Consider the following 532,765-nt stretch of genomic DNA (forward strand, 5'->3'; position numbering starts at 1 on the left):
CCGGCTGAGGTTTCCCTGTATCGCCAGGACACCCGCAGGTCCCAGAGAGGGGCTCTGGGTCCCAACGCGCCCTGCGAGCGGGTCGGCAGAGTCTGGGGGCAGCGCGAGCCCCAGGTCAGCACCACAGGGGCAGGTGAGCAAAGGGGTAAACCCGGGGGAAGGCGAGAGCTCCAGCCGCCCAGGCCCAGGCGCTCGCTGGACAGGCAACTGGCGAGGGTCGACGGCCGGTGCTGGGGGGTTTGTCGGAGGGACCAGACGCTGCCTGCACCCCGCGGGCCCGCCGACCCCCGGGCCTCTCGCCTCGGGCCCGCGGCGGGGGGCGCTGCGAGAAGCCCCTCGGGCTGGGACGCTGCGGGGGGAGGCACCGGGGCGGCGGGAGGAGGCACCGGGGCGGGAGGCACCGGGGCGGAGGGAGGGGCCGGGGGTGGCTCCCGCCCCGCCCCGCCCCACCCCCGGCGGCCCCGGCCCCGCTCCCCGCGGCGGGGGTGCCCGGCTGGGAGCGCGGCGGGGGCTCTGCCAGGATGAAGAAGCATCACTCCGTGCAGGGCACCTTCAGCCGCCTCTTCGGCAAGCGCCACGCCAGCCCCGCCGCCACCTCCCTCTTCGCCACCAACCCGCCCTGGAGCCTCACGCAGGAGGTGACCTCGGACAGCGCGGGTGGCACCGGTCAGTGTCCGGGGGGGCGGCGGGGGGACCCGGGGGGGCGGGGGCGCGTTGCCCGCCCAGCCGGGAAGCACCGGGCGGGGGGCGCGGGGGCCGCGCGCTCCAGCTGCGACCCGCGTTCGGCTGCGGAGCGGGGGGCGAAACTTGACCGAGGAACAGTTTCAGGCCGCTAAGTACTTGCGAAGCCGTTGTTTTTTCTCGCTTCCACAACGCTTTCCCACGCCATGTTAGATCTGCTCCTGCCCAGGTTGGGGTTATTTACTTGTAAACCTGTTTCTTGAAGGCCGGTGCGCGAAGGGGGAGTTGCGGGTTGCATATTCCTCAGGATTTATTTGTATTTCTTTGTGGTTTTAATTGCAATACTGTGCCCTGGAGGCTCATGTAGGAGGGAGCCAAATTAATAGTAATGGAGCCAGGCAGATAAAAGATAGCGCTTGGTGGGTAAAGTTTGGTGGCTGTGAGACTCCAACAAACACTTTACAAGCTGGAGAAGGGAAGCGCTGCTCGCTGGGCTGTTCGATGGGGAGCATTGGCCACGGAAGCTCTTGCGAGGTGGTTACACCCTGAAGGCCAAGCTGGTGAAACCGAGATAAAATGAAAATGTGACGGAGAGTTTCATGCAACTCTCAAACACCAAAGAAAAACTGCTGATTTCTAACTGTTGTAAATCTGAGGAGGATTCAAGCCTCTCTCTGATGTGGTTTGGATTTAAAAAGAAAGAGAGAAAAAAAAAAGTCGCTGTGCCTGCTTATTACAAGCCTGATTTCCGTGGCTGCAATTGCAGTACAAAGGCATTCCTTTCAGGTGTGGGGAACTGCTGTGCGGATCAGTTTGCAAAGTGAAAGCCAGGAGTCCTTGAAATCTGAGCATAAAGCAAAGCTGTTGAATCACTCCTTAGCATCCTCTCGGCTTTTATATCATTAATTTAATTTGTGTAGGGTAGGGTGACACACCGAAGCTGAGTGACCGCGTTTGGAGTAACGCGTGCTGCGGTGTGGGCTGGTTGTGGCAAACGGGGAATGGCACGCTCGCAGCTAAGCAGTCCAGGGGGCAGCTTTATTGTGCCTTGATTTCCACGGTGCCACGGCCTTACCTAGTGAAGCCTCGTCCCTGGCCATGTTTCTTGAACATTGGCTGCATAGCTTCATGCCACCGCCACTGCCAAAAGGAGTCCATTGCTTCTGCTAATCCCCACCTTAGTTTTTCATACAAAGTAAACACAAGTTAGGCAATGTGGAATGGGTGTAGGTTTGCATGTCACTGACTCAGAGATTCCTGAATATAGTGACTGATGCCGCCTCCTCTCCTCGCTGTGAGCTGTGGATATCCCAGCGTCAAACCTGCTACACCTACTCCAGGTGATGCAACACCGGAGTAGGAAGAAGTTCCATTACTTGTGTTGCAGATTGCTTATTTTATTTCCCATGACTGAGAGGACACTAATGTCTCCGAGACGGGCTGAATGTCAAAAAGTGGCCAAAGCATAGCCAGGGCCAGCGGCTTCTGACAGCCTCCGAGGGTGTGTTTCCCGATCCCTCCTTCCAGGAAACGAAGCTGGTAGAGCACAGGTCTTACTGGTGACAGGCTCTTAGCAGGCAAGTCCTGTTTATCTAGCAAAGAAAACACAACTACAAGCACTTCATTTTACTTTAATTAAATGCATTCAGGTTAGCGATGCTTAGTAATCTAGGATCAAAGACCTTGTGATCTTTAATCCAGTTTCTCACTGAGTTTACCTAGTGTCTTGTTTAATAGAAAACTTTCAAGTTTCTGAACTACTCTATCGCCGCTCCACAGAGCTGTCTGAATTCAAACTCTCATGTTGCATTAGCCTTAATCCTTGCTGCTTTCTCGCCGAACGTGGGGTCACCCAGGGGGTTATGCAAAAGCAATCATTTGCTGACATCTCTGCTGTCCTCGCGACTCCAGCAGCTCCTCTGTGCTTGGGCCCCTCACAGGCAGGGAAGGGTTAAACTGTTGGTAGGACCACACTAAGTGAAGGCAGGCTAACTAGTATTTTGAAAGCTGAAGAAAATGTCATTTTTTTAAAGAATCCTGTGTAGTGGGAGAAGTTTGGGATAAAGGAGAGGATGCCATGACTGACCATATGGACAGTGATAGCATGATGGATACTCCTGGGTGTATCCCAGGGTAACTTGTGGTGTAGTGGGTGGGAGAAAGGAAAAGCTTGCATGCTTGCTGGACTCAGTGGCATTTTTCAAGGCTGTGTGGAATTCATTTGCCTTCAAACCATACCTTCAGCAGAGGCTGTGGTAGCTCATGCCCAGCCCCTGGCGTGGTCAGGTTCTTCATTCCAGGTGTTCATGCAAGTGCTTTTCTGTGGGAACACTCACAGAACCATTTGCCTTCCTCCTTTTTTTTTTTTTTTTTTTTTTTTTCCCCCTTCACTAAACTTGGTGTAAAGCTCTGTTTCCCTGGGAGCTGCTTGCCTGATCTGTGCCTGGCCAAGGAGGGCAGAGACTTGGTGACCACCACAGCTACATGCCATGGCAGTCCGTGATGGGTTGGGGACCCCAGTCATCGGGTCTGGCAGTGTGTGGAGGGCACAGGCAGTGCTTCGGGCCAGCGAGGGGCTGTGTGGGAGCAGGGGCACGTGGGAGGGAGCGGGGACACTGGCTGGGGCAGTAACCAGTTACTTGCACAGTCTCGGTCAGGGACTCTGGGGCACAGCTGGTGCCCCAGGCAGCAGCCCTGCTTTGGCAAGCGCTGCCTTTGGGTTTTGGAGGCTCAGAAATGCAGCCCAGCCCCTTTGCCTGCATGCGGAGCTTATACAACCTTCACCTTTCTGCTCCTTGGCTTTTAATTGCTGTACGATACTTGACAGAAACAGTTTCTGTACTTCACACTTTCACATGGGGTCAGGTTTGAGGACTGTGCTTTCAAACACAGCTCTTCAAAAACAGCTTTTAGGGAGGGTGGGGAAAGAACCCACCAACTTCTTGGTGTTTGTGTTTTGGGGAAGAGAGGGAGGCTGTTTGCTTCTTCCTTCTCACTGAAACCACTATCGCAGTCTGTTAGGTGGGGACACTCCTGCAGTTTGCTCTCTGATCACAGCCATTTTTCTTGCTTTTCCCCCTTCCTCCTCAAACCTTGTTTTTTCTTTAATGTTGGTCTCCTTGGCTACAAATTATTTGTGTATCTCCTTCCAGCCAAGGTGGGGTTTACATGCTTCAGTGCTTCTGCTTGTTAATTCATGCTGTTAATCAGACACAAAGAACGTAATTAAACTAATTTTATGAGCTTTATTCACTGTCAGAAATAAACCGGCCCAAAAGGTGTGGTTCAAGGTAAAAGCACAGGGCTGGGAACCCAGAGAACCCGATGGCTTCTCCTGCTTGTAACACCAAGGCTCTGCGACTGCTTCCTGCCGTAGCGTCTCCATTCATAGCAGTGTTTTGTGGGAAGACATTCAGAGCGTTTCTCCGTAAGGCAGGCTGAAGTGTGAAAGTGTTGTGACAAGCACGGTTTGCCCCCCCATACCAATTGCAACGGGGGTCAGAAACCAGTTGTTCCAGCAGCATGCATGAGGATGCTGTGGGCGCTGGCGGTGTCCCTCCGCAGCAGGGAGAGCGGCTGTGGCAGCCCCCTCCTGCTGCCCTCAGCCGATGGCAGCAAAACGCGGAGGGGAAAAACCTCCCTGGGCAGCCCCCGCACGTCCCATCCGCATTGCTGTCCCCGAGCGGTGCAGTGAGCCGTTCCCTCCGCTCGCCCCGCTGCTGCTCAGCACAAGCCAGGGGTCAGGGACGCCTCTGCTGTCCCTCTCCGCTGCATAAGTGACAGGGCCCTGTTGTCACGATAGGGCTGAGTGACGAACCTGTAATTAACTCTGTCCTTTAATGAGGGAGGCAGGTGAGGAAGGGCAGGAGCTCTCTCCCTCCAGCTGGTGTGGTTGGTGGTCAGGCTCTGCTGTTGCCTCCCCCCTCAATTCCAGCCGCTGACGGCTCAGCCAAGGTCAGATTCTGCCCAAGCTTACAAGCTGGTTTGTCACTTCTGTGGGCACCTGCCCTGGACCCAGGCCGGCTCTCCTGGGAGTCAGAGCCTCGCGGCACTATAAAGAGACGATCCGGTCACTTCTGAAGCTTTTTCCCTCCCTACATGTAATCTGGGTGGGGAGTGCACTGAGTGCTTGTGCTAACTGTTGACCCTCTTGAGGTAAGTTTAAGTTGGCTACTCTTGGAAATAAGCCTTTCAGAACAGGCTTTGACGTCTGTGCTCATTAAACTAGAGCATGTGGAGCTCTAGGGAGGCTCCCTGTGCCTCGCAGGGGTGTGACAGCACCTGCCCGGGGGTCCTGCACACCTGGGACTTCCCCCTGCCCTCCATCTCCAGCTCGGCTCCAAAACACCCAGCTACTCCTCCAAATCTGTCCCATGTTATTTTTCCTGTTGCCTCAGATGCAGTGCTGCTAACAGTCTTCTCTTCCCCTCAGGTGATGTGATTGAAGTGTATTATGGTGACAATCGCTTTGGGACGATGACTGACTCTGGCACAGCAACGCTTAAACCTCGTCCGAGAGTCCGGCCACTGCTGACTTTCTTACCCCTTGTGAGTATCCAGCTCGCCGCTGGGATTTGGTACAGCAGCGTGTGTAACTGGTGCCCAGAACCAGCCAGGCTGGCTGCTGCTCTCATCCCCTACCTGAGGGAAGAAAATAAATGAAAAGCAAAACCACTCTATAATAATGCTGGATACGAGGGATTAGGAGGTGATTTGAGTTCAAGGCTTGTGTTGGACATAGGCGAGGTGCTCAGGCGAGAGACGTAAGCATCATCAGACTTGCATTTTCAATTAAAAAAAAAAATTGCTGAGCGTGTAGATGATAGATCTGGCTTGCACTGCATTTTATCTAACCGCTACTGTCATATCTCTCTCTGGATCAGGCATGTTGCTGGAGAGAGCAATAGCAAAACTGTGTCCTGTTTACAGCAGAGGAATGAGGAGGCAATGCAGGAGGTGTTTGTGCAGAGTCTGATTTTTCAATCTCTGGGTGAGGGAAACCGTTCCCTGCAAAGCTGCCAGTGCTCCCGTAGCGGCCGGGTGCAGGGACTGGAGCAGCAAGTGCCAGCGCAGCTGGACGCAGGGGGCTCGGAGGTGGCTTTAACCCAGCTGGGACTCCAGGAGCCACACGTGCTCCTTGTAGGCTTCCATGCTCTGCTGCCAGGTGTGCTGAGCGGGCTTTCCTCCCCGGTGTAGCACACCTTTCCAAAGGTCTTATCCCTTGAAGGGTACAGTGAAGCGGACGATTGCTCAGAAGTGTTCTGGAGGTGGCAATAGCTAAATCTGTGGGGACACATGCAGGTCACTGAAGGCACTAAAGCACTTAAAAGCCTTTGGTCTTGACAAGGAAATCCTCTCTGAGAGCGAGGGATGTTTTCCCTTGTATAACCCTGTCTTTTGGAGCAGCCGTCACCTTCAGCAGAAAATGGGCTGGTCTGCTGTCACCTGGGTGCAATTAGGAGCTAATGGAGTTGTGCAGGTGTCATTGGGAGGACAACTGGGCTGCAGGAGTTTATATATCTATTTGAGAGCATAATTAGGAAGTTATGGGGTTATACAGGCTTTAAAAAGGGGTTGTGCCCTCTGTGATGGTTTCCAAAAGATCACAGCAGGTGAAAATCTCGTCTGGGATCTGAGTCAAGTAACTGTAGGACCAGTGCCTGAGAAACTCCTCTCCAGTAGCACAAGCGTGGGTGTGCAACTGTTGCTGGTACCCCGTATCACCAGGTTTTTAGAGTGCAACTGGCCTTTCGTGTCTTTTTAGAGCTTTCTAGTGCTTTACTACTAGTGGAAGTGTATGTGGCAAAGGAATAAATAGCACCAAGGTCCCTGTGACAAATACTCAGGGCTGTCACCCTAGCCAGGTGCTTGCTTCCTGCCTGCAGAGGCACAGCTGGTCCTGGGGCTCTCTTCCCCCTCGGTTGCCTTTGTGAGGGTCCCTCACAAACCTGTGCTTCTTTTCCGAGTGTAGCAGGTTTAACTGAAGAAGTTAGTAGGAATAAGCAGTGTTTTTAAGGACCAGCCTGTGTTGGATATTTGCATTACCTTGATTAGGTTTGATGATGATTTGATCTGGCACAGACACTTCTGCTGTCACATACATATCTGCACTGGGCTGTTCAGCAGCTCCCACCTTAACCCTTTCTTTCCACCCCCACACCATCCTGCGCGGGGGGAGGCTGAGAAGCAGCTGCCTGGGTAGCTGTGAGTCAGGAGGACGCACACACCCTGCCCGGCAGCGGGGCCGCTGGGCTTCGTGTGCCTGGCAGCTCCCCCTGCGCCAGCAGCTTCCCCCCAGATCACCCGGCCCTTGGCTGTCCCGAGCTGAGTCGCAGCAGGGATTGCAGGAGAGGGGGCTGCTCGGGTACCACTGTGTCCCCCTGCCCACCCGGCTTCCCAGGCACTGCAGGTGCAGGAAGGACTTTGGCGTCCTGGGGGAATAAATTCCTTTGACCACCTATCTGCTTTAGCTCTGCTTCAAAACAAGGAGTTTAGGGGTAGCTCTTTATATTCGGAGAGATCCTTGGCCTCTCTGAGACCCCAGGATGCGAAGCATTTGTATTTTGGTGCGGTTTTTTGGACCTGGTCTACATGATGGGTAGGAAGCATGGGCTCCTGAGAGACTGGGTGAGCTGGGGACCGTGAGCACAGGCAGGCTCCCCTTCACTGGGGCCAGGGGGTACCTAACCCTGTTCCAGCACTGAAAAGCCATTCCCGGTGGTTACAGTGAAAGCTCCCCCCAACAGGATCCTCGGCATACATAAATCTGATTCAGGAACTGCAAACTGGAAATGCAGGTTCCTGGCACACCAGGAGCGCAGCAGCCTGCTCTGAACCAGCTGGAGGTTTGCTGGGCTGGTCACACCCCAGCAGACGCAGCAGCGGGAAACAATCTTTCTAGTCATTTCTGGGGACTGGCAGCGTGCTGGAGATGCTTTCCATTTTAGAAGCCAGCTCATGACGTGAGGATGGGTGGTTTTTGAGAGAGAAGCTGAGCATTAGCAACTGCAATAGAAATTTTTGGTGTGAAACAGGCTTGCCCAGTTTTTAGGACCTGTTGGAATGACATGTCCAAAATTACCACTCGTTTATGAAATGTGGACTGTTTCCTCCAGCTTTGCATAGATCTCTTCCGACTGCCATTCCCTCTCCACTCCTGTCCAAACATGTGACGCATTTGTTGCTTTTAATTCAGCGCTCAGGCATCTTTGTTTCCCTGTAAATGAGCAGGTATCCTCAGTGTGCCCTGCAGACTGGCAGCAATGAATTTCCATAGCAAATGGGGACTGCTGGGGTTTTTTTCTTTGTGGTGTTTGTATCTCACTGTTCTGCACAATTTCATTACCAGCTCTTGAAGTGCCTCTGTCAGCCTTTGCCTTCCCTCTGGCTTTCAGCTGAAGTTAAGGATCTTTCCTCTGCCTCGTACTGTATCTGTTGGGACCAGTAAAGAGGGCTGAGATGAGGCTGTAAGGCTCACCTCGTGTTTTGCTACTACCAGATCTGTCCTAAGGCCCTGTCAGACCTTGGCTTGTCCATCATCCATCGGCACAAAGCTGTCTGATCAGTTGTGCAATCCCAGGGATGCGAATTCCCACTCGTGCTCTCCTGGCTCACCAATACCTGCTTCATTCCCCTGTGGTTATAGGGGGTCTTTGGTCGTCTGCAGGGCGACGGACTTTGCAAGCAAGGCATGTGTATTATCTTATTCTGTCAAAAGCTGGGGGATTCCAGGGCTCTTCTGAAGGAGCCCCGGCTGCTGCTCTTAATGTCGGCTCTGTCCCAGCGGCTCCTGTGTTCCTGCTACACCCAGGGCAGTGAGTAACAATAATGTGCAGCCTGAGCCCTGCATGGGGCTGGCTGTATAAACCCAGCGTGACCTTTGATTGAGGAGACTTTGGAATCCTATAGCAATCTCTTGTAAAAATAGCGATAATGCCAGTGAAAGGCAGGGGACACTGGCTCAATCATTATCTAGGCGTTTGTATGCAGACAGCCACCACACTGAGCGGTGCAGGCTGATGGCCGGATAACTTTTCCTTTGCACAAGGGGCTGTGAACAGCTAATGCAAACGGCTGCCTGGGGTGGACAGGGGTACAACAGAGTGGACCCCGGAGCCTGGGAACCGGACGAGATGTCCCTGACCACAGCCCATGGGGTCTGCGAGCTTGCGCTGCTCATGGAGTGTAATTTCCTTGCTGTGGGTCTCTCCCAACGCTGGTATGTGAAAGTCCAGTCCACTGCCTCAGTCACTTAGATCTGTGCTGACGGCCTGATTCAGCACCGGTTTGTTTTTGGACATGGGTGCGTTAGTGTACATTTCACGAGCAGCTCCAGCCCCTCTGCAGAGCAATCTTAGCAGTGAGTCACCGGAGAAAAGGAGAGGCTTTCTGCTGCTGGCAGGTGTACGGGGCAGGAGCCCTGGTCAGCACTCTAGGTGAGTCAGCGTGCCATGAATATCTCACCATGGGTAGCTGTAATTATCCAAAGTACCCTAGCTGTAAGCATCCTTGCAAATGTGTAGGCTGCTAAATTGCATGGTCCTGTACCAGCTAAATACACTGCTGAGTTTTCAGCACGAACACGGAGGGAGTAATTGAGAGTGAAACACAAACCGCACAAATAGCAGTTTTCCCCGGAGTGTTCAGCTATGCTGGTGCCAGTTTCCCAAAAAGCTGGAAGTCTGTCCGTGACTTCAGTGTGGTGCGTACGTGACTGCGGCATGAACTGGCAGTGTTTGCTGGAGAGCAATACCCACAAAAACCCGTGGGAGCTATTATGTTTGCTTGGTACATGAATGGTGAGAAACTGGTGCTGCTGATTGTGGGCTGGAGAGCCCTAATCTTGGATGCGAAATAGCCGTGCTCCTCTCCAGCCCCTCTGCGCCTGGCCAGCGCGGGGGATGTATCCATGGCTTGTGCAACCCTTGTCACTTCACACATCCCCTTAAACCCTGTCAACAGCAGGGACCGCACGGTCTTGGGAATGGCCCTGGATCCCATCAGGCTGCTGCTTGTGTAGACAAATTACCAGTGCGCAGGCGAGGGCCGGCTTGTCAGCGCTTCGCTCTGATACCCTGGGCATAAAACTAACAGCTCCCTTTTCTGAACTATTGCAGAATGCCCAAGAATCCCACGGGGTGGCTGTGCCAACGCCGTCGGTGCCAGAACACTTTGAGGAAAAAGCAGCTCTTGGTAAGGAAACTTCTCTGCCGAGTCCTGGCCGGCTCTGAGCACTCGGCAGTACCATGCCCTTGGGGAAGGAAGGATGTGTACCGAGCTCTGGAGCAGACAGTCTGATCATGAGATTTTCATGCGAAAACAGAGTCTCCTCTTAATTATTTTTTGAAGTCATTGAAAGTGAATTCATTTCTAAGGGGTGAGGCGTAGTGGCTGTTACAGTTCAGCAGGCTTTAGACAGCTGCTGAGCAAAATAAACTGGCTTCCTAGGAGGATAGCTGGCTGGAGGCGATGCCGGCCGTCGCAGCGCTGAGGGAGAAGGTGCTCACACCGCCGTGCTCTTGCTCTTCCTTGCAGGCTCTGGCTCCCAGATCAATGGGAACTACCGAATGTACAGCTCTGTGGGGGACCTGCACCTGCAGGCTCTTGAGGGAGATGACCTGGATGAAGACATCCCGCCGCCACCGTCGGTGCCCCCACCGCCCCCTCCAACGGCACCAGCACCTCCAGCCTCACCAGTCCCACCACCACCCGAAATGCTTCCTCCGCCACCACCGCCACCACCCGAGACAGTGCCGCCACCTCCCGCCATGGCACCGCCGCCACCTCCGGCCTCTGCCCTGTCATCCCCCAGCACGCCGGCTCCTCCAGACTTCATCCCACCAGCCCCACCGGGTGCCTCACCGCTCAGCTGGGCCCCGGCACCTTTCGCCACCGGCATCTCCAAGTGGAAGTCCGAGACGGTGCTGAACACGCGGCAGGCGGACGCTGAGGGGCCGCTCTGCCATGCTGAGGCTGGGGTGCCAGCTGCGCCCACCCCGAAGGAGAGTCTGCAGCCCAAGCAGTGTCCCGAGCCCCACCTCACCTTCCCCAGGTCCTTCAAGGTGCCTCCCCCGGCCCCAGCCCGGTCCTCCTCCATCCCGGTGCCGGAGAGCCAGCCGCCCCGGCAGGAGCCCTTCCCCAGGCAGCCTCATGCCCGGCCTCCCCTCCCACCATGCTTCACCATAAGACCCGCGGCCAAAGCTCACGCAAGAGGAGAAGCCGAGCAAAGAAATTCCCCGTTGCGTCAGGCTGTCGCGAAGCCGGCTGTGCCCACACCCCCACCGCTGAGCCCCAAGCTGGCTCCAGGGCTCGGCCAAGGGACCAATCCTGCCAGTCCCCGGTCCCCACTGCCAGGCTCTGAGACGGAGAAGGTTCCCCAGCCAAAACCAGCTGAGAGAGACTCTCCTCCAAAGCCCAAACCTCTCTCTGCAAATGACCTTGACCTTCCCCCTCCGGACTACCCGATCTGTGAGGATGACTGGAGGGATGCCAGCAACCTGAGCAGGCTGCGGCACGAGCTCTCGGCCCTCCTGCGCTCCCCACGGCGGGAGGAGAGGCCGCTGGAGAAGCCAGCTGCCCCGCGGCCCACGGACGGCGGTACTGACCACACTGGCAGCCATGAGCCCAGTCTCAGTGGGCCCCAACCTGCGAGACCCGCCGGGAAGGACACGCAGCTGCCCACGGGAGGGGAGAGTGAGAAGAAGGAGGTGCCCAGCAGCCCCCCCGGTGCCAAGGGGGGCTCTCCCAGCATGGCGCTTCCCGCTCCGGAGAGCAGCCCAACCACGCAGACCCGCAGCGTGATTAAAATCAGGAACGAGTTGGAGGCTGTGCTGGCGCTGAAGAAAGAAGGGAAGCCTGCCCTGGGGCTCGGCACCCAGAAGCAGGGCCCCGAGGATGGCGGCAGCACCCCACGTGTGAGGAAGAGCCCCCCAGACCCAGGTGAATCGGTGCTGCCAAAACCATCCCCGAGCCCACTCCCAGCACCAGCGGCTGCAGTGGAGAAGGATGAGACGGGGCACGAGGACCATCCCACCCCTGCCGTTAGCAAGGCCACAGAGATCTTGATCCCTGATCCAGGGTCCCCCAACAGCACCATGAGCCCCTCAGACCCACCTCAGGCACCAGCAGAGGAGCCCCCTGCTCCCACCTCCCCCACGCCCCCCATTTCTCCCACCCAGAGCCCAGCACCCCAGCCCAACACAGCTGTCTTCCAGTACAAAGTGCACCGGGCTGGAGCCAGCTCAGCCGAGCAGCCCAGTGGCTCCAGCTTGGCTGAACCGCCCTGCCCCGTGAGCCTGGCTCGGAGCCCCCCGAGCGCCTCGGCCGCGGGGCCGGAGGAGGTGCTGATCCACCCCGTGACGGGCGAGCGGGTGGAGCGGGGCTCCCCCATGGCGCTGCTCCTGGCAGCCCGGCAGCGTGCCCAGCGGGGCCGGCAGGGCGCTGAGGTGGGACCTGTGCCGCGGGTGAAGCCGCCCCTGAAACTCGGCAGCGCCTCATCGGACACCACCTCCACCAGCTTCTACCGCCATGAGTCCAAGCCCTGCTCCTTCACCGTGGTGCCCCGGCCGCCTGCAGCGGGGTCAGGACGGAGCAAAGTTCCATCCTTCTCCAGCTCCTCGGAGCAGGGCCGGGACACGCGGGCAGTGGGCGAGGCGCAGCCCCCCAGCCTCGCCGGGCACCCGCGGGCCTCTGCCTCCAGCCTCCTGCGGGGCCTCTTTGAGGCCGGGCAGCCGACCCAGACCGGCCCAGCCCGCCACGACGTGCCCAGGGAGGAGGAGAACGGGGAGACGGCGCTGGACTACGGGATCATCCCCCCACCCCCTGAGTTCAGCAACGAGGTGGACGAGGCCGAGGGACCTCTCCCACGTCAGGAGAACCGCAAGTGCCCCAGCTTCCCCGACAGCAGCCGGGGCTCGGAGGCACCGCGGTATTTCAGGTGGCCCGGCTACGGCCGCAGCTACGGGGGCAGCCATGAGCCGCCCGCCCCGCTGCCCTCGGGGAAGAGCAGGAGGAACGGGGACTTCGTGCCCCAGTACCCCGATTACAGCAGCTCTGCCGGTTACTTCAGCCGCTGCCCGAACCCCCGCCCGCTGATCAAGAAGCGCCTGTATGTCTCTGAGCCCGACAGCTCCTACCCCCGGGCAGCTGCAGCTCCCCGGGGCACGGGTGCCCTCTCCTCCTACGTCCCTGGGGGATACAGCTCCCCGGCCGGGGAGGGGGTCCGCCGCCTTGGCTCTGCCCACAGGAACGGCCCCACGAGCACGCAGGGCAGGCGGACGTCCATTGATGCCACTGGGAAAGCAGCGCCGTATGGCAGCGCCGGGGCCGATGCCAAGTACAAGGGGCAGAATGGGGATTTCTCACCCACCAGCATGGTGGCAGCCAGCAGGTATGTGCCGCCCTGAGCTGACCCCTTCCCTGTGTTCTGTGTCCCCTTGATGAAGAGGCAGGCTGGGCTCTGGGCAGCAGGGGCCTGGGGGAAGTTGTTGCCCCGTGGCTCGCGCGGTGCTGCTGGGCTGCGCTGGCTCATAGCCGGGGTCTCCTCCCGCCGCCTCGCCCCGGGGCCATGGCTGTGGCATGGCTCCTTCCTGGTGCCAGCCGTGACCCTGGCGCCCATCGCTGTGTCCTCCCCATCTTGCTGAACAGGGATGCGAGGCAACAAAAGTCACCTTGCTCCACTAGAAATAAAATAAAATATATAATTGCAATATTGAACAACAATAAAGGGTTTCCTTGGCTTTCAGTGACTTTCCCTGTTTTCCCTCCAGACCTGCCCACGGCAGCTCGCAGTACGGCGGACCTACCAACACCTTCACGGTCAGGCCTGGGACACGACAGCCCATCTCCTACGCCTACCAGAGCGGCCACCGATAGGTTTGTCCGCAGGGCTGCTCCGCCGCCTTCATCCAGCTGGGAAGGGGTGAGAAGGTGCCTGGGTTGGTCGTCTCCTTCTCCACGGGCACCAGGGATGGTCCCAACCCAGCCAGCAAACACACTGCTTGAAGCCGCTGCTGCAGAATGCGGGGAGTGAACCTGGGACTTGGACTCTTGTCAAAGGACCGTCACGGAGAGTAGTTACTACAGAGGTCAGGCTGCTGCCTTGTTACGTAAGCAAACATGGTTTTCCTTCTCCTGTTTCCCTCCCGCCCTGTATTATTTTCAAAATTGCAGCCTGATAGGTCTAAGAAAACCAAAAAGCATCCTTAGTTCTCTTTGAAGAGCATCCCCACTGGAGAGATTGTTTTCTGTTTGTTTTCTTAATTGGTTTAAATCCAACATGTGTTGGGAGTAGGGAGAGACCAAGTGGGAGCTGTGCATAATGGAAGCAAGCTGGTGTATAGCTACGTGTAGGGGATTGAAAATAAGAATGTGAGGCCAATGGGATAGAAAAGCATTCAGGATGTCTAGGTCCTAACCTCTTCTGTCCCCACCTCTTTCAACAGCCTTGAGCGAATCTGTTGTGCTGATGCCTTAAAAACAGCTCCTGGCTCTCGGTGCCTGTCCTGCCGAGCTGGGGGCAGCTCTGCCGCAAAGGGCTGAGCCCCCTCCTCTGGGGACCCTTTGCTTTCCTGCACCTTTTGGTCACTGTAAATGTTTCTGTTGGTAATTATTCCTCATGGAAGAAGGCTGTGAGGCCTGGATGGCTGCCTGTAAAGCACTTTGGAGACCTCAGACATTGAGCAGCCCTTCTTTTCCTTTATCAGCTGGTGAGTGCCAGTGACTCGCCAAGGTGCTGTGCTGATGGTGCTTTCCTCGGGGGTCTCTTGCCACTTCATGCCTATGTAAACCCCGCCTCTAAAAGCAAAGCCACAGAGTCCTTATGAACTGTTATACTGAGACTTGGCTTTAGTTTGTCTGCTTTGGGGGACTAAGAAGGTAAGTTTCAGCGTGGTTGCAGGTGCTGCTGGTGCGTGGAATGCCTGCAGTGGCACACCGAAGGCAGCTGGCTCCCGCTGTTCCCCTAAGTGCTTGTCCGGGTGCTGGACCTGCGTGCAAGCCTGTCCTTGCTTCCCGCCAGTGCTTCTCCGAAGGACCTAATGATGGCTGTGGGGCAGGGTGGGAGATACAAGTAGCCTTAAAGAAGGTATTTCATACTACAGAGCAAGCAATACAGTGCCACAATAGCTGACCAAAGTTTTGAATAGCCAACTTGCTGAAATTAGAAATATATAATCTTCCTCATAGGTAAACTTGCTGAAAATCACTGTAAGATAAGTGTAAAAACTTGTAGAGAATGTTTTCTAGTCACTGACAAACTAAAAGCACTTTGAGACATTAGTCTATTTTTATGGAAAGCACTTTCTATTTTCAGTACTATACAGTGTCATTAGTTCCACTCCAGCTTATCCTGTGTTGCATGCACGTATGCATGTGTGCATATAAGCAGATTTTGCTCTACAATTCAACTCAAAATTCAGTGATAAATTTTCCTTCACGGTGGAATTTCCAGAAGTTTTTATTAATGTCATGTCATTGAGTTCTACGTTTTATGTTATTTCCAACTTTATCTAATAATTTAACTGCTGTTTCCAATATTGCAGCAGCTTCAAAGTATTCTGAACTTTATTTTGCTGTGAATAAAATGAAAACCCAAGTACCATAATCAGTCCAATAGCTAATTGAAATGGCGTTTTTATGCCAGTAAGTCACAGTGACTTGAAAGATTCCCAGACATGCTCACCCCAGCCAGTATTGAAATAACACATTTTAAATATCTGGGTGTTTGTTTTTTAAACAATGTTTATGGAGAAAAGTGACTATGGAGTAACTCCCTGGGTATTTAAGTGTGCCAGTGTCATGTAGCATAGCTTCCACCCCCACCCCGCCCTTAAAACATGGAAGTTTTTCTGTAAGAGGAGCATCTCGAGGATTCTTACTTACCTATGGAAGCAAAGCTGTGACACTGCTTGGGTGGCTTCAGGGTCATGTCTTAGTATTGGATGAAGCTTCACCAGCTTAACTTGAAACAATGAGAAAGCCTCTCTGACAATATTGCAACCTCATTGTTTTTTCTTCCCGTTACTTTTTTTTTCCCCAAAAAAATTATTAAGTTATAACTGCAAATTAATTCTCAAAAGCAGTTTTAAATTTAAAGGCTTGTTGGGAGACTTCAGCCTTCAAGATTGACTTTGTCCAGAAATGGAGGTGGGTGTGTGCGACTTTACCCCTCAAAAGTTCTCCTAAGTGTAAGTGTATCCCCAACACAAGTTGGTTTTGGTTTGGTGGTGTTTGGGGTTTTTTTTGTTTGCTTTTAGGGTTGGTTGTTGTGTTTTTTTTAAAGTAAAATGTGAAACTCCAAGGGTGGCAACTTGCTTTGAATTTCACTTTTAGTATTTCACCCAGACACGCAATTCGTATGTAGTTGTAATTTGGTGTTATGTAGTGCGGAGTGTCTTGTTTCTAGCAGACAGGTATTTGTTTGTATTAAATATTAGAAGCATGATAATGTAAGTCAGTTTTATGAAACAGCCATTATTCATTCAAAGAACACCCATTCTGGGAACGCACAGTGGACTAAGCTATAACTAAATCAGCTAGGACTTGGCTCACAGTTGTGAAACTGATTAGCATGAACGTTTTAAGCAATGGAACTATTCTATTCTTTAAACACTTTGGGCTATCGCAGCTCCTGAATGCCTTAAGCAAAATTCTAGTTATTTCAGTAACAACTAGACATCTATGCTGGGGCCATCGGGAACTGTTTGTGTTACAAAGAAACCACTGTTGGAGTGGTTGGCAGCCAAAGCGCTTACACAGAAAGTTAAATCCCTAGTGAAGAGCGAGGATGCAGGGATGGGGAAGAGCTCCCTCTTCCTTGGCCAGGTGACTGTCAGGATAGCGCATAGATAAACTGCACTCTGATTCCCGTTCCTGCTCCTTCCCAGCTGTATAAATTTAGCAATAGAAGAGGAAGAGACTAAGGGGTAGCGATGGAGCAAAGCAACCTTATAGCCTTAGCACTGACAGCAGTCTTGCAGCCTGACAATGGAATTATTCCCACATCAACCCTCTCTGATGCAGTTTGGTCATTCAAGTCTTGATACAACTTAAAATCATCCCCTGCAGTTGCCTCTTCCTCAAAAGTACCTGCTAATGTCGTATAACTGAGACCTTTACTTGTAAAGTGTTGAACAGTGTCTTATTTATGAGTGCCATTGAACCTTCTTGCATTAAATATGTCTGGACGTATTGTTTTATTGCATGTGTGATCTGACTTTTTTTTTTTTTTTTTTTTAGTATGGCTTAAGTGGTCTGTCTGCTGTTAAGACTGATCTTTGCGTGTAAGATTAAAAGGACAGGGAAACAGCTCAAACTGGCCTCAGCAACTCTGAATTTCAGCTTTCCTAGGGCTTGGTCCAATTTCTGCTGAGAGCTGGCAATTTTAAGTGTTTTTGGAAGCCCAGTCAAGGAATGCACGGGCAGCTAGCCCTAACTGCCCTGTCACTCTAAACACCCCTCACACCCAGCTGCTTAGGTAGGCTGGCAAAGGAGCTCGTGCAGTTCAGCCTGTGCTGCTTCTATAAATAGTTCTTGGTTTTGAGTGTTTCATTAATAATGAAACTTGCATATTCATTTGCAAGTCCTAACTAGAATGTTGTAGTTAAAACTGAAAGCGCAGCATGAGCAATGCAAGCAGCACCATAAAAGGCAGGCTTGTCTTCGTAGTGGCTTATTCTCTCCACTCAAAAATTACACTTATTTACATTCTCATCTCTTTAATCCAGCTCTGGCTACAGAACCAGGTTTTTATGAGGAAAGTATGCAATGAGTATCTTGAAGCTTTTACCTCTAGCCACAACGTATTTACAGAAGTGTCCCCAAACCTGAACAGCATGTAGTCCAGAGATGGTGTGAGCATACCGCAAAACCCAGAGAATTCGCTCCACCTCCTTTGCAGATAACTACAAAGTCAACAAACGTTGGTGTGGTATTGCCAGCATTTCTGCCACGCTGCCTGCATGTCCGTGGGACTAATACAGCCTTGCTAGCAATGGTACAACTAGGAGCCAAGCTAACGCAATGTGAGTGACTCCTAGATAAGCTGTCGCTCTTCTGAGTTTCTCTTGTACACTTGATTCTTTTGCCATCACAAGTGGTAAAAGAATAGGTACTTTTTAAAGAACTGTGCAGATGTTGGGGCAGATGCTGCCGTGGCGCTTGTCAAGCTGGCAGCTGCTGCCCTCCTGTGGCAAAACAAAGCCTTGCCCAAAGATTTACCAGATGCTGAAATTGTATTTTTTTTTTTTGGTATTGTCACACCAAGTCTTTAAGCAATTGTAAAACCAAGATTAATACATCAGTAATGACCTTTGTTGTCCATATAGGCTTCACCTATCGTACTTTTTGCCATCGACTTTTGTATTTTGCTCACAGGGTGGCAACGTGAGGAACGTACTGTGGGTTTAATACCTGGACATTTGACGCTTTTATTTTTAGCTATGCACAATGGAAACCCTACTTCAGGTTTTGGAAAGAAAAGCTTCCTGAAAATAAACAGGACTTAGAGCGTGCCTTGCACCAGTGCTGAAGAATCGTAGTACCCTAGCATTAAACAGTAATACGGTGCACATTTATTTAAGAACGGTATTAATTTCAGGGACTGAAATCACAACTTTGACTGTGTGAATGATCTCAGGTGGCTCTTCGATACTACAGAAGTAGCCTGGTGAAACATATACCCAGTTACAAATGAAAACTATGATTTATTTAAAAACAGTCTTCCACTTTTTCCAAAACAACTTTTTCACAAACAGCACAAGACCTGTTTTAGTTTGCAGTACACATCAGAGGTCCGTAACAGGTAACTCTTCTGGTTGTTCAAGGGGTACTTTTGAGGAAACTTGTCAGTTCCTATAATCAGTTACCTTTTCCTTGTCATACACTGCTCTAGATGGAGAAGTTTGCTCTGTAAACACCTATATCACGTGGGAATTAAAAAAGCAGCAAATGAGGTTGAAAAAGATGAAAAAAGTACAGAGCCTGGGAAGGCTTAGTCTGCCTAAAAATCTCTTGTGGGCTCTGCACAATGTGGATCAACTAAAACCTACGTTTATGCAGGGGTGGAACTGCATAATGGAACTGGAAGCGGTGTACACTTTAGCGTTGCCATCATGCTAAAGGAACAGGAGTAGCATTCACTTCGATAGTATTTTTGTTTCATTAGTCAGGACCTGCTTTATTCTGTCCAGGAGCCTAGAGCAGTGGCAATGCATGCAGAGCAATGATATTTTTGTCAGTTAAGTATGTTCCAGGGCAACAGTTTAGTTTGAAAAGTATGTGGTATATTACAAAAACACCTCTAAGGATTACATGGAGTCCATTTTGGGGATTCTGGGAATGCGTGACCCCCTCAGTCACCAGCACAAAGTCACTTATCACAAGTGCATAAGGAGGCTTATTTATCACTAAGCAGAGTCTGTTTCTAGGAGCAAGCAAACGAAAACTGAAGTCCTTAGTCCAGTTTTTCCCCTTACATAAACTTTTGTTCACAGGTCTTATCTCTGAATAAGTTGTCTTCAGCACAGAGGAGATGAAGCACGGTGTCAAACAGTGCTAACTTCCTACAGTTAACAGCCCCTTTGAGCTGGCCTCAGCTGCCAGGCCAATGCTGAGCATCACAGGTTGCAGTATCACGTGCTATCACGAAGGTGTTTAATTACAGGGCTACAGCTGGGATCCTTATCACACAGCATCTGAGACTCCTCACACCAAACGCTGCTATTCCGATACCAGCACATACAACAGCGCTCGCCACAGGATCCAGGCTAGCAGATATTGAAGACCAGCCCTAAACCAAATGCTGCTTTAAGGACAACAGTGGTACCCTTCTAGTCTTTAAATGCTAACATGTCTCCCCATTGGGTTGGAAGAATTTATTTATGTAGCAAAGAACTTTACGCAAAAGTGAGGCTCTCACATCCAACTAACAAGAGGTTCTGTTTTTAACCTCCCCAAAAAAATGCTTCTATTAATTCCATGGATGGTTTGCAGAACTGAGGGAGGGATCAAGTCCTTTTTTTTTTTTTTTTTTTTCCCCAATTATACCTAATTCCCTGTCTCTCTCCTCTGTGCCTGAAGTCAATTTTCTCTGGGTAAAATACTGAAGTCTTATCACAGGTGAAGCCAGCTCCTGAGAGGGTAAAGCTTGGTTTGTAACTAACTTATGCCTAACTCAAAATTACTACAGGAATCTTCTTAGTCACAAGCTTCAAGGCAGACAACAGACCATACCCGCTCCAGTTCACACACACCTTTGACTTCAGCAGAATCAAAGTAATGCCAGGAAGGAATTTGGACCGTGAGTTTATAAAACTATTCTTTTACACAGTTGACTCCAGAAGCTTCACCAGTTGGTATGGGGACAGTGTGATGTAAAACCTGATGATCCCATCCAACTGTGGTGAGCAAGGCATTGTCTGAAGGAGACCATGATAAGCCTTTTACAAAGTCTTGATGAGAACGGTTTCTGAACCTGGAAGACACAAACAGTCCGTTAGCCATAAAGCATTGTCACTTAACAGTTTATGGGCTTCTGCAATTCCTAACTGCTAGTTTATTAGAATGATGCTCCCCCACTTAAGCAGAATCGCGTTTTCCACTCAGCGTATGGATAAATAACCAACTTAATGGGAAGGCAGCAAGACAAACAGCCACAGTAGTGAATACAGTCCGCCTAGTACTTACACCTCTGAGAGCTCTGAGTCAAGAACAGCTACTGAGCAGTCTTCACTGATCGAAGCCAGTAAGGGTGAACTAGAGAGGACAGAGATGAGACCACAGTTAGAACAATCAAATACAAGAAAGCTTCTTGAGGATAAACTTGTGAAAAACACACTTAGTGAGCTGACCGAGGTACAGTAAATTAACACACTAAGTCTTAGAAAAATGTTTTCTTCATCATTTGGCAGGTTGCAGCATATGAAGCAAGAATATTCTATTAGCATTGGAAAGCAAGTAATCCTCCTTCAGGCAGAGGTGACTGTAATTAGAAAAATTCCCACAGTGACCAGGTCAATAAATCTGAATACTGCCAAAGTGTTCTCATGTACATTCACACGTCTTATAAAAAATGAGATATTGTTCGTTTTCCTCTATTCTTCACTATTGATCTTCTTGATAAAAAGACCAAACCTAGTACTCATACATTTATTCTAAAAAGAAATAAGGCTTTCAAGTGTATGTAATCACACATTCTATGCCAGTACATCAGACTGTACCTATGTGCAGAAAATGCAAACCCTGTGATACTTCGGGTATGCACAGTGGCGCTGAGGGCAGAATCGGGATTCCTTGTGTCTACTAGTGCGACTGTTCCATTTTCATCACCTTTAAGAGAGAAAGAATGAAGTTATTAGCAAAACTGTCATGAGAACAGACAGACCTTGATTTGTCTGATGAAAAGTCAAATAATAAGGTCACTTCTTACCCAAAGCAAAGATGTCACTTTTCTGTGGATGCCACATGACTGAGGTAGGGACATGATTACAGGCACTGCAAACTGTGAGTAAATGAAGTGGGATGAGTGTGAAAAGAGTCAGCACAAAGATGTTGCCGCACTATCTCATTTAGCACTGCTAGGCCACTAAGACAAATATTTTAACACTTATTGTACTTCTGTGATAGTTAGACTCCTTTTGGTTTTAATAGACTTTTCTGCCTAAATGGTCACACCCCTCGATTTGTCATTAGATGTAGTGAAGTCTGGCATAAAATACTTTGTTTCTTCCAACAAAAACTCATATACAAGCAGTGACTGCATAGAGAAACATACCAATTCGAGTAGCTGGTTTGGGGCATCTGGTGTCCCAGAGTAGAGTTCTGCTGTCCTACAAATCCAAAGTGAACAAAAAGATTTTTACAATTTCTTTGTGGTAGGGAGTAGGCATAAATTCAGATTCACTGCAGAACTACTATTGACCCAAATTCAAAACCACACCACCTCTTCCTTTGTGTTGAAATGATGCTGCCGTTAACTGCAAGTTAGCTCCTTCAGTCATCCCCAGGACAAGCCAAGGAGCTCCCACATTTTAATACAAACCTGTAGAAATCAGCTTGGTAAGCCGACTGTCAACTCATCAGACTGCAAACTGAAATAACACATGTATGCAGCTTGCAACACAACAGGTGGTTTCTCAGTAAGTGCATTTAACTGTAAATAACTGAAGCTGTATCTCATTTTTATTGGGTAGAATTAGAGAACGAGCGAGAGAGAGCTTTACCTCAGCACAGGACAGGAACACAGTGTCCTTACCAGGACAGGAAGCCACACATGTCACTGAATCGGAGTGAGCTACCAAAAGCACAAAAGGATAAAGAGGCTCAAAGATTGTATCCAACTTTCCCACGTATTCCCAAGGACCTCTGAAGGCACAGCAATATAAATAAGAATAGTTTATGCCCAGATACAGGGTAACTTCTACTTGGTAATAGCCAACTGCTTTGTACCAAACTGATGAGCTGCCAAATCGAACCACAGCCACTGCAATCAAGTCCCTGTGACATGCATAAGCTTGAGGAAGACTCTCCAGACAAGAGGGCAGTTACAAAGGGGCTGGGGGGAGAGGATCAAGCAGAGTATGGCCTCTGCTGTGGCTGGAGATCACAATACCACATCTCCAGAGATCAACATCTCTAATGTGCTGCTGTTCAAAACAAATATGGGTTAGGAGATCACACAATCATATGCAGGTGAAGGAAAGATTTCAGTACAGAAGTAGTACTCTAAAATACACTTAAGAAATGCATGGCAAGGTAAGCCTTACAGCATTCGTTCTGCAGACAGAAATGAACAACAGACAAAATAAAAGGCTGTGTCAGAAACTTCACAGACTAGTAAACATTAGATCACGGCCCCAAGCGTGGCTCAGTAGGTGGGAGACAACCAGTGATGCTGCAGCAACCAGTGAGGGGCCAGGAGGAGCTAGGGGCCAGGGCCAGCGTGGCACTCACCTCTGTAGGAGTGTAGCACCGTTTGCTGTGGGAGGTCCCAGACCTTCACGCTGTGGACAAGAGTGAGCAGTCAGCACCCAGCACCAGCCCTAGCACATGGCAGCCGGCCTGGGGACACTCACCAGAAGTCCATGCCACCGCTGACAGCCTGAGTGCTGCCGGCCAGGACGGCCACCGTCATCGTGATGTCATCGTGCTCGTATTTACAGAACTTGTTAACGATGAGGGTTTCGTTCTCATCCAGCTCCCACAGCTCCACGGCGCCTGGGGGAAGCCGGGGGAGCACCCACCTCAGCTGGGGGGTGAGGTGGGGGAGACCCACCTAGAGTGGGGGGAGTAAGGGGGGGGACACCCACCCAGAGTGAGGGGGGAGGACCCACATCTACCGGGCGGGCGGGTGAGGGGGTGCACACACCTCAGCCTGGGGGGGGATCCCCATTGCTTACCGGAGTCGGAGGCCACCAGGATGCCCCTGTCCGCCACCCAGCACAGGTCGGCGACACCCGCTTCCGTCTGGACGCCGGCGGTGCAGAAGCCCTCGCTGGGGGCGCGGCGGGGGTCGGCGAAGACCCAGAGGGAGCCAGTCCAGCAGCGCCCGCTCAGCCCCGAGGCGCCCAGCAGCAGGGCCCCGTCTGCGGGAGAGCCGAGGGGACAGACCGGTGAGCGCCCGCCGCCGCTCCCCGACAGGCCCGGCCCGGCCCGGCCCCCGCGCCCCCGCTCCCTCCCCGGCCCGGCCTGCCCGCGGCCCCGCTACCTGCGCGGTAGTGCGCGCCCTCCAGGTGCCGCTCCATGCAGGCGGGCGCGTTGGGCGGGATGTTCCACTCGGGGCCGGCCGCGGCTGCGGCCTCCCCGTCCGCCGGGGCCGCGGGGGGCGGCGGGGGCTGCTCGGGCGGCGGCTCCTCCATGGCGGCAGCGGCGGGAGCGGGGCCGGTGGCGCCCCCACGTGCTCCCGCGCCGTTGCCTCTCGCGAGAGTTCCCGGCCCGGCCCGCCCCGTCGTGCTCCTCTCGCGAGATCTTCCCTACCGCCATCTTGGTGCGGAGGCGCCAGGCGGTCACCGGGACGAAGTGGGTCGTGTCGCTGCCCGGCTCGGCCCGCCCGCCCGCCATGCTCTCCCGCCTCGTTCTTCGCGCTGGTGAGCCGCGGGGGAGGGGGGGGGAAAGTACCTTCTACCTGGGGTGGGGGTGGTGGGCAGTGGGTTGTCCTGTCCTAGCTGAGTTCTGTCCTGACGCCCTCGCTGCCCCTCTTCTTCCCTCAGCCCCGGCTGCGCTGAGGAGCCTGGCGCCTCCCGTCGCCGTGGGGTGAGTACCGGGGACGGCCCGGGGCCTCGGCAGTCAGCCTGAGGGCTTTGACCTCTGGCTGGGGCCTAGCGGCGCCGCTGGTGAACCGGGTGGCCCGGCTGGGCTGGCGGCCCCTCCTAGTGATGGGCTCTGAGGAGGCCTGGGAGCGACTTGGAAACCTGCTGGTGGTTGTTTGGAAATAATGTTGCTCTGGGGTCTTGTCTTTATGTTTCTAATTAATGTTGTAGCGTTATAAAATAATTACGGTCGGCAGGAACCTCTGGAGGTTATCTAGTCCCACCCACTTCTTCAAAGGAGGCGTGTCTAATGAATGCCAGCCTATTTAATTGGAAGTGTGTGTGAGCCTTATCTAAGGGTGGCTTTTTTTGTGTTGGCTTTTGGGGTCTTTTTAATAAGAAGCTTAATAGAAACTCTTTTATTGTTTATAGAGTATTGCACACCGCAAGACCCCTGCATACCACTCAGCAGTGTTTGGCTCCTTTGCCACCTCTGCCTGAGAAAGGAGGAGAAGTTCGTTATGGTTTGATCCCTGAGGAGTTTTTCCAGTTTCTCTATCCTAAAACAGGAGTTACAGGTTAATAATATGCTTTTACTTTTTTCTAAAAATGTATATGTAGTTATTTAGTTCTGTCCACAGCTTCTGGATGCTGAAAAGGTAATATACTAGGGAAGATTATTTTTTGCATATGCAGAAGGAGGGTGTGAAGGATGAGCCAGTGCAGTGCTTCCTGGCTCTGAAGCTAGGTACCTGTGCTTCAAATAAAGGCTAAAAGAGCATCACGAGCTTGGTCTTGCAGGGGAATTTATTTGCTTGCTGACCCTCAGAATATTTAAACAGAGATTTTTGCTTGGTTCTGAATAAGCAGAAGCAGCACATCCCATGTAAGGTGCAGGTTGCTTCCACTTCTGGTGAGCACCCTTCTTTGTGGTGGTGTTGGGTTTCTACTTTCTGTTACAGTAGGAGGGAACGTTTCCTGATCTTGTAAGCCTTAAACTAGCTGTTTCTTAGGTCTGACTTCAGTGAGCCTCTTTATGCTTTGTGTAAATAATGCTGTTCATTTTCTCTTTAGGTCCTTACATGTTGGGAACTGGACTTGTGCTTTACTTGCTTTCTAAGGAAATCTATGTTGTTAACCATGAGACAGTTGCAGCTGCCTGCATAATATCAATCATCATTTATGGTGTAAAAAAATATGGGTCTGCTGTAGCAGCTTTTGCTGACAAACTTAATGAGGTAACAAAAGAAACCAAATCAAATGTAGTAGTAACTATTCTAAGTTGTTTGCTTAAATATTTAAGAGTACTGTGTCCAGGCTATCATAAAAATCTGAGTCTTAATATTTTCAGAATGATGCTAAAATAAGGTATAGGTTAGATCTTGTGTTGGTGGTGTTGCATAAGTCTTAAAAAATAAAACATGCCAGCAGAATTTTTTTTTGAAAGGATAGTTGATTATAAACCCTGATTCTTCCCTCTTGCCATCCTTTAACCTCAGCCCTGGCACAATCCAGTTCATGCAGACATTTTTCAAATGTTAGTGCAGAACTTCAGAAGTAATTACAGATCACTGTTAATTACACATCACCTTGCATCATACTTTCATTCTGAAACATATTTTTTGTTTCTTTCAGGACAAAATTGCTGAAGCTTCAGCTGTGAAAAATGCAGCTATCAAGGACCTTGAGACTGCCATTGAACAGGAGAAGAAGGAGCAATGGCGGGTCGAAGGCCGCAGTTACCTCTTTGACGCTAAGCGAGTACGTAGTTGCAGTGCTGCTGTTCATTTCCACTGTGATCCTCTGCTATGTAATCTGGGTGCCTTTTAAACTGCTAACAAGTAACAAACCATTTACCCTCTGTGTATTGCAGACAGGACCAGTTCCACCTGATCTTTTGTTATAGAATGTGTTCTGCTGTGTTGTATTCTTGCTGAATGTTAACCTTTTAATTTCATTTTCTGTGTCTAGAATAATATTGCTATGTTGCTGGAAACTAATTATCGAGAAAGATTACTGACAGTGTACAATGAAGTAAAGAAAAGGCTGGACTATCAAGTGGCTATGCAGAATTTAAAGCGTCAGAAAGAACAAGATCACATGATTCAGTGGGTGGAGAAGAATGTGGTTCAGAGCATCACACCTCAACAGGTACTTGCTTTTTTTTAAAATCTGTTTTACATTTTAGCCTATACAAACATTTGCTGTCCAGTGATTCTGGCTTAAGCCAGAAGATGATAGGTCATCTTTGGGTGACTTCTAAATGTGGCTGCAGGGCATTCCTGCTGCTGATTAAAAGCTAATGAGTCCACTTACTAGGTACCAGGTGCTTGTGTTGCTGGTGATTTAAGCTAGAATCATGTGTGGGTTTGTTGCAGCAGAGCTAAGCTTGTGATAAATTGTGTAGGTAACAGGTGAGGGAACTCACTTGCAAAATTCTCAGTGTAAGACAATGGCAGTTTAAAATCTGCAGATGGGCTCTAAATGTCCTTTCTCTTACGGGATGAAGCTGAGAAGAAAAAAAGAAAACATGTTCCTAAGCACTGCATGCAGATCACTGTTTGGATTTGAATCTCTGACTTCATGAGCTATAATTCTATCCCTTTTAATCTGTAACTCATTTTACGGGTCTAGAAAGGATTATCTAAAATGCATTAGAATGCATATTTTGCTTGTTTCAATGTGTTTCATAAAGTCTGTCATCTGAAAGCTCTCTTCCTTTCTTTTGCAGCAGAAGGAAAGCATTGCAAAGTGCATTTTGGACCTGAAGGCGTTATCGAAGAGTGCCCAGGCAGCAGTGTAGCTACGTCTGATTCCACTGACATTTGTCGCATTACTGTTGGAAACTGTATAATTCTAAAGTGTCATTAAACAAACAAACAAAACAATCTGCTGTCTTTCACTAGCAGTAGCGACAAAGATTTCCTTTTCATGTTTGAAGTAGCCAGATCAGTCACATAAGCCAGTCCAGTTTGTAGTGGGCAATTATTTGCAACCGCAGTATGTGCTGTTCTGTTTGGTTCCTTGTTTGGTCATGAGCACTTCCAGAGATAACAGAACTTCGCAGTGAAAAATCTGGTGCTAGTACAGTGGTCAGTTTTTGGTTTAGAATTCTGTGTGATAATGACCTGTAGATATTGGCTGTAGCTGTAAATGTGTTCTAAAATCAAAATGAGTGCCAGTGCTCTTGTTCATCTGGTCCAATACTGGGAGGTCCTCTAAATGAATATCCTCATTTTAAAAGTGTACTGGAAGGAGCACTTCTTATAACAAAGCTTCAAGCAGCGGTGAAAGCACCTTCCTGTTCTGTGGAAATGAGGACGTAGCTGGTAAGAAACTTACCAGAAGCTACCAGAAAACTTGGCTTCAAGTGAAGTCACCAATATTAAGTTTAAAACAATGAAACGGATAACCTTATTCTAGAGGGTGGACATTTTCGGAAAGATTCTTTTTTTGTGTAATGAGGAAAACTGTTTTATGTGTATTATGATAATATGCAGTATAAGCCCTTTCATTTTCTTAGAGAAAACTTTCTCCCTAAAGGATTTTGTTACATCTCAAATGACCTAGCTGAGGAAAGCACCTACCTATGTGAAATCTCATCCTTTCTGTGTTGGAAAGCGATTTATTTAGTAAATAAACTTAGGCAGACTAAGGGTGTGCTTATGTGCTTCCTTTGTATGGATTGGGTCCACAGTAGGGAAATGCTTCTAGTGGAGTTGGTAAAATAGCACTTTTCTATGCTTTTCAATACAATAGTTAAGCAAAACAGGTGTTCTTTAGAGGGTAAGAACCTTACTTAAAAGTAAGGTAACTTAAGCTGAAGCTGACTTTATAACTCTTCTGAGATTGCAGACATCTTTCATAGTTTCCTGTTTCTTTTTAATTAAAAAAAAAGTGAAGTTGCTCAACTTCCACATTTGTGTAACCCCATAGTCGAATGACACTTGAGCTTTAACTAGTTTGATAGAGTTTTCACAAAGCAAGTGGTAAACTGCTGTGCTAACACTCCAGGAGTTTTCCACCGGCAGGTGGGCAGCAGCTCTATGGTGGGAGGTAAGATAGAGCTGTATTGCTTAATTGTCTTATTACTGCAAATGATGCACTTTCAGATGCCGTGTAGGAAACTGGGGCATTTTAACGGTTTGACTCTTGGAATTTGGGCAGCGAGTGACGTGTGGTAGAAGAAGATGACAGCAACAGAGATCAGGATGCTTACTTTGAAGTTGTTGGCAAAACTTTCATGTTGTAATGTGCAGTTTGCAAGTTGTGTAGTGAGAAAAACCAGGGTAGGAAATATGTAGTAGACCAATCTTTCCCTATCTTTACAATTCCACCCCCAAACTTGAGAAAAAAAAGTTATAGTTCTTGCTTTGGTGGAAAAAAATCAAGTGTAACTTGAGAAAGCAAAACATAAAGGCACTTTTTTTTTTTTCAAAGGTGCTTCTGATGATAATGTCCATAAAGCTCACTGTTCTAGCTGCTGCAAAAATAATACTGTGGGTGCTTTTTTAGTTATTAAATATACTGCATTTTTTTGAAAGAAGATAGCATGTTCATCAAAGCATAGTGAGCATGCACATACAGGTGTAGGACCAAGACACTGGGAAGTAGGAGTCCGCCTGAGTAGTTGCCAGGTTTGCTGCTGTGGCTTTGTGCCGCTTTGTGTAAGAGGTCTGAGAAATGGATAAAAACTAAATAAAGTGTATGAGTTAGAAAGATGGTGACAGGTTTGTTTTGCTCTAGTGTATGTGTGTACATATATATACATAAATACAACCTTTTTTTTTCTTCCCCCTCACCCCCTTCCTTTTAGCTTCTCTCACTGTTAGTGTTTGGAGCGAGAATGGGAAGTGGTTCCTCAAATGCGAATACAGGTATTTTTTTTCCTTACGGAGTTTTCTTAGGTGCAGTATTCTTGACTAAGTTGATACTGTCCTGAGTCAAAAAGGGCTGCTGTGGGGGCAGCTTAGCAGATGTATGCATTTGGGGAAGAACTGCATGGCTCCTGAAGGCTGCTGTGTGACAGTAATGTTAGAAACTATGATTTTTCTGCCTGGTGTTTCCACCTTCAGCCCTCTGACAGAGAAGAGTTATGCTTACAATAATATTAACTTGGATAGGCACATGCCTCTTGCTGCTTGTAATTTTACTGGAGAAACTACCACGTTTTAAAAGCAGGTGTTGATATATGTTGTTTTTGGTATGTGTATATATATTTATTATTTTTTCTATTCACTTCCAGTTACACCAGAACCCATTCCCACTACTGTTACTTGGTATACCACTGTATATACCTCTGCAGCTGATTTGAAATCTTCAGAAGTCAAATGCTGGATTGATAAGTAAATGTTCCACCTTTATTTCCTGACTTCAAACACAGGGTTCCCTGAGACTGCGGACTCCTCCCGTAAGGGAGGAGTTAAATGTAATGCATTTGTCTTGGGATTTTAAAAGGCTGCTTAGAATTTCTTAGTCTGCACTAGATAATTCACAGTGATGCTTAACACACACCTTTTAATCTTGTGGGGCTTGGGGTAAATGATGTGTTCATAAAGTTTGAATTTGAGCACCACTGATTCTTCAACACCTGTTAAAACTGGGGATTCTGACACTATTTTCTGTCTATCAACAGCCATGAAATACTCTACGTGTCGCTAGCCTTTATCTCTGGCATCGTGTTGACTTTTCTGTTTTTTGCAATCACCCACATCTTCAGAAAAAGTAAGTGGCACAGCAGAGGGAATAACAGCAGCAGGATGATCCAGAGCTAGTGGCAGGGAAGTGTTTAACACCTCGTGCTGCACATCTTAACCTGATGGTGCTGTTTCCATGTTCTTTGAGCTGCATCTTGGAGCACTAGGGTTTCAAAGTAACTTCTACAGAAGTTACTTTGAAAGAGGCTCAAATGATGTCTGCCTTGAATAATTAATGTATTGACCAACACATCATTCCTGACAGTAATGAGGAGTTATCCCAGGGGCTGTTTTCATGGAAGAATTAACTTCAGCACTGATGAGTTGTGGTGGGTTGTTTTGTTGTTTTTTCTTGTCCTAACACTGGCCACACAGAATTCTCACCGGATGTGTCAATTGCTTTCATCCTAGCCACTTCCAACAGGTGTGCAGGGACTTGGGCTACCAAGCTGCTCGCTTTGCAGCAAAGGGCTGTGACAGGCTTTACAAGCTGCGTCTAAGCCACACGCTCTGTCACCATGCGTTTGAGCCTCTCTTGCGCTGTCTCTCCAAGCATGGTGCAGACAGCTGAGGCTGGTATCCCTCTCCTGCCTAGGGTGTAAGAGATGCCACCAAAGTTCACAAGAGCAAGTTCCCTCTCAGACGGTGACTGAGGAATGTGCTAGGAACGTCCAGGTAAAGGTCACAGCTACTATTTCTAATACTTCGGGCAGAGACTTCAGATTCTTGATAGAATGGTAAATACAAATCTGAATAGGGAGAAAAGAGATTTGTGTTTGTGAGACTTGAGTGTTAGTCGACAGTTCTTTTGGCTAAGGAAACGTGCTCTCTTTTGTGCATCCAAGGCTTCAGCCTGTGTTTATAAGTAGTCCAGGGAGTTACCTGAGGGAGGTACCTGGACAGTAGGAGGAAAGACATTCCTTCTCTGTTATCACAGGGCTCAAATGCCATACTCCCCATGTATTTCAAGGGTTCTGGGACAGAACTAAACCACTAATAAGGCAGGTCAGGGGAAAACCTTTTCAAAGGGCAAGCATTTCTGCAGTTTTCCTTCATTATGTTGATTCTTTGGAGTTGATGCAGAGTTGACCCAGGATCCTGAGCTAGACTGAAAACTGGTCTGATCCAGCGCCATAGCATTTACTAATTTCCCATGTGCAGGGACACACTGTGACTGTTTATGGTGTGTAGCATTGAGGACAAATTAAAAGCAAGACATTCATGCTGAGATGCGATGCTTGCACACTCTCTAATATTTGCAGTTTCTTTCACAGCCCCAGAATGAGGTTGCCTATGCCACTCTGGTCTTCCAGCAGAGTGGGATGCCAATGGCTGTGTGATGATGAAGTTTCTAGTGAAATGAAGATGCTGACATCAAATGCTACCAGGACGTTATATTAAGGCCTGTGTTGCTCTGAGAAATGCCAGCACTGCTGTAGGTACCATGAACTGATCCTATAGCTACAGAGGGAAACTAATGTCTCCTATTCCAAACTGCTTGTCAATGGCTGTGGACAAATGGCTTTTTATACCATATTTCCTGTAGAAATCTTGCTGCACTTTTAAAGTTTCTGTTTGTGTGTTTACTATTGCTTTGAGCTACCAAAGGGAGTTGAACAATGGAAGTGATACTCTGCACCTGTTTGTCTGCCCTAACATTTCCCTTTTCCGTCACAGACTATAGCATTTTTCTTGGTTTTTGATTGCCAAGTGCCCTGATTAGTTATTTTCTGCTTATTGAAGTTATGATAATGAACTGTTTGTATACAAACATCTGCTTCCTGATTGGGTCGCATAAAAGAATGCACAGTCATAGTGTGACAGTGAACATTTTGGGAAATGCTCATTTACGTGTTATTACCTGTAGCATTCTAAATATATTGTAAAGAGTGAGAAATCATCCCCTTTTCATAAACCGGGGAATAAATTACCACGAATGACTCCGTCTTAGCAGCCACAGAGAAGCTTCTCTGCACATTCTGTGCCCAGGGGTGGAAGGTTTGTTGCCTGGGTAAGTATAGTGATCTCCATCTGTTGTTCAGCACTTCTCCTGCAAGGCTGAATCCGAGCGGAGTTCCCTGCCGCCTCAGCCTTCAGGGCGTCGGCAGCCTCCTTGTTTCTGGTCACCAGAGCATGTCAGATTCTTGCAGGTATTTCTCTTTTCTGCAAATGCAGATGTTCGCGTGCCTGCTGTTGCGAACACCCCTCTAGAGGAACCTCTTTGGCAGGACCATTGCCTCGGGTCGTACCGCCTGATGGCAGCACGAAGCCGCAGATGGGCAGCTGGCTGCCGCTCAGCTCGGCTGTGGTGCCTTCGGTGTCTTTCCAACGAGCAGTTAGCAGAGCAGTGGCTCCACCTCTGCCAGCTCTCTTGGGTTGTCCTGCCTTTGTGACTGCAGAAGTTGGTAGAAGTTCGGGCGACCACCGAAAAGCAGATGTACAAACACTGTTACATTCCAGAGTCTGCCTGAAGAGGCATTGTGGCCCGACAGTTTTACGGGGTCCGGGGTAGAACTTGTGGTCTTTGTTTTCCTTTTATCTATTCTCATCTCAAGTCGTGGCAGTTTCTTCAAGTACTATTTAATAGCGAAAATACCGCATTACTCCTCAAAATGTGCAGCTAGCTGCTGAGAGGTTTACAAGGGATAATTGTGGTTGGTGCACATTTTTGTGTTTGGGGTTTTTTTTTGGTTTTGTTTAATATAAGTGTTACTCTGCTGCCTGACAGCAGTTGAGAAATAAGGAGATCTGAAAATTTACTTGGCTTGTACAGAGGTTATTCCACCATACCAACAAGAACACTACCTTCCTGTGTAAGATGCTGTTAGATCTTATGTTAGAAATTCAAGAAAAGGTGACATACCACAGGCTACCCCCAGCCCAGCTACTGTGTTTTTCACGTAGGTGTTTCCTCACTCTGAGTTGTACTGAGACTGAACATGACCATTTCATGTACTCTGTGAAACATTGCAGACTACAGTGCGGCGATTTTGTGTGCCTACCTAGAGAGCAGAGTGTGTAAACAGCCCTTGCAGAAGGAGGGTGACAGACATCCCCCTATTTGTTGTGTGGCTGCTAGTGAGTCCCCTCATCCCAGAGCATCTGTCTGTCTCTCCCTTTCCTGTGCCAAGAGCTCTGTATAGTTGTACACAGCTTTTAATGGTAGCCACCAGCCAACTGTGTTATATAGACAGCTAGCAGAATTTGGGACAATTGCATCTTCTAATCTGAATAGAGGAGGGGTTGTGTGCTCTTTGTTTCACTGTTCTGGCTCTCCTATTTTCACTACTTCAGTAAGTTTCTGCTAGAGGTGTTTGTACTCGTGGTCTACCTAAAGACAAGCTTTCACAGCAGGAATTCGCAAGGGATTTGCCTAGGTGTGGGCAAGTCCGGTACAAATTGTCCAGCCCTAGGAGAGTGGGTGGAAATGGCTCACAGGTTAAATGACGCTTTGGAGGATGCATGGACGGTAGTGCCTTATGATATTTCCTGGCATTTTGCAATTGACATCTGGTTGCAGTGTTAAAAGGATGAATTATTAGAGCTACAGCGGTGATGCTGACGTGATTGTCAGGGTGCATTTCCCTCAGCCAGCAATGAGTCAGCTCTCACAGGAGAGCTAAATCGATTGCTCTCCCTGAGTGATACTTTGTATACACGTGGACTGTTGGTACATACCTTCACCCATCTTCACATCTAGTTTAAGCATCATTCAGCCTGTTTGATCTGTCTCTGGAGCTGAATGCCACAACCATTTCCAGAGTAACTGCTGGGAGTGGGAGCCAGGGACCTAGACCTGTGAACTTCTTCCAGTTGGCACTGCCACGGGCAGAAGCCAGCTGATGAGCCCTCTCCTGCAGTGGGACACCTCCTCTGGGTGCCTTACGGAGAGAGGCTGGGTCCCGCTGTGGTGAGCGTCCTGCTTCGTCACTAAGAAGGGAGCCGTTGCCTGGAGTTCCCTCTTGGGGGGCTGAGCAGGGTCAGTCAGCTCGCTGAGACTGCTCTCCTTTGCAGCTTGCTTTCAGAAGGCAGAGCGGCTTCCCCTACTCCGTTCTCTCTGTTTCTGTTCTTCCTCCGTATCCTTATGCCTTGTTCTCTTGGAGCTTGTCTGGCAGCCTGCTGGGAATTTGGTGTGCTGTTGCTCCCTCTTCTCTCAGTTTCTCAGAATTACATAGGCAAAGTTTGCTGTGCATCATTCTAACGAGTAATTTTCTGCTCTTTAGGTGAGACCTGTTTTTTCTGCTGAAAGCAATCAGTCCTATCAACTCATAATGACAGATTATGCAGCAAAATTCTGAGGTACTTATGCAGTGACTTCCTTTGCTGGCCTGTTTATTTATAGAGTTGAACTGTGTAACAGGGCAGAGCTTTGGCCTGTGACGAGGGTTACATCAGATAATAAATTGAGATGTCTGATCTCAGCTAAAGGAGCAGATGCCAACACTTTCTGAGATAAATAACAGAATGATGCACTCCCTTTTCTGCTTCTTCTAGACCACTTTTATTATTTAAAGATAGGGAAAAAAGAGCCTGACCTTTAATGGCTTATTTTCAGTTTGACCTGTGTTGCCTAAAAACAGGCTGTGTGAGCTGTGGTGTAATATTTACTGCAATTTCTGTCCTGTCCTAGTCAGGACATCAATTTAAAACAGTGTGGAGATTTCACACAGGCTGCTTTTTTGATTGCCATAGGAGACAAGCAGGCTGAATTAATATAAAATCCATCTAATATTTATATTATTCATGAAAATGTGACAAGACTGGCTGCAGCACAGGTTGACCAGACTCAAATTTAGTCTAAACTGACAGAGAAGACAAAGGATGTAAGAATAGTCAGTGAGGACATGCCTGGATTGTGAGCTGCTGTATTACCAACAACAAAGAACACATCTATCTTATTTTTCAGTGGACCCAACCAATCCTTACTAAAAAAACCCAAAAAAACAACAGAACAAAACAAAACCAAAAAAAATATGCACAAAACCAAAAAAAACAACCCCACACAGAATTTCTCTTAAGTATCTTTTCTGTATTTTGAAACTATTTAATACAAAAGCATATATAGACACATACCTACATACACCTTTAGAGTAGTCTTCAGATCTGTAACAGGTTGCTACCAAAAGAGTAATTGTTCCTCAGGTTTACAGAGAAGACTTGAGCAAATTACATTTATATCAGGTGTTATGAGAACAGTTTGTGATTGTAGGGAGAATTAAGCATGGGAATATACTGTGCACGAAGAATCCCCGCAATGGATGTGTTTTAGTAACAAATCGGGGAAATGCATCCTCGGTTGTTTTGGGATAGTTGATTCTATCCTTGTCAGGTAGCTGAGGGAGGAGGGAAGAACTTAAAGATATCATTAATTGACTTTTTGACAGTCATCTCTTCCTGGCATGCTGCCCTGTCCCCAACATAGCTCACTAATGAATAGCTTCAGTGTGTTCAGCTCTTGCCTGGTGCTCTGTGTCCAAGGTCTGTTTTGCAGGCTTCTGGGGTGAGCACTGTCCTGACTTAAAAGCAGTGAAAGTCTCCCTCTGACAGGATCCCCTCCAAAGAAGAGGAGACTTACCAAAGTCAGCACAGCTTCTGGCCTTCCAGCTGACATGGACAGCGGTGGGGCCAGCAGGAGCAGGTGGGGGTAATTTCACAAGGCGGGTCAGCTGCAGGTGGTGGTGTTGCTGCTCTAATTTTATTGGACTGGTACTACTGGACCAAAAAAAAAGTCGGGGCAAGCCTGGCTGTGTGTGAGCAAAGGGCCTATATGGGCAAAAAGAGAAATCAAAGTTATAACGAAAAGAATTCTTAGCTTTGAGTTAAAACTAGAAATGAGCCAACACTTTTTTACCAGCTGGTCACGGATCCCTGCTGAGGAACTGGGAGCAAAGAGTCTGCCGCCTTAAATAGTGCTTTGGGTTGCTGGCCTACCAAATAACGCTCAAGCCAACAAATTGGAACTGGAAGGTCCTGTTAGATGAAAACACCTGCCTGAAAGAGCTGGGCTTGGTACAGCAACAACTAAGCAGAATTCTCTGGGGTACAACAAGGCAGGAGATCATAAATGATCCTTTGGGGTTTAATGTCAAATGTGCATCAGATTGAGTGAGAGGAGCTTGCCCTTATCATAAAACACTTTGTGTGAGAGTGGGAGTAGATTAAACAGAACACGCATTTTTCCCATGAGCTTCTTAACCAAGCAGTTTATCAGTGGTCTGGTATTCACTGGCAGGTCAACGCTCGCTCTTTATTTGTGACTGTTGGTCTGTTGTTTGTAACAAATGGGCCTGGGTTTTTGCACAGGATATAGGTCCTTAAAATTAAAAGGTATGTGGTTTTGAACTTCTTTATCTTGCAAGCATAGACAATGGGGTTCATGGCAGAATTGGCATGGGATAACAGGATTCCCAAGTACATGAAATACGGGGGGATCTGAGACTCAGGGTAAAAATAGGAAATGCAGTTTATAATGCACAGAGGCAACCAGGATATTGCAAACAGGAAGAGAACAAGTGCTAGAGATTTGGCTGTCTTGAACTCCTGTCTGTAAAAACCTCCTGCTCCTCTCACACTGGTTGTACCTTGACTTAGCTTTGTCCGGATGATGTAAAAGATCTCAACATACAGAGCACTCATGATGAGCAGAGGGACAAGGGTCCATGTGAAGAAGCCAAAATATACCATGTAATCCATCCTCATCACAGAGGTAAATCGACACACGAGAAAGTCAGAGCTTCTTGGTTCTGCCTTGTTCCATCCAAACATGGGAACTAACCCTACCAGCAGGGACAGAGACCAGCACAAACCCAGTGCCCACCAAACTCTTCTCTCTGTGGTGATTAGTTTATATCTGTTGGGGAAGAAAAGCCAGGTTGTGTTAAACAGAAGTGTTTAAAATACTTCAGGATGGTTTCAAGAACTCGCATGTTCAAATACTGTAGGTTCATTGTCACAAAATGGAGCATTAACTCTTTTTGTGGGAGGGAAATGGAATCTTGAGACAAGCCCGAACTCTTCATTTGTAACAGTAGCTTTGCAGCACCCATAAGAAGAAATATGCTTAACTTCTCCTTTTTTTTTGATGGTTTTTGCTTTTTGCAAACCTTTATAATTTGATGGTTTTGGCTATTTCTTGTTTCATTATGATCTTAGTGCCCCTCTTGCCTACATATTGCTTTCCTACCATTAGCAGTCCTATTGTATTTCTCTGCCTCCGTGGGTGTACCTCACTCTTTACATTTGGCTTATGCCATTTGTAGGACCAAACTCTTCTTTCATTCTTCGGTTTCATAGGTCCTTTCCCTGTTAGTATGAGGTTATGCTTTGCATTTCTAGCTTACATACTTTTCCATTCAAATATAGAAAGTGAATGACTTCTTAGGTTAGCCCTTAGTAAGTCTGTTACTACTTTTGTATTTTCAGCAAACACTAAAAGGAATTTTATTTAAGACTAGCCTCAGAAACCCAAAGAAATTTGTAGTACTCTCAGTATCCTGTGCAATTAACAGAACAGCTGGAGAACCGAACTGTTTGACCACACGCTCATGCTGTGGCCAAATTCTGACCGGCAATAACAGCAAGGTGCCAGCTGTGCACGAACAGCCCCGGGGTCTGTCTGCGTGGCACTGTCAGCTGCAGGGGGTGGTCCCTGCTCTAGAGAGCTCAGCTTGGGTGGGCTTTTAGGCACAGGTTATTGTCTCCATGTGCAAGTGTGCATTGAGAGTAACTATTTCTCAGAAAAGGGCCAGGTGAAGTAGGAGGGAAGAGGTGGCACCTGTGGGGCAGAGGCTGGGTGTGGGAAAGCTGGGAGGAGGGGGTGGGTGGAGGGGCCCACGGCAGTCCGGTGCTCACCTGGTTGGCAGCTTCACTCGCAGGTACCTGTCGATTGCAATGGCCAGGAGGGAGAGGATGGAGGCATTGGTGAAAACCACCATCAGGCAGCACATAAATAGGCAGTTGTAGAAGTGGATGCTGATGCCCAGACTCACCACGATGGCCAGGGGCATGACAAGGACCCCTACTGCGATGTCAGCCAGCGCCAGGGAAACAACGAAGTACAGAGTTGTGTTCTGAAATGTCGAGTTCAGCTTCACCACCCAGATGACCAGGATGTTACCCAAGGTGGCAAACAAAGCAACCAGGCACTCGGTACTGATGTAAACCCAATCCAGGCTGCTCAGCACCAGGCTGTCGTTTGGCATGGCGAGTTGCTGGAGATGCTCCCACCCTGGCTTGAACTGCAGAAGGGGGCATGGGCATTGATGACTCTGCGTGGGATTTGTCCTCAACGTCTGGTGCTCAGTTCCAGTGACTCTCCAGTCTGCAAACCTCTTCCAGGAATTCAAATCCTCAGCACTCGGGCAGCAAATCAGCTGTTGCCTTTCCACAGAGCTACAAATACCTTAACATCGAGGAAACGCTCCCCTCTCTGGACACATCTCCTGAAGCTCACAGCATCCCTTCAGCAGCCTGCTGTCAGTGAGGTACTTTGGAAAGCTATTTTGATGGAAAAAAAATGGAAAAGCTTCCACAAGCCTCTGTACCAGCAGTGTTATAAGCAAACACTTCAGCTGCTTCCTCTTCCGAGCCACAGTTCTAGAAGTGGGAGAAGTGTAACCAGAATTTACTGTGAAAGCTGTCACTTATCAATCTAAATAATCACTCTGCAGTCACTATAGGAAATGAAGCAGTTCGGGGGGGTTTAGAAGGGTGTTTTGTTAATTTCCAATACTTGATTTAATTCAAAGCATACCATTTCAGTTAAGGCCCCTGAGTTGGCTGAAAAATGCTCTTTACTTGGACCTTTCTCAGTCTCACAAGAACAGTCGTAATGCAGGTGGTGTTTGTGGTGACAGCCCTCATTTCTGCTAGAAATCAGTAAGGTGACCAACCAAGGCGTGTTCAAAGACTGGCATACTTTCCTATGCTTTGTCTGTGGAGAAACTGAGGGGAGGTGTGGGACGTGAAGTAGCAGGGAGAGGGTGCAAAACCTGGGATCCGCTTGCTGCAGGTGAGCCCGGCAGTGCATGGTGCCTTGCTCCTCGGTGTGGGTCTGCAGTGAAAGAGCTGCTTCCATTTCAGATGAAACTGCAAAGGGATGCAAACGTGTGAGCTCATGTCAGCCTGCAGGTCAGAGGGTAGCCTGGCTCCCGGGCACGTAGAAATGCACGCTTTCCGGGAATGAGCAAATAGCAAGTAAACGATTAGGTAGATGGTGCCGTATTAGTGTAACGAAGCCTTAAGCAAACATGGGCAACGTTTGATTTCCCATACACCAAATCCACCATCTCTTCCACCCAGCTGTCTGGCAAAACTGAGAATGGGGAAGTAAAACCAGCCCTGGGAGGAGACAGAGCCAGAAAACTATGAGACTTCAATTCCGCTACCATGAAATTGATATAAGTGCTTCTTGACTAGGGGGTGTTTTGGTAGAATTACTGCTGGGAAGATGGTGAACCATCTACAGACAGTCCTAGTCTGCAGCTGAACTGGGCTCTGCTGGTTTTCTAATCAGATCTGACACAGGATGTCTGTGGGTGCAGGATAAATCCCAGGAGAGGCATGTGAAGGTCACAGCTGGGATGTGTGCTGGGCTTTTGTAAGGTGAATGTGTTGTTTCTCCAGGAAGTACCTGGGATGGAGTGGGCAGCTGGCACTTTGCAGCTCTGAGCAGGCATGGGGAGCCTGTGCCCTCCTGGCTGCCAGCCATGCTTGGGCAAGAGTGCTCCCTGCTTCCTGCCCTTGCTATGCATCTCCTCGACTTCAGCACCAGCTTCCTTCTTCTGCCATCTACCCTTGTAGCTGCAGCCAGATGCCTCCTGTAGAGACAGCTACTGCAAAGCTGAGTTACAGGGGCTTCAGTGGGGCCACCCTCCTCTGCCGCCCCGTGCCCGCTGTAAACGCGGCTCCTGAGAACAAGAACTTAGTACTGCCCAGGGCCCTAGGGGCAGCAGCTTGTGCCACGGAGTCAAAAGAAAACGTTTCTCCCTCCATTTGCCTTTTGCTTACCCAAAATCCAGCTGAATGTCTTCAGATTTGCCCTCCCCACCCCTTTTTTTGTGGCAGGGGAACAGACTGGACCACTCGAGGTCCCCTGGCCCTGTTTTCTTTGATGCTGCACCTACACCGCGTATAGTATAGGCTGAGCAGGTTTTAAAGAAGCTCAGAGACAGAGCAGTCTAGCCACAATGCCTTAGAGCTGTGCATCAGCTAATTCACCCTGCTAGGCACCCGGCTGGGGAGGAGACCGAGCCCTTGGGGCTAAACTAGACTAGCAAAATTACCACATGTAACAGCCCCTTGTGGTTTGCTGATAGCATGATGCTGCCATTATATAGTGTTGGCTTTTCTGCAAAAGCACCCGTTAAATGTGCTGAAACCCCAAGGAGGCAGAAAGAAGGGTGTTGCAGGTTTCTTATAAAATGTCCGGTACATGGGTTTCTGTGGACAAGTTGCTCGGCTCATCTTTAAAGGGTTGTGTATGCAGATCGGAAAGCGTGCAAAATTCTGAATGAGGGACTTAATTTAAGGCAGATCGGGGTGGAGCTGGCTTCTGACCTGGCTGTTGGAGGAAAAAGAGAATTCAGTGCAGTATTTCTTAATTTTGCACATAAACAGCCTCAGATGTCCAAAATGTCTGTAGGCAGCCTGGAAGTGATCTATATCACATTGGAGTCTGTGACTGGGATCTTTGCAGTGGTCGGCAATGCCTTGGTGACCTGGGCAGTGAAGCTGAACCCAGCTCTGCAGAAGACCACCTTCTTTTACTTCGTTTCCCTAGCACTCACATTGCCATGGGGATCCTTGTCATACCGCTGGCTGTCATGGTGAGCCTGGGAGTCATCATCCATTTCTACTCCTGCCTGTTTATGTGCTGCCTGATGATGATCTTTTTTCTTGCCTCGATCCTGTCTCTCCTGGCCATCACAGTCGACAGGTACCTGCGAGTGAAGCTGCCGACCAGGTGAGTCTGAGTGAAGGTCCTGTCTTCTCATCTTTTCCCTGTTTCTCTCCTCCCTCACATTTTCCTTCTCCCTTGCTTGCAGCATCATAAGGTTTCCTGGGCATTGTCAGGTCTCAGAGAAACTCACGCAAAGGCAGAGGTTCCCAAAGAGCAGGCAATGGAGCACCAGCTGCCTGGGCACTCCTGGAAATTCAGCAATGCCTGAAAATCTTAAGCTAAAGAGAGCAGGGTTGCTCATAAATGTGTATATGCTTGAAGTCTGAATAAGGTGGTCGTCTTTAAGGTTTTCCCCTGAGACACAACCATATTCTATACTGGTGCAGGTCAAAATGAACCGGTATTTCTGAGAAAACGTTTTGACCCTGCGTCTGTGGGTTCTCATTTAAAAGGACCCAGTCACTATTCGGAAGTGCCCCTGTAGTTTCAACATGGCCAAAGCTGTTAAGGACCAACTGCACAGAACTGTGCTTACTGCAAGTGAGGCCAACCACAAATGAGTGCTTAAAAGCCCACGTTCCTGCATATTGTAGTTCTTTTTTCTGAAGAATCACATCTAATGTGGCTGACGCTTCCTGCCCACCCAGGTACAGGGCAATCTTCACGAAGAAAAGGATTTGTGTGATTCTGGGAATCTGCTGGCTTGTGTCTGTGCTGGTGGGGCTGGTCCCCATGCTGGGGTGGAACCAGCACATGGGCAGCTCCAGCTACATCGAGTGCCGCTATTTGGCTGTGATGAGAATGGATTATGTGGTGTATTTCAGCTTCTTCACCTGGATCCTCCTTCCCTTGCTCGTCATGTGTGCCCTCTGCACTGAGATTTTCTACGTCATGTGGATAAAACTCAGCCGAGCACAGAAAGTCCTCCAGAAGGAGGAACAGTTTGTGGGAAGGAATACAGAATGGCCAAATATCTGGCCTTCATCCTCGTCTTGTTTGCAGTGTCTTGGCTGCCTCTGGGCATCCTGAACTGCATTTTTTATTTCTGCCCATCCTGTGCCATCCCGCAGCCCCTGACGTACCTGAGCATCCTGCTGTCTCATGCCAACTCAGCCATGAACCCCATTGTCTATGCCTTCAAAATACAGAAGTTCAAAGAAACATACACTTTCATTCTGAGGACTTACATCCTGCTCTAGAAGTCAGAGCCGGTTATTTCTAGCGCAGAGCCCACAGCAGAGCTGGGAGTGAGCACCATCTGAGCTGTGTCCTGCGTGTCTGTCTGTCTGGGCTGGAAACAAGAACTGAAAGAGTGTGGAAGCCACAAGAATGGGGAGAAATGGCACAGACGCCAAGACACATTTCTCAGCTCACGCGTTCTGGAGCAACAGTTGTGTGTGTATTTCTCTGTTCAGCTAATTAAGCTCTGAGCAATGCGATGCCGAGTTCAGGTCCCCAGATAACTCCCACAATAAACTCCTTTGCATTTCCAAGGCAAAAGGTGTGAGAGGTTTGGAACAGAGTGGTAGCTGGGTGTGGGGGAGAGATGAACGTTGCTCGTGCTGCAGGACTGTTGCTCTCGCAGTCTCACCCCTCTCTTTGGCTACATTTGCCTGGTTTGAGGATTTTTCCCCCATTATCCCAGAGGCACTACCATCATCACTGATGGACTCAGCCTTGGCCAACAGCAGGTCTGCCTCGGAGCCGGCCAGCCTTGGCTCCATCAGATGTGGGGGAAGCTTCTAGCAGCTTCTCACAGAAGCCACCCCTGCAGCCCCCCTGCTACCAAAACCTTGCCACGCAAACCCACTACATGGAGCTACAAAGAAATGCTCTGGCACGTCGCCACAGAACATACGTCTATAAATGCTGAGGCTATAGGATGTAACGAGCCGCTGGCTGCCAGATTCCTGGCCGCACAAAGAGCGGCACAGCAAAACCCAGTCAAAAAGGACACGGGTCTGGGCGGGGGGCTCAGAGGCCAGCTGCTGGCAGGGGAGTGCTTCACCATCTGAAAATACTCTGACCTGGTTCAATGGGGCAGCAGCACCCACTTGTGGAAAGGTGCTTCGGAACGGAAAGAAAACAAGCAGCCTGTGTGCAAGGTTTTGTTTGCGCCAGCCCGTGAAGTTTAATAGCATTGGATCTTCCCACAGCTTTTTCTTAGAAGGCAGGTGCTTTCCCATGGAAGCGCAGTCTGTCTGAAGGATGCCCACAACGCTGCTGGTCCTACCAGGGCACAGGCTGTTGGGTTTCTTTTTGTCTTCCTTTTTAGCAGCTGTGGACTGCAGCTGTGTTCAGAACCCCCCCTGTCTGCAGTAAGCCCACATCCATGTGCCTGCGCAGGTGTGTGACCTGGGACTGGAAACCTGCCGCTGAGCAGAGGGACAGGGGTCTTGCTTCACACCTGGAGTGCGTGGCACACTGAGCCAGGTGAGGTGAGAAATGCTTCATCGGTTCATCCCGTGACGCTCAGGTCAGATTGTGCAAGAGGCTGCTGCAGCCACTACTGCGAGAGGAGGGGACATCGCCTTCCCAACAGGGATGTGACTGACCTGAAGCCTTCGCTGCCCCGGCTCCCCGTGCTTCTATGAAGAAATAAATGATCCAAACAAAAAAAGCCCTTTGGGTCGCTGTGCCCACTGATGCAGCCAAGACCAATGCCATCGAACCCAGCAGAGCTGCACCTGCCCTGACTGGGGCCGAATGGGGGTGTTTCCACCCAGCACCCCCTGTTCCCACCGGGTTCCTGCCGGGGAAGGCACAAGGTGCGCTTATTTTCTTCAGATGCTTCCTCCACCAGGCAGCATCTGTTTCCTGTCCTAAATATGAAAGAACTGGGTTGCTGGGCTGCTGTGACGCCTCTGTCACCAGAGGAGGATGAGCCTGTGCTCTTCCCCTGTCTCTGCCAGGTACGAGCATGGCTTCCCCCCACCCCGGGGTGCTGCATCCCTCCCCGCGGCCCCGCATACTCCTTCCCTGGGTGCTCGGCTCTTCTCCCACTGCCCTCCTTCAGCCCCAGCGTCAGGAAACACTGGGCTGGATGTTTTTATGGCTTGCAAAGTGATTAAACACTCCCTGCACCGAGGAGCCAAATGGGGCCAGTGTGTGTGATCAGGGAGCGTTTTGGTGTGGAAACCAGCTCTGCTCTCCCCTTCCCACCGCTTATTTGCAGGCACCCAGCCCCCAGCTGAAGGGCTCCCTCCTTTGCCCCTCTACCAAACCGCTCTCCCGTAAGCACGGGTTGTGCTCCTGCCAAGAGGCTTAGGGAAACATATGGCTGAGCTCAGGCAGCAGAGCCCCGAACATCGCTGCTAACAGCCCTCCGCTTACCGCTGCTGGCGGCTACGCTCTCTGTGTGCGCGCAAGTGTATACATATAAATGTGTGCTGCCATAATATATAATCCTTTTGCTAGTTGTGGCGGTGTGGTTGGTGTATTTGAATGCCTTTGCTGCCACATACGTTAATGTTTTTTCATAAAAACAGTTGTGATTTGAAGCAGGCCACCTGGTGCATGCCAATAAAGCTGGCAGCAGGAGGGACTGTAGGTAAGAAGGATCAAACTGGGCTGTGCAGGGATCCAGGTTTTATTTTTCTATTCCTCCCTGGTTTCAGGAGGGCATCAGCCATCGAGCAACGGCAGAGAGGCTGTCGGACATCTCAGTAGCCTGCTCTGGACAAGTGGGAGGATGGTGCTGAGGTGGATGATGCAGTCTTCCTCAGTCCCTGGGTTCATGGCTGGCGCTGAGAACTTCATGACCTGCTGACCCCCAGCCCTCTCCAGTCACCCAGGGCAGCTCTGTCCTTCCCTGCTGCTGGTTCCCTGTTGAGAGCTCCCTCCCTGCTGTAGTTCAGAGCTGCATGCAGAAGTGCTGGTGTGACCCAGCCCCAGGTGGTGGGAACCACCAGACCCCTCTTTGTTCCCCACCACCTTTTACTCCCAATCCTGCTGCTTACATCCAGCGGGCTCTGCTGTCCCCGCTCCTGCTCCCCAGGCTGCGGGCTGGGCTCTGGGAGCTGGGGCACCCCCAGAGCACTCACAGCCCTAGAGAAACTCAGCCACAGATCTGCTGCCACACAAAACCGCCCGCCTGCGAGCAGGTTGCAGCTGGAGTAAGTTTGCAAGCCAGCAATTTAAGGCTTTGGTTTAGATTAGGATTCAAAGGTGTATTTTTAGATCATATTATTTAGCTGACGCAGTGGTGCCCGCAGAGCTCTGGGCAGGTTGGGCTGGGCAGAGCCCAGGGATGTGGTAGTCTGATGGGGTTAAACAGTGTTTCAGATCGTAGTCCCCAAGCACTTGATGGATTTGCCATCCAAAGGCTGTAGTCAGCTTGCTCACTTCTTGGATGGCTCCAGTGAAAGGCTTCCAGCTATTCCCCAAGGATCCTCCTACATCCTGGTGAGATAAGGATCAGGAAGGGAAGGTCTATCTGCAATCTCAGCTGCGGCTTTGAGCACAGATTCCCTTTTCGAATTGGGGGTGGAGGGGAGGAGAGCAGATTTTCTAGTAAAAAAAAAAAATATTTCTGAAAGTGACACGCAGAGGCAGAAGAAAAAAAAAAGTCCCACAACAATGATCTTATCAAGTGAGTCAACAACAGCGACAGCCGCCTTTGTTCTGGTGGGGCTGTAAAACACTTGCAGGGAGAGCAGGCTGCCCTGCCCACGCACCCTGCTCGGGCTCGGGGCTCCCGGCTGTCCCCCAAGACCTGGGCTGTCCCCCAAGACCTGCTCCCGCATGGTCCCGGTGTGCCCCTGCTGCAGCCTGGCCTCCGCACTTTGAGGCATCAACGCACCGCGCTCTCATTCCTCTTCCCTTACTTTCCAGCAGCTTCTGCTCTTGTGCCAGGAGCTGTGGAGGAGGTTTTTTTTCCTGGGACTGTAAAATTTAATATTTACCTTAAAGGAAAATAAAAAGCAGCAGTAGCTTATAAAGCAAGAGGTGGTGAGTGGCAAGTGCTGTCCTGGCTCTTCCCTGCCTTGAAAGGAAGCGAGAGCAAAGCAGGGAGGATGTGAATGTGAGGAAGGGTCACATCTGGTTTAACAGAGACAGATTGTGGCCCAGTGAATGACGAGCCAGAATGAGCGTCTGGAGCCTGGCGCTGGTGACTGATGTCGTGTCACTGCTCTGTGCCTCAGGTTCCCCATCATGGGAAGAGGGTCAGTCTGGTCCTGACAGAGCGTTCCACGAGCTGGGAAGGGCTGGACAGGAGCACAGTCCTTTTGGTTTCCTTCTGAAACTTCCCATTTGGGCTTTGTTCCATCTGCCCCCCTTGGATGTGGAGGGATGGTGATAGAACACTGCTGTCAGCCTTTCTTACAGATGGGAAAACTGGTACACATACAGCTTTGCTGGAAGACAAAGTTCGCTGTCCTTAGAATCCAGATTTTGTTCCAAAGATGATATCAACCACTGTCAAAAACAAATTGTCAGAGGAGAATCAGATCTGGAAAGCTCTTTCTCGCTTCCACATCCCATTCTCTGAACTTGAACTGTGCTGGAAATCAGAGACTTTCTCCTGGTGACTCAACCCCCGCAGTGTTTTGAACAGCCAGAAAAGGTGCAGACGTGTATCTGCTGCTGCCTGCTCTTCAGTGCAACAGCAGTGCATAGCCTCAGTCTTGCCTGGTCCTGAATATTATTTAAAGCAGAGCAATAAAGCTGGAGAGTGTATAAAGCGCCGGCCTCGATCAGCCCAACGGTGGCCGGAGCTGGCAGATGGTGCTGCAAGATGCACCAGTGCCTGCAGCAGCCGGTGGCTGCCTGTCGATGCAGCAGCGTGGGAACCCGCTGGCCTCTGCTCCTGCCGGCCCCTGGCCCTCTGCATCGCTGCTCTGCACCCCGGTGCTGCCGGCACGTACAGCCCACGGCACGCGTGACCGCAGCCCTCCAGGGCGGCCATAGCCCACACTCACAGAGCAGGAGAGATCAGCGTAGTAATACACAGTGTTAATGCCTTGAGGACCATGGCAGCACTGGGGTAAACTGCATCACTGGTGTTCCCTCGGTATTTTAATTCCTGGGAGACAGCAATCTGTGGCTTTGCCTGATTTCTCAAGGAGCATGCATGGTGACCTGGGCATCTCCTGCAGAGACAGCTTTGGTACTGCAAGTGGGAGTGGAGCAACCGGCATCACTCCCAGGGCTTCACAGGGCACTGCAGTGGGGACGAGCTCATGCTGACAACGTGCCCATCGCAGGAACCATGGCCCCAAACCCTCTTACTGGGCAAGCAGGGAGCCGTTTTCCTCCTGAGTGGGTCTGCACCTCTCTGGAGCAGGCTGCCAGCTCCTGCCCCTCAGCCACCACAGGAAAAGCTTCGCTCCTTTTAAGTCCAGGGGGCTGGTAAAGCTTCCCCGAAGCAGCTGTCTCCATGTATGGGATGGCATCCCTGTCCCGGGACAGTGCTCACCGCGGCCGCTGCCTCTCCACGGGCACGGCCGGCCGCTTTCCCTGCCCTGCGCTGGGTGGTGGGAGATGCTGCTCCACAAGTGGAACCTGACTCAGAAAACAGCAAGAACCGGTGCAATACTTCTGCTCCCTCTGTGGTTTTGCTCGTCTGGATTATGTGGCTTTGGATTTGAAACCTCCCGAAACCTGGGAGTGAGTGTATCTGTTTGCTCTTCTTGCTCAGCTCCTTAGGGAGTGCAGTGCTTGTGTGGGAGGGAGACGGGGCTGTCAGACCAGTATGGCTCGGTGGGTTTGCCCGCCAGACAGCAGGAACGCAGCAGCTGCAGCTCTGAAACGGCTCCCGCTTGTCAGCCCCTGGAACTCCAAATACAAACAGGGCAGGAACACGGACAGGGGCTTGGATGAATGCTATTTTTGTGTGTTTCAAAATTAATTGCATTAGAATTGGAGTTTTTTGTGGTTTTCTTGAGGTGTGGCGATGGAGTGGGTGAAGCCACAGTTGGGGCAGAGCAACCAGCACAGGACCCCATTTGATGCCAAACCCGTTCACACGCACGGCAATGACCTTTCCCAGCCCGTGGGAGCAGCGATTACCCGGTCATCCGGCTCTCCCTGCCCGAGGCTGTTCCTTTCTCTCGAAGTACCCAGGGCTGTGACTGAGCTGAAGCATGCCGTGCTTTCCCTGCTGACCCATGCGTTACGGGCCAAAAGGACTCGGGGGCTGCTGCAAACAGCTGACCTCCATTTGTGCAGTAGCCAGAAGTCCTCCACAGTCTTGGCCCTCCTCTCTCTTCCCCATTGGACACCAGATGACTTTTGGCGCTGCGACACGTCACACAGCAGTGGGCTGGTCCTTGTCCCACTGTGTCACATCATGCCAGAGAACCTGGGCAGAAAGCACAGTGCTGCCTTTGCTCCCTGTTCCATTGTCCCAGCAGCTGAGGACGTGTCATGGGACCTGCCGCTCCTGCAGCACACCCACCCTGGGGTTAGACACCCCAGCCCCAGCTGTGGAGCTGCTGTGTTTGGGCTGGGTTTGGCGAGGCAGGGTGCGTGCAGTGCTGGTCCTGCGCTGCTGGAAAGGCTGAGGGTGGTCACCCTGTCCTCTCAAACCTGCAGGGCTCCCTGCTTCCTCAGCTGGCACCTCTCTGGAGCCTGGCAGAGCCCGGGTAACACCGGCATCGAGGTGTTCACCGCTGTGGCATGAGCTTCGCCTTGTTGTGTGTGCGGGGCAGGTTTGCAGGAGAGCAGCTCCACCAGCACCCGGCGCACCCCAACAAACCTGGCACAAGGGGAGGAAAACTGCGACTGGGGCAAAATATCCTGATGGTCGTGGCCACCCCGGGACCCCGCACAGCCATGGCAGAGCGCTGAGCCAGCCCCCCCGCTCCCTTGCGCAGCAGCGGCGATTTAGCAAAGCAAAGGAGCGTTTCCCCACGGACAGTGCCATCGCAAGGCTGCCGCCTCCCGCTGCCCAGCTGTCCCTGCCCCGTCTCCTCTAAATCAGAATTTATCCCCATTCATCTAAGCCTACCTGGCATGGTGACAGCCCGTTTATTTTGCAGAATAAACAGGTGGTTTCTTCTCCTCTTTCAACTGGCAACACTTTGGAAATGCAGCTTTTTGGAATATTTTGTTCCTAGAGGTGCTTCTCTGACTTGTTGCACAGCAATATAGAGACATCACCCATCAAAAGATAGCAGTTCTGAGTGTTCAACTCCCATGTAACACGAGAGGAAATTACCTCTCAATTTCTGTGTAAAAATTTTCCTGCGTGGCTGTTACCGGGCACCTGGCAGGTGGCAGCAAACACAGGATCCTGCTACGCACCCACCACTGCCGCTGACTCTGCTGCACAGCACAGAACTTTCCGTCCTCACTCTTCATTAGAGATTGTTTTAAAATCTCATGAAAATAGCATAAAATAAATCACAGGGAGATGAAAGGAAGGTTTGAGCTGGCAGGAGATTCTTTAAAGAGGCACTATTTATACAAATTGTCCAGCTGACATGAGAGAAACTGTTTTGATGTTTTATAAACTTTTCTGCTGATAATTTTGCATCTAAGTATGGCAAGGCTGGGGGAGGCAGAACAGGGTGAAATGCCAAAGACAAGGGCCTGAGCTCTCTTCCCAGCTCTTATTTTTGACCACCAGGAAATTATTTAACTGCAGCAGACTGGGACTCACAGCGGCCTCTTTCTCTTAAAAGAGAGAGGGAGGAAGGTGCCGTTATCCACCGGTGAGCAGCCGCTGGAGACAAGCCGCCTGGCACAGGCAGCACTCACTGCTGCTCCTGCCCGCACCAGCCCCAGGGCAGGGGTAGAGGCCATGGGGTGTAAACCCTGTGTAGCAGTTTCTCCTTATCCGTTTGTCTCCAACAAGGGCTGAACAGACATTGCCTGAAATGGGTGGGTCTAACATCAGCCACGATAAATATATGTGCTTAATATTGGGTCACTGAATTATTCTTCATTTCAAATGTTTACCTGCACGTCAGCCTACAAAATGTCCCGATCAGGTGAATGTTACCGAGGTGTACACAGATTGCAGCTGGGCTCTAAAAAGCTCTCCGGAAACAAGCTGTGTTCATGGCACTTAAACAGAGGTCTGCAAAGCATTTGCTCACTTTTGAACAATACACGCCTGCCTTTCTGTTTCCCGAGTGAAAATCCAAAATTTAGACAAATGATTGAAGATGCAGCCTCTTCGATCCAACACCAAACTGAAGGCATGGCCATTTGTTGTCATTTAAAAGCCCATTAACACGTTCTGAATTGCACTGCTGGCTCCTTTGCCCTGGCTACCTTTCAAGTCAGACAATTATTTTCAGCCTCTCCAAACTCTTTGCGTACTTGACCAGAGCTCACCCCCCCTTCCGCCCCTGCCTGCGCCCAGCGATGCCGTGGGCTGGACCGGGACAGTCGCCTTCATCCTGGGAGGCTGCAGAGCAAAATGATTGCGCTGCAGTTTGTGAGGATGAAAGATGCTCATAATATGCAGAATGTTGTTTTTATTATTACTAGTAATAAAGCTGATAATGCCTGGCTTCTGCCCATGTCAGGCAGTGGGGCTTAATGGCTACTCAAACTATAGGTACAGTAGTAGCAGCGTGAGAAGCGTGCAGAGCTCGGGCTCCCTCCGAGCAGGCACAAAAATTCCTGGGGTGCTTGTGCCGTGTTCTGCCTCCTCTGAGCCACACAGTTTGTGGATCTGGATGCTGCTGAAGTCCCCAGGGGGGAGCAATGAGTGTCTGGGGGAGTTAACCAAGTCCATTACCCCTTTCTTGGCTCTCTCCATCCCCTTCCTTGCCCTGGCCATTCCCCAGGAATGCAGCTGCAGGGAGCCGGCGGGGTGTCACCCACCTCCAGAACTGGGGATTCCTGGGTCAGGACCCCGCAGGACTTTGGGTGCCACACGGATGAAGGCTGTGGGTGCTGTGGTGTGCCTTGCTCCATCCTTCTCCTTCCCCTGCGTCTGGCTCCTCACCTGTTGTGTTTTGTAGAAACCTCCTGCTGTGGGTGAGCGAGTACTCCAGGATGGGGAACATCTTTGTGTAATTTATTTATGAAACATGACTCACCCTCTGACTGGCATTCATGGACAAATTCATCATTGTCAGCATAACTGCTTGCGGAGGGGGGAGCTTGTATTTCCCCTGGATATCTTTTAAGTGCTTTTTTCCTGCCTTTAGTTTTCTGATCAAACCAAGGTCTTATTTATAGTATGGCCATTTATGTCTGGGTAAGCCCAGAGTGGCCCCAATGGCTTAAAAGGATTTACTCTAGATTTACATGGGTGTAACGAACAGAGGGATTTGGTCCTGTGGCGGCAGTAATCCTCTCGGAGGTGGAAGCAGAGGCTTTCCCCACAGGAACAGTAATTCCCATGAAAACGAGCAAACGAAACCCCACAGGCCCTTGTTGAAGGGGCAAGGAGCTGTCGGCACGGCGGTCCCGCTGCACGGGGTGTCTGCAGGGCTGGCGCTCCCCCGTCCCCCAGCCCTCGCCGTGCCCCCCAGCCCCCGCAGCAGCAGTGCCCGCTTGCCGCTCCCTCCCGCCTGGGCTGGGCTGGGCAACCCCGTTCTGCTCTGCAACACAACACGTGGCGTGGCCGGAGCGGAGAAGGCACGAGGCTCAGTGCCCACCTCACAGCCAGGCAGCACCAGCTTACCCAGGCAGAAAATGAAAGACTGTCACAAACAAAGTTGCCAGGGAGGAAGAGAAAGACTTTTGGTCTTTATTTGATCAGATGATACTACTGAAAACAAAGTTTTCCAGGGGACTGGTGCTGAGAGGGCACAAAGTGCCCGGAGCCTCCCTGGGAGCTGGTCTCCGTGCCGGACCAGCCTCCACAAACAGGAAGATGAGCTGGAGCAGCCGGGCTCAGGAGGCTTCCAGGGTCCAGGTTTACCAGGGAGGCTCTTTAGGAAGGAAGCGTTGTTTATACCTTTTTATTTTTAATTTACGTATATTTGGATCCAGCCCTTTCCATGATAGATGGCAGAAATCAAGGCCTCTTTTGTTCTCCAGTTAACTCAGAGATGTTACTTGGTTCCTTAGGGAAAAAAAAGGATATATTTTTCTTTACTCTCTATTTGCAGCAAAACACACAGAGATCTCTCATTGTAGTGGAAAAACTCAGCTTTCCTAATGACACTTATTGCCAAGCTCACTGCCCTGATTTTGGGGGAAATAAATTGTTCTTAAACACTTGCTCCAATACACAGTTTTGGAGACTCCTAACAATGTATCTGGAGTTTGCCTGTGAGATAGGTTAGTGCCGGAGGAGTCGCAGGACACTTACTCTACCATGGAAGATAATTTAAACAGAGCGTGTTGCTGGCTAAATAATAACGTAACATTTGTTATTGGCCTGAGAATAAGATTTAGTACCTATTTAGTGCAGCTTTACAGCACCTCAGAGCCCCAGAAGGAGCTGCGAGGTGATGGGATGGCTGTATTTATGGGAGATTGGATGGCACAACCATTACATTTTTTGCTGAAGAAGAAATATGGAAAATGCACGTCTGGAAGGACGGTAAGATAAAGCATTAGCGTTTCCATGTCCTCAGCTCCTCACGGTTTCCGCTCTGCTTCAAAAGCATGAGGCGGGAGGGGGGGATGAAACTGCTGAGCTGGGCTTTGCTCATTCTGCAGACGGGAAATGCAAATCATGCTCACTCAAGGTTTCCGTGCAGGGATGGAGTGGAGGGAGCCCACGAGCTAGCAAGAGTGGGACCCATGAGCAGGGAACAGGGAGGGCACCTGAGCTAAGATCTGCGTTGGACACAGATATATGTAGAGAGATTGACAGGTAGATAACCCCACCATTATCAGGTAGCAGGATGGAGTCCAGGCAGTGTGGGTCTTGCATCACCCCAGCCCCAGCTACGAGCGAGCGTGTGCCACCTCCAGGAGGGATGGCTGCTGCATCTCTCCAGCAGGTCCTCATCCCTAAAACTTGGTGCTCAGCTGTGGGTCAGAGCAGGGGGAAGAGCTGCACCTGGAGCAGACAGACCCACTGCCAAGCACTGCCCCTTTACAGAGCTGTTTGCTACACACCAGCAAGTGTTTGATTTCCTTATCTTGTGGAAGTTTAATTTGTGGAGGAAATCCTGTCCCCCTTTGCCTGCCTGGCACTGGCACGGCCTCATGCCGTGCTCTGCAGTCATTAGGGCAGGAAGGTTCTTCAGGGCAGCCCCGTTACCACCAGCCTAACGAGCATGCAGCCAAGGGTCCACGGCAGATAACGCCACGGGAGGATAAATCACAGCATTTCAGGTTCCTTGGTTACCCAAAGCAAACATTGCAATCAGCTCTCAAAATAGTAAGGCCACTGACAAATGGGCAATTTATGGCCACCTTGAGCTGCAGCCTGAAAGGCTCTGCCATCCCGGGAGCGGAGGCTCAGGGATCTCCTTCAGGGGCCTTCGCTGGGAACGTGCCCGCTCTGGACGCAGCTCTGTAAGGCCCGGGAGCTCGCTGCCCTGCCCGGCCCCCCGTGGGCTCAGCCTGGCCGTGCTGGAACACACCTTTGAGGGAGCGAGTCAGTCTGTGTTTCTGAAGGGCAGAGAAGCCACAGCTCTCGCTAGCATCACCCAAGAGCTGTGGGTCTGCCCTGTCTAAGGGCTGCATCACTCTTTTGCTGTAAGCCCTGGTCCCATGTTCCGTGTGATGTTCTGCTGCCCAAAACCACCCTGTCCACGTGGTGCCATTTTCCTGGGTGCATATTTCGAAGCTGCAATCAGCTCATTTTAAACACTCCTTAGAGCAGTTCTAGTCTTTTCAAGTCTCAACCCAAGAGAAGCTTTTCAGGACAGATGGAAGCCTGCTGGCTCTTCTCTCCCATGGTTTCACGCCCAGTTTGATGTATGAACCAGGACCCAGTGCCGTGGTCAGTGCTGGGTTCCAGTGGCCCTTGCAGACCCACAGCCAGCTCCCGATTCCTGCCCACCGGGAATGGAAAAGCAGCACCGGGCGCACGATTACTGTACAAGGTGGATTGTTTAGCACCAAGCAAGCAGCTGCGGGCATCACTAGGAGGCGGCGATCCCGGTGTCTGCAAGACCCACTTCATCCCTCTGATTGCTCAGGATGGGGGGCTGGAGGGTACCCACTGCCCCTCCACACCACCTGGCTGGGATGGCATGGGAGCTCAGCTCGGAGCAGGCGAAGGACGGTGACAGAGCAGCCACTGCTCTGCAAGACGTGGAAGAGATGAGTCTGAGGGAGCGGCACTTGCCTTGCTTCGGGGTCACGAAGTTTGCTGCTGGCACCGCTCGCTTGCTCATGGCCCAAGAAAAACATCCCTCCCAGCCCTCCTGGCAAAGCACAGATCCACCAGCGCCACTCTGCCTTTGGAGAGGAGTGCTGGACCCGCTCCATCCCTGTGTGCCGGCTCTCCAAGGCAGCTCTACTTGCTGTGGGCTTGGCCGTGGCCAGGTGAGTGGGAAGAATTCTCTCCCCCTCCTCCTCCTCGCTGACCACTGGGGTTGGGACGACAGGCTGTGTCACCAGTGCTGGGGGAGTATTGGTGGGGTTTGGAGGAGAAGCAGCTCCAAATCACGGCTCCAGACCCAAACCCGCCTGTTGTCCTCTGTAACTGGTGTCCTTGCCACCTGCAGTGCTCAGCCAAAAGCATCGCAGGTTTGACAGGGTGCCAGCAGTGGGCAGGCAGCACGGAGGCTTGCTCTGAGGGATCTGCAGGTCCCAGCACAAGTTACTGTGCACACAGGAGACATGGTGACACTGGAAGAACCACACCAAGGACATTTCTTAGCAATTGCGAGAAACTAGCCATTCTCATTCTGCATGGAAATGAAAAAGCCCTGTGTGTGGGCTGCCAGGACACCTGCCAGTTGGGAAGACTCCTGGCAAAGCAGCAGAAGCAGCCAAGCCACAGCAGAGCCAGTGTCAAAGAGCTGCTGGTGTCCCACTGGCATCGAGGCGGTGGCAGCGGCGTGCCTGGGACATCCCAGTCAGAGAAGCAGGGAGGGCACCTCTCTGGTTCCTGGCAGCCCAGCTCCAAGTGCAGGCTCAGCGTGGCGAGGCTGGAGCTCGCACTGAGCTACCCCTCGGCTCGCTGCCAAGGGACGGGGGGCACAGAGCGCAGCGCATGAGTGGAGGGGCTGCAGGCGGGGATGGGGAGCCCTGGCTCCCTCCCCGGGACGTGCCCCCACAGCAGTCTGGCGGTGACAGGAGCCATCAGCGAGAACTCGTCAGTCTGGTATGCGGCACCTCACCACAACATACAGCGCAGGCAGTAAAACAAGTGATTAAATGCTCTGATATCTCTGCGGTTTCTGTAACTCTGGAAATACAAGTGGAGTTTTCTGTTATTAAGGTAACTCTAAGAACTGGCCCCAGTCACCCCACGAGCTCAGCACACATTCGGGTATATCAAACGGGGTAGCAGTCCTTGGGAGGCTTCCTGGCTGTTTTGAGTAAATGGGAGCTCTCCTGGTGGATAACTGCCCTCACCCCGGCATGCCTGTTCCTTCAGAAAACAGCCGCGGGAGCTCAGCTTCGTTCCAGTCCCCCGCAGCGAGCAGGTACAATGCCGGTGACTTGCTCCTCGCTGGCACTGCCCACCGGCTGGAGCAGGGCTCAGTCCGACGTCCACCCGTCTGTTTTAGTAGGAATCCAAGAAAGTAGGTGACCCAAACCCCAGCTGTTTGCCCCCATACTGCTCAGGTCATTGCTGGGCTGCATGCTGCACCGTCAGGGTGTTCAGCTTTTTTTCCAATTGCCTGGCATAAATGCTGATACAACTTTAATCTTCACTGCTGTCAGTCCTACACCTATACCATTATATAACTTTATATATAAAAAATAATATATATATACACATATATAAACCTAGGTACCTATAAATATATCTTTAACGCTAGTAAAAACACCTGTACCATCGTCACACTCACGTACAAGAGTTTGCCATACCCAAGTGAGCACACCTTTGGAAAGCAAGAGGTTTTGGTGGTGAATAGAGAAGGAAACCAAAGCACCATGTATGAGACCAAACGGCTGCATTTGTTTTGAAGGCTTGTGAGTTGAAGGCAAAGATCCTGAAGCTTTTGCATGTTAATGTGGGGAGAGGAGCCGCCGTTCCGTGCAGTCGGTCACAAAGCAGTGCCAGCCGTACACCCGTCCCGAGGTAAAGCTGCTCTTCTCAGACACAAAAATTAAAACAGTGGCTTCGGTGGGAGCTCAGAGTCATTACACATTTCCCGGTAATATGGAAATTCTTGCCAAACAGTGCTTTTAGGAGATGCTCCATTTCCCACCTTCTGGCCTCAGTTACTAGTTTTGCAAACCCAAGCAGGGGTGTCCAGTGAAGGAAGCGGGGAAGGCTGCAGCTGCTCCCCAGGGCTGGCTGTTTTGCAAGGAGCGCTCAGGCCAGGGGGCCAGCACTTGCCACGCAGCGGGATGAGCGAGCCCCCGCAGCCGCTGCCCCCGAGGCTGCCCCAGCTGAGACACAGCGAACTGGCCCAACGTGCATCTGCACCACAGCTCGCTGAGTCGAGCCAGCACCTCACGCACAGGCGCTCTCATTAATGCTGAACACAAGCAGGCAAAAAAAGTCAGCAGCACTAAGCGAACGTTTCTGCCGGTGCTGAGTCCTCGGAGGGAGCTGCCGCAGCCACCAGTGCTGCAATCTGCGCAGGCAGATAGCAGCGGGGTCCACTCACGCTGACACAGATAGCGCAGGCTGGCCTGCTTCTCCCTGCAAACCCATCTGTTGTGTTTCTCACATCATATGCAACTGTTTTATCTTTGCTCATTTCTATTGCTAAACACTGGCTGGGAGATGAGCTATTTTAAAATGCATCTGCTGTTATTTATACAAACACTTTCTTTTCAAAGGGCAACAGAGGAAAGTGTTGAAAACCAAAGCACCCCCAAATGTTTCTAGGATGTAATTGGGCTGCTTTTCTGCTGGCGATGCAGACATGCGTGCTGCTCGCTAGCGACAGGCACGACGGCTCATCTTTTGAAGGGTTTACCACTTTGGGGTTGTCTTTAGCTGCAGAGAGGCCGATGAGCCTGTGCGGCCGCAGGTGCCTGGGCACCACGGGGTGACACTGCCCAGCCCTCGGGAGCTGGCCGACCTGCCTGCCCATGGGCGCCACCGGGACAAACCTCACCAGGGCTGGAGAAACACGAACAAGACATCCAGCCCTTACTCAGGCAAAGTTTCCAGTCAACTGAGTCATAACTGGAGTGGAAGTGACTCATGATCTGGTGAGGAGGCAACAGCTGATTTCAGAGATGAGTTCAGGGTTGTGCTGCCGCCTGGATGGCAACTGCGATGTGCAGCTTCTGCCCCAAAGGGCCAAGGACCGCTGTGCTCGGGGGGTGGGGGGGGAACACCTCCTTGTCAGCACAGGCTGCCACGAGACACAAGTGCCTTGTGCTCCCTCTTACTCAGTGTTGGCTTTACTGGTAACATAAAGTAACAGCCTTTCTCTAGGAAAATACCTACTCTTTCCTGAGCAAGGACATAAAGCCATTACTATTATCATTAATAATAATATCATTAACAACTGTAATCAGTAAATGAATGAAAAGTGCTATCACAAGGCTAAGTGTTACTGTAATTACAGTGGAGCAACTAGTAAAAAGAGCTGAGAAACAGCCTCTCCTGAAACAGCTGTTTTAAGACAAGCTCCCACCAACCCCTGAAAGCAGGAGCAAGAAATTGCTGGAGCATGCTGGAGGGTCTCCAAGGCTAAGGGATGATTAAGTCCACTTAGGACAGCAAAGCAGCACTAATTAGAAACACTCGTTTCTTATCCAGGTAGAGGTGAGTTCATTAACTCACTGATGTCTTTATTAAGTTCTGTCCCGCAGCCCTGTGCCTGCCTTGGCTGGCTGTGCTGCTGGCCTGGGGCTTGGCTGAGGGTGGAAGAAGGGCTGTCTGTGGGCTCGCAGCTCCTGCCCCACCCCATCCCTGGATGCTGGCAGTTGGCAGGACTGACCTTGGAAGGGACCAGCTACCAGCTGGGAGAAATCAGGAACAGGTAATGAAAAGATCTCATTGATCTCAAGGGGTTTCCAGAAGCTTGTAGACAAGTAGCCGAATTGCTACTTTTGCCTACTAATCAGAAATTACCCCCCGGCTACAATGCAGTCATTGTGTGAATGTGTTTAAAGAAAACAAGTGTTTAAAAGCCATGAAAGGAAACATGGGAGCAAGCACTTGCTGAACTGGGCTTTCCCCCATTTCAATATATATGATACTTAATCTCAAGGCAATGTTTGCCTCGTTGTGTGTGGTTACCAGCATAGCCACAAAGGAATGTCTCTGACTTCCTTTGGTACTTAAAACACATTAGCTTTAAATTTTTATTTTTTTTCCCCCGTGCTTCCTGCCCCTTCCATATACTGTTGGAATTTTACAAGATGGAAGCTGCATTTGTCCTAGGAACAGGTGAAACGAGCTGGCAGCTGCTTGCGGAGGATGAGGTTTGGTACCTGGGTGGCACTCTGAGGCACTGCCTAGGCACGTGGGGCGAGCGAGTGCTTGGCTCCGAAGGGCTGTGCAGGAAGAAGTTGGGTAACAGCAGAAAACATGTGGTTTGCAGCTGCCTTTGAACAGTGAGCACAGTTTGTCAGCTGGAAGAAAAACACTTCTTATTGTTCGCTTTGAACTTTGCTGTCCTGGTCTCTTGTGCTTGAGACTGTGCCCCTCCTGGCCGTTGCTGGGGGGGCTGGGACTTCAGTCTCCTCTGCTTGGCTCTGTCTCATGCAAATCCAGCAGCTTTGATCAAGTCATTTGCAAATGGTGTATGGGATAAGTGAGGGCAGAATCAGGCCCTGGGCTGTGCTGTGTTACCTTGGTCTCTGGAAATGCTAGCCAGACCTGCACCGCACACGTCAGAGGATTTGTCAAGTATCCTACAAACGTGCATCACCGTGCTCCGTTCTCATCGGCTACCGTTAGGGGAGTCCTGGAGTGTACTGCCTGGCCTTGTACAGCCTCACCTGGGGTAACTAACTTTCCTTTTCAAGGATGAGTGAAATATTTTGTTGGTTTCACTTTCACTGCCTGGCACAAGCAAGCGGCAGGCGGCCTTGGCAGAGGGGTAGGGCCGCTCCAGTGTTTCTCCATGTTGACAAGTGGGCTGGGAGGAGGCATGAAACATCAGTAGCTGGAGAAAGTCCCAGGGTAAAGGAACTGCAGGCAATGCATCCTCCAGCTTCCTTACCAGAGAAGAGCCGAGTTCCCAGCTGAAACCAGGATATGTGTAGAGCTGTGTGGGGAGGGCTACTTGTTTCTGGGCATCCAGGCTGCTGCCATAAAAATTATACAAGCCTCCCCATCACCCTCTCCAACTCACTCTTACGATTCTGCTTGGGCAGATGCTTCGTGCAGGTATGAGCTGCTGCTGGGTTAGATCCCACCCCAAGCTGGGACCATCTCCCATTGCGTGTGCCAGGTTCTGAAAGACAAAATCACCTCTCCCATCCCCAAACAGACACACAAGCTGCTCGGTAGCAGCTCTCTACCACGAACAGACTGGCTGTGCAGTGGGGAGATGCATGGATAACAGATTGCTTGGAAGACTATATCAAATATAGCTCCACCACCAACACCTGTGATTAAACACAAGAGAGGTACACAGGCTAATGTCTCAGCTCCTGTTTTAGCTCTGAGGGTCATTTCCTTGCCAACAGTCTCCTCTGGCAGTAAATGCCAGGCTGCTACAATTTTGGACAAGTAAATTCTTGTTCACAGAAAGCAAATAGTAAAAGCAGCCCATTATGTTGCCATTAGACTAAAAAAAACAAAACAAAAAAACGGGAAACCCTGTGTATGATAATAAGCAGTTCCCTGCCATACCTGAGCAGCGGGAAGTGTGTTTTGTTCTTCCTTCCCCAGTGAGTTTCACAGCCTCCTCTATGATATTATTTATAAAACCCTTGAACCAGAAACCCACACGAGTCTCCGCCTTTAACCCTACCCTGCAGAATCATGAAGAGCAGACACCAGACTGACACTGGCTTTTCTGGCATGCTTGAAAGGTAGGATAATGTTTGGGAAGCTGCACAAGAAGCCTACGTCCCTTTTGGAGAGGCTGGTTAAAGTCACAAAGGAGGAAAGCCCAGGCTTGCTGGTACTTTTGATAAAGGGAGCCCCGTTCCTGCCTCCTCATCCTTTCTGCAGTGCCCCTGCTCACAGGTGGGGACACCTTTAAAGCTTAAACCCAGAAAGTACTTTAGCATTTGCGGCTACCAGTTGGGGTTCAGCCTTTCTTGTGATTTCAGGCAACTTTAATGATACTGGCGGTGTCGGGAGAGGCGATCGGCAGCAGCACTGCTGCCCCAGGGTTGTAACTCATGGAAAAGCCATCCCAGGCTTTCCCTTTGGCAACAAGTTGGGCCTTTTGTGGAGCGCTGCCTTGCAACCAGCCATCCCTCCCCAGCTTCCACACCTCCCAGCTCATCTGCCTAATTAGCTGGTAGCTTCACCCAGCCAGGCAGTGGGCATGGAAAAAACAGGTCTGCTGCAGTCAGAGGAGGGGTGGTGTTTTCAGCAGAGGAGTCTGTTCAGTCCCGTCTGTGTGCTCTGGTAGCACACTCATGGCTTTGGAGCTCGCCTGCCCCCACAGAACTTGTCAGATGCTGGTGTGTGTTAAACTATCCTTTATGGTCTGATCCCTGGCAAGGACACGGCACCCTCTGGAGCACTGCATCAGGGTGCTGCGCGGCTGCTGGTGCGAGATGAAGTACATGCTCAGTGACCCCTGCATCCACGTTATCAGGCAAAGGAGCTGCTGTCAGTACAGTGTCAGTGATGTGGGTATGCACTGTTAATAACATAATTAAGTCATTATTCCTAATGAGACACTGCAATCTCATCTGTAAAGAAAACATTATGCTTGCACTTCAAAAGCTCATGTTGAGCTCTTTGTAATGCGCATTTCTCTTCCTGACTCTTTCATGACTATAGTTTAAAAAACACTATTATTGTAAGTTGGGAGAGGACCAGTTCCTTTTCTGCGCAGTTTAAGTCCAGACAATCAGGACACCATCATCATGCAGTCAGCACCTCTACTTCTAACAATTAGAGCAATAATAATGTGTTATTAGCCTGTACAGTGTGAAATACGCTTTCATTTAAATGTGCTGTTGATGTGTGTTACTGAGCTGACTTCTGCTCTCTAGTCCTGTGATTGTATCAGCCAGGAATCCAAGCTCATTATGTGATTGCAAATTGTTTCTGGATTTCATTAAATCAGCAAATGGGCATTAGGTAGATATTTACATCAGCTGAACTTGTGATAATTTATCCAATTGGGCAGGTTTTATTTTGGAATAAAAAAGTCCTGAGGGATTATGATCCATTTTCCTTTGTCTGCATAAGCCTCAGTGCAACCCCTGCAATTCAGCTGCAAAACCAGGCAAAGAATTGCAATCCCACTGCAGGTGCTGGGGATAACAGTGTTTTCCCTTCAGTCTTTCACTGCCGCCACATACCAGGAAAAGGGGAGTGAACTGCTGGTATAATTTAACAATATCAATGGATTTAGACCGGGGAGGTCAGAAAAGACATTCTTGTGGTGACCCATGTTTTATGTAAACAGAAGGTTGTAATAAATTGCAGTATTTCTTTACAAAACCGCGACGTTAAGGGCCACTGGATATTTTGGGCTGTCTAGGACATAGCAGGTTGTATCCTGTATGTGACAGGATGCAGAGACTCAACTATTTTTGCCTTATAACCTTGTGTTGCTGCTGAGGTGGTGTGGGGTAGAACTCCACTGTTTGGGGATGTCAGCAGGTCTTACCCGCTTCAAGCAGGTGTAAGTGGTGACGTCAATAACACTGTAGATGTCCCTGAAATAATCGGATTTGTTATAAATTGGAAAATGCACTGAGGGAGAGACAAGGTGTGGACACAGGATTTAACACCCTGTTGACAGACTGAATTTGCTGACGAGCAGTCCCCCATTGCACAAGAGATAAGGTGCAGCAGCACAGCAGTGAAATGGGCTCCAGCGCAGGCAGTCTGTCTGTGGGGTCTGTCCATGGGGTCACATCCCTCCTGCTAAAGGAGAAAGGCGGCACGTGGAACTGAAAGAAATGAAGATTCAGATATATTCCTTTTTGAACTTGCTAGGAAAATCCCTCTGATAGCAGCTGAGATTGGACCCCTTTCTCCTTCTCTTCTAATAATTTCATAATCAGGTTCACATTCGTCCCGATCTAATTGTACTTTCAAAGTCTGACTCAGCAATAAATGTTATCAGATCCCATTCAAACGTGCAGAAAACTGAAGAAAACAAAAAGTCAGCCTTCCCAGAACAGACATTAAGTAGGTGCTTTGTCTTGCTGAGTCAGGCCCTGAGCGTCCCTGGACCCTTATTGTTCTGAAACTTAGAAGATGGTGCACAACCCATAAAACAGATATGTGCTTGATTAATTGGATACAATAAAACTCTTTGGTCAGTAGTGCTGAGTGGGAAAAGCTGCAGATATCCTGGTATTTGGGGCAAAGTTTATTAAACCTTTAATTTTAAAGGAAACCTTGGGTAAAGCCTTCCAGAATGCCCACATCCTTCCATGTATATCGAGCCTCTTAAAGGACATGAGTCTCCGTGTGCAGTTTCTGTCTACGGGAACGTTTGGGGTTTTTTACTGACTTTACAGCTTTTGAAACAGAAGTTATTGCTGGTATCTTGTCTCTGCATGTTTTCCAGATGCAGCCTCATGTTTTTAACGTAGAGCTAGTAACTTCCAAGGTTCACAGATCTCACAATAATGTTTGTATTTAGAGGAAACAAGTTGCTCAGCCACCGGTGTTAAGCATCCTTAAAGGCAGATGATGTTGCCACACCAACTGCCCCACTGCGAGAGGAGTGGCTGAGCTCTGCTGCTGAGGCTGCAGAGGCCAAGTCCTGCAGAGAAAGAAAATGTGGAAATCCCTCTGCTGAGATTACCCTGCCTCCAGCTATACAAATTAAGAAAGTGATTCACCTGCTCGCTCCCAGCATGGTGGTCCCCAGGGAAGGAGATACCTCGCTAGGACTTGAGCCATTAAGAACAGGGATTTATAGATCAGTATCAGCAGCGACGAGTTGTACCTGGAAGCAAAATTGCACTGCGTATTTCTGCTGCATGCACAAAGACTGTGAGTGGGAGAACTAGAGCATGGTTTTCTCTCAGTCAGAGCGGAGGATGAGTGGGGGCTCTGAGCTGTGTTTGTCTCCTGGCCACCGACTTGCTAGGGATTTTGGATAAGTCATTTAATCTCTGTGTCTTAAGTTTCCTTGTCTGTAAAGCGAGATGAGTAATATTCAGCATTTTTGTTGGAGTGCCGGATGAAAGGCAGGGTGAATGCAAAAATGTTATTGCTCTAGCCTCAGACTTCAACAAATCCCCTGCTCGTGTCCCTGAAATTCCGCAAGTGAAGGGAGCGGAGTGCTGGGGAGGGCCCCCGCGCTGCCTGGCACAGCCCACTGCCTGCAGCCTGCCCTTGGGCACCCCGGGGGACGGTGGCTGCGCCCCTCGCCCTGTCCCCGGTGATGTGGAGGGGGCAAGGCTGGGCTGGCCAGCAAGAGCTGCCCTCTGCGTTTGAGGTAGAGGTGCATGGAGAGCTAGGCAGTCAGATCGTGGGAGCTGTTATGGCTCTTTGTGGTGCATTTATAGCTTTTTAACCAGAAAAATATTAAAAAGTTCTGCTGATATTTGTTGACATTAGCTCTTCTTGAGTATGTATTTTAAAGCTGAGCTAGTTTGCTAGGACTGAGGAAGTAATCTAACGGATCACAGGACCCTGCACAGTGACACTGGTGAACTTCTGACCCAATCCTCTTCAGGCAGGGCTGCTATCGCTCGCAAACCCCAAGTGACACAAAACCAGCCTCAGGACATACATGTGTCGTTTTGTCTTTCTGCATTTCCTCTGCTTCTCCTTGGCTACAGAGATACTTTACTTCAACGTTAGGACTCTTCATTCTTTATGCTTCTTTTTTTTAAAAAATAGAAGAAATCACACTGTTATTAAGTGCTGCGTTTCAGGAAACTTAAGTCGTGCAGGCGATGGGCCGATGGCCACAGCGGCCTCGAAGCTACCGCCCGCATCCTGCGCGGGCACCGCCAGCACCGTCCCCTCGGTAAGGAGCCGCGCTCGGCCTTGCTTGGTGCCCGCGGGGGGGTCACCCGGTGCCAGCGCCCGGCCCGTCTCCACCAGGCCCGTGGCGGCGGCGGGCCGGGCCGGTGTCCGGGCGGGCGGGAGGGTCCCGGTGGGCCTGAGGGGAGGCCGAGGCCCAGCTGCCGCCATGGCCCCGCAGGCAGGCCCGGGACTGCCCTCGCCGGCGCCCTTCGCCCGGGCTGCGAGGAGGGAGAACCGCGGGTCCCCGCGGCGGGGGGGGAGCGGTGGCCCCGGCACCTGCCCGGGCCCGCGGGCGCCGCCGCCCGGAACTTTTCGCGGGCCTCCCCGGTCACGTCCCCGCCCGCCGCCCCGGCTCCGCGCCCCGGCCCGCTGGCTCCTCCCCAGGCCGCGGCCGGTGAGGGCGGAGCGGACGCGGCGCCGCCGCCGCGCACAGCAGCCGAGCCCCGAGCTGAGCGGCGGCGGGAGGCGGCCCGGAAGGCGGCGGGTGAGCGGGGCGGCCGGGGCCGGTGGCGGGGGGCCCCGCGGGCGGCGACAGCGGCGGGCCGGCCCCGGGCGCTCCCGCTGGGGCCTGGCCGCGCTGAGGCCGCGGGGCCGCGTCCCGGCGGCGGGGCGGGAGCGAGCGGGTCGGGGGGGCGGCGGGGGTCCGGGCGGCGAGGCGGTGTCAGCGGGGACGGGCTGAGCGCTCCCTCCCCGGGGGCGCGGCGAAGCCCGGGCGGCAGCGCGGGGTGGGAGGCGGCTTCGCCCCGGCCCTGGCCGCGGCGGGGCGGGAGGGCTGCCTGCGCTGGGCCCGGGGCGGTGCGGGGCTCCCCGCTGCCGGGCCCGCCCGTCCCGCGGCGGCGGCGCTGCCCGGCTGGCCACGGGCGCAGGCTGGACATCCATCTTGTGCGGCTGTGCCGGGGCCGCCGGCTCCCGGACGGGCAGCGAGGGCGGCCGGGCTCCGGGTGAGGGGAGGCGGCCAGACGCCGGGAGACTGCTGGGGCCGAGGCGGGGGCGGGCTGGCCGTCGGCACAGCGAAGGGTGTCGCCGTGCCTCGGGAAATAACCAAAATTCTTTCGGTGTTTCGTATGGTCAGGTGTGCCCAGCGCTCGAGGGGAGCGTGCGGCGGCTCCCCCTTCCCCGAGGTGTGAAGGGGCGCGGGACGCTCGCGCCAGGGCCCCCAGGACCGCCGGAGGTAATGGGGCAGCGAGGCCCGTGGGCGCCTGGCGGGGCAAGGGCTGAGCCTTGGCCGAGCCCCTGCGGCCCTGCCCGGGTGAGGGCTGGAGCCGTGGGCAGGTGGGCCAGGCCGAGGGCATGGCCTGCTGCTGGAAGCCCCTTGCTGAGCGATGCGCTGCCCACCCTCGTCCTCCAGGCCTGGGGACCACTTGCCTCGGACCAGTTCAGCTCTGAAATGGTATCTCGCACTTCCTGCAGTCACTCTGAAGAGATGGTTTAAAGAGAAGCCGTTCTCCGTTTAGGGGAACTTTTCTATTTCGGTACTTTTCCTTAATTTGCGTCTTTGCGTATGATGCTTGAGCCACGGTGCGTGTGGCTCTGGTGCGACACGTTCACAGCAGGAGGGTCAGGGTTTGGACACACCGAGTCAATACCAACCACCGCAGAACGGGAATCGCCTCTTGGGTTTTGCTTTGCTCACGACTTGGAAAGAGCTGCAAACAGGAAGGGCAAACCATGAAAACGCTGGGTTTTTTCCTTTCAGTAGCTTAACAAGGGAGATAATATTTCTTAAAATAGTCGTTTCACTAGAAAACGCCTGTCTGCCTTCGGCGTATTATATCGGCACTCTATAATTTCTGTTGCTTCTGTAATTCTCCCTGAGTAGTAGTATTGCTGCATGTGAAAAGAGACGCCAGATTATTTGAAGAGTTAAGTTGAGGAAACTGGCTGTTGAGAGTGGCTGTCTGCCACAAAATGTTTCACTGTTGTGATTTTTGTTGCTTTTTCTTACTGAAAACGGTATGTCATTAACTCTCACTGGTGCTAGCAGATCCCTCAGATTCTGAAAGGGTTTTAATGTGGGAATACGGGAGACTTTTAGACAGTACGGGATGAAGCTGTGGAGAAAGTAGTGGTGTTGGCAATCAAAGGTCTGTGCCATTAATGAGAAGTTATCTGAAATTAGGCAACTTAAGGGGAAGTTTTAGATGGGGCACCCTTGCCTTTGTGCTGTCTGCAACTTTTTTATTTTTTAGAAGTGGTATAGTTTGCCGTGTCCCGAGTATGAAATGCTGTCTGATTATTCTGACATCATTATCACGTTGCTATAGTGACTTCATTATGCTGGGAATGCTGTGTTCACATCCTGTTGCTGTGGAAAATATCAGTGTGATAAAGAAAAACATCTAATGTCCCGTTCATCACTGTGGCAGAAAAAATGCCATTGATTTATTGATGTGATTGTCTGAAGACTGACAGCATATTCTAACAAAAGTTTGTAATGTTGAGTCAAGAGCCGGGAAATTGTCACTTGCCGTTCTCAGCAGATTGTCCCTTCCTTCCGTGTTGTGCCAGGTAGCAGAAGTTGTGAAATCCTCATTTTGGGAATGAGAATGAGGATACGCATGTCGTTCTTCAAGGTGGAGTCGGCAGGAAATGCTGTGTTCACATACACTGCTTCTAAAAATAATCTGTTTTCATGTGCAGTATTTTCTATGCACCAGGGAGGAGTGTTTGTGTTCTGTCAGGCTAAGATCATCCACAAAAGTGAGTTATACTTCTTAAAAGCGGATATTTCTTACAACTTTTGTAACCGTAGGAGAGTATGGCCAGAAGGGTGTAGGTGGCCTGATCAAGGGACCATGTACGGTGCAAACGAAACCTTGGTGACCTTTAGGAGGCCCAGCCGGTGCTGGCAGACCCAAGAGTTGTTAATTCTGAAGACTCAAAGGAAGCTAAGTGGTGTGCCTGTCATCACGTGTCTTGGCTCTCGTGTGGCAGTTTTTAGGGTAAGTAGCTTTACTGAAGGTTTTGAGAGGACTGCGTGCCAAATGGACTAAACTACTAGCACAGTATAATTCCAGTGACACGTTAATGCTTTTATTTGGAGACTAATGTTTATGCAGTGTATCAGAATGGTTTATATTTGAAATCTTAAGCTGCAAGTATACAGACGCAGACTATTTGTGATACGTTTCATGGTTGTTCATCCAGTCTGAGGACTGTTCTTAAAAAACTGAAATGTAATTAGGTGGCAGTAGCGCAACATGTGGACATACTCTTAACATAAAAGTTTTAATTGTGTATTGAATCATAGTCTTGGCATAAACAACTCTAAACGTTTGTACTATATATTGCAGTGTTTTTTCTTCTGCCATGCACATGCAGGGTGTACGCGGTGGCACTTTAAACTTGTACCGAGTATTTGGAGAGCAGATTGCTTCTGTGCAGCTTTACAGAGATACTTAAAAAAATCAAGAGGAATCCTACTGTTCTGAGAGCAGGAACACGCTATCTGTTTATACTAGTGAAAAGGAAGTGAGTCTTTTGAACGTACATAAAGTTCAAGTCTTTACTCTTTACATTTGAAATGTTTTTTACTGATAGCTCTTTGAAATTTGGAATTCCCCTTGGTCAACTTTCAACCTTGCTGAAATCAGTTCTGCAGAGTGCTGCAGGGCTCGGCCAGCTGAGTCTGGCTGTGGATCCTGATCAAAGCGTTTGTTTTAGGGTAATATCAGAGACTTCATATTTTATCACTTTCTTTTCATTTCTGATGAGCCAGATTAATGTTAAACATCAGGCACTTCTGGTAGCTTTGTGTGTTTAATTCTGCAGAAGCAGGTTCAAGGGAGACCTAATGTTTAAAACTTGGTCAAGTCCTGGGGTTGTGTTTGGACTTTTTTTGGCCTTGATTTGTATGTTTGTTGGTTTTAAGAGGAGATAGTGGGGATGGTAGTTAAGAGTACAGCCTGAATTAATTTTTATGCTGAGCTCTGAAGTAGTTATTTGTTTTTACTCATTTATTCAATAGGTAATAGGAAATTAAGCAGAATTTTAATGAAAGCATCTTCTTAAAGGGGTGCTTATAAATCCCAGGGTCAAATTTTTATTTAGGTATTTGTGTTTGTACTTTGTAAAAGCTTCTGATCCTGGAAACATGACCCCTAATGGCCAAGATAAGGATATTAGAAAGTTGGAAAGAAAAGTTAATCTTGCTGAGCTATCTTGGTTGATCCAGTCGGTCTTGTTCAGATGCTAAAACTTGTGTGAGGTGTTTCGTTTTACTTGCTGCAGTACTGAAGTCTGGTGGCAGCCAGGATTTGAGATTTTTCAGGTTTCTAGACTGCTCTTTGGATATAAATCGATGTCCCAAAAAGTTCACCCCTCAAACAGGTTTCTCCTTGGATTATATCCTGGCATCGTAAGCACAGGGAGGACAAAGGAGGACCTAGCTTTTTGTTCATAAAGCACAGGTTGGAATGAGACTACAGCTGTGTTGGCTCATGAATGTTATCCAGCAGACTGAAAAGACAATATGCTTCCCACTGCTAGTGTTGCAAATACAATAAACTTAAGCATATTTCAGTTAATGGAAATGGTTAAATAGAGCATAAAGCTGTGAAGATTAATTTATTTCAATCCTACATATACAAGTGATAGATTGCATTAGTCAGTCCAAGAAAAGAGGCACAATTTTTATGGGTAAAACTTTTTCTTGTTAAAGCTGTACAGTTAGAAGTAGTAGTAGGTTATTAATCTTCTGTACAATAAGACTAGAGCTCTTAGGCAACCCATAGATTTAACTCTTTTGCTTCCCCATTCTTGAATTTTTGTTGCTGAGCATTCAGGAGCACTTGGAAGTGAGAACCAAGTAGGAGTCTAACTGATCCAGTTTAGTGTCTCCAACACTAATATTACAATTAAAAAAAAAAAAATCTGTTTTGGTTAAATGAAAAACTGTTGAAATAATATTCCAGAAGAGAAAGGATTAAAATAAGTGTGAAGAAGATACACTTTCATTAATAGCTTCTGAGTAAGATGGATTAAAAAAAATTTAAAACTACTGAATGTAAACTGTCTGTGGGTACACCTTTTATATAAATATGTTGAAATAGAATAAACCTTTGATTAGCCTGCATATATACTTGCAAATTACATGTTCAAAAAATAATATCTAGCCATATGTCATTATTTCTGTATTTCAGTGTTGCTTTTAGCTTTCTTCCCTAAAGCCCTATACTACCCGGGAAAGTTATTGCAGGAATGATAACTTACTTAAATATTCTTTAATAGTCCAAACCAAATGTAGTTTAGATTTGTGTTTGAGACAGGTCTGTGTTCTAAGTGGCTTGGTGTGAGGTTGTCAGGCCCTGCTCTTGGCTGGGTGACTGGTTCTGCTCTGAAGCGTTGCCCACTCTTGTTTTACTGCCTGTATTTGTGTCCCTGCCTGCAGGCTTCCAGGGAGGTCCCAGCGCTCAGAGGATGGAGCTGCCTCTGCAGGGGGTTAGCAGCTTTAGGGTTGGACTGCTCAGGGACCAGAAGGCAAATGAAGGGTTTGAACTCCATAGTGTGATGTTATATAAACAAGGCGAAGTTTAGCCATATGTTGACTGACTGATTCTCTGGAAAACAGTCCTGTATCACAGCTAATAGATTCCTTGTGTGTATCTTTTTTTTTTTTTCTTTTTAGAATGGAATATTTTGGTTAGAAGGGATCTACAATCTAGTCCAACTTTCTCCTTAAGATTTCTTGATTTATACGTGAACAGGCTCTCCAGAATGCATCATTTCTTTTGATTTATAAAATAGACAAGAATTTAGAGTAAATGCTGGCTTTCCTAGCCATACCTTTTGAGTTTTTAAAAAATGCAAATTACATGCTTTTTAAGATTGCTCTTTAGCTAGTGGACCTGGCATTTGTTCCAATAATGTCAGATTTTTAGGAGAACCCTGGTTGTAGTATATAAAAAAATGTTGTATTTCATGGATCATCACCAGGATTGAAAGCAACTATAACATGAAATGGCTTTGATGTAAGCTCTGAGGCTCCAGCTGAGTGTGCTTTGAGTTGATTAGCTTTTTGCTCAGTTGTCAGAGCAGGCCCTGAAAAAGCATCTTCCAAGGTCAGAGTGGATTTGCTGTGTGTGACAGTACCGAGAGGGCAGAGTAGGTAACTTAGATTTCTGTAGATAGTGTCTTCCATGTGCAAAAAAAACCCCAAACTTTTTTCAAATTATATGTAGTATGATGTATGACATAGATGTTTCATGCTTGTTGAGATCAATTGTAGTGTTAGAAGCAAAGGAAATTGAGAACGTTTGTCAAATTCTGTTTGCGGATGAGCAAGATAGGTTCTGAAACTTCATGGTGGGAGTTTGGTTTTGCCTCAGCATCCATAGATGTGTCACCAAGGACTGACCCCACCTGTCTCTTGGAGCCTGCCATGGCAAGGGAAAGGCAGCACCGCATGCTGAAGGAACAAGAGGCCATGGTGACAAGTGGCAGCAAGGGAGACTTCGGTTAAAGCAAGAATGGACCGCCCCTGTGGACCTGCCCAGGACCTTTTGGAGTCGCTGTCATTGGAGATAGGCAGAACGTGACTGGGCAAGATCTTGAATGACTTGATCTGACTTTGAAGCTAGCCCCATTTGGAGTAGGGTGTTGCAGCAGAGATCTTTGGAGATTCATTGCAATCTGAATTACCCTCTGTTTCAGTGTGTTTACGTGGCACATTTGTATTACCTGGTGGAGTTGGCAAGCTCCAGTGGCCAGAGCTTCAGGCAGTTGGTTTCATGGTCACTAAATAGTCACACACTCCAGCGTTGTCCTCCTTGCCCTGGTACGTGCGCTCTTAGATGTTGAGGTAATTCAGGGAGCTTAGTGAGCTGAAAACTGAGCTAATCCCAAAAATATATGTGTAATTTTCAACCAGATCACTTTTCGCTCTGACTCATTGTGTGGTTGTGCAAGTACCACTGCTGATAGAGGGAAGGAGTTGCAGAGAAGGAGAAACTGCAGTTCCTGACTGCATCTGGCTGAGGGCAGTGTCCTTCTGTTGGTCTTGGGCTGGGACTGTAGAGGTGACATGTTGGCTATCTGCTTTGCCTGGTGCATCTGGAAGGAAGGTGACCCGTGGCTTCTTATGGATGGTGGATAAATAGGTGAATGTTCGCTCTTTGTCCTCAGTGGTAATATATTGTTATTTGCAAGGAACATCTTGCATTTATGGGAGTTTGTATCGAGCTGCCTTTCTTTTGCAAGAAATTTAGCATCCTCACTGCTTGGTTTTTGGTTGGCTTTCCTTGTTGTGTTGGTGACTGTTAAGACATCATCTATGAGTGGTTTTACATGTCTGCTGGCTGACCAAAACCATTTGGAGCTAAATGGCTCATTATTAGAATCTTCATGTTCTTTGCTGTGATAGTGGTAGATCTGTTAATTAATGCCTGTTTTCTGAGTCCCTTCTGAAGAAAGGGGAGTGCAGGGGGAAGCTGTAGAGACCCTAGGGACAGCTGAGCTTCGGTCAGGACACATCAGTGCTTCTGGTACCTGGTATTTACACCAAAGCGCTTTGTTACGGTGATAGACCTGCTGATGCCATTTCTGTTCCAGGTTTGGTATAAAAAAGTTTTCATCTTCAAAGCTCTGAATGGGACAGAAACTGGTTACAGAGAGATCGCTTCTCTTCTTGCAAATACGGCAATAATTAAGGTTGTCTAAAGTAGTCCATTTAATGATATTAAAATGATGAGGCTGTGGGAAGATGGGTGGTGTTCAAGGAGGAGGCACCAAATGTTACATTCCTAATCAGAAATGGTGTGTTTAAACTTAAATTACATTCATCTGCTGTGGGAAGATCCTCTGAGGTGTGTGTGGGAAGAAATGGGACACCAGGAATCTTCCCTAATTTTGATTGCCAATCATTTTGGGTTTTACAACTTCCTATTAGCAGATTGCACTTACAGCACTGTAGTAGCCAGTACATCTAGTTGAAGGTGAGATTTAAAGCTGTTGTTTCTGTTTCTCCTGTGATAGTAGTCCACAGGGCATGACAAAGGGCTCGTTTCTCACAGTGTCAGCTGGCTGAAGCAGGTAGGGTAGCTCTGCGTGAATCTGAATGTGGCCACATGAAGACGATGTTTTGATGTGTGTTACTGCTTCGTGCTGCAAGTGGCCCAGCAGGTACTGGGTGCTGGGGGTTGGAAATACCTGCTATACCTGAACAGGCACTTCCTCAGCGCAGCTGCAGTGGCTTGACATGGACCCAGGTGAAAGCGCATATTTAATTTTTTTGATTGAGAAATTCAGATGCTGACAAAAGCAGACCTCAGTATGTTTTGAAAGCTGCTGTTTGTTTTCCTTTGAACAAAATCCTTTATCTGGGGAGAAAGTCTGACCCATCACCGGACTTTTGTAACAGGTAACGTAGGTCAAATGGTAAAAAAAAAAAGGCTGCTTACTGCCCAGGGCTGCAGGTGACTGGCTTGGCTTTCTCAACTTTTTCACTTTGACTGAAAATATGGTGAGCCAAGCAGTAGCAGTCCTGTTGAGCAGGTGGCCTGAGTCATTAAGGTTTGTTGTTTATTTTGAATATTGATAAGAGAGAAAATATTTAAGTCCATCTGGGGCACTGTAAACAAGAGGTCTGGGTATGTCCACAGCAGTGGCAGTGTTATGGCTGAAACAGATCTTTATTAATCGTTTAAATGATGCAGTCAAAAATATCTGCTGCGCTAGTGCTTCATGCGCTCGTGTAAGGTGTAGAACGAGAATTGCTGTAATAGGTAATTGTTTCCCTGTCAAAAGTTACTGCAAAAAACCTTATTTTTGGAAATGCACTGCAACTAGTAGCATGCAGTGTGTTTGTCAATCGGTTTTGTTGCATAACTGCTGCTTGCTGGAGCATTACAGAAAAACAGACAGTTGCATTGCTCTTCTGAGTGGCTAGAACTGCAAATTCAGGGCTGGCTGGAATTTTCAGGGGGGTTTGTTGAAGTATTTGTTGAATCAAATGATGTTGTGTTCTGGAGTGCTATAATACTGGAAAAAATTGAATTTTTGAAATTTAAATTCAGGTGTTGTGTGTGAACTGGTAGGTATGAAATCTGCTCTTTGAAAGATCTGAGCATCCTATGGCTGTAGCTGGCTGCAGCTGTAGTTGAGAGCTTGGCGCTTTTAGAAGTAAGAGCACTATTAGCTTTTGTCCAAGTGAATAATCTGTATGGAATTGGGCATCTCTCACGTTTTTAACACATTTGTTGGAAATAGACCCTTATTCTGGAAAGCAGAGTATGTGGGAGGAGCAGTTTGGCTGGATGTGTTGGTTGCAGTGCCTTTTATGTTGCTTTTTATGTAATATACTTTTCTCTAATGCAAATAAACTTGAAGCTGTAGGGAGGGGCTCCAGTGAAGAGGAAAACTTTCATTACAGACAGCTGACATGCAGAATAATATCTATTTATATGCCGCCTATCATGTGATAGTTTAAAGTAAATCATAGTTCACTGGGTAAGGTTATTTCTGGTGCAATTCTCCTTTTTTGCGTAAGTAGTTACATTCCAGCACATCTTGTTTTACCCTGAGGTTTGGTGTGTTAGTACTGTGCTGCGTAACCTTTACTGGCTGTTGGGCCTAAAGAGCAGAAGTTTTAAATACAGGTGAAGATAAAATAAGTTTAGCCAATTGTTGCTTTCTGCTTTGGATTATAACAGTAATTGTAGTTGAAAATAACATTAAGATTAAAGATACTGACTGAAATAGTTCCAGACAGCCTTTCTCATGAAATATTTATGCATTTAGGGCTTTTAACTCATCAGATCACTCATAGGGATTACAATATTATTGTGGCTTTGTCTTGTTTCATGAATACACTGCATTGGCATATTGATCACTAGAATGCACTCAAATTTAGAATAAAGCTTTTTCAGGAATCTCATTTAAAGTGATCAAACAGATGTTTAATGGTCCAGGGAGCTTTCCTCAATGGTGCAATTCCAAGAAAGTGGGCCTTTTCCTTTATTCTGTAATTGCAGGACTTCATAGCCTCTGTCTGTTAGATGAACTGCTTTCTCTAAACCTTCACCGTATACGAAGTCCAAGTCAGTTTAGTACTAAAGCAAGCTTGAGTGGGGCGGTGGGGTAGCTACACATACCATCAGCAGGTGTCAGAAAGACTAAGCCATGTCTATAGGGCTGAGAGGCTGAAACTTCTTTTATTGTCCTTTTCATGCCAAGTCCATATTAACTGCATCTGTATGGGCAGAAATTTGAAAAAAGTTTGAAAAGTATTTTAAAACCAATGACAGTAAGTGCCCATTGCATTTATGTGGCTGATGTTGTATTTGTAGATTTACTCTAGGAAAAACAGTTGAATGGGGGTTTGAACTTTGATGGAAAGGTGTCTTAACCAAAATGGAAATCATAGAAATCGTGGATAACGGCAATTAACATTCAAATGAAGTGTGGTATGTTCTAAGGTCTTGCTCAGAGTGCAGAACTGACTGTCTCCAGGCCATACGTTTAGCAAGTTTGCATACTAATATGGGAGAGGTTTTTTTTCCTATTGCCTTATGCCTTATAATTTCAAACACAGAAAGAAAGATGACTTTTTTTGTTCCTGTTTGAATACTGTTCCTGAGGTGGAGGGGAAGAACTGGCTGGTGCCAGTCGTGCTCATCGTGTTAGCTGCTGTAGGATGTGTCCTCTCTTCCTTGTGAGTTAAGCATAGCATCTCTTCTTCTGGGAGCAGGAGTCTGACTGCCTGTGGGTTTTTTTTGTTGTTGTTGTTTAAAGACAGCTGTATAATAATCTATTTTGGTTGTAATCAAGTTTGACCTATAAATACTGAAATGGCTCATGTAAAACTGATTTAAACTGTCAGAGCTGTTTCCTTTAGGGGTTAATGTCACCTTTTATTTTCCATAAAGGAAATTCCAGGATGAATTGTCTAAGTAGTTTTGCCCTCTTAGGCCCAGCCGATTCAGGAGGATTTAAAAACTTCAGAGAATCCCCAGTGCAGAGGTGGGATCTGCCAGCGGTTCGATTCTCTACCCTCCTGACCTGGAAGTGCTCTTTGTGATGCCCTTCAGGCTCCAGCACTAAAGTGTTAATAACATTTTTGAATATTCCTTCAGTTACAATCATAGAAGAAAATTTCATTTTCATTGTAAAAGAAAATTCCGTTTCCACCCCCATCTGCCCCCAGGTTCCAGAAAGCAGCATTAAAGGGACTGAGCTAAATACTGAAGTATTAAGTACTGTATTGAAGAACTTAATTTATAAAAAGTGATGAAACTGTTACTTTCCCCTCTATTTTAGGTATTCTGAACTGCTATTCAGGTTCCTATCAAGCCTTAAAATTTGTAGTGAAAACATTTCAAGAGGTACTGTTCCACTTTGTGATGCTAAAACACATCCATCATTAACTGTATTTAGGTACTCATTACATGGATACTCATTGCTGTAGGGGTTTTTGTTAAACTGATAAACAATGTAGTATTAATAAGTGGCCATATGGTAAGTGGGGCTTTTAATTCAAAAAATCATTGTTAAAACAGGCGTTTAATTAGCCGCCGTTGTGTGGGAACAGTAGGTGTTTTCGTTGCTTGTAGCTGACATGCACTAAACAGTAAAGTATTTTTAAGGCAGTGAAAATCTCTAGACTGCATATGCAAACCTGACCTTTAGATCAGTCTACATGGTCACATCCAGTATATACACACAAACTGATTATTGCAGCTTTGCCAGTAAGATTTAAAGAATCTTAATATTTTCTGGAATTTGTAAGTTAGCCCAGTCTCCTGAAAAGCTGGGCAGTGGTCCATGCTAACAGATGACACGTTTTTAGAGGCTTAATATTAGTCTTGGAATTTATTACTGATGGGTAGAAATACATTTCAAAGAGTGGTTTAAACATTACAGTTTTTTCAAGAAGTTTCAAAGAAACCTTAATCGGGAGGAATCTGTATCGGTCTCTCCATGAAAGGTTTGATGCTGGGGACCAAATACAGCCAAACTGGGTTCTAGCCCCCAGCAGTGACCAGTGCCTGGGCTTTGTGGCCAGTGTCTGGTCACTGTTTCTGCAGAAATAAAATAATTAAAGTACAGGCTGAAATCGCAGTGGCGGTCTGCCTACCTCATGTCACTTATTTACTCTAATTACATAAACCAGGAAGAACATAGTTAAGAATGTTGCCAAGCTACTATCAGCACAATGAATTGCTCTTACAAAATATAATATAGTTTGTGTTTTGCGGTGATTGAGCCTCCTAGAGTCTGTTTGGAATTGCATCTGTATTTGAAAGGGTCAGAACGCTTTTTTCCACTACAGAAAAGGGAGGAAGAAAACCTTTATAGGACTTAAAATTCCGTGGCAAGTGGTGGATGTGGTAGACAACAGATGGAGGAAGTCCCATGAACAGCTTCTAGGTCTGATGTTTATGCCCTTAACCATTTACATGTTTTGCTGATGAGGGAGGGGGAAAGGAATTATTTTTCTTTTTTTCTTTCGAAGAAGCTGTCAAGAACTCCTGTGAACTGTGCAAATTTCTCTGCTGAAAATACTCGAGTAGCTCTAGATGAGGAGAGCTGTGGCTGATGGTGGTGTTGCTTGGGAGGACCTCTGTTCGGCCGGCTGGCTGCTACGCAGGCATCGGCTGTCTGATTCATTGCCATTCTGTTTCCATAATGTGGCTGCACAACACTTACTCTTAAACTGTTTTGTATATATAATTGAAAAAAGTCTATTTTCTCCTAAATCTGCACAGTTTAGGTGGATGTCTCTCCTCCTGTTAGCAGATCAGTGCTCATTAGTATTAAATTTGCAGCAGTGCTGCAGTCCATTTGGAGGGGAGACTGCCAATTACAGCGAGTGACGTAGAGGCTTGTTCTAATTTGGGGATGCAGTGTGTGTTGGTCTTTGAGTTTTGCTTCTGGCTTCCTTTCCCCTGCCTTTGTCAGTCTGGCACATGCCCCTAGCAACTTTCTGCAAATGCAGACCAATAGGACAAAAAATAAATTAGCCATTTCAGCAGGGCAGGCTTTAGCTGCCCAGAGTACTTGTTCCTTGTCTGAAGGGCTTCTATTGCAAAGCAATTTAAAATAAGTCGGCAGTCACTGCCGCAGAAGTTAACATTATGATATTCAAAACTGCAAGTTCAGCATGAAGCTGGTTGCAGCAAATTGCAGACTGGGGAGGATCAATCTCAGTATCTTTGTGTGTAAAATCACTTTTTCAAATTACAGAATTGCTGCTATTTTCAAAGACGTTTGTGTCGCCGACTTGTTTGTGTGTGCTGTAGTTAATTTGCTGAAAGCTCCGGTTCAGCACAAACTGAAGTCGGAAAGGACGGCTCTGTTGCTAGAGGACTTTACTCTTAGCCCAGGCTTTTATGGCTTTGGCCCTGCATCAGTAACCTTCACAATACACCACGGAAGATGTGGAATTACGCAGAAACTGGCGTTTTGGATGTGGCTCAGAGCAGCGCATGGTCAGGCTTTGAGATTTTCAGAATGGATGCGTGCGAGATTTGAAGGCTGGTCTCTGGCATTTTCTGGTTGAACACCTCAAGTAACATCTCAGAACAATGACGTTCTTCTCAAGGGTTCTCAAATACCTGTTTGCTTACTTGGCTTGTCACTAGCTTATTTCTCGTGTGTGCTTCTTGCTGTGGTTTTGTTTTTTTTTTTTTATCTAGTACTTCAAAAACACCCACCCCCCCATGTTTAGATTTAAATTACTGATTTGTGATTGCCTCTCACTTAGACAAGGTATATTATTAAAATGTTGCTGCCTTCTTGTTTGTAAATTTATGAATTATCGATGAAAGTTCTCAATTAGAAATACTAGAATGTTACGATATTGAAATACTGTTACGCTTTTCACTCATCACGGTGAATTCAATTTATTAAAATGCTTTTTAGTGTAGTAGTGGCTCAGGATTAAATTGAATTCCCAAGTCTTCTTGTAGGGAACTGGAACTCACTTGTGAGTTGCTTCAGTTCTTTGGCATACTTGGGCTTCCCCTGAGAAGCACATGTGTTTCTGAATGTCCAAAATACCTGTTTTCTAAATGCTGAAATTACTGAACTATAAAATAGGTTGATTAGGCAATGTAAATTCCTGCCTGGAACCAAAATGTTTCCTTGTTTTTACACGAAATCACTTAGGTTTTGGCCTGCATTGAATTTAGGAGGACAGAAGCTTACAAACCTGGAGGGACTGGATGTGTAGTGCAGAAGCAGTAATGCTCCACAGTTGGGTGGCGACTCGTCCTACAACATGATTATGCATACGGTTATACACTTGTCTTGATTTGTATTTGATCGGATGTTGAAAGCAGTCAGTGGAAATGATAATATTTTTACTGTTAAAACTGCAAAATTGGGGGTGAGATTCCTGCCGTAATGTATGAAGATGTATGCTATTATATAATGTCATTATATAAAATACATTGACTTGGGTGTCAACTACCGCAGTGACAACGACTAATGAAACAGAAGCAGACTCTGAAGACTGGCAAATGGAGGTTTGTCAAATTGTACTTTAAAGTCACATTGAAGTCCTGCTTTCTGCTTAGTTTTGTCTCTCTTTTTTTTTTTTTTTTTTTTGGGGGGGGGGGGGGCGGGGGGCACGTTGTCCCTCTCATTCTTCTGGTGTTGATGGCCTCAGGAAAGGTGGAGCAGGCTTTCTGTGTACCCTAAAGGTGATGGGGAGATTGACTGCCTTGGGGAAGGGACTTGGCGAGTGCGTCCATGGCAGTGATTTTTATTATTTAAGTAAATTCTGTGCTAACTAACAGGATAACTCTATGGGGGTGTTTGTCTCGTTACTTTTTAGGGAAGGTATTTGTTAATTAATTGTGTGATTTGCAGACAAACACCCTTTCATGTGTGATCCACCATCCCTCTTCCCGGCACATTTCCTTAGCTCACATGTAACAATTGCATAATTGTTGGCAGCTTTGATTAATGTTAGGGAAGTATTTAACATGCTTTTGACTTCATTGAGTAATTTAATATCTAAGAACATGGTGTATAACATACTAGGGAGCAGATGGTGAGTGGAGCTGTGGTTCGGCACTGCTGGAGCTGGGCAGTCGGACTGGTGCGGTGCTGCTGGCGCTTTGCAGCCTGTGGTCTGACGAGTGCAGGTCCTCCGTGAAGCCAAGGGTACAGCCCCAGGTCCCGTGTTTCCAGACTTCATTGCCGTATCATTCTTTGTATTTGTTTGGGTTTTTTATTGTGGAAGGGATCTGCCAGTTTTAGTGTGATTTTGATCATCGTAAATCTTTCCTTTGCGAAAGTGCTGGATTTGAGTTTGTTTTGCAAACATGGCTATGAGCAATGAAAGGATTTTGGTAGGATATTAAGCAATGTTTAGTAGATGCTTTTTAAAAAAAAAAAAATCCATCCCTTTTCATGGCCTGGTTTATAGTAACTTAAAAAACTGGCACGAACAACACTTACAAGTTCAAAATTAAACAGGTTTGTTTATAGTAGCCATGATCCAGTATTTAGCTGCCAGGGTAAAAATAACCAAGACATGTGGCTGTAACGTCCCAAGAATCTACTCCTTTCTCGGGAAAACGGGAAGGCGATGGCTGCTGGGGTGGCAGCAGGATAATTGTACTTTAAAGTCACATTGAAGTGACTCCAGACCGGGGGTGCTGGAGTTCACACAGACATCTGTGCCTTTCTCTCCCAAATCTGTAAAATGCTGACAGCACATTTCCCCATGGAAATATTTTGATTTCCGCATGTGAACATCAAACTGCTAGAAAAAGGGAGGTGCGGAGGATAAGCAAGCCAGCACTCAGGAGGTGTTTATTCTCTTTTTTTTTTTTTTTTTTTTTCCTTCTCTAAAGCTGAGGGAGTGGTGTTTGCTCCTTGCACCTCTCCCCTCTGTCTTGAGGACACCTTTCCCTGTCTTTCTCTGTCCCAGTGCATCTTTCTGGGGAACAGCAAGAGAGCAAAACAGATGTCGGGTTAACAGTGCATGTGGCTGTAGAAGCTGCACCTTGAGAGGCCGTTTCATGTTGTCTCTAGGGACTGATGCTTGTGGTTTGGGGTGTGCGCATTCGGTGCCTCGCTTTTCTGTTCCTTTTCACTCACCCTTTTTTAAAGTAGGGCTGCACATGGTGCTTCTTGAGTGAAAATGCAGTCTGCGGCGCTGAGTTTTTGTCTATCTTTAGTCTTACAGCTGAGACTTTGTCAGTGCTTTCACTAGAAATCCCTGTTTTCAAGTTTGTACAAATTAGATCCAGGCAGATGCTTGCAGCAAGAGCTGCCTGAATGTTCTCTGCATTGCTGTACACTCAATTCCTATTACATTTGGAAAAATATTTGACGAGTATTATGACAGCTTCATTATCTTTCTAAAAATTTTGATTTCTGTGGCTCCAGTGTGGCATGTGCCTATGGCTCTGGAGCATTGGAAGCAGAGCTACTAAAAAGAAATATTTTGAAAAAAAAAAATAATTTCCTAGGTTTTCATTTAAACTTCCTATGATTCTGGCATTAAAAGAGGAACAGTTGTTTCTTTAATCCCTTGGAAGCTTTCAGAAATGCTCTTGGGAAGAGTGTGTAGCCACATAAACCCAGACAGCCTCATCTGGGACTGGAAGGACCAGGGACATGTTCCAAGGGCTTGTCTCGCTGTGCCCCCGCACCGCTGGCAGCGTAGGGCAAGCGTGCGACTGGGAAATACCGCCTTGTCTTCTGCCTCTTTATGGACGCATTGGGAGCAGGACAGGACCCTGCTGCAGTGGTCCAGTGTCCAGGGAGATGGTGGCTTTCATTGATTTCATTGAACTTACCCGTCAATGTGGGGGGTAAGTCTGCGCTCCCCAGGCTGCAGGCTCAGGAGTTGGCACGTACTGGTTTCCACCCCGGCCAGGGGAGCCCAGAGTCGTCAGGGAAAAGGAAAATGCGAGGCTTCCTGCACTACCGCCCTTGCTTACCTATGGATGTTGATCTGCTACTCTGAAACCAGAGAGAAACACTGAGCTGTCAGCTTTTGGTAGTGGATAGAGACTTTGGTGTAGCTGGTGGCAATGAAGCTATGAAGGGCTGAAGGCAAAGGACCCTTCGCAGGCTGTAGGGTGTAGCCATGGCCGTGACTGCTATTGGAAGTAACATTGTTGTTGCAGTTCAGTCCTGGTGAGTTGTGATACTGCAAGTGGTACAGCCTTTTAAAGCACACGGACAAGGAGCCAGCAGGATTACTGGGGCAGGGAGACAGTGGTGCTGGGACCGAGTCTGCTCTCGAGGACTGGCAGCGTGCTGTATCTGCTGGCTGGGTACACCTCCATGCTCTCCCCTCTGCCCTTTTCTTTTTGTCACAGCTTGTAGGTGCTCTTCAAGCAGTGTCACACATGTGATGTCGGTGATGCCCGGGCAGGGCTGGGAGGACGACCTGTCCCCCTCATCCTGCTGCGGTTTGGGGCCAGCCAGGTGGCTGGAGGAGGAAGCGGGGGCCGGGGCACAGCAGGGCTGGTGCAGGAGCTGGAGAGGTACGGAACAGGATGCCAGATTCGTTTCAGAGGGACGTCGATAGCATCAGTGCCAGATGCTTCTGTTTCCTGTGTGCGGTGATACTGCGCCTGGCACTGGTGCGTGGTGCAGCTCCCCGCAGGGGTGAGCAGCCGAGATCATGCAGCTCTGCTGCGGAGGTGCAGCGTGGTTGCACAGGCGTTGTGTGTTCCTTACAAAAAAGAAACCTTATGGATTCCATAAAATATTTTTACTTCATAGGTGTTGGAGCAGTCATTAGATTTCACTATGGCAGTGCTGATTGTGAGTAGTTAAGTGATGTTTTCTCCCCTTTAAAATCACTCAGGGCTGGGGGATGCTTTAAACACAGCTGGCTTTCTCCTACATTCTTGATATTAGAAAGTACAGTTTTCATCTCCTGAAGCGCGTTGCAAACTTGATACAACCTCAAATGGGGTTAGGCTGACCTCGGTTTGTCTTCTGAAGTCGTGTGTAGAGTATATTAGGGAGAAAAAGTCCACAGGAACATGGTGATTTGACTTAAGCAGGGCCCATCCCTCCTGCAGGAGAAAATTGTCTTTTTGTTGTGGGAAAAGCAAACTGTGGGAGATGAGGAAAGAACCCAGAGAGCACAGGAAGCTCCCGTGTGCTTGGAGCTCCATAGCAGCCAGCTTTCGGTGAGGGTTTGATTAATCCAGTTTGTCAGAGTGGATGGAGTCTGTTAATCTGTTAAAGTCTGGCTGTGTCTGTTTAAACCTACCTACTGGACGTGTGCTCAGCACACAGTGGAAGCCCAGCCGGTACCCCTGGTGGTGTTTCCAGCCCTGCTTCAGCTGCCAAGTAATCCAGCGCCTGCCCCGGTGGTTTCACCGCAGCACGTGGGAGCTGCAGAGCAGCAGATGCCTCCCCGTCTGCCCTGCCTCCCCCTTGCCTCTCAGTCCAGCCATGACCTTCTGACTCATTTAGTACCAACCCAGTTTTTAAATATCTTTGCTGATCTGTTATCTGTAGCTTGTTCTTCAGAAGCACATTTCCCCAGGTTTCTGGGGTAAAGCTTTCCCACGCTGGTGCAGGCACGGCATGCTGCAGGTGCAAAAGTGGCAGCCAGGGAGTTCCAAGTAAGTTGGAAGAAGGGAGGTGGGAGCCCGCCCAGATCCTGTTGACTTTCAATAGTAGTTGGTCATTGAACTGTTCTTTAAAACTCCCACGAGGTTAGCTGAACAATGAACGGTTAGAAATCAAGAGAGGATAGCTGTAAATATCTATTTAGGAGTGAAATCCATGGTATTGGGGTAGAAAGTGTTGTCAGAGGAAAGGGAAAAAGTGGGACTTCAGAAATCTGTGTGAACTTTCTGCAAATGCAGTCATCAAGTAACAGGTACAGGGGGTCGTGGACAGAAGCGGCAACTTTGCATAAATCCAGTAAAAACTGATGTAAAGGGAACAACAGACAAGCTATTTAGATAATGATTTGAAAACTGTGCATAAGAAGGGAAGTACTTTTCCCTGTGATGGCTGTCTTTTCCTACCATGGCTGCAGACTGTATTTTATTGCTATCAAATCTGGTAGGCAAAAATAAGGAACTTGAAATTTTTGTTTAAAAAAAGGAGGGGGGGAGGGAAACCCCAAAACCGCAAGTAACCTGTGCCTGTCAATGAAATCTCAATCCAACAAGGTGACAGGGTGAGCAGCCCTTGCCCGAGCCGATGGGAGGCAAGGAGGACCGAGCCAGAGCACGATCCTGCGCTGCTGCAGTTCTGCCACAGCCTGTCCCGCGACCAGAGATGTTGGAGCGCTGGCCCAGCCCGCCCTGAGCAGGGCGGTGGGGACGCTGTGGCTCTCGGAACGTGAGACTCGTCAGCTGTGGTTACTCTGCTTTTGGGCTGAAGCTTCATCACTGGATGTGTGAGATAGTGTCAGCTCAGCCATCCAGCTCCAGGCGCTGTGTAGCCCAGGGACAAGTTTTACTTCTTGCTTCCAAAAGCCAGTGCAGTCCTGTGTTAAACAGAAACATGAACTTTACAGTTGTGAGCTTGATTTTTACTTTTTAACCTAAGAAAGTTTAATGTTGTGTCTCAGTAACTGCAAGTCCAGTTTGTAAAGTGTTTTTTAATGACATAATCAAGTAGGAATTGTGTTTTGCCATTGGCTTCCACCTGACCCTCCCAATCTTTCGCTGTTAAGGTTAAATTGTATTGGAGTTCTTGTTCTTAAGGTAATTTGATTTGAGTATTCAGAAATCACGTAGAGCTCCATTGGTAAAGCAAAGAGCAAATTTTTTAACAGGCGTGTTGTGGTTTGAAACCATAAAGAGAATATTTGATGTATACACTGTCATTTGAAAAGTTATTAATTCTTCTTTTTCTTCCAGTCCCTTGTAGGGAGCCTCGAAAAACCTTCTGTAGGGGCTGCTAACACTGATGAGAGATCTTTTATGCCAAGGTATGAGTTTTTTAATGTTCCCAATATGTTTCAAATTAAATTGCTGACTTGGAAAACATTGGCAGTTGGGGAAATTTGAGAATTGATTAAGTGTGTAATGCATCATTTAAAATAAAATGTTGCCTGAATCTTGTTTCCTGTAGTGGGGAAATGAAACGCAAAGTTTTGGATTGTCTTTCCTGATGTCGTCTCTGCTATTGTACAAAATACAGATCTGTGATTACAGTCCATAGCTTTTCTTTTTAAGGCTGAATCTTCAGAGAATGTGTCTGCTCTGATTTTTATCTTTTTAAGAGTTGTATTATTGTCTTAATGGAGATTGTGTCATCGGTTAGGGCCAACGTTTCATCAGGTTATGCAAAACCATCAGACCACGTGCTGTTACACTGCCTTCTTCGCGTTGAGCCATGTATTTGCACCTCCTGTTACTCGTAGCTCTGTCAGTGTTTGGAGGAGGAAGGAGAAACTGATAAACACGAGCTGCCTCCTTCAGATGTATAAAACTGTACTCGTGCATTTGCATTTCACAGGGTGCATGTTGCATTTCAGGTCAGTGTGAAGTTCTTGCACCCACTCTCAGTGCTGTGTTCACTTATCTTCTTTGTTCATACTTCTCTCTCCCCCACGACCCAAATTATAAACTTCTTGATAAACTGGTGAAACTTTTGTAAGTGGAGCGGCTAGTATTTGCATCAGGTTTATCTCTGAAGGGCTTCAGCTGTTCTCTCTGTGCCACCCTCCCCGCAGCCTCTGCCTGGCTTCTTCCGCTGGTTGGGAAATACCCTGAAAGTTTTGCTGCTTTGCACCCTGATTCAGCCACCCGGTTGCAACAGGCTGAAAGATGATTCGTGCCGTTAAGAGAGTGCGTGAGTGCTTGGCTGAATAAAGGTGCAGGTGAGCAGGCCCTCAGAGCAGAGTTTCAGGTTCCAGCTTCATCTGTATTTACATTCATCTGCGGGTCCTCCTCAGAGATCCTTCTGCCATCTTGCCTGCACTGCCTTTCATTTTTGTATATTAAAACAAATGCTCTGTCTCTCTTCCTCACCTCTCATCTGTTCACAGGGTAGGACCCTTCACCATTCGTGTAGGAGCTGGTCATCTTAGGGCTGATGCTGTGAATAGCTGAGCATCTTTTACTGTCACTTCCCAGACAGTGCTGGGGACAGTAGCCTAGATGCCCCTGTTAAAGAATAAAGAAAAGCAGAGATTAATCCTGACATGTCGGGTGCTCTGCAGTGTAGAAGCAAAGTTTGTTAATTAATATAGATTAAATCCGAACCCTGCTAATTTATTGCTCTGTATTTAAAATGGCTGTACAGGTGCTGGGTAGGTCGGAGAGTCTGATACAGCAGGGAAGAGGGAGCCTGCTGCGCTGGGCAGCGATGGGTTGGTGTGAAACACGCTCTGTGCCCTGCAGTTGTCCTGCCGCAGCTAGTGGCTGTGTGTGTATGGGAAAAGGGAGCATGAGCAAGGAGACACGCTCAGCTTTTGCTTTATTTTTGCATCACATCGTTCAAAACTAATGAGACCAGTTTCACGACATCTATGACAGCACTGAAAGTTACTTTCTTTTTTACAGTCTTTGGTGATCATATTCTTTTCTTGCCTTGAAAGAAACACTTAACACCCATAATTTCATTGCATTTTCAAACATTGCTGTTGCTTCACAGCATGTAACTCCACTACACAGAGCTCTGGATGGAAATGAATGCTACTGTGTCTAACTGTATAGGTGGGCATAAACAGTTGCCAAATGAAAAGTTGGCTAGGATGCAGCATAGTAATTTCTTGAGCAGTCTATTCATGTTGTATAAACAGATAGCATTAACCGACTTGTGAAAGAACTACAAGATAATTAAGGCATGTGGGGCTTACAGTAATAAGGCTCATGCGTTTCAGGATCTTGGTTTCCTGTTGCACCTGAAAAAAAAAAAATCAGCAAATACTGTAGCGAAGAAATGAGAAGTTAGTCTTGTACTGCTCCCAGATGAAACTTTCCCACAACTATTTTTACTATAAATAAGAAGTGAAAGAGTTCACAGCTAAATTTAACCCTTAGCTTAATTGCCTTCTGGGTTTTCTTAGGTGGAACAGACAGTGGAACTGTAGGAAGATTAAAGGAAACTGGATCAATAAGTTGCATGTATACTTTACAAAAAATGCATCACCTTTTAATTTCTAAGGATTATCAAGGGGAAAATCATTGCTAATTGGAATTCCCCTTTCCTTCCCATCCAGTGTCATGATTTTTGAAAGAAAGGAAGTGAATGTTACTTGTTGCGGAAGTTTTCAAGCAGAAGAGCTTACAGCTGCCAGAATTTTAACCAGAAATGTTGTCAACTTACTAGAGTGCATAGATAATTGCTTGCTCTGCTTTTAGATATATTCAGAGTTATCATTCTGGAAAATCCCTTTCAGTTTGACTTAATTTCACAATTTCTCTGAAGTTAAGCAACGGCAGTTAATATAGGCTGCAAGAGTTGAAGAACCACCCCAGGGTGCTTAAAACTGTGGGCTGCTGCTGATAGCTTCAGCTTTATTCCCCCTTTAAAGCCTGGGTGAGGGATGGGCAGCTTGGCTAAGCGGGCAGGCAAACCCTGTATTTCTGTTCTTGCAAATGAGCTTACAGTTGTGCTGAATGGGCCACAGAATTTGTATGCCCCTCTCCAGCTGCACATGGGATTTTTATTTTTGTTTAAACCTGTACTTGTGTCACATTTAGACCATAAAACATATTGTGGATGAGGGTTAAAAGTAGGATGTTTGGGCAAGGTCTCCAGTGATGTGTTCAGCTGCTGCGCCCAGGCAGGGACTAGCTATGGGTGTGCAGCAGCACGTGGGTTTCCCTTTGCCTCTGTTTTAGAGCTTTCCCTTGGGAATTCAAATGATAGAAAAAAACCTGTCCTGATTTAATGATTATATAAATGTGAGACACAGATTGTCAGGGAATTGTCCACAGTTGCAAAGCTAAAAATACTATCCCTGTTCTTTGCAGACCGTTGTTAACAGCAGTCGACAAGGTGATGCATTTCTCTATCAAGCTACTTGCAATACATTTTGATTTTTAAAGCAATCTTCAAACTGTAGCCAGTGAACCCATGAATCCTATGGCAATGTTAGTTTGAAATGCCTTTGAGAAATGCAGCTTGCCCAGCCTCATAGTGCTCGTGTTTCTGAAGCCTTACTTGGGAAGAAAGCGTATCTTGCTGGGGAAGATAATTAGCTGCTGAGGTCATTGTTTGCTTGAGCTCTGTTGATAGGGACAGCCCAGCCTGGCTTATAATGTCAACATAGTGTAAAATGTTTATCACCAGCTTTGTCATTTGCCTTATTTGTCAGGGAATCTCGATGAGAAAGAGAAGTTTTCTGGTGCTGCATAGTGAGTTGAAGGAGTTGCAAGATTTCCATAAAAAGGCAGAGTCCTTGCTTGGGTGAGCAGAGAGGTTCTGCCTTGGCAGCTGTAAGTTAGGCCTGACCTTTTCCAGAGAGAAAATACTGACCTGAATCCTTCCCTGCTGGGGCTGGGTGGGAGAAGTAAACCTCTCTACTTGCATCTTTCTGATCTAATTTTCTTGTCCAATGCTCATTGTTTTATGCTATAAAATGCTGAGAACGCAGAGGACAGGCAGTGAGAGCTTGTGGTACCCAGCGCAGCTGGGAGCGGGTGCGTGTGGCTGCGCTGTTTGTGCCATGGTGTGTTCATCCTCTTCCTCTCACAGCACCAGCAGCCTCACCGGTCCGGCTTTGCGCATCGTGTATAACCTGGGGCTGTTGGAGCAGCCTTCTAAACATGAGAACCCAAGTGGAAAAATAAAAACCATAGCTGTTGCTAAAGAGATTTTTGTTCTCAGGAGTAGTGGGAGCAGGGGAGCGTTGCTGCTTTCAGAAGACAGCGCCATGTATTTGTACTATGCGCAGGTACGCTTTTAACTGTTGGCTTTCTTCCTCCTTTCCAGGTTGTCGCTATTTGAACAGACCACACCATGCGTGAGTACAAGCTAGTGGTCCTTGGTTCAGGAGGTGTGGGGAAGTCCGCTTTGGTGAGTTTTGGGAAGCAGTTCTGAAACCCATACACAAGCTTCAAACTTGGCCTCTGTCGCTGCAGACGTTTATGAAATGCATTGGGATATGTTACTTCTAACGTGTAGTGACTTCCATGTAGCCACTGTTACGCTGCTGAAGTAGCTGTGCATGTCATGTTTTGGAGAAGCGTCAGGTGATTAGTCACTGTTACAATAGCCAGCATTTCATTTCTGCTTCCTGCATGGTGTAATATTATAAATGACTGAATGGCTATATCCAAGTATTAAAAGGCTAACCTACACTGGGACAGGGAGTGAAGCCTCACTGTGCACAGCAGTGAATCAGGGATGGTTGCAGCCTTACGTACCTTGAAGGCTGTGTGTTTTCCATCCTGGATAGAACCTGGATGAAAAGCCAGGACTGAAAGCACAGGGCAGAATGAGAAAGGCACCTCCAGCGTGTTGCAGAGCAGAGGGTTGAGCGGACTGATGACACTTTGCAATCCTTAAGTACTTGTGTTGTTTCTAGTAAGAGGTTTACATAGCAGAGTTGATAGTAAAGCATTGTAAGAGAGATTTCTGTCACATATTTATCACAGATCAGTCAAGCAGCTCACTCCAACAAGAAAGGCGAAGAACTGGTCAAGTGTAAAGTTATCTTAAAACAAGGAACAACACTGTGTTCCTTTTCACAGAAGATGATAATAGCTGACCAGCCGTTCATGTGGTAGACACTGCTTCTTACACCATTGTTTATTCTGCTGAAATGGGCTGTTCATAATCTTGGTAAATCACCTGCAGAATCCAGATGAACAGGAGGAAAGATTATTCAATTAGGTATCAAATTTGGTATACTTTTTCAGAGATCCTATCCTAATCTTCAAAAGATGTAGGTGTAAAATTTTTTTGATACGCTCTATTCTTCTCGAGCAATTTAAGCAATCTGTATTACTTTTTCCACCAGCATCCCCTTGATGGACTATATTCCCTTTGTTATATGACATTGAAAACCTCACTGTAAAATGGGGCACTTTAGTAATAATGCTGTACATAAAAATTACTCAGTATCTGAAATACTTTAATTTCCTTATTTGTGATGTGAAATCTTAGTCAGCATCCATCTCTGGCCTTTTTAAAAGCTGAAATGCAAATACTGAGTCTGGTAAACAAAAGTTAAATTCCTTTTGAAAATCTGGGTGCTAAGTAAGCATATATTGTAATTCATATGCAACATTGATCCATTATGTTTGTAACAGGACACAATAAGTGCCAGTTAGCAGCTAAGAGTGAATAATATTTAGCTTTCAAGATGACTGTCTACCTATTTCAAGCCTTAGCAAGGAAAGGTTGCAAGGTGGAATTTCAGATAATACAGAGGTCACTTTAAAATTTCTTTATTCAAACAGTATAAACTAAACTGCCTGACAAAGGGGCTGGTGTTCGTTTTCAGTTGTGTGTTTTCATTGAGAGTGTAGGTTACAAGATGGTGTTGTTTCCCTGCAAATCCTCCTTATTGTTCTAACTCTTCTGTGCTGATAGGATGCTGATTGTGCCTTTTGGTAAGGATGACGGGATAGCAGAAAAAACTTCACCGTTATTAAGGCACAGTTATTTTGTAACTTCTTTGTTTCCTGTGCAGTAGTTTTCTCCTGATTTCTGAGGGTAAAAATTTTCGGGAGTGTCAGTGGGTAGACAGTATTACCAAGAGTATCCAGTTGTGCATCGTTCTTATGTAGAGCTGGAAACTGAAGTTGGGATGCACAACCCCCAAACAAAGGGAAAGTTATAAAAGTCTTGGATCCATGCATAACCTGAAAACAACCCCAGATTTGTATCTTCTCCCTGGGCCTCTCTTTCCACCTATACTCTGAAATACATCAGAGATCAAGAGTATTACGTAGTAACATAGGTTATGAATGAAGCTGAATATTGTCGTAGTTATGCTTGTGTGTAAGTGATGTCTGTGTGAACACACAAGCACCCGCTGAGATAACAAAAGTTAGAACAGCGATTTATTGGAAATAAAACAACTTGAAAAGAGAATGCGTGGGTTCAGTTAATTTTCTTTCAGAGCAATACTGTGTTTGTGGATATGAAATAAGACTCTTGAGTGTTACTGTAGAAAGTTGAAATGTCGTGAGTGGTTTGTCAGAGTCCCACAGTGAAGGCTGGTGCGCAAACACAGTTCCCAGAATAGAGTGGTACAGATGTGACAGACTTCAGTGCTCGAATGTTAGCCTCCTGGCAAATAGAAACCTTCTTTGGATCCTCTTCGATTAGCAGCTCTGCTGAGAATCCTAAAATGTCATCTGTAACCTACAATTATTATTATTGGTTTCCATTGCTGGTATAACACTAACCCACGTTAACAGTGGTATCTTAAGATGATGATTTTGCTGAGATCTGTTATCTGAAAGGCAGGCTGGGACAACCATTCAGTGTGACAAGAAAATATTGGAGAAGCAAAGGCTTTGATTGTTAGAGTGTGAAAGAGGTTTAGTGATACAGGATGATTTTTAAATGAGGTAGTGCTAGAAATCTTTTCTTCTTATGATAAAAGAAAGCAAACTGAAGAACTGCTCAGTTTCCAGCATACAGCAAGATGTTCTATGTGTATCTGGCATATGCCACTCAAAAAGCTTGCAAGTACTTGCGTGACAAGTGTGAATGCTCTTGTAGAAAAGTCTCAGCCTTCCGTCCAGATAAAATACAGCTTCTCAAAACAGGTAGCAACTTTGCAGGATTTGTATTTAAAAACTTGTGGGAAATTCAGTTGGCAAAAGGTAGTGGGTGCGTTTGTTGATTTTTAAAGAGACAAAATTAAGTGCTGGGATCTTGGCGCTTAATTTTACAAACACACACCACCTTGTTTTACCAACATCAGCGCAACCTCTGGACACTCCTGTGCTGCAGTACTGTTATTACAGGTTATTGTAGGTAAGAGCGTGGGGACGCGGGGCAAAAAGAAACGGCAAGCTCTGCCGTGCAGAGGACCAGTAAAGCTGCGGACTGACAGGAGCCAAAGCAGGCCACGCACAGAGCCTGCATGTCCAGAGACGGGCCACGTCCGAATGACAGCTGGGTGGAATGTTTGGAGTAGATTTGCTTTCAATAATTATATAGAAGAAAGGCTTCCTCTTTGAAATGAATGATGCCTCTTCCTTTAGTGGTTCAATACAAATTGAGTGTCTGGAGACACTCCAGGTTTAACTTGCTGCTCTGAAATATGTCTGTGCTCAGGGCATGTAATTCAGGGTAGCTCCACTGTAACTCTACTATGATTTGAGTTGAAATGTGGATTTTCCATACCGTACTTTTCCACACTGTACAGATTGCCAGATCTTCTGATTAAATTTCAAGTCTTCCATATTTGGTGTTTTTTAGTCTTCTAAAGTCAATGTGAAGTAAAGACATTTTTGAGGATATAATCTTCTATGAAAGAAGCAAGCAAGCAAATGTTTACATTTCAAAAAAGTTTGGAAAAAAAGCCTGAATAAAGCGGTTCTTAAAACAAGAGAATGTATGCAAACTTTTAATTTTAAAAATTGAAAATTTGTGTGGTTTTTTGTGCTCTGTTGAGTTTTAACAGCAGTGTTGAGTAGTTTTTGTGGTGTTACTTTTTCATGAATTGCTTTTTGGTAAATGTTACTGGTCCTGTTCAGTTCACTTAACTTTTTTATTCTTTCTCCTCAGACTGTACAGTTTGTTCAGGGAATTTTTGTTGAAAAATATGACCCAACAATAGAAGATTCATACAGAAAGGTAAAATAACATCATTTTTATTTCTTTCAAGTCTCAGAGAGCTCGCTTCTTTTTAATAGTGCAACAAAAGCTTATCGGAATGAGAAGGGATCTTTTCTGAGAAAATGTAATGGCTGCATAAAAGCGGAGCAGGAAAGCGATGAGTAGAAAAGCATCAGTCTTGGAAATGGTTTCATGCAGATAAGTACTCTGTAAAGCCAAAGGGAGCTTGCTAGCTTAGGGCATCAGAATGCAATCAGACAAATTGTATCGGCTACTATAAAGCTTTATTACCAGGGAATGACAAATTTTGCTGTTAATTGGGGTGCTCCCTAACTTAGCTCTGTTTAACAGGAGGATTAAACCTGTGTTACTCCATACATCCAAGAGCTTTCACTTTAAATCTCCGGTGACTCAAGTTGAGGCGGTTTGAGGCTGCAGCTCTCCACTCTTTGCCTGTTTCTTCATTAGAGGTTACTACACCTGCCCAGAGATCAGTCTGGTGTGTGTTCCTGAACCATCACCAATTTCCACTTGTACTGGGATATGAGCTGTGGTGGTTGGCAGGTGAATGTACTGCCTGTCCTCCTGCCAGTGCTTCTGCTTGATGCCTGGGGATAGAAACAGCTCAACCAAACTAGGGTCAGACTGTTACTCAGATCTGTTTGCTGTAATTTGACATATAATTATTACTTCAAAACATAAAAGATACCCGTATTTGCTACATGTGTGCTACCTGTAGGAGTTGTTATAGAGGATACATACACCATTCATCACAGAGGTTATATTACTGTAGCGTAGCAGTTGCCTTTTGTTGTTTTCTTTTAGGAATGGCTAATTTGCCATGTAGTATAAATGCATTCTGCTTGGTTTGAAGGCATATAGAATCCTTTACAGCTGTTTTAGATGCAGGCTTGTAATTGCTGAGCAAAAGTCCTTGTCAGGATCCCTGATGCTGCCATGTTACGTAATTCTACCAACAGAGCCGCTTTCTTCACTCGATTGATGTCAAGTAATCCATTGTTTTACAGATTAGCATAAATGTTACCATAATTAAAGGCACCAAAACATAAAACAAAATCCTGTAGCATTTGTGCCTGTGATAATTAAATGTAAATTGTGTGATGAATTCTGCTTTTAAATTTATTTGACTTTCCCGGAATTACCGTTGTTGGATCTGAGACATTTCTCAGTGAGTGGAAGACTTGCTAAGCCTAACTGTGAGGATTACTAAATATTTTACTTTTTCTTTTTCCTTACTCCCTTCTCCCCCAGCAGCAAAAAGAAATTGAAGTTTAAGGTCCTTGGATTTGTAAGGGTGGTTGTTATCTCACTTATGTTGAGATGTTTACAATGAGCTGCTCATTTAAGCCTTTGTAATCAGCAGAGTCCCTGAGCTGACCCAAATGCCTGGCTTGGGGCATAATTAATCCTCTAATAGTGGTGCTTCTCTTAGTGTTGGTGAAGTGCAGCTGGGCAGCTTGCTTACAGAGCTCTTTGCGACAGAAGTAAAAATTAAGCTGAGATTCCTCTTGCCTGTCCCATTTCAGACATTTTAGTTTTAATTGTGTTTGTCTGTTCTCTTTTTTTTTTTTTTTCCCCAGCAAGTGGAAGTAGACTGTCAACAGTGTATGCTTGAAATCCTCGATACAGCAGGGACAGTAAGTATAATTTCTTTTTCTAATTGGTATGGGGTTTCTTTGTTAAGAATGAGATGATGAGATGTTAAGATTACAACTTAGACTAGAACAGTAATCCGGCCCAAGCAAAACCAATAGATCAGCTGCAGTAATTTAAACGGGATGCTTTTGTTAAGCAAACCAAAACCCAGCGTGGTGAATGAGCCTTCTGCAGCCCTGCCAGCAGCGTTGTGAACCTGTTGCCAGCTGGTGCCCCAGTGTTGGGACACAAAGGTTGGTGCGTGCTGTGCCACTCACCTCTGCTCTGCCATCCACCGTCGTCGCGCTATCAGCATACTGATACGGGATAATTTTACGTGTGAAGTCTGCAGGTGGCCAGAGCACACAGACACAGACTGAAGCTGCTTCCAGGCAGTGCATAGGGAGTGCCTCACAGCAGGTCGCCTCAGCGTACGTGGAGAGGATTGCACCAGTAAAGATTTTGTACCTGCCAAGGAATACTCCTTTACCCAGGCGGCACCTTCCTGGCGCTGCCGTTGCAGCTTTGGGAGGCCCATGTCATCCTTCCAGCCTGGGAGCAGCCGGGGCTACGCCGCGGCGCCCTTTGCCGTGCCAGTGTCGCCTACTGCCACACCAGTGTCACCGACAGCCACACACAGGCCTGTCACTAAGTAAACAGACCTTGTAATGGTTGAGTGCACATCACAAGGGGAGGACACGCTCCCTAACAGTTAGTTTTATTTAGAAAGCTTTGAAAACTATCAACAGCAATGTGAAGGCGTGGAAGCAGAAATCATTGTTACACAGTTCTGGTAAAGCTTCCTTTCAAAGGCTTGGACAAAGGCAGCTCTGATCTGGTACAGATTTTCCAGCCTGCTCTTGCATTTCATTGCATTGAACCTTTAAGCCACTTTCATGCTAGAGATGACTACTGTACAATTGCATATGTTCAGAGGTGGTCAGGCAGTGCCTTCCCACGCAGTCGTGCTCACAGTAAATCGTGAGTGTGGGACACCTAGGCCTGTTTCAATGTGGTGTTAGAGGAGGAACTGAATTTCCAGTCCATATCTGTTGTCTGGGGAATTGTTGCGATGGCAGACTCGTGCTTAACACCATATCAGAAAATAAATGGAAGATCACTACAAAATATGTCAACCAAATCTTAATACCTTGTATTATATTTGGGGCATACAACAGTCTGTCTGCAGATACATTTTCATTGCTCTTCTTGATCTTTTTCCCATTTTTTCAAGAAGTCTTTTTCTCGGGGGGGGGGGGGGGGAACAAAGCGAAAGAGATGTGTTAGTGCTTTTATTAAATTTGCATGCATCAGTAGATTTCTGTAAGGAGTAAAAATATAAATGCATGCTGTACGGTGATTTATTTTTTTGTCCATTACAGTAAAAGTGTTTCTTTGTAAATGTTCGTTAGCTGCATTCACTAGCTAATTATTTAAAAAAAATATTTGATTCCAGGAGCAATTTACAGCAATGAGAGATCTCTATATGAAGAATGGCCAGGGGTTTGCACTAGTATATTCTATAACAGCACAGTCCACATTTAACGACTTACAGGACCTGCGGGAACAGATTTTACGGGTTAAGGACACTGAAGATGTAAGTAGACTATTTTTTTCTTCTGCAAATGGTTAAAATGTGTCTGTAAGTAAACATCCAGGAGTTTGTGAGCAACATTTCTATGAATATTCTTTGCTTGTATAGCAGAGTTTAGCGTCGAAGGAAGTTTCATTAGCATTGTTTGTTATTTTCAGTGGTGGTGTTTGAGGTCCAACACCTGCTGAGGGGCATAGTGAAAGCAGATCTTCACGTGTGCTGGGAGCTGTAACAGTCTTTGGAAATGGTGGGAGCTGATTGAAAACATTTAGTTTCTGCCCCGCTCCTTTTAACTCCAGTATTTGCTTTTTCTTCTTTAACTGTGCTTTAGTGGTACTTGATTTCCCTCAAAGTTAAGGAAAAATAACAGTCGAACTCGCCAGTAATTATGTTCTTAGTAGGTGTGCAGCTCTCTTAAAGGAGACTCTAGCATTGCTTTTCCCGAATGTACGAAGCAGAAGTTGAAGTCCAAAGCCATGGCGTCTCCTGAAGGTCAGCTGGGAGGGCTCTCCAGCTGGAGCGGGGCGGTGTTGTACGCTGCGCCCTCTGTGCCCTTCACAGGCGTACGGGTCGTAATCCAGGTTGATGAACTTGAACTGCAAATAGAAAGGACACATTCAGCTTATTGGCCAAACTGTGCTTTGTAATTTAATTGTAATTAGTATTAACAGCCTTTTTTTTTAAAAAAAATCACTGAATGTTCCTTTATTTTCATTCCTCTGTGCAAGAATGCTGGTAAGGAGGGATGGGAGCCTGTTTGGTCGCCTCCGCTCCAGTAACTGAAGCGGTTTGTTAGACCCCAAGCCCTGGGTCTTGTCGCGTGAAGTAGAGATGCCCTTACTGCAGCTGTGCGGAGTCTCTTGGTTTGTGAGCTCCACCCAAATCCGTCAGAACCAAAACTTCTACAGGATTTTAGGTTATCCTGTGAAAATGTGCTTATCCCTTTCTGAAGGACAGGAGGATGCTTCAGGGTCTGTTGCTCCTGTGACATGCACATGTGAGCAGGGAGGGTTCAGCTTCGCACTGCGGCGTGCCCGTCCCTGTGAACGGTGATGGCACTCTGCAGGCCACCCTCAGTCTGAGGCTTTTAAATTCTCAACAGATCTCTTCGTTCATTCTGTCATACAAAATCTGTAACCCTAAGGAGACCACACAGTTAATGAATTAAATCATTAAGAGACTCTGAAAGAGCCTTGGCTAGTGATGCAAGGTCATAATTTTAGTTGTTTAAAACCCTTTTAAAATAAGGAAAAATTACATTAAGATAGTTTGCATTCAGTCCTGTTTGACAGAAGAAAACAGAAAACTATTTACCATGTTTCCAGTTCAGGCCCCAGCTCCCACAGGGGACTCCTTGGTGGGTTTTTAATTTCTAAACATGTGATGTAGGTGAGATTGCAGGTGGCTTTTGCTGTGGTAGCCATGTGGCTGGTTGGACATGAGTGGGAACTCTTGCTGTGTAGGCTTCCTCCAAAGGAAGCTGAATTTTTATTTTTTTTTTTAAATTTTTTTTTTGCCTAACAGCTGGTAATGTAGTCAGGGGTTTGCCCTGAGGAGTGTGAAAAAGATTGTCTGGTTTTTTCCACTGACAGTTTAAATGTAGCCACTTCGATGCCGATTGCTTTTGGGTTGTGTCAGCTGCCGTGCGGCTCCGGAGCGGAGCGGTGGAAGCAGCAGCCTCTTGCTCGCAGCCCTTCTCTCCGTCCGGCGCTGGGGCAGCGGTGGTGAGAGGCAAACAGGGCTGGCACATGTATTTAGGCCAAATCCTAAATAAGCAGTGTGCATTGTATTTCAGTGGCCATTCAGGAAGGTGCAGTTTGAGCAGTGTGTGGTGACGGGCGCAGCCCGCAGCTCAGCTGTTCGGCGGCCGAGGGCAACCGCTCGGGCTGCTTTGTTCTCCTGGATCTTCATTGTCCCGTATCCCGATTACCTTGTTTTGAATGGCTTTGGTTCCCTCCTTGGTTTAACAAGCACAACTTCTATTTATGCAAAACTGATTTTCATTTAGGTAGGGATTATGCTTGCATAAATCCCTGGTAACGCGAGTCCTTTATTAGCCTCTCGCTCAGAGCCCAGCGCTTCGCTCAGCTGCACTCGCTGGAGGGGAATTTGCACTGTAAGCTGGTCAAGTTCGTCGGACAATAGAGACTGTTGCTTTCATTTTTACTTCAGTGATTTGATTTAATTATTAAAATTCACGTATTTATTTTGTTAGGGAGATGTTACTTGTTGAATCCAAGCTTGAGAACCTTTTGAACGTTGGAGCAGTGTTCTGCTGAGTTAGGAAAATGCACTCCTCCCTGTATTTACTCGCAGAACTTGTCTTTTTAAATCCCAGTATTTAAGCCATTAAATTATCTATGTCTAACAAAGTTTAAATTTCAGTCTTCTACATGAAATAGTAAATGATCCAAAGCTAGTTGTTCATCAAACTCTGGGTTTGGGTCCATGGTGAACAGTTAACCTTCTGAAATAACCCGATGCAGGTTTTCATGTCTTCCAAAGGTGCAGTGTTTACCCAACTAAGTATCACCCTTTTTCCCTATTGTTTCACATCTTTTATTGCTGAACATGTTGAAAACACATTTTCATGTTTTGGTGTGAGATAATTTCTCTTGACTGTCTAGAAAATTGTAAAGAATGGGATTAAGCTGATACAGTTGTTAATACCCTGTCAGTCTCTAATGCGAAATAAGCTTTTATTTGGATTTGCCTCATCTGTATTGTGACTCCAGGTTTCTGACGTAATAAGTAAAACTTCTCAAAAATAAATATGTGATCACTTTCTAATCAGTGTGGCTGTGAGTTTTAAATACAGAAAATAATCTTGAGTGTAGTTGAATCGGGAAGAGACTACAAATACTAACATTGAAGTAGATAAAAAATGTACAGTGTGTTGTAAATTACCAAAGGAAGTGGATAATGATGTATTTTCCAGCTGGAAAGTACTCATTTTCTGTTCAAAGAATTAAATGTTTCAGGAAATGGAGCAGGGTGCACGCCCATTATCAGCAGTTCTTTAGGTATTTTTTTCTACTTTTACACAGTGTAAGGGAAACAGGATGCTGTGCTGCTGTGTGCACGCAGTGTGCTGCAGCGCGTCCTGCAGACCTTGCTGTGGGCTCGCCTTTCAGAATCCACCTGAGCCCTGGCTGTCTTGCCCCTTGCGATCTAAGAGATGCAGGTGGTAAAAGCAAACTTCAGACTGATAAGTAACCCGCAATTCTCAGGCGTAGACAGTCCTGAACTGTGTGTCTGTCTCCAAACTGGCTGTGAAAACGCGTGGGCTGGAGCTGGGGCGCGGTGTCAGGCTGGGGAGGGGTCCTGCAGGAGGGGCTGCACTGCGATCTCATCACCGTGTAGGTATGGAAATGGCACCGGCGGGTGGGTAGTTTGGGTTGTTACAGAGAGATTTTTTGTGTGTGTTTTGAGTGGGGTTTCTTTTTGCTTGTTTAAGGTCTTTTCTACCCATTTGTGACCTCTTGGTGAGCTACAGTTTTGGTAGAGACTGCCTGAGAAGCAGAGAAGGCCTTCTGAGATTATATATCAGGCCTTAATTTCTAAGATGTCTTAGTACTAGTTTTAATCTTTTTGCCCTATTTCTTTCTGCTGAAAGAGTTTTAACTCAATATCTAAACGTAACTGATGAGAGCAAGTCTCCTACTGCTTACACTCACCAGTGCCTACCCTGATACTTTGAGACAAATGGATTTATAACTTAATGAGTGCAGATTGTACTTGGCGCTCCGCACTGCACCAAGCAAATACAATCACTGCCCCTGTGAGAAACCGGCGAGCTATGGCTGAGCAAGAGCCCTGTCCTTTCTGTTGCCCCTTGTGCCATTTGTGGCAGGGCTGTCAGCCAAGGACCCCTCCTTTCTGCGCAGCCTGATGCAAACACGTTGGTAATAAGCATTTACCGCAGCCAAGGTCGTTTTCCTACGGTATTAAATTTCTCTGCTTTTCTGTAGGAAATGTCACAAGGAAAATGGTTTCCCCAAGGCACTTTCTTTCTCATGAAGGAGCGAGAAGGTGACTTGCCCAGACACTTTAGAAGGCCAGCGGCTTAAGGAGAAGGGCAGGTGCCCTTTCATCATTGTCTTGGACAAATGATTTGCCTGTGTTTGCCCCATGGGTGTAGGATGAATCTGTTGAACATGTATCAAATGTTTGTTTTAATATTGCATGAGGTTAGTTATTGGAAGCGATGTGCTTTCAGGAGCTGAGCTGCTAGGTGGTCACTAGCTGGAAATTTTAATTACTCGAAGCTGGCAAATACCAAGCACAGCGTTTGTGGCTTTTGTACTGAACATCCTCTTTTCTGTGTGCATGCAAAACATGTCAGTAGTGCGATATTGTGTTGAACTGAGAAAGGCAGGTCATCCTGTGCACAGGGCTGTGGGAGTGCTTGGCTGCACAGGACTGTTCCTTTTTATTCCGTGTCCAGGGAAGTGCTTTTCGAAGGTGTTTCCATTTCTTGCTGTGTGGCTTGACAACAGGTTGACAAGACAGGTCAGAGGGGCTGAAATGTATAATGTGTGTCTTAAAACACGTGCTGTATGTTCAGTTGCCTGAAATAGATGAAGTCGGCAGGCAGTTGAGCCTACTGTCCTGTGAAGGTCCTGAAATGCATTTCAGTTGGAAATGAAGTTTTTTACTAGAATGGTGTTGGATATAGAGACCAGAAAATAAATCTTTACTAACTTTAGATTATGCTGACAAATTGCCATTTGGTTTTACGGTGTCCTCCATGTGTTTAATTTTTGTGAACCAGGGTGTCTGTAGTATGGACTTTCTTCCACCCTTTCCCAGCAGTCTGTCGGCTCTGCTGACCTTCTGATTTTCATTGGGTTTCATACTGTCTGTATTTTCCTCCCTCCTCATGTGCCTTTGGAAGCCATAGTATTACAGTCCATGTTGTACATTAACTTGCTGATGCATCTCTTGTCCTTGCTTGTCTCCTCTTCAGGTTCCAATGATTCTGGTTGGCAATAAATGTGACCTGGAGGAAGAGCGTGTAGTCGGCAAAGAACAGGGTCAAAACTTAGCAAGACAGTGGTGTAACTGTGCCTTTCTAGAATCGTCTGCAAAGTCCAAAATCAACGTTAATGAGGTAACTATGAACTGTTCCCTTGTCTTTCCTACTTCAGCATGAATGCTGCATTAATCCAGCATGTGGTCCTTCATATATCTCTTGATCGGGAAGATTCAGGATGATTCTGAAATCTCAGCCTGAGAAAGTCTTGCAACGCAGGGTGTTAGCTACTGGTTTCTGTTTGTTTTAAGGGGATCTGCTCCTTTCTCTCTGTAAGGGTGGGTGACTTCTGCAGATAAGTGCTTTCTATAGCCTATGTCAAGAGGGTGTGAATAGCAGAGGGTCCTGAGTAAGCCCAGTTAACTAGATGACTCTCAGATAAACTTTATCTGGAAAGTGTACCTTTTCAAGATAGCTGCTGCTGCTATGTAGAAGGTGGATTATGCCCCATTGTATTACTTGTCGTGCTGTGTAGTGCTGGCTGTTTCTGAAGTATTTGCCTTTCACATTCCCGGTACATCTGGCTGCTCAAGCAGAGATCCCATCACGGTCGCCTCTGTTAAGCCACTAACATACTAGACCGTGTCCAGACATATACCTGTTTAAGCAGTTTCCCGTGTTTAAGTGAGAAATGCCTTTGCCATCGGTGTGCCTCCTACTGCTACCTGAGGTAGAGTAGTTCTGCTGAGGGAGCTCTGCTTGACATCAGGCACCAAGTTTTTATTCTCTGCTGTGAATTATCTGACTGTGACAGAGGCCAGGTTTCCAGGCACAAAAGCTAAGGTGACCCCATTGAGCATAGCTGGTTTGGTGCCAGGAGATAACTGGGACCGTTTAGGAGGCTGTGTGATAAGCAGGAGCAGTCGGATCTTGGACTGGACCCAGCGTTAAGTTGGCAGCAAGCGGGACATGTGCAGCACTGCAGCTACCCTGTTGAAAGGGAAGGGAGCTCGGGGCTGCATGAATTGCAGCTCCTGTGGCTGGGATTAGCCTAGCTGTAGTGTGCACTAATCTAACCCGGTAAATATAGCTCGCTGAGCTAGACTCCTGCCAGAAGGGATTTTTGTGCATGTGTGTGTGTCTGAGCTGTAGTAAAACCATGACTGTTAATGAAGAAACTAGCGGCTCCGTCATTGAACAGATCACCGTGGAGTATAACAAGTTCTGGTTTTATTTGTATTTCCACAGTTTGTGCCAGATACTGACCTCTCGTTAGCCAGAGGTGCCTTAAAGCTGTCCCCAGAGCTGTGTGGGAAAGGGGATTGTCCCACGGGCAGAACACTGAGCTGTCCTGGGGCGAAAGCACGCCCATGGTTTACATACAGTCAGCCCTAACATGTGAATCCTGCGTCTCCGTATTTCCCTGTCACGTCTACTGCCTCCAGTGACACTCAGATCATAGAGAAGAAAATTATCTGGAAGATCAGTTGCTGGTTTTAGTGTGATCTTAATTTTCTAGGTTTATGCCAATTTATATTGTCTAGTTATGAAAAGATGAGGATATCAGAGAAGAAGCACTGTGAATCGAGCACCTTACTCTACTGGTTATTTGTTCTGCTGGCTCTTGGACTGAGGAAACATTTGCATTTTTCTAGGTTTTGGTTTTGCTTTTTCACTACTTTTAGACTTCCTAACTTGCTTAAAATCTGGGCTAAAGGGAGATAAATTTCTGCACGCGTTTGCTGGAAGTGAGACAAGCCTTTCATCCAGATAGTAAGTTTTTAATACAGTGTCAATCTCTGTAGCAGCACTTCAGGTGTCCTTCTGGTGGTCTGTGTGATGCTCTTGCACCACGCTGACTTTCCTTAGAGACAGTGGCATTCCTCAAACCTTGTTGCAGACTTCTGTACTTACAGTCAGTACTAGCACTTAAGTGCTCTAACTCTAAATTTTTTTTTTTTTTTTGAGGGATCTTTTCCCCTACCTTAGCCCTGAGAAGGTTAGAGGGGACTGCCTCAAAACATTCAGGGATCTCATTTGCCAGAGCAGAGATGGTTGGTGCCTCCAGAAATTCTGACGACTCCTGCACATCATGATCACGCTCAGATTATCCTGGCTCTTGTTTGTAGAGGCTTAAATACTGAAAGCTGGTTTGCATCAGCATAGGAGATGCCACTTATTAATTGGTTTATCCTACAGAAACTTTTCCTTTGTATCTCATCTGTACACTTTTGAACATTTTGGCTGTGTCCTCTTGCGAGTACAGACTGCTACTTTTGCTGGAATCTTACAGTAGAAGACAGTAGCATATTACAAAATATTTTCCATGAGAACTTGATAAAGCCACTTGTCACGTTCATTTATTTGCAACTGTTTAACTGTGTAGGGGTGCTTTTTCATGTAGGTAGTAGCTGGAAAATCTTAAACTACCAGTTGCTGCAATTTGTTATAAACTGTTTCTTAATCTTCTGAATTTCCTTGGAATCAACAAGAATTTGTGAGCTGTCAGCCACTCCAGGAAGGAAGAAAGTAAACAAGGACAAGGGTGGAGCCTTCTGGAGGTTTAAATATTTCTCCTCAATACTGCGACCCAGCTCCAAGCATTTTTGCAAAGCTCATTTTGCTATAAATGGGTTGAGTATTGCTGGGGAAACAACTCACAGCAAAAGCGTTCACAAGAAACTTGTATCTGCAGCTGAAAGAGGCCCCTGTAATCGTCCCCGTCTGGAAATGTCTGAGTTCAGGGCAGATGTTTTGCTTCTACTTGCTAGTTTTATTAATAAACTCAAAAGATTAGACCAGGCAAAAAGGTGAAGTGATTAACAGCTCAAATCTGTTTGGCAAAGGGGGAAATTATCACGACATCCTATGCAGCGGGTGAACAAAGACTGGTTCTGAAGGTGACAGCCAAGGAAAAAAGATGCCTTTCCATACAGCAGTGAGAACATGCTGCTGCTGGCGAAGCAGCGCTCTGCCGAGACGCTTACCAGCCCAGGGATCACCAGTGAGAAGATGATCCTTAAGGATATTATGTCTGCCTTCTAAAAAAGCCTGTTGTCATTCCTTTTCTCCCACTTTTCCAAAGCAAGGGACTCGTTGCCATTTCATTGCTGTACTCTCTGAAGCCTCTGGTTGTATGCAGCCTGAAGGAGAAAGCTGGATGCTGCAAGATAGGAGTTGCAAGATGCAGCTCCCTTATATTCTGCACGCTGCTGTGAGCTCTGTGCTCTCTTGTTCCATGAGCGGCTGCTTGAAAGCATGTTGGAGTAAATGCAAGCAGTTTAAATGAATTGATAAAACTGCAGCCACCAGGAAAGAGTATCCGTTTGCCAATCTGCCTAATTTTTGACATGTGTAGTGTTTTTATCACTTTGATTTTTCAATTTGTGTTTCTCATTTTCAGATCTTTTATGACCTGGTCAGACAGATAAATAGAAAAACACCAGTGGAAAAGAAGAAGCCTAAAAAGAAATCATGTCTGCTGCTTTAGACTCTCATCACGCAGCAGCTCTGAGCCAGGTAAGAGGTGTCTGAATTCTTCCTGCAGCTCAGGCGCTCAGACCGTGGGCTGCTCCCAGCGGAGAGAGGACTCGCTGCCCTTCCCTCCACTCCTCTTTCTTCTGTCTGCTCCCAAATACAAACTTCTGCAGTTGTTGGACCTGTTTTTTTAAAAGGTCAGTGGCGCTGACTGACCTGGCAGAGCAATACCTGCTTCTCTCCCTTTCTCCTTTTGCTTGGGTTGATGAGTGTGACAGCAGGAGCTTCCTTTTTACTCTTGCAGGTTCTTCCTCTGTGTTGTGACACTGCTCTGAGCCACCGTGGCTCAGTTTTGCTTCCTGCTTATCCTCTGCTGAAATCTGGTAGCATCTATATGACTTGTGTTATTGCTGCAGCTGCTGCCTCAGTCCTAGGTGTTACAGGGCCGATAGGAGATTGGTTTGGGTGGGACATGGATATCAATGGCACAGAAATAAAAAGCTCCCCACCAAAAAAAAAAAAAAAAAAAAAAAAAGCCACCCCGAGGTTGGACATAGTTATAAATAATCTTCCTGTGTATCTTGGCAGGGTACTCTGTGTGCCTGCAGCTGTTCCATCGCACTCCTGAAAGAAAACAGCATTTCTGTAGCTTCAGGTTTTGGACAGAAATACCACCTAGGCTGCCCTGTGAGCTGTCAGCGTGTTAGCACGCGAGTGTGCCGAGTGTGCTGCGTGGCACTGTTCTGAGCAGAGAAGGGCGTGGGGTGAGCGGCCCATCTCGGTGCTGGGCAGTAAGACATGGGCAGGCTGCAAGCAGGTGGTCCTGGGCCCTGGTTGTAGTGCAAAGCGCGTTCAGCCTGCGAGCGCAGCGGGCATGCGTTGGGGAGGAGTAAATGCTGCACCGGCTGCCGCCTCTGTCATCCTGGGCTGCGTGGGCTGCCAGCTCCTGGTGGTGTCTGTGCCCCAGCAGCAGCTCTGTATTCTGCTCTTCAGTTTCATGAATAGGTGCAGCAGAGCTGGCAAAAGCAGCTCAAGTACCCGTGTCCTGCAGTGTTCCAGACAAACTCCTGGCCATAGAAGGATTTTGGGAATTCCTGAAAGCAGGTGGCTTGCTGTCTGCTGCCAGATCTGAAGTTCATGCTCTAGATGGCCATTTACGTAGCCTAGGTGTGACTGAGTAGGGTAAGTGGAGCTGTGCAGTTAACCTGGCTTCTGATGACTTAGAATTAGTATCGTATCCTGAGCTTTGAATGCCAGAAAATAATAGCTTAGGGTTGTGGGGAAACAATGGCTTTAGGAAAAGAAACCGAAGAGCCCGTCTTGGAGTGGCTTTTCCTGTTCCTCAGGTGATAAGGCTGAATTTAGCTGGTGTGCCGTCAGCCAGGATGACTTCTTGGAGACGGGCTTCCCCAGCCGCGGGGAGAACGTGCTCCGTGCCGGGCTTGGCGTGGCTCTGCCATCGCCCTCCTGCCCGCGATCCCGCGCTGCGAAGCCCGGCACCAGCAGCAGTGTGGCACTGCAAGGGCAGCACGGCTGAAGGAGTTCTGCCGTTCGGTCAGGCACTGATGAGGCTTCTTGTAACGTTGCCTTCTACCCCAGACCTGCTCGAGATGCTCAAAATATTTCAGGGTCTCCCTCGTTCTTTGTAAATCTCTTCCCAGTTCATTGCCTGCTTTTGACAGCTGGTGTAGGGCTCGGGGCGGTCTCCAACTTGTTAGGCTTTCAAAGCATTTTAAAATATAAAAGGCAGAATTCCTCTCGCAGAAACTGTTTGTCCATTGCTGAATTCAAAACCTACTTGGAGGCCGCCCATCTGGAAAGGCAGGTGGGTTGGGAGGGGGCTGTCGTTACCGCAGCAGGAAAACAGGGCGGTGGCTGTGGCTGTGCTGCTGCCGCCGTCGTGATAAAACAAGAGCTTGTTTCTTGAGGAGTTGTAGTTTCCAAAGTCTCGTCTCTTTTGTATCTCTGAACTGGGAGGATGGTAGGACCAAACCCCAGCACAGGGGGAAGATAAGCAGCTCGTGCTGAAATGCTGCGTGTTTTTACAAGCCTGGGTGCCGGCAGTTGTCTGGGGAAGCTTTTGGGTCTTTGTCCGAGATCATTCATCTCGTCGGTGGGATGAGAAACATCCCTCCATCATCTTTTATTTATTTATTTATTTATTTATTTTCTTCTCTAGATTCAGGAATGAAGAACTGTTGCCTAAATGGAAAGTGCCAGCATTCCCGACTTCAAAACCTTATGGAAATTAATAACATATCTGAAGAATCTTCTCCTGTTTTTATATACTACGAGAAGAAATTAGATCTTAAAATGGTTTGCACACAGTCCCTGGGAAAAGAAATTGCTCTGTGTATATCTCTTGGAAATTTAAGACAATAGTACTCCTCCTTTGCAATAGCAGTTAACAGATGTGAAAATAAATATAATTGACTCTAGTGTATGATTATACAAAGGAGCATGGATGCATTTCAAATGTTAGGTATTGCTACTATAATTAAAATTTCATATTGACCATTTTATCATAATTTCTCCCCATCGAGCACTAAAAATATTCCACCATTATATCTATAACTATAGATATATATTATCTGAAACTTCCCTTTGAACTCACTGCAACAAATAACTTTTTGAGTCATTGACTTCATTTTATATTTAAAAGTTACGGAATATCATTATTTTCATTCTGCCATTGTATTCTAATTAAAAATGTTTGTGCATAATGCTTTGGAAAAATGGGTCTTTTATAGGAAAAAAACTGGGATAACTGATTTCTATGGCTTTAAAAGCAAAAATATATAATATACTAAACCAACTCTAATATTGCTTCTTGTGTTTTACTGTCACAGATTAAATTACAGCTTTTATGAATGATTAAATTTTAGTACATTTTCATTTTGTTTCTGTGTTTTTGTTGCGGTTTCCAGGCTTTGGTTTTTATCCATGTTTTGTGAATTCCTCTTCCATTCTGGTAGATCAAGTATTCTGTTATCACAAATGCCACCCCTGTGCCATCATGCTGACGCGATGTCTTCACGCCCCCTCCGTGTTGGATGTATTTAATCATACCACACACTTCAGTGCAGAAGGCTACTTTTAATTACTTTTGTATATTCTTTTGAACGTTTAAAGATTGTATTCTGCTGAAAATATTTCCTCTGTACAATTCTTTTTATATGTACAAATTTGGTTTAATACCGTATCCAGGTCTGACTTTTGCTGTGCTTTTGGTGTCACCCGATGGTGTGCTTTGGGATGGAGTCCCTGTTCTGACGGTGTCAGCCGCTGGGCAGGAGCCTGCCGCATCCCTCCTGGGCAGCATCTCAACGCGACGCTGTGGAGCTGGAAGTTGGTCCTGTCTAAATACAATTTCAACGAGGCAAACAGCTGCTTTAATTTTTAGACCAAATCTGGGTAACGTTACTTATCCGCAAGGTCAGCTGAAGGGGATTTTTTTTTTTTTTTTTCATTTTGGGTTTGTTGTGTGTTTTGTTTTCTTTTGTTGTTTGGTTTGGTGTTTGGTTTTTTTTTTTCTATTAAATACCTGTTGGTTTCACCAAGTTTGTAAGAGCAGGATATGAAGAGCCCAGTGGGTGCTCAGCCTCGATCCTCCTGTGTACTGGAGGCCCGTCCTTGGCGCGATGCTGCTGGAATTCTGGCCGTGCGGGACTCGCTCCTGCTTCGCTTCCCAGTAAGTGAGAAGAGAAACGTTTCTTCACAGTGGAGAAAACTCAGGATGGACGTTGTCCTGGTTGTTTAAATGGGAAACCCAAATGTAATACGTAGTGAACAGTTGTTCCTGGACCTGTTGTAGAGTTTTACTGGAAACCAGGGGGGAGAAATTTCTATAAATGGGGTTTTTTTAAAAAACGATGTTACTGATGCAGCTGTTGAATTCCAGAGGGATCCCAGTTTCTAAATGCAGCCCGAACGAGACTGGATGAAAGTGTTTGGATGATGAGAGTGTGAAAACAGCCCGCGTAGGGGCTGCTCGGAGGGCAGTTGTGGCTGGTGGCCCGAGCAGGATGCCCCCTGCCCCGCTCTGGAGGGGCCGAGCTGCGGCGCGTGCGGGGCGCGTATCTTTGCTACATGTAAAAATATTTTAGTAATAAAGTCATTTTAATGTACGTGCCGGCCGCCAGACGCCTCTTCTGTAGAGCTGAACCCCCCCGTTCCTGGCTGCCGTGTGCGCGTGTCCGGGGTGCGAGGGGTCCCGGGGGGGCGATCCCGGGCTGCGCCGCTGGGGGGCGCTGGCGGGAAGCGGCCGAGGCGGGGGCGCTGGTGACGTCACGTCAGGGCGGGGCGGTGGGGCCGGTCCCGCACTGCCCGCCCCGCCCCCCCCTCGCACATTCCCTCCGCACATCCCCCCCCGGCACCGCCCCGGCCCCCCCCGCACGTCCCCCCCCCGCACATCCCCCCCCGCACATCCCCCCCCGCACCGCCCCGGCCCCCCCGCACGTCCCCCCCCCGCACCGCCCCGGCCCCCCCGCACATCCCCCCCCCCCGCACATCCCCCCCCGCACATCCCCCCGCCGCCCCCCCCGTGCCCCCGGCGCGGCAGCCCCGCCCCCCCCGCACGTGGCCGGAGGGGGTGCCCAGGCGCGGGGGGGCGGTGGCGCGCTGCGAGCGCGTGCCGGGAGGGGTGTCCTGAAGCGCGGGACGAGGGGACCCCCCCCCCCCCACCTCCCCTCCCCTCCCCTCCCCTCCCCTCCCCACCCCCCCCCACCCCCCCTTCCCCAGGTGCCATGTGCTCCTGCTGCCGCCGGCACCCGCCCGGCAAAGCGGCCTTTGCCGGAGGGAGGGGCGGGCTCGTGGCGCCCCCCAGCGCGCGGCCCGGGGGGCTGGAGCCGCGGTTGGGTTTGGGGCCGCACGCGGGGGCGGGGGGGGGCACGGCCGGGGCAGCCTCTGCGCCCCCTCCCCCCCCCGCGGCGGTTCCGGGTCTCCCCCGGGCTCGGCACCGGGGTCCGGGCACCGCGCGGGCTGCGGCGGCGGCTCCCACCGCCCCCCGGTAACCGGCGCACCGGGGCCGGAGCTGCCGGCGCCTGGGGGTCCCGGCCGGGGGGGGGGACGGGCAGGTTGGGCCCACGAGTGCCCCGGGGCGGGGGCTCAGAGCCCAGCAGCCCCCGGCCGGGGTCAGTTGCCCACCTCAGGCTGGCGGCGGTGCTGAGCCCGTGTGGCTGCTCCCGGCTGAGGCCGGGCTCGGCTGTGGCCCCGGCACCCGCTGATCCCGGTGCTGGGAAACAGCGTCCGGTTACCCCGGGCCGGGCCGAGCCTCCCGCTCCCCTGGGAAGTCGCACACGAGGAGCTCGGGCTCCTTCCTTGTGCCTGTCAGCAGCAGGTGGAGGCAGAGCCAGGAGCGACGCCCCGTTATCCCCGCGGTCCCGGATCCTCTCCCTCATCTCCAACGGGATGCGCCCCAAAGGGAGCAGCAGCGGAGGAAGGTGAAATAATTTCTCTGAGATTTTAGACAGGTCTGTGACAAAACTGGAATTGCAGCCGGAGTCAGAGGTGCCCATCCTGCTGGCTTGGCCGTGCCAGCTCTTGGCTAAATCCTGATTGCGCCATGTCCCCTCGGGCCAGAGGAGCTGCTGGGGGGATGGGGTGGCCACCTTTCCCCCGTGGCACTGGCCCCCATGTCCCCTTGGGCCAGGCAACAGCCCCTGTCGGTGGCATTTTCTCCGGGCGGTACCGATGTTTAAGGCCAAAAGCCACCTCCCTCACAGGCACGCGGCGGTGGCTCGGGATGGATAAGGAGCCCCTTGTGCTGCCGAGAGGAGGGTGCTCGGGGCTGGCAGCGGCCCCATGCTGCACGTGGGCTGGGCAGCAGCAGCAGGGCGCGCAGGGCCGGCAGCTGCTCTCCGCTGCTGCAGCCCAACATCGAGCAACAAAGGACAAATTCATGGGGCCGAGCGCGGCACTGCGGGCCGAGCACACTGCGGCATTATGGAGCTGGGTGAGGCAGCCTCTGGCCGCCAGCAGCGGGTGACAACCACCTTGTGCTGGCCGGGACCACCTTTGCTCGCAGGATGCTGCCGCAGGCTCCCGGGATTAATTTCTGTGGAGCACTGTTTTGCAGCCAAGAAACCTGAGAAAACCCCCGGGTGTCCTCCAGAACGACCCCATGGAAAGCAACAGCCGCCACCGGCTGAGCTCCTCGCAGAATGGAAGTTAACAATAATTTTGTCTTTTTTTTTCCCCTGCAAGTGTTTTAAATATAAATCAGGCCTCTTGCAACCCGTTTTGAGTGAATGATGGTGGAGCTGAGTGAAAGCAAGCAGTGTTGCAGCTCTGCTGCCTTTTCCTACCCAGGTTGTTACAAATCATTGGACAAACTGACTTCGGAGACGTTAAACCTCTGCTCAGCCTTCCCTGTGGTTGGCGCGTGGGTCCAGCATCCGGAGGGCCACAGCCAGCCAGCATCCTACGACCATTTTTCATTCAGCGTTGGAAATCAGCAGTGTCAAGCTGCTGTGTCAGTTTGGCTTAAATTCACAGGAGACCTCGTTTGATTTGAGGCCGTTTATGTTATTAAATATGACTGCTCAGGAGCCCCTGCAGGATAATCCTGTATGATAAATGATGTTTGAAATGAGGGAGACCTGATACGGGCCGGCTCACGCTCTGGTCACAGTTAATCTGCGGGAGCAGGGAAAGGCGCAGCGCAGCCACGGGCATGCAGAGCAGGGGGCAGAGGCTGGACTTTGGCAAACCAGCAGCCCAGAGCATCACAGCGAGGACAGGTGGAACTGGAGCATCTTTCCGTAATGCAGCGAAGCCAACGCTTACGCACCCACAGGTCTCTCTCCTGTAACGTGCACCTTGGTCAACTGACTCGGTGTTGCCTGGTGCAGAAATCTGGCAAGAAACCGAGCTGGCAAACAGAAGGCTCTTGTTTTCTCAAATCCCATTAGGAACATACATGAATTTCAATGGAAACAAGAGAAAGCATCCATTTTCTGCAGGACTCTAGTGCAGGGAGATACTTATTTATCCTGTCAGCATATCACGGGCTTTAATTGAGCAAACAGGCATAGATGTTTTACTGGCTTTGGAGTGAAGTTTTCTGATCTGAATGTATTGATTTGGTTCGGACATGACAATCCATTAAGGCCCCTGATGCACAGGGAGGATAAATGTGTCTGTCAGCCCCGGCTGCCTCCTCGCCAGCTCTAGGGCTGGGGGGTTGTTAGCGGAGCCAGCCCAGAGAGCAGGAACCCGGGATCTCGATTTAAAAGAAACCAGGGTGAATGTACAGTCTTGTCATAGGCTGGGGCTTACACAGTTAACTCTTTCAGTGCCCTCTCTCAGCCAAAAAGTCTATCCCAAAAGAGGTTTTCTCCCAGAAACTCTGGGTGCCCTGGTTGTTGCAGTTGTTTGAAGGGTTTTCTCGTTGCCAGTAAGTGTTCAGAGATGTTCCGCCTCCCCGCTGCCCATGCTATTAGAAGTGAGCATCCTCAGGAGATGGAGTCAAGCTAAAGGAATCCTCTAACAAGGAACTTGGTGCTCTCAACCCCCCAAGAAGCAGCACTGTGGCTGCTGTCCCCTTACAGCCCCTGCCCCAGTGGCCGCCCCGGCAGCTGCCGGCAGAGGGGGGACCCTGGGGAGCCTCTGCCAGACGGTGCTGGCTTCGCCCCCGGCCCCAGCCAGGTTTTGCATGTCAGGATGACAGCAGAACAGCACGCAAGGAGCCCGCTCTCCTAGCTGGTATTATTTGCTGCTCGGGCCCTGGGTGCCCTGCAGGCTCAGGACCTGGATGTGCCTGCGCTCCCCAGCTCTGGGTGTTCCCCTTTATTCAGTACATGATGCCGAGTGTGATTAGCAGCTGACAGGCAGCTTTTGGCCCTCTCCTTCTGAAACAATCAGTGTTTAGGGCTTGACCGAGAAGGATTTGGTGTGAGATAAGCTTCCCAGAGTGGGGCCAGGACTGAAGTAATAATTGAGTAAGTGTGAGGCAGTGAATAAGACACGTAACGATGAGTCAGAGCAGCTGGAGGCAAAGCCACTGCCCTTGGGAAGGAGGGAAAAGCTCCCCCGTGTCTCCCCTGCTGCCTGCCAGCCGTGGGGCCGAGCTCTCTGAGCTGCTAGAAGTCAGGTTTTGTAGGGGGAAAGGCTGGGGAGGGACGTCCCTGGGGGCTGTGCTGGGGCGCATGGCACCCCACGTCCCGCTGCAGCCTGCTCCAGGGGCTGGGGCGCGGGGCTGGGCGCCCGCTGAGCCTGCAGTGCCTCTGGAAGGTGTGTGTCTTCCCCAGGAAAGCGTCAATTTATTTGCACTGTATGATGTGAGTTGCACGTTCCTCATGGGCCTGGGGCTGTGCTGCTGCCGTCTCACTTCACTGCTGTCGGATTTCCCACTTCCTTTAATTTTTAATGTTTGGTTGGTTGCTGCTCTCAGTAGAGATGGCTCTGTGGGAAGCAGAAGAAATCAAATGGTTGGGTTTTTTTAGAAACTGCAAAAAGAGTTCAACCCAAGGCAAATACAATTACTTCAGGTTGCATGCAGGCTTCTGAGTAGCAAAGAAGAAATATTTTCTAAATAGCAAATGCCCTAAAAACCAGTGCTGTGAAGCCACTGTGCAATGAGAGCATCGCTTAACCGTTTGAGGAGTACATTTAATTCCATGGGGGTGGGAGACTGCCTGCTCCAGACACCCCACTGCTGCATGCAGCCTTATGTGCCCCATCCCACCCTGTGCCCCATCCCACCCCGTCCCCTTGCACGGGGCAGCCAAACAGTCACTGCTGCTCCCAGCAAAGCCCCTGCACTTCTTTCAGCCTGAAAGCCTGCCTCTGTCCTCTGGGGTGTTTTTCTGCTTGAAGGGGCCTCCCAGATGCTATTCCTGGACCAGTTTTAGGGTATTCGTTGCCCGAAGCTTCTGCTGGGCTGTTTCTGGAGCCCTTGTGGCTGGGGAAGAGGAGAAGGGGTGGGAGAAAGGCTCCTCGGTTGAAAGCTTTCACTCTGTAATTAAGCTGAACAAGAGACTCTGAGCTAAATCTGTGTTTCTTTCGCTCTGCCTGAGCAAACACAAAGAGGAGAAAAGGACTGAACCAGACAATTAAAACAAGCAATAAAATTGCACAGAGAGGTCCGTGGAATGATTTTTGCTTGACACGCTCGCCCCCAACAAGTGCCACATGTCCTGTGTATAAATAGCAGCTGCCCAGACTTGCTTAATCATCCCATTGTTGCTTTATAATATTAATTAAACATTCCTCTGGGATTGTTTGCATCCTAATTAAGTCGGGAACTTACAAAAGACGGTGAAGAAACCAAACAAGTGTGTGCTGGGGGATGCACAACCCAATGTTGCTAAACTGTGTGCAACCGTGTTTAAAAAAAAATGTTAAAATTGCAGGAGGACTGTGGTTAAAAGCGCTATTAATGGTCAGCAACGATGGGGACGGTTTGATTAATGGTCCTCGGGGATGGAGGGCGGCTCTTTGCTCCGGGGGGTCTGGAGGGAGAGCTGCAGGCAGCGAGTGGCTGTCTGGGCATGCTGGACGGGACGAGCATTTCCCCCCCGTCAGCAAGACACGAGCGAATCGTCCCTGGCAGAAACCCACCGATATCAAAGGGCCAATTAATCCGCAGCTGCTCTGCAAGCGGGGACGGGGACAGTGGGACACAAGGGGCTTCTTGAATCGCATTCAGCCGCCCCACGCGGGTGGCAGCTGGGGGCCGAGGCTGCGGCATCACCGCCCCCCGCTGAATGAGGAACCCCGAAAATCCCACTGGGGCACGGGAGCTGCGCAGGTGGGCGCGGGGCTGGCCACAGTCGGGTCTGCACCGATGCCCGTGCCCATACCAATGGGCGACAATATTTTGTTGCCGTGTGATCCTGGCTTCGCTGGCGTCTCCAGTGCTGGGGGAGAAGCTGGCCGGTGCCTCTGCCCTGCGGAGAAATCTGCCCCAAGGGAATGAGGCACCGCGGCCTTGCTCCCCCCGCCTGCCTGCTGGGCTGCGGCTCGTCCTCCCCATCTTCTTTCATGTAGCGAGGAAGACTTGAGCACATTGTTCCCAACTCAGACTCATGCACCCTGCAGGGATGTACTGTGAATTACTTCCCAAATTATGTGAGTAATTAAAATCAATGAGAGGGTATCCTGTTAAATAACGTAATTAGATGAGCATAGCGAGCAAGATGAGCGCAATAGCGTTTTTGTTTGCCTGCCTGGAGACAGCTTTTAACTCTTTCCCTCTTGTCTCTTCCCTGGGAAAGGCAGGCAGGGCTCCTGGGTGTGCCGGTGGCCGTGCTGCTCTGCATGCTCTGCTTTTGCTAACTGAGGTTTTTCCAGGATCTCCAAAGCCCCCACCTGCTTCCTTCAGTGCTTCTTCCAGACACAGGATTTTCCTTCCCCTGGGTCTCCATCCCTGTGTTACGCGGGACACACTGGCCATGCTGCAGCTTGAAGCCCACGAGTATCTGAAATTCGGGGAAAAGAGCACCAGCCACACGCTTTAGGGCCATGGCAAAAGTACGTCTTACGCAGTGCTGCACTCCAGCAACCGAATGGTAAACGGAGGGCCCTTCGGAGCGGGAATGAGAATTAATCTTGATGTGCATAATGAATTGTCTGAGCCTTTTCCTGCAGCTCTCTGGAGCGGGCGGGCGCAAGCAGCTCCCGCTGGCAGTCTCCCAGTCTCCCAGTCTCCCAGTCTCCCAGTCCAGGCTGTGCAAACCGAGATGTGGGGCCAGGGATGCCGAGGGCAGCGTGAGCTCAGGCTGGATCAGCCCGCTGAACCGAAGGTCTCGGTATACAGACACGTACGTTTACACAGGCACTGTGGGTTTAGTGTGTTGTCTTAATTCCAGAGAAAACTGAATGGCGCAGGAGCCCGAGTGCCAAGAATCGGTTTTGTTCTGTCTTTTCTAGTTTCAGGGCAGGGACTGAAGCCCCAGTCCATTAACAGATACACGTGGGTTGCTCTTTCCTTCTGTAGCGAGTGCCATTAACTCCAAGGGGGCTGTGGTTAGGGTGAAGGCATCTGGCCAGATGGCTCTCATTGCAGGGCTGGGATCTAAATAATTAATTTATAGCATCGTGTTCATGACTTCGCTGTCTCCCAAAGGAAGCACTGAAAAGTCCTTAACTTGGTGCTCATTTTTTCCAGCTGCAATGTACAGAGATGTGAGCTATGCATTCTCTCTTATTTGAAGCTTGTTTGTGATTTTTCAAGGTAGTGAATTGTTGCAAAGATGTGTCACATCTAATTACACTTGTCACATTAAATCACATTATAGCAAAAAAACCTGAACACCCGATGGGAACACAATCCCTTCCGGTAGGGATTTTTTCCGGGGAAATTTACCGGGGAAATTTACCTCTGACATGCTGCAGGAGGGACAGGTTGCTCTAGAAGAGATTTAAGTGCAGACAAAAAGGGCATGAGCAGACCCTTGCCGAGCCCTCGCCGCGCAGCAGCCGATGTCCCCCCACCCAGGTGGGATGCTGGTGCCACCCCCAGGCAGCCAGGCCCCCACCCTGCCCAGCTCTGGCTCCCTGGAGGTGGGAGCTGGTCCCGGCAACGCTCCCTGGCAGCCAGGCAGGGCTGCACCCGTGTTCCTGGCCAGGGGAGAAGGAATCGCCTGGCGGGTGTTTGTAAGAACCCGCAGGGTCTGCTGTTTTACAAGCAGGGTGAGGGTGTCTTACCCCGTCCATCTCAGAGCGGTTCAGAGGTCCCCTAAAACCTCTGCAGAAAGGGGACTTTTGCTCGAGTTTTCCTGGCAATGCATCTTATCTCCAGTGAATTTCCCAAGACACTGTTTGTAGCTACAAGTGGAGTGTTTGTTCCTTAGAAAGGCAAATAACATCTATGTTCTGTGAAAAGCTCAGATACTCCTGCTAAGGGCATTGCTCCGTCAGTGAGGTGTTTGAAAGCCAGGTAGGCAGTAAATAGAAAGATCCCCTCTTGAATCCATTCAAATCCAGAGGACCTGATCTCCTTTTTACAGGCAGAGCTCAATTCAGGGTACAGGAAACTGGGTACAAAGCCGGCCACGAATCGTTTCCACACAATTAGCATGAGCGCATGCAGATCAGGCAGCTGCATGCATAACCGCCTGGCTGGCTGCCTTGGGTGCAAACTCCCAGTAATTGGTCTGGAACAGAAGGAAGACGCGAGGAGGGGGAAAGCCTGGGCAGGTCGCTCGGGAGAGCTGCAGCCGAGGGACCCCAGAGCAGGACCAAACGTCAGCAACGTCCTCGGGGCCGTGCAGGCTGGGGTGATCACAGCCCGAGGAAGGGAACACGCTGGGCTCCGCAGGGACATGGGTGGCGGTGGCTCTGGGGAGCCAAGCTGCTCCCCTCGCCTCACAGGGCTGAGTGTCCCCCACGTCCCCCACGCCCCCAGGGGACTTCTCCCGGCTGCCTTGGCTGTCCGCGCAGGCTGACAGGAGAGCTGTCGGGCTGGACGTGGCTAGCAGCGCCGCTGGGCACCCGGGCAAGCTCGGAGAGCTCGTTCCGTGCCACGCTGCACCGCGGCCTGCCGCAGCCGCTGCCCCCCTGCTGCCCCCTGCTCCCGAGGCACCAAGTTAACCAGGGCCTCATTGCACGCTGCCCTTTGGGAGGGACCTGGTGCTGCAATGCCCTCGGTCTGGGCCAGAGGCAAACGATATTCTGCAATGTCCCAGCTCTGCGGAGACACCCAGTCGTCCGCTGAAGGACTTTTCCAGTCCCAGATCATTGTTACAGACCACGGGGTACAGCACATACAATGCGAGGGCCTGGATGCCCCTGTAGTTACCCTAACTAGGCAAAGGGAGGTTGCTGTTAGCATATGCATTTCTGAATAAAGCAACGGCTTCATCGGGCGACTGCTGATCTCGGTCCCAGAGCCCCCCCGGGCTCCCCTCTGCTTGCGGAGCCTTGGGAGCCGCCAGCCCTCTGCTCCTGCCGGCCTTCAGCCAGGCGCTGCCGCTGCAGCGGCTGCCACCGGCAGAGCAAAGGGACTAATTAAACCTGACAGAATGTCACGTTCGTTATCTCTAGGTTCGAAATGCCACGTCGCTAACTCCAGCCCAACGCTGCGAACGAGGCAAAGCCCCCCGGGAAGGTCCAGCCCGAATTGCCGGCTTTATTAAGGAGGGAGCGGATCTCCCTCCCGGTTGCCCGAGCGGGGCGACCCTGGCAGCCCCCCGGCAGCGCAGCGGTGCCAGGGCTGGCACAGCAGCCACATGGTAAAGCCGGCATGAGCCACCCCCGTGCCACGGGCACCCGGCTCCACACTGTGCCGGGAGGGACCCCGTGCCAGCCCCCGGGAGGGGGTGACAGCCGGGAGCAAGGTCAGCCCGGAGCTGCTCTCCCGTCGCTCCTCCACAGAGGCTGCGGCCACATCCAGCCCCTTCCCCCTGCGCCGGCGGAGGGGCCCGGGTGGGCCTTGGTGCAAAGGGCAGAGTGAGCGTGAGCAGGGACCCCCAGCCGCCCCTCCCGACCCTGCAGCCTGTGTCCCAGCGGCTCCGGCAGGGCTTAACCTGGGCTTAGAGCATCAGGCAGCGCTTTCTGCCTTAACGCCCAGCCTGGCCAAGGAAGCAGCGCCACGGGATCAGGCCTTGCTCTCCCGGGATATTGATTTTCCCCCTTTCGTTTTCCTGTTCAGCGAAAGCCAGGAAGTCTGAGCCAGCCCAGAGGCTTTGCTCAGGGCCCTTATTGCAGGAAACGCTCCCGAAACGCAGAGGTGAGAAGCTGCTGGAGAGGGCGAGTGCCCGGCCGGCACCGACCCCCGGCTGCAGCGGGGCGAGCGAGGGGGGCGAGGAGGTCGGCCCCCAGGGCAGGCTGAGGCAAAGCAGTGCGGAAAACTGGGGTTTATTTCTGCTTTAAAACCCACACATGAGACCGCCTGCCAGCTGGAAGGGGGTACGATTTCTTGATTAGAAATGCCACATGGATACAAACGAACAAAAGGAACGAGAAATGAAATACAGCCCTTTTCTGCAGAGACACTAAAGCAGCATGGTCCATGGTTTAGAAACGCTGCTTAAAGTAGAAGAGATTCTGCTGCTGATTAAATAATACAGTGAAGGTGGTCGGGAATGTGCTGGGGTGAATAAAACAGCGCTGGACTTGGAATAACACAGATCTTAGTTCAGCGAGGATGTGGCAACTGGTTCCTTTCCTGCCGGACTCAGTGCGAGGGGAATCGAGGGGAAATTGTTGAATTTGCTCCGTCTCCAGTCGGAAAGCCTGCCAGGTTGGTTGGGCACATCAGCGCGGATGAGTAACGGGGACAGAGCCGAGTGTCGTTAGGGATGATGAGCCCTGGCCTGGGGAGGCTCAGCAGTGGTGCAGATTTGCAGGGCACGTGGGACCCCCCATTTTAAGGGGGTAAATAGTAAATACAACCTGTGTCAACGGGGAAGGAAAACAGGACGGGCAGCAGCCAGCCTGTATTTTCCTTCCCTCTTGCCCAGCATTAACCTAAGAAGCCCCATCCCATTGTCAGAAGAATAAGCTGTGAAATGGTTTTGAAAATAAAGGCTTTTTAATTACAGGCACATTTGTGAGCCTTCTGGAGGCCATCTGGCTGGAAGAGCGGGGTGTTAGCATCGGCGCAGGCGGGGAAGGGGAAGCCCAGGGAGGCAGAGTGAGGAGCAGCTCCTGGAAAATCACTCTATTAATGTTAAGAGCCAAATCCTCTCTATACGTTAAGCCGTACGGGCCAGATCCAGCACCTACCCATGTCAGTGGTGCTGGCTCCGCTCGGCAGAGCCACGGTGCTGCGTGACGTGGGCTTTGTGAGGGGCCGGGCTGCACTGCTCACCCGGCCACCCCCCGCAGAATGGGAACCCTGCAAGCACCGAGAGCACCCAACGCCTTCCTCCTCCCACCCACCCCTGCCTTCGCCCCCTGCCTCGGCGGGCGGGAGGTTCCAGGCTCTCACTGGAGGCGCTGGGCACTGGCAGAGCCGCCATCCAGCAACAGCCTCCTCCCCCTTGGCTGCAAATACCAAGTGCACGGTGAACAGCAGCTCCCCTCGTGCCAGTTTATTAATCGCTGGTGTCTGGGTGAATGTTATTGGCATCAAATTAGCTCCAGTGCATTTGATCCCGGCTGGGCTTTGCATACCCTGTGAGCGGAGATTTCTAATAAACCTGAATGCCCAGGCTTCACTTGGCATTGCTGCCTTCCACAGGGCAAGCTCATGGGGGAATGTGTTTCTATAATTATTGCCCTGTGTTTGGTATTAACCACTCCTATCAGAGATGCAGAACACAGCCAGGGCCTCATTAAAGACTTTCATTGTGCTAATTAGGTAGATTTCATACTTAATAATGGAGACCTATTTCATGGCATTTTCATGAAAAAAAAAGAGGAGAAAAAGCCATTATAATTTCAGGAAAAGTCCCTGGAGAAGGGAAATGGTAATTCACAAATCCTACACTGATCTATTAGCAGATCCTGCTCTGGAGACTAAATTAGGTAGGATGTCTGTCTGGCTTGGCTGATGTTATTATTTGAATGCCTCTTAAAGAACATTTATTAACTATTTTTTTCTCTTAAGAACTTTGAGATCCAGCTACATTTACTTGCAATTTTCAAGTGGCTGTTTGAAGCCTAGATCACACTGAATTTGTCACTGCAAACACCCTGGAAAATCTCGTTTCAATGCAAAATATCCTTTGAAGATACACAAGAGGCACAGAGAACACAAACGCATTTGAAACTGTGTTGGGCATTTGGTCAGCTGTCTGTGCACAGTGCCACAGTTTCTTCAGAAAAAGCAGAAATTAAGCAACCACCGCCACCTCTGTCCTTGGGCCGGTATCCATCCCCTGCGGTCCCCAAAGCCGGCCGCTCCCCTCGCTGGCACTCGCAGGCAGAAGCAGAGGGAGGTGCAGCGGGCCCGGGGGGCGCAGCGGGGCCGGGGGTGCAGGGACCCCCCATGGACTCTGGCCCCCACCAGCCCCCATTCCACTCACATGGATTCGGGTGGGAGCGGGCACGGACTCAGCCGCGCTGGCTGCAGCAGGAGCAATTATTTTGGGTGGGAAAGGAACACGTGGGCAGCAGCTGGGGCCAAGAACGTCCCTTTCCGCGTGAAACCAGAACAATACTGTTTCCTCGGAGCAGGGACAGAAACGGCTGGGTTTGGCAGCTGATCTTGTGCAGCTCCTGGCGAGCAGCATGACCCGGCGCTGCCCCGTGGGCCAGGGCAGCTGTCGGGAGCGCACGGGGCCAGAGGTGCTTTTTCTCGAGAAAAAATTCCTGTCGGCTCTTCGTGAGACCCCGCTGGCGGGGGGAGCGGCACCGCGACAGCTGCTGGGGCCGGGGAGCCAGCGCCTGGAGGGACCAGCGTGCTGGCAAAGTGGGTTTGAGTTTATAACGCCCCGGGGCGCACGGTGGGGGCCGGATGGGGGTGGCACCAACGGGAGGTAGCGGGGGGCAATCCCTGAACACCGCTTTTCTCATGGAGTAGCTTCCCAATGTGCATTTTAGGCTCCGTCCTGCATAAACGTGTCCTGTTTCCCGGATAACAGGTGGCCCTGGGGAGGCAGCCACCTGCAGGAGCTACGTGTGGTCTCTTGGCCCACGTGTCACCGTGGCTGTGGCCACGGCCATGGCCCTGCTCACCACGCTCAGCCTGGGCCCTTTGCCTGCTGCCCATCACAGCTGAGGGCAATGCTCAGTACGAGCTTAAAAAAGGCACTGGTGCAGGTGCTCAGCCCCTTGAAGCCTCTCCCCAGCCACTGTGCTGCTCCTCTCTCCGTGGGGCTCAGCCTCCAGGCAGGTACAGCTGGGACATGCTCTGGGGCTGGGGGTTCGGCAGGGGGATGCCACCGTGCTCCCCGCTGCTGACAGCTGTGCCTGTGGGCTGGGTCCCCTGGGTTGCGCCTGGGTCAGCAGGGAAGCCTTGGGGTGAGGCTGAGCTCTCCAAGGACCAAGGCTGGTGCAGGAAAAGCTTGTGCTACTGCTTACAGAAAGCTCCTTCTCCTCTTTGCTGACCATGTGGAAAGGTTGGTGGGAGCTGGGAGGGTGTATTTGTAATGAACAGGATGAACTACTGATAAAAGAGGAAGAAAACAAAATGTTTTAGAAACAGCCTTTTAGCATCCAGAGAAATGAAGAAGGGGGTGGGGGGAAACAACCATAAATAAAGCCTGTGAGGAGGGAAAACAAAAGCTTGCTTGCAACTCAGGTTCCTGGAAAAAGTGCTGAGCACAGCTTTCAGATGCTGACCCACTCCTCTCCTTGTATGGGCAGAAACGGGGCTCGGCTTGTGCCTATATTTAATTTGCAAGGGGAAAAAAAAGTTCTCCCTCCATGCCTCTGCTTCACTGGCCTCTCTGTATTGGGAAATTACAACAGGAATAGAATTGCATGTTTAAAAAAAATAATACTACTGCTTGCCTATAAGCCCTTCCTGAACTTGGAGTGAGCGGAACAGGTTTGTGCAATACAACACTGCTGCACGCGTGAGGCATCTGGCGAGACTCGGGGCTGTGGGGAGCGGGGGCTGCAGGGCAATCGATGGGCTCTGCGCTGCCTTCATGCTCTTGAGATTGTGGCTCACGGAGCTGCCAAGGGCTCTCCTCCATCCCTTTTAACCCCTGGAGGCAGTGAGGAGAGGATGTGGGGCAGGACCCACATGGCCCCGTCCCCCTCCATAAGCCAGGGGCTGCCCGGCTCTGGGGCCCTTCCCTCAGCAGCAGTTTCTCCCCCAACATTCGCCCCTCTGCCCTTCCCCATGCTGGGGGAGGAAAATGGATGTTGAAGTGTTACCCAAAGGCTCTCGGGATGTGCATGGGCTGCAGTGGGATGTGTTTCCAGAGCAGCGCTGGGACCCTGGCAGGGACCGCTGGCTGCAGCTCTTCTCCCTGCTGTGATTTATAGCCTCTCCTTGAAGGGAAACTCTCCTGGCTGCTTCCCAGGCTCCCTGGTCGTGGATGGGAACAGGCTGACTACAAACCGCCCGCGCTCCCAGCTCCAATCCCCACCAGCCCAGCCACAAAAGTGCTCACTCGGCTGGGGTTTCATGAGGGTGAAACCCCAGAAGCTTCTGCACTGGAGAAAAGCAGGACAGAGGGTGGCCCCACGCGGGACAGGTCCCCACGGCATGCTGGAGACTGATGCCACTTTATTGGTAACTCTTGGAGAGCTGGACACTGAAGAACTTGGTTCTGTCAAGAGGAGGCTTGTACACAACCGCGGTAGGAAACAACAATAAATGTCTGTTGCAACTTTGTACCTCGCTGTAACATCAACAATAAACTCTGCAACGTTCTACCTGGTGCGACCCCTGGGGAGAAGGGCGAGGGGGCAGAGGCAAAACCCACTGCGAGCCTGAGGGTCACAAACTTGCATGAAAGGAGCCTTGTGTCCTGGTTTAACCACCGAGGGAAGGAGAGATGCTGGGACCGCAGCAGAGATGCAGATGAAGGGGAAACCCCCACAGCTGAAACCCGGCAAAGCTGGGGTTCAACACCCCACTCGGCAACTGTGCGAGTCTCATAAATTCAAACTTATCCCTTTCAATTTAAATAACAAGTGCTTCAGGTACCACACTTGAATTGCCTGGTTTATAACTCAGTTTTAAGTGCACACAAGCAGGAATAGATTATTTTTTTAAAAAAACCCTATATATATAATTTGCACACTCATACACACACATGCACACAGTGACTTTTGTGCTGCAGCCATTGTAACTAGAGATGATGGAATGGGCCTGAAGTGGCTACCACAAGCCAGGCTCCCAGAGCTGGTTGCCTGTGGCACCACTCACCCTAAAGCTGCTAAAGATTCTGAATATTTTTGCAAATATCCGTCCCCAAAAGTCTCCCCATGCAGGACTGAGTCAGCTGCTACTTGGACTGTGCCTGAAGCCACAGTTCTCTAGAAAAAGCCACTTGCCAGTGACTGAAGACCCCAGCACGTTTTGCAGAGGACTCCTCTCTCAACTCTGTCCACGCTGAGAGCTCAGGGGTCTCCTGAAAACACGTGTATGGCCACCCCCTCCTCTCTGGTGTAAAACAAATGCTCAGCAGAGCAGAAAACACTGACAGACTCAGACCCAAACAGCTGTATTGATGTCAAACCCAGACTGGGTGTAGTCTGTGGTATCGTGGACTTTCTTGGTGCCAGTTCTGGGTTTCTCGCTGTTGCTTTCTGCCTTCGGGCACCTCTCCGCTTTGCAGTGATGGTTCTGGACGTTCCCGTGAAGTGGGAAGTAAAATGTCCCCTTGAGTTTGTTCACTTTTTTGGGTCTCTTGGAAATTTCAGGCTGTTTGTCTTCAGGTGGAAGCCAGCAAGGTTTCTCCTTGAGAAGCCTGTCTCGGTCTGGTCGAACGCTCCTCAGGAACTTCTTGAAGATGTTGGCAGTGAGGGAGAACTTCCTGCAGAGCTCCTGGGATCTGCTCATTGACAGTGACGCCTCGCTCTTCTCCCCTTTCTTATCCAGCTCTGGCAGATCCAACCAGTTCCCAACCAAGTCTGCAAAGATGTTATCCCCCAAGACCAGCGGCTGCCGATTCCTGCTCTGGGACATTAGGGAGGATGTCCAGTCATGGCCATCGTCACAGCCTGGGCACTCCTGGCATACTGGCCACCCCCCAGCCGTGCCCTGGCTACTGGGCTCGAATGTCCTTGGGCGGATGGGCTTTGCTCTGCTCGATGTGGGAGAAGGTCCTTTCGGGTGATGAACATCCTCCCCACAGAGGCTCCTGAAGGAGGAGGGGGTGTCTCTGAGGTGGCCGCCCTCCGGGAGCACTTCGGGACTGGACAAACCCGCCAGCTGTGGCACAGCGCACGCGTGGGACGCAGGGCTGCGCTCCCCCACCGATGCCTGCCCCCACAGCCACTCGGCCCCCGGCGCTTCTCTGCTGCTCCGGCAGCACTGGTGCTGCTCACTGCCAGACACGGCGCTTCGGCTCCCTGAGATGTCCAACTGCTCCAAAGCTGTCTGGACCTGGAGGAGTTTCAGCTCCTGCAGGGCACCCATCATGCAGTTCATCTGCTCGTGCAGCCCGTCTCCGACCTCCTTCATGGACAGCTGCGGAGGGAAGGAAACAGACATTGAGTCAGTGTCCCCAGGAGCCAGGAGAAAGCAAGAAAATTGTGACCAAAGCGCAGGAAAGCTGGGCTGAGCAGCCTTTGGAAACATCACCTCTTCCTACTGACTACAGTTTAGCTGCATCCTACCTGTGCTACATCCATTTCACGGAATAGCAATTGGATTTTTCTGGATTTTTTCTAGGAGTTTCCCTCTAGGAATAAGAGGAGCTCCCAGGAGTGGATTTTTTGACCTGACAACAAAAATAAACAGTTTGAGTTTCCATTAATTGCTTGGCAGAAACCCAAGGCATAGAACTATGAAAGGTTTTGTCCACCAGCAGTTTTAGCATATTCTTCTGCTCTTGTGTCTTTTGTGCCCTGTAATGAACTGAAATCAGGAGTCAGAATAACAAACAGAAGTGCCTTCGATGGACAACCTTGTTTCTTTACCTAAAGTGCTAAAGTAAATGCAAAATAAACCCTGATAAGAATCACACTGTTGCAATGTAACATGTCTTCAGATCCTAACACCCTCACTACAGGCACCTCTCACCAGAGGACAATCAAAGACATTTCAATGCACTTGAAAATTTTGTACAAAACAACGAACAAACTTTAAAATTACTAACACTAAACAAGTGATCTCTTTGATTTCCAAGCTAGGACCTTTAACAGCAGTTCTGCTTTATCCCTGAACCTTGTGCTATAAAGACTGATATTTCTATGCTACACTTAAAATAAGCAAGTTATTTCCCAGAGCTTCTAAACCCCCTCCTTCTCTTTCGCTCTGTTGTTTTCTCTCTCACATGTAGGATCTGGATCATATTCCCAAAGCGGCATCATAAAACAAATGGACTATACTTTCCAACAGCTGCCACCTTTTTTTTTTTTTTTTTTTTTTTTTTTATAGCAGGGAGAGGGAGAAGGGAAAAACAGCAGGGGATGCAGGGCTGGCGGTGAAGACATGTCACATTGATGTAAGGTGGTTTGCAGAAGAGATTACCACTGTCTAGGAAAAGCTTCAGCCTATGCTGCCACAAACAGTTTAAAAGGCTCGTCACAATTTTTGTAAAGCAATAGAACTCAAGCTTAGGGCAAAAAAGGACAAATGCATCTTATGTTCAGCTTTACATTATCAAACTTTACTTTCTTACAACTCCTTCCCTTTAGTTAGTCCAATTACTTGCTCTATTGCCATTTCTGTACGTGGCTCTGACCAGTGGGAAAGAGCAATTATCAAAAAACTGGATCCTCTGTAACGATCTAGCTCCGTAAGTACAAAGCTTCCCAACGATTTCTGACCACAAATCTCCATTTCAAAACCCAGAACCTAAAACTAGCTGGTAGGTTACGATGATTTTTCAGAGCTTCGTTCCCAAGAAACTTATTTATCACCCGGAATGAGCATACAAGCTATGAAGATACAGAAAATCCGTGTTTAGCTTCCTGATTATGCTATCAAGTGCCTCCAGCTATCTAATTTTTTAACATCAGCAAATAAAACCTCTGCTTCTGCAGACATGCAAATCATGCCCCACTTACAGACTAACCGAGCTCTTGGGTTACCCGTGCAGAAGCTGGGGCCATATGCTCTACAAGCCTCAGACAAAACTATCACCTTACCTCTCCAGATTTGCTGTAATGCTTCTTGTCCTAACCTTTCTCGCCTTATTAATGGAAGTCTGTTTTATCTGGGGCTTTGCAAAAAGCTGGATTTGGAGCCAGCCTGGCCCCTCATTGGCCACTTCCCACCAAATCCCCTGGCCGGCGCAGGCTGTAATCGTGCCGCGGTGAGTGACGAGGGTCCTGCCCTAACGGCTGGGCTGATCAAACCCTCGGCATATGCTGGACGGCTCCACTGTTCACCTCATTGATTCAATTAACTCGCCCATGATGGGTGGTATCATTACCATGCATGCCTCATCCAGGAAGGCATTAAAATTTCATCGGCAGCATTTATCCTCGGTGTGGTTGTTTCCCACAGGCAGATCCAGTCTCCCCCTGACAAGAAAAGACCTGAGTCCCAAAAGCTCAGGATCCTGCGCTTTTCTTTCTGAACAAAGGAGATGGTTCTGCCAAACCTGGTGCCAGCACCAGCCTGGGAGCTGAGCCACTGGAGATGTTTTCATCTGTGGAAACACTTTCCCACTAGTGACAACGAGGTTTGGACGCTTCTCCCCTGGTGCCCTGTGCCGAGGGCTGAGCTGTCGTGTCCCACTTGCAGCAGAGGGGGAGAGAAGGGGGCTTTTGGGACATGACTCGCCTGTCCTGTTTCAGCGACCTGCAATTCCTGCCCTCCAGCCTTGGTGTCCATCCGGCAACACGAATCCCACCACCAGCAAGGGAGTTTTAAAGATCCTGAGCCTTTCAACTCTGCAAACACTACTGAAATTTCAGGTTGTACAAGTTAAAAACTGAAGCAAACAAACCTCCTCTACTTTATCTTTTGTTCTTCATGGGATCTGTTCAGTCTTTTACAGAACTGAGGAGTGAGTGAAAGCCAGCCCAAAGTCAAGTTACTGCCTGGTGACCAAAGAGTCTGAAGGGCCTTGGATTTCATCCACTAGTAATTACCCTGTGGTAATTAAGGGTGCTCACCTTGGAGCGAAAACTCTGGAAAGGGGGAAAAAACCAGTTTCTTCCTCAGTGTCTAACAGCCACTCTCCCCTCTTTGCCAAGCGGATCTCAGTTCTCCCACGTTCAGACTGGCTTCTCTGAGACTCTCCAGAAAGGAACGGTCTCCCACAGGAGAGAGATCACCGCCCTGGCAAAGGATCAAGACTGAGCTATCTGGCCTGCTGGAGGAAAAAAGAGTTTCTGCAAATGATCCAGCAGATTGGGCTGGAAGTTAAACAGATGCTCTGAGTGCGAGATGAGGGGAACTCAAGGCTGAAGGGGCAACCCTTGCAGCCTCGCTGGCTCTGCGGTCGCACGCTTCATACAGGAGGAACTTCAATTTGCGATGAACTGAAGTGCAATTCCAAACAGAGCGTGAATGTGACACAACCCCAGAGAGCCCTAATGTGGCATGGAGAGAGACCCGGACCGTACTTGCTGGGGTTATGCAAGTGACATTATGTAAGCTGGCCACCACGGAGCATCAGGAGATGTCCTGTTTTGTGCGCATTTGTGAGCTGTAAATCTCAAACCTGTTGTTGAATCAGCCCTGTGCTCAGTTGAGCTGCAGAGCAGAGTGCAGGGGAAACAGTGTTCACTGCAAACCTTCGGGTCCAGCACAGACCTTGCCCGTCAGCATCCTCCCTTCTTGTACCTGCCGCTCTCTGCTCAAGGTGTGCAAATTCCTCAGCGTTCCGAGGGACTCCGGTGTCTAATTTGGGACCTCTGCTTCCAAGAAAAGCCAAATCAGAACTATGACAACTTGCAGATGTTCAAATTTATCGCTACAAACCAGTTAAAAATCAGATGCCTCAAAATGCATCTCGTGATTATTCCTGAAACTTTTGCAGTCCCTAAAAATTGGCATGAAAAAGTGTTGGTCTAATTCTGAACAAGCCAACACAGATGTCTTTTATAGCAAGACAAGTATGCGCAAGGCTGAGCGCAGTTGTGACGTGCATGTTCCGCTTCAGTGGCTGGGATTCAGTGTGTGGTGTTAAACATTTCTTTCTCCAGCACCAAGGTACTACCTCCAGAGCAATGCTCCTGTGAAGGCATGAACAAGGCAGCTCTGGCTAAATGCTTCCTGAAAGCAAAGCTTGCTTAAACTACAGTCACCCTGAACACTGAAACGCAAAATTCTAAAGCTTTTCAAGCACTTTCAAATGATCCTCAAGCAATATTCGATGGAGGGGACAGGGATGACCAACAAAGCATCTTGCAAAACTCTCAGAGTTCAAATATGGAGTGTTTTTACCTTGGAAATCTACTATTGTGAGTAGTGAAGGCATCAATCGCTCTGCAAGCAATGCCTTCTCCATGCTTTCCTCAAAATACTTATTCCCAGAACTACAACTGTGATTGGTTTACACAGTTTATAAATCAATGATCTTCCACCACTGATGAACACAGCAGGAGGACAACTCACCCCAAGGAACACCCTCTAGCAGATACTGGCATTTTATCAAATTCTAAACAAATACCTGAGAGGTACAAATGAGGGAGATTACTTGTCACTTCCCACTTCCCAGGTAAACAAGTAACTTTGGGAATGAATGTTTTCCCATTAGCATCTCCCTTCACCGAGTTCTCAGAATTCAGCTCCCATCGATCCCTCGAGGCACAGCTGCCAGTATCCCTGGCCCATCTGCACACCGGGCCTGCCCAGGACTGCAGCAGCTTTGTGATGCTGATGGGAGAAAAGGAAAAACCCAGCTAAAGCAGCAGAGCTTTCAGCCAGCACAGAGAACTGAAAAGAAGAGCTCTAAGCGTGTTTGTCATAATGAGGAGGAAGACGGATGTCCAGCTCTTAGGTAAAAGAAATGCAAAGAGAGGAAGTTATTGCTAAGAGGACAGGAAAGAACAACTGGCAAATAGCAGTTCTTAATAATAGTGCTGATAGGCAACAGAACCAGCAACAAACAATTGATATTTAAAGAGGATGACATAATAGAGACCAAAATTATTTTAGAACTGCTGAGCTGATCATATTGTTTCCGTGTTTTCCTTTGGGTCACTAACTAGATTAATCTTCAACAAGCCTGCAGCTGTGGCTGGACATAACTCTTCAGAGCGCGCTGCATGGCTCACAGAGAGCTTCTGCTCAGCTTCATGTTGCACGTTTCTTTTCCTTCCCTTGATGAATGCCAAGGGCCTGTAATTTTCTTTTTCTCCTTGCATTTTATCACAATAATTTCAAGTCTATTTTTTTACCTCTTGCCTTTCCAGAGGATTTTTGGCATAAATGAGGATGTTAACTGTTAGCTCACTATTCATCATCTTTCCTCTTTCAGATAAAATTTTACCAAAGATTTTTTTCCCCCTCAGTAGTGGGGACCTGGTTCACATTGCTCGATTAACCATCTTCCTTACTCAGTTGCCTTCCTTTCCATTGCAATGGTATCGTTCCATGCTTCCCAATCCCACTCGCTACGTGCAAAGGCAAATTAGAAAACCAACTCACTAAAACCAGGAAATAAGTGGACCAACAAGAACTCCAGCCTTCAGACTTTTACTCACAACCCAGGGCTAAGAAAGACCACAAGCCTCGACATACAGACTGACCATTGAAGATGATGGTTAAAAGTGTCAGTTTTCAGCCCAGCGGTCTGCTTCACTGGGGGATCTGGTCTGTAACATTCCTGAATACGTGCAGCTGGGAGTCTAATAAAAAAATCCACCATCGTCTTTAGGAGTCTCCTCTGGATATGAAGTGGACAGAGCCCATGACTACTTTTTCTCTCCCCAGGTTATATGTGACAGGACATCCACCATCACATTACTCCTTTGCACCTTCCCTTAAGGCAACACCAAGGAGGGAGATTCTGCAATAACCACCCAAGTTTCTAACACTACCTACAGCAGCGATGGGTAAAGCCACCCATAAAGGGATCCTTTCATCAGCAGAGACACAAATGGAGCTGCGCATTCCCACCTGTCAGAGTTGTGAGCGGTGACGTTAGACCTCGAGGTCTGTAGTTTATGCCTCACTGTACTGGCAGATTGCAAGAGCTGCCCCTTCAGAAATAGCAGCAATGAAAACACAGCAGACGCCTTTTCAAGCACGACACAGTTACCGGAATAGGACCCGGTGTGAGACAAAGAGTAAAAATAATCGGTTGTATTTTTCATTCAGACCAAATGTTCTATTCCTGCAAGATATTCATAGCAAGAAACACTGTCTACCCGGACACAGATTAATGTAAGAAGGGAGTCAGACTCAATCATTTGATGCATTTATTACAAATGTGCAGGGAGAACATTCAAAAGTTCAAGCTAGAGTGTTGGGGTTTGGTTTAAATACCTACTTCAACATTTTTCTTCCTAGAAAATAACAACAGAAAACCCAGAAATATCCTGGATTCCTCAGGGAAGACCAAAACGTGCAAAGTAACATTACAACAACAGCTAACTTGACTGTGACTCCTCGCCTGTCACAGCCATACAAACCCCAAATGCGGGATAAATCTGCCCCACAAACTCACCAGTCCCTTGCTAGATAGTAAGCGATTTATTCTTGTTGTAGAAGAGCCTCAAAACCCCCGTCCCGTGGTATGTATACTGATGTTACTATGTGTAAATGCAACCAATCCGCGTGTCAGAAAGTTTACATAGGTAATGCCATCTGCAGTGTGGGACGTGGAAATGAAATTCCTCTCTGCTAATCCCTGAGCAAGACAATTCTTGTTAAATCTGATCTTTCAGCTGAGATAACATTCTGTAACTCAGAAAGCAGACATAATACTTCTGTGCCTCAGAACGATGTTTGCAGAGTCCGAATCCTGCTGATAAAGTCAAGATGACTTTTAGTATCGGGATTAATCGCACTAATGGATGATTCACGAGCTTTGTGGCACGTTGCACAACTGCCATACGAAGGACTGATGACGGGGGGGGCGTGGAGAAGCACAATTTACTCCAACACCAGACCTACAAACCAGCACTGCATATTCTCACAAACCGTGCTGCATCCATAAATCTCCTGGGGCTTCCCAGAGGAGGTGAGCAAGGTCTTCTGTATTTTCTACAGACAGAGGGCTGGCACAGCTTGTCCGAAGCGGCTCGGGGGCAGGTGTCAGCAGCGGGATGAGGATCCCGGCTTCGGCAATCAATACGATTGTGGAGCTGCCCCCAGTCCCGGTTGGGATGAATGGCTGTGTCAGCTGAGGCTCTCCTGGCTGTGAAACATTTGCATGTGGAAGCTTCTGAATGAATTCCAATCAAAGGGACACCACACATGCCAGAAACTATCAGCTTACAATGGAAAACATGCAATTGGAATAGGAGATCTCTCATTGACTGAAATGGGTCAGATTCATCCTCAGGAGGCATGGCAGAGCTTTCCCAGAGGTAATGTGAAGACTGGTGTAAGCACGCCCAGACCCATGCTCGTCTGTGGCTTGTCTGGCAAAGCACGGTGTGATCTCTACGCGTATGCTCTGTGTTGAAATGTCAGGGCACACCAGCAGCCCAAACCAAGCACACGATTATTTAAAGATGTTTTTAATACACAAAGCAGGAGAAAGAAAAATCAGAGCCGGAATTCTTGAATCCCACGCTGCTGGGGGATGGAGCTGCTCTTGAAGATAACCTTTCCTTGGGAACTGGGAGCTGTGCCAACAGCCACTCTTTTTGGAGAAAATCCGCTCCTCAAAACACTCTAAAGGCTGGTTTACATTGAGACAAACTAAACTTCGAATAATCGAATGGCCTTTAACTTCCACGTTACCCTGACCAGCCTCAGCAAGCCTGGCTCCTCGCAGGCCTTCCCAACCCGCCAGAGCTGCTCCCTGGGCATAATGCAAACCACTGTGCTGCTAAATTCCCAGTGATGCCCTGGGACTGGATTCCTGTTTCGCTGCACACGAGGTGGCTCATCGTCTCAATCTGGCCAAGACCTTCCCACCATTCCTCCCGCATGATTCTTGGTTATGGTGCATTTAATGTCTGGAGGCATGACCTGCCCAGTAATGAAGAAAGTGGTAAAGAAGCAGGGTCAAGAGGTTCAGTTCCCACTCACCATTCAATGCAGATGGTCCCAGCTGTCTATCGCACTGCTTGCTGGTCTTTAAAGAAACATTAATCTATTTTAATTCCAGGCTATCTTGCCAGTATTGATTTTTAAAAGTTGTTATTGCTCAGGATGTCATTTATGGTTGTTTTAATTAATACAGTCCTCCTACTTTCACTAAATGCAATCTGCAGCTCACTTAAGTTGCTGATGAAAGGGGCTGTTTCCCATGGCATGCTGTAAGGCAGAGGGTCTCTCCAGGTGTCACCCTGCGGGCTGTCCTGGCACGGCCACACTCACAACGGCCCCAGGACTGCACTCTGATACCCCGAGAATTTGTTGTTAAAGTAGGTTTTGAACTTTGAGTAACAAAAATCAGGGGGTGGGAGGGGGAAAGAATGTGACTTCTCAAAACCAGATGGATGAAGATCTAGGCTACTTTCAGCTAAGCCATGAGTAGCCCTACCGAAGGTGCAAACTGCCCCTTTCCAGTTTTTCAAGGCAAGCACGTACACAAATCTTTGCCAGGCTAAGCTCTTGGTTTATTAATATGACAAAAATTGTCACATTTTTACAATTAAAGAAAAAAAATCTATTGCTGCGTTATAGCAAGGGTATGAACAAAACCAGAATTTTCTCATTTTAACGTGAAAACAAAAAAAACCTTAAATGTGAGGGATGTGCCTTCCCTTCTGAATATATTCAGATTCCTCAGAAGTTATGTTGCGTGCTACAAAACAGGCATGTTTTAGAATCACAAGTAAAGGTGCGATGTTTAGGCTTCTATAAAAAAATACTGCCTAGATAATGAAACTCATTTGTTTAGCAGACAAAAGACAGATTTAGGAGCCTTACTCTATGCACACTCTTTTGAAAGTTACTCTTTTCCCCCATCTCACCTTCCAACTTAGATTTTAAAGATCTTCCAGATGATGCCGTATGTGTCCCAGTTTACAGTTTGCATTTCGTTCATCGCACCCAGTGCACAGTACCCCACTGCCTCTCATTTTCCTTTGTTTTAGTTTGCCTTCCAGCCTGTTTGCTAGGGGAACATCGGTAGCGCCAGCAGGTTAAATGTCGCTGTTTGCTGCCACATTTACTCCGAGCAAGCGCCGCTGCCCGAGCCCCCGTCCCACAAGACACGTCCGACCCCGGGGCGCGCGGCTGCCTCCCGCACGCCGCCAGCCCCGGCCCTGCCCTGGGCACCCCGCTAACTTGGTGGGTCTCTCTGTTGACTCCAGTCGCGTCGCCTACAAGTGAAACGTGCCCAGGAACACGGGCAGGAGAGCAACAGACCCTCCATCAGCCCACGCTGCACAACTCCCGTTAGCACAAACCCCAGCTGCGGTCGCCATCCTGCGAAGCCCTGAACCGGGAGGGAAGCTTTTGTGCCTTCGGAAACTTCACCCACCCGTTCTGGCTCTGCCTCGCCTTCCCCTTTTGTTCGCGCTTCTCTATTTACCCGCACAGCCGCGGCTCCGCAGCCAGACCCCGGCGCTGGCACCCCGGGTTGGGCAGTGCCCGCTCTGCTCCCGGCCCCCCCGGCCCCCCGGCGGGCGGACGGGCCCCAGCGCGCCCGGCGGGTGCGGCCACCCTCGGCACGGCGCGGGGGGGACACACGAACGCTGCTGATTTATGACAAAGGGTTTCCTATTAAAGCAGAAGTATTTGCCGAGGGTATCGGAGGCGGCGGGCGCGCGCTCCGTTCACATCACTGTCGCTCCGTGAAGTTGTTCCCAGCCGGTTCCCGCGGCCGTTCCGCCCGGCCCCGAGCGATGCCGGCATCTTTGCTGCAAAGCCCCCGGCCCCCCGTGCGCTCCCGCCCGCTCTCCCCCGCAGAGGAGCGGACCGGCGGCATCCGGCCGGCGCGGAGGGCTGAGCCCCTCGCGATGCGGAGGGACCCCCCCACCCCTCCGGGGCCAGCCGGGACCTGCCCCGCCGCCGTCCCGCAGCGCAGCCCGCTCCGCGCCGCCCCCCCCCCCCCCCCCCCCGCGCCAAGCCCCAGCTCAGCGCACCGCGGGCCCTGCCCCGGGTGCGGGGACCCCCCCGAGCCCGCCCGCCGCCCCCTTACCAGCTCCTGCCTCAGCCGGCGCAGGTGCTGCTCCATGGCCCGGCTCAGCGCGGCCGCCCCATGCCCGCGCCCCGCCCGCGCAGCAGCCACCCGCGGCGCGGGGAGGGGAGCCAGGCGGGGGGACCGCCGCGGGGAGCCGGGGGGGCGGCACCGGGGGGCGGCGGCGGGGGCAGAGCCCAGCGCGGGCGGCCGGGCCGCGGGCACGGGCAGCGGGGGGGCTCATGCCCCCAGCCCGGCTCCAGAGCCGGGGAGCCGCGGCGGGAGCGGCCGGCGGGGAGCGGCTGCCGGCACCGGGGCCGTGCAGGGAGCGGTCCCTCCTCCCAGCAGAGAAGTTTGACGGTTTAGTTGGTTGTGGTCTAGATTCTGCAAATTGCAGAGGCAGAGCACCCCAACAAAAGCATGGATTAACCTACATGGCCTTAATGACGACAAGCTGCAAAGCCACCCAGTTGGGGATTTGCCCCGTATCGTTCTCACAGAGAGCCGGGTCGCGGCGGGCAGGCGCATCCCCCCCCCGGGATGCCGCGATGCCACTGGGTCCCCTGCAAGGCAGCAGCGCCCCAGCACCCACCTTCACACATCACCCTGCCGGGATCCAAGTGCCCTTTGTCAGGAGCCGCACACACTTAGAGAGCTGCGAGAAACAGGTGTTGAAAATCCTTGGCAGGGCTTTGTGTTCAGAGCAGTGGGTTCCCCCTCACGGTGTGTTACCAGCAGTGGTCCGGACGCGGGTCCACGCACACGGCGGCAGCTGGAAACTTTCCGGACACGGCCGGGTATTGTCCGTGCTACAGATGCACTCCTCCAAGGGCAGGATATTTTTTACCTCACATCAACAACCTCTGATATTCCTTGTCACCACAGGAAATAAAACAGATGGACAGATGAGCCAGGGAAAAAAAAACAACCCACAAAACAACAAGCACTTTTGTATCATCAGACTTTATAACTGCATTGAATTGGAAGGGGTTTGAATTTTTCAGTGTTTCTCGTAGATAGACAAGCGCATTATTCTCAGCTTATATGCAAAATGTGTTGTTTAGGTGATGAATGCCGAGTTCCCTGCAATGGGTTAGCAAGGCTTGTGTGGATCGTTCTGCAATGGTAAAGAACTTGCTAGGATGAGAAATACTACTTGGTGTTTTCAAATTTGGGGTGAAAAATGTAATGGCTTGCTTTTTCCCATAAATTTGAGTATCGGCAAAGACTGGCTAAAATCTTTGCCCCTCCAGGTCTTTATTTTTCGAAGGAAAATATTTTTAATCGTTGGCAATAGGATTTTGTTTGTGTAGTGGTGGAAATCAGCCTTGGTGTTTTTAAAAGCTGACCTTTGTGTCAAAATCCAATTTAAATAAGAAATTTGTGATCTGCCCTTTCTTGCATGTTTGGGAAACACTCTAGAGTTAACATTTATCGATCTTTCCAGCACCTCTTTTATTATGAGTCAAAATTTCCCATGTTTTTACACATTTCAGGGTTTCCATTTCCTATCTGTTAAGGAAGCATGAGAATTGCATCTTTCTTCAAGGATCTGTAGAACATGAGGCAGTAAACATATTAACATATTAAAGAAATGACCTTGTCAAAAAGTTAATCGCTTCCAATGGGGTACACTACGATGTGAGTGGGATACTTGCCAGTCTTGAGTCTTTCTTAAAGTGTAAGCCAACTAGCTCCGCTATAATTTTTTCCTTGAAACCTGGCTGGATTTGTTGGCCAGCTGGTTGTTCCCCATGGCTCAGGGTCGGGGTACGTATGTCCCCAGCCTGCCCAAGCACATCAAGTATCATATGGCAGGTCTGAACAGCCAGTCAGTGGTGAAAAATCAAAAAGGTGGCACCATGTGGAGAATACAAGCTGAAACGCCTGCCTCGCACTACTAATAGTAGGGGGAATGACCCAGCTTCCCTTTCCTCTTTCTGTGCCCCAGAGAAGGGTCTGTGTTCAAGTGCCATGGCCTCAGAGTTCAGGTTTCTGTGTAGCTTCTGTGGCTCAGGAGTTTTATTTCTTTTCTGCTACTGGTACCATCTTTTTATAATTTATTGCATTATCTCCATTCTGTAAAGTCATATGCAGACACTACTTCTCCTCTATGGCATGGCACCAAAGCTAAAACACGATGGCATTTTCTCTTCACATTTGTAATACACGGACCTAGGTTCAGCTCGTTTGAACTGAAAACTGTCCATGAGCTTAATTTACCCAAGCTAGCTTTGAACAACAGCGTTTTTAGGTATTCTTTTACATTTGGGGGATAGACTATGAGCAGGCATCAAGAAGGAATGACTTCTGTTCTCCTGGCGTTACTGTGTCTAGACAAAGTAGACTGCTGATGAGCACTGTGGCTCTGGCATCTTGAAAAACTGCATGAAATCAGACCAGGGATTATCCCAGGCACAGGATGCTCCCCCCAATATTTTCTTTACCATGTATTTTTAAAAAATCATATTGCTCCTGAATTTAACTGATGCTTTTCACAGCGCTTTGACTATTGCAGTACAAAAGAAACACAAACGAGACACATGGTTATTTGAAGCATCAAATCTAAGTTAAACAATATTACATTTTCCAGCACATCTAGGATTCAGGAGGCCAGCTGCACATGTACATGGCAACTGGCAGATGCTGTGTTCCAGAAAGCTCCTGTAACACTTGCAAGTTACTGAACTGTGTGATCTGCCAGCAGATGAACAGGGAAGAGTTTTTAGCTTCTGTTTAAGGTCATCTTTTTGATCCATTTTTCAGCCTCCAGGGCTGCTCGTATCCCATGAGACTGGTAAAGCAGTTCATGAGCACAGAATAAAGAAAAGACCAGAATATTCATGTGCTCCAGACTCCTGGGAACTTGCAAGAGCAAAGAAAAATCTGAAATATTTTCTCCATAGCATTTCCCTACTAAGCAACATTTTTTCTCTTCTTGTGTAGACAACTGGTTCAAGGCAGCATCGACACTTCATGCCAGGCCCTGCACTCCTTCCACTCTGTTGTGGTGTAAACCGTGAGCAGATGGTGCAGTGCAGTGGAAAATCAGGTCTCCAAGAAAATACAGAGCTGAGAATAAAACACCCTCAAGCAGAAAGCTACATGGCTTATTTCAGGATAAAATGAAAAATTGAGATCCTTGGGCAAAAAATAGAATACGCCTTCAGAGTGGTGTACTCCACTTACATGAACTGCTTCATTCCTTCCCAATTGAGAAAACATCCATCCCTTCACAGCTGAAGGCTTATCTCATTTGTTGTCTTTCAGTTCATTGATCTGGTTTCTCAGGGCTTTCACGTGACTGTTCTTTGCTGAACTAACAAGCGTGGTTATTACTGAATTTTCTTTCATTTTTACTTTTTTGCACACTGAAGGCAAACCTTTCAGAATTTCCTCCCATTTAAGCTGCAGCATGACCTGAATTGCGTCCATCTTTGTTTAAATACACTGGGGCATAAACATCCAGCCAAGATAGGTAAGAATATAATGTTAAAACTTTAATTCTGGTTTTATATTTGTGCATAAAGAGGTAACTTGCCCCTGAAAATTTAACCATTACTTCCATTAAGCCAAATTTATAGTGTATGCAGTCACTGCACTTGCGGCTTTTAAAGCCCCTGACATGCCCCTACCTCACTACGTCCCCATCCCAGAAGTAAGAACTTTTAACTCTGCTCCAACCAAATTCCAGCTTCTGACATTCCTCGCCTTGCACTGGAGGGCCAGGAGTAAGTACCAGGGTAGGGAAACTCCTTGTGCATTCACTGTGCTGTCTTGTGTTAAAGAACTATTGGATTACATCTCGGCTGGCTGCATTTTCGTGACCTAGATCCTCTTCATACTAGCTGAAAATTAATTTAGCAAACCTTGGAGTAAAACCGTATCTAAGATTAAAATGGGCTGATATTTATTTATCTGGATGAAGATGACAGGAGTGAACTACTGGCACTTCTCACTGGCATACCTGAAATAGCTACTCGGAGCTGACAGCCTGATGCCTGCTTTCCTTTTATCTGTAGCTGCATCTATAACAGGCATCTCTGGTGAACCCCTGTGTACTTTAGATTTTGTCTGAAATTTATGGACGACTTCTGGATCCTTCTGAAGGACGTGCCTGACAAGGAATGAAATCCATACAGCAGAAGTACTGAAATGAGCCTTACATGCATGTAAGACCCCATCATCATCATCATTTATAATAACTCCATGCACCAGGCTTGCTGGAAAAAATCCAAGACTTGGACAATTAGTAAAGCACTAAAGAAGATTCTGCTGCCCCAAAACTTGCTACTTGTTGGTAACTTGCCATCCAGCTTTTTTTTTTTTTCCAAAGGGAAAATGAATGGGCAGGGTGCCTGGAGTCAATTTTTGGTGGTGAATATATAGTCACTGTCTATGCGAGTATCAATGGCCCTTTCACTGTGATGTGCTTTACTGTACAGAGAACAAATACAGTTTCCATGGCAGTATAAACACAAATACATACCACACTCCAAGAGTGAGTCACACGTGCTGCAGAGAACGGAGAAAGTTCACTGTCTTAATCTGAACACATCTGGGAGAGGAGGATGAGATTATCTCACTTTTAAAATATTTTATAAATATCATGTAAACCAAGATTTGTTCTGAATAATTACATGTCTTGGCAGATATGAAAGACAAATCGTTTGAAGCTGAAGGAATAAGACAAGGCAGGTGCTTGTTTACAGTAGCAATGTTCAAATCCGTAATGAATGTATTCTTAAAAGACACACAAAGCCTGGTAGTTCTGGAAGCCAACACAAACTCTCCATGAGCAGTATATCCCAGCCTTTCAAAAAGTTACAAGAATTTAACTGTGGTGAATAAAGTCTAAGTTCCCCAGAAAGAGGAGATGGAGAAAATCTGTGGTGACTACTTAGTACTAGTCAAAACTTTACTTTGCATTGCACATGCTAGCCTTAGGAGGTCTGAGCACAATGCAAACTACACATTGAACGTGGGATACGGACCTTGCTGCTGGGAGTTTGAAGACAAGTGCTCTATAGTCTGAAATAGTGAGAACGTGACCTTAAGTATCAGCAGCATGCTCCTTACCGGTAGCTTATAAGATCATTTATCCAAAACTGATACATTGATATATAGATGCAGAGAAAAATGAATCTTGGATGGAATTAAAATCAAGTATGTAATGATGTAATGTGTGCTTTGTAACAGCGACAAAAAAGTGGTGAGCCCTGCCTTGGGGGAATAAAACATGCACTCAGATACGTGAGCAAGAGTTTTTCCTAGTGAGACTTTTCTTGTAAGTCCCAAAACCTAGAGGTTGGTTTATGACACCAAGTTAGAAAATTTACATGCCTTCATAAGAACCAGTCAGTTTTTAAAAATTACAGCTCAGAAGGAGGTCTCACCTGCTTCTTTTACTAACCTAAATCCTTTCCCAGGACCTAGTCTGCCTGCAGAGTATTCAGATTAATTGTCAAGATTTCCAAAGGCTGCTTTGAGCAGGAATACTTCCTTTGGATCCTACTGCAAGCGGAGGCGAAGCAATGTCATGGCAAAACTGCAGATTCCTCCTGGCTGGGCTGACATGTAAATGTTGACAGTGTGAATTCAGTACTTGAGAGCCACTGAGGTAAAACGAGGCCCCAAAGGTTGAAGATTGCTATTTATACACTGACTCACGGCACCGTACACAACGCACAGAGAGTTTAAAACCAAGTTAGCAGCAGTAGCAGTTAAGATCTTTTACAGTAGTAAGGGTTAAGGGAGAAACAAAACCTTTCATTAGATCAACTGACACAGCTGCAGGAGCTTGACCTAAATCTGACACAGCCCCACTAGTAAGGGCCAAAACCAAAGGGAGAGGGACAATCAATCTGCTGTTCGTGGTGTCGAAGGCTTTCTCGGCATACAGACATTGCGGTGGTTTGGAATCCATCCCTCCAGCATCTGATGGAAAATTAAACAAATACCTACAAACAGCAGCATCTTTCTGAATTAAGGTGATGTGGCTGAACGACTGATTAACAACGCACCACAGAGAATAGTGCCTGTCTCCAGATCACCTCGGTTGTACTGCAACGTGCGTGCAACCTCAGGGGGGAAAAGGAGTAGGTGAGAAAAACAGAGCGGCAGAGCAGCGGAGCGGCTCATTGTGATGGCTGTTTGGGGCTGTTTTATCACCTCTTCTCTGCCTTTCCCCCCATGGGAACAGTCCCTTCTGACTGCTCCTCATTGTCTGTTCAAATCACATCAGTTTAAAAGGGTTATGAGAAGCTGTATTTAATCAAATGTTTGTTATGTCCAGGTGTCTTTGTCTGTCTCCTTTCCCAGGTTTATCCAGAGATAATTATCTCATGTTGGAGACTCATTTCCCCTTGAGGACCAATAAGAGTATCCACTTAAAAATTAAGAAATAATTGGAACTAACAGAATGCTTGTAGATTGCTATCCTGTTAACTCTGCTGTGGGGCACAGTTCTCACCCCTGCCATCTGGTCTGTCCCGACTTGGTAGAGGTAAGCTCTCCACGCTGAAACTGTTCTTTGTTCAGCAGGGCCCCATGCTTGGTTGGTACTCAGATATTCATATGAAAATATCATAGTATTAAAAAAATAACAACTGAATAGCATTTGACAGACTTTTTCTCCCCCATCAGGAATATAAGTATGAGGAATTTCAAAGGCGTGACAAAGCCTGTGGTACACCAAAGCCATTAAAATTCATTTAGGCTGCCTGGCAATGTAAGAATAATGACACAGTGTATATGCTTGTACAGTAGAAGCCACTGTTGAGATTTTTCAAATCCCATTGCAATGAATGGAAGCTGCATGTCCAGAGCCTCTGAACTGCTATAACAATAAAAGCTGATATGCATAAAACCACCCACGATTTAATATGAGTGGTCTACAGAGGGTAGTTAAGTAATGCACATACAACAGATTAACACATTTGGCCTTTGCTGAAGTGAATGTTATACTATTAATTTTTCGTAGTACCCCGGCTTTTAATTCTTGTTTCCATGTGCAGTACAGCTGTATCCCAGGCACAGTGTTTTATGAGAAACTAATTTCTATCGTTGGGATGGGGGAAGGATGGCTGGAACTAGAGGGGTCAGAACAAAATGTCCCTGGTATTTCGTTACAGTAGGACAGATGAGAAATTAGTGGCAAACTGCTTTCTCTCCAGACCAACAGACAGAGATACTTTGGACAGTGACTGTCAGCAAGCCCGTTGGCACTGCTTTGCCCACACAATCCATTTTGTCCTCCTCATCCTCTTCTGCAGCCTTCTCCACCATTCCTTTGCTCACCCTTCCTTCCTTCTTACGACCCTCCCCTTCCCTCTGCTCGTCCCTCTCCCCTGCCCGTTCCCTGCAGCCCTCCCTGCGGGGTGCGCTCTGGTGGGGTGCCCTGGGCTCGGCCTGCCCCGCCGTGCCCTCAGCCCAGCATCTCCCCACGCTGCGGTGGGTGCCCTGGGCTCGGCCTGCCCCGCCGTGCCCTCAGCCCAGCATCTCCCCATGCTGCGGTGGGTGCCCTGGGCTCGGCCTGCCCCGCCGTGCCCTCAGCCCAGCATCTCCCCACGCTGCGGTGGGTGCCCTGGGCTCGGCCTGCCCCGCCGTGCCCTCAGCCCAGCATCTCCCCACGCTGCGGTGGGTGCCCTGGGCTCGGCCTGCCCCGCCGTGCCCTCAGCCCAGCATCTCCCCACGCTGCGGTGGGTGCCCTGGGCTCGGCCTGCCCCGCCGTGCCCTCAGCCCAGCATCTCCCCACGCTGCGGTGGGTGCCCTGGGCTCGGCCTGCCCCGCCGTGCCCCACCACGCTCCGCCGTGCCCTCAGCCCAGCATCTCCCTGCGCTGGGGTTTGTGCTCCAGGCAAAGCTCTTGCTCGTGGTTATGTCTGCAGCTCTCGCTTCCTCACATCCACTCAGAGCTTTCCTCCTCTGTCGTTATTATAAATTTAAGCTTTTTGTGCTGCCCAGAGCCCTGCCAGGTGTTCAGCTGCTGAGGTTTCTTTCTCTGTCTGAAGGACTGCTGTCTCACGAACAGCATCGCTCACTGCTTCTGTGTAGGTGAGCGCGCCTATCGAGCTACGCGCGGGGAGCCACAGCTTTGGTTACCGGCACAACCACGCAGGAACTGAGGGAGTTGCTCGAGAGGCACCGGCGCAGCCCCGGGCAGCGGCGGCGGAGCGATGCGATGGCGGGACCGCGCGGCGCCCGGCAGCCAATCGGCGCCCGCCGCGCCCCCTGGCGGCCCGGGGCGGGGCGGTTGGCGCTGTGCGCATGCGCGGCGCGGGCTAAAGGCGCAGCCGGCGCGGCGCCGCGCTCTGCCGCGTCCTGCCCACAAGATGGCGGCGCCCGCAGAGGCGGCGGCAGCGGAGACGGGGGGGGGGGCGGTTCCGCACGCGGGATGTGCTGGTGCCCGGCGGCCCGTCCGACTTCGGGTCTCTGCTGCTGTCGGCGCCGGTGCTGGCGGGGCTGGAAGCGGCTGGGTTCCACAGGCCGTCGCCGGTGCAGCTGAAGGCCATCCCGCTGGGGCGCTGCGGCCTGGGTGAGCGGGCGAGCCGGGGTGAGGGCCCGGGCGCGGGGCTGGGGGCACGTGGGGCCCACCTGGGCCCCCCCTGGGTCCTGCGGTGACCGCTGTGGCGGCTCTTTCCAGATCTCATCGTGCAGGCCAAGTCTGGCACTGGCAAAACCTGCGTGTTCTCCACTATCGCCCTGGACGCGGTGCTGCTGGAGAACTCCGCCACGCAGGTGAGCCCGGCGCCGGGCCTGCTGCGCGCTGGCCTGGCGCGTTACCTGTGCGGGGAGGGGGGCTTCGCTTTGTGAGGGGGAATCGCTCGTTTTCTTGGGAAAACAGCATTGTCGCCTGTGGGACGTAGTATTTGAGATGATGTTGATTTGATTCTGGGCTTTAATCTTCGGAACCGTTCTGCAGCTTTCAAGATTTAACCCTTGGCCCTTACAGATTCTGATCTTGGCTCCTACGCGAGAGATTGCTGTGCAGATTCATGCTGTAATCACAACTATCGGAATAAAAATGGAAGGCTTAGAATGTCATGTCTTCATTGGAGGGACTTCATTGAACCAGGACAAAATCAGGCTAAAGAAGTGCCACATAGCTGTCGGCTCCCCAGGTATGTATGAGTTTCACTGTGCTTCAGGTGTCGTGTGATACATTATAGTACGATAATTGGTACTTTTGAAATGTGGGTTGATTTGGTTTGGTTTTGTTTGGGTTTTTTTAGTAATAGGAGATAGTCTCAAAGAGCCATGCCAGAAACATTTAGACCAGGTATTTTTAGCAAGAGATTATTCCAAATATGCTTTTTTTAAGGCTTAATAAAATGTTTTTTTTTTTTTAAAATTACAAAATTCATTGCTAGAACCTTTCAATTTCTGATGATCCTTTTATGTTTTTCTTCATGTGTAGGTCGAATAAAACAGCTTATAGAATTGGACTACTTAAATACAGCCAGTATTCGGCTTTTTATTCTCGATGAAGCAGACAAGCTTTTAGAAGAAGGCAGCTTTCAGGAACAAATCAAGTAAGACAGACCTATATCTGATGCATTTATCAGTAATTAGATACATACTTGTTAGTCATTCCCCTTTCTTTGCCTCACAGCTGGATTTACTCTTCACTACCAGCCAATAAGCAGATGCTTGCTGTTTCAGCTACTTACCCTGAATCATTAGCTAATGCTTTGACCAGGTATATGAGGGATCCAACGTTTGTGAGGCTGAACCCTACTGATCCAAGTCTCATTGGTAAGTAGAGGTCCTTTTATTTGTGTTGTTATCAGTAGATTAAGAAAAGTATACTAAAACTAAAACATGTACCTTTAACACTTGCGGTTCTTCATATTTTCCTTCCACAGATGAGTTGATTAATTTATGAAGTATTTATTTCCAGTGTTGATGTGTCTAAAACATCAGTGACATACCTTTCTGAATTTTCTACCCATTCCAAAAATATTTCAGCCTTGTAAGAAAAACCTGCCCTGTAGGTTCTTATTTTGCACATGTGTGTGCGTGTTTAAATTTGAAGTCTTTGTTTTAGCTGTGGTGAGGCACGTTGACAGCAGCTTAGCACTGTGCTTGTTTTTATGGAAGTCCTTAACCTGATAGATATTTTTGGTGGGTTTTTTTGGTTTCATGCTCAGGGCTGAAGCAGTATTACAAAATTGTGAATTCCCATCCACTTCCGCATAAAACATTTGAGGAAAAAACCCAGCACCTACATGAGTTGTTCAGCAAGATTTCATTTAATCAAGCCCTCGTCTTCTCAAATCTGCATAGCAGGTAATAAATTTGAAATAAAATCTGTAAAGAACACACTTGAAAGCAGTGGTTGTAATGTACGGTCATGGGTAAACTTATTAGACCTTCAATAAGGTCTCAAAGCAGTATGCAAATTTTGATCTGACGTGTACAGCCAGAGGAATGCAGTATGAAATACTGAAAATAAAGGAATGCTTTATAATGAAGGTATCTCATACACTGTTCAGAGAGAAGAGAGACCTAATACTTGGTTGTAGTTCTCCATCTCTAAGGTGACTATCCAGACATAAAGATGAAAGTGACAGTTTTGGAATGTAGTCCTCCACTGTAAAGAACAGCCTGTTCAGAAATGCGCAGGGGCTGTTAAGTCCAGTTTTATTTACAATTTTCATTGTATATTTTCTGTCAGGGCTCAATATCTAGCTGAAATACTAACATCCAGAGGCTTTCCTGCTGAGTGCATTTCGGGTAAGTCCATTCAAAACGTTCTGATTCTGTCAAAGTTGTGTGTAGATGTGTCCTAAAATAGGACAATTAATCTTAAATCTTGGTTTGCATGGCTTCTGGTTAAATAACTAAGAACAGCATTTGAGTCTTTATGTGTCTTTAGTACTTAAAATATTAATTTTTATAATGATTAACTTACTGCTTTCCGATTTGCTTGGGAGTCATTTTTGTGGATGTCCAGATAAGTGCATTGGCTTACCTGTAAAGAGAAATCTTACTTACGTTTGCAGGTTGAAGCAGCATTTCTTTGGAATGCAGATGTTGAATTTAAATCTGCTTATTTCTAGCTTCTCCATAGAAAGCTGATAGCTGGCACCTAATGTTTATCAGAAACCTTGAAATTTTACTTCAGCAGTATTTTCCATATCTTACGTGTTTAAAATAAGTCTCAGTGTTGTTCAAGTGGGTTAAGTATCTACATAATTGGTTTCTCTTTAAAACGAAGCAAAAGAATTATTTTTTTAGTGGATTTCCTTATTTTCCAGTTTTTGTTTGTTCCTCGTTTACTTATTTAGAACTGATGTTTGAGGAAGGTTCTCTCAACCTTACTTCTGATCTCTACCTACAATTTTAGGAACCAGTGTTTCCAGAATTGGAGGGGAATGTAATATGTTTATAACCTTTTATCTTTCTAGGCAGCATGAATCAAAATCAGCGACTTGATGCTATGGCTAAATTAAAGCAGTTCCACTGTAGAGTTTTGATTTCCACAGACTTGGTGAGTTAGTGTTTTGTAGCATACATGAGTGTTGCACGTAAACTTGCTTCAGAGAATTAGATTTGACTTGTAATTGAATAGACCATGAATGTTCTGACAAAGCACATGGCTTTAGTGCTGTGAGAGACTTATTTTCGCAGTGAAACTTAGAAATTGTCCCGTTTCTCATCTGGTTCAAAAATAATTATATTTATCTGTTGCTTTACAGAAGCTTATAGGTACTTCAGAAGAGTAGAGCTGTTTCCTTTTGATAGCAGCGATGAGGAAGAATAGTTTATTTCTCTAGTACAGTATGCTCACAACAGTAACATCACAAACAGCTTTAAATAGTGCAGTGGCTGTTTCAGGCACTCGGCTTTCTTTGTTGCTGATTTATTTTCCTCTTCAGTGGGTCATTTGAGGTCCTGTCATTAAAAGATTACTGCATGCTGTCAGGTCGGATTTATTTTTTTTTTTGTGCTGGGGGGAAAAGCATTCTTGCTTGTATTTGATAGAGAGGAAGGCATAAGAAAAATGATCCCTGGTTTTTATGGTCGCAATGCCATATACCTGTTCCACATGTAAAATGGTAAACTGGCTGGAAAATTATGGGTGCTTTATGGTTATTGTAACAACTAAAAGTTCCTGTATGAGCAGTTTCTCCCAGTTGTATTGTATTTATTTAAAGATCTGTTCAGCATATTCAATTATATATCCCCATCTCTCCTCATTTTCTCAAGACATCTCGCGGAATCGATGCTGAAAAAGTGAATCTGGTTATCAACCTGGATGTACCTGTAGACTGGGAAACGTACATGCATCGTATTGGCAGAGCTGGGCGCTTTGGTAAAAACAGTCATGTGGATTTCTTGAGTTTGCACTAGCTTCACTGGCTCTGGTCAGGTCTTAACACTTTTTGTTGTGTATCACAGGAACATTAGGTTTATCTGTGACATACTGCTGCCGTGGAGAGGAAGAAAACATGATGATGAAAATTGCTCAGAAGTGTAATCTTCAGCTTCATCCTCTACCAGGTATGCTCTATTCTGTGAATGCAGCTGGTTTTTTGTTTGTTTATTTGTTTTCTGTTGTTCAAGGCTTTAGACAAGTCCGCAGGGAACTGACACGTGTCTTCTCTGCATTAATCTTGTGTACTCTGTGCTAGTGACTACTTGCCTAGCTGCCACAGTTGTTCGAAGCAGTAGGAAATGAACTTAGTGCATGCCTACAGACAGGGAGAGGACCTCTGCATCCAGCTGTTGCTTAAGCAACTACATAACTGACTAGATTTCTGGAAATCCAAGATTAAGCCTTTCTCAGGCTGTAAGATGTAGTAGGAGAAGGAAGGAATAATTGAAGCAGCAGCAGATTTGCTTCAATTTGCTACTCTTGCTTTGCCAGAAGCTGTTCTGCTAGAAATGTGGCATTTGCCTTCTTGCATAAGTTCTTATTTTTTATGTGGTTCAGTAGGATATTGTCTCGATCAACTTTTTTGGTGCCTTCCATGAAGAAAATGTTCTGGCTATTTAAGCTCTTTAATAATTGAAGTGGTTGGTTTGTAGCTCTAACTTAACATGTCTTAACATCTTATCTGCGATTTTGCAAAACTTTACTTGGGTACTCATTTGAGTGCTAGAGGGAAGGATGCACTTAATTGAGTGCCTACTTGTTTCCCTTTTGTACAGAGCCTATACCTCCTGGAATGATGGATCAGTTTGAAGATGGGGAGGTAGAAGTCAAACCTGTTATACATACAGGTGCTTCAGTGAATTCTGACACTGTGTGTCTTAGACCAGAGGAACCAGTACTGCAGCCTGTCCAAAATAGTTTTTCAGAGGTACCTCAGCCTCTTTCTAACCTTCCAGGTGATAATTTTTCTGTAGAAAGGCCAAAAAAGGCCCTGAAGCAAAAGCAGGTAAAAAAGTGCACACATCCTGCAAATACAAAAAAAGGTAGTAGAAACCCCCAAACTTCCAGTTGCTGCACAGAACAGAGGAGTAGGGTCAAAACTGTCTCCAGAACGGATGGACAACAAAGCTCTCAGGCTCCAGATGAGGAGGCTTTAAAAAAAAATCTTCCCAGAATTCCATGCTTATCTTCTTTTAAAAACCAACGGAAAAATCCCTGGAGCTTCTCAGAGTTTGTTGAAGACTATGAGTATTTCATTAAGGAAGGGTTGGAGAGAGAGGTTGAGATTTTAAGAAGCTACTCAGGCCCAGGAGAACAATGTGAGCTCCCCAGAAATGGTGGTGTAGAGTGGGAAGAGGTGGAACATTATACAGAGACGATTGCAAATGGTATTGTGTTTGGTGACAGTGATGGTTCATACAGTTCCACAGCTTCCTCCAATAGTAGGGAAAATAACTCCTGCTTTGAAGCATATTCAAATACACAGGAGACGAATGCTGTTCCCTCTGTGCATCAGGGTCGTGCGGGTTTCTGTCCTACACCAGAGAAGCCTCAGGAGCTATCACAAGTCCCAAAGCAGAATCAAGTGAAAAAGAAAGTTCTGAAACAAAACGCTAAACAAAAGAAAAGCCATTGCCATCAGTTTTCTAGCCCTTCCTCGAGAAAAACTGAAGACAACTGCTCCTGCAGCAGCTCTTGGGATGATGGCGTTCCACCTGAGGCTTGGAGTTACAAAACCTACTGGAAATCTTACTACCGAGCATGGCAAAACTACTATGCTGCAGTGTCTCGCTATAGGGAAAGTTACAGACAGTTTAACTGGATGACTGCCTATCATGTCAACTCAGTCTATCTTCAGGAACTGCTGAAAAGTGGCGATTGATGTCATGATGCTGCTGTTGACATGTTGAATGATGCTGAATGGACATACCTGTGAAATGCTGGTCTACGAGTACATTGACAAACATAAACAGACATTGTTTAAGATTGAAGAAAAATGTGTCTTTTTCATAAGAGCTGTGTCTAGGTAAATGTTTTATATGCATTCCAGTGATGGTGTTACAAGTTGTTAATAAAAGGAAATAAAAGACAGCTGAATGTTCAGTTGCAATCCTTACAGTCCAAAATAAACAGGAAGATTAAAGGCAGCCACTTACTTGTGAGAAGTCTTTAGTAAGGAGAAAATACAAACTAACCCCTGTTTTATTTGCTTGACTTGTCTTCCATGTGACTTTGGGGTGAAGATGAATTCTCCATAAGACTACATAGTCTGTTTGTAGTTGGTGACTGTTCCATTTTCCGTGATACTCTTATTAAACACCAGGCACTGTTTATATACCAGTTAAGTGTCAGAGTGAAACCTGCATCTCTGCCTGTGTTGCTAATTTAAATCCAGTTAATTAACATTTTATAAATAACATTTCTGTAGCTAGGTCTATGGCAAGCAGTGCAGTAGAGGATGGTTTAATTATGTAGAAAATGTGTAGCAATCATAATTGGTCTGTCCCTCTGGGTGCAGCAATATCAGACTTGCCACACTTACAGGAGAGTTTTAATTAGAAGTGAAACTACCTATTAGTACTAAAACTAAATACTAAATTTGGTATTTCCTGTTTGGCTTGCACTGCTTTGTAGGTAGCTGTCCTGAAGCAGGGAAAGATGAGAGTTCTGGCTGGCTTAGGCTGTGGACCCTAGGCTGACTCTGCGCTGATTTTGAAACTTCATCCTCTAGCTTTGGTGTGTTTGGGATCATAGAAACAGATTTCTTCAGCTAGTTTCTTTGGTTTCTCAAAGTTCACTGCAGCACATGCAGTCTCGGGGTTTTTTGTTTGTTTTTCTTGAGCAGAATAAGGCTGGAATTTTCTTAGTAAAAGAACAGCGCTGCACTGCTTCCTCCCTGCTATGACCTACACTTCCAAGGAGACTTGCTTCTTCAATTCGGTGAATGGATGTCCTCAGGGATGCTTGATTGCTCACCTTCTGCAACTTTCAAATTCATGTTGAGAAACACTATGTTTTTGCTTGGCTTCCATAACTCACTTGCTGCCTGAGTGTTCCTAATGTTCTTTTGCAAAATTCCCAGTGCGAATCCTGTGGTGTCCCTGGCGGCGCTTCCGACCTTTTTTGGGGGGTGGTAGGTGTAAACTTTATATCGCGTCATTCAGTTCTCTTCACCTGAGACCTGTGCAGACCTGTAGCGTCGCCGAGCTGCTGAGTGGCATAGCCCTTTAGCCTGGGGTGGCGAGCAGGGCGGCTGTCCTGGCCGGGGGGGCTGTGGGTTCCCTGGGGCTGGGTGCTGCTGGCCCCTAGTGGGTGTCGGCCCTTGCTGCAAGAGCAGCGTGCTCTGTAAGCGGTTCTGTGCTGCTCTCACTGCGGGGGAGTTCGAGCTCACCTAATCAGTCATTTTAATTTCTGCTTAAAGAATTTTGAAAATTTTTAATAACGCCTGTAAGTGGCGCTTTCTGACATGGTTAAGGTGAGATCGGTTCTGCTTGGTTTGTGGTTGAAACAAGCTGTGAGACTGCAGTATAGAATGCAAGACTGGCCTAAACGGAATTGCCAAAATGAGATTGCCTTTTAAAAGGAAGGCTTAAGATTGCAGATTAAATATAACAAATATCTCATTAGGAGAAGTATTTTTCTTTCTGTATGTGTTTTCTTGCCTGACTCCCTTTGTATCACAAATTCCCCCAGGGAGGGTGTTTGCCCAGATTTTGTCTGCATTGTTTGAAAAGGCCAAGATGATACAATTTAGTTTCCCAGATGAATTTTGTTGCAATTCTTACCATTCGAAAGGAGGATACCGTAGAGATGCACTTAGGTACATTTGCATTATGGCTGTCATGTAACACCTTGGATATCTTGGTGTTTTCATTAACAGTTGCTTAAGTAGGAGTTAATAGTATTAAATGCAACTCGAGTGGCTTAGGCCAACACCCAAATTTCTCCAAGAGAACCTCCCAGAATATTTTTAGAAGAAATTTACAGAATCATCTTGGTATTTGTGGCACATACTCTGTTTAATCCAGATTGGATACATCAGGTACAGCAGTGGCACAAGACTCAATACTGTAAATGATATACAAGTTTCAACATATGCACTACAATTCCAAAAGAAGACAACAGGAAACTTGGTTCTTCTAGAAAGTTGTTCTCAAATGAAGCTACCTGCAGTTGTATACAGTACATTTTGTATCTCCTCTGATGTAAGCAAAGCCCATTTATAGTACGAAAATAGAAAATAATAAGGTTGAGAGCTTCTTAGAACATAAAACTTCTAAAGAAAACACCATTGCATTGGAATGCCTTACTGATTTATCAAAAATATACCATCACACGCATTTTTTAAGATACTTCATTGGTCCAAGGAGCCAGTGGGAGCTCCCAGTCATAGTTGCAACGGAACGGAGAAGAGCATTCGATATGGTTGTTAACTTCTCACCCAGACAGCTGTGTGACTTCTGTGACTAGCACTAGTTTAAATCAAAATGAAAAGAAACACGTGCACACATATACACACAAAGTAACAGACTACTGACTGAGAACAAAACTCAAGAAGGAATTTTCACAAGCTCTTTGTCACCTGGTCTTTTGACTGTTCCACCTGAATGTTTTCTAGCACAGTTTTTGCATTCTGAACATAAGTAGCAGTATTCTTCTGCTATGCTTTCTCCAGAATTCTCTATTGTAGTTTGTAGGTGTTCATGAATTGAGCTTCAGTTATGGAAAGAGGAGGTATTAAATTCTACACAGCTTGTATAATTGGCAAAGAGAGGTGAAATGACTTCTTCGAGGTCACTTGGTGATTCATCAAGACAATCGGGAGTAGAACATAGGTTCCTGATTCTAAATCTCCTAGCTCTAGTCAATGTGCATGCTGCCTTCTGTTTGGTCTTAAAGTTTTAGAAAGATAAAACAATTATGAAGAGCGTTTATGGCATCATTAACTGTGAAGCCTAAAAACTTGAGCTCTGAAGTCATATATCTAGTGCAGTTGCTCAAAGTGTTGGAGAAAAATAAGTGATTTTTTAAAAAAAAATCAATTAAGACGTATTTGGTCGGTAAATTATGTGGAAAAGGTATGTTATTCACCCAACTTTAAAAGCAGAATAAAGCTTTCAGTTCAAAGCTGCTGATACTCGCAAGCCATCCATCAATGCTGACTTTGTAACTCTGCCATAGTCCAACATAGAAAAATTATTACAGCATCTAAGGGGTGTTGCAACCTATAAAGTAAATGTGATTTTTAATTTACTGAATTTGCTTTGTAATACATGTAGGGTACAACGTGTTTACAACCTCTTACTTAAAAAAGCAAAATATTTGAAGAAACATTGCTTTTGTTAGCTGGTATTAATCTGGTTTTCATGCGCACACCTTAAGCTGTCTAAACTAGAATGATAAATGCTGCTTTGCAGTATAAATATATTCTCAACTGTTTCAGGTTAAACAAGTAGCGTTGATTAAAATTTAGTATTTCTGGCCAACTGTAAAGGAGGAGGTATTTTGAATTACCAACTAACCTTATTCTACACTAAAGCCATGTGTGTTACTTAGTTTACCTTTTCCCCAGTTCACTTTTAGCAATGATAATTATTTGACAGACAAAAGTAGTCTCTGGGAGAAGAATTTGCACTAGAAAGTTTTATGTTCCTCTTACACTTATAGGCAGCTAACTTACAACGTGGAAAGGAAAATAATTTAACATGGTGCGAGGGAGTATAATGGCAGCAAGAGAGGAAAAAAATAAGGAAAGAATTATGGCTGAACAGCAGGGGGAAAATCCTTGACATTGAGATCTATTAGTCTGGAGTAAGCTCTCCAGGGAAGCGGTGGGAGTCCTTCCCTTGGAGAATTTTAAATCTAATCTAGAGAAAGCAATGCAGTGTATTGTAGTGAAGGATCTTGTGCTAGCTGAGGATGAAATTTTTTAATTCTTCCATTTCTGTGTACCAAGATGTGTTATCTGTGGCCTCTTCTTTATGGGTGTCCTTAAGATTTTTAAGGGAAATGAAAGTAAAAAGGTGGGTTTTAGAAAAAGTAGATGGAAGCCAAAGCTTAGATAGATGTGAAAGGTACTTCTCATCATTCTTTGCCAATTGGGTGTGATTCCTTCTGTTAGCAGTCCAATGCCAGGTGAGAAGAGAATAAATCTATTAATACAATATGCTTGAAAATCTGAAAATATTTTTCCCTCAGAAAAGGCTTTGGAAAGGAAACAAAATGCTCGGAAAAAGGTGTTGCTCCTTTGAGTTTTTTAATATTGCTTTATGAAAGACTGAAAAATAATCCCCTTCCACTTGCTTTTTGTACAAACAATCCATTTTTATCCTTTTTTTTTAATGAACATTTCTAAAACTGTTAAGAAGTCATAAGGAATTTGGGGGAGGGGAAGGCTTTTGAGATGAACCGCCAACATGCTATTGATGTTTTGTTGAGCAGTCTTGCTAATGAGGCTGTTTTTTTACCACCTGCCTTTCAGAAAGGTATCGGGACTAGAACCTACCTATGTTTCTGGATGCTGCTTCTCCTGGAGGTGGCCCACACCTGAAGAAGCCCCCTTCCATCTGCATCAGGAATGAGCAGGATTGCAGGGGTATGTGATGGTTTTCGTATCCGTATCAGTGTATGTGTATGGCCCTGGGGAAAGCGAGAGGGATGCTCGTAAGGCAGGGCAGCGCTGGGGACCGTTGGAAAGATTGCTCCAAATCCTTCAGTTAAAGTTCTGGCCTAGTAATTTTCAGGAGTGACTTGGCCTTATCTCAGGAAGAGTTTATAAGTTGCTATTTAAAGATTATAAAGAGCCTTGCAGTTTAGTAAAGCTATTTGCCTAGGAATAAATGGCTGTAGTGCAGTTTCCATGGTCTTCTGTGCAAATGCTTTCCCTTCTTCTCTGTGTTTCATCTGAAGGATGCTATGTTATGCCCTACCAACCACTGATAGGATGGTGATAGATTCTTGTCTTTGCTGTTTCAATGAATGCACAGTGCTCTCATAATGAGGATGTAGCTCTGTTGGGCAATCCAGGACACTTTTGTACTAGCATATTTTCAAGTGCTTTCGGAAGCATTACTCAGTCTACTTCAAATCAGGGTATAAAGGGAGCTAATGCCTCCATTAAAAATATTTTTAGCCCTGTTCCTCTAGGCACAGACTCCCTTAATTTTGTATCCTCTGAAAGTCTGTGCTGAGGTTCTAACTGCATGGGGCAGCACCTGCTAAGTTAATGGTGGAAGAGGCAGGCCATGTGTTTTTGAGCAAGGATAACAATGATTCGTCTTCTGTGGAAGAGAATAAAGGCCATGGCTGCATGACATGATTGACAGTCTGAGCCCTAGCAGCCAGCCAGAAACCCCAAGGACTGGCTTGCCTCCTTAATTTTTTTATTTAAAGCGCTTTGATTGATAGCAATTAAATGCACCAGTAGTGCTTTAGACAAGGGCTGCCATGATTGCTATTTACAGATAAAGAAATGGGTGCAGAAAGATGAAGTGGCTTGTTTACCACGCCACAGTAAATCAGGAATAAGAAAGGCAGCACCGAGAATCCATGTTGAGTCCCTGACTCTTTGTAATGGTTTACTCCTGCGCATTGGAAGGAACGCTGTACCCTGTCAGTACGGTAGCATTTAACCCTTGTTCTGTGCCAGTGTAAATGAGGTTGCAAGGTGGTAAGTGGTGGAGAGCAAGGCCTCTGATCTACAAGGGTGAGGGTGTTTAGATGGGGAGCAGATGATGACCAATAATGAAATTATAGCAAAGGAAAGATTAAATTAAAACATCAAGAAAAAACTCAATCATGGTAAGGTTAACTGCAGTATAACCTCCTACAGGAAGCAGCAAAGGCAGAGAGTTTTAATCATTTAGAACAGGACTAAACATAGTTTTGGGTAACATATTACAGCACTGGAATAAATGACTATAAGCTGATGCAGCTACTGAAGGCTTAGCCATAGCCCTAATATTCCTAGAATGTTGTAGGTTTCTAAGGAGGGTATTGAGTTAATGCATCAGCCATCTGAGCCCACTCTATAGACTAATAGGTTAGGAGTGCTAACAAAGCGGATTGCTAGCTCACATGTTTAAGTCGGCATGTAGGTCTATTTATCTATCTGTACATGTATGTGTACTTATTCATATGTGTAAGCATGTATATGTGTATATAAATATTACATCAGAATAGATTATGACAGATGTTAAAAAAAAGTCATCCCTTTGCTGAATCAGCCTCAAAACTGCTTTGAGTAGTTCTTTAACGTTGGTAAAATCACTGTTCAGAAACAGGACACTTGAAATGTTTCCTTGTTATCTACAAGCTGTTGGGGGCTAGGTGCATTGCCATTGGTGGGTATGTGTAGGGTCTTGAAGAGGCATTTGTGCATGACCACGATAATTAGCCAAACAGTATATGACAAGTGAAAAGGTGGGTGACGTTGTTCCTCACTCTGCCCTTCATGGGTCACACCTGTTAAGAAAAGGGGACTTGAGAAGGGCAGACTGGAAGAAGAAAGTTACTGTTCTTGGGGGGTGGAATCAGTTACGTTTCAGGACCATGTATTTCCTTACAATAAATCATTCCTCGAAAATTCTGAGAAAGAGGCGCTAGGACTGACCACAGCTTTGTCAGAAGTATTTACTTCTTAGCAGTACCACGCAGTGTTACTTCAGTTTTTGGTTGACTAGAATTGTGTGACTTTTCCCAAACTAAGTGTAGGAACTGCAAAAAGAAAATGCTGTCTCTACCACACTTTATCAAATGTTTCCCAAACTCGAGTACTGCTCCTCCTCCTTCTCAAGTGGATGCATGCTGTAAATCCTGCGCTGGGACTGGAGAACTAAAACTGCTAACCTAGTCTACCCCCCAAAATCAGTGCAACCCAGAAGCCATTGATGAGACAACTGGAGCCCTAAGACTGTGAAAAAGCCAAATACCTCTCTGTCCATGCAAGATATTTGGCTCTGGGGTTAATTATTATCAAGTATAAATCCAGACATTATTTGGCTACTATTTACAATGGGTTGTATGTCCAGTGCTAGCAAAGAAATTTATATATATCAAAATCAGAAATTAAAAAGCATGGGCATACATTACAAGAAACCTCTGTTAGACTTAGGAACGCTTGATGCAGTTGAGTTCAGTGCTTTCTCATTCTTTGCCATTTGTGTGTACAGTATTAAAAAAGAATCCTACTGTTTTTTTTTTTCCTTTTTAAAAATACAGAACTGGTAGTCTAGTCACACTCTTACAAGTAAGTGATAACAAAAATAGAAAGCAGATACCCATGTGGGACTAAAACTCTACTAAAGCCTGTCCTTTTTTTTTTTCCACAAATATGTTTTCACAGACAATAATTAGCAGACAAACACACTGTTTGCAATTGCACTGTATTGACTTAAAAGGCGGATACAAAATTGTCTAAATAAAGAATGCCATCCAGGGTGAAATAGTTGTGTGTGTGTGTGCGTGTGCACATACGTGTGCTGACACATGCTTGTATTTTCCTACTGTGCACCCAATCATGGAAGCATGCTCTGCTCTTTGTAATTCAGTGTTTCTGCGCACGCACACACACACAGAGGAATGGAAATAGATTTCTGTGACAGGTGGCTTCTTTGTCTAAATCTTTTCCTATAAAAGAAAAAAAATGTGAAATTTTGGTTGGTTTAAAGGTTCTGCTCCATGAAGAAAAAAAATTCACAAAATCCATTGTTTTTCACCTTTTCAGTCATTTCCTCATGAATAAATATTATCCATTAAAAACCTTTAAAAAGGTGCTGCGATACACAGTGTTATATTTCTGTTTTCTTTATTGACTCTTGTTGCCATGATGATTCTTTTCCTCTGGCATCTGCAGGTGATCATGGCACAACACGCTCTCCTCCATGCAGGCTTTTTCCTTTAACCGGCCTCTTCTTCCCTTTCCTAACCCTTCCTCAGTCCACAGTATGAATGCGAGTCTGAAGAAAGCTGCCTCGTTAGGTCTCCATTGCTAATTCGATGACAAAAGGTCAGGTTGGTCCATCCAGGCACAATTTGCAGCAAGAAAGGAACATGGAGGTGTGGAGGGAGAGGGGCACTGGTCTTCCAGCCTCCTTCTGTGCATGAGACATCTTACAAGGCAGAGACCTTGACTATGTTGCTTGTGGTGGTGGTGGAAATGTTCGTGGAGTGGCCGGGGCTGCTGGGCGGAGGTCTATTCTCACCTTCTGGCGTGAGTGCCGGTGGTGTGGGGATGCTGATGATGGCTGTGGTTATCTGGGCAGTTTTGCAGTTCGGTCTCAGCCCATCATCTGATTTCATGTTGAGACTGGAACGACTAGAAAACAAATTTAGTGTTTGGCTTTTTTTTTTTTTTTTTAAACAGGCAGTAGAAAGATTGGGAACGGGAATGGTAGTTGTTCTTAATCAGTATCTTACTGCTCTGAACTAAGGGCACAGAAATACTCAGAAGACTCCATCTAAATGTTCTTCCCAGTTCCTGCAAGGCATCATTTATTTCTACCCAGATTACACTAAGCTTTTGTAATATTCCCCCTGGTTAGGATACTGCTTTTCACAGGGCAAATCATTCTGTTTCCATTTCATTCTTGCATAATTCTAGTTTAATTAAGAGGACATCTAAATATACCGTCCTGTGTACTGCATCTTTTCAGAGCACAGGTAGTTCTTTCTGAGAAAGGTATGTTGTCTTCCTTGCATTTCAAATACCTCTTTCAAATTCACTGTCCCTTGATCTTTTCTATTTTTTCGTCTGTCTGCAGTAGTTTCAAGGATCTGGCAGCTGGGAGCATTCTTATTAGATCTGCATCAATTGCATCCTATAATTAATTACAGAGGGAAAATGATAGGTTGATTGCTGTGCATCTGCACAGCTACAGGAGTCTGCTATTACCAGCCACACACGTTCATTTTAAACACAAGGCCATCCTTTGAAAATGTAAAGCTCCCAGTTGGAAAGCTGTTGCTGTTGTTATCTCAGAGTGACTCACCAAGGGGATGTTTGTTGATCTCTCAAGCATCCCAAGAACGGGCCAGAACCCATTCTGTTCCCCAGTTGCCCCAGTCACGAGCTGAGAGTGGGGCAGTTTTAGGGACTGGGTTGTTCTGCCAGTGGTAACCAGTACACCCAGTTAGTTGCATTCCACATGGAAAACAGCTTAAAAGCTTTTTTTTCTCTCTCTCTATTCTTACACAGTTTGGTAAGCAAGTGAAATAACCACCAGTGTTGACATTTAAAATGTCACTGGCATCTGATTTAGCACCCGCTGAAATAGACAGAATAGTTGACATTCCCCTGAATTACTGTTGCAGGTGCTGGTTTAAACTATTGTCATATTGAAACTGCAATAGCTAGAGACTGGTTTTGTGCTTATTTATTCATAATTCATTCTCTGAAATGCCCTTCTGACTTCACCCTGGCGCAAAGTAGTCACTTGCCGCCCTAAAGGCAGCTTTATTTCAGTTTCTAGATCCCTTTATTAGAAGTGGGGAGAAGAATGGTAAGTTCAAAACCAGCCCGGTGCACAAGAAGCTTAATGGGCTGAGGGGGATTTAGAAAGTAATTTAGTATTTGCAAGAAAAGTATGGTGAAGAAATTATTTTTTCAGCTTATAGTTACGTATAAAATGAAAATGTCAAAATTTTCTGTTAAGAGACACTTCTTCACCTGTGTCACTAAAGGCTTTTTAGGTAGACACCATTGTGAAATTCCTCCTTATTTGTTTCCCAGTGATGCTTGATGCTTACAGTTGCAATTTAGACTTTTGGACAACAAAAATCAGAGAAGTCAGTGTGTCCCTGGTGGGCCATGTCAGTGTATACAGCTCTCTACAGGACACCAGATTGGCCAGTAAAGGCTTGGAAGTACTGGGCTGTCTGGGAGGTGGGCTGTGAAGCAGTCCCGTGCCAGCTTTGGTGAGAGGCTCACAGCTGGGACCTGCTGCCTCCTGCATGTGTGATTAGCACTTCATAGGCAGCCGTCAACTGGAATTCATTCTTCTATGTCCAGTCTGGCCAGAGCAGAGCCGCACTAGAGCCTAGCTTTGGTTCTTCCTGGAACAGCTAGGAGCCACTTCCCTTGGGTTGGCATTAGAAGGAGGGAAACAAAGATGCTCCCAGCACTAGACCCCTCTCCCTGGCTGGAGAACAGGCCTGTAAGAACACCCAGTTTGATAACAGACTTCAGAGGTTTGCATGCAGTAGTTAGCAGCAAGAGCCTACTTACTGTACCTTGTTGTAAGCGAGGGCTGCTCACTGCACTGGATATGGATGGTGCTGAGCTCCTGCATGCTCCGGAGGCGGGTGGCTGGCACACTGGAGTTGGGAAGGTGAGTGGTCTTCTTGTTACGGCGAGAACAGCAGGAGGTGGTCAGTCCATGGTGACTGGACAAGGAGGGGCTCCGAGAAGAAGGATAGTTTTGCATTGAGCTCTCCATGCAGTTCTGCTCGAACAGTTGCTCATCTATGAACTCGTGGTTCTGGCAGGGGAAGAAACAGTGCCGTTACTCTCTGGTGACACTGACAGCTTTGGCCCAACAGCAGTTTGTTTTCAACAGCACCTTTTGCTAGGTTGGCGGGATGTGTCAGCCCCTTGTCTGTGTAAGATGCTCTCTGCCTCCATGCCTGAAATGATTGGCACTAGGCAGATCTTAAAAATAAATGATCCTGCCCTTTCAGTCACTGCAACCAAGAGAAGGTTTTGCTCTCCTGCATCAGTAAGGGAATAAGAGATGCTGTTGCAGTGACACAAGCATATCTATTAATGCTGCCTTGCTTATGCTTGCTGCCTTGCTGAGATGGTTAATATATTGTGTTCAAATTTCCTTTCATTTTTGTGTCTGGATTCTAAAGTGGCTTCAAAAAGTTTGCAATGCCACATGGTTATGAAACCCAAGAGGAGATTCATGCTCCTTTTTCTTTGTGCCTGGGGACAGGATTGTGTTTTCAGTGACCATCTTGACATATAACTTAATGGCAGGATGTTGCTTGTATTGGCTATTGGGTTCAAAGAATACCTGCAGGTCATTGGGTGCTGTTAGCTGAGTGGAAATGAACATGGCAGGTGAGAGTAGGAAGTGTATAGGGGAAGGAAATCAGAAAGCTGAATCGGTAGAGTTTTTGTGCTAAGGAACAAGAAATCCTGAAAGAAAGAACTCATATGCGTGTATATGAACACCAAAGTAGTTCTAGTGAACATACTTTATCCAGTCAACCATGGTGAAGGCAGCCATCGGTTTTCATTGGAACAACTAACAACTCTCACAGGAAACAAGAGCACTGGATAGCCAAAAAGAGCCACGTGCACAGGCTCCCAAGGACAAGACCAGGAGCGAGAAAGGAAGCAAACACTCTCCAGACATGTCACAGAGACCATAGAGAAAAAAGATTGAATTAAAAAGGAAATACCTTGATGGTGGAAGTTCGTACAGATAACAGGGGATCATCCACAAGATAGGACAATCCCTACGGGACAACATGCCAACAAAAGATAAAAACACAATTGATTGTCCATTCCAGCATTCAGAAGTTTAGTCCCAGCATTAGATCTATTGCCTCAGCATTCCAGCCGGCTTGCTCAAGTTTGAATGGGCAATGGGACCTTCTCTTTACCAAACCTTGCCTGAATCAGACCCCTTTGTTCCTTCCTTCTCAGACTTGAGCTTTTTAATATTATATTCTTGGAAATAGAACAAAATTGGTACCAACTTTATACTTTGATCTTTTGAGAGCCCAAGGCAAAGGAAAACAAAGTTTCAGCTGCTGATTCGCAAGTAACAAATTGGAGTTGTATCGCCATTGGGTCACCAATGGATATGGGTTTTGATCATACTCTGTGAAAACTCAGAAGAAAGGTTTGGATTGAAGGAATGGATTCAACGCACTCAGCATTTGGAGGAAACATGGCACGTGAATGTCCGTACTCAATCTGGGAGTTGGAAGGAGTAGAAAAAAAATTCCTTTTGTTTGAACAAACTCCACCTGTTGTGTTAACATGACAAAGTAATCTCTGTTACAGCAGCTAGAAGTACGTTAGGGTCACTTTGCCATGACACACCAGATTTGTGAGCCATTCAATTGTAAGCCTGTATGCTAGTGATGACCACAGCTACCATGACAATAAAGTGTACTTTTAGAATCCTTCTGCCTCGTTTAAGGAAAGGTGAATTGCCCATTAAAACAAGTTTGCAACCACGGTACATTCCTCATTCCATTCCTGCAACTTGGTCACGAAATGACTCTTCAGTGTTCAAAAATTCCTTTACTGTGATTTAAACTTTTGGGAGGACAACTGTTGCATAGTATTTTAATAGATATGTGAACTACAGAATTTCCATACAAGCTGATTGAACTATTTTGATTCATAATTTCAGACCAGGATCCAAATTTGCTATGTGATTTGATGGTAATTACATCATGGTAATAACTGGCTGAAAAATGTGGGGGAAAGCACATTAAATATTGTGCAGATTCCTATCTAGGTTTTAATCAAAATTCAAAGTATCACTGTTATTGCCACTCTTTTCGTTTGGAACATTTTCAACCACTGAGACTCGGTGTCTGAGTAGGTTTGTTTGCTGGAGGCAATCTAGCTTGGTTAGTGTGGAAGGCTAATACATCCACAAATTAGGATATGCTTTGGCCACGTTGCTGCCAGCACCCTACCCAGCTCATTAGCAACAGAGCAACTCATGCAGCTCCCAGAGATGTTCATCTGCCCTGTGCAGAGGTCAGAATTTTTATAAGCCTTTACAAAGTCAGGGCCTTACAAGGGTAGACCCTGGAGGCAGCATTGTCAGCTTTTGTTTGCTTCAGCCAATTTGTTAAAGTTTTCAAATTAAAGTGAAATATGGGTCATAGTAGTGAAGGTTTTAAGCATAAAGTTCTAAACTGAAGAGTCAGATTGTGAAATATCTGCTTGTTATGTAACATTCAAAATTGCTAGAAATAAAGACAAGATGAGTCTTATAAAATAAATTAAATAGTCATTGATACAGGAAGAATCAGTTTACTGTCCTTGGAATGATGACCTTTATAGCTCTTTGTGATAAACCAGCTGTACTCAGCAGGTCACTGTAATTAATCAGTCATCTTCTTCCATTGTATCGCTGAAGCCTAAGTGGTGTTATTCCAGCATAAGCTGAACTATGGAAGTGAAGGTGATTTATCTAAAAGAAAGCTTTCACAAGTCAGAAATCAAAAGTACATTTGATGATGGATGCAGATAGAAAAAGGCATGAATATTTCAAGTGTTAACCTCTCTTCATTCTTTCTAGAATGAATCATGGTATAGATAATGTGCTCCTTTACTGCAGAACCTTTTACATATACCTGGAAGTAAAACATACGTGTCAAATACCTGGAACATTCCCAGAGAGTTCTGCATACAGAATCACTTACTATTGATAAATAAAATTCTCATTCCCAACACCTTGTGTGATGCAAACAGAAGAGTCATCTTATAGAAACTGCTTGACTGGCTTTAAGATAAATTACCTGCTCTTGTAACCAGAACTACAGTGAGAAAAAGATATGTGCAACCTTTAAACCCATTAAGAGAGTTCATCTGCTGTGTGCCATATAAAGGGCTAAAGGTTATTTTTTTCCAGCCTGTTGGCACTGGTGACCAGGTTGTAGTGTGGAATCACTGACAGCCTGACATCTTCCTCCTCTTAAAGTAGCAGAACTGTCCTTTAACTATTAATTAGCACAAGTAGCAAGTATATATGATGTGTGACTGACAGCACAAGACAAATTCACTTTTCAAAAAAATGCATTTTTCTCCTTCAAAAGCACTGAAGTAATTAAACTTAACATAAACCTTGTTTGTAGGATTTCCCTAACCCCATGCTGAAGAGTTGTTTGCATTCAAGTGAACTTGCCTAAGCAGCCTGCTTTTGACTTTCTACTGGTGTAGATGACTGTGGAGCAGCAGATAATCACATCGTTATCCCTGTGCATAGTCTCTTTTTTTTTTTTTTTGTTTTGTTTTGTTGTTGTTAAGATGACAATGAAATAGATGTGCATGTAACCCACTGCAGAATATTCTTTGGAGCTTTAGCATGAGCCCCCCTGGCGTAGTTCGTAGGTCTACTGAGTGTGTCTAACTGAGTGCCACTTCAGAGCATACTGTGTGCACAGCTTTTCCATAGGAAACCTGGGCCAGGCACAAAGACCTATTAAGATGGAAAAGGATTGTGTTGCTACTTACGGTTGTTTTTTCCAGGCAGTGCAGCAGGTGGTGATGTTGGCTTTCAATTAAGGAGGTGCCTTTAGCCATGTGCTGTTCATCTTCAGTGGATCCCTGAATAGCCAGAAAAAGAAGGGGGGTGGGGGACACCAAAACCCAAACCAGGTGTAAACCCATGAAAATAAACAGAACCTCCAGCTTTAGCTTTCACAGGGATAAAGAGAACAATTTCAGTGTTGCCAGCTCTCAGGTTTTTCTCATGACTCTTACGAGGTTACCTCATTGTTTTCTTAATGATTTGGCTTGTAAACTCAGGTGGGGAACTCAGCTTTCATTCAAAACCAGTGGGTTTCTAGCCATTTCATAGCTGGGGAGGAAACCTGGGAAGTACTGTTGATATGCTATCAAGGCTCAGAATCCAGAAGGTAGGAAAATAAGAACTTGTGTTGTTTTATTTTTTTAAAAAAAACCATTCAGACTTTTAAGCTTGGCATGACCTTTGAATGCCAACAGATGTACCCTGAACTCTAGTCTCTGTTAGGAGGCAAAACACAAGCTGTCTTGCTTTTGCTGAGCTGAAAGCCTGACTCTGCCTGACCTTCAGGGCTGCTCAGCACTGGGGCTGTTAGAACTTGTGTGTGTTATTGCCAAAGCCTCCTGAGTCACAGCTACATGCCCGATCAGAAAATGTGAACCTGGGCTTCGTGTTTTGGACTTGTAATGCTGTTTGTGGAGTCAGGACTCCTGGCTCTGTCTCTCCTCTTCATGGACGTTGCCAGTTGTTCTCTATACTTTGTACCTGCAGTGTATTAAAAGGGGGCTGCTCTTTCCCTGCCTCAGTGTACTCAGTGGTGGGGAGTTTATAGCAGGTCCTGAGGACTGGGTTCGGTGCAGACTAAGGTGTGTAACCTCTCCTGTGGCCAAGCCCTCTTTGAAAGACAGGGAGAAGGGAGGAACAGGCAGATGCTATGTATGTAACAGTTAATCTATATAAATCATCCCATTCAAGCATACTTCAAATTAAGAAGCATTTGGCAGCAGTGGCAAAGGATTTATGTTCACATGAAATGTGACAGCAGTTCCCTAGGAGAAGGAAGGTCCCATCTTCATTAGTTTCTTATGGATTGCGGCTTTCACTCTGTAGAAAGGCTTACTGTGATTTATATTTTAGTAATGCAGTGCACAGGTGTCCTGCAAACTGACCAGGAGGATTCCACTGTGTGTCACAGCACAAAACCAGAACAAGGCAAGCTTGTGCCAAAGGGACCACGATACAGATACTTGACTTGTACAGCAACAACTGTACAGTTGGGGACCAGCTTTCCCCTTTTTCCCCCTGCGTACTTAAACTGCTGAAGTGTGGCGAACAAATTTGTAAGCTAATTCAGAGAGTAGGGTATGCATAGAGTCAAGCAGGCAGCCTGTGCCATCTGGGAAGGGATTGGGTATGGCTGGGAGTATTTAGGTCGAAAAACTATTACAAGGAGTGGTCCCTTCTAGAAACAGAAGAAGGGTTGAGGGGGATGAGCTGCTTTTTGGCATGTCTGTTTAGAGACTCCTGGTTGGAAAGGCTTATTGGGGCACTTTTGCTGGTCTGTTCTCAGCTTCTACATCAGGTGTGTGTGTGTGTGGTGATTTGGGGAAGAGACTGCTCAGACTGCAGTGTTATTAGTGGTTAGGATAAGCTACAGATCTCAGACCAATCTGTGTGCTTTTGTTAAGCTGAGGGGCTTGATCTGCTTGAAACAGCTGAAATAGAAATGGATAAGAGGTTAGGAGCTTGAGCTCAGTATATAATATTTAGCTCATGCAGAAAGCTTGGCATCAAGCATTCATCAAAACAGCAGTAGGCCAATTTAGTCAACTTGGGTGTGTGTGGGGGAAGTCCAGTACTCTGTATTTTTGATTTCTGTGCTGTATCGGTGAATCAGATGCTTACATTCCTCAAAATACAGCATGTCGCTTTACCCTATGATCCGATGATCGGCTCCACCTCAGAAATGGAAGGAAAAGAAGCAATGAAAGTGGGTTGTTTAGAGATTTTCTTTGCTATTTGGAGCCAGGATTCTTTTTCTTACTTCCTGTGTTCTGTGGTGGCAGATTTAAGATCTGGGTTGTTAAGGAAGTTCTCTTACTACTACTGCTTAAGCTCATGATGTTGAAATTCACTGTGATTTCATGACACATTAATATGCACATGTCTTTGATGACTAGCATTTCAAAGACAATTATGTGCGTTAAAATAGCAATTAGGTGTTGTAAAATGTTTCCCTGTGCTCCATAAGTAAGGGGTGCCTGGTGTCTTCTCTAATGGCTAAATCTGAAAGTTGGATATTGATGTGTACAGCTTGAATCTCTGCTTAGACATGAAACAGTAGTATCTAACTGTTCAAGAGAGAAAATGAGTGGGACGGAAGACACAGCAGAACATCTTGGCAGAAGTGCCAAGATGTTGTCTGTTGCTCTCAAGGGGGTCAAATTCAACTGTGCTTAAAGCATTGCTTTTAAATGCACCCTTGTGTCCCAGTGAGTCACTGCAAATGCGTGTTCTGGATGCCATTTTCAGGATGGTTCTGTGATCCTTAAGCGAAGGAGTAACTCTGTCTCTGACAGATGCCAAAACATAGCTGAAATGGTACATTAAGAAAGCTGACTTACTGTACACAGAATTAATAGATTCCTATGGGAACGCATCTTAGGCAGGTTATGGATTTTTTTGTTGCCATTGTTTTGGAAGATGAGCAATCCCGGAAGTATTTTTAGAAGTGACCTAAAAAAAATCAGTTCAATTTTTCTTATTAACAATCCTCCTGGTGAGCTAACACATCAAGCAGGTCCTGTTCGTACCCTGCTGAGATTACTGACTCTGCTGAAGTCTGTGTTGGAATATTTCCCATGGAGGTCCTTGCAAGCCCTAAAGCAGATACGATGCTGCACTAAAACACTGGAAAAGGAGAGAGAAAGAGCACATATTGCAAACAGTATCTTTTTATGAGCATTTGCTCGAGAGGAGATCTAAATGGAATCTGAAAGCAAAGATAGAGCTTTCATACCTCTGGCAGAAGACCGAAGGCAATTGTTAAATTTTGGCAGCACGGCTCAGTCTCTCCCTCTGCCTTCCATCACCAGGCTGGGCTTGCCGCTGGTGGAAATGGATCAAGGGATGGCAGTGACCAGGAATAAAGTGTAGCATCAGTGAGTATGACTTGTACCTTATCTTCCTTCCCCTTTTTCTTCAGTCAGCTCGGTGTTTTCAGAAACAAAAGAGTATGCAACCACTGAGAACATCCTAGCATGCAAATCCGGAATGAGATCTGCAGGAGGTACTGCCCTAGGACAGTGAGAGTACCATCATCACACAAACGCTTGGCATTTTGGTAGTACTGTTGAGGAACGGTACCTATAGAGATTGTATCAGTGGTACCTACGTTACAGCAGGCAAACAAAATCTGTGGCTTCATTAGAAGAGTCTGTCTGTAATGAAAATCCTGGTGGGGGGGGAGGAGAGGGTTTGCTTTTTGAGCTGGGATGCCAGTTTTGCAAAGGTTTGATGCCAGCTACCATTCAGATTGTTCTTGGAAGACATTCAGTGAACTGCTGGTTGCTTGGAGGGAGACTGAAACACACTGTAGTGTCAGTTCTGAAATTCAAAATACTTCCACTTTACCTCTTCTACTTAATGCTTCAGCACATAAAATTGGACACTGGTGAACTGAGCTGAACTGGTTCAGTGGTTAGGCTGTCCCTTCCCATGAGAATGGCTGTAACACTTATCTATGGCTAAGCAGATTCTGCTTGTGAAAAGGCAGAAGACCTCACAACCTACTGTTCCTGGGATATACGCCTCCTAGCATTTTAGCTAAAAGGGAATTTCAGCTAGCTGTACAAGGAGATTAACACTAAGAGGATATGTAGGCTGCTGCCATGGGAAGAAGCTCACCATCCATTGAGCACTTCTGACATAAAGCCCACTAAGAATCTCTCTAAATGAGAAGAAAACGGTCTGAGTACTTTCTGTCTAGATGGCAAATGCAAAATGCCACAAATCCACATGTTTCTGAAGCAAGAGTCTGTATTCTTGCTGGGAGCAGAACTCCTTCCTGCTGCTGTCCTTGGATGAATCCTCTTCGCTTTTTCTTTACTTTGATACAAGGCTACAGCCTGGAGACGTGCTGTTCTCTTGAAAGATGGTGGCAGTGTATTTGTTCTGGTGCTAATGAAAGGGCATTCTGGCACATGTTCCGGAATCTTGAACAGTCCTTATTTCCCAGTTTATTAGTTTGACTGCAGAGCCGCAGCCAGGATACATTCTGGGGCAGTTGTTTTCCTTGGGTAAACCCTCAAGGCGTCAGACTGCAGGGCAATCTGCTGGGCACTTGTAAACCAATTATACATTGATCACAGCACTGTGTGATTGCTAATGATGAAAGCGATAATATCTAGTCATGGCCATATAATAATTGCTGTTGGAATTACCACTGGGTAGCAAACCAGCCCTATGGCAATCTGGCCACGTGAAGTCCATTAAAGTTAGCATGAGGCCTGGGCAAGGTATCAAAATGGGATGTGTACCTGACCAGTGAAGCAGTTTGATACTAATTTGACTGACGGATATGCTCAGTATGTAGATAATATTTTGGTCCCTAACATAGCAACTGCAGAAGTCGCATTCCTTCGTATTTTTACAGCTTAGAAAATTTGGCTGGCTAGACTATGCTGTCATTCACATTTTGTGCTCTTAAGACTAGTTTGTTCTCCTGCCATAAAATGAAAGGACACAAAATCTTGCCTTGTGGAGTTAAAATGGTCATGTATACCTTTACAACAGAGGATGTCCTGCAGTTCTGTAATTAATTAGTGCCGCTACCGGTGGATGGAAAGACATGTCTTGGCTCTGGATTCTGGTATGTGGCTAGTCCCCAGGTAGTCAGAGATCATTTCCTGGTGGTCATGGAGATGCCGGGCATGGCTTTGGCAAGGTTACTGTTTTAGTAAATTATATTCCCATATGTCACAGGTGCATGGTAATTCCTCCTTTCCCATACACTTTGCTTTTGACTATTTCAACAGGACGTTCCTTAGAACGGGGATATTTTCTTATAAAGTAGCAATACAAATGTACACAATATTCCGTGCTTTTCAAAGTAGGATTTGTGGATCTTACTGGGCTGTGTGGGAGCCATGTTAGCATTTAGAGCTATAAACCTGCCAGAAAGCAAGTTGCACCCAGAAAAGCTTGGGAAGACCTGCACTAGGTGCTACTATATATGTATCATTTTAGTTATTAATGGCTAAAAAGATCCTCTAGAACCTCTTTATAATTGTTTTCCTTCCTGTGTCTACAGTAGCATTGTAGCCAACAAAATGACCCTTTTTCCACTTATTTTTGGGTAATTGCCAGGAAATGAACCCGTTCAGCCAAATATTTCTCTCAGGCTCATGAATTTTGGACTTAAGCATTGGTGCGTCAGCTGCTCTTCTGTGAGTGGTCTTGGCAGGCAGTTTTGGTTGACAAGAGAAGTGAGGAGATTCTTGTTGGGATGACAGGCTGGAAGATCAAGTGCAAATTGAGTGTCCCTGCTAAGCTCTTCTGGCATTTTTAAAAACTAGAAATCTGAAGCTCAAAAGGAAATTTTAAATTTATAGTCAAATTCCTCGGTAATGAAGCAGCAGAATCTCAGTCGACCTGGCATCCCAGTCCTAAGCTTTTTCTTTATGGGGATAAGGCACTGGACTAGGTGTGATCATTCTACCTGGTCTCTTCTTGATTAAAAAAACCCTTTCTTGAACAGCTCAATGCAACATATGGTTCAAGAAACAGATTTTCTGAGTGTTGCTGCCATTTGCAGAGCAGGAGAGAATGTTAGATGTGTAGTCGGAAGGATCAGACTTGTTTTGGAGGGGAATACAGAAACTGATCTGGGCATCCTACCTTCCAAATCTGTACTTCATGTGAGGTGCTTTTGCAGAATCAGTTTAAAAAATATTGCAGTTGTAAAGGGCTACATTCCTCTATCCCAGTCTGCACTGAGTAGCATCCCACATGCAAAATATGGTGCTGCACAGTTTTCCTGTTTCCTCTACCCACTGAACTTGGATAGGAGTAGGCTCAGGTCCTGGGGAGCAGCTTTCACCATGAGCTGAAAAGGTTTTTCAGCTTTGATTTTACAAATGCAAGGATGTGTGCCAGGGAAAACATTATACATTTTAAGGATTAGGCCCCAAGTAAGGATGCATGAACAAGTGCTAGGCGGCTCTAGTGGCTCAATTAAGCATTCTTCATCTCGCTCTTTGCTCCCCACGTGCACGAAAGACTGATTTATTTGAAATGAAATCCATGAAATGTGCTAATACCTGCACTGGTGTTGATCAGGCTTAATGTAATAACCTCCTCTCATTTTCGCTGATTCTGCTGAGCAATCTGACGCACTTAAAACTTTTCTTCTTGTGAATAGCTAGTATTAGCCTCCAGAGGCCTTTCTGTTAAAAATAAACCCACTACTGAACTGCCTGAAACAGGAGCTTGGGAATGTTTTCTGGTCCTATTGGGCGTGATCAGATAGTCCATGTTGGTGAGAGATTTTTTTTTTTTTTTTTTTTTTAAAAGCTATATGTTGGAAGAGAGTGGATATTTACAGTGTGTGCAGAGCCTGGGCTGTCTAAATCAATACAGCTCCGGCAGCTTCATCACGGAGGGATTTGGGGGAGCTGTGAACCTGGTCATTGCTGGAAGGCCAGATCCTCTCCTCCTCGGGCTAGGAACCCGAGGAAGCTCTTTCCTCCCATCCGGTCCTGCAGCTGGATTCCAGCTGTCCCTCCACATGGCACATACAGTACACGAGAGCATAATTGCAGTGTAACACAGTCCTGTGTGTGAGGCTGGATAACCAGCAATTTGGTGGCAATGGAGAGAGAAGGGGAGGGAGTTCAAGGAGAGGAGCGGGAGTAGGGAACGTCTCAAACTCCGTGGAAGGAGATGCTGTCTCTGTACTCACTGTCAGCTCGAGGGCTTCGTTCAGGAGGCCGTTGCGCTTGCTGTGAAGGTAAGCGTTGGAGCTGCCTGTTTTGGCCACTCGAATCCTCGCGAGCCGGGCTTTCTGTGAAGGAGGCAAAGAAGCTGAAGTTAGAGCTTGGCATGCAGAGCAATGGGTCCTGTGCGGGCTGTACCAGGAGGAAGGAAATTTCAGCCTCTCACTTTACCTGAAAAAGCCTGGGGGTGAAATACAAGGGCTGTGCAGACAGGACGAGGTGCTGTTGAGAACAGCTGGCACAGGTCTGTCTCCAGGAGTCAGGTGAGTACATACCTCTGAAGCACATAATCTGCCACAGAGTGTTAATCGCCTTTCCAGAGATAAGAAATGGGGTACTGCAGATTTGTGTATCCTTTCAGAAGCTAATAGTCATCATTTTTTTTTTAGGGCAAGATGCACAGCAACTAGAGGCACTTGTCTCGGACATATTCCTGGCACTATGGCTGTACGTGATCTAGTGGTGTGCATGTGCTCTGCACACGTGTGGGTTTCGTGGCTCACCTTCTCTCTAACATGTTTGGTTGTTTAATTCTCTGTCTTTCAACTGTGTGCTCCCACATCTGTGTTGTCACTTGCTTTGCCTGTACTGCAGCTAGCACAGTGACACCCAGGGCCTCAGTGATGGTGGACTGTTCTCTGCAGTGGCAGTGCTCGTTTATTAAATTTGATATCTGATAATATAAGAGTCTGCCCCAAAATATGCATCTCTTGACAAACTGACAGAATTCACTCTGCAACAACACAGACATTCAACTCTTCTCACTTTTATTTATCCTTGACCTTCCTGACCTCCAGGGGGACAACTTAGATGATAAAAACCAGCCCAGAATAAAGTGAAGAAGAAAAACTAGTAAGGCCCTCTTCTTTTTTTGGTCACACAGTTTTTAGCATTTCAGTTTCTCCTTTCAATTGTTGCCTGCTTCTCTGTCAAATGCTGATTTGACTTTTTCTACTGTTCATTTATGACTCAAACACCATTAAAAGTAAATACATGAAATAGCTGTGGCTATTATAAAATAATTACATTGTGCTGTAGTTTAAAATGCTGCATAATCTTTTAAATAACATGGAACTCGTGATTTTCCTTTCTAATTAGAGGTGCTAATGGGTATGCGCTGTAGGAAGAGTAAAGCCAAGAGGCAAATGTCTGCAGTGGGTCTAGAGAGTGTAATAATTCCAGGAGCTCTATTACTGTACATGCGTGAGTGACTCTGGCCCTCAGTATTTGAAATACTTGTTTGACCTTAAGAGCTTGTGCTTAAGCAGACAATTGCTCAGGCAAAGACATGTACAGGATACTAGTTTGAAGCTTTAATTGGGTGACACAAACTATGACCAGTCTGAAAAATAGGTCTTCTTTTGATACCCCAAAACGGGGACATCCAAAATTGACTTTCTTTTCTATACTTCACCTAGATTTCGTTGTCCCATTTCAGCGTTAAAACTCTAAGTCAGTATATGAGACTGAAATCTCTGATGAGCTTACTCTCTGGTGGGGCCAGGGTATCTCACAGGGCTGTCTGGTCACCCCCTGAAAGGGGCATGGGTTGTATTTGCAAGACGTAGACTGAGGATACAATAAGAAAATGGAATTGGTTCTTTAGTTTTTCTCAAGACTTTCCCAAACTGCTGTGTTGCTCTAGGCCCCGAATGAGACTGGCCTGAGACTAATCTGGAACTAAGCCTGCAGAGACTGCTACTGTTGAATATAAGTTAGGGGGAGAGAGCAGGGGACGAAGGACTGAAGGATATTCCCTTTCCTGGTTACATGGCATTGTCTCTCTGTTCCTGCTGATTACATTTCCATTGAATTATTTCTCCTATGTGCAGGTGTATGCATTTGTGTCTCTTTTCCTTACTTTTTGCAATGATCTTATCTCTTCCGTGATCAGGCCTGGATACTGGATCCAGCGATGGCAAGCACAGACGACTTGCATTTCTTTGTGGGCTGGACAACGTATCAGCTCCTTTGCTGAAGGAGTTGCCAGAGTCCCCCAACTCATCACACCTATAGTAGGAAAGGTTTCATCCTCCTCTTCAGTTCAGTTAGTTGTTGAAGTGGATTCAGTCCTAGGCTCTTGTAATGAACATTATTCCCTTTGCCTCCAGGCTAGCAGGGGATCAAATATTAATAGTTGTACTCCACATGGACTGAAGATGGTTCGTTTCTGAGGTCTGTTCTCTTTTCTTCTTTGAAACAGGGCCACTAGCTGTCTAAATAATTAAGCCCTGTAGCTTTTGTAGTTTGGAACAGACGTTGTTATTTTAAAAAATGTCAGTGGGGCAGGACAGAAGTTAATCCTATTCTCCTTACACAAAAGACTGCCTAGGATACTTACATCGCCTAACTCTGTGCCCCCATCATGATTAAATTTGGTAGATATCTTGATTAACTCAGCTAGAGAAGTTAATTAAAATTGGTTGCTAAAATTGGTTTGGCCTTCCAGACGGTTTCCCCTGTTGGACTAGAAACTCTTAAAACCATAGTTCATGTTTTTAGGTGAAAGTCTGTGTGTAAATGTGCATTATTTGGAAAGCACATCTTACCAAGTGGCACAGGCTTTACATGATACTTAGGTTCATGCTCTATGTTTACGTGGGATGCAGCACTTCCGTCGTGCCTGACAGTAACAAAGGGTTTAAGTGCAGCAAAGTGCTCCCCTCGGCATCTGCAGCAGGTTCGACACTGGTTTATGTGACTGGGCAAAGTGGGATGAGGGCATGAAGGGCACCTGGCAGCAGTGTTAAGACTTGGGTTGCAGTGTGGAAGCAGGTAAAAGCTGGGTGTTTGAGAGGAGCTTTGTGTGATCTCTTGGAGGAGGTTTGTGTGATCTGTTGGAGCGTATCGGTCTGGCTTGCCAGGCTGCGGGGGCATGCTTTGGCAGAGCACGAGAGGAGCAAATTACAGAATCACAAGCCTTCAACTGGGGGGACCCCATGCAAGCTTCGAAGCAGCAGTATTTTGCAGGGAACTGTAGTATGTACTGTCCCATATTTCACTGTCAGAAACCTAGAGAATTAGGCTGATGGGGTCTTCCAAACTCTGCCGTTATTAAATACGTGCGGGTATGTTTTTGTCACCCCTGTCCTGCAGAGCTCAGTCCTCCAGTCTGCAGGACAGCAGACAGACAATTGGAGGACCGTGGTTTTTCTGGCCATCTGCTGCAAATGTCTTTTGGGGGTGGTGGTGGGGGGATAGCTGTCTTCTGCATCTTATCCCACAAATGTGACAGACTAAAGGTCATTAGGGCCAGGCCTGAGATCACTGTTACTGAATATAACCCCTGCACGGAGAGTCTAAAAAAGGAAAAGAAAACGGCACACTGTGTCTGCATGTAGAGTGGTAAGAGGAGTTGCTAGGAAACCACAGGATCTCAAAATGCATATGACCTAATCTGGAACATAATTTATATGATGAAAATAATAATACTAATGACAGCCACTTACAGGTTAGAATGATTAATTTGGTTATCTAGGAGCCCACGTGTTTCTGAGAGCAGGATGGAAGGCAGGGCTCAATAACTTCTGGCTCCTTGCTGCTTTTTAAGAAACTGGAGGCTCGGAATAAGCAGGAAGGGCAGTGAAGCCCTGTGCACGTGGAGTGCTGAGGTATGGTGGGGAGGATGATTGAAGTGGCTGTCGGCATTCTGGGTATCTACATTTCCCAAAGGGTCTGACAAAGGAGAACAAATAGCCTGTCTTCATCTTTTAGCTGCTTTGGAGAAGTGCAAGGAGCAGGAGTTGCTGGCTAGGAAAAATGCTTACCAGATGGCAGGCCCAGGAAACAGCTAATTATTATTTATTAATGATTTTCATCTAGTTCTTATGGAGATAATGTTCACTCTTGATTTATGTGGTATAATAAACTATTAAGTTACAACCCTATGACATAATTTTGTATTTGCCAGACAACTTCAGCTTTCCAGATCTTCTGTACTTGAGCAAGGAGATGACTGGAGTACACGTATGTCAGGTACTATGGGTGCGGGTCCTATATCCGCTCCTGCTCCCTCTTTGGACTGGAGCCGTTATTAGTGTTATCCTTCACGGAGCAGTTGAGGTTGGAAGTGACCTCTGGAGGTCATCTAGTAGGTCATCTGGTCCAACCCTCCTGCTCAAGCAGGGCCACCTAGACCTAGTTACCCAGGACTGTGTCCAGATGGCTTTTGAATATCTGCAAGGATGGAAACCTCACAACCTCCCTGGGCAACCTGTGCCAGTGCTTTGTCGCCGTTGCACTGAAAAAGCACTTCCTGATGTTCAAACGGAGCCTTCTGTGTTTCAGTTTGTGCTCATCACCTCTGGTCCTGTCACTGGGCACCACCGAAAAGAGCCTGGCTCTGCCTGCTTTTCACCCTCCCTTCAGGTATTTATATATGTGAGTAAGACCCCTCCAAGCCTTCTCTTCCTTAGGCTATACAGTCCCAACTCTCTCAGCCTTTCCTCATACAAGAGGTGCTCCAGTCCATATCCTATCTAACTTTATCTGCTACAACCACACTAAGAGCATTTCTGGCAGAAAATGCAGCTACGCTAGTTAATTGACAGTGCTTCACATTTTAATTCTTAAACTAGTAGTTTGAATACGAGTAGACTATTGATGAGTGCTGCAGTGATTCCAGTGGGTGTACGTCACTGGTCTTTTAAGGCTGAAATGAAACTGTTCTCAAAAGTAATCAACAGAATACTTTTGATCTGGTTTTTATTTCCAAGATGAGGTGTCACAGCCTTGCAGTAAGCACTTGACTTTTTTTGCATTTGTCTACATCTGTTGCTAGTTTGGGTCTGAACTTAAATTCTAGATGGAAAGAACATGGTTGATCTTAGGATATAAAAAAGATAACAAGCAGATTGTACAGTTAAACAGGAGTTTCTGCAGAATTAACAACAGGGCTTAGAGTATGGAATGACAAAAAAGTATTTTCTTGTAGTTATGTTCTCACCTTCCAAAAGCTATCTGTGGTACCTTTGACTAATTTTAGCATAAAATTCAGAAAGGAATTCAACAAAGACTTTGGTTTGTACTTCTGAGTGGGAACTCTGTGCACATATGTAACTTGTAAAGGGAATGGATGAAACCTTCATCTGGTGGAAAGTAGCTTAGCTCCCTGGCCTATTGTGGTGGTTTTTCCTTGCCAAGCAGAAAATGGAAAAGTCTTCATTTTGAAAAAGCACTTAAAAATAATAGACTGGACAAGATATTAAATGATTCTACTGTCTGTGGAGTGCTTTCCTCAAAATAATCAGGCAACACTGATCATCTGTCCTACTTATGGCTCTGGCAAGCTGATATGCCATCTTTAACAAAGCCTGGAAACAGGCTGGACTGCCAAATTAGGACACAGGGTTATTACATGTGTTTGAATGCCGAGTGAAATAATGGCTGTTTGAAAAGCAAATGGCCCATATAATAAGTACTAGTTGTTATTCTGCTAGCCGTGGTTCCATCTGGCTATTGTAATAGGCAGGCAGCAGCATTACAACAGTGTTAGGAAAGTTAGTTTCTGTAGATCATCTTTCTTTCATTTTAACCTGTTTTTCCTAAAAAACAAAGGATGAATATTTGGACTTTCCTTCCTCTCAAGTCTTTACATTAAACATCTTTTGAACCAAGTTTAAATATTCTGTCATTTTTGCTTTGGGGAAGATGTTTTAGAGCTGCATATGGAAATTAGGTAGCGTAGAACTCATTATATTCCTATATAGTTTGATAGAACCACTTACAGTCAGACCTTGATCTTATTTTGGGCCTCTTCATTACTTTCCAGAGATGAAAGATTCCCCTCCCCTCCTCTGTGGCTCTCCTTTTAATCCTACCTTACCCTTGGCACCATTAAAGCAACAGAACATCATTTCAAATGCACTATATCGTTTAATCTTTTCCAACACTGAAGAACATGATGTTCGATCTATTTATAGAACAATGCACAGAATATGGAGTTTAATGGATCTCGGCTTCTCTACTAGTCATAGATATCCTGGCTGATTAAACACAGAACTTTGAAAAAGGTGTCGTAATATGCAAACTTGCAGAGAGAAATGCAGGATGATCAGGAAGCCCTCGGGGCACTGAGACCTGTCCCCTCTTATTGCAAACTTCCCTTTGTACATTTTCATCTTGAACTTAGCAAGCTCTGGCTTAAACTTAGTGAAGCTCTTACTCCTACTGGGCATTTATTTTAGAACTTCATTCTTCTATTTAGAAAATTTCTTCTGATTTCCAGCCTGCTTGTATTTATTGCCAATTTTACTCAGCTGTCATTGTATTGACATTTTCTTTTTACATGGACCATTCCCTTTCTGGTGTTTGCTGCATTCTACAGGAAAGAAAAGAATAAACTTCACTTTTTGTAGAGTTTGACAATTCCCGCTTTATTCCTTTACTTGACATTTAAGAAGTAAGCTTTCTTGGAGGCCAGTTCGTATTTTTATCCTCTGTAGATGTCCTGCTTATTTTGAATACCTTTTTTTTTTTAGTTATCCATCCACCCAGTAAGGGTTACAGTCAGACCTTGATCTCTTAAGAACTGACCTTAGGGACAGTTTTTCCTTGATTGAAATATCTTATACTGAATCTTGGCTGAAATGTAAAGTTTCCTCTGTGCTGAAGTTCCCACACTACTAGTCCAGCTGACTGACAAAGCTAGCTCTCTTCACTTATTCAGTTTGCCTCTTGAAATAATAATGCATAGAATTCCTACATACCCTTCATATTCTTGATGCTGTAAGAGATTCTAGAGCTTGGGTCAAAATTGCTCCAGGGATACATGGTCAAAGAGGTGCCATACCAGTTGTAGCGGGAATCTGATATAGTTTGTTAGAGTTAGAGGTGAAGTATATAAACTAGGGTGTCAGAATTTGTCTAGAAATGTATTAATAAGCGTCTTCCTAAGAAAAGAGCTACATGTTTTTCTGCATCACTAACAGGGGTTGCTGTTCTCCATTATTCTAAAATAATGTTCTATGTTTCACTGAAAGCAAAGTGTGATGAGCATCTGTCTGCTTGTGATTTATCTGTCTGTCTGTGTTTCCAGATCTTACTTTTATAACACCTTTCACACAGCTCACACCCCTAATTAATAGCTATGAAGTATTTAGGGGATGGAGAAATTAACAGAATTTGATCTACTGTCACATGCCAACTTAGTAGAGCTGATATATGAACACTAATTAATGGTGTGGAGGCCTGTGGTTAGCTACAGAAAATGAAGGTAATTGCTTCACATAGTGCTGCTCACACCTTCCCTGGGAAAATGGTGAAAACACAGAGGGCGGATGATGACCATAAAACCTTTGTATGAAACTCGAGAAAAAATAAGTAAATTTGTAAAACTGGTGACCTTCGTTCTCCCCCATGGAATGAAGTCCAAGGAGAAAAGATGACAGTGGGGCTGTTTTCCTGCCTCGTTGCCGGCTCGCTGGCAGAGTATGTGCTGTCTCCGATGGGCAGGTACCCACCGACAGCAAGGGGAGTGAGCGGAGTTAAGCGTGAGTGTGGGCAACGCTGTTGCTCCAGGTGGGGTAGGGCCAGGAGCTCTGCTCCATCCCACTTCTCTGCGCTATGAGCTTTTGGCATTAATTGAGGGAAGCGTTGCTTCCTGGCACACGAAAATTGCTCAGAAGTCGTCAGATGACAATAAAGTTGCTGTGTGGTGCAATTAGCTTTCTTACTGAAGCTGCTCCTACTTGTTCCTCTTGCTTTGGGTGTCTCTGGGGACAAACCTCTTGCGTTAGTCTTCTGGGGAAAAATTCTGTCACAAACTCATCCCATGGTCCTATGTGATGAGTGAAGACTCTTAAAAGAATGTGTGTCTCAGCTCGCGTCCTTACAGTGACAGCCACAACACGTTGGCTGCGTGCCTTGATTTGGCAGATGCAGAGGGAGAAGCCTGCCTGGCGTGCCGTCCTGGGCGCTGGAGCGCTCCCGGCTTGTCAGCAGAAAGCTGCGGAATTGTCATGGCTACGCACTGCTCTGGCCCTTGTTTGTGCATTCCAGCATCGCTGCACGTTCCTACTAGAATGGCTCCTAATTGTCCTGACTCAATCACTAACAAAGCTGATGCTTCATATGTGGACAGAAATGCACTGGCACCTGGATACCGGAGCTTGTGGACAATGTGTAGAATTGCTCTTTGTTATTGTATTTGTTTGGAGTTAATGCTGAGTTCGGTCTAAATGGCTGCATGTACATGGAGAACAGGTGGCTGGAATTACCGTCGGGCAGCGGTCTGCATAGTAAACAGAGGAGTTCTGCTGTACTGTGACAAAGAGGAGAAATGAGGAACTATTTCCTATGGAGCAATTTGTCTGCTGGATTGAACTGCTTTTTCTTCCCGCATAGTACTCGCAGGCAGACTGTGGTTTCCCCATATAGATATTTTCTTGATAATTATCTGCAAGTTTTATGCATGCTTTTGATGCCTTTGCCTGCTTGTGAGCCATTCTCTGCCAGCATTTGCTGTTGCTCCGCTGGCTACCTGTGGCTGGTCGGGAAAGCACGTGCTGTCTTTTCTGTGGCCTTGTTTGGTGAGTCAGCAAGAATTGCTAGTGCAGAAGCTCAGACAGATAAATTAAAAATCCTGGGTATGAGTAATATCGTAAGATGGTTTCACTTATGACCTTGTACACGTACGTGAGCTAACTCTGCAAGAATCCACCAAGCCAGGAGGAGGAGTGCATTTATCCCAGTTTTATGCATGAAAAAACCTGAGTCACAGGGAGGGAAGTATGGAAGGGTGATGCTCCTTGCAGCATCAGATTTTGTGAAAACAGTGAGACTGGCTGTAGTGGGAAGATAAGAGGATGGCAGGCTCCTGCTCAAGCCGGGAGAGGGCCGGCCTCATGCTGGTTTAGAGCCTGATGTGATGCTTAACTGATCACCTGATGTGAAGTTGCCAGCAGTTACTGTTTGATGGGATTTTCATGACCTTCAAACAACAAAGGCTTCTTCTGAGTCAGACTTTGCAGGCCACTGCTGCTGGGTGGAGTGGGAGGAGTAGAGTAATGAGATTCTACGACTTTTCAAGTTGGGCTGTGTAAGACATTTGGTAACGTGTCAGCAGGGAAGTTCGGCAGTGGCCCTTGAGAGATGCGCTGGTAGACTGCAGTGTTCCCATCTACCTGACATATGTGATCAGAGGACTGGGAACCTGTATTGCCATCCCAGCACCACATGCGTAAGTGACAAATGTTCTTCATCTGCTTATCGCTGTCATGGTACAAGTTAGTAACCACAATAAGCTTTACAACCATTCACACCCACTTAGTTATGTCTTTTCCTGACCCAGTGGACATACCTGTACCCATTAATCCAGACATAACTATATATTGCAGTTGGTGCAGGGGTGTTTGAGCTGTATTATGTAGCCTGGGAACTGCACAGGAGCTAAACTGCACCCAGCTGACTTGATTCTGCATTACTTCGGCAGAATGGTAAAATAAGTAGTTAATAAAGGTAACAGCAAAGAATCTCATCGCTAGAACCCAGTTCCAAAGTGGGATAGGGCTTCCCAACATTTTCTGGCTGAACGTTTTGCATGCAGGTCCCCTTGACGAGGCAATCTCAGCTTGCATTTATTTAGACATCTGGGATGAAGTGGGCAACATTAGCCACTACAAATCCTACCAACTGTGCTACATAACGGAGCCATCTGGGCAGAGGCAGCCACGTACAACCTGGGCTTCCCACAGGTGGGGAACGGGGACACTTTTTTGGTGAGGTGGCCAAGGAGAGACCCTAAGGATGGATTAGTCAGGTTCTTGCGCGTGGCAGGCTGTTACCTGGTTATGACTGAGACATGATGTGAAAGGGCCTCAAAGCAGCCAGCAAACATGGAGTGGCTTCTGAATATGTGTGGAAGTAATTTCAGCTGGGCATTGGGCCACTATTGACCACAGGCTTAATACTTAGACGTATGGGCTTGCTTTGGAGGCTGAGCCTATAAGCTGTAGTGCACTGATTTCAGTCCTTCCTTTTGGAGAAGATACCTATTTGTCTTCTGCAGCTGGGGACTTGGGGAATTTGAACTAGCTGAGCTGATGGAAAATGCCATTTTGCTCTCCTGGATGATAAGAAGAGAAGAGGAAGGGTTCCTGGTTGGTTGGCTGGTTTGTTTTTGTTTGTTGTTCCCCGCCACCCCCCCCCCGAACTATATTAGGGGATGTGACAAACAGGAAACAAGAGGAGGAAGAGAAAGAGGTAGCTACGCTAGCAAAAATGAAATATCTCTAAATAAAAAAATAAATTAAAAAAGCTTTTTTCCCCTGTCAAAAACTGCTAAATATCAACAACAACAACAAAACCATATTCCACACAGATTCATTGTGGTTGAAAAAACCCATGTTTTTTAAATGTCAGCCAGCTCCAGTTTTAACCTTATTGTTTTTCTCTCTCCTTAAGTTCCCAACCCCATCCCCTGCTGGGAACTGAGTCATGTTCTGTTGCTGAGCTCTCCTTAGACAGCTCACAGCTTTGTTCATGTCGCTTTTTCTGGCCGTTCTGTTCCACGCTCTGAAGTTCAGTAACCCACCTCCAAAATCTAGGGTGTCAGCTGAAAAACAGAACATTTCAAAGCTGACTCCCCTGCTCTGTAGCAAATCAATTATTATAATGGCCTCATTATTGACAGGTGTGTGGGCTGTCTTTCTCATGGGTACAATGGTGACATAAATTAGTATTAAGCATTCTCTTCATCACCATCTTCCCTCTTCATCCACTCTGCTGACTGCAGTCCTGTTTTCTGTGCCTCTGGGAGTAACGGCTGGGTCTGGAACAGGCTGTTTCTAATGTGCCTCTTACGGAACAGGCAGAAAGACATTTGTGTCCTTAGTCTTCCTTCCTTTTGGCTTAAGCCCCTTTTAAGCATTTCCATAGTTACATCTTCATCAGTCTGCACAGTCATAGCTGCTTGTGTGCAACCATCTCATGAGTAGTTCTCGCTCTCTGGAATAACCTTTCTCCATCTACTTCCTCTCGCTGACTTCCATCTGAAAAGATACGGCTTCTTCCTTGCCCCTTCATTCCTTTCTTCCGTTGATACTGGCTCTGTGACTGAATGCTTTAATTCATCCCCCACACAGTGTGTCTGCTCCTCTGCTTCACCTAATATATACCATCTACTCTTCGATAGCCTGTGTTACAGTTTTCAGTTCATATTAGTTTTATGTGAGAGCAGCTCTACAAAATAATTTTGGCCTGTGTAGTCCTTTCCTTGCTTAAATCTGGGTGTTTGGTTCTTTCCTGGAAACTTACAGCCTAGAGGATGAAATGAGAAGTCTTGTTTCAAGGCTTTTGCAGTACATTGCTTGTTCTCACAGAGTCAAAGGCCACCAGATAATAAATGGACAGACTAAGAAGCTATAGTACTCAAAAGTGTATTTACTGCAAACCTGAAACCAAGCACCGTGATTACTGGCTTTGTATTTGTAGATGACAGTTTTAGTTTAGCCTCTGTGAAATGCACCAATAAACCCATGCTAATCCCTCTGAGATTATCAGCCATTTCAGTATGTTGGCTCATTTAGCAAATCTAAATGAGGAAGACGTGGGGAGCTGAAGGCCGGCCAGTCTCACCTCTGTGCCCAGCAAGATCATGGGGCAGATTCTCCTGGAAACTGTATAAACTAAATCTCCTGGACATTTTGCCAGGCCATGTGATGACAGGACAAGGGGAATGGCTTTAAACTGAAAGAGGGGAGATTTAGATTAGGTATTGGGAAGAAATTCTTCGCTGTGAGGGTGACGAGGTGCTGGCACAGGGTGCCCAGAGCCGCTGTGGGTGCCCCGTCCCTGGAAGGGTTCAGGACCAGGGTGGACGGGGCTTGGAGCAACCTGGGCTGGTGGCAGGTGTCCCTGCCCGTGGCAGGGGGTGGGAACCAGATGGTCTGTCAGGTCCTTTCCAACCTAAACTATTCTATGAAATCTAACCATTAAATGATAAATGCACCGTAAGCAGAGTTCTTCCACAACATCTGAGCACTTACACTTTTCCCTCCTCTTGTGCAAATGTGAGGAGGCATACCCTATTTTGTAAGAGGCCCCTTTTTTGACCGTTTGTTTTCCCCCAAACTGAAAAGATCTAGAACAACTCAGTTGGCTAAATCTTAGCCCTAAGTGGGGCTGGTCTAGAGACCAGCTTGCTTTAGGCCATTGTTGGTATTTCCAAACGTTTCAGCTGCCATTCTGCTTCCATGTGCCTTCTCGAGGCTGTTCAAAACCTCTTTAAATATGCTTTTGAGGATGTAGCGTCTTCATCTGCATGTATGTTCACATGTGCAGGGAGCTGGGGCTAACAACCAGATAGGCTTAACCTATAATGTTGTATTGCCCTTGTTACAGTACTTTTTTTCTGTCTTACTGGTTTTTCTTACTGAAAAGCCGCAAGTGCACGTTGCTATTTGTCAGCCATTGGCCCACCTTAGCAAACTCACATTTCTGTGGGCTCCTGTGCAGTTTATTGCCAGCTCCTGTTTCCCCACAATATGGGACATTGGAGCCAATGGAGGTTTACTGCTCTAATTAGTGGGGCTGTATTAGAACAGTTTGGGGAGATATTGAAGGGATTTCTAGTTGTCTTTTTCTGAAGCATCATTCAAGGAACAAAAAAAAAGAACAGAAAAAACTAAGTTTGCTGCACTTAGCACAATCTTTCCAGCTGAGGGACCTGAGCTGGTTGTTTTAAAGCTGGACAAAGACAAGTGGTTTTGGACCTGGGAGATGAAGGACCAAGAAGGGCTCATGTAACACTTTGAAAAACACCTTACTTTTCTAGAATTATTTTCATTAAGCAGTCTAGTGTTTTTTCTCCATATTTCTTCCTCTTTTTTTTTTTTTTTTTTTTTCCTCTGTGCCTTTGATTTTAGTATTGGTTCTCTGCTCTCCCCGAGGTACACAGGAATCCTGTAGACCTCTAGACTCAGGAACTGGTCAACAATCCTATAAGAATGATCCTTCTTCAGTAAACTCTGTTGACAGGCAAATTTATTCTCCTGTCATTAAGCAATCTGCACTGCTGGGATCTTTGCTGCACTAAGCTCAAAGGTCACACCTATTCTTTTCACTACTGTATGATCTGGCAGTCTTTAAGCCATGCATTTCTGTACTGCCCTGCTCTGGGGACTAGTGTGGCTTGGGGCTGTATTCACTCAGTCTGAAACTTCTAAACAATGAACTGTTTTTTTTCTACTGCTGCTAAAGGAGCAGCATTTCAGTAGCTGTTAATAGCTGCCTCTGCTTTCTCTTTCTGGGGTTGAAAAGTGGGAGGTGTAGTCCTCAAACCAGCACCAGATACTTGTCTCCTCCTTCTTCACATTGCATCTATGCTGCAAACTGAACACAGCAAGAGGAGAGACTCCAGAATTCTCTGAGTTATAAAGTCATTCTATTGACAAGCCTTTTAAGTGTCAAAGTCTCTTTTAAAACCAAAAACTGTGACATTCACTAAAGAACAGCATAGTTTCAAAGTCAGGAAGGTCTATTCTTAGCACATCAGTCAAAATGAAGGAAAAAAAAATTATTTGAGGAAAAAAAACCCCACCAAAACAATTTTACCAAAATGAACCTTGTCAGAAATGATCAATTCATCTTCCATTCAGATTGACCTGGTCCTTGCTGCATGCCAGAGGACAAAATTTGATGACAGAGCACAATGAATTAAGATTGCCAGATCTTCTTGTAATTAATTCTTTTGCAGTGTAACTTTGGCAAAGAACAATTTATCTTCAAAGTGATTAAATCACTGGTAGTTTGGTTTTGGATTTTTTTCCCCCCTTTTTTAAGGAACACTTCTCCTCGGTTAGTTGAAGAATAGATGCTGATGAGTAACAGCCACTTCCCGGTATTTTATTCGTGCTATTTAAATACCTCTTCCCGCTAGACCAGTGCCTCCTCAACAGTTATGAGACAAAGTTAAGACTGAGCACATCAAAACCCAGAGGGACATTGGGGCTGTGCTATGTTTTTCTGGGTTTTTGGAGTGCAGCACCTCTGAACCCCTTAGTGCACTGGAGAGCCTGGGTTTATTCATACTCCAGCCTTCAAATCTGTGACTGTCGTGTCCAGCCAATTTGATGCTTGTACAATACTTTTGCCTTTATTAGCTCTCATCAGAGGACTTCAGTCTGAGTTCATAAAAAAATAAATATGGTCTATACCTAATCTTCAAACCTATATGTACATTATAAAACTTACAATTCTTGAACTAAACAGAACTTTTTCTAAAGCATTTAAACTAACACATACCCTAGAAATTACTTACTCTTCAGTTAAAAGAGAAAAATAATTTATTTAGCACACTAGAAACGTAATAAAGATGTCTGTTGTTTCTTCAAAGCTGTGTTTTCTAAACTGTGCTTATAAGTAGCTTCTGCTGGTGGGCTCCTCATCTTCAAGGACCAAGAGAGTGCAAAGAGCTTTTTCCAACCTTGAAAAAGCCATGCAAATGTCTTTGCATCTTTAATTAGAAGGGGACAGCATTTTAACTATTACTGGAGCTTCCCTGTTTCTGAAGAAGGGATTCAATTCACTGGAGGATGATGCTGGAACAAGTATGCTATCAAAGCAGGTTCTCATCATCCCTGTGTGCACCCTGGCCATCTCCAGAGAGACTGCCATTAATGTGCTTCTGTCTCTTTTGTTCTCTTTAGTATTCATGCAGTGATGATCATGTGAAAATTACTCACACTTCTGACTTGAGAAAACTTAGCCCAGAAATTCATCCGATATCAAGGGAATTAGAAATTCAAATGGGGGGAAATTATACACTGTGTGTGTCAATACAGAAAACCTTATAAAAGCTGCAATCAATCATATTGGCATCAAAGGTGGTGGTACGTTTCCTTGTCACTAAGTGGATCACAGTCCAACAAATAAAGGAAAAGGTGAATCAGAACAGGGAACTGCAGTATGCTGCCTGGAGAGAAGGATAGCCTCATCCGAAAGCACAGACCTGGAGTCAGTTCTGGAGCTTCTCTGTATTGTGATCCATGATTATGCACAAATCTTGTTTGTTTGTCTTGCCTATTTACTTGCTGCCTAGGCTATACTGTAAAGCAGGTTCTGTCTCTATGTTTATATGCCGTTGCAGTAGAACAAGTGCTTTCTCTTAAAGGCTTCATTCATTTAAATAGGCTGTTGTACACAGTCCCCTTAACAAACCTGTGTGTGAGTGCTCCAGCCCTCCCTGTGCATTGATACCTGGCACGTTCCTGTTGCAAGTTAAATCCAGATATCTTATGCCTGAGTGTGGCCTCACATTAGGCAACTCACTCTGCAAATCATTTAAATTCATTAAATGAATGTAATGATCCATACTGGTTTCCTACTGTCCGGCTGCTGACTGAACAGTGTGTAGTACAGTGTGGACTTCCATTATATCTTTAGATTTTTTTAATCTATATTTTGTTGTATGACTAATCAGATAAACCATTCTCCCTCAAAAACACCTCCCAAAATTATCGCAGGTTGATGTTTCACATGTACAGTGCCGAACCTAATGCACGTATGTGTAAAACCCAGCAGTGACTTAGGGAGCCTGCAACTCAGTTCTGCATGGTTCTGTCTCTGCTACTCTCCTTATGTGTTTTGACTGCCAGATTTGGTGGTTTTGTAGGTCTTGTATCTCAGCTCTCTGCTGTCAGCTCCCTGAGATGGAGGAGGTAGGCAAGGCCCAGATGCTTGCCTGAAGCAGAAATAGCACATCTTTCTACTACTATTCTCCATCAAGTCCCCTGAGTCTTGAATTTTTGGCAGACAGCGTTCCACTGGGGAAAAAAAAACCCTCAGACCTTTAGTTTGCAGTTGTTGTAAAAACCTGATTCTGGTTTTGGTGTAATTTAGCAGACTGAAATAGGGATATAATAAATCTGTTACACTTTCTTAGTGAATCGGTAAGCTTATACTGGTAAAAACTGTTCAGATTTTGGAATATTCAGTAATCACCTCACGTTTTCAGGGTTTTTTGTGTATTCCCAGTGTTCAGTCTATGTTACAGTCTGCAGCTTTGAGGGGGTATGCGTACTGATAAATGTATGGATGGGTGTTTTCAAAACTCCAGAGAGACAACAGGAACCAAGCAGCCAGAAAGATAAACAACTCCTGTTAATGATTTAAGGGTTTATGTGTATATGCATATATTTATTTCAGACCGCTATGCAGCAAAGGCGAGCAATGAAAGCCCCATTGCTTCTGATGTTTAAAATGTGCCAGTATGCAGCATGTACAATGAACTGGCTCGTGTCTGTAGGAGTACAGGTAGCTATAACTGTGGGAAGGTAAGCCTACACAGGCGCAGGTGGTTCGATAGGTTGCATGCAGGCTGCCCTCTGCAATGCTCAGAAGTGTCACTGGTGTCTCATGAGCCCTGTGGTGACAAGCAGGGGCTGAGGTTGCTTTCTGAGGAGGTGGCTGCGCGGGACGGCTTACCTTCTGCGCTCTCCGCTTGTCGGCTCTCTGGTTCTGGTGGTAAATTCGGCTGAAGTTGGAAACAATGACTGGAACCGGCAGAGCAATGACCAACACCCCGCTCAGGGAGCAAATGGAGCCAAATATCTTCCCAGCAATTGTCTTGGGCACCATGTCACCATAACTAGAGGGGGGAAAAAAAAAAAGGGAAGCCCCTCCTTCAGACAAGTGCAATGGCACCAAAAGCCTTTTCAGGTTCCCTGAGTGCGTAGCAGCATGTGTCCAGGTTAGACACTAAAGCTTAGAAATGAACCATGCAAGCAACAATTCACGTGGTGCTGTCATCCCAGAGATGACAATTTACACCGTGCTTTGGTAATGAAGTAAGCTAAACCAAAGAAAGGCACTTTTGTTGCAGAATAGATGTGCCAGTGCGGGCTGCTGCTGGGTATGTTATATTCACAGCCTTGCTCATTTAGTACCTACCTCTCCGTGTGGATGAGCTCTAACAAATGTAAAGCTGTACGTCTGCTTGTGAGCAGGTTCATATATTTTCATTCCCTTGTGTCCAGGTGCAAATGAGGACTGATTTACACTTCCATTTCAAAACCCAGCAGTTTTCTTGCCATCTGTACAGTCAGAAATTTGGGGTTCATTCAGTGCCTGGATTCAGTAAAGAGTGAGTTCTCAGGAATATGAGACCAGCTGAAAAACATTCAAACCTTTGCACTGGGTTTGACCCAGCAATCTTCATTAGCAGTTGTAATTTATATGTTAAATAATGCTGGCAGAATCTAAGATGGAACAATCCATTTTGTGCAGATGGAAGATGATTCTGCTTTAGGTTCTGTGGATTCCACAGGACAGAAATCACTCCTCTGTTGAGTGCTCATTTGCTTTTTGTGTTTTTACTTTGCATATCAGAAAAGCTTTCTGCAGCAGTTTTATACTTTAAGCTTTAATACTGTCCTTCTGTAAAGAAAACAAATGTGCTTGGCCTTATGGCTACTCATCAGTGCCATAAGAAGGATCATAGCTGTTATTCCCTCATGGAACATACAGTACTGAAACTGCTGTGGGACTCGGGCACCTGATTGACTGTGCTGTCTCACTGAATGCTGCGTTACAGCGAAGATAATGGGGATTTTGAATTCCCTTTTACAGTTCGGCCCAACACAACCCCCATGTTGCATCTCAGGTGACTGGACCTCTTAATTCTAACTGACTGCGCCATCAGTCGCAGTTCCCCGTCTCACAGCACAGCTCCTGATACCCAGCAGGCATCAGGTGTTGGCAATGCAAATGTTCCGCAGCTGCAGTGGCAACCTCCATAGGAGGCTCTTCCTCCCCCGCAGTTTGCCCTCTGGAAGTGACTTCAGTGCTTTCTTCTGCAAATGGATGATAGGCAAATAAAAACCCATCCAGAAAGCTGGCTGTGGATTGCAGCATGTTCTGATCATGTAACAAAAAGCTTGTTAGTGGAGTAGTTAATGCCCCTGAGTACGATAGGAACATGATTAGCACAGCCACTGACTGAATTTACAGGCCTTGTTTCAGTGAGCCGTTTATTACATGCTTGCCTGCAAATGTACGTTAATATCAATATTCATTGAAGTAATTTTCATCTAGAGGAAAGGAGAAGCAAGCAGGCAAGTAGCAACTGATTTTTAAGAATACTGTTGGGCTTTGCAGTGCAAGGTTAATGCTTGGACTTGATGATTTTAAAGGTCTTTTCCAGCCTTGTTGATTCTGTAATTCTATGACTGTGTACAAACCACAGGGGTACAGGAATTCCCAAAGCACCTCTGTGACTCGGGAGGATGCATTGTACTCTGAAATCCCACTACAAGCAGGTTGATGTGACCTGCCTACACCCTGGAGTAGAAGAGAGGAGCTAGGCACTGCAGCCTGCTGAAGTTTTGCAGCAGACAGGGAGAGGATGCTAATATTAAAACTGGGCCCGAAGGAAGATATTCCTTGTTTCAGGGTGCTTGAAATCTGGAGAGGCCCCTAAGTTGCTATCAGATGGTGTTTGGGATTTCCATGCTCTTTGAAATGTTCTAGTGTTTGATGCAGCAGATACTGAAAAGCAGAATGATCTCCAGTCGAGACTTTATTTTTACCTTTGATGTCACCATATGACCAACAAAGAGCTTTTATGGGAATAGAGTTGAGCCAAGAATAATTCACATCCAAGGGGAAAACAAGTATTCCGAAACACCTTTATTATCCAAAACACTTTTATTATCAGCTGAACTTCTTTCCCCCATCCACAAACTCGTTGGTATGAGAGTCTCTGAATAAAAGCAGAACTTGTTGCACATTAACTACTTGCTCCTGGGAGTCTCTTATGTGCTCTCCTTCTAGGCTGGGTGGCTGGACAGTATGGCCAAACAGCTGGGTAAAAGTTCATCATCGCTGGGCTATCAGACTCGCTTGTGTCGCAGGAGAGGCTTAGTTTCAGGCTAAGTGACAGGTTTTCTTTGGCATTTTCTGGTTTGGGTTTTTTTGTTTTTTTTTTTTTGTATAAATGGTTCAGGCTTCACTAGCTAAGGCTTAATTATCCTAAGCAGAACTGTTCTCCTGCCTTCACCTGCATTAAAATCCCTCAGAATACCTCAAATCAATAAAATGCTATTTATGTCTATTAACTTTTTAGCTGCTGCTCCATGCGAAGATAGTTCGAAAGCTCTTGCTGAGTGATAAGGTCTTTTGCCTCATTTAACACTGTTCTAAAAAAAAAAAAAATAATCTTTCTTACTTTTCTCCTGCTGCCCCTTAACACAATAAGGCTGAAAATTAATCATAGACCTCAAACATGATCTCAGTGACCTGGAGAACTGAGAGAAAGCCGTTCTGTGCATTTGTAGAAAGTATAATAATAAGTGTCTGGCTCACAGTCTGTCTTGTAGAGTTTTGTTCTTACATGCAGACTGAGAGTTACCTCATTACTTGGGACTTCAGAGAAGGTCCTTTAAAACACCATCAGGAAAGATCACACTGTCTTGGAACACAGCGGATTTTGCTGGAGAGATGTAGAACTTCATTTGCAAAACTATTATGAGAGATACTGCCATGATCTTGTACTAGCTAGAGCAGGCTGCACAGGAGCAAGACCTAAAACTTGTAACACTGACTTCTGGTTCTGCTTCGGAGTTGTCTGTGGAGAGAACGCAGATGGATTTGTCCCTCTGGGTTTGTGTGGCATGTTGTGCGCTTGCAGCCCTGTTCTCTGGCTTTACTGGGCTGACCTGTGGTGTGAGTGACACTGGTGTTTAGAAATGTCCTAGCATTTTGATCAGTAAGACCCAGCTGGAGCTTGATCTAGGTCTCCTTGCACTTAATGAGAGGCTTCCCTTTGACTTTGACTATGATGAGGTTTGGGATGAACCGATAAAGTTGCAGTTGTTCTATATTGGCATACGCAGCTACTGCAATATTAATTGCTGGAGTGACTATTTTTGTCCTGATGGTACCACAAGGTACTAATGGCCACATGGCATATTTATAACAGATGCAGTGCCAAATAATTCAAATATTGGATTTCAGTTACTACTAATTGGGCATTTTTACACCTAAAACTTGTTTTTCCCAGACTGGAATGAGAGAACTTAACTTTGCCATTAATTTGTTTAGTAAAAGGCAACTTGTCACCTAAAAAAATTTCTTCTACAGAAAGTGCGCTTTAAGTAATTCATCAATAAACTCATTAGAGCAGCAAGAAGACAGAAGAGTTAGGTAATGATTAACATTCAGAGGGTCTGATGGGATGTTTGAGCCTGTAATGTAACAACGGGAGGCTGCAAATTCAGTAGACTTTTAATGTGACCTTTACTAAATCATTTCAGCTTTCTGTACCTCAGTTCCCCGGTTATGAAATGGCAATTGGTTACTTGTTCTTTGCCCACTTGGTTAAGTTGGTCCTGGGTTCTTTGGAGCAGGAGCTGCTCCATGTTCTGAATACACCCAACACCCAGCAGGACCCGTAAGTGCTACGGCGTTACAAATACTGGTAATGCAAGGCAGTTGTACAGAAATGTGGAGTAAACACAGCCTGTACGTGGCTCCAGGCTTGTCCAGAGATTAATGCTCAGCATCAGCTAGGTTAGATGTGGAACATGCCTAGAGAAAAATATCTTTGCTCTTTGTTTTGCCAGGAATCCTGTTAAATGGCGACAGATTCAGCCAGTTTTCAGTTGCTGAATGCTTTGCTCTGCTTGCTGGCTGTGCTAGGTGAGATGCCCCTGCTGCCAGATGAGCACTGGGGCATGCAAAGGTGTGTAACCTTTGGGAAGAACTGCCCTTGCTGCCGTGTTCCCTGCAGTGCTCCCTCTGCATGCTGACAGTGGTTCTGGAGCCTCTGCACATGTATCCCATGTCTCCAATGACATAGCTTCGGTTTGTCCCCTTGTCTTCTCCTGGTCCCTTCAAAGCCCCATTTCCCACCAAGGAGACACTGTGAATGCTGAGACTTTTACTTGCTGTACACATAATGTAAAGGTCAAGTAAAGCTTTAAACAGACGAATCAGGAAAAGAAACAAAGTGGTCACTCATTAGATGGAAAAGACCATGAATGCAGAATTTCCACTTTTTTTTTATTTGTAGTGTGACTTCTGTGTTCTTTGGCTATGAAAGGGGTCATATGTCACTCACCCTAATTAGCAGCTATTAGCCTTGACAGCATAATGTCCTGTTGTTTTTCTCTCTGTCAGTACAGAAAATGTTATCAAATAGAGGTCACTGCTTCCAAATTCTGGTTTTAGCAGTAGAGGTGTCTGGACACTGCTTAGTTCCCCAGCTGGAGACAGCAATAAATAAGGTGCTGAACAGCTCATCAAATGACTCACTCTAAAAATAGACTCTCAGCAGCATCTCTGATGATCCTCTCTCTCTCTCTGTGCAACATTCACAGCCCTAGAAATAGGGAGTTTAGTCAAAAAGCTGGAAGATCCTATGGTATAGGGACACTGGAAGGTGCTATAGCAGTAACAGCGCTGTGGGGACAGTGAAACAGTTTTTCAGAGGATGCTCTTCTCCAGCAGCCGCCTTACGAGCCAGCTTTTCAGCCAGTATAAGTTGGGCACCTGGGGAGGGGCTTATGGTTCATAAATTGCCATTATTGTATAGTTGTTGTCTCTGTTGGTTTCTCTAGATGCAGAGGAGATTGGGGTGCAATTGAAAATTGATAAACCTGTATCCCAACATCTTCCTCCTTACTAGTAGGAGACCTGTCTTTGGACAGAGCATCAGGTCCAGTACCCATCCCCATCTCCAGAGCTGGCTCAAAGAATGGCAGGCAGACCCACGAAGCAGCACACCCAGGGGGTCCTGGTGCACGATCCTGTGCCCCCAGACATTTGGTTTAGGTTGCAGAGCCAACAGAAGAACATGGGGACAGCTGGTTTGTGGATTGGATGGCCAGAGGAGGACTGTTCTTTCTCAGGTTGCTGTGTTTAAGTGGTCAAGGGACATCTCCTGCCTAGTGATGCAAAACCGTGTGGTTTTCACACACAGCCTATGAAAGCTGAAATATCTCGTAGAGGATAGAAAGAGAAACAATGCTGCTTCAAATGATTTAGTATTTCTGCCTCATACTGGCATTAACAGCTCTTTGAGAGCTTCTTTATCTCTCTAACCTTTTGCCCGGCACAGCAGAGTCAAAAGAAGATTTCACTCCAGCCTGTAAGCTCCTGCTTTTAGGACAATAAGGACAGAATAATAACATTATGTGCCATACAATAGAATATGATTTTGAAAGCCTTTTGCATGAAAGTGATAGAATAAAGCATGGAATTAGCATGTAGCTTTCCAGGTGCAAGAGGTCCTTTTTTATACTGTAACTAAATCACTATGCAATGTTTTGATTTGGCCAAAGGAGAAAAAAAAGTCTGAAATTCAGAAAAAATATTGCAGTTGCATTGCGAGACTGCATATGTTGCATTTGACAGCTCAGAGGAGCTCATGTCCCTCCACTTAATAGGTACAAGTCCGATGTAATCATGCTAATGCTGCTTTGAACCTCCAGTGAAATGATGATTGTGTCACTTCCAATGATACAATGAAAACAAAAGCAAATATTACTCATTTCTTTCTTGTTTTTGTGCATGACAAATGAACAGGGAATTAACAGCTATGGTACAGGGGCTGGGGATAGTTACATCTTTTGTTTTGGGTTTAATTCACAGTTCCTCTGCCACATTAGTGGTTTCATCTGCCTTACTGGATCTGCCCCATCAAAAACCACGGCTCTCCAGAGCACTGCAAGCTGCTGCTCACGTGTGCCATTCTCCTGCCCAGCTGGGTTTTATCCTGTCACATATTCATACCTCCAGGCACACAAAGATGCTGTTGCCTTTTTCAGCAGAGGCATACAAACTTTCACAGGGATTTAATGCATCACATGTGTACTGGGAATGTGGGAGGAGGGCTCTGGAACTGCTGAGCAGCGGTGTCATCTGATGGATTGAATGCAGGCGTGTGACAGAACCGGTGATGGAGCGCTCCTGAAAGCTGACTTGGTCATGGGCTTGTATGATGGCCTCGGGAAAGACAGGTCCGCTTCCTATCTGATTTTACCATGTCCGTAAGGGAGGTCAAGATATTTTCAGAGCTGTCCTGTGCAAGTGTCGTGAGGATTAATTAGTTAATGCTGGCATGGCATCTTGAAAATATGGAAGTCTCTTGAAAGTGTTTTGCAGACACAGACTCAGTAATCCATGTCCATGAGGACAGTCTGGTGTGTTAATGTCAGGTTTTTAAATATACTAATCCTAGAAGGAATGAGATGCACTGATGAACGCCTGAGAAACCTGACACGTGAGGAGGCTTGTGGTACTTCCTGAAAGAGCATGCTGTAAACAGAGCCATAACGGCTTTGAAGCAAGAGAATCTATAAACAGGCTGTCAAATGACAGACTTGAACAGCAAATCAGCTGTGTCCAGGAAGTACAGAGCCTATTTCATGCTAGGATTCTTTTACATTAAATATACTTATTTTCTGCCTTGTTTTGAGCTGGGCAGCTCCCCAGCTGGGTATTCAACTTCTCTAGTGTCTGGCTTGGTTTTACACTACTGTTTTCTTTTTCCTTGGCGTATTTTATTTGTTAATGTTTTCATGGATGCTCTCATCCTCCCTAGATATTCTGCTGAAAATTACATCCATCAGCCAAGCTGCAAAGGATGAGTGCTGTAGATGCATATCAGTGCTAGCAGCAGAAGCTTATTTTCAGTACTCTGATTCTTTTTGATTTTTTGTAAAGCTGCAGTCAGCAGTTACTTAGTAGGGATTTTCCAGGTAATGTTGCCTTTTTAATTTTGTTATGATTTATAAATTCATATTTGTTACTGAGCTTTTTGTGTAATAAAAGGACTGAGAGAGGTATCTGAAATCCGGAAGAAAGGTCTGATGCTGTTATGCCCTTTTCTCATACTGACAGAAGTGAATGTGCGATGAAATGGGAAGATAGGATGTTTAAAACTGAGAGGGATTTCTGCACAGTGCAAGAAGTTATTTCATTGAAACCCACTGTTTCAAGATACTGTGGGGAATTTGCTAGAGATTCATGAAAGGACTGGCCAGCTGTCTTGTTATTAACAGCGAGGCCATGCAGTTACGTCATCTGGGATGAAAAAGGATCACTGAGGAGATGCAAGTTCTGTTGCATCTCTAACAGTAAGAATTAGAAAGAGAGGCAGGTTATTCCCTAATGACTTGCTCAGGGGGGATCTGTACTTCTATGTAACCCGTACCAACCCTCACCAAAGCCACACTAAGGGATCAGAGTAGTGACTTGGGCCAGCTGTAGCCTGTTCATTCCTGTACTCATACCAGAAAGGTGATTTGGCTGAGGGTCTCTGAGAGCAACTGGTATTGTAAATATTCCTTACAACAACAGCAGGCACTGCCCAGAGAAACAGGAATGTTTATGTAGACTCGGGAATAAACTGAGTAGGTTATTTAATACGCTGAGGGTTGAGAATACTTAATATATGCACACATTGGTTCCATTTATTCTTCCTGGTTTGGATCAACTTCTCAGCCTGTAGGCAGTTAAAACAGATGGTCTGAATTTGGGTAACACTCAGACCTTGAGTTGAAGCTAAAAATGGAATTTCATTGGCAAGCAAAGTAGGTCAGAAAGCTAAAGCCCCTAGTCCTAAAATGATGAAAGGCTTCTAATCAAGTGTTCTCTATTACCATTCATTAAAAGGAGCAGGGCAAGAAATATTATTAGAGACCTTTGAAAAAGGGATTACGATAGGAGGGTGAGCACCCTCCTTCCTGCAGGGACACCTGTGGGTTTGCAAACCTGGTTTGGTGTGAGAGATGGGGCGACCACAAATGTCGCTTCCTAAAGTCCTGCGGGCTGGACTGGAGCCGCAGCAGGATGGGAGCGGCTTTCTTCACGGGAGCATAAGCAACTTTATCTTCTGCTTCAGTCACAGGAGTGCTGAGAGGAGAGAGCCTCTTTGCATATCCTCTATTAATACCTTTCACACTAATCACCCTTTCCACACTAATGCTGTCATCTACCTGACTCAGGTTCTGTAATTTCATCGCCTCTGCAAATTGTGACTTGCACCATATTTGAGACTTTCAGTCAGTGATTTCTTTGCTCCTCATAATTTTCAAGTGTGTACCAACTGCTAGAAATCTTTCTTCATTGTAGCTGACATGAATTATTCAAAGCAAATGGGGAACCTGTACCAGTTAACACAGTGGTCCCAGCTGAGCACAACGTTTCAGCCTTTGCTTCATATGAAGCACATACTTAATTCCTGCTCACTGAAAAGATGAGAACATGCTTGTTCAAGTTGCTTGTTCATCTTCTTGAAATGGTACTAAGATGAATGTTTGTTCTTTGCATTTGGCAAACCCAAGCTAATACACTGTTGTTACTCCTCTCCCTTTCCCCTCAAACTCCTGCAAGAAATTACATTTCTCTGAATGGAGAATCACTTGCATTTCAGCTCTGCCAGCAAATGCATTTATAGAGATAGCATCGGAGACCTCCTGTTTGCTCTCCCTTAATGGTAGATGTGGACTGTCTGCCTTGGTCCTGGCTGTCACTGTCACAGGAGGGGATGACAAAACTAGGGACTGAAATCTGGAACATCCCGTTGGTCTATATAACTTAGGAATGACGTTTAGGGTAATTGTTTACTGCTTTAACAGAAATAGCAGTTAACTATGTCATACACATCTCACTATATAAAAATAGATGTTTTGGTTTTTTATAATATCTCAGGTTTCTCCATGACCACTTAATAAAGCATTAACTAGTTTATTACACACACAAAAAAGGAAAATTTAAACTGTTGGTATAAGTTACTCGGAGAAAAAGGAATCTGCTTCAATCTAGAATCGGTATAAGAAAACCTGAATTTCACTTTGCAGAAAATGCCTTCAGTCTTAACCTCCACACCTTACTGTCTTTTATTCCTAATGTTTATTCAGTCAGCTTTTCAGAAGAAGCTCTATTCTTTTTAGTTCTTGCAAAGCTGATATATCTAGCAAAAAACTGATCTCAGTTTTCTTTGGCTTCGTGCATCACCAAGCAGCTATGCTGTCATCTAAGTTTTTGATCCTCAAATCTCAGTTTCAGTAGTGATAGGTGTAGCAGAAAAAGCTTTCTTAGAGTTTGTAAATCTTGATTATTTTTTTTTCGTTAGCCTTCTGAACTTAACAGCATTTTTGGTTAGACGGATTTTTATCCAATTGACAGAGTTATTTTGATGTAGAATTTATTGAGAAGACTTAGCAGGAAACACCAAAGATGTTATCTGGGCTGTTACTTTTCTGAGCAGAAGACAAGTGTGAAGAGGAAACATTTCAATAGAGTCCAGGACCAGTGGGGGGTGGGTGGTAATTTCATGCTGTTCCAAAGTTCTCTGCACTAGGGAATTTCAAGTGAAGAGCAACTGCTACGTGTTGATGCACCTCAAACCCTTCAGCAATACTGATCGCATGCTGGAAATCTGTGTGTGTTGCTGGGCAGGTTGCACAATAATGAGAAGTCCAACAAGAAAAGAGTCAGAATCCATTTTACACTTGTGTTTGGCAAATTGCAAAGGTCCTCAGTTCCCTGAACCAGGGAAGTTGGGGGTTTGGTTTTTTTTTTTTTTTTTCTTCTATTCCAAGCTTGCAAATTCTTAGAGTCATGGTACTGGCAGCATCAGGGGCTTGTGTGGATCTCTAGGGCAGTCTCTTGCTCAAAGTGGTTCTTTTGTCAGAAGAATTGAAAAATGTGTATAGGTTCACAACAAATTACTGTTTAACGCTTCAACTCACCATATTGGTTAAGGAGAAACTTTACCATAACAGTGAGGATTTATTGCCATACATGAGCAAAAAATATCCATATAATTCTCTTTTCTGACACAAAAGGCCACCCCTTGCTGTGTATTTCCATATCATTTTTTCCCTGTGAAGGTGAAAGTAGGAGGTTATTTTCAAGGTCTCCTGCTTCCTTGGTAATTGAAGCATTTCACCCTGAACCTGACAGCAAGTTCTTCCTTGGTCAATATTTAACTTAATTTAAATTCTAATGTGGGCACTAAGACTCAAATCCATTTATAAGAAGTAGCCCTTGCAAGTGGTACGGGGCAGTCACCACCCGTGGGTTCTGTTTGGCCCTTAAACCATAGAGCTGTGGCATGTGTGCAAGTTGTAATGAGGCATCACAGTCTGATCTTTTTATTTATTCATTTATTTTATTTCAGCTAATGTCAGCTGTATGGCTGCTCCCTGCATGCAGGTGAGGGGGGAAGCCTGCAGCGTCAGTTCTGATGCTCAGAGGTGTTTTGCTTAACAGCTTGTGATGGTAACATGGTTAAAGAAGTCACCGTACACACAGTTACTAATTAGTTTATGATTTAGCATTGTTATAATTTTACTAGTATGATATCAAATCATAGAATCATTTATGTTGGAAAAAACTTTTTGAGAAGATCGTTGAGTCCAACCATCATGTGCAATTGATGTGCAAGGCTTGTCACCCTGGGGTGCTCCTGTGCAATGGCTTCCTACTGGAGCTGCCATTATAATTAGCCTGTAAATGAATAGAGGTATATTTTATCCAATATAGAGTGTACACCACCTGAAATAAGGCCAATTAAAGTGAAATGGCAGCTTTGCATCCACCCACTACTGAGTGAGCCCTTCATCTTGGGTTTTCTCGTTGTGACCCAAAGTAATATTTTTAACCTTCCTGTTTTCTACAGCCATCAAGCATCGATAATACTCAGGAATTAGTAGGAAAAAGTCCTGAGTATTATTGTCCATCTGACCATCATCTGATACATGGCATCTGGCATGTTAGCAACTGAGTGCTTCTCTTGTCAATAACACACACTTTTTAAAAAGTGTTTGTTTTAATGGAAAATAAAATGTCCCAGATTACGGCATTATTTATTTCTGACTGCATACACTAAAGGCCTTTTAAATTACTTCATTATTAATTCAAGAGGAATCCTGATATTACTCGGGGTGAAAACCTTATACAATAACCTTATAGTAGAATCTGTTCTTTTTTTTTTTTTTTTTTGTAGCACCTTAAAGCTCTCTGTAAAAGGAATCTTTTCAGAAAACATACAGGCTGGAGAGGGCAGTCAGTGCATGGAGCAATTAGACTTTTCACCTAATAGCAGGGTTGGAGGCTCCCTGCCCTGTCTTAAATTCTTAACTCTGGTGTCAGCTTAAAGGAAATGCTGGGGTTTTGCTTTCATTTTATCCTCATCTTTTTCTTTTCTGTCTTTTTAAGCAGCTTGAGCATCCATGCTGAGCCATGTCACATTCAAAATGATACACATACTGTGCATTTTAATGAGCTGCTAACACTGATTATACAAAAAGCAATCTCAGATATGTTTACTGAGTTTAAAAAAAAAGCCTGTGGGGAATTAATTAGCTTTTTAAGAATTGGCTTTTTGAAAGCCTCAGATTCTGGAAAAGTTGAACTTGGAAGCAGATTCAAAGGAGTTGAAGAAGTGTGCAGAAGAAAAAGGAGTAAGTTGTAATGGACTGTTGCACATCCCAGGAATCTCTATACTGGTCAGAAGATGCGCTGATCGCTGTATATATAATTGATTCACACTCTAAAAGCTTTCTGAGAGAGGAATGCCATGCAACACCTGGATTGTCTGTAAAGTTTCCACAGCCTTTCTGCAGGGATTCACAGAGACTGATGAAATCGCTGGAGACCCTGCCACGTTCGTGGCAAGAGACTTAGAATGTCTGCTCTGGGTGTATGGTGAAGCCACAGCATCGCAGAGTGGCTGAGGTTGGCAGGGTCCTCTGGAGACATGGTCTAACCCCTGCCCTGGGCAGGTTGCTCAGGGCTGTGGCTGTTGGGTTTTCCATGTCCCCAAGGTTGGAGGCTCCGTGGTCTCAGTGGGCAAGCTGTTCCAGTGCCCATCACCCTTCCAGCAAAAAAAGTGGTGAATACTCTCAACCTGGAGGCAGTTCTCCTCGCGCAGTGTTTTTCTTGCTGCAGTATTTTAAGTTTTGCCTCCGTGTGGAGGTAGCTCTGCTTTAGCACTGGGAATGGTAACACACAGAGGCACAACTAACCTCTTTCTCACAGTTCCTATAAAATGGGGCTTGACTAGTTTATTGGAAGAGTAAAGCTGTTGTAATTTGATCATCTCCTTAGAAGTGTGATTTCTTTAATTATATTTAAGCACCTAAGCTTCTCTTTAAATAATAGTTTGAAATATTTTATATTTAAGAATAGCTATAATTCTGTAAATTTGCATAGAGTACCTTTCCTGATCAGAAGTTCTATTTCAACAGTCTAGCAATTATGATCAAATAATGAAGTGCATAAAGTATGTCAGGTTTATTGGAATGAGAGATGTGGCACAAGTGAAAGGTATAGCTCATGTTTAAAAAATAAAATAATGCGAGCTGTACACTTCTCTCTACATCCTATTATCCTTATCCATAAAATAAGGACCCTAATAAACACAATTTCACAAATACATATTTTTAAAAAATAGCGATGTCAGAAACACACTTCATTCAAGGCAATAGAAAGTTGCATACAAATTCCAGTTAGTTTTAGACCTATCTGATTAATGCTTCCCTTTCCTGCAGATGTAAAATGCTATTCAAGGGCCGAATATTACCTAAATATATACTACTGTCCTTTCCAAAAGAAAGTGATCCAATAAGGCAGCATTTGTCATCAGATAGTGACATAAGAAAGGAATTAAGCATTTACTTGGATCAGGCATACATTGTAAATGAAAGACACATTTTAGTGGCAGGAAGAATTACATGAGCGTCAAAGTGGTCATGTTGCAGAGAGCCCTTGTAAGCTCTGCAGAAGCTGTTTCAATGCAGGCTGCTACTCAAGTCCTGGAAACGTAAGGGACAAATCCCTGTAGTAGTGGGTTGAATGGCAATCCGGGAGTTCAGATGTGGAACTGGTCCTTGAAGGATGACTTGGAGTGGACAGGATATTACTGAGATCAGAAAGATTTGAAAGGAGTTTTCTTTATTGCCCTTCAGTAGAATTACAAATGATATTGCAAATGTTGTAAAACCATGTCCCAGGGTGGAAGGCAGGACAGGTTCCAGGACCTCTCTTTTAGAGTGCACGAGTTCCGATGCTGAGGAACTGGGAGCGGTGTGTTTGTAGCGCGGACTGGCTCAGCTTTGACTTCTAAGCGAAGCAGAATCGGGGTGAATTGAAGACTTGTGGATATGTATTTCAGTGCTTTCACGTGCATCGAGCACGTAGTGCTTGAGTATGTTCTTTCAGCCTTGCTTTGCCTGACTTGGTGATCTCATCCACAGACTCACTTGGCTTGTGAGCAGAATTGGAACTGACATAGGGCTGGATTTGCAAAAGTAATTGGGCTCATAAGAGGGATCACTGAAGCACTGGTGCAAGCCTAATGCTATTTGCATCTTTATGCACCTAAATAATTTTGTAAATCTGGCCATAGACACTACATAGAATACTGAAATCCACTCTGATTTTAGATCACATCAGGCAACCTAGCGAATAGGCACAGCTTTACGCTGCAGAAGAGGCACAGTCTGAACATGATATACCATGAAAAATTGGGAGATCATATCCAGAACCTGTGCCTAGCTCTGCTAACCGAAGCTGGGGTGTTTCCTCTGCAATGCAGAAGACTCGTTTGGCGTAGGCATGCTTTGTTCTGCCTTGTTTAGATACTTAATGATTTCTTCTCCATGCCCCCCCTCCTTTTTAATAGTCTTGTTTAAATAAATATTAATGCCTTATCTTTGAGCAGGTGCAAACCTGTACTCCAGAAAGACTGTATTATGGTTGCAGAACCATTATCGTATCCCTATCAATCATACTCTCATTTGCTCCTGGGATGTAAAGAGCACCTGTGGCTAGTTAGCTATAGACTTTATTACAAGCTAGATGACTTCACCGTTCCTTTCTCTTAACTGTGTTCCTTCTGCTTTCTTTTCTATGAATAAATTTTGATTTTTTTGCAAGCCTTGAAATAACTTCTTTTCCCTCATTTCTTGATTGTATAGCAAAAAATAAAAATAATAAAACCCCAAGAAATACAGATGCCCCTTTGCAAACCTACTTAGTGCAGGACAGCAAAAGGTTGTCACAGAAGACAGTGAAAACGAATAGCTTTTTCTTATGCTAGTTACGCTTTTATCTTCTTTTATATCTCTATTTTTCTTTTAAATGTGCCTTATTAAAAGAAATGGTGAGCTTTAAACACCACACTGCAATACAAAATTTATTCTGTTAAGTGTATGACAAATAAATTAGGGAGTCTTTGTTTCTGGTTTTATGCAGTTTTTTTCAAATGAATGATCCCTTGATTTTATCCGCTTCCTTTGGCAAGAGCCACCATGACAGCACAGCAGTGTCTTTTGGATTGTCTGAGAGGATTTACTCTGGATGAGCGCAGCTCTTATGGAAAGGGGCGTCTTACGGATTCGTACATTACAGACATACAGGCTCTTCCTAGCACCGTGTGTCACATATGTGGGGGGGGTATGTCTATTGCAGGTTCCAAAGCACTTTATGGATCCGTCTAAACTTGTAGCAGAAACCAGTTTCACTTTTTGGTCACCATTCTAGCAGTTGATGAGATGGGTGGCAGGATGAAGCTAGCCTGGCAGGACGCTGGTGGAGAGGACGCTGCTGAGAATACCAGCATACCCCTTGCTTGGTTGTTCTTGATGCGGCTACAGGATTGCAGGTACTCACAAGCTGCTTTCCAGTGCAGAAGTGGGACGCGGAGGAAGGCAGCATCCCTTCCAAGGATAGTCGGTAGCCCTGAGCTTCAGTCTCAGTGGTCACCTGAAGTCGTAAGGTAACTGTGTGACCCCTTTCCTTCACTGCCCACTGCCAGCTGGCCCTCTTCACTTGGAGTGCCAGGAATTCAGGCTCTAGGATCCATCTTTATCTGTATTTTAGAATATCTTACCCATTTGTTCCTCTAAGCATGTGTTAATATTAATAACCCATAGATAATTTTTCTGAGTAAGAAGTCAAATTCACCTACATGCTGCCAGATCTACGCCTCCAGGGAAGTGTTCTGAGTCTAGAGCTAGCTGAATAATTCTATTTCAGACTCCCCTTTCTTCAGAGACAGACTAAAGGAACATGCTGACAAATATCGGTTTCTCTTGAAATGTTTTGGATTTTTATTAGGAAAAAAAATAATCCAAACCATAAACTTTTAAAGGGAAGCGACAAAAGCCAATTGAAAATACAGGCTTGTTTGTATGTATTTCAATTTCCCTTGTTTGTATTTGATTAAAAACACTGCAGATTTAATGTGATTTTTCTTCTAAATAGAAAGAAAAACAAGAAGAAAAATAGCCCTGCATGAAACTCCCTGTTATTTTCTCCACCAGTGGAGTATTTTATCATTGTGAGAAAAAATTAACCAAAGTAGTCGAAGTTTGCCAGTGATTGATAGTGTCACCTTAAATGTTACTAGTCAAAACTTGTTTTCTCCTTTTTCACTCCTCCAGAATTCAGGTAGGCAGTTTGCCAAAGTGTAAAATTCCCTTTTGTGCAATTTGAAAAGTCAGCAGCACCAGCCGTGTTGTCACTCCGAACATCGCATCGGATTAGAAAACAGGGACAAGTTTCTCAGCCCAGGCAGCGCTGTGGCCCTGCGGAGCAAGCCATGCGCCTGGCTGCAAGGGACACTGCACCCGCGGGGCATCAGCTGGCAGCCCTGTGACAGCGGGAAGGGGCTGGGGTGAGGACTGGGGTGAGGCATGGAGCAGGGCAGGGGAGCATGCTCTCCGGTGTTCATCTACCTCTGAAGATGCTGAAGGATGCTGAGCAATTAGAAATTCAGGCCATGTTTTTCTGAAGCTGCAGGGAAGCTCTGGTCAGTGGTGGAACGGTGTCATCCCACTTGTGATTTAGGGGGGCTTTGGGATAGGTGACCCTGAGCTCCGATAGCACCCAGCCTGGGGCTGCTTCTGGGGGGCTTTGGGATAGGTGACCCTGAGCTCCGATAGCACCCAGCCTGGGGCTGCTTCTGGGGAGCTTTGGGATAGGTGACCCTGAGCTCCGATAGCACCCAGCCTGGGGCTGCTTCTGGGGAGCTTTGGGATAGGTGACCCTGAGCTCCGATAGCACCCAGCCTGGGGCTGCTTCTGGGGAGCTTTGGGATAGGTGACCCTGAGCTCCGATAGCACCCAGCCTGGGGCTGCTTCTGGGGAGCTTTGGGATAGGTGACCCTGAGCTCCGATAGCACCCAGCCTGGGGCTGCTTCTGGGGGGCTTTGGGATAGGTGACCCTGAGCTCCGATAGCACCCAGCCTGGGGCTGCTTCTGGGGAGCTTTGGGATAGGTGACCCTGAGCTCCGATAGCACCCAGCCTGGGGCTGCTTCTGGGGAGCTTTGCAGGAATCTGCGCATCCCACCCACCTGTGCTGGGGCTGGGCAACATCTCCTGCAGCGTCTGCTCGCCTGCCCTTTCCTTAGCCCAGGAACCTCTCCTCTCCTCCTGGTCGTGTGTCACAGGCAGGTTCTGACAGGACACGTATGACAGAGTGTGTGCATGCGGGTGCGCTTTACAGGCTGAATTGCCTTACCCGCTTCAGCTTTGATCTTCAGAATTGTTTTCTAATGTATTTGCTGCAGGAGTATAAAATGTGCATGGTATTCTCCTTCTCTGGTAATGCTCGGAAAGTTGATTTTGAACTTTTGGCCTTATAAATATGTTTCTCCTAGATGAGAAAGCAGACAGCTTGTGATGAAAATTAACTTGCTAATAAAAATAATTAGTACACAAAGGGACAATCAGCAAAATCAAACCCTGCTGTGATTCCCTAAGTGTGTTTAAGTATTGCATGAATAGAAACAAGTTATAAGAATAAATCATTTGTGGTCTGCACCTTGGGACGAAGCTGAATGATGGTTCTTGTCTCTGTAGATACCTCGGGTCCTTCCTTATATTTTACACATCTGAGCAGCCAAATCTTTATGCACATTCATAAGTATTTCAGGAAAAACAAGACTATATTGTCTGGGTCTGTTTTATGGCATCACTACTACACTATAGTGAAATTACCATTTCTCAGTTTCCACCAGTAAATCTTTTGTCTAGTCCTAAATCCTCTGTCTAGCCCTTCCTGTCGCTGCTTGCAGAGTTGGTAAATTCACAGCTTCCCTGTCAGCAGATTTTATTTTCTGACTTCCTTTCTTTCTTAGAAGATTTTTCTCCATTATTTGCACAACCTGAGATTCAAACCATTGTCTGTTACTTTATTCCCACCTCTGCTGTGAAGAAGCCCCTTCCCCTTCCCAATCAGTACAGGTAGTTTAAGCACATTGTGTTTTCCTCTCAGTCGTTATTTTCTCTAATATATTACAAGGAGATGCCTGGAGAAAAGTGAGCATTTCTGAATTTGCCACTTGTGGTATCTTTTTCTTCCTGTTGCTACATATGCTCTTTGAAAAGCTGAGCTTTTCCCTGTAGATACTACACTTTGAATGCTGAGTCTGAGTTGATGCTTGCATAAAAACACTTGACTATGAATTCATTCTCGTGCGATTACTGATTCGCCATCCTTCCTCCAGGTACAAACCACCACAGATAACATTCTTTGAATTTATCTATGGGAGTGATACACAGCAGGCTCATTTCCCAAGGTTATTTTGGAATAAACAAGCAAACAAAACCAAGCCAAAACAAAATGTAAAAACCCTAAAACAAACAACCAGGAGCCCAGATCTGCAGCATGCATTTTTATTCTTGTCTTTCCCATAGAAAAAGGAGAGATGTCAGAATTCAAATGTCTCGCAGTATGTTCTGCAAAAGCAGTGCAGCATGCCATTTGGATCTGTCAACATTTTATATTGTGACTGGCAAGGAAGCTGCTGCACCTTTTCCCTGCAGATTAGTACAACAGCTGTAAGAGCCATACAAAGTGATGTAAGTTATGAACAGATCTTCCCAGATTGGCCAGGGAATTAGATGAGGGAAAACTGCATGCCATAGGTTTGTTTCTTTGGATGGGTTGGGTTTTTTTCTTTTTTTTTTTTTTTTTTTGGTGTGTGTGTGTGTGTGTGTGTGTTTAGATCTTGCATAAATGGGAAACAAATGAGCTTTTTAACTCATCCTGATTTAGGAAAATCTATGGTTGACCTTTAAGCTGACTAGATTCAGTACACAGATTTCTTTGACTTCTCTACAGTTTAAAGCTATGTTTTGCTCCATTTGTACTCATGGGGCAGTTAAGCCCCTGCAAATCTAAAACAGCAGTAGTGAGATTTCGGCCCTCTTCTATCCAGTGCTGGATCAAAAATATATTATAAAAATATCTCACATCTGAACATTTCTTAGAGGTACAAACCTTTGCTTTATTTTAAGGAAGACAAGCCAGAGGAATGAGGACATCCTTCCCCAGACTGCTGAGCTACCTGACTTCAGAATAGCTGTAGCATAGGGAATGCGATTTTTAGTATTACTTTAAATCCAGCAAAACAAACCAAAAAGAAATGCAGTTACAGCTCTGCAATTAAAGCAGGGCCGTACAAGTGTGGCTCAGTGGAGATGTGCATATGATAAGCCTATTAAGTAGTAAATCTGGATATAAATCTGAATGAGAAAGTGTTTAAGTTTTGTTATTTGTTCGCTGTGCACTGCTGCAGACCCTTTCACTGCAGTGAAAATTAACTGTAATTCCTTGAATCCGTAGCGCTTTTATTTGCATCCTAGAGGGACTTCAGGTGTGCAGCTCTCCTCAGAGAGCGCTTCACTGGGATTTGGTTGCTGACTGTGGCAACGCAAGCCCGGCCGCACCGGCCACCCCTGTGCTGGGCTCCGGCTGCTGCAGGTCCCTGGGTCCCCTGAGCGCTGCTGCTTGTGGTTGTGCTGGGAGGGAATTTTTCTTGCTGGTGTTGTTTTTTGGTTCTTCAAATGAAATCATTTCACTTTTGAAATGAATGGATGGTCTTAGACTTCATTGGAACTAGAATTTTCCCAGTAAAATGAGCCTTATTCCCATCATTACACTTAATAATTGTACTTCACATAATACCGTTGTCCCCTGAAGACAGTGGTAAAAGTTCCCTACCCTTCAGTGAGAGTGTGATGTTTCCTATTACCTCAGGAAAACGATGTTAAAACCTAAATGACTTCACAGAGCTCACATACATCCTTACAGGGATGAGGCTGCTTGGTTCAGAACATCCAGCCTTGTTTGGATTTATGTATATGAGCTGGTAAGTTTTGTGATATTAATTTTATTTATTTGGTATAATTGTGCTCTGAACAGCAAACTATCCTGGTCCTCCTCTTTTCTCTGTCCTGTCTAAATCACATCTGCAGTATCTGAACAGCCAAAGTTCCTTGCCTTCCTAATGAAACAGGCTGCTTAAGCACTAAGCCCTGGTAATCCAGTTTATGTTTTCATAACAGTAAATATAATATGAAGGTATGCACAGCTTGTGCTTGATGTAAGCAGTGAGATCATTACTGTGTTCCTAAATCCTTTTATTTTAAGATTTATTTAGTTGATAAACTTTACGTGTTTGCCCTTCATTTGTCATTTCTAGCATGGGCTTTAACGCAAAGCCAGCTTCTACCACTCCAGTGTAAGCTTCCTTTTGCCTGGAGATGTGTTGGTACAGGAGACACAGAGATGTCATCGACAGGATGTTGAAGTGATAGGTAGAGTCTCTAAGGGACGTGGCTTTTGGCTCTTTATGTGACTCTGGACAACCTAAGCAAGCTCTTTTCTCCTCAGTTACCCTTGCCTAGAAGTGAGGAGCTATGATTTCCTTCCTTGTAAGCCCTAGTGTTTTCCCTTGCTCTTTATATAAGGGAATTTGCTCTTTGCACTGATACAGTGTCCAGTATGTATTTTCATAATCATTATTTACACTTTGATTAAGCATTCATATTGTTCAGTAGATGACATTAATCATATCAAAATGCCATTTTATACAATGTTTAAGATCAGAATTTCCTGTTGAAAATCAATGAGAACATCTTCCTGAAAAATTAATGACCTGAATGTCCCTTCTTATATAAGAAGTATCTATATTTATCAATGCTGATATAAGATGCTGTGGTTATCTGTCTGTTCATGGCCTATACAGAATTCTGTGATGCTTTTCTCAGAGGCAACCAGTTGGCTGTCAGGAGCAGATGAGTTTTAGTCTGCACCAACATGGTTTGGATTTAAAATAGAAGCCTGGAGACAAAAGGCTTGATCTCCTGTTAACAGACCCCTCCTGTGGATTACTTTGTCATTGGACTTTGGCCCTCACACAAGGCGCTCCAGTAACTAGGAAGGGTTGTTCCTTCTCAAGTCCTACATGACTCAAGGTGACTGAGCAATTCCCTCCTGATGTGGGTCTGTTCAGAATATAACTTTATCCGTTAGCCAGAGCTGGGTCAGGGAGAGAGCCTTGATTCTATTCCTAGTCCTGCGATGACTTACACTGCTGGAAATTGCATCTCGGCACTGCAGTTTATCCTGGACAAATTTAGAGACAGAGGTAGTATGTCAAGTGATCAATGCCATTGAATACAAAGGTCTGTGTGCATACCTCTTTGTTCTGTAATGAAACTGTATACCTTACGTATGATACATAACATTTGCACTTGCAAATTGCAGAGGGGTTAGGGCTCTGTTTGATGAGTTAAAAATTTTGTGTTCGTCTTGAAGTTTATATACATATATATATATGTGTGTGTGTATATATATATATATATATATCTCCTGTATCTAATTTAGCCCAGGGTGTAATAGGTAAAAAATTGCAGGGTAACCTCATCACCTGTAAGCATTCTAGTGGGAAAATATCTAGCACCAGCAGGAATTAAAGATGTTAAAAAAACCCCCATCCTTTCATCAGTGCTTTCTTCCTCATTAAATGCAGAGTTTGCTCACAAGTATTTGCCAAATAAAAAGGGAGAAATAGCTAAAAGTTAATACTATACAATTAAGTTCCCTTGAATTTTCCCAGAAGGTTCACCTTAGCTTAATTTAATATCCCCTCAGTTCTCCCAAGCCATCTGTTTGGCTGAGATGCAAAACAAATGTGTACAGTTAGATGTATTTATCATGCAAGCCTTGGAGGTGACAAAAGCTCATAAGAAACAGGTTTGTTCACTGACCCCACAGGGCAGTTGTTTCTTCAAGAACTCCTTCACCATGCAGCAAAGGGCTGCTATTAGCGGTCCTGGAAGACACTTTGAATAATCCAGCAAGTCAGGTAAAGCCCGTGTTAAATGATGAGCATTCAACAGTCCTGTTGAGTTGGCGAGCTGGGCTCAGCAGCTGTGGCAGACAGAGACTGACCTAAATACCCACTAGATGGGGGCCCTGAGGGTCCGTATTCGAAGCACATGCAACCTCTTTCCTCCTGAGCTCATCAGAGACAACTGCTGATTTAAGCAGGAGAGCAAAGCGAGGCAGGAGCGCTGTGACAAAAGAGGAAAGCTTCGTGACCCCTGCGGTGATAACCTTCTAGCCAACCTTAATAGCACAGCCCTGCCTCCTGGGGAGTAGGTGCGAGCCTTCGGCTGTGCTGCTGCTGCCGAGCTCCGCACTGCGGGTGCTGCAGACCTTGAGCAGCGCTGGGCCCTGCGCAGCCCCACGGGTGGGGGCACTTGGGGGTGCAGACACCGGCGTGCTCGGGCAGCCTGGCTCCGGAGCCAGCAGCGCCTGCGTTTGGGGGAAGAGTCTGGCGCTTACCCCTTCTTGTACGGCAGCATTCACAGGTGGGCAGAACGTGTCAGCTGGTGGCAAGTGCATCCCCAACAGCTGGTGGGACTCTGGTTCCCAGTTCCTCCTCTGTCATTGCTAGAGGGTGCTCTTCCCAGAGCCCGGGGACTCCTGAGCTGGGACACTGGGAATCCTCCTGCACCGTTGTGAGAGGCTAACGCAACCTCATTGCCCTGTAATTAAGTTTGCTCTTCCCTCCTGCAGACCGAAGGGAGGCCAGCGGGAGCCAGCCCTGCAGGGGGGTACAGGCCTGATGGACAAGAGGAGCGCAGGTTAGAGCAGTGGAATCGGTGCTGTGAAATGCTGAAATACTGCCTTGTTCAGTGCTTGCTATTGCTGACGCTTTTAGCGTTGTATAGTGCTTTTTGGCATTTAAACAGCAATGATTCTTGCACACGTCAGCCTAGGCTGTTGCTGTGACTTTGCTCTCTCATTATGGCCTGGGTACTTCGTAGGGCAGGCTGGAGCGCGGACCAGTGACTGCAGGTCTCCCACATTGCCCTGGAGTTTCACTTTGAATTAAAAGCTTGCGTGTGTGGTATGGTGAAGAGCATACTCTGCACACCGCACAGGTGGATCCTGGGGGAACAGTGAAATGCGTGCTCTCTAATGAACGAAAAGCTTGGAAGAATAGATTATTTTTACTGAATATGATGGAACGCTTGCAATTCAAACGGGGGTCTGCTGAACAGCCAGACAGTCGTTCTAGGGCTGGGCCAAAGTTAAACTTTCTGCATAACTTCTAGGTGTTGGGGTAGATATTGGCTATAGAGGTGCTTATCTCTGTCCCTAGTCAGACGTAGAGCTTAATATTTGCAAAGGTCTGGGCAGGTATGGCATGGCACTTGCAGCAGTAACAGCCTTGCGGAATGGAAAAGCTGTCACATCAGCCAGTTGCAAAGAAATTCTATTGCGCTCGTGCTTGCTCTCTCCTCCAGTGCTCGGTGGTTTGGGATTCTGGCAGTGCCCCCACCCCAGAGCAGCTGTGTTTGTGCAATTCGAGTTTCAGATGGAGCACAGGCTTGGATTCCTGGCTTGGAGGAGTGTGGCTTACCTGCCTGTGAGCTCTAGTGAAGGGAGGTGTGGGGGGATGTTAAATGAAGCTTAAATCTCGGTGATACTTTTGCAGGAACAATCGGTTTTTTGGAGTTTTTTGGGGTTGTTTGGTTGGTTTTTTTGTGTGCCAGTGTAGCCCTTGCTGGTATTTCAACACTAGGTGTGGCTTAACAAAGATCAGGGGTTTTATCTAAGCAAAATGTCAAGAAAATTCATTCTTTGGAGACTGCTTTGATGTTCCACTTGTCCAATTTACACCAGGGGCAGAACAAGTTGTTTGGGGAGTTCATTAATATACATAAGGTATTAGTTCACAACTGTTTTGAATCTAGATTCTGATCAGGTGCTCTGAGTAAGTAAATGGAGTAGTTTGACTTTCAGTGATTTTTTTTTTTTTTTAATTATTTTTTTTCCCCATCCACAACACACCCCTGTAGATAAGTGAAGGTTGACCTTCAGCTGGGTAACTTTTAAAAGTGCATTTATATTCCTGAGTTCCCTGGTAGTCACTATTTCAGAACCTTAGGATAGTGTCTATATTTTAAAAAAGAGAGAACAGACCTGGAGCTGTGCTCAAATTTTTGGCCTCAGTGTTCTTATAAGTTGTATTTCTATGCAATGCATCTTTAAGATGTCTTGTACGAAGATGTTATATGTTAGATTGCTCAGCCTGGCTGTGAACACGCTGAAGCTCACCCTGCTACAGTTTTCTCCTTGTGGCTTTCCAGCAGTTTGATCATGGAATGAAAGGATGCACTTTGGGGGCATAACTCCAGCGTGTGCAATGCAGGATGGCAGGGCACCCCTCAAAACTCTTGTAGCCTGCCCCCAAAGAGGAGTTTGGCTTCATGTGATGGTTTTAGAAGCAGCTTTTCTTTTCAAAAGTTTAATTTCCCAGGTGACTCCTTTAAATTGTAAGTTTTATCCATAGATGGGATTTGTTTTCCTTTGGCATTTATAAAAATCCACTTGAATTATGATGCAGCTGGCTGTGAGGAGAGGTGCTGGGCACCCAAGGCAGTATGAGTGCGTATGGCATCAGTAAAAGGAGGGCACGTGCTAAGGGTTAGATGAGATGTGAACATTTAGGAGAATGCTTACACAAATGGTGTCACCTTTTTCATGAAAATCTGCGTCACTGTTAGCTGTCACTGTAACAGTTAGCTGTTACATACACAGTTCAGAGGACTCAAGAAATCGCCAGAATAAATAAATGCATACGTAGAAAAGGTTCCTGCATCAGAGACGATCGTAGGTGGAGTGAGCGGCTGTTGGGGACATCTCCATCAGCCCAGGGATTTTATCCCTGGGTGCTGTGCTGTTTACTGCTCTGCCTGCCATGCAGACGGGTGCAGGCAACGCGGCGCGTGATGGCCAGTCTTCAGTTGCGTTCTCCCGATGCAGGCCATATCCTGGATATCTAGATATTATTTGGGCATCTAAAGGGGAGCTAAACCCTTCTGGAGCTCTTACTGTGTGAAAGCAAAGAACAAAGAGTTTTTAAATAACGGAGCTGTAAAATCTGTTCTTTCAGCTGCTGTGCTGCAGATTTGTTGTATGTAAGAGAATCTTTGAATTTTGGAGTTGTGAAAAAAAAAGTTATACCCAAGTCCTGGTTTTTTAACTGATTACGCTCTAGTTCTTGTTTTGAAGAACTTGATTGTTCTTCAAAGCCATCTGCAAAGAGTTGTGTGCGAACTGTATACCAACAAGTAATTTTTGAAGTGCAAAATTAGAAAGAATCATAACCATCGCTAGAGATTTTGCAACTGTAATACAAGTGCATCTTGAGCTGAAAGTATTTTATATTGCTATTTTTGAATCTTTGACTTACTTGAAAAGAACTTGATGCTTGTGTCATTTTATGTAAATTGGGCTCCGTCTGTCACTGCCTATTGCACCTAAAGGGTTTTAGAAATTTTTTTTAATAGAAATGCACAAGACTATTTCTACTGAAATAATCAGTGTACACACATCCGTGACATAATATTTTTCCATAATCATAGTACAATGAACCATGGATAGAAATTGGAGGAAGATTTTTACAGCTGTCCCAAAGATACCGTGAAATCGTTTCTGTTTCAAAGGCAGAAACCTTCTTTGGTTCTGAAGTAGTTAACTAACTGCATATGGAATACTAACTTGGGAGCAGGCATGCCTGCTCAGGCCAATGACCTAGTTAAGGTGGCAAATACCCCAGCAAACCTTAGTGGCTGTCCACATCATTGGAGTAGTGTCTTCGGAAGGAGAGGACCCTAGGAAAGGTACACCCAGCAACATGGGATTTGCCATCAGTCCTAGGCCTGTTAATCAATATGTACGTGGAACTGCAGAAGAATGCACTACCAAAGATAATTACAAGTCTTTGAACTATACATACAGGTCTAAATGTTCTGGTAAAGTCCGTGTGATAAAGTTAGAGCTGTTACGTGCTGGACTGTGCTTGGTTCTGAACTGGGGATTTAAAATCCTGGCAGAGGAGCCATTTTCCTACTTCATTGTGGTTTTCAAATTGTTATTAATAAAACATAGTGCTGTCTGTGTCTTGATGCAGAGACCTTAGTCTTAGTACATGCCCTTCCCATTTATTATTTATACAGGCATTTAACAGCTCTGACATATTTTAACAGCAACACTAGGCAGTTGTTTGCAAACCAGAATTAGTAACAAATGATATTTGATACTTCAAAAGATTTCAAAAGGGATTTTTACGCATATGTAATCTAATGCGAATAATACCTGAGCCTCGTGGATCGTGGGAGAAAAGATGTTGTGTGTGTAGTCTTTTCCTTAATTTTGTTTTACCTCTCGCCTTTTATTTCAAAGTTAGAAGTGCCATTTAAACCAGAAGGTATTTTTTGTATATGTGTGTATATGTGGCTGCTAATTTAATTTATATATGTAGCAAGGGTTTAGTAAAGAAGTGATTAACTGTGCCTTCTTATTAGCATCTTGGAAAAGCTGATTGCCTTTCCTTGCCCATTCTCATTTTTGGATGTATGAATGCTCCCATGAATGTTGAGGATTCGGCCTCCTTCCATGGAGGATTACCTGGGCTGTGCCTGCAAGTACTGGTGCAAGTTCAGGTAGGCTTTAATAGCAGCTTTGCAAAGCGAGGAGGTAACCAGCAGAGTGGCCCAGACCCTCCTGAGGAATTTCCCTGAGCAAAGATGTGGGCAAACCAGAAAGGTTGAGCGGAGAATGTCACATCCCCCAAGAATGTTATTTAAAACCAATGGGAAAGGCTAACATCTTCAGGAAGTCAGATACGTGGAGATTGTGACTTGCATCTCTGGTACCCTTAAGACAATGACAAATCTCATGTTTTGTCTCTAAGAAATAAAAATAAACAGTAAGACCCCAAGTTCCAAGAATAAAGAGAGAAAGCTCTACCAAGCATTTAAAGAAAAAAACATCGATCCTGCACTACTGAAGTGAAGGGAATTTTACGGTTGACTTTGAGGGGAGCAAAAACAAGTCTTTGAACTAGACTACTTCTAATTTTCATAGCACTGTGAAAAATATCTCTAGCTCATAGGAAAAAAGTTAGTATTATCTCTGCTCACAGGGAACTGAAGCTTGGAGAGCATGTGCCTTTCTGAAAGTCAACGGGGAAACTGGTGCTAGAGCTGGGAACCAGACTGAAATTTCTCAAATTTCAGACCAGTGAAAGGACCCACGCGTTGTAGAGGCAAAGTGACTTTTTGTTGTGTTTTCCGAACATAAGAATTCATATGAGTCTGAACCTCTTTTCCAACTTCTTTCTGATGGTGTAGGTTAAAAACTTGGAAGTAGGTTACAAAGGACTCGAGTGCTGAAGAGCAAATATTCCTCTGGTGACTTGCTTGGTGTCCTAGTTCTTGGGCAGCAAAGTCATAGGAGACAGAACATTTCAAATCACACTAAACAAATGCTGGAGGCACTTCTAGGAGAGGTCCAGGGAGATATGCAAAGGAAAGTGAAAAGTTGCTATTAGTTCTTTAGGCACTGCTGGTTCTGAGCTGCTTAACAGGTCCCCTGGAGAAGAGGAGCGAGGGCAGCAGGGTCAGGACGCACCGGGCAGGCTCAGCACCGCGGTGCTGGGAGGCAGCAGCGACAGCTCACCCCAGGTCTAGTGCAAGGCAGTGCTTTGGCGAGACCAGCCGATTGCACTTGAAACATCCTCAGGTGCCTTTTCTCCTCATCCTACTCTGAAATGTGGTACTGCTGATGACCCCTGGGTTAGCCCAGTTCTTTAAGTTCATTATGTATTTTGATGAATATTTGATTAGAAATTGCATTTAGTTCTCAATTGAAGGAAAAAGAAAAAAACCCACAAACCACCCACCCCTCGGCCGATAAATGCTGTCTTTGGTCACTAGAAACAGATTTCAGGTGTTTTTTAAGGTGCGAAGCCTGACTGCCCTTGAAATGCCCGCTCTGGGTTGCTCGGCTCTGTTGGATTACTCGCAACCACTTTGTGCAGGGAGGGAGAGAGAATGCCTCGTCTTGTATTGAAAGGTTTTATGGGACGTGAAATAGTCTTGCCAGTTAAAAGCTAAACTTTATAGTGTTTCTATTTTTAATTACATATTAATTGCAGAAGATGGCTCTGGAAATGACTGCTCAGATCACTTAATCCATATAGATGACCTTTACGTTGAATTTATTCTCTCATGCTTACGCTGCCCTTCAACCCCATCTGGGGACTGACCTCGTCTGGCAGGCTGTTCCGCTCTTAATTAGAAAGATGCCTAGCTTACGCTCCTCTTTAATGTATATTAATGTTCCTTTGCTGAGGATACTGTAAGAGCTGGTGATTATGGTGCTATAAAGTTTCCCTGTCAGTTCTTTATGTACAAACAGCCTAGTTTATTCTTATATGGCTTTTGAGAGTCAGGTGTACTTCAAAGGGATGAGAAAAGGGGGAACAGTTTCTCCTGAAGTTGAAAAGCAAACCCACCCTATGTGCTATTTTAGTGGAACATAAGCATTACTTGAAAAAAATTCTTTTTCCTCTCACAATCATCTTAATTCCTTTCTTTTGATGCTGATAAGCAGCTCTGTGCAGCATGAAATTTTCTACCATGATGTTGAGTTGCCAGAGAATTCAGGTATAAAAATGAACTCTCAGCCATCAAGAAAGTGTGTTCATATGCTGAAAGTCTTAAAATGATTAGGTTCATTTGCAAAATACTGTTTTTTACTAAGAGATGTGTTTCTGCTGCTTCTGTTAATGCGCAATGTCACAAGCACTACTTCAGCTGAAGATTGTAATGTTAATTAAAATGGAAAGTTAATGGGGGGAAAGGCAAGTGGAAAACAGTCAGTTCTAGTTGGTTGTCTGTAGGACACCTGAGAGCAGAGGTCTGCACCAAAGGGGGGAGGTTTTAGCTTTGCACTTTAAATTACTTGAGTTGCTTTGGCTCAGCGCAGTCCTGGTCTTCTGCTGGTCTGCCCTTGACGTACACAGAAGTATGTGGCCTTTGGTGCAAGCAGAAAAAAACCCAACCCCAAGCAGTGACTTCAAAGGACCAAGAGCCTCAGTGGCAGGGAGCCTGGAAACACTCTGGCTGCTGGCGTGTGCGTGGTGGTCTCCTGGGGAGGGCTCTCCTTTCCAGCACTTCATTTGGGTTTATGTGCCTCTGCCCACGCTGGAGGAGCGTGCTGGTTCGGGTGGTCCCAGCAGATCCTTTGCTGGGATTGTCTGGAGAGCAGTAGTCACTCATGTAGCCAAAGGTTGTGATGCTGCTGATGCTGGCTGGGGCCGGTGTCATTACGGAGAGCAGAGGAGGGCACGCAAAGCAAGAGGAAGACTCTAAAGTTGTTATTAGAAAGTCTGTTTTCCCCCTCTGGGGTGATGACAGTAGCCACCTTTCCATGCTGTTTAGCATAACTTCATTATAGCTGAGGCCTATCAGCATGTTGCTTCAGTTTGGGGATTTGACACATGGATAAAGTCTCTTAAGCCTGCTCCTGAGGATTTGGAGATTTTTTTGGTAAAGCTCAGATGCACAAAGCAGCCTCTGAGCTGTGGCTGCTAGGTGGATCAATGAAACTGCATTTAACTTCTCAAGCAAAATTTGCCGTGTTCCTTCTCTGGCATTCTCTCCTGGAATTCCTATTTAATATTTAATAATACTGTTGTTGCATTCGCTGCTGTTTTGAAACAACAGCCCCCTTAAAGCGAGCAAAAACCCTTAAGAAAAAAAAAAAAGCAATGAGCTGTTTAAGCGTATTTCCTAGGCCTTTCCCTATCTCTGCCTTCCAGTTATAGTAAGTCTATTATAATTCAAATCTAAACAAAAAAAGCTGGAATTCTTCAGCTGGAAAGTTAGAAATGTCTATGCTAATAAGCCCAGCAGAAGGGCTGTGGAAGCAGCCCATTCAGAGTGCCCCAGGAGTGCCCCCCCACCTCCTAGATTTACACCTCTCTTAACTTTTGTTCCAATATATCATCCGGTGCTCAAGTGGTATATGAGTTTGCTTCCCCCCAGATTACTGTTCTTGCTTTAAACAAAGCCCAGAGGATTGCCACGAGCCAGGCTCTGGCCGCGCTGTTCCCCCGCGGATCCCGCGTAGCTACAACCGCACGGGGAGCGTCGAGCCAAGCAGCTTGTTCATCTCTTCCGAGCATGGGAATGGCACTGGAAGATCTAAATGTTATTGATATGGCTTGAATACTGTCTAGATGTGTCAACACCTTCCGCTTTGGGGGCCTACTTTAATGTTTGGAAACCTCAACGTCTTGGATTTTATTTTTTTTTTTTTTGTCCTTATCAGTGCAATGGCATCAAGTGTGGTGCACAAGAAAATTGGAAACGGTCATTTTCTGCTCCCTGTTCCTTGTTGGGGAAACAATACAGGGGCTAACAGCAGAAAACCTGCATTTTACAGCAGGTACCATAAATCATGCCATTAAAATACCTTACCCCCTTATCCCCAGCTCATTTATTCTACTCAGTACCTGGTCAGGCTCTGCACTCCACCAGCAGTAAAGCTGGCCTTGCTGTGGGACCCAGCCAGGGATGTGTGGGAAACTGCTCTTCTGCTATATACGTGCAGCTGTTCGCACATGGATTGTTTAATGATTTACCTTTTCTGTGTACAAAACCTATATTGAGCAGGTGCAGAGCACTTTTGGACCTAAAAATCCAGCTTGCTTGAAAGACTAAACACGTACTGATCCACTTCATTGGGAAACTTAACTTGCAAGGTCTTTCGCATGGGTGCCTTCTGCCAAAAATACCTGTCAGGTGCTAGTTGCTAGCTGATATCTATTCATCAGCCTGCCCGAAGTGATCGTCAGTCTCCCTTCTGTTTCTCACAGACAATAGCCGTTGCCTGGCGTGGGACCAGACGCACCAGTGAGGCACGCGCTGTGCAGGTGAATGTAGCGTGAGAGCTGCTGTGCCCCTCGTACTCTCCAGGTAATTGGAAATCTTCACTGCTCTACATGCAGGTCCTAACCAGCTTACAAAATTATATCAATGACTTCATGAATGGATAAGAAAAGTAAATTTGATTATTTCTCAGCCATGCATTGCTGTCTATAATTGCATAGATTTGGGCTTTAATTAGTCAGATTACTTCCTCAGCTCAGGGTTGGACATGACATTCACATAAAATGCTAAATGTCCTCTTCTTATCAAACCCAAACCACAGCTCTGGCTCCTGGTATTCCAGACTCTTGAAAAGTATTTGAGGTTGGAATTAGATCCTGGATCTAAACATTGCGATCAGGTCACATTTAATTCATGTGTTTGCATTCTGGATTTGTTCTGTTCCTGTGGCCTTGATGTATTTGTATGCAAGCTGGTTTTGTACAGCAGGGAAAAAGTTGCTGAAAGTACACTGGACTGAAATGAGTACGTGCAATTTGCACCTCTACTCAAGCTTCTACACCTGTAACAATTTGCACAGGCATATGAATTTTGAACCACAGGTGCTTCATAAACAGATACTAAAGACCAATGAGCATGTTCTGGAAATTGAATTTTAAAATTAAACTTCCAAGGCCTAGAGAAAAAGATTGCAGGAAGCTAAAAAAAGATCTGAATCTGATGCTGAACATGAATATACTAGCTAGTCACACTTTGTATCTTAAGAACCAGTACCTGGAAAAATTGCTCAGCAGGCTGTGTTTTAACCTCTGTCTACAAGCCTGACGTTCTGACTGCACGCATGTCAACCACTTAAGTACTTATGCTATTCAGTTTTGCTTCGTAGCTGAATAATACTCCTTGTGCAAAGTAATGCTGGGCTGCTTGACTGAGTACTTCCTACTATCTAAATCTTGGGGTAATTATTTTAATAAATATGAATTGTGGGACTCCTGCCTAGATATGTAATAGAAATCTAATCTATAATACAGATGGAAAACAGTGCAGCTGCACTGCGTTAATTAAGTATACACTAAACATATGGCAATACACCTCCAGACCAACAGGCACAGAACTCTCTTGGATGCAATTAGCTCTTGTACATGCATAAAGAATCAGACATGAACTCAGAAAATGCATAAGTTATAACCTCTGACTGATGAAATTACTAGTACTAAACTACTTCACTTACATTGCAGAAATGTTTATCTAGTCATTGGAATGCTGGTTTGGGTGTTAAAAAGAAAAAAAAAAAAAGCTTGCTTACTTCTATTTCTGATCATCTTTGCTATACGAATTCCACATTAGAGCTTTGCCTCTGAGGAACCAGAGAAGTGGCTTAAAGAAAGAAATACAACCCCAGAGGGAATGCTTTTCCGTTGCCCTGCGACTTGTGCAGTTATTTACACAAACCTAAAGCAGACGCAAAATTGGTGTAAAATACTACTTTCTGATACAGTCTTACTCACATTCTTGATGTGAACTTGCATCCAGATGCATAAGGTTCACAACAATGAAGTTTTGACCCAATCAGTAAATAATAGAGCCAAATAATAACAGCCTCTAGGGCATGTAATGTTACATCATTCACCGTGCCTTGTGTGAGAGCGGTCTTGAATGCCCTGGCTGGGGTGTGGTGGACACTGCAGAACCTCACGTGATGAAAAGCTGCCTCTGTTGAAGTGACAAATCACCCTGACTTTGATGACACCTGGATTTCACTCATGCAAAGCTATAAATGCTGCCTCAAAGAGTTTACAATCACAGTGCAAGGCAAAAGACAATAGGTGAATACAATGGAAGAAGCAAGGAACAACACAAAGATTGTTTTGATTAAAAGATGGCTTAAAGGTGGGGAACTGACTCAGGCTACAATGGCTCTTCCCATGATTGCCAATAAAATCCTGCTGGCCTGTTCCTGAGCACGCAGCGCTAATGGGCAGCGCTCTCTCCCCTTGCTAGTAAGCATCCTAAAGTTTCAAAGCTTCAGATTAATATGATCTTTGCCTCATATTACTTAGAGAGCGCAGAATAGGGGAACATCACTTCTTGGATTGTAAATTGAAGGGGGGTTGTTAATTTTCCAATTTGCACAAATCTGGGAAAATGTTGGTCCTTTCCAAGCAAAGCAACAACGCGTGTCTGTTCATTGATTTGAAAAAAAACCCAGACCCAAACCCCCACTGTTTTCTCAATGAAAGTTCATTTTCCCTTAAAATCATTATTGGTTTGCTACTGTTTTTAGCAGACTCACAATGCAGCCCTTGTTTCCAACAGCACCTCTTGCCGGAGTCAGCTGCAGCATCTGACTCTGCAAAAAGGGAGCCTCTGGGGCGAGTCAGGTTTATCTAAGTGCAGTCAGTCCGAGCAGAATGAGATTCAGGTGAACTACTTAAGATACAAACAGCTTCAGCTGTGCCTTGTTCTTCTTCTAGTGAAGATAGATATCACCTCTTAGAGCAGACACTTAACACTGACTGGCTTTTCTTATTCCCAGCCTGATGCAGCAGCCTATAATTACTTTTCACACCTTGGCTATGTTTAACTCCCCTCTGTCTCATCTGTTAATCTGCTAACAAGCAGCAAATGTGTTTTAGAGTCGGCTCCAAATGGGAGGCCAAGACCTGATGCTTCACCTTCTGAAGGAGGTGTTCAGAGGGCACAAGTCTTAAATAACTTTCAAATATCTGGAATTCACGTGTTTTTTTTACAATCTGGACAAAAGTGAGAGTGTATATCTCTAATATTAATGCATCAATTTGTAAATGGACTGAAAGCTGATTGCCTGAAAGTTTTAATTTCCCTTTGGTGCTAGTGAAATGATTTAGTGTAGGTGAAAGGTACCAGTTTTGCAGCCTGGAAGTTTCTCCCAAAACTGTCCAAACCAAGCCCCTAGCCCAGCTTGAATATAACTGCTGTCACAGAGGGCAATTTCTATTCTGTCAGTTTTGTTCCAAAAGAGACCAGTTGGTGCGTATTTTGGGAGTGGGGAAAAAGGGTAAAAATGGATCTCCTTCAACAGAATTAGGATTAATATATCCAGAAGATATACTGTAAGGAAGAAGCCCTGCAGGTGGCTGGGGGGTTGTTTTTCTAGGCTTCCTGCACTATATTGAACCAGTGACCTTCTGGTGAAAACTTATGCATGAGCTTTGAGAAAAGTTAGCCAGCTCTTCTGGCACTTCTCATTCATGTTTTTTTCTCGTCTTGGCTCTGAGGGAGGAAAGCAGTGGTCTCGCACTTGCTCTCTCAAGAAGTCTTGTGTGTTTTCAGGAACCAGAGAGCAGAAGGTCTTTGAGTTAGGAGCTGCGTAGGGTTGACTACAAAATACAGCACTGGACAGAGGGGAACAGAACAGTCTCATTCTCCTTTGGAAAAGAAAAAACATGGTGGTGTGGTGAAAATGGAATTGTGCCAGTTGTTTTCTTTTCTTTCTGTTGAAACTTTATAACTGAGGCAGCCAGATGTGTAAACCACAAGTTTAGGAGATGGGAGACTGGATATGGACACTGGAGTTTCGTCAGTGACTTGGGAGCAGAGGTGGACTTCTGCCTCCATGTCCTTCTGCAGTACCTCCAGGGCAGGAGGTGTGCTGGCAATCTCCTCCCCTCTCTCAATAGCTTCCTAAACACAAAATACCGAGACCAGCGTGTGTATCCAAACTGCTTTTGCTTTACCGAAGCAGCCTACTCATGTAGGCGCTATCAAACTTGAAGCAATGGAAAGTACTTTGTTACACAGAGCTTAGCAATGCTGTAGACCCTTTTGCTGCGGGAGCTTATAAATGTGTATTTAAAAACAAAAAAAATAAATCTATAAACATTTGTTGTAGGTCAGTGCCGGAGCCCAGACAGATGTTTAGGTGGACTTTTGTGCAGTGAGTGTGGTTTTTATATTACATTGCCGGGGTCTAGTAGAATCGGACACCGCCTGCTTATTTATCTCCCTCATAAATTTTGACTTCATAGGTCAGATCTGCTTTGTCTGGACATAAATGAAGAACAGTGCTCTCTTTTTGCATTTGTGCTCACTGTTACAGCAGTCACTGCTTCCTTGTTGCTGTGTCTGGAATATAAAACTTGGACTTGATCTAAAGCCAGCATAAGCAGGAGGATAACCTCTGCCTGCCGTGTTCATCTTCGTACCGACCGTCATTCACAAATTCACACCAGCATGTGATGCTCATCTCAATGAGAAATAGTTATTTTCTGTCTGTGTGCGGGTCTGATTTTTATTCATTCTTTCGATTATTTATCTTTCCATCATTCCCTCAAATTGTTTGCATAAGAATGGAGATTAAAACTTCTGCAATAATAGCTGGAGCTGAAATTGGATTCTAAGCTTCCCAGGCCATGGGATGATTAGAGTTGTCAGAGCATGTTCCCAGAGAACTCTCTCCTCGTTACTGGCGATGATGTCCTGTGCGGGCTGTACCCAGCCCCACTTTCCTCGCAGATTAAAGGAAGATTGTCCTTTCATTTTCATATTCTGCATCTCTCATTTGTCGAAGTAAATAAATTGAAGCTGCCTGTGCCATTTGTTCTAAGTCTCTTTTCCAAAGAGCTGCCACTGATTATCGACCTTTTTTATTTTCCATTGTTAATCCTCCCTCCTTCCTTCAGTGGTCTGTTCATTTACTAATCCCATCTGTCGTGTATGTAGATGTTGAGATGGAAATCTAATCTCAATGCGGTTTTCATTCTCTGTCTAATATATTTATATAGATTCACAGGATAGAAGCTTTTTTGTACAGGGTTCTTAGTGAAGCAGGATGCCTAAATGACCGTTGCTACCTGGCCTCGCAGAATGAGTCCAGACGTATATGGATTTGGCACGGATTTATTCAAATGCAGGCCAGTTTTTTTTCCTATAGCTATAAATTGCACTCTTATCCTTCCTGATAATTTCACTGAGACAGAAGTGGTCTGTTAAGAGGTTTGGAGCCTTTCCCAACCAACAAACTTCTTTAAATAGGATACAGGCAGATCTGGAGCCAGAGTCGCAGCTCCTCAGTGGAGATGGAGGCAGAGCAGAGCCTCAGGCTGTCACGTACCCATCACCCAGCGGGATGGCCTGTGGTGTTACATACTGGATTTAGGATTCTAATTCCCAGTGAAAAATCCATAGGCTTGCAGCGCTCAAATTATTCAGTAGGTGCTGGAACCTGTGGGCTAGATTGTTAGAGAGGGAAGGACAGATTGCCACCCCCTCAGGTGTTGCCACCGGCTTCTGTGACCCCAGGAGAGGCATTCGCAATCCAGATCGCAGGGTGGGAGAAGGGTCTTCTGGCTGCTCATTCAGGGTGGAAACTTTTTGCTTAGGTAGTTGGAATTTGCCTCCAGTGGAGCTTAATATAACTTGGGTGTCTCACATAGCCCCGGCCAAGCTATAACCTGCCTCCCGCTGTTTGATATCCAGAGGAAGATGCAGGATTTCCTAAAAGCTTAACCACATGTGTAATTACCGAGGGCAGTTTATGCTTATGCTGAGGTTCTTCAGCTCCTTGTATAGCGTTTTCTTTTTTTAGCTTGCTTGTCTCATTCTTTAAGAACTGCAAATGGTCTACTCATATGCTAATATCTATCTCTGCTTTTGGATTGCAGCTTTAGCCTTTCCCTCTGTGAGTAATCTGCCTTCTCCTTTAGGTTGTCCTTCCCCTTTGTGCTTCCACAGGCTTTTCTGGTTTGGGGTTGTTTAGCTCAGTGCCATGGCCATGCACGTCATCCTGTTAGATAGGTGCCCCACCAGTTCACACCAGTTTCAGACAGTTTCTTCTGTAGCTTTTCATTCCCAGCTAGGTGACTGGCTAAATGTCAGGGTGCTGCTGGACACCCAGTGCTTCGTGCGGCACCGGTGGCGCACTCGGCGTCACAGGCACGGTGGTGGGAGCTGGGAGGGAGGCTGAAGGGAGCCGCTGGGAGGGCTCAGCCGTGAGCAGGATGGGTGACCCAGCAGCAGCTGCAGGCTGCCCGTGTGGGTAACTCAGCATCACCGAACACAGCTTTGCCGGGCAAAGATGCCTCGTGCTTCTTCCTAAACCCTTGCATGGCTTGGGTTTTTGTTCCTCAGGGTGCCGTCAGCTCATACGCTGAAAACTTTGGCTGTGCATGCCACTTCTCACGCGCTGACTCCTTAGCAGCAGGATGCAAAGCTGGAGGGATGAAGCATTTTTTTGAGCAACTGTTGTGCAGGCCTGGAGAAGCTGGCACAGGCATGTCACAGAGCAGAGGCTTTGAGAGGTGGGGAGGATTGACAAGTTTAACGTCACAAGCGTGTTTCCAAATGAATCTGTTGTGATAGGTATTAGTCATAAGTATAAACTGCAGGGAGATTTGCATTTTATTCTCTTTATCCTACTTCATTCCTGAACAGCCCCTTCTGCCCACCCCAATTTGGCATATTTAAGGGGATTTGCTGCATTTATAGTAATTAAAGGTCCTGGAGAACAGTGAGCTCATTTGAATTGAATGATACGTGTGCACGCTCCGGCCTGGATGCGCTCAGCTCTTTGTGCCCAAACACTCGCACACACCCACGTGGACAGACCCCGCGCCTGGTGTGCTCATACGGATCATACTGGCGTGGTGCAGGATGGATCCTCAGGAGTCAGGCTGCTCACCAGGTGTTTTGCACCCATGCCCATTGTGAAGCCACACTTCTGCCTTTGTGGGTTTTCTCCCCTCTAGCTTTCCCGGGGGTTCTGTGCCCCAGCTGAGCCCCAGCCCCCCATTGCAGCCCTGTGGCAGGGAGGCGAGGGGGAGTGCGTTTTGGTTTCGTTCGGCAGTCGCTCTGCAGAGCTGCTTATATGTCTCAAACACAGCGTGACTTACATACTAATAGTCTGGATTTGTCTGGTATCTGTCATATGCGGGTCTCATTGCGTTTTATGACCTTTAATTAATTAAGCTTCATAAAATCCTAATCATGCAGGAATTATTAATCCTGTTTTAAATTAACTGGCCAAAGAGAGGTGAAACGTCTTGCCAGTCTGTGGATACCTGATTTGAACCCTGACATCCAGCCGACTCCAGCCTTCCTGGAACCCAGCAGGAAGATTTGCTTCACACAGGATGTCAGGTGAGGTCTTGATATACAAAGTTCCTGCTGAATTCCACCCATTGCACATGGATGCAACTCCTTTGGCCCTAATCAAATTATGCACGTCTTATACTAGCACCAAACCACCGCTCTTTCTTTTGAAACAGACATTCTCAGTAAAAGCAGAAGTGAGAATTCCCTCTCCTTCTGGTTGCTGTGCCAAAAACTTTCACATAACGCCTTAATTCCTTTCACACAAATGCAGAAGGCAGTCCTATTTTATCAATTTTAGCCTGGGATTTCTTGGCATTAACTGACTTGGAATTTTCTTTGGAAGGAAAGTTTGTAAGTGGTTATTTAAAGCTCTGTTGCACTTCCCTTGCGAGGTGTACCATATCTCTGTCCTTCCCAGGAAGGAAGTAATTCTGATGAGAATGTGTGTTTTGGCTACGTTTCATTGAGTCTGTAGCCAGGCAGGAGTGTGGGATTACTGGTGGATGTTGCAAACACTGTATTTTTTGTGTGTTCATAATCTTCTAATCTTTATGATCATTGCAATTCGATTTTGCTGTGAAGGGCACATGCATAGGCAGCGGTACCTGTGACCACAGGGATGTTGTTTCTCAGCCAGAGACCTAGTCTGCAGATTGCATATACAAATAATCTCATGTAACATTCTTATTTTAATTAAAAAAAACAACACCCAGGCTTCTAAGTGAAAGTCTGCGCTTATTACATCCTTAGATGTGAGGAAAAGAACTGTATTTTGCTCAGTGACAAAGGAAAGCTGACAGCTTAGTACAATGTATTATGTTCAAGGAACAGATTCACAAATACTGGAGATCCCTCTCTTGTTGAAACAGCCCATTCCAATACCATTTTTGCCAGAGACTGCATTAACTGAGACATAACGTGTGTTGTGATACTGCTTTCATGTGCCACAATGCCATCAAGTGCTTCTTGCAAGAAGCAGCCCTGACGGTGACTGCAAACTGAGGCTGGTACCCATGTTTCTTGCGTTTGATTTGAAGCTCAAATTACTTGTTGCGTGACCTTGGGCAAATCCCTATCTTCCCCTCTGCCAAAGGGTAGAGCAGAAGAAGAGACTTCCCTGCGTTCACTGGCACCGGCTACTACCTTTATATTGATATCGATAGGATGGAGCTGGTCACCCTTCCTGCCTGGGAGATGCCTGTTTTCTGGCTGTAGCTGGGAGTCACGAGGGGGGGTTCGAGCAGGAGCGTTGGCCTGGGGGGAGAAGAGCTCGTGCTCGACCGCTGTGAGCAGCCTGGCAGCAGCCGACTGGAGCCTCCCGGCCCTGGGAGCAGGAGCCTGAGCCCAGCAGAGTGCAGGCAATCCGGCACGGGCTGGGAGGTGTGTGCACTTGCGGCACACCTCTCATCCCAGCAAGAGGAGTTATTTCCCTGTGAATGCTGTCACGGCCCCAGTGTTGACCCTGATGGGTGCCATACTGGTTTCGTCACGGTCTTTGAACTCTTAATGTGATTCAGGTTCTTGCCTTAGTCAAGCTTTGCAGTGACTTGTACTGTTGGCTTCTCTTGTGCTGTTAGCTTTTATGTACCCTTCCCTAGTAAGACATGAAGAGCTGTTGAGTGTCCCAGACAAGTGATATGTAGTCCTCTCTTGGTGGTTATGAGTTGATGCTGAAAGGCTAACACCTCACAAAGACAACAGCAGTACAATATCATATGTCCTCTTTGGAATGGCTTGGTTTCATGCTTATTTTAATCCAAAAGTCTATGGAATTAATCATAATGCCAGTGCTCCCATCTAGCTGCCTCAGAGCTCTTTTCAGACATTAGTCACATTAGTCTCATAGTCCCTGTCTGAGGTGAGAAAATGCTGGCCGTTATCAGCATCGTATGGCTGAGAAAGCCGCTGGTTGGAAGGGAATACAGAAAAACACACAGGTGTCCTGTGCAAGGGCTGGAGTGGAGTCCCTGCTCCCCGCTCCTCGCCCGATGCTTCGTCTGCACCAGCCCAGCAAAGGGTGCGTTGCCCGATCCCACCCGCTCCGGCCCCAGCATGTGGTTTTGCCTCTGGAATGGGAGTCACTGGCCAACTTTGGGGCTGTGGGGGCTGATGGAAGCTCAGCGGCTTCCAGCTTGCTCCCTCCTTGCCTGGCAAACACTGCACACTGCTAACATTGTGGAGAAAGAAACAGGAGTCCAGATATTGCCACTTCATGCAGGGATTTACTAAGAGATGTGAAATCTTCTCTTGGGTTTTCTTCAGTTCCCTCCTTCCTAAATCTGTTGTCTGTGTGATGAGGGCAGACACTGTGCTCTGTCATACCAAAACAGGACACGTGAGATAGATCTCGTTGGGTTCTGACCATCGCACAAGTCCTCCTTAGCCCCACAACGTGCCACCATCACCAGTGTCTGGCAACAAGCTCAGAGAAAACCATCCCCGTGGTTTTGCTGTAAGTACAGGGGTTTTGCCTTTTCTGCACCGAACAATATTTATGTGCTTAAGGTGACTCTGTAGCTCTCCCTACGCATGGTATGCGCTGACAAATATTTCTGTGGGGTCATGTCACCTTGAGAAATATGCCTTGCTACATGGAGCTGCTCACCCAGCGTTGTTCTCCTTGTGAGCTGGGCCCTGGACTTTAATCTTAGGGCACCGCCGAGATCTGTATCTGCTGAACATTGTTTATAAGATTAAAGGGATATTATGAGTAACAAGTTTTAGTTAGCTCTTTGATGCTATTTCAGTTGCAAAACATTTGAAGCGGAGCGAAACAGGTCATAAAAGGCTCCAGAAACCAAATATTTAGCAGGGTTTCTGTAGCTGTTGAAATGAGTTAACGGCATAAAGGTGGTGAAGGTTGTACCAGGTACAGCACCCCCGGCAGAGGTGGGGAGACACTGGTGCTGGTGCCTCGGAACTGGCTTATCGTGCTTCTGAAGGGGGTGGTGTGATGTGATGCGTGTGACAGGGTGGGTCTAGGGTCTGATGACACCGTTGTTATTTTCTGTCTTGTGTCCTCTGTGTCATATTGGAAGAGGTTTGCAGTGTGGAAAACGAGTTCTGCAAACGTTTGCTTTCTCTTTCCATTGGTCTGTGTCACACCTTGTGCCATGGCAGGAATGATCTCGTGTCTGTCCCACCTGACACGTGCTACCTTCAGTTGCACCGGTACTTGAGAGTTCAGGGAAAATGAAACATTTCATTATTTATTTCCCTGTGGTGATCTCTGTACACTTGAATCACGAGATTTGATTACATTTACATTAGCATGTTAATAATTCATCAAATTATCTAGCCTCTTAAATGCAGCTATACAGGGCATTATCACTAAAAATATGATTCATCTGTACTTGTTTCTGGATGGTGGTCTGTTTGAAACATTTTTGCTTTTCTTACTGCTATGGGCACACTTGGGAGCCTTTTTGTCGTGTCTCATGTATTTACAGTGTAGGTTGCTAGAGCTGGGAATGTTTTGCATTACATTTTTAAATGAAGATTGTATATATGGAAGCCTGTATATTCTTATACACACAAATGTATCTATATATGTATGTTATGTAGGTTATCTTTAAACACCCCCAAATTTAGATTTGGTTAAGGTAGAAAGCTGCAGAATGGAAATGGGAGGCTCTGAGCTAAATTACGTCAATGATTTTTGATCACAGTGAACCTAGGGACTCGCGAAATAGGAATTTTGTGATTAGAAATGCTGTTTTGAATTTTTTTGAAAAACTGCTAGGTCATACTGATAACCCTAGGTTTTATTTGAAAAAGAAGATTAACATCCTGATCACAAGGAATAATTGTTACAATATTTCACGTTGCACTGAAGCTTATTGCTAAAATCTTCTGTTTGACACTGGTGGATATTCTGCTATTTTATCATATGCTGACTTGCATAGGGAATGTAGAATTCTGTCAGGAGTGGAAAGTAACAGTGGCTTTCATTTAAAATAAATAAATAAATAAATAAAGGCAGACATTAATCAAGCTACCTGGGCTTTGCTGTAATGAGGTTTCCATTGTGCCTTTTGAGTACAGCGGAGAAAGACCTGTCAGTGGGTTATTAACCGCTGCATCAGAAAAATGTTGTTACTTTCCCTATAAATGCAGTAACCTTCACCATGATGAAGATCTATCTAGTGCTTGATTAAAAAATGTCCCAAATTCTACAGTAAAAGGAGAAAAGTGTGTTAAAGTTAAGGAAGTTGTTGACAAAGTGGGTCATTAATAATGTTCCGAGGCCTTTGTACAGATGTGGGGGGGATGAATTATCAGTCGCGAGTTTGTAATTTCCGGGGTTTTGTCATATTAATGCAGATTCTTAACCTCCGTGGTTTTGTTTGTGAAACATTCGGTTGGGTTTAATTGCCTGCTTTTCTCTTATAAATATGGTCTGATAATGGGAGTTTTAGAGGCAAATTCATTTTATTGAAATAGATTTTTCTCAATCTTTTCCCATTGTATTATGAATCCAAAAGGAGGGTGATTCAACTGAACACAGTGAGCGTGCTGGGAACTGAAATACTCTGTTCTGGTCCTGCGCTGGGCACAGGGCAAGTTCCTGACCAGAACAAACCTGCCCGCCTCCCCCACGCGCTCTCCAAGTCCATCTGTAATTGTCAGGATGAGCACAGCCGACCAAGAGCCAGGACCCCACAGGCAGTTGCCGCGGGGCTGCACACCCAGCCATCTCCCTAAATTTCATGCCGTGCATTTACATATGCATTGGTTTTCTATAAAACGCAGAACGAGAGCAATATTCTCATGTTAACCACAGGTGCCACTCTGAATATCAACACTCCGCAAATGGATGTTGTTTGAAGGGTGGAACAGAGAAACCACACTGAGTGCTCAGGGTAAGTCTAGGACACTTCATCTATTTTGATACACAATTACTGTCCACAGATGCATATAGCCCAGATCTTTTGTTTGACAATGCATGGAAAAAAATTGTATCTAAGTTTGTCTCCCTTGAAAGAATTGATTAAAAATAGCTGTTCTTTCTCAGCCATGATAATGCTTTTTTTTTTTTTGTGTTGCCTTGATAAGGACACAGTGAGTTTGTAATGAAAAAGTTATACAAGAAAATAAATGAGGCTTCTCTTTTTTTTCTTTTTCTCCTTCGTTATAAGTGCTTCCACATCAAGGCATAATTATACATTAATTTAACACCTGTTTTGCTTTGAAATTTTACTCTTGTAACATTTTAATGTCCCCCCTGGACAGTGATTCTCATTTCTGGAGAGCTGCGAGGTCACAGAGAAAGTCTGATGCTTCAAGGTGTGCAGGGGATGCTTGAGCTTCTGCTTACTGTCCTTCCCAACCTCATCTCCCCCTGCCTGTGGCTGTTTCCGAATAAAGTTTAACAGCATCTAAACATTCTGAATAGTGTATTCATGCTATTTGCATGCCCATAATTCTAAATATCTTGAGACTAGCTTGTGCCAAGTAGGCATGTGAACAGCTTGCCCAGTCCTACAGCAGCTACCACTGCAGGAAACTGCTCTCCTAATACCTGGAGTGTGTCTCAAAAATCATTCTGACGTAAGATGTCTTTCAGTTACAACTGTCAATCTTTATTATAACCGTTCATTTTCTTAATTACAAAATGATAACCACAGTGCTTTTAATGAGGATGGCAGGCGGTCCCTACACTTCAGTATGTCAGACCTATGAAGGCAGGTGCAGAGCTTCACCCTTAGCCCACTGTTCTGACCGCGGTGACACGCGTGGCTGTGCTTCACACCGGCTCTTCTGCGTGAAATGAAACCTCTGATGCCAAATGGCTAAACAGAACGCCGTTACGGCATGGGGTTAGTCTGTTTGGAAGCCTGGAAGCTGTTACCATCCTCAGAGCTCAGTGTGTTGAAGGTTAGCAGGCGGTGGGGCACGGGGGTTCAGACCCCTGGAGCCCTGAGCCCCGTTATCAGGCTAAAGCTGAAGGTTTTCCTGCCCCAGTACCCAAACCCCGCTGTCCTGGTTTAACCCCGGCTGGCAACCCAGCACCATGTGGCCACTTGCTCACTCTCCCTTACCCAGAGGGATGGGGAGGGGAATCGGGAAGGAATGTAAAATTCAGGGGTTGAGATAAGAACAATTTAAGAGGTAAAGCAAAAGCCACACATGCAAGCAAAGCAAAGCAAGGAATTAATTCCCCACTTCCCACGGGCAGCCCAGGGAAGCCGGGCTCCATCATGTGTAACAGTTAGTTGGGAAGACAAACACCTTAAGGCCAGATGTCCCCCCCCTTCCTTCTTCTTCCCCCAGTTTATATACTCAGCATGACACCGTATGGTATGGAATAGCCCTTTGGCCAGTTCGGGTCAGCTGTCCTGGCTGTGTCCCCTCCCCATTCCTGTCCCCCCCCAGCCCTCTCGCTGGCAGGGCCCAAGGAATGGAAAAGTCATTGGTTTAGTGTAAACATCACCTGGCAACAACCAAAACCATCAGTGTCCTACCAGCCTTGTTCTCACCCCAGAGCCAAACCGCAACTCTGCACCAGCTACTGAGAGGAAAACAAACTCCATCCCAGCCGAGACCAGGACGCAGGCGCACCCCGCGGAGCAGGGAATCAGCTCACAGGGGGCCAAGTGAAACCACCTGGAGCAAGTGCAGGTATTTTTGCTTTCCTCTGCCATCTGCAGAGTAGATGTGTCCTGTGGTGTGGCAGGACCTGCAAGGGAGTTGTGGTTTTGTGTAAAGGAAGGGGATGAGAAGTGCTGTGAGTTCGTGTGCGTATTCTTCGTGCAGTGTGCTAAGAAGCCCTAAAATAGTCTTCCAGTAAACACCCCTTGCCTTCTTTCTTGACAAGAAAAGGAATAGCAAACTCCCTGCTTCTTCCATTCTGACAACTGGCGATTTTCTGTTCAGCTTTTTCCCAAGACGTTATAAATCCCACCTTCTGCTTTTTCAAATAAAATCCCATTTTTACCTCTAAGGAAAGCCATTTGAAACGCACTTAGCAACCGTCAGAGTCTATTTTTAGCTTCTATCAGGGTGTAATGTACAAAATGTAATAATCTCATGCTTGAAGCTTTTTTCCCTTCTTCCCAGAGATGTGAAATTGCTGCAGTTGAATAAGAGTGAGGGAGACGGTGCAGCTCAGCTCTGCCCAGAACTCATTCTCTCTGTTTGTGTCTGTGTATCTCAAGTTGTTCACGTTCACCTTTAGCAGTATGGTTATTTATGGGCAGACCTAGCCACTCTGAATGTGCTGAACAAGGTAAACTAAGAGTATATTTTTAGATTTCTCTCTGACAAAAAGTTCTGTGGTCAAGGTTATTTGTGGGACAGGGAACCAAACAGAGTCTAGAAAGACAATGAATAAACACCTTCATGACTGCCAGAAAGGTGGGGGCATAGAGGGACTGTTTGGCGAATGAAGAGCAACTTCAGGCTCTTCTCCCCTAGTGGACCTGGAAAACTGGGCTGTTGTTATTAAACTTAATCCTAAGATAGATATTTTTTTTTTCCTACAAATGCACTGCGCTCCCTTGGATCCTGGGAACAGGACACTTGCTGGAGATGTCGGGTCTGCAGAAGCTCTTGGGGGGTGTGTGGGGGGAAGATGTGTCTTCCATTAATCTGTCTGTGCTCTCTGAAGGATGATCCTAGGACTGTAGAACTGGGTTGGGCCACTGGTGTTCCCAAATCACTGCTGCGGCATACTGTCTGAGACCTTGGCTAAGTCATTAAAGTCATTAACCTTCATGTGATTTAGTTCATCACTTTCAGCTCATCTTTCTATCCTTTTTTCCTACTCTTAGACAAGGCTGTAATAAAGACAAAGTTTGTCCATCATGATGTTCATGTGTTTCGGGGCACTGGTCTGGGGGAAAGCTCCTGAGGCCGCTTACCAGCTCCAAGGCTTTGTTGGCAGCATCTGGCCTTCCTCTTTGGTATTTGGCACTGCCTTACTAAAATGTGTTTTTCAAGACAAGGTTGTTAAGATTTAATGCTACCATCTAGTAAGTCCAAAAGGCCTCATCCATTTGTGATGGCACACCTAAGCCATCAAACATGAAGAAGCTGATCACAGCTTTGGTCCACACATACTGATGTGTGTGGAGGTGTCGGTATTTACCCAGTGAAGCGACTTCAGAGGGTGAACTCCCAGGGATGCAAACAAGGCAGAAATGCTAGAAGGAGGAGAAGTCTACTCAGGTCAAACAGTCCTTTCCCTGAAGCCATGGGATGATGGTTCTGTGCTGTGTATTTCCTGTCACTTTGTTCATTTTGAGTTTTGAATGGCAGAAGCGATGGGACTCCCGTTGCTCCTTTCTGGAGATCAAGTGACCTCCTGTGCCAGATCAGAAATAGACTTTAAATAATTCATTGAATAAAGTCTAGGATTTTTGTAAATGTCTGTCTGATTCTCCTTGCTCTCTGTTATTCCTGGCTTTCCTACCAACCCATAGAGCACACAGTCACATTCCTCCTGTCATCACATCTACACTGCCTCCTTTGACTCACAGATCGTCGTCCCATTTCTTTGAGCGTTTGTTAAATTTTTCCGTATTCTCTTGAATGAAGGAATTATTTCACCCAGTAATAAGAATTTGATTTCCCCATTCGAGTGTGCTTTGCTGTGGTCTGAAAGAGGACATAGACATTAACTTCCTTCCCGTGGAACTCGCCTTACATCAGTAGTCAGCATGTTAAAGCAAATTGCATGGTACTGTAAACATCTAGAATCAAGCGCTGTTCTCATTTGTATCCGTGCAATCATGCTGAGAAAAATTCAGCCTGTAGAGCTTAAAGACACGCACTTTTAATCCTATGCATTTTGTAAGACTAATAACCTGCTTGAAGGCTTGAGGGCGCACAGCCTGATTGGACAGGATAATGTAGGGTAGCAAAGCACGAGGCAGAGTTCTGAAACATAATTCTGGATGGGAGGAAAACATAGGAAAATTGGTAATATTCCTTAATTCCAAGTGCTCTTGCAATCATATCCTCATTACTGAAAGGGATGAATTTGTTTATGCTGCTTAGCTTCAGGCTGGAAAAGAACATAAGATACATTTCCTTGCAAAGATACATTCCTGTTTTATTTGATGCTCTGAAATTAAATCAGAAGGAATATTATTTAATCAGTGAGAAAAGAAAGAAAGGTCTGAACAGGCATCTAATAAATTCATGGTTGTCACTGTGTGATGTGAGGTCCCCTGGAAAGTTAGGAACTGTTTGAGGAGCCGTCAGGCTTATGTTCTCTCCTGGCATGGCACAGGTTTCAACACCTGAGACAGAATTCCTGAACAGCTCCGCATGTACGCGCCCTGCCTCGGGGAGATACAAAACTAGAACTTTGGTGATTTTTGGTGTGTTGGTTGGTTGGTTGTTTTTTTAAACTGGTGCAAGCTTGATTTATTTCCATCACATTTCTACTCACTGTCTCACTTATGATGAAGTTAGGCCAGATTTATCCCAGGCTAAGCAGGAGTAAAATGTCGCTTCCTTTAGGCATCCACAAAACCTTGTGTGAGCTCCACTTTTCTCCACTGGATGACATAGTTACTCTGGGGTCCTGTGGTGAGTTTGCAAGTTAACTTGCAAGCTATTTTATTTTTTCTCTTTATTGTAGATATTAAAACCAAAGAGGCACATGCATTGATAACTAGTGAAGCCCTGGTGGTGGTACTTGCCAGAATGTTCCTTGTTCTGTGGCTGCAATAGACTTGGGTTTTCTTTTGACTGTTTTTTTTGTGGGTTTTTTTGTTGGGTTTTGTTTTTTTTTTTGTTTTTTTTTTTTTTTTTTAATATAACCTTACTAGTTTGTGTGGATTATAGCATTCCTGGTGGGTGTGTGTATACAGGATAAGAAGAAGCTGGAGTCAAACCCAGAGCCCTTTAAATAACAAAACAAAAACAGCAATGCAAAAGTAGAATTGCATTGTAGCTCATTTAAGCCTCACTGAAATTTCCATTCTGCAGGCATTTAAATGTTGTAGTTACTGTGGCACATCTCATTTTACTTTATTCCCTGGTGGATGTTTCCCTTAGAATTTGGTACAGATGCTGAACAATAAAGCCTGTTGCAAATTGCTTTCCAACTGCTAGGTAATTACAGCAGATTTTATGCTAAATGTAAAGAATGTACTGCTACTTTTTAATAAAGGGAACATCTTTCCTTATCTGATGCTTTAATACTGTCTCGTTTGTCTTACTTTCCAGTGGAAGGACCAGTTGTTCACACCCAGGAGGAGCTGCTGGTATGCCTGCCTTTCCATACTCTTCCTCAGAATCTGTATGGTGCAATGATCAGCTGGAAGTTCAAGCCCTTTGTGTGTTTAGTAAGTAACTTTAAATATTTAATATGACTACACTGAGGCCACAGAGCGTTTGTCTATCTGTACTTGTTACCAAATGGAACAGAATATTTGGTTTCAGCAGGTTTCAAGGATTAACTCCATGTTTTGTCACATTTGTCAGTGTTTACTAACATGACCAGTGACATTATAATCTCTCATACACCAGGCAGAGTAAATATGAAGCTCCTCATCCCTTCTCAGAGGGAGATTTTTCTCAGTGCCTCTGTACACAAATGAGCATCTTGCCCTGCAGCAATAGTGTTGGTGACTCCTCTGTACTGCAAAGCAGATGAACTGAGATGGGGAATCATTTTGTGGGGAGAGACCATCAGCAGAGTGGTGTACCGGGGAGCTGGCTTCTCAAGATATTGAGGAATTCAGTAGCAAGAGGTTTGTCGTGCTGAACAGTGGCACAAGCACTGCAGCCGCCAAGAGTGTGGTGGTTGATGTCCTCCCACCCCGTCCCTGGCAGAGCTCATTGACCTGGTGTCACGTTCAAGGTCTGTGACTCCAGTGTCTCAGGGGAGCTGGGTCAGTGCAATCTGGGGGAGCGTAGGAGCTGCAGAGGGTTCAGGGGTGTGTGCGTGAGCTGAAATATATTTGAAACCAAGTGAGAAGTTGGTTCCTGGAGAAAAGGAGCTGCCTGTGTGTCAGTGCCTGTGGGCTTGGGCTGGCTGGGTTGGTGGAGTGAGGGAAGAGCAATGTGACCAAGCTCCAGGATTCACTGCTGGGTATAACTCCTTCTCCAGGGCCTGCTAATCAAAATCTCCTTCCATCAGCAATGCTTTGTAATGCTTTTGTAGTGAGCACCTGCGTTTTATTACAGCAGAGATGGCAGAATGTTCCTGCGCTTGGCAGAGGCTGGGGAGGGATGCTGCTGGTGGGTTTTGTTAGGTGGGTAGCTGCATAGCCTCAGCTTTCTCAGGCCACCCTCACATTATTCTGAGGAGAGTATTATGGAGAGCACAGCCCCCCAGGCTGGGGAGAGGGCGTGGAGTATTAATAGGTTGATGTACTAATTGCTTTGAGGGCGGTGGAAGATGATCGCTCGAGGAACTCTTCATTACCAAGTGATGGAAGCAGCGTTGCTGCTCTGCTCCGGGCTATTCAGTAAAGCCACAGCTGCCTGCTCAGCCCTGGGCTCTTGGAAAGCCCCTGTGTGTCTGCTGGGCTGGAGGAAGACTCGAGGCTGTTGGTCACTGCTGTCAGCCCAGGGCAGGCAAGGTGCTGTGCTGGGGTAGGAGGCAGCCCCACTGCCCCGGGAGCAGCAGGAGCTGCTGCGAGGGGCGATGGAGTCTCCAGCCGGCTCCATCAGCAGCAGGGCTGGGAGCGCTTCCACCCGCTGCCTGGCCTTGCACGGCAAATGGCAAGGGTTTGGGGCTGTGATCATCTGCACTTGCAGATTTGCACCTGGGATCTATGGTAAGCGTGCAACTGAAACGTATTTTAAAAATGTGACAATCGTTAGAATCTAAAAATTGATCTGAGCCCACACAGGGTGCAAGTGCCTAAGAGTGAATTGGAGTAACATGTTGATTAAACATATAGGGAGAGTAACGTTGCTGTGTTTGAAACCATTGCAACCCTTGAACTGATGAGAGAAGTAGGATACAAAATCAATCCCAACATCTAGGAATCTGCATTGCTAAACTGCATGAGAATCAAGAAAACCTAATTTAAAGATGTTTCCCAACAGAAGGTGCAAGTGTGCAACAAAATGTTTAACACTTCTGTGAAGGAGGGAAATAGTCATGGAGAGGCCATTGAGATGATTGTATAAAATGATGTTCGCAGTTCTCTCAGAGAAAAAAAACCCCACAAATTTAAACATATTAGCCCAGCCAGTAAATCACAGTTTAGTGTTTAATTCTGTGCAATTACTTTCATATTAGTGTGATAATGGCAAAAGACTGTAAGAATATGAAAAAGTAAAGGTAGTCAAGGGTAAGATAGTAGCGTGTTCATGAGTTTCTGTGTGCACAAGTAGTAGAACCTGAAGCTGTAGCTCTGGAAAGTGGAGCTTCGAAAAAAGTCTATGAATGCCATTAGCAGTGGTCACTGAGAGAACTCGGAGGAGCTGGAAAAGCCCTGGGCAAATCTTTGGAGAAATCCTGTTGTCATTTGGAAACTTAAACAGGCAACTCTTAAAGGCAGGAGACGCACGGTGTCCGGCCCCCACCACCAGCAGGGTCCTGTGCCCAGCCGAGTGACGCTGGGACTGTCACACATCCCACGGGCGCTCTGCCGGACCTCGTCGGACACGGGCAGGTCTGGGCTGTTTCTTAGTCGTCCCCTGCTGCCTTGTGGTGTTTGTAGTCACATGCTGCAAGAACCTTTCTAGTGGCTTCCTGACGAGAAGGGGGGTGGTGTGCGGGGTTTGTTTGATAACTGGTTAGCTGTTCTTAGAAGGGTTTGTGTGCTGGTAAAGTGTATGGTGGCAGCAGCCCCTGGTGCCAGAATCGTCTGCAATCAAAGCCTGTGCAGCAGGGCTGGGTGAAAACAGCTTTCAGCTCTCTGGATATTGTCGTGAGTTCTAAACTGAATCTACTGTTGCTGTTTATGACCTTTATCTATTTCCCATTAACTTTTATGTGACTGATTGATGGAATGCAGAAACAAAGAGGTGCAAACACAGCGGTGTGATTAGTGCAGAGGTTTCAAGCTCTGGTTAATGTGTTACCCAGCTGGAGGAGCACCACCAGATTACTCATCCCAAAGGTCCTCACTGGAGGTCCCTGGGGGTCCTAAACAGACCTCCCAGAGCTCAGGAATGCCAAGGCCTGTCGGCATCCACCGATGTGACAAGCAGCTCTGGTAGGCAGCCAGAGGTCTGACCTGCTCCCCTGCCCGGTGCTGGCAGAGGTGGCAGATGAGATTAAATAAAACAAGAAGGGATGGGATAAGGTGAGGTGATAGCACAAGACAGGGGAGAGCGCTCCTGCGCTCCCACCAGGTGACATTATGTTCAAAGCAAATACCCACATGGCTAGAGAGGCAACAGAAGCCCCATCAAGATACTTTCTGACTTCCAGTAACACTGCTGAGTAGTTGAAATGTGCAATTTAACATATGGCTAATAAACTACTAATTAAAACAAATAGGAAACAGTCAACTAATCAAATCTCCTTGTTGCCATATGGCAAAAATCCCTGGCAGCCTCTGAGAGAGGAGTCACCCAGCCTGGGGTATCAACAGGGACCCAGTGACTCAGCAGGGGATTAGGGTGAAGCAGGGAATTCAGGATGATTACTCATCTAGTTGTCAAACACAAAAAAATCTCCTTTTCTCTATTACTTCAGTTGCTGTGAGGCTTTACCGCCGCCCGTCATTTTCCCTCGCGTGACCGGCAGGATGGGTCTGGCATGTGCCCATACCTGCTGCTTTCCCCAGCCCCTGCTCCCAGCTCCCGGTGGGAGAAGGGCGAGGGATGCGGATGAAGGATCTGGCACGCTGCAGTGGCAGCTGGGATGTTCTCCTCGACTGCAACATCTTTTGAGGTGCTTTCACCTGCATCCAGGCTACTGAGAGGAGTGTTTGAGGAGTAGTTTTGTGAATGCTTGCCTAAATACCTGTGAGCAGTCAGTTGGGAAGTGAGTGGATACTCAGAGCCCCAACAAGCAGAGCCGTTCCCCTGCGGCTGGAGGGGCCAGGCATCCCACTGGAGTCAGGCTTACAGATGTGAGGAATATTACTGGGGAAGATCTTGACGGCAATTCTCAGGCTAGGATTTGCCTGCTCGATGTCTTTGGTTGAGAAATCCTGCGTGCTAATGCATGTGGCAGGAGGGCAACCAGGTTGAGGATAATTTACAAGCAGGAAAAAAGCCTCTGAGTGATTCAGCGAGAATTGGCTCTGCTGCACGCACGGTCTTGCTACTGTGTATGAGTGAGAAAGGCACTGGCTCGAGAGTTGAGGTAGCACTTCAGTCTCTGACCCATTACATCCTTGGCATTTCGATCTAGGCTGCTGACAGTAGGCTCGGTTACAGTGCTGAGGCGGTGATATGGCTCTTTAGTATAAAGAACAGTATGTAATGACGCCGCGTGGTGTTTTACATATGGTAAGTGATGGTAGTCAGACTGTTCTATACGGAGAGAAGGTTGGTTAATTAAGCTACATCTTAGTCAATGATATGAATTAAGAACAAAACAGGATGTTTGCCCTGTCTCTTTTATTAACTTACTTCATCTGTGTAACAGCAGCAGCTGGATGACTCACAGCCATTACTGAGGCATCTACAAGCTACTATGGTCACATAGGCTCCAGAGCAGAAGAGCACTTTGAACCCACACAGCCAAACCCCTAGTTTAGCGTGGGAGTCAGTGGATCATTTTCTGCGTGTTTGTACCCCAGAAATCTAATTTGAAACCATTTGCAACAGATGAGCTTTAAACCGGATGGTAAGTCACAGTATAGATAGTAAATCCTCCCAAGTCATGAAAGCTGTGTCCCCCTTTCTAAATTTATGTGTTCCTATAGAAGGTATCTCATCCTCTCTTGAACAGTACTTTCCAGTTCTTAAATGGAATCATCATTTATAAAGAAGCTATAACTGCATTTTTTCACCCCTTTTACCCTTGTCTTGGTTCAGACCTAAGTCATGTCGCAGGGGATGTGAATGCAATGTAAAACTCTGCGTTAACAGATCATAGCCTTGGGGTGTAGGAAAGGTCATTTTCTATGGGGATGTGAGGTCAAAGTGCCCAAAACATGGATGGTGGGAAAGATTTCTGCAGTGAGAACCCATTACAGAGTTTTTTATTTGACTTCTTTTTTGCAGATGGCTAGTAGGAGACAAAGCTTGATATTCTTCATGAAGTGACAGAGTTATAGCAAAATGTGACAGAAGTGACTTAACTGCCACAGGGAAGTGCTGGGCTGAATCCATCAAGACCCTCAGTGTCCCAGTCATCATCCAGCAAAGCACTTAAGCACTTGCTTTACTGTAAGCACCATTTAAATCAGCGCTGACTTGCTTTGCTGAATCAGGAGCAGAGTTCAGTGTAGTTCAGGAGTCAGTCTGTATGCCCCTGTTTTTCAGCCGCACAGTATGTCCCTTCCACTTTCAAATCCTGTTCTCTTGAGCTGTGAGACTTTTGGACCAGAGAATATCTCTTAGCAACTATGGGCAACATCCCTAGCAGCCTGGTACCGGAGAAAAAGAGTAAACCAGGTCACCTAATAAATAATGAGAGTCAAAAGGGATGACCAAACTTGATAGAAGACATAGAGTTTTTCAGAACTAAGGAAATCAGTCATGAGCCCATTCTAGTTATGGCATATCTACAAGTAGATGGGGTTTTGCCTTTTGCTGCTGAACAGCCAGCACCAGGGTGAGCACGATGTTCCCTCCTTGCCTTAAAGCTGTTAATGGATCCTTGATCTCCTATGGCCCATCTTGGGTTTATTTGCTAGTGAATTCTGCATTGCTTCTCCCACTGGGCATTTAGGTGCCCAGAGTCTGGCAAGACTTCTGAAATTAGTGACTTTCTCTTATATACAGCTATAAATAACACTGTGGGGTTATGGGTGATGGGTTGCATAGGCTTTATAAAAACACTCTGCAATCATATAGCTATAGATTTAGAGAGAAATGTCACACACAGAGTTTTCTTCAATGAATGTGAAACCGTGGAAAGGTAATTTAGTCACATCAAGTAGAGTCTTATCTCCAGGAATGGACTGTGGCTGGACCTTGAGCTTTCACTGGCATCCAGAACTCAGCTGCTGTCTCTTCTTCCCAAGCTAGAATAGTAGCCAAATGCTTAAACCTACACCATATGCTCTCTTTTAGATTTTACTTTTGGACAGGAGTCAGGTTCCTAGCACTTGCCTTCTAAGTGAGCCAGATAAACGTGGAGATGACAGGATGCTGTTGCAGGCAGGGCTGCCCTCCCAGTGGAGATGCAGGAGGTTTAATTTTCCTCCCAAGGGTGCGTCTCAGCCCTTGGAGGGATGAAACAGGCTCGTTTTTTTACTTAGAGCAGGGTTAGCACCAGGCACGCTACCTGGAGCAGCATGATGTATATCGCATGAAATATCTTGTTTGAGGAACGGATATTTCTGCCGTCCATCATTTACAAAAGACCCGTCTGCGGAAACGCGCTGCACAGCCCCGTCCCCCTGCTGCATGCAGAGGGATGCTCTGCCGATGGCAGTGTGCTCTGGACGGGGGTATTTTCCAGGCTCGCCCTTGCTTAAGCCAGCGCTAGCACTGGGTTCAGAGAAGTCACCCAGCAGGAGACGCATCTATTTTTGCAGCAGCTCCCTGGTTTTTCACAAGCCATAGGAGCCTCGTGAATGCTCAGCAACCGCCTCACTCCCCCATCCCTGCCGTCTGAAGCCTGATCAGGGGGTGAGTCATGAGCTCTTGTGCTCCTGGAGCTGCCTCTGCCCCCCGATGCCTCTGCGCCACTGGCCCGCTTGACTCGCGGCGTGGAGCGGACCTTGCACCACTTCCACCCCTCTCTAGCCAGGAGCAATAGCTGTATTGACCTCTGGTCACGCTCCCCAAGGAGCATCCATCGTCTGAAAGGAAAGCGGCATGACTCAGGCTGGCCAGGAGCTGAAAACACGTACAGGTGTTGTGTTTGCCACAGATCTGTGTTAGAAACAGCGTAATCCCTAGCGAGTTATCACCGGTGGCCCTGCTCAGAGCTGTACGTAACCGTAATCTTCCCTACGTGCCCCCCCTGCGCCTCCCCCAGCGCTCTGCCCGGTTTCAGGCCACACCTTTTGTGGGCTTTGTTTTTTCCTACCCTACTTTTTAAGGGATCCCACACACATTAGTTTCTCATCAGGCTTCAGAGTGCTCATAATCAGCCCTCTGAGATTAGTTAGAGACCAATGAAGATGCAGTCGTTTTATTTCAATCCTTTCTAAGGCATTACAGGCAGAGCCCTCAGCTGGGGTCTAAACGCTTCTCACTTAGTCCTGCTCCAAAGTGCCAACAATTAGGTCTGTCTGGGAATTGTCCGTGGCGTGTCCATGACACTTTACATGGTTTAGCTCCCGGGGTCTGTGGCTAAGGCTCCGGAACCTTTAACTGGTGCTAAAACCATTTGGCTCGTCGTTCCTTTTCCCTGCACAAGTTACTTTAGAAGGAGCCTGGGTGAGTGTTCAGGAGCTCCGCCAACACATTCACTTTGCATTTCAACCATATGAAAACAGATAGTTGGGAGTGAAAAAATGCTGGTGAATGTGAAAACATGTGGCCACAGGACTCTAGACTCATCTAGTGTTCTTTTGCAAGCGTCGCTGCACTCTGAGGCTTGAAGGGAAGATTTGAAGAATGACAATGAGGTCATTTTTTCAGATATTCACAGACTGCTCTTCAATGTTTGATGAGCAGCATGGGGCTCTCGATGGAAAATGACTATGGAGTTTTACAGGGTTTTTTAGTTTGCTTTAATTTTTATTTATTCCAGGTGGATAAGGTGTTGGGAGAGCTGATTTTGGCTTTCTAAAAGCCTGTCTCCACAAAAGCAAGACTGTATGGTACAAGCCTGTCCTTGCCTTACTTTTCCTGGTGCTGTCTGAAGCGCTCTGCTGTGAGTGATAGCAGCCAGTGTTCCCAGTAGTGCTGCAAATGTTCAGCAAAAGTGATCAGATGCGTTTAGTATCTCCAGTGGAGAGTTTGTCTCATGCCTTGTCCATGATTCAGTAAAAATACCCTTGCATAAAATATTTATGAAATACAAATGAAGACTTAGACCCTCAAATATCGGGCTGCGTAATGATGCATTTATCGGCATCGTGGAGTGCTCTCTTCTGCTGGAAATCTGTTTGTAAGAGGCACCGGGGCTGCTGGAGGCCAGGCGCTTCTGGCAAGTGGCCCTGCTCACGCAGCTGTCCGGCCAGGAGCACAGCCTCCTGCCTTCCCCTCAGTGCTGCCCCGTGGCAAAACAGCCTATCTGACATCTTCAGAAAATTCCTCCTGGTTCCTGTCAGGCAGATGAGTGGCTATGACCAAAGCAGGAGCCCGCTCAGGTGGTGATGCCAGCCAGGGGCAAATGGGCAAGATGCTGCTTTCTGCTCTGGACCAAATCAGAACTTGTCATCCCAAATGTGAGTTTGGGACCCCCCTGTCTCTTCTAGTACCCCTTATTTTTCCAAAGACCTAGCTTGGGGGCCCTGCTACCTTCATCTTCCTCCATCCCAGGCTGTTTTCCCCCTCCCAGCAGCTGGGGAATTTGTAAGGATGCTCCCAGGGAGCGCAGTGGTGTGTTTCTGGGGGCTGTAAACATCCCACGGACCACCTACCCCTGCCCCGGGGTGGGTGCTGCCGGGTGGGAGGTTTCACCCCACTGAGCCCAGGGTGTGAGCGTGCCGTCGTGCGGTGGCTGCAGGAGGCCATTGTGCTAACACAGCGGGGGGAAACTGCTGCCTGGTATTAGAAGTTCTCTGGGTTTCTTTCATGATACCTGTGTTTTATTCCAGTTGGCAAACACCGGTTTTGCACAAAGTGGCATTCATTCCGGAGTCTTAACCTGATCCCTGCTGGGTTCAAAATTGACAAAACTCTACCTGGCTATTAGTAAGGTACATAATACAGCAGCTAAATATAGAACTGACAAAGGCTGTCCCTGAAATAGTACCAGCATGGGGATAAAATCAATGTCATTTCTTGCACAGTTCCTTGACAGGCATTTGCTAGAAGAGCCTTATCTGTGCCTGTCAGTGATTCTCAGATACTTCTTGATTCCCGTTGGAAATTGCAGAGCCGTCGGTGCCTGACAAAGGGAACAACTGAACCCCTGGGCTGAGCCCTCCCTGGGAAGGAGCCTTCTCCCTCCCTCCAGGGCTTTAATGTGCTCTCCCACACGAGATCGGGGTGTTGAGGTTTGCAGTGGTGCATCTTGGGTCGCTATTTTTTCTTAAATTATATTGTTTCCTTGTGTACTTTTTAGTAAAGGTATTTGCTTCTGTCTGGTAAGGCGCAGTATCCTTTTGGCATTTCAGAAGAGGTGGGCAGGATGAATTATTCATTTTAAAAGTGTGTGACATTATGATGGAGCTTCAGCAAAGTACATTTAAACATTACAAAATAGGATGAATCAGTTTAAACTCATCTGAGCTTATCATATATCAGATAAAATGACTGATATAAAGGCTAAAAAGGAAGAAAAAAAAGCTCTTCTCAAACCATTTCTAAATCAGACTCCAAAGCCTCACCAAATATGAAAGAGGGTTTATTTTCAAATCTTCTAATGCCAAGAGGTTTAGGGAATAATTGATGAAAATACAGGGTTAGACCCCTTTTTGCGCAGACTACTGGGACTGCTGGATCCCTGGGGACACAGGTTCCTCAGGAGAACTTGTGCACAGAGGAAAAGGAGAGGCTCTGGTCAAAGCCTAAAGGGTAATGTGTTAAAAGGCAGCAGAAGGAATCTCATGGGGTGCTTCAGGAGTCTCCTCAGACTTGTCTCTACTCAGTCTCCTTTATTCCACAGTGGTGGGTTTTTTTCTGAAAGCACAAGTATCAATGTTTTTCTAAATCCTCCCGCAAAGTCTTTTTCTACTAAGGGGTCTATGGATCCCTTAACTTGTACAACGGGTGTCTCAAAGTGCATTGTGAATAGGATGTTTAGGTTCAGAATTTATTACAGCCCTTGTTATTTTTATGAAAACTCTGTCTTAAAAGGTCAAATTCTGGGGAGAAATTCTCTCTAAATAGTCCTTCAAACAGAATTTCTGCTTATCTTTATGCTTTAAATGTTGTTCTTTTGCCAACTATAGTTGTGCTTCCTTCTGGGGCACCAGGATGCCCTAAGGTTGGGGTGAGCGTAACAGGCGTTCCCTTGTTGAGGTCCTGCTGGGACCTGGTGTGTGGTCTCTCGCGATTCCTCCGTTTGAGGAGGGCCGGGCTGTGATTCAGCTGGAGCCTTCCTGCACAGTTTTTTTTCATTTTGTGTTTCTTGTGACACTAAAATACCAAGGCTCTTGTCACCCTGCTCCATCATCTCAGCTGCACTGTCCATGCCAGATGAGAACTGGCGGCTGGAATGCCAAGGAGCCGTTGGGCTGCCTTCCCAGGGCAGTGCTCTGCAGGCTCTGCAGGCTGTCCCCCTTTCTCTGTGCTGGCATAGAGTCTATCCAAATACTTAGTGCATGGCCACTTCTTTACTGTCCGAACAAATAAGGTCTTCCTAGCCGAAAACTAGCTCTTTTTCCCAGCGATAGCTTTATTGCAGGAATAACGCGGACGCTGTAACAAGCGGTGAAACATGTGCTTTTGGTTTCCTATACAATTAATGTAGCTGTTCTGCTTTACCCTGAAATCCCCTGAAAGACTCTTTTTAAAGCTCCATGATGATAAGATGTAAAACCAAGGGTCTGACCCCTTGCGATCATTAGGATGAGAGGGAATATAATCACAAGCAACCTTGGGGCAGTGGCTCCAGAAATCTGTCCACTTCAGTGTCCTGTCACTCACAGTGACAAATGGGAACTGGTTCTGAAAACAGAGACTGAGGGGAAAACTGACCATCAAGGACATTTCTCTATGAACTCAAAAGAATTATAACCTTTTCTAAATTCGCACTGTATTATTTTGACATCAGTTCCTGGTTTTGGTAGAGATGTTTGTTCTTTCTGAAAAGGAAGCGGAACTCTTGCTCACAGTGATGTGTTGTGGTATCGAATCCCTGAGGTTAATTATGTGAAGATGTATCCATTGATCTTGTCGCTTTATTTCGAAATGTTTCAGCCCCCACCCCTCTTGTGTCTTTAAGACCAATGGGAGTCACACATTCCTCATCTACTGCTCTTTACCATTCATTACAGATGTGCTTTTTAAGAATACAGAAATACTGCAATCCAATCAGATTTAGACTTCTGTAATTGCATTCTGGCAAGCTAAATTTCCTTGCAATTTCAATTGGATGCAGTGTTATTCATTAGGTGAGGTCCTAATCTGCTGTACCGTGTTGCTGTGCAACAACTGCTACAATTAATCCCCTGGGTCAGGAAACTGATATAGTCCTCCTGTATATTTGTAATTTGTGAAGTGGTAATGGTTCTTTTTCAAGGAATATTACTTAATATTTAATAACAGTAATACTAATGGACTCTGCATTTTCTACAATTAAACACTTGGAAGAGTGGATTGTAAACTCTGCATTCAGCTATTGCAGTATGGCAATTTTTGAAAGACTTTGTACTTCAGGACATGAATGGAAAAGTAGGGTAATATGATTCCTATGCAATTATGCATTGTGTCCACATACTGCAGCTGCTAAAAGCATTTATCATAATTAATGTAACCACACTGATTATCAAAGGATGTTTGTATAATGATTGATTTGTCACTTGTTGTAAAGCCTTGCAGGACATCAGAGCACAAATTACACCATTTACTGTAACAGTATATGCTTTCAAGCGAAGCTGTTCCTTGGGAGGGGTGGTGGGGCTCTGCTGCTCATTCCTTGCTCTCCAGGTCTCTCAGAATCATTTCTGTGTGATAAAAGGGAATTAGGAGAATTACTGCTAATACTAGGCTTGGGTGAAGGGACAACACTGCCAGACGCTTCACATCTTACAAGAAAACAAAAATCTTATCTTTCCTGACATCAGAGTGAAAGAGAAACACCAAATTGCATTCAGCCTGTAACAAGACCTCTAGAAGGTTTTGAAGTCCCCAGGCAGCTTTCCACCATCACCTTCCATTATTGCCTTTCCTATTTTTAGTTGAATTTCCAGGTTTTCCCAAGCCAATTCTTTTCAGCCATTCAACATTTCTCCCATGTCAGAGGGAAGGACCGCTTTGCATGGTGTTGCCATGGAAACACCTCCCGGGATGGAGACAGGAGAGGAGAATGGTGGAGAGACCAGAAAGGGAAGGTGCAGAAGCCCTGTCAGGTTTCTTTCCTTTGCAGGGCAGCTTGCAGCAGTGATGCCAGTTTTTTTCCAGATTTACTTGCACAGCTCAGAACTCTGTGTCAGAACAAGGGAACCTGGCACGCTGCTGTGCAGGCAGTAAGGGAAAAAGGACAAATATTATCCCTTGTCATTTCATATGCCTCCTCCAAAATCAGTATCTGATTTTCCCGTGGCAATCCACTCCCAACCTGCTCGACCCCTCTCCCCTTTCCTCGGGCCACCTGCACCCTCTGCAGCCCGCGCACAGCTCCTTGCCCGCAGCCTGTCTTGGTGACATGCCACCTGCAGAGCAGGCGGTGCGGCAGCCACACCATGTGCAGAGATTTCCCGGAGTGATGCTTTATTCGCAGGCCACTGTTAAATGGTATTTTTGTAGGGGGGAGAGGGTGTGGGGAGAATTGACATAAGTTATCGCAGTGACTGCGCAGGAGGCATATTTTTAATTTTGAGTGTGCCCATTTTATGTTACTGACTCCAAACCTGATGCTCAGTTCCTCTATCTGAGAGCCTGATCCAGGGCTTGGAGTCAACGGGAGTCTTTCTGTTTTCCTCAGTAATCTTTGGCTCAAGCGTTACTGTAAAAGCTTTTGGATCAAAGTGCATGTTGTGCAGAAAGTCAGACAGGTATAAAGAGCATCTGTTGTGTTGAATCATTTGAGTTTGTGCCATGCTTTAGACCACTTGTGGATAAGCTCTCAGCCTTCTGCTGTGTATATCCCTGTTTAAACTAAGCTTAATGTCTACTTCCCTGATTTTAAGCAGAGGGAAAACTATCGTCTGTGTTTATGCTTCTCCAGCATTGTGGGCTTCACAGAGGTGGTGGGAGTGCAGGGGCTGAGAACAGGGCAGAGAGTTTAAGGAGGGCTCCAAGATGACAAACTCGCCATTCGGTGCTTCTGCAGCCTTTGCAGGACACAGAGATGTCAGTAAAGGGATCAAAAGCCGCTGGATAATTGCTAGGGGTATGTCCACGGATAGGTGGGTGGATGGCTAGATACACAGATGGCTTCAAATGACTACAAGTCTTTGATGTCTTGAGACCTGTCTTTCTAAGATCATGTCTGCGTGATTTCAGAGTTTTCTCTCTTCTTGTCAAATTCAGGAATTTAAACATGCACTTCTCTGGTGGAAGTGCTGACCTGCCGTTAGGTAATGGCCAGGGTAGGATGAAGACATGTAAGCCTCTCTGAGGCTGGACCAGCTGCTTCAGGGAGGCCATGATCATGCTTGCTTGACAAGAGCAGCATGAACTTGCAAAGCCAAAGCAGCCTTTTCCTTCGGAGCGTGGCTGTCTGGTTGTGTTACCCAGAGCCAAAAAGACCTGGATAGCTCTGAAATGCAGTTATCCACAAGAGGAAAAAAAAAACCACCCTTCTGGGAAGTGGGTTTGAAAACTGACTCTGTGTCATTATTACAAATCATCTGCTGAGTGTTCAGAGAAGTATTGCAAAAAATTGAGCACTGACTTTACGTTTCATGACTTTTCCCTCTATTTTTCTGGTCATCCATTATCCTGCTTTGATCCCTTCTGGTGTTATATTTTCACCATCACTAGGTTTGCCTCTTTGCTGGGAACCTGAAATTGTGTGTTCAGCTATAGGGTTCAATTTGCCTTTTGTGCCTCCTGCAAATCTTATTAAGTCCTGTTGAATTATATGGGAGAAGCGTGCAGTTAAGTCTGTGGTTTTCAAAATGCATTAGACTTCTTTTCAAGTATGCAAAGTGTAAATGGATTTTGTGCTTTGGGAATGTAGCAGTGTGTTTACAGTTTTGGTTAGATAAAAGGATGCTGAGATGGCCTTTAACATTGATTTTGTGTTACGTTTTTCTCGGCTTTGATATAGCCTTAGAGGTTCTTTTAGCATTTTGATTTACAGAATAAATCAGAAAAAGAGTTTTATTTTATTTATCAGTCAGTAATGTGCTTTTCTTTCTTTTCTTCCTCAGTGCGGTTAGCCCTGAAAATAGTAGCTTGGGTAATCTCATTAGGTCAGGCTTTCTTCTTGCACGGTTTCTAATATAGGATGTGTTGAAACACTGAGGAACTAACTTATTGCACTGTTTCAGTATTTTTCTTGTGAATCAAATTCAAACCAAGCAGTTTAGTGAGCCATGAAAAATGTACCTTAAACCAAAAACTTTTTGAACCTGAAAAGAACGTTTCCTAAGTAATATAGATTAAGTACCAGGAGGATCTGAGCTTTCCCTGGCTTGGTCACGTCATTCTGGTGCACACCTGGGCAGCTCACTTCATCTTCCCATGCTGCAGTGTCCTCAGCTGTAACAGCAGAGGCTGATGGTATTTATTCATCTTGCAGAGGCAGTTATAAGGTTATGTTTGTTACAGGAGCTTATAAATAAACTGAAATTTTACAGTGAAAGTTGCTGTGAAAGTGCTATGTTTAACCACGTGGTGATTTGTCCAAGGAGGCTGACAAAAAGAGTAGCAAAAAATAAAGAACTCTCTTGGATGAATTGGTAATATCTGTATATTATTGATCCTTCGAAGGCCCACAGAGTCATGGCATGCTCTTGCAGGAAAGAGGGGCCACAGAAACAGGCCTGGAGTTTTGACTTTTTCAAGTGCCTTCATTATTGAAATCTAAATTTAATTCCAGTTATGATTACTTTGAGAGTGATGCCAAGTCCTATATTACCTGACCTACTTCAAAAGTGTATGGAGAAATGTATCCACCGAATTGACCTTCCTTTTGTCATTTCACATCTCAGATGCCACTGTAGGAAACCTGGCATCCATTTTTCAACAGGGAGAGAGAGAGACTGGGGTAGAGCTGGTAATGTGCAGGTAACGGGTTGCATGTTCTTACTGATCAACAAAAGGACCCCATGTTGTGCCTGAGAGACAGTGGATCTCCTGTCCTTTCAACCTGTCTGCCCACTGAGCTGTATAGAAGGTCCTTGATAAAACTCTTGGATTTATGCTGGTGTAACGCTGCGGTGTGAGGATGGCATAAAGCTGAAATAGCGCAGCGTATGTCGGGTCTGGTGCTCTCTACCAAATGTGTGACTATAGGAAGGAGGGGCAAGAAATGGGGATTTCAACAGGAAACAAATGAAAACACTTAGTGCCTTAGCCAGGAGGGGTGAAATACTCAGGCCGTTCCATTTCTGGTTGGGTGTGCTCCAGACAGCTTGTTTACGGATGCTGTGGACAGTCCTACGGCGAGTTCCCCGAGCACAGGGACTGCTGAGCAGGTTTGGTGCTGGCAAGCTGGGATGTTCCAGCAGCAGCCTGGCTGCAACAGCGCAGAGCTCAGCTTAGATTCATTTAACCCACTGAAAAGCCACGTGCTGTGTTGTGTGCTGCTGTGCCTTCATTGCTTTTGATTCCTTAGCTAGGCTGATGAAAGCTAAACACCCAGGCACCCTGCCTCCCTTCCCTTCCCTAAGCTGATGCTTGAAAGCTTGTAGGTAGGAACAAGCTGCGTTGCATTCATTTTAAGGCTCCTTCTTTCCCCCTACAAAGCCAGAACAGCACAAAGGCACACCAGTAAGAGCGAGTCTTGCCCTTTCCCTGAATGTTTCTAAAAGAGGAGTCTCAGCCTTTGCAAGGGCCAAAGGTGGTGTTGGCCGGTCGGTCTCTCTGTGTTGCTACACTGATCTGGTCCCCATTAGAATTCCTTGGCTAGTGAGGATTTTTGGTGGTGCTGGATTTCATCCAAGTAGTATGAATTCAGGACAGTGGGCAGCCCCTGCCCTTGAGAGTCAGCTTCTGCTTGGGCACTGGGAGAGGGAGGGAAGCAGTGTTTCCTCTTGTGCAATTTAATATTTGGAGAAAACATGGACATGCCTTCTGTTTAAATTCCATTTATAATTACAGATAGGAAAAAATTACCAAGGCCCGTATTGTCCAAAGAATGAAATGTTTTGTGCTCAAGTGACAAGGAAGGTATCTTTTGACTTCAGGAGACAGAAGGAATGGAGAAAAGGGTACTATCCGCAGAAAAAGCAAATTTCCTGAAGTTTTATCATTTTTTTCCATAATATTGTTAGAATAGTGCCGTTCTGTCACAGCAAAGGACATACTGACCTAGTGTTTGCAACGTATACTCTTAGGCCAAGTCTCAAATCCTTTTTTTTGGTGTCAAGTACAAGTAACTGGCTCCGCTGAGTCCAATCAGAAAGAAAAACGTTAAACCTAAAGTAGCTCTTAGCTTCTCACGTGGGGAAAATATTCATGTTTTATTCATAGAAGAATACTAGTCAACATCCTCCGGTTCCCTGGATACATCCGTGAGTCTATAAATAGCTCTGCAATGACACAGCAAACTGGCATGGGGACGGCAGGCGGTGGCACAGCAGCCTGGCAGCAGCTGGCCCAGGGCAGGCAGGACTCCCCGGTCTCATCTGACCTGGCTCCTTGCTTGCAAAAAGCCACAGACCCAGCTCCAGCGCCCGCCGCCAGGGCAGGCTGCAGCGTCGGCTCCGCAGGATCTGCACGCCGAGGGCTGCCGTTCCCCGCTGGCAGGATCGCAAGGTCCCCAGCCCCTTTGGCACGTGCCCTGCCCCACTCCGTCCCTGCTGGTCCCCGGCTCCCCCCGGCAGGTTCAGGGCCACGCCGTGAGCTGAAGGTCATCAGGAAGATTTTTCTTGCACACCCAGAGTGGGGGTGTGTGTTCAGGAGAAGAAAGCTTGAAGGCGTGGGTAGGCTCGGGATGGTATACAGTTGGGGAATAAAAAATAAATGTGTGCCTGACTACCTAATGATGTTCTGCCTGATGTATGCTCAGTAATAATTCTCTCTAGCTAAAACCGGCTAGATTCTAATTTAATGTAAACTTAGGTGAGTACAGCTATAATAATTTATTCCAGACAGGGATGAAGGCCTGGGAGACTTGCCTTGAGTTTTTCACATGTGCCTCCATCATATTTTAGCATTGCTTTAACAGTTCAACAGCCATGGCTGGCATAACAAATTCATCATGCGCCTACATGATTTATATACCTATGTTGATATATATCCTCGCTCGCCTTGTTTTCCAATGCATTTATCATTCTCACATGGTCATTTCTTTCCACTCTGTAATTCTTACTGGCTTCTAGTTTTTTGACTGCTTCTGGGAATTTCTCAGGAACTTTATCTGGAACAGAAGAGCCTTCATACCTGGTCCTCCCGTGGTACATTGCAGGAGGGGGCCTGGAAATCAGGACCGTAAGTGGCAATCAGTCAGCTGAAAGGAATGTGCTCGAGCTTGTAGGCCACAAACCCTGGGAGGACAAGGAGTGTGAGTAGATAACAATCAACAGGGTGAGTCATGCCGAGAAAAGATAAGGGAGTGAGGAAGGGGTGGGCCAAGGAGAGGTAACACCTTGCTGTTAATTGATGACTCTAAACACTTACTTAAAGTGTCCTTTGTTTGTAGTTAACCACCAATCAGGGATGGCCTAGTATGTAATGCTTAGCTTAAAGAACCAATCTGTTTAAAGCGCGCAGCTTCTGAAAACATATATAAACTCGGGACTGTGTGCAATAAATCGACATCTTGCTTGCATCAAGCTACGTCCTGTCTCTTCATTCGCCGCAGTACATAGCAGAGGATTCAGCTGCAGAGCTGTGTAGACCAACACATGTAAGATTTTATGAAGTGCTATTAATGCGTTGTTTGATTTCAGCACAAATACTAATATAGCTCTGTTTTGTACTGATACTCTTGGGACTTTTAATGAGCTTTTTTCCCTGACTTTAATATTTATTGGACCAGAATAACATAAGATTTAGGATTCTCTGGTAACTCAGTTAGCCAGGAGCCAAGGTACAATGCAGAGCTGTGCTGCTTTTAGCTCCAGACATAAACAGCTCTGCAAAATGTGACACGTGCTTGCAGTAAGGAGATGCCACATGCAGAAGGATGACCTGGTCCCCGCCATGTAGCTGTACGCACGCAGCAGCCTCCATGCTGGCCCCTCAGACTTGTTTGATGGTGGGGTGAGGGAGGGGTTTGGGCTGTGCCTCCCCCCAGCACCCCCAGAGCTGGGCATCGGGGTGCAGTGGAGCTTGGGTCTGTTGCAGGATGCTGGCTTACCCCTGTCACTGTGGGGATTCTGTACCCGAGGGCTAAAGCACTTGTAAAGGAAGATCTTGGTGAGGAACGGGTTGAGACGTGAGCTCTGCATGCGCCGCAGTCGGGGTACCTGCCTCTCCTATAATTGCTGTGATGCACACTGAGTACTAGAAAGTTGTACAAGTTATTTTTAAATTGTGGAGAGAGTTACGTAAGGTGGATCATGCTAAGGTTTTTTTTATTTTAATGACTATATTTAAAAATTCATGCAGAAGCATAGAGGGACTTTTAATTACTAAATTTAAACCTTCAGGTGACACTTAAGTAAAGAAAAAAGTCTTTTTAAGATTTTTTTATGTCCTCCTTTTCTTTGCAAAGCAAATGTAGGAGCAGGCTGTGACGTTGTCCTGAGATAAGACAGAGCTTGAGCTTGGGCATGAACTGCAAGAGCACAGCCCTATTTCACAATATCTTATACTCCACTGATAATGCAAGCATCTTTCATTCTCCATTGCAGAAACTATCTCCAGCATGACCACTTTAATTTCCTTGGGGAGTGCACGATATTACTTTCTGCAACTTTCTCTGTCTAGCTGTGGAAAGTGGCGGTGGTGCTGTCTTCGGCGGCTTACCAGAGAAGGGCTAAGCCCTAAACCAGGGTACAGCAAAGCTGATGCTTAAACCAGCCTGTACGGCAACCTGCTTAGAGGCGTGCTTTGCTCAAGGCGGTAGGATTTGAACACCTACCTAAATGAAATACGTGCTTAAGTGCTTCCTTGATCCAGCATGGAGTGCTGAACCAGCACGTTGTTCTTGTGAGCAGAGCAATTGTAGCTTTCATAAATATGTTTCACTTGAAAAGAACAATTCTCCTACCTCCCCAAAAGATGTGTTAGGGCTAATGAAGAACCACACCTGGAAGTATCATCCTGTTTTAGTTTAACTGGGTGGTCTGACTTAGGCTTTCGATCAGAGGTGGAAATGAAGAGAGAAATAATCTTTTCTTAGGGGAAGCTTTTACGGAATTTAATAAGCTTGGAGCCAGTAGGATGTTGAGAGATTTGGTGGAATTCTTAAAGGCAGCCACAACTCCTAGAGATGAGAGTAAGCTCATAGCTATGGCCTCAAATCAGCAGAGAGCTTCTATTAAATGTAGAATTTTAAACCAGTCTGAACTTGTATCTGTGCTTCAGTGTAAACCTGAGATGGAGGTCTGGCTAAACAGCAGTGGGTTATGTAAAAAACATTAATGTATTGTAGGCTTTTGAGGCATATCCATTTTTCTGCATGCCTTCCAGAGGCAGGATTACAAATCTCTTAATGAGGATGTGCTTTAAATCTTGTGGCCATTTTGAAATATTTAGGTGGAAGCATGTTTCTTCTGTGCCAAAAGTGACACCAGAGGAACACGTACTTAGACAGAAATAAACACTTCATAGCTGAGCTTTTGTGTTTGCTATCTACTGCTGTAAAGCATCTTTGAGAATCCATAATGCACAAAGCAAGTTCTTCGTATTCCACTAGCCTATTGTTTATCTTATTGACTAGCAGAGAGAAGAGAAAGAAAAAGTGCATTTTAATTAGTCAGGAGAACTTCATTCGTACGGGGGGTCAGACTTCAGCTTGGCTGGCCTTTGCTTGCAGCGCGAAGCCACCCTGGGAGTGGATCTGTCCTTTGGTCCGGGGCGGGTTCACGGCACCTACAGAAGCTCTGCTTCTGCATGCTCCGGGAAGCCGGCTGCAGCCTCGCACAGTGACATGCTGGATCTCCTTTTCTTTTGCCTTTCCAAACTAATCAGAACTGACTCCTGTTCCTAGATCACTGGCCATCGTGTGCCTCAGTTTCTTTGCCTGCAAAGGGAGGGTGACGGCTCCGGCCTCCCGAGCACAGCTCTTTGAATTCAGTGGATGACATGTGGGGATAAACTGTTCTTTCAGGAAGAAGCAGCCTAAATAAACCCAAGAATATTAGTTTCTCCTTTCTCCAGTTTGTGCCTTTGTTTTGTTCAAGTGACAGCCCTGAAGGGGGCACAGAGATTTTAACGAGTCTTTGAGCTTGTATGGCCTAAAGGGAACAAAAAAAGATTCTCCCATCTGGTTTTATTGAATATAACCAATCAGGCACAATTGATTGCTCTAAAGTAATCCCAAACCTCACGCTTCCCTGAATGGGAAGGCTTCAGACACGATAATTGAAGTAATTCAAATCCTCCGTAAGAAACAACCTTATTGTCTCCTGCTGTGGATGTCTTTGTAATTATGAAGATAGAATTGGTTATCTTTCTGCCAGTGGACTCTAATGAAAGAGGTGGCTGTACAGTTAAATGGGCCAAGAACTGACTTTCAACCCTCACAACACAATTCAGATAAATTCCCGCACTGGCAACAGAAAGTATTCCGATTAGTGACACGCAAAGACTTTTGTGGGGTTTTCTGAAGGCAGCCGAGAGCCCCCAGCAACACCGGGATGGTTTCCTGTCTGTCTGCCTAATGAATGACACTGAAAGGATTTGGAAGAGATCCCATCGCAGATTTTTACCCTTTTTTTCTTGGAGCTGGTATTGTCAAGTCTTCCATCCTTCCTTCCTTGCCTCTTTATTTGCCAGTTGCACTGAGCAATTTAAATTTAAATTGAAACAGCCCTGAGTCACTCCTGCTCTCAGGGGCTGTGACAGCTCAGCTGATGCTCTGACAGGAGATCTCCTTGGTGGGGAACATCTGCCGCACGCCTGTTACCCTGTGCTTCTGCACAGCTCCGATAACCCCTGAGACTGTGGCTTTAGGGACAATTTCGGCATCTCCCGGGCTCTCGGGAAGAGAAGCGAGCCAGTTTTCCCTGTCAGCCGGCGGAGCTGGCCAGGCACCGGGGCTGCGTTCCCCAGTGCCGTGCCCGGCATCCCCCATCCGCTCCGGGTCTGCAGCGGTGGTCCCCGAGGGTGCCCGGTTGGGGGGAGGGTTCCCCCGGAGCAGGTGGGTGCTGAGCGGGGCGCAGGCTGCTGGGACGCCGGGGACGCCGGCTTTGCCTTCGCACTTGAGCCTGCAGGGTGCTGGTGCGTGACAAATCTTTTAATAATTGGTGCTGTGCTGATGATTCATATCGACAGTAATTTGATGCGGTTTGTGAAAAGGGGATCAGGTCATTGCTCCACAATGCACAAACGGGCCTTTTAATTACCCCAAATACACGCAAATCTTCCTAAAATTCGGATCAAATGCGATTTATGAAAATCCTCAGGAATTGTTTCCAGCCCTTCTGTTTGCCCTGCTTAAACCGCATGGAAACTGTGAGATGAGTCCAAATGTGTCTAGTCTGACACATCTTATAAAATGATGAAGCTGAAGTATAAAGAAACCCAGTTTCTTCCTCCTCTTTTTGCATAAAGTGCTCATTGTTAATTTAGTTCTGAAAGATACTTGATGGATGGTACCAGGTAGGTTCCTCCATTACTCTTTCTAATCTGCTTAATACACAATTTAAGGGAGTTGAGGAAAAAATAAGGAGGCTGAGGAAATTCAAATCAGAATTCATTTATGCAGCAATTCCAGCATCCATTAAAAATAACGCATTAAATATTGTCCTCTGCTAAATTTAGAAAATGCTCAGGTGTGTCTGCTCTTGTGCTGCACAGAAAGTTTTAATACAGATTTAATCATACTGAGTGTTAAGGGAAAGAGCTAATTAAATCGACAAATTTAGCAGGCGGTAGTATATTATATGGAAGAAATGGGTGATTAGATATTATTCACTGTAAAAGTGACTGGCCCTGGGGAATATCTTTAAGGCTATTATATGACATAATCCTAGTTTAAAAATTGAGGAGGTAGAAGTTCACATCATCCTCAAAATTCATCCTTGTTTCAAAAGAATTGTTCACCACGGTAGTTTCTAGCATTTTTTGGCAGCCGGAGCCAGGGGGTGGGGGTGGGTAAGGGTCCTGGCCCCCCGCCCCCGCTTTGCCCAGGTGCTGGATGGAGGGACGACTGCTCCGGGCATCCCCACGTTCAGAGCCCACAGGGACAGTGGGGACCCCCTCCCTGCACGTTGCTTTGCTGCATTGCCATCGTGAACTTGTGTGTTTTCTGCAAATAACGGCCTTTGTTTCTCCCCATAAATTGTATTTTTACAGGATTCATAAAATTGTTGATTAGCCTTATACAAATGGACTCTGTGGCATTTTGCAGTTGGACACTGCCCCTGTGAAAGCAGATTTAGGAGGGAAAAAGGGGGTTATTTTCTTTAAATAAGTAGACAAGTCTGTTTCTTAACATGGTACAGTGAGGAATGTCTTAGCATTAATGACTTTGCTGAGCTTTAATCACCACAGAAGATAAATGTAGCACGTTGGGAGTTAAGGCCCATGGAAAGCAGGAGGAGGCTGTGTTTTTATAGCAGGCGTTCTCACGGCTGTGTTTTCCAGCTCAGCTCGCATCACTTTGTGCTTTTTTCTGTGTAACATCCCACTGAAGCTGGGAGCTGTGGTCCCCCTGGCAGTGGCCTGTCCCCTTCGGTGCTCTGGGAGCCACTGTCCCCTCGTATCCCCCTGCCCAGCCTGCCTGGGCCAGGATAGGATGTCTGTCCCTCTCCCTCCTTGCTCCCTTTCACCACTAAGAGGGATTCACAGCTACCCTCAGCAACTTGTTCCATCTCCAAAGGTCATTTTGTATTGTTCAAAGAAAGGTATAAAATGTGTCAGGGTATCTACTTACTCTGCAGGCCCAGTGCAGAAGTGATTGATATAATATGTCATTGCTAAATTGCTGAAATAAAAAATGATTCATTGAAGTTCCCTTACATTTGTCCTTCCATTATCCGGTATCATCTTATTGCAGACACAAATCTGGATATTTACAGAAAACATTTCAACTCTACTTACAAACGAAGGGAAAGTTTAGTTAGGAGTGCTATGACTGGCGTAAAAATGGCAAGAACAACAGAAGCATGTGGCGTTATGTTGGTGACTTTGCTGCCATTGTCACCGAGTGCGGCACGATGTACGATAGAGCAGTACTGGTTTAGGCTGGCTGGATGCCTTGCACCATATATGTTAACTATATCAGAAAAATAAATGGCAAATTCTTTTTTGTCCTAACAGACGCGTTATTTTTCTCTCTTTTAAAGCAAATTTCTGTTTTGTCCTTCTGAAGGGGTTCATTTAATAGCGTGTGAAATGAAATGTCAACGAAAATTAGAACAAATGGCATTGTAATCCCCGAGAGACAGTAAGTTGCTACTGGGAGATATTTCCAGCCAGCCCGCTGCGGGGAGAGGAGGGGAGAGGTCTCAGGTGCGGCTGGCTGCCCCGCAGCCCCCAGAGCTGGAGCCCTGCCTGGAGCCGCAGGACAAGAGCTTCAGAACTACCCCGGAGAGCTGGGCTCTCCTGGAGCCTTCGAGAACCTCAGCCTTAAAAACTGGGACTAAAACCTGCCCCTGTACCCCGGGCACATGGAAGGTCTGGGGTTTGTCCCAGCCCCTCCTGGTGCGGCGGAGCAGGGGGTTTGTCCTGCACCCCAGCTGTGCCCGGCCCCCGCAGCGCCGCGCCGAGAGCTCTGAGCCCCCCGAGCCCCCGCGCCAGCAGCTGCGCTTGGCCCTGGCAAGCGGCTGCTCCCCGGTGGCTCCAGGGCTTGCGAGGGGTGAGATGGCCAGGAAGAAAGCCCCTTTTCCTCCTAAAGCTGGGGCTGAGAAGTCCGAGCCCTGGCAAAAAAAAAAAAAAGGGGAGATCTGGTGCTGAGGCTGAGATTGACTGGTCCTCTGGGCTGTAAAACCCTTCCGAGGCACCGTCCCAGGTCAGAGCGGGGATCCTGTCTGGCTTGTGCTCCCTCCTCCCTCACCGGGACAGGATCTGTGCCTGTCAAGCCCTGGGCTCACACTTTATGGCCTCATCCTGTGGGTTCTGTGCATTGCAGGCAGTGACAGGCGAGCTCCAGACATGGCCAGGGCCGTGCTGAGCATCCTGCAGAATTGGTCCCTGGGGCATCGTGGCACAGATCCAGGCGGACTGTGCACGTGCGGCTGAAGCAATAAACAAAGTTCCTGCCCTTGGGATTATTACTTTTATTAGCCATAAAATCCGTTGTTTGTGAGAAGTTCAGAAATGACATGAAAACATAAATGTGAGGTATGCAAATAAATCTTTCTGACAAAATTGTTCACTAAAGTCATTATTATGGAAATAAATTTAAAATGTGACTTTTCAGAGCTGCTGAAAGCCATCACTTCCTAGAGCTGTAGCATGCCTCTCTGATGAGTGCATGCCAAAATTTGTGGTGTGTGGGGAATGCTTTTCGGATGTTGGTTGTTTTGAAAGTAATTCCAGTGAAACAAAGGCTACTGGATAATTAGGAAGTCTCTGTTGTGCTGGATGAGTCCATTAGCTCCCGCGGTGGCTGGTGGCCTGGCATGCTTAGGTGCTCTCCCCTGCTTGTGGCCCATTTGCATTCTGCATGGAGGTTGCAGACCTATTATTGTGATGTTGCTCACTGCATAAAGCCCAATTAATGAAAGGTTAGGATGCAATTAAAAGTCGTAGTGTCCTTTATTTCAAAGGGAAGTTTGTGCTGCAGTGTGAGTTCCTGGAACACACTACAGCGCCCTTTCCAAAGACTGAGGCAACTGGTGTTTGTTTGTGTATTTGTGTGTTTGTTTTGACCCCTGTAGAATTTTGTGGGTTTCTCTAAAGGAATAGAAACAACACGCCAGTCTCAGTCAACCATTTATAGCCCCTTAATGGATTTGTGCCTCTTTCTGCCCTTTTTCAAAGGGTCTTGAATGTGGGAGTACCGCACAGAACGGCGAGGCAGAGAGAAATGACAGGTATCAAAACTACCTGCCTCGTCAGCAGAGTTTTCTTCTGGGGAGATGCTCTAATGATTAGCAGGAAAACTGCAGGTGGCAAAGTGCCGGACTGACTCTCTGAACAAACGTCAGAAAAAATCTGAGTGCCACACCTTCCCTGTCTGCAGGAGGTGACCCGTTCTGGCCACCTTCTGTGGAAGTCAGGGGCCTTAAAGAGAGGGAGAGCGGTTTGCTCAAAGCTGCCTCCAGATTGCTGTGCGATTGCCATTCTGGTCCAGGTGATGGTCTGAGGGACCGCACAGGTTCCTCTGCTCCACCGAGAAAGATGTGCTGCATCCTCAAAATGGGAGCGGGGAATTCTTGAATGTACGGTTTGTGTAGAAGTTCAGTTGTTTGCCGACTTGGATCGTGCATCTGACAGATAGAGATGTCAGTGCTCGTTTAGGAAGGCAGTGAACTTTAATAAATATTTGTAGCATCTTCTGACAGCCTTGGTGAAGCTGCAGAAATGTCATTAAAACTCAGTACTCCTCAGTTATTTATTTCTTTTGTTATCAGTCCAGTGACCACACGGGGAGGCTTCTTTGCTGCAGTAAGAAACCTGTTGCTATTACATTTGCTGCAAAAGCCAGTAGGAGTGTGCAACAGAGTTCCAGTTGTGTGAGCACACTTATCAGAGCTGCAAATGGCACGTATGTGTCTAACATCTATAATTAAACTGATTGACCTTTCCATGTATAGGCTGGAGGGGAGAAAAGTACCAGAGAAGATGGATTGAGAAGTGAATGAGATGCCAAAGCAAATCTCATTTACCCATCCTATGTGTCAATAGTGAGCTGGGAGGACATTAGTCTCTGGAGTGATCTCACATCACCAAAACGGTCTCAGACACCAGCTGTTTGCTCCGCAGAGCTGTGGCTGGGTTACAGCCTGGGCAGCACCACAGCCGCTGCGGCGGTTGGGTTGTGAGACAGCCTGGCGCTCGGGTCACCCGCAGGGCTGCGGCGCAGATGCTTCCCCACCTTCTGAAACGGGCTCTGCTCAGCAGCACAGTCCCTGCTCGGCGAGGCGGAGGGAAGCGGGGTGTGACTCCGAAGGGAAAAAATAAATGACATTTTGGGAGGATGCACGCTATGAAAAAAAGCAGCAGGAGAGGCAGCAGCAATAACTGGCCTTCAGCAGCTCTTCTCTTCCCCAGCTCCCTGAGAGAGTCTTGCAGGCTTAGTGACACCCCTGAGCTCGGGCCGGCGCCACCCAGCACCTAAACGGGACAGAAGACGGGTGGGTGTGAGCCTGCTCCCGCTACCCTTCCCCGCTTGGCAGCTCTCACCTTTGCGCTGGGGACAGGGTGGAGGCGGCTGAGTGCCACACTTGTTCTCCCCGTGGTAAAAGGCTTTTGGGAAGGAAATTAGCAACTTACATCTAACCGCTTGGGCTCTTACTGTGCCCCCTTTCTCGTGTCTGTGGGAAAGCTGCTGATGGTGGGGGGGCTTGCGGGTCCGGCCGTGCCTGGGGAGCCACGAGCCAGCCAGGAGCGCGGCACAACCGGGCAGAGCCGACTGCCCCGGCCAGGGACCGTGCCCTGCGCACCCGGGCTGCTGCTGAACCGCGGCGTATGCCTGAAAGACAACCCTGTGTAGTGCTTAGTTTTTAAATAGATCATTCCTGACAAAGCCCATTATTCACAGTGGGCATAAAGCCAATACCCCTTCGGTTCAGCGAGTACTCCCTGCAACGCTGCCGTCATATCCTGCGAGTGATCTGTGACCGCAGGGGGCACTTGGTGAGAAGGAAGAGGACTTTTATTGACAGCTGCATACGATCTCTTCATCAGCCTAATCTCTGAAAGTTTAGACTTCATTTCCTGCCACTCCTTGTGATGCTTGACATGGTTCATGTGTATAATTAGACGGGGATTCAGATTGTGCGGTTGCACATCGGCCCGTACGCAGACTAGAAAAGTATTGCCCGCCACAAGCATCCCCAAAAGGGCACCGAGTTCCTCTCTTATGCTGACTGCTCTCAGATCAACCTTAAGCGAGTATATCAGCACATGTAGAGCAATTTTTTGACGTGTCTGTGCATTAAAAAAAAGGACGATAATTTTTTTGTGAAGTCCACATACGCGATACTTTTGAGAAACGAATGAGGGGCAAACCATAAGTAAGTCCTGTTGTATCTCTGGGTGTGGGTACACGTCCCCTGCTGCAGCTGTTCCGGCACAGACCTGTCTAACGGCACATGCTGAACTCCTGAATCCTGTGAAAGTTTGAACACCAGGCAAGGAAGTTTGGAAATGATGGGGTAGGCAGGGGAGAGAGACCCATGCTTCTGCCATGTCTTTCCTCAGGGCTGCCTTTTCTGTAGTGGGTTTTGTTTTCTACCACTCAGTACTGTGTTTTTGCAAGAGGGATATTATTTTCTACCCTATCTGGATGGTAACATTTAAAAATCACTTTACATTGGTGCCCGATCATTCAGGCCTTCAGTCTTTTATTTTATGGTTGTTTTATCATATACAGCAGTGTGATTGCTTTTCACATCTTGCGCGTAATCCTCAAGAATCTTTTCAAACCCACTCAATCTGATTTACTCCCAGCTGAACGCGTGGAGGGTTATGGCTGGGGAGACACTCGCTCTATTCATGGGACTTCAAAATTGCGTATGGCACATTTTAAGATGTCTTTTGAGCCCCCTGCGTGCACTGTGCTCTGGCCTGTGACTTTTGCTGTCTTGATTTCTTTTATTCACCATGTTTCCTTAGAAAGGTCATGGAATTTACCCATTATTCCTGCATTATGGAAGTGTTTGTGGCGCAGGCTCCAACTATTGCATTATGTGTCTTGCACGTAATTGCTTAAAGTGGACAGTCATCTTGCAGCATTTCATTAATCAGTGACAGAGCGGTGTGAGGGAAAAATACGCAATGAATAACGATTAGGCAGAGTGATTGTTTTTAAATTCCAAGGTTGGACTCTGCCCACTGACTAAATAGATGATTTGTTGCATTTGTTGTTATTCCCTCTGACTCTCGGAGCAGCGCAGCCCAGGCACACTTAGCTGGCACGCTCATAAGATGCTCAAGCATCTTACAGGAAAAGTCTGTCCAATTAATTAGAGATTTGGGGGTTTTGTCTCCTGTACTTACAGGTGACTTGAGCAGAGCTGCACAAACGTTCTTCAGAGTTCCTGTTAATCCCTATTTTTAAACAACTCTTCTCTACTCTCCTGTGATTGGAAACACCTCGCGGTGTGTGTGAGAACAGTCTGGTTTACAGCTGAGGGGGAGACAGATGCTCTGTTTTGTGAAAGATCACGTTATTTGAGAAAAGCAAGAAACCCTTCTGAAATGGGTGAAAATGCAGTTAAAAACACTTAAAATCACTGTTCTACATTCAGAGATGTGGTTGCTTGTGATGAAGTGGTTTTCCTCTGTGGACAAGATAGCGTGGTGAATCTGGAGCTGCCGGGAGTTGGGGTCTGGGGTCAGTGGGGTCCAGTTCCTTGCTCTGTGGGCGTGCGGCGGTATAGATAAAGACAGTCAAAGACCTGCATGTTTATGTGAAGTCGGGTTTGGGTTTATCACTTTTACAGCTACTGGCTAGAAGCAATGTTAGTCTTTTGCCACAAGATATAATATTACAACACTATTTTTATTTTATTGATTTAACCTGGTCTTCAACAGAGTGGGAGAAAAAATTGCATTGAAAAGACAAGTGGAAATAAATGATCTACAGGATGCATTGCATCTTAGGTGGCAAACTCACTCCTGTGATTACATTTTGTTATGCTAAGTATTTGGGCTGTATTTTGTAGGCCAGGTTTTGCTAAAAATTGAATTTTACCGTAGTAGGGTGTGTTCAAGAGTATTTTAAAATGGGTTATATATTAAAAGCTCAAAAGCTTACATTATATTGTAACTTAAATGGACTGCGTTTGCTGCTATGTAACATTTTACATACCGTGTGCCAGTACTTGTCACAAAGCACATAAATTCCACTTTAGCAAGCTGCTGGTTTTAAAATACTTTGGCATACCCAACTGCCTGAGACACAGACGTCCGACTTTCTAATTCAAAGCACTGTGTGGTGCGCTGGCAAACTGGTTTTTCTTCTGGCAAACTGGTTTTTCTTCTGGCAAAATGTATAGCTAATAATTTATTTAAACTGACAAATTATAGGCAGAGTCTAAGAAGAAGAAAGACCAGTACAGGGACAGAAATACTTGCAAGCACAGGACAGGTGAGGCAGGTGTGGAATAGACATCACTGCTTTGCCATCAGCAGCAACAGCCCGTCGCAGGCTGAGCTGGACGACAGCCCCTTGGCAGAGTCTGGTGAGATGTGTATGTGTTGCTTTACATGCATAGATACATTTCTTGGCTAGATGATTCTGCAGATTTATATTTATAGTATTTTAGTATTAAATAATACATCAGTGTCTGGGAAAGAAACAACTTTTGTTTGCATTTTGCTAAATCATTTTTGATCTTTCCCTGTAAAGCAGGAAAAACACAGACCTGTAGAATGTATTTTACTTTATCATCTATAATGATTTTTTTCACTATTCTGTCCTTTTATCTGTGAGAGGAGATTGAGTTCTCTGATGTTTTATTTAGATTGCATTGCATGTTTGGAAGCAAGCCATTTGAGCTGATTAGTGATACGTTTACTGTATGGCCCCTGTCAGGTCACCTCCTCCCTCTGGACTCTGGTCCTTCAGCTGTGTGGTGGAGATGGTGCATGTCTTGCAGCAGAGCTGTAACTGGAGTGATCCAAATGTGGGATGAGAGGGATATCTGACTCTGCATGTTTACCCGATTAAATCACAGATAGCCGGGGATTAAGTGTTTCAGAAGTTTTTCTATCTGTAAAGTTCATTGCCCAGTGGTTGGCAACTGCTGTTGCATGTCCAGAAGAGCAGAGCACAGTGAAGAAAACTTTGGATCTTTGTCATTTCACAGCCAGAGGTGGAATCCAAGTCTCCCTTGACTTTGAGGATTGTGGTACAGATTCATAGAGCTAACTGACAAATGCTAATCGGGTCCTTCCCAAACGCCTGCCAAAGGTTGCTATGGGAAGCACAAAGTTACCATCATTTTGCCTTGCTCACATGAAGCTTTTTGTCCTGAGTCATAGTCAGAGCTTGCACAGAAGCAAAAATGCTGCTGTACGTCCATTTATATCTTTCGCTGGTGATAGGACTGGGCGAGGGAAGTGGTTGTGGCTGCCTAAAACCCCTTCACCTCATCCCTTGGCAGTTACAGCTGGCCTTCAGGAGCCCATTAGCTAAGCCACCGTGACAGCCCATGAGGGACAAACACTGTCCAGAAATGCAGGACACGAGATCGCCTGCTTCGACTACATGTTTTGTGGTACCCTGTATCAGATGTGATGCTGACCCTCAGAGCAAGCGGTAGATCTTTCTGTGCAGCCCAGCAGTGAGGCTGAGAACAAGCTCAGAGTAATCAGTTAAATGGGACACGTGGAGGTAAAGAGAACCTTCTGCTAATTCTGCTTGGAGACACTCAACTGGCGCTGCTGGAGAACTCCCGCTCCTTTACTGGGCTGCACAAATACTATCAGCATTTGTTAGCGTTAAGCTTTCTGACGTTGTAAGGCAAGTTCAGCAGAGGTGCTGTTCCCACCATAGAGCCGTGTGGTGTCCCGTGTGCCTGCGTGCCACTGGGGCTGGCAGGCTCATCTGTCTGTGTGCCTGCACGTCCTCTGAAATTGCTGCTCCAAGTGAAAGGCACATTAGCCATGCTTATTTCCTACAAATCCTTGCCTGGTTTGCTTTTAGTCACCAATAGTTTTCATCATAAGTATTTCACATTGCGGATAAAGTGTTTAACACGCACGGACGTTCAGATAAATGCCCTTTCTCTCTAGATTGTCTGTGATGATTTAATGGGTGGATTTAATTTATTGTATAGTCAAATGCTATAGGTAGTGGATGTGCTGTCTGCCCACTCTGTTTTGATATTGCCAGGGAAGCAGTTATTAATGGCACGCAAATTCTGTCCAACCGTTTTCTGAAGTGCCTTGACTATAGTATGTCTAATACTGTGAGCTGGAAATCACTGCTCTTTGCGGGATGTCCAAGGAAAGCACTGGTAAACATGAAAGATGAGATACAGCTCTGTGGAGGACCTGACACCAGAAGGCATCTCTTGCCATAATGACTTCCCCATAAAAGCAGTGCATAACATCTCCCAAATTACGCCCCGACCTATTCAAATCCACAGAGCCCAGTTTAGCTGTCAGTGACACTCGTTTTTCAGTGGTGTGACTCACTGACTGTAATGAAGTTACTCCCGATCCACATTGTGATCAGAGTGGGCAGAACCATCAAAAATTATTTATGTAGATGAAATTGCAAGGGGCTGTCAAAGCTGTCAATAAAGCAGTCCTGGAAGGATGCACATAGCCACAGCCTCGCCGAGTAGCAGGTTTTATGTACTGCAGCAGCAAACGAACCCTCTGGACACAGCTAACGAGGCAGCTACAGACGCCTCCTTTGTTTCTGACAAAAAATGAATCATAAAAGCTGCTGCAATTCATTTGCAGTTCACAGTACATTTGGTGCCAGACTTTCATGCTGCAATCAAGTGAATTTATACACTGACATGTACAAGTGAGCTGCGCGAATGTTTATTTACCCCGTGATGTACACTTGAGGGCATGCATGCATAGGTTTAAATACATATATTTTTAAAGACCCAACACCTGTTTTCTCCTAAAAATTTTTATCTCCTGCCAAATTAGGAGATATTTTTTACGGTAGAGTTCAGACATTTTCCTTCCTTTTCCCTCTCCAAATGTTTTTTAGCTCTGCTCAGACGATGACAAAGGATGGACAAGGTGCAGTGTCTAAGAGTGGCACGACTAGAGGAACTGAATAGTTTAAACAATACTTCAGTATCTGCTGAAAATTGAAGAAAAAAAGAGAAAAAAAATGAATGCAAGCGTTGCTATGTAGAAGACAAAATTAAGATTTAAGGATTTTTCTTTCAACATCTGTAGATCTAATCTCCTTCTCTGAAATGTCATTTCCTCCTTTCACTTCCAAGCCAAAAGAATTGCAAACTGTGCTAAACAGCATGTGGATACATGATGGGCCATTCCTTACAGACTGGGCATTTCAAGACTCCTACTTTGCTGGGGTAGTAAACTGTTCCACAAGACAGCGTGGGTGTGAGATTCCCGTGGGCCATTTGCCCAAATGAATTTGCCCACCTCTAAATCAGCATCTGGTGTGACATACCTTCCCGGGCCACAAGAGCAAGATTAGGGTTTCAGATGGAGATCCACAGAGATGCACCATTTCGGGAACGTTTGTTCATATGAACGTGGAATGATTTTGGTGGGGAAGGAGCTCCGGCTGTTTCCTAGTCCAGCTCTGTGGTATCTCACATGGAGGGTGGAACAGACCTACGCTAATGCTGGAGGAAAGTTGTTAGGATGCGTGTGTGTTAACAAGTCTTGTTGGTGTGTATCCTTGTTTGTATCAGATTTTTTAAAAGAAAGGTCAAAACTGGAGAAGAGCCTCTACGGTTTGTTGCTTTTCTGATCCATCTTGACATCTACACCTTCAGGAAAGAATGTGACAATGACCGTGACTCCGCTCTTGAGCTACAGATATGTTGTCTGTGTGTAAAATGATAGAGCTGTTTATCTATCTGTTCAGAAGGCTTTCGCTAGGCTGGAAATCAAGCTTGTTCAATAGAGCTCGTTAGGTAATGGGCTTATTCACTAAGCTCATTAGTGGTGGAATTCATCCTGCTCAGTCCTCTGCAGCCCAAAATCTTGTATCCCTTCAGCCCAGCTTACTACTCATTTTGACCCTTAACAAGGGAGATGACTTTTACCTAATTTCATCTGGTTTGCATATTTTCATTCAACAGCTGTCTTGCTGAATGAATGTTTCTATTATTTAATCTGGCCTGCTATTCATCTGTAGCAGAAAAATATCTAAAAGGGCTGAAGTCTTTTGCATTTAGTGTGCCAAGGCTAGAATATGATGCCAACTCATTTCATGAACTGAAGCAGAGTGTCTGACTCAGTAGGACTCATCCTATTACATGATGGATGCTCCCTGGATTGATGAACAGACGGTTAGGCAGATGTAAGTAGGCAGGAAAACGAAAGAGGCACCAAGTAGAAGTTGTGATTGCCTCCTGTGAGCTGACCGTGATCGCCCATCTGTACATGATCTAGTGGTCTTGCAGGAAGTTTTAAAGCACATGCACGGCAGAAGCTAGGGATTTCATATTTTGGTTAATTATGCAGGAATCGGAGAGTGAGCTGGATAAAAAGGATATCTCCCAGGTGCAAAGCTGGGTGGGAGACAAAGTTCTAATTCTTCCTGAACCAGCAATAAAACTGAAATGTGTGACAGTGAAGGGTACGTGTTGGCAATAATGCTTCATTGATTCATGTTCAAAGGGGTAAATCTAAGTCCTGTTTCCACTCATTTCAGACACTGGTTACTAGAAAAAGCCTCTCATGCAGTGGAGTAACGGAGGTGTCAGAGTCTGTTAAATCGACAACAGCCTACTCCTATTTTCTCTCTGAAGAGGCAAGAAGAAGCAATTGGAGCTGTTCTCAGTTTAGTATTGATGACAAAAGGCCAAGAAACTATGTAAACCTCAAAAGACACTAAAACGGGATTATAACTGAGAATGGGTTCAGAAATCAATTGCAGAGAAGGAATCGGTTTATATGTGCACTAGCAGGTCGTGTGGCTCAACAGGAGCTGAGCTGGTGCAGAGGACCAAGCATATGCCTCCTGAGCACATCTCGGGGAGGATTAATTTTGGACTAGTCCCAGTCTGGTCCATGGACTGGATACCCATTAGCAGTAAGAGCACATGAGGTGCATTCCTGGAGTGCATCTTCCAGTCGCATTTCATGCAGAAGGAATGCAGTTTGCATGCTCTGAAACCTCTGCACTGTGAGCCAAACTGCAGCAAGGACAGGATGATTGAGTTTGCTTTCAAAGAGCGTTCCTGATCCAAGCTAAGACATCAACATGGATGGACTCTAGGAGAAAGCAGCTCAGAGCAGCTTTCTCTCATTTTAGCTTTCCTTTTGAAGATAGCTTACTTTTGCCAAGCATTAGGTTGCAGGAATAGCTGGCTTGATTATCTTTTCAATTGAAAAATAAAGTGCTATTTTTGTTCTTACCATAGTGACTGTAATTAATATTTAAGGAGGATGGTTCCCTTGTGCGCCAGGTCATACAAGTATAGGGTAAAAGTGTGTTCTGTTAATGACATGTTGTCTCCAAATCACACCCCAAAAGTGCATGTAGAGGATATAGACACGTGCTTGAGGATTATGGCAACTGGCTGAGAAAATAAGCAGAACTGAAGAATAGTAAGAAGTGTTTTCCTTAGTACAGAGAAGAAGAAAAGAGGCTGCCTGGTTGTGGGGTGAAATCTTGTCATCATGGCTGTGCATTTGAATATTAAAGGCTGAAAGTGACTCAAGATTTTATCATCCACTGTTTTCACATCTGATGTGAAACCCTGCATCTACAGGCAAGATGAGAAAAACAGCAGCAGTTTGTGCCTTTTAGATGGCAAAGGGGTCACGTGTATGGAAAGAATGAAGTATGTGAAAAATAATTACCTGTAATAAGAAGCTAAGGGTGCTTCACAGCGTTGAGGATGTGTTGTTTGATTAACAGGAGCTGTTGGAAGTGAACCCAGCAGCTTTTGCTCCTGCCTGCTGCCAGGGAGGTTGGCCGAGGTTTGTGGGTGCTGGGCCGTTACTTCTGTCGTGCTGCCGCACGAGCATCCAGCAAACCTGTACGTGGGGCACGTGCAATAACAGCGCCTGCTGCCCCTCCATACGCGTTAAGACTTATAACTTGAATTATTTGACTTTGTTCCTGGGAGACCCCACGGCACCGTTGCACTGGGACCTCTGCATCTCTGTTTAAGCTTGGGTTTCAGGGGCCCGTCGCCTGGTTCCCTGGGACTACTCTCTTCAGAAGCAAACAATCCTTCTCAGGGGCTTTCTGGGGATGTACATCAGCCAAATTTTGCAAAGTCCTGAAGGCAAAAAGCTAAAGCTGATCTGTGTTTTAATTTTGCCGCAGATGGCACACCAAGATTAAAGCAGCAGGCTTCCCCAGGCGATCTGCTCAGTGGCTCTCCTGAACCCGAGCGGTGAAGAGCCTGCTCAGAAAATGACTTGAGTGGCTGCCCATTTTGGTTTGGTTGTTCTTGCAGATGCTTTTATAAGTGAGAGATAATTCATAGGCAGAGTGCCACTCTCCCATCAGGAGGAGCGCCAGCCGGTGACAATGCCATCGCAGCGCACGTCCCCAGACCAAGAGCCCCTCACGGCCCTGTGCAGAAAGTGAGAAAAAGTCCACAAGGCAGAGCCAGAACAAAAGAGTGAAATCATGAAAGAATGAGGGAAAGAAAGAGCCAGATGCTCCAGCATCATTTCTGAGGCGGCAAACCAGAACAAAAAGCCAGTAAAGACTTTCACCTTTTAAAGGAGTAATGAATTGTTTCCTCCTCTGGCAGGCAGTGATTTGACTTGCCACATGCCTCCTAGTAATTTCCCAGCAGGTTTTAATGTTGGAACAATGGCATTCTGTTAGATATTGATTTTAAAATAACTCTTCCACACTTAGTTGTAACTTTAAGAGGTGAATTACAGCCCTTGAATGTGCTCTAATGTAGCAATGGTAAATAGTTAAATAGGCACAATCTGTTTCTGCAGACGTTGCCTGTCCAGGAGAAGCAGAGCTGGGCTGAACCCTGCCTGTCTTCCTGGTCCATAGGAAAACCATCTGGCAGACTGCCTGCTCCGAAGGAAAATATTAATAAATTCACAATGGCTGCGGTGGAATTTGACAAAAAAACGCTGTGCTGGGTGTTGAAGGGGCAAGAGCAGGAGGGCAATGGGTGAATGACCTAATTGTAGCTCTTTTCTTCTTCAACTTCCATCGAGCTGTGATGCTCGCTGTGGGATGTCGCTGCGGCTGCCAGCACCTTTCGCTGAGCCTTGAGAGGCGGCCAGGGCCGGCCCGTGGCTCCGCTGGCTGCCAGGGTTATGCACACAAGCACGTTGCCAGAGCACTTCCATGAGCAGTGCAAAGCCCAGCTGCTCGCTTTGGGTATTGCCATTTTTGAGGCTTGTGCTGCATTAAAAATAAATAAACCTGCTATGTCCTCTGATAACGTGCTTTGGCAGCTCCGTCCCTCCGTACTTCTGCATGGACTGGCATGATGGTAGGAAGACGGAAGACGTGGCCCATGTTAAATGCAAATGGTGCACTGCTTCCACTGAAACCGTGCTGAGCTCCATGGTAACAGTGTCAATGTGCACTGGGGGTGCCGTGGTACCCCAGGCGGGAGTCCAGCTGCAAGTGTGATGGGTGGCAGGGAAGAGGTTTTGTTGATGTTGAGACAAAGTTTCTCTGTTTATTTTAGACTTTTTTGTATTTTCTTCCTTTAATTTTAATTAATGAGATGATTGCATTACAGTGCCTGGGCCACTCTTCCACAGCCTGGAAATAATCTGGGTTTTGTCGCAGGTATTCCCACGTTCTGGCTTCAGCCGCCCAGAGTGCACAGATCCCTTAAGAAATTTCAATAAAAATGTCTCACGTTGTTTTCCTAATATTGAATGGGGCAGGTGTTTCACTTCACATTCCGGTGCCCGGTGTAGATCCCTGCCGGCGAGGAAGCCGAGGCAGGGATGCGAAGTGCAGCCGGGTCTGGGGGCGCGGAGGGGCTGCGCAGCCATCTGGGCAGGGGATTAACCCCCGGGAAGAGGCGGCGGAGGCACCGGCCGCTCGGAAACTCCCTCTGTGCTGCCTCTGCTCCGCCATTCACACTGAAAACTGATTCCCACTGCATGGGCTGTAATCAGCTAAGAGATGTAATTAGTTTCGGCTAATTTGTTGCAGGGTCTTTAACTTCACTTCTCCTTTCCCTGCTTTATGACTGATGGACTGATGGTGGCTACTCTGTCCCTTATTTTCAGCTGATCTCTGTAAACTAATTACTTTTACTGGGTCAGCGCTGTTATGAAATTACCATTTTATGAGACTAAAAATAGCTGAGATCCAGTCAGCAAGCCAATCACTTCCCTTCATCTCCAATGAAAATACAATGTTATCTTTAATGTTTATTTCTCGGGGACTTACTGTCATACAAGCTAGTAAGAAAGGGGGGGAAAAAAAAGGAAGAGTAGTTTAGAAAAAATTCGTAAATCAGTTGCTATAGATGCGTCTCTGCCAAGGCTTCCATTGGTAAATTTAGCAGTTGCGTTACAGTTTTAGCCAGTACCATTACTTGGCCTTATTCAAAATAATTTGCTTCTCTCACAATGAGCTTACCCTAAAGGAAAGTTATTTTGTCTTGCACATTAAAAATGGTGTGTTTGTACATATGTGCAATCGGTATAAATGTTCAAAGCCAAAAAAAGCATGAGGACAGATAAATTATTTTTTTTTTAAGAGAGAGAGAGAAACTGACTGAATTCTGCTTGCTCTGAAAATAAATAAAGGTATAATATTTCTGGAGTTCTGGTTGAATACAAATAGCTCTAAAATGAGATGCTTGCCTGAGATTTACATCAAGACAGTGAAGAGAAGAGGTTGCATCTGTAGTTCCTGATACAAAGACGCACAATATCTGTAAACCCATTAGGAGAAGAAAATTGATACGCATTTGTATAGGATGAAGCTGGAGTCAAGAGGGTGAAAGCTCAAGAAAATGGCTTCTTTGTGTGGCTCCCTCAGTTCATTGTTTGATCGGACTTTCTGTATATTACATTTAAGCCGTTCTTTGGCCTGTGGGTATAAGAATTGTTGACTGTGTGGGAAACAGTGAGAGTGAGGAAATTTTAGCGCCTTGCTTTACAAAGGAGATATCCCACATCTCATCCCTCTTTCCATCGATGATGTTAAATATGCAAAGTAGTGTTTCTATTAAAGCAATTTCTCTGATTCAGTTTAACAGCAGTTACTGAAGTACTGACACGCACAGTATGATTGCTGGGCCAAACAGCAATCTTTCCGGAGAAGCCGGGAATGGCAGCGCTCCAGAGATGATTTATTATTTTCCTTACTTTGCAAGCTCCTCTTAGTTTGCATGAAGGAGGGTGAATGAAGGTTACTATCAGCTTGAGTGGTTTCAGTACTTTGTACTGGAGAAATAGCTGCAGAGAGATCTCTGTTTGCACGGTAGCTGGCAGTGCTTGCAAGAAACGTGGTCACTATTCAATAAGTTCATGCTAGTCCAGCTGTCAGCAGTTTGGCAGCAAGTATTTTCACATGCTATTTCACTGCTTACATTTCATACCCTTTCTCGCCCATGATTGAATACTAATAAAAATAAAGCCTGAGAAATAAGCAAAACAAAGAATGATGTTTCTTTCAGAGGGGTTGCTCAGGTGCCAGTTCTCCTGCGCTCACTCTGACCCACATTTTGCAGAAGCACAGGGTACCAGCTTCAACCGAGCCAAACCAAAATAGACCCCTACCCCCAAATCGCAGCCATCTAAGCACTCAACTAATCAAACCCGTAAGAAATTTCAGATCTTCCTCCAGATCAGGTGGTTGACATAACTAGGCCAGCACATCTGTTTTGTTGACTCCCTGGCGTTAACCTGGTTCCTTAAATGAATGATACAGAGAGGACTGTTGTCCAAGTGCACTGATGTATATCTTTCAAACTCATTGACCAGCACAGCCAAGTCTGAAAGAGAGATAGCGTTCCCGAAACCATTATGTTCTTGCAAATTGTAAGGGAGCGAGTCAGACAGAGGACAGATTCTCCTAGGACCACCCCGCTCCTAGGACCACCCCGCGGGCATTGATCTGTGGGAGCTCAGCCTTCGTTAGGCAACAGAAAATCACACGGCATGTCCCTCAGCTCAAATCAGAACAAAACCCGTCAACAACCTCTGTCCCTTGGTCCGCGGTACTGCTGGTTTCTGGACACACATGACCCAAAGCTCTCATGACGATTCCCTCCAGGACATACTGCAGGTTGTTCACCCTCCAGTCTGCTGCCTGCTGTGATGGGGATGGGGGATGCTGGCACCGCCAGCTGCAGGTGTCAGTGTTCTGCTCTGGCACCAGCCCGGGGCATGGCGGGGAGCCCGGACGCGATGCTCTGCAGGGCCCCTGGGAGCCCCTCCGTGCCCCAGGGTGGTGCAGGTAGATGTGACACTTTGCTTCTCACAACTACAATTTCCAGTCTGCACTGCAGGTCACACACTGCCCCAGAGGCTGAAACATACTGCTGTTGTCGGGTGAAATGAAAACAGCTATAAAAAGCTTAGAAAGATATGTGCTCTGGGCAAAAGCGGTGTTGGGTTTAGTAGCATGAGAGAGGTCTCACACCGCAGCCGTGTTTGTGACATACTGATGGGCAGCAAAACGCGAGGCTGCCCCATCTGCAACCCAATGCTATTAAAGAGTGAATAAAACCAACGTGCTGGCAACAGCGTAACAAAATTTATGGTAATTAAACTGTCTCTATATAGATGTAAAACCGGTGGCTGTTGCGTATCAAGTTAGCTAAAAACAAAGGCAGGGACATGAATGCTAAGGATGGAAGCCAGCACTGTGTTCCTCCGCCGCTTTCAGCAGCGCTTGTGTTACTGCGATGGAGGGTCCTGGGGGCCAAAACCTCCTGCAGAACAAAGGAAAGGAGCTGGCAAAGCTAGGATTTATTGTGTTGGTGTGTTAGACAGGGGCAACAGAGAGGATGGGTAGCTGTTGTCCTCTTGAGAAGAATGTTTCTGCATGAATTGGATAGCTGATTTTGAATTAATTTTGAGTAGTTGTTTCAGTAATCCAGATTGATTTAAGATGCACCCAAGAATAATACTTTCACTATAAAACCTCCTGAGCAAAATTTAAATTGTGTTAAATTAAAAAAAGCCTCTGCTAAACCAGGGTTGATGAGCACAACAGAGGGATCAGAGATGCAGGGTCAGTATAATTTAATTCCTTTGCTTTGTTTCCCATTCCAGAAAAACCGTTGTACCTATCTCCTTGGGTTGTTAACTACCTAAGGAGCTTGCAAGCTGTCCTGGATTTCTCGAAACTGATTTGCATAGAAGCCCCACCAAAAGCAGCACTTACTCTATTTTATGCAGTGCTTCACCTTCAAGAAGAAATGCATTTTTATTGCTTTTCAATTATGGGTCAATCTGGAAATTCAATTGCAAGCCTAAAGATACTTGGGAATCTGGAATAACAGCAGCTGATGTAGAGTACAGTGGGAGAATTAATGCTTTCCTAATGCTAGCCTTGTGTGTTTGTTGCAAGTAAACTTTCCCTTTTTGTAGAAATGGAGCTAATTTTTTTCATGTCCTAATAACATGGGAAAAGTTATCCTGCATGCTCCAAATCACTTTTATAAGGCACTTTGTCACAAGCCATGGTAGAATTCCAGTGTCAGGGAAATGTTCACTTACCAGGTGTTAAATGTTTCAGTGTTCAAAACAAAAAATACATACGTGTGTGTATAGAGCTGAGTTAAAAACTATCGTGCTTTAGAATTTCTGGCTGAACTTTTAAAGGCAAATGTCAGAGAATATTTAAGATATTCATAAAAGCTCGGAGCGTTGCTGAAAGCAGCCAACCGGCAACCACTAACTCGGCGAAGTCTGATGTATTAAGAAGCACGTTAGAGACGCTGGCTGCATTTTTGGCAGCATGTGCCATAGGAATTGCTAGTACTCTCATTAGTAACAAGATCCTTCCAAATGTACTGAAATGACTTCTGAAGAGAGATGTATATGAAATATTGCATGAAAATGCCAGTCTGTCAAAACAGGAAGGATTTAGGGGGAAATGCAGGGGGGCAGATGTTAACCCACACCACATGGTGGGAGTCAGGAAGGTGGGAATGACCTGAGGCTAAAAGCTTTATTTCTAGGGGTTATGGATTTCGAGGCCTTGATGCCAAGCCGTGGGTGAGAGGTGTTCACATGAGCCCAGGGCTGGTGCTGGCCCTGCTGGCACCTCTGGCCCTGGCCTGCTCCGCTGGGACCCCACCACCATCCTCGCCACCTCCAAAGAGTGCCTCTCCGAGGGGGGCCGGCCGGGGCTCTGTGCAGCTGGTCTGGCAGGAGTTAGGGGGTTATGGCTCATGGTAGCAGCTTCTCATTCTAGCACCGGGTCTGGGCAAGCCAGAGGAGAGTGTTCGGCTTTGGGTGCTTGGATAAGGATAAGGGAGCGCTGGGGACCCGCTAAGTGGGGTCATGGGCAGACGGGTGTTGTCAGAGAGCACAGGGGCTCTTCGGGGTCTGCTGTTACCGAGCTTTCTGGGTTTCTTGTACATCTGTGGTAATGACACTAACATTACCTGATAGACTGTTTGCTAGAGACACCTCTTTTAATTAAAATTCTGCAACAAAAATCCCAAATCAGTAATACCAGAAGTTTAAGCTTTAAGGCTTTGACAGCATTTTATAGGTCCTTTTCCAGTGGACTCTTACAAAGCCGTGTTTAAATTCCTATCAACTCATTTAAAGCACTCCTTCATCTATAATTTCTTTGATTACAACAGATTGAGAACACTTTAAAGTCCTCAGGAACACTCTGGTTTGTCTATCCATGCGTTCAGAAAGGAAGGGAAAGAAAACACAACCCAGTCACTGCGCTGATGGGAACAGAGACTCAACCGCACTAGAGCCCATTCCGCATGTAATTCCTGAGGAGGGTTTGTTCCCAGCCAACACTGACCCCAACTCTCCTGTCGCAAAGACGTAACAACATACGTGTGACTGCACACAAGTGCTGTAGATGGAAAGATAGGTGTGAACGTTATTAAACAGAGACCAGAAAACAGGACTGTGTTTTCATGCTTTTCCCCGCTGTGGGGAGGACGCACAAACGAGCCACCCGAGACAGGTGTCCCTCTGAAGCTGCTCAGATACAGTGGTGGGGACAGGAGGGTGGGAACTGACCAGTATGGACCAGTCAGAGTATGGAAAGCTGAACTGCAGGGTAGGGGAGTGCTGGGATCCAAAGCCCTGCTTCGGTTTCTAAGCAAGCACGGACTTCTTTTCCACGGTAAGGACCTTAGTTTTGCCGTGTGAACTTGCAAACTTTGCTTAGATGTTAAAAAGGAGGAAAAAGAGATCTTTTGGTGACTATGACAAACATGTTCTACATTTTCAGTTAACGAAGAAATTCAGACTTGCAGTTGTCATATGCGCAGATTCTGCACCTTTCTGACAGCTGAATTATGATTTTAATAATTTAAAAGTGCTACTGTGAGCCTGTTCATGTATAATAGGCACAGAGAAGTGTTTAAAATCAAAAGCAGTTTAGAGAAAAAGTGGTCACCATATTGAGAATTGTCTACATCTGAATATTAAACTGTGTGAACTTTCCAGTGGGAAAACACTTTGCAAAGTAACTATAAACTTGGTATGTTGTTCTGATGTGTGAGAGATTGCATGCGGTCAGAACTTGGTGAGTGCCTGAAGCAGCAGCCTGTGATCCCCACTGTCTTTTACATAACCCCGCCAGGGTGAGGGCTTGGTCATTCTGCTTACAAAGGTTTTAGTTCAGAGCAACAGAAGCTCAAATCTATAATCTCAGTAGAAACATCTGTAAGGCAGAAATGAAATATAAGGGAAAAAAGCACCCTCTAGGCTATATTCCCCTTGCTTTGATATCATTGTCTTTGTACCTCTGCGTGGGAATGTTTGAAATTCTACTGCAACAGCACACTCGTATTATTTTTTAAACTTGCAACTAAACACAGACAAGAGGCCTGTATCCTGCTCAATTAAGTAAAAAACAGTTCATGTCCTGGAGATCACCAACTATTTTCACAATATCCATTTGAATTCAGCAAATCTATAGTTCCCGGCATGTCAAATGAAGAAACAGTGACCGACATCGCAAAGAGAGACAACATATACATCAGCAACTTTGTGTAAAATCTATGGCTCGAACGCGTGTCTGAAAAAGACGTAAGCTCTAACTGCCAGCTCCCCTGCGCTCACGTTAACTTCTCGCTCCTGCCGAAGGCGTGCGAACCAGGACCTGCCACTCCACAGCCTTGCTCCTCCTGCACTCATTTACTGTTGCGTGAAGCATTTGTTGAGTGGGTGTAAGTGCTTTTTCCGTTTTATACAACTTCACATAAGCATAAATTGCAGACGTTGTAAGACAAAGAACAATCAAGCCCTTAACAATTCCAGCCCCTTTCCAAACATGCACCCAGGAAAATTCTTAGGAGAAACTGAAGTCAAGCTCCTAGTACATGCTTGCCTGCTGCTCAGTAAAAGAAAAAGTAATACTCACCCCAGTGTTGTCATGGTTACAATAGTGTACCAAAAGGAAGCAGGAATACTGGTGAATTTGCTTGCCGAGGACCCTTTCTCTGCATAAAACATCACAGTTGCAAAGATGATGATTGCCATAGTGAGGGAAAAGAGGAGAAAGCCAAGCTCGGAGGCACAGCTCTTCAAAGTGTAGCCCAAGATTCTTAAGCCTTGGGAATGGCGAGAGAACTTGAAAATCCTGAAAACCCTAAAAACCCTTAGTGTCACAAAGGCTCCACTGACATCCTCATTGTTGGTCATCACCAAGCCAATGTAGTATGGCATGATGGCCACCACGTCAATGATGCTCATCACACTTCTAATGAATCTGTAGCGACTTGGGGCCGCAAAGAGTCTCAACAGATACTCAACTGTGAAAATCATCACACAAGCTGTGTCCAAGCAAAAGAAAGCCACAGCGTATCTTTCCCCACATGGAAGCTCCTTGTTTCCTGGCACTGTGCCACAAGGGACAGTTTCCACAACGTTAGTGATCACAGAGACAGCAATAAAGAAACCGGTGACATAGTAAAAGACTAAGGCTAAGGTGCTGGTGTGGGGGTTCTCGAAGGCTCGCCACATGGTCTGCCGGAAGCTCAGGGATGGCATGGACCCTTCTTGGTTGTTTTCTGAGTCGTTGTCATCCATCAGCCGCTCCGCGTTTTCCCGTTTTCTGTCTTTGTACTCTTCATAGCAGCAGTCCCCAATGATTTCAGGGAGGATCCCATAGAAGGCAAGCTCTTCATCATAGGCAGAGATGCACTCATACCTGGGATAGTGCAGCTTGCCAGTTCTATAAAAATTTAAGATGCACCTAAAGACCTCAGGGTCCCGGTCAAAGAAGTACTCCTTAGTGTCTTCGTTGAAGAAGAACTCCTTCTCGGTGCTGCCCAGGAGAGTGTCCGGGTATCTCTCCAGTGTAGTCCTCCAGGTCTGGAAGCGCCTGCCACTCACATTGAGGATGATCAGCTCATCCTGTCTCTTGTTTTTCTCCGTTGGAGCCAGCGGCATGGGACAGTTGGCCACTGGCATCCATCCTATGGCGGCTGCCCTGGCAAAGGGCAACCATGCTGCTACTCCTGCTGCCATGATGACCCCAGGCCTTGTTACTGGAGAAGATGGTTAGGCTGCTCCCGAGACCTGTTGGAAGTCAGATCAGTTCCATCTAAAATGCAGAACAAAATAAAAACACAACACACAGTCAAGCGGGGTGTCTTGCCCCATCGTGTAAACAGTCAGATACCAGTACGTACACAGAAATCTGAAACAAGTGGCTTGCCCTCACCTCCCGCTTGAAGAATGATATTAAATAAGGCACGTGATAATCAGCTCAGCGGGGTTATGGCATTATTATAGATTGAAATTTTGAATAGCAAATGATTCCTCATTAAAAGCATTTTAAAAGTAGCATAAACACACTAATTTATATTTGCTTCCTTACAAACAAGACTAATCCATAATTCCGCAGGTGTAAGCCTCGTGCTCATCAGTTTAACTACAGCTGTCAAGAAGGAGCTGGGAACTCCAGTGAAATCAGCCTGCAGTTCACCCGGTGAAACTGCTGTGAGAAGCCACGGCTGGACTGAGCTGCGTTTCCAGTCTTAAGGAAGTTCAATATGTAACAAATCTTGCACAAAGAACATATTCAGCTAAAAGAAACAGAAAATCTCTGGTTTTCACTAGTTTTCTTCGACCTTTAATTAAAGACCTGGCCTCAGCAGCAGCTTCCTTTAGAGGTGGGTTTGACTTTTGTGAAGTATTGCATCCCTCCACTGGACCAGAGGAAAATTCTGACTTTCAGGGAAACATTGCTGAGAATACCTGAGCCACAGTAAGCTGGGGTCCCAGGTGTGAAAGCTGACGGATTAAGCTTCCAACTGAGTACCAGGAGCATCAGAATGAGGGAAGCCTCTGAAGTCGGACAGCTTTCTTCCAGCAGGAAGGTACCTTGCTTATTTCCTGGCTAACAGAGGCAGAAGTCCTTCAGCTGAAGAACTGAAGGGCTGCTCGGCTGAAATGAAATATGTTCACCGCACTCTTGATTTTTAGATGAGAAATATCCGAAGCTGTCCAGCTTCTCAGCTGCTGGAAGCCAACATTCTCTTGAAGTTAGTTATTGCAGTTCTGATCTAGCCATCAATTTTCTTTTTCTTTCTGATCTTTGCTCGGAGTTCTTACAATACTTAACTTTTGTTTTAACTTGGATTTACTTTCACTTCCCTAATGCTTTTCTATCTCTACCATAAAATTATCCAGAGAAGGGTGCCATTATCATAGAAGATCCCTTAGGGGCCCTATCAAATAGTCGATTTATCAATGGAAATTCCATCAATTCCACTGACTCAGGCCCTCAAAGCTTCATTATATCCTCTACATGGTATCCTTCTAGGTAGTTTTACTCTGAAGTTTTTTAATTATATGAAAGCTGCCATTCCAGCCAGTAAGGCTGCAGCATTATTGATTTCAACAGGCCATCAAAATACTGAATAAAAAATGATGGAATCAATCTGTGGTGAAAATGACTAAACTGCTCACAAATGCTCTTCCTCTTCAGGGCACATTAACATTCATCACCTTGATGTTGAGTATCTTTCTATGCAATTTTACTATCTAAAGGACAATTGAAATCCCTCGTGCAAGCATCTTACTGCTGCTGGAAGAGGTTTTGTAATTACGAAACATGTAATAATCCATAGTGAAGCTTATCCCAAGGAGACACTTTGCTTATATACATGGCACTGGAACAAACATCCCATGATATTTTCCTATAAAGAATTGTTCAATATTACTATGCACTATTTTTTTCTCTCCCCCTAAAGAGGGAATTTATTGCGTTAATAGTGCCAGACTGACAGCTCTGGAGAGCAGGCTCTTTCGTCTGTGCAGGGAAGAGGCAGAGCGCGGCAGTGCAAACTTTTCTCGGCACGTCTTTGAGAATATGCCCTGGTCCAGCTGGAGGGCCACCTCAGGGGCTTGGTGGGCTCAGGCAGCAGAGCTGCCCATTTCTTACACCAGCAGTGGTGGATCTTGCAGCTTCTGTGAAGCACTGTGTTAAGAACAGGACCGCGAAACAGGAGGCAGCGAAATGAGAACCATTTCATTCATTAATCACCAAATATATACAGGCAAATAACCAAGAGACCAAGATAATGCATCCTGTTCCTGTTTTCCCTGCTGGTAAACTGTCTTCTCTGCTTTTTAATTTCAATTAGCAACACCACCACAGTCATTCTACCAGGACTGATAGGCGACGTACAGTGACCTGACCAGTTACAGCACACTGGATCCTCATCTCCCCTGATTTCTCAGGGGAATCTTGTTAGAAATCTCTTCTGTACTTTTATAACTTTGGTTGTAAATTCCAGGTTACCTACATTAGCTGCTGAGGCACTATAAATACTTCACATATAATTGTTCTATTAAAGCACTGGTAACTCGTAAGTGACTTACACATTTTTAAATCGATTTTTAAAGATAAAATGGGTCCTTCCATGCTGGCAGTATATGTGGGGAAGCTATAAATATCTCAGCTGTGAAATGGACAGGAGGTTAAAACAGAGAAGAGGGAGGGGGCTATTCTTCTGTGGAAGTTTAGTTCCCATTTCTCTGTGACCAAGAGATGCAGGTGGGTAAGAAAACGTAGTGCACTCAGCTTAATTTTCAAAGTTGCGTTAAATCCATCCCATTTGATCCTCAAAATACACAAAAAGAGAGTCTTTTCTAGCTATAAATTGTCTGAAGGACTGAGAGGGAGAAGAGTGATGACCTCCCCTATTGCAGAGGTACTGCTTTTTCTTGTCCTTGAGTCCTTGGAACTCCACACACACCCCCCCCCCAAAGTAAGAGACAGAAAATTAAGGGAGAGAGAGGACTGAATTTTTAGTCAGAGCTGCACAAACTAAGCTGAGTAAAAAAATATTATGAAGTAACTATTTTATCTACAGAATGTGGAAAGAATCCTCCTTTTCTGCATGCCTGACTTTTGGTAACTGATAACCAGTCTTTTTAGGCTGGAAAGCAATTGGCTGGGCTCAAAATATACTGTACAGTCAACAGTCTCTTCAGCTCACATAGCAAACAGACACGCTTTAATACTAACAAGCATAATATTTAGCCATACACACATTTCTAATTTCAATTACCCTAATTTCTGCCTGTAATTTGAAAGGAACTAGTTAAGAACAGATCGGTACCCTGCTGATGACATTTAGAAGACCTGGTACACAAAATAAAATAATTTGCCCCCTCCTGAGTCAGAAAAGTCAGCATCTATAGAGAAAAGAATTTTGTTTTCTTTAGGTGGTTATGAGGCCAGTGAAATGGTGTGAGCAGATTTGATAGAAGAGCCTGAGGTGTGCACCCACGGCCCCCTTCCAGGAGCTTGGACCCTCCTGACCACCACTGGCTCCGCGGGTTGTCTGTGCCGCGGCCGCTTTCTGGGCACCGGGGCTTCATCCCGGTTTCAAAAAAAACCCCTGACAGGCACGGCCAGGGCAGTAAAGCTCTGGAGGAAAACTTTAGAGAACACAGTTATGTCTATTCACCTAAAGGGTCAAGGAATGAAGTATGGATTCTTACCACATTAGCTTCCACTGGCATTACCATACTTAGTAAATGTCTCTTTGTAGTCTCACGAAAGCAGAAACAAACCCAAAATCTCATAGTGTTTCCCTTTCCAGAAGCAGGCAGGTATGTTTTAAAATAAACTGATAAACATACTGTGACTTTCTTGAGGAGACGCTGCTAATGGGAGTGAAGAGCCTTGAAATCATCTGTTCTCTCCTTCCCTGTCCTTGTTGGGTCAGGCTCAGACAGCAAAGATATATTTGCTTTAAAGCAAACTATGTCAGTCAAAGCTTTGATATCCTCCATCAGTCACATACTCCTTTCCCTTCACAATCACATCAGAAAATAAAACTTTCTGCAAAACGTTCACTCCCTTAGTCCGTTGGAGAGATTTAGGAGCAAAAGCAACAGGCTTAGGATAAACGCGTGCAAACTTCTCCCCTCCCTCCCAGTCAGCCCAGAGAGCCCCATCTTGCCGGCTCGCAGCGATGCCTTACCTGGCAAGGAAAGATGCTCTCAGTGCCCAAAAGTAGGGCTGGATTTGAGGAACTGGAAGGAAGGGGGAGCAGTCACTCCTCAGGATAAAAGGTGAACTGTGCTGCCTGCCTCTTGACTCCCTCTCTGAATGCAGTCAGAGGCAATCAGTAAATGTGATCATCATTGTGAAAGTATATATAGAGAGATGACTAAACAGCTTCTCCCTCATTACCGCCGAGACGGAGTCTCCCTGCCTCTCTCGCCTGAGCTTGCTTCCTTTTGCTCCCTCCCCTTCCAGCGCCGCTCCGAGCTCTGCTCTGGCTGCCCAAGGCAGCTGGCGGTGGCCCCCGGGTCCCGGAGAGCTGGCTGGCGGGGATGCAGCAGGGAGATGGAGCAGTGGTCTGGGGAGGCAGGCGGCGAAGCAAGGCTGAGGGAAGGCGGGGTGAGCTACCAGAGACACCGGCAAATGGAGTCATTAAATACAGACCAGAGCCTACCCTGCATGCTAATGTGCCGGCAGTGGCAAGGGGGGGAAGAAGGGGGGGGGGAAGTGTGGGATGAACTCCACTGATCCCTCCTGGAGCATCCTCTGCATCCCTGGCTCTTGGGCAGGCGGGGACCACGCAGGAGAGGTCTCCTTTGGGCAAGAAAATGAGCTCTTCCTCCAGCACCACAAACCTACAGCCAACACCTTAGCCAGGGCAGGAGGCTACATTCTAGACTAAAAATAAATAATTCAGACGTAAGCCAGTCTTGCCCTCTCTCCTTCTCCCCTTTTTCCTTCCTACCACCTGTCCCCTTTCCCCCTCGTCCTGCTGCTCTCGCTTGCCCTGCTCCTTGGCAGCTCTTACCAGTCCTGTCTCCCCACCGCCTCAGCATCCCTCTTCCATCCGCGGGCAGAAGTTGGGACTCCGCACGCCCAGAGCCCCGGCAGCCCTCCCGACTGAGCTCTTTGCCGGAGAATCCTCGTGAAGTGAATAACTCTAAGCCCAGACCAGGGCGAAGCAGCCCGTGCCCTGCTCTGCCGGGCAGCTCCCGGCGATGCCCGACGTGCCGCAGCCGTAGTTGGTGACTTCCATAAAGTCAGACCGATACGTACATGACACAGAGGAGCTCGGCTGCCTCGCCATTGCCTCGCGTCCCCCGCAGCGCGGTACCGTACTGATCTGTCGCCGGGAGCCCGGGGCTGGAGCGGGCTGCGCGGCCGCCGGGTGGGGACGCGGGAGGGAAGGCGAGCGGAGGGCGCGGAGCCGGGGAGCGCCGAGAGGGAGAGGCGCGGAGCCGGAGAGTGCGGAGCGGGAGAAGCGTGGAGCGGGAGGCTGGAGCGGGGGCGAGGAGGAGGAGGGCGCCGGGGTGGGAGCGAGCCGGGGGCACGGCTCCTGCCCCTCGCTCCCCGCGGCAGCTGCCGGCGCGCCGCCTCCCCGCCCGCAGGTGAGCCCCCCCGCCCCCGGGCCGCTGCCCCCCGCCCCGCGCCGGTGCCCGCCCCCCCGGCCGCCCCCCCTCACCTCGGCACGGCGCGCCGGCCCTGCCCCCGGCCCAGCCCCCGGCCCAGCCCCCGGCGCTCCCGGCGCGGCCGCCAGCCGAGCGCCCCGCTGCCATGCGGCTGCCGGGGGCTGCGGGGCGGCGCGGGCGGGGCGGCAGCGCGGATCAGCACCGCCGGCGCGGACAGCTCCGCGGGGGGCGGGGGCAGCGCTCACGCACCTCCGCCTCTCCGCACCCCGCAACTCCACACTCCTGCACCCCCGCACTCCCCACTCCCGCACCCCCCGCACCCCCCCACTCCCGCACCCCCGCACCCCCCACTCCCGCACCCCCGCACTCCCCACTCCCGCACCCCCGCACTCCCACACTCCCGCACCCCCGCACTCCCCTACTCTCCGCACCCCTTCACCCCCGCCGCACCCCCGCACCCCCGCACCCCCGCACTCCCCGCAAACCCGCACTTCCGGAAGCCCTCACCCCCTCACGCTCCCGCAGCCCCGCACCCTCACACAGCCCCCCACCCCCGCACCCCCGCACCCCCCACTCCTGCACAGCCCCCCCGCCGGCCCGCCGAGCCGCCGGCAGGTGTCACCCGGAGCGAGCGCGGCGCTGCCGGGACAGGCGGCCCCGGCCCGGCTGGGCGGCAGCTGCGGGGGGCGGCGGGGCCCCCCCGGGCCGGCTGCGGGGCTCTGCGGGCCCCCCCGCCGTGCCGCTCCCAGCCGGGGGTAGGGGGCTTTGCGGGACCGCTGGGGCGAGAGGAGCCGGGGCCTGCGCGGTCTATGTGCCGGTGCTGCGGGACATCAGCGTCTCAACTTGCCCAGTCCCTGATAATTCAGTGTAATTACTAGGAAATAATACTAATTTCTGAACGTTAGGTCTTGGATAATCCTCCCCCAAAACAATTTCCCCCAATAATATTCGTAAGCCACGTTCCGAGAGCTCTTAAACCAAGGCCTGACTGGGAAAAAATAATAATTGGAAAAAACCTCCAAATCTTCAAACACTTCCACACCAGATTGTCAGGTTTGGAAAATATAACCTGGAAACTCTGAGCACAGGTGGATCCAGTTCAGTGTCTCAGCATTCTCCGATCCCTGATAATTCAGTGTAATTATTAAGAAATAGCACTACTTTTGGGATGTCTGGCCCTGGGTGACCCTGCCCCCAACCTTTCACACCCCCCACCCCCCACCCCCATCCCCCATAAGGTAACAGCTGTGCACTGCAGTGTGGGGGCTGCAGCCCAGTCCGGGCACCGGTATCACCGCCCTTAGGGTCCAGGTGGTAACAGCTGTGTGCAAAGCGAATCCTAAAACTTCTGTGAGAAACTATCCATGCCCGTCTGGGTTTGAGCACATCAAAGCATCCAGAATCCATCGTTATTAGCTGTCTTCAGAACTGCTTTCCTCTTTAAAACACTTCCTGAATCTCCACTTGCTCTTTTCCTCTTGCAGATGCTCAGAAGAAAGCAAACCCAGAAATGTCATTTGGCTTTTACTGGTAGAAGAGCTTTTTCTGTGATTTACAATGTCATCACTTCACAAAACTTACTGCCTCTCCTCTCGCTCCGACGTGCTCTGCCCTCGCTCTGCCGGCTCTGGCCCGGCTGTGATCCTGAATAGCTTTTCCCCCATGACTCGGCCCCCTTTTAACTTTCGATCTCTATTAAAAAGCTAATTTGGGAACTCTTTTTCAATGCTCCCAATTTTTGTGTTTTTAAATAGAGTATGAAAGTCAAAAGCAAGCTAGCTGCAGCTAGGCTGATGTGGAAACGTTCCTTCTTCTCTTTTTAACTTTATCTTTCTCTTTCTTTGTTTCTTTCTCTCTTTAACGCTCTCTGTCTCTCCCTCTTTTTCTTTTGCTCTTTCTTTCTGCCTTTCCCTTTCTCTCTCTTTCTAGGAATATTGCCTTAGGTTTTACTGCACCAATTATAGGTTTCATTAAAACTTTTTGAACAACTTTTTCTCATTCTGTTACTGAACTCACCAGCACTGAAACAAGCCACACAAGCGGAGAAACAATTGGAATAATCTCTGCATGGTTAAATGTCAATATTAAATATAGTTCACTTGATTTTTTTGCTCTGCCATTTTCTTCCATATTTATACCCTGTGCGTCTACAGTGTGTGTTATTTATTGTGTTTGTTCTTTACACTGGGCTCTCTCCTGCATTAATTCTGCATCTAAATATCCCATTGACTTCGTGGCCGTGCTGCATAAGCATTCTGTAATGACAGTTGCAGTAATAAAGCTAGCTTGGTTGCTTGAAATTACAGCTTGCCATAACATTGTAGCTTTGTAGCCTGATTATATCCTATACACTGTGCCAACAGTTTCCTTGCTTTGGATCCAAGCTTGTGAAAATGCCTGCATAAAGAAAGGTCATTAATATGATTACGCGAAAGAGTCAGTCTTTGTAACCTTAAAATTATATATGTGGTCTAATGATTGACACAGCTGTTTGAATATATCTCTGCTCCTTGTGAAAACTTGCTCAGACCTTGGTTAAGCCTCTTAAGCTCTGTGTTCCTAGTTTCCATCTAAAGAAAAAATAGGGTATTATTTACTGACAAAAAGTATGTTATCGGAATGTATAAATGTTTATAAATGGCTCTATGATTCCTGAAGGACATAAGTTGTACAGAAGTATAAAGAGAGATCTAGTTATGTTTGTCAGTCTGTCTACCCATCACTCTGGGATAGTAAAGCAAACCGATAAGGCATTTCTCCAAAACTTCATCCATCCATCCATCCATCCATCCATCCATCCATCCATCCATCCATATCCATCCATCCATCCATATCCATCCATCCATCCATCCATATCCATCATCCATCCATCCACCCATCCATCCATCCATCCATCCATCCATCCATCCATCCATCCATCCATCCATCCATCCATCCATCCATCCATCCATCCATCTCTCCAGCTATCCACCCTCCAAGACTGCTTTTGGGCTCCTTTGCACAGCGCACAAATTCACAGACAGGTAGTCCTAAAAATGCGTAAATGAAGGTAGGTGAAAGGCACTTTCTATCTCATCCTGTAAATCCAATAAAAAATATCTACCAGTTCCTTGAAGTAAGATGCCTTCATGCCACAGGATGGCAAAACAAAGAGTTCAAGTATCTTGCTTGCTCGTATGTCTCTCTCATGTATGTATTTTATCACTGGAAACTGCAGTGTCTACTTTAAGGGCAGAAATGGCCTTTGCTAGGGCTAATCCTAAGTGTCTTTAAGTTTATTTTGACACAGAAAAATTGGCAACAATTGGATTTGGATCAAAATTTTTCAGGCTTTCTTATAAGGAAAACTAGACTATTAAATTGGGAAAGTGTCCATAATAAATGGTTTATCATAACACGGTTCTGCTTTAGGTTTTTTTGCAAAACCCGTATCTGAAACATTTTGTAGAGATTTCTAAAAAGTGAAACCTCAAATTCTCTCCGCATCCCTCAGGAGTTTTTAAGGGGATCTCGTTACTGGCTTACAGAAATCCCAAAGGAAAAAGTGACTAATTTTCAAGCACCTTTTGATGAAGGTTCCATACAGGGAGGTGTTAAGCATTGGGGGATTTATTTAGGATGACTGGAGATTGTATTAGCTCCACTTTGGGGCACACTGCAGAATTTACAGGGGTACTGTTTGCATCCTTGTGTGGTTCCCAGACCCATCCGTCTGTCAGAGACATTGGTGTGTGGTGGACAGTCCGTATCCCACAGTCTGCCATCTCTCGCTGTCTGTTGGCACTTGGAAACCAGGGGGGTTGGTTCAAGGCCATCTCTGATCAGTTCCCCCCCACCCCCATCCCCCACCCCCCCTGGAGATTTTCCAACCTGAAATAAAGCCTCACAGGCAGCTGCGTTCTGCCACTTCTTTCCAAAAGGGAAGAGGAAAGAGCCATGGATGGTGTCCAGCAGCTCTGCGAGCTAGCCAGCAGCTGCGAAATTTTCTGCTCAGCTGACCTTAATGAATCAAGAAAAGATCACACATGATAGCAGAGGGAGAAGACTCTTGAAGGACAGTAGTGATACTGAGTCAGGGCTTTGATTTATTGTCCACTGACCTCTGTCTCTCCCCAGTGCATACCGTGGCTCACTCTTCCAGTCTCATTTCACACGGCGAGTAAAATAACAACACTGGTTTGCAACGCTACTCACTGCAACAGCTCATCAGGGATTGTGCTTAATTGGCTATGTTCCACGTTATCAACAGCCAAACATTTAAGTAATGAGAGTCTTGTGTTAACATTCCTGATTACAGATGAGACTGGGCGTGTTGCACGAGGCGAGTAGGGAAGGGCAGAGTGGAAAGTGAAGCTGGAGTGAGCAGCGGATGCAGGGCTGTTCAGGAGTGAGCAGGGAGATACGTTAGCTGCAGGAAGGCAATGCTGCTAGATCAATTAGCAGAGAAGCGAATTAGTGTGCCTGGGTATCCCGTGTCTGCTTGTGAGGCAATACCACCTGTGATTTGCCTTGAAGAGACCAGTGCTGGTTTCGCCATCCTGAATTTGAAGCGTTTTTTTTGCCAGTCGTGCCGTACCATCGGTAGGACAGGCCTGATGTGCCTCTTGCCTGTGCTGCCTAAGTGGGTGGTAGATTCACTGAAGGTGAGGGAGTTGGAGCAGTGCCCACGAGAGGGAAATTGGGACAATTGGCTTAAAGCTAGAGGCTCTGTAAGAGCGCCTGGGTTCTGCTTTACTGTGCTCTGACCTGCTGGTGCTTCAGTGTCATACAGCCCAGGCAGGACTTTTCACATGGTTCTTTACCCAAGTGCTCTGCAGCAAGTTTCTTTTGCAATGATCTGCCTCCAGCCAGTTGGGAAATCTTGCAATTATGAGTCAAACAAGGCTAAAAAGCTCTGAACTGAGCAAAGCACAAACCAACGGCACTCCTTTGATCTCACACACATTGGGTTAACCAGTCACCATCAAAGCAATCATCATTATCTCCTGGAAGTCGAGAGACCAATTAAAGAAAAGCAGGGGGAGGAAAAATAACGCCAACAACAAGAAAAACAACACAAAACAAAAACCAAACAACCCAAAATAAATGATTAATGTTACATGATCAGGTTTGAAGTAGTTACCAGAGCTGGAGTGATGCTGAAGGTTTCACTGCTGGAGTCAACAATACAATAAAATGCAATTGCAGTTTTTCGGTGGCTCACAACCAGTAAATCAGATCTGTGGAACTATACGTTTACTGCGAATTTAAGGAGTTGTTCTTTCATTTTTAAGAGTGCATTTTAAATCAAGTCAGCAACCATAAAGCAATATACAGCTTGCCTAGCTATTGTCTGGGGAATGAATCCTGTACTGTCATGATTCCTTTTTATTATTATTAGATATGGGGGCAGGGAGGAGAAATCTGTGAGCAAGATTGTCTTTGCTCATCTAACCAGTATATAGTCTATAGTTACGTCAAAGGTGACGGAGTCTCCTCCACCCAGGGCCTGCACTTCGATTATTTTGCTTTTGGGCAAACCAGAGTAGAAAACAGCTGCTCCCATGCACTGGTGCTTTGCACAGGTGTACTCAGAGCGTGCCAGGGGTGGCCAGTAGGAGCCAGGATCTTTCCTTTTTTCTTTTTCCTTCTTTTTTTTTTAAGCTCACCTGCGAGCAATAAGCTATTCACCATGTGAGATAGTTACAGCATCAATCAGTGTGGCCTGGGCCGGGAAGGGAAATGATAAAAGGCCAAGGCTGCCAGCTTCTCCCTGCAAGCGCTGAGGCTGCTTCTCCAGGCATCCCTGTGTCCAGGAAAGGAGCTTTCCCACCCTTGTGCAGCAGTCCCTCCGGACCCTGGCAGTGCGTGCTGGGCAGCCACAGCCCAGACAGGCAGGATGAAAAGTTAATTGGATCGTGGTGCCTGTGTGGCATCTTAGATTTACAGAGTTGTGACTTGCTTCTGGCTTGTGCCCTAAGGACCCGCTGCCTGTCACTGCCCTGTGCATGGTGCTGCGCTCGCCCGTCACACCGGTGGCCGTGGACCTGTGTCTGCCAGGTTAGTCCCAGATTTCACATCTATAAGAAAATGTGCATACTTCTGCTGCAGTGCTTGGGAAACTTTGGATGTCTTTTGAGTTAGAGACGGTAAATGTTAAAAAATGTGTGGGTGAAAGAAAATACAGAAGCTGTCAGGTAGAAGGGACGCAGACACCCTGTGGCTGCTGTGTCCTCCCAGGTGGTTTTTGTCCCCTGCGAAGCAGCGGGAGCAGCCTGGGCTGTGGTGGGATGCCTGTTGCTGATGGAGTGGCTGCACAAGGACACAGGAGAGAGAACCAGGGGCTCCCAGAAAGAACCTGCAAAAGGATTTGCTGCTGCTTTTTCTTGGATCTGCTTTTTGTATTTTCTTGCTTGGAGAAGCAATTGCTGTTCTTCTAGATGCAAACCCTGTCTCCTCAGTGAATTCCCCTTTCTGGAAGGAAGCCCATGTTTGTTTTCCATTTGGAGTTTGATGAAGCACACTTGTGTCGTGCAAGCTGGGATGGCAGCCACAGCTAACCTCTTGCCTGGGGGCAGGGGGGAAGGAGACGCTTGCCCAGCCTCGAAGCCCTCGGGTCCGGAGGGAAGGGTGAAAGCTGCCTCCCTGCTGGATTCCTGCTGTGGGACTGCCTTGCTCCTGGAGCGCGGTGGGGTCCTGTCCACTCCTGGAGTGTGAGGGGGTCCTGTCTGCTCACAGCTTCTCCTCATGCACTTGCTTGGGTGGCTCTGAGGCGTGTGGGTGTGGGCAGGGGCAGATGGACCCTCTTCACATGCGCAGCCCTTTGGAGAAGGGATCCTGGAGTGTCCTGGAGAGCGGAGCTGAGGCTGCCATTCCCCATCCTCCTCTCTTCCTAAATGTGGCTCAAGACCTCAAACCCTGTGACAAGAGTTTGTTTAAATTATTATTTTTTTCTGGGGGGGGGTTGCCTTTCCTTCCAAAGCCTGGAGGCTTCATGCAGCACTTCTGGCTGTGATTTGCGCAGGGGCGGATTCCTGTTTCTATGATGGCGTCGCTGGAGAGGTGACTCTCTCCCCCCTGATGGAACCTTTAATGAGACAGGCAAAATGCTGAAAATAAAAAGGAAAGGCTCTACTTCTTGTAAGCTTTTTTCCCTGCTGCTTAATTATCACATTGAAGGTAAAAATAGCTGGAAAAAAAAAAATCACTGAAGAGGAGATGAAGGCTTTCTGCAGCAAGCCCTGTCCCCTTCGGAACTGGCCCCACTTTCCCTCTGGATGCTCCCGCTCCCCTCTGAAGCCAGGGCAGGCCTGGGGCTGTGATACTGGGCTGCCTGTGGAGAAACAAAAGGTCAGAGGCTCTTACTGGAAGTAGCGTCTGAGCTCCGGTACTGCAGTAAGGGCTGTTGGGCTGAGAGCTGGGTGCGATGCACCGGAGCCGCTCTGCTCCTTCTTACCTGCTGCTGAGGGTCTGAGCCACCTCGGGCTCTCTGCCTGGAGCAGGAGGGGCCGAGGCCAACAGGGAACTCCTGAAGGCTTAATGTGTGTAAACAAGGGGATGATTGTTGTTTCTCTGTCATTTGTTGGGTTGTGGCTCTGGTCTGTGCTGGAACGATGTGGCGGGTCTGGAGCAGGAGCCCCTCCACAGCTGGGCTGGCTGGTGCGGGCAGATGTGCTGTGGCGAGGGCTGGCTTAGCCGTGAGCGTGGTGAGCTCAGACATCCAGGCATGGACAGTTGGGATGGCTTGCTGCCTGATGGTCAGGAGGGATGGTTCCCAACTCATTGGGGGGGGTGGGAAGCAGAGAGAGATTGTAGACCAAACTTGTCTTACTAACCCCCTCAACATATAGGAGAATGCTAATAGGCAGAAATAGATTTACTCTTTTTATCTTGGAACAGATTAAAAATAACTTTACCTGCAGACAAATTCTGTAACTAGAATTCAAGTTTAATCTGGTATTTTTTTAATTATTGAATCCAGTAAGATTATTTTTGTCTTGCTGTAGCAGGATATCGTCTTCTAGATAAAGGGAAGGTTTTCTGTGAGCGTGTGTGTCATTAAGGGCTAACCTGGAATTCAGATTTAATCCTTAGTACAGACCTTTGATATAGAAAGAGCATTAACTTAAACTTGCTCACTGCAGAAGCAGGAGCTGATAGCTTGAAAGTAAATTTAGTGTTTTTCGGGTAGTCCAGTGTTAAATGAAGTTTTAACAAATAGAAAAAATCTCTCACCTAAGCTTCTTGGGAATCTCAAAAGGGCTGTTTATGCAAGCATCTCTCTGAGGAGGGGTTCTCTTGCTCTTAGGCCATGTGCACATGAGGGAGACCTTCTTAACAGGCTGGAAGATCAGCTCATTTTGGAATATTCAGGCATTTTTCCAGGATACCACTAATGTTTGTTTGAAAGACCCTCAGATTGTGAAAGAAAGCAGAACTTGTCTTTATCATGGTTTTCTGGTTTGTTACCAACATCCCCTCTGGCAACATACTCTGCAGCCTACAGGAACGGCCCTGAGTTGGGTGCTGGCGGTTGTCTCCAGCTGGAAAACCAAGCCCGAGCAGCACGGTGCTTTCCCCGGCACTCACTGCAGAGCAGGTTTTGCTCACTTGGCTTGTCAAAGTGACAAATTATCTGAAGGTTGTGCAGATGTTGGAAACATCACACTTGCTTAGTGGTGTAAAAAGATAGCAACTCTGCTCTGCTGAGACCCCACCTGCAGTGCTGCGTTCGGCTCTGCGTCAACCAGCATAAGGACAGGGACCTGCTGGAGTGAACCCAGAGGCCATGAAGATGCTCAGGGGGCTGGAGCACCTCTCCTGTGGGAACAGGCTGAGAGTTAGTTCTTCAGCCTAGAGAAGGCTCCAGGGAGACCTTAGAGGAGCTTCCAGTACCTGAAGGGGCTGACAAGAAAGCTGGGGAGGGGCTTTTCACAAGAGCATGCAGCGACAGGACAAGGGGAATGGCTTTAAACTGAAAGAGGGGAGATTTAGATTAGATATAGGGAAGAAATTCTTTGCTGTGAGGGTGACGAGGTGCTGGCACAGGGTGCCCAGAGCAGCTGTGGGTGCCCCATCCCTGGAAGGGTTCAGGACCAGGTTGGACGGGGCTGGGAGCAACCCGGGCTGGTGGCAGGTGTCCCTGCCCGTGGCAGGGGGTGGGAACCAGATGGTCTGTCAGGTCCCTTCCAACCCAAACCATGCTGTGACCTGGTGGGCTTTTTATGTCTACTAAGATAACGTGTAATATTGCCAAAGATGCAAACTTTATCAGCGTTGAACACAATTTTACAGGTAGAGGTGGGGCTACTCAAGACAGATGGCACATCTTTTTAAGTATGGCTGGTTTTGCTCATAGTGAAATTCAAGGTCAAACTGGTTAGTAATTCTGATTTTGTATTGGATGACAAGCTGGCAAAAAAAGGTATTTGATTTTTTTCAAAATCGTTGTGCACACGTTTCTGACCAGGAAGCCTTCTAGAATGAAAATTTATATTGTTCACCCAGGACTGAGTTACAATAACTCCTTTTTTAAATTAGGTAAGATAACATTCATCATTGCAGCTGTGTGCTTAGATAATGCGTTTTCTAACACTATGTTTATGAGGAATAACATGCAGAAGGTGGCATAGTCTGGAATGTGTAGCAGGGCATAATACAAGCCAGCTTAAACAGGAAGATAGGAAGTGTTTAAAAGGGCAAGCAATATAGCTGTGCAAAAACATTCAAATAGAGTTCAAGCCAAATGATGGCTTTGGTATTGATGAAACCTCACAATTTTATGCCACTTCTTGTTTGGATAACTCTGAGTTTGCAGATGTTGCCCGGTTTCAGAGCAGCTAGTTGAGAGAGAAGCAGCTCTTTACTTCTGCTGATGGAAGAAATGCAGGCATATAACATTCCTCTTTTTCTCAGGATTCAAAATGTTGAAGAACCTTTTCCACATCTTGTTTATTTATTGCAAAGATCTGCTTCCGAAGATACTACCTTCATCTGCAGGAAGAAGTTAGCTGAGGAACAAGGGTGAACTATTCCAGGCTAGAAGTGACACAGATAACTAGGAATTTGGATCTGACAATTCCTTTGTTGCTATTATAAACACCAGCAGAAAGAAATGGAACTTCTCAGCATTCTGCAATCTAGTATGTTATAGAAGCCAAATAAAATGGTACCTTATTCCCCCAGCTGCGTTACCGACGGTGCTGGGAGCATGCAGCACTGTGTGAAGGCACTCAGTGTGTTCAAGATCAGACCCTCAGATGTGAAGCTTAAGGAAAAGCAAGGCAAATATTCATGAAAGCATCTGCGTTTTATGTGACCTCCTTTCCACCTCAGCTTTGATCCAGGCTGCTGATCCGAAGAATAGATTCTGACTTCCATCTGATAAGGCTTACATTTTTTGGCAAAGGGAGGCTCAAAAATAATCCTTTTCTGAGCAGATAAATCATCTAAAGCACTCAAACATGCAGGCAAAGGAACTGGTAAATCTGCTAGCTGAACTCCCATGATTGCTTGTTTTCAGGAGTCCCTACTGGGAAGCAGATCTCTTGGGAATGGCTGGGGGTGCCTTGGTCCCTGGCTGCGGAGTGCGGATTAATCCCGGCTGTGCAGATGCACTGCAGTGGCTGCGGCAGTGAGCCTCGGGGCAGAGTGGGGAGGGCCGCACGTAAATCCACCGCGTGCCCTGGGTGCTCAGCCCTGCTCCATGCTGACTTTGGAGCGTTCTGGCAGCTGCTTGGCAATATTTAAGCCTATGTTTTAAATGGAGATCCTAAAGGCCCAGCAAGTCAAGGGTCTGCTAATGTGCATAAAGGTAAACACACACACTAAGTGCTTTGCTGGTCTGTAGCCAGGGGGGCTGGCTCTGTAGCATCCCAACCCCTACTAAAATGTGAATTTTAGACCCAGCTGGTAACGTAACACAAGTTGTCCCACGGCATTCAGACCTTGCTGCTGGATGTAGAGCTTTGAGCTGTAGGGCTCTTCAGGCAACGGTTTGGAAACAGCTACAACCCTTCCTTCACCTAAGGACAGCGGTAAGGAGAAAGGAATGGTTATGATTATTTACAAATTAATCCAGTACAAATAGATGTATGAATAGATGTTCACTTAAAATTCCTGCTGGTTCACAGAGCAAACGAGACTATCTCCTTGCACACCATCGAGGTGCTTTTCTTAGCTCCAGCCTGAGGAAGAAACAGGTCTGAAAAAACAAACTCTGCTGTTAGGGAAAACAAACATTTACAATTCTAAACAACAAAAAGAAATAATGCAAGAAAAAGTACTTCAGGTTTTAATTGGCACTGGAAAGATGTCAAAACAATGAAAACAAATACATATATCGCTTATCTGAGTCCCTGATAAAGACTGCTGAAGGGACTGGGCCAGGTCTGGGCTCATGCTCTTGTAACGTTGTCTCCATGCAAATATACACACGTGCAGTGTCACGGTAAGTCTGGAGAGCCACTTGTATGCAACTTGGGGAGAAGGTGAATGATGTGCAGCAAGACAGAACAGTGTGGCTGATAATCAGAAATAGTGCTTTTCACCTGGCTTGGCACAGTGCAGGGGTGATCAGTGCCTCCCGTGGTAGAGGCGTGCGGAGTCACCAGCCACAATGCTACAGACACGTACCCCAAGATTTTGAAAAACCAGAAACTGAGAGCACAGAGTGAGAATCTAACCTCAGCTTTCATTTAAATTTTGTTTCTTGCCCTCATAAACGTAAGAAAAAGCTTGAAAATGTGAAGAGCATTATCTGAGCATGAGGCTTGCATGGCCCGAAAGCAGAGCCGGGTCCTGCCCTGCCTGTCCTGCCTCTGTGAAGGGCTGCGGTGGGAGCCTGCACCGGTGGTGCTGGGGCCAGGACTGGTTCGTGGCGCTCTGTGCTAGCAGGGTGGTTGATGCACATAAAAATCATTTTGTAAAAATAGCGTTTTACAGGGATGACTCATGTGACAGGATCAACTCTCTGTGTTGGACCACCTTCTGCTCTAGCTCACTCCCATGGAAATCCAGATAATGGCATTAGCAGCTGCTGAGAAATATCAAAGCAGATGAGTAGAGAATCTGGCCTGTGGACCAGTCAATAGTGCTAACAGCTAGCGCCGCTGCTCAGTGCTGCGAAATATGTGGTTTTCTCTGCACTGAGCTGAATTCAAGGAGTTTTCAAAAGTGCTAATATAATAATAATAATAACAAATATTACTAATAATAAATAATTAGAACTTCCTGGCTTTTAATCATAGCCTCTATTCATAAACAAAAGTAGGGATGGATAATTCTCAGCGGACCTTCAGCCAGGAAGGTAAGATGCATAGCTAAAAAAACATTGCAAACAGGACTCGGGAAAATTTCACGTAATCCTGACAATACAGTCCTGGCCTTCTGAGGCAGATGATGACATTCAGCACATGAGCTGTTGCTAAGCTTTTGAAAAACATCTATTCTGTGGTCACAAGCTACTTCTGGTCTTTGTCGTTAGCAGAGACATTTATGTCAGAAAATACTGTTCCTTTTAAAATTTGCTGTGATAAAAGGCACTTGTTAGATGTCCGGTGTGAGCTTTAAATTAACGCTAAGCTGGGTGGGTGCTGGAGGAGCTGCTGACTCCTCCACGTTACTGATTTCATTGTCAGCGGTGCCAGTCCTCCCGTGACGGATTCTCTCTGCAGTTTGGGGCACAAAGACCAGAGTCAAATTAATTTCCTGACAAGACACACTATTGACTCAAACCATTTCCCTCCCACTTCCTTAGCATCAATGTCTGGTCTACTTAAATGGCAGTAAACAAGTGTAAACTGTAACAAGCCCCAGATTAGCTATTGACATCTCTGCTGGCTGACGGCGCGTTCTAGAAATGTCGCTTGCTGAAGGGTGTCAATGAAACACTTGCGGCTCGGCAGCAGACCTCTATCTAAAGTCATTTCTTGCAGACATGACACTTTACTTACTCCTTCACTTTCAGAAAACCTTTTCTTTAACAGTGTGCTGGACAGACACGCTCTCAGCCTGCACACTTAATTTAATGGCACAAGTGCCATTTAGAAAGAGGAGCTTTAATTCCCTGGATTTTGCAGAATTAAAGCATGCGGATGATACTTTGCTCTACCTTGCAATTATTTTTCTCCATTTCTTTTAACGACAGGCTAAAAACAGTTGCTCTGAGTTACAAATCTGCACAAATTTTTCCTGAACCTGAAATGTAAGCAGTTGGCTGGGTGCCACTTTCACTGGAGGATTAAACCTTAGGAAAAAAAAAAAAGCTTGTGTGAGAGCAGGATGTCTTCCAGGAAGCTCAGCTCTTCACTTTCCCGATCAGGGCCAGAGTCACCTGGGAACAGTTTTTGCTTTTCTTCTCCCAGCTCTTCACTTTTTCTGCCCCTTTGCTGGGGTGAACTGAGAAGTCTGATATCCTGACTGACTGCTGGGCTTGCGTGATGGTTCAAGGTCTGGATCCTGAAAGAGGTTTAGGATGCGCTTACGCTGTAGATATTGGCTCAGATTTCTTGCCAGCTTTAGCATCTAACTCTGGTATCTGTCAGATCCCATTTGCTCTTGGCTCTCAGTCCAGCCAGCGGTGAGAGGCTCTTTGTGATGGTGACTCACAGCAGGAGCCTGAGTCTTCAGTTTTATTCTTTGAATTATGCTCTGGAGGTGCCTGTCTGTCCCCATGGGCTGCAGAGGGGCCTTACATAAATTATGGCTGTAATAAGGATGAATTTTTGGAAACGTAGGGATGCCCACTGTGAAGTCCAGCCATGGCTTTAAATGAGCCACCTCACCCAGCAGCCAAGCGTGAGGAAAGGATGGGGGGAGAGCTGTTCTTGCTTTTCATTAATTTGTTCATTTTTAATAGATTTTAAAGTTTCTTGTTGGTGCAGAAAGGTGCCTGCAGCTTGCCCAGCCCTGCTGCAGCTGCTGGGGTGGGAGGGCACGAGCGGTCCCCGCGATGCGATGGGCAGGGGGAACCTGCCCCAGCCTAAACCAGGCTGTGCTGCTCTGAAATTCTAAAAAGTCTTAAATGCTCAGAATTATAAGATGAGATCCAATAAGCTTCTATTCTTTCTTCCTTTACCTCTCTTCCATTCTGTGTGTGTATCAATAATAAATGTCTTCATGGAAAAGGTTTTTTAGGTCACTTATGCCTATGTGAGGACATTATTATAAGTATAAAAAAGGTATTCAGCAGCAGATGCATGTCACAGAGGGCAAGTGGTTTGGTTAATGGTTCTTGGCATAGCAAACCCTTAGGGAAATGAATGCAGTGTGATCAGGACCCTGTAATGCTTTCAGATTATGCTGGGGGAAAAAAAAGCCAGTGTGGGTAACACCACAAAGATCTGCGGTTTGTCTCTCACCAGAGTCTTTGCTCCAGTCCTGTCCAGTGCAGTTCCATATTTCCCCCCCGCCCCCCTAAGAAAGAGTTAGGTCTGAGGAAAAAATACCCAGCCCGGTGGAGAGGCAGAGTGTCAGCAGTGCCTGGCCAGCTGTGTGCCCTCGCCCCTGCAGCTTCAGGGACCTGCACCAATCCAGCCCCTTCCCCTCCCATCCTGCATCCAAGGAGAACATTGAAAACACACCAAAGGCTGCGCTGCCTGTGAAGGGCAGCACGTGGCCATTACTTGTACAGAAGCTGAGTATGTTCAATTTTGAGATAATTATAAATCTATTTAAGAGATCAAAGAAGCCACAATGTATTTTTAAAGCAGAGTATTTTCTACTCAACACAGATAAAAACAGATAAACATAGCAATAAAAGAAATATTTAGCCTTATCATGTGGGCAGTCTTCAGCATCGCGTAAAAGCAATGCATTTAACCTTTACATGATTTAAAGATAACGTTCTCTTATTAGATGCTGGTAATTAGTCATCAAATGCAGAACAGAGCATGTAGCAAAATGAACCCACAATTATTTCACTCCAGTGGATTGATCTCTCCTTTCACAAGCTAATCACCCAAACATTTTTGTAACGTGGCCAACATATTAACAGTTCCTCAGCATTCTCTAGCAGCATTACATCATTGTAAAAACCTTTCTGTAGTAAAGCAAAAAATCGGCGTTTTGCATCTCCTGATTCCTCTGCTGGACACTGTGCCCAGCTTCTGCCTCTGAACCCCGACATCTCTGCTGCCATCACAGGTTATAAATGGAAAAATAATTGAGGAGAGAGCAAAATGGGGTAAACTCATCCCAGATGTAGTCAGTCTTCATTTGCAATGTAAATATCGGCTCTGTGGTGGAAGGGATGTGGTTTGGAGGCAGTAAATAAAATGGGGAGATGCTAGTACCAGTATAGCACTTGGCAGATGCTGGTTATCGGGACTTTCCACTGTGGAAAGAGCAGAGGAAAATGTGAGAACTCTTCTGCGGGTTTTGTGTTGGCTGGTTTGGTTTTTGATCACCAGAGCAAGGTGTTGAGCCGAGTGCTGGTGACAGCCATACCCTTCTTGTCCATCTGAGGTAGTTACTAGCAGATAAACCCTTTGGTCTCTGGTGACCCATTTCCATTGCACAAGGCACAGAGTGGCCGGGAGCATGTCCCTTGATGGGCTGCTTCCAGCAGCAAGTGCACAAGTCACTGAGCAACTGGCATCTCCCTGCTAAGCTTAAGCACTGTGAAGTAGGGTGATAAATTACTTTCTGGCCTTATTATTTTATTATTGTTGTTATTGTAACCTCTGGGCAACTTCCTTCTTTGCACCTCTGTTCTATTAGAAGTGTTTTCCGATTGAGAAATGGAAAACCCATTGATTTGTGAAATCCCTTTGTAGTTCGTGTAAAAAAAAAGAATAATTCCTCGTAATTGTTTTGGGTAGGATGCCAGGGAGCAGCGAAGGCTGCAGAGGGATGAAGTGAAAGGCTGGAAAGGGACTTATTGCTCTCCCCTTGCTAGCCGGTGGCACATTGCTCAGCACAGGCTGGTGTTCCCACATTCTGCTTTCAACCCATGTCTAGCTGATGCTGCCATCGGCACGCAGTTGCAATGGCCCGGGCTTGTGTCCTGGTGGCTGCAGCCTGGGGTGCTGGAGCAGGATGGCTGCTGCATCTTGCAGAAACATGGCACGGGAAAATTTCATCACCACACAGGCATGTGCACACTGACATCTCGGCGTTCCTTCTCCTTTATTAGCTTTTGTAGTCTGGCTTACGTTCACTTCAACATTGGTCTCCACAATGTCCTGAAAAAGGGGAAAGTCTGATAGATCAGCTCACAACATGTAATAATGTAATAATAATGGTGTGCTACAGCAGCTGAGCTGTGCCGTATTGATCCGTGCAGCCTCGGAGAGGATGCTGAACAGAAGTGCATTCCTGGAACTGGCCTTTTTTACAGCAAAACCAATTTAAATACAAAATACTCCCATGGAGGAGGGAGAGTCCCAGGGGCTGGCAGCCAGGACTTGCTGCTGGTGGGGGTTCTCTTTAGGTAATTCTCCCTGCCTGTCCTCTTGTTGCCCTGTCTCCCACAGCATGTAGAGATGAGAGGGACTGCAAATACCTAACTTTTGATAAGAATAAGTAACAGAGCTCTGATTGTCATGCAGGAGAAACAAACCATAATACTGGAGCTGACAGCTTGGCTTTGTTGCAGGCAGGTGGTCACAGACATGGGAAAGGGTGAAGTAGCTGCTGGAAGCTCTCCTGTGCCAGCTGCCCAGCCCAGCGCGTGCACTGCTGCATGCTTCTGCATCCCAGCCTGGACTCCTCTGGTCTCTCCCCTACTTTCCCCAAAGTGGTGTTGCCAGGTGATGCAGAGCATCACTAGAGTGATCAGAAATGTTTCTCCCATTGAGTAACCACAGAAACTGGTCCTATCCATTCACCAGCCTTGTTGGTCTGCATTTAGAAGGTAAAAATAAATGATGGGAGCGTGGTTTGGGAGGATGAAGGTTCTTCCTTGGCCTGTGGCTTTGCAGCTCTAAAAAACCCCAACAAATCACAGCATGTTGCAAGCATCCTTCGTTAGGCCTGATGCGATCTGGGTGGCAGTGCCAAGCAGTGGTACCCATGGCAGCTCAGAGCAGTGGTGCCTTGGGCTTCGGAGCCAGCGCAGCAGGTGCTGCACGGAGGTGCAGTTACGGAACAGCCTTTCGTGCTGCAGCTTGTGCTTGGGGGGTTGTTGTGTCTAAATGCGGTGGCTGGTTTATTTGTTTAAATGGTGATTCTGTATTAAGGAGAAAGCCAAAGCCATGAATGTCACTTCTTGCTGTGAGCTCCTGCTTGTGGGGAGCCCTGGGGAGCCGTGCCTGTGCAGGTCTCTCTCCTAAACTGGAAGCATTTTGTAACATTTTCCTGGTAATCCAAAAGCAGTGAGTATTTAACTTGCTCCTCTGTTGGTTCCTTTGGGAAACATTGCCAAAAGTTCCCATTCAAGGGCCATGATCTCCACTGGCTCTGTACGTGGAAGTGGGATTGCTGAAGGGGAGGGCTGGGGCTTGCCGGGGCCTTGGGTGAGGAGCAGGAATACAGCGGGGAGCAGTGATGGGATTAGGCATTGGCAAGGAAGGTGAAAACCTGCATTTTTCAGTGTTTGGTGTCGGTACCTGTTTCCGACACACCAGCCATTCCCAGCACACTGGCTACTGGCACATTGCGGCTGTGAGATGTGGGATTAAACTGTTTCTGAGAAGGTTTCAGGTGTCCATCATGATGCTGGGGCAGGTTTCAGGTGCCGAGGCTGGGGGTGGGCTGTAGTGCCCTGGTCCCTTTGCCAGCCTCAGCGTGCGTCGAAGGACGACGGAGCAGGCTGTCCCTGCTGGGCTCTGTGGGCAGGTGTTGTGTCCCTGGGGGAGCTGCTTGGGCTTTCTCTGCAGATAAATAACGGCCAGAACACAGCTCTGTTATTCCAGACTTGGCTCTGTTAGGAGGGGAAGGGGAGCTGCTGGCGTCGGCGCCCTGCGAGCAGAAGGAGCGGCACCCGAGCCAAGGGGTGACACAGCTCCCAGTGTTCAAACCGCGGCTCCCACTGGGACTGAGCCTCATTCACACTCGCCTCTATACACTCTGATCATTCTCTGGGCTCACCATCAAATCTAGGGTATAACCAGGATTTAAAAGGCAATTTGCTCCTCATTCCAATGGAATTAAAGATACATTGTGAGTGTTGTGCGGTAATGCCACAGCTGTGTGCCAGGTTCGCTTGGAACATGACAGTGAATAAAATGAAATATGAGTTTTATTGATCTTGTCTGCACCGCACTGTTATTCACACAGAGTGAAATTCACCCTTAGGCACAGGACAAACATTAGAGTTGGGAAAAACATTTCAGCTGAATGTTTTATTTGTTGAAAAAAATGCAGGTTTGAATCAGCTGAAAGTACTTACGAATTCATGGTGCATTTGTCAAAGTGTTCCAGCTTGTAAAAATCCCCAAAACATTTTTCAGAAAGTCAAAACGTTTGCTGTTGATGTTTATTAAATGCTATGTTTTGAAGGTCTAAAGTAACACTTTTTAAAATATTAGTAAGATTTATTTTAAAAACAATACTAACCCCTGAAAAATGAACCAATATTTTGCTTAGATGAAAAATCAACAAACTACAAAATTCAAAGCGAGTTTTGGGGGAGGTTCAGTTTTGAAAGAAAGCATCCTATTTTTCAGCTTGATTCAAAATATTTTTTCCCTATGCTCTTGGTTTAGCCCATGAAAAATCAATTACCCCAGGTCTGCTGAGCTGGAAGCATTTGTACCACCGCCTTTCAGGCTCAAGCCTGGCTGATGCTCCAGCACCCTGTTTCAGTAAGTGTTGACCTCGGTGTAACCTTTCTGTCTCTGGGCTTGGTTTTCACTCTGTTTTCTATGCTTTCCTTAGGTGTTGCGAAACAAGAAGTGACTCTCGGGGTGTTGGGGTGCTGCTGCACAAGCTGGTAGTCTGCCAAGTACGTTGAGACTACGCGGCAATGCACGGCCAGGATGAAAGGGGTGGGTTGGAGGATTATCGTGAGTTGGCAGTAGCGTTACATTGGTGTACATGAGAGCAGAGTCAGGTTCAAAAAAGTCTGTAATAGTTTAATGTATGTTAAAATAATATAGATCTCAATGCAGCTGGTGGCACTCCCGCCTGCAACAGTACCGTCTTGTACCTTGTACTTGCAATAGCTGGCAGTGTTCCCCTCTGTTCATTAATCTTGCACTGAGGCGTTGTTCTGCAGTGGGCAGGCACGGATGCCAACACCAGCAGACCATTGCAAAGAGCCAAGGGGAAGGAAAACCTTTTCAGGCACCGGTCCCCGGCACTGGCTCCCCAGGAGAGCCCTGGGTCGGGGTGCAGGGGGAGCGGAGGTGTCACTGGTGGGGCTGCACATGTGGGCACCGCAGCAGTATCCTGCACTGGGGTCCTGCTGGGTGGGTGAAGGCGCAGGCGCTGTGAAGCGGAGAGGGCAAATGCAAGACCCACGTGGAGCAGAGAGGCTGAGGAGGGGGGAGCAGGTGGGCAGGATGGCTGGGCACCCCTTGCCGTGGGCACGCAGTGCTTTGTCGCAAGGACCCCATGGACTGACCCTGTGCTCACAGCAGTGGGGGCTTCTGCTTTTGCCATCATCCCTTGAGAGGACCAGCAATATCTCCCGCAAGCATCCCTGCAGGATGGCCAGCACCGGGATTGCTGCAGCGGTGGTCTGATCCGAGCTGCCAACCCCTGCTCCTGCAGCAGCTCCGTGTCTGGAGAACCTCAAAACCTCATAACTTCATCTGCCAGCTTTGGCGTGCCACAGAACAAGGGATTTGCGCTGGCAGGACACAATGGAAACACAGCTCTCAAAAGAGCAAAAAAAACCCCAACAAAACACAACCCAGGAGATTATGTGATCCTAAAGGAAAGAAAGCACAGAAGTGTGGAGATAAACCAAGACAGGGATTTATTCTTTGAAATTTATCACATTTGTCTGGGATCTGCTGAACAGCAGTCTAATCAGTTGTTAGAGACTATTTTTCCAGCTCCTCCTCTATCATCTACTTGGTTCTTTTCCCCCCTCCCCCCATCAACCATATATGGCCTCCATGTCAAAACATCATTTTACCATTATTGTCTCTTTCCAGGTTGTCTTTCATTATCCTGACCTCATTTTGCAGCCCAGAAGCTGGCACGGGGCTGGCTGTGCTCCCTCCGGTGTATGGGAGACTGCAGCAAGCGGGAGCAGCCTTTCCTGTCCTGCTCAGCCGGTCCCACTCATGTGAACTGAGACACTCCAACCACACCAGCTGGATAAATCCATGTTGGCCTGGCGTCTTCGGCAGCTGGACTTGCTCCCAGGTGCACACAACTGTGGTGGATGCTTTAGAAAACTAATAATAAAAAAAAGGAAGTCACTCACAAAGAAGATATGATGAGGCGAAGTGGAAGCAGTTACAAAGTGTGTATTTTTCAGCAAAAGAAGATAGAGTGTCTGGACAAAGTGCACTATACAGCTTAAAGATCTGTCTTCCCCTGCACCAAACCATCTATTTCTCGTTCTTCTTGGTGAGGAGCCTGTAGCTTTTATTGCAGCAGTGGAACACGAGGGCTCTGCGCGTCCAGCTGGCGCCTGCTGCAGCGAGGGCTGCTGCCGTGAGCAACCCCTGCAGAGCCTGGCAGATGTGCTAACCCAGCCTTCCGCAGATTTAATATATCTTGTGCAGTTTAGGCCATTAAAATTTTAAAAACAGCTACAGCCAAGCAGAAGGGGAAGGGAATGCTTGAAGGATATCCTGACTTAGAAATCTTTTCAAAATATTAGAAAAAAGCCTGGCTAATGTGCCTCTGCTTTGCTATACATATGATTATTTAGGGTTTAATCTATCAAAGAGATGCAGTTTCTGAGGTTCTGACCAGCTAATTCTCTGCCCTGGAATTTACACATCATAATGAAAAACATTTAAGCCTTTGGGGAAATGAGTTTAGCTCCTTCAATTGCTGAATAATTAAGGGTGACCCTTGTCAAAGACGTGGTGTGTGCTATATATCATCGGATTACCTGTCTGGTTGGCAGCATTTTGCAGGCATTTTGGAGCTCTTATTATATGTTGTTTTTCATTTAGATGCAATTTCTTTTGTAATGAGGCAGAACTTATTTTCCAGCCCCTACAGGTGGCTTTGTCAGTGCTCCAAATTGCATGTGAAGAGGCAGGTCCCCAACTGATCTCTCAATTAGGGCTTTGTTGATATTGGATAAATGAGGGTTCACCTGTTTGGACGCAGCCTTGTCTGGTTGTGGGCCAAAGCGTTCAAGTGAAAGGCCACACATCAAAAAGAAGAGTCCATCTCTTTGGTGTTGCTTTTTCCTCCTTGATTGCACAAGCTGGGTACGTGGGCTGCCAGTCTGTGGCTGAAGCTGTGAATGCATGAAAATAAAAGCAAAGATTCAGGCATAAATCTGGAGCAGATTATGTCATGAAGTTAGCACAGCAGTAATCAGATCTTTTCCTGCAGCTGATCAGAGAGGTGAGCTTTCAGGATGCAGATCAAGGGTTCCAAAATAAGCACATCAGCTCACTGAACGCTGCTGAATTCCTGATGTTCGCCATGGAAGCCCACAGGAGCCGTGTGTCTTACCCTGAGCCTACCTTTGTTTCACCTGTTGAAGTAATGAAGCCATAAAATGTCATCGGTTGCCGACTTCAGGCGTTGCAGTTGGTGGATCTTTTGCTTTAGGTCGAGCAGTTTCCCCTGTGTGGCAGCAGCTTATTGCAGAGTGCCAGAGCTTTGCGGGGAGCGGCGTGTCCCCGTGCTTGGGTGCTTGCAAACAGCCCAGTCCCTGGCTGGCTGCCTCCCGCTCAGTAGATCTTATTATGCCAGGCTTAGCTGACCTGGTCACAGCAGATTGCCATGGCTTGGTTCCTAATATTTGCATTTTGGTTCTGGTTACAGAGCATGCTCTGGGGAAAGGCAGAAGGCAGCACTGATTGTCCAAGGGGTGGCTGGGAGACCTTGTACCTGTTGGTGGCCAGAGGAACGCCCCACCGAAGCTGCATGTGACAGGGACCTGTTTGACATCAGTTGGGAGGGTCGCACAGAGCACGCCAAGAAGGGTAGGGGCAGGACCTGTCACCTCAGCTGTCACAGACCCGCAGTGTTTTCTGGGGAAAAACCTCTTGCTGAAGCTGTGCGGTTGTTTGTGGTGCTGCAGCACGACTGCGCTCGCCCTGCTGGCCTGCAGGACGGGCAGGAGCTCCAGGTTATGGCAAATCTGGCCGCTGGGATGTGCCCAGCTGCTCTCCAGGGACCTGGTGGCCAAGCACTCCCAGTCCCGAGTTCTGCACTGGAAAAATGAAGGGTGAATTGTGACTAGAGCTCCCCAGGGGCTGCCCGGGGCACTCAGCATCACCTTCAAGTAGAAGGGGTGAAAACCAGTAAACCAGTATTTGCAGTACAGATGAGCCACCGGTTTGCACAGAAGCATGATCTGTTTTAAGCAGGTAATTAACTCAATCAAGCTTATTGACCACAGCCCAAATGCCTAATGGAAGAAGCCTGGAAACTGCTCAAAAAAATTATTTCCTGCTAAATCAAAAGCTAGCTCTTGCCGAGATGAAAGAGAGGTTAATTTACAAAGATGGTCAGAAAGTTTAATAGCAATTTAATTTTTTTGAAATATGTATGTGTTACGATAGTCTGACATTATAGAGGAAATTGCAACAGTCCTGGAATAGACCTGCTGTCTAATTTTACTCGTATCATGTGTATGGTTGGGTTTTATGTGCTACAATTCATTTGATGGCAGGCTTCAAGTATTAGATTTACAGTAAAAATCAATGTGAGGTTATAGGCACAAGTCTGAATTTACGTTGCTTTGACACCACACGTGAGTAAATTCCTGCTTCCCCATCCTGCATCCGCACGGGGGCTGTGGAAATGGCCTCGGCTGTGCCCAGCGTGGGGAGACAGGACGAGATGGAGCTGCCCCAATCTCTGACCATCCTCATCATAAACACTTTTTCCTGGTATCAGAATTTCCCTGGCTGCTGCCAGCAGCCTGCTTCCTTCCCCCCGCCATGCAGAGATGACCTTTCCTGACTCCTTTAGCCACTCTCCAGATCTTTAAGCAACAATAGCGGCTGTCTGGAGATGGGTCACCTCTTCTAATCTGATGGAAAAGTTTGTCTGCCAATGCAAACACGTTGCTGCAGAAATTAAATCTCTGCAGTTAATCACAGGGAAAGTATGGGAACAGGTTGGGTGAGTTCCTTACTTTCTCTTAAAGGTTTTCCTTTCCATTGGTTCTCCACAGCTAGCAACAATTCCTTAATTTCTCACACCATTCCTCCATATTAAAAACCTTTTAGGTTTTCATTTCATGGCTTTAAATAAAGGCAGCGGTTACGACTGTCCTTGGATTGTTCTGCTAGTGCTGTGTAAAGCAGTTGTTTCATGTGCAAATCCGTGAGTTTCAGAGGTGTGCTGTTTAATACCAAAATGTTTGAATTAGCTTGTTACATGATAACGCCAATGGACTGGCATATCCATTAATAATATTATGAGCTTTCCTAGGGAGCTGTAACCTCTTTGGTATACATGAATTCAGTAATAACTGTAATTATTATGAAGTTAATATAAAACATGATGTCTCACTCTGCCAATTCAAGGGCAATAAGTGTGAAAAACAGCTTTGCTTCTGATTGCACATTAGTCGCTCTTCCCTTGCTGCAACGCAGCTCTTGGGTTCAGTGGGGCAATGCGGCGGGATGAGCGGTGCAGGTAGCAATGATTTGCCTTTCCCAGCACCGGGGAATGTTGGGGACTGGTACCGCTCCCCCCAAGCCTGCTGGGCTGAGCAGCGGAGGCTCCCCGCAGCCCCCCCTCCCCCAGCCACTCTCCTGGCTCTTCCCGCAGCCCTGTGCCAGCCCAGGCAGTCTGGGAGCCCCAGGCACGGCACCCACCTCTGGCACCCACAGGCACAGAGCAGCATCCTGCCTGGCTCAGGAGGCTGGCAATGAAAGCAATCCCCTCGCTGGAGCAAGTGTGTTTGCTTTGGGCAGTTATGGCTCTCTCGGCAGCTGCCAGGACCGTGTCCATCTTCCTTTTATGTCTCCAGCATTGCTCTTTAAATGCATAACTTCCCAAGGGAAGATCCAGCCCGGCCGCTGCAGCGCCGCTTGGGCACAGGCACTCACTGCAGCTTTGCCCTCCCCCTATTTATTGCCCCTTTAAAATATCTCTGTGGAGTCCATTTACTTTTTAATGTAGCAGATGAAAACCAATTCTGTCAAGATTTTCTTGTGATTCTCTGCCAATGCTGCCGCTGCGATGATGCGGGATCAGAGCCCAGAAGAACCCAGGAATCCTTCTGTGGGATCTGTCTGCCTTTCGGATGATGCGCGCAGGCCCTTTTATGCACATCTTCAGATGTGTCACTGTGAGATGCTGCTTGGATCTTTCCCAGCAGAATGAGCTGAAGTAAACTTGATGAGGGGAGCCTTGATGTTCACCTGCTCCCACTCGTACTGACGGAAAAAACTAGAGACTTTCTTATTCAAATGAATTGCTGGTTCCGTTCAGTCTGCCCAAAAGCTGAGGGATGCGCAGCTTCACGACAGGCTGCAGCGAGCACTGCTGTACCTCGGGGCTCCACCTCTGCAGGTCGTGCAGTTGACACTCGGCTCCTCTTTTAGATCAAAATGCTGAGCACAAACGTTTGATTCATCAGATCTTTTTAATGCGAAGCTAAAAATAGCGGTATAAAATCCTCAATCACATATAATTAGTCCTGCATTTATTTTTCAACAGATGTTCTTTCCCTGTTGCTTTTGAATAGGAGAGTGTTGAATAGTGTCTGTCTTACGCGAGCAGTCGGGGAGGGAGGGAACCTGCAGGATTTCAGCTTTCCCATGGGAATGCTTTATGAAGGCACTGCAGTGGTTCCCCACAACACCTTTGCTCCACTCTCCCCAGACACATTTTCTTTGCTGTGGCCAAGGGTTGAGTTCCCCAGGGAGTTTTCACTTGGAGTTTTTAGAGGCATAAGAGGTTAGTATGAGGAGATCCATTTCTCCTGCCTGGAGGCACTAAAGGAATTAAGATTGCCACAAGATGATGGATCAGCAGAGTTTTCCCTAGGAGATCAGATTAATAGGGATTATAGAAAAGTTGCAGTATATGTATCAAAAGAAAAAAAAAATGAAATTCCTCTACCCGCCATCAGAGCTCATTGCAAATTAGGTAAATCTGTTTTCCTTAGAAGAGTAATAACCATATACCGGACTTCTAGAATCTGTATCCCTGAGGGCTCCAAAAATACATAGTATTTATATTTACAGTTTTTATACATAGTATAAATATATTAAATACATAGTATTTATAGTTCCTGGGCTACAGGAACAGCACAGATCTTCTGTTAATTATTGTGCATCTTATTTGCCTTTTATACCTGGACCGATCAGGCGGAGAGGTCTGTTAGATAAGACAACAGGCTGAGAGGTGAACCGGGGAGTTTGTGGCATTTCAGGTTGGGATCATCTGGAGCAAAACGTCCGGAGGCACGGACAGGAGCTGGGGAGCATAAGAAGAGCTTAGGAAGTCCTGAAGCCCCTTTACACGGGAAGTCAGCACTTGCCATTGCCTGGCAGGGAGGAGACTGGAGCTGCACTAAACTGTTGTCACTTTTTCTTCTCTGCTTCTATTGTGGCTTTTCCTGAATGAATTAGAGGCTGCCAGCATAGACTGTCACAGCAGAATGGCAGAACAAAAACACTTCTGAACCTGGACTTGTAATTTGCCTGCAAAAACAAAGATGCAGTTAAGGAATTGTGACATTTCCTTTGCTTTCAAAGAGACTGCCAAGGTTTTCAGGCTTTTGTTTCATAGTTTCCTTTCCTAGGTGTCAAATTATTCCTAGTTTTCACATTGTAAATTTACATTAAGATGGCGACCGCAACAAATTGGAGTATCTGTGCGTGTTTAACACCTGGCAGAGGCCCCAGCTCCCCCGTAGCAGCAGGATGGTCCACGCTGGCAGCAGCTGGGTTAGGGGGAACGGCGACGGGGGGGGCTTCCCTCTCCTCCTGCCCGGGGGCTGCCCGGCGCTGCCATCCCTGCTCATCTGCGTACGGAGCTATCGCATCCCTCGCTCTGCACAGACACTGTTTGGAAGCGGGGCTGCCCTAAGCCTGGGGCCGGGGAGGTTGCAGCTCAGAGCAGGGCTGGTTTTCCAGAGCTTGGGGAAAAGAAGTCTCTTTCCAAAAACCCTGCAGTTTCTTCCAAATTCCAGTGCAATTATACTACAGTGAGGTATGTTTGTTATGTTTTATCTTGTCTGTGCAGCTCTTTTATAATGAAGAGTTGGATTTCAGTAAAAGTGGACAGACATTTTACTCAGAAGCCCTGCCACCAAGGTCTGAAATGTTTAAAGTTGATTGCTTAGTAATGGTTCTGGCAAAAATGATAGAGGGCTGAATGTACAAAACAGCAGTGTGAGCCTGACTTGATTCTGCTGCCCATGAATGTTTTAACCTCATTTGTCCTCTGGGTACTTACAGAACCATTTTGCATTTGTGCACTTAAAGGATTAAATAAAATAAATGGAGATGATTATTACTGCCCAGCAAAGCTAATGTTCAAAGACACGGTGTTTCGTTGCAACTGGAATTGTATTTGTGCCGTTTCCATACTCTGCAAGCTTTCCAAAAAGGGGATGATGAATCATACAATCTCCAGCTCTCTCCTACTAATGAGAAACCTCTTAGCAATATGCTCTTTATGATCCCCTCTCAAGCAATAACTAGTACATGGATGCTCCTCTTCTTTAGCGTCGAAATAAGATGCAAACTGCCTGACACATACAACAAGCACTGATGTACGGTCTGCAAATGGCCGCAGGATTCTTCAAGAGTTTGATGTATGTAATACGTAAGGAACGTGTCTGTGACTCTTCCACACGTTGCTCACTTCAGCTGTGGGTGGAAATGTTGCAGTTTCATGTGAATAGTTACAAAGCAATGGTTTCTGATGGTGAAACAATCAACTTGCAGGCTGATCCTCCAAAGTTTAAGCTTGCCTGGATTCTCAAAGTTGAAGGTTTGAAATGTGGAAGGGGATGGTTCACACTATTTCCCTGGTTCTGCAGTCCATGTCACTCAGCCTATTGCTCCGTAAGGGAAGAATTAATTCCGTTAATTGCTAGCTTCAGACCTTTGAACACAGGTAAAACCCTGTGGTTTTTCAGAGCCTGTGCTGAGCAGCTGCTCCACACGTGGGAGAGCATCGTATCGGGCTGGGCCGTCTGTGTCACCGCACCCTGCGTGGATGCACGTGCTGGGGACACATGGGCAGAGCACGCTGCCTGCGGGACCCTCGGCAAGTGCTTCTGGAAGCAGAAAAATGAAACTCGCTCATGGCACCCTGGGCTCTTTTAGTGCTTCCCGGGGGTAGGATGCGCCTCTGTCGTTATTGTGTCTGTGCGATTCAGAGCTTTCCTAAGTGGAACAGCGTGAGGAGAGGCATGCTTGTCAAACCCCCTCCAGTACTGCTCTTCCATCTGCTGTCTCGGATGCTTAAGAGGTGCAGTGTGAGCCCTCTCTTGGGTGTAGCTAATGCATCTAGATCCCTTCGCTGTATTAATGGCATTATTTTCCTCCGGCTGTGAAGTACTCGGAGCTTATATTGCCGCAAGATTCAAGCACTCAGTTGTCAGGCGGAGGTGCTGGATGTCTGTTTTCAAAAGGCTGGTTTTTAGCTGCATGGGAGGGGAAGAAGAAAGATAAAGAGAACTTTTTAAAAAGTAAGTAAGCACATCACCCTCATCCGGCACTTTCAGATCCTCTTCCCTTGCAAAAAGCCTTGCTTGGGAGCACCGAGGTGCTGGGCACTCTCTAGGACTTGCCTGCAAGGTTGTCATTTCTCCCGAGGCGGCAGAAGTTGTATTTGGATGTGCACCCTGTGAGTCGACCCATGGGTATGTCTAGAAAGCTCCAACGCCCCATCCCGCCTGTCCATGGAGCTCGGAGCTGCCCCAAGGAGGGTCCTGCCCTCCCCACAGCTCTGAGCCTCCCCAGGTCAGCACACGCAGCAGGATGTGCTCTCCTCTCAGCATCCCAGCACGTGCCTTCCTCGCCTCTCTTGGCACCTCAGGGTGAAAGGTCAATCTGTAACTGTTTTGACTCCTTAGAAAAAAAACACATTAGAATTATGAGGTATTTACAGAAGCGCTTTTTGCTTTATATATATTTTTAATATATATTTTAATACTCATCTGTTTTTCTTAGCTGCCTTTCTGAACCCAGTGAAAGAAAATGTAATTTTCCTCTATGAAATAACACTGCCCATTTAGCCAGGGGCACTATCTCTATGGCAGCAGTAAACATATATGAACATATATTTTTGTCTGTTCTCTGGGGCACCCAGGTATCAGCCGTTGCTGGAGGCAGGATGGATTACAAGTGGGAGAAAAGCAAGTCCTCATCCCCTTCCCGTTCTAGCCCATGTATGTCAGTAAAGAGGATGGCAAATGTTGTATTTTCGAAATGAGAAAGTTGTTATTATTTTAGTCGTGCTTATTAAGTGAATTGTTTGGAGCTGTGCTTTGTAAATAATGCAAAACAGGAACAGAAAGTGCGAAGCCGTGTGTGCTGTGGAGTACGTGATAGACAGTTGTCACAGTAACTGCTCAGTTTTGCCTGTATTTGGTGATTCTGCTAGAGCTAAAGGCAAAAAAACCCCAAACTGTGGGTTGGTCTGAAGTTTGGCAGCACAGGGTCTATTAAAGACGCATCGTCTGGGCTCGTCAGCACCTGGTGCCAGCGCGGCAGCAGGCGCTGGCACCGCACCACCGGGCTGCTGGGCCGCTGAGCTCCCTGCTGGGAGAGGTCAGCAGAGAAAATGTCTCTTTCCTATCTATTTTAAATTGCAAATAAAATCCTGTAGTTGTTAAATTAGTTCTAACAGCAGAAAAGTAATTTTAAGTGAAAATCCCAATCCTGCCAATCTTAATTTATGCATATATCCCGTGGTGCCATTGACACGACTAGAAACCCGTCCCTGATGGAGGAGTGTTTGGAGAAGCCATCGTGTTTAATATTCAGACTTTTAACAATGAGAAAACACTTAAAGGCTTGTGTGTTTATGACTTTCATACTCCTTCCATTCCCCAAAGATTCTTTGTCTTCTCCAAACAAGATTTCTTTGGCAAGTGGTAGCAAGATGCTCAAGTCTTAAATGCAATTACCACTCTTGAATCAGTGTTTGAAACAGAGAGTCAAGTAATGACGAATTTTTCTGCTTGGTCATCTGCAGGATAGATAATACAGCGAGGCTTTTTCATCTGGTGGGTTGCTCACAAGGAGCTGCCCAGATCATGCTGCCCTGCTGTTCCTGCGGTGCTGGAAGCAGGGCAGCAGCAGTGGCCGGGGTGGCCAGGGAAGCTCTTTCCTCTTGTCCAAAGGGAAAACCAGTTTCTCGTGGGCTGAGGGCGGGGGATCTGGCTGGACACAGCCTCTCGGCAAGGCTGGGGGTGCCTCCACGGTGGCCTTGGGGCTGGGTTCAGCCTTGCCATTGGTAAAGGCTTCTCTGAGGGTGTTCGGGACCGGGACTGGAGTGGCTTTTGTGTGCATTATAGAAAAGCACTTGATCATACAGAAGCATGCACTCAGGAGAAGGGAATACTAATGTAATGCTTGCCCTGGGCCCAGCCAGAGCTTTTTGTTGATTCCAAAAGTCTCCATGAGATGCGTATTAATATAGTGATTGACAAGATCCTTAAACATAATTAGACATATTAAAAACATTCTGAGTTCTGCCCAACAGCAATTTAGGAGAGAAACTTGATTTATTAATTTAACTGTGGTTTCTTGTCTGTTATTATAATGAGTCAGAAAGACTGAAAACCTGCTAATTAAAACTCATAACGCTTCTGAGCAATGTAGAGGAGCAACATACTTACATATTGCAAAGCAAATACTGATAGAGCCTTCCAAAAAGAAAAATTGGGGGAAAATCTGCTCTTGACCTGGAAAGCAAGAGTCTCCTTGTGCTTTTCCTAGGAGAAAAATGTGGGAAAATTATAACATATATATTATTCTAATTATATTGAAATTTTGTCCTTGCAGCCAGAGCCAAATGGTAACAATGGGATGTTGGCTGCAATTTGCCTTTGTTTTCATTGGCAAAAAAACAAGGCGAGAAGCTTGAGGAGGGTGTAAATGCAAAGATATCAAATGGCAGCAGTCTGCCTTGGCAGGAACAAACGCACATGTGAGGGAGCAGCAAAGAATTAGGTCTTTTGTGTGTTTCTTCGCTGTCTCCCACTCAGCCTTGAAATGTTGCTTCTGCTACTGTAGAAGCAATGTAATAACACCTACCCGTGCTGTGACTTTGCGACAAAACATTTTATTTAATCCCCAGCAATGCCTTGAGAATTGGCAAACGCAGAAATCTGCATGTGTCCCGTCCCTGTACAGGTAGCCATTTGCATTCTTTGTACTAGGACTGGTGTTATTCAAAATACCCGAAGTTTGTTTGGAGCCAAGCTGAGCCTGAGCAGAGCGGCTCATTTTTAATTAGCCAGAGTTTGTGTTCAGTGTCGTTAACCAATATTGTCAAGAGCTAAGTGATTGTTCTGTAATTTGTTAAGGTTCTCCCACAGTTGACATTTCTCTTCTCTTTATTTTAAGCAAGTCTGATTGAAAGTTTTTGACTTTGGGAGATGGGGAAGAGGCGAATGCTTCCCCAGCACAGGCGCGGGCAGTGCTGCGCACCCCTGCTGCAGGCTGGCCCCTGGGAAGGCAACGCTGCAGCTGAGTGCTTGGGTACCCACCACCCCTGCGCAGCCTTCTGGGGGGCAGAGGGTACCTGCCACCCCTGCGCAGTGTTCCAGGGGGCAGCAGGCTCTCCCCCAGGGGGGCAGGGGCTCACCTGTGGGTGCTTTGGCACTTGCCCCCTCCCAGCCGCTCTTTACCAGTCACCCACAGAAGCAGCAGGTGTTCCCTGTAACCCTGGGTCCCGAGGAGTGTGGGTGGGCTTCTCTCTCCAGGGTCTTTAAAGGTACTGTCACATTTTTTCTTTAATGAGAAGAGTCTTCTTGAATTTTTCTTTCCATTCTTAAAAGATGAGTAATGCATCCTTCAAGTGTTTGTTTCCCTGATAGTAAAAGTTTGTGGGGAGGTGTTAGTTTTAATTCAAAGTAGGCTTGAATAGAAAGTGAGCTGGGCCACTGGGGGGGCTGGGGCAGGGTCTGTGCCAGCAGTGCAGGGGTCGCTGCCAGCCCCCAGCTGCCCTGGGGACCTGCAGAGAATTGACTGGAAGTTATGGCTGGGGTACCTGGATAACAGGGTTGGCTTTCCCTTCCCAATGACAGTAGGTTAAGGGAAAGAGCTACTGTGCCTTTGGGAGGCTCTAGAAATAGGAGGAAAATCTCTGGGCTTTTTTTGCTGGGAGAGGAGGTGGTTAAAGTGCAAGAGATGATGTATGGGTCTGGTTGGATATCAGCCTCCCAAGAGACTATCGAGCTTAATTCGTTCAGCTATAGTGTACCTATAAAGCTTAATGTTTCTGTCCATAACGTGCTTGTTCAGGCTAAGCGTATCCATCTCTTATGGAAAGTGAGTAGAAAGGGAGTTTCTGCCATGTGTATGGGGGGGGGTGGCTGGGTGCCAGCCTGCTAGGCGGTGGGGAAGGCGCTGCTGTTCACCCTCCCTTTCCAGAGCCTCTCCCCATCCCCCCGAGTGCCCAGCTCTGCTGCAGGGAACAGGTGGTCATAAATACAGTACCTGGCAGTACAGTCTGTGGTGCCCTCCCCAGAGAGTTACCCTAACGGCCAGAGCTGTTGAGCGTGCCAGGGCTGTCGGGGCAGGCAGGGTAGGACAAGTGGTGGCAGTGACGGGGGGGCTGCCGGCCTTCTGCCGGGGGGAGCAGCTCTGCGCAGCCTGGAGCCAGCGGTGAGGCTGGGAGGTGTCGCATTCGATGGCTGACGAGCTGTGGGCTCGGCCGGGCTGCAGCAGCGTGGCGCTTTGCTGTGGGCTGGCCAGGATGCGCAGCCCACCAGCGTGTCCCCGGCTAGGTGTCCTTGAGTGGCTGGGGATCCCAGGGCAGCTGGAGCAGCACTCCTAAAAGCCTTTGCTAGTTTTATGTCTTACACCCATAATGGCTTGCTTCTGGAAGCGATTTCCTTCCCATTTGATTGCATCTCCTAGGCAGAGTACAGAAGGCTTGAACGGTTCACAGCTTTTTGAGTAAACACCAGTTAGATGTGGCAGAAGGATGCTGAAAGCTTCAGCTTCCTCCGACAGCACGGGAACGTGCCCTGCGCCGCCTCCTGAACTGTTATCTCAGTGGGGTTAAACTTCAGTGTAGTGTAAATAAAAAATAAAAAGCATTAGCTTGACTCCAGACTCGACTGCAGTGGCTCGTATCGCGTCAGTGAAGTGAGGACCTGCTGCCTAGTTATGTCCCCGGGTTAGGAAGGAAAAAAGCTCCAAGTCTTTGCAAGAAGCATCACTGGCCTTACGAGGAGTTTGTCATTCCTCATCAAATACTCGTTACTTTAAGCAACTGATGTCAGATCCAGATCAAGTGACACTGGTCTAAACTTTATGCCTTTCCCTGTAATAATTACTGTTAACTCAGTGCATTATAGGGGCCTTTGACTTTACTTTGAAACAGGCATTACTGACTGGTGCCAAAGACAGTGACTAAAATGAAAAATCTTTGATCTAACTCAATATCACAACTTTTTTTGTATATTAACATAATCTCTGTACTGAAATTAATCTGTGGTGTGGCTGCACTGTGTTGAAGATTATATGTTATTAGCATTCAAGATGATGACCTTTTTTTTTTTTTTTAGGCAGTAGCAATTCTTACTTTTTAAGCAGCTCCTATTTTAAGAGTATGTCTATTTTGCCCTACAAAATATCCTCAGGAAAAGTTCAGGAGATACTTGCAGAGAAACTGTGTTTACTTCTTTGGATAAAACCAGCTGTAGGGCTGACCGTGCCAGCTGCTGCCAGCTGCCAGCTCCGAGCGCTCCCGGGGCTCTGTGCTAGGGCAGCTCATCAGGGAGCAGACGTAGAAGGCCAGGACGAGGACAGGATTTCTGACCGCTTTGTCCTTTATTCCAGCCCTGGACGCCAACTTTGACCCTGCGGTAGGGCTTCAAAGCTCCCAGCTCCTCTGCAAGGTGCGGCAGCAGCTCCGCTCGCAGACGGCTTCAGCTGGTTCAGGTAACGGAGGCGGCTCCTGGGGTCGCTCGTGGGAGGACGTGTGCGTGTGGGAGGCTGAAAGGGAATTAATGAAGCACAGCCCCCCATGTAATGCTGTCATCTGCGTGGGCTGAAGAGCTCTGGGGGCAAACTGGCACAGAAGTGCCCCGGGACTATTTGCGTTAGATGCCAGCCTTAAAGCAAGTTCGCTCCTGCAGGAGAAAATTCAGCAGAACTACTGAGTGGTTGCAAAGTATCTTGGAAATGCGTTTTTTAGTGAGGACAATAAAATAAACGTGTACTGAGTGGTGTGTGCATCTCGCCTGCTGTAGGCTAGTGACCAAAACTGACCTAAAGAACGCTTGGGGCTTTTTAGTCCCTCAGCGTGGCACTGAAAGCTGTGTACGGCCTCGTTTTTCAGCGATGCTCATCACAGTTATCTCGCTGCTGGTGCTGTGTGTGTCTCGACGAGGGTTTGCCTCCAGCTTGTGTGTTGCTGGTGGGCTCCAAGTCTTGGGGTGGGAAAGTGGATGTTGTCACCATGTGCACCTCCTTTGAAATGGGTTTTTCAGCTGGGAAACCAGCCATGTTGTTGATTTATTTTGTGAAGGAAAAAACTCTAGTGGGGCAGCCATCCTGCACTGTACTGCTTTTCCTCTATGGTATGGCTTGAGTCAGAAACATTCAGCCAGTTGTAGAGACCTGGTGATCTTGTTTTGTAATGAGAAATTGCATTAACAGGAGCAAAAATATCTGCTTTACATAAAACATCAGAGTGTGTTTCATTTTGGCTTGTTGTTTGCCTTAGCTAACAAAATAAGGAAAATCTGTATCCAAAAGGACAGTGTTTTCCAATAGATTCATTAAAAGAGACTGTAGCTGACAGCTGATGCTATTAGCAAGAATATATATCTCTTATTTAAAGTATTTCCATCCTAAAAGTAAAATGTCTGTTCTATAAGTCTATTAATATACAGTTCATTAGACTAGAAACAACTATATAATTAGGAAACAACAACAATTCATTAGTCTTAATGGGATTTAATAAAGTTCCTAAGCAAGGATTCTTTAGAGGATTAATTACAATATACTAATCAGGAAAAATATCCAGTTCATCACTCGGATATGTTTCTTCAATTCATAGGCTGTGAAGCATCAGCCATTCTCAGAACATCCCCCTGGCAGCGTGGGATTTTTCCCAAGTCTGTGACAACATGGGCTGCCGAGGCCGGAGAGTTTACAAGTGAATTTCTCTTTGTTTTATAAACGCTGCGTTTCCAAATGAATGCAACATTAATCACCATTTTGCAGCCACAAGCGTTCTGTGGGGAGGAGCTGGGGTAAGGGGAGCCTCGGCAGCCTGTGCCGGTGGCCACTGCTGGTCCGTAGGTGTCAGGAGCACAAGTCCCAGTGCCTCTGCGACCGCTGTCATCTCCACCACGGCCTGGTTCTTCTTAATCCAGCGAAAGTGTAAATGAGAATGTCCGAATTTTAACAAGAATCCATCGTTTCTCATCAGGGGTTTTCATCCATGCCTGGTTTTTTTCACTTACATGGTTAGCCATTTTCTTATTAATTAAACAGCAGCTTTCGGCAGGCACTGATTGAATTACCAAGCAACACCTGCCACAATACAGGGAATAAAAGGGGGAAGATGTATTATTTTTAGTGCAAATGGCTTCACTTCAGACATATTTGATCAAATTTAACTGACAATTAAATTATAAGTGAATAAAGTGAAAGGGTCAGTAATATAACAAATGACACTGTCAGTGTCATCTTTAACGGAACCATTTTTTAAAAACGAGATGAGATTTGCAAGTGTTAACTATAGCCAGCTGTTAAAGTCAGGAGCAAGGAGTTTTAGAAGATAACAAAAGATGACCAGTATCATTTCTATACTGAACTGAAAATACGCAAAAAAGAGCATTAATTCTCGCTGTCATAGCAGAGCAACGATTGCTGTGTGGTAACGAGCAGGAATGAAGGTGTAAATGGGGGGAGTGTGGGGTGACCGGGCATTTTGCAGTTCTCTGTGTGGGCTAGGGCTCCGGTAACAAGGGGAAGGTGAAGGAGTGCCTTCAGCTCGCAATGCGCCCTGTGGGCCTAATCCAGCATCTGCACAGTCCCACAGACGTCTCTGTCTGTGGAACCAGCCCCGATTTTCACTCTCAGAGAAACTATTGGGTGCCAGTTTGTGATGAGAAGTTCAAAACCAGTGACCTTTTTGGACCAAAATGAATCCATCACGTTTCAGCTGGTGGGACACCCCTACGGCACGCCGAGGCTGCTGCCCTCTGTGCCCCAGGGATGGGTGCTGAGCTGCCCTCTGTGCCCCGGGGCCTCCTGGGGTGCTCTGGCTTGGCGGTGCCCATCTTGGCGGGTGCGCGGGGGGCACGGTGCCCCTCTGCCGGGCATGGCAGTTCCGAGGAGGGGGATGAGCTGTGTGTGAGGGCTGGAAATCTCGGTGTCATCTCAGGGGTCTGGTTTATCCTGGGAGTGCTCGGTGACTTGCAACTGCAAATAAACCTGTAAACCAGTAAATATCATGTATAGAAGCCCCGGCTATCGGGTTCGCAGCACCTGATTTAAGCCTAGTTTATGTTTATTATAAACTCATCTTTGAAGTGGTCCCTGATGCAGTTCCACAAGCGCTGTGATAGAGATCTGCCTTTTCCTCCGCTGTCTGATGTGCATCTGTAAGGGTTTTTGTAAGAATGTGTTGAAATCTGTGTTGACATCCTTGACTGAAAGGACAACCCACCTTATCAGCCTGACTCCAACTCCGCGTGTCAGGCGCTTTAAGAAATACAGAAGATGTACCTTTATCACAGACTGGCGTTAGGCAGCTTCCCTCGGCTCGCTTCGCCCTTCCCCGTGCGGGGTAGCAGTGCTGCACCTCAGTGAGTCTTTGGAGTAATTTTGTACTACAGTTGTATAACAACTTCAGTGTCTTTTGTGAAATCCTGGACTATTCTCTCCCTCGGAAAGCATATCCCTTTATCTCCTGTAGTGGGGCTTTTTCTTTTTCTCTGCTTATTTCCTGAGGGTGATTTTATTTTATTTTATTTTTTTTTTTACTTTTCTGCTGCCATGTCACTGAGCTGAAAAGATTAATAAAGAATGATTAAGCACTGGAGAGAATATTTTACAGTGATAGACTTAAGGAGCTCAGTCTGTTTATCTTATCAAAAAGAAGCTTGTAACTTAATTTCAGTGGGATAAGTACCTTCACAGGGAGGAAGCTCCAGGTACTGAAAGGCTCTTTCTTCAGAGAAGGGTACAAAAAGACCCAGTAGCTTTAAGCTGAAGCCAGAAAAATCCAATTAGCAAGGTAGAAATTTTGAACTTTGAGGTTCATTAGCTACTGGGAAAATCTGGCCAGCTACTCCCTTCTCTGGACGCCTTCAGATCCAGATCTAACGCTTTGCTGAACGCTGTGGTCTGACGGCATTTGTCGCTGCAGAAGCAAGTGCTTGTTGCCTGTTACCTCCTGGGCATCCCGAAAGGCATCCCAAGCTCAGTGTCCACAAATATCCCACGTTCTTCCTGAGACGTTTTACCAGGGCTGTGACAGGCAGGGGCTGATGTGGCCGCTGAAGCACCCAGGCCACGCTGGCTCGTAGGGACCAGCAACAAGCAGGAGTCTTGGTCCGAAGGAGTGTTATGTGCCGGGGTGCTCCCTGCGCCTGGATCTGGCCGGGTCAGCCCAGGTCAGGACCTGGTTTGTGTGCTGGGGAGGTCCTGAAATACCGGTGGCATAAGAGAGAATGAGACAGTTGACCCCCAGCAACACCTTCCCACCACCAGGCAGTGGTGTTGAGGATGCGGTTGTGAGCATCCCACCATAAGCTCTGCATTTTTAAAGGTTACTGACTCAGCCTTTGCAAACTGGGAGAGCAGCTTAGAAGTACATAGGGACACTAATTGGTCATTTGAACTTTGCCTGGAGGGCCCTTCCAGCAGGGACAACAGCTCCTGCTGGCTCGGTGTGCCTGAAGTTAAAAGAATCAGATTCCACTGAAGAAGAGCCAACAAGGAGGAGGAGGAAGGCCAGCAGCTTTGGCCAGGGACACCCAGGGCATCTGGGCAAGGCAGTTCTGCCCCTTTCCTTGCTTGTGAAGGAGAACACAAATGTGGAAACCTTCCCTTCTCCCCTGGTTTCTCTGCTCAGTCCTTCCCAGGTTTTATCCTTGGGAGATGAGCGAGGACATTCCTGTATTTCTTTTCTCTCTTTACTGGCAGAGGTGGGTTTATGGAGCAAGGGTTGGGGTGGGAGGAGCAGGTAACGGACAGATGTGCAACAGCAGCTTTCTCTAAGTGGCCGTCTGCAAATGGTTGTAGGTGGGATCTCATGCTCTCACCGTCCTGCGTTCTCATGTGAAGCCGTTTAGTTACTGAGATATCGAGCAGAAACCTGCAAATGCACTGCTTGGACGCAGAAATGGATTAAGCTGTGTCTGCACTTCCCTGCTGTCTGAAAACCACGGGCAAAATGAAGGGAGCTCACATGTACGAGGGCTAAAATCAGGCCATTACTCTTCACCCAGAGAACATGTTAAATATTATGGAATTATTTGTGAGTGATAGTGTATAATTTTTGCAACAACTAACCTGCAGTAAGAGGGTTTTGTGAAGTATTTATCAATTGGAGCCAGAGCGCGACGTTGCCATAGAGATGGGAAGTAGCTGGGTGATTATTTTTTCTTCTGCAAATGTATTGTGGCAAAACACAAACGGGGAAAGAAAAGGAGCTATGTCGTCTTCACAGAAATAAAAACGGGAGGTTTAGGTTGTCACATAGAGGCAAAAACAGTTCTGTGGGACCGTGGGTTCGGGTGTATCCTGTTGGGCATGAACCCCAGAGCTGGGCTCTGCAGGGCAGCTCCAGCTCAGAAGGGGACATGGGATGCTGCGGCCCCCAGAGAAGCTACCGAGTGGGAAATAAAAGCAGATGATTTTCCTGTGACTGAAGGTCTATGTAAATCCAAGGTCACCAGAACCACTGCTGCTTATCATTTAACAAAGAAAAAAAAGAGCAATTAAGTTGAGTCTGGTAATTTGGCACATAAGCATTAATCTTCAATGAAATCAGAAGGTGTTTGTGTTTTGTGTAAGCTCAGCTAATGTATCAGTTTATTACTAACAAGCAGAAGCCATAATTACTCTTCTATTTGACAGAATTTGTGGATGATTTTATTGACAGCTCCCCACGTTATTTATGCATACAAGTCATTTAGTTAAGGGAAGCTTTAACATTGAGTATTTATTCAACTTCCATAATTCACATCCCTTCCTACCCAGCAAAGGGCAGGGCTTTGGGAGATCTCCACTGAAAATGTCAGTATCCGTCCAGAAATCGTATCACCTATTTAAAAAGTCCAGGATCTCATCTGAAGAACATCAAAAATAGCTCAATCAAGTATTTTCACCCCAGGACCTCAACAAGTTTGCAGGGCTGGGTCCCGCAGCCCTTGGGCTCAGCTGCACAGAGGTTTATCAACGCGCATACGTGTTGCTGGCGTGCATCGCCGAGCAGCGCAGCTCTGCCCCTCCTGCAGCGCTGCTGGACCACGGGGCGCATCACCTGCAAACCTGGCAGCAGAATGCACCCCGGCTCCTGGGCTTCATCCCCACAATACTAACATTCTGTTGCTGGAGCTTCTTGGGAAGATTTTTCAGGATGTAATCTTCTAAGAAAAAATACACTTAGGCTTGTTTTTTTAAATTTGGATGTAGCTACAAATTACTATAATTTCCTAGAGGACAAACTTTAATATTTTTAATAACTTTATAAATTTGAGAGGATTCTAAAAGATTTTGGGGAAATAAAGCCAGGAACCTTCATTTCGGAACTGCATTAGAACGAGCTGTAAACAGTTTTCTGAGCCTGGGGGAGGCGTGATCGGATGCGTTGTTGCTGTCATTGGTTTATTTTCAATGTTTGTCTGTAAACTTGTAGGGTTTAGCTGGCAAGGTAGAGAGATGAGAGGAACACCAGCAGCCAGGCAGTTCTAGAATATCTAATTGGAAAAAAAGCTAATGAAAACTTCCAGCAGGCTGCCCAGTAGAAAAGAACAGAGTGAAAGCTCCCAAGAGCGCAGTGCCTGAATGAGCAGGGGTTCGGGCGCTGGGGGGGCTTTGTGCCTTCGCTCCAGGAGCCACATAGCCATGTAGGGCTTGGGCTGGCTTGGCTTGGCTCTTCTAATCACGTATTTAGTCTTTGTTATGCTTAAAAAAAAAAAAAAAAAAAAAAGATTCAGAGAACTTAAACCATGTAGACTGAAGGCCAGAAGGCAAAAGAGAGAAAGCAAAGGCTTTTGGCCAAAACATTTGGCCAGATGTCTTGGGTTTGGTGCTCCTGGAGAATACCTACATCACCTCCAGCATCCAGTAATGCCAAATCCGGGAAAATCACGGTGCCTCGCTCTTCTGGATGTGCTATGGCAATAACAACGGCACTTAACGTGCACAGATGGGTCTGCCCTTGGTTTTGGCTTATTCTTTGGTTTAGTTTTTGAGTACTGGTATCATCCTAAAGTGAACTGCTTTGCTGTTTATTTAGCAATGCAAAGAACATTTTATGGTTTTATCATACAAAAAGAAATAAATTTGAAATACATTAGGAAGTGGCCCTAACTTACGGATATGTTATACTGATGGGTTGCACAGATTGCAATGGGCATTCATGACTACTTCCAGCTCTTAATGACTTAGCTTTAATGTTTTTTATTTCTTTTTATTAAAAAATATCCCCTAAGACCATAGGGTTTATTACAGGGCTGGGCTGGGGGTATGCAAGGCATTTCTAACCTCACAGAAACATTGTAAGTTAAATATTCATAACTGCAGCTACCACTTGCTGTTGATAAGGACATTGATTTTCTCTGGAAGTACAAGAATTATTTGTGGCATTTATTGTCTGCTTGGATGCTCTTACATAAAAGTTTGGGAAAATATTAAGCATTGTGCATGCTTTTGGATTTTTACCCTTCTACAGCAGGAAAAATAAAGCCCAAAATATAATTTAGATAAGTAGTGTTTCTCAGGACTGGACTTACTAATGCAGAAGAAATCACAAGTGAAGAGCAAACCATGCAAGCACCTAACAGACAGCGAGGCTGCCTGGCTCATGAGGCACCCATGGCTCAGATTTTTACTTTGGTTTCACACATATCTATTCCATAGAAAAGCCTGTAACAAGATGAAACGCTCCCCTGGAGATACTCCCTTGTGGGGCTGAGAGCCATCAGGGGAAGAGATTAGTCACGGTGCTAAATGTGCTTTTGGCAGACAATCTCCTGCTGTAATGGTGAGCGGAACGGGAGCTGGGCCGAAGTGGGCTGCGGTGGAGATGTGCTGGTCCTTGCACTGAGCGGGCACACCCAGCGTGAGCTCTGTCTGTCGGTACCTTGCTCCAACACCTACTAGCTCAGTTTCACCGTTGCAGTTGAGATGGGCCTTATGGGAACAAGGGCTGCGGGTACCAAGGCAGAGATGTTTCGGGAGGGTGCATTTTGCTTTGGGAGCCCCGTCTCTGCCGAGCCAGCCAGGAGCAAAAGTTTGCTCCTGCACAGTGCCTAGCCACGCTTCCCCTGGGTCCCCAGCCTCCTGCTTGCTTTCTTTTCAAAGATCTGCACTGGAATTTAGACTGAATTAAATGGAACTTAAAATTCAAGGTGAAATAGTGGTAATTAGCCAGAGCGTGGAACAGATCAGTAGCTGGAAATGGTGCCTGATCCATTGCCTGCATAGCGCCCCTTGCTCCGTGCTCTGTGGGGCTCACCAGCCTGCGCTCACGTCTTTCCTTTGGCTGCTGGAGTTTTTCTCTTCATCGGGAAAGAACATGCTTCCCTTTCTTCAACCCTCCTACACTGACTGAATGCAGAAGCTGCTGAGCCCCCGGTGGCACAGTGCTGGGCAGGATTGTGTGGGTGTGTATGTGCAGAGGGTTATTGTTTTAGCATTAATGGTGTTTCTTGCAATTTGCGGGGTGCTGTAAAGTTCTCTCCCTGCTGTGATCTTTGCAGATGATCCTAACCCTTTGCTTATGCTGTGCTGTGAGGCCAGGCCTGATGGAATTTTCTTCCCCAAGCTGGGAGAGCACAGCTGCACAGTTCTTTTCTCTCCCTGGTAGGGAAGTTGAGCTGATTTCTGGAAAGAAAAGCTGGTTTTTCTCTCAGTAGCAAAGCGCAATACCTTGTTTCCAGAGATTTCAGTGCGTCCGAACCATAACGATGCAAACCAGAATGATGCATACTGTTGCATCACCCCATGAGCCCCAGGTCACGAATTTTCACCTGCTGATGATGTCGGTCCCGTACCCCTGACGTGGCTGTGGCGAGGACCCCAGTGCCTGGGGACTCTGCGTGCCCGGAGCAGGCGGGAGGGCGACGTCTAGCACAGCCACGTGCCGGCCAGCGACTATCGCAGCTGTGAAAAGCCCGGCTGAGGGGCCATTTGGCTGCCTCTAATTGGCAGCTAAGGTCAAACGTTGCCATACATGGGATCTGCCCAGCAATGACACCAGCTGAGCCAACGCATTGCCCTTTACACCCCGATTCCTTGTGAAAAGCAGCAAGGAGTTAGGAAGTGTCCAGGGAATATCCACCAAATTATCCACCTCATTTGGCCCTGATTAGCTTTTAAAATGTGTTTGGATTGGCAGCCTGGGGCTGCCCGCTGATGGGATGACTCACATAAGGTGCCCAGTGTTTCCTGCAGCTGCGAGATTTTAGCTTAACTCAACCTCTGGAAAGGTTACAATGGTTACGCTAAAACATCTACTCTGGCTTTAAAAGGTATTATACTGATAAAACCTGTAAGAAGGGTCAATAGAAAAGCCCCAAATCCCTGTTTGAATGTGCTCACGCTCTGGGTGCATCCTCCGTGCAGAGGGACAGTCTGTTCCCAAAAGAGGTCTAATATTATTAGGAAGCACCTACTTCTGCTCTTGTTAGTCTATTAGAATGGGACCTGGAAAGGAAATGAGAGCCACAGGGGAATGAAACCGAACCATGAGCTACCTTGCTGTTCATATGCTCGAGCCTGCTAGGGCTTCAAGCCGGTCTCCTCCTGTCTTTTTTTTTAAAGGACTTTGTTCTGCGGACGACTGATTACTGCATCAGCATCGAGTGGTTTTCACTAGGATGGGGTAGCATAATAACAAGTGTTTGCTGCGCATCAGGAGGAGCCCTGTGGGAGTTAATCCTTATAAATAATCTAGGTACTGTCAACTCCTATCTTCTCCTTTCTGCTATGGAGAAGGGTAGGGAATGACAGAGGGAGTGAGCAGCTAGCCCATCCAGTCTTGGATTTGGAGGTGAAGAAACAGGAGGAGGCACAGGGAAAGCTTTGGCATTCATGCACCACCTTAATGCACACAAAAAGGCATCTCTTCACTTAAAGTGCATTTGCTTCCTTGCTGCAGAACCTCTCCACCGCTGTTCCTGTGCCCCTGGCAGAGGAGTCCACCACACCTCCTAATGCTCTTCTGCTCCTTGCCCGTGGCACCCAGCGGTGACCACCGAGCCGAGCTCCCCGCGAGATGCACCTCTCTTGCAGCGCAGCAGCGTGTCAGCGAGCTGTGTGGCTGCCCCGTGGCTGGTGCATCTGCTGAGGCTTCCCAGGTGCGGATTTGTGAGTGAGGCACTTCCCGGGGCTTTGCACTCACCTGGGGCTCCCTAAGTGTGCACAAAGCGGCTCCTGCCTCCTTTCCTGGGGAGAAACGTGTCCTCCCTCACCTGCCACATGGTAATCAAAGTGTTCTCCTACGCACTTGTGGAGAAAGCGTGGACGCAGAAGCTCTAAGAAGCTCAAGCTGTCATGGTGGAAGATGAAAGTACAGTACCCAGAGTCTGAAATTTTGGGCTTGAAAAATGACATGTTGTGTCTAGGTGCTGGATGAGCTTGAGGTTAAAGAAGTTGTTTATTCATTATTCCTGTTTAAAGTCTCTTTGGTGACTCTTGCTTTTGAATTTGGGCTTCACAGCTTTCAAATACTTGTTCTGGGGGAAAAAGGACAGGAGGAGACAGGGAAGTTTTCAGAATCAAATCCTGCCATCTTTCAGATGGAAGTTTTTGCTGTGGTTGGAATTGTCACCAGCTGCTTATACTCGGATCTCTGAAAACGGGGTGGAAAGGGAGAAGCGGGGTCCCTGACGTGACTGCAGCGGCTCTTTCTCAGGGTGTCTGGTGCTGCCGGGAGCTTTACAATTGCTATACGTACACGTATTCTTCCCCTTGAAAGAAGTCTTCATATCCCACCCAACGGGATGAAATAAGCCTCCCAGTTTGTATTTCCTTCTTTCTGGGACCATCTCGGTGATGGTTACGAGGATGCAGTTTCTTGCCTGGTGTTTCAAGCGTGCATCTTTCCCTCGCTGAAGGCAGGCACAGGCAGCCGCGGAGCAGCTTTGCTCCCTGCTGTGGCTGCAACGTGCTGCACAATCACAGAGGGCAGCTTGCAGCGTGGGGCTCCGCAGCGCCCGGGCAGGGCAAGGGCTGGTGCCGCTTATTGCCCTGCCCTGCAGTCGCTTTCTTTTCCATTTGTTATGAACGTTGCCCGTGGCAGAAAAGTTCACAGACCTGTTTCATTGGAAGGTGAATAAATGAAAAAATGATCACTAATTGCTTTATGGCAGTAAGCTGAAAGCACCCAAATGGGTTGTTTCTGTTCTCTCCTTGAAATCTGCTCCCAACAGTTACACTTGCCAGACTTGGGAAACAAGTTGCTCTTTTTTTCCTTTTCTATCCATCCCTTTACAAAGGCAATTACTCCAGGATGCTGCTATTCATTTATTGAAGAGATTACGAATCCTTTTCCTAAACCAAAAAGGGCCACATGAAATCTGCCACAAGCATCTGTTCCAGCTAACAGGAGCTGACCGGATCTCCCCTGTGGCGCGCGGGCCCTTCCCAGGCAGGGGGTGCTCCCCCCCGGGATGTAGCATTCCCTGATTTCCTGGGTCCCTGCACGTGGGAATGAGCCAGCAGCCGCTACCCCAACAAATGAGCGGCAGTGTTAAGGCTTACCCCCTTCTGTACCTAAAGGAAAATGGGTTTTCTTGATGTCCTTGATAATCTCATACGAGTTGCCCATAATTCTCATAGTTGCGAAAAGGAATATGGGTATTTTTGGTCTGCTTTTTTTTTCTTTCTTATTTAAATACTTGTGCAATAACCAGGGCTGCTCTGTCAGTGCAGGGGATCTTTCACTACAGCTTGAGTCCGTGTCCCGGATTGTTCTTACAAAAGCTCTACAGATCTGTATCAAGATGAGGAAAACAGTCTAATCTTGAAAAAAGTATACATGTTGTCTAAAAATGAACAGATGGGTAGTGCAGAAAACTCCATTTAGATTCTCCTTGGAGGGAGGTGGGCAAGTCTCTGAACTTCAGAGAATCTCTTCTGTTTTCTAAATTAGCAATATTATATACAGACTACCAGAGCACAGGGGACCCTCACTGTAATCGAGATGTTATGACTTGTTTACAGAGGCAATGATTATAAGATTATGTACTTTTCTATGAAATTTCTTGTGAGGGAGTCCAACTGTTGTGTGGCAACTGTGGTGCCTCCAGAAGGCTTTGCCTGGGGAGCAGGTGGAAGAGCTGCCTCCTTCCTGGGACACGTTTTCTCAATTAGCGTGATTGTTTCTACTTCAAATCCTGAGCTGAAACTACGGTGTGGGTTTTTTTTTTTAATTCAGCGCTGAATTTTATTGTCTCAGCAGCTTGCCTATGTCTCTCCTCTGTTGGCTATCAGTTTGCCAGAGCTTTGCATTAAAGATGCACTCGACGGAGCGGCACAGCTAAGGACGAGGCAGCAGCAGCAATTCTTTGTTCGGGTGCGCCGCCTTCACATTATGCCCTTGGTTATGCCTGTGTGACTGCACTAAAGGGTAATGGGGTTGCACAGATGTAAGTGAGGAAATAATTTGGCCTGCACGCTCACTTTATTACTGCTGGTGATGCATAAAACGGTGAGCCTCTGTCGGCAGCTGGGAGCCCTGCAGGGCTCAGCTCTCCCCTCTGCAGTTTATTCCTCCTGGAAAAGGAGAGGGGGCTCAGTGTGAGCTCCCAAACTCCCACGGGAAAAGCGTCCCTGGGGAAAGGCAGCGTGGTCCTTCTCACCATCCTGGTGATGAACCACACGTCCCCGCTGCCAGGAGGGGCTGAAGGACCACCTTCCCATCCCCTCCCTGGGTGCCCATTTGCCAAGGGGCAGGTGGGAGGCGTAGTATTAAAAAATAATGAAATCTTCCTGATCTAACCTGGTGCTTTTGCTGCTGAGCAGCAAGCTTGGTGTTGCCTTTCCTGGAACAAAGCTGGGCTCTGCAGGGAAAACTGGAGCAGGGAGATGATGAAAAATGGAGGGAAGGGGGTAGAGAGTCTTAGGTAGATGGGCCGCGGATGATTTTGCAGCCTGCTTAAAGTGCTTGTGCCATCTTCCCCGCCTGCTGCTGCGGTGCTGGCAGCCCGGGGGCTGACCGGGGGGCACGGCCCCCGGCTGGGTGGAATGGGGCCGGCACCTGGAGGGGTTTCCGCTGGTGGCTTGGGGGCTGTCGGGAGCTCACTGTGATCGGCACGGCACTGTTCCCAGCGCCGATGCTTGCAGTTGTCAGCGTTTGTTCTTTGGCATAAATGTCCCTTGCAAGAAATTGACGTATCGGACACAAAACTGGAGTCTGAGCTGAGACAAAGCCCAGTTATCCCTTCGGCTTACACCAGGCAGGAGCATGCCAAGCCAGTAGAGAAGCTGAGATTTAGAGGAAGGGTCTTGTGTGTTTGGGGGGTTTTGTGGGACTTTTCCCCCGCTGCTGTGGTGACAAATGAAGCAAGTGGTGTGGAAAGATCATTAGCTCCTTCATGCGGGTACGTCTCATCTAGGTTTTAATGTATGGAAGTAGGTGCTTAGCTCTGGGTGCATGGACAAAAATACTTCACAGTCTCGGGCAACAATAACACATGTCTCTTGCACTACTTTTTCTCCTGATGTTGCAGCTATTCTGAATCCTTTTATGTAAGCTCTTTCTTCTTGGTTATTTCAAGTTTCGGCAGAGTAAAACACTTCCGCTAACTGTGAGGAATGTCATCTTTGCTTTTCTGCTGCTCTTTCTACCCCAAGACCTCTCAGCATCCCACTTCTTATTCATGAGACGCTGATTTGCCTGATTCCTCCTCTTGGTAGCCCTGGCTCTTCTGTGTCATGGACTGTTGGGATTACAGCGTTTCATGGGAAAATGCTCTAGGGAAAAAAGCAAAACATCAAGAATAGGGCAGGTGCTTAACTTTGCTGCAGTTAAAGCAGTAAGTTGTTTTTCATATTCAGCTCTTTCAGTTGCCTCCTGTTTGTTTATTCTAATCTTTAATTGCTTTTTGCCATTTCTCTCAAGCTGACAGTCTTAATGCTGCTTGCATTTCCACCTCCAAAGATGTTTGGGAGTGTAAGAGGTGGACAAATGCAGATGAGCCCTGTCGGGCTGGAAGAAGGGTCTGGGTGGGACGTCCTGGACAGGGCTCTCGCTGCACCAACACCTCTGTGCTGCCAGCAGCGATGTCTGCGTTTATGGTATCATTAAGAAGAGCTCCAGCAGCACAGGCTTCTTCATTGCTCTCAGGGCAGTTTGTAGCTTGATGTACACAGAGCTCCATCCTGGCTTGCTTTGGCTTTTCCCCCCACACCCCTTTTTCTTTTAAGAAAACTGTGTCCTCCAGCATGTCCCCATAACTGTGTTTTCTGAAGTGTTTGAAAGAAGGCAGTGGGGAGAACGTCTGTGCCTTCTCGCTCAAGCAAGCTGCTTTAAGATTTAGTTTAATTCATTTGTGTTGAAGATATTTTCTGTTACTTTCATTTAACATTTTGTCACAACTGAGCTCATAGGAAACACACAATTTTCAAGGCAGTTTCAAAAGCAGGGAAGATGTGGAATTAATTTGCCATGTTAAAGGAGAAATATTTGACAGAAAATATGCAATCGCAAAACTCAGATTTGCTTTGCAGAGAATATAATAAGGCAGATCTTGAAAAAAGTCAAACATCAGTTCCCTTCAAAAGTGAGAGATGAAGCTGAGTCTATAGCAATTGGCAAAACAAAAAGGGGACATATAATAGACAAATTACTAATCTTATTCCTGAAATTAACATTTTGACACTTCTCCTTGATATATGTTTCTGAGTTATGACAGACTCAATATAATGTGCAGTATTTTAATGTGATGACAGTCCTTTCCCAAAGACAGAAACCCAGTGTGGTTCAAGGGATCTAAAATTAGACGCTGAAACATAAAGCAGTGAACGTTCAAACCATCGCGTGACGTACAAGAGGAGCACCTGAAACCCTGGCAGCACCAGGGAGTTCTCTCCCAGTGCACCACCAGTGCTTCAAACCCCCTGGAAATAGCGATCTGTGCTTCAGCGTAAGCTGGGATGACAAGGAAGTGTATTAAAAGTAGCAAATAACAAGCAGAAAAACATGCATATAGTCTGACCTGCTTGAAATCTGTATTTTGAAGTAGGTGTTTCAGTTACTGCGTAGATCCTTTTGACATTCTGCATCTGTAGTTCTACAGTCCCTCAAATATCTCCAGCAGATGTTTCACACTTTATTGGAAAATAAGTTGGGTGGTGGTTTTTAAGCAGATGTTTCACACTTTATTGGAAAATAAGTTGGGTGGTGGGTTTTTTTATTAAATAAGGGTGGTGTTGATAGGGCTTTTGAGCCATAGCCCATACTTAGACACATATGAGACGAGTACATAGAATTTGCATAAATACCCTCCTATCTAAACCTGGAAATGCTTTAGGAGTCTGAGCAGCACCAGCACTGTGTTACTGCTGTGGAAACATCTGTAGCAGGCGGTAAAGAAGTCAGAGCTTTCTTCTGAAAGCTATGAACCTTGAGAATTTAAGTACATATTTTAGAAATCGTGCTGTATATGCACATCGACTGTCCATAGGGCTGATACAGTATGTTCTTCCGCTGGCTAAACCAGAAGAAGTAGCCGGGGCTCTCCCCTGGAGCAGGAGCGGCTCTGCTGGCGTTTTATAATGTCACTTCTGAAAATGGACCTTCAGGTTTCAAAGTAATTTCAGGGTCTTTGAACACATCACGCTGCTTTCCTGAGCGTCCGTTGGCACTTCCATCCCTTGGAGGTGTTAATCGTCGGACCAGCCAGGGTGTATGCCCTGCGCAGGCGCTGCAGCGTGGGTCTGGGAGGAGGGATCCTTGCTGCAAGGCTGGTGCGTTGCTCTGTCCACAGCGACCAGCCCTAAGCCCAGGGGCTTATCTCTTGAGGAAATCAGATTTTTGTGATTTTTTTTTCTCTGTTATTAGTAAATATGCTATGTCTTTCCAGAAATAACTCATGAGTATGCATTAGGAGAATGTGAAATACATGATTGCAACTGTTACAGCAATAAGAGGGAGGCAGTGCCATCTGAACCATGTCTTTTCATTAAAAAATAATACCTTTCCATCGTGGATTTTGCAGAGAAAATTCCCTAAGCCTTTCTGATGTTACAGTAGATTCATAGTGTTTATTTTTAAAAAGGCCAGAGTAACAGCAACAATTCTGTTAATAACTGGGAGTTACAGGGAACAGATTTCTAGGGTCATAGCTTTTGAGACCCAAGGGAAGGGCAGCATGTGGACACAGCACAATGCCCGCTTCGGGGAGCACACGCACACGGCCGGCTCTGCCCCTCGCCTCCGCGTGCAATCCCGGTTTGCCTGAGCCCTGCAATGGATGCTTTGCGGTCTGCCAACTAATTAATTATTCCAGGTGCACTATGGAGAAAAATTTAATAACTTCTTTTTTCCTGATGTTGAACTAGTTTTCTGGAACCACACTCTAACATATTTTGGAAATCTCTCATTTCTCATCAACCAGTAGGTAAATTACTACAGAATTACAACTCATTAGCGAATGATGCATTGATGTCTAATAATTCCCTGCTTTCTTATTTGGAAGAAAGTAGGTTATGCTGTTATTGAGTTAGTGCATTAAGTTTCAGTGCTTTTTGTCATAAGCATTAAGCGCTTTTTAAAGTATGTGTTAATTAAGAGATTACACCCACATCAACATTAAAGCATTATAGTTACTGTAATTATAGAATAGATTCTGGTTTCTCCAACCATGACATAATACTAAAGAGTCCCATCGGTCTGATTTCAGTGGCATGATTCACATAATGAAAAGCAACTTACCAAGACACAGGGCAGCGTCATAAACCAGTGGGACTGGGAGCTGCCCTGAGGCACCTTCTGGCTCCATGAGGGTGATGAGGTATTGCCCTGTACCGGGGCATCTTCATCATTTGGAGGAGGGGTGATGGAAGCAGAGAGATGTTAGGAGGCTGTAACGTCGCGATAGGTATAGAACGTGGAAACTATTGTCAGCTGTTTCTCAAAAATATGAATTAAAGGATCTGGTAAACCATCAAGAGATGGTTTAAAACAATTAAACAGTGGAGCTTGCTTTGTTCTAGCGGAAAGTACTAAGTTTGGAAAATGTCTGGGTAGCTGCAACACATCAATACTAAATACAGACATCAAAGAACTGAAAGTCTTTTATTAAGCGTTCTAGTTTAGTTTGTTTTGTTCATTTGACTTGACTAGTATTTTTTAATCTCTGTACAGTCTGATGAATGCAGCTCAGGTAGCAAAGTGGCACCTGTTTTTATTTCATGCCATATCACTACAAAGATAAACAACAGAGAAACCTTCTGCCTGGTGCGTAGCGTTGTAGTGCTTCGCAACACAAGTTCAAAGCAAGCTCCATTTGTTGTAGGATCAACTTATCCCATTAAGCAATTTATCTTTGACAGGAATGAGGCCGATTGTAAGAGGTAGAAATGCCTGTGAGGCAAGTAAATTTAATGAAGTTTGTAATGGACTGCAGAAATATCAACCAAATAATTAAAAATATGCCAGAAGAAACAGTTAATTAAGACTGTCCACCCATCTGTCTCCTGCTCAGATGATGTTTGTTCTTTCAAGGTATTTTTCAAATACGTACAAGCAAACTGGCTTTCAGCAGGTCGTGGCATCTCTGTGGCCCTCTGAGCATGCGCCTTTGGCCCTCCCCGGAGCCGGGGGGCACAGCTGTCCCCCCAGGGCCACCTCGCCGGGGGGCATCCAGGAGCAGTGGGACATCTCCGGCATGTGGCAGCCCATGGCACAGGACCGCCAGGGCTGCCCCGGGTCTCCCCATGCAGAGCAGAGCAAAGGGACACCGCGGACCCAGGGCCAGAAGTAGATGAGGTAGAAAATTCTTTCTTTCCCGTAATCCCCAGGTGTCAGGGGCACATCCCTGCCTGCTGCTATTAGTATCTGTTTACAGACCTGTTGTCCATGAATCCACCTAATTCCCCTTTTTGTGCTTTAGCTTCACAGCCTCCCCTGGCAGCAGTTTCCAGTTCACTACCTGCTCTGAAAACTGAACGAAAACCAGACAATTCATGAACCTTTCCTTTTATCCGTTTCAACATCCTCCCTGCTAGCTTCAATGAGTTCTATTTTTAAGGGATTTGGTGAATAACAGTTCTGCGTCGACCTTCTCTTTTGCCTTTATGATATTACAAATCTCAGTCGTGTTCCTCTTGAGCCTCAAGAATGTGGGTCCCATTCACATGAATATCATTAAGAACAAAGTGCATTATACATATTTATTACTCCAGTTTGCACCGGTGGGCAGGGAGGCAGCTGCCAGGATGGCTGCACTGGGTGAAGGATGGAGCTGAAAAGGCCAGTTAACGTTGTGGCCCTGAGCATTTATGCTATAAATGCATCAAAACATGTGTTAGTTTTAATTATCCCCACAGCCTCACAGAATCACTTCCCTGGTCAATTAATTTAATTACTTTTTGGATAATTATTTTCCTCAATGGTGCATTGGCTCCAAACTGTGATAGTTGTTGTGCTGCAGAACTGTGAGATGGGAGAGACTTTGCTGTGAATGACACACAACATATCAGCAAAATACACATTTATAGCACAGACACCTGAATTAATGACATCCCTTTGGAGTGAAGTGGAACAATTCCTCCGCTGAATGGGAGAGGAAAAAAGCAACAGTAAAATTGCTCAGAACATGTCAGAAAGACTCTTTTTCCCTCTGCAGCCTGCTTTGAATCAGAGCCTGGTCTAAAATTCAGGAAAGCCTTTAACTGGGCTGCGGGGGGGTTAAGCGTGCGCAGGGGCGGTGGGTGCTCTCCGAGTGCAGGGCCTGGGCAGCGGTGCCTTTCGGTTGGGATAAAGACAACAGCTCGTCTGCAAATGCAAAATGAGAAAATCAGCTTGCACTGGTGTCAGTCTCAGCACCCTCGCCGGAGCAGGAGATGCAAAATCTTGAATTTACTTCGTAGTTATCAACCCAAATATTTGCCAGCTTGGATAGGTTGCCTGAGATGACGATGATGAAGTGATCATTAACAAACAGCCGGGACTGAGAAAGAGCCTTTTGAAAGTGGTCCGTTAAGGTAATCGTGGTCTTAAATGAGAGTAGTCATAACTCTGCAACCCTCACCCTGTCCCCCTGTACAAATTACAGCAGATCAGGGAATGATGTTAAAACAGTTAGCATCTCTCCTGGTGCAACTGTTGTGTCTGGTCGGATAATGGTGTCTTGATCGGCTTCACTGTCTCAACACAGGGAAACTTTGGGAGGAGGTACGTTACCCTGCAGAGAAGTGAGGAAAATCAACTTGTGCCCACCCAAACAGAAAATTTTGTAGAAATGCAAATATGTATGGGAAAGAAAGCTTGCTGCTTATTCAGAGAAGGCACCGGTAAACATGGCTGTTTCAGTTCCACAGCTGGGCTCTCAGTGTTAACAGAAGGAGGAGGCGATGCCCAGTGAGTCTAAACATTGACAGAAAGCAGAAGAGGGTGTTTCTGGAGGTGTCCTAAGTACACAGCAAATGGTTCTGTTGGTTGCTGACACCCTCGGTAGCCTGCAACCTCTGCTGCTGTTTGTCATTGCAATAGTTCAGATTTTCTCAGCATATTCATCTATTCAGGCAGCTTCTTGCTCCAATACTCATTAATAACCGCATTAATTCTGAGCTTGCCCACTGGTTTGATCTTCTGTTTCCAGGGGCACCTGGCTCTATATGAATTAAGTTCGGCGTCTCCCTCGTGATTTCGATGAGCATGGATGCTCTCTGGTGTCAGCGATGCCTGACTCCAGCCAGACCTCACTCTGCAGCATCCCTGGGTGTTCAGGCTTCTGCTCACATCAGAGCTACATCTCCTGCTGAAAAGCAGACAGCCTTCCTGTAAGGATTTGAAATGCCAGGAGAGAGAAATTGTTGTTGAGGTGTTGCTAATTGGACTAGAAATGGAAATACCAGGGAAAAAAACTTAGAATAAAGCTAATGATTTTTAGATTTCTGGTTGAATTCTCAGAACCAAGAGACTCATAAGGCATTGGAGAAGTACAGAAAGTATCAGGCTGGGCTTGTCAGGATTGCTTATCTTTCTCTCAGTCATTACATACCTTGTTTTGTTCATTTTTGCTAACACATCTGTGATAAACTACTTGCCTTGTTATTTATTTTTCCGATGTCTGAAGTACTTCTATATTCTAGTCAAATCCGCCTTAACTTGGGACACTGAAAGCCAGGAGCTACGGTTCCTGGGGTGCCAGTATTTGAACAGTCAACCATGGATGGGGGGTTCTTAGCTTGAGCACATCTTTCCTCTGTTACGTTACTCACACTGCTTTATTCTTCCTTACCTGGAACAGCTGCTTACTCAAAGAACTTTTAAAGGATTGCTAACCAAAAAAGCACATAAACTCATACAAGCACATTGCCTCTCTGGGGTAGGTATGTGTTATGGGCTGCTAACTAAGATCTCTTCATGTCGTTGAGTGTGGAGGTTTAAGTATAACTTTACAGTGTTTTAAAACCTTTGGTCAAGTAGCCGAGTTTGATAATTGAGGTGATTTACTCGGGTGCACAGCTCTTCAGTTCGCTCTTTGATATAAACAAGGTAATAAATTGAGTGCATGGGGACATGTCTATTAAAAGCCAAAGGAAGAATGAGTGAAACCCCAGGTGCATTGTCAAGATTAATATGCTTGCTGAATAAAGCTGGACTGGTGCCAGCTAACGCGATGACTGAGTGATGCAATGAGATAATATGGTTTGACTATAAACAACAGAAAAACAAATAAAGAGAGACGCCCAAAGGGGGAAAGTACAAAACGTACTAATAAGTTGAATAACCAGATATCACATAGTTTCCATAAAAAAATAATGTTTTTAGTGATAAAGGGTATCTACTTAGTGTTTGACTCCCTCCCTTTCGAACATGAGAGGAATATTTTTGGTTTTACCCTGTGAAGCATCTGGACTGATGGTGCGCCCCTGGAATGACAGTAATGGATCCCCTGTTGTTGTCAGTTTTGTTCAACAGATGTTAATAACAGACAAGGAAGAAAAATGAGAAGGAATATTGGACAAGAAAAGCCTTTTAATGTGAATTCTCTCACTAGTGAAAATCTTATTACGGAAATATTAATTAGAAGAATCAGAGAACTAGCTTAGAGCACTTCTGCCAGTGCCACAGTGGAGGCAGCTATCCCTCCTTCAGAGGGTGGCAGGGCAGACGGCGATCCTCTTGAATAGGTTGGGGATGAAAAATGACATTGCTGTTTCAGAGAGTTAGTGATGGGACTAGGATGGCTACCGGGGCAGATCTCCCTGTCCGGGGGGCAGATCAGCACCAGGACCAGGCCTGGAAAATCCTTGAAATCCTCCATTTGTATCATCTGGTCTCACCATCTCCTGTGCTCGCCATTCCTTGTGCAGATGGTGCGTGGTGATAGAGAGGCATCAGGTCTGCATAGAAACGCTGGGGGTAACAGCCAGCATCATTTGTTTGGAAACACATGTGTATGATGTTGTGCTCTCCCAAACCCACGAAAAAGGCACCTTCCATTAAGCCATAATTACTGTCATCGTAATATAAAAGCGCTCACATGAAAATATAACTAAAATGTGGTATAAGCCAGCACAAAATATAAGGACCACAACAAGCAATTAGGAGCATTTACCAGGCTTTGCCCACTTCAAAACAAGTGGAAAAAGATCTTTTTTGCAGTATGAGCATACTGTAAGGTTTGGGCTAATTCGTATAAGGGGGTTTTATTGAATGTGTGAGTTTTAGAAATGCACTTTGCAAGTTTTTATATTGTAAAGTTTAACTCAAAGACCAGCCCTTTAGGATAAGCAAGAAGAGTGAGGTTCGCTCCCTTTGCCTGGAGGGTGATGAATCCAGCCTTTTCCAGGTTACACCTGGATGTGACCCGGAGGGCTAGGGCTGAAGCTCAGCAACGGGTCAGAAGAGACCGGTGGCTTGAACCGTATGAAAACTTGTGGCAAAGCTGGACCCTGTGTACCACGTCCTTCACGTGCAGCCTTGGGGAGCACTGGTGGGTGCCGGTCGGTACGTGGGCAGGAGCCGTCCGTCAGCAGAAAGGTTTCCCTTAGCTCTGGGTGGAGACATGTTCAAAACAAAACTCCTCTTATCTGGTTTCCTTCAGGCTAAGTAAGTTAGCCAAAGACAGACAGAATTAACTCTGATAGCAGATACTATTATTGCTCCAAAAATACTTCTGGGTTGCGCCGTAAGCTTTCTGTTACACAGAAGTCCTCCTCTTCCGGAGAGCAAAGGTTTTCAACAGAGTTAATTTCTGCAATCTGGTTTCTAATACAGAGACGTCCAGCGATACCCTGGTTCTCCTAAGGATGCAAACAGAGGTGAGGACCCCACAGCAGGAGTGTGTCCCCAGACCCATTTGGACATGGCTGTGCAGCGTGGCCGCAAGGAGGGCAGCTGGACCTTGGGGTGAAGCGTGTTCCCTTTCCATCTGTACGAGCTCATAGCCCCGTTCACAGAAATCTTCAGGTGAATTTTTAGGCAAAAGTAGGAACAAAATAGTGGTGTGAACCAAATGAAAGCTTTTTCCTGTTTGTAGATGATGATTAACAAAGGCTGTCAGACATCCCAGTTTGAAATCCTTTCATCAGACAAAGCCCCTTCTGTCACCTCATTCCTTATTTTAGTTCAATCCATTTTACCTCATCTTTCTTTTAATGTAAGCTGCCAAAAGCAGTCCTTGCTGGTTTGTATCTGTGTGTCATATTTGCTGACAGCCCAAAAGAGAAGACTCTGGGACGAAAGCCTGCGGAGTGGGACCATGTTGGCGTGGGTGCCCGGGCGCCCCGGATGCCGATGGGGCTGTGGTCGGTTCAGAGCAGGGGCCAACGTGTTGCAGTGGTGAAGGTCCCGACAGCCGTCCATCCCGACAGCCGTCCTCTGCTCCCCTCCGCCCCTGCGCTGCCTGGGTATCAGGGCTGCTCTCACACACGGGGTTGGGTGTTCCAGAGCAGCAAAGTTTTCCCAATGGGAAGGAGTTCCCTTAACAGGGCTGTCTTACTAGAAAAGGTAATGATGCTCATCTCCTCCCTCCCACCAAGCAGTTTCATCAGTTATCATCATGAAAGCAGCAAGCTTGCTCCTTAAAAGTGTTATACAAAGTCAGGATTATTTTCAGAAGATGAGTTCTTCTCCAAAGCAGAAGGTGGTCAGCCCAGCCCCCCTTCTCACCGCCCCTCCGTTCTGTGCCACCGGGCTCCTGTTTCCTCCTGTCGGCACGTCTCAGAGATGGCCCATGGCCTGCGCGTACCTCCAGCCCGCTCCGCTCGGAGCTCTGGCTACCACGGAGCGCGTCGGCTCATACTAATGTTGTTCTGACAACAGAGCTCTTGTGTTCACAGGGTTATTCTGCACGGGCTGTGCCTTGGCTCCCTGCTCGCCCTGGGGATGAATGGCACAAAGGGGCCAGTCAGGAACAAATTTGTGCCAACAGGAAAGCACCGAGGTCTGTTTCTCTTGACCATAAAGGCAGTCATTTGCATCTTTAAAGAAAAACTAACACATACACACACACACACACCCCCACACACCCCACCGTTGTATCTGGTTTTGCAGCAAAGATTACCCTGGTTGGGGGTTTTTTTCTGTTTTGTTTTTTAATGCCATTTTACTCATGTTTGTTACTCAGAGGACTCAGGGTTGTTGGTTTTCGTGGCATGGAGCTGTGTTTTGCAGATGCACGGCTTCCAGATAAAGATAGCTCAGAACAGAGGAAGAGGAGCAGCTGTCTGTCTGTCCCCATACCATCTCTCCTGTCTCTCTTCCCTCCCATAAAGTCAGACTAATAGTTTTACTTGGCTTTACAGAAATGTTTTGGGGGTAGTAATGTGAAAGATTCTGAATTCAGGAACTACAGTTGCTGGAGATAAGAGACCCGTAGCCAGTGTTTGTTCTCTTGCAAGTACCTTTGGTATTAATAAAGGTGCTTGGAGAACATGTAGGCACTTTCATTGCATGTGAATAAGTAAAGGTATTTATATTTGCACAGATGTGTGAGTATGTTCATAAACGTGCATGGGATACTCATCCATTTTTGGACTAAGTCAATAATTGTAGAAGAAACCAAATACTGAAAAAACTGGGGAAAAAAATCTGAACCTTGTAAAGCATTCAGTTGTAGTGAACTTTGTTTAAACCGGTGGATCTTTTGGAAAAATATTAAAGGATGTAATCAAACTAGATAAAGTGGCAAATATTGACAGTATGGATTGTCCAAAGCTCCTGAAGTGAAAGAATTACTTTGTGGTTACGGTAGTTCACGGTTGACTTTTGCACTGAAGCAGAAGGGCCAGGCTGTGATTCCTGGGCCCGGGGAGGTGGTGGGCTGGCGGCACTAATGGGAGGGCAGGAGGTGACGTGCCCGGACCAAGGCTGGCCCAGAGTCTGCCGGTGGCCTGTGCCATAGGCTGCTCCCAGTTACAGCTGGGAGAATCCCTCTGGTATCTTGCTGGCAAACCCTTTCTGTTTCTGAGTGCTCCCTGGGTTCTGGCAGCAGCCACGAAGGCAGCTGCCAGTTCAGTATTTCTTCTCCTCCATAAGCAAGTTCAGTAGCTGATAATTAATTACTAACAGCAAGGAAAAGAAAGTTAACTGTATTTTCTCTAGCTCCTGCAAATACACAGTTCCAGTTGTGCGCGGAGGTTCGGCTCCTCCTCACCAGCTCATCCATTAGCTCGTGCTTGGAGGGGCAGAAAGACTATTTTATGTTCTCGGTGCTTAAGTGCTCAAAGATTAGCAGAAAGCAAACATGAAGGAGTAATAAGCATGATCTAATTGAAATTTTCTCTTGGATTTGAATGACTACTCAGAGACACTTCTCTCTAAGCCCTAATTGTCTACTTTTAACTATTCTTTGTTTTATCGTTTGGAAGCTGTTTAGGTATGGTAGGCAAATACCTGACCTTCAAAACAGCAGAGGATGGAAAAATTAAGCAGATTAATATGGCTGCTATTTAAGTGTGTGTGGTGGGTGGTATTTTTGGCTGCCAAAGCCCTATTCTGTGAATACGAGACATCAAGGCCACGGATATTTCAACACACATTTTATCAGCAGTGCAAACAGACACTTAACACAAGGCGTTTTGCATACAGAACTTAATGTATTCACTTTAGCAGGTTATTTTTAGCTTCCAAGTGCAGTCATGTGGACGGCTGATCTGTTTGTGTTCCCCCAGTAGATTGCAGACATATGTTGGAGTAAATGTGGCAGGGAAAGCATGACTGAGATAGGCATAAATCCTTTTAAGATCAATTATTGACACGCTCTTTAGAAAACCACCTCGCTGAGTTCACTGGGCCAGGGAGGGAAGAATAATGCTGGGGTTTGCTGACAAAACACCAGCCTCCCACCAGACACGGCTAGAGGCTTCCGCAGGCACTGTAGGACAGGTTTAACATTCATACATCTAAATGCAAGAGGAGCACTAAGGAAAAGCAATACAAAGAAAAACCCTGACATAGTAAAGGCAGAGAAAGGAAGGTGCCGTTAGTAGCATCTTTCCATGTAGTCACTCAGATCCACAGCAACAGACTCATTAAAATGTGCTTGTACTGAATATAAACCAAGAAATGATCCAGGATAGACCGTTATTACAGTGATCATAAAATGGGGTGAATGAGCTCAATTTTTATTTTAATGTAAATTGTTTTTAACTCTATGATATATCTGATCTCAAAAATCAGTCATAAATATCTACACTTGAAACTGTATGTCTGGCAATATAAAACAAATAACTCTAAGCTCTGTGTGTGTTTGAAAACCAAGCAGTTGGGAAAGAAAAACCTTTGCACTGGAGGGAATGTTTTGTGCCAAGCAAAACATTTTTTTCCTAACTCTTTGGCTATATAAAAAATTACTTAAAATTTTCTTGTATCAACTCGAACCAATTAAAAAAGTAGTTTCCAAATGCAAGGAAAACAACCTTGTAAATGACTTGGCTGTAATGAGCAGTTTGGTTTCTTCATCCTTCTGGATAAAACAGGGAGAGTCGGTGCGTGGAGGCTCCTGCTCGTCCTGCTGCCAGAACCAGGGCGGTTGTTTCACTGGGGCAGGTCCAATAAGTTTCTAATCAACCAATTTCTTATTCACGGGTTAATAAACTCTCTTTGAGTGACAAAACTGTGTGCTGGAATGGAGCTTCCCAGCATGCCAGCCTGGTATCTGCCTCTTCAAAGAGTAGCCAGGGTCAGTTCACCAGGTGAGCTGGAGCATCCAAACGAGACTGATATCAAACGCTCTCAGCTGTTTTCCCCAGAGCAAAGCAGTTTCAGGGCAGAATGCCTGGCCAGTTTTTGAATAAGCAGACATTGAAACAGAGGCCAGCCTTGAGGGAATACAGAGAAAAGAAAGGAGAGTTTGATTCAAGGAAGAAGCTCAAATGGAAAAAAAAAAAGTCCATCTATATTTCTGTTATAAAGTAGAAAAAATAAGGATAGGCTAAAACTTGATTCCATTCCTGTTTCATGTCTGAGACTCTAGCTGTCTCAGAGGAGTTTCTGTGTACTCTACAAACATTGTATAACTCTTCAGATTATATTTTTTTTCCTCCCCTAAAAAAACAAACAAACAAACAAACTAAACAAACATGAAAACCAACAGCAAACCCCAACTTTAGGCCTGAATGGAAAAGCAGAGGCACATTGAAGTGAGCATCACTATAGATCTGCATCCTCATTCACTAGAGGGAGTGTAACTTGCAGAGCATTACACCACATTGTTATGTACTGGTTCTTCTGGGTTTTAGAACTAAAATTCAGACGGGTGGTCATTATTGCTGTTGCTGAGGTAAGTACAAAATATTTTGAAAAGGCTCATAAGCGTGGAGCTGTCACTTCTAACAGTGGCTCAAAATTCTTCCGTCAGTTGTAGCTTTGGTACTTTGAGGAACCCAGTGAAGCAGGTGAGAAGCAGCCTCTGAGCAGCACTCAGCCTGCAGCTGTCCGTAAGGCGTAAAGCCTTGAACAATATAATAACATCATCCACCAGTGCAGTGAGGGGAGCCATGGCTGTATACTGTCACTAGCAAATCCTCGTGCAAGTGACTGCAGGGCACTTTTTCCCGGTGGGTTTCAAAGGAAGTCGGTTGTATCTCTTCTATCATCTGCTAAACTCAGGGTGGGGAGAGGAGTCACAGCAAAAAGCATTTCCCCGCTCCCTGCCTGAAGGAATTCCTGAGCAGGAGCAGCGGTGGCACAGTTGTGTCCCCGCCAGCCCTGTGGTGCAGCAGCTGATGCGATGAGGCGCTCCTTTGTCTGGCTTCTGCCACGGTTACCAGCAGGTCCAGCGCTGAAGCCCATTGTCAATAAACATTGATGGAGAAAATAACTTTTTCTCCATCTAGTATTTAGTTGTTGATTTAAATGAGCTCCGTCCCTGTGGCTAGGCACAGTTCAAGGGTACAGAACGTGACAAATGCCATCATCACCTGCCTGGGCTAACAGAGAGCAAATAACTTCGCACATGTTAGCCAGGCCAGTGTTAGCGATGCTAATGCCCTCTCTGGTAACAAAGGCCCTGCTGAAAACACTCTACCTTGATAAATGAGGCTGCCTTCATGAATAGGTTATTCAGTGATGTACTGCGACGTTTAAATTATTTCCACATGTGCCCTGGGTACTGCTAGCGGCCGCTGGAATAGGTGCGTGTTGGGGACTGCCCGGTGCGGCACTGCGGCTGACGCTGCCGATGGGTTAGTGGGTCCCCTGGGCAGCATGCTCTGCGTGATGGTCCACGCTGTTCTCTCACCCGGTCCTGCCACTGCAGAAATTCTTTTTCCCTTGGCATACGTCCTCGGTGGCCACCTCTCCCTGAGTACTTTCAAAGCAGCTCTTTGCCTCCTGCTCCCCTCGGCTGCCCGGTGGCAGTGAGGAGGTGGCACCTCCTCGGCACCCACCTGTGCCCAAGGTGTGCAGCGGGAATTTGGCTCCCACTGGTGCAGATCGTTCCCCAGTGCCTGTGCTCAGGGTTTACATTTGCAACAGTTCTTAACGTGAGCCCTGATCTTTCCTGAGGTTGCATCTTCTGGGCCAGTATGACTTTGCTAGCAAAACCCACCTCCGAGTAGGACCCAGAGCCTTTGGGAGCTCACCTGGTAATTTGCTTTGCACAAGTGTTCTGAAAATGATGTTCCAGGTCACTGGCCAAGAGGGGGTAAGTGCAGATCGACGCAGGAAATGGGTTATTTTATTACCCAAGCATCTACACTTGACAGGTTTAATACCCTACCCACAGAGCAATCACTCAGGCGCCCGAACACCAAGCCTGCATGATTTTACTGCTGAGCAGGAGGAGTATGGATTTTTACTCCCTGTTCTCTAGGAAAGTGTATTGATTTGGCACAAGAGACATCAATAGGTCCGAGTAACTGAATAAAGAGTCTGGAGCCAGTCTTAAAAAATAATAATAATAAAAAGTGCAGTTGATATGTGGAATGAGCCATTTATTATTCTGAATGCCCCACTGGTCATACCATTCTTTGCTGAACCTTTGTTGACTTGTCTCACCTTCCATACAGTTTTCCTCCCTCCTTTTGGAATAAAACTTACTGGACAAGGGAAGGAGGGGTAAGGGCTGTCAGGGACTGGGGCTCTATTGTCTGCTTGTGTTTCTGGAGACTTTTCAATGCTTTTCTTCTTATCTGTAGGTATTTGGGTTCACAAGAGCAGTGACGTTCTTGAAAACATGCTGTTTCTTTGGAACAGAGGGAAAGAAAAGCTTCATACACTTTCATTTCTGTTTTGCATCAAAATCTTGTTCTTTGAAACTTTCTGTTCATTCCCACAGTTTGCAGACAGCTCTGACAACTGTACCTCTGCTCTGTTCTCCAGTTCTCAGCCATTTTGATTTAAAAGGAAGGCTGGTATGAAAACAACTGCATCTGAGGTTAGGAAAACGTTCTAAGTTTGCACTTTTGTATACATTAATGTCTGTGAATGACAACATGTAAACAGTGTTTTGCATTCCCTTAAACTTGCTCATGCGGGCCACGGTTGCTCTTTGCCAATTTCTGTGTTTGGGTCATAAACCAGATGTGTGAAGTCCAGCTCCAAAGAAATAAATAATTATTTAGTATAATCTGCTGTAATCTGTTAAATCTAGTGAGTTTTGTCCAATTGTCCACTGAAGTTATGATCTAATGCGTCCTCATCCCTGCCCTGTGCTTTGGGCATGGTGTAGCATGCAGACAGCTGATCAGACCATTACATCTATTTTCCCTCGGATTTATGCCGCCGCCTTTATTTAGCACTTTCTGCTTTTTTGCCTCTACTTCAAGCTCTCTCATTTTCTCCACTTTTACAATGTGGCTCCAGAAAAAGAGGCAGAATAAAATGAGAATTGTTTTTGGTAACGTAAACTGAAGAAGGTGGGATAATGTTGTTCAGCATGTCCCTTCAAAGTGTGGACCTGTGCCATTAGAGTCCCGTACGCCCTAAATAAATACTAATGGGATTTAGACTTGCTGGCCTATTATTTGTACAACAGCACTGTTTGGTTTGCTCCTTTGTTCCTTGTGCCACCCCAGCAGCGATGGGCTGTTGCAGCGTGCTGTCCTGGGGGTGAAAGCAGCCACAAGTGTGAAACGTGGCTCCTCTGTGCTGTCCCCGCATCCCTTGGAAGGTCTGAGTTGCTTACATGTAAGCATGCTTACAGCACAGCCTTGCGGGACCACCCTGCCCCCCCCAGCTCCCCACTGCAGGGACCAAACTGAGAGCAATGCTCGCCGCATTCACGGAGGTGACTGAGTGTCCTGGGCCGATGTTAAGGCACAAAATGAGATGGAGAGTTAGCACTAACTTTTCTTTTCTTTTCTTTTTTTTTTTTGGTCTGAAGGTGGGGAATACTGAGGGACATGCTCACGGTCAGCCTGGGGGCTTGCAGCTCAGCTGGGATCTCATGGAGGTGTTTTCTGCGCCGGTCTGATCCCTTGTCCATTTTGCAGCAGGGATTGTTCATTCTGTTCTTGTCCTAGGGAAACTTGTAAGGTCAGACCATCGGGAGCTGCCAGATGACACCTTACCTGGGTGGAGAGACAGGCTCAGCACCAGCTACAACCCAGCTGCTCAGCTTAGCCAGGGAGATCTTTATCCCTTTAATTTTTTCACCATCTATGGGCAGATTTACTAGTAGACAGGACTTATGAACACTGGTGGAAAGAAAAAGTGTTGCTCTATTTCAAGCAGGGTATAATCAGGGAAGAAGAGTGTATAAATAAAATGTCTTGCATAAAATCTGGCAGGCTGAGGGTTTCCACCTGCATCTGCCTCGCAGAGGACAGGACGCCCCGTGCAGAGGAATGGGGTTGGCTGTGAGAGCAGAGGACGGAGTTCCTGGGCTCGCTGCTGGTGCTGGGCGGCAAGGCAGGGCTGGTACGGGCTGGTGCCTCAAGCCCTGTATAATTAGCAAGTGACGGAGAGTGATTCACTTCTCTCTCTTGCTTCTGTGTTATGCCATCAGTTTGTATACCTGAGTTAAGAGGAATGAGTTATTTTGCTTGTCTGTAAATTACCCTTTCCACAATTATGTGCTTTGCATGTAGCAGTTGCTCCTTTAATCATCTTCTCTTTCTGCTATGGGTGGCGGCTTTTAGGTGGCCTGCTCTATGGGCAGCCATGCTGATGCAACTGATACATCCCTTGTTTGTAAATTTACAAGCTATTGCTTGTAAGTAGCACCTGTGAAACATTTGGAAGAATTGATGCTCCCTTCCCCTCAGGACATCTCTTATTCAGTGCATTCCCCCTCACAAAGACACTGTCCTGGGGGACTGAGAGTTGCCTTTATGGGAGATGTCCTCTGCACCAGGCTGTACCGTGTTTGTCAACAGAAAATTGTGTTAGTCCATACATTTTTTGGCGAGAAAAAGCGATTTTCGAGACCCTAATAAAAAATGTATTTCTGTCTACAGTTCTCTAGGTTATATCTTTAAGAGCCTAGAGGTAAGCTGTTATTTTCTGCTGAGCTCTGTTAAGGTGTTAAAGCGATCTCCCCTGAGCCCTCCCCACTCTCTCTCCTCCATCCATAGACGTGGTCCTACGCTGCTGGCCCCGTGCTGTTAACTTACATCTCTGCATACGTACATGCAGGGTACGTGACACCCTGGCACTGCGCTGGGCTCTGACATCCAGGCTGCCGTGGCACCCGTCCTCAAGGGAGCTGGATCGCATAAGCTTTGGCAAACCAGTTCAGGAGATCCTAGCTGGAGGCAAATTCTGATGCAAAAATTAATTTTATGCCATTTCTTCCGTAAGGAACAATAAGGGCTTTTCCACGCTGGTTGGTGACGTCTGTGTGCAGTCTGCACTGGCTCTCACCCTGGCTGGGGCTGTGCCGGCCACTTGCGGCTGGTTGACGTGGCAGGAGCTGGGCAGGGGATGGTTCTGCCTTCCAGCCTCTGCTTACTGTGTACACAGAATTTTTCCATTCCTCTCCGGTGCTGCTGCAGACTTTCGCAATTAGAACATCTTTATTATCGCCTGCTTTACCCCTTTATAAATGTACTAATTATAAAGGGGAGAAACAAAAGAAATATTCACTGAAAATAAGCTGTAATTAACCAATGTCAGATGCCTGCAATGTAAATGGGAAATCTGAATAAAGACAATGGCACGTATGAGTTAAGGATGTGAGTCAGCCTGAAGTCAGCGTGGATTGTAATAGCTGCCTCTGGATTGTCTCCAAGACCTAACGCTATACAAAAATAGGCTTCGATTTGTATTACACTAGTGAGGGATGTCCTGTACAGGCTGTTTGGCCTTAGAGAGAGTCATACACTGGCTCTGAGGATGAGAGAAATTTCTTCTCTTTGTGATACACATGTACTTCAAGACTTTGTATTCTGCCTTTGAGTTCACTGCTCAGGAGCACTCAGATCTGAATTTCATGAAGGATAGGCTTTTGCACCATAAAAAGTTGGAGTACCAAAAGGAACAGGTTTGATCAGAAACTTTGATGTTTTGTTTTGGTTTATTTTTTTAATGTTTTCAAGTCCACGAGAGAACAGCATTCAGTGCTTGTCTTTCCTGGAGTTTAGGGTTTGGAATGAAGCAACCATATGTCTTTCATTGTGTCCATTCTACGCATCCCTGATGTGCTCTGCTTTTCTTTTCAATGGCAAGATTTTTTTTCTTGAAGAAAATTTATTTCTCAATATTGCTGATTTGACCCACTATGACATCTTGTGTTTCCTGAAGCAGGTAGATCTGCTATTGCAGGCAGAAGGGACGTAAACAGCTTGATTCTCAAGGAATAACAGGATCCAGGAGCACTCAGCAGTGTTCAGAACGCTTAGCTCAAGCCTTGCCCCATGAATATTAGCCTGGAAAGGCCACAGTACCAGTCTCGAGCCACATAGAGTGAAATGGCAGTTAAAACCCAGTTGCAGCTGGTATGCACGAGCCATCCTGGAGGATTTTCCACTAATACAGGTTGAATTAGCAGGCTTCTGTGGAATGCAGTGGTGTTTGGAAGAAATTATTCTACAGGTGTACAGTATTAAATAGAGAATGATAACCGTCCTGGGAAATTTAATAGGAAACTCTATCCCCATTAGAGTTTTGTGGGGTGGCTCTGCAGAACTGGAGGGAGATTATCGCTCTGCACAGACCCCGGCCGGGTTCCCTGTGGGACTGTGTCCCACCGGGAGCGTCAGCTCCCACCACAGGCTAAAGCCGCTGAGGCCAAGGTCAATTTTAGCTTCCACGGACGGAGTCCACATTCAGCTGGGGTTTTGCTACAGTGCAATCAGCCAGCAAGCCCTTCACCTAGCAGAGGGAACAGATGGCAGTGATAATTCTTAATAGGCTGTCATAGAAATCAAAGTAATGAAGCAGCTGCACGTTTTCACACTGGAGCGGTTGAAAGCAGAACCTTCTATCGGTGCTGATGCTCTGTGCATAGCAGGGAAGAAAATTGGCATTGTTTAGTTTGGAGAATGATTTCTTCTTCTTTCCTTTAAGCCTCCATCTAGCTGATTTCTTGTCTCACAAGCTAAAAAGGAATTGACATGTTTCAAAATTTCCGTGACATCTTGACAGCTGAGAGTGTTAAGGTTGCTTGGGCTTTTTCAATGAACAGTGTCTCAGAGGGGCTAAGGAATGACTTGCAGGGACAACTTGGCCTTCAGATTACAGAAACATTTGTGCAGTGGATGATCTGGTTGAGAAAAGCCTGCAGGGGAAAGCAAACAGGAAAAGCGACCAATTAGTAATTTAATCAGAAAACCTTTAACGGGGCCGTAAACAAGAGAATACCTGACTCAAGGGATGCTGTGGGGGAACAGCAGTGTGCTGCAGTCAGGGGTGGGATGCTGACCAAACGCTGAGACCCAGACCGCCAGGTCCTGGCTGACGGGTGTGGGAGGGTGGAGGTGACTCGGGTGATCCGGACAGTCACGACAGTCACACACCGAAGGGGAAGCCTCTTCACTCAGAGCAATCAAGACAGGAGCCTTGGGATGCTGTGTAAGGACCATTTATCAGTCCAGGCGTGACCTCAGGAATTGCAAGGTGCTTGCAGGCACAGAAGGGAGAAGGTCTCAGTGAACCGCAGGTGTTTGTGTGCCTCAGGCGCTCTCTGTTAGTGGGTGGTTGAACCTTTGCTCAGGTGGCCAAAGCAGATGATTAAGAAGCCAGAAAGCCTGAATGTTGCTGGCCTGGGGGTAAGTCAATGTCCTCCTCCAGTCTTTGCTCCTTCCCAGCATCAGCTGGGGTTAGAGGTTGAACCTGCAAACTGCTGCTCTGAGGAGAACATCAAAATTAACCCCTTTCTCACAGCCTCACAGGGACCTTTCTGATCTCAAACCGAATCACAGAACAACGCGTTTATAATTAAAACAGCGGACAAAATAACCATAAATCACAGCCTGTCACAGCGCGATACCCAGCAGCTGAAGAGATAACTGTAAATAGAGCCTAACTGAAGTTCACAGCAACAGGCAAAGACAATGGGTGAGGATAGCGCAGTAGACAGTGAATTATCTTTGCCATCTGCTTTTTGCTAACACCCATTTATAGAAGAAACTAACATTTGGAAACACTGAGTGCTGCTTGTTGTGCCTGTGGAATAATTTTCCACTGGATACAATTAATCATTAAGCCAATAGAAGCCATAGCCCAGCATTGCTCCAGCTGCAACCAGAACACCTGCTGACATTTCCAAGTTCAGCAAGCAGAAAGTTTTTAAAGGTTCAGTCCTAAAGTTTAATCAGAAGTTCCAGGGTTCCCCTGAAAAGCAAAGAGGGAAGCTGGGAGCATGATGTGAGCTCTGCAAGGAGTGGAGGGCAACTGGGAATTTTTAGGGAAAATGCCTTTATTTCTGCTGATGTGTTTGGCTGATGGAGCTCGTCCCAGAATTCTGGTTTGGCTGGGTGGTTGGCTGTGGGGGGGGGAAGGAGGCAGGCAGGGGATGCAGGCAGGGGAGGCAGGTGTCTCTGCACACATGTGGAATGAGACAACCCCTGCTTTGAGCACATGGAATAAGCCAGGCAGGCTCAAGAGCAGCTAGAGGTATTCACAATCAATTACAGTTGATTAAAAACCTTGAGAATCCAATATATTGTGAAGAAAAACAAATAGCAACTCTGCAAAAAAGGTAATCAATAGCTAGCCAAGCAGCAAGCAATTTAAAGGGGAAAAATATCCCTGTTCTCCCTGACTTGTGTAATATCCTTTCTTCAGCTTCTTGGAACGCACTGTTCCCAGCCTAAAGGCGGGTGTGTGGGCGGTGGGGAGGATGGAGGGCAGGGTACCATCCCACAGGGAGCATCCTTCCCGCTGTCCCAGCGGCAGGCGGGCCCTGCGCCTGGCACACCGGGCACCGCGGCCAGCTCGCCGTGTGCTGCAGGACCTGGGAAGCTCCTGGGCTTTTTTAGAGTTCCTTTGCTCTCTCTGAGCAATTAAAGGAACAAGAATCTTGCTCTGTGCCCAACTCAGGGCTTGGATAAAACATGGCTAGCAGGATCCGAGCTAGTTTAAAGCTCGCCCAGTTTTAATTTTTGATATATATTTTTTTTAAAAGGCAGGCAGAGAGCCTTGAGATTGCTGTCATCGTGCATCAGCCCTCTCGTGCTCTCCAGCAAGAGGAGCGGGAGCGTGCAGCAGCTTCCTCGCGCGCTGGTGGTGAGCAGAAATCTCACAGCAGTTACCGCCATTCTGTGCTGGTGAGTGCTGCACGTGGTGGTGCAAGGTGCTGGGCTCCCCTTTTATTAAGCACCAGCCGCGTGTATTGGCATCTCCATCAGCAGCCCAGCAGCTGCTCTGCCCCTCCGCGCACCGCGGCGATGCCGGGGATACGGCCAGCTCCCCGTGGGGCTGGGGGCTGGCACGGGGCAGGAGCGGGGTTCTGCCCGGCCCCTTGGCACTGCCCTGCTCGGGCGAGAGTCAGTGCTGCAGGATGGGGCCAAAAGTGCCGTCAGCCCCGGGAGCTCTGGTGAGGGATGCTGTTGTATGCCGTCTTTGCTTCTGCTTCAGTGTTTTGGATGAAATAGAAAAGTGGTGCAAACAGTCACACAATCATGGAAAAGCCACACTAGTAGGTTGGATAATTAGGACATTTTTTCTCTGAATTCATTGGGAATAACATCCACAAAATACTTTTTTTTCTGTATCTGAACATCAAACTTGATTTTTCCACAGACTTCTAGATCTTTACAACATAATTAGGGGTTTTTATTTATTTATTTTACTAGAAATCCTTCCCTTTCCTTTTTTTCTCAAGTGGAAATATAGACAATAAAAGTAGATTTTTTTTCTTTTTTTTTTATTATGATATTATGACATTTTCTGCTGAGGATAGAAAGCTATCAGGGACAAAATTTTCAGTCTACTGGAGGATTGGAAGAATAATATGATTAAAGGATAAATTTCATGTTGCGCAGGCCCCTGTATTAACAAGTAGTTGTGGGAGCTGTTGAAATCCTGTTTTCCCCTCTGGGTGCAGCTCTCGGTGCATCCGTGTGCCCTTCCCCTTCGTGCATCCCTCCCTGCATGCGCATCACGCTGCTACTGCTCTGGATGCCGTGAGTGCTCCACCAGCTCCCAGCACCTCGTGTCTCCGTGCCTCAGTTTCCTAATGCTCGTGCAGCCACTCGTCGCTCAGGTTTGCTTCCTGGCTGTGGTCTCCAGACGGCTTCTGACAGGCATTTGGATGAAGAGGGGATGGTCTTTGTTCTTGTGCTGTTTAGACGTGTGTTCAGAACAGCTCTTGGGTGCTTCAAGTAGCACTTAAGAAAGAAAAAGAAAATCGATGCTAGTGTACAGCCCAGAAGGAGAGGAGGAAAGGAAGGTTTAGGAGGCTGACGTTTATTGCCTGTTGAGACACCTTCCAGAGAGAGCTCAGTACCAGAATCTTGACTAAAACTTTTGATTTTGGAGACCTTTGTGATAAATGGGATCATTGTCACTGAGACTGTGGGTCGTCGTTTGAGGCTCCGCTCAGCCTGGAGTTGAGGTGCAAGGGATGCTACGTTTAGGGGTTGCACAAAGAGCACCCACAGTTGGGTTTCTACCCAAGAGCCTGGGCTACCTTGCTTAATTAATGTGATAGAAAAGTTTAGTCTCCAGCAGGAAGTGACAAAGAGAATTTTCTATGAAGAAAACTGAAAGTGAACAAGACGTTATACAAACCATTAAAAAATTGCCTTTTTTGTTAGCAACAGCTTCTGGCAAGATGAATAATTTGGAAGTGAAAGTCATATTTTGAGTCAGAGCAGGAGCCCTTGATCTGAAACTAATTTGTTTCCAAGAAAAGGGATTTTAAGTTGGGCTTTGTATTGAGCAGTATACAAAGCGTAAATACCTCTGCCCGCTCAGCTTCTCTGCTCCACCACAACTTTATGCTGCTCCCAACCCTCTTTAAAATGGTGTGAAACCCATGAGGCAGGTCCAGTGTTACGTTCATTCTTCTTTGGCTCCATTTGGCAAATACACGGGGATGACTCAAGGCGGTTTTGGAAGGGCATGGCAGCGGGTGGAGGGGGGTCTGCGTCGGCGGTGGAGGGGCACCGGATCACATTGTGTGCGAGGGCGGGAAATGAGTTCCTGCCCGGACAGAGCTAGAGGACAGGAGCACCAAACCCAAACCCTTATTTATGTGACATTTAGGTTATTTTGTCTGTATAAGCACCCACCTGGACAGCCCTCTGGGCTGGCACTCCGAGCCCAGAAGCGGAGTGTGGCTCCTTGTGCACTCTTCCCACGGGTTGCTGTGGTCTGGGGGGGCTGACCCTGGTCTGTAGTGAAGGTGACAAATCCCCCCTGCTGTGAAAAGTCACTGGCACAGCAGTTCAGAACCTTCCTAGATGGATAAGGGCCGCTCAGATTATTTATTGTCAACAATTTACACAAATCATTTTGATATTTTTGTTCAATAAATTATTTGTGGTTGCTTTTTTTTGTCATTGCCTAGCCATATAAATAGAGGTATAATGCTAAATGAATGATTAATTTCATGATTGCCACCTTTCACCCTCAGTTGTACACAAGTGAACGCAGCCGTTGTTCCCTTCTGGAATGAATATCGATTGCCCAGTGAATCACCCACATCTTTATTCGCCAGTAGCAATGCTCCCATTTGGCTGCAGTTTCCGTGAAGGAAAAACTGCTTGCAGAACGGGCTAGGGAAAACCTGAAATGTGTTTTTTCCCATGCGATGAATACAGCCAGCAAACACCCTGGGATGCGGCATTTCTGGTCGCACCTCCCTTTTCTAATCACATTCATCCCCTTGTAGGATAGTCCAGCAGCATCCTAGCTGGGCAAGTCATTTAACCGCTGGCCTCTAGGGATGTTGAGGGTCATGGGGCATCCTCCCCATCCTCAGGCAGGCGGCTGCGATACCATCAGGGCTAATTCTTTGGCTGGAGCAAATGGGGCATCTCCACTGAAGTTAACGCAAAGGTGATGCTCCAGTGTGAAGCTTCTCAGCGGGTGGGGATGGATAGTGCTACATCAGCTACAGCAGCAGTTCCCTGTCAGGGTTACTTTGCGTTTCCTGCTGAAATTTCCTCTCTCCTTGCCTGGAGCTGTGATCTCTGGTGCTGTCAGAGGAGCTCAGCCTTCATTTGTGAAGTTGCATTGCAACACAAGTCGTTTCTGGCCTGTCTGATGGAGAGCGGGATGGCTGTCAAATTCTGCTGTGTGCTGAGTAAACAGGATCACATAATAAAGACTTAATTATAAAACCTAATGGTGTAGGACTATTATGATTTGTGGAAAATTGGTCATTAACTGCAGGAGTATGAAAACCAAACATTTTTCCCTGACACTTCCACTCAGCCACCCTGAACAAACACATGCTGGAAAAATTAGGAATGTAACACATTATTCAAACGGTTAAACACGGCGGGCTTAATTTTACTGGGCTCGTTTCTAGTTGCTGGAGTGAGTTTGGCTGACACATTTTCAGCCCGTGTTACACCGCAGTTATAAGCACTTTTTTACACAAAACGTAGCTGTGACCTGTTGGAGCTGGTGGGCAGCGATGGACGTCTGCTCCAGGGTGGGCTGAAAAATAACGAGGAGGTAGAGTTTCACCTTTCCAATCTGACAGACATTCCCCACCTCTTTTCCCTGTCTAGGAGAAAGCAGAAAACCTCGCAGTTGACATCAGCTGGGGCAACACGTGCTGATGCTCCCAATTAGCCTCCTAGATTCAAGATTGTATCCAATCAAACATAGTATTAATGAGAATTAGGTCACTTTTAATTAGCTGCAGTCAACATAGAAGATTCCCCTCTCCCAAATACATCACTTCTTCTGATATTAACCATCAAGTACTCTTTCTCAGAGCAATTATCCCATCAAAATGGGTTGCTTTCATGGTTAACAATTTTCATACTAATTCATTAATTGCCCCTGGCTTACCCACTGCCTAATCAGCAAGGTGGGTATTAGTTTCTGGAAGTGATTGATTTCAAGGGACTTGGTGCTTAATTACATTTTAGCAAACTCTGTTTTGAATCCTTAGAGAAAAGAGGCGTTTTCTGTTTGGCTTTGAACTTACCGTGTTGGAGGGATCTAAGTAACTAAATTATTCCATTCATTCCTAAGCACACCCGTCACGAGATGGTAGAGTTTTGTCACTTCTGATTCATCTTTGCCCAGAAGAGCTCACCCCAATTGTAGGGTTTGCATTAATAAGTAAGTTTGCTTTAAAAAATAATGATTACATTATATATATCTGCATGTCAGGGATGGATAGAGTGATCTCTCAAAATGTAATTTGTATATCAATCAGTTAACTCGATGTTTTGGGATGAAGTGTGCTATGTAAAGGGAAGACCATAATTTATCTTCTTTCTTCTTGTGTCTCAACATAATTGCACCTTTATTGCCCACTCTCACTCACCAGAAACAAGAGCTGCAGGGCTGGGACAGAACAAGTGTCCATCTCAAGCAGTGCCTGTCTCTGGCAGCACTCACCTGGGTGGCTTCAGAGGATGTTATAGTAACGGCACGTAGCCAGGTCTGGGACAATCGGCTGCCAGACATTGCTTGATTTGCTTTCTCCACCTTGATTATCCAGAGATGGGATTAAACCCAGAAGTATGGTATTAACATACCACAGGTTTTAAAAAAATATGGCACCATTATAACAGTTCTGGAGAGTCTATTTTCCTCTTAATCTTGCATATCCCACGTATTTGTATAAGCCTGTAGGCTCAGCACGCCTTTGGTAGCTGTTTTCTCTGCATGGCATGAACTCATCTCTTTCACTACTTCTTGCCACTTTCTAATTGTATTCACAATTCCCACTGTGCTAGTATTGTCATCGCGGTACGAGGAAGGACAAATAATATTTCCCTGGTTGGTCATTGCTGCAAGTCCGAATGTAAGTTCCTCATACAAAAACTGGTGGAAAAATAGATAACTTGGTTTAAATGAGAATTGATAGAAGCCTTCCAGGACCCTTGGATGAGAGACAGCACATAGGGGGATTTAGCCAGGGAAATTCCTTACTGCTACAAGGGCATGGAAATGTGGCTGTGACCTTCCTCCCTCCTGTGCTCCCGCTGTTTTACCAGCTCAGGGACCTGCTGTGGCACACTGGCAAAGGGCTTCAGGAGCTGGCATCTGGGGAACTGATGTCCTGGGGCCACCTCGGCGTTGACCCTAACTGCCTGCCTGCCCCGACAGGGCTGTGCTCAGCCGTGCCCATGGTCCTTGCAGCCACAGGCACCGGGGTCCATCCCTGCGAAGAGCTGCCTGGGCTCATTTTGCAGATGATCAGCAGGAGTCAAGCTCCAATTCCCCTTTGCTGCTTTTGAAATTCACTTTTCTTAAGAGTAGAAATACTTTGGTATTATCTGCCTGCAAACCCAAAGCAAGAGATCTACAGCTAATGTGTTGATTTCTAATGATGCAAGTAGCTTGGGGGGGAGAGAAGGGGAAATGGGAGGAAGAAAACCATTATAAGGCTTTTGTTTACAACCTTTAAGAATTTCTTTACAGTCAGAGCCTTTTATGAGAGAGAAGTAAAGACAGATCTCTCTGTTCCTGTCATATTTTTGCCACGGGCTTATTATTTCTTCTTAGAAATGATCTCGTTAATCAAATGTTCTGGGAATGCATGTGATCAGTGGTATCAAAATCACTAATCGTCATTAAGAAGCAATGAAAGTTCATTTTTGCCTAGAGTATGCTAGGCCTTACTTACAGCCGAAGATGTTCTCCCCATCTTCGGCCCAGCTCTACGCCAAACACTGGCAGTAACACCAGCATCCGCGAGTTCCAGGGGAGGGCTGCCAATTCCAAAGGTGAAGACGAGAAAAGCACGTCCTGTGGGCTACCTCTCAGGACACCAGCCGAGTCTGAAATTACATCCAACACTTACCATAGAGAGACAAATATTCAAGATTAGCTGTTGTACCCAAATTCAGCGTGGCTCACAAAGCATAGGTGCAGAATCAAAACAGCAGCAGTTATCCCGAGGGATCTGTTCTGTCCCTGCCTGGGGGGGTGCTGACTTTTCAGTCCCCTATGGCTAAATTGTGGCTTTAACCAGCTTTGACTTACTTGGATCAGGCAACTAACAAACAGGCAGCTAGCGGACATACAAGTGGAGGAGGAATACAAGGAATTAAGCAATTCATAGCAAAGAATTGCATCCCTCTTACACGCTGCCACCAGCATCCCCATCCACCCAGCACCAGACCTCGGCTCCCGCGGGGCTGCAAGGCTGAGCAAGCGACACCAAGACACGTGTTGCTCCCTGGATGAAGGGTGCCTTAGAAGCTCAAAGCATCATCATTGCTAACCCTCCTGCACCTAAATCCATCACAGCTGCTGCTTTCATCTGCCCTGCCCAAGTCGTGACACAGTCAAGAGCTGGTACCCAGTTAAACAATACACGGCACGCAGGGGCTGGGTACAGGAGCAGTAGCTGGGGTTCTGTGCGGGCTGGCTGTGTTTGGAGGAAAACGGGTGGAAGGGGAGGGACTGGAGAAAGTGGTTTTGTTCTTGAAAAATGATGAAATTTTGATAACTTCAAGCCAGCTCAAACGGCAGACAGGCAGCTCAGACAAATGTATAAAACATCAAAAGCCACAGGATGGAGAGCAGTGCCTGAGAGCTCCAAATATAGCTTGCCGCAATGTAATTCATTCCTAAAGCAAAAAGGAGAAACTTCACCATAACATGTTGTGTTGCAGCCCCATTTCCACATGTGCAATAAGCCAAGATTAAAAGGATTGCAGAGACCTGTGCATCACTCTGATTAAATTAAAAAACCCAGAAAAATTAAATGTCTGCGTAACAAGTTAGCAGAGGATATGCTGAAACTGTGCTGAAACACTTTGCAGCTTGCTAAAGAGAGAAAAAAACCCACAACCAACAACCCGCCCCCCAAAACCCAACATGTGAAGACTTTGAGATTACGACAAAGACAGAAAGGATGTATTTGGAATTCAGGTTTTGCAGTTCATTGTCTAAGGGGTTTAACTGTTTTATTTGCAGTTACAGGGGGATTATTTATTACTTCTTGGGTGAGCAGGGTCCAGCCATTCCTGTGACAGCAGCATGCAGCAGACAGAGCCTTCCAAAAGCATAAAGCTTTGCTTCTGGAAAAGCAAAACTCCTCCCGACAGCCAGCGGGAGATGGAGGCCTGATTCTTATCTCCACTTAAGCACATGCTCAGTGGGAGATTTGAGTCCTCTCGACCTCAATTACTATAAAAAAATATATCAGTGGACTTGAGAATGCGCTCCCAGCTCCTTTGCCCTTAAAGATGCTTGAGTGTTTTTTTCTGAACTCATCCTGCAGCCCTGAAGAGGGGAGCTCAGCGGTGCCGAGTGCTGCTCAGACCCCTCGCAGCCCCCCCGAAGGGGGGTTCCCTCGCCCAGTGCTGATTGCAGCTCATCAGTGGCAGTGGCGTTAGCGGGGAAGGGCTCGTGGGCTGCCCGACAGCAGCGGGAGCAGCCAGGAGCTTGGTGCAGGACAAGACACCCTATGGCATGGTAATTACACATTTGACTTTTCTGGAATTACCAGCTAATTTATTCCTTCTGACTTGGGCAATTCTTTTCAATAAGCTGTAAATATTACTGATTCATCTGGCTTTCATTTCTGTATCATTAAACAGGAGAAGGTCTCCGGATAAGCAAGTGGGTGTAGTAAGAATCTCATTATTAGTCAATGCTAATTAATGTCCACTTAAACTAATTATTAACTGGGTTTAATAATTTGTAATTCTGATCTCACTAAATAACCAGAAATTATTACAGGGAATGCTCAGCCAAGAACTTAATTAACCATTTGTTGCATAGGTCTTTTTTGTGAATTGCGTGGCAGTTGACAGTATCTTCTACACTGTTAGTAAACAGCACTTGGTTGCTAATTTATATCTATCTATAGATATAAATGTTATTAAACTGTTACTAAATCTAAATTAAAGGTTTAATTAGGCAGTTTAAAGCAGCCCTGTGTATTTATCACAACCCAAGAGCCAAACGTAATGAGGACAGTCTCTCAGAGCTTTGCCTGGAGCAGCACCAGCCCCGCGGGGCTGCGATGCCCATGGGGGATGGCAAACCTTCCGCGCGAGGTCGTGGCGCTGGGGTGCTCCCAGCAGTCACCTGGAAAGTGCCAGAGACAGCACGAGGTGAAAGGTGCTACCAGTCCAACCGGATCTGGAGCTCTGTATGCTGTGCAAAGAAGTTGGGACATCATCCTTCTCTTTTTTTGCTCCGTAAAAAGGAGGTCTGGCTGACTGCAGTCCAGGCATGTGGTCTTCATGCATCCCATGGGATTCCTCAGCCCAGGGCTTGAGGGAGCAGGCTCCTTCAGTTGCTTCTCCCAGCAGAGACAAGCTTCCCTTGGGACGGTTCTCAGAAGAGCCAATCTGCCCAGATGGGATCGAGCCTGCCTTTCTAGAGCAGCAGGCGGTCAGACCTGGTGCACAAGGCACCCAGGCGCTGTAGCAGACCAGGCAGGACATCGTAACGGCTAGATTATCTTCACAGAAGCCATTAAGAGCACATAATAGGGAATTTGGAAGCTTTCATCAGCAGCGTGGGGATGAGGAATAAGTGTGCACCTAATCTCTAAGCAGAAAGCTTCTACAGTGAGCATTTCTCTTTCTGTTGGTGTGATTGTTAAATATACAAATTATGTGAAGATAAAAAAATCATTAAAATGCAATTATTTCAGCGATATAAGTTTATGGCTATATAAGTACATTAAAAGACCAACTTTGTAGGTCTTTAAGTGCTTAATAAAACTGAATAATTTGCCAGAAAAAATCTTTGGTAGCAGTAGCAAGTAAATTTTGTCTCTCCTTTTGACTTCAAGCATACTCCAGGTATATAAAGAAAAAAAGGTTACTATCTTTCAAGCTCCATGTTTCCATATTGGGATGAAGAATGACAATTCTGGGGCAGGGGATAAAAAGAAAAAAAAAAAGAGTGTTGTGTAGATTCTCTCTCCCTCGCAGCATGGTCTGGCATTGAAACTCTTGCCGGTGGAGAGTGCTCATGCAGAGATGGAGAAGGACAAAAAAAGCCCCAAACCACGCAGTGCCATCAGTGAATTCTCAGGTGAAACAGAGCAGTTTTGGCATCACAGCTGTGTTGAGAAGGGCTGAACTGTACTGGGTGATTCTGTCTGGCTCTGTGGTTTCACAATGGCCAAAATGCTAAGCTGCTCCCCACGGCATGTGGGAAATCACTGGACATGGATGCGCAATGAACAGTAACACATGCCTCCAGTTTGTGGGAGACTGAAGATGACCGATGATGCTCTCATTCGCCGTTCTTTACCCTGTTTTTTGCTTGATGAGGAAAACTGATAGCTATAAGCTCCCAACACAGTGGCTTCACAACTGATCACGTCCAGGTGATGAGCTGACTTGTAGAGAAGACAAATACAACCTCCAACTGAAGCCATGACATTCATCTGTGATGAAGGTGCTCTGAGCCAGCTGGAAGAGATTTCTCTGTTAAAAGCTCCCTGGAGACTGGGGCTTACATGAAGCCCAGGTCCACCTTCAGGGACCATGTCGTGTCCTCAGGGCAGCAATGCAGCCAGCAATTGCAACTCTTGCCCTTAGTGAGCAAGGCAGAAGCATGTGATGAAAGGAGAAGTACAAAAAAGATGGGTTTGTTTCTCTAAGTGGTGTTTTCAGAGAAGGTAGCTGCAAGTTTTCACTAGCTGTTAATCATTTAATGAACAGAGCAGCATTTCCAAGTCAAACCTAACCCAGGATAAAGAAATACAGTGCGGGGAGGCTACAGCTTTGTGTTCATCCTTGTATGAAAAGGCGATTATAAAGCAGTCACATTGCCTCAATCTATAAAACCCGCGATTCACCATCATTAATAGAGACTACAGTGTGTTCCCTGGTCATATTTTAGAGAATAACACCTATCCCGGTACTTATTTCTGCAAACAAATGCATGTAAATATAAGGATCTGTCTCTTTGCAGAAAACTGGAGGAAAAAGAGGCAAATGGAAAATGACAGAAAAGTAGAGGAACATCAGTACAGTGATTGCAAGAATCCTGAAAAATACACTTTAAATGGAAATGGGACTAAAATCTGCACAATCAAACCTCCCTCTCTGCTCTTCCACAGTGTGCTGGCTATGAGGAAAGAACAGTTCGGATCCTTAGCCCATGTGCTAAGCTGCACCTCCCTAGCACCAGGCTCCTTTCCACTGTAGTCCTTTTTCATCCTTCTCCTTGCAGAATGAAAGGGAAGGAAAAGTTCTCTAATCAGATTCATTTGTTACCAGGAGAAGTTGCTCATATGGGGCCCTGTTTCTCTAGGAAGTGGCTTCCTCTGCGAACATGTGTCTCACCATCAGTACAGCCGTTAAAAGACCTTGTGGCAAAACATTCATTGCAAAATCCAAATGCTCGTTAAAATACTAAAAGGTGCTTAACAGTTTGCAAGTGCATATGTAATGGTATTTCTGGCGCTGGCTCTTCCAGTGTCAACTCTGAAGATGGTCTTAATTTGGTTTCTCACTCTTCTCGTGGAGTGAGACCTCTTGGGATGTTTCACCCCTGAGTGCAGTCACTCTTAACGACAGATGTTGATCAAGGATGTTCTTCCCAAGGGAATCTCTGCCAAAACCCAAAACAGTTTAATTTTGTTTAGTCATCTATTTCCCCCCAGTCTTTTTATTTCTCTCCCTATCTGCTGATTCTAGCAGGTCCATGGAGCAGAGTCAGGGTCTGGGCAGGGTGCCCATCTGTCCTCCTCACAGGGTGCCCCGGACCTTTCCCCTGTCCCCCCATCCCACAGAGGGGCTGCCCTCTTCAGCAGCTGCGTTTCCCCCACCAGCTCATCTTTGACTTCTTTCTGTTATATAGTAATGAGGCCAATAAGGCACAGTGCTAGATGATATATCGCATGTCCCAGTGCTTAGGGCTTAGAGGACTTTATGGTAAAACAGGTTATTAGTTAAACATTGGTGTGTTTGTGGTTGAATAATTGCTATACCCGAAATCCTCTTCAATCAGCATCCTGTGCTGAAAGTGCCATGCATCATAAATAAGGGTTTTTAGCCTGACTCTTTTGCAGCGGTCCCTGGAGACAGCAGAAAGAATCAATAATAAATTTAAGACCTGGCAGGTTTCAGGATGCTTGAGCTCCTGAAATCAGAACACCCCATCACCGAGACACAGGCTATAAGGACAAGCAAACACCAATGAAAATGTTGTTTCCACATCCATTTAACTTGAGGATAAAAGGTACAAAAGGCTGAGATTAATGTCCCGCTTCTGACATCCACCCTTGCAGGTATATAGGAGGTGCAGACTGAAAAAATTCTTTGCAATTGATGATTATTTTGGCTTGTCTGCAGAAGAGAAACGTGCTCCGTACCAGTGCAGACAGCCCGGTGGGCTGCATGCCGACAGGGACACCGCCAGGGCAGAGCAGGGGGCTGCACTTCCCGCGTGTTTTAGAAAGGGCTGGACACCAAACCCGCCGCATCTCAAGCGCTCAGGAAGCCAGTAGGTATTGGATGTATATTGAGCTTCATCTCCATTTTCTTCAGGAAATCTCTTTAGGCTTGGGAGGGTGAGACCAAATACATACATGTGAGCACATGGAAGCACCCAAGCAGTTGTGTTCAGAGGCACAAGAGGATCTGTGCATGTGCTTGCATGTACTGTGCATGGGTCAGGGTGTGAGTGCATATATAACAGACATTTATCACGTACGACTGTTTAGCAGAAAGAAAAAAAATGAGAGATGCACTTAAGGGTGGGTGTGGATCAATAATTTTCTGAACAATAATTCTGTAGAGAAAGCGTGTGGGCCTACGTATGTGATGGGAAATGGGAATTTTCAGCTCAGAAAATATACTCTGTTTTTTGTTTCAGCAGGAAACCATTTCCTGCTCCATTTTATTTTACTCTATGGTATTTGTGGTCTCTTATACATGGAAGACTATCATTCAAAACTTTTTTTCTAACGGGAACACTTTAATTTTTAAAATAACCCTTTTAGCTCTTCTGTAGAGGAATGAAGGCAGTGGGTTGATTAACATTGATAACATGCAGCTGTGGCCTTGCCTCAAAGGCTGTGGGTTGATTGACTGGACGATGTGCAGCTGTAGCTTGTTCCCACTAAGTGGTTAAATAGCCCTGAGGAGTGTGGGAGAGGGGCTGGATGGAGGGGGAGTGGTGTGGTCTGACTTCTGGAGGAAGGAGAAACAGCATGGACCTGACCATGGAATTTCACTGATGGTAAAAGCCTTGTTGCAGCTTGCTTGTGCTATGACAAGTGGTGTCCCATGTGAGGCAAACTGATTTGCCACTCTAACTTCAACACTCTTCTACTAGGAAATGCTCAACTGCTCGTCCTTCCACTGCTCCCCTCTCCTGTGAGCTGAGGTTTGGGCAGCTTGGAGGAGCCCTCCCCTGCTACCGATGGGCTCCATTGTGCTGGACACTGCTCTGAGCCAGGTGAGGGGTGGCATGTTGAGGACACACCTGACCCTGGCTAACCCTCCTCCCTGGCTGGGGATGGGATCCTAGTTGAGAGATTGCCTTTCCTCCTGCCTTCTGTTAGAGGGAAGCATTTTGCTGAGCCCAGGGCACCACTTCAGGCAGGTGTTGGGTTGGTGCCTTCCTTGTGGGATGATGGTTTCTAACGGCAAATCTGCCGAGGGATGGGCTGTGCCCTGGGGCTCAGCCTGCATCTCCATCCTCTGCTCCCAGATCACAGAATCATTTAAGCTGGAAAAGACACTTGATCAAAGATCGTTGAGTCTAGCTGTTAACCCAGCACTGCCAGGTGCACCACTAAACCACATCCCTAAGCGCTGCATCTATGTGGTTTTTGAACACCTCCAGGGATGGTGACTCCACCACATCCCTGGGCAGCCTGTTCTGATGCTTGACCACCCTTTTGGTGCAGAATTTTTTCCTAACATCCAGTCTAACCCTCCCCTGGTGCAACTTGATGCTGTTGCCTCTTGTCCTCTTGCTCTTTATCTGGGAGAGGATATTGACCCCCACCTTACTACAAACTCCTTTCAGGTAGTTGTCGAGAGGGATCAGGTTCCCCCCTGAGCCCCCTCCTTTCCAGGCTGACACCCCCACCACACATACACACCCTGGTTTCCTCAGAACACTTGTGCTCCAGCCCCGCTGCCGGTCCCTGGGCATCTCCAGACAGCACGGCGCAGGGTCGGGTCCTGCTGGATGGGACAGGAGCGGCAGGAGGGACTGCGCAGGCACAGCTGGTGTGCCCAGCATGTCCCCAGACTGCAGCCCCTCTGCCCGTCTCCAGGGCAGCCCCCCAGCCCCTGCAGTGCCCATGGGCAGCGGGCTGCCAGCAGAACTGCTGCTCCTGACTTTCCTCAGGAGCCGAAGTGATTCAGTGCACCCTATAAGCTCACCCAGGGGTATTCTAGAAATGTCTTGGTCACTTTAAGCTATTTTAAGAATGGTGTGTGTGTGTGTGTGTGTCTACAAGCTATGACATACTAGCCTAACTCCACTTAACTCCACTGTAACCTTGCTGGGTATCACCAAGGTTGCGTCACGTAAGCACCAAGAGTCCATTCAGCATTGCTGGAAGCTATTTCCTTATTCCTCTTTTTCTCTTGCTGATTTATATTATTGCTGAGGAATGAAGTGTTAAAAGTAAATCAATAAGTTGCGTTGAGGCTCTCTGCGGCCAGCAGTAGCTTTTTGTCACGTTGCGATAGAAGGGCATGCAGCAGCCTGGGATTAATTTACGTGCCTGCAGACCTGCCGGCATGATCCCCGGGAGCTGGGGACGGTGCGGAGCACTCACTGCTTTCTCTGTTTCCTTCAGAACCCTTCTGACCGCAGCCCCGTGCGCTCTGCGCTGCATCTGCCAGCGGAGATGGCAGAAGAGATCTGAAGGCATCTGGAATGGTGCTTCCAAAAATAGCATATTGACATTAATGGGCCAGATCAAAGCAAAAAGGGTTGGAAAGCAGCCCAGATGAAAAAACAGATAAAAGGTAGAGTGAAATCGTGCCAGTTAGGGATGGAGGAGAGGGGCAGGCAGAAATGTCCCCACTGAGCATGGGGTATCCATACCAGGAGTCAGCTGGAGTGGGTGAAACATGGGGGTGGGCTGAGGTGGAGGCTGGGAGGAATGCCTTCCCCGGGAACCCAGGGAGTATCTGCTGCTGCCATTTACCTGCCACTTTCCAAGGGTGGGGATGGAGGCGCTTGGCAAAACTCAGTCAATTTTTTCTTCTTCATGGAGTCCATCAAACTTAGACTTTAAAGGCTCCTGGCACTGCCAGGAGCCAGTGCCAGTGCGGAGGAGCTGCCTTTCATGTTTGCAATCATCCAGGTATCCTCCAGGACTCCTTTAACCGTTTTTCTAGCTTCATCATATTGAGAAGATGATCCATAGCACTCAATGCCATGTGTTCAATGAGGTTGTTGGGATCCCTGGGGCTGTAGAATATTTATAGGAAATTATACAGCTGGTTGAAAGTTTGCTGTTGCTTTTCCCTCCAAGAAATTCTCGTCCTTTTCAAACCTCAAGCAAAACAGTTTAAATAGATCAAGACTTGCTTCCAACATAGTGGTGTGACTTTCTCCAAAATAGAGGACATTATTTCAAAGTACATTATGCCACGTCATTTGTTCAGATTCTTTCCCATTGACAGGCATCAGCCCAGACAGATCATCCCCTTGCTCCTCCCGGCTGGCATCAATCTGCACTGAGCGCAGCAGCACCGCTGAGGCTTTGACCTTTGCCTGGCAGAGCTCGCTGGTCACCCCCAAGGAAGGCAAATGCCATCCTCATTTCAGAGAGATGGAAAGCGAAGAACAGAAGGGTTAAGTTATGGCTGAACATGCTACTCGCCGCAGAGAAACCTGCACATGGTCAGCTCGGGCAGGCACCACACGGAACTGCCTCTCTCCAAGCCAAACCGCAGCCCCCGGGCTCTGCCCCGCTGCGGGTGCAGCTCAGAGCAGGCGGTGGCACCCGCGAGGGGGAACAGACATTTGCTATTCCCGGTGCTGGAATTCAGGTATCTCCTTCTGAGGAGTTAAATGTGGTTCAGGCCAAGGTATTGCTGACTCCCTCCACCCAGCATGGTTTTCATTCCTGTCCTCCTTGATTACTTGAATTTGACAGCTCTTATTCATCCTCTCTCTGTGGCTGGCAATCTTGGCATTCAGCTCAGTCCTGTTCTCCCGAGGATGGTATTAATTAGACGATAAAATTGTTGCCATGCTACCATGGCAGAAAACCTTTGCAGGCAGTGACCTGTGCGCTCCCCCGGTGCACAGCTTTCCTGAGCCTGCTGCTCACGTGGCCGGGCTTTCGTGCCGGGCACAGACCAAACCACACTGCTGAGTACCTGCACCAAAAGCCACCCCTGCTGATGGCCCAAGGTACAGCCATGAGGGTGGTAAAAGGCATGAGCAGAGCGGATAGGTAAGGGTTTTGCAAGATGTTGGAACAAGAGCAGATGCTGTTGATGGGCGGACCCGACGCCACTGTTCAGCAGTTTATTGGTGCTGGGACAGGGGCTGTCAGCCCCAGCTGGGGGATGTAGCTGAGCGCAGATAGACCATAATGCCAGCCCGTGGTCCTCAGAGTTGTTTATTCAGGTTTGCCAGTTCGGCTGAATCTAGCTTGTGTTTTGATATCTCACAGCTTACTTGAGAATTACAAATCTGAATGGAGTTTGAGACTTCGAGATCTCATTGTAATGAATGCTTACATGGATTTTCAAGTTGGAGCTACTTTTGCATTCCTTTCCATTAATTACAAGCATCCAGTTTTTAACAATACCAAGCTCAAATCCCACACTTATTTTCACCTTTTTTAAAAAAGCCGAGGAAAGCTGTGGAAAGATTTTCATTCCTAGCAATGTGTTTCTGTGACATTTCAGCTCTGCGTACCTGTAAGATGAAATGCTGAGCCGCATTTACCTTGTTTTGCTGCTTGAGAAGGGAGCTTGATTTCATACACAAGGATTTTCTTAAATGTACCAAAAAAGAGGCAATCTGAGGCCTTGTCTCGTTTGAATCATATTCCAGAGCCATTTGGTTACAGGGAGCAAAATGTTGTTATGAGTTGGTAGCAAATACAATAGCGAGTACAAGGGAGGAGGGGAGGGATGGTAAAGAAAGAGCAAGAGGAGACTTCCTGGCGGGGCTGTTAGTGCCTGAGATGCTGTCCTGCTCTGCGCTTTCCGTAACAAACCTGATCCATCCTGCAGAGCTCAGTTAAGATCATAAGGGACGGTGCCGCAGAGATCCCAGGGAACAAGGGCCAGCCGAGGAACAGACACCAAAAAATGTGTAAGAACAATGGATTTCCAATTCCATAATTGTCATAAAGCTAGAACAAGTTCATACGTCTGAAGGACTTACAGTAGCCTTATCGCTTGCCATGGGCAACCGAAGAGATTATTCTGTATAACAACATTTCGCTTGGGGTGTCTGCCTTTCTGTATTTTGGAAATACTCAGAATTTTTACCTAGCAGAGTACTTTAACCTTTCCTACCTAGTGCATTTGGAAAATGTTGGCTACATTTCACAAGGAAAAGATGGTGAGTTTTCCAGTTCTTTGCAGGTTTTCCTCAGCCCTTTGCAACCTATACGCGTGTAAACTTGTCCCTTGGGTCAGGGGAGGGACTATGCCTGCACATAGCAATCTGTGCAGGGGCTACTGCAGGTGCAAAGCGCCCGTGTGCAGAAACACAACACATCCTGAGGTCGCAGAGTCTGAGGCGGCGCACTGCGAAAGCCGCCTGATCTGATCAGTTCACATGGCATCAACTTTTTGTGCTGTTTCACAGCTCGCTGAGAAAGGCATGCACCTCATAAGGCTCAACAAGTCTTGGAAATATAAAGACAAAGCGCTCTCTTTCCTCCAGCAAGATGTTGCTGCTATTTAAGGTCTATTATCCTCCCTCTGCTCACACATTGCTACCATTAGTGTTATAAATGGGCTGGGTATACTGAGAAAAGAAGAGACCCCCAGGGTAGCAATTACTAGAACTGAATTGTCTGATGCAAAAGGCAGCATTACCCTGGTGTAATTTGATCATAAAATAAATTGCATTGCCCATAAACTTGCTGAACGGTAGAGTTTCCCCCACAGTTGTTTCCATGCATTTGGAGCCAGAAGTACCGCAGGGAAGTAGCCCAGCTCCGGCCTGCTGTGGCCACAGCCTCACTGAGACTCCAAGGAAAATTGTCATGGAACATGAACAAATGAATATTCATAATGAGATTAAACCCATCAGTTGACATGGTGCCAATGCTAATCTTCCCCAAGCAGGCCTGGATGAAAACTGTATGGAAAAACGTACCTACGCTCTTGAGCAACAGCTCCTGGGTCTCTTGCAGGAAGGTGCTGTCTGGTGTGGGGCCGGTGGGCTCCTGTCCCCCTCCTGCCCCCAGCCCCAGGGGGCAAACCCGGCACTTCCCCACCAGAACCCCTGCATCCCTGGGCTTCAGACCCAGCCTGCATCCCCACCTGGCAGAACAGGCATCTCAGGGCTGGAATTGTAGACTTGATCACAGGTCCCTCTGTTAGCTGGGTAAACACCAGGCTTGATTACAGGTCTCCTTTCAGGCAGGTAAATAACAGGCAATCATACCTCTCCATAACGTGATTCTGGGGCTGTTCTCAACAGGTTTGAAGTGGGTCCGTGTTTGGATGGGGAACTTGCAGGGAAAAATCAGTAAGAAGTGTTGTTTATACACCAGGATGCCCTGATAGCGAACCAGCATCCTATCTGATGCTAGGAGACATTGCTATATTTTAGATTAAACTGAAACGCCAATTATTTGTGGTTTGTCAGAAATTTCAGGGTACAGAACAAATCTGCAGTCTAGGCAGAAAGCAGCTGTACCGGACGCTGCCTTCTTCACTTCTTGGCTTTTATTGCTGTGTATTGCTACAGATAATATCTGTGAGAATGCTAATTGCATCTTTAGTACACTGCTATGCTGTGATCAGATACAAATGTGATAAATAGTAGGGACCAGAACAGAATAACTGCTGTAAAACAGCAGGCTTTTTAGTGCAAGGCTGGGCATGCAGTATCTCGTATTCATAGTATCTCTCTAAATTTTTTCTATACTTTCTGTAAGAATCCAAAGTAGCTAACAGATTCTTGTAAAAAAGGGAAAATGTATCCCATACCCCTGGGGCTGAGACTCCCCCGTCTCCCTCCTGTCCAAGCTCTGGGAATTAGAATGGAGCAGAGCAGGGAGTAGAGGAGTGGAATAGAATGGAATAGGATAGAGCATAATAGAGTAGAAAATAGAATAGAATAGAAAAAGAAAAGAATAGATTAGAAAATAGGACAGAATAGAATAGGACAGAACACAACTAAACTAAAACAAAACAAACCGGAATATTTCAGTTGGAAAGGACCTACAAGAACGGCGGCCGAGGCAGCCCTGCTCCCTCCCAGCTCCCGTGGCAGCTCCCAGGCGCCTTTGGGTGCTGTTGCCCCATCTCCCTGCATCTCCAGCTGCTTTGGTCATCTTTCCCCTTGCTCCAGCCACCCCCTTCCCACCCCCCCAGCATAGTGGGGGTCCCTACCAGTGCAGCCACTGCTGGGGCCTGGCAGGTGACACCACCAGGGGGGAAGAACCCAGCTCAGGGACCCCAATTCAGGCATCGGGGTGTCTGTCGGGACAGCCCCTCTGCCCCTGTCCCCGCTGTGCTGTGCTGCATGCTGGGAAACATGAAGCCATGGGATGAGAAGTTGAAGTAGTTTCCTAGGTAAGGCATATGACAATTAAATCAAATTACATAATTTAAAAATATATTTTACATGCCAGTTCCCATTGTGGGGGCAGCAGGTTTCCGTTTATGGCCCCTAGATCTATCTTCAACCAGGGATGTCTGGACTCTGTTGATAAAAAAATCAGAGGAAGAAGCCACGGCAGTAGCAGGGATGAAGAATTGACTCTGAGACATGCAGCGGAGCTGTGAGGCTGGCCAAATAACAGCCCCATTTCTTGGAAGCAATATGAAAAATCACATAATGCAGCAGCAGAGAGAAAATCACAGTCCATGGAGAGATGTAAATTCAAGAAGTGCTTGATCTCGATACCACTCGATGGTGAGATTTTTAACTAACAGCAGTCGTTGATGAAGTTTTGCTGCAAGCCGTGAAACAGGAGCATCCAGAGCTTGCCAGGAGAAGATATGATTGTGAATAAATAAATAAACCTGAGGAAAGACAAGATCTAAAGCATCTGAAATTTCAAGAGCACTGATCACAGGGCTTCACTGCCGTGTGTGTGATCTGCCAGTATAATCCTAAAATGGGAACAGCCTACAAATAGAAGAATATGGATTTGCCTAAAAAACTAAGTCGTGCATTTGAGAAGATCACACATTTTAATTACAAATGACTGTGGTATCTATAGCCGCCTCTTACAGAGCAGGTAGAACTATTGTACTGAGATATTATTGTACAATACCCCAAGTTTTACCCCCCAAAATGACCACCGTGCCAGCATGCTTGAACGTTAGCATCTGGCAGTCCATCCCCCTTCCCTCTGATGTAGCCTCAGCCCCACGTGCTGCTCTCAGGGACCAGTTTCCCACCCTGGAGCCCTTTCTGGTGGTGGGGGTGCCACCGGGCTGGGTGAGGAGAGGCAGGAGGGTGGGAATGCTGTGTACTGCAGTGAGGCACAGGAACAGATTTAATGGCAAATTGTACAAGGGGGAAGGGAGAATCGGGAGAGACACTCATTTTTCAGAGTGTTTTCTGTAACTTTTCCATCACTGCTGCTTCCTCCCCTGGCTCGCCTCTGCTTTCGCTTCGGCTTCTCAGGCTCCTGCCAGGCTGGCAGAAAGGAGAGAGCTTGGGCAGGCAGCAGAATGGCTAATCTGAATGAGAATAGCAATAAACTGTTATGTTTAACATTAAAACCAATTTATAATGCAGGAATGAAGGGAGTTTAAAAGGGATGTGGGTACCAGCACAGAGTTTCTAGAAAGACAAGCGTTTTTTTCTCCTTTCTAACTGCGCCAAGTTGGGTTGAAGGACCAGAGGAGGGTGCAGGCAGGAGTCAGGGATGACATCCCGAGCCCAGCACACGGGGTGCCACATGGGCCAGGCCTGATTGCACCCTCCACCTGTGCTCAGTCCCCAGCAGCACTTTCTCTCCCCAGAACTGCCACTTTCCCTGACAGATATTCGATATGACACGGTATTTAATTTTCTGGTTTATTACCTAAAAAGCTGCTAGTTTTGGAGACGTGCAAGCGCTAACTTTGTGTTTGTTTCAGGTTTACTCATCACTATTTTACCAACACCCGGTGGTGGCTATCATTCGGTGGTGCAACACATGCACGGTCACCATATCCACCGGCAACCCAGCCTGAGCAATGTGTGGAATAAGCAATTGCACACGGAATGCGTGGACACTATACATTCCATACGCGACACGTTGTTTGCCACAGACCCAGGCTGCCAGCACCGTGCTGTACGGCTTGCTCCTCTTTTGGCAGTTGAGCCAGACAAACATCCCATCTCTTGCTTTATAATCATACCTTGGTGCCCTTATTTTCCATAGTTTTGTGAATGTTTTCTACATCTTTTGATTGTCACGTGAGAAGAAAAGCTCTATAACACGCTGGGAGTGAGGAGGAACCTGGGGGTTAAACCAGAGGTTATCTCAAGAGACCAGGAGGGCTGCAGGAAAGCAATAATTTGGTAATTTGGAGGTCCTTTGATGACAAACCAACTCCTTATGGCTATGGAGAGATATGTGAAAGCTGGAGGGATGATTTGGGGAAAAGTTTTGTCGTTTATATGTCTAACACTCCCTTCAGTGGGGGTAGTAGTATGTTCATCTCCATTCCCTTTGGTGTTTATTAGTTGCAAATTTAATAACTTATTAGGATTAATAAATTGACTTAGATGTTACTTCCAGGTTAGCCTCCTGATGAAATAAATGGCATTGGAAATCCAATTAGACACAATGATACAATAATTATATAAGAACATAATCCCATCTCCGCAAAAGCAAGACAGGTGCAGAATTTCAAACCTTTTTGCCATGGAAAACCACTAGATTACATGCAGTCAAATGGGATTTGCAGCTGTAAATTCATGCATTCATGCTTAGCCTAAGGTGGTGGTGAAATAACGATTGCTCAAGACAAGCCCAAAGATAAACACTCTTTCAGGGTCACAGGCAGGAGACCTGAGCTTATTAAAGTATGTTCTAACACCTTTCAAGTTATTTTCCTTTCTACAGTGTGCTGTCTATAGTATGAATTCAGAGGCTCAGAAATTCTGTGTTATTTTTATAGAGATACTACTCACCCTGTTGACCCCAAACAGGTCCTGCAAACAGAGCCTTTTTTATAAAAGGTAAGTGAAAAGGAAATGAATAGGTTTCCAATCTTTGAAAGCAGATCACGGAAAATCTTCTGATAGCTGAGTGTCTTACCTGTCACAGACCTGTGTGTAATACACCCTGGTGCCACACACATGCAACTTGCTTGTGAGACACGCTGCTGCGTTTTAGGGAGCTGGGATGGAGGTGACAAGTGGGTGCTATCCAAGTCAGTTTAAACGCTCTGAACATGATTAACTAGTTCCCATGAAAAGCAGCTGGTTTCTGTACACCAGGTCCTGTACTGCGCTCAGGAGATGGGCTGTGGGTGCCCGTGGGCAGACCTCGTTAGCGGTTGTGCAATTACCAGCCCAGTTTTCAGGCAGCTTCAGGATGTGATACTGGAGTTCTTCATGCTGTCCAGTGAGACCCAGAGAGCGTCTGGAAGATGAAAGACAGTTGGTGGCTATAGCCTGGACATTATATATATATATAGCCTTAATAACCTGGGGAATAACAGCATCAGAAGCTGCTGTATATTCCTCCCAGGCTTGGCAGGACACCTCATAATTTTTTAGTGGCTTTTGACCCAAAATACGTATGCCTTTTTTCCCCAGCTTTCACATTCTTTCTTCCGAGTTTGAGGAATGCAATATCATATTTTGCCGCAGGTTACAGTCAGAATGACAGGAAAATAACCAGGAGCAGCTGTGCTTTGCAGTGCTGGTAGGCAGTAGTCTGCCTTGCCTGTGAAGCAGTTGAGAGGCAGGTCCCGAGGACTAATTAGCACTACCCAGAACGATGTACAGCCACTCCGCAAGAAAAGAGTGGGCTCACTGCAGTGTTATTACCTCCTGGTCCTTCGTGCCAGTTTTCTGATTAATAACATCCCAAGCCACTTGACGCACTATTGATTCTAAATTCAGTAAAAAGAAGCGGCAGCTGCTGGCAAGACCACATCATTTTTCCTTTAAAAATGCAAGACAGCAGCCTGTTTCCTGGCAGGGTAAAGTGGAGAAGCCCCCAGAGAGCTGCCACCCTCCCCTGGCGGGGGAGAGCAGCCCTCCTCAGCGGTGGTGGGGTCTTCTGCTTTCCTGGGGATCCCCTGGGATTTGGTGGCAGGTCCTGGTGTTCACTCAGGTGGTGCTGTGTGAGGGGAGGGAAAGCATTCCTGACATCCCTGTACTGTTATCAAGACATCACTGCTTTAAAGAGAAAACACCACTTTGGGTGGCTTCAATACATGAGCACAAGGGGTTTGCTTGAGAAAGTAGCTCAGTACTACGGACTTTTAAAATATTAAGCAGAACAGTTGTCTCCTGAGCTGCTGAAAGCAGAACAGAAGGAACAAGGTGGGGTGCTGGTTTTTTTTTTCAGAGAACCTGGCTTTTAAAGTGTCAAAATTTTTCCCGTAAAGGTAGTTTGTTGGTGTTTTAAAACACTCCAGTAAATCTAACGCCGACAAAGAGAAATTGCTTGTTGGTTTCCTGCAGCACAGCTGCACATTGGTAGAGACAGAGGGGAAAGGTATGAGAGAGGCCAAAGCACTCTGAGGGGCTGTACAGGAACCGTGGAGTCATAGAATCCTTTAGGTTGGAAAAGACCTTCAAGATCATCGAGCCCTACCATTAACCCAGCACTGCCAAGCCCACCGCTAAACCATGTCCCTAAGCACCACAGCTACGTGTTCTTTTAAACACTCCAGGGATGGTGACTCCACCACGTCCCTGGGCAGCCTGTTCAGATGCTTGACCACCCTTTCGGCAGATAATTTTTTTCCTAATATCCAATCTAAGCCTCCCCTGGTGCAACTTGAAGCCATCACCTCCTGTCCTGTCACATGTCCTTGGGAGAAGGGACTGACCCCACCTCGCTTCAGTCTCCTTCAGGCGGTTGTGGAGACTGATCAGGTCCCCCCTGAGCCCCCTCCTCTCCAGGCTGAACCCCCTCCCCCCCACCCAGTTCCCTCAGCTGCTCCTCAGAGCGCTTGTGCTCCAGCCCCGCTGCCCGTCCCTGGGGAGGGAAGCCCAACCAATAAACTAAAGCTGTTCAGATCTATTAACAACCTAGGAGAGAAAGGCAAATATATAACAGTGAGCAGAAGGCAGCTCAGAAAGTGTAGAGAAGCCAAGAAATATTGAGCTTTGATCCAGAGAGAATCTTTCAACAAACACCGAATGCTTTGCAAATATTCAGTGCTTGCAATAGCCGAAACACGTGGCAAGGGAGAGTAACGATCCCCACTGCTCCTGGGTAGGCAACAGGAAAGGGTTAATGGGGCTGCAGAGAAGGAGCACACATCTGGCAGCTGGCACTGGGAAAGGCACCCTTTTCTAATGCAAAACTTCAGCTAAACAATTTTCCACAGGAGCTGCCACCAGTGGCACCTCTGAACAGGGAACAAGGCAGCTCCTTCTCAAAGCTGCATCTGTACAACATTATTTCTGGGCAGGGGTGAATACGAAACATTTTGTTGCTTATAATGATGAAGGGAAACAGCAAAATTAGTTTTTTCCTGCTTTTTGGCAGGGGGTGGCATTCATTCAGGGCTGGATTGTCAGGGGTGACAAAGAAGCTGTCAGGAGGGAGAGAGACGGGGCTGAAAGTGTTGCTCTGTGTGAGACCAAGGCTCTGAGCACTCGGCTCCAGCAGACCCCTGGGTGGGGGGTGACTTATAGTACAGAGGTTCTCATTTTTCTCCTTTTAGACTTGTTCAAAGCCACAGAGGCATGGCTACTTGCCTGTTTTGCTGGGGCAGCGTTACCCAGGGCTCCCAGAAAGGGCGGGCAGGGTCTGGGCAGAGCCAGGTCCATGCCCACAGCTGCCCGCGAGCACAGCGCAGCTCTAATCCTGCGCATCCCGCACCAGTGGCATCATGCAGGCAAGGGGCCCCGGGACTGAGGCACTGGCATAAGCACATGCAAATGTGATGAGCTGAGAATTAATAAAAGCCCAAGAAATAAACAAACAAGCAAGGAAGGGAGTACGTGGTCATTGGAATGGTGGCCCCTGCTAAGAAAGCATTCGCAATAGCTGCGGTCCTGTCAGAGCCGCCCTGACCTGCCAGCCTCACAAGCATCCTCAATAAAAGAGAATAAAAGAGGTTATCTATCTGCTCTATTGAGACCTTCAAATTTTCATCTTAATGGGACATGGTACTTGACAGATTGAGCTCTACAGAGTAGCTCATTGTAAATTCAAATGCAGGCTCTAGGGCTTATTCGAGCCACTGAGCTTATTTTCTTCCCTTGTTTGCTGGCTGAGCAGGCGGCTGCTGGGAGTGATGACTGTGCGGTTTGTCAGCATCGGTTCTCTGAACATCAGGCTCTAATCTCTCTGCAGCCTCTCGCATTCGCCTGCCTCCCACCCAAACAGGCGTGTGCAGGGGCAGGAGCTGCGGGGATTGAAAGGGGAGATGCAGAGCTGGGGGAGGGATGGAAGGAATGACGGGAGGGCGACGTACATACTCATATTCATGTATCACGTAATCACACACGTGCAGTGGGCAGAAAGCAAGCAAGTAGGGTCTGTCAGCACCTGGCAGAAAGCAGGCAGGTATTGCAGCAGGGTGCAGAGGAGGCAGAGCTGGGGATGCACATGGGGGACAGTGCCTGGACGAGCCGCCAGCCTGGCAGAGCCAGGAGCTCGGGCACGGAAGCACCTGGCAATGCAGCAGGGCTCTGTTCAGCCAGGTCATGGTCTGGGGCAGGGGGAGCAGCGAGCTCCAGCCCAGGCTGCAGCTGCCATTTCAGCCCCGGTGCCAGACGTCTGAAGTCATCTGTGGTCGCTGCCTGCAGCCTCACCTGGAAGGCAACGGAGCACCGTACCCCATCCAGCTCCTGGAGCCCCGTACCCCATCCAGCTGCCAGGAGCGGAGATGGGCTGCAGGTGGTGTGTGTGTTGGAAAAACAGATTTTTGTGTGCTTACCACCCCAGGCTGGTGTTCAGCCACAAGTCTGAGAAAGTCTGTTACTCTGAGGTCTGATACTCAGGGGTTTGTGCCAAGTCCCCCAAAGTGATTTACCTGAATTCTCAGGATTTTGCCAGCTCCCGGCTGCAGAAGGGCACAAGCTTCCCACATTCAGGGCCTAATGCACTTCATTAAACCATACTCGGGCACGCCTAAGGAAGGAGGAAGAGTGTGACAGATGGAGGAGTTGCTGCAAGACCTGCTGCCACCAGACCTGTGTGCCTTGTGCCCTTGGTACCGCTGGACACGGAGCATGTGCTCTGAAGGGCGAGGAGAGAGCCTGTAAAGCATGTTCTCCGAGGTAGTGTTCTCCACAGAGTAGAATTGGAGGGCTCATTGCTTGGGACCTGAAGGTTAGCTGGAGAAATTACTAGAAAATCCTGGGAAATGTGCAGCCAGGCAGTTCCAAGGCAGGAGATCAGGCTGCAGGGAGCCTGGCTGGCATTGCTGCCTGTGCCTGCTCAAAGCCCTTTCTGTGCCTGCAAAATAACCCACAGGTCATGTTCCTTCTCCCCATTGGTCCCAGGCTTCTGAGCACAAGACACATCAGTTCTTCCAAAAATTTAAAAGGCAAAAGGCTGTTGCCTCTTACTGCTTTGAAAGGCAGTTCTTCCCATGGTTAGAATTTAGCCAAATTCAGCAGAGGGAGACTTTCTCTTAGCTGTGTTTTGCCTGGTGAAAACCAGACCAAAAATACTAATTTTGCTGCCTTATTTATTGTTCCTGATTTTCAGCAGTCTCTGGGATATGAATTATGTAGAAGATGCATAGCAAATGAGCTGAAGCACTGGCAGGTTTTAACACAGCCGGAGCGCTCCCTGTGCCGGGCGTCCAGCTCCATCTGTCTGCAGCAGCTCCTCCAGCAGCTTGCTCTCTCCCCACCACCCTCCACAGAGCATGTCACTGGTGAACGTGGGGGCCTGGCTGAAACCTGGGAAAACTCAGTGGGCAAAGGGGGATGATCAGCTCTACAGGATGAACAGACCTGGTGTGAGCGCACGTGCTTCCATGGCCAGTTTGATCACCCATCCATGCCCCGTGTCCAAACAAACCAAGTATGCCCCGTGATATAAATCTAACCACAAAACCAAGGGCGTGAATTCTCTCCTTAAAAATAAATTCTCGGTTGTGACTTGGAGCCTGGAAGCTGCGCAGGCTTTCTCAGCTTGCCACCAGGTCTCAGAGTGACTGGCATTTTGTCCATGCTTTTGTCTTTGAAACCCAAAGTTCTACCATTTTGTTTGTTTAAATCGACATTTAAGCTTGCATTTGGGTGGGCTAGGGGATAAGAGAAAGGTTTTATTGCTTGCATTATTTATGAATGGTATCATTTCAGGGCATCTGTATTGAAATAAGGTTCCAACTGGAAAATAATATTAAACAAGATAAGTGTGTATATTTGTTTTGTAAATCCATAAAACCTGATTAACGATGATGCTCATAATGCTTGTTTCGTCATTAGAAGACTTCCCGGATCTGTACCAAGGTGCTGCACTGGATGCTTTTGTGCATTAGGACAGTGCCCTGCAAAGTTCTTTGCTTTAAACTGAACTTTGCTGTGCAGCAGGGTATGCTTTAGTCAAGGGTTTGCTTATGTTTTTTAATTGTTACTATTTTCTTCATCTGTGAATTTTGGAGCTGATTAACAATACATGAGATTGAAACTTTCCTGTATTCTGCCAACACAGCTGCTGGCTCCCCAAGCCATGACTAATGCTTTCTGTTTACTCTTAAGTTTTTCTTACTGAATTTGTCACCGTTCGATCCACCTGCTCGCTGGGAATGCTTTCTAACAAACTCTGCCCCTTCCCTTGACAGGAGGCTGGTGTGCTCTGGGATGCGTTGCTGTAAGTGTTTGCAGCTGACAACCCACTGGGCAGTGGAACAGCCAGAAAATAGAGTTTTCTATCAATTTGCCCATATTATTTGGTAACAAAGAGTGACTTCCAAACCAAAGCCTGAATAGTAAAGGGCAGATGAGGACATTTTCTCGGGTCCGGTTAATGAACTGTCAGTCCCCTTTGGGTCTCCTTTCTGTGCCAAGCGCTGGTAATTTATTTCCTTGAGAACAGGATTTGTCAGTCTGGAGGGGACAGAGTCTGTGAGCTCTGAAGGTTTCCCAGAGCCCGTGTGACAGAAAGTGGTGATGTTCTGCGTGTTACAAAAACCTCATCTCCAGAGCCCCCGAACCTAAACCAGAGCTCTCGCTGGTTGCACTTAGTGGAGTGACTAAAATCCTGAGTATGCTGGGCAAGAGTCAGAGGAAAAAGGACTCCTGGGAGGTTGCAAGTAGCGACTGCTCAGAGAAAGAAGAAATTATTCTAGATAAGAAAAATAAAAGGATCTCAGGAAATTCATATGCAGCTCTTAACAGCAAATGTGTCTCCCTTGCAGTGAGTCTCTCCATATGGCTCCTCCACAAGTGGTGATAGAGAGAATTTTCTGTTGAAAAAAATAAGCCTGAAGGTGAAAACTTCAAAGGGGCTGAACTCTGAATCCAGCAAGAGCCTTATGCACATCCAGGAGCTGAGAAGAGCAAGTGTTGATAAAACACTTCAAAACCTCGCCAAGCCTGTGATCAGGTTTTTCCTGCAGCTCCACTGTGGTAGGAGACTGGGCTTTGGCCAGCCATAGGAACACCAGCACCGGTGGGGACCAAATGCAAATCAAACCCTTTGAAATGACACAAACATATTGTGTGAAGGGAGACGAAGGCGAGGATGGCACAGGTGTCCGGTGCCAAGTGGCACTGGGCAGTTTAAGGGAAACACTTGGGGAACAGCCTAGCTCACCGGCCCCGAAGCCCCACTGATGCAGATGCTGAGCAATGTTCAGGGCTCAAAACTGAGTGGGAAATTCACGAGAGATGTGCTTGCTTTTGGTGAAGAGAATCTACCTTTCAAGCTGGTGATAGGAGACACTTTGTGCTTTGAGCTTTTGATGCTCCTAAATGGTCTGAGTCTTCTCAAGACAAGCAGTTCCCGCAGGAGCAGACAAGCACCATGGGCTTGAAGCACGGCCCGTGATAGCCAAGGAATGATCCACATGGACCTCAGGTCCCTGATCGTCTGGGTTTGTCTAGTACGTTACCCCTCAGCTCTTGCAGGCATGTGTCCCTCTGCCTTGCTTGAATTATTAGCGTATCCCAAAGGGAACTCAGAAGCCCAGACAGGTTCTCGGCAAAGAAAAGAGCTGCGTGGGGTGGGCAGCAGAAGTCAGGGGAGCAGAAGGAAGTGCTGCTTCTTGCCATGACATTGCTCAAGAGCCCCATCACTTGCTCATTCACACCAGCACCGTGCTGTGGTCCTGCTGGCCAGGGCACAGGCACAGGGCGGTGCATTTTAAGGACAAGATCCGGCTCTGGATTATAGCAGTATATCTCTGCCCTGTCTCCATAGAGCTCAAAGTACCCAGAGCCCACGGCCCCCACGGCCACTGTGTCACCTCTCCTGGAGTGCCATGAAAAGAGAAGCCACCTGCAGCCGGCCACGACAAACCAGCCCAAGCTGAGCAAGAGCTGCGGGAGCCCAGCTTCTCTGGAAATTGGGCCACCTCTGTTTAGATGACGCATCCGAGCCTCGGTGGTTTGAAGCCTCTCGTCTGGTGCTGCCGTTCCTTCCAGGCAGGTGTAGGATGTGTGTGGACCCGTCGGACAGGGGATGCTCAGCGCCAGCCGTGTCACCCGGGTGCAGCGGGGACTTGCCGCCCATGCTGGCACCTCGGGCTGCTGCTCTGCCTCCACTTTCTGGTGCTTTCCCCCTCGGAAAGGTTGAATTGCTGTATTGCTGGCACATGAAAGAAATAGTAGTTTTCTTGCTGCAAGCCATAGAAAGCAGGCTTCATTCAGTTCTTGAATAATTTAGAATACAAGCCTTTGATTAATTTCATGAGAAAAAGGAAACAAAGTTAGCTATAACTATAGGCCATTCAAAGTATGGATTGCCAGCAAAAATGTGCAAAGCGCTGTCATGAGAGGATTAATTACATAGATTAAATATTTTATAAGTTAAATAATGTGTATTTTTTGGAGACAAAATGGAATGTCATTTTTTCCCCCAAGACAGGGAAAGTAACTGTATTCACTTCCATTTAGCCCACAGAGCAACACAGACTCCAGTGACAGAGGAGGATGGATCAGGGCTGTAATTCCCATCTGGCACCAAAATCTATATTCTGAGCAGCGTTTCATCTTCTCCCCGAGAGCCTGGCTCCGAGCTTTCAAGTCTCTGTCAGTTGTGAGGTTCTTCTCAGGGGGAGAAGGAGAGGGTCCTGGCAATTGTTATTCTCTCTCTTACAGTCTTCCAAGATCTGGAAGGAAAATGGATTGTGTAGGTTGGTTTTAATTATTGTGTTATTGTCCCGAAGGATCGTGTTATTGTCCTGAAGGATAATGGAAGAGTCTTTCAAACCGTCTTCCTTTTTCTTTTACAGAAAAGACCTGAAGCCAATTTCTGACTCTGAACTGCCCAGGCGGCTAAATCCCTCTGTGGAAGGGTTTGCTGAGTGGCACATGGGGCACCTCCAGCTGCTGTCCCAGGGGAGTCACTACTGGAGCCGTGGATGCAGATGAGATTGTCAAACCACCCAGCAGGTTTGGCCGTAGGGGTCCTACAGGACCAGTGCCCGAGCCTCGGCTGGCTGCCAGGTGCTGGGACCTGCCCCGGAGCCCAGCAAGGAGGTACCTGAGACCACGCTCTGAAATCCCCAGGGACACCCAGAAGTTCTGTCAGCACCCGTTTGATGGAGATGTCATGCTGCATGCATGCATGACTCTCACCCCACATTAAAGGGCTGCTCGCTGGGCTATGTCTGCGGGCTCCCAGCTGGGAACAGGACCACCAATGGTGGGAGCCTGGGTGCTGCCCATCCTCCCCAGCGCTCAGCGAGAGCATCAGCAGGGACAGCTGACAGCCTTTCCCTCCTGGGCACTGTCCACCAGCAGCTCAGGCGAATGCAGTAAGTTGCTGGGTTAGAAGAGGGCACAAAAATGTCCCTCGGGCAGACTTTGAGGGGGAGTAAACACTAGGTTTTGTCTTAAAGCAATTCTGCAAAACTGCTGACCTTGTCACTGCAGAACTGCGGGTACGGGAAAACTCTGTAGTCTGGATTCAGGTTTAAATGTCTGATTACTTTTGAATATGCTTGGATGAATATTCCTTCTTTTATTCACCCAGTTCTGGAGGCACAGACCAGTGGCCGTGCCCTGAGAGCCAGAACCAGCACAAGCAGGGAAAGCCAGAGCTGCCTCCCACAGGAGCTCCATAGAAAGGCTCACCAGGCTCTTTAGCTTGGGCACTAGACAGGGTTCTCTGCTAAAAGGGAAAATTTTTGGCACGCAAGGGTGAAACCTGTAAAACACATGACAAGAGCAGGTTAAAAGGATGAGCATGTTCCCCAGTAGCCAGAAGATTCACAGCTACTGGCAGTGATCCTCCAATTAGGCTTTAACGAGGCAGGAGGAGGTCTGGCTGGGGATGAGGAGAAGGCTTACTGAAGCCACCTGCTTCTCCAGAGGAAGTAAAACTGGCAGCACAGGCAGCCCTGGGGTAGGCTTTGGAGGGAGAAGGATGGTGCAGGGTGGACTTGTTGCTTGCTTAGCCTGTGAGTAGTTGGTTTTTTTCTACTATTTTTTTTTTTTTTAATACAAATTCCTGAAGGCTTCCTCATGTTTTTCTCCCAGTTCAGTGTGGCAAGGAACATGTTTGGGAGCTGGTGTGTGTCAGCAGTGCGTTGGGCTAAGGGATGCTTCCCTTAGCTTGGGTTGCTTGTTGCTTGGTCTTAGGTGCGCTCTGTTTAGCGCCCATTAGTGCATGTGCCGAGCAGCGTATTTGCGTCATGGTCTACTGCGTGCGTGGAGAGGATGGGAATCTTCATTAGTACAAGAATATCTAAGTATTCAGTAATTAGCACTGGAATGTCTCTCTTATGAAAAGGAGAGAGGGAAGCTCCTCCTGTGGGTACAGTCCAAGTGTGCTTGGTGCTGCACAGGCACATGCTGAGAAAGGTGGTTCTTGCTCTTCAGCTTGTGCTAGCTTGGTGGAGGAGAGGGAAGGATCCTCCGCTGTGTGCTGCGCTGCCAGCCTGCTGCCGTGGTCCCCCTGGCCCTGTCAGTATCTGGCCCAGCAGCAGCCTAGGCTGGGCTGGGGAGTCTGCCTTCCCCTCCTGTGAGGCAGTGTGTCCCTGTGTCGGTGACAGGGCTTCTGACCTTTATTACTGCATTTTGTTGCATGTTAATGCCTCTAATCTGAGCGTCATGGTCTGCTGGGGTTACCTTTCGTCCATTCTGAACTACTTCGATCCCAACCTGAGCATCAGTCCTTGCGCTGCTATTTATTGCTTGATTCAAGTACAAACTGCCTGACAGCTATTATGTTTCCCTCTTACGGAAAGTGGGGTGTTTTTTTTTCCTAAAAGCAAAAATGAAAATGAACAGACCCCCCACACCTGTATAATCCTCTCCATTTGGTGCTGATGCGCATACAAATAGCAGTGTGAAGGAAATCACCCTTGTGAGGCGAAAGAGATGGAGCCCAGTAATGAGTCTGAGCCAAAGATGTACTTGGTGCCTGACCCTCTTTATGCTCATCTATAGCAATTAAAATGCGGTGCCTTCTATTTTATATTGAACAGCGAGAGCTGCTAAAGAATGGCGATGCAGTCACAGATACTCCTGTCGCCCTTTTATCTTCAAGTGTTTCTGCTGAATTTTGAAAAATTGTGCTTAATACTGTGTAAGTGTTGAAACAGAAGGTGGGGCTTAGCTTCATACTAGGGAGTTGTATAATGATTAATTAGTTTTCAGCATGATACACTGGAACTTCTGACAAAGCAGCTAGGAATGTAATTTGGGTGTTCATGCTACTGGGTGGATTCAGGAAGTTTGTTGGGCAGCTGGTCTTCTTGGATAGAAGTAACAGCCTGCCGCTATCCGCACTTTGAATCAATTATTTTTCTGTCCTGCCACAGTCTGCTCCATCCCTGTGGGTCCTTCTCCCCCCTCACTGGGCTCTGGAACCACACACCAGCTGCACCTTGATGCCACAATCCCCCACCTCCCAGAGACCTGTAACCCCTCAACCGCCCCAATATACTGCTGCATTCCCCGTTCATCTCCTGCCAAGCCCTTTCCTGACATACTGAGCCCTTGCCTCTCCCAGCACAACTGCATCTCGGAGCACTGGGCTGCTCCAAACATCCTTTGGCAAGCGCAGGAAAGTGATGGACATCTGTGATGGGGCAGGAGACCCTCCTCTGCTTGGGGGTTGCTCGGGCTCTGCTCTGCTGCATCCTGGGGCTCCTGCTGTGAGCAGGACCTCGGCCTTGGGGCTGGGGGTGTCACGCACACGTGTGCATGCTTGCTGCTTCAGTAATTTCTCAGTCCTTGTCCCATTTGTGCCACTCTCTCCTTGAGAAAAGGGAGTTAAGAGGCAATTTGCTTTGGAAAATTACAATTATGTTATTGATTGGGTAAAAAGAAACTGTTTTATTAAAGCTTACAATCCTGCGTGTTTCTTTTCCTTACAAATATCCTATTACATGCTCAGAGACCACCCACACGCTTTACTGCTTTTACATTTGCCCTGCAATCTTTCATGCCAGTTGACTTTTCATTTCCAAATCCCTTTTCACATTAAACACAGACCCACACACTCTGACCCATTTTTCTTTGAAATAAATCATAAGTCTGTGCCAGCAATGACTCGGGGTGTTCTTTGGAATTTGTAAACAGCACTAAAGTCTTGTGGGAAATGTCACAAAGTGTTGGTCTGAATTTATTAAGTAGTTTCTCAGCTTAAATGTATATGCTCCTGTACGCGGCCTGACAATATTTCCACCTGTAATGGCATTTGATGCATGGTCGGTGGCTGGGCGAACCTCGGGTCCAGTGTGGGGGCTCCTGAAAGCTCAGGCAGCGACCTGCAGATCGATAAAGGAGAAGGAACTTTGTGGCTGTGCAGGCTGATTTCATAAAGGGACAAAGAATCTGTTTTGCAGCTTACTGTTAACATTTCACTTGATAAAAGACAGGACAAAAATGCAATTTCTTTGGCCTTAGCCAGGATTTGCTGGGTCTTGCAAGATGCCAGCAGTTAAAGCAGCAGCAAGTAAAGCCCAAAGCCTTTCCCAGCCCTCCATAAGGGCGTGGGGGGAAAGCTGCCTTCCCTTGCAAGGGAGGGGTTGCTGCCTGGGTTTTGCAGCCAGCAAACTGACCCGCAAGGAGAGCCGCAGCCCGGAAGCTCGGGCAAGTGCTTTTCCTCTTATTCTCTTTCATTCCCTGGCATTTTTCTCTTCTGCCAAACTGTATGTATGCCCTTCAGTGCTGTGGGCAATCGTTCCCTGCGCAGACCACAAACCAAGGCAGCATGGTAAACCGCGTTATCCAGAAGTGACAAGACCTTTCTTTTTAATCCAAGAGGAAAAGGTGTGATCTGGACCGTGTTCTCGTGTCACCCGTGAGCTGAGAACAGCCCGTGCTGACCCAGGGTGTTGCAGCTGAGCTGGTTCCATACATCTCACGGCCGGGGCTGAGGGCATGTAAACTTGGGAGGATGCTTCCTCCTCGTCTGTGAAATCTCTCCTCTGCTCTGCAGAGGAACAATCCTTTGAGATGCTTTCCCGTGTCTCTAAACGAAACGCTGCTCGTAGAAGACGGCAAGCTACCTGCGAGGAGATGTCTGGATAGATTTTTAGCATGTTTTCCCTAATCTCTAGGCCTAGAGTCTCATTTTCCCAAGGCATCGGCTGGAATCTAGCCACTTCTATAATTAGTAGCATTAATGGAGATGCAGAGGATTTTGAGCCACACCATGTGGTTTCCATCCAGCTCCCTATCCTAATTTGAATGCTGCCTTGCACCAGCTGCTTAGAGGGTGTAAGAAATACTAAGTAGGCAATTCCAGCATCAGAAAGATGTATTGCCCATTGAAGCATGTTGGACATAAAAGCAGAACAGCTTTTAATTAAAATTTCCCCCACCAGACATGTAGGGCCTAAACAAGGAACAGGAACAAAAACTCACAGAACCTTACTGTGACAGGAGAAAAGCATCTTTGAAGTTGGGAGTAGAAAACGGTGATGGAGAGCGGGCTGTGCCTGGGGGAGCGGCAGGTGGGACAGCACGAGGCACACATGGTGCTTTATCAGGGTTTTGCTGAATCATCATCTGCGGGAACCTTCCCTTGAGCCTCATGGCCAGGTCATCAACTACAAGTTTTCTGCATGCTGTGGCCATACAGTCTTGTGAAGAGCATCGGGGAGCGGTGCAGAAAAGAGCTGGTGGTCCAGCTTCATGCTCACTTAGATTTCATTTACAATACATCAGCACAGATACCAAAAGAGATGGCTCAGACCCCAAGTGATCTTGTAACAATTTTGTGCTGTGACAGCTGCTTGGCTGCAGCTTGGAAGGAGATAGGGCTGGGAGGAAAACCCCATCAGATGATCCATGGGCCAGGGCATCTCTGAGCCTGCAGGGAGCAGAGGCTGCGTTAATCTGGCAGGCATCGTTCCCAGTGCAGCACAAAGCGCTCCCTGTGGGAATCCGTCACTCAAAGGTGTCATTCCTGATGGCTCGTGTGTGTGTAAAAGCTGACTTCATGGCAGGGAGGTTTGAGACGGCAGCGCTGCTTCCCTGCTTTTCCTGGGAAGGATCATACTATCAGTGTGGAACTATTAATACAACTAAGAGAAAACAGTGTGTCAAGTTTACTGGGAATGAAAATTCCTTAGGAGTGGAGTTTATCTGCTGCTTTATTCATAGAAGATTTTGACCTGGCTTCTGGCTAGCTGGTAGAAAGCCTCGCTTTCCAGACATACTTAGACAGCAGACGCCTGCTCCCGAGCCCTGCAGAGTATCCAGGCTGCCCTTCCAGATGTCGTGGTGCGATCCCACGATGCCCTGTGTGCCGCACTGAGCAATCTGCCCGCTTTCACGGCTGGGATGTCTCTCATGGTGTGGCGAATCACCAAGACCTTGTGAAGATCTGCTTGTGTCTTGGCTTTGCCATCAGGATGCTTTCCCCTCTACCCCATGGAAGGCTGTCCCCGGCTGTGACCCTGCCGAGGCAGGCTAGGTGCAGGCAGATGGGGCCAGACCCATTTTCCCTCTTGCCCCTCGCAGATGCTGAGCCATTTGGCCTATGCTTATTCTGAGCAGTTTAAGAGAAATTATCTTGTGGTAGCTCTGCTCCTCCAGGAGCATCTCTGTGCACGCACGAGCATGTTGCAAGGATAGCAAGTTCCTTAAAGAGCATGTTAAGTGTAAATATATAGTGTCGCTGCTCAGAATGATCCTCCAGGGAAAAGCTGCATAAATACATGTTCTACAGAAATCAAGTGAGAATGATAAAGGAAATGTTAACATGTTGCCCGGAGGGCTTCCAAACTGGGAGGAACTAAGAGAGGACTTTACTCCATGCACCAAGGGACTGTGATTAGCAGAAGCGGTTACGCAGCAAGAGGAGGAAAGCTGATGGGGTGGGAGGGAAGGGAGCTGTGCATGATCAGGAAAGCGTGTCGGGGTTAAATGCTGCTCTCTATTTTGGATGTATCTGTATTCTCAAAGAGTTTATTGTTAGAAATTGCATTACAGCAGCACCTGAGGCTTTGAAATAAATGAGGGCTCTGCAGTGCCAAACATGGTGCAGATGGAGCTGGCTCAAAAAGCTCTGGAGCCTGCATGGGGAGCAGGATGGTGCTCGCTGCCCTTCCCGCTGTGAGCGAGGGCTGAGCTCTGCCATGTGTGGAGCCGGGTGGAGAGCCCCGGCGTGTGCTTTGCCATGCTCTGGGCCTGCCTCAGGACACGTGGCCACAGCATTCAAGCTTTTCTGTGGCACTTGTAGCTTCGGAGGAGCGTGCCAGGGCTGAGGCTGGTGCCTGTGGCTGACTGATGTACCAGCCCCAACCGAGGCTGTGGTCCCTGGGGCAGCCGTGCCGGCTCTAGTGCAGAGCGGCACATGCAAAAGCACAAGTTCAGAGGGTTTGGCTACTGTGCTCTGACTAGCAGGTCAGTCGGCAGCTATGCCAGGGAGAGTGATGAGCAGGACCAGCAGGGAGACCCTGGTCGATGAACAACCAGGTCACAGCCCACAGCCTCATCCGTCTTCCCTGCCCCTTGCCCCCAAGGAGGGTGGCCCAGCACCAGGGATTCAGGCTGTACCCGCCTCGCAGTGCAAAGCATAACTGCAATACCTGGCCGTTGTCACAAGCACCAAATTCAGTGTATAAGCAGGAAAAAAATCAAAGCAGAGGATTCTCTTTGTTCTCTTGGATTTAATGATGATGACCAAAATGAGCTTTAGCTGGCTTCTGTCACTGATGTGCATTCCAGATGCAAACAGCGTTTCTGAAGCTACAGTGGTTACACAGAGGTGAGTTGGGAGTACATTAAATGAGTTCATCCTAGATGTGCCTGTGCAATTCCCAGCTGATCAATTACCTGCAGTGCCAGGCAGCAAGACATGCATTATTTGTGAGCTCCTCTATGGCCTGAACCCAAGATCGTGCTATAGATCAAGTTCAAAGTCAAGCCAAGCACTTTCCACACCGCGGTGCGAGGGCTGTGCCCAGCCCCAGGTCCCCCGGCCCCGTGCAGCAGTAATGCCAATTACAACATTTAGAGGAACAAGAGGAGGACAGTTTTGCTGGGAGCTGGTCTCAGCCCTGCTGCAGCCTGCATGGCAGAGGCAATGCTGGATGAGGCCATTCGCCTTCCAGCACTGCTCAGCCCATGCTGGCTTTGTTCATAGAGAGTTTTCCTCTTTGTTCAGAGCGCCAATTATTGCTCTGTAAGACAGCATTCATCCAGCCCAAATTGTTCTACGCTGAACAGAATCCTTAAACAAATAGAAATGAAAAGGGCCTCAAGTTCCTGGGTCTCTACAGAAAAATCCATTTCCTTCTGACACTGCCATCTGTGCTGCTCCCCTGCTTTCCTCGAGTTGCCATGCCAGGGAATTCTTGCACTCAAATTAATTGACATTCTGTCCCTTGTTTTCTGTCTGCTCCCAAGATAAGCTTAATAATGCCAAAGCTGCCTTATGCAGAGCTCCTTCTCAAATCTTTTTGGTTTGTATCAATTTATCTGCTCTTGGCAAAGCCAGCAAGTGGTTCTGAGAGTCGAGGAAAAAAGCCCCATCCTTCCCCCCTTCCCCTTAGGGCCTTGCTGCTGTGCATATGTGTACTCACGTTTCATTGCTTCTTCAGCCTCTGCTGGTGTTCTAGTCTGTTGCTGGTGCTTCTTGAGCTGCCTGCCCTTCCCAATGCCTTTCCAGGGTGAGAAGTGGCCTCAGGGATCACTTTTACCTATATCTGACTTGTCATTTCTTTTTGTCAAATTTTGCATCTGAGCTCAATTTGCATTTGACATTTCTTATCCAACAATACTTACAGGAGCGATATCATTTTTTGAAATGAAGAAACATAGAGGCTTAAGGGGAAAGCTGGAGCGTGTAAAGATGTATGATCTGGTTAGAGCGCAGGCTAAGGAGACATAAATGCCAGCCATGATCTGAAAGATGTGAGCACTGAAGAGAGGAAAAGTGGCCGGAGTACCTGAGAAAGCAAACCCCTGGGTAATGAATCAGTTTCTCCACCTGATCACATCAAACAAGTGGCCTGGCACCTCCAACCCTCCCCCACCCCCGCTGCAGTAATGCACTGGGGTTGGGCTCAGCTCCGTCAGGGATGTCTTTGGCTCCTTTGCAGAAAGAAGCCAGCAGCAGCAGGGCTGGGTCTCGGGGGATGCCCTGGGAAGCCTTTTAAGGGCATATTAAAACAGGAGTTTCTTGAGTGTTCCTAGGGTCAATTTGTGACAGGACACAGATGCAACAGGCTGCTCTCAGACAGGTTTGCTGTGGCTGATGTCTCCACCCCAGCGCACATTGCAAGGGCAGCAAGGAAGGGGGGAGGGTGGTCTTGGTTCCCAGTGAAGCAGCCTTCAAAAGCTCGGACCCGTGGGGCGGGAGGGCTGCTTGTGTTGACCTGGTGCCATGCTTATGGGACAGCAACAAGCACAGGCTTCTGACAGAAGCAAGAGCAGCCTTTCTCTCTTTATTTAGCTTTGGGCAGCTAACTCTTTGCTTTCCTGAGTAGCTGCCACTGCTGCTCCATCTGTCCTGCCTTCTCTGCTTACTACCTGCTCTGCTGGCTTCATCCTCCTTTGCATGAAGAGCCCTCCTAAGAGGCTGCTATGACCCCTTGTACGAGGTCTCGGTGGGTACTGGCAGGCACTTTCCATCACTACCAAAGGAGCCAAACCCCTGGAGATGACTCCAAGGCACTGCTACTGACACAAGCCCAGCTCTTCCCGACGGTCAGCAGCAGGTGCCAGTGCTTCCCTGTGCCATTACCCTCTGTGGGGCTTTTACTTTAAGATGAAGTGCCAAAGAATAATGTTCTCATGTTGCGTAAGTGTTGACAAACCAAGGGGTTTTAATTGCTCTCCCTGGCAGCCAGCATGCTGCAACCTGTCCTCCTGGCAGCAGTGCCCAGCTCTGTGCCTGCAGCAAGGGTTGGCGAGCGCTGGCAGGCAGGAGGCATGTGGAAGCAGTGCGCTGGGGACTCCCGGCAGGAGAGGTGACTTTTGCTCTCTCTCACCAGCTGCCCATTTAATCCTATTTTGATTGGCATTATTCTTTAGCAGAGCAGCCTGATGGACTTGAGCAGGCAGAGAGCCACTGGAGCAGATGGGCAAGGCTGCAGCTACCCGACAGACCGTGCACAGGTCCTCGCTTGCATCCTCGGTCCAAGAGCACTGGCAGAGCCAACCTCCTTGAAGACAGGAGATGTCGAACTGAAGGAGATGCTTGTGGAGAGGGACATGTCACTCAGTAGTGCTTGCCTGGGGGAAGGATTTAAAGAGATGCCTAGCAGTGTATCTGTACCCTCTGTGTGACGTTAAGAACATATGAAGTTCACGTGGGCAGTGCTTCCTTCCAAACAGCCATGTTTATTATCTGCAAACATAATTATATCTGGCTACAAATACCCACTGCTGCTCTGCTTGTTTCCACTGGCCTTGACATAAGAAGATACAGGGCCTCGTGGGCTTATGGCTTCAGAAAGGCACACGTGGTGGCTCTTGCTCGCTGCACTCCCCTTCCCGTGCCCAGTATCTGGCCAGCGCGTGGACACGGCCTTCGAGGAAGGGCTTTGGGCTCAGGGGCTGGGCTGAGAGCCCAGGCTGCTGTACCTGCTCCGTGTTGCTGACTGCCCTGGGGCAATGCCCTCCGAGAGGGGGCAAGAGCATCTTCAGCCAACACAGGCTCTGCTCCATGGGTGGAGAGACTGGATTTTTGCCCTGCTGTAAGCACACTAACACATGGAGAAATGTTTTCCATTCTTACCTCCAGTCTCTGACTATAAGCTCAGTTTCTTCTGTCAGGAAATAAAAATTGCCATCAAAATTGTTCTTCTGCAAAAGGAACCATCTTGCTGCCTGTGACAGGCTTGCTGCTGCGCAATGCGCGGCCGTGGGGGCTGATCCCGTGGTTACACGGCTCCTCTTGATCCAGGCTGGGTCTGATTCCCAGGCACTTCCATCCTGTATCCCTCCAGCGCAGGTCCCCTTCCAAACAAAGATGGGAGAAACAATCTGTCGGTGCTCGTGTTCCCTTTGCACATTAAACAATTACATGGGAATTAATTGCAAAATGTGCCTTATCTTATTTGTGACTTCAGCCTCCCTAGGGGTAAGAGAAATCATGTTCAAACCAATTACTGTTCACCCAGGAATTGCTTTACCAGTTTCTTCCCATGTGAATATTGCTGGTTAAATAACAGGCAGGCTAAATGCCTGGGATAAGGTGGCAGACTTCTGACACGAGCTCTGATCTGTATAGAGTGCATCATTTACATTAAAATTGTAATTATATTCGTGTTCTCAGGCATGGTACTTAATGATAAACTCTTCGGTATTTTCTCTGCAGATCCATCACTTTTCTGCTCCTTTGAGCAGTACCGTACCGCCAGTCTCCACTGCTTTTTCTTGATGTACATGGGGTTTTATTCTTTTTAATCAGATGTGCTATTTCAGATCGTTTTATTATCTGAACCCATATAACTGACAGAGATGTACTGTCTGTCTCCCAAGCATCAGGATTCATGATTGTGCTGTGAAATGTTTGCTTTTAGTGTGCTCATAAAAACACAGGACAAGTCAAAGTGGAGCTGTCCTGGGGTTCTGCTGATCGATAAATCACAGTTTACAGGGCTGGTGGTTTCATTTCTGATCTTCACGCAATGGGATTTCTTCGCTGGATATATTGTTTTCCTTTTTGTAGCGTAATATAAAGCATTCAACAAAAAGTTTTCATAGGTGGAATGCAGATTTTATTTGTGCTGGACCAGTGAGAAATAAACTTTTCTCCCTAAATTGCGTTACCTCAAGAAATGCACTGATCTCAGGGGTAACAAGATTCATAACAAACAGTTATGCCTGCAGTAGATCTGCAGACACCCTCTACTATTATATTAATGTGATATATGATGATGGGTGATGTAGTATGTATTATTTTTCTTCGTTTGTAGCAAACCAGCTGCAGATAAATAAGGAGAGGATCAGGCGATTAACCCATTGGGCTCTGAGCATGCAAAGAGCAGCAGCCGCCAAGTCAAACTGCTGGACTGGTTGTGGGGTTTGGATTTGTTAGGCTTTTTTGTTTGGGTTTTTTTTCTTGTTCAGACATAAAACTGAAGATCCTGTGATTTCCTGAAGAGGCAGCGACCTGAATCCCACAGCTCTGGTCCATCCTGCCATAGCAGCTCTGTGCAGCTGCCTCCCCTGGCAGGGATGCAACACATCTGATGCCTTTCCCTCGACTAAAATGTGGCACAACTTTACCTTGGTATTAAATACATGTTGCACCAAAGCAGCAGCAGCGTGCCAGTAAATGTGGGAGTGATCAGGGCTCGTGGGGTTGGTTTTTTTTCTCGCGTGCAGTGTAGTGGTGCCAAATCAAATACTGTCAGTAGAGCCCCAAGCAAGCCCCAGACTGAAGGTCTGTAAAACAGAATATGAGGGTAAATGAGCAAAAAAAGAGGTATAAGTGCGTTTGTGAATGCAAAGTGTAATTGCGGTGAGAGCAGTAATACACAGGGGGTTTTGAAGTTCAAAAAAATGTTGTCTTCCTTTGAGAGCACAGCCCAGCAACTCCATGATGATGTTCTAATTCAGCTGCTACAGCTGGCTCTGCATGTTGGGGGCAGGACTGTTCCAGAGCTGTTAAGATGCTGATGATTTTTCCCAATGAAAAGCAAACTAAGGAGTTGAAGTCTCCAATACTTTTCAAATATCCAAGATCTGAAATAGTTTTTTTAAACTTCTAGTACTGGATAAATAAAAAGTATTTAATTACCAAAGAAATGTTTCCATTTCAAAATACTAGAGAGTGACAGCAAAACAATTTCCAAATGTTCTCCAAAAGCTTGACAACTTGGGAGATTCATTGCCTGCCTTTCCAAGGTGTCTTTTGGACACCTGGGTGTTATTGCAAGAAATTGAACTGGAAAACACTTCTTGCTCTGCTCCTGCACCATAAAGTCCAGTGCTGATCTGTCTGGGCCCAAGGAGGCTGAGTGCCCTCCTGCTTCCCCACATCTTGTGGAAGCTGGTGACCCAGCCCTCTACCTCTGGAACAGCAGGCAGCATCCCGGCGCCGTGCATCTGCGACCCATCCAAGGCTCCGGGCAAGTCCCACGACCAGCCTGCACAGCAGAGAAGGGATGAACTGTCCACAGCCACCTCGAAGCCCGTTGGATAGAGATGGAAGAAAATTCCTATTCAGTCCCTGCTGCCACCACTTTACTCCGTGGGGCAAACTCTCATCCCACCAGCCATCAGCAGGGCTCTCCTGGGCTCTGGGAGGGGCTGGGCACTGAAATGGTGTTTGTAACTGTTATTTCTCTGTAGGCAGAGAGCATGAGGAAAAGGAAAAGGCAGAAAGCAAAACAGGATAAATACAGAGCTGCCTCCTGACGGTTGCTGTAGCACTATTGGATGCTAATATTAAATTCATATTAAATTCAAACCAGCTCAGCAATGTGCAGCGTGCTTGCTGCAAGGCACCATAGCTCCCGATATTTATGATGCCACAAAATGTAGAGGACACAGCTGGGAGCTTCAGCGCTTCAAGGACCCAGACCCCCAAGGAAAATATTTTGCCTTGTTTAAAGCAGCAGATGCTGGAGTCCAAAATGCCATTTCCCATGTTCAGTGTTGCTACTAAATAATTTTATTTTTGAAAAATTAGTTTCTCTCTTCCACCTCACGTTCCCTCCCAGTAGCATTATTGTAGTGATAGTTTATATGTTATATTGATGGGGAGGTAGCTGGAAAAAACAACCAACCTGGGGACCTGTGTCCAGGTAGTGACAAGGTTCGATAAAAGTCTGTTTTGGCTGTCTTCATTAACATTGTGGTTTGTGCCCTTGCTGGAAGTCACCAGCTGAGTCTCCCTTTGCACAGGGATAAATATAATTTTTAAAAGTGCTCAGAAGGAGCTGGGTCCTTCGGAGTCTCTGATCAGAGATGCTGCCTGCAAGCCCAGGGAGGATGGAGTTTGTGCTTGTCTTGCTGCAGTGCCACATCCAGCTCCTGGTTACAAAATGAGCTTTGCAAGAGATCCCTGCTCAAGTGTCTCCGAGACGTTCAGAGATATGTATTTAGGGAAAATCAATTGCATGGAAAAGAGAATGGCTCGTAGCCCGTTGCTTCATCCTTCTGGAGTTTGTAATAGCACCTCGGAAGAGCTGCGCTTCCAGACTTGATTGAAAGGGAAAATCCTGTGTGTCTACAGTTGCTACATTCCCACTCTATGAGCAGAAGCTGGGCTTAGAGGCAAGAGATTTCTCATTTCCTAAAGCAAGCCAATTTGTATTTTGAGCACTGGCAAAGCATTACAGAGAGCGAGGAGGAAAGTGTCGAGGGGGCCCAGGGCTGCCACAGCAGAAGCTGCTCTAACAAAGTCCTTGTAGCAGCGATCACCAGGTCAGACTTCTAATTTCTGACTTCCTAAACTAAGCATTAGCAAAGACTTTTATTATTCATACAAGTTATTACTACATGTTTTTTAAAAGGGGAAGTGGAGGCGCGCGAGCTGGAGCGGCTGCGGTGGGTGATGCTTGTCCAGCTGCAGAGCCCCCACCAGCAGCCGACTCCTTCCCCAGCCCCCCAGCATGTCTGCAGTGGGGCTGAGCGCCTCCCCTCCCCCCCCCCCCCCCCCCCCCCCAGCTCGGCAGAGGCTTGTGCCAAGGCAGAACACGGCAGAAGAGACACTAACTTTCTGCTTTTCGTCTAGCTTCACTTGTTCATCTCTGGAAGAAGGTGAAAATTAAAAGAAAGGAGATCAACCCTATTGTTTCTGAGCTCATAAGTTTTATTCATGGTTGGGCTTGGATTGGGTCTAACTGGTTTTTTGTGTTTTTTTTTTAATCTGAACTCATTTTATCTCAGCATTTTCTACCCAAAGCCAAAATAGTTATGTTCTAGCTCGCATCACACTGTCCAGGACAGTTTGGCTGCAGCACTGAGGCACCAGAAGGATAAAAAGGGCTGCTCACAACAAAATCCAATATATGGAAAAGGAAGGAAAAAATTCAAAACACCAAAGCCCCTGTACTGCTGAAACTTGTTTTCCTATTTGTTTCTCTTTGTTTTACCAAGGGAAATTTATGAGATGTCAGAGCTTGTTAATGTTGTTGATGCTGGAGGAGCAACAAACACCCTGGGCTGAAAGGCTCCAAAAAAAAATGAAAATAACCAAGTGAGGGAGGTGGTTGCCCAGGGCCAAACTCATTAGCTCCGATTGCTCCTTGGGTGGTGGGGTGGCAGCTGGGCCAGGCACAGGGCAGGGACCTGCCAGCACTGGGCATGCGGGATGTGGCTGGGGTGTGCTCTGGGCGCGGGGAAATGGTACAGCAGCGCCCATATCCACATGGGAGGATGCGTCTGTTTTCAGAGAGAGGTGGAAAAGAGAGCAAGAGGGAGAAAGAGCATGTGCCAGGCACGCTGAGCATCTCATTGGGAGGTTTGTAAATAATTAAAGTCCCTCTCAACGTGAACAATAACGGTGTCGTTAGCACTCCCTGTATTTCACTTGGGCTACAGCGGGAGCGGCTCCTTAGAGCTATTTTTCACCATCTGCATCCAGGCTGGAGGACGCAGCCACCTCCTGCAGACGCACCTTGCAATGGCAGCGGAGTGCTGCAGGCTGGGGGGGCTGCGTCTGAGGGGGGGTGGCACCCCCAGCCTGGCCGGTGGCTCTTCTAAAGCACAGGACAGTTACTCCCTCCCTGCCACTGCTCCACGTGAAGGTGGATCTGAGTAACGCATGGCGAGGGTGTACCTCTGACTCCATGGCTTGTGCTGGGAGGGGAAGGTTGTTCTCTGGGCTGATGAGAAGTATTGATCTAAGGATAATTAAAAGCCTTGCATTAAGAAACTCCAGCCTGCAGTGATGCGAATAAGCTAGTCTGCTTGGAGGAAAGCTGTGGAAGTAGCGCCAGTGAGACATGAGATGTCAAATTACTCCTCGCTGTTAAAGTACCTGATTAATTTAACCATTGTTTTGTGTGTGGTTGAGCCCTTTTTCTATGGATGTATCCATTATTCATCAGGACTGTCCTGAATATTTTAAGCAAACCATTTTTTGTCCTGCATGTTCCTTGGTGCTATTGTGTTCTCCAAGCTGCTGCGTGAGACCCAGGTCCCGGCAGAAACCTGCAGCATGGCTCAGGAGGAGAAATAATGCCTCCAGGCTGGAAATGTCTGCAGAACTTTATCAGTTCTCTTCCATAGAGGTACAAGGATTGTACCTGAAATTGTACATAATTAATTGCACAATGGGCTGTTAATAGGCAAATGAAGAAACCAGGCAGAGGGGCATGCAAGTGAATCAATTTTCTTTTTTAGTGTGTTTCAGTTCTTCTGTGTATTGTGTTAGATGTTAGCTGAAAGTAGATTGTTAAACACGGCAACTAATAAGATGATAGTCTGAAGAAGACAAACACATTCAATATTGCATTATGGCCATAGCACTTGGAAACGTAAAGCTATGGGTTTGGGGTATAGGCTTCATTCCAATAACTTGGTTATTTTAAAATGAAACTTGAAATCTTGAAGCTAGCAAATTCTTTTGCATAAGGTATGCAAAGTTTCCACCTTATTTATCTAGCCATGATTACCCAAATCATCATCGTTCTGTAAGTGCATGTGTTTAGGTCTGTGATGGGGGGGAACTGAATACAGCATATTCTTGTTGTGCTTTGTTAAAGCATGTTTTCAGCTCTGGTTATTTGTCAACAAAATTTCCCTGTGTATAACCATGCGGCAGGTTGCTGGCGAACCACATGCAAGGCGAATAGTCCAGCCCTGGCTGCAATGCCGTTCGTGCCCCGGGGAGGGATTTGGTGAGGGTGGCTGCACCGCGCAGCAGGAGCCTCCTCTTAGCTTTTGTGTGCGGGTAATCAAACGGGTTTATGCAGTGGTGGTAAAAGGAACCCCATAGAAAAGTTGTTTGGGTTTTTTATACATTCTGATAGGTTTTTCTCATGGTGGGACGGTAACCCTGCCGCAGAGTTGAGCACGTCTTACCAAGGCAAGGACGAGCCTGAGCGCGCCCGCACTCGGTCTTTGCCACCCAATGGCCACAGCCCTCCTGGGCCCCAGTACTGAGTCATGTTGGAAAGAGTCCCCAAAACCTGCCCCCTCTCTCCAGGGCAAGTGTTAGCATTTAAATTCTTTGCACCTCTGTCCTTGAACAAAAATATTTTATACAGTTCTCTGGATAAAAGACACTCACAAGGTTATTTTGGGAACAGTTTTGCAAGCTGGTTTCAAATTCAGCAGCACACTAAAGGGCTGTGAGCCATGACTTTGCCTCGAGCCTGAATTAAATACATTTCCAGTTCACGAGTACCAAACAAGTGCGTGTCCTAGTGTCACTCAGAGGTGACAGTAAACACTTCCACGGCCACTTGGAGCCAAGCCCCTCCATGGTGTGTTCGTGATGGGTGTGTGCAGTGCATCACACACACACACACCCAGTAACAGAGCTGCAGTACGCAGAGATAAATGCACTAGTCATGCAATTAATGCTGAAATGCTTAAGCAAGTCACGTACTCTGACATTTTAATGATCCATCCAGGAAAGTTTGGTACAAAGCCTGTTCCTTTCCTCTGTTTTCACTTAAGCCACCCTGTGCTGCAGAGCTGGGTCTGTTTAACGTGGAATTGGGCGGTGAGACTTGATTTGCACGTGTTGGCAGGAACGGGACACCGGCATCTGTGACACACCACAGTGCTGAGCAGTAGTAAGGGAAAATCACTGTTAACTGCTGGGCATCTCGTGTGAACGGGCGGAGGGGCTGGGGCAGCCCCGTCCTGCCGCTGCTGTGGCTGCTGCCAGGCTCCAGGGCTGCGCACGGGGGGTTTGTTTTCCATTCATGTTGCGGAGCAGAGGTGAGATGGTTTACAAGCCTAATACCGCCACTGTGAAATCTGCCTCAGGGTGGAAAGATCCAGTTACAGGTTTAGATCTTCAGAGGGAAAAAAATATCAACATCGTTCTTTCCACCGTGCCCATTGAAATGAAATTCCTTGCTGTAATCCTGGCACAGTGTTTCTTTATACTAGTAATAAATCAGACTGTCTCGGCGTCATTTTTTCTGCCCATGACAGTGATTCATGTTAGAAAAGCAGTTCTTGTGTCAGTAGCAATGAAGCAGTGCTGACATTTCCAAACATGAGCGAGATGGCAGAGGCCCTGATAAGACGCCCTTCACACCGACCCCCCCTGCTTGTCTGCGCCAGGCACCAGCCCAAAGAGGTTCCACTGCCGGCTGAGGCATCTGGTGCTGCCGGTGTTTCATGGAGCAGCACAGAGAGACAGTTATTAACCAGAACTGCTTTTGGCACCTGATGAACTCAGACACGGCCTTTGCAGCCTAGAGTTCACTTGGTCACTGTTTGAAATGTAATTATCACCAATAATACTAATATTGCTGTGATGCAAATAGAGGAGTGGGTATAGATCTACGGCTGCTGCTTCTTGTTAGGGAGCGTTGGGGTGCAGCACCCCCAGCAGTGGTGCGGTGCAGGAGGGACCGTCCCCTGCACAGCCGGGCAGCACCCGCTGCCCACCAGCAGCACCCACCCAAGGCAGGAGCTCATGCAGGGGAAGCTGGTGGCTCTGCCTCCACACGGGACCCCTCTCCTGGCCAGCACCGGGCTTGCTGCCTGGGTACCGGCACCATGGCTTAGCAGGGATGCCTGGGCAGGTTCTCCAAGAGTTCTGAGATTTATAGAACAAAAACTTACTAATAAATATAAATATGAAAAAAAAATCGCAAGAGAAATGAGAACCCTTAGAAGCAGAACATCATCATTTGGCAGGTTCCTTTATAACTAGCTCCATCAACACATGTGCTTGGCCAGCGGTCACACTGGAGAGCCCAGTTTCGGGGTTCACGGTGGCTTTCCAAGCATCTCCTGAGAACAGCTACTTGTGAGCGTGAGGGCACCCATGCAAAGGAGGTACTCGCATCCATCTCAGTGCAAGGTGACATTTGTTGGAGGGGTGACTGCCGCTGGGCCCAGCTGCTGCAGCTGCCAAGCAGCACGTGTGCCAAACCCAAATTCCAAAATACGTGTAGCAGGGACTCTTGCACAGCAGGAAAGATGATGGTAAAGTCAGATGTCAGTTGTAAGCTTTATTTCTAGGAATTATCCTTGGGGAGCTGAAACCCACGGAGGGCTCAGCTGTGCCTTGTGGCCGTCCTTCCCCTCTCCGAACTACTGTCCCCAGCCTCCAGCGCTGCTTGCAGCTGGGCCAGATGTTCTGCAGTGAAACTGTGCCCTGCTTCTGCTCCCCTTCCCACTGAAGGGCCGGGTATTTCCGCAGCTCATCTGAGTAGCAGCTCAGTGACAGATTTCCTTTCGCCCTGGAACCTCTCTCTGGAGAGCGCTGCACTAAGCTTTCCAGGTCCCCAGAGTCTCATGGGCACAAGTGGAACTTTCTCAAGTGGAAGCACAGCAGAGGTAACGGCATGGAGAGACAACGAGGGGGTTTATGCCAGATGTGCACATCCTCAGCCCTTCGGTGTCCTGGCTGGGGTGTTCCAGGTTTTCCTAAAAAAATGGAGAATCCTTCTTTTGGGGTTTCTGCCAGAAATGCAAAGCAATGTTCTGATCTCCATGGGTATGGCAAGGGGGTTATAAAGGTCTGTCTTTGGGGGTTTTTAATGGCAGCCCATGGCACCCCGATGAGCACAGGCCTTTCCAGTGCTCCCCCCTGCCCCTTGTCTTTCCATAAGTTCCACAGATTCCAGGTTTTGCATCAGAAGTGTAATGTATGCAGCTGGGGGGAGTGCAACAGGGTGGTCAGAGGGACACGGGCGGTGGGACGCCTGGGCTCAGCCCAGCGAGCAGGGGCTTGCTGGAACGGGAGCGGTGGTGGTGGGGATGGGGGATGCGGGGCCAAGGCGAGCTGTGTGTAGCCCAGTGTGGTGGGGGACTTGAGGAGAGATGCGGTTCAGTATGGTGCATGCACAGCTCGCACCTCGTACGGTGTGCTGCTGCTCCTCACTTACCTAGCACGGCATTTATCATGGTAATTATGGTATGCATTTCCACATAAGCACTTGTCCTTGAAGGGCATTCTTGCTGCTGATACTTGGTTTGTTTGTGCGGGCAGAGACATGACGGATGATTCCGGGAGGAAAGCAGCCCTCCTTGAGACGCCTGGAAAGCTAAAGGCATGCATTACCACGGAGGCACTCCGCAGCGCCTTCTGCTTTGTTGTTATTTCTGTGTATCTTCATTTTGTATCTGATTTTTGTCCGCAAGAGTGTTTTTCTCTCAGGTCACTGATGTCAGCAACACAAATCTGATTTTTCAGGCTTTTGACTTTGTTTAGATACCTCTTGAGTAAATGTTTCCCATTGGGAGGCTCCCTCAAATCCATCAATTAAAGGTTTGTTATTGACAGCACTTGTCTGGGGTGCGGCAGGCTGGCAAGGCCCCGGCAGGGACCCATGTGCCAGCCACCATTGTCCCACCTAACAAAACTGCAGGCTCTACCCTGCGGAGAGCAGCACCTGGGCAGCTGTGAGAAGGGAAATGGTGGGTACTGGAAAGACCCTGGCAAACGTGGAGTGTTGGTGCAGCAATCGCAGTTTGCACATCACGCCATCGCGGGCTGTGTCTGTTCTTTTTTCCCTGTGAGAACAGAAAACCTGATGGAAGTCAGTGTGGCTCATTTAAATGCAGAGAAAGAACTTTGTGTCTATCAGAGATCTATCTATCATGGATCTATCTGTCTTTGGAGCTATCGTGCATGTCACTCAGGCAGAGTATGGAAATAACCATCTTATTTTGAGGATGAAGGTAATTCTTACTTGGTTGTAAAAGAAACACTTGGGGAATCTTTGGCAATGAAGGACAGGGAGTAATTCAAGATACTGTTTTAGCAGAAGGTTTGTAGCAATTCCTTGCTGGAGGTGAAGTATCCCATTTAAACAGTTATTTTCTTTCCCTTAAACAAGGCTGCTGGGGCTCCAGGAATGTACCGTAGTAGTGACAAAATGGGATGCGCGCTTGCTGTGAGACAGGCAGGGAGCAAAGGGGTGAGGCTGTGTGGTCAGCTGAGCTCCGACTCTAAAAAGGAGATAAGGCGCAATATCTTCATGGACCGCAGCACCTAATCCCTTTTCACTTACACCAGCACAAATGAATAGCAGTCACCATGCAGAAAACAGTAATATCAATGTAGAAAAATAAGATCTGGTGGCTGCAGGCAGGTTTGCAGAGCTGGGACCGACTGCTAGGAGCGTAGCTTTTACCAAGGGGTCAACTCAAAACTAAGAAAGGATTAACTTTTTTAACAAGCTGCACATGCAAAAGCAGCCTAATTTGTGTGTGCAGCTGGATATTAAACTGGGAAGCTGAACACGCAGATGTGTAAATGGCTACAGAAGTGAGTGTTTGCATATGTAAATTTGCTGGCTGAGTATGTGTTCATTCTCTAAAACTGGGGCTTTACTGGGGCTTTAGGTCAAGATGCTTTGCAATGAAGCATTGATAACTGCTTCCTCTAAACTCTGTTTTAAAGATTAACAATAGAAGTTATTGAGGACAACACACCAGAGAACCGGTACAGCTTATGCAAATATCTCACATTGCAAATGTAGCCCCTGTCACTGAATGCACACATTAGACATAAAATTAGCGAATTAGGCATTTAGTTTCTACTTACATACATCCAAGTATACTCTATAGTCATTAATCGGGGAAAATCCTCATTGAAGCTGTATTGCTAGCTGTTGACACCCAGCAATGCTCTTGCAAAAGAGCAAAATTAGGAGATTAGTGCTGCCCCTCTTCTGTCCCTGAAACTCCTCCCAGCAGAAACATCACAGAACATGCAAAATTATTCAGAAGACACTCACACCTACAGCAGCTGTACGTTCAGTTATTAATGCCGCATCCCAGGCGCACACCGATGTATGACCAACAGGACATTGTAGCTTGAAATCAAAATTAATTAAACCTTGTTTACCATTTGGAATTAGTGAGCTAATGAATATCATACCTCTGAGGCATCCATCTTGGTCAAATACATTGTGCCTCACAGCTGTTGTTTTTGTCTAGATTAGGTTTGGTCCAGGTTTTATGAAGATGTCTACAAAGTAATAAAGCCTATGCTTATTTGACTAAAAAAAAAAAAAAATTATAAAATTTTTATTAGCTTCCGAGGAATTGGGTTTTCTACCTTTTGTCTGGCAATAAAAGTTGATTTGTTCTATACCTGCCTGATCGAGTACTTGGGTGCTGGCTATTACTTAAATCTAATGACTCTTCTTAAAAGACATTAAGGTTGTCTCCTGTGAGCAAACACACTGGTTTTGTGAAATTACATACTGATTACTCTGTTATAAATGTGGTCACACCTCTGCTATTAAATTTTACCTGCATAAACAATCCCAACACACAGACATACTGCTGTACAGTTATTTATACCCACTTTATTAAGGTTATTTTTTCAGCAATCGCACTGCTTTTAAATCTGCCATGACTTATTCAGTACCAAATGACAGAAAATTCAGTATGTCATGTGGAAGCATCGCTTTTACCCCTCTATCTCGGGCCACCTGGCTTTATTTAGTGCTGCGGGTAATGACAGAGAGCAAAAAGACAGGAGATAGCAGTCTGTCTTCCCAGATAACTTTCAGGCACTGCTTTTTTCCCATGTACATTTTCCTGGCCAGGAGGCAAGGCAGCTGCCTTCCTGCCAGATGGAAGTTTTCCTTCTTCCTTGCTCTGCAGTGATGTCCTGACATTAAGTGCAGCTCAGGGCTCCGTACGATGGGTCTGCAGCAGGCAGGGGAGCTGCCGGGGGCCCTGCTGCCACCCGGGACCACCCTGACAGGACCCAGCATCCCGGGATCCCACCCAGGGAGCAGGAGGGATGCGTGGGCACTGCCGTCTCCCTTGCGAGCGGGTCCTGGGAGCCCGGTGCTGGTGCTGGTTGGGGTCCTGCAGGGAGAGGAACTGCCCTGCGCGGGGACCCCATTTTGGCCAAGCAGCCTCTTCCCTTGAGAAGCTGTGAGGTGAAAATCACAAGCTCTAATCCTGATGAAGCACCCCAGTCAGCGTAGCGTGGGTTAAAGTGGGTTTCCCTTATTGACATGTTGCCTGTCAGAGTGAGGACACATATATTTTTTTTCTATATTTTTTTCTAATGAGCATCCCCTTCAAGCAAGTTCAGATGAGTAGTCCTGCTGTCAGCCCCACAGAGGGGCAGTGTCTTGTATAGAGGTTCGCTCCTGAGTAAGTGGTCCCTCACCAGAAAAAAGCCAGGCCCAACTCCCGATTGCAAACTCCGTGTTGCTTAGCACTTGTTGCCACGCTACAGGAGAGCCCAGGAGCCGCACGGCCATCATCCCGCAGTGGCGCGGTGTGCTGGCAGTGCATTAAGACAAACTGCCTGGATTTGGAGCGAATGGGCTGGTTTGGAAATGGCAAAGGTAGCTGAAGCGAGAGGTGCAGATAGAAATTCAGTTTTGGTGCTTCCCAGACCTGGCGGGAGCAGAAGGGGAGGAGAAGAGAGGAGAGCGCTGTGTTAGGGATGTGCTTAACCGTGGATGTGACCTTGCTTTTGCTCATCTTTTCCTTTGAGCTCCCCAATAAATCAGACACTTATCTCTGCTTATTGCTTATTTATTACTTCATTTAACCTGCAGTGACAGCAAGGGGCAGGCGACGGGGGGGCACAGCCGCCCCTTGCAGTCGCGTGTAGCTGGGTGCTGTGTGCACGCTCACGTGTGTGCGTGTCTCTGCATCACCATGAAAAATCGCAAGCGCAGTAAATGATAACAGCAAGGCCCTGCTGGGGACCTGCAGGCTCCAGCAGCCAGTGTTACTCAGCCATCTGTTCAAAGCAGTTGAACTCCTGTCCTTTTGTGCATTTCGAGCAGGCTTCACACCCTTGCAGGCACCCGGTGCTTACATCATGTACCTTGCAAAGTGGATATGGGTCTCGCTCCCAGGGGCGCCTTGTCCTCTGTACTCCCAGGTCCAGGCTGCCACCTCAGTGAGGCTGGGCTGGATCTGCAGCCTCCAGCCCTCGAGGCCAGCTGCCACATCCCATGGGCTCAGTGGAGAGCGACGAGATGCTGCTGCTGCTGCATGAGGATGCCCACAGTGGCTGTGGGTGCTTCCACAGCGCACGGCCCCACCTGCATCCTGCAGCAGAGCCACATGCCACCACCCTGCACAGTCCTCGGTACACCAGGTTTCCAAGCACCAAGTTTAATGCCATTGTACCCCCTGGGATCAGGGAGCCTGGACCCTGGCGAGACTTACCCTTCCGAGGCAGTCAGTTAAATCGGGACACGTTATTCCAGGCCATCCTGTGCCTGATCTGCGAGAGACCAGACTAGGTGACTGCAATGGCACTTTCTGGCTTTAAAATCTGTGGCTTTCCGAGTTCACTTTATGCTGGATGCAAACCTGATGAAGCACCACGGGATGTGAGGACTGGTGGATAAATGCAGCGTGGAAGCAGATGGAGGCACACTCTGTGCTGCTGTAGCTCAGGGTGGGAATACACATGTCCTTCTATTGATTTTCTGTCCAAAATGTTTCATCTGGAGTTCACAGCACTGGCTAAAATATATATCTATGTGCTCACTAAAGAGGAGAAAATACAAATCACCTCTATGCAGCGCTGTGACTCACAGGCAGGGTAATAACCAGTCCTCTGTCTCCGAGATGAAAGATTATTTGTAATCATATTAATAAGCAAACTGGAGACAAGCCTCTCCCAGCCTTAATGAAATGTCCATTGACTCCAGGCCTGACCCTGGGTTCAGCGTCCATCCGCCTGGCTCAGCCCTGCTGCTCCCCACAGCCTGCCAGGCTCCCCAGCACCTGCTTTTTCCAGCTACAGGGTGAGGATAATCCAGGTCTGAAGCATCATCGTGTATAAAACAACCAATAAGGCGTTTTCTTTCACAAATGCCCTGGAGATCTCGTGTGAGCAGTAGTGCAGACAAGCTCAGCGTGACTAAGGACCCAGACCTGCTGACCCTTGGCTTTCCTTCAGCCCGGCATGGGAACAGCGAAGGGGAAAGCCGGTGACATTCGGTGCAGCAGAGATGCCGCCTGCGGGCTGCGGAGCCGTGGATGCAGTGAGGCAGGTCTCTGCTCCTCCCTCGGGAGAGGCAGCTCTGCAGAGCTGTCATCGATTTCTGCCTGAGCTTCGCATGCTGGCCTGTCTTCCAAAACGCTTGGGGAAAAGGCAGCAAAAATTAACAGAGCGGTAGATGCTCCTGTAGCTCGAGGATGGGTTGGCTTGGCTGGTCTCTGGTGGGGTGGTCTCCTCCCTCGGTGAGCACAGCACGGCGACAATCTGGGTGAGGATGGCAGCTCGGTGCATCGGGCTCTTGGTGCCGCTCCTGCCCTCAGTGCTTGCTCTGGGCTGACCTCTCCGAGGTGATTTCTGACAGTCCCTTCAGGTCGATTCCTTCAGCGTGGGGTTTGCTGGGGGCAGCCCGGCGGCTGCTGCCTGAGCGGTGCGGGCACGATGCTCTCACACACCCGGCATCCTGGCGTCCTCTCGCTTATCGCAAAAGGCAAAGGGGAGGTGCAGTGTCAGTAGGCAGCGGGTCTGGGGGTGCCACCCCATGCTGCAAAGTGATTAAAGGCACAGGCAAACAGGGAGATGGTGGCGAAGCCGCTGCTCTGCCTCCCCCCACGCTCTGGGGCTGTTTGGGGTTTTCTCCTCCAGATGAGAAATTTATCCAAAGGCCTGTGGGAACCATCAGCAGAAGTACAAGAAACCAAACTTTCATTTAAACCCTAAAGCTTCGCTTTTATGATCATTATTATTTTAAACTCCCTTAGCTTTTCCTGCGTTCATTTCCATCCAGAATAACGAGGGCCATATTAGCAGAAGGTGATTTAATTGCAGGAACTCTCCCAAAGCAAGGAGTCTCGTTTTCTTTAATCCGGAGCGTTAGCAATTCCCCACGTGCTTATGTTCATTTTAAGAATCAATAAAGCACAAACATGTCTAATTACCCTAAAATATTTTGCAAAATCAGAAGTCAGATTAGATTTTGCTTAAGCATCAAATAGAAATTTTAATGTCGGCCAGAATCAATATGTTACCCACGGGTCCCAAGATTTTCACTTACATGCTTGATCATACATTATAATGAAGGTTTGTAATAACACTAAAATCTTCTTGAACGCGTTTTCTGTATAATTTACTTTTTTTCCCCCCACACTCTGTACCACAGAGATTCAAAAATAATTACTCAGAAAAATAATGCACAGCTGCTTTTCTTGTCCTGTATTCTGAATTTACTTGCTGATGAACATCAGCCTGAAATATTTTGACTATTTAATTAAGGTCTTACTAAAAATACTTTAGCTGCATTGTAATTCTTCCAAAAAGGGGTAGGGCTGCACGGCTGTCCTTTCCGTTCTGTGCAGCGAGTGAAGCTGGGCAGGAATTATCTTCCTCCGTCCTTGAAAATCACATCAGCTGACATCAGCTTCCAGCCAACACCGTATTTCTCTAAGACCCCCCCGGTGGTGCTGCTTTGCGCGCTGGCGCCCTGGCGGATGGCCACGGGGCACAGTCTGTGCCGAGGGGGGAGGGCCGGGGCTGGGGGTGATGATGGGGGCGAGGGCGGCTCTGCCGAGCTGCTTCCTGATGCTGATTGTGCCCTGAATTAATACAGAATTCTCTTTTTCCACACTTCTCCTGCCCGCTCTTCCCCCAGGATGAACGGTGTTGTGGGTGGGCGAGGAAGTAGCTGAGGATGGTCTCCGGACAGAGCAAGCCCTGTGTCCTCAGTGTTTTGCCTTTTCCCAAGGATGGTCTCCACGGCCCTTCTCCATCCCTTGCCCCGGACACCACCGGTAAGAAGGACACAGAGACATTTTGGGCAAAGCTGCGGTGCCGGGGGGTTGGCTGCAAACAGATTAACTGAAGTTTGCCAACACCAGCCATTACCCTAATTACCCCAAGTGCCTTGGCGGCTGTGATGGGATTTCTCCTGCTCCCTTTGCTTCTGTTTCCCACACAAATGAAGAAAGAGATTAAATCCCTGAGTCGGGCTCCTGAAAACCAGACATTTTCTCAACATGGAGCCTGGCAGGCTCAGCACCCAGCCTTGCTGCCAGCAAGGGGCTTGGGGGCCGGCGGAGGATCCTGGGGAAGCACCAGCAGTCACTGTCTGCCCTCCCAGCTCCACTGGAAGCAAAACCATGCCCCAGAGATGTGCCAAAGGTAGAAACAAGGAGGAAAAACCCAGGGAAAGATGTAAACAGAGTGGCTGGAGTGCAAAGAGCAGGCAGGATCGATTCACCGTTGATTGAATGCTGTTCTCCAGTGGTGGCTCTGCCGTAGCTTAAGCCAGGAATCCTGCACAGGAGCAGGGTCTGCAAGCCCGCGCCCCTGCAGCATGGCAGAGGTTAGGTTTGCCAAGCAGGGAGCCAGCAGGAAAGCAGCAGCAGAAATGTGTGCACGGCGGCAAATTAAAGCAGGTGGAAAAGCTCAGGAGAGCCATGTCGGCAGCTGTGGGCAGCAGCCAGAGTCTCCTCCTCTGCCAGCAGAGATGCTGCCTGTCGGCACCAGAAGAGCTTCCCAACAAGGGGGCTGTTGGCTCACTTTCTTGAACCTCCCATCCTTACTCTTCTCGCGAATGCCCAGCGGCATGGGTGGGAAGCTTGGGTGCAAACCATCCAGCAGACCTGGCCACCTGTGTGAGCCGCCAGCCCCTCCGGAGGTGAGCCGAGAGCTGGCCAAGGGTCTGATAGCTGGGGGAGCCAGGAACCCCATCCCGCAGCAGCGGCTGGGGCTCAGAGGCTTGATCAGAGCAGCCCCTTCCCGGGAGGTTTCTTGGGATGAGATGGGGAGGACGCTGCCAAGTGTCCCAGCCTCGCAGCAGGGGGGGTCCCATGGGGGGTCCCACCCCACACAGGCAACAGAGGGGTCCCCCAGAATCTGCTCTGCGTGCTCAGGGAGATTCACCCGAATAATCAAGGTGGAAATTTCAAGCAGTTTGGCTAAATTTCTTTGAGCTTCCATTTAGATGGTGTTACTTGGAATTAAAGTAATTTTAAATTAAAGTTTTAAAAAAGTTCTAAAAAATCAAGTTAGTCCACCTTAATTCTAAACAAAAGTGTCTACAAAGGTATTTAATGCAATTTGACTAATCCATTTAAATGTTAATTCAGATTATTTTCCCGATATCCTTGTGCGCACAGGCCCTCATTAACTTCAGCAGAACTTGGCGATGGACCAAGCCCCGGAGAGGCCGTGCAGCCCGACCCGCGGGGCTGACTTAAGCAATGGAAGTCGTTTGCTGCCACCAGTGTTTAGCATTTATATTTGGCTGAGTTTGAGTTTATTTGTTCACCTGTTTCACAAGGCAAAGCAGCACAGTGAAACTCCCCACCTCAGAGCTGTGTCATACAGCGAGAAGGACCGAGCTGCTCCAAGGCACTCGCAGCAGCTTGCAGAGCACCCAGGTTTGCTGCTTCACCTTCTGCACACATCGCACCCAAGGGTGGCACCAGCCCCAAGGCATCCCCCTGCCCTGGGGTGTGCCCCAGGGCTTGCACCAAAGAGCCCAGCACACAGGCTTGGGTCTGTGCTGAAAGGAGGGCTCCGAAGTCCTGCCCCCCCAAAGGACCAGGATGTGCCAGGGCTCTGGATCCCCCCTACCACGGCAGGGAGTCAGCAGGACCCGCGGTGCAGGGGCTGTGGCTCTGCCTCTGCTGTCCCAAGGATAACCAGAGGGTTACCATCTGTGTCAGCTGAGCACCACAACTACTTAAAATAAATCCTGACTGCAATGCAGAATTGCAATATTTTCCCTTCTGTCTTAGAAAGGGGGTAGGATCAAGTAGCTACAGAGAGCGGTCTGCCAAGCGTGCAGCAGTAAGCTATTATTTCTTCCAATTAAAAACCATATTAACATTTGTAGAATATTGTCATTGAGTCTGTAACATTCTCTGCTAGATACGCTTTATGTGTGAATGAGAATGTAACAGTCCTTTGCAGACAGATGGAAAATCACTTTTCTTTCTCATCTACCCTGTTCAGAGATGTGGGAACAATAAAAGCTATAAGCCCCTTAGAAAACCCACCTTTGTAAATCCTATACATGCCACCGGTGGGTCCAAGCCCAGCTGTCCATGGAGTGTCCGTCCCCCAGCACAGAGGTGGAGGACAGAGAGGGCTTTCTCCCTAACCAGAAAATCCCTGCCGAGAGTTTTGCAGTCTGTGACCGTAAGTTATATGTACATCTCTGTCCTTTAGCAGGAGAGGGACGTTTGTGCTCTCCCACGCACGCCATTTGCTTCATCATGTCTAAAGATAAATTGCTGATGACCTTACTTAGGAAGCGATGAAACAGTGGCCCTGTCTGCATGAATCCCCATCTCGCCACGCACTTTCAGACCTGACCTGGCCTCAGAGCAGAGGCGGTTCCCCGGTGGTGGCAGGGAGGTCCAAGTGCCACCACCACATGTCCCTCCCACCCAGGACAGCACCCAGTGCTGCCCAACGCATAGGCTGCTCCAGCTGAAATTTTTGCACCTCAGCTGAAGTGACCCAGCTGCGACTTTCATTACTGAAGCCCGAGGATGTGAGTCAGAGGGAACTCAGCAGGCATCGCGTTTTTCACGGACCAGGCACCAGGTGAGGGCACAGGCTGCCCACGGGGGAGATGCTGGCTCCCCGCAGGGCTCTGCCCATCACAGCCCCTGTGAGGCACGCAGCACCCGAGCCTGTCCCACCCCACCGTACAGCTACAGCTCCCTTACGTAGGGAGAACACTGCTTAAGGCATGGAAGAGCTCATTGCCTTTGCAACCTGCGTATTTTTTTCCCTTGAATGCTCTGCTTGCTTCTGTTTGACATTATTAATCAGAGGACCATATGGCTCTGCTCAGTGGCTGCGATCCCTTTGGTGTCCCTCTATACGGCATGTGACATAAGAATACTAATTATTTAAATTTGATAAACTTGTTAATAAAGGACCAGTAAACTTAGTTGTGCTTGATTTAACCCTTCCTTAGATATCTTTCTTCAAGGAGGCTGAGCATGGCCAAGGGGGAGAGGAGCCTCCCTGCTCCGCCAACTGGTTTCAATGGCCAAAGGAGAAGCTGGGGCTGGAGAAGAGGTAGGATTTTAAAATATTCCTGTACTTTGGCTAAGTGTGCAAGGGCTGTCCCAGGCCTGACAGCAATCCCTCTTGGCCGGCTCTACAAAAGGGAATGCAAGGTGTCTGAAGTGGCACAGGTCTGTCCCCCCCCCGGAAGGACAATGGTTGTGTTGGGCATGGAGGAGCGTCCTGGTGCTCACCCCCTGCCCGCTTCCACTTGCAGAACCCCAAGAGGAGGAGACCGACGTACAGAGGAGCCTTTGCTGCTGCCAGCACCCCAAGCAGGAGGGCTGCAGCTCAGCCCACCGGTGGCCATGCTCGGTGGCAGCTGCACCGACACCACCGAGGGGCAATGCCAGCCCAGCGCGGGGCTCCCTTTGCTGCCAGGAATTTGCACAGGTGAGAAGGGGGGACGGGCAGCCCCAGGCACTTGATTGCAATGGGGAAATGAGAGCTGCTGCCCTGCCGTGCGAGGCCTCGGCTGTTGCGGACAGTGCAGCTCCAGCTGTGGGTCTCGGTGCCCGAGCTCTGCTCACCCGTGCTGCAGCGGCTCAGCCTGCCCACCCTCCCTAGCAGAGCTGGGGGGCTCAGCCTGTTTCTCCCCCTTGCAGCTCTCCCTCTGCCGGGAGGCTGGGTCACGCTGAGGTTAGTTACAGTGAAGCCACCCAACTGTGCCACTCCGAGGGGGACCAGACTGTGGCTGCAAGTGCTGTGAATGGTTCACTGGAAATGGTTCGGGGAGGGTAGGGGGGAAATGCCAATTTATTTCTTTCATTGTGGTTGGAAGAAGCTGGCACTGCCTGCCCTGATCCTGTGAACCCATCCATCACTGCCATTCAGTCTGAAGTTTTCTGAGCATCACTGAGAATGAACTCGCAATATGTTTTCTCCGAACAGTGCAAATGAGCCTGACAAATGGGACTCGTCACAGACTTTTCCTTCAAGGTGCTTAATTAATATTATCAAGTCTATGGGTGGGAGTCAGATTTGTCCCTGCTGATATGCCGGGGTGTGGGAAGGCTGTGATTCTCACCTCCTCAGCTTTTGCTCTATGTAAGTTTGGTGCACCCTGGCTATCACCAAATGAGTTGTAACCAACTATTCCAGCCTAATGCACAAACCCATGAACTTCGAGGGCTAAAGCTGTAGTCACGAGTGTTTTCTGTCATCACCCTCAATATCATTCCCAGAAAAAAATGGAAGCGGTCACATCAAGAGAGCCTTTGCCTCTCTGTCCTTGGACTTGCCAAGCCCTTACAGCTTAAGAGATAACTAAATGTTGCGCTGGTTTTCTGTAAAGTGTAAATGACCCTCATTTCCACAACCTCCTTCCTCTTAATTGCTTCATTCTTTTCCAACCTCTCAGCCTGTTAAACCCAATGGGTTTGCTCTGTACATCACAAGCTGTTCCTGTTCTTGAAAAGATACAGTTAAATGTCTTCTGCTGCTTTTGTATTGGAAATTTATGCAAAATTTATAAACAAAAAAGTCCAGAGCAGAAATCTCACTTTTTTCTTCTAAAAATATTCAGAACAGGACTTGTGGAACATCAGGAATAATGATTTAATCCAGCTAGATTTCAACAGCAAGGAGAAAAAAAGAACCTCTTGAGAACGGCATATTGAGAAATGACTACATTAAATATAAAAAAGAGTGTGTAAAACTTCCTAACTTATTAAATTTCCTGCCACAGATCTATTAAACGGGATGTAATGAAGCCACTGAATCCTCACAACTTCCTTGCAAACCCCTCCTCTCAAATGAAGCCACCGGGAAGGTGTCCGCTGCTGTCCCCGTGTCCCCATGGTGGCTGGGGCTGGTGGCCGGAGGAGGGTGAGGACCGGGTGAGTTTCCAAGCAGGGATGCAGGCAGCAGGTAAAGGTGACCCACACACAGGGTATCGCTGTGAAGCCACCCCGGCCAGCCACGGAGCAGCTACGCTGCCCTGAGGGGAGACACGCGGGACGCTGTTCCGGACGAGGAATGCGCTTAGACACCAGCTCCGCTTTTGGGCCAGCACACAGGACTGGGCCAGCACACAGGACTGGGCCAGCACACCAGCCCACCAGGGAGCAATGAGCCTCCTCCACGGTGCTGCTGCCAGCGTTAAGGCACTAACTGCCCTGCTGTCACGGCGGGGCTTTGGCGCACGGTGTCAATACCCACTCTGCGGAGTGAGGGCTCCAGCCTCTGTGACCCCAGCATCTCCTCTCCCCGCACCGAACCCCACCTGCTTCTCCAGCCCCTGAAGCTCTTTGCAGTGTTCAGGGTTTCTCACCTGCCTTGCTACAGGCTGCGTTTCAGCAAAGGATGGATGCCTTGGCATTAGTCAGAGCCCCTTACCAATGTCCGTGACACCAGATTAACTTATGGCAGAGAAGGGGAGCCCAGCTAGTGATATCATTCCAACCAAGAGGAAAGCCTGGAAAACCGGAGCACTAGGAAAACTTATTAATCTGCTTTGGTTTGGTTTTTAAATTTTCTTGGCTTTTTACAGTCTTTGTGGTGATTAGTACGTATTTCTGAACCCGACCAGGCTGTGCCGCACCACACATCCCTAGAAACACTCTGCTGGCACCTTGGTGTTAGTTATCGGTAAGAAATGTGCAGGGACATCGCTCCTTGATGCTCTGGGCTTCACTGCAAGGACCCCCAGGAGAGAGTTTCCCTGGAAGAGGCTGCAAGGGCCAGGCTGGGAGCTGAAACCAAATGCCTCCAGAGCTGGAGCATCACCAGGGAGCCGGGCCAAGAGCCATCCTGCACAGTGCAGCCCCTGCCGCTGTTTGCCATCCTTCTGCAGAGCAGGCTGCCTTGTCAACATTCCTGGCAGGTGCCGGGTTATTTATAGCCAGTTCGTTTTCATTTTCCTCATAGCAGGGATGAGATCCGACACAGAGATTTCACTCCTGGGGGAATCTGTCTCATTTCCACCACGGGAGAGCTCAGCACCTCCTGCAAATGAATGACTTACTGAGACATGAGCCCACAGAAGCGGCACAGGGACACGCTTCTTATCGAGGATTCATGTCATTTCAGTGCCTGCTACTCCTCCCTGGTTTGTGCTGCTGTGCACACAGTGTTCCAGCTGTGCCAGATGTAGTGGTGGCACAGCTACTCTCGTCCCCTCAACCACTCGGGATGTGCTGCTGCCAGATGCTGACCAAATGTGTTGCTCTGTGAGCATCTTGCATGCCCACCCAGAAAATGGCTTGGTGAGGATTTGGAGGTTGTTTTCATGTTTTTAGTGGCTCCCATGAGGCAACCCAGACTGGGGCACCGAGCGCCTCAAGCCATCTGGCTTCCGGGCAGATTTGCTGCCCTGGCCCAAGCATTGCTCAAAGCCAGGCACTGGTGCAGGGGCAGGCAGCCAGGGAAGGAAAGAAGCTTTCAGCTGCCCCTGCTTCCCTCTACCACAGAGCCCTACGTGTGCCTCACAGGGGTTTGCTTCCCTCATCCTTTGGCCAGGGCACAAAGACTCTGAAGGCCAGCAAAGTGAAATGACAGGTATGTTTGTCCCAGCTGCAAGGGAATGTAATGGAAAAGTTCAGTTGGAAGAGACCTACAAGGATCATCTAACCCAGCTGCCTGGCAGTGCTAGGTGATGCTAAGGTGATGCTCTTAGAAAACGTGACCCAGACCAGCCATGCTCCAGCACTGCAAAGTGATGCTTTTTAAGAAGGAACCCATGTTTCTGCTGCCCGGCCCTTGCTGGCACTGGGTGGCACTTGGCACCGGTGTGAAAGGCAACACGCCAGGTGAGGACGGCGAGTGGGAGCTGCCAGCTCAGCAGTGAGGTGATGGCTGTCTCTGGCCACAGAGATGTCCTTGAGGCCATTCCTCCCTGTTAGCAAGAAAAGAGCAGAAAAAAACCTCGCACCAACACAAACCATGTTTAAAACTAGGACTTCTTTAAAGACAAAGATCCACTGTGCACTTGCAATTTATGAATTGCTGTTTATATCTAATGTTACCTTAAGTGCTCTATCTGCTATATTTAGCTCACACGACGACTGGAAGATGCCCCACAACAGCAGCACCCAATTCAAACCCACAGCGTTTCCAGGACTGCACACGCACTCCCACGGCACGTGCTCACTGGGAGCTGGGCACAAACCCGGCAGCATGAAGCCAGGCCCCCAAACCTGGGCGCCCCCGTGCCCTGTGCATGGTGGTGTCACGAGAGGGCTCGGGGCCACGGGCACACCAAAATACTCTCCAGCACAAATCACCTGCGGGGATGATTTCTCTGCCGCTCACCAGGCAGAGTTGGTGCTGCCCAAGCCCTGGGGGGGGCACAGTGCCCTGCACCCTCACCAGTACCTCAGTCATTCAGCTCCTCTACAATTACTATTAATGTGTTAATTAAAATGCATTATTTACCTAAAATATACCAGTAATGGCTTATTAATTATATATAATGTCTCTCAATGGCTAATTACTTTATACCGTGTCCAAAGTGGTGAAGGTGTTTTTCAAATATTAAAAAGTCTGATTCCTGATTTTATCCCAGTGACCTTGGAGGTTTTGAAAGTCTAATGCCAATATAGGTAAAACATGCAGAAATAGGAGTGGGGCTCCAGAAAAGCGAGTTAAATCCTTTGTAACTAGAAGACTCTGCAAAATGAAATGCCAGTGATCGATTAGGTACGCTTTGAAATGTTGCAATTTTGCAACATCAGAGAGAGGTGAAACCCCACAGTCCCCATCTGCCTTCCCTGCCTCTGACCCCCAAGTGATCATGACCAAAAAACACATGCCATGGGCCCGATCCTGCCCAGACTCTGTGCAGGCAGATGCCCGGGCATGGGCAGAGCTGGCTGCAGGAACCATGGCTGTGTCAGGCACCAGCACAGCCCAGTGTATCTTATGTAGACCAGTGGTCACAGGCTTGTGCCCTGCTGAAGACGTCACCTTCCCGCAGCCACTCAAGGGATGTCTTGAGCAGAGAGCCTCAGACTTCAGCGATCTTCATCTGGAACCTGAGCAGTGCCATGAACAGATCCCGCCTGGGAAATACAGGAGGATTTGGGAGTTGCAGGGTTTTTTTCCTTTACAGCAGAGTATTACTTGAGGCCAGTTTTTATACACGAGAAGATTCAGACAGGCACCTAATGGAGTTTTCAGCACTGCCTGACTCGCATTGATTTCACGCCTATCTACACCTTTCAGGGCTTAAACACACAGAAGAATCTGGCCGGAGGATCTCTGTTGCAGCATATTTTGGCAGGACTTTCACTCAAGATGTCGGGCCAAATCCTCAGCTAACATAAATCACTGACACAAGTGGAACTATGCTGATTTGCACCAGTCACAGACGTTAAATTAAAATTTAATTGAAAACTTAAGCTGTCATTAATTTTCAATGAATGGCTTTTGCAAGAATGCAGCCAGATCTCCACCAGTTCAGTCTCCTGTGTGGCCGCCTCTAACAAAGGAATAAAGAAATGCTTATTACAGCAGCCATGTCTGATGTATTCTGATCCTCTTTCTTTACCTTTCCCTTCAGTACTGTCTGCCAGCACAGACTGTGTGATCCTTTTTATCAGGAGATCAGTTATTTCCATGCAAATCTCATTAGTTATCGTCACCCTCTCCTCCAGTGTAATTGACTTTCTGGGACTTTGGCTATATCATGGCTTCCCCAGCTCCGGCTTCTATTATGTTGCATCTTCTATTAAGTGTTGCCCTAGAAATGAAAGTAAAAAGCAAGAATTTACAAGATAGGGTGTGTGTATGTCTGCATGCGTGCATATGCCTGTATATGCAGGGACATACACACAAATATTTATGTATATACCAGCATATTTGCTTTACCAGTATAACAAACTGGTTTTGACCATGGACAAGGGATTCCCACATACTGCTTGTAGCATGTAAATATTTCACTTGGATTTCTTTTGGAAATAGCTTGCAGTTCAGAAGAAATCCTGTCTACAAGTAACATAACAGCCACACCTGCTTGTCAAGATGACTCACTGTGTAAATCAGGTTATGTGTCTGGGACTCACAGTATCAGCACAAGGTACTTTTCTTCCATAGATATAGGATTGCCCGACTTTTAAAATAAAAAGCAATCACACCATATAAGATACCCCACACCAAACAATGGCAGAATATGGAGGATCATTATTAATTGGTTTTGATTTAAACCAGCTGCCAAGCATGAGGGGAGGGCTGAGGGCTTTAGTGCCAGCAGCAGCACTTGGGGAGCAGGGGCTGGTCTTGGGAGCAGTGGAGCTTGGCTGGACTCTAAGCTGATTTGGCCAGCAAAAAAGTAAGTTCAAAAGCTTTTAAAGAAAGATTTACCTTGAATCTTTATCTGTGCTGAAAGTATGAAGAAACTTTTCTGTGGTTCTTAAGTCTTAGAAAATTGTTTCATCTGTGTCTATGCCTCTTCTGCATTTCTGGGCTAAGAATATGTTAGGGAGCCGGTTTGCTAGCAGGAGCGTTCATGGAAACAGGTTATTTTATGAGCGAGGATGATCTGCAAGCGGTTGCACATGTGGGTAACTTCACCCAGTCTCACAGAATTACTCTTCTGAGTAATTTACTTGCATAAGTGAGAAAATGCAGTTGTAAGGGATAGGCTCATCCCAAAGAGAAAAGGCATGTGTTGCAAAATAGTACTGGTTCCAATGTAAAGCTTGAAGAGTGAGCAGTTAAGTAACGGCATACAAGTTATGGAAAAGGCTCAGACCTTGAGATAATTTTTTTTAAAAAAAGCATTAGAGGGAAGCACTGGCCGCTGGCAGGCAGCCTCTGAAGAGAAAACTTCAGGCTTCAGGTTATCTGCTGCCACCCACCCCTGCTCCACTCGGCAGCACTGCCCTCCCAGCAGCATCCCAGTTCCTGGTACCCAGCTCCTGCCACCCCGCTGCAGCAAAGCTATCTGGAGCATGAAGTACCAGGGAGTGTAGAATGATTGATGTAATGAGTGATCTAATTTCCTGATCGGTTAATCCCAAATTAAAATCCTTGTGGTAAGATTTAGGTCTTTGCGTAGCATGAAGCCGTAGCTTAAAGAAGGGCCCTTCTTATAATGAAGTGACTCCCATTAGCGGGGGACGGCAGCGCGCAGTATCCCTCATTAAGCAGTACCACTGCTCCTGCAAATGAAGAAAAATCCTTTAGACAGGGTGTAATCGGGCATGGAGAGGAGACACACAGCAAAGGCGCCAAAGTTAACATGACTTCAGAGAGATACAATCCCATGCAGCAGCAGCAGCAGTGCGCTGAAACTGTGCTGATGAGGCTTTAAAATAACACAGAGATAAATTCATGCTGAAATTTTCATAGATGGGAAGTATGTCTCACCCCCAAAGTCTGTGTAGGACTAACTTAATGTTAGTATAAGCTTCAGAGAAAGATAGATGTTGGGAGGCAGAGGTCATGGGGAAGAGCTCGGAGATACAAACTGTGAGGATAATTGAAGGAGGAGGAGGGGAAGCCAACAGCCGGCTCCAATGTGATGCTGTGGGCACAGGAGGTGTTTGCACTGGTCCTGCTGAGGTGGGCTGGGTGGATGGAGGGGAGGAATTGGCAGGGATGTCCCCAGCCCGCTAACGGGAGGGCCTTAGGATTCGAGGGATATGGGGAAATGAGGTTCCCCTATTTTATCAGCTTGTAAAATGTGCTGAATTGTTTAGTTATCAATGTGTTGGTTCCTCTGGAATGGCTTTCCAACAGCTGCATTTACAAATAGCAGGCCTGGTCTCTGTTGTACGGTTTTGTTAGGTGTTGGCCCAGGAAGGCAGATTTTCAAGATGCTCTAGAGATGGTGCAGTGGTGGGGAGCCAGAGGAGGGGCTGTGGTTAGCAGGCAGCCAGCAACACCCTGTTAGAGGGTCATTGTCCGCTGAGAGCCCAGCCTAAACCCGTCCTGTGTGCTGGTCCGGTGAAGTTTTCCAATGTGCAATGTGTGAGAGCGGACCCTCTGCCCCAGCAGCTGCCCGTGGGGTGCTCTGGCGGTGGGTGAGATGGGGAGGCTTTTCCAGCGGGTTTGTTTTCAATTCCACCCTCGGCCATTTAAAGCTATCAAGCAAACAAACTAGCACCTGCAGCCAAGTATTAATTCTGCAGCTTAGCTGTGAACTTCAGACACTTGTCTTGTGACTTCCACTAGGAAAATGCCGGAGGGAGAGTAACCTTTTGCAAGTGTGGGTTGTCTCAAAACATGACTCTGCTTCCTCTTTTACCCTTCAGGCGTGTCCTGCAGCACGGTACCTGCTGCTTTCCATCACCTGGGGCTGGACCGCTCTGGGCGAGGAGCTGCTCAGCAGATCCTGGCAATGGGGCCCAAAGGTGGCCTCAGACACTGAATCTAATTGTTCGTAAAAGGGGGTTTCTGTCAACAACATGAGTGGTGTGGTTTGGGGGATGAAGGTGCAGTCGCAGCAGCCACTGGCGTTGCCTCTGCTCTGGACTTTGCCAGGGGAGATGGGGCATCCCAAGGGCTTGGGGAGATAACACAAAAGTTCTGGATAATTAGAAAGTGTGTGAGAGTTGAAAATTACACTAGGGCAACCTCTCTGCTTGTTCTCTTTAATATTAGAATTGCTTGAAGTGAATCATTTATAATGAGACTTCTCCTGTTGCCGAATTTTAGGTATCTTTGACGAAATTTGCTGTAGATTGTGCCTGGGCTGCTGTAGTGGTGTGTTCATTTCCAGCAGGAATGGCTTGTCTAATTGTATGGTGATTTGAATCTCACCCTTCCCCACACAGACATCTCTCTCTCTCTTTGTCTTCACTCCTGTTCCCACACCCCTTTGTCCTCATCTGCTCCCAAGCTCTGCTTGTCCCTGGCCAAGTGCTCCTTTCTCGACTGCTCATCAGAAACACCCATTCGAGATGTTCTGCTCTCCAGTACACCACAGTGATTTTTTTCTAAAGGCTTCTGTGTGTGATGTTTACTGCTCTTAGCATAGAGGAGGCATCGTGGCCTAGCTGATAGACTGAGGGGTTCAGCTCTGGGCCCTGGAGGTCCCTTCTTGGCCTTTCAGAACAGGTTTGTTACAAGCAAGGTCTGTAATAAGTTCAGACTCACTCTGGCTGTGTCTATACTGGGGAAATGTGGAAATGCAGAAAAAAAGCACAGCCTGCAGGCTTTGTTTCCTTGACGAGGGAGGGTGTCTGCAGGCAGGTGCTTCTCTCTGGCTTGCCCTGCACCCGGTGTCAGTGGGGCTGAGCCACCAGGGACTGTGTCACCTTGATTCATACTAAATGCAGAGTAATCAAACATGATAACGGCCTTAGAAAGTGCCATGTCACGTATTGCTTAAAACACATTTCCTTTGGATTCATTTTCACGCACTGACAAGATCGGGTCATTGAACTGGCCGCAGCAGTTTGCAGCCAGGAGGTGCCGTGCATGGCCAGCTCCTTCCAGGCTGCTCCGCTTCTCCCTCAGCGGCAGCACCAACTCCAGGTCCGCAGCCACCGGCCCTGGGTGCACGAAGCCCCAGTCGCTGCCCGCTGCGGCCGCCCGAGTGCTCCTGCCTTCCCGCTCACGCTGCCTCCGCCAGGCAATCTGTTTTCTGCTGGTGCCCACTCCAGAAGGCAGCTTGAGGATCTTCATCATCAGAGACAAACTCTGTGCTGAAGTACATCAGAGAGAGATAAAATGCCGTTGTCTCTCCCTTTGATCATCTTAAAGGGACTGAACTCTATTTATAAACTGTCACTCACTTCCCTGTGCTGCTTGAGAAATTCTGATGAAATGCCTGGAGATGCTACCAGAGGGATGATGAATGTGGGATGCCAATGGCTTGGCTGCTTTTAATGCAGGGATGAATTAGGACCTAGTAAATGAATGCCTATTTCTAAAGTAAAAGAAGAGAAGAATAGGGAATGGGGAAACATCTGCATGCTCTGCAGAGTGCTATGAGCATCAGCTACTGGTGTTCAGGGCAGCCTGGGAGCTTGGTCTGGACCAGCAGTTCCTTGCACAGCTGCTGTGTGCGAGAAGTCACTTCACACCGTAAGAACTTCAGGGCAAGGACAGGCTCTAAGACATCACATTACATAGACAAGAGAGTCGGGATCCCAGCTAACAACCTCCCAAGAGCACAGAGGGAATGTGGGGCAGAGGCAGGTACAGATCACAGCATTTCAGAGTCTGTGCAGCTTCCTAAGACGTCGCTGTCCTCCGTTCTCCTTCTGCTGATCTGCCGTACACAAGCTCAGCCCGAAAGCCCTCTGTGCCACCGTGTTCAGGCTTTCTTCTCCCCTCTGATTCACGGAGGCATTTCAGCTGTATTTCTAGGCATTTGACTGTCAGGTTTAATAAACAGATTAAACAAACAGGCATGTGCCAACCACCCTTAAAGCCTCTCGCTTGCTCAAACAGTTAGCAGATTTGAATATTGGGTGATGAATTTAAGTGAAGCATTTCTGCTGATGTATTGCGCACGGTTGCCCGTGCTGTAGCTCAGCTGGAGGAGGAGGCGCAGCGCAGGGAGTGTGAGGGCTCCTGCAGCCGTGACCGGTGCTCTCGGATGTTTTGCCCTTTGCGGGCAGATCGTGCAGCTCAGTTCCTCCGTCTCATCGGCTGCAGTCTATAATACCGATCTGCAGGGACCCCCAGTGATGGAGCCCCATCCTCCACAAAGACTCGGACTGGTTTTACTGGTGTGTGGGAGGCTGTGGGAAACACTGTGCCCCCATTACAGCTCCACTGCATGCCTCTCTGAGGTGAGGGTTGGTATTTGGGGAAGGGATTTGGGGCCATAGTTGAAGCTAGCAGGGAATCAGTATTCCAGGATTCTGTATAAATAGCTCAGGGATTTCACCCGAAGGTGGTGAAGCCCATGTAGCTCATTCTGCATAACCTGAGCTATTTAAAAGGCAGCAAACACGAGTCCTGTGAGATCAAGACGGGTGGTCGAGTCCACTGGCAAAGTGGACTGAGGAGGGAGGTGACTGGGAGAAGTGGGTCAGGGTGGGGTAAGATCCCATCTGCTCTAACACAGAACTTAACGTGCCGTCTCCCCATGAGGGTTGCAGCTTGTTTACTTTTCAGTAGAAACAAGCCTTAAATTTCATGTTTATCTTTTGCAGTACATTCATAAATTGTAATCTGAGATTTCCTCTGAATAATTTATAGAAAGCACAAATTGCATTAAGCAGTAATCACCTATGTGCTAGGAAATGGCATAAGGAACAGGATACCGAGTTTAACCAAGGCCACGGTTACAGAAGCTGCATTTCAGAGTCCACCGGAGCCTTCCTGGGTGCTGTACACATGGATTTCTGGCCAAAGGCAAGTTATCACTCCTGACATGCCAGTGAAAGGTGGACAAAAGCTCCTGGAATTCAATTTGCCTGGAGATTTAATTTGGTAAAAGAAGTGACCAAAACCACAAGTACATAAGTTGTGATGCTCTCGGAGCACTGCTTGCTTGGGAGTCTCTCTTTAGCTCTGTCAAGAGCAGACAAGTTTGCAATAACCCACCCAGCAATACGAACAATAACAGCTCTCCTGGGTTTGTTTGATGGCTCCTAAACTCTCAGTCCTTACACCCCTCTCCTACTGCTTGTAGTGTGGCTGATGCTAAAGCATCTCCCAATCCCCTGCTGCCCCACAGCCTGTTCGGTGTCACGTACAGGTTGCCACTGCCCACCGTGGACTGGTGAGGTGGCACACGAAGCCCTGTGCAGCTGGAGGCTGTGGGGAAGGGTCTGTCCCATTGCCTGCGGCCACACGCTGCAACATTTGCTCGGCATCTCGGGAAAGCCCATGGAGCAGCGAGGGGATGGGCTGGGGGTGATGGCTGTGTGCTGCTTTGCAAAATATTTGACTCCGCTCTGACTTATCCTGCTGTCAGCCCTTTGAGGGGAGGCAGCGTTCCTTCCTCCCCTGGGGCAGGCACTGCTGGTGTGCTGGGATGGTGATTTCTTGCTCTGCCCCATCCTGCCATGTACAGCACAGTGAGCACCCAGCAGAGCATCCTGGCTTCTACAAACTGCCTTCACCACTTCCAAAGCAGGCTTCAAGCCCCAGCCTGTTCAGTATGCTTCTCTTGTGTGAACCCATTTATAGGCAAAATATCACTATCCCAGAGTGCAGCTGCAATAACTTTTCTAGCATTTCCTTGGGAGCCACATTTACTTAGCAAGCTTAGAAAATACCCTGTCAGGCTGAGCTAGAAGTGCAGCTTTTCCTTCAGACCGAAGATTTCAGCAGTCCTCAGAACAAACATGAAGAAACCCAAATCCAATGGCTTTCAGGCTAAAGTCCATTCTGTGTTTCTCATTGCCTCAGCACAGTCTGGTTATTCACTGCAGCTTGTCAGGAGCAGCAGTGGTGTGGATGGATTGTACCGTGCAGTCAAGGGCACCGGTTTCCAGCTTGAAACCAGTGTTAAATTGGAAAAGATTTTCCTAATTCAATAATTTTAGGCAGAGGTTGATTAAACAGTCTGGAGAGACAAAGAAAAACAGCAAACAAAATAGGCAGGGATTAGGGCATTTATTTATTTATTTGTATTCCTTCTGCTCTGGGAGGTGGTCAGCTGTTCTTTAACAAGCCCTAGCAGATGTGTCCAGCTAATTCCTAAAAGCCTGCACTGGATCCCACAGCTCCCCAGCACGTCAATCCATGTGTGGTGAAGGGACGAGGTGCCAGAGGGCTCGCACTGGCCATGAAAGCTGCAGGGCTGGCAGAGGGACCCCTACCCCCCCCCCCCTCCCCAGCCCAGCGCAGGCATTGCCCAGGCGCAGAGATGCTGCCAGTCAATGCTCATTAGCAAGGAGATTGTTATTGCCCTCTCGACGCCAAATTCTTGCCCAAACAATCCAGTTATATTTAAATTGCTTTAAAACCATTAGGGATAATCAATTCACATTAAAGATCTGCAATTCTCAGCAATCAATTTGCTTGTCTGTCTGCAAAGTTTTCCTGGTTTGAGGAAGTTTCCCTTAGCCGGCGGGTGGTTCATTAGGTGAAAAGGGTTGGGGTCACTGGTCCCGGGTCAGGGGCTCCTCACCTGCTGGGTGAGCCCTGGGGAGCTGCCAGAGGGTGGGTGATGGCGGTGACCGCTGCTTGGCCAAAAAGAGAGGAAAAAAAAAACAGGGGAGGATGGCAGTCGGAGGAGAAGCTGTTGTTCTCTGTATGTTTGCAAGAGGAAAAGCTGGGAGAACTGATTTATCCATCCAGCAGGTAGGGATATGAGGAAAAAAATTCAAATTTATCAAAAAATTAAATATTCATAGGACATTATTCATTAAGATTCATCTTGCCAAGTGGGTGAAATGAGGCAAGGGAAGAAATTACCTTGCTTGAGAGTGTCAAAGTGATTATGTGATTAAATTGCAATTTATAATTTCTCCTTCAAAAATGTTACTCCTTGATTTGTGTTTCTGCCCCCTCTCTCTTTCTTGAAGTCTCCCATTATGTGTGTATTACCAGTAAATGCACAGGGCTTGTCTGACAGAAAAGCCTGCAGATGTTTCTGCGCGCACTTGTGCAGAGCCAGCAGCCCCGCTCCCGGCGCGTGTCCTCTGCCGACGCTTCCCGTGATTTGCTTTTCCTCGAGGTTCCGTGTGCATCTCCGGACCAGCCTCCCCCGCCCCCACAGATCCATGGCTCCGTTCACCCATTTCACGCGCTCTCGTCCCTGCAGCTGTGGGACGGAACAAGCCCTCAGTTCTCAGACCGTAGCACAGCATAATCCATCCTCACGCTGGGGATTTGGTGCAGAAACCCGGTGGCTTGGTGCTTGCTTCTGTAATCCACCCCGGTGGCGGGGGGGCTGCAGCTCAGCCCCTTCCATATGCACAAACCTTGCTCCTTCGGCACAGGCCAGACATGCTCAGCACAGGCAGCAAAAGCAGGGAAAAAACTTGTTCTAATATTTCATTCTCGTCTAAAGAACTCAGCCTCTTGTTGCTGTGCCTAATCTAGAAAGGAGAGCTATTTCTTTTTTGCTGCCCAATAAAGATTTAGTGGCGTATGTTGGCTGTTTGAAAAAATACAATATTAATTCATGGCTCGTTTATGAACAGCACAAGGCTTGCACAGGTTAATTAGTTGAGGCAGGCTTTTCTTCAAGTGAATGAGCAGGCATAGGGTTTATAGCTCTGTCACCCAGTTTATTTGTTCACTTTCTGTTTTATTTTAAAATACACTTACACAACAATAAATAAAATCAACCATGATGAGGCTTGTCTGCAGCAAACATTTAAGCCCTGCCACAGTGGCAATCCACAGAACAGTTATCAGCCCCACAGGAGCTGGTGTCTCCTGAGCGGTGGGAGAGATGCCTGGGGGGATGGGAGCTGTGCCCAGCGGCAGCCAAGAAGGATGGGGAACGGGGGAATGGATGTGAGAAAGGAGTGGGCGGTGTGGGTTGCAGAGACACAGCAAAACACATGGGCTGCTGCTCGCAGGGAGAGAAACCCTCATCCCTGAGCCGCCTCTGCGGGCTCTGCCCAGCGCCGCTGAGGCTGGTTAATCTGTGCTAACAGCCACCCTTCTCTGATCAAACGTTATTAGTGGCTAGATGGGCCGCTTTGCTCGGAGGAGATGATAAAAGAGTTAACCTTGGCTATTAAGCCAAGCATCCAGCTCGTGATGAAATTAAACACTCCACCACTCATAGGGCAAACACCCGAGTGAGGGCTAGAGCACCACAGGGAAGGAGCTGCAGGGAGGAGGAGGTCGGAGGGAGTTGGAGGGGCTCAGCAAGCTTGATCCCCGTGGATGCTGCAGGGCTTGGAGTAGCTGCGTCCCTAAAAGAAACCGAGATGAGAAGGGGTATAAAATACCAAAAATATTTCCAATGAGATGTGAGGTTTCTGAAAGCCTGCAAATCTCACAGACAATGGCTGCTTCCCAAATCAGCCACCACAACAGAATACGCGTGGGCCAGACGCTGCCTTTCCTCGGCGCGGGGCTATGAGCCACCTCTGCAGCAGAGGCTGGGCCAGCGTGCAGGTTGTGTCAGACCAGGCACGGGGCGCAGCAGACTGCAGAAAGAGCAGAAGGCCCTGCTGTGGGCAGGCAGTGCTACACCTGCCTGCAGCAGAGCCCAGGGCAGCTGCCTGCTTGTGGGATGCCGACCCAGGCCTCGGAGGGGAAGGGATGGGATGGGCTGGACCAGCATCTCTGCGAGAGCAGCTTGCTGTCGAGAAGAGCATTGCTCTCACAGCACCGTTTCCCTGGTTAATAGCGTTATTCTTGTAATTGCTGTTACTTTAATCATTATACTGAGTCCCAAGAGCATCCCCCATTCATTGCCAAGCCATTGAACTGCCAAGGCACTGGCAGAGGAATGGCTTTTTCTGAAGGAGTCCGTGTCCTAATCAAAACACATGTGCCACTGACCTTTTTCCATCACTGTTGTAAGAGTATTCCCTGCCAAACTAAATGCTCATGTCTTGGGTTGGAAGAATGACAGCATGATCTTAAAATGCACAGGCTGGTCTCCTGCACCCGGGATAAAGATAAGGACCAAGGGCAGAGCGCTGGAAAGGAGGAGTGACTCCAGCAGTGCCGGGGAGGCTGGCAGCGTGTGTAGTGAGGCATCTTCTTGGCAGTCACAGAAGCGTTGGGTTTTCTGTTGCATTTCTCCTTCTCTCACCTTTCCTCCTGCGCACAGAGGGTGCAGTGAGCTGTGGCGTGGGGAAGAGGGTTGAGGAGCAGCCTGGGCTGGGGATGTCTGGGGTCAATGCCCTGCAGTCATTCTGGGGACAGCGTGTAACTTGTTTACTCCTTCCTTCCCCTTCTCTTATGCCTGAAACGAAGGCATAGCAGAAAGGGCAGGTAACAGAGAGAGGGAGAGGAATAGCCTGATGTATCGCTGGATCTGAAAGCAGAATGCTCCTCAAGTCTCCAGCATGGGAAGCCAACAAGTATATCTAATAAAACACAGGTCTGGACATATAAAGTTAGAGGTAGAACACTGGAAAGACACTGAGCTCAAGGAAAAGTCAGCCTGATTTAACTGCTTTAAATCAGTTTACTTGGTTGTTTCTGCTTCACTTGCAAGACATCGTTATAATTACTTGGCATCGGCAAGCCATTACTCAGAGGTTCTGGGCCAGGGTAGCAGAAGACATGATTGTCTCATAAACCTAATGAGCCATACTGATGACTGCAGGATAAGGACTGAGCTATAAACAGCCCATATTCTTTATTTGTCTAGTTGTTAGATCTGTATTTGCAGCCCAGACCTGACAGTGAGTTATGCAGGCGTGCTGTGTGCTGTTACGTTGCTTCTTGCACAAAGTACAGTCAAGCATTTGCACCCCCTTCCCTTGCAACCACAATCAATAATGGATGGAACGTGAACTTGGACCCTGCTTTGAATGCTGCCTCCGTCTACGAAGATGCTGGTGGGAAGTACAGCCCAGTGCAGTTGTGAGCTAATGGCAGCAGCAGTTTAGAAGTGACACCACTGCTGAAGCCTTCTGCCCACAGAAGGTCCATCATGGTCAGTACAGGGTGATTCTGCCAGCCTCTGCCTGCTAAAGGAGAAAGTGGTGGTGCTGGTGGGAGAAAGTGCATGTCCCTGGTTTGGAATTCCATGCCTGCTTCCAGGATAGGAATAAATCAGTCAAGAATTGGAATTAGTTCAATTCTTAAAATCGTCCAGCTTAGCTTGTCTGAAGAACACGTGCCCCAATTCCGCAGCAGGGCTTTGGCATCGAACCGGTTCATCCCTCTCACACAGCAGGACAGCTGCCGGGTTAGGGCTGCCTGGTGCACAGGATGCCCAGTGCTCCCAGTTAAACTAATCCAGTGGTCAGCTTATAACGCTCTCCTAACAAGAGAGAAGCATCCACATTTTCTACCAACTACTTCCATCCTTCCCGCTGCACTCTGCCCAGATCTCCTGCGTGCATCAACGTCTTCACCTGGAGACATCCAGCCCTGCCAGCAGCTCCATCCCAGGGTGACACCCCCCCTCCTCCAACCCTCGGGGGCCTGGGCAGGGCAGGTTTGCTCGGTGCCAGGCAAAGCTCCTGCCTGGCCTTGGTGTTGCTGACACCTCACACAAGCAGAGCTGAGAGCCTCCTCCCGCTTTGGCCATGTTTCATAAACCTCCTCAGCTCCAAACCTTCAGGCATCAGCTCCGCGCTGGTCGGGGGTGTCGTGCCATCGGTCATCCCACGCGACTGCTCGGAGAAATTGATTTTCTGAGATCAAACGCACAGTGCACCTGTGTGTGTGAAGCCCAAATTAACCCGTTCCCTGCCAGCTCCCCTGCTCTTCCCCCAAAGGCTCCGTGCGCCCCGAGCAATGGGAACAGTGGGGAATGAATGGCACACGGCAGCTCTCATGCAAAACCAGAACAGATGCATTTTTCATTCTGCATCCAGCACATTTCAGCCTCTCTGCCCTGAAGGAGGCATGCTACATTTGGTGTTGCTGGAAATCATTTTTTTTTCTTTTTTTAAGCTAACTAAACTGAAAGGCATTAACTCTTCTCTGCTAGGCCTGTGCAGACGCAGGAAATTGGCAAAAGCATCTCTTGGTACTGAAATAGCATTCATTAGCCACAGAGTCTTCTTCCCCAAAAACATTCAAAAAACCCCTGTTTCTGTAGCAGTGGTTTAGCTCGGAGGCAGGAGCAGTGCAGCAAGGCTCCTCTACTCGGGCACCAGGAGCAGGATGATGCCCTCGGCCCCAGGGACCCACACACCTCCCAGGGTCAGTTTGCTGGCATCTTCACAGGTGGCTCCTGTGAAGCTGAATTCATCTGTCACCCTCAGATTCCCACCTCTGCAGCACACAGAACTCCCAGTCCTCCCTAACACTCCAGCTCCTCGCAAGTGGGAGGTATTTTTCTGTAGAGTTTTTGCCAATCGTCTACTCAAGTGCTTTTTTTTTTTTCTTGTTTTGGTTTTTTTTCTTCCTGAAATCAAGCAAAAAAGACTTCTGGAAATGCTGTGTATCTTCTCTCTGTGCCACACTGGCTGACCACCTTGAACTCTGAGGGACCCGTGGCATGACTTTGTCCTTCTTGCATGGTCCAGGAATGATGCTGGTGAACAGCAAAGCATGCCAGAGCTGAGCTGCGGCAGGGCAGGGCCAGCTCAACTCATCCCTGCACCGCAGCATTTCCAGCTGGGAAATGGCTCTACTGTTCCTGCTCTTCCCACAGCTCTTTTTTAATTGAGAATGACAGAACTGTCTTACTCTGCATTTTATACCTTCAAATGAACGACCTTTGATGTTGTGTTGATTAATTATTTGTGCAACGGGAGTGTTTGCTGCCCCAGATAGTAACGGGGGCACTCAGGGGGTGTGGGGGTCCCTTTGCCCAGGGGACTCAGCAGTCCTTGATGCAGACAGGAGCTGGGGCAGCCTGGCACATCGTTCCTTACCGAACCCCGGGGATTGGTGGTGCCGAGAGGAACAGCATCAGTTCAGATGCTCGAGGGACACGAACCAGCTGTAAAGTGCCGAGCTCAGCCCGGCCGGTGGTGCGGGGCTGATCCTCACCTGGTCCCCAGGGACGTGCTCAGAAATGCTAGTTGCACAAAACAGTTGAAATGAGGCAGTAGGAAATTAAATATGCTTATTAGAGCTAAATATAGCAGCTCTGTTCTTTGGTGATACATGTGAAAAGCCCCTTGTACCAGAAAAATACTGTGGGCCTCTGCCAGAAAACAGATGCAAGAAACCTTTCGCAGCCTTGCTGGGGGAGCTGCTGGTGCTGCCTCTGAACCTCGGAGATCCTATTTTTAGCAGCGGATCAATGTAGGCTTTTCTGCCCATGAAGGAAAAGGCAGGCTGTCCAGCCAGTGTTGGCAGGTGTGAAGAAGCCTGCGTTAAATATTAATTCCTGTTAGACAAAGAGCCATTTAGTCTCTGTCACTCGGGCAGCGCAGATGGAGAGCCCGTGCAGGCTCTGGAGGCCGGCAGCAAGGGCGGTGGTCTCGGTGCAGGGGGCACCTTGCTGACCTGGCAGCTGTCAGGCACTGCTGCCTCTGAGGAGTCCCCCCTCCTCAAGCGAGCAGTAAGCTGAATGCTTCGTTGAGTCACACTGGTGATGGGTCCGTGGATTAGGTGACAGGTTGGTGGAAATGGTGTATTCCTGGGCAGGGCGTTGGGTATGAGTCCGTGGTTGGAGGAGCTCAGTCCAAAGCATTTTGCAAGTTGCTATTTATTAACCTTGGCAATGCCCTTGCTCCTGCAGTCTTGGCCAATACCACCATCCTTGTTCTTGGTGTGGGGAAACTGAGGTAGACAGGGATGATGCATCTCTTTTGTGCCCTCCAAAGAATAGCAGAGCCGATGTTATCTTAGCTACCAATCCAGTCCTTTAGTACTCATTGCTGCTGAAAACTTGTGTCGTTCAGACAAGCTACAAAGCTGCTCCTTTCCCAGTAGCTGCTTTCCTTCAGATGTGCTTTGATTCCCATTTCTGCCGGAGGGAGAGGGAGCTGAAGCATTGGCAGAGAAAAACCAGCTCCATTCCCCTGGGCAGAAGGTGCAATGCTGCACCCCTGTGGGAACTGGGAGCCTTGGACATCAAACCTGGGATCTCTGGGTAGATGCATCTGAGCTTTCTGTGATCTACAGCATCCCCAACTATGTCTGTGTGTGGCCCGGGCACCGAAAGAGGGGGAGAAAAGGGGGTCCTGGGCAGGCATTACATGAGACTTCTTTCTCAAAGCCTAGAAGTGGTAATGATGCGATTCCCTGTGACAAAAAAAGGAGACAGCTGAGTCTTTTTCAGCTTGCAGGGATTCTGGAGTTGGTTTTGTAGATAACAAGCAGTCAAGTATTGTCACTTCTTGCAGGCAGCTTAATCCTCTAAACTTGAAATGTTTCATCTGGAAGTAGGTATATTTGATCATACAAGGGGGGGGGGAAATTAAATAGGAGCCCCATGCAAATAGGAAATTATGCAAATCACCTTATATATTAAACTGATAAAGTTTGTGGTTGCTATTTCAACTCATGTTGCCTGAATACAAATTCTAAAGTAATCTGCTAAATGTGAGCAAGCCTGATATGCATGATAATATCAGGCCGGTTCCCTTCGTGCCCCCGTGCTGCAGGGCTGAGCATTGCTCTCTGCACGAGCGTTTGGCTTTTGGCAGCAGCTGCCACGGAGGTTTATTGAGTAGCCTCCGTGTCCCAAACATCCTTTCTTCTTGCGGAGCACACTGTCATTTTGGAGACCATGAAGCCAAGCCTGGAAAACAACTTCTTTCATCCAAGAAAACAGAAACAGTGAAGCCATCGATGCCAGCAGCTCCCCATTTGGATTTCTTCCTTTTCCCCCGCCCTAGCCCTGGGCTGATAGGCAGCATGGAGTGCCTGCAAGCTCCTTCCACGGGGCTGCAGCCATAGCCACTCTCATGCTCCAGGCACCAAACGATGTCTGGACAGTAGAGTATTCAACCAGTGCCTGCTTTGTGCCGGCAAAGGGCTCTGAATCCTTCCTTGGGTGCCAGGGACAGGCTAGTGGGCAGCAGGACACAGCAAGCCGCCCACAGAGCCTCCAAATGCTGGCAGGATGCAGCACTCGGAGCTCTCTGGTCGCCTTAGGGCAGCAAGTGGCCTGTCTTCTCCATGGAAGATAACACACAGGGAGCATCACTTCCAAAAATAATCACCCACAAGCGATATGAAGGATCTTGACCAGAGAGCACAGCTACTTCCCTCTGTGCTGGGTGGAGCAGAAATCTCCATTAGCCACTGTTAGCTCAGTTCCAACCAGTATTATACATACCATCAGAATATCATATATCCTTTTGGACATCTTCCTTAACTGTCCCCCTCTCTGCCAGTGACAGGAGAGATGTTCAGCACCACTGGGGGAGAGTTTGCATGCTGCTTCGTAGGGACAGTTGGGTGCTTCAGCAGGAGCCCTTAGATACACTTGTGTTGGCTTTATGGAAATTTGTCCTCTGAGCTCCCTTTTGTACTGGTGGGGTTTCAGGAAGATCTTTCAGATGGCTGCAGCAGAGCTGCCAGCGTAATTCTGCATGCACACTAGCAAACCCAGGGACTTTCAGCACTGAATTAGCAAAGACTTTGAGATGCTGGCAGGTTGGCCTGGAATTAATCGGGGTGGCCACACAAGTGTCCTCTCGTTATTAAACTGAATGAGTCATTTTTTCAATAAACTATTATATGTGCTAGAGAAAGGATTTCCTGGGTAATAAAACCCCAGCTGTATTTTCTCAGCAGATGTAATAAAATGAGAACTTGACCAAGTTCTGGAGCAGCATCCAAGACGCAATTCATCACCCATGAAGAAGTTCGAGCTCCCTGGTGCACGGCACTGTTTGATGCTGTAGTTGCTTCCCCACGAACCAGTGATTTCCTGAACCATGTAAGAGGGCTCAAGCCTGACTCCTCTCCTGCAGCTTTAATGCTACCGTGACTTTGCTGAAGTGCAGGGTAATTTATGCTTTCCGGGAAAAGAATATGCATTTAATGAGAGAGTTTAAAACCTTACAGCTACCAGATTGAAACAGCCACCCCATGTCTTCCCCAGGTGTTTCTCACAGCTACCTGTAATGCATTAGCCTGTTCCCTGCGGTGTTCATATTTAAACAAAGACTTGCCCTTGCGTTCCATCTCCTGCACTGACATCTTGCTGGAGCCATCCTGCTGCACCTCTGCTCCTCCATCTGTAGAAGGAAAGTCATCTTCACCCGTCACTGTATTAATTTTTTATGCTCTAAATCTGAAGAGTAAGAAATATTCTTGAATATCTGGCCCTGCTGCTTCCTTCTGCCTTTGTGCTATTAAACATGCTAGAGAAGAAATATCAGCCTTGGGGTTTACTGCTGCCCAGATCTGTTGTGGATTGGTTTGTTTTCAGATATTTTCCACATACACACACCCATTGCCATTGTGAAAATGGCAAGTGCCCGAGAGAGGAAAACTAAATATGCTCTTGGTGTTTGACTCTACTGTTTAACTTGTGTTTATAATCTCTTTGTGGACCGTGCACGTGGACGGGCTCTTGATTTCCCTCCTGTTAATGTCTGACAGTTCTTTGCAGTGACCATGTCCTTCTGTGTTACACTCGCAGGGTCTCATTTCCTAACTGGGGATGGTTGAACACGTCAGCAAGTGCTGCTGACAGACGAGCTGATACAGCCCGGGGCTCGAGGAGCAGGGGCAGGCACGCCAAGAGCGGTTCTTTAGCAACTGCATTGCACCGTGTCAGCAGTCCCAGGCGTGGCTGTGGGTGACATTTCCTGCCCCACACAGCTCGCACTCGCTGTTATTGCCATTATTTATTGATAGTGTTTAGTTCTGAGGCTCAGCTGGCAGTGGGAGCATGCTCCTCGCAGCCTGGCACAGCTTGGTGATATCCCCTCTGCAAGGAGGGGGGGCTGCAGGGGACAGAGCCAGTGGTGGTGCCAGCACATCGCTCCCAGCAGCGGGTGCTGGGGGCGTGGGGTTGCTGCCCATAAAAATGCCCATTTTCAAATGCAAACCATCGAGCTGCTGCCCCACGCTCCCTGGTAGGGTGTGCATCCACCTGAGTTCATCTCTGGGGAAGCAGCACCTCTGGTTAATGGATGAGAGGTCTGACAGGAGCACAACCAATCTGTGAGGAGCAGAACAAGAGGCCACAGTGTTAAAAAGCATCTACCCCTTACAGCCCATCCATCACGCTGTGCCTTCCTGCAGGCACGATGCATCCCATCCCGGCAGCACCCAGAGGCGGCCAGCACGGGGGAGGGCTGATGGCAGGACCCGCCAGCTGCGCTTTGGGCTGGTGGGACAAAGCAGCCCCCTCCCCACTCTCGATGTGTGCGGAAGTGCCAGGAGGTGGCTGGGGCATCCGGGTGACCCAGGCACGAGGATGGGGGGATCCCAGCTATCGGCAGGAGGGGAAGGCAGCGGGGACACAGGGGGTGGGACAGCAGCAGTGTGCGGCTGCCTAGGCTGGGGGCATCACTCCAAGGTCAGATGAAGAGCGAGGGTTGCAGATGATCTACATTGGCAATTTTAGAATAAGATACTGCTGAAATCCTTCCCCATGAAAGTCGGAGCCTGTGAATGTCAAAGGTTTCTGAAAGTCAATAACCAGAGACATGTCTGCTCTAGGCCTTCCCTGGAAACAGGGGGTGGGAGGGGAGAAATGTCAGATGAGCAGCTCTGATCTCACTTCCCCACGCTCATGTTGAACTAACCCCTAATTGCCTCTCATCCGTGGGAGCCCGTGTCAGCAGGCTCCAGGACAGCTGGGCTGGGACAGCCGGAGCTGGCAGAGGGCTCTGTAAAAAACAGAAAAAAAACCCCACCTGTGAAAATCTGCTTCTTGTTTTCTGCCTTGTTGAAATGCTGAATGTGAAGGGAGAGCCACATGTCCTCTCCCTGAGCAGGAGCCTCCAAGCAGCCAGCGAGGCTGCAGATGGCCGCCGGCAGTGCTGCTTTACCTGCTTCACCTTCGCTTACGCCGCGGCACGTGCGCTGCTGGGGATGGCACACGGCTCCTTCCCCTGCCGGCCAGGACAGGGGGAGCTGGGGACGGGGGAGCTGGGACACCGGGCACCCCCACCTTACTGCCCGCCGGTCGCGCCCGAGCCCGGTTATGCTGAGAAAGCACTTGAAGAGAGTAAACACATAATTAGCAAATGTTATCAGAGCGTTACATCTGGGAGCGGCGTGTAGCAGAAATTGTGCTTATAAGCAGCCTCCAGGACTCTGTGCACTACGGTTTAATCGGGTATGAAATCACATTGATCTCATAGCTGCCTTCCCCAAGTTATTTGTAAGTGAAGTCCTAATACAGACTGGGGCTCTTATTATTCCTCCTGACTTGCCTCATCGCCCATGGCCTTTAAAATGTTCCTTTCACATCTTCTTCCTTCTCCTCTTCCATTTCCCCTTTGCCAGCTCAGACATAATCAAAGCAGAAGCCGTGTTCTTCGTGACTTCTGCTCCTCTGTCAGAGCCACATTAGTGCTGGCTGACGTCTGTCATGTTTCTCGGAAAAACAGGAATTTCTCTGAGGCTCTTGAGGTAGGAGATTTGCTATTGGCAAGGGAGGGGCGGGAGCATGGCATGTTAAATGGCTCAGAAATGCCCCAAGTTTGCTTTAACCTCTTCAGCCAGAGTCTTAGGGAAATGTTTCCTCAGCCCTGCAGCTCTTCCCAGCCGCCCCTTCCCTGCAAGGATGCTGCTGAGAAACATTCAGAAAATCCTTCCAGGCAGAAGTAAAGATTCTTTATATTCTTTCACACTCTCTCCATTTCAGAAGCCTCTGTGTTTTGTGGCTGAAGTTGCTGTTCCAGAAAGATACCCCTCGGGAGGAGGGGAGGGGGCTGGCTCCCTGCTGTGCCACTGTGCTCTGAGCGCTCCGAGGTGCACACAGCTGCTCTGCAGTCCAAAGGTCTGGTTTGTTGCAGGATGTTTGTTGCATATATACATTAATGTTGCTCGTCAGTTGGTGTGTAATTGGGAGCAGTAGCTGCCTATCACTTGCCGCAGCTGCGCTGGCCTGGCACTGTCCATCCCACCCGGGGTCAGGACTCACAGGGCAAGCGGTCCCACTTACGGCACAAGACATGGGCGAAGGTGAGTGGCTTTGCAGAGGGGCAAAGGATGAGCTTCAGGCAGCTACGAGGGGTTAGGCTAGAAGGCACGCTGAAAGTGCCCAGCGCTGTTTGTTCTCAGGTTTTTTGCAAGTCTTGGCTTTGAGAGGGGGTTGCAAATTTTGAGGCAGTTGGTTGCCTGCGGGGCTGTGAGTCTGCTGAATCCCCTCTGCCGCTTGTTCCCAGCCGCCAGCAGCTCTGCATCTCAACAGCACTTCATAGATGAGAGGAAACCGCCTTGCGGCACATTCATCCTTGGTTTAAGTAGTCACTAGTGAATTAACCCAGAATTTCTGGCCATAGTATAATTTTCCCAGTTTGGGGGAGGGAAGAGAAGTTGGGCACAACAGCACAGCCACGAGAGGCTGCTGGGGGATGGATGCTGCGGAGCCCTGGCTCACGGTTTTCTTTCTGCCCCATTGATCGCCGTTAGGAAAGCCCTCGGTGCAGTGCTGCCTGCTGAGAGAAACCCTCCTCAGCACATTAACATAACAGCAAAGCTGGCACACAAATAAGCAGCAAAATTTGCTGTTGCTGGCAAACTTAGTGTGGAGAGCTCAGAAACGCAGAGGCTAGGGATGAGGCAAGGGCCAAATTTCTGTGCACACAATGTGCAAGTGGATAATCTGGATAATGTGACGCTGGGATCTGAGAAGCACACACGGGAGCAGTTTTGGAAAGGCTGGACTCCCAGCTTCACCTGGGCTATGGCAGGAATTTAGAGCTGAGCAGGATCCTACCCCGCATCTTGCAGATGGCTGTGCCCAGCAGCAGCCAGGGTGGAGAAGGACCAGAAACACCCCAAGGTTGTGTGTTCTTGCAAAGCTGGATCCAGCCTGTTCCCAGCACTATTCCCTGTCCCGTGACAGCGGTTTCCCAAAGACTCGTGTAGGGGAGGCTTGGAATAACTGATTTCTGGAAAAGACTAGAGGAAAGTCTAGATTTTGTAAAGCCCCAAATATGACGTTTTCAGAATAAATATAATTATACACCTCCAAGGGCAAGTCTGGGATTACAGCTCTTGCTGCTGAGAGCAGAGGTCTGAATCCCAAATTTATTTCTTGTGGAGATGCAGTGAGATGCTTTGTAAAGACAAATTTAAAGTCAGGACACATATATCATTAAGGATGTGGGATTTTAAGAGGCTTCATTATTAATTAACATTTATATTACAGTAATGCCTAGGGATCCCTAAATGAAATCAGGGTCCCATTATGCTAGGGCTGAACAAACACACATGCCGTGCAGCCCCTGCTCTGAAGAGCACACGAACCAGATCGAGCAGCAAAGGAGGCAAACCAGGAGACGAGAGCGCGACTGAGTTTGGGGCGAGTCCTCAGCAGCTGTCCTGGGTGAAATGCTGCCATGTCTCATGCGATAGCACTTACTGCTTCCTCTGGTAATTCTTCACTGATCACCCTGTGCGTTGGAAAGTGTCAGTTTGTCTGTGGGACTGTCCTGTCACCAACCTGCCCCGTGGAAGGTGCAGGTGGTCACACGTGGCCCTGTGGTGCCAGGGCTTCCTGTCCTGGGCTGGCCCCTCCGTGGTGGCACATGGGTCCGTGACCTTCTCAGCCATCAGCATGAATGGCATTTGGCAGTGCAAGAGCCTTGCTATCCATGGGTATGAATGTCACTGAAACATAAGGTTACTGTCGTAGGCACCAGCTGTTCATCCCCTCATTTTGATGAAAAAACCCAGTGAAGCATGGAAACTACTGGCTGCTGTCCTGCAAAGAAAATATACCTCTGTATCTGCATTGCAAGGGAGGCTGGAATGTGAGCAGTTCCTATCCCGTGTGTTATTTTATCTGGTTGTGTTTCTGTGTAAACCAAGACTTAGCATTAGCATATTTTCTTTTCCTTCGATAGATCCAACACGTTCTGCAAGCTGTCTGCAGGAGCATTTTCTGTTTCCCAGATGAAGTAAGATGGAGTGCAGAGTCCTCCCCGTGCTCCTCCAGCGAGTTAGGCACAGGGCAAGGAGCACTGCTGCCTGCTGCAAGGCTTGCTCCTCTTCTGGAGAGGCCCCCTCCCCTCCAAAGGTGCAGAGTTCTCCCTAAAGCACCAGCCAGCATTTCTTATGTCCGGGTAACACCCACAGAAAATCAAGCTGTTTTCTGCTGACTTCCTCTCTACCCTGTGATGCAGCGTAACTTCTACTTTTTGCATCCTTGGTAACTGACTGCGTGCTCTGTTGTGTTACCAGAAGACGTATGGTCGACCAAGCACTTCCCCTCTGTTCCCCGGATTCAGCAATCTGCAGTGCTGATTCCACTGCTGGCGGTATTTCAGTAGGTGACCTGCGTGCTTCAGCAGGTTCCTTTTCTAGAAACTTTCCTGCCCTGTGATCACCGTTCAGTGCTCATGTGATGGCCAGCAAAGCCCTTCACCCCGGGCTGGTGTGTGCTCCCGAGAGCTCCTCGCAGGCAGGTCTCACCCCAGCCAGGGGCCAGAGACCAGGAGGAATGAGGGGAGGATGCTGCCTGCCAGCACCGCAGTGCGCAGGCTGCACCCACGGCGTGCAGCTGGGCTCCTCCATCCCATCCTCCTCTTGGGATTCAGAAACTCCGCAGCCCGGCCCCCAGGTCCAAACCTCAGTTCCTGTGAATTTTACTCCTCCGTAGCGAGATCCAAAGCCGAACAAACCCGTGCACTCGACGGAGGATGCTCACTCCCTGCGAGTGGGGCTGGCAGTGCTCTCCACATAGGGGGGTACCAGCTGGCTGAGGTTTTGAGTTAATTGCTTCCTTTTGAATGTTGGTGTGTTTGTCTTAGTGCTGTTAGGTGTACTATGCTGTAGGACAATTAATTAAGTGTCAGGATGCCTACAGCCCTTGTATAGGCATCTTTTATTAACTGCTGTTTAAATTGAGATCACTTTGCTTGTTACAATGGGTTCGACCAAGCCTCCCCATCCCAAACCACCGAGCTGTGCCGTGGGGCTGGGAGAGCTAACCCTGCCTGTGAATGTTGCAGAGGGGGAGTTTTTTCCTACTATTTTAAATGCAGGAGGAGATGCTCCAAGGCTTCAGACAGTAATGTAAAATAATAAATGAGTTTCCATGAGGGAGATATAAAACAAAACTAACTGGATTGCAGGCACAGCACGGCTCAGCTCACCCCAGCTGGGGCTGGAGCCCCAGCTCAGGCATGCTGCTGCTGCGAGGTGCTCCTCGGGTGGGGTGAATGCGGGGTGCAGAGCCATGAGGCTGGGCAGGCATGCTGCCTGATGGCCAGCAAACACAGCCCAAACCAAGAACGTCTGCAGATGAAAAACCAGGCTGTGTCCTTACCCCAGGGAGCACCCGTCTGCAGAGGATGAATGGTGCAAAGCTCTGAAACATTACCTCAGCTGTTAATTGCTGAAAAATACTTTTGGATAGAATATTTATATGGAAAAATGTTAGCGAGTGCTCATCCCAGCTAGACAGTGCCCCAGTGCGGCACTGCACCAGCCCCAGGGGGGTTGCAGGGCCCTTGTGTAAAGACGGCGGGCCCCCAATACATGCTGAGGTTATTTTCTCATCTTAAGCCTCTCAACTAAAGAGGAGGAAAAATCATTGTGATTGCAATGTCCAATTGTCAAATATGGCCAGCCTGGAAATCAATCCAATAAAAATGGAAAGCAGGGTGCTGGGGGCAGGGAGGCTGTGCTGGCAGAGGAAGGAAAAAGGGTTTGCTCAGAGACTTTAATTAAAATGCCATAAGAGGTTTTCAGGACACACAGCAGCTCTTCCTACTTTGGTGAAGAGATAAAAGCATCTCAGTAAATGCTGACACACACTCTGGAAACATTTTACTGTTCCCAGGACAGCTGGGAGATGGTGTTTGCAGAACCCTCCTTGGGGGTGCGGAGGGGCCTGGGGGCTGGTCACACGTGGGTTGGATGTTTTAGCACAGCTTTCCCAGGGAGGCAAAGCCACAGCATCCCCGCCACCCGCAGCCTCCAGGAAGGAACGGTGGCAGTTGCAGGATGCGGAGCCTGGCAGGCTGGGGCAGATGGGGACTGGGAAAATAGAGGAAAAAAGAAAGACACCCTGGCGAGGTTTCCAGATAGTCCTCGCTGGGATTGCTGGGCACTTGAGTGGGCAGACCCTCACGAGCTGGCAAAACCCGAGCGATCCTTGAGCCGGTTACTCAGGAGCCAGCCAGCAGGTGCTCTGGAAAAAACAACTGGTGAACACAAGAAACCTCAATGTGAATGAATCTGTTTACTTATTAAGCTCAGCTTTGTTCCTCACTAAGATTATACAGTCTGAGAACTCTGGTGCTTAACTGAAGAAGCTGTTGATGTATCAAATAACATTTAGAAATACCACTAGAAAATACGAACATGTTTTCTTGGCAGTACTTGAGCAAATGTACTTGTGTACACTCAAACTGTCACTATCCAGCTACCAGAAAGAGAAAAAATATGTTCAATAGTTCCAAAACCTCCTCCATACAAAGCAGGTTTACAGTGATTTGAAAGTTATAAGAAATACGTATTTTTTTACATATGCCTGAGGTGTTTCATCCCTGCCACATGGTGAAGGCAGGTAGGTAGTTGGGACACAGGAGGAATACAGCCTGGGAGTAATGGCAAGAATAGGTGCTGTGCAGATAGACATTGCTCAAAATCTGACTAAGTTTAACTATTCAAAGTAAAAATAAGATGAAAAAGAGGAGAGAATGTTCACTATCTGAAGTAATTTAGATCAGCATTCCAGGGCCCCACTCAGCAATGCAACACTCTACAAAACAGAGGGAGAAACATCTTTACCCCCAGATTACTCAGTAAAAGAACAAAATACAGATTTGAATAACCTGAAAATACTGCATCTGTCCTGCAGGTGCTTGCTTAAGCTAATAGAATCCTCTGTTCTGGGTAAGAAGGTGGCAGTTGCTGTGTGAAAGCAAACAGAACTCTCTCTGTTTTGCATCATTCAGAAAGAAATGACAAATCAGGAGATGATAAATGCATACACCAACTGCCACGCTTCAAACCACACATCTTAAAAGTATGATTCTCATCTAGGTGTAAAAATTGTCTAATGAAGCGTGCATAATTTTAGAATGGATTATTTTTAGCACCTCTCGTGCATCGGGTTTGCTGTCAACAGTGCAGCCACTTGGCTGTGTTGAGGCAGGAGCTGTTGCCTTCCAACCAGGTTAATGGCAGGGCTCTCCCCTCCACTTAAGTCCCTCCTGTTCTATATTTGAGACCCTGCCACGACAGCCTGCCCTGAGCAAAGCCAGGCATTGCCTGAGCTCAGCGGTAGGCAGGGCGTCTGAGACTCAATTATGCTCCATGAGCCAGCTCTGCTGCTCCTGAAACAAGTGGCAGAAGGAGCACGCCCAGATCTAACTTGGAAAAAACAGATTTTTCCCTCATAGAAGAAAGTTTCTTCATGATGCAATACCCTCCCCAAAGCATGAAGGACACAAGCTCCGTGACCACCACATGCATGATTCTGCTCTCACTGAAATCCCAGGAAACCTCAGAGCAGAGGGATGTCTTCCTTCAGCTAGCTGAGGCAGAAGAAAAATCTGTGAGACAAAAAGAGGTTGCATGACCAGAGCGAGATGTCATCTGTGGTTTGATGCTGTCGCTTGCTGTCGTGTTAGGCATCCAGCTGTTTCCTCCTGCCTTCCTGCCGCAGGGAGATGTGCCTCCAGCCTCCAGCCTGGCCCAGAAGCCTGTATGTAAATGGGCTTCAGAGCCCCGTTCCCAGCCAAACCGGTGGAAACACCCAGACCTCCGGTCTGAACCAACCCATGCAGGACGTGCCCCTCTACCAGTGCCGTGACTTGTCACTCTGGGCAGACCTGCAGCCGTGCTGACGTCCTCCTCTGGAAGGGAGAGCAAATACCGTAGCAGATAATGATATTGCACTCTGCATTGGCACTGCTGGCCTGGAGCATGTGCCTTGTACCACTGGTCTGAAAAGTGTTATTTTTGAAGAAATGGCTTAGAAATTGGACACAATCATGCTGTTATCTTTCCAGAGAAGGAAGTTTATCTTCTGCGGGCAAAACACATCTATTCGACAAACTGTGCAGAGTTTAAGCTGTAATAATAGACTGGTGGAAAAACCTGTAATTTGCCTTCATCTAATCAAGAAACCAAGACAGAGTTAAAGCAATATATTTTTTTTTCTCAGTGCCAGTTGGAAAAAAAATTGAGCTTATTTTGTATTGTTTTGGCCTTGAAAATAGATGCAGAACCCTTCTGCAAATTAGCTTGCGCATCTAACTGTACCCTCTATAAGTGATGAGGTTTGCAGGTAAGCTGAAGGGCTTGCATCTCAAATACTGTATGTGATATCAGTCACGCCTTCTCAGAGACAAGCTCTGGGCTGAATTAGAAAAGGCAGAGAAGGGCAAAAATAAAGATAAGATTTATGGGAAGACTTCTTTATGTAGAGGACCTAACTAGATTATGACTGTTCAGCTTGCAAAGGAGATGCTGGGCAAGGGAGATACAATAGAAATGCACAAGAAGCTACAGTATTCACAGATTCTGATTCAGAAAACCTCTCCAGAAAATCACAATTTGGCATGGTCATCCCTAAACCCAGCTAATTCAAATACGAAGTATTTTAACTACAACAGGAAGAAACTTTCTGGAAGTTTGGGCTGGCTGAGGAGCTGATTCTTATAAGCTTGTTTTGCCTTTTGGAATAATTTTATTTAATACATGTCTTTCACATCAACTGAAAGTAAACTGGAGGACCACTGAAGAATTATCTCTTCCCAGCTCTGTCAGTGTGCAGAACAGCTGATTCCTTTCATTAGAAAAACCTGCTTCTAGACTGCAGGTCATGTCCCCTCCGGCAAGCTTCTATGTGGGTTTACTGTGACTGCTGGCTAACAAGCCTGTTCTGGATATAATGCTTTTAATTTTTTTTCCTTGTGTGATCCCTTGGCAAAATGATCCATCCTAGTCCTGGGATTTCTGTAAGAGCCAGCCCTGACAGATGAGCTCCAAGGCTGCATTTCTCTAGCAGATGCCTGTTGTGAGGATGGCCTCGCACAGGAGGGCTGTGGGAGAACCCAGAACTGCTGCGAGCTTTGAAAGTGAGGACAAATTTACACTGCTGCTGCCCATGAAGCTGTGTGAGCACTGCAATCTTCCTGGTCTTCCCCCTCCTTTCCACTTGGAGGGCTGATGAGAAGCCATCAGCCAGCCAGCCTGCTGCTTGGGCACTTCAGGGAGAATTTGTCCTTCCCACTTCATGTCCTGGTTTTCAGGCTTCTCTCCTCTCTGCTCTGCTCTGGCAGCTGCAGAGGCACAGGAATCAATCAGGGTCCCAAGGCTTTGGCAAGCAATCGTCCATCAGAGAAAGCAATTTCCCAACACGCAGAGTGTAGGGTAATTCAAAGAAAGTGAGACCATGGGCTGTGTTGTTAGGTGAGGGTCATTTCCAAGTATATTTCTGTTTTCTACTTCTTGTACACTCTGCTCTGGTAAGAACAGTATTATGTGCTTTGCAGAAAGAGCCCAGCATGGTAAATGAGGTGCCAAACAAACTCCTGCTTCTTATCAAAGCATTCAATCACTGTCAGGGAAAGTCATCCACTAAACCAGCAGCTCCTGGAGTGCTTTTTTCTGGTAAATCGTTAAAGAGGTTCAGTAGAGCAAAGTGACATTTCTTCTTGCTGCCTGCAATTAATATTTTAGGGGCAGCGAGAAGGAAGCTGCCTGCCCAGGCCAGCCTGGCTGTCCCTGTCCGGTGGCACGTGGGAGACGTGCTGGGAAGCAAGGGCTGCGGGATGCTGCGGGATGCGCTGCCCCAGCTGCTCCTCCAGCTTCCTCCTCCGCTCCCCCCCCCGAGTCTGCAGGAAAGGCTGGTGGATGGATCAGTGGGTGAATGAATGCTCATGGGCAGAAAGAGAAATTATTTGAAGAGATTAGAAAGCCTGGGATGGTTCCTGGCCTGGCTCTGTGACGGGACTGAGCAAGGACTTCATCTGTCAGCTTCATGCGAGACAGCCTCTGCAGGGCACAGCTGGGGGCGAACAAGTCGTCACTGGCGACATAATGATCAGTTTGTTCAGCTGCAGATCACATGAATGCAGGCAGCGTCCTGAGAGGTCTTTATATTTAAATATGTACGTATGAATACATATGATATATGTACATATAAAGATAAAGAAGCAAATTTTATTTCCTTTCAGCAGGTACTTCCATTTATCAGAAATATCGATAAAATTTCTTTTAGTTTTTTCATAGAAAAAAATCAGTTATTAATGTTGCATGAAGGATGCACTGAAGCAGTCATTTGGTAACAACAAAAAATCAGCTTCCCAAATGAGAAATCTCCCTCTTGTGTCATAAAAAAGACATTTCTGTATTACCTTCAGAGAAGTGATGGCTGTTAAATCTTACATAATGTAACATAAGCCTTTCTGAAGTGCTGAGAAAGCCAATTCAGATGGAGTTAGAGTGCCAAGGAATGAAAGGGGAACACTTAGCAATTGAAATTGCAAATTGCCTGATTGGAAAAAGGGTTTTCCAAACATCCTTTGAACTGGAGCTGCTTCTTAGCTGCTCTAATATGTTCACTCCAGCACTTCACATCCTTTGTTGAAAGAAAGAACGCTCAAGAGACCTAAGCAGTGATAGCCCGGCTTCTCAGGCAGGGATCCTTGGCCAAGAGTCATTTTCCTGCTGAGTTGAGCGTCTTTTCTCACAAGGTCGTGACAGAGGCTGGGAGCAGCACCAGGATCTCCCATGTGGATTTTATAATGACATTTATACTAAGGACAGGTGCCTGCGGCTGCAGCCCCTATGGTCCAGGAGAGGGCCAGGCACTGGCAGCCAAGCTCTGGGCCAGTGTGGAGCACAGCCCCCACATCCCTGCAGCCTGGCCCTATGCTTGGGGTGCCAGCTGTGCTATTGGGGTGCCAGTCTGGCAGCACTCAGGCTGGGACCTCCTCCGTGACAAGCTGCTCCCAGACACAACCAGGGACCTGCGGGGTGGATCCAGGGCTCCTGCAGCCCATCATTCCTCCCCAGGCAAGCCGATGCTGGTCAAAGGACTTTCTGGTGCCAAGGAAGGGCTTGTGCCAGTAATTCGGGTACCACAGTGTTCCCAAGAGAGGGTATTTACTCAGGGGATAATGCTGAAAGGATTTTCCCTTTTTTTCATGCTTACTTTGGAAGGCTGAGGCTTTGCTTGCTTATACACCATATGTTTTTAGGCAATGCTTCATTCCCGTTTCCCTTAGGTATAATTGGATCTTTCTCAATAAGCAACAAAATAAAAAAGGAGTTTACAGCATCTCTTCAGCATTCACTTGTTTAAAAGCAAACAATACCCCAACGATTGACATCAGGGGTGCATTTTTAAAAGCAAGGCTAGGCAGTAACTTCCACTTTAAAAAACCCTACAAGTTTTATGAAGCTATTTTACACAGCTTCAAAGTTTCAGGAGAGAAGAAAAAAACACTCAGTCAAAAACAGAATATATTTTTATAGCAGCAAAATTTCTGGAATGAGACTATAGATCTTCTGCTAATATGGGGACCCTTCAGAAATACACACCCACATGCCAGCACAAACAACACACAGCTATATTGATGGATGTCGTACAATATTTAAAAAGAAAAAATACATAACTCCTAGGGAGGCAGGGCTGGCTCTTTTCCCAGATGGATTCTTGTTCTGACAGCGTCACAAACATGACAGATGTGCTTCTTTCTAATTGTTTGTATTTGTGGTTTATCTCTCCTGCCTGTGATACTGCAGGAGAAATCTCCCCTCTCCTGCCATTGTGTTTCCTTCTCTTTGGCATTTGAAGATTTTTCATTTCTTAATGTTCTCCAATGTGACATGAGCCTGCACCGTGCTGGCCAAGGGAGGTTGCACCCCCGGCCCGTTTCCTCCCTTGGGCTCCCTACAGAGCCGAGACCTCCCACTCCCATCCTATGGGACACCACCACCACCCCACCACCCCCAACTCTGGAAAGCTGCTCACTCTTTCACATGCTATAAACATAGAGGCAAACCAGAACCAGCTGCACATACTTGTGCTTATCCTGCACAAGTGCAGGTACTGTAGTGATTTGTATCTGCCCTCACCTTGGCACTTCTCTGCTGTTTCCTTACATCAGAAGTGCACACTGCATGCACTCTCGGGCAGGTACCTCATTCTTCTGCCCCTATCTGACACACCTGGCAATCAGCAGCATGCTAAAAATAATAAAACAAAAAGAAGATGGCCAAACAGCCTGGAGAGAGATGTCTTCCAGATCTGAAAAGCCTGCTCCTCCTGTGTGGCTGATTTACTTCTCCCCCAGATGCAGACCAGCAAGCAACTGAATATGCTTTTTCTGCATGAGCATATGGGCTCTACTAAGAAATATTTTTTTTCTCTCTCATCTCTACTAATTTGCTGGGTTTCAAGGCTGCAGCTGTTTAGTTTGCCCTCCCTGAGACCACCTAGGACGTCTAGGACTCTCAGTCCCTTCAGATGTTTGCTCTTCAGCTGTGCTGGGTTCATCGAATGTCCTCACCAAGCCCCAGAACAGAGAAGCTTTTGGAGCCAGATGTTCCCTGATGTAACTCATGCATCTGTGACCTTTACATGCTCAATTCATCGCTAGTCAATCATGAGCCTCATGCAAAGCTCTTTCTGCATAAAGGTCTCCTTTCTCCAGTGTTTCCAAGAGCAGGACTGGGCAGTGACAAGAATGTTTGCAGCAGCATCAGAGAAGGGGTGACCAGCTAGCAGACGTTATCACCCAGATCAGCTGTGCCAGCCTGGAACTACAAACCCTCCCTCTCTGTTTTCAGATGCAAACATACATAGTGCTTCAGTTCTGTTTTGTGGTATTTGGAAAAACAGCTCCAGTGCGGCGGTTTTGGAAAAATGAAAGCTCCCACCGAGCCCGTGGGCAGGCAGAGGGCCCCTGGCCGCCCCGCGGTGCAGCGAGTGCTGCGGACACGCGGGGGAGCTGAAGCCACGCGAACCAAGCGGCTCCCAGCTCCACCCGTGCTCCCGACACAGGGGTCCCGCCAGCCGGGGTCTGCGGCCCCGGCCATGCCCGTCGCGGTCCCGCGCTGCAGCACCGGCGTCACCACGGGTGTTGAAAGCCTTGGAAGCGATGGATTTCAAAAAGCCAACGCAAAAGTGCTGGTGGTTGGGAATGTGCGCATCAGAACGGTGTTCGTTCCAGTGATGTGCAAGCATGAACCCCCCACCTGCCCGCAACCATGAGATATAGCTCTCGGGCTCTACCCACCTTTTTCACTAAAGCCCCCCTTTTTTTTTTTTCAGGGAGATGAGATGCCGTGCCAGCTTACAGCCTAGATCTCCCTGGCAGGCTCCGTGTCCTGAACTTGCAGGATATGGTGAGTTAAGTCAGCTTCTCTTTTGTCTGACTTCCTTCATTTGTGGCACTCCACTAGCCCCCTTCCTCTTTTCTCTGGCCGCAGACAGGGAACAACCCTCCTGCAGATGCGGGTCACCTGCTGCCAGCAGCCATCTCCCCCCCCCCCAGGGCTGCCTGGCTTTCTCCAAGCATCCCCCTCCCCTTACCCCTCTCCAGCCCATCCTTGCTCTTCCAAGGCCTTCACCCAGCACTGTCACTTCTCCAGTGGGAGTGAAAAATGGTGCGTAGGAAGTAAAGAAAAGCCCGCAAGCTGGAACCTTGATATGAGCTGCAACCATTTATCATGTACTTGATGAAAGGACATCTGCCCTAAACCCATATTCCAAGGATAAAAGAAGAGACGACAGGTGAAAAGCAGAGAGCTGGGAGAAGCACAGTGTAAGAGAAAGGTAATCACAAATAAACGTAAGGTACCGGCAAGCTCAACAGTGCCACAGGGGCATTTACAGCCTGGCACAGCTCAGGAGAAGTAACCCACAGGCTTTTTTTTTCCCCCCCAGGCTCTAAGATTGCTCGACCAGAGGCACTGCAAAAGTTCCAGTGTTTATCAAGGCTGGGAAATAATGCTCAGACAACCCTGTCTAGACGAAATCATCTTCTGAACATACTAGACAGGAGCTGCAACGGTTAGAGGTGCGGTTTACTGCTGGCATCATCACTCTGTGAAGTCCCTACGTGATGATATTTTTTGTGGTGGATTCAGACATTTCCACTCGAGAGACTGCTGATTTCACGGCAATCCACCACCTGACAGCGCAGGCCCTGTGCTGCAGCACCACGCAAACCCAGCACTTCCACCAGTGGGAAAGGCCGTTAAAAACAGTTTTCAGCTCTTCAGAACTAAAGGCACTAGCAATGCTGAGCACATTTCATAGGAAGGTCAGAGATAGAACGATTTGATGTGTTCTACACAGAAAGGGTTAGTTCTCCTTTCAGCTGCCACGCTGGCTTAGCAAACTGCTGGGTAAGCAGCTCGACAGCGAAAAAACCTGCTGCCCTCAACAGTGTCAGCCGCCCAGCAGTGGCCCTGCTCTGGCTGAGGCACCCATAGGTGACATGGCCTACAGCAACAGCCTCCAACATATTCTGGGCTCTTTCCTCAGCTGACAGCAGGTAAATAAATGTAAATATGCTGAGCTTTCCACGGTATCTCTGTGCACTGCCTGCTCCCGCCATCACGGTGCTGGCCATCACGGTGTCACTCAGCACTTGCAAAAGAATAACAGAGGGAAACTGTGACAGGCAGTATGTCATGTGCCTGCACTGATGGCCTGCCCAGGTGAGTCACGCTGCAAAACAGTGCATATGATAGTACCTCCTCACAAATAAGACAGAACTATTATAAAACACCCAGAGGCAAACCATCAGTCTCAAGAGAGAGGCCAAGTTCAGGCCGCAGCATCGCGAGTGGAGCTGGCCTCAGAGGCGGCAGGCCAGAACTGCTGCGAGGGGCACTGGCCTGCCCCGGGGCCCAGAACCAGTGTGAGGGGAGCCGGGCCCAGAACCGGTACGCGGGACACTGTCCCGCCCGGGAACACCCAGCCTGGCCTGAGCCGCTGTTTGGGGGCACCGCCCCTCACCCAGCTCCGGCCTCTGCGGGGTCCCGCTCACTGCGCTACCCGCCCGGGCTCCGGACTCGGCGACCGTACCGGACCGGGCCCCGCCCACGGCCGCGACGCCCCCGCGACGCGACGCCCCCTCCCCTCCCATCCCATCCCGCGGCGGAAGTGACGCGCCAATCACAGCCGCCCGCTCACCCCGCCGCCGCCGCCGCGAACAAAAGGGATTTTCAGCCCCCGCCCCGCCCTCCTCGCCCCGGTTCCGCCGTCTGATTGGCGGCCGCTGCCGCCGGCGGCCGGGCCCCGCCCCCGCCCCGCCTCCCCGGCGGCGCATTGGGCCGCGGGTGTGCCCGGCAGCGGCTCTGATTGGTAGCGGCACCGTCCCTCAGCGGGCGGGTGCGAAGGGGCGGGGCGGCTGAATGGGGACCGGAGCGGCGCGGTAGTGGCGGCGACGCGGGCCAGGTCGGTGGGGTGGTCGGTGGGGCTCCGCTCCGTGCGGCCCGGTCCGGCCCGGCCCGGCCCAGACCCGGCGTTGCCGCGGCCCCTGCCCCCGCGGGTGGGCCGCGGCAGGTGCGGGGCGGCCCAGCCCCGCGGCCGGCGGGAGCTCAGAGGGGCGGTGGCGGGGCCGGGCCGAGCCCTGCTGCGGGCGGGGGCGGCCGGAAGCCGGGAGGGGCGGTACTGGGGGGCGCGGCGGCTGGGGGCAGCGGAGAGGCCGGGAGGCGGTACCGGGAGCTCGGCGTGGCTGCCCGGGGCCGGGCCGGGCCTGGCCGGGTGGGCGCTGCCGTGGGGCGAGGGCAGGCAAAGCGCCGGGGTCGGTCCCTGCTCCCCCGCGCCCGCCCCGGGACCCCGGCCTGGCCCCGCGGCGGCGCCGGGCGCTGAGGGGGAGGCCCGGGGTCCGCGCTGCCGCGGCAGTCGCCCTGGGCTGCGGCCGGCTCCGGGCGGCGTTTCCCTTTGTTCGCGGCGGTTGTAGCGGCCCGTTGCCGCCCGGGACCGGCCCCTGCCAGCCCTTCTCCGGGCAGTCGGTGCCCCGGGCCGGGTGGGCAGTGACGGGCAGGGCAGCGCTGCCGGGGGACTCGTGGCTGGAGGAGCCCCCGGCCCGGAGCCCGCTGGGCTGTGAGGGGGCCTGAGGGGCGAGGCCGGGCTGCCCGGCGGTGTGGGGGCCAGGGCAGCCAGGGGATCCGTTTAACTGGCTTGCAGGGAGCTACAGTTGGCACACGGTGGCTGTTCAAGGGCTTCAGCCATGTTTTGAACGTTAATTGAATGGAGTTGCTTCATCCAGAGCAGTGCTTGGCGAAATAATGGGGTGAGGAGGGTCTGGGGGGGCACATGCCCTTATCGCCTTTTATTTCTAAGCTATTGTGGTGGCAGATTTAACCACTGCTCATTTTAACCCAGTTCTCGGCAGTTCTGATGCAATGCCAGGTGACATTGTGGATGCACAATTATAAAGCGTATGTTAGCTTTTTTATTACATAAACATGTGTAATTACTTTAACAACTCAAACATCACACTATACATGCAGCAGCATTTTTAAAAACTTGTCTATCAAGAGTTTTCAAACTAGTCATTTAGTTTCTCATATGAATGCGATTACATGACTGCCCATGCAGGCTCTTGGAAAATACCAGTTCCTCTTCAGGGACAAGACAAAAAAAAATACAAAAGAAGCAAATTCAGGATTATAGACATAGAGGCATTGTTGCATTGGCGTAGCTGTAACCACAGCTTTTGAAAGGAAAGGCCCTCCTTCAGAGGAAAAAAGGAATGACAAGCTATGTTCTTCCTGGTATTTAAAAAAAAAAAAAAGTACAAGAGTTTTTAGCCAAGTGCTTGCAGAGCATCTTGACGCTTCCACTTGACAAAGTCCCCTGCCAGAGCCTCGGGCTGTGCGCTACGCCTGCCCTTTGCTTAGTGCCCACTGCGCAGGGGCTCAGTCCTTCGCTCAGGGTGTTGAGTGAAGTTTGCTGGCGCTGGCACTGTTGGCTAACTCGGTTCGTGCTTATATGTATGTGAGCCCAAGCGAAATGTAACCTCTAATGGTTTCATAATCATCGTAGTGTGATTCAGGGCGCGGAGGAGCTGCCATGGACTAGAAACTTATTGCTTTTGTTCCTGAAGTGGCACATGCCAAAGATAACTTACCCTGGCTGGTTAGCTTGCGTGGTTGTACACGCGCTTAAGCTGGTCCTGATATTTATTTTCAGTTAAATGCTGGGAAGTAGCTTTCTAAGAGAAGAGTTCTGTATCTTTCAAGGATAGGTGTCAGTCTCCTGAGGAGACTTTTTAATGGTCCGTAGCTGAAAGGAAGCTTACCTTTAGGCAACCAGTAAGTAATTATCTTTGTTTATGCTCCAAATCTTTGTTTATTGTCCAAAAATGGTTGGTATATCTCAGACTCACGGAAAATATTTATACCATCAGACTAAATAACGAGGTCCTTGCGGTTTGTGGTCTCTGTGATTGGACTCTTCAGCATATTTCACTGACTGTAAAGGGGTAATGTGCCCTGGGTATTTCTAGATCTTGTTTCTAGTGCTGTGAAACTCTATCTGTTGAGTAAAGGTTTTGAAATAATGGATCAGGTTCCCCAGCTGATGACTACCTGTCTGTTTGGTAGAATGGGACTGTCTGCAAGGGGGAAAACTGGGTAATTGAATAGGGTTGGTGTGATCTCTTATTAAAAAGTTGGACAAGGGAAGGCACAGGGACGTGTAACTGGAAAGCAGTCCTGGAAAGGTCAACTCAGGAGCCTGTGACAGTGGAGGGCCAGGAAGGGATTTGAATTTGGATAGAGGAGGAGCTGCTCACATACGTGCTCGTTAGCTGTTTCATCCAGAGATGCTTTTTGTTCTTGTAAAATAGTAATGTAAAATGAATAGAGCTTTTTTCCCCATTTTTCAGCTCCCTAGTATTGAGTGGCCCTAAAAGGGAGCGCTTGGGATGGTGATGGGTTCAGCATAACAAGTGTGCTCTACTGCATTAAAAAGTTCCTTGTAAGTCAGTGCAGAATCCAAGTGCAGTTTTGTGCAGTGTTTTTAGGGCAGTAACTTTATTTGCAGCATCTGCTCCCAGTCGGTCACTTCAGCAGCACGGGATAACCTGTGCAAACAGAGCAGTGAAAGGGCTGCAACAGCAGCAGGTTGCACACAAGGAAGCCAAGGCTGTGCTGCTTATATATCTTTAATATTACTTTTTGTTATGTAAATGATTGCTGTGCAAACTGTCTCCTGCATTTTATTTCTGTAGGTACTTTTACCCGTATATTTTAGGACAAGGCTTGTTTATATTATTAAGCTGATTAAAGACTATAGCCATAGAGGCATGTTAAGAATAGCATGGCTTATTTCTTAACACTGTGAAGTACAGATCACAATGCGAGTATTTAGAATATAGAATAGAAGTTATTACTGCCCAGACTAACAGCTTTAAAATACCAAACTGCAGTTGGTAGTAGCTGTCTTTGGGTTAAAAGTGTGCCATTCGGTGGCTAATGGAGAGATTCAGCTGCACGCTTCCATGTCATCTCTTTTTAAGAGAAGAGCACAGGCGCAGTCACATCGAAAGTCCGCATTCAAAATTTACTGTCCTGGGGTAACGGAGTTAGATGTTACACTTTGTTCTGAGATCTCAAGGAAAAATTCTCCTTTTTAGTGCTGGCTTGTAATGCCACAAAACTAATACAACTTGATGAGTATCTGGCAAAAAAAAGTTGTTGCTATTTCCTGTCAGTACTGATTCAGTCTTAGTACCTGCAAATTTAGTCTGAGCAAGGGCTGAGGTGATTTTGAAAATAAGCTATGCATCCCCTGAGCCTATGTTCCAGATTGAAAACCTGCCCAGGGAGGTGATGCAGCTCAGGCTTCAGTACCAGCATAAGCATGGTAAATGTTAAAAGCTAAAACCAGGACCCCTCTTTTCTCACCCTGTATGGCTACTTACGTTTTAGCATTAATTTGCTGCTTCTCGTGTACTCTCCCTTTTTCTTTAAGATGAACAAGTTGTAAATCGCACTCCTTCCATGTGGTCTCAGCTAGCCAGGCTCCCCGTGGTGACAGAACCATCAGCAGATGTACCTGAAACTGAGGGAGATGGTCAGGTTCACATCCTGGACAAATCTCTGTAGAGGTCTGTCGGCTGATCGCAAAGTGCAGCTCTTGCTGAACTGTGGCCAGTGCTGCCCTGGCCCGATGAAATGTGATTTGAGTCAATATAGTGAGTTTCCTAAATCACACTTTTCTGTCAAGTCTTGATCAGGCTTTTTTGAAATTATGACAGATATGAATGGGTTTGCCAAACACTCTGCTTCTGTGTTTTCCTCTTGAATGTTGATGGATCTGCAGTAGGGAATATAAATGCAATGCTGACAGATTCATGGTGTCTGGTTAAATTGGCTTTGGAACAGCCATAGTACCCCAGTCATAGTTTCTTCCACTGAGGGGTCCTGGAGCAGCTTGTGTCAGTAGTAAAGCGAGCCAGAAGAGTCTGTAAGAAACGTTACTGCTTTGTGGAATTTCATGTAAAACACTGTGTGAAGCAAGAGCGTGACTGCGTGATAAGAAACGTGCCTGCTTAGCACAGGGGGCACAAAGTAGATTCTGATTTCTCTTGCTGTGTGAAGGCTACCTGCTCCGCTCTGTAAGCAGAACTTTCTGTTCCCAGCACCTGGAAAACTGCTTTGGCATAACAAGATGGAACTTGCATTTGTGCGTAATTCTCCAAGGCACAGTTATGCAAATCAGTTGTAAAGTAACAGTGACTTCAGAAAAATTAGCGTTGAGTCGAATGTTTTAGCTGGATAGACTTCTTCAGTAAAGGTTAACCCTTTATCATTTGCCACCAGTGAAGTGGAATTTGGTATCTCAGCTTCGTCATGCTGTAGCATTTTCTGATTGATAGAGAGTGGTAAAAGATGGATTTGACTTGAACCCAGAAAAGTCTATTTGATTGTTGTGCAAAGCACGAGACTGTGTCAACGGGTATATTTGTATCAGAGACAAGGATTTAGTCTGTGAAATTATTTCCATCATTAACAAAGTAATTAATAAAAAGGCTTGTCACTAGACAGTGTTAGTTAAGTGTATCAGCAAAGATGCGGGGGGGGGGAAGCTTTTTATACGTGCAGTTCAGATGATGGATCTTTGTTTTATGTGGGCAGTAAAATTCTATTTAATAAATGATGGTGATATTGAAACACTTTGAAAGAATAGTGATTAAATGAGTGTTTTTTGTGGCATTGATTTTTTTTTTAAAGCGGTTTGGGCCTGTTCCATTAGTAATGCCTAATGGCATTCCTAGGAAATGCATCACAGCTCCGTAATGTTAACTTTGCCGTTTAAGTTTGTCTCGGTGGCCCAGCTTGGACTGCATTCATCACGGCGCTTCAGTCTTTTTTCAGTGATGTTTGCAGCTGTGTGATCCAGATGTGTAATTTACAGTAGCGTGGCTCTTAAATATCTGTGTTTTTCCCTCTCCTCTTAACTTTGGCTACTTCTTGGTGAATGTTATGCTGTCATATTAGCCCGTACATTCTGCCTGCACCATCTGGGTGTGCATATGTTCATGACCCCTTGGGGAAAAGGTGAAAAATGCATCTTCTGCAGCTGGTCTTGGAAGTTGAAGAGAAAATGTTCCCCTTGTATATTGTCCCCTTTCCCCCCAGGGCAATTTGGAGTCCAAAAAACTAGAAGCTGCAATTAAATGGAGATGATATGTCATAGCTTAGAATACCAGTTTTAATGTACAAAGAAATACCTAGTAAACTATGTTCCATTCTTTTCAGGTTTTCAGGATGAATCTGGAAAAACTCAGCAAACCAGAACTACTGACGCTGTTTAGCATTCTTGAGGGAGAATTGGAAGCAAGAGATCTTGTCATAGAAGCTTTAAAGGTATGTTGTAAGTACCATGATAAGAGGCAAAAATGACGACAGTACTGCTATAGGTTCTGCAATGCACTTGGCATCCAAAGTGGCAAAGATTTATTACTGGTTCAGAATACCATCTTAATATCAGTAGTATTAGATAATAAATGCTGTATATCATTCTATGTCTTGGAACTCATTATGGAAAGCTGGCTGCCAGAAGCATTTCGGTGTTGAATTACGGTGTTATGCATGTGCTTTTGCCCTTTCTGATAAAGAAGTGAATGTTTCTGCTATTGTGAGAAATGTAAAAGTTCTATCAGACTGACTTTGTTGGTTTTGTTCTTCTTTAGCAAGGAGGGGTTCTTAAAGCAGAAACTGTCCTCTCCAGGAAGGGATTGCGAATTACTCTTTGTCATGCTGAGGAAAAAAACATGCGTGGCTTTGTATCGTACTAAGCCAACGTAAGCTCGCACTGCCGCTGGGAGCAGTGACCTGCATGATCAGCTACTTATTCTTTCCCTTTGCTGGCACAAGTGTCACCTTCCAGTGAGGTAGATATGAGCTCAAACTAACCCATCAAAAAAGTTAGTTTCAACCCATCAGTGCAGCTGACATCATGGTTGTGTGAGCGCATGTGATGGGCCAAGGCAGGGAGAGGTGCTGGAGCAAGCAGGATCTCTTCTTGCAGGGATAGCTCATGCTGCAGGAGGACTGGCCAAAGTGATGCCGGTGTATGTGGTGCTAGCCCTCTGCTTCTGCTTCCCTTCAGGTGGTGTGGGCTGTGGTACGCTGTGGCCAGTTTGGTGTCTTAATGTTGAGCCTAGAAAATACTTAAAAAATGTGTAGTCCATGTGTTAATACTGCGCCTTTTGAAGGATGCCTAGGTGGCACTCAACCTCAGTTAGATGGAAAAAAAAATTGGTATAAATGATGCAAGGGGTCAATTTTTTGAAGAAGTGAGTTGTGACAGGGTTGAATATTGAAGGTGTTTTCATGCTGATCTGTCACTGCTCATAATGTTTAAACTTCCAGCTGTTTCAGAAGAGGAACGGCAGCTTGCAGGCCTGGGAGCTGCAGGGACTTGGTTTTCCAGCAAAAGCTTCTGTATCTTGATTCCAAATACAAACACCCTTTGGGGGTGCAGAGTGAGATCCACCTACAAAACAGTTGGGATGCTTATGTGTTTGTTGTTAATTGTTTTTGCATTTAGACGGTCTTTTCATTTTGGAGGAATATTGTTACCCTCTCAAAACAATTGATAGTGGAAGGCTTGGCTCCTCCCTTGGAACAGGCTTGCAAATTTCTCCTCTGTCCTGGGATCAGTCTTCTAGTTCTGTCTGGTCAGTGTGTTACCAAAACAAGCACCACTTTAACATTGCAGCGTGAAATGCATGTAATGGAGCACAGAGAAACCAAGGGGAAGGAACGCAGCCGCTCAATTTCCAAAATCTTTTTATTGTGTACCTTCCAGTAGCATAAAGCAATTATCTTTTCTGTTAAAATTAAACCTGCAGTTCCCTCTTGCATGAGGAGATTAATATGGTTAGAATACCCTTTGACATCATTTGTCAAGCACTCATAACTGAGAAGAAATCAAATGAAATTGTAACCCGTACTTGATAATTAAGTGGTATAAAATACCAAGCTAATCAAAGGTTAGTGCTATTTTCCCCTTCTTCTGTAAGGGATACGCTGCAGTGTTTCATCTTAAGAATGCAAGGAAAGCTGAAAGTAATAGGAAGGGACAGTAAAAGCTTCACGTGGGAGCTGGCTCTTTCTGCCCACAGCCCTGCCTTCCGAGCACAACCACAGGGGAAGTTAAACCCCTCCAGAACTGGCCTGTGTTTGCAGCAGATGGTGGGATGGTGCAGGTCCCCAGCTGTGCTGTTACTCGGGTCCAAAAGCTGCGTTCAGCTGTGCCGCAGCTCAGGTCCGGCTTCCTGCTGCAGAAGGCTTGCATTGCCCTTTTGATATGTGGGAGGAAAAAAGCCATGTAATGACTTAATCTGGTGGCTGGGCAGAGTTTCAGAAGCAGAAAACTCCGTGCTTTGCTTTGTCTATTTATTTGGGATATACAGTTAGAGAAATTCTGGCCTTACTGTGCTTTTCTTTTTGTTTACTGATAGTAACTGTGGTAACAGCTTTACAGTGTTGCACCAGCTGAAATAGTTTGATTGTGTGTGACTGTAATTAAAGGAAAACCCACCTTGATAATCCATTTACTCATGTTTTTATACATATAAAAATGCTGCCTTGAAGGAAAAGCCCTCTAAGGCTGAATTAAAGACTAAAACTCTGCGAGCAATTAGTTTGACTTGCATGTGACAAACTGCACTGTAACTCACACCGAGAAGGGTCAAAACATCCAGGGCTGGTGGGAGCGCTGGCTGCTCCACGCACAGAGGATTCATCTGCCCGTGGTCTCGCAGCTGTCTCTGTTCCTTGATTGTTACCAACAATGTATTCTGCCTCTGCAGATTCCTTTGGAGGCATGATAGTTTTATATTAAGTGCACGTACATGTTAGAAAGAGGTGGAGTGGGACCTGTACTTCGTAGAGGATTCCACGATCCTTAACAGTAACAGTGTTTTTCTCCAGCAGTTCCCTTAGACACGTAGATGTCTGGTTAAAAATCAGACGTTTATCTGCCCTTTTACTTCCCATACAGTAAGAAAACTGCATTTCCCCTTGCAGGCTAATTTGACTATCAATTCAAATTTAAATGCTTCTGAACTCTCTGGATGTCTGAGGCAGATCCTTTAGTACGTTATAGGAAAGAACAAACACAGGCAGACAGAGTACCTTAGCCTGTGAAACTGTAATTTGATGATAGCGCAGTCTGCAATAATTGATATTCCTGCATGCTTAGACAAAAACATTTAGCATCTGGCATTTAGTAGAGAATATCCATGTGTGCAGATGACAAAGCCTAAAATAGTTTTCTTCTCCCTCGTGGTATCAGGCCACTTGTTGGCTGGCACTGGCCCTCTGTCTCACTGTGTCAAAATCAAGCTGCTGAGCCTGGCTTTCCGGAGACTGCTTGCTTAATTTGTTCTTTTACTTTCCTCCCTTCTTTTCACGTCCCCTCCCCGAATCTTTACCCTTTCTTCCTTGCTTCGTGTTCTCCCTGGGTATCTCTTTGCATGCTGCCTGGAGGCAGCACCCTCCTCTGCCTGCTGGGATAAAGGGTTTAACTCCTGAGGTTTATTCATCTGGTGCTGAGATTCATATTATAAAGAACAGTTGCCAGGTCATCTTTTTGATGCATCTAGCATATTATGACCTGCCCTTGCTCACTTCTGTACTTCACTTTTTTTTTTTTTTTTTTTTTTTATGGTTTACTGGTGGGTTTTTTTTCCCCTTGTGTATTGTTTTCAGTTGAGTGGTGGGTGTTTGTGATGGGGACTATCATCTCTCCCTGTGCATTTGCAGTGGGCCTGGTCTTGAATTTTGATGTCCACTTCAAATTGCAATCTTACTTTCATGCATACACAAGATACTAGTATAAAGGATTAAGTGAACAAATTTACTGTATTCAAAATACTCATTTCCAGTGCTTCAGTTTGCTTCCTCTATTTTGAAACCTCTTTGAAAAAAAACTTTTTTTTTGCCTGAAAGTAGCTTCCTGTCCACTACATAAATCTTAATGTTCTCCTCAGAACAGACCTTAAGTCTCACTTCTTATTGTGCTCCTTTTCCTGTAGTTATAATCTTAAGTCATCCCCAAAAACAGATGCTGTCAGAGAGTTGCATAGTATTAAGGGCTATGTTCTCAGTTCCTATTGTCATGTAGAAAGGATTGTGTGCGTGAACCACAGGTTAGTCTTCTGAAATAGCACACCAGGAGTGGAAACAATCCAGTGTTTAAATGGGTCTCTATCACTATGTTAGAGCACTTTGTTTCCTGCCCCCTGCTCTTTAAATGAGGATTTTCCATACATTAGGAATGAAGTTCTGTTTACTTTTAGAAAACAGGATACAGCTTTCTGGCATATTCTTTTATGTTAATAAGGCCTTAGGCAATTTACACTGGAATAGAAGCTATCTATTTTGTGTTAATGGCTGGGAGCTGGTATTCATTGCTTTGCTTCTGAATTCAGTGATTCATTCTCTAAAGCAGTATTAATACATTGCAAAATTAAGTGTTCCTTCGTTAGTGGATTTAGAAATTAAGTTTACAGTGGAGTTTCAAAAACTAAGTCTACCACTTGTTTAATAAAAAAAAGTTCAGTAATATAAAACCTTATTGCAGATGCTAGTAAATCTTTCACAGATGGGACAAAGTGGGCTTTTGCATCACTTACAAAGCAGCTTAGAGCTAGCAGTGTTCCCATGGGTGCTGTGCTGTTGGAATGCAGGCTTTTCTTACAGCTTTTCTTGCAAGTTTGGGGAATTTCTTGTTTATTTCTTGCTTGAAGCTGCACTGTTTGCCTGTATCTTTTGAAAGGCTGGTTCTCTTCACCTTCTCAGTACCCAGATGGGTGCTGAACGAGGAGCAGAGAGGTGTGGGAATGACTTCCTTGCTGGAGTGGCTCCAGCTCTGAGTTTCAGCCATCCGGGTGTTGTCAGGCTCCCTGTTTTAACAGTGCAGTTCGTGAGCACGGTACAGTCCCAGGCCATGGTCTCAAGTGTGCTGGGAGCTGCACATGGCCATGTTGGGATGTGTACCATCCGTGCTACGCACCAGAAGTTCCCAGGGAAAGAAGCTGCAGTTTTGTGCTGCTTGATGTTCCCTAAGAACATTTCTTATATTTTTCAAAGCTGATAACAAGTCTTATGTGGGCATATCTGGGTAGCTCTCGTTTATCTGGTTTGTTCACGTGATATAATGATGGCAATTAGGATGGTTACCGTATTTAAGCAATGTAATTCCTGCTGTGTGGTTCTCTGCTAGACATTGCTTCAGAGCTGGAGCTGAAGTGAGACTCACAATCCCACTCCAGCATTTTGACATTTATTTTTGTGCAGAGCAAAGTGATCCCCACCCCCATTTCCCTTCTCTGTGTCAGTGATTGCTGTGACCTCAGCTTGTCTTTATTCCCAATATCTGTCTCTGGGGAGAGAAGCTAATAAGGAAGTTCAAGGCAGTAAGAAGCTATTTAAAGATTATACCACTCTCTGTAACATAAAGGAGGAACTTCTGTGCATATTATTACTGGAGAACTGCATACGCAGTAGCTGCAGCTAATTAACAGTGTGTTTGTGTTGTGCTGAGGGTTAAAACCTGAACTGTAAAATTACAGGCAAAAATAATACTTTGCTTTGTGTCCAAAAAAATACTTGAAACTAGTCTTGGAAATTCCCCGTTTGACGTTCCAGTAAAACAAGTTGTAAAGATTATTGAAGGCAGAGAGAAAATGCTGTCACATAAACAAGGTTTCAGTAAAAGGAAATATTTTATTAAAAAAAAAATTACACAAACAGGTTATGGGAAACATCCATCCCAAAAGAGTCTACAAATCCCAAGAGGGAACAGTAGCTTTTCCCTAGCAAAGTGAAGCCTTTGCTTTGCCTGCTTGCATGGAAACATCTCTTCAGGTGTGTCAGATACTGCTTCTGCTCCGTAAAATCAGAATTGCCTCTTTTCAAACAGTCTGGCACTGGTCAATTACCCTAACCAGAGCTAAAAGCCAGCCAGTTTAAAGTGGTACCCTCTCTGCATAAGTCTAATCTTTCTGATGGTTAGTTTTGTTTTTAAGAATAGTTAACATGCGTAGCTGGTTCCTTTTTTGAAGAGCAGCAGCCCAAGTTTAAATGTTATCTTTTTTCCTGTTTGGGAGGACAATTTGATAGTCTTCAAAATTGCTGAATCGTCCATTTAGCTGCTTTTGGGGTTTGAATGTTTTGATAGGAAATTCCTAAGTCCACATATTTGAGACAATACAGGTGGAGGTACTAAATCAGAAGATCTTGTAATTGCAGAAGATTGCATCTTCTTTCATAGCACAGTTGATGCTGGAAGTATGCACGTCGTCTCTGGTTTTCCAGATGAAATTTTCCATTCCTGAGTTAACAATGCTTTTTGTAACCCTATTTCCTTGTTATTGAAACTTGATTTCCTGTGCATTTATGTGTTTTAATAGGTTGATACTGGGATCCAAGTTGATTTTTTTTTCCACTTTAGGCTCACTAATAGAGTATTTCTCTTCCATCAAGTTGCCTATGTTTTGAAAGTTGAACAAAAACTGTGTTTAAGACTGAATTCCAGTTCAGACAGCAAAAAATCAAAACTGTTGGAGGTGTTTATAAGTGACCTCCAGCAACAGCAGAAGTTGAGTTGAAGCATCAGTGAAGAGCATAAGCCATGGGAGAAGTCACTTATGTATGTGACAGTTCTCAATACCTGTATAAAATAAGCCGTGTAGATTATGACACTGTGACTTAATTTTAGAAGAGCTGTCCCCATCACTTTAGTGACAGAGGTGGCTGCTTGGAGGGACCCGTGGCACAGAGGTATCACGGGCAGCAGACTTGAAAAATCCCTATTTGCATTTCCAAGTGCCTGGTGCCCCAGATGGCAAAGCACTGGACTCTTTTTGTAAACTAGATGGGTAGGATGAAGGATGACCTGTTTAAGACTTTTCCTCGTCTAGACAACTTTTAATTAATGTTTATGCTCTGCTGGCTACTGCAGAAGAATAGCTGGACTTCAGAAAGCTATTAATGTTATGATAGCCTCATCTGTTTGTCATGCTAGTTCAGGAAAATACTTAATTGCACAAAGTAGCAAGGAAGAACTCATTGTTCTTTCTCGGACAGGAAACAAACCACCCCACTGAATTCAACAGGGTTCAGAGCCCGGTGCTGCAGGAGCAGGGGAAGAGCATGGCTTTTGTCACACCTTCAGTAATGCAAAAAATCGAAGGTTATCAGCAGTGGGGTGACATTGATGCCAGTTCTTTAAGCTTTTATTAGAAAGAGCTTGCCCAGAAGTAAACTTCTCAAGTGACCCTCCCATTTGCTTACATGGATAAAGTGCTGGTGCCCTTCTGACAGGGTTTCTCCCTTGTTTTCTGGGCAGCAGTAGAGTGACCGGCCCTGGGGTGGGATGGGTTTAAGGGAAGATTGGCTTATCTGTCAAAGCAGTTAGGCCAGCTGGATGAACATCCCAATTTGTAAATACAAACCTTTAAATGCTTGGGTCACTTAGGAATTCTGTACACACTTATAGTGAGTTTTGGCTGAGTCATTTTTATAAATTCTTCAGAATAACTGAAGATTCCCTGCCTCAAAAAAAAAAAAAAAAAAGCAGCCAGTAGTTTTTCCTGTGATTCATTAGACCAGGCACTGGCTCATTATCTGGGGCCACCCACCCATTTCCAGGGCTGATCTTTTCCTTCCTTCCTTTTTTTTTTTTTTTTTTTTTTTTAATGTATGAAGTTAGAACAATATCTTAAGCTTTGATCAAAGTTATCCACCATTCCTGGTGGATATTAACGGTAAAGAGGGAGGTGTATTTGTGAGTGTGGGCTGTTCCTCTGTGTTTGTTTACTGCAGGGGTTAAAATACAGCTCCAAACCAGTATCATAGAATGAATGTCCCTAACTGGGTTTGGTCATGTAGGAGATATGGAAAGAAAAGTACTTTGTTATGGGGTTTTTATGCATCTTGTCAAGGTACTGCATACACTTCTCTCTTTGAGAGTAGAGATTGACTTCTACTAATATTTTTTTTTTGTGCTAATCACATGGTTGCATCTTAGAATATAGGCCAGACAAGCAAATTTCATCAGCAAATACTCACATTATGTGAGTAAAGCAAAGCTTTATTGTTTATCAGTCCTCTGACCTGTACAGCTCAGTTACAGCAGTCTGCTTGCCTGTTTCAGTGTATCCGCAACAACTGGTGCATGGGGTGATGTCTAGAGCATCACTGTGGCTCTTGTATGCTTGAGGGAAGTGTTTGCGTTTTCAGTACTTTGCATTTTTAGTTTACTGGGACATCAGAAAACAGCCTTTCCAATAAATACTGGCTTCCAAGGCATCTTTCCAATTTAGTCAGCCTCAGTCTTTCCTACCTAAAAGATGGGCTCAAGCACTCCCATAAGAAATGGGTAACACTTTGCCATTGAGAGTTTGCCATTCTTGTTAGCCAAAGGGATTTCAGAAGAAGCATGCAGTGACTGGCACAGTTTTGCTCTGTATTCAAAGTAGATTGCTTGTTTTCCACCCTGCGACAGCTGAATGCCATTTCACAGCATCAGCAGAGTCAGGGCTTTGTGGAGCTTGAGCCGAGAGCCTTTCACCCACTCGGAAGAGCTACCGTGTTTAATGTGGAATGGCTTACTTCCTGTTTATGCTCGTAGGGATGCCCAGATGTGAGCAGAGCATACACAGAAAGCTGAACCACACCTGGTGACCACAGGCAGCATTGGTTTGGAGCAGTCTCTGGAGGCAAAAACATGTCGTGTGTGCTCTGTCAAGTAACGTGCAGCTAGTATCACAGCTTTCCTCTGTAGGTTGAGCATGCTTTGCTAGTTAAACATGCTAAAGTATGCTTGAAATTAAGCTCCTTTAAAGGTGACGGCACATTTTGGTTGAAGGTGCTGGAGCTCACTCCTGCATTTCAGAGAAAGGTGTTGTAGGTGACTCGTCCAGAGGAAAGCCCTCTTTCTCAGTGGCCTCACTAGAATGTGCCTATGCAGAACAATATGTCATCACTTGCACACTCTAGTATGAATTACCTCTTAAGGACTGGTTACCATGACTGTAATGAATCAAGAAGAGTCCAAATTTAAACCTCAGATTTGGAAGAGTGCATCAGCTCTGCTGTGCATGGGCTTGTGCTGTCAGTGATCGACACTGGAACAAAACACTGTCACAGGCTTTCACAAATGCATAGCATTTAGCCTGTAACCATTTCAGTTGAAATTGGTGATTAAATTTCTTGGAACCAAGATAGATCAGCTCTGAGGACTCTTTTGAATCCAGGCCTGGTTTCCCTCTTACGTCTTTTTTGCATGGATATCTGTTTTCATATGGTTTCTTATCATGGTGGTGAACATGTAGAAAAATATCTGTGTGTTTATGAAGTTCAGTTTTGTTTTTTAGAACTTCATGGGAGTGATTCAGTAGGATGAGGCTGTTGGTATCCTAAAAAACACATTTCCAGCTGGAACGGCTGATTCTAAACACTGTAGATGGTAAAGCCTAGTTTCCTTAATTCTTACATATCATCAATAGAAACCTAATCATTCTTATCTTTGTTCTTGAGAAACTAAACCTTGTTTAGTCTGGATGGGAACATTAAGGATTTTTATTAACAATTTATGGATTTATAGGCTATTGCAAGAACTAAACTCTTTAATTGCTCAACATGAAATTCTTTGGTGGTGACATAGTCAAGGAAGCCACACAACAGTAAATGATTAAATCTTCTGTTGAGCAAGAGTTGATACTTACATTCCACAACGGTGTGAAAGGAAAGAAGGTAAGTCATGGACATAGATGGCAGGTTGCTGTAGTATGAGGATATTAGACTGATTATATTGTGGAGATGCTGTGTTTTCAAGCAAGACTTTCCTTTGTTTCTAGTTTGTTTGGGGCCACTTGGTTAAAAGACACTGTTAACCGCAGGGTCAACGAGGAATTAATCGAGCACATGCTTCATGTAACTGCCTACAAATAGTATGCATTTGCTTGTGTTCCAGCTGTGGAAATGCAAGGGCTTTTGCAAATTTTTTCAAGATTTGAGTATCTTACCTGGAAAGCAGGTGACTTGTAGGAGTGGTTGTGAAGAGGGGGGACATCCGTCAGTGCAGCGCCAGTTCAGCCTGTGAGAGCTAGGTCACTTGCATGTATTTGACCTGTCTAGATTTTATTGTCTCTTATTAGGGGGAAAACATCAACTTTTGCCCATATAAGATGTATTAATGAGCATTTTTATTAGCTTGGAGCCTAGCTGAAACCTTGAAGGTTAACTGTTTCGAAATCCCTTCTGATGATAGAAGGATTATTGTCCTCACCATACACTTAATTTTTCATAGTCTTAACTTACTCAATTGGAGTCTGCTGTTAGAGGAATAGTACGTGCACCTAGTAAGTGGAAAAACATGAGGTTGGTCTCCTTGTTGTTGCTCTGATCAGAAATGGCAAGGGCTAGGTGGGCTTTGGAGATCACACAGGTGACATGGACTGCCCTGCTGTTCAGCAGGTAGATCACTTTAATTACTGGCTCATGTCTGTTAACCAGGGACCTTTGATGTGACACTTGTGAGTTTTTCATGTCTGAATGCTCTTACTCTTACAGCAGATAACAGGATATGAATCGGACTGTGTTCAGATCTCTTTATTTCTAAATGGAAAACTGGGGAAGAGGAATATTGACTACAAGGTACTTTTTTCTTTAGCTAGTTTTCTATTTTAAGTATATTGAAATGCAAATTTGTTTTTGTATTGCAGGCCCAGCATAGAGACACGTTCCTTGAAGAACGCTATGGGAAGTACAACATCAGTGATCCATTAATGGCTCTGCAGAGAGATTTTGAGACCCTGAAAGAGGGAAATCGTGGTGAAAAGCAACCAGTATGCTCCAATCCATTATCTATTTTGAAAGTGGTGATGAAACATTGCAAGAATATGCAGGAAAGAATGTTATCCCAACTAGCCGCTGCAGAAAGCAGGCACAGAAAGGTAGGTTTTGCTTCAGCTTCAAATGAGATATGCAGAAGTTAACATGTTATCAAAACACAACTATTAACTTCAGCAGAAACACACCTTGAATGTTGGTAACTGAAAGGACTTTGCACTTTTGTTTAAACTTCTTACTCAGTACAGTACACCTGGTAAGCTTATTAATGGTAATTCCAAAATTGGAAATACACAGAAGATGTTTTTGTTAGTTCCTTTTTTGTATGTCCTAGCTTATTTACAGCTGGAAGGTATAGTGCTTACCAAAATGTTAGAAAGGATTTCTGGAAGAATGGACTCTCAGCAGACACGTTGCTGTTCTGCCTGTGACTTGTTCTCTGTGATTGTTGAAGAGCTGGTACCAGGTAGTTATGAGGCTGCACCTCCTTGTGCTTTCCTAAGGAAGTATGGCATCACCAAAACTATTTTTCACACTATTTGGCCTCTTTAATAAAGCCCCTATTACTATTCTTCATATAATAGCTTTAATGTATATTGACAGCAATGAAGTGCTTGGTCCACGTGTCAGACTGTGGGCTCCCACAGAGGTTTGCTTCTCTGGTATACATACCGTGGTGTGCTAGAGGAGCATGAAGCCACACACAAGTCTGAGAACAAGAGTCTACTGAACTCTGCTTCTTGGAGTCTTGCTACAACGTACTGTCTTTATGTAACTAGTTAGCTTTTGAAAAAAGAAAGCATTTACATGTTGTTGTCCTGCAGTAAATGTAAGCAAGTCAAAATGATGGAATGTATTTGTCCCTGCTCTGTAGCCAGGGCAGAGAATAATTGCCCAAGAGTGTATCACTGGAATCTGCGACTGGGAGGAGCTCTCTGGAACATCCCTGCAGTCACCTGCGTTGCAGCACTCTATATTAACCTCTTTGCATACTTCTTTTCTACCTTAAAAAACAATTGGGATTTTTGCTTTTACTTGCATCACCGGCAGACTGAGGTGGTGCCGTTATGCGGGTGGCTAGAAGCTCTCTTTTACAATGTCAGATCTGGGTGTACTTTTGGCTAGTGCCTGTGCTTGGGCCAATACCATCCTGTATTTTTTCAAGTATGTCACTCTTGCTTTGATGAAAACTTACTAAATCATGTACAAAAATCTCAAATACAAGTAGTCATGTTCTGTTTCTAATCAAAAGGTTCAAAGTTGAACCCTCAGTTTCATTGCTCATCAGCATGTGGTTAAAGTTTATTTTCCCGTAATCTGGTTTGATGGGGATAAGGTAGAGCAAGTTCCTTTCAGTCTGAACAAATCTGAAGCATTTCTGTTGCAGAAACCTTACTATGACGTAAGCAGCCAACTTGACTTTACATCACAGGCACCATGCTTGGAGTGGGCAGCTGGAGTTACCTTCAGCTTTTGGTTACTGGAAGTAACACCAAGGCTGTGTGTGTCACTTCTCAGCCAAGTGTCTAGCTAAATCAAGCTATTAAAGCCAGATACTTTCTTCCCCTTCTCCTTCTGTCCTTCCTGTCTCCTTCTGTAAAAAGTTTCCTTGTGCAGTTAAAGATATTAAAGCGTTGTTTGGAAGCTTAAATTTTGGAAAGAGTGAGGAGCTGCTAATTTCATGATGAGCATGTGTTGGGAGAGCCTAGAGTTTTGGTGGTGAGATACCGGCAGAGTCTCTTGGAAGTTTGTATTCTGGCTTTTTTGTTGAGTTAATAGAATTTCAATTATTCATGTAATTCAGCGTTAAAGCTGAAGGAGCTCCTTAACTGGGTCATTATGGCAAGCAGTTTCATTTCAAGAGCTCATCGTGTTCTTAAGTGGAAGACAAATTAATGTTCTTTAAAATAAACTTTGCACTGCAGTCCTCAAATCCCTTGTAAGAAACTGGGGGAGAAGCCTGTATGCAAGTTACTGCTGAAACCGTAGTGAGGATTGTCTTGTTTTAATTGTTAGTGCCCTGTGTCTCCTGGATGCAGTGCCTCTCATCCTGCTGTGGTTTATATTGATGGTCCTGCCAGGAAATTCTGATGAGGGCACTGTACAATCGAGGATGGATAACATGAATTTTCAAGACTTTTGCAGTTTGAAGGAAAAGTATGCAATTTAGCTTTTTAATATAAAATGAAGATACAACCAGTGTGAGGTTTTCTTAACTTCTTTCACAAACTGACTCAACTATACCAAATAATAACGTAGTATTGTAGCTTGTCCAAAAGCTGCTTTTATGTTTGGTTTGGTTTGGGGTTTTTTTTTTTGAGTTGAACTCAGATGTCTGAGGCTGCGGTGATTGCTCTCCCGTGTCATTTGGCTTTGGACCATGTGTGAAGGTGCTGAACTCTCCCTGCCTGTAAGTGTGCCTGGGTGTCAGGGTGACCCGTGTTTATTTGGCAGGTGATACTGGACCTGGAGGAGGAGAGACAGCGGCACGCCCAGGACACAGCGGAGGGGGATGATGTCACCTACATGCTGGAGAAGGAGCGGGAGCGGCTCACCCAGCAGGTATGCTTTGGTAGCTGGTAATCACCCAGCCCACCGAAACCCCAGGCTCCTGGGTGGTGACCTCAGTAGTGATGTCTAATTGCACCTTCATGTTGAAAGAGTCGTAGGGACCTCCCGCCTCTGTAAGGCACATCATATCTATATGAAAAACAACTGTAATTTTTCAGTGTTTTGGTAGCTGAGCAATGCTAAAAGCTATTAATAAGCAATCAAACACTTTGAAATCTTACTTCAGCCTGAAATCTGAGAAGTTCCCAAGAACAGGGCTGCACTTAATGATAGGGCTCTCTAGTACTCAAAATTTAGAATTAGTCACGAAAGATCTCCTGGGTGTGTTATTCAGAGATGATGATAAATATTTGAGCTTTCTGTTACTCAAGTGCTGTAGACTTTATTAAACATGCATAATACATTGGCGTTTTTAAGTCTAAATGCCTTTAAATGGCAAACAGACAAAGCAGTAAATGAGGTGGAAGGAAGCCTTGCTTGTTCAATCAGCGCATGGCAGACTGGGTGTGTATCTCACTAAAGGTCAATTGCGTTTTGTACCTGATAAAACTACTAGTAAATAATAATAATTCTTAATACGTGCAGCCTGAGTCTTTGCAAGACTGTCTTGCTGATACCTGGGGCAAGAGCCTCTTTCTTAGCTGTTGCTATCTTTTACTGTGTAATTTCTCCAAGATGTGTAGTAACCCCATTCGTTTTTGGGGCATTACACTTCATTTACTTTCAGGAGGTTTTGTGGTTCCCTTCCAGTCTTTTCTGTTCTTTTCTTTCAGTTGGAGTTTGAAAAATCCCAAGTGAAAAAGTTTGAAAAAGAACAGAAGAAGCTGTCAAGCCAGTTGGAGGAGGAAAGGGCACGTCACAAGCAACTGTCTTCCATGCTTGTAGTGGAGTGCAAGAAAGCCACTGCCAAAGCAGCTGAAGAGGGACAGAAGACAGCAGAACTGAGTTTGAAATTGGAAAAAGAGAAGAGTAAGGTGAGTAAACTGGAAGAGGAGCTGGCATCCAAGAGGAAGCGGGGTTTACAGATGGAAGCACAAGTAGAAAAGCAGCTCTCGGAGTTTGACATTGAAAGGGAACAACTGAAAGCCAAGTTGAACAGAGAAGAAAACCGTACAAAAGCACTTAAAGAAGAGGTGGAATGTCTGAAGAAAGCTCTGAAAGAGCTGGAGGTTTCTTGCCAGGAGCACAGTCCTACCGAGCCTTTGCAGCCAAGCCCCTCGGTGACATCCAGAGGTGTTGCAACTGATGGTCCCACAGTGAAGTCTGTGTCTTGCCAGACTGAGTGTCTGCAGGCAGACGGAGCAAATCCTGCCAGCACCAGCAAAGCTGTACACGCTGTGTTTCCCAGCCCTACTACACCTACTCATTCCTATGCAAAATCCAATGGTCATTGTGATACAGATGTGCAGACAGGTAGTGAGCTACTACAGACAAATGCAGCAGAGAGCCAAGTTCAAAAGGAGAAATCTGCTGGTGCAGCCTCAGAAAACGCAGTTGAGAATGGAAGCTCTCCTGTCAGAACAGAGTCACCAGTGCATCTGATGTCCCAGCTCCCTTCTGGTGGGGTCTCCCTGTCTCCCAGCAGCACAGCTGCCTCCTCTTTAACCCCTTCTCCCTGCTCCTCACCAGTTCTGACTAAACGCTTAGTGGGAGCTTCAGCAAGCAGCCCTGGTTACCAGTCATCCTACCAGGTGGGGATCAATCAGCGTTTCCATGCGGCTCGGCACAAGTTTCAGTCTCAAGCTGAACAGGACCATCAGTCAAGTGGTCTGCAGAGCCCACCGTCACGGGATTTGTCTCCTACTCTAGCAGATAACTCTGCCGCCAAGCAGTTGGCCCGCAATACAGTCACTCAGGTCCTTTCCAGATTTACCAGCCAGCAGGGACCTATCAAGCCTGTCTCCCCTAACAGCTCACCTTTTGGCACGGACTATCGAAATCTGGCAAATGCTGTGAGCCCCAAAACCGAATCTGGTCACTCCTCAAGCCCTGGTAAGGTTTCCAGTCCACTGAGCCCATTGTCTCCTGGAATCAAGTCACCAACCATTCCTAGAGCAGAAAGAGGGAACCCTCCACCCATTCCTCCAAAGAAGCCCGGCCTCGCTCAGTCACCTGCTGTTCCTACTCCACTAACCAAAACCTCTTCCCAGGGATCCTCTCTGGGTGCCCCCATGGACGTGGCAAGTAGCTGCTCTAACAATGCTGTAGTGTCAAATGGCAAAGACATTGAGATACTCCTGCCAACCAGCAGCTAGTCTCCAGAAAATGTGAATGTGACATTCCATGGCTTAGCATCCTAGAGCTAAGACGCTGTTTTTCCACTCCATGTTATTTATTTCCATAGTAGCAGATTCTGTCTGTATAAAGCATTTAGTATATTTTTTTCCTCTTTTAATAGGTAGGAAAATATTTTTGTTTATGAAGAAACCTTAACTACAGCTATACGGTAGCCTCAAAATGTCTCATGGTAACAGTCAAATCGTTAGAGATAACAAGAACCATAATCATGTGGTGGGACCTAACTATCAAACTCTAATGGGACTGAAATGCTACTTTTAAATTATGCAGAAGTAACTTTTGCAGACTTTTTACTCCAGATGAACATTTTATAAAAAGTGCCTGAACTAAGCCTGCAATATGAATGTGATTCTCTGAAAAAGGTGAGGAGGGGGACCATCTAGCTGCAGAAACAAATTATTCTGTGAGTCCTGAATGTTGAAACCAACACTGTTTTGCTTTTTAATTCTTTCCATTTGCTGAAATAAGTTAGCAAATGTGCTACGAATTCTGCAAGGTGACCACCAGACTGGTGCAGCCAGCCACACTTTGTCCTTTAGGACGTAGCTTCTAGCTGTTTGAGGAAGCACAACATAAATTTATTGGGGTAAAATTTAACCATAATACAAACCAGATAACTTTCCTCTCAGTATTCGTTGTCCATGTTGTTCTTGCTTTCCTGTAACAGATTCTGCAGAGACGCCTGTGTGCTTTAAATGGCTAAACTCTGGTTTCTGGTGTGTCACCTTGAATTTTCAAGCTCTTCAAGCATTCTACTGTTGTGTATAGAACTTCTGAGAAAAGGATCTTGCTATTACTTGACAAAGATCAATTACTTGAAAAAAAAAAAAAAAAACCAAAACACTAGTCCATATGATACAGGTTTTTTGCAACAGTAACATGGGATCATCTATAAACAAAAGCAATAATTTTGTTCCTCATCTCTATCTGTTGTCCAGCTGACTTGGATTTTACCCACTAGTTAGCTATGGGATCTTGTTTCCTTGGCTGCAAATATGGAGCAAACCATTACTGTCGTGTGATTGAATATGTATATATGTGTAAGTAGTTTCACACACATACATGCTATAAACACACAGTGTATTAAGAGAATCTTTATCTATTCTTGATGTTCTGCCTAATATGAAGAAAATGTGGGAATTCATTGAGTTTAAAAAAATCACTTGGGAATTGCCTAAGTTGAGGCACATCAGGTGTGTGAAAATTATTTGTGCCCAAGAGGGGAGAAGCGACAGATTCTGGCACAGAAACGTTTGCCGCAAGAAGCGCAGCGCTCGCTGCAGACGTGCTGCGTGTGCTGCCCATCGTATGGCGGCACAGCACAGTTGGTCTTCTGAGTCACTGTGGTGAGAAATACAAGACAAACGCACCACAGATCAGTGGCAGAGGCTGAGAACACAACCCTGAGTTAATTATCTTGGGTGTTGTATGTGAACTGATCCTAAATTTAGAAACTGGACCTGCTGCTCAGTGTTGTTCAATGTTCAGCAGTTCCCTCTGCAGCAGCATCACGTTTACACAGAGCACAGCTTCCCACTGCCAGAGACGCTTTCTCCTTTGTTTTTCAATATTTAATTAGACAAAATACATCCACCTTTATTGTAGGAAAGATCCCTGCAGCAGCTGGGAGGGTGCACTACTGTACATGACCTGATAGGTTCCTTCTTGCTTTGAGTCTTGTTTGGGAGGACATCAGAGCACTTGTGCTGCTTTGAAGTGGCTGTTGTCTGAAGTGACCCTGCTGTTCCCTCCCCCACAGCCATGGCAGGTATTTAGACTAGAACAAGAGGTTTTTACAGACCTTTTAGTAGCCTTTTAAATTGTGGTATTATGTGCTATTATTCCTAATCCAGTGGAATGGGCTGTGTACTAACAGTACAGTAGGGAGACAGAGGCAGCCTAGAGATAAATGGGCGGTGACTTGTTTGGAAGCACATTTATTACTGTTTTAACCTTTTTAGTATCCACAGCAGATTTTTCCTCTTGATGAGAGTAATTGTAAAAACTGATGGGCGGGTGGATTTTGGCCCATGTATCACTTCCAATTCAAAAGTGAGGCTTTTGTATACACTGCTTTAATGTGTTTCTTTGCTTTTACATTAATCTAAATAGTATTATCCCCTTTCTTTATCAATAGCTCTATATAGAGAGATATACTATGATGAAGCCTATTAGGAAATGCACTGAGTACTGTTTCTTCTGAAATATAGTATGGGAAGGGGGTATGCAAAAGAATGTATTTTTGCTAGTAGCCTATCTTCTGAGAGAAACTTAAGCACAAGATATTAAAATGGATCCAACTAATTCAGTAAGACATTTAGAGTTAGTATTTAACTGTTGATGTAGATTCTGTGTGGAAGCAACTAAATATTTCTTCTATAACTCACATCTGTTATAAGCAGACATTGTTGCAGAGTTTGTCACTGGCTAATGGAGTATAATGAAGTGCAAAATGTATACACTAGTATTAATTCATTAACACTTGTAAATTTGTAAAGCCAAATGTACCGAGCTGAAGTCTTTAATCATTTTTATAGCTGATGGCATTAAACATGTTAAACATTCATATTATCAATAAAGGATTTTATTTTTCAGATGTGCAAATTGCTTAAGAAAGTGTTTGGAGTCAGGACCGCGCGTGGATCGAGGCTGCTAGGAGGAACCAGTCCGGGTGGTGGTAGCTGGGCATCACTGTTCATGTGGAAACTGAAGCTTTAATGCTCCCTCTGAAATGTCAGAAGAAAGCCGGTTTCTTTGGAGCACGCTAGATAATGAGCCGTTGCGCCTGGCTGCCGTCTGGGCTGTATGGCTTGTCCACCTCCCCCCACCTGACACTGGTGCTGTTGCTTGGGAGCTGCTTTTGCACAGCAAGCTCCAGGCCACTGTGGCTTTTAGGCGTTTTTAAGTAAAACCAATTTTCTTACAGTACCTCTTTGCCACAGCGTTACGATACTAAACTGATAATACTTTGCAGGTATTATACTAGTAAACACTTTGGGTTTTGGGAAGTAGGTGTGCCAGTGGCCTGCTGATTCTCTTTTTTTTTTTTCTTTTTTTTTTTTTTTTTTTTTTTTCCCAGGCAGGATACAGAATTTCTCATGGAAATTCCCTCAGAGCATCAGTGCTCCCCTGCCACAGAGGAGCACAGCTCAGTTTTGTCGCAGGTGACAGCTGAGCATGTCCCAGCCCAGCAAAGGCCCTGGCTACAGCCCGGTCCCCTTGGTCTGGGATGCTGTGTCCCCTGCCACGAGCCAGGTGCCTCCCAGCCCAGCCGTGGGGAAGAGTCCACGGCTGCTTTGTCTCCCTAATGTGTACCTCAACAGCGACCTGATTTTCTTATCTTTGCATCAGGTCAGTTGAACAGGTTTTGCAACAACCTGGGTGAAAGCTCTTTGTTCATCTCTTCGGGCTTGATGACATTTCAGAGGAGTGCTGCGCGAGTGACGGTGCCTGCTCCAGCGCAGCCGCAAGCAGTAGCCACCGGGCGAGCGCCGCTGCTTTCCCGTAGCCATCGCCAGGTGAGGAGCCCTGCCAGGGCGGAGCCGGAGCCGGCCTGCCTGGCTGCCGTGCCGCTCGCTTGTCCCAGCGGCGGCGACGGGCCCTTGCCCGGGCCCTGGCTCTGCAGCACGACCCCGCGCCTGCTGCCCCGCCGTGCGCCGAGCTGCCGGTGCCGCCTGCGGGCGCCGGTGCGGGGCTGAGCCCGTTCACAGCGCGGCGCGGGGAGCCCGCGGCCATTTCCGCGCAGGAGCCAGCGGGTCCGTCCCGCAGACACGGCGCGTCGCTGCCCCCCGACCGCGGGCCCGGCCAGCGCTGCCTGCCCGCGCCGGGGGCGTGGGGCGGAGCGGGGCCGCAGGGGCTCGGCCACCCCCGCACCGGCGCGGCCGCCTGGGGCGCTGCCCAGAGTCCCCCCCCGGGGCGGTCCCGAGGCGGCGCTGCGGCTGCAGCCCCCGGGCCCCGCAGCCCCCGGCCCGGCCGCGTTTTGTCGCTGGGGAGTCGGTGGCGACACCGAGCAGCGGCGGCCCGGCCGCTCCGCTCCTGCCGTGCGGGGCCGCGGGCAGTGCCGGCCCCGGGCAGGGCGGGGCGGCCCCAGGCCGCTGGGGGGCGCCCTGCGCCCGGGAACGGGCCCGGGAGGCCGCGGGGCCCGAGCCTGCCCGCTCCGCCCGGCAGCGCCCGGTACGGGCTGAGCCTGTCCCGCTCCGCCGCAGGGCGACCCCTGCTGCTGGGCACCCCCCATGGCAGGGCAGCCCCACTACGGGGTACCCCCCCCACAGAGCACCCCCAATGGCAGAGCACCCTCCATTGCAAAGCACCTCTGCCACAGGGACCCCCTATCGTAGGGCAGCCCCCCTCTGGGGCACCCTGCCGCAAGACACCCCCAATTACAGGGCACACTCTAGGGCATGCCCCTTCATAGGCCATCTTGCCAGGGCAGCCACGGGTTTACTGCGCTGTCATGACACAGCAGCCACTCCCAGTATTCCCAGCTCTCCCAGCACCAGCTGGCTCCCTGATCCATCGCCGGCAGCAGCTCAGCCCTGGAGAAAGCCTCCAGCACCCAGTCACCATCACAAGCAAATGTGCCGGTGGGCCAGGGCTGCTCCCAGTCACGCTACTGGTCCTGCCACCGCACTGGCACCACGTGCCAGCTGCCACCCTCCTGTCCCTGTGCACCTGGAAACCCAGGTGAGAGGGCATGGCACAGAGCACGAGAGCAGCACCTGCACCGCTGGGGGCACAGGCTGCAGGAGCACCATGGTGCTGGGGGCCGTGGCTGCCCAGCGGGGAGGGGGCAGAATGGCTCTGGGCTGCGCAGTTGGGAGCGTGGCCACTGGCCAGGGCAGTGGAGCTGCTGCGTGTCGCTATGGGCCTTGTGCTCGGTAATTTTCCTCCAAGGAAAACAGGTGCTCACTGACCAGCTGATGCTATCAGCACTACTGTTACCAGAATAACCGCAGAAGTACCTAGAAAGACTCAGCAAAACTGCGCTGCTCCTCCCATCAAGCATCAGGAGTTTTGGTTTGCTAAATTAATCAGCAAAACAGGGATGGATTTGTTTGGGCGCAGCTCACCTGTGCTGGGGGCAGCTGTGTGCCCCCACCGCTCCCCAGGGCTGAGAGCTTGTGCTGCTGGGCCAGCCAGCAGCCCCAGTGCACAGGGTGTGTGGTGCCCAGCCACGTTGCTCCAGAGCATCTCATGGGTGAGCAAAACCCTGGAGCAACAGTGGGGCAATGAACTGCAGCGCTGGGGAGAGAAACCAGCTGTGGGGGTCCTGCAGGGGGTTGCTGGGGGAGGTAGGGTGCTGGTGAAGCTGTCGGGCAGTGACGAGAGCAGGGCCAGGCTGAGCACATCCCAGAGCTGCAGCTCCCAGGAGCATCCCTTGGGAAGCATGTCTGTCCCCAACACACTGTAACCTGCAATTCTGCCAGAAGAAAGAGCTTTTGCTTTGGTGTGCATTCACCCTGTAGCATCAGCTTTGGGCTGTCCCAGGACGGTGCCTGCGAACGCCGTTTGTTTGCACAATCCAGCCCGTGAGCCAGACTTGGCATGCCGGCAGCCAAGGAAGGCTTCAAGCGCTGAGTGTTGTTGTGAAAAGTTTTCATACTACAGGTTTAGCGCAAGCAAACATGCCAAGAAGCTGAGGTCTGCTTACCCCACTTTCCTGCCCTGCTATTTCAGCCTCGGCCACCACTGCTGATAACCCCTGGGCGCCGTCCAGGCGCCGCAGTTGCTGGCCTCATCACCCATCAGCGGCTGGCTGCAGGCAGCAACCCACCACAGCAGTCGGAGCAGCAGGTTAAAGGGTCTGGGAAAACCAGTTTGGGGGCATTCACGTCTTTTGGGGATGAGGACAAAAAAGTAGCAAACACAGGGCTAGATTCGGGGGTCGAAATGCCACGTGCCTGGGTTTCAGTCCTCTGCTTCCAGTTTGTGCATCCTGCTGGTGTGTGTTTCCTGGTGCTGGAGCCTCTGCTTGGCCCCGTGTGTGAGCCACTTGGCTCAGTGGTCACAGGCAGCTCCTGCCCTGTAGCTGCAGGGTTGCAAATTGCCTTCGTAAAATCAGCTTGCATGGCTGCAGCGGCGCTGTAATTGCAGCACAAACCAAATTCGGTTCAGCTAACAAGGAATTGGTGGATGTCCAGCTGAAAATGCATTCCTCCAAGGCTGCATGATTTCAGCTCCACTGGGCCACTGTTCCCACATACCGTGTGCCTTGACCCTGCTCTTGGCTCTGCCTGAAAGCCCATGGCTGGGCTGAGGGGCAAGGAGCCAGCTCTGTGCCGGGTGAGCCGTTGTGGTGGATGGGGCCGGTTGCTGAGCCTCCTGGAGAGCCATGCTGGACGCACGGGGTGATGCTTTGGAAGCTGAAGCCGGTGCTGGATGCAGGCTGGCTGCTCTGGTCCCAGCAGGTCTTGGGCCGTGCAGGGCTTACCCCTGGGGCAGGGGCTGCGGAGCCCCCCACTGCAGGCTCCAGTTCCCTGCGCAGCCCTCCCGTGGGTGAGTGGCTCTTGAGTGCCGCTTGCTCGGAAGAGGGAAAGCAGCTGAAGAGCTGATGCTGATAGTTTTCATCCTGCTCTGAAAGCAAGAGGGGAATTTGTTTCATGTGGAGTCCAAGAGCTGTTTGCATGTTAATGAAGCAGCTCCATGTGCTGCTGAGGAAGAGCTGGAGGGGCAGCATGTTCGCTGGGCCTGGGCAAAGCTCGCCTTGCACCCATGTGCCATGGGCAGAGACACCCCTGGAGCCCCTACACTGCCCAGCACTGCCCCGTGACCCCCTCCCCGACCCGGGGTGGATCAGCTGCCACCAGCATCTACAGCCAGGTGCCAGAAATGGTGAAACATTACCCAGTGCATGGGGCCGGCAGGGCTGCAAGCCCCAAATACATCCTGGTGACTTGAGGAATGGAGAGCCAGGGTGTCCTGGAGCCAAAGCTGCCCACAGCCACGTTTTGGACCAAGCAGGAGCGCAGTGCTCAGGGCATTTAATGCAAGGTGGCGTGGACTGAGACAGGCACATGGCCTAGCCACGAGCAAGCAGGGGGCATGCACCAGACCCCCTGTCTCCCCAGAGCCCACAGCAGCTTTCCAGGTGGGTTTCTGGACCCCCTTGGTGTGCAACCTGCCCAGACCCTTCTGAACCTCCCAAAAGCCCAGCCCAGCCCAGCCTGTCCTTCCCGGGCGCAGGCAGGGGCCAGCAGTTTTGCCACAGCTGCCTCTCATCTGCAGGAGCCTCATGGGCAGCGCAGCCTCGGCCGGGTGATTAATCTTTTGTCACGGAGGCATAGGGAGAACCAGCAATTAATAAACCCCTGGCTTAGGCAGTAAAACGGCTCTGCCGTCCCTGCCGTAAACATCGCCCTTTTACTGACTGTGACTCGGGATGTGCCGACTGCCGGGCACGGGCGCAGTGCAGATGTTATTGTAGGGACTGACCGCGGAGACCGGGGTCAGGGCTGTTTGACGAGGAGGAATCGCCATCGGGAGGATGTTTGTTTTTGTAGCAGCTGGATGTGTCTCGAGGAGGGATGGTAACGTCTTCTGTCACTCGTGGGCTGGGAGGAAGCTGGCAGGGCAGGGATAAAGCTCCTGACAAGTTTGGACTAGCAGGCGAGTTGATTAGCTGAGAGATGAAAATTCACAGCTCTGCTCTTGCAGGGGCCGTGAGCTGCTGGAGATGTGTTTATGCGAGGGGAAAGCACCCCTGTGCACACTGCCGGCCCCCGCTGGTGCTGAGCCTGCGGTCCTGGTGAGTCACGGCAGCGGCACTGGGCCAAGTGTCTTGGGTCACTTTTGGGTCCCCATCGCAGGACAGCCTTGATGGCTCTGCAGAGCCACATCCTTCTGCCCGAAGCCGTGGCTGCACGGGGGCAGTGGGGACGAGGGGACCAGGGTGGGGGAGCATCCCGACTTCCCCACGGCCCCAGCCTGTGCTGGAGGAGCAGCAGGTCACCGCTGGCTGCCTGAGCCCTGCTATGGGTAGCCTGGCCTTGCCCCGGGTCCTGCCGTGGCCGTTGGGGTCTGGACACCCAGAGCTGCTGTGGATGTTAATTTGCAGCCAAGGGTGAAAAAGAAACCCGGCGCAGGGGGCACAGCCCTCATCAGCTGCGAGCCCGGGCTGGGCTCTGTCTGATGGTACCAATTACCCGGTGATAGACAGAGATAAATGCATACAGCTGGAGGCAGAATAAATCGATGCTATACGTTGTATAATTGTCTTGAAAATAAGGTAATGACTGGCTCTTGGAATGCTTTGATCTTATCAGAAGGACAAGGAATACACTAATGGCTTTAATTAGACTTTGGGGATGAAATGATTTCGGCCTCCTGGGTGAGCTGGTTTCTGGAATTGACCACTGGTGGGGATAGAAAGGCTTTAATCAGATTTAGGCTCTTTAATACCCATGATAGTGTGTGTCTGCATGTGTGATACAGACCTACTGTTATGCCTGTTTGGGGGGCGGGGGGCATCCTGCAGGCTGCGTGTGCTTGGGCTGCCTCTGCCCTTAGGAGCCATTTTCCAATGTACTTTCTCACCTGTGTTGGAGCTCTGCAGAGTCTGCTATTTTTATTTATTGACTTCTAAAAGACAGTTGAAAACAACTTGTCAGAAAGCAGTGGAAAGCTGGTAATTGTTTAATTTCCCAACAGCTGGGTCATCGCCATCCTCGAGCATCCAGAGTAAGCAATTGCCAATTACCGCAGATTAATTATTGCAGGTAATGGCTACAGTTGAAGCAACGGGAAAGTGTCTTATCTCTCCAGGAACATATCTTCGTGTTGTCCCCCAGAACACGTAGAACAAGCGGTGTTTAATGCAAGAGGTTGAGCAGGGTCTGACTCAGCGCTGTGACTCACGAGGTTGTGGTCCAGGCTCTGCAGCACTGGGTGGGGAGGGCGGGCGGCCGGAGTGGGCTCTGCCCCGGGCATGCGAACAGGGGTGGGGATGTCACGGCTCTCAGGGGGTTCTGCCTCTCCCCCTTCCATGCCTGTGGCAAGGGGCCATGTCCTGAAGTGTTCCCAGAGCCACCTCATGCCTGCATCCCTGGGCTCCCCAGGGGCTGCAGTTTTCACAGGCTGCACCTGACCTACTACTTATTTCCTTTCAAAACAGGACTGCTTTTCGAAGCAGCAGCAGCCCAGATGCTGAGGCTAAACATGCAGCAGTTTTTCTTCCTAGGCCATGTTTATGTCTTCCCTGTTGTAACTACAGATTTGGATTATTTTGGTAGGTTGACATTAGCTATCATTTTTCCCTTATGTTAATTTGTTGGGCTTAGATGAGCTCCCGAAAAGGATTTAGTAACAAGAGTTGTTGCCAATGAAAACACAACCTTGTTCAACAGTTACTGTACAGCCAAATATTTTTAACGCCAAGCCTCCAGGCGTGGTATAAGCTCCTTGTAAGTAGCTGAGGTTTCATGTCAGTACGGGCGAGAGCACAGCGAGGTCAACGCTTGCTCCACCAGAGCAAGAGGTGGGTTCCCAGCTCTGCTGGGGCATGAGGCCCCCTGGAGCATTGCAGCAGCACTGGGGACAGGGAAAACCACAAAGCCACAGCAGCTGAGCCTCGGGCGGACAGCACCAATATTTGGTTATTCTGGCTCAAACAGCCAGGCCACAGCGGTGACCCCCAAAACAGTGAGCAAGGCTGAGCCCCCTCTTTTCCCCCATCCCCAGCAATGCCCACCCCACATCCCCCATCCCAGAGGGGTGACCCCACACCAGCATGGCAGTTTGACCCCCCTGGCCCCCCAGGCTGCAGGGCCAGACCCACCAGTGTGGGACCAGAGACGCCCTCATGGGTGTCCTGCCCCCAGCACTGCCCTGGGGGGAGAGGAGGATGAGGGGATGCAAGGGGAGGAAGGGCCCCGAGCCGCTGGGGCTGGAGAGTGCCTGGGGACCTGCCTCCCCAAACCGCCCCTCCGCCCCACTTGCTGTGTTGCCCCAGGATGCGACAAATCACCCATGTGTGTGTGAAAGCTCCTCACAGCGGCACAAACACACACATGCTTAGTAACATAATCTCTTAAAAGCAAAATCCCAGAAATTCCTTTTCCTCCGTGGAAAATGTTGCCTGGGGGAGAAGCTCATAATGAAGGATGAAAGCTTAATCCTTGAGGTAGAGCAGGACTGGGGGTCGCGGGGGGAGTATAAACACGACAGTTGTTGCTCAGTGAGTCGGAAAAAAAAGGTGAAGGGATAAAAGTTGCGGTGGGGCAGGACGGCGCAAGCTGCGGGGTCCGGCTGCGAGGAGCCCTGACAGCACTTTGCCCCCGACCGTGTCACATCCATCCTTTCAGCATTGACTGTGACAAATGCACAGGTTATCCTGGCAGTTTCGGACATAGAAAAATGCTGCTGTGCTCTGGTAGGTGAAGGTGTGAGAAGAGTAAATTACACTTCGTACCTGCGCAATTCACTGGAGGGGGCAGCCCTGGGTTAGCAGGTACTGGCACTAGCAGTGCTGGGAAGGGGCTTTAATCAAGATCAGGCTTTGACCATTATAAAACAAAACACCCATGTGTCTGCAGATTAATTTTTCATGTTTTCTGGGCCATCTGCAGATGCTGGCAGGCGATGTGACAAAGCACTGTGGTGGGAGCGCAGTGCACATATGCAGGCTACCCAGTCTGGGACAGCATGGACCTCCCCAAGTCCCAGAGGATCCCACAGGGGATGCAGTGGTGCAGCCCGCCCTGCATGGCACAGTGCTGGGGATGGTGCCCCAAGAGCAGGTGCCACCCTGTGATGAGGAGCATCCCCAGCATCCGTGCATGCTGGGGCGGGGAGGCACATGTTGTCCCCAGGTCTGTGCTCAAGCAGTTTTCTCTGGCGCTGGAAGTTCACTTCTGATGAAAGAAAGAGTGACCCAGCGAGCCCAGGAGAGGCGAACAGAGAAAGATCAGAGGGGAAAACAGCTCAGAAGAAATGCATTGAAGGAAGCAGCTTCTTGACACCTCCAAGCCATCCACTGGTAATCACTACTTTAACCAGCCTTCTTCAAAGCCAGAGAAAACTTGTTTAAATCAAAGGTAACCCCCCGCTGCAGCGCTGCTCCAGTTAAGCCAAAGCTCCGGCAGTGGGCAGCGAAAGGCAGCACGGTGCTGACCCGGGGCAGCAGCAGTGCAGGTAGCAGGAGAGCACGGCTCGCAGCCAGGGGCAGGGGCCATGGGGGTCTCGTGCTGGTGGCCACGCTCTGGGCAGTGGAAGAAGTCAGGCCAGCAGTCTGGGGCAGAAGCGGTTATTGCTGGCGGCTTAGTGCCAGAGGCAGCCCCCCAGCCCCTGGGGAGCCCCTGTGCCACCCTGGAGCTGTGCCATGAGCTGCTGGGGCTCAGCCCGCCGGCCACACGGCAGGAGTGCCTGCAACAGCAGAGCCCGCTCCAGGCAGATATCAGCCTTTTTCACCAGGGGTTTGCAGCAAAATGAGTGTCCTGGCACCGCTGGGACTTGCTCTGCCCTGAGCACCTGCTGCAGCCCATGCACAGGCTGCAGGACCAGTCCTCAGTGCCCCTTGTGAGCCCAGCAGCCCCGTCCCACCACGTGCCCAAGAAGGGCAAGATTTGCCCTGGGCTCCCCTTGGTGCCAGGTGCCAGGACCTCACCGCCCTTCAGCACAGCAGGAATTTCCAGGGGTGGCCGCTGAGGTGACCACCCTCCACCACCTCCCTGCCTGCTCAGCATCACCACACACTGGGCTGATGTGGTTAGAGAGGCAGAAACTGGATTTGGCCAGGCGGCCAGCAACCCAACACGCCGCAGGTGACCTGCAGCCCTGGCTGCCAGGGGTCAGACCTTCGGTGCCACCACTGTGTGACCCTGACACCCAAGGGGATGCTGCCGCCACCCTCCCGCCAGCCCAGCCATGCCACAGGGACCTGTTTAGTCTCACCTCTGCGCCGGGGCACCTGCAGCACTGTGCAGCGTCAGCCGTGCTGACAGGCGCCGCAAGCTTGGCCGAGACCCCAGCACAGCTCCTGGGGCTGGCTCACTCCAAGCAGCCTCCACGGTGTCCTGGGGATCCTGCATGCCCTCTCCCTGGTACCTGCCCATCCTGTAGGATGCTGGGTGTGCCAGGCAGTTCAGGGTGGGGGTCTCATCTCCTGCCTGTGGATTTGCTCTTCTCTGCTGCCCTTGCTGCAGAGCACTGTCCCTGTGCCCACCACGGTGTGCTTTGGGAGCCATGGGTGCCGCAGTGATCAGCACTGGGAGGTACCGCTGGGTACCAGAGGGACCAAAGGGTCCAGCCAGCCAGGCCAGGTCAGAGCTATTATGTCCCCCCAAGGGGTTCACAGGACACAAGCTCCCCAGACAGTCTGTGAAAGGGGTTTTTGCATCCCAGTGGTTCCTCTGCTTTTTGGGAGTGCTGCACTTGCTCCCCGCACAGCATCCCCGAGCCTTCACCATCCAGTCCAAGAGGGACAAACAAACAGGCTCTGCTTCTCTTATTTATTTTTTAACTCAGAAGAGGAGTGGCGGAGGTGGGGTTACACTCTCCAGAGTACAACCTGCTCTGCCTTTGCTCACTGCGCAGCAACGCTGTTTACGGACTCGGATTCCAACCCTCTCCTCTCTCGAGGCTGTGAAGATGTATTTCCTCTTGTGCCATTTCTCCTTCTGGCAGGCAGGCTCCCAGGTGGGTCTGGAAAATGTCAAAGTGGGAAATAAAGTTGTTCACTAAAAAAAAAAAAAGGGGGGGGAGAGAGAGGAAAAAGGGAAAAGAGAAAAAAGCCCAAGCAGCGCAGTGCTAGGGCCTGCTGGGAGCTGCCGGCACTCGGGCAGGTGAGGGGATTCAGAGCATCACAAGAGCCCTGGCTCCGCGCTGTCACCGCCACGTGCCCAGTGCCGGCCACGATGGCTCTGTCACCACCTGCCCTACACCGCAGCTGAAGTCTCTGCAGCTTTTTCATCCCTGGAGCGGGCTAAAAGCACAGTGCAAGACAAAGTAACAGCAGCACAATGCCTGTGTATCAGCTGTGCCCCTTGGATCTCCTGCTTCACATCCAGCCCAGGTTCCTGAGGTTTTCCTGCCCGGAGCGTGTGTGCTGCCCCTCCGGGCTCATCTCATAAGGCCTCACAGTGCTGAAACAGATGACTATTTATCTGAACTGACTAATGGGCGAGCGCATTCCTGCCTCTGCCATCATCTGGTTCTCGTAATGTCAGTCGTGATTAGCACTAACAAACACACACCAGCGTTTTCAGGCAGTGTTGGGAGGCAGCGAGGTGGGGTGGAGGTGGCGTTTGTTCTCAGTCACATTTACCTGTAAAACCTCGGTGTTTTGCATAACACACACCAAGTGGTACCGCTGCGCTCCATCAGCCGCAGCCAGCAGAGCTGCCACCATGCCGGCACGGGTGGCACAGCCCCATCCAGCACCAGGCAGGTGTGCGGTGGGGCAGGAAGAGCACCAAGGGTGATGCACCGTGGGGAAGCTGTGCATCCAGCACTGGGGCATGCAGAGCAGCCCCCCATCCCATGCCACCCCCGTGCTGAGTCATGCGTGCTTCTGCCTGTGCAGCCTGGGAGGGACCAGGAGCACCGGCCAGACCACCCCCACCCCGCCCCCACCCCCCCCACCCAGGAAACTGGTTTCCCAAAGAAAATTAGATGTTGACAAAACAATGTTTGTTTCACCCAAACAAGTTTTCTTTTCGTGGAAAATATTTACTCAATATTTAGCCCTTTGTGCAAACAGCTGGAAGGAAACTGATGATGCGGGAGCAGCCCCGCATTGGAGCTGCCGGCACTGGGAAGAGGGACCCCCGGGCACATAGGCACCAAGCCCCCCAGGAGCTGTCCCATCCTCTCCCCTGGGGCACTGCAAAAACCACCCCTCTGTCCAGTTTCTTGGTGAAAAATTTTCAATCTGGCCAGTCAGAGAGGGCAGCAGTGGTGAAGTGGCTGTCCCCAGGGCTGTCGGGGCTTGATGAGCCACAGAGCCCAGCGCAGCTAGACAGCGCTTGCTGCCTGCGCCCTGGCTGCCACAGGGACCTGCACCCACCGCCTGCCCCGGGCTTGCTGCCACCCGCGCCCTCCACATGGGGAAAGTGGACTTAGCAGGAGCAGGAACCTGGCCCTGCTGCTGCTGCTGCTGCTGCTGCCACGCTCACCACTACCTGCAACGGGCCAGCACTTCCCACATCACCGCTGGTTAAGAGGATGCTGATGAATGCATAGGCAGGCTGCGTCAGCTCCTGTAGCTCATCCTGGCTCTGCATCCAGCCCTGCAAAGTAAAAAAAACCAGAAACCAACCCAAAAAATAACCCAAAACTGACCTCTCTGGCAGGAATTTGACGCATGGTTAAGGACAGCTCATCACAACCCTGGTGACGGGACACCCTGCCCCACTTCCAGCCCGAGCACCCATCACCTTGCCTCCAGCCACCAGCCGAAGCCCTGGCCCAGGCGGCGGGAGCCTCGTGCACAGAGGTGCGGGGCAGCTCGGCAGAAGCACAAGCCCACCCACTGCAGCGCGCGGGGCTGCCGGTGCTTGTGCCGGTGCTGCCGGCCGAGGTGCCCGGCGAGAAAGGCTCAACCTGCACATGCCCGCGTGCATGAGCTCCCGGGAAAGGACACACCATGACAGCCCACAGGAGCGCCTGGGCTGGGCACAGATGCTGCAGATTAGAAAATTAAAAGCTGGGAGGTTTCTGTTGAAGACATTTTTCCGTTCATGAGGCCATGGGGTGGAGCGGGCGGAGTGGGGGGGGCAGCTGCCTGCAGCAACAACAAAAGGCAGAAGGGGGAGGGGAGCACGAGGGAGAGATTTTTGATTCATACTCAAAAATTACCCAAACTTTATTGCCAAAATGTCTACATTTTTATGTGCTTAAGCACAGTGAGTTATGGAAATCTTAAAACAATGGAATGATCTCCTTCATTGCGCTCAATGTGTTCAAAGTCACCACCCCTACTAACCAAGTGGAATCTCTTTTTCCGTTTTATTGACTTACAAAAATGTCTCTGCTATCAACACCCTCCGTGTGCATCTCATAAATACCAGGGTGGGGCACGGGGCTTTTGGTGGGTGTTTTTTATAAACCTGTCTCTGCCCCAACCCTTCCTCAAGAAACGTTTTTATGGTGTTAGGTGGATTTGGCAAATTTTCTACTAGAACCTGCCTGAACAAGAGGGGCTGCAAATTCCTTGAATCAAGTCCAAGCATACAGCTCTCTGGTTCTCCCGCTCTCGTCTTTGCTCTGTGGGAGTCCCTTATCTGTCAGTCACGTACTGATCTTATAAATCCTCTGTGGCTCAATGTGAGAGCATTACAGGGTGTGTCTTACACGCTCCATCTGCCAGGTAAGGGACTGCAGGGGCGAAAGCAAGCGCCAGCAATCCAGTACGTGTTTTGCAGCCCTGAACATGCAGAATAAAATAGGAATTATTTTTTTTTTCATTTGTTCTTTTTTTTCCATCGTGTAGCAGGCCTGGAGCAGACCCATTCCTTTCTGAGCACAAGAGGAGCAGAGGGGTGGGTGCCCTCGCAGGCACTCCAGCAGGACACGAGCATCCATCTTCAGCCATTGCATGCAAGGCTCCAGCCAGCAACGCCCAGGGCAGTGATGCTCTGCTGCAGGGAAAAATCCTTCATGCAGGGGCTGTGCCTGTGTAGGAAATGGTAACTGATGTGCAGCAAGGGCCAACAAGAGCAGCTTGCTGGGGTGGTTTCCTTCGCTGCTGAGTTAATTTCTCCCCACCTCTCCAGAACGACTTCTTCCTCGGCTGCCCTGGCTGTGCAAAGCCCGGCCACATAAGCCTGAGCTGTGATTTACAGCCTGCCATCTGACAGAGCTGCAAGCAGAGAAAGTGCTGATCGGGGAGAAAATGAGGACCAGGTCAGGGAGAGGAGGGGGGTTTTGCCAGGGAGGTTTCAAAGCTGGGGGCGGGGGGCTGCAGCCCCAGCAAGGAGCCGCCCTGGCTGCGTGCACCAGCCGGGGCCAGCGATGCCCATGGCTGAGGAGGGGGGCACAAAGCAACTCAGCACATGGACTGCAACAAGCGCTTTGGGAGGAATCAAGGCACCGATGATGTCTCCACAACTCCCCCCCTCCTTGTTTCCCAGGCCCGGGGCGCATGGCTGAGCCCCGCTGTCCTGCCGCACAGCCTGCCGCGGGAAAACGTCTTCAGCCCTATAAACTGACACGGTTGTTTATAATATTCCGAAGTGCCATTGCATGATGATAGCAATTCTGTGTCAGGGAAAATTTACTTTTTTCCTTCTTTTTTTTAAATAAAGTTAGAAAGCTGCAAGTCCTAGAAAAGAAGTTTTGGCTGTTATTCAGGGTTTGTTTGTTTTTCTGCTTCCTATAAGTGACACACTGAGGGCCATTTGCTGCTGATAATGTTACAGGGCTATTGCAGCACCCTTAGCACAGTTCTGTGCTCAGGCAGAATCAGGCAAGCCATCTCCCCACCAGCACCCAGCACCGGTAGCTAAAATCCTGGGGGACGAGGCTTTTGCTGCCCTCCCTCCGGCCACCCCACCTGCCCTGAGCCGGGCTGCAGCAGCGCAGGGGACATTTGCGGAGCAGAGAGCAAAAGCAGCACCAGCGCCAGGCTGCAGCCCCTGGAGGGTCCCAGCCCTGCCAGCCAGTGTGCAGGTAGTGCTGGAGCAGGGAGCAATGGAGCGTGGAGCGTGGAGCCTGAAGTATGGCACAGAGCGTGGTGTATGGCACAGCGTCCTGCAGCTCCTTGGCCAAAGTGCTTGCAGCCTCCTGAGTCGCCTGCTGCTGAACTTCCTGGGAAAGTGGCTTGCATTTGAACGGCTGAAAGTTAAAAGTTGTTGACCTCCTGGATAAAACTTATCTGTGCACATTTCACATCCACGGGGATGAAATCATTACTTTGTCATTACTTTTTGTGTGGAAAAACCCCTCCATACGCGTCAAGCGCTTTGTTGAGGACACTGCAATCTCCAGTTTGCTTATATTATGCTAAAAACAAACAAACAAACCCTGAAAGAGAGGGGAGAACTGCAGCAAGCTAAAAAAAGAGTAGGCATTTATGAGGGCTTCAGCATGGGACACAGCATGGCTTCTGCGAGGCCGCCAAGCTGAATGACGGGCACCCCTCCAGCATGCCCGTGCCTTGGGGTGTCAGCAAACACGGCTGTGTCCCGTGGTCAGGGATGGGGCCACCATTTCACTGACCTGCCTTCCATCAATGGAGGCACAAGGACGACAGTCACATCCTGCAGCAGAGACCAGGGCTCATGGAAATTACAGCTCCCTGGACAGGACAGATGGGCTGATGGAGATGAGGGCTTGTGTCTCTGAGGGGGTGGCAAAGCATCACAGCCGCCTTCACGTGCTCCTGAGGAGCAGCAGCAAGAGCTGCAGTGGGGCAGGAGGCAGGATGAGCTCAGCTGGGGCAAGGAGGGCTTCCCGAGAGCGGTGCTCCTGGAGAACCACCTGTCCCTCTGACTCACTGTTTGCTGGTTCATCTGCCAGTGTATGAAATCAGGCTGAAGGTGAAACTGTCCCTACCACAGTCCTTGTCCTTGAGGAAAAAATCCTGGAGAAGGTGAGAGGGACAATGTTAGCAAAGCAGCCACATACAATGGTCACTGCCACAGGTTGAGAGAGCCCCTTCTGCCCGGGGCTTTCCACCCAAGCCCTCCTCGCAGGTGGATGCAGGGCACAGCACTGCACCGAGGTGCGCAGAACAGCTGCACTGCTCCACGGCAAGGTTTGTAAAGCAGACAGGGCTGAGTCCATGAGCAGTAAAACAGAAGTTTCCTGCTCAGAGCCATTTTTCAGCTGGTGAGGCTGGGGAAGCACTTGCCCTCATCCTGCCAAGCACCCCCCAGCGCCACTGCCACGCTGCCAGGCTATAGGTGCCATGCCCTCACACAGCCATCCTCCTAAACCCTCGGGCAGCATCCCTTGGCTGCCACCATGCTGATGCCTCCGCAGCTCACGGGGGTTGGTTCATCTTAATCTGTATCTTTGGAAAACAGGAATTCAGACTTACAGGATATTGTTCATTTTACATCCAAGCTCCCGAAGCTCCAGGAAAGGCCGGCTCAGCTCCCAGCGCAGCAGAGCAGCCCAGGCTTTCCCATGGCCACAGCTACGGTCGGTGCTGCCCTAGGTGCCACAGTCGCGGCCCCGCAGCCGCAGTTCTGCTGGCGTTTGCTGTGAGAGCCAGGAAACAAGAGATGGGAAGTTTATAAACATGCCACGGGTGGTTTATGGAAAGAGGTTATGAAATGCAGTTAAATGTTTTATAAAGTGTCCTGATTGCACTCCTTGGTCACTGCATGATTTTGATCATAAATCAGAAAACAAGCTGGAGCTGGAGAACTGATGGGAAGGGGGGAGCAGGAGGCAACGGAGCAACATGGATATCGGTGGGTTCTCTTCAGCACTTGCTTGCGCCCGGGGTTTTGTGGTTGTGACATTAGTGCTTTGGGGAACGCCCCACACATAATTACTCCTGGGTGGGTGGGATGTGCAGGTGCTCCCTATGGCTCAGCAGCCCCATGCCCTTACCAGTGCCAGCGGTGCCATCCTGCCTGGCAGTGTCCAGCAGAACAAACCCCGTTCCCATCCTCTGCACCAGCCCCCCCGCCTGATGCTGCTTGTTTAATACACAGTACAGTTTTGATGATAGCAAGGGTGAAGGGGCTGCTGGGGAGCAGGGGCTGCCGGGGTGAGGGTAAGCACCCCACTACCATGCCTCCCAGGCGGCGTACCCTGTGCAGCGCAGAAATCTGCAGGGATGTACCAAGCTCAGCGGTTCCATTGCCTGTGGCAGATCCACGGCACCGGTGCAGCGGCAGCTGGGTGCACAGGTGTGACAGACCCGGTGTGGCACCCAGGGAGCAGCAGGGAAATGTTGGCCAGAGAAGAGAAGTGGACATCAAGGGATCAAAATGAAACCGCACTGCGTGTTTATGGGCTGACTGCGGGCTGCGGCACGCTGCCTGCGAGGGCTCCCTGGAAGGAGCAACCAACGGACCCTGTTTACCAGGGGCCGGCACAGCCGCTGCAGAGCTGGCCAAGAGTTAATTCCAACAGTCTGAGCCGTATCCTCCCAACTGCGGCAGCCACTTGGAGGTCCTGCCTGCTCAGGCAATGGCGTGGCCAGCACTCGTACACTGTCTCTCATCTCACCCTGGAACTAAAACTGAGCCTCTGTTCTGGGGGCAAGGAACCTGCAGCCCTGGCACCTGGCACTGGAGCAGGGACAGTCTGGCCTCTTCCCTGGGACCGTGGACAGGGTGTAAGAGGGAACTTGTCACAGTGACCCGGTTGTGACTGATGCACGAACAACTCAGGAAAAACTAATTAACAAACGCCTAAACCCTGAAATGTAGTACAAGCATCATGTGTCTGACATTTGGCTCCTCATCCCTGAGCTGCTGGTCCAACAGCTCACGAGCCAGAGGTTAATCTTCCCGGTTCCTCTTTTTGATCTGTTTCACTCACATTTTTCCATGTGGTTGGACAGAAAAAAAAAAAAAATCTCTTTGAATCAGCAGGCAGGGCAAGACTCTAATTGCTTTCCCAGCTCCTCCCTGTGTCAGGTCCAGGTGGCTGCCCAGGCACCTGCACACACCCGCTCAGCCCAGGAGCTCCACAGGTGAAACAAGAACAAGTGCTGCAGTTTGGGGTGGATAAAAAGCCTGTGAAATGTACCTGAAAAGCCTGAATGCAAGCGTGCTTCCCAGCTGCTGAGAGCTGCCTGAGCACTGTCCCACTGCCCAGAGCTGCAGGCAGAGCCGGGGGATGCTCTCGACCACGCGTGGCTCGGCGCGCATGGGCTGACGTGGCAGCCGTCTCTCTATCCATTACCAGTTAATGCAATGGAACTGGCTGACAATGGGCTCAGCAGCTGCCAAAATCCAACATGCGGCCTGCAGATGTCCCTGGGACCGGCAAAGGCTGCTGGAAGAGCTGTGCAGTACGAAAGGTTACCCTCAATTTGCTTCAGATGCTGCTCGCACCGTTCAACAGCCATCATTGGAGGAGGGGGCTCCTTCGGAGAGAAAGGCATAAATCCGGCTCTGCATCCAGACTGTTACTATCTTCTCTGGTTCAAATTAAGTGACTGGGATCATCTTTTATATGTTGCAAGTTGTCTTTTACCTGAAGGCATTGGGGAAAGGAAAGAAAAAAAAAGGTGAATCCAGCACGAAAGCAGGGAAGGAGCAGTGTCTTTAGTAGACAATTAGCTGAACTAACATCAGGTTCTCCCTAAAATATCCAAATGGAGGTTAAATGCAGGCAGTCACAGCTAATTCCTTGCCAGTGGGTCTGGTGATAAATCAGTGCCAGCACCTGCATGGCAGAAGGCAGCAGGGAGGCGCATACAGCCCTGATCCCTGGTGATACTACAGGACAGGAGCGGGATGGGAGAGACACCAGCTCCTACCAGCACCATCAACCTCACGTCAGCACCCCCCCGGTTCGCTTTCTAAGGCCAAGGAGCGAGGGCGATGCAAAGAGCCAGCCCAGCAGAGGATGACGCTGGTGCCACCACTAAAAGCCGCTGAGCTTGTTTCAGGCAACCGAGTGTCTGTGCGGTGCAGAAAGCTGTGCCTCCTTACAGTGTCTGCTCCCTGTTTCCACAGCCAGTCACAAAGGGCTTTGTGTGCGCTTCAATTTGAAACGTGGGTTGCCTTTGTTCAACAAGTATTTAAAGAAATGAGTATTTTATCAACTACTATGTTAAAGGCAAACGAACTGCTGGAAGCCCCAGGTCAGCGAACACCAGCACCGGTGGGGCATGGGGGGAGCAGCCGGGCTGCCCACACAGGCAGGTCATGCCGCCTGCAGACCTCTGCCCTCGCTGATGCTCACCCCAGCCCGGCTCACCCGCACGGAGCCTGGCACGGGGCTCTGCCTGCACCAAGGGCCACCCGGCGCTTGCCGCAGCGTTAGTGCCCACCAAAGCCCCTCCAGCACTCTGTGCACCCCAGCCCTCCCCGGCAGCGAGGGCACCCCTTTTCGGGAGCCCGGGCTACACCCAGGAAACCTTCCCGCTTTTTATCCCTGCTTTACACAAAAACCCCTCACTCCTTGCAGCCCTGTGGAGCAGCCTCGCTGGGCGGAGGCACGTGAGGAGCATGCTTGGCTGGGAACATTTACTGGGAAGATACACAGAGTGCACTGGTAGGGCAAGCCTGGGTGGATTTAGGTTCTGGCTTCGGAGGAGGGCACATCCCTTATGGAGAAACCACTTGGCAGGGGAAGGAAAAAAGGGTATCTAGTGCTTAAAGCAATATCTGCCCCCAGAAGCACATTTGCCCTTTCCGAGAGTTTTATGAGCCTGTAGAAATAAGCAAACTTGGATCAGTCCCAAGTTCCCCTTCCAGAAGGCAGGGAGCGGCCCGGCAAGAGGCCAGGAGCCCCCTGCCCTGTCCGCCCCAGGGACGCAGCCCTGGCCACAGCCGGGGATGAGGCTGCTCCTGCATCACTCTCACCATGAGAATCAGACAGGACTGGAAGCAATCCCTGTGGCATCGGTCTGCGTTTGTCAGCACCCTTCTCCCGAAGCAAACCCCAGCCCACGATGCAGCAGAGATTTATTTCTTCTGACAGGCTCCACACACGCTGCTATTTTTCTTCATTGCTCTTGACACATCTCCTGCCACACTGGGCAAACGTCAGGGTCGGCTGAGAGCCGGTGTCGGGAGGGTAAGACGTGAGCTGTTTTCAGATGGTTTGTAAAATTAACATCCCCAAAGGATCCCGCTGTTCGCAGAGGTGAAATCGGTGACTGCACTGTGTCCACTCGGGATGATTTCATCACCTGACTCCTTCCATAGCTTTTCCTTGTCTTTTAAAGCGGGAAGCTTACCACTGCCAACCCAGCCGGGCATCAGGTGCTCTCCTGCAGCCACTCTGCAGCACCCAGCCAGGCGAGACGGGAAACCTTGTCTCCAACAAAGGCCCTGGGGAGTCTGCATCTGCAAAACCATCCAGATTCCCAAACTCACCCGCTCTGCCTTGCTGCAAGCGCCTTGGGTTGACCAAGGTCCCTGTAGAGCCCCACGGTGCCACAGCCCGGGGGTACCCTGCCAAGGGGAGAAAAAGCATAACTTTGCCCTGAATTTTCCATATTAAAAAAAAAAAAAAACAAAGCACAATTTATTCAGTAGAAATTTAGACTTAAAGCCTGTGATCTGCTGTATTTCAATCACAGTGTAAGCAGCTCTGTCCCGAAGCAGTCTTTTTTCAATGTATTTGGTGATTTAATAAAAAATACGATTTCCTCTTTGTTGAAAGCAGATACATTTTGGGTTTCCACTGAACGAAAATACAAGCTTTTAGAAAAAAACAATTCGATGAAAACCTGTTACACCCACCCTGTTTGTAGCACCCATGGAGAATTCTATCTCAACACCCAGCATTAGAGCTGGCTAACCACAAACCACATACGTGCTTTGGGTCAGTCTCTTTTTTTTTTCCAGCACTCCAATTATTTTTTCTCCTGAGGATAGGGCTGGGAAGGACTCAGCCTTCAGCACAATACAAATCCTGCCCTTTCAGTAAAGTGTAATAAACTTCTTCCCCTGACACATAGGAAAATGTTTTAAGGCAAGACTTTATAGAGAGCATCAATCACTTCAGAGGTGATGGAATTGCTGCAGAATTATAAGCAAGTCTGAAGTGTCTACAGAGGACTCTAAACATTGTCTTCTATTTATTCTCTGTGTCCTTTGTAAATGTAAACTTCAGTGGAGTCCAGAGGCCCTTCCGTCTCTACAGCTTGTCAATCCAGCACCTTTCACCACCGCTAAAATCTCAATTAAAAAAAAAAGGGGGGTTACAAAAACACAGAGCTCACGCTCTCGAGAGATGGCTGAGGACTGTTGTGCCGGCGGCGGTAGGATGCTGCCCTGTATCTGAATCTTCCCACCATCAGCGTGCAAGAGAAGGAGCCACCTCGTCCTCCGGTTGCCATCTGTCACAGCGGGCAGAGACCAGGGAGGCACAGGGATGAAGCTGGAGGAGGGCGCGTGTCCGGGCCACAGCATCCAGTCCTGGGTGCTCACCTGTGAACCCATCCCCTCCTCCCGCACGGGCAGGAGCAGGGAAAGGAAAACCCAAAGGACGTCCCAAAGAAGACAGGGATGCAGACCTGGCTGGGTGCATGGGCAGGTTTCTATCTCCTGCAGACATTAGACTACCAGTGGGGTGTGGTTAACGGTGCACCACTGAATAAACACAGATTATGGCTCTGAAAGGCTCCAAGAAGATCAAGCAGAGGACAGTGCAATGACAGTGGGATGGAGCTGGGTGTGGGAGAGCCATCCCAGCTGGAACACCAAGCATGAGAGTGGGAAGTGACTTTCACTTCCACAGAAAAAAAAAAAAAAAAAAAAACAAACCAAAAAAAGATAAAAGCTCTTTAAAGTTTTGAAAGGAATCTATATTAAAAAATTCTCTTTGCCAAAATAGCTGGGAAAAAAAAAGAAATTATACATCAAAATGTCCCACAGCTGTGCTAGCAAAAAACAAACAGAAAAAAAGGCCTGTTCTGAAAAATACATTGTACAGGAGACTTGGTCTGTCCCTGGAGCATCCTCATCCCAGCTGGGCATCAAAACCAGCACCCTCACCACAGAGCCTGCAGTGGGACAAGCTGCAATATTTTGTCCCTACCTTTGAAGGGGTTGGGAAATAAACCACTGGGACCCTTCTGGTTGTTGATTAGCAGCTATTTGGGTAGCTACAGACAGCTCCTTCTCCACACACAACTGTGTGCACCTGGGAGTGTCATTAGCTCAGGGCAGAGGAAAGCTCCTGCTCCAGCCGACAGCGCAGGTGAAACCAGAACGCACCTCACCTGTGGCCGAGGGGCAATGGCATGTCCCCGCGTCCTGCCGCCTTGCTGGGAGCTGGCTGGATCCGCCGCTGTGTCCCTGGCCCTCGCCAGCACCCCGCTGTCCCCCGACAAGGCCCTTCAGAACCCCATCGCAGTGGCAGCGAAGCAGCGCTCTGGCCACACACACCCCCCACCCCCCACCCCCCGCTCACATCCCACACCAAGTCGTGTTGGTGAGCAGAGCTCAGAAAGGCAACGTGGGGCATGAGTGGAGGGGGGTCCCCCGCACCACTGGATGCTTGCTGTGACACCGCACACCCCCCCTCCACCGGGCTGGGGTCCCTCCGCACACCTGGCAGGGCTGTGACCCCCCTCGGCTGTGACTCCGGTAGGTCTGTGACTCCCCCAGGGCACGAAACCCCCAGGCTCTAACCCTCTCCCAGGCTCTGACCCCCCCCAGGCTGTGTCCCCAGCAGACTTGTGACTCCTCTGGGCTGCGGCCCCCCAGGGCTGTGACGCACGCCCCCCACCCCCCCCCCCCAGGCTATGATACCCGCCCCCGAGCTCTGGCACACACCCCCCCCCCCCCCAGGGCTGTGATTCCCCCAGGGTTGTGACTCCTCCGGGCGGGGACCCCCCCACTGTGACCCCCCGCTGTTCCCCCCCCCGCCCATCCCCGCTGTGCCCCCCGGACCGGCTCCCCGCAGCGCGGGCCGCAGCCAGCAGGTCGCGCTGCGGGTCCGTGCCCGGCCCCGACCGAGCTGCGGCACCGGGGCCGCCACGCGTGGCCGTGAACTCGGGCCATCCCCGGCGCGGCCTCTGCCCACCGGCCGCCGCCGCACGGACAGCGCCGAGCACGAAGCTCCGCGGCTGGTTCCCGCTTCGCGCCCCGCCAGGCACCCGCCGTCCCTCGGGGTTCCGGGGGAGGTGGGCAGCCCTCGGGGCTCCGGGGGAGGTGGGCAGCCCTCGGGGCTCCGGGGGAGGTGGGCAGCCCTCGGGGCCGGGGCCAGGGTGCTCTGGCACCCGGGACAGCCGAGGTCAGAGCTGGACATTTTCTTTTTTGCCAGTGCTACCCACGGCCAGGCGTGACCCTGGGCACAAACTCCCGCGTTCCCCCTCCTGCCGCAGAGCCCTCGCGACCCCGACTCCCACTGCCCGCTGCTGCCAGCAGTGGCTGCAGACCTGCGAGGGAAGGATCAGGCTCCCTGTGAGCATTACCCAGCCTTTTCCCTGCAGCAGCGGGCGCCTTGGTGCTAGCCCAGTAATTAATAACAGCCTTATCAGTGGCACAAGGCAACCCCTTCTTTTCTGCGCTGCTCCACTCTTCCCGTCTGATAACAGCAATGATTCCAGGGATGCCAGGAGACGGCTCCCCGTGAGCAGAGCCTCTGGCACGCACGCCCGGCTGCCAGGTGGGTTGTGGAAACAAACTGCCTCTTAATGCAGCTCAGTCGGCTAAGAATAGCTCAGAAGCAATCTTTCCTCAATTGCAGGATCAGATTCCTCATCTTAATGAATGGGCTTGATTTGTCGTTAGTTACAAAGCAAAGGAGCAGGGGTTAGAGAAAATCAAGCCTCAGATTCAGGCAGGCAGGTCCGGTGCCATGCCGGCACACACGCAGCTCTCATGCAGTCTGATGCCGAGCTGCGACCAGCTCTGACTCCTGCATGTGCATTAGAGACACTGGTGCTGAGCAGCACGGTCCTCACCGCTGCCACCACGACTGCTACAGCATCCCAGTGCTTGGCCAGGAAAGGTTCAGGGCCCAAAGAGAGGTGGCAAGGAGGACAAGTGCCGCAGAAGGGCTGCAGGGGGAAGAGAGTGCCTGGGACCTTCCAGCCTCTTGTTTCATCCGACTAAGGAAAAACTTTAAGGTTAAATTTTCCAGTGCTGCCCTTGGATAAGAGGTATTGCTTCTTCCTAGTGCTGAGCTGGGAGTTTCGATCCCATCTGTGACTCCAGCATGGCCTGGGCTGTCCTACGGCTATCGAGACTGAGATCGACCCAGTGACCTTCAGCCTTAGAAGGATGAGCCTCTGCCCTCGTGCTAACAGGGAGTGTGATTAAATGCGGCTCCTCACTGGTGAGCGGTCCTGGACCAGCTGTTAAGGGGAATGTGATCATGGCCCACAGGCAGTTTCAGATCTGCCCACTAACTCCTGTGGAGTCCAGCCTGGACACACGGAAATCTCTGGCCACGGCCAGGAGCAGCAGGACGCAATGCTGTCCCAGGGCAGTGGGACAGGTCGGCAGTGCCCCCCTGGCACAGCAGTGATGCCCAAACACATGCATGGGTATGAACCCACACACACACAAAGTGGCTCCTGCACAGCAGCGCATCCCCCTCTGCCAGCTCAGCCCCCCGCCTGTGGCAGCGGTGGCAGTGCGAACCACCGGTGCTGCCGACAGATCTGTGCGGACAGGGAAGGGGAATACAGTCACATTTGCGACAAGTCCTTTTCCTGGTGTGCTCCAGAACGCCAAAGCATCCCCGTGTCCCCAGCACTGCCGGCTGCGATGCAGACAGCTGATCCCTGTAGGATCACACCCGCAGCCTTCCCCAGGGCTGACCCAAGGCACCCCTGCCTCCCCAGCTTGGCACATGGCCTCCCTGACTTTCTGCAGGCGGTTTGTTTTCACTGAAGAGTTGCTGTAGCAAAAGTGCAATACCAACAAAAGCTGGCAGGGAATCCGGGGGCCAAGTCTGGAATAAAATTCTGATAATCCTGTGTTTATACCAGGAATTTCTTTGGTAGATTACCCAAGTGATGAAGTTACAGATGGGAACTAGCTGGAGACACCATAACGGTAATTTCAGTGCAGGGCCAGGATGGCAGCTCACCCCCTGGAAATGCTGCTGCCAGGGCCACCTCTGCCCAGAAGCAGCGAGGAGTTTGAACAGGGATTGGTGCCGCAGCCCCACACCAGAGCAAAGCAGCACCCAGAGGCGCACTCTCCTCCAAGAGCCAGAAGAAAGGGGACAGGCCAGCAGCTTGTGTCCCCTGGCACACACTGGTCCCTGCTTCCAGCTCCATGGCATTCGAGAAATGATGGGTATCAAGGGCATCGCTAGAGGAGAGGTCTCACACTCCTGCGGCCAGCCTCGGTGGGGGCAGGGCACACGTGGCAGTGAGCACCGCGTGCCCTCACCTTCACCGCCCGCTGGTTTTGCCAGCTCTGGACTCATGTTGCACTTGGGAGTTCAAAAACACACAAGGTCAAAATTCCCCAGGGAGCAGATGACCGGCCCGGGCATGGCTGCAAGGCTCTGGCATGTCAATCAGTGGGGGACCAGATGCCAGCCACCACCACGGCTGCATTTTATTTCCCAGTGGTTGGGATGCCCAGCTTCTCCTGAACTGGGGAATTATTCCCAAAGTCAGCCACGCAGGAATATGCCACATTTCTTAAACAGCTGTTTGCATCAGCCTGTAGCCGTGCCTGTGTGCCCGGCCTCCCCAGGTGCTGCCCCGAGGAGTGACCAGCTGCCAAGTCTGGCAAAGGGCAGGGGAGGGAGCAGATGTGCCAGAAGGTGAGAGCACAGCGTGGGAAATGCTCTGCTGACCACAGACGACTGTTTGCAAGAGGCAATGGTCTTCCTATTACTTCCTTCTTCATTTGGAGGGGAACAAGATGGATTCTGATCTTTGTCTGAATAACCGCAACAAGCCAAAACACACCCTCAGCAGCAACAAGCAAATGGGAAGGCGGCAGCGGGCCAGCCAGTGCTGTACAAACAAAAGCAACAAGACAAAAGCCTTCCCCTAGTTCAGCCCTGGCATAGCACCGGTAGCAGTAAACACAGGCTGTGGGAAATTACTCCAGGATGATGTCTTTGTGTGACAGGTCCTGGAAAGCAACCTGTCCAAGCTATGTGCTTGCCTTACAGTGCCTCCTGAGAACCGCTGCGCCACTCCGGCAGCCGGAGCTGGACGCACGGGCTGCAGCACTCATGGGCAATTGTGGGAACATGCAACCAGGAGCCTGTACACCCAGGGTCTACACGTGCTTGACTCAGGATTTAACTGCTCCCTGGGGTCTCACAGTATCTCCTTGCAATAAAGCTGCACACATTTTTACTAGCATGATTTGTGGGAGCCGATGGGTTATTTTAATGACACAGCTCGGTGAGGAAACACCACTTCCCCAGCTGCTCGATCCTCCTGGCAGGCTACAAGAGAGAGCTCCAAGCAAAGGGTATCAATTTGATCACGACAGTCTCTTGCAGAGCGAGAGGTCCAGGTTAGCCAGTGTAGATTGGAGACTGTTTGATCTTTTCATAAATCTATCAGATCTGGCTCACTGCTGCCCACAAAGCTTGCCAGCCTCGGAGCTGCAAGTACACACACTGCTGATAGCACCCAAGGTCTGGACCGCACCAACACATCTGCAGCATGGCTCCAGCTACTGCAGCAGAGGAGCGTGTGCTCAGGCGTGAGTCTTGAGTCAGCTCCTGCACCCATCCTGCCCCGGGAGGGGCAGAGCTGGGTATTGGCACGGTCCTGGGCTCTGCAGTCAGAGCCAGGTCCTGGGGCCAGTGAGGCTTCCTGCCCTGGGGCCCAGCACCGCACCGAACGAGCTGCTCTCTCCCTGGGCTACAGCAGTGGAACATATGGGACCCGTTAGCTGGAAGCATATAAAATTCAAAGCTGTATTAGTCATCGGCTCCGTCATGTTCATTCCACCGCTGGTAGACACTACTCTTGTAGCAGCGACCGACAACTGCTTGTGTTTCTACTGTCAGCTCCAATAAACAACTGTGTTTAATGCTGCGGGGAGGAGAGGGGGCTCAGAAACTCAATCCAAAAATAACAAGTTTTAAGCATGATATCCTCGCCAGCTAAATGGCTCAGCCTCTCCCCCAGTTTGCCTTGCTGCACTAGTGGGAAGAGGGGTCTAAAAGCCAAGATGACCCACCGTTAATAAATCACCGACCCCCTGCGTGCTGTCCCAGCAGCCTTCCCGCATGCGCCTGCTGCACAGCCACGCATTTTTCAGCATGCAGGACCCCGTGAATCATGTGCCATTAACATTCTCGGAGTGACATCTCCAAAATACTTCAGGGATAAATTGGTTGCTGGCTGATTTGCAAAACATTTAGGCAAAATTATTAGGAGGTGTGTTGGTGGGGAGCCAAGGGGGGATCCCGATGGGGCTGCACTCTTGTGGGTCGCTCAGATGGCGCACGCTCACCCCGTGGCCCCGGGGAGCTCAGCCCAGGTGCCATGGGCACCCAGCCGGGTGCCACCCTGGCAGACAGTATCACGTGGCAGCTGGTAAACATGGCACAACTCTCGCCTTCATAAAGGAATTAAGTGCCCTGGTGCTGTTGGATAAACAGGACCATGCTGAATGCATACAGCAACTTGACAGAGGCCCTTTAAGCATCTCAGCATCTTTACAAGCCCTCCCATTCCCTGCGAGTGGCCTCGCCATCGGAAAGGATGCAGAGCCCAGTGCCCACTGCCAGCCCATCGCCTGCTCGCAGCCCTGCTGCCCACCCCACGGCGTGGCCAGGGACCGGCAGGCAGGATTCAGCCAGCTGAAGAGGGAATTAGGCATCAAAAAGGCAGCAGGCAGGAACACAGAAAGCCCCCACCATCTGTTCCGCGCAGCTTCAGGTACCCCTGCTCTGCCCATAGATCAAAGCAGTGGCCAATGGCCCCGATTTGCATCTTCTGGACAGCCTGCCCTGAGCCCTGCACAGCTGAAACCTCATCGGCCGGAGGGAAAGGGCAGCCGTGTCAGGAGGGAGCAGAGGAGCTCGGGTGAACCGGGCGAGGTGCCTGGCTGGAACCTGTGGGAGACCAGAGCACGATCCTCCTTGGATGGGAGCATCTGCAGAGAGCCCGTGGTGGCAGAAAAGGAGAGCCCACGGGGACAGGAGTCCCTTCCCACAGTGGCAGCCTGCAGACGCACAGTGGGCACCGCCTTGCTCTCAGAGAGAGACCAAGATTTTGGCAGAAGGCTGAGAATGTGCCTGCTGGCAGAGCCTGCAGCCTGCCCCCACGACACCCCGCTCATAAGGAAGAGCATAGGTTTTCAGAGGAAAGCCAGGGCAGGCCTGGTGCCTGCACTTCTCCCGCCAGCATTCCCCTTGGGATCCTGCTGGGAGCTGCCCTGCCCCTGCAGCAAGGGGACACGTGCTCTTCAGCATAGGGAAGGGTCCCTCCTGCCATAACCCACCACCGGACCTTCAGGAAAGAAGAATGGCTCCTGGTACAGCAGGGCCGATCCAGATGTCACCACCCCGGCATTAGGATCTCTGGGGAAGAGATTTCCAGCAAAACCGTTGGTGTGCTTTCTGAACTGGTAACAGGTCTTGTCCCAGATTAATAATAGAGAAAAGGCAATAAAAAATAAAATAAGGAAAAATGCTTTGCCTTGCTGTGTCTTGTGCACCGAAATTGGGAAGGGTTTTTCAAAGATGTCTCAGGATACCACATTCCCTCTAGCATCTTCCCAAGGATGTCAGCTCAGGATGGGCAGCAATATTAGTAACACTACACATATGCTTTATCACCTTCCCTCACAAGTTGCTCTCTCATTTTCATTGACTCTTCCAGCTTAAGCTACTGCCCAGCTGTATGCAGACCACAGGTGCCCTCATGTCTTGCGTTTGAGCAAAAGAAAAAAAGTAACTTTAGCAAGCAGACCACGACCCCTCCTTGCAGCTCCCTCGTGCAGCAGCACAGCCATCTCCAGCCCGGGCAAGGACACCAGCGGAGCCAAGCCAGAGCCATTCCCACCGTTCCCATCTCTCCATGTGGAAACCTAACCCGCCTGGGCGAGGAGCCGGCACTGGGGTTGTGGAGCGAGAGGTTCCCGCAGAGCCAAACTGGAAGAGACAAGAAGAAATAAACACGTGGCGGTGAGCTGGCAGGCAGGGTCCTGGGGGCATGCACCCAGCCCATGGCAGAGGGGCAGATCCAGGCGATAATGGGAGCTCCTGGGGAGGGACCCACAGAGCTCAGCGCATCTGTCCCTCATCAGCCGCACTGCCAGACCCTAGGGAGACCCCAGGTGAAAAAAGAGCCGAGGTTACTCATGCTCGGTTAGAGAAAAAAAACGTTTCGCAAGAGTCTCTCTTTGTTACGTTTTGGAGGTGATGGGGAATTCTGAGCTGTTAGAGGGCTGGGCAGCTGCCGCTGGAAAACCTGAGTTAGGGAGAGAAATGTCGCCCCAAATTTATTGTATTTACTTTCTCCAGTGTTTTCAGAATTTTTTACTCTTCAGTAGTTTATATTATACACATTTATCAGCTTTCCTTCAGGCTTTTAACCCCAGATTCACTGTCTCAGGTTATAGCAGGGAGTGATGAAATGGGTATTCCTGGGGCTGAATGCTGGCATCTGCTCAGGGGATGGGCTGTGGCCAAAATTTGAATAATCAAATAGCCAAAATCAACCCAAAACAGGGCTGCTGTGCACTGAAATCTTCTGTGCCCATGGCACCATGGACTTCCCACAGATCTCCTCCCCTCCTCTTGGGTGTGAGGCTTCACAGCTGCTAGCAGCACCCACACATTTTATTACCGGCTCTATTGACATATTCCTTATTCATCAGCACTGGATTTATTCTTTTTCTTTTTTCAAGGCAGAGATGGGAAATACCACATTTTGTCCAAAGAGGTTTGCAACTAAAATAGCCTATTCTTGTAGCAGGTTTATTTTTAAAGAGCATTTACAATCCTCCAAGAAACCAAGGCAGCCACCAGTGAGGCAAAGCCCACCAGAGCGCATCCTGCCTGGAAGAAGCCAGCAACGGCAGGAGGGCAAAGCTCCCCGAGATAAGGGGGAAAGCACAGAGCTGAAGGGGGGATGTGGGCAAAAACAGCATTTAAAACCTGTCAAATGTATGGGTAATGAGTAAAATTAACTCCCTGGCTGTGAAACTATTGAGTGCTGCAGCCCCAAAATTGGACAATGGGATCAAAGCCGGGATTTCCCCGTGCTCCGGCCAGCCTCAGTGGAGCACCTGCCGGGTGCCGGCTGTGTGCCCGGGGTAACGTGCAGGGCCATAAGCTGCTCAGGGAAGTTCAAAGGAGCCCACTCAGCCTTGCACAGCTCCCGGGGTTGTACACAATTCCCAGCCTTTCCAGGGGCTCACTTCGCAAAGGGAGGAGAGCAGGGCTGGCGGCGGGGGCTGCTGGGCTGCCTGCAGGGAGGGTGAAGGGGCCAGAGACACCCGCAGTGACCCCAGGGCCTGGAGGGGCTGGAGAACCTCCCCCAGCAATGGGATAATGCACACTCCCGCTGGCAGGATTAGCCATATAGCAGGACAGCTGAATCAGACGCTCAGCCCTTAACAGGATTACGCTCTCGGGAACGCCAATGAAAATACAGACACCCTGTGCGGTGTGGCTGGGGCAGCTCAGCGCTGCCTCTGCAGTGTCCCTCCAACTCACAGAGTGTCCCCACGGGCCCCCAGGGCGTGAGCTATACTCCTGTTTGGTTTGAAATGTCGTAATAGATGTTGGGCTGAACTCCTTAGGCATGCACAGGGAATGGGCTCAGCTTTCCGCCAGCCGCAGGGGATTTGGGCTCCTCTGGGGGCCGGGCTGACCCTGGCTCTCCAGCTGCCCCCAGAGCATCTCACCAGGCAGGACCAGGAAGCTGCCATGCTTTGGCCATTGGGGTGTCTGAAGCTGATCCGCAACCTTCTGCCACCCCACCAGCACATGCTGCCATCACCTTAGCCACCACACCAAGACTCTTGCTGCAACCTTGGTGAGCCACAGCCTGCAGGTTACAGAAGGGACAGCATGCAGCAGTGCCTGTGGAGCTGGGATCCCATCCCAGCATTGCCAGGGGTGGGTTCTGGAGCCCACTGGGAGCACAGGGGCCGTTTTCTGGGGCACACACACTGCAGGGCACTCAGCAGGGAAGGGGGTGTCCCATCATGGCAGATACCACAACCAGACAGCAGACGTACAGGAGAGAGCCTGACAAGTCTTCTCCACTTCCAGGTTCGATATCCTTGTCAAGGGGGGAGGGGGGGCACGGGCTTTCAGTATGATCTACTAATTCTGGATCAAACCCTCAATTCCCATGGAAATGCAAACCCTAAGGGTCTTCTCTGCATTCCTCCAGAGAGCCTCACTGCTTTCCAAGCTATGCTCCTCACCCACCAGGATTAACTGAATCATCAGGTCAAAAGCAAGTCACAGATGCAGCTCAGCGAGCTGCTGCTCTCGTTACATCTCTGTTTCCTTGGACAGTGGATTTGCACCAGACCAGACATTTTTAAGGCATGGGGAAGCACCAAGTATAACAGAGCTGTACAATTTCCAGGTTAACAATGATTTTCACCTGCTCCAGCCTGCAATCCCCACAATAGCGCTGGTTGCCTAACACTGGCTCCCAACACAGCAGCACACAGGTTATCAGAGCAAACGCTCTGTTCTTGGCACACCAGGGCTGAAAGCACAGCTTGCTGCCCTGACTTCTTGTTGGATTTCAGAGGGGCTGGCAACTGAAAAGCTGATCCAATTTAGCCACAGTTCATTATCCGACATAGCATGACATTGGAACACTTGCAGACATAATCCAGCTTCCTCCTGCCTTGCAAGATGTATTGACCAAAGGCAAGAAAACAGAGCAGTAATGGCTTTCTGCTGTGCAGATGAATCCAGGCAGCAGCAATGAGATTCTTTGGGCTATTTCTATCCAATCTCACACAAGAGTAAATCAGAAGCTTCTACAGACTTCCATTAAATTTCTCTCCATCAATACCAATGTAACAGAGATCAGAATTTCTCCTCTTTTTTTTACACTTTTCTGATATATTAAAAAATGCTAAAACTCTTCAGCTTCTAGCTGAGCTTAAGATAAAAGTTAACCTCTGAACCATACCACCATCTTTCATGTAAGGCACAATACAGAGAGGGCTTTTTACAGCAAGTTTAGATCAGTGCCAGGTATTTCAGACTGTCTCTATTTGCCCCCATCCTCACCTGACTCCAGGAGCCAGGGTACAAGGGAACCACCAAACTTCACAGCATGCTTCAGATGGCGGCGAGAACCACGAATGCCAGCTCTGCCCCTTTGAGCTCGAGACCAGCCCGCATCACCAGGGGTGAAGGCAGCCACACCGTGCCAAGGAGAGTGGTCCCCAGTGAAACCTGTGGAACGAGACTGGCCAGGACTGGGTATAAACAACAGGAGAAAGAGGCCCCTGTTCCCCCTGCCCCAGGAATGTTGCTCTCAAAGCAACAAAGAGATATTCATTAATTAAGACTCACAACTGTTATGCTGGAGACGTTTTAGTATATATGCATTTTTAAAAAATATATGCATGTGTAGGCACACCTGTGCACACATGCACACCAGCTCTCAGCACTCGAACGATCGTTAGCAGTTCTCATTGCACCTAGCAGCCATTCCCACCCTCCAGCGAAAGAGGACCTCAGCAGTTCAGAAGGGGAATAAGGGGCAATGTTGTCTCCTGCGGGGATTTTGGCAAGGAGAGTGCAGACCCCAGCTGGAACGTAGCTGGGACTCCAGGGGTCCCGTCCCAGGCCCTGCAGGGAGCTGTGGTTTCACAGCTGACACAGGCTGCTCTCTTCCTCACTGCCTGACTTTGTGGAGCAGCTCCCTGGGTAGGTCGTGTTCACTCCAGACAGGTCTTGAACAGGACATAGCCTGGAACAGCCGCGCCAGATGCCTGGAAAAGGAGGAGGCTCAAGAAAGCATCGCCTGGCCCCGCAGCGGGGCGTGCCAGACCTCCCAGCGCTGTTCTGCGGAGGGTCAGCAGTGCCAAGACTAATGGGGGACCCTGAGCACAGGACCATGCCGTGCCAGGGCACCAGTGACGAGATCCCTCCCGTGTGCAGCATGCGGATGCAAGAGGCTGCACGGCGTGGTGCGGCTGCAGGGAGGCAGGCAGGAGCCGGGGTCCCTGCTGTGGCAGCAACCTGCCTGCATGTGGGGTGCTCAGCACGGCTCCTGTCACTGCCCCACTGCTGCCGCCCACTCCTGCTGCCTGCCTCGCTCCTCCATCAGGTCAGGGGATGCTCTCAGCCTCCCCTCCACACACACCAATCTGGAAAGCTGCTGCTGATCAATCCCAAAGGCAAGCTGAGCCTCCCAGCCCTTTGTTCGGCTGCAGCCTTGCCCTTTGGCTCCCGCACACACACCTCGCGCTGCAGAGAGCCTGTGCATGGGCTGCAGCGAGCTCCAGGAGAGGGGTTATTAATAGCTATGGCCTCACTGGTGCTGTCACCAGCTCCGTGCCTACCAGAGCGGACAAAGCTTCCGACTGCTCTGCACAATCAGTGCAGCAGGACTGAGCCCAGCCCGTGTCCTGCTGACCCTCCAGGGCTTGGGCACAGAAAGCCCCAACCTGTTGCGGGGTGCACGCAGGCATGGTGGCTCTGCCCGCTCCCATCCCTCGCCCACGTACAGCTCCCAGCAGGGCCCAGCACCTCCTGCCGTGGGCTGCCAGAAGCAGGCAGGGATGCTGCCCATCCTCCTCCAGCTGAGCCTCCGCCACCCCCTGCGCATCCAGAATGGCACTTGGGAAACCATATTTCAACCCTCCCCAAGGGGCCAAGCAGCCCTGGCTGCTGCCCTGGCAGGTGCCTCGCACGAGGCAGCGTGGGCTTTGGAACAACCTGTTATCGGATCTGCAGCTCTCCGGCCTTCCTGCTCAGGGACCGTCCTTCCAGCCCTTTCAGGGACTATGAGTCACTGAAGAAGCACTTAAAATCCATCCTCGATGATAAGGTTAGAGCTATGTGCAGTACATTTCCTGCCCTAGTTTGGGGTTATGCTTGGGCTCCCCGCACTTCCTCGCTTATTCCACCTTCTCTTTCTCCTTCCAAATTCCCTGACATGCCAAGCTGCAAAATTGAGTGGCTACACCGGCACTGCACCAGGGAGCACGCAGCCAGGACAGATCAGCTCCCAGCAGGCCTGGGGAGGCACAGCATTACCTGCGTCGAAGAGCAGAACAAAAAATGTGGGAACTCAGATCACAAAAGCCACTATGATGCTGCCACCAGCCCATAAGCAGCTCCTCTGCTCACCCTGGGACGTGCAGAAGGCTCCAGGGCTGGGTCCCGCAGGGCTGCACGCTGAGCTGGCAGCAGAATGGGCTCGCAACAGAGAAGAAAAGGCAAGTCACAGCTGCCAAGCCGGCACCGGCCACGCCGAAGGAACCAGCAGTGATGCAGCCAGGGATCAGGTCCCGCAGGGTGAGCCCGGCGCACTGTGTGCGCAGCTCAGCATCAGCAGACCAGCAGGTTTCTCACCTCCACCCCGGCGAATGTGACCTCCGTGTCTGAGAGCCCTGGCGCAGGCGAGTGCCGAGCAGGGTCTCACGGCTACAGCTTTAAATTGTCATCACTGTCGGGCACTCGCCCCAGCTGCACCAGCATCCCCCTCGCTATCAGCTGCGTAGGATAAGAAATTTGCCTTACATTAGTGAAATGATTATTCTTAATGCTTAGACACCAATCATATTCCTGAGGAAAAGGAAACATAAATCCTTCCTTGCACTGACAGCGACAACCCACATCCCTAGATAATGGGGGAACTAATTAAGCCTGATCATTCCAGCCAAAGCCCAACCAGAGTGTTTGTACAAGCTTTGTGGTCAAAGTGTGCGCAAGATTTGGCCCCGTTTCCCCGTTTTTATTAATCACAGGAAAAATTCTCCACTTAGAAACAATGCTAGAGATATACCTGATAGCTTTTTTTTCCCCTTGGCCACTTACCACTTGGCAACAGAGATGAAGTTCTGCCTTCGCAAAACATTCTGAAACCTGTTTCTGTTCCAATTCAGAATCACCCACCCCAAAGCTTTCCAGGTTATCTGTAAAAGAAAACCTAGAGAAATGGATGGCTTGAAATGCTTCAACTGATAAACTCTAAATATATTATTTTAACCGTAGTTATGTTTTGCATTATAAAGCAGAATGAAAATGTTAACAACCACAGAACAAAAAGTCATTGGAAATGGAAAAGGTTGTTTTGAAAATGAAGAAACGGAACATTTTTGTGCCCTGGGGACCACCTTCCCTTTCCCCCAAGGCTTGACAGAGTTTCACAAAACATTTCAAGTTTGATGTGCTGTTCTGGGGGGAGCCGAGCTGTCCCTGCTGGGGGGGGGGGGGGGGGGGGGGGGGGGGCAGTGAGGAAAAACTCCAGGAGCAAAGAAAACAGCTGGAAAGCCAGACAAGGCACAGCAGTGCCACAGCAGTACTCCAGTGCTAGTTTATGCTTGGCCCTGGTGCTCCCAAGCCCCGTTTCAGCTGCTCCAGCATTGTCTGGAGTAGACGGAGGTGCCCCTGCCGGCACAGGGAGGTGGCCGCTCTGGGATGTGGGACAGGCACCCCATGCTGCTCCACTCCCGTAAAAACCCACCTCAAACCCTTGTCTGGTTATAAATAAAGCAGCCGCTGACCTGGGACATTAATCAGTGGGCTGGTGTCTCTGTGTGATGTCACATCGTGTTTTTCCACAGGCCTGTCAAATTTCAGCCCCGTCTGATCCGCTGATGACAGCTGGGGCTTGCGCCTGCCAGACAACACCGGGACGGCCACAGTCGGTGGGAGGGAGAAGCCGAGAGCAGAGGCCAGCAGGATTTATGGCCGGTTTCTCCCCAGCACGCTCTCCCGTACTCCCTGCCGCACACACAATACACAGATGCCTCTGGAGGATGACAGAAACCGGGGCTGCTTGGTGCGACGTGGGTATTTTTAGGTGTTATTGCTCCATTTCTGGCCTCTTGGTGACTTTTACGACTAACGCAGCTGGATTTGCCGCAATCAATCTGAACCTGGTTGCTCACGCACACTGAGCTGTGCTTTGCCAGCTGAGAGAAGCCCGTTGGGCTAGCAGGTGGGGAAGAAAGGAATGGATCCAGTCCAAGCTGATGCCATGGTGCAGGATGGGTCCCACCATGGGAAATCCGCTCTTCCCAGGGCACTGCACCTGGCAAAAGCCTCCAGGAAGGCACAAAACCTCCTGGGTCAAAACCTGGGTCTGACATCAGGGAGGGTTTTAATCTCACTATTCAACCTTTACCCCTGCTAGCAGTTGGACCCGCTGCCTGAACACCTTCCCACATTCCCCAGGCAGGAGTTGCCCACCGCTGGCCGGGCACCGGCAGGCATGCACAGGAGGGCAGACTGTCCCCATGCTGTGTGTGCCCAGATATCAACGGAGGCCAAAGGGTTACCAACACCACGTGGCTGCAAAGCCAGGTACTGCATGTCCACACAGCAATTCATCAATTAATCTGAGAAGGAACAAAGCAATTAACACGGGAACCAGGGGATAGACTAACAAAGCATATACTGTCGCCTTCCTAAAAGGGCTGGCTCGTGCCTGTTTGTTTGGCTCCTGTTTCTATGGCAGTGGAGGCTGTTGTGAAGGGTCAATTCATCGTTCTGGTTATTTGTAGCTATCCAAAATGTATTCCTAGCACCTTAGACCTTGGGGAGATAGCCAGGGGCTAACCAGGGACTGCTCGGCTGTTGGGAGTTGTTGTTCTTTTGGGGGATAAAAGACTTTCTTTTCATAACCAAGTACAGAAGTCATCAGGGCTCAGCGCTCCCAAGGCTGGGGCTCAGCACTAACCACACATTCTCCTCTACGGAACCAGATGGATGCAGCTTGCAGAAAGCACTCGTGGCTCTCATGGCCATTGTGTCCCAGTGCAAGGAACCCTTTCCCTGTCTCCAGCCAGCCTGGGACCAGTTTTCTCTGAGCATCCTTCTTGGCACAAGCTGGGGAACAAGGGGGCCCAGGGCCAGCTCTGCCAGCAGCGGAGCCCCCAGCATGGAACAGGAACCCTGCCACGAGCACAGCTCTCGCCTGGGGCTCACAGGGTGCCTCTGTGCCAGGCAGTGATCATATCCAGCACCATGTCCCCATGGTACCCAGGCCCTGCTGTGCTGTGGCCAGAGAGGAGATGAGCGTGGCGGAAGCTGTGCCCATTGTGCTGCCCCTGCCCACACACGGCCCCTCTCTGGTCCCTTTTGCACAGGTTCAGGAGCTTGGTTGGGCCACACTATCCATCTCACAATACGTTCCAATAAATATGTTTATAATGGGGCTTTGTTGCCTCAGAAAATAAGTTTCCCATGAGGTCAGGTGGCCTGGCACTGAGGGTTATCCCAGGACAGTAATTTTTCCCCTTGGGGTTCCAGGCAGCTGCGATTATGCAAGGCTCCGAGTTATTCCTGGGGCTGCCACATGAAAGGTTAGCTTCCTAGCTGTGTCCAGCACGGGCGTTTTGGAGGTGCGGCAATCCCTCCGCAATCTCTTCGAGCTTCGTGCGCGGCTGGCGCAGCCCCAGCACCTGTGCCTGCACCATCAAAGCAGGAATCCAGCGCCGCGGCGGGGGAGACAGCTGGGGAGGGAGAGCGACCTCCCTGCTCTCGCTGCCACAGCAAGCCCTACTCACGGGGCAGAGCACCCTCACCCACGGACAGACAGCACAGGCAGGCAAGACCGGGCTGCCTTTGCCTCTGTGAAAAGGTGGGGAGGCTTCTGCAGACCGTGGATCTTGTACGTGTCCCTGGCTTGCAAACCCTGCCCACGGTGCCCTGAGCACGCTGCGGTCTGGATGCCACCTACGGAGCAGCTCTTCAGGTCAGGGAATGCCACAGACTGTCCTTGCCTGTGCATTTCCCTACCCTGCTTTCTTCCCCAGGGTAAAACCAACTGTGGGCCATCCCTCTGCCCATCACCACAGCTCCCTGCTGCGCAAGGCATGCCACCAGGCCCTGCAGCAGCTGCCCCAGCTTCCCGGCGTGAGCAGCCACTACCTTCAGCACCCAGGACTCTCTGGAGTGACCGACCTGCTAAGAAAATAGAGAGCTTGTTCCTTTGAAGTTAATGAATCGTGAAAGCCTTTGAAAGCAGAGCCTTGTTTACTTACTCACCGCTGCTCATGTGGATGAGCACCCAGACATCCTGAGCACGCTGCTAATTTGAATGAAAGATCAAATGTGTGTCTCTGCCCGGCTGAGCCGCAGTTGGAGGAGTGCGGGCTGCCCCAGCCTCCCTCCCCACCAAACGCAGGCAGGCAAGAGAAAGCCTGACACAAACCCAGGGAGGTCCAGCAGGCAGTCCCTCTCCATCACACCTCATGGGGAAAGAACATCAAAATAAGCAACCAGGTTGGCAGAGAAATCCAGCACACTGGGTGCAAAACCTTGCGTAACCTCGGCCCACACTTACCAGTTCAATAACCAGATTCAGCTGTGACCACCCTGTGACCCACCCATCGCCCTCCCCTCCCAGGTGCTGCCTCTTGCCATCATCCTGGAGCCAGTTACAGCCTGACCCAGAGGTCTCCTGCCCAGCACCATGTCACAGCTGAGACCTGCACACCCAGATGGACATGGCACTTGCCACCTCCTCCCCTTCCTTTCCCATCAAAGCAGCATACAGAGGACTTCGTCTCCTCTCTTTGAATGAAAACAAACTGGTAACTGAGAAAAGTCCATGAAGCAGCAGCAGCAGCAGAGACCCCAGATGCTATCCACTGGGATGGGTCTTCCAAACCGATGTACAGCTTTCCACACAAGTCTATAAATATCAGCCTTTTAAGTGCAATCACTTTATGAATAAACCGTAATGCAATATTCCATTTGGGCTCTCAGACAAAAGGACAGCGCCCTACCAGCACCAGCCTTCTCTCCTTGTAGTTTTCCAAAGTGTAACTGGGTTATGACCAAGTGCAAGTTTCTAGTCCCCGTTTCTCCTGGGCCGGGGAAGTCACTCTCTGAGCTGCGACCAAAGGAATGGGAAGGAAGGAGCAGAATGAGATGAGCTGGGTGGGAGGGAGGGGGCAGCTGAGGGCTCTGGCAACACGAAAAGGACTTTGGTGGATAATGAGGTTCCCGATCCTAGTAAATAATTAGGCATATTGGGAAGTGCCAGCAATGAGAGGTGACCCGTTGCAGCCTAATGCCTGCTCCCCACCAGGGTGTGGAAGGACCAGCCAGGGAGCTCCCAGGTAAGGTTGGTCTTCACCAGCCAACAGCTTCAGGGCCATGAAGGCGCTCAGAGCCAAAGGCAGCTCGTCCCGTCCTGCAGGCGGCAGGGGCACGGCGGAGGTGAGAGATCTCTCGCCAAACCGACATGAAGGGACACGGCAGGTGCCTGGCCACCGGCTGTCTCCGGGGAGGAAGGCGGTGGCCCTGGCTGGGGACATCACTGCCGCGGGACGCGTGTGTCCCAAGAACAGCGACTGTGTCTCCCGTCCCGCAGACCTGCGGATCCCCCGCATCGCCCTCCGCACCCGGCCGACCCGCTCCTGCCCGCCCCGGGGCCGGGGGTCGGCGGCCCCCCCACGCGTGGCGCGGAGCCCCGCGGAGCGCGGCCGTTTCCCACCCTGCAGTGACACCTGGCGGGGGCGAGCGCGGGAGGAGCCGGCGGCGGCCCCGGCCCCGAGCATCCCGCCGCGCCGCCGAGCCCCTTCCCCGGGCGGAGCCCGACGGGGCGGCCGCGGCCGGCGGCTCCGCGTCCCGTTCCTGCGGGTGCGGGCGCGGCCCCGGGGCGCGGCGGCGGGGCGGCGGCGGGGGCAGCCCCGGCGGTGGGCAGGAGCCCGGGGGGGCTGTCCGACGTGCCCTCGGGGAGGCGGGGGTCGGCCCGGCCGGAGCGGCGGCTCTGCGCCTCTGACTCTGCCCAATGAGAGCCCGCAGCACGGCGGGCGCTGTCAGTATTTGGCCACGGCCCCCGCGCTCCCATCCCCAGAGCGGCCTCGCCCTCCGCGCAGGGACCTCCATGGCCCGGCCCGGCCACGCCGCCCGCCCGCCGCTCGGGGGGCGCCGGCCCCGCTGAGCGCCCCGGCGCCGCCACCCCTCCGCCCGGCCCGGCCCGGCCCGGCCCTGCCCTGCCGCCCCCCGCGCAGCAGCATGCGCCTGGGAGCGGGGGCCCAGCCGGGGCTCGCTCAGCAGCGCGGAGCCGGCAGCCGCGCCGCGGGGCCGTGACGGGCAGTGCCCCCAAGGGGAGCGCGGGCAGGACCCCCCTCCCCGGTCATTTCTCCATCTGGACGCCGCCCCGGAGAGATATGCTCAGCCCAAACCGCCTGGAAGCGTCTCCTGGGATTGCCTTGGCCCCCGGGCGTGCGGAGTGCGGAGCCTTCCCCCGGACGGCGGGCGCAGCCCCGCGGCTTTGCCTGCCCCTCGTCCTCCTCCTGCTGGCCCTGACGCCCCGCGCCGACTCCTCGTGGTGGTGAGTCCCCGCGACGGGCCCGCCCGCCCCGACGGGCCCCGGGCTGCCGCCGGCGGGAGCTGCGCGGGGCTCGGCCGCGGGATGGGGATGGCGGTGGGGATGGGCGGTGGTGGGGGAAGCCCGGCCGGGGGGTGCCGCCGCCGGAGCCCCGCGCCCGACGTACGGCCGTGGGAGCCCCACGCAGGGCAGCGGCGGCCGGCCGGGGCCTCCCGGTTCCCCCCCGCGCCGCCGGGTCGCAGTGCCGCGGCAGGACGGCACCGGGACCCCCTGGCAGCCCGGCGGCAGGACGGGCTCGGGGGTCCCCGCCGCGCCACCTGCGCGGCTCCGGCTCTGGCCCCGGCGGCGCGGGGGAGCGGGCGGAGGGGCGCCCGCCTTCGCCCCCAGCCTGCCGCGGGGCCGGGGCTGTCCCCGGGGCGCAGCCCCGCGAGGCTCCCGCGCCCCCCAAAAAGCGCCGTCGCCGCTCGTTCGCCCCCGGGGCCGGGACCTGCCGCGGTCCCCCCCCGGCTCCCGCCGCATCTGCCGGGGAGCCGGGCCCCACGGGCCGCCCCCACGGGGAAACCGTCCCTCGGCGGCAGCGAGCGGGGATCGCCCGGCGCTGCGGCAGCCGCCGGCAGCAGCCCTGATCCACCCGCTGCGATCCGGGGATCGGGCTGGAGCTCCCGCATCCCTGCGGGCTGCGGCGTCGCCCCGCGCACTTGCCTCACGGCTTCTCCTAAGCTAAGAAGTTGCTGTTCCCCCTCGTTTGGATAAGACGAGGCTCTGTACCATATAGAAACGATGCCATAGGAGACACCCGCCTTCTAGAAATTAACCTCCTCCCGCCCCAGTTCTGTAACAATGAGAATTCATGTATGCAGAATGAGAGTAATTAAGAAAACGAGGACTGCGTAGTTTTCCAAGCAACCCCGTGCTGCTTCAGTAGTTCGGTTACACTGCAGAAAAAAAGGAGTTTGCTGCAGAAAAGATCTCAGGGTCCCCCACCCTGCAAAAGTCCTCTCTAGTCCTGTGGAAAATAGTTTTCCACGCCAATCTCATCATCATTAGAACATTGCAGTGGATGAAGCAGAACTTAATCAAATTCAACCCATCTGCCCCTGCAAGGGAATGGTGGTTCCTGGAATTCCTCAACTACTGTGGAGCACGGTGTGAGGGCCAGGGAGCACTTAATAGTCACGCTGATAACGCAGGTATTCCTGGTGTTTGAGAGCACGTCTAGGCGTGTGGCAGCCGTGGCCAGGCTGGCATCCCTGGGAGAGCGGTTCCAGGGTGAGGAAGGCGAACGGGAAGGCTGTGGGGCTGGGGGGGGAGCAGGAGCCCCCAGAGACGTGCTGCTCGGGCAGCAGGATGCAACCAGGCACAAAAGGTGGGTGGCGTGAGGGGCGACTCCTTCGGGGGGCACATCTGATGCAAAGCAGCAAGACCAGTGCCGTTCCCGGCCATGGCCAGAGGAGATCTGCAGGTGGTCACCCCATGGGGAACCGAAATCGCTGGTCGAGATGAGGCACCCTCAGCGAGTATCGGGTCGATACAAGCGCCGGCCTGGCTTCCAGCTGCCAGATCTGCCCCCACCCATCAGGGCAGGCGAAGACAGGACAGCATCCGTGGGGAAGGTGATGTTGCTGATCTGCTAGAAGCCGAGGAAGGAAGGAAGAGTCTTAGGGCAGCAGAGGAGTGGGATTATTTCTATCAAGGAGGCAAGAGAAGGGGAGGCTTGTCGGAGCTGAGGAGTGGGTACATGGGGTGAAGTAGGCTGGAAAAAGATGTGGTACCAAGTAGTCACAGCATCATCTGTGCCCAGCACTGGGCAGTTCTGGTAACATGGATGCTGCCTGAAAGGTGAAAATTCTTTCTTTAGGGTGAGTGTGAAAAGCGCCTATTTTCCTCACTGTTGTACCACGCTTCTCCCCACAATGGCTGTGCCACAGTGTCTGCCCTAATTCCAAGCACACATCTCTTCCCAACAAGCGGGAGGAAAACCAGCCACATTTTAAGCCTTAGTAGCTGTGGCTTGTTTGGAGGAAGCTAGATTTATCTCTCGCAGCGGTTTGGGCTCTCAGCTTGCAGACAGACCCCCGACCGGCAGCTTCTCGCTCGAGGGAGAAGGGAGAGCGGGGGGCAGCCCCTGGGGGGCTGGGGCAGGAGCCCAGTCAGGGCAGCCGTCGCCGGGGCAGCCAGGCACGATTCCTTTGAATATTTTCAGCAAGCGGAATTGGTCCCAGGGACCTTCAGTACGTGACTTTTAAAACAAAAGAAAAAATTAGAAACCAAATATATTAAGCTCTATAAAGTTCACATTTTTGATAGTACTTTCTCTTCTGTAGACCAGAACATTCCTAAGAAAAGTCTTCATTGAAACGAGCACTGTTCTGCTGGACGTGTCAGTTCTGATAAAATAGCATGTTTAGATGAAATTGTGTTTTACTGAAAATGGTTTCAGCCAGCTGTGGTTTGGGAAAAAATTATTCAGTGATTTACATAGGTTTCCAAGCACATCTTTAGCACTACTGATATTACAGTAAATGCATTTGGTGGTGCATCATCGTTCCTTATTTTTATTATTATTGCCAAATTCTTCCAGGGATTCACACACAATAAACTTGTGGAAATAGAGGAAATGCTTCTCATTTTCAGAGTCAACTTTTAAAGTAGATTAATAGAAAAAACTGGGTCAGTTCTGATCACAGTACATGGAAAGGAAATATCAACCAAATGTTTCTTCTAAACAACTGCAAATTATTAATTTTCAATGACGTCAGGCACGGCCTGCACCGCCTCACAAAAAAACGCCAGGAACTGGTGAACTTTGGTGCTGGAAAAAGCGCCGGTGGGTGCGTGTGTGTGTATGTGCGTGTGCTCGGAGCACGCAGTGGCGAGAACAGTGTTTGTGTGGGCAGGGGGACATGCTCAGGCAGGGGGACACACTCGGGGCGGTGCAGTTGCAACCGGCGGCACTGCCTGGGCTCCGAGGCCGCCGTGACTGGCAGCGGGACGGCCATGGCTGTGGGGAGCAGCATCCATACAGAAATGCTCCCAAACTATAAAGTGTTACTTAGCAACAAAATACCAGCTGAAACACAGATGGAAATTAAGAAGGAATGCAACAGGAAAATCCCTAAATCCCGTTTACACTCGAGTGCACTTGGGTAGGGAGAGCAGCATCATCCAGGGACGGCGGCTGTCCCCTGGCGGGCGCCTGCCTGGCAGGGCTGTGCCCCACGCGCGCCGCGGGAGGACGTCGGGCCCCAAAAGCGGCCTCCAAAATTCCTTCTGAAAGATTTGGAAGCCTAGACAAACATTGCTTATAAACATAAACTGTGCAATAAACAAACTTGGTGTAAATAACTAAGTAGAGTTTACTTGCTATTGAGAGCCCCACTAGCTGCTCTGGTGTGGAAAGCCATTTTAAACTGAAGGTTTGGTTAAAGAAAAATGTACACAAAGCCAATGCGCACACCCCCTGCACCCCACCCTCACACATACCCGCTCGCCTGCAAGCCCGCATGAACACACCCCCCAACCCCCGGCACACCAAATCCTTGTTAGCTAACTTGTTTATTGCTAACCACAGCCGTTGGAAACTACAAATATTTAATTTCATCTGGCATTGGAACAGATGGGAGGCATCAGGCTCCCAAAGAGATAAAACAAATCTGTGGAAGGAAGACTAGTGCGAGCTCGGGTGCGGGTCGGGGAGCGTGCGGGAGCTTGGCGGCCACGTGGGGCTCCTCGTGGCATTGGCAGGTTACAGGGCTTGTGGAGGAGCCGCTGCACCCCGCGGCGTGATGCCTGAACGGGCACTTTTAGGGATGCTGTAAGTCCAGAGTTAGGCAGCCACCACGCTCCAGCTCCCTTCCTTGGCCAGGGAAGGAGGTGTGTGTTTATGGGCAGGGAAGACACACCAAGGGTGTGAAGCAGGAGCATGCATCGCACTCTCTGTGTTAGAGCAACACCAGGAGCTGGTGTCATGCTCTTCCCGAGGGCATGGCAAGGATGTCCCCATTGCAGGTGGGGAAGGGGACGTTCCCACCACGATGGGTAGGAAGGAGCTGTGCTACACAGCTGTCCCTCTCCGGGGTCTGCCGTGCGTTTCTGTCGTGACACCAGTGCTGGTCCTGGTCCAGGTGCAGCGGATGGGCAAAAAGAGTGACGGAAAAAACGAGCCACACGTATGTGTGCATACAGGATATAGGAGAGAGGGGCTCATTTAAACGGGCATCACACTGAGGTGTGTGGGAGGGGAAATAGCATCAATAGGAATGTTTGAAATTAAGCCAAGGGAAAGACAGCTGCATGGAGGAGCTCCACAGGCCGTCGGTGTAACCCTTTGGGGTGCGTGGGGGCGTCGCTGCCTCCCCTCCATGCCAGTCTCAGCAGGGCAGACCCGCAGCAGTCCCAGGAGGGCTTCACTAGCAGAAGGTCTGGCAGCTCCCACAGCAGCTGCGAGGACTGTGTGTCCCGTCGCTCTGGATGCCATCCTGCACCACACAGGAACCATTCCCTCCTCCACGAGTGCCCCGGCCTCAGGGCAGCTCACCTGCCACCGGCTCTCAGCCCCAGGGCTGTTGCAGGCCAGGTACCAGCAGGGGAACTCTCCATCTCAAAGGGGAGATGACGTGCAGCGTGGCTGCGCTGGGGCACGGGGGTCTCCGGGGGAGTCGCACCCACTGGACGTTTGTTGTTGCAGAGCGCTTTGCATGGCAATAAAAGCAGGAGGTCAGTGACCGGGAAGTCTTTATCCCAAGGCGCTCCGCAGCTCCGGCTGTCCAGGCAGCCGCGCTTTGAAAAAGTAAGTTTTAAAGTAACGTCAGACTGATGGAGAATGAACCCTGTGGCCTTTGCAGCAGCCCTGGTGTTCTTGGTTGGGGTGTATTGAACAGATGGGTTCTCTCAGTCACTCTGCGCCGTTATAATAATCCTAATTGTGTTCCTTAGTTCATTTTTCATTAGGGTCACTTTCACCTATAGGAAATCTTTCTTACAAAGAAATGCAGAAGAAAAAAATCCTTCTGCTCTTCCAAACTCATTAGCTTTTACTATTACTAATATGGATTTCAGCAGTGCCTGCAGCCCAGTGTGAGATCTGTGCTAGGTCCTGCAGAAACACGCAGCCCCTGCTCTCAGCGGCTCGCACCCAACACACAAGATACACCACAGACAAGAGAAGAATCTTCCATCCTACTTTACCACCAGAGACCGTCTTACCTCCCCCCCTCTTAGCAAAGTGCTTTAGATTTTAGGAGAAAAAACTTGATACTTAAGGATAAAGCATATTTTTGATGAACAATTTCTGTTGTATTCGTACGTCGCCAACATCGCCCCCAAGGAACAGCTTTCACCCAGCGCTGAGCGAGGTTTTGGTTGCTATTGCAGAAGGCACTGGAGCCCTTTTCTCCCTGTGCTTTTATAACCTCCCACGCTCAGCCCTTTCCCACGCTGCACCGGCCCAAGCACGTGGGGGCTTTGCTGCTCACCCGATGCACACCCTGCGCACACCCAGCCCTGCGCACACCCAGCCCTGCGCACACCCGGCCCTGCGCACACCCGGCCCTGCGCACACCGCGTCTCGCCTTCACAGCGCAGCAAGCAGAACAGACCTTGATTTCCAGGTCACTCTCAATACAAGATGCCGACAGCAGACCCTCCCACATCAGCCGAGGGGACAGCAGGGCTCATGTGGGTCCAGCTCCCCAGCATCAAGGTATTTTCCAGACATTTCAGCCCTTCCCACAGAAACCATATCCTACTGACTGCACACAGGCGCAGGCAAACCAGTGAGGGGACTCCGGCAAGGAACCAAAGGCACACGACTGGAAAAAGGGCGATACATGAGAAACAGAAAGATCATGGTGCAGAAAATGAAAAATACGTCCCTTGAATGGTACTGGTAGTGCCTCAGCATTATGATATTAAAAATTATTCAAGTGAGACTAACACTCTCAACATACAGAGTAGTGGCTCTAAGTGAGGAAATTAGGACTATTAATCACTCTAAGGCGTTAACAATTCCAGCAGGCCAGGATGGCCCTGTTCCCAGTGGGGCTTAATAAAACACTCAGGATTTATAATAATAAAATAATATCTCAAATGTCTATAGCACCTTGCAACCCAAAGTGCTTTGCAGTTGGCTATAAATTGTCTGCCCACAGCCAGGGAGAGCAGAGGAAGGAAAGCGCGGCATCCCTGGGAAGTATGCGAAGAACTCGAGGAGGTGAAATGCTGCCAGGCACCTTGGAATTTACTCTTTATCAGGCAGAGAGACAGGGATGTTGGATTCGATCCTATCTGCACAAAGTGTCTCCAATAGCTGCCTAGGGCTTTCCAGCCTCCCACCAAAATAAGGATTTTGTGCCGAATCAATGGGATGGGAAGAGAACAGAAGCCAAGATAGTTTTGCTCCCAAGTTGATCTTTCAGGACTATCACAGTGGTCATGAGAGCAAGGGGAGGTGAACCAGTTTTCCCAGGGAAAGGACTCCAACAGCCTCCCATACCCTTAAGCAGCCAGAGCACACTCATCTCAACCTCAGCAGCGGAGCTCTTGGAGCAGGAGTCAGCAGCAAGGAGGCTCTATGCGAAGGATTGCACAGAAGGCCGAGTATCGCCCGCCTGGGGGGACGGGGACTGGGGCTCTGGCTCTGGCTCGCTTGGTGGGGAGAGGCAGGAGCAAGAAAGGCAAATTCTCTGGCTGAAAACCCGTAAGGTGGGATGTCAGAGCCGAGCCTGGTGCCTATGCCAAGATCCAGCTGCAGGTCAGAGGAACATCTCTCGATGATTTAAAAGCCATTGTGCTGACAGGGTTCACGGTGCTGTGTCTGGCCAGAACATCTCTACCCCCCATGTGCTGTTTCCCCCCAACACTGCTGTTCCCGCCCTGCTTTGCCGCCCAAGGAGTTGCAGACAGTTGGCAAAGTGGCGTTGGCATCCTTGGGAGGGGAGAAGCCACAGGAAGGAGACCTGTTAACCTGCGGTCGTTTTTTAGCCATGAACTCTCTCTGCATTAACCAGTGATGCTGAAGCAGCCCGGTGCCACGGCTCACCCCTGCCGCAGCCTGGCCGGGGAGGTTTGCCCTGTGCACGCACCCTGGGCTGCCCCGGCTGAGCTTCCCCGCGCCTGGGGCTGCCTTGCTGCATCACCATAGCTGCTTGCACAGACATCCTTCTCCCACCATAAAGCCAACGTGATAAGTCGTTTTAGTTAAGCTCAGCTTGTATTAATCTAAAATTGTACCTTTAATGGCACTGGTGCAACCCTGGTTTTCCCGCAGTGGGAACTTTCACCATTTCAGCAGCTGTCTTGTTTCTAGAGCAGAACACAAAAAATTCAAATTTTGAGGTTTGTCTAAGAAATAGGAATTTGTCAGAGAGATGAGGCTTCACCTCTGCCGGGCTGACTTACCGATTCCCAGGAGGAACGATGCTCTGCGGGTGACAGCTGGAGCTGGGTGCACACAGAGGCTTCGCTGCTGTTGCCTCTTCGGGACTGGAGAGCTGCCCCCACAAAACCACTGGGTCAGCCGGTGGCATGTTAGCAATTGAACAAAATTACTGCCAACAGCTCTGCCAACAGTCACAAAAAAACATATCCGGAGGTGCCGCAGTACTGCAGGGGGCTGTTTATTTATAATGAAAGGGAAACTGAGTTCCCCTTGGCAGCACAGTCTGGTGCTCCTGGGAGCCAGAGAAAGCCCTCAACAGCCGCACAGCAGGTTTGCTCACCTGGCCAGGCTGGTGGAGAGATCTCCTTTCTCCAGCAGAAGGTCCCATCTGCCTGTTGCTAAGGTGCCTTAGACTCTGGCCATGCTTTTGGTGTCCCCACTGCTACACCTGGGGCACGGTGCTTTTCCCATCTTTTGGTCTTTCCTAAAGAACGCAGCAACCAGGAAGCTGCGTACACTGTGTCAGGGCCAAAAGCACAGTTTATTGATCCGGAAAGTTTCCAGCACAGTGAGTCTGGAGAAGAAATGAGACATACTGGGGTCTGATCCCTGGGACAAGATGCAGCAGATCCCAGGGACTCGCAGCTGACATGCAACTGCGGGGATCCCCTCCTAACACGCAGGGAGCTGCACGTACAGGGAGGAGAGCGGCTGTGGCTCGGAAAGCTCTGAGCTGTTCAAACTGTCACCAGAGCAGTCTGAGCTGAGGGCAGAGACATGACATGGGCCACATGGTTCCACAAGAGCACCCCGAGGAGTCTGCAAGTCCTGGGGGAAGCCAGGCACGCTCTTGTGGGAAACGCGGGAGTAGGACGCATACAGCATGGAGGCAAGCCATGGAAGGGGGTTAGCACAGAACGCATGCTGCCAAGTAAATAGATGCGTCTGCCTCCGATTTGCATGTTTATCTTAGAAGCAATTTAGGTTTCTCCTTGTTTACAAGAGTCAAAGTCAGCAGACTCTTAGAACAAGAACAACTGGGAGCCAGCATGTGACAGTTGTCTCCTGTTCCCCCAGTGCATCGGCACGGCTGGCACTCGCGGGCTGTTGAGAAAGCTCACTTCAGCTGCGCCAGTGGATGCGGCCGTGCAACAGATGACTTGCAGAGAGGAGGAAAGCTAGCAGGGAGCGAGGAGCGCTTCACCTCACAGGCTCTCAAAGTATTTGCTTTTGTAACATGAAATCTCTGGCCTCTGCTGCACAAGTTGCTCCTTGCGGGGGATGGGGAAGGGAGGGCAGGAGGTGAAGGTCCGGTGCCACATCGGGTAGCACGGCGTTCCTCGTAGCGTGGCAGCTCACACCCATCTCCTGGCAGCTGAACCCTAGGAGCAAATGGGAAATACAGCAAGCTTGTGATTACACACTCATTTGCAAGAAGTAAATGATGCAGCATCACACAGCCGAAGGCTGTTGGAGGGATCAGTGCCAGCCCCGTTGCCTGAGCTGAGCAAACAGCTCTGACACTTAGCAAGGGAGCGATGCAAGGGCTTTGCAGACCCTTCGCGAGGACCTCGCAGGAGGCACTATCCCATGGAACCCCATTTGACAGGGTGGGGGGTCGTTATCCCACATGCACTTAGGTTGCCCGGCTCTCACAGGCTGCTCCTGCCTCTCCTCACCATGCAGAAATCCAAGCCCAGTCTCCAGTGTCAGAAGCAGTTCCATCTCATAGGCTTTTCTGAACTCATGGCTTGGTGGTTTTTTTGTTTTGGTTTTGTTTTTTTTCTGCTGTAAAAATGCAGATTTCCCAAGAGTACAGCATTTCACAGAAATTTGCCACTTCCAGCCCAACTTCATTTTTTAAAAATGAAGTTCTTGATAAGGCAGCTGGGGACTTCCCAGAACATCCATTGTCTTTTCTATGTCAGTGTTTCTAAAACGTCAGATTTTTAGAAATAAAATCAGAAAGGGATGCTTTAATCAATCCAAAACAAATGTTTGTGTTTATTCCCTCTCAAAATTCTGCTTGGCAGAATTTTCTGATGTTCCCTGTCTCGCTCCATTGCAGACTAACTGAACCCAACTGGAGCATTTCTCACGAAACGGAAGGTCTTGGTCTCACCAAGATAACCACAGCCTTTCCAAGACAGATGACAGATTTCCCCCCTCGTCATGCCATGCCACCTTCCAACACCACAGCAATCATGGGATGGATTTTAGTACATTATCTCCAATGGAGGCCTATAGGTACCGCAGCAAATATGCTGCTTGTTGGCAGCCACAAGCAAAGAGAGATAGAGCCACCGACCCCAGTGAGGGTCTGGGACCCTGTGTGGTGAGGTGCTCCCGTGGCGGTCTGTGCCCTTCGACCTGCTGTCCCTCCATTTTCTCCTGCTGATAGTGTTTGCTCTGATCTGGGTATTTGGCAGGAGAATTAATGAGAAGTAATTAGCTCAGAGTGTGAAAAAGGGAGTTCCTGGTGTTTATCTTGTCTGAAGGGTTTTCCTTGATCTCCGTCTCCCAGGGGATGGTGCTAGGCAGTGCGTTATCTGCCAGCTCTGGAGGCAGCTCCTCTGCCAGCGTGTCTTCCCTAAGCCAGCCCTGTTTACACACACCGCCGCTGCTGAACACCGGTGCCACAGCTCAGCAGCACTGGAGGTAGGCAGGGGATGGGGTCCCCGCAAGGTCCCTGCTGAGGTCACCCATCAGAGAACAGTCTACCTTTCCCAGCTTTCCCAGCATCTCTTTCCCCCGGTGAAGGCGAGCTTTGGCTGCTGCTGCAACCTCCATCCTGCAACACCACTGCCTCCCAGCAGCCTCGGCCCAGCTCTTGGCAGTGCAGGCAGGGATGCATCAGCCATCCCCATCCTTGCTGGGACCAGGCAGGCTGGGAAGAATGAACTCAGGACCAGGATACCTGGGCACGCTTCCCCATGGAATCTCTACAGCCCCACTCAAAACCACTGGCCTGTGCTACCATCCAGCTGCTGGGATGCTCCTCCACCCTGCCCTGCTCACCACGGGAGGGAACCGGCTGCTCCCACAGCCCAGCATGAATGAGGCAATTAAATGCCTGCAGTTGGCATTGCTCGATGAGCTCCTGTTGGCTTTTCTTTCCTAAACAGCTTCTGCCATCTCCCTTGCTCCCCTGCTGCAGGATGAAAGGCTGACGAGCAAGCCTATGAAAATAATGCTCGCTGTCCCTCAGACTCGGGGCTTGCAAAGCTGTGGGGAGCCGGGTTTATTATCCTCAGCTCCAGCCTGAGATGACCTTGTGCTTCTGCCAGCATTTAAACAAAATATTTTCAGAAAGGGAACAGATCCTATTGCTTTCTGTGCTCACAGGGCTTTCCTGAGCCTGTGAGCTCTCTCTGGGGCTGATAGAAGTGATAGAACAGGGCCAGAGAGAGACAATGAAATACTGCCCAAGCTGATTGCTGCTTATTATTATTAAAGGACATTCTTACTTCCAGTCTGGGAGGGCTGACAAATTTGAATCCCACCCAAACCTCATCCCTTCCAGCCAGAATCACAGCTCCGCGCTCTGTGGCAAACATCATCCTCCAGCACAAGCAGCCACTGCGTGGCTGGGGTGAGCGATGGCACCGGCAGGGGCTGACCAGGATGGAAAATTCCACGTTGCTGCTATTGTCCAGGTTGGTGTGAGGCTGCGGGCAGAGCTCAGGGTCCCTCCCTCGTGCCCGTGGAATGCTGCCCGTGGGGCTCAGCCAGGCTCTACCAGACTGCTGTTTGCACATTGTTTTTCTGCTCTGAGCTCCCACTCTCTCCTCAACCACTGCAGGGAGGGGACCAGGGTGCAGGCAGGACAGGAGACACAGCATAGTTCTCCAAGTTTTCCAGCTTCAGGGCACGATGATAAATGTTCACCAGTACAGGAGATGCAGAGAGAGGACTAGATAGCCAGGGGATAACAGTGCGAAAGAGGACTGCAGCAGCAAGAGAGGAGCAGGCTTCACCTCTCTCCTTCACCTGAGCATTGCGTGGGTGCCTGTGCCATGGGTCGCTGTTCCCACAGCGTGCCCCAGCCAGTGTGCAGGCAGGAGACACTGCAGAGCCTGCGCCAGGCTCACCTGGGCTCCATCCTGCTCTGCTCAGCAGGGCTGGGCTGCAGAGCCGGCTGGGATGTAGGGAAGAGGGTGGAGGGAGGTTTTGCACATCAGCAAGTTCCAGGAGCTCGCAGAGAGCCCAGGCTCTGAGGGGTTCCCACAACTTGCAGCACCCCAAGCTGGCTGTCTCCCAGGGAAGATGGGCTCCACAGGGCCCCCAGCTCCCTGCCGCAGCGATGCACGCACAGAGCACAGCTTCACCCTCCGGCCTGGTGCAGCTCGGGGTTATTTTGTTAAACACAAAGCGCAAAGCCCAGTGTCTGTGATGGCTCAGCAGTGCCCTGTCCCTGCATCCTGCCTGTCTGAACCCCAGCACGGGGCAGGTCTCACCGCGCAGCCAAGCAGCAAGTTCTGCAGCTGCGCCAGCTCGCGCATGCAGAGGGGATGCTGCAAGGGGGGCACGCCACTGTGGGGGGCTGCCATCAGCAGAGCCCAGAGCAGCTGTGACACAGGTAGCAAGAGGGAAAGGTGGGCTTCAATGTAAGACCCCCCCACAGCAAGGCGAGGACACAGGGGGACGGAGCCTTGCGCCTTCCCCCTCTGCAGGCAGCACCGTAACGCGGCACCGTTTTCTCTCGCAGGTACATTGGGGCGCTGGGTGCGAGGGTGATCTGCGATAACATCCCCGGGCTGGTGAACAAGCAGCGGCAGCTGTGCCAGAGATACCCTGACATCATGCAGTCGGTTGGGGAGGGAGCCAAGGAATGGATCCGGGAGTGCCAGCACCAGTTCCGGCACCACCGCTGGAACTGCAGCACCCTGGACCGGGACCACACCGTCTTCGGCCGGGTCATGCTGCGAAGTACGTTCTGCCACGTCCCCTTCCCACCACCACGTGCCTTGTCTCCCTGGGAGTTTCTCCTCTCGCTGGGCTGCCGTGCCCAGGGGCTTGGATTACTCCCTTAGGAGAGCTTTGCCTTTCCCTGTAAATTAATCAAGCAGTAATGGGAGCAGAGCGCTGCACTTGGAATAGCTGCGCCAGATGAGATGGAGCAGGGGGAGCACTGGGGGAGAAGGGGGAAGGAGGAGACACCTCCGGAGAACAGGCTCATATGTAAACAGTAATGGGATATATAAATATTTGGAGAGCAGGGTTGGCCAGGACTCAGCAATTCACGTGGGAACTGGCTGTTCCCTTGCATGGCAAGGGAGGCAAGGCAGAGCTGAGGCTCCAGTCCTTGCTTCGGGCTCCAAGGTGGAGGACCACCACAGCTACGGGGCACCCGCCAGCCCCGCACGAACGGCTGGGCACTGAGCCTGCCTGGGAGGGACCTTCCCACGCCAGGTGAGGGATGGATACAACACAGGGATGTACCCCAGGAGCAAAGAGAAAAGGTGTGATGGGGACAGGGGTGGTTCCAGAGCAGGAGCAGCATTATGGGCTCCAGCCACCCTGGGAGCCCTCTGGCAGCAAGCAGACGCTGGGAGCCGGCATCAGCCCCGGCGCAGGCAGCAGCACTGCGGGACAGATGATGCTGCATCCCATGATGTGCCAGGGCACATCCAGCCCCACGGCCTCCAAATCAAAGGCGGCTGGGAAGAACCTTTCCACTCGCCAGGAGCAGCTCATACGGAGGACATGTGAGCGCCTGCGGAGGGAGGGGGGGGCTTGCTCCCAGCTGGTGGGGGGATGGGGCAGCTGCCCACCGGGGCAGACAAGCAGCACAGCCTGCAAGCCGGACCCCCGGAGAGGAGCTGGCTGGAGGGAAGGGGGCTGTAAGCACCAGGATGCAGCACTCGCCTTGCCATGCTGCAGCCCTCCAGGTCTCAGCCTCTCCATCCCTGCAATGACACCTTTACTCCTGCCTGCATCCTCTCCCAGCAGAGGATAGGGAATGATGAAAGCTCATCGCCACAGCCCCATCCTGCGAGGCCCAAAGAGAGCTCTGCTGCCTTTGAAGTTGCTTTCAAAGGCTCTCAAAATGAAGACGAACATGGTTTTGATTTGCAGCTTCTTTTACAGCATTATAAAAACAGCTGCGAACTCGAACCAGAGACATAAAATAGCAGGCGGCAAGCTGTGCCGTGCGGGGAAAGCTGAGCCTGGCCGGAGCTGGCGCCAGCTCCCGCACTCAGCATCGCACCGGGAGGGAGGCAGCCTCGGCCGAAGGTGCTGGCTGGTCCTGCAGTCTCAGCACCCATGGGCACCCGTGTGACCTGGGCCACAGGTCAGCCAGGAGGGCCTGACAGGCAGCCCTGAGAGCAGCCCAACAGCCTGAGCTGCTGAGCCCTGAGAATCAGTATGAAATCCACCTTAATCTGAAAGGTGCCGGGGAAGCTGAGGCCAGCAGAGGTGGCCTTGGCTTACCTGCATGGGGGATGGTCTCACCCCCAGCCGCGAAGGTGCTGCCGCACGGTGCCACGCTCCTTGGTGGGCTGTGGGTGCCTGGCACACTCACTCCCCATCCCCATTTCTCTTCCTGCGGCAGGCAGCAGGGAGGCCGCCTTCGTCTATGCCATCTCCTCCGCTGGAGTGGTCTACGCCATCACGCGGGCGTGCAGCCAAGGGGACCTGAAGGCATGCAGCTGCGACCCGCTGAAAAGGGGCCGCTCCAAGGACGAGCGCGGGGAGTTCGACTGGGGCGGCTGTAGCGACAACATCAACTATGGGATCCGGTTTGCCAAAGCCTTCGTGGATGCCAAGGAGAAGAAAGTGAAGGATGCCCGGGCGCTGATGAACCTGCACAACAACCGCTGCGGGAGGATGGTGAGTGCAGCCCCTGCCGCCCAGCCCAGCCCCTGGCCAGCCGTCCCACCGGGACCTCCCACAGGGGAAGGGACAGTGGGAGCAGCTCGGGCACAGGAGCGGGACCCTGGGGTTCGCAGAGGGCAGGTCGTGCTGCAGATGGGGGCAGGACACTGCCCTGCCTTCCCAGTGCCCCCCTGCACGCCCTGCAGGGGAACGGTCCCGCGGGGGTAGCAGGACCCTGCTTACCTTTGCTCCCAACACGTCCTCGCTGATGCTGGCATCAGTGCCCGTGGGAGCGCATCCTCCGCCAGCAGCACCCCCCTCCCTCAGGAGCCCGTCCCACACAGGTGAGGGCTGATAAGTGGCACCAGGGACAAGCGGATGCAGGCGCGATGTCTGATGCCCAGGGTGGCTGCCGGTCCTCACAGCATCCCTCTTCCCACAGGCTGTGAAGCGTTTCCTGAAGCTGGAGTGCAAATGCCATGGGGTCAGTGGCTCTTGCACACTAAGGACTTGTTGGCTGGCAATGTCAGATTTCCGAAAAACGGGGGATTACCTAAGGAAGAAATACAATGGGGCCATCCAGGTGACGATGAACCAAGATGGCACTGGCTTCATGGTGGCCAACAAGAACTTCAGGAAGCCCACAAAGACAGATCTGGTGTATTTTGAGAACTCACCTGATTACTGCGTGATGGACAAGTCAGCAGGTACAACCCAAAGCTCCACTTGCTGCCCCAAAGCAGCTTTTCCTCCCCTCCCAACAGGCCAGCAGCTCCTAACTAGCCCAGCCTGGCAGAGCTGCTGGGGACCTCAGCTCCCCCCCAGACCCCCGTCCCTCGTGGGGGGGGTTGCGCTGTAGGGGGTCACCCGGGCCCTCAGGGGCTGTTAGTGCTTACTGGGTCCCCACAGCACCTCACACCTGTGCAGGCAGGACTGGGTTTGTCCAAAATCCCAAGGCTTTACACCAAAGCTCCAACCCATCAGGCCTCTTGTAACGAACGTAGTGCAGCATCTCCTCAGAGCCTTTCTCCTGCAGGGCAAAGCTCCCTCAAACAGGCAATAAAGAGCCCGTTTTGTGCAACGGGCTGCCGGCTTCCCCCCTGAACACAGCCCGAGCTGGGATGGGAGTGGGGAAGGTGGCAGCAGGGCTGCTTGGCTCCTGCAGAGAAGATCAGCGGTTTCCCAGCCTGGAGCATCCCTGGGTTGGGGGTTTGCAGTAGCTGTGGGGGCTCGGTGGGGAAGGCAGCACGTGCTCCTGCCACCCTTCAGTAAGCCCTTAGCCTGAGTGGAGAGGGCATTTCTAGCTTTGCCAGCTGCACAGCCTGGCTCAGCAGGGATAGAAACATTCAGGTTGGAAAAGACAAAAGATCATCGAGCCCAAGCATTAACCCAGCACTGCCAAGCCCACCGCTAAACCATAAGCACCACAGCTGCATGTTCTTTAAAACACTTCCAGGGATGGTGACTCCACCATGTCCCTGGGCAGCCTGTTCAGATGTTTCACCACCCTTTCAGTAAAGAAATTTTTCTTAATATCCAATCTAAACCTGCCCTGGTGCAACTTGAGGCCATTTCCTCTTGTTGCTTGTTATCTGGGAGAAGAGACTGACCCCCAGCTCACTGCAACCTCCTTTCAGGTAGTTGCAGAGAGCAATAAGGTCCCCCCTGAGCCAGCTGCTCTCCAGGCTGAACACCCCCTGTTCCATACACTGCACCAGGCCCCCTGGGCACTGAGGGGCTGCACAGAGCCAGTCCCCATGCCCGCTCTGGGCAGCAGCGGGTGCAGGCTTCAGCAGCGGGTGTGGGGAAGGGGCTGTGCTGAGGGTCGCCAAAGCTGCATCCCTGGCCAGGCTTGCTACCCACGCTGCAACCCGTGCCCTTCAAGCAAGGCAAGCACAGGCTCCGCACCCAGCCTCTGGAGCCCACACTGTGGCACCACGCACCGCGGCAGAAATGATGGGACTTCACCACTAAGGCAGCCAGATCTGAGGGCTCCACTGCGGACGGTAGATCCGTAACCCTAGCACTGCCAACGGCCATGGGGCGGGGGGAGCATCTGAACAAGGAACAGGAACACCCTGACCCACTCTCGCTTCCCTCTCCAGGCTCCCTGGGCACGGCCGGTCGCGTGTGCAACAAGATGTCCCGCGGGACGGATGGCTGCGAGGTGATGTGCTGCGGGCGGGGGTACGACACCACGCGCGTCACTCGCATCACCAAGTGCGAGTGCAAGTTCCACTGGTGCTGCGCTGTGCGCTGCAAGGAGTGTGAGGACACTGTGGACGTGCACACGTGTAAAGCACCGAAACGGGCTGAGTGGTTGGACCAGACCTGAGGAGACAGGAGCACAGAGGGAAGAGCCCACTGCCACCCTCCCTTGCGATTTTTTTTAAAACCCTGTGCCCTGAGGACATTCTGGGAGCTCTAGTTCAACTGCATGGCTTTTATTTAATTAATTCTGCAAAGCACTAGAGAAAGGACTACATTTCCCAGGAGATACTGTGGACCCTTCTATTTGCTCGGCAAAACTAATCCCCTACCTAGGAGGAGCCTGCAATCCTTGCTGAAACTGTGAAACTGCCATTGCCCGTCGTTCCCTTTGGTGCAACCGATAAGACTTGGAGGATCATCAGGATGTGATGGCTGAGGAAACCTGCACCTCCCTGGAGAATTTATGTTGCAGTAAAGCTTCACCAGCAAAAAACACTAGTTCAGAATAATCCACTCTTGCAGAAAACATTCTTGCTTTTACTTGTTTGCAAGGCCAGAGGAAGGGTGTTGACAATCCGTAAGACAGTTCCACGATCCCTGCATTGCCCTCACGCGGACTCGGCACCCACCCCAGCTGCACTGCTGACCCCCTGAGCAAGAGCCACCTCTGCACGAGGCCCCTCGCCGTCTCCCTGCTGAGGCGACAAGCAGAACAGTAAATTGGGACTGGGAACTGAATGACTGCACAAAGACAAGGGCCACCCCTAGATGCTGGCAGACACAGAGGGCTAGAGAAAGCAAATAAAATCTGTGAACTCACTGGTAGGTTCTGAAGTCAACAGATAACAGCATCTCTGTAAAACTCACTTGTATGTTGTGTATACTGCTTATTATTTTAAGTCAAAATTCATTATAAACCTATATCAGAAAATTAAGTTCTTTGCTTTTTCAATTCCTACACACCCAGCTGGGCACTTCCCCAGAGCAGGAATCAGCCTGCAGCGTTTCTTCTATCCACTGGGCTGTAGCTCCCGCAGTCCTAAAGCACAGACCTCCCTGTCCCAGGAGTTACCTCATTTCCCACAAAGCAGAGCCACAGCATCCAGCGTGCAAAGCCCCAGGGGAATCCCTCATAAGGAGCAGCATGCTCCAGGACATCTAATGACATAGTGCTCGGTCAAGCAGGAGATGCTAGATTAGCTTCCAAACCTTTCCCGTGAAAAAAAAAAAAACCAACAAAACCAAACCAAGCAAACACCCAAAATGTAAACTATCAACTAAAATTGAAGCTGATGAAAGAAGGGGCAGGCAGCTGCAGAGCTGGCAGTAGGTATGTTACAGAGATCAACCAACCCCTCTCATCTCTAGAAATTCCCTCAATTCTTCCCCCCCAACTTGGGCAAGCAGTGATTACAAAGGTGTTTTATTTAGTGTACAGATATTTTATAGTCTGCTCAAAAGGTACCATTCCACACAAACAGACTTAATGCACAAGAAGGACAGTTGAACCTGCAAACTAAGCTGACCCAGGTAAAACAAAACAGAACGAAATTTATCTTAATCATTGCAATCCCTGAGCATAGGCTGAAGCTAACGGGTGCTTCTACACTTCCAGAGCTCGGCTGCCCCAGGCAGGCTGTGCTTTCTCCCTGACCCAGGAAAAATGTTATTTTTTGTAATGTTGATCATCATCGTGCTGATGGGCAGGTAAGGATGTTTCACACACTCAAAGCAAGTTTTCATGAAAGTTATAAAGCTTACAACAGCGGGAAAGGACAAGACAAGAGCAACATTCACCTGTGACTACTTTTGACTGGGGTCTGCTTTCACACTGCGATTGCTGCTGGAGGGGCTGGCGAAGCTCTCCGAGGAGTCAGAGTTGTTTTCTCCTGGCAGCAGCAAGACGTGTGGGAGGGATTCAGAGGGAGCTGAGCAAGCTGCAGTAGTGATGTCTGAAGGAAGGTCAAAGTAGCAGGATGGGATTAAGGCAAAGATTACTCTGGTCCTAAACCATCCATCGACTACTACAAAAAGCATCTCCGAACGGGGATTTTACCCAACAGCCCTAGGAAATATTAGTTTAAGTGGTGGGATTATGGGCCAGATTAGAGCACCTTACTCCATGCCAGACCACCGAGATTGCTCACGCAGAGCTGCTGCAGAGCCACGGACAAGCAAAAAGGTGCCGTTTTAACAGAGCTCTTAAAACAGTTACAGGACTCCCACCTCCCCACTGCCTGACCCATCTCTTCCAGAACTAAACCATCTATTTTTGAATCCCGTACTAACAGCATGAGAGGGCTGAGCAGCACCTTTCACCCTCTCTGTTGTTGCAGAACCTGCACTCAAGCTGGTGTTTACCTGGTAGGCTCCCGGGTCTCAGCCCTGGCCCTTCAAAGCCCTCTGAATTTCAAGGAGAGCCAATTTTCCTCAAGATTTGCTCTGTCTTGGCTGTGCCGAGGAATGCTGGCAGGTGAGCAGGAGGTCTGAGCCAGGCCAAAGGCATTTCAAGCCTGCCGTAACACACCGTCCATCAGCACGCAGGCTAATCTACCGGGAAGAGCTCCCTCATTTATCTTCATTACTGCTCCACCTACCATCAATTTACGACAGACTTTAAAAAAACGCTGCCCCCTTGGCAATCAATCCAAGCCTTCCTCCTAGAGCAGGACACGCTCCATGGGCTGGGAGGGACCCAGTGCCTGGGGACCCAGGGTCAGCCGTCAATAAACATTTCTTCCTCTCCAGAGGACCCCTGGGAGATGTCTTCCAGCAGAAATACTGCTCTGTAGCTGACCTGTAAGCCCACCTGATGAATGACACCTTAATCAGTAGCTGCTGCCAAAATACATCTTCCCTTTGAATGCAGATGTTCAACATTTTATAACAAAGGTGAAAACTCCTGAGGACAGGTTGTCTAGGGTTTATTGGCTCCCCCCTTTCCCGTATCATCACCGAGATACTAAAACTGGATTCCTTTAGCCCTCTGTAGAATAACCATAGCTGAGAAGGCAACCCCCTGTAGCCCTGCCGGGGCCACTGGCACCATGGGACTCCCTGCCCAGCTGCCTTCCCTCATCACAGCACAGCAGTAAATCAAGAGAAACAAAAATACTTGGAAGCGGGTACCAGCATTACCGAAGCACCTGGAGGAGCAGTCGTGCAGACAGCAGGGCAAGCTCAAGTCCACCCAACAGAAGAGCTGAGCGTTTCCTCTGCAAAGGGCTCCACGAGACTGCACTCGCTTGTTTATTAACAAGTGGTCAGCAAAAACACAACGCCTGGCAATAGGAAATACGCTCGTTAGCTAGAGCTAACTCCCAGCGCTTGTGCAAGCTGCCAACCCGTTGCAGGCTGAAGGAAATTCAGACTGGTCTGTGTCTTCCCGCAGACGAGCCCTACCAAAGCTCCCTGTCAGCACACGCATCCTCAGCAAGCAGATGTTTTCCATCTATAAACGTTTATGAAGGCTGCAGTCTCGTCAGGGAACACTCACTCCCTCTCACATGCCCCCCTTAAGTAATCTGCCTAAAATGCACAGGGAGCCTTTTAGGCAAGATCATCTTCTAATCATCCTCCAGTCAAAAGCATGCTGAACTGAAGGACAAGGAGCAGAATTAATTGCTTAATGAGCTTCTGAACAAACGACCTTCTCTGAAGAAGGTGGACAGGACACACAGGAGGAGGTAGAAGTCAATGGAAGCATGGGATGCACATCAACTGATGTTTTCTCCACTAAACCACGTGCGAGTGAGCAAGGGCCTTAGCCCGGGTGACACCAGCATTTCTCTGGATGGATGTAGTGGTAAGGTCGATGAAGTTTTTGAGCCCCAGCAATGCAGAGGGGACACACGGCCCAGCTACACCCCTGCCTAAAGCCCCCTTGTCACTGCCATGGCCCTTTCTGTTCACCACACTCATACGCATGTGAAAGGCTTTGCTCACGTACCTGTGCCAACAACAGCATGCTCCATGGAGGTCATCTGCTGGAACAGGTCCAGCTCTCAGGGACAGATTTATTGGGGCATTTTGACTAACATTTGCATAACCTGTCAAGATCTGTGTGGGAGCTTTTACATCCCTTATTACTGAAGCAGAGTCAGGGAGGGCTGCTCCAGCTAGCAGCAGGGGGGTTACTGCTCTGGAATCTCAGCTGATGAGTCAAGGCGGGAGAATGCAATAGTCACACACTGTGTCACACTGTTTTATAACTGATGATAGCCTACAGCCAAATTAGAAAAGAAATCAAGAAGTTCTTAAGAGAAGGGTCTGAGCTGATGAGGCCACAGTATGATTGCACAATTCAATGCAGCCAGAGTAAAAGGAAAATGTCATTGGCCAGAAATAACCAAAGCAAAGATCCCCAGTGGAGGAACATACTCATCCTCGTGGATGCACCCTTACTGATGCAGTAAGTGTGGGTGTGTTATCCAGCTTTCCCCAATGACCAGACTCACCCAAGGGCCTACCAAAAAGCACAACACAATGATCGAAGCTGGAAATGAGGAAAATTCCAAGCACATGAGCAGCATATCCCTGATCACCGTCTTCTTCCTACAGTGCTAAGGGCTGGGGCATGCAGAGCACACCCCACGCAGGAGGCTCAGGAAAGGGAGCAGGGAGCCAGGAGACTAGACACAGAGCTGGAAACTGAAGCTACCTCTCCCCACATTATTAGAAGTCAGGTGAATTCAGACCACAGAAGACTGTACACAGAAGCCCACTGTGATTGCTGCTGTCAACGTGACCTGATGTTTGGAGATTTTTAACCCATAAGCAGAAGACCAGAACAGCTTGCGTTTCACCTACGCAGCCATACAGAACTGCTGAAGAGAGAAGGGGGGAGTCCGTCTGTCCTTTTTAACAAGAAAACAGGGCAAGCCGGTAGTGACTCCGAGGCTGGTAAAGTACAAACCCCACCTGTTCTCTCTGCCCTTGCTACCAATACTGTCCTCTGCTAGGAACTCAGTACCAGTGCACATCTGCTCCCTACCTCCACAGCTGGTCCCATTCTGAAACCTCAGCACAGCCTCACGTGGCTCCCAACCACACACCCCATATATTAGTAGTTTGGGAGGTGCATCTCCCCCCCTCAGCATGTCATCTCTTGATGCAGGGGGGGATGAGGCAGGGGGAAGGGCAAAATTAATTTATGTCTGCATGAGCCCTGTATGCATGTCTCCTTTTGGCTAAGGGAGTTTGCTCTCATATTTAACCTCTTCAGCCCGCTGGCACTGGAGGTGGATGATGCAGTTTGTAGAGGTGCAGAGACTTCACTCTTCCCCCTCCCTCTGGAATCTTCCTCTCACTTTTGGTCCTTGGGATTCACCCAATGTTTCTCAGAGAAAAAAAAAAAAAAAAAAAAAGAGGACCTCAAGACAAGTATGCATTTAATAAGCAGTGAGACAAATAAGCTGCAGTTATCCCAGCAGAATTACAACACCAGAGAACAATTTTCTGCATTCCTCTGAAGGCCTGAAGGAACCCAATTGCCTGCTCTCAGCCTAAATAGGTACCAGACACCAAGTGCTCCATAAGCAAACAGAGCCCCCAAAGTGCAAAAATGAAATAAGTAAAAAGCTTCACATTACATATAAACCAGCCGTTTGCACCTTGTTATTAATGGTCTTGACTATGACCTTTAAACCCTGCCTTGCTCAGAGTCATGGATCTACGAGCCTTGGCACCCTCACAACAATTCCAGGACGAGAAGCAGGGAATAAACAAGCCTGGCCAGCGCCCGAGATGCGGAAAGGGAACTGGCCTGTGACAAACCTGGACTGAGAACCTCTCGAATGCAGCAGCCAGGGCTGAGAGGTAACCACCTCCATACGAATTGGTCAACATAACCTACGGTGACCGAGAATTCTAACGGCATGAGAAGTCCTGTGGCCACATATACACATGCACAGGAGCCAGTAACGCACGCCATCTATCCTGTTTCAATAGAACGAAGGGCTTACAACATGGTAAATAGCTGCAAGAAAGCTCATTCCCCAGAGGATAATTCTGATGTGGTTTACAAAGCCACATGACTCGAGTTGCCTTGAGGAGACCCTGTCACCCAGAAATATTTATTAGTCTAAACTGCCTCCTCACCACTTTTAAGAGTTTTATTATTATTATAACAGCGTCGATAGCCAGTGGAAAGTTTTCCTCCTCAAAAGCTGTTCAGTATAAAATCACCGCCTCTGAAGGAGACAACCACACAACAGAAGAGCCATACATGCTTGGCTTGCTCTTGCATCCTTCCCAGGCAGCTGGTACCAGCCCCCGCAGGCCTCCAGTAGCACTCGCCGTACTGTACAATACCCAATCAAAACGCTCCTACTTGTACGAAGGGGCCAGCTACAGACCAATGCCGCGGCGCTCACTCTTCCGAGCTCATTCATTCCTCGGATAAAAGTAGGTATATAGGAATAGTCCACCCAATGGTTCAGGTCAAGTTCCTTGACTTTGACTGACTACTTTGAAGGAAATGAAAATTTGAGAAGTCTACTAACATCCCATACAGCCTCACAGAAAGGCTTTTGCCATCCCAATGGCTACAAAGTCACCCCAGTGCATGTTTCAGGGAAATAGTATCAGTCAATGATTATCTGTCCCGACTCATAATTGTCTTTATATATATATATATACACACACATATGTACACAGAGCAAAACACGCACACAACTTAATTGCATGTGAACTGATATGGTATCGCTATGGTATGGATCAGGTGGCAAGTCTCTGCTCCTAAATGGCAAGTGAATGTTCCTATAAAGCAAGGAACAATCCTGTCCTGCTAGGAACTCATGCAGAGCGCTCCTCCTTCCTTAATAATTGCTAGCACTTCTAGAGAGACAGGAAGATTTTCATTACATAGCCTGCTGCCAGCTGTACTTTCGGCATAAGCCCATCCCCTTTCTGTTACTGTTATGTCAGGGGAGGACAGTGAAAGAAAGCAGCTCTTGGAATGATACATGGGAGGCAGCGCTTCATTTATAACCCCACACAAATGCTGGAGAATGTTCAACTTGAAGAAGCATTAGGTTGGTTACCTTATGGGCCCCTGCGGACCAAGAAGTGAAATTACATGAACACAACATTATCTATTAATCACCACAATGATTCCACAGTGAGAAGCAGTCCCAATGACATATATT

General features: G+C 48.0%; 12 protein-coding genes and 2 long non-coding RNA genes across 26 annotated transcripts; 9 read left to right on the plus strand and 5 right to left on the minus strand.

Moving 5' to 3' along the window:
* The first annotated feature begins 486 nt into the window (after positions 1-486).
* On the plus strand, positions 487-16,877 carry C16H6orf132 (chromosome 16 C6orf132 homolog). The gene is made up of 5 exons (XM_056361301.1): positions 487-666; positions 5,114-5,229; positions 9,798-9,873; positions 10,216-13,069; positions 13,449-16,877. The coding sequence occupies exons 1-5, from the start codon at positions 522-524 to the stop codon at positions 13,552-13,554; spliced, it is 3,297 nt and encodes a 1,098-aa protein (XP_056217276.1). The 5' UTR covers positions 487-521; the 3' UTR covers positions 13,555-16,877.
* A 1,481-nt stretch (positions 16,878-18,358) lies between these two features.
* WDR77 (WD repeat domain 77) lies at positions 18,359-23,593 on the minus strand. The gene is made up of 10 exons (XM_056361302.1): positions 23,384-23,593; positions 23,076-23,261; positions 22,752-22,893; positions 22,630-22,679; positions 21,900-21,970; positions 21,452-21,506; positions 21,107-21,178; positions 20,898-21,006; positions 20,365-20,433; positions 18,359-20,152 (listed from the first exon to the last, which is right to left on the minus strand). Exons 1-10 carry the CDS (start codon positions 23,532-23,534, stop codon positions 19,993-19,995), a joined length of 1,065 nt encoding a protein of 354 aa, XP_056217277.1. The 5' UTR covers positions 23,535-23,593; the 3' UTR covers positions 18,359-19,992.
* Positions 23,594-23,617: 24 nt separating this feature from the next.
* ATP5PB (ATP synthase peripheral stalk-membrane subunit b) lies at positions 23,618-26,812 on the plus strand. The gene is made up of 7 exons (XM_056361304.1): positions 23,618-23,762; positions 23,886-23,928; positions 24,357-24,502; positions 24,999-25,162; positions 25,560-25,685; positions 25,896-26,075; positions 26,656-26,812. Exons 1-7 carry the CDS (start codon positions 23,735-23,737, stop codon positions 26,725-26,727), a joined length of 759 nt encoding a protein of 252 aa, XP_056217279.1. The 5' UTR covers positions 23,618-23,734; the 3' UTR covers positions 26,728-26,812.
* Positions 26,813-26,950: 138 nt separating this feature from the next.
* On the plus strand, positions 26,951-31,577 carry LOC130159580 (transmembrane protein C1orf162 homolog). Of its 3 annotated transcripts, none has more exons than XM_056361305.1 (6): positions 26,951-27,980; positions 28,741-28,801; positions 29,170-29,269; positions 29,560-29,648; positions 30,216-30,295; positions 30,883-31,577. In XM_056361305.1, exons 2-6 carry the CDS (start codon positions 28,771-28,773, stop codon positions 30,958-30,960), a joined length of 378 nt encoding a protein of 125 aa, XP_056217280.1. In that variant the 5' UTR covers positions 26,951-27,980; positions 28,741-28,770; the 3' UTR covers positions 30,961-31,577. The 3 variants fall into 3 exon arrangements, with proteins under 3 accessions (XP_056217280.1, XP_056217282.1, XP_056217281.1); XM_056361307.1 differs by having other exon boundaries at positions 30,895-31,577; XM_056361306.1 differs by having other exon boundaries at positions 26,951-27,253.
* Positions 31,578-34,628: 3,051 nt separating this feature from the next.
* On the minus strand, positions 34,629-41,138 carry ADORA3 (adenosine A3 receptor). Its single transcript, XM_056361303.1, has 2 exons — positions 37,472-41,138; positions 34,629-36,470 (listed from the first exon to the last, which is right to left on the minus strand). Exons 1-2 carry the CDS (start codon positions 37,819-37,821, stop codon positions 35,843-35,845), a joined length of 978 nt encoding a protein of 325 aa, XP_056217278.1. The 5' UTR covers positions 37,822-41,138; the 3' UTR covers positions 34,629-35,842.
* LOC130159825 (adenosine receptor A3-like) lies at positions 40,414-42,020 on the plus strand. Its single transcript, XM_056361865.1, is given in 3 exon segments — positions 40,414-40,583; positions 41,129-41,460; positions 41,463-42,020. Coding segments are annotated over 3 exon segments (759 nt in total). The 3' UTR covers positions 41,720-42,020.
* Positions 42,021-63,344: 21,324 nt separating this feature from the next.
* Positions 63,345-105,788, plus strand: RAP1A (RAP1A, member of RAS oncogene family). 3 transcript variants are annotated; one of them, XM_056361280.1, is made up of 9 exons: positions 63,345-63,556; positions 83,355-83,425; positions 87,382-87,465; positions 91,141-91,209; positions 92,793-92,849; positions 94,304-94,444; positions 99,411-99,554; positions 102,820-102,942; positions 105,079-105,788. In XM_056361280.1, the coding sequence occupies exons 3-8, from the start codon at positions 87,409-87,411 to the stop codon at positions 102,904-102,906; spliced, it is 555 nt and encodes a 184-aa protein (XP_056217255.1). In that variant the 5' UTR covers positions 63,345-63,556; positions 83,355-83,425; positions 87,382-87,408; the 3' UTR covers positions 102,907-102,942; positions 105,079-105,788. The 3 variants fall into 3 exon arrangements, with proteins under 3 accessions (XP_056217255.1, XP_056217253.1, XP_056217254.1); XM_056361278.1 differs by lacking the exon at positions 63,345-63,556 and adding an exon at positions 63,886-64,039; XM_056361279.1 differs by lacking the exon at positions 63,345-63,556 and adding an exon at positions 64,313-64,496.
* LOC130159566 (uncharacterized) lies at positions 78,888-80,643 on the minus strand. The gene is made up of 2 exons (XR_008825792.1): positions 79,150-80,643; positions 78,888-79,094 (listed from the first exon to the last, which is right to left on the minus strand). It is a non-coding gene; the product is annotated as an uncharacterized LOC130159566 (long non-coding RNA).
* A 15,155-nt stretch (positions 105,789-120,943) lies between the features above and the next one.
* On the minus strand, positions 120,944-133,535 carry INKA2 (inka box actin regulator 2). 4 transcript variants are annotated; one of them, XM_056361761.1, is made up of 2 exons: positions 133,146-133,535; positions 120,944-122,874 (listed from the first exon to the last, which is right to left on the minus strand). In XM_056361761.1, exon 2 carries the CDS (start codon positions 122,866-122,868, stop codon positions 121,891-121,893), a length of 978 nt encoding a protein of 325 aa, XP_056217736.1. In that variant the 5' UTR covers positions 122,869-122,874; positions 133,146-133,535; the 3' UTR covers positions 120,944-121,890. The 4 variants fall into 4 exon arrangements, with proteins under 4 accessions (XP_056217736.1, XP_056217734.1, XP_056217737.1 ...); XM_056361759.1 differs by lacking the exon at positions 133,146-133,535 and adding an exon at positions 132,575-132,954; XM_056361762.1 differs by lacking the exon at positions 133,146-133,535 and adding an exon at positions 124,500-132,428.
* A 7,321-nt stretch (positions 133,536-140,856) lies between these two features.
* Positions 140,857-147,025, plus strand: DDX20 (DEAD-box helicase 20). The gene is made up of 11 exons (XM_056361781.1): positions 140,857-141,088; positions 141,197-141,291; positions 141,506-141,674; positions 141,971-142,085; positions 142,166-142,308; positions 142,704-142,842; positions 143,231-143,289; positions 143,964-144,046; positions 144,766-144,871; positions 144,958-145,059; positions 145,711-147,025. The coding sequence occupies exons 3-11, from the start codon at positions 141,578-141,580 to the stop codon at positions 146,814-146,816; spliced, it is 1,950 nt and encodes a 649-aa protein (XP_056217756.1). The 5' UTR covers positions 140,857-141,088; positions 141,197-141,291; positions 141,506-141,577; the 3' UTR covers positions 146,817-147,025.
* A 1,909-nt stretch (positions 147,026-148,934) lies between these two features.
* On the minus strand, positions 148,935-281,993 carry KCND3 (potassium voltage-gated channel subfamily D member 3). 5 transcript variants are annotated; one of them, XM_056361688.1, is made up of 8 exons: positions 281,701-281,993; positions 275,539-276,723; positions 184,572-184,734; positions 168,116-168,217; positions 161,142-161,234; positions 158,339-158,395; positions 157,163-157,410; positions 148,935-155,249 (listed from the first exon to the last, which is right to left on the minus strand). In XM_056361688.1, exons 2-8 carry the CDS (start codon positions 276,645-276,647, stop codon positions 155,045-155,047), a joined length of 1,977 nt encoding a protein of 658 aa, XP_056217663.1. In that variant the 5' UTR covers positions 276,648-276,723; positions 281,701-281,993; the 3' UTR covers positions 148,935-155,044. The 5 variants fall into 5 exon arrangements, with proteins under 5 accessions (XP_056217663.1, XP_056217664.1, XP_056217665.1 ...); XM_056361689.1 differs by having other exon boundaries at positions 281,453-281,993; XM_056361690.1 differs by lacking the exon at positions 281,701-281,993 and adding an exon at positions 280,622-281,105.
* LOC130159743 (uncharacterized) lies at positions 232,396-413,933 on the plus strand. The gene is made up of 6 exons (XR_008825833.1): positions 232,396-232,516; positions 315,062-315,163; positions 405,125-405,263; positions 408,431-408,534; positions 408,740-408,915; positions 410,210-413,933. It is a non-coding gene; the product is annotated as an uncharacterized LOC130159743 (long non-coding RNA).
* Positions 413,934-446,307: 32,374 nt separating this feature from the next.
* CTTNBP2NL (CTTNBP2 N-terminal like) lies at positions 446,308-469,832 on the plus strand. Of its 2 annotated transcripts, none has more exons than XM_056361662.1 (5): positions 446,308-446,440; positions 451,759-451,866; positions 462,243-462,473; positions 464,824-464,931; positions 465,714-469,832. In XM_056361662.1, the coding sequence occupies exons 2-5, from the start codon at positions 451,768-451,770 to the stop codon at positions 467,193-467,195; spliced, it is 1,920 nt and encodes a 639-aa protein (XP_056217637.1). In that variant the 5' UTR covers positions 446,308-446,440; positions 451,759-451,767; the 3' UTR covers positions 467,196-469,832. The 2 variants fall into 2 exon arrangements, with proteins under 2 accessions (XP_056217637.1, XP_056217639.1); XM_056361664.1 differs by having other exon boundaries at positions 446,437-446,548.
* Positions 469,833-508,815: 38,983 nt separating this feature from the next.
* WNT2B (Wnt family member 2B) lies at positions 508,816-526,838 on the plus strand. The gene is made up of 5 exons (XM_056361963.1): positions 508,816-509,212; positions 521,296-521,516; positions 523,144-523,421; positions 523,849-524,113; positions 525,512-526,838. Exons 1-5 carry the CDS (start codon positions 509,049-509,051, stop codon positions 525,739-525,741), a joined length of 1,158 nt encoding a protein of 385 aa, XP_056217938.1. The 5' UTR covers positions 508,816-509,048; the 3' UTR covers positions 525,742-526,838.
* Positions 526,839-532,765: the final 5,927 nt, after the last annotated feature.

The sequence above is a fragment of the Falco biarmicus genome, chromosome 16 (genome assembly GCF_023638135.1).
Source record: "Falco biarmicus isolate bFalBia1 chromosome 16, bFalBia1.pri, whole genome shotgun sequence".
Taxonomy (NCBI): Eukaryota; Metazoa; Chordata; class Aves; order Falconiformes; family Falconidae; genus Falco; species Falco biarmicus.

Bases quoted from the DNA above. Each gene is read 5' to 3' on its own strand.
- C16H6orf132 (XM_056361301.1), top strand. From the start codon at position 522: ATGAAGAAGCATCACTCCGTGCAGGGCACCTTCAGCCGCCTCTTCGGC. The intron at 5,230-9,797 runs GTGAGTATCCAG...GAACTATTGCAG, and splicing joins TGCTGACTTTCTTACCCCTT to AATGCCCAAGAATCCCACGG. The intron at 9,874-10,215 runs GTAAGGAAACTT...TCTTCCTTGCAG, and splicing joins TGAGGAAAAAGCAGCTCTTG to GCTCTGGCTCCCAGATCAAT.
- WDR77 (XM_056361302.1), bottom strand. From the start codon at position 23,534: ATGGAGGAGCCGCCGCCCGAGCAGCCCCCGCCGCCCCCCGCGGCCCCG. The intron at 21,507-21,899 runs GTAAAGCTCTCT...TTGGATTTGTAG, and splicing joins TGTTCCTGTCCTGTGCTGAG to GACAGCAGAACTCTACTCTG. The intron at 20,434-20,897 runs GTACAGTCTGAT...TGTCCTCTCTAG, and splicing joins TTTGCATTTTCTGCACATAG to TTCACCCTTACTGGCTTCGA.
- ATP5PB (XM_056361304.1), top strand. From the start codon at position 23,735: ATGCTCTCCCGCCTCGTTCTTCGCGCTG. The intron at 25,163-25,559 runs GTAACAAAAGAA...TGTTTCTTTCAG, and splicing joins TTGCTGACAAACTTAATGAG to GACAAAATTGCTGAAGCTTC. The intron at 25,686-25,895 runs GTACGTAGTTGC...TTCTGTGTCTAG, and splicing joins ACCTCTTTGACGCTAAGCGA to AATAATATTGCTATGTTGCT.
- LOC130159580 (XM_056361305.1), top strand. From the start codon at position 28,771: ATGGGAAGTGGTTCCTCAAATGCGAATACAG. The intron at 28,802-29,169 runs GTATTTTTTTTC...ATTCACTTCCAG, and splicing joins TTCCTCAAATGCGAATACAG to TTACACCAGAACCCATTCCC. The intron at 29,649-30,215 runs GTAAGTGGCACA...TCTCCTGCCTAG, and splicing joins CACCCACATCTTCAGAAAAA to GGTGTAAGAGATGCCACCAA.
- ADORA3 (XM_056361303.1), bottom strand. From the start codon at position 37,821: ATGCCAAACGACAGCCTGGTGCTGAGCAGCCTGGATTGGGTTTACATC. The intron at 36,471-37,471 runs GTGAGCACCGGA...CTTCCCCAACAG, and splicing joins CGAGTGAAGCTGCCAACCAG to ATATAAACTAATCACCACAG.
- RAP1A (XM_056361280.1), top strand. From the start codon at position 87,409: ATGCGTGAGTACAAGCTAGTGGTCCTTGGTTCAGGAGGTGTGGGGAAG. The intron at 87,466-91,140 runs GTGAGTTTTGGG...CTTTCTCCTCAG, and splicing joins GTGTGGGGAAGTCCGCTTTG to ACTGTACAGTTTGTTCAGGG. The intron at 92,850-94,303 runs GTAAGTATAATT...ATTTGATTCCAG, and splicing joins TCCTCGATACAGCAGGGACA to GAGCAATTTACAGCAATGAG.
- INKA2 (XM_056361759.1), bottom strand. From the start codon at position 132,610: ATGGAGCAGCACCTGCGCCGGCTGAGGCAGGAGCTG. The intron at 122,875-132,574 runs GTAAGGGGGCGG...TTCCCTCCGCAG, and splicing joins GCCGGCTGAGGCAGGAGCTG to CTGTCCATGAAGGAGGTCGG.
- DDX20 (XM_056361781.1), top strand. From the start codon at position 141,578: ATGGAAGGCTTAGAATGTCATGTCTTCATTGGAGGGACTTCATTGAAC. The intron at 141,675-141,970 runs GTATGTATGAGT...CTTCATGTGTAG, and splicing joins CATAGCTGTCGGCTCCCCAG to GTCGAATAAAACAGCTTATA. The intron at 144,872-144,957 runs GTAAAAACAGTC...TGTGTATCACAG, and splicing joins TGGCAGAGCTGGGCGCTTTG to GAACATTAGGTTTATCTGTG.
- KCND3 (XM_056361688.1), bottom strand. From the start codon at position 276,647: ATGGCAGCAGGAGTAGCAGCATGGTTGCCCTTTGCCAGGGCAGCCGCC. The intron at 184,735-275,538 runs GTGAGTATTACT...TCCCCCCTCTAG, and splicing joins GTAACCATGACAACACTGGG to TTATGGTGACATGGTGCCCA. The intron at 157,411-158,338 runs GTATTTCCTTTT...TTCCCCTGCCAG, and splicing joins TACGAACTTCCACCATCAAG to AACCACGAGTTCATAGATGA.
- CTTNBP2NL (XM_056361662.1), top strand. From the start codon at position 451,768: ATGAATCTGGAAAAACTCAGCAAACCAGAACTACTGACGCTGTTTAGC. The intron at 451,867-462,242 runs GTATGTTGTAAG...TTTGTATTGCAG, and splicing joins TTGTCATAGAAGCTTTAAAG to GCCCAGCATAGAGACACGTT. The intron at 462,474-464,823 runs GTAGGTTTTGCT...TTTATTTGGCAG, and splicing joins CAGAAAGCAGGCACAGAAAG to GTGATACTGGACCTGGAGGA.
- WNT2B (XM_056361963.1), top strand. From the start codon at position 509,049: ATGCTCAGCCCAAACCGCCTGGAAGCGTCTCCTGGGATTGCCTTGGCC. The intron at 509,213-521,295 runs GTGAGTCCCCGC...TTTCTCTCGCAG, and splicing joins CGCGCCGACTCCTCGTGGTG to GTACATTGGGGCGCTGGGTG. The intron at 524,114-525,511 runs GTACAACCCAAA...TTCCCTCTCCAG, and splicing joins CGTGATGGACAAGTCAGCAG to GCTCCCTGGGCACGGCCGGT.